The 551,791-nt window shown below is 43.1% G+C and overlaps 3 protein-coding genes across 10 annotated transcripts; all 3 read right to left on the minus strand.

The window, feature by feature from the left end:
• Positions 1-6,003: 6,003 nt before the first annotated feature.
• Positions 6,004-193,953, minus strand: RSU1 (Ras suppressor protein 1). Of its 4 annotated transcripts, none has more exons than XM_059059229.2 (9): positions 193,694-193,877; positions 193,338-193,449; positions 175,394-175,444; positions 155,216-155,336; positions 146,338-146,456; positions 144,600-144,682; positions 144,206-144,320; positions 92,238-92,370; positions 6,004-6,572 (listed from the first exon to the last, which is right to left on the minus strand). In XM_059059229.2, exons 2-9 carry the CDS (start codon positions 193,444-193,446, stop codon positions 6,470-6,472), a joined length of 834 nt encoding a protein of 277 aa, XP_058915212.1. In that variant the 5' UTR covers positions 193,447-193,449; positions 193,694-193,877; the 3' UTR covers positions 6,004-6,469. The 4 variants fall into 4 exon arrangements, with proteins under 4 accessions (XP_058915212.1, XP_058915214.1, XP_058915215.1 ...); XM_059059231.2 differs by having other exon boundaries at positions 193,690-193,839; XM_059059232.2 differs by lacking the exon at positions 175,394-175,444 and having other exon boundaries at positions 193,694-193,953.
• Positions 193,954-198,954: 5,001 nt separating this feature from the next.
• Positions 198,955-468,099, minus strand: CUBN (cubilin). Its single transcript, XM_059059248.2, has 67 exons — positions 467,985-468,099; positions 467,457-467,586; positions 465,772-465,867; positions 465,186-465,224; positions 463,605-463,706; positions 462,851-462,954; positions 456,546-456,672; positions 455,206-455,368; positions 452,767-452,898; positions 451,488-451,583; positions 449,522-449,640; positions 448,901-449,087; positions 447,651-447,763; positions 444,745-444,979; positions 440,756-440,937; positions 438,740-438,902; positions 437,498-437,685; positions 421,856-422,000; positions 421,450-421,628; positions 418,056-418,221; positions 417,489-417,705; positions 414,821-414,951; positions 405,367-405,559; positions 403,711-403,871; positions 402,871-403,052; positions 401,929-402,085; positions 398,627-398,814; positions 377,885-378,035; positions 355,817-355,998; positions 350,844-351,018; positions 349,249-349,418; positions 330,356-330,515; positions 328,437-328,550; positions 326,587-326,697; positions 325,126-325,254; positions 323,984-324,116; positions 307,963-308,168; positions 306,604-306,788; positions 304,719-304,911; positions 300,910-301,107; positions 297,690-297,836; positions 295,014-295,204; positions 294,665-294,848; positions 289,892-290,066; positions 288,543-288,721; positions 287,158-287,367; positions 286,371-286,511; positions 285,499-285,680; positions 279,215-279,386; positions 277,911-278,117; positions 275,981-276,130; positions 274,038-274,159; positions 273,268-273,493; positions 271,598-271,785; positions 266,228-266,384; positions 264,652-264,801; positions 251,951-252,151; positions 249,183-249,312; positions 245,422-245,639; positions 220,181-220,389; positions 210,210-210,372; positions 209,643-209,848; positions 208,391-208,538; positions 207,274-207,455; positions 203,544-203,709; positions 201,812-202,047; positions 198,955-199,477 (listed from the first exon to the last, which is right to left on the minus strand). The coding sequence occupies exons 1-67, from the start codon at positions 468,095-468,097 to the stop codon at positions 199,370-199,372; spliced, it is 10,863 nt and encodes a 3,620-aa protein (XP_058915231.1). The 5' UTR covers positions 468,098-468,099; the 3' UTR covers positions 198,955-199,369.
• Positions 468,100-485,405: 17,306 nt separating this feature from the next.
• Positions 485,406-546,840, minus strand: TRDMT1 (tRNA aspartic acid methyltransferase 1). Of its 5 annotated transcripts, none has more exons than XM_059059205.2 (11): positions 546,697-546,840; positions 514,058-514,167; positions 504,307-504,383; positions 500,973-501,044; positions 500,415-500,480; positions 499,575-499,644; positions 499,008-499,091; positions 497,020-497,378; positions 494,906-494,963; positions 493,717-493,846; positions 485,406-486,921 (listed from the first exon to the last, which is right to left on the minus strand). In XM_059059205.2, exons 1-11 carry the CDS (start codon positions 546,758-546,760, stop codon positions 486,821-486,823), a joined length of 1,191 nt encoding a protein of 396 aa, XP_058915188.1. In that variant the 5' UTR covers positions 546,761-546,840; the 3' UTR covers positions 485,406-486,820. The 5 variants fall into 5 exon arrangements, with proteins under 5 accessions (XP_058915188.1, XP_066886597.1, XP_058915192.1 ...); XM_067030496.1 differs by lacking the exon at positions 546,697-546,840 and adding an exon at positions 546,385-546,514 and having other exon boundaries at positions 485,511-486,921; XM_059059209.2 differs by lacking the exon at positions 546,697-546,840 and adding an exon at positions 546,331-546,514 and having other exon boundaries at positions 485,511-486,921.
• Positions 546,841-551,791: the final 4,951 nt, after the last annotated feature.

The following is a 551,791-nucleotide window of genomic DNA, read 5'->3' on the forward strand; positions in this document are numbered from 1 at the left end:
CCTCCACGGTTGGGTGAATCCACAGATGTGGACCTCACAGATAGGCAGGGCTGATTGTCCTAGTAAGCAGATTGAATCAGTGATCAAAAACCTCCCAACAAAGAAAAGCCCAGGACTAGATGACTTCACTGGTGAATTCTGCCAAACAATTAAACAAGAATTCACACCATGTGGTATATATATGCACAATGGAATGTTACTGAACCATGAAAAGAATGAAATTCTGCCATTTGCAACAACATGGATGGGCCTGGAGGGTGTTATGCTCAGTGAAATAAGTCGTACAGAGAAAGACAGATACTGTACATTATCATTTACATGTGGTATCTAAAAAATAAAATGAATGAATATAACAAAACAGAAACAGACTCACAGATATAGAGAACAAACTGGTGGTTACCAGTGGCGAGAGGGAAGGTGGGAGGGGCAAAGGAGGGGTAGGTGATTAAGAGGTACAAGCTACTATGTATCAAATAAATAAGCAACAAGGGTATATTCTTCACAGTGAATACAGCCAATATTTTATAATAATTTTAAGTGGAGTATAAGCTATAAAAATACTGAGTCACTATGTTGTAAAGTACTATAAATCAACTATACTTACTAATAATAAAAAGAATCAACACCAATCTTCTTCAAAGTCTTCCAAAAAAATCCAAGAGAAGGGAACATTCCCAAACTCATTTTATGAGGCCACCATTACCCTGATACCAAAGCCTGAAAAGGACACTACAAGAAAAGGAAACTGCAGGCCAATATCCCTGATGAATATAGATGTAAATACTCTCAATAAAATATTAGCAAATTGCATTTAGCAGCACATTGAAAGGATCATTCACCATGATCAAATGGGATTCATTTCTGACATGCAAGAATGGTTCAACATACAAAAATCAATAAATGTTATATATGACATCAATAGCCTGAAAGAAAAAAATCAGATCATCAACTCAACAGATGCAGAAAAAGCATCTGACAAAATTCAACATCCATTCATGATAAAAACTCTTAAAAAGTTAGGTCCAGAAGGAACAAATCTCAGCACAATAAAGACCGTATATGACAAACCCACAGCTAACATCATACTCAACAGTAAAAGGTTGAAAGATTTTTTCTCAAAGATCAAATACAAGACACGGGTGCCCAGTGTCACCACATGTATTCAAAATAATACAGGAAGTCTCAGCCAGAGCAATCAGGCAAGAAAAAGAAACAAAGGCACCATAACTGTAAAGGAACAAATGAAATTGTCTCTTTGTAGACGACAGGATTTTATATACAGAAAATCCTCAAGACTCCACAAAAAGTGTTAGATCTAATCAATGAATTCTGTAAAGCTGCAGGATACAAAATTAACATACAAAAATCAGTAGAGGGCTTCCCTGGTGGCACAGTGGTTAAGAATCCACCTGCCAATGCAGGGGACATGGGTTCGAGCCCTGGTCCGGGAAGATCGATCCCACATGCCGCAGAGCAACTAAGCCCGCGAGCCACAACTACTGAGCCTGAGCTAGATCTAGAGCCCGCAAGCCACAACTACTGAAGCCCGTGCGCCTGGAGCCCGTGCTCCACAACAAAAGAAGCCACCGCAAGGAGAAGCCCGCACACCACAATGAAGGGTAGCCCCCTCTCGCCTCAACTAGAGAAAGTCCGTGTGCAGCAACAAAGACCTAACACGGCCAAAAATAAATAAATAAATAAATTAATTAATTTTTTAAAAAATCAGTAAAATTTCCATACAATAATAATGAATTATCTGAATAAGAAGTAAAGGAAATAATCCCATTTACAACAGCATCAAAAACAATAAAATAATTAGGCATAAGTTTCACTAAGGAAGTGAAAGATCTCTACACTGAAAACAAGACATTGATCAAAGAAATTGAGGAACACAAAAAATACATGGAAAGGTATCCTGTGTTAATGGACTGGAAGAATGAATGTGAAAATGTCCATACTACCGAAAGCCATACATAGATTAAAAGCAATCTCTATCAAGATTCCAATGACATTTTTTTTTTAGAGGTAGAAAAACAATCATAAAGTTTACATGGAACCACGAAAGATTCCAAATAGCCAAAGCAATCCTGAGAAAGAAGAACAAAGCAGGAGGCGTTGCATTTCCTGATTTCAACCTTTATTACAAAGCTATAATAATTAAACCAGTATAGTACTAGCATGAAAAGACACACTGAACAATGGAACTGAATCAAGAGTCCAGAAAGAAACCCATGCATATACAGTCAACTAAACTTTGACAAGGGAGCCAAGAATACTCAGTGGAGAAAAGACAGTCTCTTCAATGAATGGTGCTGGGAAAACTAATATTCATGTGTAAAATAATGAAGTGATATAAGCTCTAACTTACAATACCACTGACCAAATTTAACTCAAAATGTATAAACTTAAAAATAAGACCAAAAACTCTAAAAATTTTGGAAGAAACCACAGGAAAATAGCTCTATGACACAGGTCTTGGCAATAATTGTTTAGCTATAACAACTAAAGCACAAGCAACAAAATAAACAAGTTGCACGAAATCAAAACTAAAAAGCTTCTGCACAGCAAAGGAAACCATCAACAAAATGGAGACAACCTATGGAATTGGCAAAAAAAATCGCAAAACCATGTATACCATTTATATCCAAAAGATATAAATAACTCATACAACCCAATAGCAACAAAACAAATAAGCCAATTAAACAACTGGCAAAACACCTGAATAGATATTTTCCCAAGGATACATGAATGGCCAACCGTACATGAAAATATGCTCAATATCAGCAGGGAAATGCAATCCAAACCACAATCAGCACACACTGGTTAGAATGGCTATCATCAAAAAGACAAGGGGAAAACTGCTGGCGAGGATGTGGAGAAAAGGGAACCCTTGTACACTGTCTGTGGGACTGTAAATTGGTACAGCTACTATGGAGAACACTAGGGAGGTTCCATAAAAATTAAAGCTAGAACTACCATATGATCCAGCAATTCCACTTCTGGGAATATATCCAAAAGATGAAAACACTATGTTAAAGCGATATTTGCACCCTCATGTTCATAGCAGCATTATTCATCGTAGCCAAGACATGGAAACAACGTCAGTGTCTGTCGACGGATGACTGGATAAAGAAATTGTGTTATATTTATATAAATGGTGGCAACATGGACGGACCTTGAGGACATTACGCGAAGCGAGTTAAGGCAGACAGAGAAAGACAAATACTGTATGAGCGCTTACTTGTGGAATCTAAAAAACAAAATGATAGGAAAAGAGATCAGATTTGCAGTTACCAGAGGCAGGGAGTGGGGCTGGAGGGACTGGATGATGGTGGTCAAAGGTATAAACTGCCAGTTATAAGTAAGTACTGAGGATATCATGTAACACTGCTGTATTGCATATTTAAAAGTTGTTAAGAGCATGGATCCTAAGAGGTCTCATCACAAGAAAACAAACTTTCTTTTTTCTCTTTTGGGGGTACTAATGCGAGATGATGGATGTTAACTAAACCTACCACGGTCATCATTTCACAACATGCCGAAGTCAAGTCATTTATAATGTATTCCTTAAAGTTATACAGTGTTTGTCAATTATATCACAATAAAACTGGGAGAAAAAAAGTGCTACCTTTTGAACAGTAGATATTTTGTAAATCCAGTTATCAAGCAACCAAAAAGACTGTATGAAAAGACGTGAAAACACACTTTGGTGACAAAAGGAAAAGCAGAAAACCCCCTTGAGATTTTTACATTACGCCTTGCACTTAAATATATTATATTTTCTGGATTGCATAATATACTAATTCTATTTGGAAAAGATATACATTTAATATTTTCTGATTACAAAAATATACATGCTGATTACAGAGAATTTGAAGTACAGAATAAGTATAAAAAGGAATTTAAAAAAATTTAACCTACTCTACAGAAATAATTTATCAGCCATAAAATCCCAGTCCATTTCCATTTTTCTGTGCATACATATTATAAACGCAATTTCCTTTTTCCACAATTGGGACCACTCATATAGTTTTTTAAGTGTGACTTTATTACTTAACTGGATAATATGATTATCTCCCTTTGCCCCTAGATACTGTTCAATAATTTTTAATGTCTTCATAAAAGTTTATCAGGTGGATACACAGTTAACCCTCCTTTCCAATCTTAAAGTTTTGCTAGTTATCATTAAATTCCTACCCCCTTTCTGGAGAGAAATTTATATTCCCAATAGCAGTGTATAAGAAAGTTTATCTCATATTACTCCCTCTAGCACTTAACACTACCTTGAAAAATATATGCACATTTCTCATTGTTACAGCTGTCTTATTTTTGCTTTGATTTATATCTTTTTGACTACTAGTAAGGCTGGACCTTTTTTCACGGTTCTTGGTGATATTTCCTCCTGGTGAATTTTCGTATATTGCCCATATTTCTATCTAGAGTGTTCGTCTTTAAAAAAAAATTATTCAAAAGACTATATTGTGGTAGTTTTACTAAGGCTTTGTTGCTACTTTAATTTAATTTAATTTAATTTAATTTTTTTTGTGGTATACGGGCCTCTCACTTTGTGGCCTCTCTCATTGTGGAGCACAGGCTCCAGACGCGCAGGCCCAGCGGCCATGGCTCACGGGCCCAGCCGCTCCGCGGCACGTGGGATCCTCCCAGACCGGGGCACGAACCCGCGTCCCCTGCATTGGCAGGCGGACTCTCAACCGCTGCGCCACCAGGGAAGCCCGCTACTTTAATTTTATTTTTTTTATTTTTATTTTTTTTTCAGTACGCGGGCCTCTCACTGCTGTGGCCTCTCCCGTTGCGGAGCACAGGCTCCGGACGCACGGGCCCAGTGGCCATGGCTCACGGGCCCAGCCGCTCCACGGCATGTGGGATCCTCCCGGACCGGGGCACGAACCCGCGTCCCCTGCATCGGCAGGCGGACTCGCAACCACTGCGCCACCAGGGAAGCCCAAATTTTAGATGAAGTCTTTCCAATCACCAATAGTAGAGGTATTGTTCTTCCTCCTGTAATTTCACAAGCTACAACAAATTTAACAAAATTCAAGCTGAGGCAAAGATTGCACCTAGAAAAATTACATCGACTGAATCCCCCAACAGGTGATGGCACCTGGGAATTCTTCTTCCCATGGTGAACGTTATATCAGAAAGTTATCCAGAAACACGAAGTATAGATCTTCAGTAGTGACCTCTGTGATTCGAATGCATCCATTTCCTAAGTAACTCAGGATTTTTGGTTGTGTTTTGATTCTGGTTTTTCCTATGTTCCAGTGGTCTTGGCCTCAGGGTTTCAGCTGTGAGATGGAGAAAAGAAGATGCAGGGGTAGATACAGACAATCCATCTGAGAGAACGTTACATCTTCACACACCGTTTCAGACATTCCAGGGCTGGCAGTCCTTTCAGCACAAACATTCTGCTTGGATGTGTTTCCAGGGACACACGCATTACTGTAGATAAGAGCAAAGCTGCCTATCACAGAGGTAAACAATTACTTGTTTAATGATTCTGCCGCTGCAGTTTCCGCACTGGGTGTGGTGCAGGGTGTGCACATTTACACAACTTCTTGGGCATCATCACAGCCACTTAGAAGGAGGCTCTGATATGAGCAGATTTTCTGCAGTGACAAGAAACACACTTGAGTATTTTTCTCTCTCTGTTTCACAGCTCTTGTCGACCAGCCACTGGCAGAAGTCACCATTCCTTCAGCTAAGCAATGCTGCTTTCCAAAATCCTTTGGCAAATTCTCCTAGAGATTTGTTTTTCTGCTTCTTCCTAATTTAGAAACAGTCCTCAAAGGAAAAAAAAAAAAAAAACTGACAAATCGATGTGAGAAGAAACTAACTCTGATTTAATGCTGCATTTCTTTCATGGAAAGTTTCAGAGTGTGTCATCAACAACCAATAAAAGTGGACAAGATCATTTTGGGGAAAAAAGTAAACAAAAATGGGTATACCCAAGATTAGATTTTTTTTTATTCAAGAAGCAACATGTGACACAAAGTCAAGATTTTATTAAAATCATTTGTAAGTTGACATAAAATCTCGGTGGTGAAGGAAAACTGTTAATAAAGCAAAAATAATGAGTTATGTGAATAAACAGAAGGGTGAACTGTGGCATTTAAACGATTACATGATTGTCATTATTCTTTTCATAATAATAAGCAACTCTGTGAACATCTATTCAAGGAGCTGAAAGCTGTGCCTCATATGGAATTTGCAGCTGAATTAAGCCTTCGTTTCCTGCCTTTGGCAATTTCAAGGAAACAAATGGAAATGGTTTGAAGAACTTATAAAAAATCGACCACCCACCAAAACAATTTAAAAGGCAAGGTGGTAAGCACTAGAGAGAGAAGAAAACAAAACAAACACACACACAGGATTCATTTGTGAGATAGAAAAAGAGATAACAGAAGTAATAATGAGCGAAGCAACCAGAAGTCCAGCCCACGCCAACCCCTTATTTGTTCTTGGCTGTCAGGGGTTTCCGGCTGATCTTTTTCGATTTGTCATTATTTTTCTTCGGCGGTTCTGGGTTTGCCTGCATGTGTCTGCCGTAGAGGCTGAAAAGAGAGAGGAGGGGACACCGTGAGATCTACCATGTGAACACAAGATATGCTTCTACTGGCAGTTTTCATCAATGGATTCATCTCCAGGAATATTCCGGAAGGCAAAGAACAGCACAAGGTCATTTCTGTCTTCTCTGGGTCATACGCTGGATTTAAGAATTGTAAACTGTCTTACACACACACACACACACACACACACACACACACACATTCTCTCTCTCTCTCTCCCCGCCAGGCCATGAAGTCCAATTCTGGACAAGTCTCTCGAATCCTACACTCCCTGGGCTAAGTGTGAAATCAGCAAAGGAAGAGAGATCCAGGACTAGGGGAACCACGATACCCAGCCTGGCCGGTCCGGACCGAAGCTCCCCGGGCCACGAGGGCTGAAGTCAACAGTGACAGAAATTGGGCCAAACTGCAAAGACGGAGTGTCCACTTAGTGCAAAGTGAACAGCATGCCGGCCCGAGAGCCCCAGGGCCGGGTGATGTGACAGAGAGCGATGGTGTCCGAGCCCTCGCTAGCTGCTCACCCGTGACGGATGGCGCCGGATGGCGACCACCCATCGGTGCCACGTTAATAAGTACCGCTGATTAAATGTTGACAGAGTAGCCTACAATTACAGCCATGGCATCCATCGCAGAGCGGAGTTCGCTCCGCGGCTGAGGGGATGCAACCCAACAGCAGGTAGTCAATTACTTGGTAATTTATGAGCAACTCTGATTAAACGAAATTAAAAGCCACCCTAAGATAAATACAGCTCAACCTTAACTCCCCTTACTGATGTAACTGTGTTGCCGAGAGAGGCAGGTGGGTGTCTCAGTGCTTCCCGAGGGGAGGCAGTGCCTGACCCCACTTGGTGCGACTGCCTTATGCTAACTGAACCGGGCGGACACAAAGACTGACCTTCCTGTACAAGGCGTGTGCCGTGTTCTAGGGTCCACGCAGGGAATCGACATCCTCTCCTGCACTGGGCACACACACTGATGCTCTTGATGACACAGACGCTGTGGCTCACAGGCCAAGGGAGGGACCCGGGGCTCCGAGGTGTCCAACTGACTGGACGCTCAGGGAGAGCTGGACACTGGGTTTTGACAGGTCAAGTGTAGTCTATCTTCTCCAGAGGCTTCCAAGCGTCTCCTCAGAAGCAGTAACAAGCAGGATCTACCAACAGTGGTCGTGAAGATGGGTTTCTGCTCCCGAGGAGTTTAGAACGCAGAATGTGGCCGCGGCCAGAGCTACGAGCTGAAGAAGGTGAAGTCCAGCCAGGCGCTGGGAACGTTCTCTGGGTAGAGGGCAGGGTGAAGGAGGTACCACGTGTCCTAGATGGGTAACACCAGCACTTGCAAGTCAGCGTTCAAATTCTGTACAAGCTCCCTTAGGGGACTTCTGGCTAATTGAATGGAGAGGCAGGCCCAGTCCTGCCCGGCGCCCCGGAGCAGAAACACCTTCCTCCCCAAGAGAACCTGCCATCCAGGAAAACAGATCTTCAAACCAACACAGCCCCCCACCCCCACCCCTAGACTTCAAAGAGAGCGGCTGGTTCCCTTCGAGGTCTATGCCCTGGACACCTGGGGTTCCTGGATCCAGGGGAAGAAACAGTGGTTTAGGCAGAAAGGAAGGTTCAGCCAGTCCGGTTGTACCGCTGTTGCCACTTCAACCCCCCAATGATGCCCCTGTCCTCACCCCCCCCCCACCCCCCCGGAACTTGTTATTGACACCTTACAGGGCAAAGGGACTCCGCAGAGGTGAGGCTGAGGATCCTGAGATAGGAGGACGACCTGGCATTACGTGGGAGGCTGCAACCTGTGCACCCCTTCCCCTGCCCCCCTCCAGTATGTCTCCCAGATATGCCAGACAGGGAGGGGAAACCCTGAGCCAAAGTAGAGCTGGCCCTCACATTCCTCACCTTTATCAACACACCCTCTGAGACAAGCTTATCCTCGCACGGCGCCTGCCCGTCTCCTCCTCCTAGGATGCCGCTTTCCTCAAGAGCAGGGGCTTAGCGCTCCAGTGGGATATGCTCCAAGCGCCTCCCACCCGGCACGAAGCCAGGCCTGACGGTTCTGTTCTGTGCATTCGCACAGGCACCTATGGTCTCAGGAGCCGCTTCCGCTGCACCACTTTCTTACAGCTTCACGTGTCTCTCCTCTACTTTCCAAACTTTTCTCCCCATAAAGGAAAAAAAGTGTATGCAGTTTTACTCGCAGACAGCATCAGATGTTAAGGATTACAAAAAGCTGCAGAAACACAACTCCCTCGCTCATGAATTTGGAAACCCGGCAAGACTCAGGTGCTGGGAAAGTGGTACCAAGGGAAATAAGGGGGCCAGAGGAGGGAGAAGCGATGAAAGACCTGAGGCAGGCCCGCTGGGGACCACATCCTGAACACGCAGGCATGGAAGGCTCCCCAGAAAGGGTGGCAGTGTCGCGGGGCCCTGACGGCGGTAATCCAGCGAAGTCATCTCGGGAGGCGGTGCCAAAGCTGCTCGGGACTCAGCAAGGCTCCTCTTTTCAGGGAGGAACTGGAATATTCCGACGTTCCGACGCCTGCCTTTTCAGACTCAGACCCCACTGCGTGCCTGGCCTTCCTGGGGCTACACAGCAAGTCACTCGCTACGAAGGGCTGGACGGGAGATAGCAGTCCTGAACCTGATGCTTAAAATCCTCGTCTGGCCGCTTGACGAACTGTTCGTTCCGGGCAAATGATTAGCGAGCCGCACCCCACCGCGCCTCGGTTTCTTCATCTGTTGAAGAACGATGCGTTTTCTCACGGGGTGGCCATGGTGGTGAAATGAGCCCCACACCGGGACAGGACTATTGGGCGTGGCCCGCAAGGGCTTGTGGGAAAACAAGGCTGAGGTGGGGTTATAGTCAGAGTGATTAAAAAAAGATAATTCTATGATGACTTTACTTCTCTAGGATTTTTTCCTCTGAAAAAGAACATGGTATTTTTTTTGAATCGACGCCGAATCGCCAAGCATCTCTGGAAGAAAGGTTTGAATCCTCTTTGAAGAAGGCAGCTGAGGCAGAGCTAAATGCATTCCCCCACTTCCTCTGTGACTCACCAGCAAGCCAGGGTGCCTCTGCCCTGCGCTGCCGGATGCTCTCCCTCCTCCAGCTGTGTGGCCAGATGAGAGCCTGCACTTGACTCTCATCTGTAGATCGGATACATGAGAGCGGCCATGCCCACCTGGAGACGTGGCCCTGGCAGAGCAGTACGGACAAGCATCTCAGGGTCCCCCGTCTGGGGTTCCACCAGCGATTAGCCATGGGGCCTCCGGGCAATTAAGTAAGTGGGCCCCCCAACATGTCCACATCCGAATCCCTGAAACCTGCGAATATGTTACCTTATATTGCAAAAGGGACTCTGCAGAGCTGCGTTAGTTAAGGATCTTGCGGTGGAGAGATTATCCTGGATTATCTGGGCGGGTCCAAAGTAATCCCAAGGGTCCTTTTAAGAGGGGGTGGGGGGCTGGTGGGCCAGAGTCAGAGATCTGAACGGGCTCAGCTGCCGGCTTTGACGTGGAGAGAGGAATGCGGGCAGACTCTAGACCCTAGGAAGGCAAGGAAACGCGTTCTCCCCTGGAGCTTCGGGAGGTCAAAACCCTGCTGACACCTAAATTTCAGGCTTCGACACCCGGAACTGTAACATAGTACACCGCTTATGGTTTTGGTCACTAATATCATGGTAATTTGTTATCACAACATTGTGAATAGGCTATACTCCAATATAAAATAAAAAGTTAAAAAAAAAAAAAGATCACGGTCATTTGTTAACAGTAGCAACAGGGAACTGATACAGTAAGTGATCCTCTCCGGGGCTGTCCGTGAGGATTTTACTTCATTTCGGCAGGAAAAAAAAAAAAAAAATTCTGGGGTAATAATTCACTGAAAAGAAGGAAAGATTAAAAACTAAGTTGCAGGGCTTCCCTGGTGGCGCAGTGGTTGAGAGTCCGCCTGCCGATGCAGGGGACGCGGGTTCGCGCCCCGGTCCGGGAAGATCCCACGTGCCGCGGAGCGGCTGGGCCCGTGAGATGTGGCCGCTGCGCCTGCGCGTCCGGAGCCTGTGCTCCGCAGCGGGAGAGGCCACAGCAGTGAGAGGCCCGCGTACAACAACAACAACAAAAAAAACTAAGTTGCAGAAAGAGCACAGAGGAGTGTCCCCAAGGAAAAACGGGTGCTGTTTCCACTAGAGGGAGAGGAAATGCGCAGGCCAGCTGTCCCCTCTCTGCCACAGTGAGACAGGAAGGAACTGGCTCTCTCCGTACTCTGAAGCTAACAGTCATGGCCCATGTCGGAGATGCACCCAGGATTTAATTCATAGAGGTGACAGGGAGGAGACCGAGAGGTCTGTGCCTTTGAAAGAATTTTGTTACATGCAGCTGTGTGCGGGGCCACATGGGGCAGGCGAGCTCAGGAGAGAGCAAAGCCCAGAGCCTTTATGGTGGTTTCACAAAAAGGAAGCGGGGAGGCAGGGTATGAGCGGGTTTGGAAGTGAATGATGTGATTAAACTTTCAGAGCCCAGGGCTAAAGAAGTGATCTCTAGTTATCCAGTACCTGGGTCTGGGTCACGGGGAATACTGACTGGCTTGGTGCATGTGAGCTACAGAAAAGAGGTGGTTAGGATAGGGGTTTGGGGTTGGTGGGCTTGGATACAAAAGGTGCGCTAACAGATGAGGTGTTTGCTCCTCTAGGAATGAGCTGCTAGCTCGGGAGTCTCCCCAGCCAGCAAGACCCCCAAGACGCCAGAGCATCGTAAAATAGAGAGAGCGGAAAGCAGGATAGACCAATACAGCCCACAGCCTTCGGGATGGATTTCCGTCCCCTCGATCACCCCATACTCTCCCCTCATGACGTACCTTCCACCTCTTCGACCTTGGAAGAGTCCCAACTACCCTTCAGACGGCGGCACAAGGTGCTTCCTTGGTGAGCACGGCCCCTCAGTGCTCTACTCAGATGACAGCACCCGTCCCGCCCTCCAGGAGCCCTGGCATCCTGCGTGGGGGATTCTGGAGAACAGCCCCGGGGCTTCACTCGCCCCTGCAGTCCTGCACCCGGTTTGCCCCACAGGACACGTGACACTGAGAAGGCGACGAACTTCTGCCACGGGCTGATGTCCTCACCGCTACCCCGCAGGGCTTGTGGAGGGAGATTAATCAGACATGGACAAGGGCCTGTGTGTGCGGGCTCAGAGCAGGTGTTCCAGAGCAGCAGCTGCTGCCTTTAGCCTCTCACGAAGGCCCACAACTCAGGCTAAGCTGGCCACTTCCTCCTGCTTCTCCGGACTTCGACTTTGCCCTCGTGAGCCTGGGGGGAGATCCTTTCTTGGGGAGGTTTCTGGCGGGCACTGAAATCTGACCATGCTGGCTTGAGGGCACTGACAGAGGAGCCCGGCTCACCGTCGCCGAGGGGCCACAGCCGCTGGGGGGGTCAAGTGCTCAACTCGGCATATGGAGGGCACCTGTGGCACGGGGCCTTGGAAAGTCTTCTGTCCCCTGAAATCCGAGGTCTACAGAGGATAACTGGGAGGTGTTCAAGGAGGGGAGAAAAACGAACAGAGAGCCATCTACAGTGACAGGACGGGATCAATTACACTCAGGAGTCTGATGAACAGGCTTCTGCTGCTGAAGAGACTCCTCCAAGGCGAGATGCCTGCGGATGCTCTGTGTGCTGTGGGAGTGGGCCCCGCCCTGAGCCACCATCTGCAGAAGCCCAGCCAAAGACCAGCTCCGGAGAAATCATCATGAAATGATGCCGTGGACAGCAGAGGTCACCACACTGGTCACTTGAGAGGCGTCTTGTCAAAGCTGCCTGTGCGCTGGCCCCCTGAAACTCCACGCAACTCAACACCCCTGCCTGATGACATCTAAGATGGCACAGCAAACAATTCCAGCCCACCAGAATCAAGAGTAAATTTCTCAACAAATACTACATTGAGTAGTATGATATGTACGCTTTCCTACTATCGATAGGTGCATTTTATTTAATGTGGGCATCTTCATTTGGGGGAAAAAAAAATCCATTTGAGTCTTACTGTTTCGGTTGGATCCAAGGGTCTCTTGCAGACCTTCACACCGCTTCACGGCTGCGGTACTGAAGACCACTGGGGACCATGTCTTTCCTTCTTGAAAAGTCTCCTCCCTTGGCTCCAATGCACTATTTTGGTTCTTATTCTTTCTCCAAGCAATTCTGCAGCCCTTGTGTTTTTGCTTTTAGCTCTATCCTCTCCCCTAGAAAGAGCATCTGATTCTGTAGCTTCAGTGATCATCTCTGAATAGGAGCCCTCCAAGTCACCACCATCTTCAACCCCTGCTATGCCTACTTCCCACTTGGACATTTAGCTATTATACCCAACCAAATGCACACAATAGTTCCTTCCCCCAGTTCCTCAGGTCTGTCCCTCCGAAGTCTCCAGACCTCCAGGATCAAAAAGATGAAGTCATTTTGGCACCTGCCTCTTTTTTCAGTCACCCCATTAATCAAGTTTGATTGAAGTGCTCTCTACCATAGACATTCTCAGCCTGGGGCCAGGGTAGGATCTGAAGCTCCAAGCAAAGCTGTATGTGCATTTTTCAGCAGAAAGTGAACACAGCTTTCATCGGCTTCTCAAAAGGTTTGTGACTCAGCGGATTAACAAGCTGCTTTACGGTACTTGCTCTTATTTCCATCATCTTATGATTTTATTCATTCTCTTTTTCTTCTACCTTAAAACAGGCCTATACCACATGGCCATCAGATTATTATAACAGGTCCCTTCTTGGTCCTTCTTTTTTTTTTTTCCCGGCCGCGCTATGTGGCTTGTGGGATCGTGGGATCTCACTTCCCCAACCAGGGATCGAACGCCGGACACCCGCAGTGAAAGTGCCGAGTCCCGACCACTGGACTGCCAGGGAATTCCCTCTTCTTGGTCTCCTTGAGACCGATCCCTTCCTTCCTCCAATGCGTCCTCCACATGACTGACGGAATTCTCTCTCCTCGGTTTATGCATGGAAAACAGCATCCGCTACCCACTGGATCAGAGAGCAGCCACAGGACATGCCGTGTAATGCCTAACTAACCCACCTTCATCTCTCTCTGTTCGCTCACAGTACGAGTTCAGAAAGGCTGGTCGGGAGGAAGGCCGCGTAGAGCGTGGGAAAGCTGGGCAGAGTGTGAGTTTTGCCACCTAGTAGCTAAGTACCCTTAGAGTCCCACAGCTTTCCAGAACCTCTGTTATCTTCACTGGAAGACGGCAGTATCTGTATACTGTCTACCTTGCAGGTGGATCTGCAAAATTTTTTACCACTAAATCAATCTAAGGCCCAGGATTAGCCTTTCCCGTCAGCCAGGATCCCTCTGGTCTCGGTGTTTTGCTGGTCTGTGTTGCTACTGCCTGGAACACCTAGCCTTCACCCTTTCTGTAGCTCAGACCTCAGCCACATCTTTCGGCTTTTCACAGCTTTCTCTGCCCTGCCGCCCGCCCCCGGTCCAATTTCTCTCTCCACAAAATACTAGGGGGGTTATTGGGATTTCATCATTAAGTCCTTCGTAAGATACAAAGAGATTTCTGCTCTTGGCTGTTATTTCCAAGTACCAGTAGAACACCTGGATCAGGACACATGGTGAATATGGTAGCCATGCAATCAGCATTCACTGGAAGTTGGATTTATCCTATTATCTTTTCAAAGGAAGGAACTGAGGCTTAGCGAAAGGTCTGGATCAAACCCAGGCAACCACTCCAAAGTTCAAACTCTTGAGGCGCTAAGTTATCTCGTCTCCCATCTTCCTGGATGTCTCAGTTTTGTCCTCTTAATCAGCCTCCCATTTTCCTGAGGGCGGGGACCTGCGGACTTCACTTCTTTTGTATTCTACATACTCAAGGCAACTGCTGGAAACACATTGTGTGCTATGTAAATATTATGTTTCAGAATGCCAGGTATATGAGAGGTACAATATGCTGTTCTTAAGTCATTTGCTCATGTCATATGCCTCCCTCCTGTTGTTTTGGGTGTTTCCATGGAAAGTCCTTATACAGACCAAGAAAAGAACCAATTTGAAAAATCTAAGTATATGGCCGGTGACAATAATGGAGAGAAATCATTTTGTGTCTAATCTGTAATCTTATGGTGGGATGCTAAATTTAAAACCTCCTCAAATAAATCTGTGGACAAAGTGTGAAGCCTAGATTATTAATAAGCATTTGCAGTATCTTTATTTATCCCATCCAGCAGCTTCTGAGGGGCTAGTGACAGAACCTTAGCACATACATTGCTGAGTCTTAAAGAAAAAAAAAAAAAATGAACAGTTACCATATTCCCACGAGCAGTCTCATTAATTCAAAAGGCAACGATTTTTTGAGATCAAACCTCCAAGAGGTGGTTCCATGAAATTCACTAACACCAGGATGTGTCTTTTACACTCGCCTCCATTATAACCGTCATCGCTCTCTGTCCCCAACACACAGTGTAAAAAGGAATTATCAACATACATGTGATCAACAGCATCTGTATAGAGAGCCAGAAGGAATCTGTAGCTGGCTTAGGACAGATATTAAGCTATACAAAAATACGAAATGTAAGGCGGATTTTAAAAATACCCCATACATTCCAGACTCGCTCTCTGGCCCACAGAGGGGGAGAAATGAGGATTCTGGCAGAGCAAAACTAACAATCTCATGCACAAAAGATGCTCACTAAACTTCATCATCCTGTCTACTCTAATGACGTCTTCACTTAATAAAAATTCCCCGAGCAGTTGCAAGGATATAGGCAAGGTCTTTGGTTATGTATCAGAGGTCTGAGCTGTCACCAGCAAGCATGCAGTTCAGGGGCCACGCTCCCTGGGGAAGGAGCAAATACAGCTTTCACAGAATACACGCAGAGAAAAATCAATAACTGCAACTTGCTTCCCTGCTTAAGCATTTAAGAGGATAGGTAATCCTTTTAAATTAAACTGCAAAGTGCTAAATGTTGCGATTTACAGAATAAACTAAAAAGCAAAGGAAACAAGAGGAAGGGCATTGGTAAGTTTTCTAAACAAGCTACTTCCTTAAGAGACTTCAGACATGGAGTGCTGGGGGATACCTTTTATGAAAAGAATTACTTGGGGATACAGTATGTGGAGATTGAAAAAGAGACATCCAACCGTGCATGTGTCTATGTGTTTGTGATATACACACAGATATACAAACCTACTTACAGAGACAAGGAAGGGAGAAAATATTTCTATATGTGCATTTAATCCCTCCAAAAATTATTCCTAAGAAAACACAATGATTAAAATTCACTAACTTGAATCTGGCTCTCACAAGCTAAACAGTAATTACCTAATAGATTCGTTAACATGGACAGCTGGACGTTAATACCGTAAAATCACCAAGTATTGCTTTTGTCCATTTCATAGAACCCACTTTAAATTTCATATCCTGCCAATACGGACTTGGCTGGAGAGACAGGACAGTCAGGGCGAGAGTGAAATATCACCCAAAAACCTGAATTTAAAGACAGTAAGATTGCCCTCTAGGTGTTAAATGACAACATCAACACACAGTGAACCAAAGCAGAAACATGGGAAGTTACCCCAAATTAACGCCAGCACAACTCAGGCCAGCAAGACTTGGCGGGAAGCCAGCCAAGGGTATTAACAGAGCTGGAGACCCTGTCCATCAGAAGAGCGTGGTTTTGGTCAGCGACTCAAACAGTGGGGTAGCTGCCAGCAGTGGGCACCTATGCACTACCCGGAGAAAGGCGGTGAGGACCCAGCTGGGAGTTCTGTGGGTGCCCTGATAGGACTATGTCTCTAAGGAGAAGCAGAGAAAATAAACATGGTGTCACCACGGTCCTTCAAAGGCTGACCCGCTCCTGCACTGGTCCAGCTGCTGGCCAGTTCTCTCCGCTCTTCGGCTACTACCCTCCATGTTCCCGATCTCTAGCACGTGGGCAAACAGATCAGGTCCCTGCCCACTTCTGAGGCTTGTACTTGTTACTTCCTCTGCCTGAACAAGAGTCCTTCTCCAGGTCTCCCTGAGATAGGCACTCTTCCTATCCCCCTTTCACAGGTGAGGGGACGGACACAGAGAGCTTCAATACCTTGGGTGTGAATGGCTACGCTATCCCAACTTTGGTGTCAGAAGAACTCAGTCTCAAACCTCTCCCTTTACTCCGGGTACAGAAACTGGTTCATACGTGAGCCTGTAGCCAACCGGCGCCGACCAGAGAAAGACCTAGGACCTCAGCGCACACTGTTAGGAAGAAAAGTCCTTTCTTTTCTGTTTGAGTTGAGTTGGGAGCCCAGATGTGCTGCCAGCACGGTGACCTCGGCGAAGAGAGCCTGCCTGGGAGACGAACCAGCAGACAAAGCAGAACTGAAAGATGGAGAGAAATGGAGGCCAGTGACATTGAGCCCTTGACCGTGCCATGCCTGAAGTCTACTGTATTGCTGGATTATTAGTAGCATAAAATAAATAATCTCCATTCCTCTTACGCTTTGTGTTTCCTGCAATCCAAGGAATGCCGAGTCCTGACTGATGCATCACTCTGGTCTACTTCAAATGTGAGTTCCTAACAGAGGTCTTTTTTGCCCACATTCTCTCTCTTTAACCACATTCACTTCCGTCACACCCACAGTCACAATATAATTATTTTCATTACTTGCTGTCTGCCACCTCCCTGACTGGAAAGTTAACTCCGAGAAAGCAGGAAACTTGTCTGTCTTCTTGAGTGTCCTCTCCGAGCGGTATGCCACGGGCAAATGATGAACGTTTGTTGACTGACTGAATGAAAGCATACATCACTGTACTTACTAGGATGCACTGAAATATCCAGCCCGTGCTCTGCAACAAGAGAAGCCACTGCAATGAGAAGCCCGCGCACCGCAGCGAAGAGTAGCCCCCGCTCGCCGCAACTAGAGAAAGCCCGCGCGCGGCAACGAAGACCCAACTCAGCCAAAAATTAAAAAAATAAAATAAAATAAATTTATTTTAAAAAATTAGCCCTGATATGCTCAGCAGATTTAATATATCTCATCTAGTTCCTCCTAGTTTGTTGTTGTTGTTGTTGTTGTTAAATCAGATTCTTAAGAGTCTCAGAGAAATTTATGGTCTTAAGTGCCAAAAGGTTAAAAATTAAGATGTCTGTGGTTTCCGCTTGGATGTTAAAGACGATCTACTGGAGGATTCCGTGCATCAGCCCTGAATCTGAGTGGCATCCCGGGAATTTGAGGGGAGGCTAGGACTCTCTCTTGGGCTCCAGCTTTAGCTTCTGAGGCCCCCAACGGGTCTTGCAGACTCAGAGCAAAGCTGCGGCCGTGGGTGGAGAGAGAAGAGCTTGTCACAACAGGCCTTTTCATCCAAGAATCGCAAGCCTTCCCTCTACGAGTCTCACCCGCCCAACACTCCAGGAAGGCGTTAGCCCTAAACACAGACGGCAGAAGTGAGGCAGAAGCAGAGGCGCGAGGTGGAGACGCCAGAGGCCCGGGGTTTCTGTGCAATCCTGCCTGACGCTGCTCTCCTGCCTCCGTTTCCGGTACAGGCAGACCTCGTCGCATCCCACTTGGCAGAAGCTGCCTTTTTTACAAATGGAAGGACTGCGGCAACCCTGCGTCTAGCAAGTTAATCGGTGCCGTTTTTCCAGCAGTGTAACTGCTTAATGAAGGAAGGTACACTATGTTAGCCATAATGCGATTGCACACTTTATAATGTCAACGTGACTTTTATGCGCACTGAGAAACCTGAAACGCCGTGGGCCTCGTTTTATCGCGATACTTGCTCTATTGCCGGGGAGTGCGGCGCGCGGCCTGGAACGGAACCCACAGTATCTACATCAAGAGGCTGTGGTCACGTGATGACACTTGGGTGAAAAATCACAAAGGGAACGCGTGCACAACAGTTATGTCCAATACTCACAAACCACGTTCTGTAACAAATGACTCAAACTGACCTGTCTTCTCATGGAAAAATATGTCCCTCCAACCCCCACCCCCAACGCCCGGATAGCTATTAATCAAGAAGATTTCTGTCCAACATGTTTTGCCTGGCATGGTAAAACAAGCCCCTCTTAGTCAGTCTACTGAACACCTGCAGCGGGTTCATTTTTCCTCTCATAAATATTTCAGGAAGCTTTTCTTAAAGTTTTATTTTTAAACACATATTAGTACTTCCACTTTGTAGAGACATATTCTCTACTTTCACATATGTATAGTTCTGTCCAAAATAGGAGATCCACCAAGGTAACTTTAAACTTTCTAGTAGCCACGTTAAAAAAGTAAAAAGAAATAGATGAAATCAATTTTAGTAATATATTTAATATATTTAATTTAAACCCAACAGATCCAAAATATCATTTCAATGTGTAATCCATATCAACATGATATGGATTACATATGTCTTATCCTTAATCTAAAGATAAATGAGTTAATATCATACATTTAATGATTTTTTTGTGTGTGTACTAAGTGTCTTTGAAATCTGGTATTTGAAAACTCTGATAGCACATCCCAATCAGACAGGCTGTAATTCAAGGGCTCAAGAGTTGTTAGCAGGCTTCCCTGGTGGCGCAGTGGTTGAGAATCTGCCTGCCAATGCAGGGGACACGGGTTCAAGCCCTGGTCTGGGAAGATCCCACATGCCGCGGAGCAACCAGGCCCGTGAGCCACAACTACTGAGCCTGCGCGTCTGGAGCTTGTGCTGCGTAACAAGAGAGGCCGCGACAGTGAGAGGCCCGTGCACTGCAATGAAGAGTGGCCCCCGCTCGCCGCAACTAGAGAAAGCCCTCGCACAGAAACGAAGACCCAACACAGCCAAAAATAAATAAATTAATTAATTAATTAATTAATTTTTAAAAAGAGTTGTTAGCAGTTACCATGTTGCACAACACAGACAGAGACCATTTGAAAATGGTGAAATTGAGCGTGGTGAAATCAAGCGATCTTCTTGTACTTAGATGAAAGGCATTTTGAAAGCTGATGGATCCTTTCTTGGCACATGGTTACTTTTAATGCTTTAGAAAAAGGATGGATATATATTTATATATACATTTTGTATATGTATATATTTTATATCTGTGTAAAACATATATACTTATATATGTATATAAAATGATATAATATTTTTAAAAAGTAATCCCACTTACCTAGAGAGTCTTCCAATATGTTTAACTGTTTGTAGTAGTTCTGAATATGAGCCTGGAAGGGTCTTCAGGCCAACACATACAACTCCTAAAGCCCATGAACTTGGTTGGAGAAAAGTACAGTCAGTCCCTCCTTCCCCAAAGCAAGGAAACATAAAAACAACTTTAAGAGCCACAGAAGCTCAGCTCACAGCTGGCCAGAGGGCACCACCTAGGCTGGGACTTGGGCAGCAGCAGCTCTAGACCACGTTCATTCATGAGTTTTGCCACATTCCAGGCAAGCGGGACCTCCTCACCCAGCCGTGATTCAATTTGTTACACAGCAGAAACACACACACCATTGTAAAGCAATTATACTCCAATAACGATGTTAAAAAAATTTTAAAAAATAAAGTGGCAAATACTAAATCCAGACTCAGGCACTTCACCCTGCTCCATCCCCCCGCCCCACCCTGTCCATCTCATCTCTGAACTGCAGGGAGGTCTACAAAAGCTCGCTGCAGACGGCCATGAGGGGGGAACAGCACGATCGGGCTTTTATAAAGGAGAAAACAACGTGTTTACGAGAGACAGGGGACAAATATGAAATCTGCTGCTACATCAGCGATAACATTATCAGTACTTTCTCCATTCCTCGTCGAGGTATTTTTTTTCCCCCAAACTCAGAAAAAGTCAATTGAAAACTAAAGAATGGGTGAGATCCGAAGGCTTTTGCGCTCCCACAGGCGTCTTTAGGATCCTTTTGACGGCCATTGACTTGTTCTCAAATACCAGTGCTCCATTCCCTGCAATGACACAGCCTCTCACCTGCCACCCCTTTTGAGTTCCCTTGCTCTGCTTGTATCTCTCAGGTCACAGGGCTGCCACCTTTGCCTCTCTGGCTAATACCGACGATGAGCCGCTCTAATGGGGACACTTTGCAGAGCTGACTTTGCCCACAAGGAGCAAGGCTGGTATGACGCTTGAGTACTGGCTGAACGAAAGGATTCTGGGCAGACCTCTCAGCTGTGCAGTCTGGGATACTTACTCTAAGCCTCAGTTTTTCAATCTGTAAAGCGGAAATTATAATCGGACCTACACTGCTTACAACTGTGAGCAATGGATAGGGAAAGCACGTAAAAAGCCTGTCACTGCGTCTGACCGCACATCAAACATGAACTTTTTCTTTCACTACGACCACTGTTAAGAGAAGTTAGGTCACCTTGGCAGGATCTCATAACAAATGGGAAAGGAAAGGTCCAAGCATTGATTTGTCCAATTTCAAAATCCAGCCTGCTGAGAGAGAGAGAGAGAGAGAGAGAGAGAGAGAGAGAGAGAGAGAGGGAGGGAGGGAGGGAGGGAGGGAGGGAGGGATTCTCTATGCTCAGCACCTGCATGGAAGTTAAAATGTCTGGCAGACTATTAGACCTGGTTCTGAGGTTGGTCTATGATAAATGGCAGCTGGGTAACCTCGGAGAACTTACTTAACCTCTCTGAGCATGCTTTCTCACCCAGAAAATGGGAATGATAATAATAATAGTACATACCTCATAGGGTCATTAGGAGGATGAAATAAGGTACAGTGCTTAGCAGGTACGAAACACATGCTTATTCAACAAGGCTTTTACACACAATGAGCTCTGAACTGGGCTTGTCCATTCTAAACTTGGTTGAAGCCACAGAGTTACAAAATGCCTTATGGCTGTGCGCCCCAAGTTTTGCACAAAACGGTTTCTTTCCAAAGAGTTCTTTTTTTTTAAAAAAAAAACATCTTTGTTGGAGTATAATTGCTTTACAGTGTTGTGTTAGTTTCTGGTGTATAACAAAGTGAATCAGCTATACGTATACACATGTCCCCATAACCCCTCCCTCTTGCGTTATCTTCTTCAATGTTATAATTTGTATGCTTGAGAGAAATGGCAGATGTCAGAGGACATAAGGTGAGGGCCTTGGCTATAAAACTACCAACAAGCTTAGTCACTTTCTGAGCCTGGTCCTCACTGAATTTAACACATAACCACGTTAGTCAATGACAAAGATGATCACGGAGGGTCTTCCTGCAAGAAGGTTCCACCTCTTTTTGCTCTGTCCAGGGTTCTGAATGGACGGCTCACCAGCACCATTAGGAAGAATGAATACCTATGGGTACTGAATACGCCTCCAGTCCTCCTCCTGCTGCAGCCGCCACCCTCCCATTCACAGGCTAAGCTCTTCTGGAATCTATTCAGAGGGGAACCACATTACGTAAGACTCAATAATCTTTATGGTAACTCTGCAGTGAAAGTGTCATTTGTTGTAACGAACACTGATCATAAGTTAAGCCCTGAGCTATTCTCTCCATTATCTTTCATTATACTGTTCCTTGCTCTGTTGTATTTCAGGACTACCGAGGGAATTCATCCAACTATGTTTGCTAGTCGGCTTTTCGTTACTCGGATTAGATGCAATGGAGCAATTTGCAAACACACTGACTCTTAAGGAAATGCATCAGACGCTGCTTACGTGCTCTCTGCCAGTGCCGGGGGCAACCCCCGCCCCCGCCGCCCCTCTCAGTTACGTGTCCCTTTCATTTGGCATTTTTCTATTTATTTTCCACTCAATCTACAGCACTGTTCTCCGCGCCCCGGTCTGAGAGAGTATTAACAACGTGTTTCTGGATATTTTTTTTTCCTTCAGCAATGACTCTCTGTTCAATTCGACAACCAGAATTTCCACGATCATCGTCACCTCTCACACAGCTCTCACTTGCAAACACCACTCTGCTTACGTCACAATCACTCCCTCCTCCGGCTGCTTTAAAGCGCACTAACTCCAAAAGGCACACGAGAGAGGGGAAGCTGGAATTGTTCCAGTTTTTAAAAGCCCGATATGAAAAACTCATTTTGCGCTTCGTATATTAAGCTTGAGAGTGGAATTTCCACACGCCTCTGTGCTCCGTGCTCTTGGAGTGGCTTCTAAGTAGGCTGTGAGTCCGTGGAGAGGCCACGTCACCGCCGTGCCTCAGAAGTCACAAGCACAAAGGCTTGGAGACCACGTGGGGTGGCCTCTGGTCGTGAACACTTGCAGGCTCTTCCACTTTTACTGAGTTTGGGGCTTCAGTGCATCCCTATCTGATACCGGGCATTGTTGCACTTCCTTAGGCCATTAGCTCTGACCCTGTTTGCCGTGATGCCAGAGAATGATCAGAGTACTAAATCTAAGGAAATGGTACGTGCGAACCCCAAAGATCTGGGCTTGCCACCCTGGGTGTCTTTTTAAGGGCGGGCGTGGCTGAGAATGCTCTCCTTTCAGGGAACTCTAGCTCAATGAACTGGATAATATGCAGACAGCCGTGCCACAGTGATGCCCTATTCTCTGTTACCGTACTTTTCTCCTGACACACACCAGAGAAAAGCTGAGAAGAAGCTTTTATTAAAATGTCTACAGCTATTTAAAAACAACAGTAAAAAAAAATTTTTCTTCCAGATATGACACTGTTGTTTCTGGTAAGTGCAGAAGACTTGGTGGATATGAAGATCACATATTACTATAAACATACATAAAACAAGGTCATATTTCTTGGGCATTTTGTTAATTGTGGGGAGGGTGGGCATAGAATCAGGCCAGAAAATAAGAGTTCAAAATATGGGTAAAGAGGATGATTGCTTTAAAGTTGAGACGAGCCAAAGGCACTGTAACATTATGAACAAGAAGGACAAAACTGGTAAACAAAGCTCCCCTGTACTTAAGGGAAATAATCATGCAGAGTAATTAACCAAAATCTCAAATTAGGTGTAACACATGTAACGACTAAAGAAGCAAGAGGCCTGAGAAAATGTTAGTAGATATTAAACCAAGAAACTGCTAGCATTTGACAAGAACCCAAAGCCAAAACGAAAGCTCACTTTAAATAGATTTACACCACGTTCCAGAGGAATTGCTAAGGAGCATGTCACCACACACAACCACAGAGGCGGGGACTGTTAATCTGTGTGAGACTCATTTTATTCATATATAAAATGGGCGTTTGCCCTGCCATCTAACTAAGTGGTTACGAGGATTCCACGTCAGGTACTTCACACCTGAAAATGACTCCTCTGGAACAAAGGCTCACAACCGTTACCCAAACCTCCGCCCAAAGTGCATCTGCCTAGTATAAAGTACTAACACAACATTGTAAACCAGTTAGACTTCAATTTTTTTTAATGGATTAAAAAAACAAATGAATGGAAAGACATCTATGAAGGTTTACACAGGAAGAGTATCATCTGAAATAACACTCGTGCGAAGAATGATCGGGGGCTTCCCTGGTGGCGCAGTGGTTAAGAATCCGCCTGCCAATGCAGCGGACACGGGTTCGAGCCCTGGTCCGGGAGGATCCCACATGCCGCGGAGTAACTGAGCCCGTGCGCCACAACCACTGAGCCTGCGCTCTAGAGCCTGCGAGCCACAACTACTGAGCCTGCGTGCCACAACTACTGAAGCCTGCTCGCCCAGAGTCCGTGCTCCGCAACAAGAGAAGCCACCGCAATGAGAAGCCCGTGCACCGCAACGAAGAGTAGCCCCCGCTCGCCACAACTAGAGAAAGCCCGTGCAACAACAACGAAGACCCAACGCAGCCAAAACTAAATAAATATTTATTTTTTTTAAAAAAGAATGCTCTCCATGTCCTATTGGCAAACAAGTATCTACTTAGCTTCTGTCACAGCGCAGCATGTTTTCACTTCAGTCTTGTCAATTTGGTTCCAGTGAGGAGTCAAGAAGTTGATGGTGACCCAGTCTGCTATCAAGAATAACGTGGGTAAGGATGAATCTCATCCCAGAGGCATCTGCATTTAACAAACAAGCAGTCAAAGCAACCTCCTCAAAACAGAGGAAGCAGACCCACAGCCTGCTTTAATTAGTACCTATGATTTTGGCTGGGTGCCCCAAGGAGGTATCCTGTGCATTTACTTCCTTCAACAAGAGGTGTTAGGCCAGCCTTCCACCCAAAGACACAGCAAATCAACTCTGAGAGACCGCTGACCCCAGACATATGGACACTTATTTGTACATGTGCAGAACATGGACATTTCTTAGATAGAACTGTAGAGAAAGAGGAACTCTGGCAGTAATCCAAACTATATCTTCTTTCATTTTTTAACTTCTACATTTCCTTTTTAAAAGAAACATATTACAACCCATTTGGAAATTCAGAAGTGGGTTAAAAAGAAAACTGCCAAAAATCTCCTACTTAACCATAACTTCTACTAGTATTGAGGTAAATTTCTTTCAAGTTTTCATCCCGAATATTTTTTAAACAGCAATAATCATAGTTCCTAATTTTATAATTAGGTTTATAATTTTAATCAAAAGTTATGGCATCAGTATTTGCCACATAATTGTAAACACAATTACTGACGGGCTATCTATAAATCTGTGCTCTGGTTCGTAATTAATGTGAACATTTCTTTGGGACACCAGTGTGGCTTTGGGGAAGTCATTTAACCTATCTAAGCTTCAGTTTTTCCTCACTGAAAAGAAAAAAAAATAGGGGTAAGTCATATGAACCAGCAGCATTAGAGTTTTGTGAAAGTTAAGAGATAATACATTGAAAGGAAGCAGTATCTGACAAAGCTAGATGTAAGCCTCCGTTGATGTAAACGGCGGATAACACACGAAACCACTTCTCACTGGACTGTCTTGAAATGAAGCGTAGCTGCGTACAACCCAGAAACCCAGGAGGAAGGGAGGCGAGATCCAGTCTTTCATTTACCAAGGGGAGCTGACCACGAGTGCGGAAAGGCACCTCTCCAGTGCACGGATGCAGCGTGCCTCAAGCAGGGCTCGGGAGCGGCCGCCGGCCACTTCCGGTTGGGAGGTAGAGGGGTTTTAGGCACAGGCATAAAAATGCTAAAAACACAGTCTCCAAACCTGCAACATATTTTAAATAAGCACACTTAACAAAGTTAACGGTTTAAGACAGTGACAGTGGCGGTGAAGGCAACACGATGACTTACAGGCAACGCAGTGGCCCTCGACCGGGCACAACTCTGCCCTCCCCCGGGGGCCATCTGGCTACGTCCAGAAACACCTTCGGCCGTCACACCTGGGGGTGCGCTGCTGGCACCTAGCGGTCAGAGACCAGCGTGCTGCGAAACATCCTACGACGCACAGGACCGCCTCCAACAACGGGAAGTCGTCTGGTCCAAAAACTATCAATCACACAGAGGTTGAAAAACCATGGCGTAAACAACTCGCAAGTAAAATTGCACCTTAGTGACTATGAAAGCCAGGGAGATGTGGGTCTGCTCCCCTCCCCCCACCTCAGCCTCCCCGATATCACATCTCCCCCAAGGGATGTCTCCCAAAGTCGTTCTGTGAAATGACGACAGGGACGGATGCCAACTTTAAATCTGAACGACCACGTATTTTTCTTCACTGTGAACGATGTCAATGTATCGTTTAGAATACGTAAGGCGGGCTTTTTTAAAGGGGAATTTTAGGATGTGAGTCGATTTAAAGAAAAAGATTAAACCTTATAACAACACAGGTGCTCTCTGGATATGGCAAAGTCACTCCTCCAGAGAGGAGTGTTTCTGTACGTATTTTGTTTTTTGTAGAGATACCACTCATAGGAAGCCACTGAACAGATTCAATTAGATGCTGAGGATGACATTAGGTTAGTAAAATTCTCCAAGTTACAAAATGAAAAGAAAAGCACAGATCCACTCGTTCTAAGGTTTCTTTTTCTCGGAAGGAACTCCGCTTGTAGTAATACCCAGGGATATCACAACCACGGCATTCCAAAGAAGGGAACTGATCAGAACTTTATCTAAAGCAGCGGGCAGGGCTCTAGAAAATGCTCAGTGAAAAAGCTTCTTAGTTGGGAAAAATATCAAGATTTATTGAAAAACGTTGTTTATAAACTAAGGCTAGAGAGGGTTTACACCAATTCACGCAGGTGCAACAAGAAGAAAAATTAGCACTCCACTGGAATAGATGTGTGAAGACAGACTTCAATGGCAGAGTGTGCAGAGAGAAGAAGCACATCAAACAGCTCCCTAGGATGAGTCTAAATCTAAGAGAATAAGTCCTTGTGAATGACCATGACTCAGCTCAAAGGTAAGGATTCTTGACCCAGAGCTCTCCTGGGATCATTTGAAGGAAAAAGTAACTATATTTAAGAAAGTCTGATAGCCAAGACATGGAAGCAACCTTAATGTCCATCGACAGATGAATGGATAGAGAAGATGTACATACAGACAATGGAATATTACTCAGCCGTTAAAAAGAATGGCATAGTGCCATTTTCAGCAACAGGGGTGGACCCAGAGATTGTCATACTAAGTGAAGTATGCCAGAGAGAGAAAGACAAATATATGATATTGCTTATATGTGGAATCTTAAAAAAAAAAGAACAAATAACTTATATACAAAACAGAAAGAGACCCACAGACACAGAAAACAAACTTATGGTTACCAAAGGGGAAAGGGGGAGGGATAAATTAGGAGTTTGGGGTTAACCTATACACTCTACTAAATATAAAACAGGTAACCAACAAGGACCTACTGTACAGCGCACGGAACTATACTCAGTATTTTGTAATAACCTATAAAGGAAAAGAATCTGAAAAAAAATTAGCTTTATATGCATGCATAACTGAATCACTTTGCTGTATACCTGAAACTGACACAACACTGTAAATCGACTACACTTCAATTCAAAAATGCAAGTCCGTGAAGGAGCATACGGTGGGCTGCAGATTTCTGCACCCAGGACCCCTGCACAAGAAGAACCACGGCCCTCTTTTAGGTGATTTTAACGTAACTGTCCACCTACAGATACAACTCGGCACTGCTGAGTTTCTGGGAGTGAAATGAAGAGAGGATTGCAAAATGAACGACGATTCGAGTTTAGGTTTTAAAAAAAAAAACTGCAAAAATTAAGTCTCTATGAGGCAAAGTCAAAAGAAAGTACGTTAGAACTTAATCTTCACTTAATCCTTCGTCAGTTGCTAGTGATTCAAGAAACTAGAATTCAATGGATATTAACACCTCAGTGTTGAGACTTAGAATGTGAAAACGCGGACAGAGTTTTTGAGGTGCTTCATACTAAGCCCCTTGTGGTAAGTGCAACTCGTGCCCGGAGTACACAGCCCATTGAGCTCCCGCTTCAGCCGCCCCTTGCACCTCCAGCTCAGGGAACCAGGTCCCTGCAGGAGGCCACGCTCAAGTGTGCGGGGGACCGTGAGCAAAGCCAACAGAATCACTCGGCAGTTGGCGATTCCCTGGCGGTCCAGTGATTAGGACTTGGCGCTTTCACTGCCGGGGCCCAGGGTCAATCCCTGGTTGGGGAACTAAGATCCTGCAAGCTGCACGGTGAGGCCAAAAAAAAAAAACCACTTCACCTGGTGGGAGACTGGGCGCTGGAGAGCTGAAGCGGACACGCCAGCGTGATGCTCTTACTTCCTTTTCCTCCACCTCTGGGGGCCACCCATCGCCCATCACCCATCAGAAACCTCGTCCCTCCTCTTCAAAGACCAGCTGTAGTCATTCCAACTATTTCCGCCCAAGATCGGCATTCCTTCCTCTGAGCTCCAGCTTCCCAGTCCGCTGGGTGGTCCTCAACCTTCTACCCACCCTGCCACAGGTGGGGAAACGACACCCTCCCATCCCTCACGCTGGCTGGTTCCCTCGAGCCTGGCAGGGGGAAGGTGCCTGTGTAGTTTCAAGAAGGTCCCTCTCCTGGCAACGCCGGGCTCCTTTTATGCCGCCAGGACTCCCCGAGCCTGCCTCTACTTCCCTGTCCTGAAACGTTGGGTCTCTGGGTCGGTGTGCACGCTTCAGCTAGGTACAGGTCCCGAAGGCACAGACAGCATCTTATAAATCTCTGTCCACACAGTCTGGTCCCGTCCACACGGCGTATACTTCATACCGAATTGCTCATGGGCTGATTGATTAAATCGGCTCAGACTTAACTCCCTTCCCAGGTTCCTAAGAAGAAATATACCAGGAAACTGAAGGATACAGCTGGCTGCCTAATTAATATTAGTCACTTGGCAGCTCTTAATTAAGAACTCTCAAATAAAGACCCACCTTTCTACCATGCCAAGCAGGTATCACCTCCATTAGTATTGAAGGGCTGTAACCACCACTTCATTTTTATGCTTTTTTTTCTTTGCCCCACCAGATGGGAACGTTGGCTGCATAGTATTTATTAATACAATAAACAAAGGCAAATGCAGCAGCTTGGGGGAAATTCAAGCAGCATGAGTCTGTTGTCCTCCTTTTGGACCAGCTTTACATAGAAACTGGAGGAAGCCTTCTCTTGTAATCTGCTTCTGAGAGGAAGCGGACCAGATGTGATGTAGGAGGTGGGCTCTCTCTCCCAGCCACCACCTGCGGACAGCTTCTGTCCCCTGGGGGTCCAGTGGGTCCCCAGCAAACTCGCCCACTCTCCTGAGGTCCTGAGATGCACAGTCGAAGCCTGCCCATCTGTGCCTCGGATACTCCCGGGGTGGGTGGGGTGTGAACTCTTTAAAGTGGAAAAGACCTCAAAAGAGAAGAGTTAATGTCCCCCTGAAGATGGTCACACAGCCCCTGGGGGCGGTGAAGTACTCCCGTGAGACCAGAGGTCCCTGTGTGTACTGGTGGGAAAGCACGTGGTCTCTTCTAGCTCCGAGCACAAGCCTCAGTGAAGCGTTGGTGAGCGGTCCCTTGTTCGAGGCCCTGAAGTGGGCACTACCGAGTGACTCACATACATCCACGTGATGGTAAAACGACGTCTGCTTCACCCTCCAAAGTGCCCTCTTTTGCACTTCCCCGGCGGTCCGGTGGTTAAGACTCCGCGCTTCCACTGCAGGGGGCGCGGGTTCGATCCCTGGTCGGGGAACTGAGATCCCGCACGCCGCACAGTGCGGCCGAGAAAAGAAAAAGTGTCCTCTTTTGGCCAACAGATTGTTTGGTCACCTCACTTCTCAGGTAATGAAGAGAGTCGAAGGAAATCAGGAAGAGGTGGGAGAATGGTATCGACAGGTAACACACACTTCCTCGTCCTCCGGGCCCCTTCTGGCTCGTGGGAGGGGAAACAAGAGCTTTTTGCCCTGGAAGTCAACATGAACGTGAACCCCGGTTCTGCTACTCAGACGCTGGTGACCTTGGGGCTCAGACTCAAGCCTCTTGATTTGTGACAAGCGAATACAACCAACTACACTGCAGGGGCTGTTGTGGATCTCAGATAACATGTGCGAGGCATCCGGACACAGGAGAGGGCGAGCCGTGGGTTTTCAATACGCTTCAATAAGCCCTCTCCCTTCTGACGTCATAATTCTAAGGACCCATAAACTCCACACCTGCTCTCACGTGGCGATGCTGGCCTGTCTCCATGCGCTGGGGAAGATGGAGCGGTGGGTTAAAGGCAGGATTCTGGAGTCAGACAGTACAGTCTGAATCTCACCTCCGCTACTTCCTGGCCACCTGCCTTCAGGAAGACTACTGAAGCTTCAAGTTGGCCCCTGTGAGAGAGGACGATGAAGCCACAGTCCCCTTGCCTTGTGGGCTAGCAGTGACCCCCTGTGGACTGTATGGAACTCCGTGAGGGTGTCTGTGCTTGTCCTGATGATTGGGGGGCTCTACTGGCACTTAGTGGATGAAGGTTTAGGAAGCCAGGTGTCTGTCAAGAAGCAGAGGCTAGACCTGCAACATTAAGAGTCGTCTCGCAGGCTACACGACCTCTTGGTGTCCAGCAGACATTTGTGCAGGTGGAAAGAAACCCTTTATGCTTGAACACAAAGTATTTTCTGCCCAGTATCACTGTATACGGGATAGTCCAGCAAGGCATTTTCTGTGCAAATCGAGGTGGGTATGTATTTGTGTGTGTGTGTGTGTGTGTTGGAGCTTTACTAAGAATTGCTCACCATCTCGGAAAGTCACGTCACCAACATGGAGGCCACTTATAGCATGTGGGCAGCGAGCACATTCCCATCTCCGTGGGTCTGCCGTTAGAGCTGTCAAACTCACGGAGAGAATTTCCAGGCACAGACGCGAACACCTGACTGTTACTTCTTCTCCCCCAGTTTACCCAGGAGCAGGCAGTTATACACGGAATGCCCTCAATAAGAAGTCGTATTCCTTTTATTTCTCCATTTTGTTCTAGTTGGGGAATTACAATGACTTCTTGAATTACCTGTGGCGGAGGTTATGTTATTGATAAAATCCATTTCAGGACTTCAGTGGCATTGACAAAGACACTGGTTCCATCAAGGATCTGAGAGGCTGGAGAAACTGTCCATTCTCACAAGTGTCTCTGGGAAGATAAATGAGGTACCTGGAGACAGTGCAGGACCCAGAGCCCAGAGTGTAGTAACCGCTGAAGAAATGTTAGTTACGGTAAGTAGCACTGATAGCGCCAGTGACCACCCTCTCCCCCTCTCACTGCTTGAGTAACTGCTGGTATAAGTGCAATCCACTGTCTGGTTTTCCAGATACTTCATCCAGAGGCGAGGCAGGCACCAGTTAAGGGCATTCTCCTCTGCATCAGAGGGAGGCTAATAAAGTATGGCAGGGTGCCCGGAAGGGAGAGAGATTTTCCCGATAGCTCTGACACTCACAGAGTGCACTTCATTAGCCTGTCTATTACAAACCACTTAGGACACATATTTATTGACAGCAATCTGCCAATTGATTAAACATCTCAATACATGAAGCGGACTCTACATTAATTAGCAGTTTGGAGAACAGGATCCTCGAAGGGAGGATGGATGCTTTTGGAAATCCTTGCCGTTCTTCTACTCGCTTTAACCTTCCGTGAAATATCAGCACACGATCTAATCAAAGGGTTAGCCGTCCTCTTCTTTTAGTCGGGAACCATTATGTACACACACATATTAACACGCTTACACCCTAACATTTCACAGTAGATCTGAATATCCTTGTAGTCCATGTATGTTTTGTACATAATGCTGCGTTTTCTTTTTCAAAATAAAATCTTTAAAACTTCACTGAACGCACAATTTAACTTCCTCTACACGAGCTAAGATTAGAATAGACTGAGGGCGAAGAAAGGTTACATTTTTTTACTCTCTGTTCTATAAGATTTTGTGCATTTAAGGAACAGCCGCAGGAGACAGGCAGAAAAGGTGTTTGTTCCTGCGTACTGTGTTTTTGTTCTTAACAACAATTACGAGTAATTATTTTATATGACGCGTATGACTTTTCACTCTGCAGCTGTTTTATGAGAAATGTGAACTTTTAGGTGAAAAAACAAAAGGTGCCAGGAGCCCTGCAGTTAATTTAAAAGGAGAACCTTGAGAAGTTTGGTTTAGAACTAAGCTTTCGCCTTCTCTCTTTTTGTTAATTCTTAGTCTTTACTAATTGGACTTGATTGATTGAACTTCCAAACAGTCTGGAATGATTTTTTTCCAAAGGAGAAAGCCCATTTCTTCCTCAACTACATAAAAAGCAAGGTCCACGGAAAGAGATTTTTCACTTTTTCAGTTTCTCTTGCGTTCGGGTCCTTTTCATTCCTCTCGGCTGTCACGTTCTTCAGCACCTTATGTATACATCGGATTGGCCAAAAAGTTCGCTTGGGTTTTTCCATAACATCTTACAGAAAAAGCCGGATGAACATTTTGGCCAACCCAATATACACGTGTGTGTGTGTGTGTGTGTGTGTGTGTGTGTGTGTGTGTGTGTGTGTGTATGTATATATATTCCTCACATGCTTCACCCTTGCCCACGACACCATGAAGGTTGCTATCATGACTCAATATGCTAGTGTTTTCTCTGTCCAGCAGCCCAGGGATCACTTGGGGGCCCACTAACCATGCAGAGCTCCCAAACTTCAGTGCTCATAGGAGTCGCCCAGTAACCTGTGCATGTGCAAAATCTGCTTCAGTGGGTCCGGGGTGGGGCCCAAGATTCTGCATTTCTGACCAGTTACCAGGTGATGCCAATGCTGCTGGCCAGGAGGCAATACTTGAATATCAAGAGGCCAGAGGATCATGTCACTTTAATAACTGAAGCGTTATAACTAGACCCATTGGCATGAAAATGATCTGGGAACATGGCAGCCTCTTTGCATAGTCAAACAAAATACTCAATAATGGGAAATAAAAAGAAGGGCTCCGTGAGTACCTGTTTTCGAAGTGATCCCATGAACGGTTTCAAACTTACTCCACCCACCATGCACTCACTGCTTGTTGAGCCTTCCCTGTGGGACAGGCGTTGTGGCTACAAATGTAATGAGACTATTAGTCAAGTGAGTCTTTGAATCATATAGCAGATCTAGGTTCAAGTCAAATCCCATCTTAACATTCAGGATGTGAGAACTTGAAGAGTTACTTAATCTCTGAGTCCTGACACCCTCATCTGCACATCAGGGACAGTATGTACATCATACACACACGTACAAGGGTAATAACAGAACCTCCCTCCTAAGGTTGTGGTGAAGGTCAAATGAGATCATGTCTGTTAATTTGGACACATTGTCATTACTCAATAAATGGCAGTTCTTATTACCGAAACACAGCCTCTGACCTCAGATGATGATATTTTTGAAGCGCACCTTGTCCTAACAGAAAAAAGAAGTTCTGTTGGGTTTTCTTCCCCATTTTGGTAACAAAATCATTGGGTTAAACCTTAAAATTGCTGGGTTGTTACCCATTAAAGCAAAAAAGCATAGATTTTAAAAGTTAGGATGACCTAAACTCACCTTGTTTAAGCATCCTTTTTCACAGATGAGAAACTGGGGCTTGACTGGGGCATGTAAGTGGGCCAAGGTGACAGAGGTGACCAGTAGCAGAAAGCTACTCAAAACCTACTTGAAGCCCCGGACCAGGCTCTTTTCAGGTTGACTGCATCACTCCCTGTAAAGTCACCCAGAAGGTCTCAAGCTAAATTGACAGCATCCAGAGATGCCCCCCGATGAAACTGCTGATGTTAGGGTGTGGTTTTCTAATATTCAAAAACTAGGGGCTGCGAAGTTCTAATTGTTGTGTCCACTTAAACAGGGGACACACCCGCCCAGCTGGTAAAAACAGCTCTTGGGCTGTATGAACTTGGCTCCTATGTGCTTTGCCTCCATGGAAACTGCTGGTGTGAGAGGTCGCAACGCCCCCCCGTTGCTGGAACGCACTGCTGGCAACTGAACCGTGAGGGTGGGGCCTGGATCCCAGCATTCTCTAACGCTCAGCAAGTTTCTGTGAACCAGTTAACGAGTGTGAATAAAGAAACACGAGGGCTTCCCTGGTGGCGCAGCGGTTGCGAGTCCGCCTGCCGATGCAGGGGACGCAGGTTCGTGCCCCGGTCCGGGAGGATCCCACGTGCCGCGGGGCGTCTGGGCCCGTGAGCCGTGGCCGCTGAGCCTGCGCGTCCGGAGCCTGTGCTCCGCAACGGGAGAGGCCACAGCAGTGAGAGGCCCGCATACCGCAAAAAAAAAAAAAAAAAAAAAAGAAACACGAAAACTCCTGAACAAATCCAGGTGTTCGTGCTACGGGCTTAGTACCTATACCGTCCTCACCTCTTCCAGCTACGCCGCACTGCCGGTCTCACCCTCTGCCAGGTGGAGTTCTGCTCTGCACAGCTCCTGGTGAGCCGAACTGGGACAGACTGGAGGCGCTGAGTCTCTTTAAACACTGAGGGCTTTCCTGCCTGGCTCATGAGAGGGAGAACAGAGGTCCCTGAACTGCTGCACGCTAAGAACTAAAATTATCAAGAAAACACTGGAAAAGGCAAAGAGAAATGAGATTTGGTAAGTATACTTCCCTTAAAGTTCCCATTCGTCTTTGCTTGCATTTGTACCTTAGAAGCAAGAAGATGTATCAGGAAATCCAGCCCAAAGTGCAACTAGAGAAAAACAGCAGGGACTTTAAAACTGCCTTTATAACAGAACTGGGTCCTGAACCACACCCTGTTCTTCCGTGGAACAAGGCAGTTTATTTTTATGCATCTGTCTTTGCAACTGTGTCAATTTTCCCCTGAGCAATGAAGCTGTGCTAGGAGTAACTCATGAGGAGGGACTCACCGCGCTGCTGCAAGCCCCGGTAAGACCTAAAATGAAGTTTATACTTCTGCCAGATAACCTTATCTGATGATTAGTGGCTGAGATGCAACACTAACTAGGGAAAAACGTTTAAAAAACTGTTATTTTATATCAGCCACCTAATTTAACAAGACATTATGAATCACTTAACTTTCCTGGAGGGAAAAAACCTATTTAAATAAGCCCTGCAATTCCCCAAAAGTATTTATGAGTGCCCATTGTCTGCTTATTTATTAAAGATTATTCTAGAACACAGGCTGGAACACTGCCTGCATCATATCATAAGCCTTGCTAAAGAAAGCCTGCCCGTGCACATACCGACATGAAATTAGTTTCCTGGTCTTATTTTCTCTGCTTTTCTGCTTTTTCCCCATTAATACTGGGTCCCCCTCCTACTTTTCTGATGACCTCCCAATAGATTATCACCCTTTCCAAGGATCAAGGGTCTGCGGGCCTCCTCCTTGCTTGTCCCCGATGAGAGTCAGAGACAGCATCCGCCTCCTGGCATCACACAGCTCCGGAAAGCACCCACCTGCCTTCCTCTCGACACCTCATTAAGGTAACCATTGATGTGAAAGTGAAATGATACCCAGAGCCAGTATGAGACAGGCTGACACCCAAGCCGTCCCTTTGTGAGCTGTGCAACTTTGTTCACGACAAGACCCCACACCGCAGGGACCTTTCATGGTTCTTTCTCCAATGGCCAGATCCATTTAATTGAAAATAATTCCTCCCAGGTGGAACCCACTAGAAAGCTTTCACAACCCTGGTTCACAGCGTGAGGTCACTTTGGATAATCAGATTTTTTTTTTTTTGGTGGTACGCGGGCCTCTCACTGTTATGGCCTCTCCCGCTGCGGAGCACAGGCTCCGGACGCGCAGGCGCAGCGGCCATGGCTCACGGGCCCAGCCGCTCCGCAGCACGTGGGATCTTCCCGGACCGGGGCACGAGCCCGTGTCCCCTGCATTGGCAGGCGGACTCTCAACCACTGCGCCACCAGGGAAGCCCTGGATAATCAGATTTTGACCTTCTGGGAACACCTCCCCAAATGTCCCCTCAGATCTGATCAATATATATATATATATTGATATATATATATATATATCCACGCTCAAACCACTCTGGACCAGAAAGTAACAATTAATTAACCATTTCTTCAATCTCTTTCCCCATAACCAGGTTGAGTAGCTTTAGCTCAGGTCACAGTGAACTCCATCAAAGCTTCCTGGCCTCATCTGCATTGCTTTCAGTTGTTCCAAAAAAAAAAAAAAAAAAAAAATTTTTTTTTTTCATATTTCACGGTTTTTCATTTTTACCACCACCACCAAACATCAACAGATTTGGGTTTAAGGGCTGCAAAGGTACCAATTATAATTAGCATCCAGCTGTCTGCCGGCAAACCATTTCTGATAATTAATTCGGCCATCACAGAGGAAGCTGTCATGTTCCACGGGAGAAGATCAGAAGACAAGCGTCTTGCGTGGAGCTGCCATGCCATCATCGGTGGGCGACGGTTCAGAGCACGTCCCCGGAGGGAAGAATTCAGAGCACTGGGATGACTGAAGCCCAGGGCCCAGCAGTGCTGGGTCCCGCGGGCTCGCAGGGGGTCCGCTCACCCTTCGAGAGCCCACTTGCCCGCTCAGTCCGCCATCAGGACCTCGGCCCTGTGTTCCCCTGAGCCTCGCAATTAAGGGAAAGTAGGGAGGTGATTTTTTTACTGTGACTAAATAGCACTACCAAAGGAGGATCTCCAGGAACACCTCCAAACTCCAAACGGTCCACCACTACTTCACCGACAGCCCACTAAGTTTAGTCCGGCCATTTTCATTTAAAAGTCACGCAATGATCATGCTTACAAGCCGGAAAAGAAGAACAGAAATTCACCTGGGAGGGCATCTCCGAATCCCACAGTCCGTGGTTTACGTGGCTGGGGCAAGGCCGTGTATTATTTCACCGAGTCACATTCACTGCGGGCCTGGTGCCCCCTCTTTGCCCCTACGTTCGTGCCCCTGAAGAATGCACGCGTCCGGTTTCCATTCTGATACCTCCCACGCAGCAAAGGCAGTGCAGCCCCGAGTGGGCACCCCACCCCAGACATGTTTACTCCCTCCATGTCCAAGTGTGGACTGGCTTGAGTCAAAGGAGCAGAGGAGATGGGAGCCTGAACTGGCAGATGTGACAGGGCGTGTGCATCTGGAAGGCGTCCAGAGAAGCACCAGAGCTCATCTAATTAGCTGCCGCCTGGACTGACAAGCGTCTCCTCTCAGCACGGGGTCCGCCCGCCAAAGGGTGGGAGGGAAATTATGCAATGCTTATGTCTGTTATAGGACCAGTACGTATCAAAACTTGCATCGACATGGCTTTTGCCTTCTCAAGACAATGTGAAAAAGAAAAAAACACTCAACTTGATTTCCTTTCAAAAACGTTTTCTTTCGTTCCCCCCTACTATACAAACCAAGGAAACAAAACCCTCACCAGACAATAAACAATGCACCAGACTTAGAACTCTATGTCAACTGCCTGAAACTCCACGAATGAACTACTGAAAGCAAAGCTTTGTAAAACTCTCTGATCCTGACGGCTCACGCTTCTCCTTTAATTGGAGGTAAGCTAAGCTATATACCTCCTTGGTGTATTACGAATAAGTTGGAGGTATCTTTAAAAGGCCGGAAGGATTTTTTAAAATAAGTCCCTACTTAGGATTCCAAGATACCTACCACTCTGTGAGCAAAGTTACTGATTCAAGCAAGCGAACTGTACTGCCACCGGCACCCTGTGACAACCACACACCCTACGAGTGACTCTCAATGAATTCTTTCCAAGGCAGAGACTGCTTGGCTCTGCTCTGACTCGCCTGAAAGAACCCTGAAGACAAACAGAAACGCAGAAGCTCTTCTGCTTGCGAAACTGCAATTCCCGAATCTTCCCAGATACGGATAAAGCTGCGTGCCAGGACAGAAACGTGTCAACTGTGCCGGCCACCACCGGGTGGTACCCCTGGTTGGCTGGAACTCCTGCTTCCTTTAGACCAGAGATTTTTCATCCCAGGGCAAAGGCAGTCGGGGCAGACAATTCTTTGTTGTTGGGGCCGGGGGCGGGTGTCCTGCGGAACTGCAGGATGTCTAGCAGCGTCCCTGGCCTCCGCCCATTAGCTACCAGGGGCAGAGGCAGCCCCACCTCACACGGGGCGACCAAAACGTCTCCAGACAGTGCCGAGCGTTCTCGGCCGATCGAGCCTGCCCTACCTGAGAATCACTGCTTTAGAACGATAAACGATGGACTTTCGAACAGCTATGAAGACTATAAAGCCCAAAGTGACACGCAACTCATCCCTACAGATCAATGCGGAGATCCATCAGGGCCATTCAGGACACAGTGGTCTCCGGCTAAGGAAAACACTGCTTATCGGTGCTTCTTCAGATCACCAAGAAAGGACAGAAATAAAATACCTATGGTGCCTGTGATCCATCCCCGCCCGGGGAGAGAAAAAGAGCAGCCAGAGCCCCCACCGCGCGCTAGCTGTGAGTTTGCTTTTGTTTGTAGATTCTTTCCTCGAGGCCTGGCGGGTACCGGGCGCTGGCTTGGGGAAGTTGTCCCTGAGGGAATGGTGTGAAAAGCACGTGTGTTCTACGGTGAATGTGCTGCGGTAGCCCCAGGTCACGGTAGGTGTGCCCAGGTGCAGGGCAGGTGACCATCAGTCAGGCCGGGGATGCAGCGGAAGGGACTCCACATGACATGGGGTAAGCGTTTGGGACACCTGACCTCTAACGTTCAACTCCGAGATGCCAGGAGCCTATGAAAGCCTTTCACTGCTCAGACCCCCCACAGGGTCCCTTCCGAGGAAGCTGTGAGAAGCAAAGGCATTCGTCCCGCCCTCCGTGGGTCAGGATGCCACGACCCCAGGACCCCTAGGGGTGACAGGCACCAAGTGGACGTCTCTACGTTCCCCGCCAATCCCAGATGAGTCAAGGTTCCCCACCTGGTTCGGAGCTGTCTCCAACTGGCTTCCCCCTCCCGACTCCTACTTCTCATTAACCCAAAAGACAAATTACAGGAGTGTGTGATCTCACACTGATGTTCAGTCTGTCTCTTCTAGCATCCTCTATTTATCAGACAGATTCAACCCAGCGGACCGTGGCTCCTCTGTCGCTGCCCAAGCGTACCCTTTCCCGTGCAGTGCTGAAGTATGGGGACAGGCAGCCGGGAAGGCAGGTGGAGATTTGCACCAACAGACATTTACATCCATTTACAGACAAGATCTCCTGCAAGACGGCAATGGGGCAACTGGGGCTCCTGTGGTTGGAAGGAAACTGGGAAGTTTCCTCTGCTCTCGGCTGGAGGGAACCCAGGTGAATAGGACAGTCGCCTAGTGGTTTTGCCAAAGCAACAGAGGCCAGTGTTTCTTCGCTCTAGTCTCAAAGCAAGCTGCAGCAATCCAAACAGTGGATTTGTAAGCAGTTTCTTCTGAAACCACCCAACTGCATCTCCGAGAATCTGTTCTGATTAAAACAGAAATGGGAGCGATTCATAGATATACAACTTTTTATATTAAATTTTGAATGGAATCCCGTGTCACCTTATAATGTTTTCCTTTAAAGAGTATGTGGTTCTCACAGCCATCTATGTGCCTCACAAAAGCCTCATCCTTTTGCCTCTGCACCTCATGTTCTAGATTTTCTTCCCGTGTCCAGTACATTAAAGACTGCTCAGCTCCCATGGAATAAAAATTTGCAGAGGTGTGCCTTTCTGTTTATTACCATGTAGTTGAATTTCACCAAACTTCTCAGAATGTGGGACTGGAAGGGACCTTGTAGATTACCTAGTTTACTTCCTCCACATAGCTTCTGCAGAAATGGGGTCCCCAGAAGTTCAATGACATTCCTGAAATTAATTACTAACTGAGACTCTGAATTTCTATTACCTTGCACTTTCCATTAATTACAGCCTCTTTGCCACCCAAAAGGTGAAGCATTTGCCTGGTTACTTTAGCAGAACCACTTAGAAAAACTGGCAGTTTCTTACAAAGTTAAATATATGTATATATCTATTCTACGACCCAGTGATTCTGCTTCTAGGAATTCACCCAGGGGAAGTGAAAAACGTATGTCCATAAAATGACTTGCCCAAGAGTGTTCATAGCAGCTGCATTCATAATAGCCCCAAATGGGAAAACACATTAACGTCCAGTAATACATTTTTGAATAAATGGTGGTATATTTCTACAAGTGAACAGTGGTTATTTTTGCAGATACCCTGGGCAAGTTTTCCTGATACAAGAAGAAGAGAGAGAAGAAAGTTCTGGGACTTCCCTAGCGGGCTAGTGATTAAGACTCCGCGCTTCCACTGCAGGGGCCTCGGGTTTGATCCCTGGTCGGGGAACTAAGATCCCGCATGCCCTGCGGTGCAGCCAAAAAATTTTTTAAGTTTAAAAAATTAGAAAAAAAAAAATTTAAAAGAGGAGAAAGTTCAATTCTCTTGGATTAGCACCAGGATTCCTGTGTACTCCTGGCCATCCTACTTCATTTCTTCAGTCTTTTTTCTTTCTCCCATCCAACTATTTTATACCCTCTTCTCTCTCTCAAACCTCTAATACCTCCTTCTCCATCCACGCCCTCAGCTGATAACCTTGATCCCTATTTCGCTGAGAAAATTCAAACACGCCGAAGAGAAGCTCCATCCGGTCCCAACACGGGTTCACCAACCTCCCCATTGCTCGTACCATACGCTCTGCCTTCTCTCCTGCTGCTCTGGAGGGAGTCCCACGACCCCAGCCAAGGCGGATCCCTCCCCTCCACTCCAAACCTCAGCCCCTTTTACCTACGCCAGGACATTACTGGCAACTGCCCCCCTCTTCTACCTCATCCAATTTCCCTACCCTACTAGCCATTCACATCGTCGTGAAACATGCTGTACTACCACCCATCTTAAAAACACCAGCTCATTTTTTTTTTATGAAGCATAGTTGATTTACAATACTGTGTTAATTTCCGCTGTCCAGCAAACTGACTCAGTTATACACATATACACTTTTTAAAAAAATATTCTTTCCCATTATGGTTTATTGCAGGAGACTGGATATAGTTCCCTGTGCTATATAGTAGGACCTTGTTGTGTATCCACTCTAAATGTAAGAGTCTGCATCTGTCAACCCCAAACTCCCAGTCCATCCCTCTCCCTGCCCCCCTCTCCTTGGCAACCACAAGTCTGTCCTCCATGTCTGTGAGTCTGTCTCTGAAAAACAGCAGCTCTTAACCCAACAGCCTCCTCCAGCTTTGCCCATCTCCTTGCCTTCACTTGGAGCAAACTCTCAGAAGACTTCTCTCTGGTGAACCCATTCCAAGCTAAGCTTTCAATTACAACCTCACTTCATCACCAAGGCAAGCTCTTGGCCCTGATAAGACCTCCACCATGTTGGCTCCACAGGCCAACCTCGATCTTATCTGACTCCAATTGTCAACGGCAGTTGGCAAAGCTGATCATGTCCACCATCTTCTTTTTTGAATAAATTTATTTTATTTTATTTACTTTATTTTTGGCTGCATTGGGTCTTCGGTGCTGCACGCGGGCTTTCTCTAGTTGCGGCGAGCGGGGGCTGCTCTTCGTTGTGGTGCGGTGGCTTCTCTTGTTGCGGAGCAGGGGCTCTAGGCCTACGGGCTCAGCAGTTGTGGCACACAGGCTCAGTAGTTGTGGCTCGCGGGCTCTAGGGCGCAGGCTCAGTAGTTGTGGCGCACGGGCTTAGCTGCTCAGCGGCATGTGGGATCTTCCCGGACCAGGGCACGAACCCGCGTCCCCTGCACTGGCAGGCGGATCCTTAGCCACTGCGCCACCAGGGAAGCCCACGTCCGCCATCTTGAGACAGTTAATTCAGGAGGTTTCTGAACCACCTCTCAGTTCACCCCATGACTGGCGGCTCCTTCTCAGTCTCCTGTGTTGGTTTTTCCTCCTCGTAACGCCTGTTAAAACACTGGGAGCCTTGGGGCTCAGGCTCTGGACCTCTTGGCTCTTTACGCTCACTCCCCGGAGACGCATGACTAGCAGTCATTCTATACACAGCTTGTATCTCCAGCCAAGACCCCCGTCCTGCCTCCTGGAGAGCCGTCTGCCCCATGAACACCCGCCCGCTGAGAGGGGAGAGAGATGGGCCCCTGGGCTGGGCAGCTGGTACTTGCCAAGTGGAGCAAAACTGAAGCCCTGTTCTCACCCAGACACGCCCGGGACAGAGCCGGCGGCAGGAGGTGAGCTCTGCTGGAATGCAGAGATTAAGATGACCACTCCCGAGGTCAAGGAAAACGTCCCTGTCTGCACTCGTGCCAGAGGGCTCCTTGGGGGGGGTCACAAAGGGAGGGGCAGCACCCCATAATCAGTGTGGACACACCCCCACAGGCTTCTGCGGTGGGATCCACCTTAGCAAAAAGTTGCGCAGGCATGTTGGGGAGGGCCCTAGGGCAGGGCAGGTGTGGAAAAAGAAACCAGATGATTGGCCAAAGGTAAACAAAGACCCGGAAGGACTGGCCTATGGAAGTGATTCAAATCACCTCCTTACTGAGCTCCTCCTCAATAGGGAGGACGCCCATACCCTTTCTCTCTGGGTGCGTATTTCTGCCTTGCTTCTGACTTAAATAAAGAAACTGCTTCCCTGTGTGCTCTCCCACTCGGTGTCCTGTGTCTCTAATAATAAACTTTGTACCTGTTCTACCGACTTTGCCTCTTTGAAACATTCTTGCGTTCAAACGGGGGAAGGAGCCAGGGCCACTCTGCTTCTAGCCTCTGGCCCCTGGTGCACTGGTGGCTAGGATTCCTGGTTTTCATCCAGGCTACCCAGGCCCGATGCCTGGGCTGGGAACTGCATCTCTCTTCAGGGCCACTCACTGCTGTGTCTCCGAGACCACCCCTGGCTGTCTGAGGGCAGCTTCCCCCTTTACCATCCCCACACCGGCCCCCCCTCAAACGTGCTCCTCCTCCAGAAGCCCCCGTTTTGCTCCTGCCAACTTCACCCTTCCAGTTGCTCAGCTATGAGGCCACGTCACCTCTGACTTCTTTCCTTCTCTCCATCCCACATCCGATTCGCCGGCAAGTCCTATCAGCCTTTCCCCGCCTTCAGATAAATAACCAGCGATCTAGCACTTCTCATCATTGCTGCCGCGGCCCAGCACCAGGTCCTCCTGCTCCGGTTACTGCAAATGCCTCTGAGTTGCCTTCTCGGCTCCCCTTTCACCTCCTGGAAACGGGGATTCTTCTAAAAGATGGACCAGAGCCTGTCACTCTTCCGCTTAAAACACACCCGTGGCTTCCGGTGTCACTGAGAATAGATACTCAATACACACTCGTGATGGAACGAGAGCAAAAAGGCAAATAATGACTTGATATTAGTATACGATTAGTTTTGACCTTGCAAACTCCTTGAAAGGATCTTGATGGGGCCCCTGGGCTACCATTTTAAGACCTGCTGCTGCTAAGCGGATGGTTTTCTAACGTTTTGGTAGCAGCAATGGGTTCTCAAATAGAATCTTTTACTAAGCTCCTAGGTACAGATAGATAGAGCTGTTTGGGTTAAAGTACATCTGTGCTGGGAGCCCTGAATTCCTTTTCTCTCTCATTCCTTGAGAATAAGGACCAAACTCTTGTTCTTGTCACATTCTCTAACCTCACAGTGGCCTCCCTGCCGCTTCCCCCGGGGCAGGTCCCGCTGTCCGGAGCCCTTTCCCCTTCAATTCCGGCCCATCCTTCAGGTCTCTGGGGCCACCTGGACACCTTCCACCCCCCCTCTCTTTATCACCCTCTAAATTCGCCCCCATCCTTTTGTTCACTGATGGTCTCTCTGCACCAGAATGCAACCAGGGCAAGTAATAAGACGCTATAAATAGGGGTTGAGTGACTAAGTGAATAATAAAAAGAAGATCATGCTTTGTCTGGAGTGGAACCTGTTCCTTCGACTTCCTGCAGTGAAGCTATTCTTGACAAGTGACATGATCCGCACATGCGCTGAGACCGGCCTGAAGAGCTCTGTGCTCTCCACGTCACCCTAAGACAGTCAGGAGCAGCGAAGGAAACCGCGAGGAAATTCAATTTGCCTCCACACAGCATCAAAATCGCATTTATGGGACGCAAAGCTACTTATTTATCCAATAAACATTGACGGATATACAACTGTGAGCATGAACGAGCTCGAGAGGAACGATTAGGCAGCCGGCGCCAGAGGAAGGCATCTTGTAGGGCAGGCTGTCTACGTAACCGCATAGTGGGGAACTTGCTGTGAACTCCACTCCCCTCCGCCACTTTCTTTCTTTTTTTTTTTACATTTTAACTTTATTGGAGTCTAGTTGATTTACCATGTTGTGTTACTTTCAGGGGTACAGCATAGTGATTCAGTTATACGTATATCCATTCTTTTATAGAGTCTTTTCTCATATAGGTCATCCCAGAACACTGCGTGGAGCTCCCTGTGCTGTACAGTAGGTCCTTGTGGTTTATCTGTTTTACATATAGTAGTGTGTGTATGGTCACCCCAAGCGTCTTATTTCCCCCCCCCATTTCCCCTTTGATCACCGTAAATTTGTCCCCCCCCCAAGTGTTTTAAAAGCTTAGACCAATCTAGAAAAGCTAAATGTGGAAAACAGAGGGACCATACAAATAATTATAGGTCTGCATTAATACAAAGAAAAGTCGCTCTAGGCGTCACTCACAACCAACAGCGCACGTTTGTAAGACGGCATAAACACACCTGGTAGAACCACTGCAGATGAACGCTCAGATCAGCCACGGCGTGACGATCATTTTTTTGCAATTAGTGATGCAGACCCTCAAACGAAGAAGAGAGATTTTCCCAGCATAAAGGGAAGTGGGGTCGCAAGAATAAGGGATGCACCGACCAGTCTCCAGATCACTAGAAACTGAACAGAGGAAGAACAGGCCACGTCATTTCTGCGACCCTCTATTTACGGTAAGGTCGAGAAAGAAAATAACCATTACCTGTTACATGTTTATGGTATTTTATGGCTTGAAAAAATCACAGGAATGTACATTATTTCTTCTTCCACCCTGAGAAAAATGTGTGTCATGGACAGCAGAGTGTGACTACACACTTTTATAGGTTTTTAGGTATTTTCGTTTGTCTATTTTGCAGAGAAAGAAACTGGAGGGTAAGGCGCTCTTCCAAAGAGGGCTCTCTGGTCGATAAAGTTGGGGAAGTGCTGCACCGTGCATGGCTCTACACCAGAGATGAACACTTGCGTATCAGAGAACGCTTTCCCCAAGGTTTCTCAAGCTTACCTGAACGTAAAAAAACACTCTTTTCTGGCTTAGAGCCTACTAATATCTTTGCATCTCACACAGATCGTTCTGGCCTGCAGCTTCTCCAACATCACTTCCTGACCTCACAAGACTTTCCAAAACTGAAGCCCCAGTGGGTTTATGCTTTAACATGAAATCTTTATAAAAATGACAAGTATAAACTAGACCCGCGCCTGCTGTAGAGGAGACTCAATCACTGCGTGTGAGTGTCCTGGCTTCTCCCAAAGGACAGGGGTCCAGGGTGTCCTCACGGGGGCCCTGGGCAAGGTTAGTTTTGGATGGGATGAAACGGTGTATCTGAAACAGCAATGGATGCCCAAGGGTGAGGGTGCCCAGGAGCTTTGCAAAACCTGAGCTGAAGTATGACACACATGCCATTAAAATACACATGGCTCAATCTAGTCTGGATAACAGCTTGTGACATGCGCCAAAGCCCGGTGGGATTGTGTGTGTGGGGGGCTGTTAGATAAGAAAATGCTACAATAGAGCATGAATTCAAATCGCTGACAGTTTTCACAACTGAAAGAATAGATGTAGACACCTCGCTGGATGATTCATGCTTCTTAAATACGTGTGAAGTTATTGTGATTCATAAATGACTCTGTGAAACCCAGACTTGGCCTCCGCAGACATAACACGTAAAATGATCTCATTATTAAAAGTCTCCTTTGATGCAAAATGATCTTGGACAGATACTCGGATGCGATCCTGAAGGACTCTGTTCCTCTCGATGAGTGCTAATGTTTGGGGTAAATTATTTCTTCGGTATCACGCAAATGGAAGTTCTGAACTCATTACATAAAACACCACTGCTAATAAAAATGTGGCTACAGTAAGAAATGTGATTAAAATCACACGTGACTGTGACCTATTAAACAATAATGTATTAATTCATAAAGCTGTATGCAGCTTATCCAGTTACTATGATTAAAATACACTTCATCACTAATTGCCTTACCAACCCTTAAATTTCCCCAAAACTGTTTGCAAACGATGGCCAAACAGCGGCTCTTGCAATTATAAGTCTTCTAATCCTGGTAACTAATACAAAAAGCCTTGTAATACAAACACTTGAGGGGCTTCCCTGGTGGCACAGTGGTTAAGAATCTGCCTGCCAATGCTGGGGACGTGGGTTCGAGCCCTGGCCCAGGAAGATCCCACGTGCCGCAGAGCAGCTAAGCCCGTGCGCCACAACTACTGAGGCTGCGCTCTAGAGCCCACGAGCCAAAACTACTGAGCCAGTGTGCCTAGAGCCTGTGCTCCTCAACAAGAGAAGCCACCGCAATGAGAAGCCCGCGCACCGCAGCGAAGAGTAGCCCCCGCTCGCCGCAACTAGAGCAAAAGCCCGCGTGCAACAACGAAGACCCAACGCAGCCAAAAATAAATAAATAAATAAATTTATAAAAAATAAACAGATAAAACACCCGATCTCTGTGCTAATGCAACCCTATTGATTAGACATAGATTTACAGATGGCAAATATTTTGGTAAAATTAATGTGTGTTTAAAGGTAGAAAAAAAAAATCCATGTGCAGAAATTGAAGGGAATAACGACGTTTCCCATATCTCTGCCAGATATTAACGGATACCGCAAAAAGATCTTGATATGTCATTTGCTGACGGATGAGTGCAGGGTGAAGACTCAAGCATGGAATTTTACTGCTGGAGACATTTCTGTCTGTAGCCAAATCACCAGGGAAACACTTCGTCCAACAACTTCATTCTGCAGGGGGATTTGGTGACAATACTGGCACCCTAAGAATTCGTTCAGGTTTCTCCTACTGCGTCTACCCGTCTGTGCCTGGAAATATTTACAGTGACGCTGCAATAGATGCAGACACGCGGCTGAGGGCCTGGAAGCCCCCTGGCCAGCTCACGTTTTATCTCACCGGCGAGTTCAAAGTAAGTGCTCTCAAGCTGTATGCCTGTCATACAAACGAGATACTATATTTCAGGAAGGGTTCATGTCAACCGCCCGCTTCATATGAACAGGAACTGATCTAGCATCGGACACCTGCAAAATTAGGGACCCCAGTTTCTTTCCGAGCACCCAACTTTTCAGCCCGAGTTGAAGCAGGGAGTTAGGAAAATTATGAGAAAGGGAGTGAGAAGGCGGGGTGGGGGCGGTAAAGAGAGAGAGAGGGAGAGATGGAAGGCGGGGAGGAAAGAGAAAGAGAGGTGTGGGGGGAAGGGGAGGGGAAAGAGGAGCGGGGGCGGGGGAGGGGCAAAACACACGGCTTGTTGGATTCTGGCGAGATCATGAATTGCTTTATTTATCCATCTATCTACCTACCTACCTATCCGTCTATCCTCCTATCTATTTATTTACCTTCTTACTTTATACTGGGGTATCGGTGATTAGCAATGTGTTAAGTTTCAGGTGTACGGCACAGTGATTCAGTTGCGCGCGCGCGCACACACACACACACACACACACACACACACACACACACACACACCCCTTCGATTTCAGACCTTTTGCATCTATGTTGCATCCGCGTGGGGACACAAGCCCTGAAACAACCCTTGACACGTCACTAGCCGTCGCGTCCAGTCATCCCAGAAGCAGTGCCAAGTTCTCAGCCCCGAGTAACCTTCTCAACCTCGGCATCGACCCCCTGGTCCAGAGGCTACCACGTCTCTCACCCAGACCCCCGACGGCCCCGCCGTGTGTCTCTCCGCTTCTACTGGCCTCCTTTCCCCCGTTCTACACGTGGAGCCGGAAGCAATCTTTCCCAAAGCAGTTCTGTTCACACCACTGTCCTTCCCCACGTGGCACTTCCCTTGGCTCCGGGATAAAAATCCTCACGGTGGGCTAGCGGGTAGCACGAGGCAGCCCCCCCGCCCAGCACTCTGGCTTCACCTGGGACCCCTCTCCCGGCTCCAAGCACAGTCAGCTTCTCCAGCGGGCTGTGCTCTCTGAGGCCACGGGGGCTTTGCACGTGTGGCTTTCTCCGCCAGGACTCCACCTACCCTTCACCCTCCTCTCCCCTTCACCTGGTTGGCGCCGCCGTTCAGCCATCAGGTGTCCTGGTACGAGCTCGTGCAGCACGGCGTGCTCTTCCTCTCCCCACACTCACGGCCGGGAAAGACGCGCATCTGCTGACAAGCCCGCGCGACCAGGCTGTGGCCCCCGTACGGCACCGCGCAGGTCACGTGCGCAGGGGACACGGCAAACTTCAGGCACCTCTGCATCCCTTGGCCGATGGCCTGTCACGAGTGTAAAACAGGTGCTCCAGCAACGCCGAGGCAGGAACGGAGCTCAACGAGGGGTCCCCTCCCCGCGCTAACACCAGGCAGAAAGACGCCTCATGTCCTTCCCACTTCAGCACCACAAAAGTCAGGGCTCTGCAGAGCTACAAAAGGAGGCGCCTTACAGGACAACCTTCCACCTACTGCTTGTTTATGGTATCAGATAGAATTTAAAAGGTCACACGCGCGCACACACACACGTCCTAAACACGGCAGCGGTGGTGGCACATCTGTATTAGAATAATCACAGAGTGAGGTGTGCCAATGAGTGGGCCTGGCTCTCAAGGCAGAGACGACCGACCCCCCCCCCCCGCCCACGGCAGAGCGCCAGGGGGTCCCCAGCCCAGCAGAGGGGCGTCCTGCAAGCGGACTGCTGCCACAAACCTCACAAGAGTCCTAGCTGATTCCTCCAGCTCTAACAGCCTAAGACACAGCTCTCTTTTGTAAACTTGGCGTTCGTTTCCCACAACGGAGCAAAAACATCCTGCTCTTGATTTTTCGCGGACAGGGAAACAGGGATGGAACTGATCACGGACAGCGGGCCGACTGGAGCGTGATTTTGTCTTCCTCTGTCACCTAACACGTTGCCTGGTGACAGAGAAGAACATTTTACTATATTCACTTCCTCTGACAATGTAACCGACAGGCAATCAGATGGGGCCGGCAAAGTCCCGCAGGTAGGGGACAAGGGGAAGAGGCAAGGGACAAGGTCACGGATGGTCTGGAAGGCCCAGCCCTGAATAATCCAGAAAAGCGGTCAGATAGCAAAGCGCTGCTCGGAGGGGAGGCACAGAGGGCATCTTAAAGGTAAAACTGCACCAAAGCCAGCCTTTGACTGTGGGCTCTGGTGAGCGACAGAAACCTGCCACCAGCTCTAGAATCTGGGTCTCTAACTTCTTTCCATCATAGATTTTTTTCAGACTGTCTGCTGTGTGCTGAGCCACCTTCGTTTGTTTTCATTCTTGGCTTTGGAGGAATATCAGCGTGATGTAAAATCAGACCATTATTCCTGAAACCCAACCTGTAACGTTCTTTTCTCTTCATACAGATAATTCTCTTAAAGGACCCTGAAATAATTTATTATGGAAAAGCACTAATCTTAAACCTATTTCCAAAAGACTCGTCACCATACAGAACAAAATCCTTGTGGATTCTCCATTTTGAATTTATCTATGATTCTTTGCTAGTCTCGAGATTTCAAATATTTATGCTTGTCTGTGCTTTTTAAAAGTCAGGTTTGCTGGGATATAATTTATGCACAGTAGAATCTCATGCTTGTTCTTTAAACAATAAGCCCAAATAAAAATGTATCAGTACTTCAAAATCAAAACACTCATTCTAAGAGATGAAATGGTAGAAAGAACTTTTTGATCGGTGCATGCATTCATTGCTTAATTTACTCAGGAGACCAAAAAAAGTGATGAGTATTTTCATTATGAAGGGATTTATACAACGGGATGGCTATACAGAGGTACAACCATGGAGGATCATTAAGAATCAAGACAGAGCGTGAGAAGTGAGCCCAATAATGCCTGACCATGTGGATCATATAGATCTGTCTGGACAATGTCAAACACATAACAATGATTTATAGGAAAGGATAACAGGTGTGATCTGTTACTCAGAAGAGAAATACCACGATTGCCTTAAAACTGATGGCTACCTATTACTTCAGAGTAGATTTCTAGTGGACACTTGAATTATCCTCAGTACGTGAATAAAGCTCACTCATTAAAGGATTCACCAAATAAATTAGCTTAGCACTTTATGGACCAAAGTTGCATGTACGATAAAAAAAAATGAACGACTAAAAAATATATTATATGAATTCTATATTATATAGAATATTAGGCTAGGAACAAGTATATGGTGAACTCTTGTTACCTGACTCCACCTCCTGCCAAGAATTGTAACAAAGTTCTGTATCAGGATTCATTCCCACCCAAATAACATAAACGTGATCAGTATGTAAAATGATCCATAGTTACTCATCTTCGGGCCACCTGTATTAACCATGTGACTCCGGAAAAGTTACCTAACTTCTCTGTGCCTCAGCTTCCAAATCTAGTAACAGAGATAATAAGAGCATGTGCCTTCCACGCTGTCCGTAGGCTAAGCTAGAAAACACAAGCATAGCTCTCTCCTTCCACCGCCAGCAGTGCCTGGTACAGGCCAGCCCTCAATAAATAGAAGCTACGGTGATTATTATCGACAGCTTACCACTACACTCCTGGATGCAGATGACTGACAAATTATACAGGAAGTTCATGCTTTCAGAGTGAGTTATCACCATGACCAAAATGTTTCTTGATAGTCTGAGGGATCTGAATTTAAACACTCCTTCTTCCTACCAAGAAGATTTAACCACAAAGACAGTAATTGTAGGCAGCATGATTGGTGTGTCCCATGTGCCAGGGGCTCTGCCCTGTGCTTTCCGTACAGTCTCTTATTTATCCCTCACAGCAGCCTTGGGATACATGCAGACGTACTTTTTTTTTACATGTTACAAAAGAGATGTAAGAGAAGTTAAAGGACAACTCAAGGTCATACACCTAGAAAATAGTGCTAAAGTCAAAACCAGACTCTCGGTGTCTCCAAGTGGAATCGACTGCCACTTGGAGTGCAAAGTTCCAATCTGTGCATATGCTACATGGGTCTGCCGAAAGGAGAAAAGGAAAAGGAATGTTTATGGTGAACTGCAGAGTAATATTCATAGCACTAGGAATGAAAGTTTTCCCAGTGCAATTAATAAAAGTGATTTTTTTTTTTTTTTTTTTTTTTTTTTTTTGCGGTATGCGGGCCTCTCACTGTTGTGGCCTCTCCCGTTGCGGGGCACAGGCTCCGGACGCACAGGCCTAGCAGCCATGGCTCACGGGCTTAGTGAGATCTTCCCGGACCAGGGCACGAACCCGTGTCTCCTGCATCGGCAGGCGGATTCTCAACCACTGTGCCACCAGGGAAGCCCAATAAAAGTGATTTTTTAAAGCAAAAAATACATATCACGAAATGTTAAATTCATTTAAGAAAACACGGGTACAAATAACTGAGCTTTAATTATTTCGTGGCATTCCTGCAACAGCCTATTTTTTTCATAAAAGCATGTCAGAAAACCCTTTGTTCCTGATCTAATCTTACCTATAGGAAAATAAAATCAAAGAAACTGGGGGGACAATTTTAAAAGCTCTGATTTCCCAGTACCCTTTTTTAGGAGTAAAAACAAATCAGTGATGTTGGAAAGGTTCCAGAAGTTTCAAGATACAAAGCTATTTTTCCTTAAGCCATCAAGCAAGCGTCATAACCAATGAGCAAAAATTCATTTTATATGGCTTTTGAGAATAGCATGTACAAGTTGGAAAGTCAGTGCAGGCAGACCTCATTTTAGTGCACTTTCCTGTATTGCATGTGGCAGATACTGCATTTTTTTTTTTTTTTTTTTTTACAAACAGAAAGACTGTGGTAATCCTGCATTGTCAGATGATGGTTAGCGTTCTGTAGCAATAAAGCAATTTTAAATTAAGCTATGCACATTTTTTAAGACAAAATGTACTCTACATTTAATAGACTACAGTATAGTATAATCATAACTTTTATTTGCACTGGGACATCAAAAGCCTCGTGGGACTTGCTTTATCGTGACAGTCACTTTACTGTGGTGGTCCGGAGCCGAACCTGCAGTCTCTCCAAGGTGCGCCTGTAAATACAAGTAAGGATTTGAGCCAGTCAAGGATGCTGAAAGTCACTTCTCCCGTACATCTTTTAAGGACCACCTTGGAGAGTCTTCAAGAGGCAGAATCGCTCTAGGTGAGATTTAGTACAGAAAGTGGTTTCATTTCCCTGCTTCACAGAAGCTGATCTTTTCCTCCAAGATCATCAGAAAAGCTGTCAGAAAAAGAAAGAATACTAAAAACCAACAAACAAAACCACCTGAAAGTCCAAATGGCCCTGTGTTTTCTGAAAGAAAAGAACATGTTCACGTAGGCAAAGGACCTAGGGGAGTCACTTCATATGTCCTAAATTAAAGATTACAAATCACATTTTTTTCCAAAAGGAATTTTTTTCCCCCAGATATCAACCTGGCACTGAAAGGGATTCTCATGTGCACTCCAAAACGACAATAACACCACCAAAATATGTTCAACCCTGGCCTAAACCATATGATCTGTCAAGAACGAAGGCGCACAGGGCCCAATGATGGCTCTTACTATATCCCCCCCTTCTTGGTTCAATGCCTAAGACGTAATTGTTCACAGAGAAAACAATACCACCTCCATGACTTTTTCCCCCGGATCAATCCCCTTCTCCCGAGCAATACTGAACCCTTCCTCCCTTATAATCCCAATGTTCTTTGCCCAAAGACTGTGCTTCGTATACGTGTTATCGTGTTTGTTTTTTTTTTCCTTCCTTCTACTCTGTAGGTCACTGAGGCAGGGCCCAAAGATCTTTCCAGCTTCAGGGCTCAGTATAGACGTGGCACATGTTAGTAGATACTTCTGGGTACTAGTTTCGTCAGGGTCCACGGTAGTGACCTGACCATCAATTTGGAAGATGCTGTAACTCACAATATTAGAGCGGGAGACAAAGCACACGAAAGCATATGCTCCGTATCACAGCCATCAGGGAAATGCAAATCAAAACCACAGTGAGATGGTATTTCACACCCACTAGGATGGCTATCATCAAACAGACAGATGACAACACGTGCTGGCCAGGATGTGGAGACAACTGAAATCCTCAGATGCTGCTGATGGGAATAAAATAGGGTGCAGGAGCTTTGGAGGACAGTCTGGCAGTTCCTCAAATGGTTAAAAGCAATTCCACTCCTAGGTGTATACCCAAGAGAACTGAAAATATGTCTGCACAGAAACGTGTACACCAGTGTGCACAGCAGCATTATTCATAGCCGAAAAAGTGGAAACGACATAAACACCTATCAACTGATGAATGGGTAGATAAAATGGGGTTTAAGCATACAGTGGGATATTATTTAGCCATAAAAAGAAATGAATTACTAATAACATGGTACACAACATACAACATGGACCATGAACCTTGAAAACATTATGCTGAAGTGAAAGAAGTCAGCCATAAAGGACCACGTACTATACGATCCCACTTACATCACATGGCCAGAGTAGGCCAATGTCTAGAGACGGAAAGAAGATTCGTGGTTGCCAGGGCTGAGGAAAGGCGTGAGCGTGTTGCTAAGAGGTGTGAGTTTTCTCTTTGGGGTGGTGACAACGTTCCACACTTGTCTGTGATGACGGATGCCATCACCATGAATACACTACGAGTCACGGACTTGTACAGGCTGAGTGGGCAAATTGTAGGGTGGGGGAATGTTCTCTCAATGAAGCCATTAAAACGCCCTACCAATACATGGGATCCTTGGACTGTTCTTTGACCTGCACATAAGGAGGAACTGGAGTGGTCAGTCAACTATGTGCTTATATCAGAATGAAGTCTCTCTGAATCACTTTTTTCTTTAGTCTCTCAAAGACTGATCATTTGGGGGGAAAATAAGGCAGTTTAAAGACCGTCAAATCAATCAAGGTCAGCTACTCTGATGTCTCAGATGCTCACTAATTTGCTGACTTTCCGGCTCTACTGCTTATTACTTTTCTCCCTCTTACTGCCCATGAAGATAGGTCAGAGCTTGTTACGAGCCTCCAACTTAGAGACACTTATAGGAGTGGAAGATGAAATCTCCAATTAGTCAAGTTTCTAATTTGTTTGAGGAAGCAGGAAAGAAGTAATACTGCAGGAAGGGGAGTTATCCAGATGTGGCTAAAACAAACAAAATTTCTTTTTTCTTTCTTTCTTTTTTTTTTTTTTTGGTGAAATGAAGTAGGAAATTCAATGACCTGGTCTCATACCTAAAAGTGATGGCTTGCAAAGAATTAAATGTATTTGGAATATATACAGAAGATTTAGAACAAGTTTCCATAATTCACACTCTACTGCTGAAAAGCAAGATGCCATTCTTTAATTGCTAGCTTTGTTTAACTGTTTAAAAATGGGAAACAGTGGGGTGAAAAATGTTAAATTTGCCCAAGTCACAAAGTATAAAACCAGTAGTTATGGCAAATGACTTTTAGATTTATTTACAAAGAAAGACTTTTCTATTGTATATTTATTTTCCTCTTTCCACTAAGTATCCTTTAAAATAAGATTCTGTTCTGAGACTTTTAAATGGTTAAGGGAAATCCCCTTAAACATTTCTTCAAAAAATACCACGAGAACCTCATGAACTTGCTTAATCAAAGATTTAAACAACCTCATCTTTATCTGAACCATCCATGTAGCTTTAACTTAAAAAGGTTTTCACTCAAATTTATTCACAAACAAGACAAATACCCTACCAAAATGACAGATTACGATTGGCCCCCGTGAATCACAAAGACACAATATTCAGCATGTGTAAAAACTGGGAATTAAATTACTCTCCTTCTCGGAGATATCCATCTTATTATTTCTTCTATATCCAAACAATTGGGATAACTGATTTATCCAAATCAATTAACAAAATTAAAAAGGATGAAAAAGAAAAAGCGCATTCAAAGGAGAGAAGCTTATCAGTACTTAAAAAGAAATACTGTACCTGAAAGAACCCTCCACATAGCTTTGTAAATCCTAAGAGGTACTTAAAATCAGAGCTAATAAAAGAAGAAAAAATAAACAAAACTTTGAACTTTCCTCCATGGGAGAGGCACAAAAAGAAAGAAAACTAAATCAAAGGCTTTGTAAGAACTATCTTGCAAATCAGGATAGGGAAAAATGCCAAACAGAATGATTACCTCCTGTCTTCCCTATGAAGTTCTTTACAGGCAAGTGAGTTTTGTAGTGGGGCAGATGAACTGAATTCAGTATGAAAATCCTCTACAGAGCTACTATTTCGCAAATCATTAATGTTTGACTCACATCCCAAGTTCACTGAAAACCATTCCTTAATCTTGATTGAGATAACACTTTAAGAGACATAAGCACATTTCCTGGAAAAAACAAACAAACCCATTCACACACCGTGATAAAGTAAATTCCCAACCCGCTGCTATCAAAACCTTTGAGAGTATTTAACACTATTTTAGGACTTCTGCTGAAAAAAGCAAAGGAAACACATCCTTGCAATTTAAAGCTCTTCCAATTCCACTCTCTCCAAAGGATGAATTAGGACCAGGCATTTCTCATCACGGAATAACACACTTGCAGAACGTTTTGCAAAATTACACATATGCAATTATCTTATTAATTTTAACAATAATTAATTTGCTCCTTCCCTCAGGCTCAATCCATAATAGTGGAGTAACGTTAATACAAAACTAAATTAAAACATGCAGGCCTGGCCATTCTGTAAAAGCAAAGACCATCTCTTTAGCTCATTGTGGCTATTTCTCAAATTCCCTATATTTGCAGATACGTCATAAGGCTGACACGGATACAAGCAAGCTCATAGTTTCATTAATCGCCTTTGTGTTACAGGTTTAAATGAAGACTGCATTGGAGCACCGCTAAGCAGGATTTTTTTTTTTTTAAACATCTTTATTGGAGTATAATTGCTTTACAATGGTGTTAGTTTCTGCTTTATAACAAAGTGAATCACCTATACATATACATATATCCCCATATCCCCTCCCTCTTGCGTCACTAAGCAGGATGTTAACACTTTTCTTCCTACTCAAAATACTGCTGACCTGTTGTGAATATTTATCAAACAGGGCACATAGCTGGTGCTTGCTAAGTATTTATTACTGTTACTGGTAAAGATAATGATAAGCATATCTTTTGAGAAGAGACTCTTACAAGAAGACAGGTACATTCAAGAAAGAGGCACAATGGCAAGAAGAGACTTCAACAATAAGGAGTCCTGAAAAACTTATGTTTTTCATCTGAAAAGAGAAAGCAGTGAATTCTTCATAACATATGTTTCATTCATGCTTTTAGTATTTATAACTGACACATACAATTTACTAACAAAACTGTGGACTATGGAATTTATTTAGATATGATTTACGCCAATCATCTTTATTAGATAAATTAATTTTTTACTGTCACATATCCAAGATGATCTTCTGCCCATGAATTTTTACTACGAAAGCGTTTAAAAATTTAAACACTATATGCGTTAAAGTTTTTATACTGAGCTATCATGTTTCATGTATTTATAAAACTTACTTTTCAGGCATATATGATTGAATCAGTGATCTGAAGTAATCTCTTTATATTCATTTCATTCTAGATTAAAGGTGTTCTGTGTTTAAAGATGAAACATGCATTTATTTTGCCAACTTTTCATCTAAAATTTATTTGAGGAAGAGTCAGTTCAAATGTACATTATTTGCAGGGAAAATGCCAAAAACCCTTCAAGATTATATTTTTTTACCTTCCTTTAGCATAAGTGCATAAATTTTCAGTGTCACTGCTGCTGAGTTTCCCTGCTCTTTTTATTTTCTACTGACAGAATATTCAAAGCTGACAAATGTTGTAGAACAGACACAGTTATTAAAAGCTTCAATTTACAGCGAATAGTGACAGTTTGCTTTTTCTGCTCATAAAGTAAAATCGAAGAGGTGTAAATACACAGGGAAGGTGGAACAAACATACTTCAGATACTTTTTTTAAAAGTTCCAATAAGCAATGCTTATTAGAAATATTACTCCAAAGATGTTAGGTTCAGATATCACAGAATAAAAACAGAATAATGGCTGGCAAATTTCAACAGTACTTTAAAAACTTTATTTATGGGTATCTTCTACCTCTAAGGAAGGCTTTTAAAAAATCACAAAGAGTCGACTTCAAATAGAAGACGGAGAGTTTCAAAGTAACCAAGAATCATCTATTCGCAAGAGGGCGGGGGAAAGGAGAAAATGAGCAAAATATTTCCACGGTACGAGCACGGCTGGCGTGTCATTGAGTTGAATTTCCTACCATTGACAATAACCCAGACTTTTACCACATTTGACTCAATTTTTTGAGGGGGAGAAAGCATCTATGTACACAAACACTACAGAAATTCTGAGTGACGGCTGGAGTCAGACAATGTAAGCTCAGTTTCAGAGGTAACACTAAAGCATGTCTGATATGGAACCCTTCATAACCCTTAAATAACCTTTTCGGTGAGACTGGCTCACAGTGGTGCTAAACCATAAAATATTTTGCCAGTAGCACTTAGAAATGGGAAGAGAGATATTAGAAGGAAAAAAAAAAAAAAAAAACCACAGGAAAGTTCATACAGAAAAAGCAAGCAAACTTTCTCCAGTTCAAAAAGCATGTTGTCAGCAAAAGGAGCTAATTCAGAAATTCTGCTCTGAAGCTCTGGAAGGACCCTGACAACGTGAAGAGCTGATTCACACACCCTCAGGCAAGAAAACCAAATAAGAATCTGGAGAAGGGAACCGTATCCAAAAGTAGAGGAGCTTTTGCCAAACTTTCCAGGGTGATGGGAATGTTCTATACCTTGACTGGGGAGCAGGGTTACATGGATATATAATCATTTGTCAAAACTCAGGGAACTAAGAACACTCAGGGTCTGTGCATTACATGTAAGTTACACTACAACGGAAAAGAGAAGTCGTAACTGTGTGCCAAGCCTATGCTTGTTTTCAGGTACTAGATGCCAAATTGAGTCTTCTGTTAATAATTTTTTAGAAAATTTTCTTAATAGAAAAATATAAAAGGGAGAGCTAAGGAAATCTAGGGAGAAAATAGGAGAGGAGCAGAGAAACAAACCATTGAACTTTGAGTCACCACTGGAAAAAAAAAAAATCTTTCCAAAGCCTCAAATAGTATTCCTGGGGAAAGTGGAAAAAAGGAAGGAATAATGCCTCATATTTGCGTAACTCTGACATATATTATCTACATTTAATAAACCAGCTTTTTGTGTTAGAGTCGGGTCTTCACAGTACCCCCATTTCAAAGTTGATGAAATCTACAAAGTCTGGAGATGTGGACACACAATTAGGAAAGAGCCAAGATACAAACAGATCTCGGAGACTCCCCCACACAATTCATCTCACAGAACAACGATCCGTGCGCGTCTTGTGTGTGTGGTGCGTGAAACCTAAAAAGTAAAGCCGCCGTTGGCTTCATACAGTAGTGATGCGGCTGCCTCTGCCTCCACACTGCTCGGATGGGTATAAATGTGACGGAAGCTAACTAAGCACATGCACTACAACAACCGAGAATTCTGTTTCTCAAATATTCATTCATTCATCGGTTTAAAAACCTGCAACAATGTACACTTGGGTAGGCAAATTTATATCGGCTTAATTCTCACAACGGACAGGGCTCTTTGACTAGAAATAGAGTATAATTTTATTATCTTAGTACAACTGTCATTATGATTTGGTTGAAGTTAGTTGTACTTGATTTCAGAAGAGCAGGAAAAAGATAAGGCCAGACGCAAGACTGCCATTTTCTGTGCATTAATTACTGGGATGTGCTTTTTTGAAAAATCTTATCAAAAGTGCGGGAGAATGGTACTCTCAAAGGGGTTTCACAGAAGCTCACGGAGGCCTAAATGTGACACCAGAGCTAATGGATGCCTTGGGTGGTCCTGGAAGCTGTACTCTCACTTAGACGCCTGGATTCCTAAACACATAAGCAAGATTCTGCATTAAAAGTGCCTTTTTCGGGCTTCCCTAGTGGCGCAGTGGTTAAGAATCTGCCTGCCAATGCAGGGGACACGGGTTCGAGCCCTGATCCGGGAAGATCCCACGTGCTGCGGAGCAACTGAGCCTGTGCGCCACAACTACCGAACCTGCGCTCTAGAGCCCGTGAGCCACAACTACTGAGCCCACGTGCCACAACTACTGAAGCCCGCACGCCTAGAGCCCGTGCTCCGCAACAGGAGAAGCCACCGCAATGAGAAGCCCGCGCGCAGCAACGAAGACCCAATGCAGCCAAAAAAAAAAAAAAAAAAGTGCCTTTTTTTCCAGAAACACTCCAATAACTCCAACTGCCTAGCCTAAGAGGGTCACCGTGACCTCGAAGCACAAATGGTTTGCCATACTGGGCTCACTGGGCTCATTCCCAACTTAAAACACACACACACACACACACACACACACACACACACACACCCCACATGCACGCACCACACACGCACCACACACGCACACGAAGGAAATGAGTTGGTGTGCAGGTTAAAATCACAAACCACTGAAACAACTCACATGTACCTTTTCCTTCCTAAACAGAAAAGTGTATTTTGCATTACTCAATAAGATATGCAAAGTGCAATCTAATGCCTAGTCAGTGGATATTTAAGGATTTAACAGAGGTGCGAACCATCTGTTTCAGTTCAGTTGTGACAGTCCTTCAAATTTTCTCTCAAATGAAATTTGTATCTTCCTCCACAATGAGCAATGGAAGGCCAGAAATGGGGCAATAAGTGCAAAACCAGAGCGAATATAGAACCACTGCCAAAAAAGTAAAGGACAGAAGAGTGTGCTGCTTCAGGGTATGGGCTCAAAACCCACAGACGACCCTACCATGTGAGAAAACTACTATTAATAATTAAGGTGAGGGCTTCCCTGGTGGCGCAGTGGTTGAGAGTCCGCCTGCCGATGCGGGGGACGCGGGTTCGTGCCCCGGTCCGGGAGGATCCCACGTGCCGCGGAGCGGCTGGGCCCGTGAGCCGTGGCCGCTGAGCCTGCGCGTCCGGGGCCTGTGCTCCGCAACGGGAGAGGCCACAGCGGTGAGAGGCCCGCAAAAAAATTAAAAAAAAAAAAAAAAATAATAATAATAATTAAGGTGAATCCTTCAAAGCTTTGTAGACCACAGGTATACAGTCTGCTTTTTAAACTTATCATATGTTATGAAAATTCTCCGAAGTCATTAGTCTTCTACAACTTTCAGTGGCCGTTTAGCATTTGATCATATGCCTGCGTGACTATTTACTCAATCATATATCATATACCTGTTATTTCCAATCATTGCTATTACCAACGAAGTTAACTTTTTGTTTGCTTATTTGTTAAGAGGATTATTACTTCGTGTATGACATAAAGTGAACACTAGCTAAAGAATTCCATTTCCTTCAAGGTTTTAGCCAGTGGCTGTAGGGTGGGGTCTTTATGAAATCAATGCGTCTAAACAAGTCATTTCTTGGTAACTTCATACTTCCTTCCCATCATGAATCCTTGAGCAACCAAGTGTGCAAAGGATACACCCAATCATGCTTGAATCAACAGAGCTTAAAACTGGAGTGCGTTACCTGACCTAAACAACTGCCTTATCATGTACTTCCATCGACACTACATAATACAAAAAGGAAAGTAGCTTTAACCAAAGCCAGAAATTTCACTCTGGGTTTTTTTTAAAAAATTTTGGAAATATGTTGTTTAATGAAAGGAAAATTTCCTTATTTCCTGTGCTATTGAATCAGTGAAATGAGCCGTCAGCAGAAACACAATGAGACGGACGTCTTAGTAGCTGTGACTAATGTTTTCCAGTACCATACAAGCAGGAAAAAAAGCACACAGATAAATAATGTTTCAAGGAAAAAACACCCTTCACTTAAAATCCTGGAAATATGCAAATACAATATAGCTTCAAACACTTGGAAGACTGGTTCTTGATTCTGCAGAGATTTTTCTATCAGTGTAACAAGCTGAAAACAAAGTATGAGTGACAAGGGCACATACTCAGCTGATGAGGAACACGGAACCCAGAAGGAACCACATTCACCTCTCATTGAGGTTATGTGACTTCCGGGCAGAAAGACTGATTCACACCTGGCCTCCCGCCACAAAGCTGGACACGGATTCAAATCTGAGCTGGGAAATCTCTCCCCCGAATGGTAACTTCCAGCACTTCCTTCAGCTTATCTGGCTAATCAAGGAACTATCTCAACTATCTAGTTCAATTCAAGCATTACAGATTGTTCACCTACGGTCTGTTGGAGCATAAGAGTGTGGACGTGCACCTCTCACTAGACACTGAAAAAGTTAGAGGCAACATCACCCGCATATTATTCTAAGTTAGGTTTTTAGCTTTGCGGGGTCCCCCCCCCCATTTTAAAATATCATCATACATCTTTTTTTTTTTTTTTTTTTTTTGGTACTTGGGCCTCTCACTGTTGCGGAGCACAGGCTCCGGACGTGCAGGCTCAGCGGCCACGGCTCACGGGCCCAGCCGCTCCGCGGCACGTGGGATCCTCCCGGACCGGGGCGCGAACCCGCGTCCCCCGCATCGGCAGGCGGACTCTCAACCACTGCGCCACCAGGGAAGCCCCATCATACATCTTTATCATACTCAACAAAAAGAACAATCCTAGGTTAGAGTTTATTCTTCTAGCTTAGACTTTTGTGTTTGCTTGCATCAAAGGAGAGCTCAGGAGATTCTATTTTCCCATTGCCACAGTTTTCTTCAGCTGTCCTGAAGTCACATCCCTGCGGACGGCTCTCGTATCGTGGTCATCCAGTTCTGTAATCTTTCCCCACTTACTGGTCTACGACAAGGTGCGACCTGATCTTCTAAGATACGCTGGTGCTTACTAAGAGAAACAGAGTAACGTTTTTGTTAAATCTCTTTTCCGCTTATGTTTGATACAGCGCAGGAAAAGTTGGACTCTACTATTCTGCCTGGCTCTTTGAATGCAATGAGATTATAAGAACTTGAGAATCCCTGTGGCCCTGTATATCCCTACCCTACCCACAAATAGTACCATTCCAAATTTTAATTTGGCCAACCTGGTAGATATAAGATGGTATCACTGTGCTTTTAGTTTGCAGTTCCCTGATTACTAACGAAGTTTAGCATTTTTCACATTTATTAGCCATTCATGTTTTCTTTCCTTTGAAATGTTCATTCATCCCTTTTGCCTGTTTTTACTTTATTCACATAATTGCTTTGTCTGTTTTAGATACTAATCCATCAGCGATACGCGCTGCAGAGAACTTCACCCAGTCGTGACTTGTCTTTTCAGTTTGTTAATGGTATCCTTTTGATATATCCCTCCCCATTTTTTTTTTTTTTTGCATTCTGCGTTGCTTTCGTTTTATGAAAAAGCTAATTTCAAATCTACATTAAACTAAGCTGAATATAAAGTCTTAATGAAGGAGGCCCGGTGGTCTCGTTTACAAAAACACATGACTACTGAGCTCTGGCCTTAAAACTTCAGGAAGCTCCTTTCAAACAGCTTCGTGCTCGCATGTTTTGCCGCCAGAGCTCAGGAACAAGAGTCTTGTGTCCACATCCTTGCCGTACGGTGTTCTTCAGCTACCACAGCATCAAGTCTCTTCAGCATCGGGTCATTTTTTTTTTATTTGTATTATTTTTAATAGCACTTATTTAATATTTCAAGAGCACTTGCAAATACAATTTTTTTTTTTTTTTTTTGGCGGTACGCGGGCCTCTCACCGCTGTGGCCTCTCCCGTTGCGGAGCACAGGCTCCGGACGCGCAGGCTCAGCGGCCACGGCTCACGGGCACGTGGGATCCTCCCGGACCGGGGCGCGAACCCGCGTCCCCCGCATCGGCAGGCGGACCCTCAACCACTGCGCCGCCAGGGAAGCCCCATCAGGTCATTCTTTAGTGAAGACATCACTTCCACAAATTCTCCACGCCCTGGCTTTGGCCTGGGTTTTAAATCTTCAGCCTCATCTCCATTAACAGTTACTGTCACGATGTGTGTGCCAGTTTGACAAGCCTGGATCTATCCATACAGCCGTTGAACAGTCAGCAACAGCATCTTCACAGCCAACTTATTCCTCAAGTCCCCAAGGAGCGTGGAGTCATAAAGATATTCTCTTATTTTTCTTCCTTTGTTTCTTCCTTTTTTTATGGGGGGAGGGGTTCACTGGATGCTTTATAGTTTTCATTTCCTTTTAAAGCTTTCTGTTTGTGATTTAAAGATTCAAATATTTACCCTGTGTGGAACTAATTTTCTACGTATGTCACAATCTGGTTTCGTTTGTTTCTCCAGATGTATAATCTTGTATCATTTATGGAAAAGCTTATCCCCTCCCATTGATCTGCAACACTCATCTTGTTATAAATGGAGTTTGCACATATGCGTGGGGCTGTGTATGGGCTTTCTATCTTGTTGCATTGGTCTCTTTGTCTACACCTACACTAATACCCTAATACCACACTGTCTTAATTACTGTAGTTTTATAGCAGACCTTGGTCTCTATAAGGCAAGACCCCCCCCCTTCTCTCCTACTCTGACTCTTCCTCAGGAAGCACTTGGTTATTTTGGACCCTTCACTCTTCTGAACAGCTGTAGAACTAGCTCGTCAGTTTGAATTCACTTTTCCCTCTGGTTGCCTTTAATGTTTCCTCTTTTGTCTTTGGTATCCTACAGTTCTACCATGATAGGTCTTAATATGTATTTATTTACGTTGCTTGGTATACAGTGCGTTCTCTCTAGCACAGGATTCCAATCTTTCAACACTTCTGGAAAATTCTGTCCTTATACCTTAAACAAATTGACTCTCCACTATGGGGAAATAATTCTCCACAGGACGCTCATGTTTTGCGAGCAGAGACACAGACAGCTTTGGCTCTGGGATGACTCTTCTAGGATGTCTGCATAGTGAACACCCTTAGGAGATAAAGTCGCCCCGTAGAGCAAAGGGTAGGTTTGTTCACTAGCCTGGAGAGTAAAGATGTTGTCTCTCTCCTGGGCAAAGAGCAGATGTGGTTCCAGTCTGTTTTAAAATAAAAAGAGTGGGGTTCCTAAGCTCGGGTGTCTTTGGATGTGATACTGTCTTTGGATGGGACTTGGGGAGCAGGTTCTTGACATCCCCCGTTTTCAGTGTTTTAACATTCTGGAATTCCAAATCGATATATTTGAGATCTTTCCGTTCTATCACGCCTACGTCTTACTCTCTCCACTAGTTTTCAACCCCTTTGTCTGTGTTTCACCTTGGGTAATTTCTTCACGATCTTCCGGTCTGCTAATTCTCTCTTCAGCTGTGTGTAATCCTCCTTTAAGCTGCGATGATTCTATTTTTTCTTTCTTCTAATTCTACTGGGTTCCTTTTCAAATCCTGCTGATCATTTTTGATGGTATCTTATTCCTTGCTCAGCTTTTTTTCTTTATATATTTCACATGCATTTGTTTCACATGCAGTCTTCAGCACCCTAGTGTCGTGAGGCACAGGGGCATCTAAACCTGTTTGTTTATTGTTTCCGTTGGCTCTTGTGTTTTGGCTTATGCCATTTCCTGTTTGGTCATTTCTGGATTGCTCTGTTGAGTGCTGGCTATTTTTTATGATAACCTCATATAAGCTGCATCTGTAGGAATTCTCAGGGAACCCGACTGCCAATGCTTTCCTCCAGAGACGGTTTATGCTTAACTCTACCAAGTGCCAGAGGGTTCCGCTGATCTGGAAACATGTCGCTTAAATGTTTTAGGTTGAGGTTTCCATGACCCTGTAAGAATTATAAATTTCTACCCCAGACTCATCCAAAATTAAGCTTACAGTAGCAAATTCTTAGGGGAGATGATGATTACAATAATTACTGGTTTTCCTTTACTCGGAGTAATAGCAGAGACAGACCGATTTCCTCATCTGTTCCCTTTCTTGGTGAGCTAATTTTTTTCAGCTCTGACTTTCAGTGAAGGTGTAGCCTCTGTGAATATTCCGGCTTTGAGAGAGTGTTTCACGTTTGGCCCCCCAGCTTTACCCAGACGCCAGGCCCAAGCATCTCTTCCGAAGCTGTTGAATTCCTTATACAGGCACTGGCACTGGGGCAGTCCTGGTCTCTTTTCCACACTCCTTTGGTTTCAAATGACTGTCCGGACTTTTTGCCCCTTGGAGAATCTCCCCTACCCTCTTACAAGTTCATCTAGAAAATATGCTTCTCTGATTTATTTTGCATCTAGTCTTGCATGGTGAGAAGGCTTTCAGAATATCTGGTGCTCTCCCGTAAACTATCATTTCTACATTTTCTTTTTTGCCCACACCCCCCCAAGACAGGCATCTTTTCCCTTTTGCAAGTGCCTTTTAGAGATGGTTAAAATTAGCTGACCCTACAAGTAGTCAGAAGAGATTTTGAAATAATAGCTTTTCTGTATATTATAAAATGTACACCAAAAGCAGTCTGCAACACCCATATAGCTGGTATAATCCAATACATTTCTCAGGCCTACATTCCCATTTTCATGAGTGTAAGAAAAAGCATTTCACTGACCACTTCACCCCACGTGCCCATGGGGTCTACAGGTAGCACTTCTCTTTGTGAAACATGGGTGAATTATCTGAATGAATTTCTGGGGAAACAAAAGACTGGAAATCCTTGTGAACCAGTATTTATTTAAGAGGTATCATAAAATCACTACTACGTACTTGAAAGAGAAGTTTCCTTTTATTTTTGTTAAATACATAATGTAGCTTCTTACTGATCCCAAGGAGACTTCTCTGCTCACTTTCCTAATAAAATCACGCCGCCGTTTTTGGACCATCCTTCATGTATACATTCTAGCCTGTCTTAACTCTTAACAGACTCTCAAATGTCTTAATTTTGGCAAATTTTAGTCACAGCTTTAGAAGTATATTTCTGGTGACTTGAAACACATTTCAAAAAACAAAATCTCCGAGTACAGGAAAGACAAATCCATAAGTGAAAATGCTGTTGAAATTCTGCGTCTTTAAAACCAAGGGGGCTCTCAGACTTCAGTTAGACATTCTCTGATAGCTTCAGATGCTAATGCAGAAAGACTTATTTTAACTTAAAAAAAAAAAGGGAACAATTTTTTCCTGCCATTTTAACATTAAAAGACAAAATAATCAAAGAAATCAGGCAAAAGATGACTGTTCTGTGAAGTTAAAGATTAAATTTGACTATAATCCATGACTAAGACCTCAGCTGTAGTGATGAAAGCATATTTGCTCAGCATAAAAACTGAGTATGAAGGAGCTAGAAATAATGATGTAAAGAAAAGCGCATTCATGTTTCTCGGATTGCTGTTTTCACGTCCCATGGCCTCTATGCATTTAAATAGCTTCAGGCGAGATTTGTATGTGCCCGGCCAGCCTGGCAGATATGTTCACTCTTGTGCTGAAAATCTGACTCAGGAAGGCCCGTTCAAAGTCATCCTGTTCTAAACAAGGGGCGCTCGGCGTTCAGGGACCCCAGGGGGAAGAATCCTTTTTAAGACTCTAGTTCATTCTCCCCTTTTTTACACCCTGAGTCAGAGGAGTCCTTATCCTGGAAAGATGAAGGGATTGAAGATGAAGACGGATTACTATTTAAGGTTGCACTTTGCTTATTTGGGAAGCTCTGTTCTTCAACGGAAAGAGCTGCATCCAGACTCTTTGAACACTTCCTCCTAACGCTCTCGCTAGTAGGGTAAAAATACTCTTCAGTGAGGCCTCAGCGCTGCTCTGTGGGACCATCCGCTCTGCCATGGCGCAGCACGGAGGCTGGCGGGCTGGGAGGCTACGGCGACAACCAGGAAGGTCACAAAAGTCACCGGATCGCCACTCCCCGCGTCCGTAAGCCAAGGCCACCCATTGGTCTGTCTTAGTTTCACGTGTGGTCTCCAGGAAAACACAGAAGAAGGACTGCCCTCCGCACACCCCACGCACTGGTGTGACGATAATCTTTGCACTTTTAACCACGAATGCAAACTGCAGCCAAGCCCGAAGGGGAGCTCCGAAGCCCACGCTGTGATGTGACGCAGGGGAAATCGCTCCTTTCCCTTTTCTCCTTTGGTGAAAGGCTGGCCCCAGAGCTGGGGCAGTTGGTACGGCTGAGGAAGAGAGAGCCTGGGTGGTGGTAGGGCCGTTCTGGGGAGGCGATGGGGAATATGGGGCCCTTTCAAAGGAGAGCAGCCCAAGCACGGTTCACTCTGGGAATCGTGGGAGGGCCTGGGGTTAACTACGCCTCTGAAAACAAAACACTGTTTGCAGTACAAACACCGCCCTTTCCTTTATTGAGACTTTTTACGGAACTCACTGAAACCTACAGCTCGGAAGCATTTAATGCATCCCCTTTAACTCATGACTCTGTTTTATAAGGGAGAAAGGCTTCATTTTACTATTAGAAGTGTATGAGCTCTCAAGGGAAATTCTGGAGGACTCGGCGGACATTCCCTTTTCTGAACCCTCCCCACAGCTGCAGCTACCGGCCGCGGAGGCACACAGAGCCGCTCACGTTCACTGAGGATGGAGCTGGCTCTGGGACAGTCCGTCACTTTCTGCGTGACTCTTAGGGGTATGCAAAGATGCTTCTAGAGGATTAATCATCGCGAGGGTACCAAACCAAGAGGGGCAAGGAAGTGTTATATACTAGATATCACATACTTAGTTCCTACAACAATGACCATGTCTAGGAGGGATTCAGTGAATGCTTCCTCTGTTGATACACCCGTGCTTTAAAACAGATGCGGCACTGAACTGAGCTAGGCAACGAGAGCGAGAGCCAGCTGTCCTGCCTGGGTCACCCTGGGGAAGTCACTTCACCTTTTGGAGGGGCATTTTCCACCACCCGTGCACAGAGAGAGGGAATTAAACTAGATTATCTGAAGTGTCTTTGAACTAGAGTATATTATAATTAACAATCTAGATGTAAAAGTTTCATCTACTCTTTCTTATCATCACCTAAGCTTCTACCAGTTTAGAGATACATTACTGGAGATAAACATCTCTTTGCCATATATTCTCTCTAAAACCCTAGCCCACATTTTCTGTGGCATTCCAGGACATACTACTGTTGTAACACTCACAGCACCTGATATCTATTCAGCGCTTACTATGTGCCTGATCCGGTTCTAGGCACTCTATACGCCTTATCTCATAGACTCTTCTCTAACAACCCTACAAAGTAGACATTATTATCATTCAATTTTACAGATGAGATCACTGACGCCCAAAAAGTTAAATACCATCAATAATAAGTGGTAGACTTAGGGTATGAACTGAACTCACCATCTCAGCCACACTGTTACCATGGCCACAGCAACATGTGAAATACTCAACACGTAACCCCTAACCAAACACAGTTCTCCAGAAACTCCACATGACGATTGTGACCTGGGACTGTTCTACTATTCCAAAGAATTCACATCTTGTCCAAATTTTTAGGTAGCTGGAATACTTTGATACTTAACTATTAATATTATAATAACTTTTCATATTGAATAAAGATTTTTGCCTAAAATTTATTCCCCAAAGGGAAAAAAAAATCCTGCAAATTTTCTGTAGAGATGGATGATTTCTTCTAACCTATGTGAAAGATCACATCAGGCAAAACGGAAATGATGAAATATGTATTTAGGAGATGCTGATACTGAAAATATTCCATGGATCACTCTAAAATTTAGACAAATTTCTATTACAGTTCCATGATAAAATGGACAAGATAATATATTGGATCAAGAAACAAGAACTCAACAGTTCATCTAGGCAGAGACACAGTTATGAATAATTTTAATAAATATGCAAAGCTGGTATTCGGCCACATGAAATAGCTAGTCAATTGTGAACCTGAGATATATTTGTAGACTATAATGTGTCTGTCCTTGGAATTCAATAATTAATCGTCGCTTTCATGAATACCACGATTTTTGATTCTAGGGCACCTGCCTTTCGTCTTGTGCTTTTTTTAAGATTAATTTTGATCTCTTCACCATTGTATCTGTGACTCTTTTATAGATTAATTTTATAGCTCAATTTTTATTCTGCGGCTAGCTTCTGCATAGTAGAATACATAGCTGACCACTTGCCGTGGGCATCTCTACACCCTAGGGATAACACGGGTGAACTGACTTCAAGGACACGATTGGAAATAAGAAATCCTATGTGCACCCCAGCAAACAGAGACAGGAAGACACGGAATACACGCGGAAACAAATGCATCTAAATGAGCAAAGGAAAAGCTAAGCAAGCGCACACTCAGCTGCTGTAACTGAACAGGGCCATGGCGACTCCTTACTGTAGCATTAACTAGTGGTCCTTGCTTGGGAGTCTGGTTCAGGAAGTTACGGGTTAACTACCACAGTATCCTAAAGACTCCCGATCCGTCTTGGTCTCCCGGATGAAACCAACACTTACCAAGAATGAAACTCACAGGCTAGCTGCCTACCTAGTTACGAAATCAGCTCTGGAAAGCAATGTATTTTCCAAGATTGACTTTTCTAACTGCTTTCATTATAGATGCAAAAAGAAGACAAGAATAGAAGTGAAGAGCACTAAACACTTGAGTTCAGATCCTGTCTCGTGGTCTTAAGTTACCTCTAAGGCTGTTTGTTTTAATTATAGCCCTGGAGTTAGAGTACTTGGTGAGTAGTCACCGGGTGATATGAACTAGTGAGTACCTTACGAGCACTTGCTCACTTAGTTCTCTTAACGGCGCAATTGTATTACGGCACCATTTGCAACTGTACTACAGCACGGTGCAATTACAACAAGTAACGCTATTAAATGGATCAATATTTGCTCCATTTCACATACTGAAAAAGATATGTAAAGACTGCTAGTTGTGAGGGACTTCAGAGCTAAGCAAAAGTGGTGAATCAAAAGGTACCGATCTGGGGCTTCCCTGGTGGCGCAGTGGTTGGGAGTCCGCCTGCCGATGCAGGGGACGCGGGTTCGTGCCCCGGTCCGGGAGGATCCCGCGTGCCGCTGAGCGGCTGGGCCCGTGGGCCATGGCCGCTGGGCCTGCGCGTCCGGAGCCTGTGCTCCGCGGTGGGAGAGGCCACAACAGTGAGAGGCCCGCGTACCGCAAAAAAAAAAAAAAAAAACCTAACAAAAGGTACTGATCTGAGCTCTCCTGAAGGTTACAATCTAATAGGAAAAAATGTATCACACAATCACACAAATAAATGTAACATTACAAGAACAGTAAGTGCTAAGAGACGTATGAGGTATCCTGATAATAGATAACTGGTAGAGTAATGCGGTGAGTTGAGAGCTCAGACTCTGCAGTGAGACTGCCTAGGTTTGAATCCTGGATCTACCGTGGATCGACCGTAACCCTGGACAAGTTATTTAATCCCCTTGGAGCGGTTTCTCCTTCCATAAAAAATGGAGATTAAACAGTACTTATTTCATAGGGTTGTTACAGTGATTCAATAAACAGCTGTGGTTATTTTCTGCTGTTACAATGATGTGACCTTGATGATGGGGGCAATGGTCAGGGTAGATTCCTGAGAGAAAGTGATAAATGACCTAAAATCAGGCAATAGAAGAGGACAGGTGTGGGATAGGGGCAATGTTTCAGGCAGAGGTAAAAATACGTGAAAAGATTTGGTGAACAATATATGGTATTATCTAGCTAGGTTATCTTAGATCATTTAATCACTTTCGGATTCAATTTCTTCATCTGAAAACTAAGGAGGGAAATTAGATTCTCTCTCTGGTTTCATGATTTTTCTAAATTCCATCAAATTTGAACACAATAAAACATTTGAAATGGACTTTAACTGAACACGCGTGACTCCTTTCCCTGGTTCTAAATGCAGCCAAAAGGTCCTCAGATGTAAATTTTAAGAACACCCCCATTTTATCTCCTTTCTAGCCCCCTTGCTCTGATCTCCCTTATTATTAACGTTCCTACATCTGTAAATAGAAGGAATCACACTGCAGTGACCTCGCTTTCTATCTCTGAAGGTGGTTTCCACTTTTCCAACTCAACGTCCATTTCCTGCTCCAGGAGTAACATCCATGGACATGATTCCAGGCGGCTATCTCCTATCAAAGGCTCTGCCGTGTAAAAACATGGCTGGGAACACGTTTAAATTTACTAAACTGCTGATATAACATCATATCTATTTATGGCCACAAGAGATATCAGTTCACTGCCAGGCAGTGGGTTTTTCCATCAACACTGCTGTGTACTGCTTTCTGCAGGAGTTCAAGCCTCTCTACTTCTCGTAGTGAGGCTTGAACTCCTGCAGAAAGCAGTACACGTCTAGTAATACGTCTACTAGTCTGTCTGTTAGACCTATTTGCAAATTTCAGCTGCTTAAGGAGAACATTGGTACAAACTTCAGAATGTGTGATGCTCGTTCAATCAGAGCTTATTTTCAAAACCAAATGTTAGACCAGGGTTACTCAAGAGTCTGGCTCATAATCCTGTAGCCCTTAATACGTCACCGAGGTCAAACGGGTTCAGAGCATTTAAATAACGACCTCACGATAATGTGCCCACCCAGACGGCGGAGCTGTGATTCAAACCCAAGTTTACCTCACTCTAAAAAGCCCATGCAAGTCTCTTTGTAGTGTCTTCCTGAAATTAAATAACCTTCCTTCCTTCCTTTCTCTCTCTTTCTTTTCTCCTTTCCTTCCTTCCTCCCTCTCTCCCTCCCTTTCTTTCTTCCTTTTCAAACCTACACTGCTTTTTATCCATTTGTCATTAACTAACGTTTTGGAACTTCCAGAAGCTGCTGATCGTACAGCGTTTGACACACTGCTTTACTCACCCTAGGGAAAGCTGATGTCTACTTCTCAACTCATCAAAGGGAAGACAGCCTCTGTCTAACAGAGACCCTGTATTCTCAAAAGCAGCCATTTCCTCATCTTCTCTCTTCCTCACCCTCGCCTGTACACCAGCAGTCAGAGCAAGGCAAAAGTGCTGGTATTTAATAGCACCCAGTATTACCAGCTCACAGACTGACTGAGAGAGGTCCTTAGAAAGTATACCCTGATCACAAAAGGTTTCTAAATCAAAATTTTTCAATATATAAAACTAAGGCCCAGATACAGCAGTTCCTATTGAGGCCTATGTAATACAAGTCAAGGCAATGAATTGTTTTCTAAAGCTCACCAGGTGAACGTCTGCTTCCCAGGGCTTATGCTGGCACCCAATTCAGGAAGAAAATTTTGATATATGTTTCATTATAGAGGAGAGGACAGGGACTAGCACATCTGGCCCCTGAAAGGAGCGGAAAGAGAGCCCACTCGATGCTCCCCACGTTCTCTACACAGTTGTACATGCCAAGCACTCTTTTTTATTCCATTGTAAAATTCCAAATATAGGCACTCAATCTCTGACAAACAAATTCCTTAGATCAGCTGGCAATGCATAAAAACAGACATAAATTGGTAAGCTGATACCCTACCTCTTCAAAGCAAAGAAGTCCAGCATCTAGAATAATCTTGCTGCGAAGTCGTGGGCTGTGTGACGATGTGGGATTGACAGGCTGGTGACTGGACAGGGCAGGGGCCCAGAGAAGACTCAGCCAAAAGGAAGATGAACTCTTCCCTCCAGACTAAGTTTGCCGCCTGTATTCTAGCCCATCAAACCTCTTCCTGATTAGCTAACTCTCCACTTAGGGGTACCCAGAAACCCCCAAACTCATCTTTCATGGCCTCCTGCCCTGTCTCCTCCTTTCCTTTCAGTGTCCCGTTGGTCAGCACCATGGATAGCTCTGCAGGAAATGACGACTCCAATTAGGACCAAAATGAAAGAATCCTTTACAGCTTGGGGAAAACACCTGGGGTGGAGGGAATGGAATCTGAGCTCTTTTTATTTGCTTTTTTCTTAAGGTCCAGTAATGTGACAATGACTTTATGGGCACTATCCTCACAACACTATGATACTGGCACTCAAGTCTTCTATTATATTTAAAATACTTTCAACTGTATTTGGGAAAATTTTACCCATACACTAAAGTCAAGAGAATAATGGAAGTCCCCATGGACCCATCATCAGCTTCAAAAATTATCTACTAGGAGTATGTCTTGTTTCATTCATTTTCACTTCTCTCTGCCCCCTCCCCGCTGCTCGACTAGATGCTTTTGAAGCAAATCCCAGAAATTACACTGGTTCATCCATAAACATTTAAGTCTATAACCACAAACTATTATCACATAAAATATTAATGATTCCTTAATATCATCAAATATCTAGTATTTAAATTTCCTGATAATCTCAAAAAAACTTTTACACCTGTTTGTTTCAATGAGATATTTTAGAAACATGTTGGAGATGTTTTAATACACTGTATTAATACACTGTTATTATTCTTATTGATATTCAAACTGTTCCATTTTTGGCCAATGAGTACCTCTAAGTTGGCATCCTGGGTTCTTCTGACACAGTCTTTGACAGCTTCCTTGCCTACGGGGTGGACAAGATGCTTTAGGACCTGGAATTAGCCATTTTTCTAAGGATCCCAGAGATGTTTTAGTGGGAAATGGTATTTAAAGAAAAAGATCCAGGAGCTTAAGCTACTATGTTGGTCATTTTTTTCTAGGCCTACTTGGGGAACTGGAAAAAAAAAAACAACACTTTTGTTTGTTTGTTTGTTTGTTTTATTGCGGTATGCTGGCCTCTCACTGCTGCGGCCTCTTCCGCTGCGGAGCACAGGCTCCGGACGCGCAGGCGCAGCGGCCACGGCTCACGGGCCCAGCCGCTCCGCGGCACGTGGGATCCTTCCGGACCGGGGCACGAACTCGCGTCCCCTGCATCGGCAGGCGGACTCTCAACCACTGCGCCACCAGGGAAGCCCCCCTCTTTTTTTAAAGTAAAAAAAAATACATCATGAGGTCTCACTATATTTCCAACTCAAATTTAGGACTCTAAGACTTAATTACCTTCTCTCATTTTGTATCTCCTTTCTCTCTGGGTGAAAATCCTAGTCCCAAATGACACAAACATAATTAATATAATTATTTATGTAATTATAAAAAACATGAGGGAACTACACTAAGTCACATTAAAATCAAATTGCTCAGGGCTTCCCTGGTGGCGCAGCGGTTGAGAATCCGCCTGCTGATGCAGGGGACGCAGGTTCGTGCCCTGGTCCGGGAAGATCCCACAGGCCGCGGAGCAACAAAGTCCATGCGCCACAACTACTGAGCCTACGCCCACGAGCCACAACTACTGAGCCTGCGTGCCACAACTAATGAAGCCCGCGCACCTAGAGCCTGCGCTCCGCAGCAAGAGAAGCTGCGGCAATGAGAAGCCCGCACACCGCTAAGAGGAGCAGCCCCCGCTCGCCGCAACTAGAGAAAGCCCGCGCACAGCAACAAAGACCCAACGCAGTCAAAAATAAATTAAAAGAAAAAACAGAAACCAAAAAACTAATCCTCACGATTTCCACATCTTAGGAAAAATACTTAAAATGTCATCTTTTGTCACTAACACTTAGTTAACAATGAACACTTCACCAGGGGGATTTTGTTAGAAATGGAGAACCTTAATACAACCTGTGAGAAAACTTAATTTCACATTTGGAAGTGGTGTACTGACCACACAGCGTCCTCCTGTGCGCAGATGGGGGCCAGTATTTCTTCAAGCCCACCCCACTTCTCCACCTCACTCCTCCTCACCTTTGTTGGGTGTCTCCTGAGCCCAACAGGTCCAGCTGCAACGTCAAAATGCCACAGGCGGGGAGATAAGTAATGACACACAACCTGCCGCAGGTGAGGGCTCCTTCTCAACATGGCTGATCAGGAGTCCTCTGGTTCCTCAAGTCTGAGTGATGTCAGAGGCATTCCTTCTGGCCTTTCACATCTAGGGCTTTAGGTTCAGAGACCAGGCTCTGAATTGTTCTTCTGACTTGTCAACAAAACATATTTTGAAGGCTGGGAGGAGGAGCTGCTTCCTATCCTCTCCCCTCCCCCCGGCTGTTTATTTCTAAGTGATTACTAGAGTTCCAACTGCCAAGTCACCTTCTACAGTCACACCATCCTGAGGGAGGACAAAGCCACACCTGCATCCTCAGGTAAAGCAGCCAACATCCAGGTCCTACACACAGAGGGGTCAGAGGACGGAGGCCTGGCCGATGCAAAACCAAAACCAAAACCAAAACCAGGCTGACGGGCTAAGTCCAGGGCAAATACCAGCTTTTGCAGCTTTGGTACTTTTTCCCCTATGACCTCCTAAACTTCCAGGTGTGGAGTTCCTTTCACAGCCTCGCTAAAAAGAGCTGCTAGATGGGGTGGGAAAGAGCTGGCTGGGGAAGGCTGCACCTTGGCAACATCACAGAAACTTCTTTGGTGATGGAAGAGGCTCTAATAATATCATGAAATCAAAGCACAGCAGACGCAAGAAGAAAAGGGAAAGACGAAAAATGTGTAACGGACGTGCGACGCACGGTTTAAAGAAAATCCCCTCCAGCATAAGTGTCTGAACCGCAGGCTAAAATGTACAGCTGAGGGCTTCCCTGGTGGCGCAGTGGTTGGGAGTCCGCCTGCCGATGCAGGGGACGCGGGTTCGAGCCCCGGTCCGGGAAGATCCCACGTGCCGCGGAGCGTCTGGGCCCGTGAGCCGTGGCCGCTGCGCCTGCGCGTCCGGAGCCTGTGCTCCGCAACGGGAGAGGCCACAGCGGTGAGAGGCCCGCGTACCGCAACAAAAATGAAAAAATAAATAAATAAAAATAAAATAAAATAAAATGTACAGCTGAAAGAATAGCAACTCCCAGTCATCCAGTGTTTTCAGGGCTGACCAGGTACCAGCCACTGTCTGAGGCTCCTGGGGACACAGAGGTGCTCTCAACAAAGTCCCTGCTCTCGGGGGGAACCTCCATTCTAGAAGGAGGCAGATAAAATAAAGTTAGGGGCAGGGAGGGAGGTGAGGCTTGTTTTCGGTAGAGTGGTATGGAAAGTGTTTCACTGACAATGTGCTGAGCTTAAATGACATGAAGGGGCAAAGCCGAAGGCCACTGAGCAACTGAATATGAGGGTAGAGCTATTTGTGTTCAAAGACAAATATCAGTGCCTAAGAAAACAAACAGGGAATGGACAAAACCTCAAAAGGCTGCCCAGGCAGACGCCGTTTTATTGCGCTTTGCTTTACTGCACTTCACGTATGGCACTTTTTACAAATGGAAGGTCTGTGGCAGCCCCGCATCGAGCAAGTCTATTGGTACCATTTTCCCAATAGCATTTGCTCGCTTCATGTCGCTGGGTCACACTTTGCTCATTCTCACACTATTTCAAGCTTTTTCATCATTATCGTATTTGTTATGGGGATGTGTGACCAGCGATCTCTGGTGCTACTACTACAACTCGCTGAGGGCTCGGGCGATGGTTGGCATTTTTGAGCAGGAAAATATTTTTCAATTAAGGTATGTACATTAATTCTTTAGCAACAGCAACAATGCTATTGCACACTTAATAGACTACAGTAGAGCGTAAACATAACTTCTATGCACACTCGGAAACCAAAAATTCGTGACTCGCTTCATCGCAGTGGTCTGGAACTGAACCTGCAATATCTCCGAGTCGGGCCTGTGTCGATATGTTTTCCCTGCTTCACTGTTACTGCCTCTTAACTGAATGAGATTCTATCTAGATATCAGATGATCTACATCTTTATATTACTGAGTGGCCCACACACTTGGTTTCTTTAGTACAAAACCTGGAAAGAGGCTGTGACTTTTTTTTTCTTTTCAGATGCCCTAGGGACACGGACAAGATCTCCTGAACTTACACACTTAGCAGTTAATTCCAAACACTTGGGTCCAGGACACGCAAACGTGGCATCACTAACCACGTAAACACGTGGATGATTGTGTTATGTACAGCTTGGCAAAACAAACAATGAGACAGGTAAATGGGAAACCAGTACCTGGCTCTCCGAATCCAGGTAACTGTTCGGCTTCGTCGCGATACCGGCTGTCCGACCTCATGCCACAATACCTTACCTCTGGTGCTTATTTGGAAAACACGCATTGCTGGGCCTCAGATTTTGGACTCCAATGCTATTTTCCACTTAAAGGAACCAGGACTCCGTGGAGAAGACTCAGTTCTTTGTTGGGACAAAGAAATTAAAACCTGGGACTGGACCTCACCTAGCAAGAAACAAAGACACGAGGAGAGGACCCGGAAAGCTTGGGAGGGACTGTACCACCTGTCCGATCTCAGGCACGGGTACAAGATGAACTGAGAAAGGCCTAGAGTCCATAAGGTGCCCAAAGAGATAAATAGTATACAGTGCGGTTGAGAAAGGTCACAGCCTTGAAGACACACTAGCTGAAGACCAACTGCAAAACAACAGAAACGTACAGCCTTCAGAGGGTGAATACACACCCACTGGACCAGAAGGGTAGCTGGCAGGAACGTAGATCTGTATTTGTCACTCTGAAACCACCCACATAAGGGGACGAACTCAGAATCGGAGTTGATTCAGCAAGATTGGCTTTCAGGGACTGAAGAGCTGGCAGAAAGAGACACCACCACTTCAGGACCTGTGAAGGCGATAACGGGATGGGGATATGGTTTTACAGGAGGCTGATTTGATTCAAGAACCAGAAAAGCTGAATGACTGCGAACATACCCTTAAAGCCTCATGCACTGACTTCCCTTTGAGAATTTCAGCAGAAACTCGGCATTTCCTCACCTTCTTCCTTGATGCCACCCAAAAGCAACAAGGTGAATACGAGACAGTGTTCTTCTCATTTTTCTTTAATTTTTATTTTATGTTGGAGCATTGCTGATTAACACTGTTGTGCTAGTTTCGGGTGTACAGCAAAGTGATTCAGTTATACATACACATGTATCTATTCTTTTTCAAATTCTTTTTTACATTCTGGTTATTACAGAATATTGAGCAGAGCTCCCTGTGCTATACAGTAGGTCCTTGTTGGTTATCTAGTGTAAATATAGCCATGTGTACAGGTCAATGGAGTTTCATTTCTAGCTCTATGACTCAGGTAAACTAGTGGTCATTTTACCTAGCCCGAGGCTCTTCATTCTCTCATCTGGAAGCAAGGCGAACACCTCCATCTCATGGGATCATGAGATCACGGCAGATGAAGCCTGAAAGGATCCCACCAGGTCCTGGAACATGGCAGGAGGTCAATGAATGTCCATTCTCTCTCCTTAGTGTAACTGAGACGACTTCTGTCACTACTCACTGATCCACCTGGATGTTAGTGCATGCATGTAAGAAAAATGAGGGATACCGAAAGTATCTGACTCTATCATGCATCTGAATTTTTCTAGAAAAAGCTGTGCAAGATTCTTCGTGTTTTAACCACAGTAAAGCCGAAACTCATCTTGTATATAATGCATTCTTGAAGGGGCATGTTCCCCACATGCCATCATTTCTTTTCTAACCATGGTCCACTATAAAATTTGAAAAGAATATTTTTACTCAATCGGCTTTATGACCAGTACCTTTCTTGTTGCCCTGTCTTGCTGATTACACTTGTGAAGATGAAGCAGAGGCTGGCCTCAGAAAACTTAAAATTATATCGCTTCGAGATTTTAAGTATTTCTTTTCTTTTTTTGGGGGGGGGGGTTGCCTCTTTGTGGGTGTCAAAAGACAGAACCACACCAAAGATCAGGAGAAGGAAGGATTTATTACTTGCAGCAAGTAAGAAGAACAGGAGGGATCTTCCCAAAGCAGTGTCTCCCAGAACAGCAAAATCTGAGAGGTGTTAAGTATTTCTAAAACAAAAACTTTTAGTGACAAGATTTACATTCCTTAGGAATTATCTGGAATTTAGTACCAAAATAAAGTCGCTAGTTGCAAGACATTCTATGAAAAGATCACCACTCACGCAGTTTCTATTGAGAATACATGAGAACAGATTAAAAATGCTCCTGATTGCACGTAAACAGTCTGAAACACACACGTCATCTTTGCTTACAGCCAAAAGCATTAAACGAGAGAGAAGAATTAAAACAAAAAACCCACGTTTCATATATTATGGAAACCTGAGGTCCAGCCTCTTCCTCTAACATAATCAGTTCTTCCAAGATCCATTCTTCCGTATTCCAAGCCCTCAAGATCTTAAAAATACAGAAAAGCTTACCTTTCAATCACTTAAAACCTTAGGTGGGAAAATACTCCTACATAAAGAAACTCAATGAAGAAGTACGTCTGGTTTGTCTATTTTCCTCTTTCTCTTTTGCTACGGCTTTGCGAATGACCCCCTCTTCCCATGCCCTGCTGGGTTCTGCAGGAAGACTGGATTGTTACCAATCCTTCCAAGGGTACAGGAAAGGCTGATGTCATCTGAGAGGTGTTATAAACAAGGCACGATTTCACAGTGCTTCAGCCAAGAAGAGGAAGGGTGGATATGCTGAGTGAGAACCCTTCTCTCGAGCTCACGTTTAGAGAGTCCCTTTCCAAGACGCAGGACACATTTTGAGGGGTGATGTCACCTCGAAGGTTTTGAGGGTACCTGGCTAGAGACAGACTGCTCAGAAGGGAGGATTCCACTTAATCTACATCGACAAGTGGAAAAGGGGACACACAGGAGACAAAAACCAACTACACAGCTACGTGCTTTGCGGCTTCTTCCTTCTTCACTCCACGGGCTCTCCTGCTAACTCTGTGTTGTTGTGCGTGGCGTGCGGGCTCCCAGCTCCCTGACCAGGGATGGAACCCGCGCCCCCTGCAGTGGAAGCACAGAGTCTTAACCACTGGACCGCCAGGAAGTCCCTTTTTTTCTACAGGTTAAATTTTTTAAAATAACCTATTCAACAGTGAATACACGTACAAAACGGAACATTTGATAGGTACCAAAGGGTGAAAAATGAAAAGAATGTGCCCTCCCTCCTTGCCTCCCCCCCCAGGATAACCACATGTACCGGTTTACTCTGTCCTCCTCAGCTACATTCCAGACATTCACAAACACAATCACAGACGCCACACGCCCCGTGAAAACACTCCCTTGATGGACAAAGAGAAGGCAGAGACCCACGGATTCATGGAGAGGAACGTCTCCTTTTCAGACATAATTCCTTTATCTGTGAAGTTAAGGAACTGTTTCATTTCCAACAGGAGAGACACGTGGGCAAAAGATCCCACATGCCGCGGAGCAACTAAGCCCCTGCACCACAACTACTGAGCCTGCGCTCTAGAGCCCGCGAGCCACAACTACTGAGCCCACATGCCACAACTACTGAAGCCCACGCGCCTAGAGCCCGTGCTCCGCAACAAGAGAAGCCACCGCGATGAGAAGCCCGCGCACCGCAACGAAGAGTAGCCCCCGCTCGCTGCAACTAGAGAAAGCCCGCGCGCAGCAATGAAGACCCAATGCAGCCAAAACTAACTAACTAAATAATAAATATATTATTTTTTTAAAAAGAGAAATCAACACAAACAAAGGAAGACTACTATGAAGACAGAACCTCGCCTTAATATTACAGGCCGAGGATGCATTTTAATGTCTCCGGTCTTGTTTACCCTGTACCAGCAGAAACTGAGAACGACAGCACCGTTTCTTCTGCAGGCCAGAATGGCTTTTTCTTTCAGAAATCAGGGCAACCTGTCAAAGGCTCCTCTGCATGAGATGACGGGTCATTCATCCAGGACACTGAGGGTGCCATGTGCATAGCTCAGAAATGAGGGAATCTTGGGCTTCCCTGGTGGCGCAGTGGTTGAGAATCCGCCTGCCGATGCAGGAGACACGGGTTCGTGCCCTGGTCTGGGAAGATCCCACATGCCGCGGAGCAACTAAGCCCGTGAGCCATGGCCGCTAGGCCTGCGCGTCCGGAGGCTGTGCTCTGCAACGGGAGAGGCCACAGCAGTGAGAGGCCCGCATACCGCAAAAAAAAAAAAAAAAAGAAATGAGGGAATCTTCAGTATTGCTTCCCAAAAGATTAGCCTCTTAAGGGAGAGAAAACATGCACTTTTACCCCCTCCCCCCAAATCTACGTGACATTCACAGAAAGAAATACTGAGTTATAAAATGCTGAATAGCACATATAATGAGCTTAGCATAATGCCTGTCACGTGGTAAATAGTCACTGCTTGTTATTATTATTATTACTACTACTACTATTAAAATTGCTGCTAAGGTAAAAGGGACCTAGAGTAAATGGGCAGTAGGGAAACACTTGGCAAAAAGGTCTCTGAGGAAGCAATACTGAACGTGATACTTGAAGAATAATTGGGTATTCAGTAGGTAAATACAAGGACAGAGAAAACAGCACTTAATGGAGAGCTGAGGGAGGAAGCAGGCTGCATCTTCAATGGGAAGTAACCCGGCCATGTCGTTCTGGGTCCATTCCCAGTGGATCTCTACCAGGGCTCCCTGGTGTCAGCTCAGCTCTGATCTGGGTCACTGCCATGATCCTCCTGTCCCAGAGCACAGTGAGATCCTGGGACACTCAGGACAGGGCTAGAGGGACAGAAAAACTCCCCTCCAAGCAGCTCATCTTACACGACGAAGACCCAAGTCTTCTATTATATCATCAGAATCATTATGTCTTCAAAGACACTGCCAGGAACACAACACAGTAGGCACAGCCTGTGCCTCACGTGTGCCAGGAGGGCGCAAACGGAGCCCATCCCCAGGCAAGGCAGTTGTCTACTGCTATTTCCGCATATGCCATTTCAGAGTTCAAGTTTAGCCATTTTGTCCCAAAGGAAAGGACTGAGGCTTGATAAGTCTTAACTCTGGGTGACAGCTGTAATGAAATGCTGAAGAAAACGGAGATACCATTTTAAAAGAAATGCTATAAGCTTAGCATTGGAACCTGATTTTCCCACCTTCTGGGCCTTGAGTGGCCTCAGTCTTACAGTTATAGACCAAACACAATATTCCACCGGAGAAAAACGAAGAAACAAGGTTTTACCTAAGAAGATACCTATCACCCTGCTGGCTCTTTGCGTGAAATTATGAGGAAGCTCGCAGATACCGGCTGTAAATAGAACACACAGCCAACGAAAAGCACAGTCTTAAACGGTCCTTTACATGCCACTTTCTCTACCCTATTAAGATGCTCGTTGTTTCTGTGATTTATCTGATAATAAATTTTTGATGACTCGTAAGTCTCATAAAATTGCTCTGGTGCTGACTACACTGATTAATAAGTCTAAAGAATCGAAAGTGTCGGGAATTCATGTGTACGAATAAGTTACTGCCAAATATATATTAGGTATTCCATAAAATATAGAATAAAAAGGTTGATCTGGTAATTTTATCTTTTGCATCTATTTTCCTGTAACAATTTACATTCAGGGCCACCCTCATCTTCCGTGGCCTTTACAAAAAAAATCAATAAGGGAAATCCACGCGGGGGGCAAATTCAAGAATTAAACGAAATTGGAAAAAAAATGATGAATTGGTATAGACAATAAAACATGTTTCCCAGAGAAACAAAGGTTTATCCCCCAAACCTTTAGGGTAGGTTTTTGTTTGGGGTGGGTTTTTTTTTTTCTCCTGCCCTCTGGATTTTTACTCTTTTTTTTTTTTTTTTTTTTGCCTCTCACTGTTGTGGCCTCTCCCGTTGCGGAGCACAGGCTCCGGACGCGCAGGCTCAGCGGCCACGGCTCACGGGCCCAGCCTCTCCGCGGCACGTGGGATCTTCCCGGACCGGGGCACGAACCCGCGTCCCCCGCATCGGCAGGCGGACTCCCAACCACTGCGCCACCAGGGAAGCCCTGGATTTTCACTTTTAAATCGTTAGTGATGCTGCGGGCCTCAGGCATGACAGGCATAAGCAGGTAGAGAACCAGTGGAAAAGTGTTCAAAAGCTCCCGTGTTATAGCTAACAGGCTTCTGAATGTACGGCTCTGGTCCACAGAGACGGCTGGAGAAGGTAGCAAGGAGATGCTGTATCAGCTGCTGCAGCCTTCCAACAAAGCTGGTGTCTCTTTGGACTTTAAAATTGTTCCTATGCAGCTTATTTCATTTTTGTTTAATCAAATGAACAAGGGGGTTCTTCCATGGGGAAAACAAAACAAAACAAAACCTGTTTCCCAGAAAAACAGAGGATTCGGGATTCGAAATCAGTGCTGAGACGACGCTTAGCGATGACCTAGTTTGGACCTCTTGCTTTTAAGATGCGGAAGCTGAGGGGAAGCACGGTGAGGGTCTGGGAACCACCTCCGAGGCTGGCGCTCCAAGGACAGACTCCGTTTTCCCCGCTCCTCCCGGCCCCCGGCGGAGCCCGCGACCGAGTCTCTACGGCACGGCGCGTCGTGGGAGACCACTCTCCGTCTCTGGCGGCTGTCTGCACGCCGGGGAAGCCAACCAGCTTTAGTTACACGAGAAGAGAAGGCAGTGCCCTGTTCCTGGTCGTCTCCATCTCACCCAGTGAGACTCCAGAGACCTCCTGCGACAAGCTTGGAAAACGGAATAAAAGTCCTAGGGGCTCCAGATGCGGTGCCTGGAACCCCAGGATGGAACAGGAAACTCCCGACTGCACACCTGACAGCGCAGAACGTGGAGAGCTACGACGTGGGACCACAGAGCCAGAGAGGGAAGATTCCACACCCACCAGTGGGCGTCCCGGTGCAAGAAGCCGCCCGGTGACACAAAGGTCCCCCAGGCTGCATCTTCCGGCCGTAAGGCTCTTGTGCAAGAAACACGACGGGGTCCAATGGTGGGTGCCCCACGGAACTCTCCCTTCTTCAGTTCTCTAGCTGACTGCGGCAAAGCAGGAGGTTTTGCAAGGTGCCTTTCACCCCCAGGGGATCTTGAAATTCTAACCAGCTTCTGTTTTAACAAAGTCCGTTCTTGAGGGATGATTAGAAGTGAAAAACACTGACCCATCTGCCAAAACAAAGAGACTAACCTTTGTGTCCTTAAAATGGAACAACGGTGAAAGTGTACTTTTTGAAGGAACCTTTAAGTCTGAAAGCTAAACGCATAAGAAAGGCCGGGTGGAGGGACTGCGGAGAGGTGGACAAAACCTTCCAGAGTGATTTCAACACATTTACAAATAAACGGAATATGCCCCCCAGGTTGCAGGGGGCTATGGGAGAAGAGAGGAAAGACAGGGTGATCTGAATGCACTGGGCTAACAATAGTGTTAGGGGCTGAAGTTTCCCCAAAAAAATTCATGTTGAAGTTCTAACCCCTGGTAACTCAGAATGTGACCGTATCTGAAGATACCAGGGTCTTAGTGGGGTAATCAAGCTAAAGTGAGGTCATCAGGGTGGGCCCTAATCCAATGTGACTGGTGTCCTTATAGAAAGGGGAAATTTGGACACAGAAGCAGACACTTCCAGCAATGATAATGTAAAGACACAGGGAGGAGACGGCCATCTGTAATCCACGGAGAAAGTCCTGGAGGAGATGCTTCCCCAACAGCCCTCAGAGAAAACCAACCTCTCTCACACGTTGATCTTGGAGTGTTCTAGAACTGTCAGATAATAAATTTCTGTGGGGTGGCTTCAAAAACCAAAATTAGACAAAATTAGGTATCAGCAAGAGAAAAAAATAAAAAGCAGGGCGTTCATTTAGTAACCTCGCTAAGTAAACTAACCAAAACCTCAATAACAATTTCTTTATTTTCTAAACAAACACTAACTGGATGGAGAAAAAAAAAAAGTATGTACATTGTGAAGGTGATAAAACTGTATGGGTTCCAAGTGAGACTATTTAAAAATTAACTATGATAGTGGAAAACAGTATTTTCTTGACCCCAAACTTTTTACAACGTGCGTCTTCAAAAATACACATGAGATGATATACAAACACAACAGAACAAAATCTGGAGAGTTATTTCCTTGACGGTTGACAGATAAATTGGACATCAATAAAGGCCAGTGGACACGAAACTCACATTTACCCTTTCTATCTAATAAAGTTGACTACAGCGCCTTTCATAAGATTATGCATTCTAAACCAAAATATCTGCCATTATAGGAGAACCTTTAATTGCCAAAAAATTACAAAAAACAAAAACTCCAACAACGCCTGACCAGAATAAGAGACCAGAGCTCAATAAAAAGCCAGCATGTAATAAAACAAGATATTACCGTGTAGAGAATAGAAATCAGACAGTTTCGTCTGATTATGAAGTGCCACTTATTAATTTCTCTCTCAAATAAAAACAGCAAAGGCAGGCAATAACTCATCTTAGCTGGACAGAAAGCATCCAGCATTGAACTTGAAGACGGCTGGGAGCTAACAAAGGTTATCAATATGTAGGGCGGACCATGTCTTTGAGTAGGTCAATATTCAACAGTTCGATATGATTATTTCAAGTGAGTATCAGCTAAAAATGGAACTCAAGATAGCTCTTTCGGAAGAGGAAGTAACCTGACACACCTCTTTTCTGGAGTGTAGATGGAGTCTAGACTACGTCTATTTTCCTTCTGTCAAGGGGGACCGATTATCTATATTCCATCTACCTTAAATTGATACTGTAATGCATCATGCATGACATGATGTACAACACAGGCTGAATGCACGCTTCAGAGTCAACATACGAGGAAAGAGGAGATAAGACGGGGGGGGAAGAGAGACATGATTGTCTTGCTCTTTAAAATCACATGTAAAAACCTCTTGTAGGGCGAGGTTCAGAGTAAGCAACACTCTTCTCCCTTTGATGACGCGGCTGTGTTTTGTTCCCATTTGCCCATCTAAATTTATTTGCAACTCTTTTTTTTTTTTAGTACAAGGAAGGCCTACTTTTTTTAAAATAAATTTATTTATTCATTTATTTATTTTTGGCTGCATTGGGTCTTCGTTGCTGCGCACAGGCTTTCTCTAGTTGCAGCAAGCGGGGGCTGCTCTTCGTTGAGGTGCGCGGGCTTCTCACTGCGGTGGCTTCTCTTGTTGCGGAGCACGGGCTCTAGGCATAGGCGCACAGGCTTCAGTAGTCGTGGCACGTGGGCTCAGTAGTTGTGGCACGTGGGCTCAGTAGTTGTGGCTCGCGGGCTCTAGAGCGCAGGCTCAGTAGTTGTGGCGCACAGGCTTAGCTGCTCCGCGGCATGTGGGATCTTCCCGGACCAGGACTCGAACCCGTGTCTCCTGCATTGGCAGGTGGATTCTTAACCACTGCGCCACCAGGGAAGCCCTATTTGCAACTCTTTAATGATACCTGCCCTAGTCATGGAATAAAATGCAGAAAGACTGACAGAGCTCCAGCTCACTGGTCAAACCTGATCTCACAGAGCTCACCCAGCACAGCGTGGCTGAGGCGTGACCACACTGGAGGACCAGAGAATGAATGTGCCTACGTGAGGGAGCCTTTCCCAAGTCTGCATTTGCATCTAAGGCACGTCAGAGTGAAAGACATTCCAGAATACGGGTAAGATGGGGTTTCCTAGAGGCCTTCAGGAATCCCAGCTTAGCCTCCTGAAGCTGGTTTTCAATCCCTGGCAGAGTTTACCTTTGACCTTTACAGGTTTAGGGGGTGGAAGTTCCCTACTGCCACCCTCCCGGACTCCAGGTACACTGGAAATGTCAAATGGGAAGCACCGCCCACCTAAAAAACGGAACTGTTTTGAATGAGCTAACAAATTACAGCAAAGTAAAGCTTCAAAAGGCATGTAAAAACTTTATGTATTGAAGAAATGATGAACATGCACTAAGAAAAAGGAAAAATACTAATGACCTCTGAAGTCTAGCTGAATAACAGTGCTAAACAAGTAAAAAGCGGAAAAGAAAACTCCTTTTTTTTTTTTTTTTTGCGGTATGCGGGCCTCTCACTGTTGTGGCCTCTCCCGTTGCGGAGCACAGGCTCCGGACGCACAGGCTCAGCGGCCATGGCTCACGGGCTTAGTTGCTCCGCGGCATGTGGGATCTTCCCGGACCAGGGCACGAACCCGTGTCTCCTGCATCGGCAGGCGGATTCTCAACCACTGCGCCACCAGGGAAGCCCAGAAAACTCCTTTTAATTGTAAATTACATTAAGCAATCTATCAAAAACTTTGGAAGAGAGAACTGTTATGCAGTCTTCCTCAAATAGTCTGTTTTCCTCTTGTTCCCTTAAGTCGGATAGGATTAATTTACCAGAGCAATTAATGTCTCATGGCCACACAAACAGGTGAGTGACCAAGTCAAAGATCAACGTTGATATTATGTCCCATCCTGACTTACATCTACTCAGTGGAATTAACATTCGTCAACTCCTTATGCTGGTAACATACTATCTGGAGAAAAAGGAATGCTATGTAAGTTTTATCATTTAAAGTGAACATGAAATGAGGGGTATGACACAATACTACCTGCAATACAACGTATTTTATGGGTTTCCCTTTTCCCTTTGATATTTCTTAGCAAGGTTCGTTAAATGCAGCCCATGTGTATGCAAACAGGTGCAGAGATGTCAAAAGTTTGAATCGTATTTTGTATTATGGAGGAAATGTGAGAATACATTGATTAACTTAAAGAAAGAACCGCAATATACATATGTAGCATCTATAAAGGACATATAAATTACCAGGAGCACAGTACACGGTCCACATTTAAAAATAAGAACAATCTTTATGTCAAAAGCTTTAGGAAAAATTGGTTCTTCCGTCTCATGTCTACTGTAAAGAAATACTGTGTTTCTCTGGCTTACCTGGAGCTATTTTCAGATACAGTAACGAAGGAGAAAAGTCTGTGTCGTCTTGCACACCTACTGTCACTATGTAAACAATTCACTAACTGCTAGCAAGGTCCGGGCAGATTAACCTGCTCCTCCAGCCTTCTGTGATATTTATAAAACCAGGCTCGTTCCGTGCATCCATTTATACTTCACCAGAAAGATAATAAGGTTTAAGGAGTTTTGTTAGGCAGGATTTCCTTCTGCAAAGGGCTGTCTGACATAAATGGGATCACCTATTAAGTTGGAAGTTCTTTAGCCTTTGGGTAGACCAGATATATCTGTTACTTAAGGATCTTCTGAGTCAGCAGCCACTAGGGGACATAGTAGTTGCTTAATAAAGCCCATGTATGCCCATTCCAGCCTCTAATAGGTTTGCCCATACTGCAGAAAACAAGAAAACATCACTTCGTTTTAATTCTACAAGTAAAACAGCCTGAGAAACCATATGCAGCGGAATCAAAGCACTTATTCCTCCTTACAAGCTAGCTAAACAGCATGATTTATTTTGCTAGACTTCCAGGCAGGAGAAATTGCTAGCATTTTCCCCACCAGTGCTCACCACTCACCAAACACTGCTCAGTTAAAACGTTTCCGTTAAGGAATATTAATAACAGTACGAACATCTTCATTTAAGATTGAAAAACGAAACAGAAAGGCAAGTGAGTGTGGCACCTTTCTCTGGCGTGCAAAGCAAGTCACAAGACAGGAGAAATGACGGGGGAGCACCTTTTGAGGTATGCCGGGCTGGAGACGAGGCTTTAGGACTGCCATGCCTTACAAATTGCAGCCTTCATGAGGAAGCCTGTTTTCCAAAGGCCGCTTTCAACCGGACACATTTTCAGCTTAACATTTGTCAAACCTCTTCTTTTGTTAAGAGTTAACGTGTCAGGTTTTAAAATGGCTTGCGGTTTCTATCCACCTTCCTTGATGGAAATGTGAAAAGTGCGAGCTACTCCCTTTCACAAAGAATCTTGTCAAGGATCCTGACCCCAATCTGACTTCTCCCGGGGACAAAAAAAAAAAAAAAAAAAATCTGCCTTCCGGAAACTTAACCACCGGTGACTATCCCATCATAATCCTGCCTAGAAGAAGTTACTCAACAACAGCCCGAAAACGCTGACGCACCTGCAGGGTTTGATCCCCAAAATCCAGACGGAGCAAATTATTTTAACAGAGGGAATGAGTGACGATGAGCGGGCAAAGCAATGACACCAGCCAGTATGTTCCCTGTGCTGAAAGGACGATAAACGAACAAAGAGCAACCTCCATCGGAGGAACGATGAGGACGTGATGAACGCCCCAAACGTACCCAAAAGAACAATCTCCTGTAGGACCACACCTTGGCGCCCTCCCAGCCACACCTGCCCACAGCCCCCTCCTGCTTCATCCGCATCAGCTTCAATCACTGCCAAGTATTTTAATTCTTCCGAAACACCGACTTCCCTGTTTTGTTTCAAATATCCGCGTCTCCTCCTGGACTCCCTTAAGAGTCTGGAAATCAGATCATCCATCTTCCCTGCCTGTCGCTGCTCGAGCCTTGGAAGGCCTCTCAGGATGTGCTTAGAACAGGAAGGTCACCTTGAACTTCAACCATGGACATGAAGGGATATAAAATGCGCTGGTGAGTTCTCAATGCTCTCATTTAGGTAATGGGTCGACTGGTTAAAAAGAAAAAAGAGGAAGGACATTCACTGGTATTTTAAGTGCCAGAATAAAAATTTTAAATATGGTTTTATGGGCTTCCCTGGTGGCGCAGTGGTTGAGAGTCGGCCTGCCGATGCGGGGGACGCGGGTTCGCGCCCCGGTCCGGGAGTATCCCACGTGCCGCGGAGCGGCTGGGCCCGTGAGCCACAGCTACTGGGCCTGCGCTCTAGAGCCCGTGAGCCATAACTACTGAGCCTGTGTGCCACAGCTACTGAAGCCCAAGCGCCTGAAGCCCTTGCTCCACAACAAGAGAAGCCACTGCAATGAGAAGCCCGTGCACCGCAACAAAGACCCAACGCAGCCAAAAATAAATAAATAAATTTCTAAAAAATAAATAAAATAAAATATGCTTCTATGACAGGCTAAAGATCTATATTAAAAATAAGGATTTTTTCATTGGAAGGGCTGTATGTGACTTACATAAAAAGAAACAAGGAAGTGAAGATTAGAAACCACAGGTTTCAGAATAAAGGATCTAAGACTAATAAGGTTCTGATTGAGACATCTGCCTTGTTTAAAAAAATACAGGTGGACCGAATAAATTGCCTCCTTGCAAGTCCTCACATGTACAGCTTTGCAAAAGTAGCCAAATATCTGCTAATTAGAGGGTTTTTTTCAGAGAGCTGAGAAGGATACGAAAAGTCCTCTAATTATGAAGTGGCTGCTTAAAAAAATGAAAGAATTAAGTTGGGTTCTAGTTACATGAGGATATACTAACATATACCTATTCATGTAAAAGAGGACCTTACATTTAAAACATCAGTGAAACACAGTGGTGCCATTTTTGTACAAGCATCTTGTTAAAAAGGCTAAGAGCTTGAGGCAGTGTCTTACTTAGTTCACAGTCCATGTTTCTGGCTGGTATGTTTGATCAAGGAATGAAGGCACGAGAACAGGGGGGCGGAAAGCTGGGATACAGGAAGTGTTTAACATTCTTCTCTTTCCCCAGGAGGAGAGAAGGGGAAAACTCTGAGGGAGTTCACTTTAAGGGAGGCCCCTGCCCCCAGGAGCTTAATGTCAAGTGCATTCTCCCAGCAGAGGCTCACACAGACTCTTCTAAAAGCAGCAGCAGAGTACTGACAGGTCCCCCTAGAAAGGGGAAAATGGCTCTCCCATGTTTGCTGAAGCTTTCTAATGTTGATTTAACTGGACTGAAGAGAATTCTCCACGAGGAAAACAAACACATAAAAAATAAGCTAACAGGCAAACTGCTTACTCTGATCCTTAAATGTAAGATGCTAATAAAACAGACAGGAATATATACATCAAATGTCACGGATTAAAATGTCACAGACTCCCTTTCAAATAACTTACCAATAAACTCAATCAATGCAACACACCTCTCACTCATGCAGAATCCTAAGGATGTTCAAATAAATGGAAACAGTTTGTAACAGCATATAATGGTGATTAACAGCCTGATGACTCAAAGGTAATACAAAATCCATACATTCACAACGTAATCTTTTCAAATGAAATTAAAATCAGAAGCACTTTCACACGCAATGTATTCTAATTCTCTGTAAATTCTAAATTAGTGTATGGTAAGTTAAAAACCTGTTAACCAGGAAAAACAACAGAGTATTTTCCCCAATTCCAGAATAACAGGAGCTTAGTTGTTTTTCTGTAGGTATCATATACAATGGTTTTCTAAAAGCACACCCTACAAACCAAGCTCTGCATAAGCCTCCGTTTACTAACGAAAAATTAGAGCCTCATCCAAAGCCAATGCTAGCAACGATTAACAATTTAAGAAAAACCAAATGAACAACAAACTGTTCATCTGCAACTATATTTTCAACACATCTTCATAATTAAACAAATTTTCAAGGCCGAGCTATGTTCACTCTTTTTAAACAAACGATGTATCTATAATAATTGCACATATCTATGTAGTTCATGAAACAATAACACAGAGCCTATACACCTCTCATTTTACGCTTAAGGTAAGTCTTATGACATATGCTAAATGTTAAGGTATCATCTTCGAAGAAATCTAAACCATGATTTACGCTGCATTCGCATACGAGGGCACGCCATCATTTTGGCAATTTTAGTCTATTTCCCCTGAACACCATTCTTCGTTCACAGCTCATCTTCTCTGTGATTCTGTCAGATTGAAATACACCGTAAGGAGTCCCAGATGTGTGACCAGCAGCGTGGCATATGGGGACGTGTGCTACCAGAGCCACTGCCGGCCACTCACAGGCAAGGACTCTGCCTCATCGGTTAAGTCTGACCCACTGTCCCAACACAGATTCTGAGAGAGCTGTGTCGGGTTTGCGGGAGCGGATTTCTGATACCCAAAAATGGGAGACTCCAAGCTGAATGTAACTTTTAATGATCTCCTAGGTCTTCTCTGAGAGTTGGGATATTAAATGCTCCAAAGTTGGTACCAGACACAGGAACAGATTAAAGCTGACTACGCATTGTTTCAAGTCATTTGCATTGGCTTAAAACCAGCGGCGGCGGGAGTTTGGTGTTGGGGGTCACTGAAGCACTGAGAGAAGTGCTCGCTTCAATCTGGGGTTCGGGAGTGGATGAGGGGGAAATAATGACAGAAGATTAATGGTAACAACAGAGGAGGTGGGGGCGGTAGAATCCCTTCCAACCCGGAAGAAACTGAGGAAGAAAGAGGGGGGAATAGTTTGGTTTTAAGGCTGGGTCCCCTTGACCCAGGTGCCCTTGACCAGAGGGGAGGACTTGAGAGATTCCAATGCTATGACTTAAGCCAGCTGATTCCTCCTCCTTGCCTTCTGCCCTAGCTCTTCTCTTAGAGAGATTATCATGTCACTAGAGTAAAAGCTTCTGAAGAATAGGGTGATGCTTTCTTAGTATTCCCTACTGATTTTATAAATAAACCACTTAACGATTTTGTTCGTAACATTCGCTATTCTTTACATTCAAAGCAGAAAAAAGTATGTTCTGATCTTCATGTATTTGGTGAATCTCCTTAATGCCATGCAGAGTCAGCCAATTTAATACCTTAAAAGATTTCTAAACAAAACTGGTATAAATTCCCTTTGAAAATATCAATTAAATAATCTATAAATAACAGAGACAATTACATGTGGTCATTAATAAAATGTTAAAATGCTCTGAGCTCGGTGCCACCAACGACAAGATCACACGATAGGTTTTTTAAAATGGCATAATTATGAATACTGTAAAACCAGTCTATTTCAGAAAATCATAGTCTACTTACTATTTGTACGTCTCAGAGCGGATGTATTCAAAAACATGGGACACACCAAGCTGGAATTGGTCAGCAATGGGGGTGACCCAGGGATTGTTCTCTGCTTTGAATATCTGCTTCTGACCAGTTAAATCCAAGTTTCCTAAAAAGAAGGAGGGGGGAAGAAAAAAAGGTGAAGGTCATCCAACCAACAGGAATCAAATCTAAGAAGTAATTCCTGCCCAGTAACCAGAACACAACCTTAAGCATTTTCTGAGTCATTTGATTTCTTTTAAAAAGTTTTACCGAAAGTCATCGCTGATATACATGCCATGTCAGTGACTGTACACTGGCCCAAGAAATTAAGAAGGAAGGGAGGGAGGGAGGGAGGAAGGGAAGGAGGGAGGGAAGGAGGAGAGGAAAGAGGTAAGAAGGGAGTAAACTTGGAATTCTTGCAAATGAAGCATTCGCTTCATTTTTCCAAATATTTGCTACAGAAACAACAATGGCGCTCCAAGATCGAGAGAACCATTAAGAGCAGAACCTCCCCCAATTCCATCTTGACAGTGTGTATCACCACTTGTCCAATGTGATCTAAACCTGACCCATGCGGAACCTAGAAAAACGGTACACGTGAACCGGTTTGCAGGGCAGAAACTGAGAAGCGGATATACAGAACAAAAGTATGGACACCGTGGCGGGGTGTGTGTGTGTGTGTGTGATGAACTGGGAGATTGGGATTGACGTGTATACACTGATATGTATAAAATAGATAACTAATAAGAACCTGCTGTACAAAAAAATAAATTAAATTCAAAAAATAAAATACAATAAACCTGAACCAATCGACGCCACTTTTCATCAAAGCAGGACACGAGTGAAGAAAGATAAGAATACTGCCCAAGTAGAATAATTATCGCCTCATTCGGGTACCATAAGCACACCTCGGAGTCAGCACTAAATGAGTCTCTTCAACATGGTGAGGGTGAAAATGCACACGCGTACAGCCCTTACCGGTTGACAAATTACCTGTAAAAAGCATCTCCTCCTTTGATTCTCCAACAATCCCTAAGGTCAGTAATTGACATCACTTTATAGACAAAGAAATGGAAACTTGGGGGGAAATTAAGTAATATGTCCAAGATCAGAAAATGTCAGAGCGGGGATGGGAATGTAAGGCTTCTGACTCCAAATCTCTTATTTTTCCTACAATGCTTGGTGAAGCTATCAGGTTACATGTCAGCCTAGATCAACCAAGGACGAGTTAATGAAGGCCGCCAGCATCTGGGTACCACCTGTTGATGGATGGATCAGTCGACTCTCTATACATGTTTTTCTGTTTGGTATATTTTAAAATGGAAAAGGCAGCGTGAGAGAGCTTCCTAGAACCTGCCTGCCTATGAAAGACACAGGGACAGATGCTACACAGCAGAGCTGTATGTGCTTTACTTGGGACTCACTGAAATCCTTTCCCTAAAAGCCCTACGGAAGAAGTCCATTTGCAGACCCCTGGTCTACAGTCCAAGGTTTTTTGAGCAAAGACACCAAGCAATTATTCTTCCCAGGACACAACCAAAGTGCCGTATCTGTCCCGTTCTCAGGCTCTACGGCCAATACTGTCATAAATGATAACTTCAGGATAAGGAAAACATATTCTAGGATGCAAGCACTGCACAAAGCACGTCAATTTCCCAGCTAATCTGAGCTTTGGAAATGAAGAGAAAATGTTTACTAGGATGACGTAGTATTTCTTCTTAAAACAAAAGAATCGATACCGTGAATCTGTCTTCTCTTTGTTACACGGGCAGCACTTGTTTTATCACGCTTCACTTTATTGTGGTTCGCAGATATTGCATTTTTTATAAAGTGAAGGTTTGCGGCAACCCGATGTCCAACAAGTCTGCCGGTATCATTTTTCCAACGTCATCTGCTTACTTTGTGTCACATTTTGGTAATTCTTGCAATATCCTTTTCATTATTATGATATATGTTATATGGTCTGTGGTCAGTGATCTTTGATGTTACGACTCCAAGTCCTTGAAGGCTCAGATGATGGTTAGCATTTTTTAGCAATAAATTATTTTTTAATTAAAGTATGTACATTGTTATTTTAGATATAACGCTATTGCATATCTAACAGACTACAGTATAGTGTAAACATAATTTTCATATGTACTGGGAAACCAGCAAACGGGTGTGAATGCCTTTATCGTGATATTTGCTTTATTGCGGTGGTCTGAATTCCAAACTACAATATCTCTGAGGTGTGCCTCTATGAACTTGCAACTATTCAGAATAATGGAGAAAGAAAAGACCAATATAAAAGTGACTGCCATTTCACAAAATGCTTTTAAAGATAGCAGATATTACTAAATATTAAGAGCAAGTAATTCATCATGATCTTTCCAAAGCTACTTAGAATCTGCTGGTGTTAAGTACAAAAATAAGCGAATACATTTCTCTCCAAGATTATCAATATTGTCAATTCCCTCATCTTAATGGTTAAACATCATTAGTCAGATATTAATTCACTTGAGAAATTAATGAGCTTTATTCTCTCAACCATGAGTCAGAAAACTGCTCGGGGTAAATGGAAATCGAAACATCACACATATTCGGTTTAGCTGAGTATCCCACCAGGGTTTAACCTTGTTGGCAATGGCCTGCCATTTATATATTTTGTTTTTATCTTTACTTGGAGAAAGGAAGGGGTTTTCAGCTTCCCGAGAATCAAACCGATCGCCTGGTTAAATCTCACTATAATTCTCATTTCCTCTACACTCTATGTCCTCTTGTCCGTATCATTCTCTCATTACTTCTTCTCCAACTTCCACATTTCCTAAAAATGAATGTAATAGAAATTCCTGGGAAAAGTCTTCTATTTAAAACTAGTCTGTATTTCGGAGGTGTCCTGCTTTAAACACAGAGCGTGTTATGCTGCCCTCTCCTCTTGGGAAGCATGGTCACTGAGGGACTAGCTGAGCTACCAGGTGACAGTAGCCACGGGGTAAGCAATTCACTGAAAAGTTGGGGGCGGAGGCACTAGAGGTAAAAGCATCTCTCTGAAAACATTCCGCTCGTAGACAGCCTACGCTGACACAGTATCATCTTCCAGCCTCCGGGCCCTGCCCACTGACATCAGCATCGAATCAACTATGAAAAGAAATAATACATGAGACCTTTGGAAAAAAGATAAGGTTTCCAAAAAAAGCCCTGGGAAGCCTATCCAATGCCTAAGCAAAGGGGATCTCCCTGATAAAGGCGGTTCTGCTCTAAATATCTTTCCTCCTCCTCATCCCCCCCCCAGATTGGTTATTCTAATGAAAAATCCGCTCTAAATTTCCAGTGGGTAGAGTTGTATCTGCTGAACAAGCTTCCGGGACTCCCTGTCACTCACGTATTACCAAGAATTGACTCAACTGGACTGTTTTCCTTTTAACCTCTGGTTCAGATGGGTAGCACAGGAATATGGTGGTTTTTTTTTTTTTTTTTTTTTTTTTTTAAAACTCCGGGGAAGAAAGGTGGGAAGGGGAGGGGAGGTGGCTATGTTTGGAGCACAGAGGATTTCTCAGCACGCTGTATTTTCAGGGCTCTGGGTCAATATGAGAGCAACGCGGACCAGGGAAAGGGTCTAGGAAGGACCTCAAAGACGAGCCTCAGCCATTCCAGGTTTGCCTGGGGACAGTGAGAAGAAGACGACCCTCTCACCTGCTTCCTCCCACCCAGGTCCAAGGTCTGCCCACTACTCCAAAAGTACAGACATTATGAGCAGGTTTTTTCCTTTTTTTCCCGGTACGCGGGCCTCTCGCTGCTGTGGCCTCTCCCGTTGCGGAGCACAGGCTCCGGACGCGCAGGTGCAGCGGCCACAGCTCACGGGCCCAGCCGCTCCGCGGCACGTGGGATCCTCCCGGACCGGGGCACGAACCCGCGTCCTCTGCATCGGCAGGCGGACTCTCAACCGCTGCACCACCAGGGAAGCCCTATGAGCAGGCTTTAATGGATTATTTGAGATTTACATTCAGGTGCAGAAAGGAAGAGCCTGCACGCTCCTTCCAATCACCTGCAAACCCACTTTGGAATGTACGCGGCCTCCGGCTCACTTCCTAACAGCCTCTGACTAAGCCGGCAGGCTCGTTAGCCGTAATCCTCTGAGGATAACATGCTAAACTCCGAGGCTCCCCACTTGCCACACGTGCAGAGCAGACCTGGGGGAACAGTGTCAAGAAAGGTCAGCTATGTTCCCTGGGCCGTCTCGTCTGAAGCCTCTGGCCCCCCGGAGACCTGTCAATGCCTAGCGACGTCTCTATTTCAGCACGTCCACGGAGACAGCAGAGGCGGAGGGGATGCGGGTGCTGGCTGCTAACCGGGGCGCGCAGGAAACGCGGGAGGGGAGCTGGACGCGTTCCCTTCAGGGCAAAGGGGTCTGCAACTGACGTCTGGAAGTCGGGGTACGCACAAAGGACCAGAGGCTCTTCACGAGCAATTTCATTTCTAGCCCTTCCGCCTCATCTGTACCTCCCAGCTGCGGCAGGGGGAGGGTGCAGGGAGGGGTTAACCTCCCCTCCCCTCCCCCATTTATTTATTTTATTATCAAACAACCCTCAGTCAGAGTCAGTATCAGACAGACTTCAGATTCACAGGTGCTTCACAGAATACCAGAACTGGGAAGCCTAACAGGAAAGAATGATGGCGGGGGCGGGAACCAAACAGTAGCTTTGTGGTTGATGCTGTGCTTTTTTTTTTTTTTTTTTTTAACAAAGCACCATGAAACCCATGCTTAAAGCCCACAGCACACCTTAAAGCAGGCAGCTATTACAGATGGCAGAGCTGGAAACCGCACAGGCCAAACCCAGCGCCGACTCTCCCTAGCTACGAGCAGGCTCGGGGGGACAGGATGTGCTGAGTTTGTTTGCTGAGTTCACGTCACTGGTGGAGGACACAGTACCTGCTCCTGCGCAGCTGTGGCCCTCCCAGCCGGCTCTGGGTCTCTGGCTCTCTCACCTCGCTCTGAAGGCTGGCAATTCCAGAAGAGAGGGCTAAGATAACGCGTGGGGCTCGGCCATGATCCCGTGGGAAAAGCTGACACCTGCCCCCCGATGGGCTCAGCAACAAGTTACTCTGGCCTCAGCTGAGCCCCTCCGTCAGCTGTCCGAGGTGGGTTCCCTTTCCGGTAATAACATGCAGGAAGCATCTCCGCCCGTCAGTCAGGCTGCAGGAGCCCTAACTTGCCGCACGCTTCGCTGGCTCTCGTTAGGAGCCCTCGCCCACCTCCTTGATTAGAAGCCTGAACGGGCGCTTTGGTGCTGTTCTAACAAGGATCAGATGGCAGGATTAAGCACTGTGACAAAGAGGATCTAATAAGCTAGAGAGTGGAGCAAGCGCGGACACGCTGGCTGACTCCCCGACACAGGTCCCCTCCTCTCCCTGTCCAGTGGGGAGGCCCGGGCCACGCGGGGAGCCAGCCTGCACCGTGATTAGTGGTGACCCTCTGGCCGCCACTGCCCTGAAGATCATTTGTCACTCGGAGGCTGCTTCCGCAATTGCAAATTGGATTTTCCATTTTATTACCTGCGAAAGGACCACGTATGCTTCTTTCGAGAGCCTCAAGTACGTATGCTTCTTTCAAGAGCCTCAAGTACGGCTGCTTTGCCGTGCAACTGTTATTTTGTAAAGGCTACAATCGTGCAAAACCGTCACTCTCCCCGCTAGTTATACGTGTGATGGGATGCAACAGGCACCGTGGCCCCGTGAGGAGGCAGGCGCTGGTTTTCACGTACGGAAATTGGTTGTTTTCATAATCATACTGATGATAAGAATTCTTCCCGAGTGCTCAAAACCCAGAACCATGTGGCCAGTGACATCATTTATTGGATACTAAGCAATCGAGGCGATCTGGCAAATTTTTCAAATTTTTGATGTCATCAAAGCATCGTTCCCTCCCTCCCTAATTCCAAAATACCACGGAACGCTTTTTAAATTAATTCACCCGAAAACCCAGGCTCTCTCACTCAGGAAAATCTAAGGCTATAGTCTAACAAGGTAAAACTAGCAAACCATGGTTGATTGGGCAGTCTATCATCAGTATACTGGATTTGCCCAAACGCAAGTAATTGATTCACTGTTGAAGGGGTCTAGATGGGACGTTATGACAGCTGAAAGATCACCTCTGCTCTGCAGTGAATCCATACACAGAAGCTAACCACAAATGACTCCAACGCACAATAAAAGCTACTTCTAGGGCCGCTCCAGATATAAAGAGATATCCTGCACGTCAACCTCTAAGATTTTATTACTATGGAAGAGGCTACTAATTACAGAAGTGCATGATTATAGATGACAGCTGGAGATGGAAGGTCTCTACCTTTTTCACTTCTTTAGCAACATACTTCACTGAATGGAAACTGGTCATAAAGCTTATAAAATGATGCTCACGTTGTAATAATAAATGTTTGCTGTATTAACACACTGGAAACAACCAGAACGTTCACCAATAGGTGAGAAGCGGAATAATGTATGCTACAGCCACCCAACGAAATGTTGCCAGTTATTAAAACGAATGACACAGATTTGTATGTTTTGACCTAGAAAGAGGTCTACACTCTAATTCTTAAAAATTAAGGGTGTACTAAGTTTGCTACGATTTCATTATTGAAAAAACACATTAGAAAGAAACCCCACATTATGTATATTGAGGAAATGTTTACGTGAAAAAAAGAGAAGAGTAGGATACATATCAAATTGTTAATACCGGTTTCCTCAAAGAGGGGAAATTAAGGTGGGAAAGGGATTTGAACCAGCAGGATGAAGGGTAAACTATTAATTTTCTTTTTCGAGAATTCCATGTGATTACAAGTACGGATTATTTTTATAATTAAATAAGAATAAGGTGCATGGGGCTTCCCTGGTGGCGCAGTGGTGGAGAGTCCGCCTGCCGATGCAGGGGACACGGGTTCGAGCCCCGGTCCAGGAGGATCCCACGTGCCGCGGAGCGGCTGGGCCCGTGAGCCGTGGCCGCTGCGCCTGCGCGTCCGGAGCCTGTGCTCCGCAACGGGAGAGGCCGCAGCGGTGAGAGACCCGCGTACCGGAAAAAAAAAATAAAATAAAATAAGGCGCATGGAAAGGAAATCATCGAAAACAATTCAAAATACATGATGGGCGCTGCTCAGTACAAAGGCAGTGGCTTTTATTTAAACAGCATCGTCCTACTGCAGGGAACAGCACGCTTTATGGAGGATGATCTGCTAAACCCTCACTGGGTGGAGAAGGGGGGGGTCTGAGGCTGCTTCCTTCTCTGCGTATCATCGATGCAATCAAAGTAAGCTGGGCTGTCTCATGACAGCTCTCAAATTTATTCTGCGGGGAATTCGAGGCCACACTGTCATTCTGGCAATTGTCTGCTTAGCCTTCTGGCAACACATTTTTAAAACAGGCGTTTTGTTCACTTAATACATACGAAGCACTGCTGCTGCGTGAAACATACTAAAAGTGTTACTCTTCTGATCTAGTCAAGGGAAGAGTACAATTTAAATAAAAAAAAATTTTTTTTTTTTGAGAAAGCCAAACACCCTGCCAAATGGCTCCAACAGAAGTGGCATCTGATTTGTGTGTGTCGGTGTGAACGAGTCCAGAAGACCTTCTAACCCATGAAGAAAAATACCATTTTGCAGTTTCCCTTTGGTGCCCTTCTTGGCCATTTGATGTCTGTGTTCCAGGGTAAGATGGAACAGAAGGGTCTCTCGGTCACTTGTAAACACGATGACCCAGCGACAGAGCAGTGGCCTCCCCAGTGCACACCACCATCGCTGCTTTACCCTGCAGGTCCCTTTCCATGGCTGCGCCATAAATAATTCACGCTGTAAACCTGGCATTGGCGTAGGGTTTCCCCATCATTCTTCTAAATGTGGGAGGTAATCTTATTTTTGCTTTTGCCAGATTTCCATGTTATTGTTGATGTAACGTCAGGAAGTATAGACGAAAGCCCGGTGGATCTGGCCAGAAGACCTGGCTCCAGATGCCATGTACCATCCACTGGCTTTGCGACCAAAGGACTTTAGGGAAACCCTTGTGTTTTCTGAGCTTCAGTTTCTCATCTGCCAAGTGGGGATGACAGATGGGGTTGTGGACAGGGGCCCGAAAGAGGACAAAATGGTTCTCTACGTTGGAAAGCACGACATAAGCATAAAATACTCTTTTCATGATTATGTTAAATGAAATCTGCCAAGGAGAGAAAAACGTATACTGGAAAACAGTTTCCCTAAAACAGAGGTTCACTCAGGAAATTCATAATCTCCTGAAAAGGAATGCAAGACAAATCTACATTTGCATGTGGTGGCACTCTTCCGGGGAGAGGGCCCCCAAGTTCCTCAGCTTCTCAGAGGCCTGTGATCAAAAGTAGGGCCAAGATAAAACTTAGGAGGCCTGATTTCATTTCCTAGAAGACTGAAGATTTCTAAACGGCGGCATTCTGCAGCACCCCACAGGGGTCGGCTCCTGGAGCGCACCGGGTCATTCAGTGTCCTCCTAGACCTCATCGTCCTTCCCTTCAAGTTCCCCAGTTCAAGGACAACCTTCTGACTGCCTGGGAAGTTGGAAATGTCAGCACCGAGGGAGCCCCAGTTACCCTGGACATCCCCAGGAGACGTCCCTGCATAATACAACATAAACTAAAATAAACGGGTGTTCAAAGAATAAGTTCCAACAATCACAACTTCTCATAGGATCAATAACAGTATCACACCCTCTGGTAATCCATTTCAAGTATAGATGTGTGAGAATTTCCTAAGGAAACTGTACACCAACAGGTATCCTCCAAGCTTGTATTGTTAAGTCTCATTTTATGAAGAGCCACATGACATGAGTGGGGGAAAGAACTGATCTCAAAAGAAGTCAGCACATATGTGGAATCTAGAAAAATGGTACAGATGAACTTATTCGCAGAGCAGAAATAGAGACACAGATGTAGAGAACAAACTTATGGATACCAAGGGGGGGGGGGAGACGGGATAGGATGAATTGGGAGACTGGGATTGACATATACACACTATTGATATTATGTATAAAATAGATCACTAATGAGAACCTGCTGTAGAGCACAGGGAGCGCTGCTCAGTGCTCTGTGGTGACCGAAATGGGAAGGAAATCTAAAAAAAGAGGGGACATACGTATACGTATAGCTGATTCACTTTGCTGTACAGCAGAAACTAACACAACGTTGTAAAGCAACTATACTCCAATAAAAATTAATTTTAAAACATTAAAAGAAGTCATCACATTTGGCTTCAACCCTTAGGTGTCTCATTAACTAGTTATATACCCTTGAACAAGTCACTGAAGCACTCCTGACCTTGGCTTCCTGATCTGTGAAATAATGGTATCAGAACTGATAAGTTCTGAGATCTCTTCCCAGTGTAAAACTCAATTAACTTTTTAAAAATAAATTTTATTTATTTATTTATTTTTGGCTGCGTTGGGTCTTCGTTGCCGCGCGCGGGTTTTCTCTAGTTGCGGCAAGCGGGGGCTGCTCTTGGTTGCGGTGCGCGGGCTTCTCACTGCGGTGGCTTCTCTTGCTGCGGAGCACAGGCTCTAGGCACGTGGGCTTCAGTAGCTGTGGCTCGAGGGCTTAGTTGCTCCGCGCCATGTGGGATCTTCCCGGACCGGGGCCTGAACCCATCTCCCCTGCACTGGCAGGCAGCATCTTAACCACTGCGCCACCAGGGAAGACCCACGATTAAATTTTTTTTAAAAAATTCTGCGAGGTTCAGAAAATATTTGTATTTATATGAAATGATGGATGTTAACTAAACATACTGTGATAATCATTTATGATATACGTAAGTCCAATCATTATGCTGTACATCTTATACAGTGCTGTATGTCAGCTACATCTCAGTAAAGTTAGAAAAAAAGGAAAAAATAAAGGTATCACAAACCAGCCTTCACCATAGCTATTTAAGGTGAACGAATACAGGACATCCTCCGTAATGATAAAACGTTACTTCCACTAATTTAGCACTTACTTAACATTCGATCTCAGGTCTCTCCCACAATTCCCTCTCTCCCAAGATTTAATATGAAGCGCCTCTGAACTGTCCTGCGATGCTACAGACAAAAGCGATCCGTTGCTCTCTTCCTAGAAGGCCTTCTAGCCTCCTCTATCCCTACAGCCCTAGGTACCCAGGGTCACCACGACGCCCGTGTTGCCCGGCAGGCTTGCTCCACAGCACGTGAGAAGAGTTCCAGTGCCCTTTCAAGAAAACTTGTCGAGTCTGTGTGAGGTAAAACTTTGAAATCAACCTTAGCATCTAAGAGACAAGTTCTAAGACAGCACCTACCGTGGATGTTTCTGAGTACAAAAGTTAGGCCGAGACAAAGACCAGGAGATGTCGACTGGTATCTTACTGACGTAGAGCTCATAAAACATTCTTCTACCAAACTCGACACATACTCAGGAGGACTAATTCCTAGAGCTGGTTTGGGGAATGCACACTTTCCCTACACCGTTAGGAGTACAAACCGGCACCTCTTTTCCGAAAGACGACTGGGCAGACGTACAGTAAGAGCTGAAACAACGTTCATACTGTCTGACCCAGTAGCTCCACGCTTGTAATAAATTTATGGTAAGGATACAATCATAGATATTCATAGTGATTTACGAATACAAACTTTCACTTACGCTGCGTGTGCTGCTCCAGAACATCTGGCAACGACTCAAATGGCTAAGGGGCTGGTTAATAAATTATGAGACCCTCGGACTGGTATCACATGTAGTCATAGGGTTAAAAATGTTTCCAAATAAAATTTTATGACATGGGGTAATGGTCGTGACATAACATTGAAGGTGGAAATGCAGACTATAAAACCCACATAGTACAATATGATCATATGGTTTTTAAAAAGTATATATGCATATGCATAGGAAAAAGACTAGAAGAACACACACACTGTATATACACACACATAAATAGAGAAAAGACTAGAAGGAAATATAATTTTAATAGTGGTTATTTCCAGAAGGTAGGACCATGAAAGTCACCCTTCACTGTGTTTCCCATATATTCTAAAGCAGTGACTCTCAAACTTGAACGGGCATCAATATTTCCTGGAGGCCTTGGGAAAACCTCCAGAGTTTTTGATTTAGGAGGACCTGGATGAGACCCGAAGTTTACACTTCTAACAAGTTCTTAGGGTGTGATGATGTCTGGTCCAGGGACCACACTTAGAAAAGTCCCTGTTTATTTGTAACAATAAAAAAGCATTGGGGCTTCCCTGGTGGCGCAGTGGTTGCGAGTCCGCCTGCCGATGCAGGGGACGCGGGTTCGCGCCCCGGTCCGGGAAGATCCCACGTGCCGCGGAGCAGCTGGGCCCGTGAGCCATGGCCGTTGAGCCTGCGTGTCCAGAGCCTGTGCTCCGCAACGGGAGAGGCCGCAACGGCGAGAGGTGCGCGTACCGCAAAAAAAAAAAAAAAAAAAAGTATTTAAGCAATCCAATGTTTTTATAAGTTTAAATAAAGCAGCCCTGGCACTCCCACTGCAGGGGGCACGGGTTTGATCCCTGGTCGGGGAACTAAGATCCTGCACGCCACACGGCACAGCCAAAAAAACCACAAAAAAGTAAAAAAACAAATAAAGCAGCCCCCCAAATATGAAATCTATTTAGAGTACTGACAAAGAAATCTGAATTTTCAGATTACCAGTTCTATTAAGGACGTAAAAAAAACCACCTCCATAGAGAAGTGAACGCTTACTATAATTACCATCTTCATCGTCATAATGGTAATAGCTAGTAACTGCTGAGCATGTATTATGCACCAGGTGTTGCTTTAGAAGCCCTGCTTATATTATTTCCAGGAGTCACAACACTTGTGCACGGAAAAGTATCACTATTATCTCATTTAAAAAAGAAGAAACAACTAACATTCAGGGGGGTTGAGTCCCACGTTCAAGGTTGCATGAGTGTAAGTGACAGAGCTGAAAGTCAAAGACCAGCTTATCTGACTCTTTGAAAGCTCTTGGTTTTCTGTGTACAGGACACTTCAAACATCTTCCTCTTCCCGCAGCAAGGCACTGAAGCATTGTTGGAAGAGTCAACCATCTGACATGGTTTAAAGAACACTGGGAAGGCATAAACAAAATACATCCCTTACCTCTCCTCACGGGGCCCAGAATCCTTTCATCAGAACCATGATCTAGAACCACTACTGTTACCTCTAGGAAGTTTCTTTCTAAATTAAGATACCCTGGTGGAGTAATGTGTTAGGGTGATACACTTTCATTAGTATGACAGAGTGACTATTTTTAACAGGCTGCATGAATATAGGGCATGCACTTCCTTATTCAAGAGTCAAAACACAAAGTCAAGGGATTTTTGTTGTTGCTTCAACTGACACCTTAGAGTTTTTTTTAATTAATTTTTTTATTGGAGTATAGTTGATTTACAATGTTTTGTTAGTTTTGGCTGTACAGTGATTCAGTTATACATGTGTCTACTCTTTTTAGATTCTGTTCCCATACAGGTCATTACAGAGTACTGAGTAGGGTTTCCTGTGCTATACAGTAGGTCCTTATTAGTTATCTATTATATGTCTAGTAGTGTGTATATGTCAATCCCAATCTCCCAATTTATCCCTCCCCTCTCTCTTTCCCCCTGGTAACCATAAGTTTATTTTCTACATCTGTGACTCTATTTCTGTTTTGTATATAGGTTCATTTGTACTATTTTTTTAGATTCCACATATAAGCGATAACATGTATTTGTCTTTTTTAAAAAGAATAAAATCTTGGAGCTTCCCTGGTGGCGCAGTGGTTGGGAGTCCGCCTGCCGATGCAGAGGACACGGGTTCGTGCCCCGGTCCGGGAGGATCCCACGTGCCGCGGAGCGGCTGGGCCCGTGAGCCGTGGCCGCTGCGCCCGCGCGTCCGGAGCCTGTGCTCCGCAACGGGAGAGGCCACGGCAGTGAGAGGCCCGCGTACCACAAAAAAAAAAAAAAAAAACCAATAAAATCTTGTGTAATTATGCATTGAACAAATCATTGTTTTTAAAATAATAACATTTCATTAAGTCAGAATTGTTCAGGAAAAACACTCCGTGATTATGAGAACTGAAATTATCCTGGGGAAATTCTGATCAGAGAAAAAGGCTGAACAGGTTTGAATCTGGGTGGGGCAGCCCCAGGCAAGACAGCAGGAGCAGAGTAAAGGCGGCGCCCCAGGGCCGGGGTCTGGATGTTGGTATATTTCAAATGATCTTTATCATCTGAAGTGGAAACGTCTATATATTGCAGAGAAACAGCCATGACTCATCTTTTACAACTGTCAGGGCTGATTCAAAGCACTTCTGAGTGCCTCACGTGTCTCCAATGGTTGCAAAGGGCTGCCTTCTGGAGAAGGTGGGTGGGTGGGAGGGAAGGGGATTACACCCCCTTCACTCCCATCTCCCAACTCCCCCCAGACACCACCATAACTGCACCAAATGAAGACACAGGCTGACGCGGCCAGCTGAGCTGAGACCCCTCCCTTTTCACCCAACATCTGGAACTGTACTTGGAGATTCCGTGTGTACAAATACGCTAATTAACGTTCTGACACAAAGAATCTGACCTCAATCTAGGTGCACATGCAACTGGAGAGCCCACTAAGGGAAGTTTGTAGGGCATGAGGGGTTTGTGGAGATGAAGTCTTAAACATATCCAGATTTGTATCAAATTTTAATTTCCAAATTATGTAGAAAGTGGAAATGACTTCTTAGATAACTTTGCAGGAGATTAAAGGTCAAATACAGGCAGATTCCATCAGTACAGATATGATCACATAGTCTTAATCATCATCATCTTAATAACCTTCCCAATGGCAACAACTTAGCTTTTTAATGCTTAACCTCAAAAACAGTTGCTTAAAAAGCAAAGCAATTTTTCAGCCAATAGGACTAATGTTAAAGTTTAAATGTCATTGTAATACATTCCTAGGCACTTGCTCATATGGAATTATGAAACAAAATTAACTTTATTTTTTATTTATATATAAATACCCTCGAATCCAATTTTATTAAAGGTTAAGTAAGGGATCAACCTACTACACAGAACCTAAACTTAAGTTATATGTAAAAATGGCTTGCTGCGGCTTTGCTTCTCACTCTAGAGCTTATATTTTTATTACTTTGGTGCCATGTGTTACATTCTCAGCGGAGGCTGGAGATGGTAAGAGTGCAGATATTGTGCCATATAAAATATGTACTAAGATAATTAAGAATTGTGAGTGACACAAATGCTAAGTCTACATGAATAAAACTGCAACAACGGTAACTTAATTTCCCGTGAATTCAAAATTATGCACGCTTAAAAAAAAGCCAAATGTGTTTTTAGGTTACGTATTAACAATCCACTTTAATGCATTTTGAGGAAACTTACTTTCCCTTAAGTTTAAGAACTATAGCTCAGAAGTAAGATGCAATGGAAGGAAAATCACAACTATGTGAAAACAGTACTTCCATGTGTGTAAATACACAGATATACGTGCAGGCACATATACACACATTCATCTACTTAAGAAATATGATAAAAGCAAAAACTACATATTATAGCAGAAAAGACATAGTAGAAAATAAAGCAGAAAAAAATTGATGTTTCCACTTTTATAACTATTTACTTTTTTTCAGTGTAAGTGATAAAAGGCAAAGAAGTATCCCAAACTACTATAAACAAGAACACTTTCTAGTTTAGTGTTAGTCCAGAGTCAAGCCCAGGCCACAGATGTAAACTAGTATGTTTAAAAACTTTAACATTAAGGTTTAAGAAAAACCAAAGCAAAATAACTGTGGAACTCAAGGGATGGAAGTCTACCGCACCTCCCAAGGATCTACTTAGACAATTTACAAGTCTTCATGTGTGAAAAAGCATTAACTATAAATAACAGTGAGAAAACGGAGTTTTTCCACAATTTGGGATTTGGGTGAGGATGATTACATCATGAATTGGTTTCCAGTATTTTTGGAAAGCCAACTGTCTTGGGTTAAAAATATGAAATACTGTCACAGTTAAACAATAAAAAAGGAAAGGACGTACTATAATACTCTGACTCAAGGGAAAAAAACAATCCACAAATACAAAATCACTTTCAACATGTGAAGTTGTTTCAGAGACTCAATTTATTTACAAAAAAAATAGAGCTCAAATTAGCCGATCCAGGAACTGGCACTTCTAAACAACTTCTCTGATTGCTACTGCTTTACGCAGTTATCAGTCTCCAGATTCCAGGCGGCTGCCAAATTCCAGAGGAGCCTGATATTCCTTATCATTATCATCCTAATAACTGACCAGAAAAAAAGAGAAGTAGAATTAATGTATTTTCAAAGGCAAGAGTTGCTTTAAAGACTAAATGAGGGCTTCCCTGGTGGCGCAGTGGTTGAGAATCCGCCTGCCGATGCAGGAGACACGGGTTCGTGCCCTGGTCCGGGAGGATCCCACATGCCGCGGAGCAACTAAGCCCGTGAGCCGTGGCCGCTGGGCCTGCGCGTCCGGAGCCTGTGCTCCGCAACGGGAGAGGCCACAGCAGTGAGAGGCCTGCGTACCACAAAAAAAAAAAAAAAAAAAAGACTAAATGACACCCTTATGGAGTAAACAATTTATATGTGATTTTTTTATACATTGCTGACACTTATCATTTTATTTAATCTTCGTGATCTGGAGATCTAAAGAAATGTTCACAAGGGAAAAATAGTTTTGTTTGGTCACAATTTGACGTCAGCATGTTAAGAACAAACGGTGTCCTATTGCTTAATCAAGAGCCAGGTCCCCCTAGCTGACAACGTAAATGTGAAACAGTAAACGGTGACATATAGCATAAACATACTAGGCCCACATGATGGTCAGAACCGTGGCCTCATTTTTGAAACAACTGTACTTTAAAAACAGTATCATGCAAAATCATTTACAGGGTATCTAGATGCACCTCCCATCAGACAGTTTGTGACTTACTTGCAATGATCCAAACGTACTATCTTGCTTTTGCACCTACCTAAATGCCCTCTCCCCTGTGCTTCCTGATAAAATGTAACACATTCAATGCCACCTCTTCAGAGAAGCCCGTCTGGATTTCTCCACTGAAAGTTGATCCCTGTGATTTTTGACTAACTCAGCACCTATGTGTTTGTTCCACAGTACTTATTACATTTTATAATTATTTCCTTTGCTGTTTTTTTTTTTTTTCTTCCTGTGTTCTGTTTCTCCAACTCCACTGTAAGCTCCACGGACACAGTGACCATGACAGTTTTGATCTAAGTGATGCCTGGCACCAGTTCAAACGCCCATTCTTGAAGTCTTTTCCAAGCTCCTCCTGTAGACCTGACTGCTGCGTCTACACTCCCATTAAACAACCAAACTGGAATTAGCACCAAACTGCTTCCACCTCAGGGCCCCTCATTCAACAGGATGGGAATTTCGTCTTTTTGCTCATTTGTCTTTCTCAGGTATCTTGTACACCATACAGGGTGGGGGTGTCCTTCTCAATGAGATTTGATCCCTTTGAGGGTGTCTGTCATGTGACCTAAAGGAAAAGGGCTTCAAAAACAACAGAACACTTGTTTGTCTACACCTCATCCAGCTGCCACCACAGATACTGATATGTCCCCCTTTGCTTCCTCACCTGACAGTAATGACCCACACATTACAGATGTGAGTGAGCTGGGCATGGAACCAACTGCCCGGGAGGGGAAAGAGGGAAGGCTGAAAGCAGTGCAGCAAGCAGGAAAAGGCAGGCTGAACTGGCAGACTGTTAGTGTTTATGTTCAGGAGGCACAGTTCAATTTCACCCTAACAGAAAAAGAAAACAAAAACGTTTGGCTGAAGTGATAAACTAATAACTTAAAATGGAGAAAATGCCATTTTTGCATGTACGGACCACAGACTAGCCTACATGCTTTATGCATATGATCTCAAAGGAGCCTGCAAACTGGGAAGGTTCCTGAAAGTTAAGGGAAATGACGCTCAGAGAGGAATTTCCTCCCTTTCCCAAAGGCCACAGAGCCAGCAAACGGTAGCGCTGGGATTCAAACCAAGGTCTGCTCCTTCCTACTTGCCGCGGGCAACGGTAAGAAAGGACACCGGTCTGTCTGCCTGTTCTCTGTCCTTCTCCCAGTTCTTCCCCATTCTTCGTCTCTCCCCTCCCTTCCCTTTTACAGAAAAAAGGACAGTGACAATGGCAAATGTACTTTGATGTGTTTTGGGATCGGGGCGACTGGCTGATTATGCCTAAAAGAGCACATAGCCACGATAATAACATAAGACATAGAGTTTATCATATAAAATATCTTGCACACACAACCTCCAGAGAGCAAAGTGGCTTTTAGAAATTATTGTATACATTACGGCATTAGTCTGCTAGGGCTGCCATAATCAAAGACCACAAGCTGCCCACAGCTTGCACAACAGAAACTGATTTTCTCCCAGTTCTAGAAGCTGGAAGTCTAAGATCAAGGCATCAGCAGATCTGGATTTTCCTGAGGCCTCTCTCCTTGGCTTGAAGACGGCCACCTTCTCGCTGCGTCCTCACACGGTCTTTCCTCCTCGGAGTGCAACCCTGCTGTCTCTCTGTGTCCAAATGTCCTCTTCTTATAAAGGACACCACTCAAATTAGATTAAGGGGCCCTAATCACCTCTTTAAAGGCCCTATCTCCAAACAAAGTCACACTCTAAGGTGCTGGGTGTTAAGGCTTCAAAACATGAATTTTTAGGGGGGAACCGGATTCAGCCCAAAGCAGCCACTATCTTCATTTTCTTAAATAGTCGAGTAACTGGAATAGCACCAAGTCTGCCCTACATATCTGGTTCTGATTAATCACAAATTAAACATGTATAGAAGGGCCAAATAGACAAAATTACAGACAACAGGGGTTAAAGGAAATTCGGCTCTCTCAAGAGAACGTTACTTTTACATAACTCAAACTACTGTATACTTACATATAATATTATATGACTTACTGTATTCATTGACATAATTTGAGTTAGGGGAATAAAGGGCATGGCAGTCTGACTCTATCATTCTCCTTTCCGTTTTCAACTACGGGTACCTCTTTGGTAGATCAGAAAGAGAAGGAGATAATCAAACAGAAAGGTTAAATTTCTCTTTAATTATACAATATCCCATATTCTTTCATCCTTTAAATAGTTTCTCAAAAATGCTGGTGACGGGCTTCCCTGGTGGCGCAGTGGTTGCAAGTCCGCCTGCCGATGCGGGGGACGCGGGTTCGTGCCCCGGTCCGGGAGGATCCCACGTGCCGCGGAGCGGCTGGGCCCGTGAGCCGTGGCCGCTGAGCCTGCGCGTCCGGAGCCTGTGCTCCGCAACGGGAGAGGCCACGGCAGTGAGAGGCCCGCGTGCCGCAGGAAAAAAAAAAAAAAAAAAAAAAAAAGCTGGTGTCACTTAAAATCTTCAAACTGTGTAAACTCTTTAAGGAAGGGTCTCTCCTTTGTTAGGGCTCGGTCTTCAGGGGGCTCCATGTTGGCACCAAATTACACACTGTAAACAAAGAGCACCTCCCTACAGTTCAAGGGGGCCGAGAAGCAGGGGTTCCAATGGCAGCTATCAGATGCTTTTTGATGACAAATGATAATATTAAGCTCCTACTTAAAGGCAGCCTACAATAATTCTCCATTCCCTGATATTAAAATCCTGTAAGGGAACATAAAGCTAGCCTCATACCACCATCTAACCCCCTGATTAGAGCACTCTTCTGCGACAACCAGCCTCAAAGAAGCAACGGTGGCAGATGTCAGGGCTAAAGCAGAATGGAAGAGAGACAAACCTGAAAAAAAGATGGACACAGGAGGGTGGAGACACAGTGCTGGAGGGCGCAGGTGGACAAGGCAGAATGAGATGCACCAAAAGGAAGCAGAAATTTGATCTGCTGTTCTCCCATCACGGTACATCTGCCCTATCGGCCTTAGATTTTATAAATTTATTTATTTTTTATTTTTTATTTATTTATTTTTGGCTGCATTGGGTCTTCGTTGCTGCGTGTGTGCTTTGTCTAGTTGCGGCAAGCGGGGGTTACTCTTCATTGCAGTGCGTGGGCTTCTCACTGCGGTGGCTTCTCTTGTTGTGGAGCACGGGCTCTAGGTTCACAGGCTTCAGTAGCTGTGGTTCGCGGGCTCCGCAGTTGTGGCTCGCGGGCTCTAGAGTGCAGACTCAGAAGGTGTGGCATGTGGGCTCAGTAGTTGTGGCTCACAGGCTCAGCAGTTGTGGTTCGCAAGCTCAGCAGTTGTGGCTCGCGGGCTCTAGAGCGCAGGCTCAGAAGTTGTGGCACGTGGGCTCAGTAGTTGTGGCTCACAGGCTCAGCAGTTGTGGTTCGCAAGCTCAGCAGTTGTAGCTCGCGGGCTCAGTAGTTGTGGCTCACAGGCTCAGCAGTTGTGGTTCGCAAGCTCAGCAGTTGTGGCTCGCGGGCTCTAGAGCGCAGGCTCAGTAGTTGTCACACTCGGGCTTAGTTGCTCTGCTGCACATGGGATCTTCCCGGACCAGGGCTCGAACCCGTGTGCCCTGCATTGGCAGGCGGATTCTTAGCCACTGCACCACCAGCGAAGCCCCGGCCCTAGATTTTAAAAGTACTTACTCCTAAAGTAACTGTTGAGACACCCAGCTAAACAGGATGGAATGGAAGCATTTCCGTGTACTCCCCTTGCTTAAAATCCACTGGGAGAAGGGAGGGAATGATTTCTTAAGTGAAACATACCCATCTCATATCACAAGCTCTGATGAAGGGTAGCTGAATTCAGGGAAATTTAACCCCCAAAGAGGGGAACACTGGTAGTTGACATAGAGCTCCTTAGAACTTAAATGTGGTAACAGATGTGTTTCTAACAGTCCTGAAAGCCCTATCAAGTGAGCCTTCGTTAAAGCGCTAATATCTAGGTGTGAGGGTTTGCTGGGAGCCGAGGGGGAGCAGTGAGCACCCCCAGAGAAACTCGTTCCACAGCAAAAACAACAAGAGGAGCTGGAGAGTGAACACGTTTCCCGTGCGAGCGCGGACGTGAGAAGAATGAGGGAGAGGACGCGCTGAGGCCACATCAGCCCCCGGAGAGCCTCTAATTCCACTGCTGGACCTGAATGGGGAAAACCTGAAGAGGGAGAGGGATCCTGCTTAAGCAAATACATAGCTCAAATGAAAATCGAGCTGTTGCTAGATAATTCGTATCATGGGAACAATAAAAATGAATGAAATATAGCTATATGCAACAATATGGATAAATCTCAAAACATAATGGCAAGTGAAAGAAGCCAGAATACATACTGAATAACTCTACTTATAGAAAATTCAAAATCAGTGAAACTAAGTAATAACACTAGAAGTACAGACACTGATTACCTTGGGGTCAGAAAGCCTAGGGATTGATTGGAAGGAGGGCTAAGGGGGAACTCTGACTCTGGTGGTCTTCTACTCCCTGACCTGTGAGTTTTTGCAGGGTGATAATTCACTGAGCTATAAGTCTATATTGTATGAACTTTTATCTTTGTGTGGGTGTGTTGTGTTATGCTTTAAGAAATACACTGGAGAGAGAGAGAGAGAGAGAGAGAGAGAGAGAGAGAGGGAGGGAGGGAGGGAGGGAGGGAGGGAGGGAGGGAGGGAGAAAATAAAAAAGCAATCCTATAGGCATCCTAGCAGAAAAAAGAAATCACCCAGTAAGTGGAAAGATCAGGCTGGCCTCTGATGTCTCTCTAGCAACATTCAATGTCAACAGACAATGTCTACAAAGTTCTCGTAAAAGAAAACGTTATTCAAGACTTTTACACCCAGACAAATTATCTATCAACCAAAAAAGAGCAGACATTCTCAAGAAGGCAAGAACTCAGGACATAAAGAAGCCTTTTAGAAAAACAGCTACTTGACAATTAAATCCAGGTAATTAAGCAAAAATCAAACCTACTTTGAAAAATATAGTTTAAAAATATAGTTACTGGGAGTTCCCTGGTGGCACAGTGGTTAGGATTCTGGGCTTTCACTGCCGTGGCCTGGGTTCAATCCCTGGTCAGGGAACTGAAATCCCACAAGGCGCACAGTATGGCCAAAAAAAAAAAAAAAAAAAAAAAAAATATATATATATATATATATATATATATATAGAGAGAGAGAGAGAGAGAGAGAGAGAGAGAGTTACATATATTCATATATAAAATATATGTATATCTGTGTATAAAACACCTCGCTGCTGCCCATAATTTTAATTTTTACTTAGAGTGATCTTTTAGGAATTAATACCTTAAATTTCTTTGTCTCAAAGAGTAAAACTTGCATTTCTTCACTTGATTTTCCTTTCTTAGATTCAAAAATAAAATTTAACACTTTAAAAAATATTATGTTCTTTACTTATCAATATAAATGCCTTTCTACTTCCTGACCCACTCTTCTGTCTGTATCAGAGACATACCTTGAATGATAGTCACTGAACCATAATAACTGTTATTTCAAGTTGGTGAGGTTTTGAGTGAAGTTTTGATCTGTCTGAACGTTTCAGTTAAGATAATGAACAGAAATTACTATACAAAAGCAACACAGTATTTCTTTTCCAAAGTGAATTAGTTGGGGCCAGAAAAGTAGACCCTTTCTCTTGTTCACCACCCTCCTTACCCCACCAAAAAAAAAAAAACAAACTGCAAACTTTCATGTACCTAAAGCATAGACCTCGTTCTCTATGATCTGTATCCACTGGTGAAGAGAGCCACAGGGTTCAAGCAAGATCAGGTGCCTTGCCAGCAAAACAGACAAAACAGGATCCCCCAAGAGGAAAGAAATTACATGTGATGCCACTGCTTTACAAACCAGATGACATACGCTGATGATTAAACTTGTTTTCCTGTTATCAAACCAACACTCTGAACTCCAGATCATTTTCCCTAACAACTTGCCTGGAGTTAACGAGGGTAGAGTTTCCAGCAACTAATTAGCGCACATCCCTTCCAGCACAAGCTGCCAGCCGGTGATTTCCGCCGAGATGCCCACCGGTGGAGAAGCAGGTTGCCACCCGCTCAACTGCGGTGACACCAGCCACTGACTTGAGACTCAGCTCACCTGGGTGGGCAGGTAAAGATGTTCTACCTGGCTGCAGCTTTTGCAATAATGACACTGAGTAGGTGACTGGAATGGGGACAAATGATGCAAACCCTCCCAGAGCGTCCAATTCAATTTCCATGTTAAACAAAAACAAACTCTCCCTATTCTGAGATAAGTACATGTTTCTGGCAAATTCAAGATCACAACGAAGACCAATTAAAATTCAAACAGAAGCTAGTAAGAATTTGACAGTCCATTTTCCTTAGATACAGCAGAAGGCTGTTCAATGGTGGATCACAGCTACAAACCTCTAAGTATTACTGATCAGGCAGGGTGATCGTGGAGCTGGAATTCCAAAGTTTGAATCTCTCAAATACACAGAGAGTCTAACTCAGGGCACTGTTTTGGGTACCAGTTTCAGGAGACTCCTAAGGAGAGCTTTCTGCCTTTTTCACTCCAGATCCATACCGTGCGCGGGCCCCTGAAATTTCCAGTGGTGAAAGGAGTAAACATTAACAGTAAAGTGATAAAAATAAGAAAGAAATTAAAACAGTATTCAAGACACCACTAGCCAAACGGCGTCATGCTAATGGCTTCTACTTTTAGATGACAAGTCGTGCTATTTAAACAACCAAATTTCACTGCAGACATCCTTCAGTAACAGGTACCAAGGCAACCACACTGGCGCCAGGCTGCGGGGAACCGTGGAGGACCGGAGGAGGAAAAGCACACTTGATACACTGATAAAGATCCAAAACACCACCACCAACTTAAAAAAAAATCATCTGAAGAGAAGCTGAAAACTGGACTTAATTCAACATCCATCTGGCATCTCGGAAAAAGAAATAACTCGGGACTCCTTGTCTTTACAAAAGTTGATATTTCAAAACCGCAAGTAAAGAAGATTCTCGTCCTCTGAATGAGATTACTTTAAAGGGGTTTGTGGTTGACATTTTAGTGATATTTCTGGACATGCCATCTCGGGTTGATTACTGAGGTATGGAACATTAGACTAGCCTCTCCCCTAACTACGTCCAGTTAGGGCAGCTAAAAGCATGACGTCGCTGCTGTCAAAGTACGTCACCGAAGAGTCCCATTTCAAAATAGTTTTTTGTGTCAAAAGCTATTCATCATAATATCAATATATAGAACGAGGGAGGCAAGCCATACAAACTTCATGTCTCCCCAAAATGAATAATGAAAACGAAGTCATGCAGACTCCTACACCCTGCATCAAATGTAGACCCAAATCCCAGGAGAATGAGGCGTTTGACCAGCCAGCTGGCACGATTCCGGGGGATGAGAGGTGAAAGAAGTGATTTTCGCGAATGGAACTGCATTATAAAGCTCGTGTGTCCGTCACTATGTGTGATAGGATGAGTAACGGCCCGCAAATATAGCCAATGTCTCAATCCCCGGAACCTGAGAATGTCAGCTTATGTGACAAGAAAGGACTTTGCAGAGGTGATTAAGTTAAGGATCCTGAGGTGGGGGGAGTATCTGGGTAGGCCTGATGTCATTACAGTGGTCCTTCCGTGAGGGATGGAGGAGGAACCTGTGTGAGAGAAGGGGTGATGGAAGCAGGGCTGGATGAGACGCACTGTGGATACGGAGGACCACAGGCAGGCACTAGAAACTGAAAAAGGGCAAAAGGAAACTGGATTCTCCCGTAGAGTTTCCTTAAGGAACCAACTGCCCTCACCTTGATTTTAACACGGTGGAGGTGATTTCAGACGCCCAACCTCCAGAGAGTAAGTGAACACACTGGTGTGTTAAGGCACTGAGTTTGCGGCACCCTGCCACAGCACCAACAGGAAATCAACACACTATATGCAAAGGTGCTCTGGTGAACCGCACTGTCCCTTTGAAGCTATTCACAATGTCACCTTCCTCCACGTACTAAACACGTCAAGGCCTCAATGTACTGACTGTTACTACAATGTCTATGAGAGTTGCTACCTCCTGTTACAAACTGTAATATAGCACGTTTTCAGCTCGGCACAGAAAGTCGGCAAATTAAATATGTTTATACATTCTTACAGAAGCTATAAAACATCGTTAGCAACAGTTCAAAAACAAATATTTACACTTCTGTAACAGACCTACAAAATGGACATTCCTCTTTTTTTTTTTTTAACATCTTTATTGGAGTACAGTTGCTTTACAGTGGTGTGTTAGTTTCTGCTGTGTAACAAAGTGAATCAGCTACACGTATACATATATCCTCATATCTCCTCCCTCTTGTGTCTCCCTCCCTCCCACCCTCCCTATCCCACCCCTCTAGGTGGTCACAATGCACCGAGCTGATCTCCCTGTGCTATGCGGCTGCTTCCCACTAGCTGTCTGTTTTATATTTGGTAGTGTATATATGTCCATGCCACTCTCTCAGTTCTCCCCATCTTACCCTTCCCCTTCCCTGTGACCTCAAGTCCATTCTCTACGTCTGTGTCTTTTTTCCTGTCCTGTCCCTAGGTTCTTCAGAACCATTTTTCTTTTCTGGATTCCACATATATATGTTAGCATACGGTATTGGTTTTTCTCTTTCTGACTTACTTCACTCTGTATGACAGACTCTAGGTCCATCCACCTCACTACAAATAATTCAATTTCATTTCTTTTTATGGCCGAGTAATAGTCCATCGTATATATGTGCCACCAAATCTTCTTTATCCAATCATCTGTCGACGGACACTTAAGTTGCTTCCACGTCCTGGCTATTGTAAACAGTGCTGCAGTGAACAGTGGGGTACATGACTCTTTTTGAATTATGGTTTCCTCAGGGCCCAGTAGTGGGATTGCTGGGTTGCATGATAGTGCTACTTCAACTTTTTTAAGGAACCTCCAAACTGTTTTCCATAGTGGCTGCATCAATTTACATTCCCACCAACAGTGCAAGAGGGTTCCCTTTTCTCCACACCCTCTCCAGCATGTATTGTTTGTAGATTTTTTTTTTTTTCGGAACGCGGGCCTCTCACTGTTGTGGCCTCTCCCGTTGCAGAGCACAGGCTCCGGACGCACAGGCTCAGCGGCCATGGCTCACGGGCCCAGCCGCTCCGCGGCACGTGGGATCCTCCCGGACCGGGGCATGAACCCGTGTCCCCCACATCGGCAGGCGGATCTTCAACCACTGCGCCACTTGGGAAGCCCTGTTTATAGATTTTTTGATGATGGCCGTTCTGACCGGTGTGAGATGATACCTCATTGTAGTTTTGATTTGCATTTCTCTAATGATTACTGATGTTGAGCATCCTTTCATGTGTTTGTTGGCAATTTGTATATCTTCTTTGGAGAAATGTCTATTTAGGTCTTCTGCCCATTCTTCAATTGGGCCGTTTGGTTTTCTTCATACTGAGCTGCTTGTAAATTTCAGAGATTAATTCTTTGTCAGATGCTTCATTTGCAAATATTTTCTCCCATTCTGAGGGTTGTCTCTTTGTCTTGTATATGGTTTCCTTTGCTGTGCAAAAGCTATTAAGTTTCATTAGGTCACATTCATTTTTGTTTTTATTTCCATTTCTCTAGGAGGTGGGTCAAAAAGGATCTTGCTGTGATTTATGTCACAGAGTGTTCTGCCTATGTTTTCCTCTAAGGGTTTGATAGTCTCTGGCCTTACATTTAGGTCTTTAATCCATTTTGAGTTTATTTTTGTGTATGGTGTTAGGAAATGTTGTAATTTCATTCTTTTACATGTAGCTGTCTAGTTTTCCCAGCACCACTTATTGAAGATGCTGGCTTTTCTCCATTGTATATTCTTGCCTCCTTTATCAAAAATAAGGTGACAACATGTATGTGGGTTTATCTCTGGGCTCTCTATCCTGTTCCATTGATCTATATTTCTGTTTTTGTGCCAGTACCATACAGTCTTGATTACAGTAGCTTTGTAATATAGTCTGAACTCTGGAAGCCTGATTCCTCCAGCTCCATTTTTCCTTCTCAAGATTGCTTTGGCTATTCGGGGTCTTTTGTGCCTCCATACAAATTGTGAATTTTTTTATTCTAGTTCTGTGCCATTGGTAGTTTGACAGGGATTGTATTGAATCTGTAGATTGCTTTGGGTAATATAGTCATTTTCACAATACTGATTCTTCCAATCCAAGAACATAGTATATCTTCCCATCTGTTTGTAACATCTTTAATGTCTTTCACCAGTGTCTTATAGTTTTCTGCATATAGGTCTTTTGTCGCCTTAGGTATATTTATTCCTAGGTATTTTATTCCTTTTGTTGCAACAGAAAATGGGAGTGTTCCCTTAATTTCTCTTTCAGATTTTTCATCATTATTGTATAGGAATGCAAGAGGTTTCACTAATTTTGTATCCTGCTACTTTACTAAATTCACTGATTAGTTCTAGTAGTTTTCTGGTAGCATCTTTAGGATTCTCTATGTATAGTATCATGTCATCTGCAAACAGTGACCGTTTTACTTCTTTTCCGATTTGGATTGCTTTTATTTCTTTTTTGTTCCTGATTGCTGTGGCTAAAACTTCCAGAACTATGTTGAATAATAGTGGTGAGAGTGGACAACCTTGTCTTGTTCCTGATCTTACAGGAAATGGTTTCAGTTTTTAACCATTGAGAACGATGTTGGCTGTGGGTCTGTCATATATAGCTTTTATTATGTTGAGGTAGGTTCCCTCCCTCTATGCCTACCTTCTGGAGACTTTTTATCTTAAATAGGTGTGGAATTTTGTCCAAAGCTTTTCCTGCATCTATTGAGATGGATTATATGGATTTTATTTACTTGTTTTAATTATATGGATTTTATCCTTGTTTGTTAATATGGTGTATCACATTGATCTGCATATATTGAAGAATACTTGCATTCCTGGGATAAACCCCACTTGATCATGGTGTATAATCCTTTTAATGTGCTGTTGGATGCTGTTTGCTAGTATTTTGTTGAGGATTTCTGCATCTATGTTCATCAGTGATATTGGCCTGTAGTTTTCTTTTTCTGTGACATCCTTGTCTGGTTTTGGTATCACGGTGATGAGGGCCTCGTAGAATGAGTTTGGGAGTGTTCCTCCCTCTGCTATATTTTGGAAGAGTTTGAGAAGGATAGGTGTTAGCTCTTCTCTAAATGTTTGATAAAATGTGTCTGTGAAGCCATCTGGTCCTGGCCTTTTGTTTGTTGGAAGATTTTAAAACACAGCTTCAATTTCAGTGCTTGTGATGGGTCTCTTTATATTTTCTATTTCTTAGTGGTTCAGTCTCAGAGGTGGTGCTTTTCTAAGAATTTGTCCATTTCTTCCAGGTTGTCCATTTTATTGGCATAGAGTTGTTTGTAGTAATCTCTCACGATCCTTTGTATTTCTGCAGTGTCAGTTGTTACTTCTCCTTTTGCATTTCTAATTTTGTTTATTTGAGTCTTCTCCGTTTTTTCATGATGATTCTGGCTAAGGGTTTATCAATTTTGTTTATCTTCTCAAAGAAACAGCTTTTAGTTTTATTGATCTTTGCTACTGTTTTCATTTCCTTTTCATTTGTTTCTGACCTGATCTTTATGATTTCTTTCCTTCTGCTAACTTCGGGGTTTTTTTGTTCTTCTTTCTCTAATTGCTTAAGGTTAGGTTGTTTATTTGAGATGTTTCTTGTTTCCTGAGGTAGGATTGCATTGCTATAAACTTCCCTCTTAGAACTGCTTTTGCTGCATCCCATAGGTTTTAGGTGGTCATACTTTCATTGTCATTTGTTTCTAGGTATTTTTTGATTTCCTCTTTGATTTCTTCAGTGATCTTTTGGTTATTTAGTAGTGTATTGTTTAGCCTCCACATGCTTGTATTTTTTACAGTTTTTTTTTCCTGTAATTGATATCTAGTCTCATAGCACTGTGGTCAGAAAAGATACTTGATATGATTTCAATTTTCTTAAATTTACCAAGGCTTGATATGTGATCCAAGATATGATCTATCCTGGAGAATGTTCTATGAGCACTTGAGAAGAAGGTGTATTCTGTTTTGGTTTTTTTTTTTTTTTTTTTTTTTTTGTGGTACGCGGGCCTCTCACTGTTGTGGCCTCTCCCGTTGCGGAGCACAGGCTCCGGACGCGCAGACTCAGCGGCCATGGCTCACGGGCCCAGCCACTCCGTGGCATGTGGGATCTTCCCGGACCGGGGCACGAACCCGCGTCCCCTGCATCAGCAGGCGGATTCTCAACCACTGAGCCACCAGGGAAGCCCCTATTCTGTTATTTTTGGATGGAATGTCCTATAAATATTAAGTCCATCTTGTTTAATGTATCATTGAAAGCCTGTGCTTCCTTATTTATTTTCATTTTGGATGATCTGTCCATTGGTGAAAGTGGGGTGTTAAAGTCCCCTACTATGATTGTGTTACTGTCCATTTCCCCTTTTATGGCTGTTAGCATTTGCCTTATGTATTGAGGTGCTCCTATGTTGGGTGCATACATATTTACAATCGCTATATCTTCTTCCTGGATTGATCCCTTGATCATTACGTAGTGTCCTTCTTTGTCTCTTGTAATAGTCTTTTAAAGTCTATTTTGTCTGATATGAGAATTGCTACTCCAGCTTTCCTTTGACTTCCATTCGCATGCAATATCTTTTTCCATCCCCTCACTTTCAGTCTGTATGTGTCCCTAGGTCTGAAGTGGGTCTCTTGTAGACAGCAGATATACAGGTCTTGTTTTTGTATCCATTCAGCCACTCTATGTCTTTTGATAGGAGCACTTAATCCATTTACATTTAAGGTAGTTATAGACATGTATGTTCCTATTACCATTTTCTTAATTGTTTGGGGTTTGTTATTGTAGGTTTTTTCCTTCTCTTGTGTTTCCTGCCTAGAGAAGTTTCTTTAGCATTTGTTGTAAAACTGGTTTGGTGTTGCTGAATTGTCTTAGCTTTTGCTTGTCTGTAAAAGTTTTAATTTCTCCATCAAATCTGGATGAGATCCTTGCTGGGTAGAGTCATCTTGGTTGTAGGTTTTTCCCTTTCATCACTTTAAATATGTCCTGCCACTCCCTTCTGGCTTGCAGAGTTTCTGCTGAAAGATCAGCTGTTAAACTATGGGGATTCCCTTGTATGTTATTTGTTGCTTTTCCCTTGCTGCTTTCAATATTTTTTCTTTGTATTTAATTTTTGGTAGTTTGGTTAACATGTCTCTTGCCATGTTTCTCCTTGGATTTATCCTGTACGGGACTCTCTGTGCTTCCTGGAGTTGATCATTACCTTTCCCATGTTAGGGAAGCTTTCAACTATAATCTCTTCAAATATTTTCTCGGGTCCTTTCTCTCTCTCTTCTTCTTCCAGGACCCCTATAATTTGAATGTTGGTGCATTTAATGTTGCCCCAGAGGTCTCTGAGACTGTCCTCAATTCTTTTCATTCTTTTTTCGTTATTCTGCTCTGCAGTAGTTATTTCCACTATTTTATCTTCCAGGTCACTTATCCGTTCTTCTGCCTCAGTTCTTCTGCTACTGATTCCGTCTAGAGAATCTTTAATTTCATTTACTGTGTTGTTCATCATTGTTTGTTTGCTCTTTAGTTCTTCTAGGTCCTTGTTAAACGTTTCTTGTATTTTCTCCATTCTGTTTCCAAGGTTTTGGATCATCTTTACTATCATTACTCTGAATTCTTTTTCAGGTAGACTGCCTATTGCCTCTTCATTTGTTTGCTCTGGTGGGTTTTTACCTTGCTCCTTCATCTGCTGCATGTTTCTCTGTCTTCCCATTTTGCTTAACTTACTGTGTTTGGGGTGTCCTTTTCACAGGCTGCAGGTTCGTAGTTTCCATTGTTTTTGGTGTCTGCCCCCAGTGGTTGAGGTTGGTTCAGTGGGTTGTGTAGGCTTCCTGGTGGAGGGGACTGGTGCTTGTGTTCTGGTGGATGAGGCTGGATCTTGTCTTTCTGGTGGGCAGGGCCACATCTGTTGGTGTGTTTTGGGGTGTCTGTGAACTTAGTATGATTTCAGGCAGCCTCTCTGCTAATGGGTGGGGTTGTGTTCCCACCTTGCTAGTTGTTTGCAAGGGGTGTCCAGCACTGGAGCTTGCTGGCCGTTTGGAGGAGTTGGGTCTCAGCGCTGAGATGGAGATCTCTGGGAGAGCTCTCGCCGATTGATATTACGTGGACCTGGGAGGTCTCTGGTGGACCAGTGTCCTGAACTCAGCTCTCCCACCTCAGAGGCTCAGGCCTGGCAGCAGGCCGGAGCACCAAGACCCTGTCAGTCACACGGCTCGGAAAAAAAGTGACAAAAAAAAGAACGAAAAAAAAAAAGAAAGAAAACATTTTTTAACTATCAACATAAAAAAACTGTTAAAAATTATTAAAATGAAAAAAAATTAAAACTTTAAAAAAAGAGAGCTACCAAACCAGTAAACAAATCCACCAATGATACCAAGCACTAAAAACTATACTAAGATAAACATAAAAATCAGAAACATGTCAGTCGGAGACAGCAAACCCAAAGTCTACGGTTGCTCCCAAAGTCCACTGCCTCAGTTTTGGGATGACTCGTTGTCTATTCAGGTCTTCCACAGATGCAGGAACATCACGTTGAATCTGGGCTTTTAATCCACTGCTCCTGAGGTTGCGCAGAGAAATTTGCCTTTGTCTTCTTTGTTCACACAACTCCTGGGGTTCAGCTTTGGTTTGGGCCCCACCTCTGTGTGTAGGTCTCCCTCAGGCAACTGTTCCCCGCCCAGACAGGAGGGGGTTAAAGCAGCAGCTGATTAGGGGGCTCTGGTTCACTCATGCCCGGGGGAGGGAGGGGTACGGTAGTTATAATTGGAATGCGGGGCGAGACTGAGCAGCAGAGGCCGGCATGACGTTGCCACAGCCCGAGGCGCGCCGCGTGTTCTCCCGAGGAAGCCGTCCCTGGATCCCGGGACCCCGGCAGTGGCGGGCTGCACGTGCTCCCGGGAGGGGAGGTGTGGATAGTGACCTGTGCTCACACACAGGCTCCTTGGTGGCTGCAGCAGCAGCGTTAGCATCTCATGCCCGTCTCTGGGGTCCGCGCTGATAGCCACAGCTCGCACCCGTCTCTGGAGCTCCTTTAGGTGGTGCTCTGAATCCCCTCTCCTCGCACATCTGGAAACAATGGCCTCTTGCCTCTTAGGCAGGTCCAGACATTTTCTTGGACTCCCTCCCAGCTAGCTGTGGCGCACCAGCCCCCTTCAGGCTGTGTTCACGACACCAACCCCAGTCCTCTCCCGACTTCAGACCAAAGCCCGAGCCTCAGCTCCCGGTCCCCGCCCGCCCCGGCAGGTGAGCAGACGAGCCTCTCGGGCTGGTGAGTGCTGGTTGGCACCGATCCTCTGTGCGGGAATCTCTCCGCTTTGCCCTCCGCATCCCTGTTGCTGCGCTCTCCTCCGCGGCTCCGAAGCTCCCCCCGCTGCCATCCGCCGTCTCCGCCCGCGAAGGGGCTTCGTAGTGTGTGGAAACCTTTCCTCCTTCACGGCTCCCTCCCAGGGGTGCAGATCCCATCCCTATTCTTTTGCCTCTGTTTATTCTTTTTTCTTTTGCCCTACCCGGGTACGTGGGGAGTTTCTTGCCTTTTGGGAGGTCTGAGGTCTTCTGCCAGCGTTCAGTAGGTGTTCTGTAGGAGTTGTTCCACATGTAGATGTATTTTTGATTCATTTGTGGGGAGGAAGGTGATCTCCACGTCTTACTCCTCCACCATCTTGAAGGTCCCCTTAAGTCTATTCTACTGGCTGTCTTCTGTGCATAGCATAAAGTTTCAAAGAAGAAGAAAAGTGAATGGATAAGCCCAAGCTCCTGGCTACTCAGACTAGGGATGGGAGTGATGGGGGGGATGAAGGCTAGAAAACCAGAGAAAAACTAACTGTATGTGAGATTACCTGCTCAAGACTCTCTTCCCTACTCTTCACAGCCACAAAAGAATGAAAAGGTAAGCAGACCATTAAAGTCACTAAAACGAAGATACTATGACTCTTGGAGGCTATGTCAGGACTTGAGGTTAGTTAGGGGGTTTCTTCTAATTTTGTTAATGGCATGTATTTCACTGTTCATGTCTAAGACTGCTTGCAAAAATGGCTTGAATTATCCCTTTCCTGTAACCATGCCCTTAGTCCTTTGCTAACTGACTCTGGGCTTAGTCATGTGACTTGCTTTGGCCAATGGGAGATTAGCAAACATGAACCAAGAAGACACTTGGAAAGTACTTGTGCATCCAGGCACTGCAGAACCTTGACTGACAGCCTGCCAGCCCCAGGCCTGTGAGTGAGACCAGCCTAGATCACTAGCCATCAACCAACCCCCAGCTGACCCCAGATACCTAACGGAGCTGAGTAAGTATCAGCTGAGACAGATCTCACCAACAGAAGTATGAGCGGATAAAACAGCTTTGTTTTAATCCACCAGGTTTTAGGGTAGTTTATTATTATGTTATTCAGTAAAAACTAAGTTTATATAGTATAAAAGTTAACCCAAATACACTGCAGAAATTTTCAAAAAGTTAGAAATAGAAAAATAAAAATGACCTAGAATCTCAAAGACATTAATCAGTAATTTTTGATTAACTCATTTGTATGTAGCTATGTAAATATTCTCTGTAATTGGACTCACCCTGTAAATTCAACCTCATACTGTGCTGTTGTAAGCATCTCTCGTAATCTATCATAGTTTATTTAACCATTCTTAAATCAATGAACTTGAAAGTGGCTTTAAATACCTCAGGTAGGATTAAATATCTTATTTAGGAGAGAGAAGCGCTGATAAAAGGTAGCTGTTACTATCATTATCATTACTGACACATTTTCAACTTTATTCGTTGATAAAAACTGATCAATTTAAGACAATCTAATGAAAAGTTATAAAAATCCTATTAACACAGAAAATGCAATGTTATTCAAAGTGGTGTTTGCTACAGTTTGAGTAGTCCTCCTGGGATTATCATTTGACAGTGTAAAGTATGCCACTCTGAAGAAAAAAAAGGTGTGATAAATTGAGGCTCAAAGTCCTGTTATGAAGGATTCAAACACAGACCAGAAGATTTTTGTTAAGGAAGTCGGTAAAGAGCTAAAACTTTAAAAGTATACTACGCAAGGACTCCCCTGGTGGCCCAGTGGTCAAGAATCCACCTGCCAATTCAGGGGACACAGGTTCGATCCTTAGTCTGGGAAGATCCTACATACGGCGGAGCAACTAGGTCGGTGCGCCACAACTACTGAGCCTGTGCTCTAGAGCCCGCATGCCACAACTACTGAGCCCTCGAGCCACAGCTACTGAAGCTCGTGCACCTAGAGCCCATGCTCCACAATAAGAGAAGCCACTGCAATGAGAAGCCCACACACCACAACTAAGAGCAGTCCCTGCTCACCACAACTAGAGAAAGCCCGTGTGCAGCAATGAAGACCCAACACAGCCAAAACATAAATAAATAAATAAAAATTGCTTAAAAAAAAGTATACTAAGTGAGCAAAAGTTGTGGAATATCAATTAAAAGAATGAATGAAAAGAACAAGCTTGATCTTTTGGTCACTGCCCTAGGAACACTGTAAGCTGAGAAATAAGACACTCCAAAGATGTTGTAAAGTTGGGCCACTCTCTCTTCTGCATTCTTGTACAGCAAATTATAGCTAGCAAAGTCTTTTGGATAGCAATTGCTTTCGCTTGGGTCAACTGAAATGACCAAACAATGAACCTTGAACACCACCCATTGATCTTGCTAATTGCATCTGCCACTATACTCACTTCTTTTGTTTCCAGGCAGCCCTCTTTTCCAACACTATTCCAATTGTTAAATGGTCAGAACATATAAAGTGACAGATTTAGTGTTTCGCTGGCAATTTGTGCTGACTGCAGTGCTGTCGTTGTAGTGAATCATGATTTATTTGTCTCACACTGTAGCACATAACCTTTTAAATGCAAGGGGTAAAAAGCCAAGACCTTTTTAAAGTTTATATAGAACCACCTACCGCTATATCCTATGAACTAGATTTGAAGGAGAACCAATCAAATGAGTAATGGGTTTCTTTTCTGTCACTTCATGCACAAGCCACTCACGTATCCTGGGCTCAGTCACTGTCTTTATTTGCATGAGACTCAGAGGAAAATCTGGGAGATACACATAAATGACATTTGTACCAGTCAGCTAACAGAACCTAGATTAGGGAGTCAGAAGGAATACTGGGGTGAGAATTCAACACTGAAGGGTCCATGGATATATTTGGATATATATTTTTAAATTCCTAGAATTATATGTAAAAGTTTGTATGTGAAAATATACATTTTGGAGAGAGTTCCTCTACAGGTTTCACTGGCTTCATAAAGGACTCAGTGATCCTTTTTTATTTATTTATTTTTGTCTGTGTTGGGTCTTTGTTGCTGCACGCAGGCTTTCTCTAGTTGTGGCGAGTGGGAGCTACTCTTCATTGCGGTGCGCAGGCTTCTCGTGGTGGTGGCTTCTCTAGTTGCGAAGCACGGGCTCTAGGCACACGGGCTTCAGTAGCTGAAGCACACGGACTCAGTAGTTGCGGCACGCAGGCCCTAGAGCGCACGGGCTTCACTGCGCGGGCTTAGTTGCTCTGCGGCGTGTGGGATCTTCCTGGACCAGGGATCAAAACTGTGTCCCCTGCATAGGCAGGCAGATTCTTAACCACTGCGCCACCGGGGAGGTCCAGGAGTCACTGATTCTTGAAAAGATTAAACATGCTGGCTTAGAGGAATGCAACCTTTTGTTGCAAAATAAAATAAAGTGAGGGCAGAAATAAGCATGTAAACAATGAAACAATATCAAGGGACAGCAAGTTTTACACCAAGGTTTATAAATAAAGAGGAGAGAGAAGTCGTTTGTGTTAAAGGGCTGAACTGTGTCCTCTCCCAAAAAATTCATGTAGAAGTTCTAACTCCCAGTACCTCAGAATGTGACTGTATTTGGAGACTGGATCTTTAGAGAGGCAGTTTAGTTACAATAAGGTCATTAGTATGGTCTCTAATCCAATATGACCAGCGAACTTCTAGGAGTAGGAGAAGAAATTTGGACATACAGAGAGATACCCGACATGTATGCATACAGAGGGATGACCATAAAGACATGGGTAGAAGGAAGCCATCTACAAGCCAAGGAGAGAGGTCTGGAACAGATCTTTCCCTACAGCCCTCAGAAGGAACTGATTCTACTGATACAATGATCTGGAACATCCTAGTCCCCACAACTGTGAGAAAACAAATTTCTGTTGTTTAAGCCACCCATTTTGTTATGGCAGCCCTAGAAAACTTATATAGCTGGTCTTAGCTACAACAGTGGATTAAGAAGATAACTCAAAAGGCAATAAAGACCAAGAGATTATTCTGGGGGTTAAAAACTTGGTAAATACCAAGAACAAAGGAGGAAAGGGCCTTAATGAACATTTGTAGTAACACGTAAGATTATATGCATAATACTCCCTGACATTTACAGAACACTGCAGGGCACATAACCTTTTCCAAGTGCACAGGGAAAATTTGTCAACCCAGACAAATGGTGAACCATAAAACAAGTCAATAAATTTTAAATGGCTAAGAGTCATACAGCTTATGATGCCTGATCATAACATAATTAAATAAGAAATCAATAACAAAAAGATTATAAAATCTCCAAATATTTGACAATAAAACATTTCTAAATAACAAACACACACCAAAGAAAAAATTACAAGGGAAACTGGAAAATACTTTGAACTGACTGACAATAAAAACAAAAAGTGTGTGGGATGCAGCTAAAACAATGATTAGAGAGAAATTTATTTATCTAAATGTTTATATTAGAAAAGAAGATCGCAATTCAACAATTTCAGTTTTCACCTAAAGAAGCTGGAAAAATCTGAGCAAACTGCACTCAAAGTAAGCAAAAGAAATCAATGAAATATAAAACAAAGAATAAAGGAACTTGAAACAGTAACAGGATATTTGAAGAGACTGATAAAACTGAAAGTCTAGCTAAATCATTTAATGGGGAGACAAAAGAGGAGAAACAAAAATTACTCGTATCACAAATAAAAATGGGGACATCATTATAGATAGTATAGAACAATTAGAAGAAACACAAAACCTCTAAGATATGCAAATTACCAAATGACACTAAAAGAGAATGTAAAGAGTCTTACAGCTATGGGAAAAAAATAAAACTGAATCCAAAATCTAAACTTTCCCACAAAGAAAACTTAAGACTCAGATGGCTTCTCTAGTGAACTCTTTCAAATAGTTAAGAAAGAATATCAATTTTATACTTTCTATAAGATCAGGATATTCCTGATACAAAAACCATACAAAGATACTAAAACAAGAAAACTATAGACCAATACCCTTCATGAAATGAAAAAGGTAGAAAATTTTAAACAAAATATTAGTAAATCAAATCTAGAAATATATAAAAAGGAAAATATAGAAAACAAAAACCACATGATCATCTCAATGATGCAAAAAAGCATTTAACAAAATCCAATACCCTTTCATGACAAAATCATTCTACAAACAAGGAATAGAAACGCAATTCCTAAACCTGACACAGGTCATCTACAAAAAACTCAGAAAACATAATACTTATTGGGGAAAGACTGAATATGTTCTCCCTAAGATCAGGAATAAGACAAGGATGTCTCCTCTTACCACTTACTTTCACTATTTTACTAGAGGTTGCAGCCAAAGCAATTAGGCAAGAAAATAAAATGCAACCAGATTGGAAAGGAGGAAGTAAAACTATCTCTAGCTGTATATGACATTATAATGTATGGAAAAAATTCTAAGAAATCTACTAAAAAACAGTGAGAATAAATGAGTTAAGCAACATTGCAGGATACAAGACCAAAACAAAAATCAACTGCATTTCTATATACTAGCAATAAACAAATCAAAAATAAATCCAGAAAACAATTTCATTTATAATAGCATCAAAAAGAATAAAATGTTTAGGAATAAATTTTTAAAAGGAAGTGCAACATATATAGCTTGAAGTTGACAAAATATTGTTGAAAACAATTAAAGAAGATCTAAATAAATGAAAAGACATCTTATGTTCATGAATCTGAAACAATATTTTTAAGACAGCAATACTCTTCAAAATAATCTATAGATTCAATGCAATACCTATCAGAATACCAATTGGCTTCTTTGTAGAAATTGATAGGCTGATCTTAAAATTCATACAGGAAGTCAAGGACAAAAACAGAACAAATAATCTTGAAAAAGAATAAGCCCTTAGGGCTGGGGGAGATGGAGGAATTGAGGGGTAAGAGCTAAAGTTTACAGATTTTCTTTTAAAGTTGATGACAAAGTTCTAAAATTGTGGTGATCGCTGTACAATTCTTTGAATATACTAAAAACACTGAACTGTATACTTCAAATGAGTGACTTGTATGGTATATGAATTATATCTCAATAAAGCTTTTACCAAATAAAGGACAGGTAATGCAGTATGATTAGGTGGGCTTCAGTATAAAAATGCAAGATTGGTTTAACATGTGAACAATCAATGTAATTCACATTAGCAAATAAATGTGATTTATTAGTTAGCTACTGCTGTGTTACACAATTTCTGAGGGTGGGAATATGAGAGTGGCCTATCTAGACAGTTCTGAATTGGGTCTTTCAGGACCCAGTCCAGCTGCCAGTTTGGGGCTGCAGTCTTCTAATAGCCTGACTGGGGCTGGATGATCCACTTTCCTGTTCACTTCACAGGGTTGTTCATAATACTACATCTGGCTTTCCTCAAGAGCAAGTGATCCAAGACAGAATGAGAGACAGAACAAGAGTGCACACCCAAGATGGAAGCTGCAGTGCCTTTTATAACCTAACCTCAGAAGTGACATCATTTCTCTTTTGTTCTCTCTTGGACACAGAGAACAACAGGAGAAGACCACACAAGGGTGTGAATACCAGAATGCAAGGATCACTGGGGTCCACAGTGGAGTCGGGTGACCAGAGGAGAAAAATCACATGACCACCTCACTACATGCAGAAACGGCATCTGTGAATACTTAATACCCATTCATAAAAACTAACAGGAAACTGGGATAGAAGGAAACTCAACCAGATACACAGTATTTTCTAAAGACGTAGTTAATAACCATTGAATGATGAACAACAACAATACTTTACTCCTAAAATCAAGATAAGGCAAGGATATTCCTACTCACTGCTTCTCACCCTGTATTAAAGGGCCTAGCAACTGTAAAAAGAAAAATAAAAAGGATAATAATTGGAAAAAAAGAAATATTTTTATTTGCAGACAACACGATTGTGCATATAAAATATCTTACAGAAGACACTCCCCTGCGCACACACACACAAAAAGCCAAACCAATAAACAACAGCAATAACAACAAAAAAACCCTACAAGACTGTATAAGTAAATAAGGAAAACCATAGAAACCAAGGCCATTTTACAAAAGACTGCTGCATTTCTAAATACTAACAATTAAAAATGAAATTTAAAAAATTCCACTTGCAGGCTTCCCTGGTGGCACAGTGGTTGAGAGTCCGCCTGCCGATGCAAGGGACACGGGTTTGTGGCCAGGTCTGGGAAGATCCAACACGCCGCGGAGCGGCTGGGCCCGTGAGCCATGGCCGCTGAGCCTGCGCGTCCGGAGCCTGTGCTCCGCAACGGGAGAGGCCACAACAGTGAGAGGCCCACGTACCACAAAAAAAAAAAAAAAAAATCCACTTGCAATGGCATCAAAAATATAAAATACTTAACTATAAATTTAACAAAATATAGGCAAGTAAAAACTACACTGCTGAGAGAAATTTTTAAAACCTAAACAAATGGAGAAAGATACCACGTTCATAGAGTAGAAGACTCTACTGTTAAGATGCAAAGGCTCTCCAAACTGATCTATTAATTCAGTCAAATTTCAATAAAAATCCTAGCAGGCTGATTCTAAAATGTATATGCATGTAGAAAAGATCTAGAATAGCCAAAACAATTTTGAAAAAGGGGATTTATACTACATGATTTCAAAACTTCTAATGAAGCTATTATGGTCATCAAGACAATGTGGTACTGTTATAAAAGTATGATAACTGGAACATAATATACAGCCCAGAAATTTACCCACACTTGTAGTACAGTAAATTGGTTTGTGACTAAGCACCAAAGCAATTCAATAGGAAAAAGAAATGGTGTTGGACCAATTTTTAAAATTTTTTATCTGTTTATTTACTTTTTAGCTGCACTGTGAGGCTTGCAGGATCTTAGTTCCCCAACCAGTGATCGAACCCACGCCCTCAGCAGTGAAAGCACAGAGTCCTAACCACTGAGCTGCCAGAGAATTCCCTGGACCAATTTTTTATATGGAAAAAAATTTCTAACATACACAAAATTTAATTTGTGCTGATCATGGATCTGTATCTCCATGAAGGCATGGATTTTTCTTTTCTTCTCTCTACCATCAAACATACTGATGCCTCCCCTAAGAGACTTACAACACATAAGTAGTGAATAAATATTTGTTTAATAAAAGAACTATGCATGAGAAAAAAAAAACACACCATAGTAGAAAATAACAGGAAGGAAACTTTTGGGATAGAGAATCGTCAGGAAGGGCTCACTGAGAAAAAAAAGCATGTGCCTTGTTTGGTACCTGAAGGCACCAGCTCTGCAAATACTCAGGAGATGAAAATTGCAAGCAGAGAGCAAAGATCATAAAGAAGGATGAGGAAGTCCCTAGTGGTCCAGCAGCTAGGACTCTGTGTTCTCAGTGCCAAGGGCCCAGGTTCAATCCCTGGTCAGGGAACTAAGCTCCCTCATCCCACACGCTGCTTGGCACACCCCCCAAAAAAAGGGACTGGATGACAGCCATTTAGAGTAGCCTGTGAGTGAACGAAGGGGAAGAGTAGCATAAAAAGCAGGAGGCCAGGGACTTCCCTGGTGGCGCAGTGGTTAAGAATCGCCTGCCAGTGCAGGGGACACGGGTTCAAGCCCTGGTCCGGGAAGATCCCACATGCTGCGGAGGAACTAAGCCCAAGCGCCACAACTACTGAGCCTGCGCTCTAGGGCCCGTGTGCCACAACTACTGAAGCCCACGCTCCTAGAGCCCGTGCCCTGCAACGGGAGAAGCCACTGCAACGAGAAGCCCGCGCACCACAATGAAGGGTAAACTCCTGCTCGCCGCAACTAGAGAAAACCCGCGCGCAGCAACAAAGACCCAACGCAGCCAAAAATAAATAAATAAATAAATAAGTGAACAAACAAACAAACAAATAAATAAAGGGGCTGTAGTAACAGTTTCCTTAAAAGAAAAAAAAAAAAGAGGACAGATCATCTGGGGTCTTAGAGCTCCACAGAGTACACTAAAGAATTCTAACCACAGAAATGATGTAATCCAATCTGTGATTTTATAAAATGGCCTTGACCACTGCATGAAGGATGGATTGGAAAAAGCCAGGCAGGAAACAGGAAATCCGGGAGGAGACTCTTAGAGCAACTCAGGTGGGAGAAGAGGATGGTGTCCTCTCTCCAGGATGGAAGCTCCGAGGTGACACTGGGGCTGACATTCTAGCAGAGTTGGGTATTAGCTGTAATTTCTGTTTTGTCACTTTCAACTCTTTGTTGACTTGTTTTTTTTTTTTTCAAAGATGCCCTTTAGGAGGGCAGGGATTACGTCTATTTCATTCACCGCTGCTCTCCAAGCCCAAGAGATTACAGGAATGAGTATCTACGAGACTGGAGGTCAGAACCTGGCATGATGTGGTATAGGTGCTGTCCACGGAGAGCCACCTCCTTCAAACAGCAAATATGAAGGCAACAGGGAGAGCCCTGCGGCCTGTGAAACCCTACAGTATGCTAAGAATGTGCACAGGCTTGTTTACCAATATGAGAAGGAAGGCTACAGCCTAAAACTTTACGAAGCACAAAAGGCACCATTAGATGTTCTCCTGCAGTAGGTGGTCAATTTACGAAAGTAGTAGTTGAAAACATGAACAATTCTAGAAAGGCCTAACTAGACATAGATAAGCAAGGCTGTCACACCGGTCAGAGTGGCCGTCATCAAAAAATCTACAAACAGTAAGTACTGGAGAGGGTGTGGAGAAAAGGGAACCCCTCCTACACCGTTGACGGGAATGTAAATTGGTACAGCCAACTATGGAGGACAGTACGGAGGCTCCTTAAAAAACTAAAAATAGAGCCGCCATAGGACCCTGCAGTCCCTCTCATGAGCACATATCCAGAGAAAACCGTAATTCGAAATGATACACGCACCCCAATGTTCACTGCAGCACTATTTACAATAGCCAGGGCATGGAAGCAACCTAAATGTCCATTGACAGATGAATGGATAAAGAAGATGTGGTACATATATATATAATGGAATATTACTCAGCCATAAAAAAACAAAATAATGCCATTTTCAGCGACATGGATGGACCCAGAAATTGTCATATGTGTGAAGTCAGAGAAAGACAAATATCATATGATATCGCTTATATGTGGAATCTTAAAAAATGGTACAAATGAACTTATCTACAAAACAGAAACAGAGTCACAAATGTAGAAAACAAACTTATGGTTACCAGGGGGGAAAGTGGGCGGGGGGGCTATAAATTGGGAGATTGGGATTGATGTAGACATACTATTATATTTAAAATAGATAACTAATAAGGATCTACTGGATAGCACTCTGTAAAGACCTATATGAGAAGAGAATCTAAAAGAGTGGACAGATGTGTATGTACAACTGATTGATTCACTTTACAGCAGAAAGTAACACAACATTGCAAATCAACTATACTCCAATAAAAATTTGTAAAAAAGACAGGTGAACCCATAATGAGTTGTGACAAGGCACAATTTGGGGTCTGTCACTAAATTGCTGGTGTTGACACCATGGAGAATCTCATGCCCCACTTCACCCCTTCCCTACCTCCACCCCACCCCCAAGAGAAAGTCACACTCCCACATGTAATACCACTTGGGTCTGGCTCAGTAGAACATGACTTATTTTTTTATGTGAGCTAATATTATAGGAGAAGCTTTAAGGGAGATGCTACATCAATGTAAGATATTATATATGCATTCAGGTGATAGGAACTGTATTTACAGATATGCCTCTGGAATTAAAAAAAAAAAAATTAAATCTGGAAGCTCAGCACTGCCGGCATTTCTCCCAGGGCAAGAATACATTTAGTGTCCTATTAAATCAAAGGATGGTCCACTGGAAACAGGGGCACGCTTTACCAGCTGGTGTTAACAAAGATTGATGCACATGTTCCGTCACACCCAACCTGACACTGGGCTTCCAGAAATTTATAATACAGAATGGAAACGTTTTATGTGTTGCAACTTCCCACCCCCTTTAAAGCAGTAACTCACCAGGCAGAAATATAATTCATTTAGCATTTTTAAAATCCACACTTAGGGCATTTTCCAGGGCTAAAGATGCACTGAAACAGAATATATAAAACAGAACTTGTTAAAAAATAACATGTAGGAAGACCTCACGGGAGCCATTTCTGATGATCAGCTAAGACCATGGGAATCAAAGAACAGGATATATTATTTTGTGTGAAGTATGGCAAAAGGAATATTAACACAGAAATAAAATGTGAGCACATATAATATAATTCAAGGTAAAACTTCAGAGTTGGGGAAAGATTTCTCTATCCCTCACATTTTCTTTATTTTCCAAAGAATAAAATTAAGGCATATGTTTGGAACCACTGCTGTCATCTAATGATAAATGATGCCTTTTCACGGGCTCAGTATTGATACATTTATGGGTATACTATTGGAGGAATACTTATTTTTAAGTCTAAAGATCTGAACTGAAAATCTGATGCTGTCAATAACAAGCCATGTCCATAAGGCAGCTCTGGGCAAGTCACAATCTCCTATACACCTTGGTTTCGCCATCTTTAAAAAGTGGCCAAAAAGCTCTCCTCGTCTATAATATAGAACTGAGATGAAGTCCACGACACCATTTTATAAATCATGGTATTTGGTGTAAAAAAACAAAGCACTTCTGTAAATCTATCTGGCTTAAAAGTAACTTCAGAAATGCTCATGATGAACTGAAAAAACTCAATTTTGTACACGAGACACAGTTTCTAGTTCTGTAGGAAAGTGCTTGTTAAGCTAACGGATCACGGGCCGTGGCAACCACTTCACAGACGAACGATTTTGTCTTCTGAGGTAGGTATCCTTGTTACTGTCTAATCTACAGTGCGGTTTTTCGTAACAGTGCTCTTTCTTTATAGAGACTATATTTTGCTTTGTCCTAGAATGGGGCACGGAACAAAAGCAGCCAACGGTCCTATCCCTAGTGAACCTGGAAGAGTTACCCCAGACTGTGGCAGTTCTACGTTCTGGCTCCTCATCTAACTGGCCATGTGACCTCAGCATGTGACTCTAAACCTCTCAGAGCTTCACGTCTCCGTCGGCAAAATGGGGAGAAAGCCTCCAACCTCGCACAGCTGCTGCGAGATTTACCTGCGGAGCTATGTACAGAATGCCTAGTGCAACAGTTCACGTGCTCAGTAAATCTCAGCCTTCGCCTCTTACGTGCTTTTCGCTTCTGTGGATCAACAGAGAAACACCACAATGTTAAAAACAAAATAACAACATACGTAATCCTAAGGGACGTGAAACACACAAACAGATGCTCCGGCACCTGTGCCCCGCCCCCCACCCCGGCTCCTCTCAGCGGACGGGCATCCACTTCTCCCGGCTGCACACAGCCCAGTGCCAGACTCCACGATCACACCCGGGCCTTTGAGGACACCCTCCCAAAGGCTGTGGCGGGGGTGACTCCGAGCCAGGCTCAGTCGCCTCTTCCAGAGGACGGAGGGAGAGGCCAAGAGCTGTACTGACAACCAGGATAAGGTGAGTTATGCCAAGTCACAGCAGGCGCCCCCGGTGCCTCTCGCCGGGCCCCGGTGTGTGGTCAGCACCTTCCGCGTTACCAGTCTGGGTCCAGAAGTAACCTGGGCTTTGCAAACACAAGTGTCTACGGGGGCCAGTGAAATCAATGTAGTAAGAAAAGGAAAAGAAGCAGTAACGTTGAGTGAGGGGGGCTAGCGCTTCCGAAAGTCTCAAATTCTTGATATTTTCTACATAAATGGAGTTTGAAATGAGGTTAGGTTTATCATGTAATTTGAAACGTGTGCACTGCTCTCCAGACCAGGCCGCGGGCAGCATTCTGAACGAAATCTTATAAAGCCTACAATTGCTCTGACTCACAGGATACTGATATTGTGTTTTATTTTTGTATCTTACAAATGAATTTTAAAAGGAAAACAAGATATACAAAATACTGTATGACCCTGTTACATAACTTCTCCATTTCTGTTTAATGAGGAATATTCAGAGGCTCAGGTGAGGATCTTGGTGAACTAGAAACTGCACCCCTGTTGGAAAAAAGCCAGCTGCTATCACTATGGCCAGTGATTAACGTGTGGGTGAGTGGCTTTGCTCAAGGTCATCTGTCTTGGGATGCATGGAGACGGGACGGTGACCCAGGCCACTGGCCGCCACCCACCACCCTCTCAACTATGCCGTCCCATGTCTTGATTTCATTCATACGTCTTAAGATGAATATGTCAACAAAACCAGGAAGAGAAGTAGAAAAGAGGACCAATTCAGCAGTACTGCTTCTTACTTAACCTAATCAGACAGACCATGACCTACCTCTACCTTTCACAAATAACAGGATTTCGGCAGAGTAAACCAATTCTGATAACAATGTAAGGCTGCTAATCCAGAGAGAGGATCTGGACTAAAAAAAACTTGTTTAACTTATCATGCTCTTGGTATCTGATTTTTCTGGAGATGGTTTTGTAACTGCCATTACATCTTTTCTCAAGAAAAGAGTTAAAAGATTTCACATGAGAGCTGCACTAGTTTGCCCAAGTCCACCACAGTCTCCCTTTGCTCTAGATCTTTAATGTGTTTAATGTATAATAAGACTTAGAAAGATGGATTTATTTAATGGGCTTCAGACATGAATCACTAATATGCAGACAAGTGACAAAAGGATTACAGTGTATGCACACATCAGTAACGTTAAAAAATGAAAACAATTAGAACGGTGGTTATCAAGCTCTGGGAGAAGGAAAAAATCGTCAATGAAACGAGCAGCGTCACAAAAGGTCACATAAGACAGTGAGAAATTACACCATTGGAGAACCAAGTTATCTCCTGCAGGGAGGCAGTTTAAGATCTTACCATGCGATGAAGAAGGGAGCTAGAGCAAGCACTCCTGAGTGTTCAACCCTTCAGACAAGTTCACAGTCTTGCAAAGGACATCCAAAGTCAAGAAGTGAATGCATGAAGGAGTGAACGAAGCGACCAAGCAACAAGCTAACCACAGAGATTTCTCGGTAGACGAGGCCGGCGACCTGCCCCCAGCCTCAATTACAAAACTCACAAAAAGGGCAGAGCTCGGAAAACCATTTGTGAAATCAGACGTGTATCAGGAAAATGACAATGATGGGACTGAAAGGGTGGCAGTGAAACCCTTCTTGCCAGGCCTCCTGCCTGCCATGCGCGCTGGCCACGTGCGGTCCTCACCCCCTCCTCCCACTTCTCTGCCCTTGCAAGTCCCTTCTGTGACACCCCTTTGCTTTTTCTCACCTTTCCCACTGCAGGCTAAGTCTCAGCCTTTCTTTGACCCAGCTAATCACAGTGTGTTGGAGACTGGCTTTTGGACTTTCTCAGCCATTGCCTCTCACCAAATACTCAGCCTCTAAATAGTCAACGTTTAATAGTATAAAAGTCCAGTGTGTGTGTGTGTGTGTGTGTGTGTGTGTGTGTGTGTGTATTATTCTTTTTATTCTTTTAATCCTCACATCAATACTATGAGAAGGGGCTGCTATTATCCTCATTCTACGGGAGGCATAGAAGGTAAAATAACTTGTCCACAATCGCAGAGCAAGGACCTGGGAGAGTGAGATTTGAACCGAAGCCCGGCGATGAGGAGGTGAGCTATAACCTACTATATAAATTAAAACATGTTTTAACCCTCTGGAGAAGATAGCTGGCAACTGACAGTGACAATAAAGCCATAAGACATTTATCATCAGCGACTTAATTGACCAAAAAGAGCATACACAGTATTTCCTTCTCTCCTGCCATAGGAGAGGAAGTATTTTTCTTTAGCTTCTCAACATCATTGAGAAAAGGATTAACAGGTGTAACTGGAAGGACTTGAGATGGGTACCCCCCCTCTTTCTTAATTCTGTTCACCCTGGAGAATACAATTAGAAGGAAACTCACAATTCATGACACACTTACTCTCTGCATGGGGTCAGTATGTTTCCACCCTTCACAAATATGCTACAAACAATACCTAAGCTTCTCATATTTCTGTAATACAAACTGCTATTGATTAGTGGTGCAGAGAAAAGGAGACTAAGCCAGCGAGGCCCAGGTATGTGTAGCAACGCGTGCATCCCTTCCCTACGCTGTGAAAACTGCTGCAGATAAGGTTCCGACATCTAGAAACACTGCTTTGCTGCATGCCTGGCTGGCCAACACGACTTCCTTCTCCAAAGGCCATTATCTCTGGCTGCCAAATGCAGGAGGAGAGGTCCCAGGACTGTCTAGAAGCCAAGAAACCAGAAATGACTCCACCAAGTGCCTGCACCTGGACAAGTGGAAAACTGGAAAAATCCTGGAAAACTTAGGAAGGAGAGACCAGGTAAAAACGTACACTTCACATCTTCAGCTCGTGAGACTCAGAAGTGTCCTGTGTGAGTGAGAAAACACAAGATCGGGACAGGATGTAGTGCTCGTGGAGCCGCCAGCCCCGAGATCACCGGCAGGCCGCCTACCTGGGGGCTTTACCCGCTGCTCCGCGGGCCGGACTGGGCAGGCCGTCTGCCTGCACTCCGCCCCCACCAACGCAGGCCTTGCCTCCGCTGCGCTGGTTACTTCTTCCGCTCATGCAAAGGGGCCGACACTTCGCTTCAGTTACTCACCGCGCTACTCTTTACGGACAGAAAGAGAGAGACGGGCTGGTCCCAAAGAGACTTCTGCATTCAGGCAGGCTCGGGAGAAGATGTCAGTCCTGTCTGTTTCACCCGTTCACGGGCAGAGTCAGGTGCACGTGTCAGGAAAAAATTTCTCCTACGAAGCCAAAGCGTTCTCACTGCGTTAACCGTGGGGAGGCCACGGTCCGAGACTGGCCCGGGAGCCAGCCCGACGCTTGAAGGTCCCCGATCCTTCCTGCTGGCTTTGGGGTCTCGGAACCAGGGCGCCTCGCGGCTGTCTCCTGCTCTCTACGGTCACGTCCCAGGGACCTCGTCCCACCTGTGGCATTGTTTATGCGGACCATGCCCACGACTGTAGGTGCTGCCAGACCTCTCTTCTGAACTCCGGAGTCTAACATCCAGCTGCCTCCTGGATTCGATACCCAAACAGCGTCTCAGGCTGCATGCGCCCGAAGCTCAGCTCAGGACCAGCTCCTCTCCTCCAACTCCCTAAAGCCACCCCCCCCACACACCGTTTTTCGTTCCCTCTGAGCTCCGTCACTCCTGGCTCACGAGTTCTGCCTCTGAAACACACCCAGACCCTAACCATTGCCACCACCTGGATGAAAGCAGAAGGGCTGCCTTCCTTCTGGAGGCTTCAGGGGAAAAGTCGTGCCCTGGCCTCCTGCAGCCTCTGGAGGCTGCCCACGCCCCTCGGCTCATGGCCCCTTCCACGCCCGACTCCAGCCTCGCGATTCCGTCATCACACCTGCTGCTGGCCCTGGCCCTCTCACCTCCCTCTTCCGAGGGCCCCCCCACCATGACACTGGGCTCAGCTGGGGAACCCAGGATAACCTCCCCACCTCAAGATGCGACCTTGCATTGGCAAGGTCCGTTTACCATGCAAACTAGCCTATTCCCAGATTCCAGTGACGGAGGGGGGAAGGGCATTGTGCAGCCTTTACCAGAGTGGCTCACTCAAGAGTAAAAGCCAGGGTCCTTACAGTCCCAGGTCGTCGGGTCCCCACTTCCTGCCTAAGCCCGTCTCTTCCAACTCCCCCCGTGACTCACTTAGCTGCAGCCACACTAGTCTTGGTGCTGTCCCTCAACGCACAAGTCCATCTCAGGACTTCTGCACCGACCTTTCCCTCGACCCGGAAAGGTCCCTCCCTGCCTTAGGTCTCTGGCTAAATGACACCAACTTACGGCGGGCTTTCTTTATCGACTCCCAATAATAGAGTAACGCCCCCCCCCCCCATTTAAACACTCTCTTCCATTCTTATTTTTTCCCCAGGGCATTTAACATGACCTCTTATGCTTTCTATCTATCCATCCGTCCATCCTCCCTCCCCCACTAAAATATCATAAGGGGGGCTTCCCTGATGGCGCAGTGGTTGAGAATTCGCCTGCCGATGCAGGAGACACGGGTTCGTGCCCTGGTCCGGGAAGATCCCACATGCCGCGGAGCAACTAAGCCCGTGAGCCATGGCCGCTAGGCCTGCGCGTCCGGAGCCTGTGCTCTGCAACGGGAGAGGCCACAACAGTGAGAGGCCCGCATACCGAAAAAAAAAAAAAAAAAAAAAAAAAATCATAAGGGGTGTTTTGTCTCTTGTTGTATATCCCCCAGAAATAAAACACGATGTAAGGACTCAGTAAACAGTTGCTGGATAAGTGATTTCTACGTTACTGGAAAAGTTTATTTCCTTGGAACCAAAACCTGGCCTAAAGTAGGAACTTAAGTATATTTGAATGAATGAGGAAACGGATGGGTAAATGACAGACCCACCTTATATCTAATTTTCTACAGGTATACCGATTAACATAAAACCAAGTGATTTACTGTTTAGGAACCAGACACAACAGTTAAAGCAACTTATTCAAGGATGTACAACGAAAAAAAAGTAATACGATTACATATTAAAACTCCAGTCCAGCCCCTGACTTTATTTTGCAGTGTCCCTGCACGTTCTTAGACCTGACAAGTCAGAATTCATCCAGATTCCCTTGCTTGCTTCAAACCTTACCAACAAGGTTTCAAGTTAATAAACTCCAAATTTACTTTCAGAGGAAATTCCAGAGAAGTCTCAAAAGCATTGGCCTTGTGTATTCAGATATGTGAAAGGTGAATATGAAGGGGAGAGATCATTATCCACCCTTTAAAACACCTCCAGAAGCAACCCTGCTGTAGGGACAGACGATGAGAAGCCAGCCAGGGCAGCTGCAGGCGACCACCTGGGGTAGCAGGTACACAGAGAGACGAACGGAGACATTCCTACCGCGGTTGGGTGGCCACGGGGGATGGGGGAGGGGAGAGACACCAGCGCAGCAATGCAACTGGCTTGGAACCGAAGAGCAGAGCTGCAATTCCTTCCGCAGAGGCGCCCCCTCCCCTGCATTTTGCCAAGTGTTACTCTAGCCCTGATGCTCAAAGAGGCTGTCAGGATTCAAGTCTCGCCTCCATGACTCACTTGTCCCTGCGGACGTGTCACCAACCCTTTCTAAGCCGTAGTTTCCTCACCTCTACAAAGCCCACTTACTGTTCTTCGGACAATTACTGGAGACAACGCAGGAAAAGCACTTAACACAGTGCCTTGGTACACGAGGCCTTACTACATATTCCTATGATAACTATTATTATAGTACTATCTATTCTAGTATTCTTGACTTAAAAAAAAAAAAAAAAAGATCACTGTTCAAAAATAATACACCTGTTTTCATCTTAGATAGGGGTTTACCATTTATTTCCAGCTAAGTGTTTGCCTGCAGTTTGGGAAAAGTGCCACCAGACAGATGCTGAGATGAAGCTTTTCCAGGTAAGGCTAGCAAAAATAAACTCATTTTAAGACTTTCTCCTCAATTCTAGTCCTGAATAAAAAATATATATAATTTGGTTTTGGAGAGCATAACAGAAATGTTAGAGAAATGTGACTGTGCAGTATCTAAATAGGAAGACCAATGTGAAATTTAAAAATATAAAGGTACACACGTATGTGTAGGTTCAACTGGGTATTTTTCTACCAAATTATTAGCCGATAGAGATCACTGATTCATCCAGTGCCCTACACCGCCTCATTGTTTGAAAAATGAAATAAAACAAAACGCACATTTTTTTTTTCATTTCTCCTCATCACACTAATCGAGGACGCATGTCAGAAGCGCTAAGTGAATTTCACCAAGTTACACAAGAACTGGTCTCACGCGTGGAGATCTGACTCGGTACACTGGGGAGGGAGCAGGTATCTATATTCTGCAAACGCTCCCCGGGAATGACGAGTGCCAACATCTATGGTTGGCACATCACTGCCTAGAACCTCTCTTTTGGCAAGAAGGGTTTTTGCCACTGTACACCTCTTCTCTTGATCCCGTAGCCTGCTTCTTAAGCAGGGCTGGGTGACCCACAGCTCAGTGAAGAGACGGTGCCGAGTTACTCCGCAGCCCTTAAAATCAGTACGAATGCAAGACCTTGTATACAGCAACAAAGGAGCTACAGAAGAGGGGAACATGCAGGGATGAAACTCTGCGTTTGTCCCGTGGGACCCGGTGAACGCCTTCCCTTTTAGACTAATGCAGCCAGCAGAGCCTCCTGCCCCGTGGAAATGTCCTGTATCTGCACGTGTTCCTGTAAGGAAGCCACAAGACACGTGTGGCTGCTCCACACCTGAAGTGTGGCTCACAGCTTCCATACCGGACAGCCCAGCTCTGGACAGGAGCCAAACTCAGCCCGCCGGAACCTTCCCAACACCTCGCTGCCCGAGGTCCTTGTTTCACGAACTCACTCGGTACTTATCCCTTGAGAAGTTACCTCACTCCGAGCACGAGGGAGGTGCTGGGGACATAGCAGGGAACAGAGGTAAACCCCCTCTTTCATGGACCTCACAGCCCGGTTTATAATAACTGCCCTCTTTAAAAGCACCAGACTCATTTGAGGTACTTCCTCAAAGAATGTTGGGTCCAATGTGTTTTTAAAAATTGTGTTACTTTGCAGATATAGAGAAGAGACTTGCGGTTACCAAGGGGAGGGCGGGGAAGGAATGGGAGTTTGGGATTAGCGGCTGCAAACTAGTATATACAGGCTGGACAAACCACAAGGTCCTACTGTATAGCACAGGGATCTAGAGTCACTATTCTGTGACGAACCATAGTGGAAAAGAATATGAAAAAGAAGATATCTGTCCATCTATTTATCTATCTATCCATCCATACATATGTGTACAACTGAGTCACTTTGCTGTATAGCAGAAATTAACACAATACTGTAAATCAACTCCACTTCAATAAAAGTTAATAAATAAATAAATAAAATTGTTTTATTCTGGAGCAAAAGAAGCAAACAGTCATAGTTTGAGAAGCAATACAGTTCCACGTATTTGAAGAAACGGGAGGATACCCAGAGCCTCCACGAGAAAAGAGAGGAGAACTCATGGAACTTTTCCAGCAGGGCGGCATAACCTCAGTAACAGAAGAACTGGTTTGGACATTATTTCCAAGGAAGGTCACAAGGGCACCCAGAGCCACCTGAACGACCAGAGTACGAAGATTCGGGGGCCACGGCAGTAGGCCCGAGGGACTCCCAGCTAGGACGTATGTAGCCAGTCCCACTGGAGATGGCAGCAGGAGAGAACCAAATTCGTGACTGCAAACGGTATTTTTAAGCAGCTGTCATAAACACTTGAACTATTTGGTAAAAGTTTTCAAGGGATTAAAATAAAAAATTAACAGATCCCCCCCCACACCCAAAAAAATAAGAGTGATGGTTAGATTTTTTTTTCCTTTTTAAAGCCATCATCACCGTTGTAGAGGAGGAGCCCTGGGTACGACCACTACGACTCGGCCCAGGCTCCTTCCACGGCACCAGGCAGGCAGCCCAGCCGGGCCATCTGCCATCAGCCGCTTCAAGGCACTGGGAGCTACAGCCGCTGCGCACAGCATCGGGGCAGCACAAACGCAGGACAGCTAAACTCTGGTCAATGACAGATGCTACTAGAAAGCATCAGAACTGGGTGCCTCGCTGGAGGGTTCTTGCCGAGAAGAGGAGAGAGGGGTTTTCAGAGTTGCTGCGCGGGGATCGTTATTATTAAGCAAAGCCAGAACTCGGACCGTTCATCGGCCACCTTACCTAGTTCTGGGGGCAGGACGGTCAGGCGGTTCCCCTGAATGTGGAGCTCCTTAAGCTGAGTAAGCTCCCCGATTTCCTTAGGCAGCGAGATCAGGTCATTATCCCTAAGGCTGAGCTAAACAGAAGAGAAAGCAGCGGCTGTCAGAACAATTTTCAGGTAAAGAGGCGCTCGAGAGAAACTCTCCCCCCCCCCGCCCCTGCCCTCTCTTCTTCGAAGGCTCAGTCTCTTTCCATTTATTTACAAGTGTCTCTGCAGACACGCAAGAAAACGGTCTCAGAGGGTAGTGGTTTCATTCCAAAACAAACCGTACTCTGGCTCAAATTGCCTGGATTCCACCCCTACGAGGGCTGCAGGAGTGAACTGATTTTCTAAGAATTTAGATACATTACTTACTATCTGCAACTTTGTGAGCTTCCCAACATCAGGCGGCAGGATTTCAAAATCGTTGTCACTTAGATAGAGTGCACGCAGGGTGGCTGCAAGTTAAACAGCGATATATAAACAGGGTGGCATGGAACCCAACCGTCTGAGGTCTGATCGATACAAGGGAGTCAGCTTTGATTAATAACCCTGGCGTGGTGAAAAGCCTGTGACACAGCTAGGGCTCGGGATAGTAACAAGCAGGTCAAACTTAGATTTACTGGCTTATTGTGAAGCTGGTGCAGTCAGGAAAACGTCTATATCCAGGAGGACGGAGGAAATCAACAATGTATGGGCGCCGGCGGCTTCTGGCACAGGGTTTCAACATGCTTTCAGAAAAGACAGCTGTTTTTCTTCGATTACTTCTGCTTCACATGTATGCCCCGATCTGCATCCAGAGTGAAACCCAGAAAGCCACTGCGTCACTACTTTCAATGCTTGGGGCCAGAGGGCTCGTGCGTGCAAACAGGACTAGGTCAAAAAATAAATAAATGGCCAAAAGGCTGTTCGGTGATGGAGGCCAAAGTCGCCGTTCGCTGTTTCTGTCTTCAGACTAATTATTATTACTTGTTTCTACAGCCTTAACCACAAAAAATAAATGAAGATGAAGGAGTTACAATAATAAAGTGGAGTTTAAAAATAGAGGAAACCCTCACGTAGGCATCATATCGGTAATCAGAAATTTGCTCATGATATGATACACTGATCCCAGTCCCCAAACTACTGAAGGCAAAAATCCTAAGGCATGTTTTTAATCCTTAACCAAAAGGGGGAAGTACAATCAGATGTATGTTTAATTTGTTTACAGGTATTCAATTACATTCTAATGTCTTAAAATTCGACAGAACTGTATGTTGATACACATAAGAAAAACAGTTTCTTCCATGGCCCAGGAAAACATGTTAAAGTTGGTTTCACGTGCTTGACAAAGTCTGGGATAAAAGATATACATAAGGTAAAAAATGAAACTTCAAAGACTAACTCGGCAAGGTCAGAATTTCTCGAGGCCACAGCTTGTCACTACTTGGAGAGGCAGAACATTTACTTAAAGACAGCAGCTCTTTCTTAAAGATTTCACGAGTCCTCAGGAAAACCAGTCTTTCCTATTTTTCACAAGCATCTGCAGCACGAAATGTGTTTGCATATAAAAGGATAAAGTGTGTTCATATGTGACTAACAATTTCTTAATGTCTGATGGTATGCTATAGACAAAATAGACTACATCAATAAAAACACTTTTTACTTTAAAAGGCTTAGAACGAGAATCTTGGCTAGAAATGTTTAAAATTCTATTAGTGGTTTATTAACGGATATTTTTATAAATAACTGATTGGAATATCTTTGGGCAAAAAGGCTACAAAGAGTTAACAGCAGTACAGGAAGAGGACACACATTACGTCTTTTGCATGCTCTTTAAGAAGAAAGTCAAGCTCTCTTAGCTAAATGTGAGACTTGATCTCATTCAGGTAAAAACCTCTCTCAGAAAGTTAATATGACATTACCAAGTCCACCTGAGTGCAATGGTGTCAGGTCACGATATATCAAGTATACATACTGCTGAGCTATGAGGGAATATTCAAAGGAATCTGAAGGGAAAAAAAATGTATCTGTCCAATAATTTCTCTTGGAGTTTGGGCCCTGGCAAATAAATTTCCCGTTTAGAATGCAAAGGACCATTTTAAGGAGATTTATAGAATTAAAAGTTTCTTACTCAGGTAGAAGAAGTTTCCGGGAAGAGAATTTTCATTCAAGTTGTTATAAGTCAAATCAAGGACCTCCAGAGCTGGGAGCGATCCAAATCCTCGAGGCAGAGTGTTGAGTCTATTCATGCTGTTGTTGGGGGGATAAAATGCAAGACGTCACACACAAAACGGGTATTTATACAGACTACTCAAATCACCTCTGTGTCACGGGCCTAAGAGCCGCAGGTGAGAGGCTCAAAGCTCAAAAGACCGCCGTAATTCCATCCACTTTACACTACTTTAACCAGCCTAGAAATTCTAGTCAGAGAATCCACACATTCATGAAACATTTGAAAATGTCTCAGTTGTCACTTTCTCCAAAGGTGATGCTCAGTCATAGTTTTACACAGAAAATTAGAACATCACAAAATATCCATCCTTCTAGAGAAAAACTTCCTTATGAACGTAGCAATAATAAGACCTCAAAAGGTGCCTATGATGAGTTCTAGTAGTTTTCTGGTGGCATCTTTAGGATTCTCTGTGTATAGTATCATGTCATCTGCAAACAGTGACAGCTTTACTTCTTCTTTTCCAATTTGGATTCCTTTTATTTCTTTTTCTTCTCTGATTGCTGAGGCTAGGACTTCCAAAAGTATGTTGAATAAGAGTGGTGAGAGTGGGCAACCTTGTCTTGTTCCTGATCTTAGTGGAAATGGTTTCAGTTTTTCACCATTGACAACGATGCTGGCTGTGGGTTTGTCATATATGGCCTTTATTATGTTGAGGTAGGTTCCCTCTATGCCCACTTTCTGGAGAGTTTTTATCATAAATGGGTGTTGAATTTTGTCGAAAGCTTTTTCCTGCATCTACTGAGATGATCATATGGTTTTTCTCCTTCAATTTGTTAATATGGTGTATCACGTTGACTGATTTGTGTATACTGAAGAATCCTTGCATCCCTGGGATAAATCCCACCTGATCATGGTGTATGATCCTTTTAATGTGCTATTGGAGTCTATCTGCTAGTATTTTGTTCAGGATTTTTACATCTATGTTCATCAGTGATACTGGTGGATAAAGAAGATGTGGCACATATATACAATGGAATATTACTCAGCCAAAAGAATAAACGGAATTGAGTTATTGAGGTTATTGAGGTGGATGGACCAAGAGTCTGTCATACAGAGTGAAGTAAGTCAGAAAGAGAAAAACAAATGCCGTATGCTACCACATACATATGGAATCCAAAAAAAAAAAAAAAAAAAAAACGGTACTGAAGAACCTAGTTGCAGAGCAGGAATAAAGAGGTAGACATAGAGAATGGACTTGAGGACATGGGGTGGGAGGGCAAAGCTGGGACAAAGTGAGAGTAGCATCAACATATATACACTACCGAACGCAAAATAGTTGGCTGGTGGGAAGCAGCCGCATAGCACGGGGAGATCGGCTTGGTGCTGTGTGACCACCTAGAGGTGTGGGATAGGGAGGCTGGGAGGGAGGCTCAAGAGGGAGGGGGCATGGGGACGTGAGTATGCATATGACTGATTCACTTTGTTGTGCAACAGAAACTAACACAGTATTGTGAAGCAATTATACTCCAATAAAGATTATTTTTTAAAAAGGGCTTCCCTGGTGACGCAGCGGTTAAGAATACGCCTGTCAATGCAGGGGACACGGGTTCAAGCCCTGGTCCGGGAAGACCCCACATGCCGCGGAGCAACTAATCCCGTGCGCCATAACTACTGAGCCTGCGCTCTGGAGCCCGCAAGCCACAACTACCGAAGCCCATGCGCCTAGAGCCCGTGCTCCGCAACAAGAGAAGCCACCGCAGTGAGAAGCCCGCGCACCGCAATGAAGAGCAGCCCCCGCTCGCCGCAGCTGGAGAAAGCCCGCGCGCAGCAACGAAGACCCAACGCAGCCAAAAATAAATAAATTTATATATATATATAAAAGATACATATGAAGCCTCATAGTTTTCACACTTCTGCTTCATTTGCTTTCACGTATTCCTCCCAATGGGAGACCCCCCCCCCGCAAAAAAATCACTTTTTTTTTGTTCATTTTGCAACTACTAATAGTAGTTTCAAAATCATCTCTAATTAGAATCAAGGTTGCCAGGGACTGGGGGAGGGGGGTGGGGAGTTGTTTAATGGGTCTTGAGCTTCAGTTTGGCAAGACGAGAAACTTCCAGAGATTGGCTGCACAGCAATGTGAATATATTTAATGCTTCTGAATCATACACTTAAAATAGTTAAAATGGTGTATTTTATGTTATGTGTATTTTATCACAATTGAAAGTTTTTAAATATATGTATACATTCCAATGAAAGCTAAGGAAAGCTAAGGAAAATATTTTCCTATTATGTTGTATTTTCTTCAAGACTCTTATCTTTCTTAATGTGGTTCCCTTTGAACACACTTAAAACCCAATTAAAAAAAAAAACTTTTTTAATCTAATATAAGGCTGACAAATATTGAAAGGTGGGAGGGACTGTGACACTAAAAATAATTCTAGACTCCAATCCTTCTCACATGAGATGCAACCCTGTTCACACCCACCAACCAGGCCTCCGAAGAAACAGCAGACAGCGGAGAAAGAAACCTAGGAAAAAGCGATGTCCACCTCTTGATGGGTATAAAATCTTAGGTTAACTTTACACTTAGCAAAATAACCTCCACTACAATTGACTATACTGCCAACAACTAATATTTTCTATGAATTCACAATCTGTGAGGGAAACTTATGTCAAGCGCTTCAGCTGGGTCTTCAAAACTATCGTGGAATGTTGGCACGGCAGTACTTATAACGATCTCGGAATTCTGCGATGAAGTCACAGGTTAAGTACCAAGGACCCCTGACTCTACCGATGAGAACGACAGGTATCTGAGGGCACCCAGCACTCGTGGAGGCCAAGGCACCCCTAATCCCTGGACGCCAGCGTGAGGGTGCTGAATACATTGAAGGAACAGAGTCAGAGACAGTGAGAAAGGCATAGAAGTATATACATCAGGCACTTCTTTCTTTAAACCTTGCTCTAAGTTACCCATCTTTGAAAACGACCAATAAAGTTTTTCTTTCCAAACACAGAAATACACTTTTGAAACATAAGGTGCAGGAAATCCACGCTTTGGACTTTCTTAGCGGGAAGAGGCATCTCACCAAAAAGAGAGAGCTCTTGTCCAATCTCCAGCCTGTCCCCGCCTCCGGGTGGCAAGAATCGACCAAACAGCAGGTTCTCTTTCTCCTTGAGCGAGAAACCAATCCCCCCAACCTGTCAGGAACTCGGCAGAGCCCCTGTGCTGTCAGCAGCAGTGGGCCCGCTAACCCGGAGGGCAGAAAGGAAGCCCTAGCTTCAATGCCTCGGAAGGCCTGGAAGCAGAGTCGGTTCCACCGCCAGCAATGCCAGGAGCGCAGGACCTGTCCCTCTGGACACCAGCACACACACAGCGACCGGACAGCCGGGTCCCGGGCACTGTCAAGGGATGCACTGTCATGCACTGCCTACCCCGTAGGGGGCGCTCAAGTCCATCTCCAGCTACACATGGGAGCTGCCTTTTTTTTTTTTTTTCAATTTTTATTGGAGTATAGTTGATTTATGATGTTGTGCTAGTTTCTGCTGTACAGCAAAGTGCCTCAGTTATGCATCTACATATGTCCCCTCTTTTTTAGATTATTTTCCCACATCAGTCACTACAGAGTACTGAGTAGAGCTCCCTGTGCTCTACAGTAAGTAGGTCCTTATCAGTTATCGATTTTATATAGAGTAGTGTGTCTACGTCCATCCCAGTCTCCCAAATGTATCGCTCCCCCTGGAAGCTGCCTCTTTTTAGGGCGTCCCTCCAGCACTCAAGGTTGCCCTGAGAGGTGACCGCAAGGGGAAAGGAAAAACACACCTGATGGAGGTCCAGCTCCAGCACTTGCTGGCTGGGTGGCCTTGGGGAACTTATTCGGCTTCTCTGAGACCCAGTGTCCTCAACTGTAAGAGGAGGGTAGTGATAGCCTCCCAGCAGGACTGCCTGGAGGAGGAGGAGAGAGAAGACACGGGAAGCCCCTGATGCAATTCCTGGCTCCCAAGTAGGTTCTCAAGAAACGGTGGCTATAACTACAGCTGGTTGTCAGGACGTTTGAGAGAAATCTCGATTCCGCCTCAGAGGCGAGCTCACCTGAGGAGACAGTGGGGAGCCCGAACCGTCAAGGATGGCTTCCCCATCTGCTTAATTTCCAATCGACTCAGGTGTTAAAGATAAAGCTGCTTAGGACTCAACCAGGCCCAATGGTTTAAGTTCTTCTGTTTGCAGGTGAGCATTTTTCAAATGCTTAGGGAAACGGGAAGACACCCGCGGACAATGGAGAACTTTACAAAACCGGAGAGTCAGGGGCTGTCTGGCATCTTTTCTCTCTCCTCCTCAAAAGCTACAGGAAGGCCTACACGAGCACTTCCCTTTGGGGACACTCTGACCTGCAGAGGTCCTCTGGGGCTCCTCCTGATTCAATAACACCTTCTTGGGCTTCCCTGGTGGCGCAGTGGTTGAGAATCTGCCTGCTAACGCAGGGGACGCGGGTTCGAGCCCTGGTCCGGGAGGATCCCACGTGCCGCGGAGCAACCGGGCCCGTGAGCCACAACTACTGAGCCTGCGCGTCAGGAGCCCGTGCTCTGCAACGAGAGGCCGCAAGAGAGGCCCGCGCACCGCGATGAAGAGTGGCCCCCGCCTGCCACAACTAGAGAGAGCCCTTGAAACGAAGCCCAGAAACGAAGACCCAACACAGCAAAAATTAATTAATTAATTAATTAATTCCTACCCCCCAACATCTTCTTAAAAAAAAAAAAAAAAACACCTTCTTGCCTGAAAGGCAAGTATTTTTCTCTCCTCCACAGATGACGTGCTCAGATACTTAGCCAAACAGAACACAAAAAGAAACCCACGAACACTGAACACTGCGCTCAGTGAAAACTTCTACGTCTTCACAGGACAAGCTTCAGCATCTCACTGGGTCAAAGGTTATTCCAGAATAGCTGACACGATGCTCCTGCCATGAGGTTATCCCCGAAATGACGAGCATCCTGTAACCTACGTAGCGTTACATTTTTTGTCGAATAACTCAGCACACTGAATGACGCCGAAAGGATGAAGAGCGTAATTCGACTTTCCGCTCCTTATTCAGGTGGCCTGAAAGTCCTCTCCAGCTTTGAGATCATCAGAATAAACAGCAAATAGGATATAAAACTTTAAAATCAACTTCTGGTTGAACGTGCAGCTTGGGTTATGCCTGTACGTGGCCTAACTGCTCTGCTGTCGTCGGGTTTCCTGTGTGGGGGGTTTTTTCTTTTTATTATTATTGTTCTGGTTGTTGATTCTAAGGAGGCCTCTGTGCCTTGCCTTAAGCAGGGGTATGTAGGTATAATTCTTCACGCCATTCGAGGACAGAAGTACCATTTGTGGAAACTCATCTTAATTCCTTTCCCAGAGAACTAAGAGCTGTGTTCAAACTCTGACAACCCCATCTGTGTAGCTACGTACTCAAACACAGAAAGTGCTACACAATCAATAAATCACCAGGAGCCAAAAATGCAAACGGCTCCAAAGACGACAAAGAGGCAACTCAGATGTGATTGATAAAAAAAGGGAAGTTTAGGGCTTCCCTGGTGGCGCAGTGGTTGAGAGTCCGCCTGCTCATGCAGGGCACACGGGTTCGTGCCCCGGTCCGGGAGGATCCCACATGCAGCGGAGCGGCTGGGCCCGTGAGCCTGCGCGTCCGGAGCCTGTGCTCTGCAACGGGAGAGGCCACAACAGTGAGAGGCCCGCGTACCGCAAAAAAAAAAAAAAAAAAAAGGGAAGTTTACCATTCCGTGCTGAGGCGTCCTGAACCCAGCCAAACAAAACCTGTGCTCATTATCTTCCCCCAAAGCTGTGTCCGCCCGTACCTCTGTATCAGCCATCCCATCCCATCCCATCCCATCCAAACCGTCCTGCCTCGTCGACTGTACCGCTTATATGTATCTTTCATATAAAATTCCTCCCCCGCCTTCACTGTCCCCGCCCTCGTTCACCAGGAACGCTAACCTGGCGGCCTTCCGGGTCTCCTCTAACCTCTCCCCCCCCGCATGATCTTCACGCGAAAATCATCTCGCCTCATCTCAAGCCTGCCGCTTCCCTGTGCACACGCCCCAACGGCAGGGTAAGACCAGAACTCCTTCATCTGACACACACGCCCTCCATTAGCCACGGCAGACACGTATTTCTCTACAGGCTGTTTCCGCAACTGTCACGTACGCTCCCTGAGGGCTGGCCAGCCAGCACCTGGACAGCACCTGGCACAGAGCAGAGAGCTCAGGACACGCTCATGGAATACACAGCAGACTCGTGTGCTTCTCTGCCTGGCCTCACCTCCTACCTCACCGCCCCCCGCCTCACCCTTTACACCCAGCGGCCCCCTGCAACTCGCAACTCCTGGAACGGAAGTCGTGCTTGCAATCGGAGACATCTTCCCCCTCCTGGTGAGTCTTCTCAGCCTTGAGTCTCGGCTCTGACACGACACCCCTGCAGGAACCCTTCCGAGAACCTCACCTGAAGGCTAACGTGCTCCCTGTTGCCGTCTGACAACCTTCCACGCTCGGCGAGCCAGCTGCACCCCGGCCCTGCTCACTGACAGCCTCTCTGCCTCCATCCTGAAGGCCAGGGACTGCGGCTTTCACCGTCGATCCCCAAACAAACAAGGCTCCTGATGCAGAAAAGGCAATTACAGGGCTTCCCTGGTGGCGCAGTGGTTAAGGATCCGCCTGCCAATGCAGGGGACACGGGTTCGAGCCCTGGTCTGGGAAGGTCCCACGTGCCAGGGAGCAACTAAGCCCGTGAGCCACAACTACTGAGCCTGTGCTCTAGAGCCCGCAAGCCACAGATACCAAAGCCCGTGAGCCACAAATACCGAAGCCCGCGTGCCTACAGCCCGTGCTCCCCCAACAAGAGAAGCCCACGCACAGTAACGAAGACCCAACGCAACCAGAAATAAATTTAAAAATAATAAAAAGCAATTACATAGTCCTGAGATAAATGAACCCATAAATAAAACAATGATGATGCTAAAAGTGAACATTTAGGTATGGCTTGCTATGTGCCAGGTACTATTCCTAGCACTTTTTTTTTTTTTTTTTTTTTTTTTTTAGTGAAAGAAGGTTTATTCAGGGAGACACACTCCACAGACAGACTGTGGGTCGTCTCAGAAGGCAGGAGACGCCAGGGTACGGGGTTGCCAGGTTTTTTTTAGGGGTGGGTAATTTCAGAGGCTAATGTGTGGCAGGAGTATTTCCACCTGTGTGGGGGAAGGGGTGGGGCTTTCCAGGAATTGGGGCCCCGCCCACTTTCGGCCTTTTATGGTCAGCCTCGGAAGTACCATGATGCCTGTGGGTGTGTCATTTAGCTGACCTGTTACAATGACGTTTACTGAGGCTCAAAGTCTAGTGCAAGTCGACTCTCCGCCATTTTGGACCTCACCTGTAACTATTAACTCACTTAGTAAATGAAGAGGAGATTCACAGTAAGAATACATATGTCCAGTACAGACGTCTTGTCTTAGCGTCTTTCTTATATGCAAATGAAATATTAGGACTTCATAATTTTCAAATCAGAGATGTAAACGGAGGGTCCTTTCTTTTCTGCTCTGCCAGATGGGTATACGGTCTCTCTATGTGCAGGAGGAAAAAGCTATCTGATATCAAGTGACTTTTCCCCTCCTCTAAACCCTACTTCCCCTCAGACCTTAGGAGAAAAAGAACGCTCACGGAGCTTACAAAGAGCGTCTCTCAACCAGAGTGAACAGCAAATTAAGAGTGTCTAACCAGACCCCTGGTGGAAAAACATAAACTAAAAATCAGTCCATGAATGATTGTTTTTCATGATTGCTTCCTAGTAAATTGATAAATACCTGGCCCGCGTCTATAGCCATGCCACGTAAACCACGAATGGAATCACAGCACTTAGTGCCTATAATTTAATGAACGTATTATTCTACACCGAGGATGAGCCAAGAGTGGGCAGTTTCCTTTAACAGCTACAACAACGAAGCCGAAATTCCTAAGTCCGAGTTCTGGGTGGCACCTATGGCGTCTGACGGACAAGGCACGGACCCCCTGGCAGTGGGGTTCTCTGCCGAGCTCAGCCAGTAACCTCGGGGGCCATCGGCAGCAAGTCACTTAACCTCTTGGAGAGGGCTTGGCTTCCTTCCACAAAATGAAGGCAGTAATGCCCGCCCTTCCTCCTTCCCAAGTGTTAAGAGGGTCAAATACCAGTAAGAGGACTCTGCAAACTCTAAAGCATTATAAGAACACGAGGTATTATTATTATTATTCACTGCACCCTGATTCTGCAACCTCAGCTGAATCTAAACTCCTCTCCTCACCTTTGTATAAAGAGAAACACAGGATTATAACATCTCGACTGTAAGAAAGAAAAATTTTAACAATCAATGAAGCAGTGTCGGGAAATGTATCCTCCTGTCCATAGATAAGGAAGGTGCTTTGGATACTATTTCTACACTACACAGAGAGAAAAAAATCAACCATATTACAATTGGCCTGCACAGTTCATGCTAGCTGTGCAAACAGGTCCCTTCCCGCTCAACAGAACGGAAATCAAATTTTGTTGGAAACAAAATACAGTAAAGCCAAGACTCCCTTATTGCAACAATTAGCTTCGCAATTACTGCGCGAATAGATATGCGCTAATGTAGGCCACCGGAAGGATGTATTGAAACAATAAAACTTTTTTTAAAACCTAAACTATAGAAAGAAATTAGAAACCAGCTTCTCCTATGTAATCCTATAAATGGCAAACCCCTCCCTCGCCCTCGCCCACCCCCCCCTTTTTCAGTGCCTCCTCTTCCCAGTTTCCCTTCCCCTTCAGCAGACTCACCCCAGGTTCAGGTGCTTGAGCTTCTGAAGGCTGCTGATCTGCGTGGGCAGCTCCTCCACCTGGTTATTAAAAAAGTTAAGCACTTCCAAATTCTTCAGCTCTGCTATGTTTGGCGGCACAGCTACGGAAACAGAAACGCTGAGTGTGAAAGCAGGAACATTTGTTTTCCTTTCAAATGAGACAAAGATGAAACTCCAGCACGACCATCTTGTTCACGTATATACATCTTACTTAATTTCTGTGGGTGTTTCGTAGGTAGTGGCTCACCACCCGGGAGACAAGGAAATGTTTCTTCAAAGGGCAGAAGAGAATTTCTGTGCCATAAACAGTCTATAAGTGAACATTGCAGAGCATTATATACTTCTATTTTTTTAATTTTAATTTTTTTCCTTCCACTTTTATTGAGATACAATTGACATACAGCCCTCTATAAGTTTCAGGTATACGGCATAATGATTTGACTTACACACAACACGATTATCGCAATAAGGTTAGTGAACATCTATCATCTCACAAAGGTACAAAAGAAAAAAAAATGCTTTTCCTTGTGATGAGAACTCTTAAGATTTACTCTCTTAGATGTAAAATTATACTTTTATTGTTGTCACGTAATGTCTACTATTTGGTTTCCTCACATCTCCACCAAAAGAAAGTCAGCAAACTGCAAATCCCTTCCCGAGTGATGTATCATCAGCTGTTTCAATAATCTGTGATCTGAAGAGCTGTTCTCTTAACACTGGACTCAACCACAATGATTTCTAAACTCAACCGTGAACGAGGAAACAGTCAACCTACTTCGTTTCTGATTTTGGCCTCTGGCCTTTGCACGTTGATCAATACACACCCTCCCCCTTACATCAGATTAGCAACATACCACACAGCACTGATATACAGCCGTATGAAAAACCAATCGAGTAGCATGATATGAATATGAGTATGCAGGTCCAGAGTGGTTTATTTTATAAACCATGGGGGAGCTGAAAGGTTCCTCCCTCCCGGGAGTATACACCTGCCAATACAAATGTAAAAGCCAAAGGCAGCTTTCCCTCCAAAGTACTCTCAGCAGAAAGCTTTGCAATAGACTGTACTTCATCTACCCCATTTGCTGCTTCAGTCTTTCTACAAACACTGGTTACGGGCCACCAGCTCATCCACGGTTCATGTAAACTCTTAATACCAAGACTATGCAGGTAACTGAAACCACGGACAAGGGCCGTGGGTACAAGAGAAGAAAGTGTTATGTCTTATGTCAGTACCTCTTCTCCCCATCCCAACACCCCCTCCTCCAGGGGTGCGCCAGAAGACTGGGGAAACGTGGGGGCACCTGGCTTAGAACCACGACCAAGGTGTGCGTAGCATTTCCAGACAGACACCTGAGATATTTAAGAAGACAGCCATCCCAATAACTCCAGTGGGTAACTCTCAGGGGAACAGAAATAAAGTGGCGGGCACGCAGCTCGTTACAGTTCTGAGTCATCATTTCCAGCTTTATGAAAAGTCGAAGGTATCGATGAGCTGATTGCTTTTAGAGGGAAGCAGGTTTGGTAAAAGTTGAGAGAAACACATTTGCTGGAGGAAGGGCTTGTGAAGATCACCAATCAGTCTGAACTAAGACACCTGGGAAGAGGCAGTGGTCCGGATGGAAAATGAGCGAAGGCGTGGATTAGTTACTCACTGTCTTAAGAGGCTGGTTGTGAGGACGGAGATAAAAGTGCAGCTTTTAGCGGGATAAGCAAGGCGGCTGGGGACAGGCTGCGGCACCGCGTCCTCCGACGCCAGCGTGAATGTAGGTGAGCCCTGCCCGTACGATGCGGCTGCAGAAGCATATGTCTTTAGGTGTGTCTGTCATCAATGACACACCCTTGCGGGAATGAATGGTACCCACTTTGTGTGAAGGACCGCGAACAAGTTCATCAGGCTGTACCTACGAGGTTTCTAGGTGTTCCTTCACCTGTTCGCTCTACCTGGACCCTGAAGTGTGCAAAGTGCAAATCTACAGATGATTACAGCCCTGCTCAGAAACTTCACCCTTTCCCCGTTCACCCTCCGGCTACCGCTAAGCTTCTCTCCCCATGCATTCATCTGATTAGTCTGAAGAGCAATAAAGAAAGTTAGGGCAACCAGGAGAAAATGATGGTCTCCATTTAACCACAAACCAAGAATAATGCAGCCAGGATTACTGCCACCTTCCTGGAGTTCCTTTGCCAATGCAATTAAACGCTGGTCCGAAGGTATCGCCTTTTGTGACAGGATGAGAGATTATTTCACTCTCCTTGCTAAATCAGTCCAATTTAAAGCCACAAATTATGCTAAATGTGATTCAGGGCTTTGTTTTGTGGACACAAACAATAACCCCACGTTCAATTTACTCAACCTCTCCCAGATTTTTGGTGCGCATGTGAAATTTTTGCTAAAGACGCCATTCAAACGAGAAGGGGAAAAACTTACACAGTTAACAGTCTTCCTCAACTACAGAAACCAGCCCCCCTCCCCTGCCATAGTTAAATCCAAAAGAAATTAACCTTCAGACCTGTCTGGATGGGATAACCTTTGCTCTTTCAACAAACATTCAGAGAATGCTATTTCTCGTGCACAGAAGCATAAACTTTTAGCACCTAGCGTTTCAATACTTTTGGGAAAATGTAACAGAGAGGCGTGCTATTTAAAGACAGTAAGTTACAAAGGAAGGGGTATCAGAGTCATCAATGGAGACAGGTCTAGTGCTTGGAAAGCAAACTCATCCCAACAAAACTGTCCATAAAAAAACAACCAGTTAACAATGTGAGTAACAGCTGGGCAGTAACTAAATCATATACACAGATCCACAAACAATTTACGAAAAGCTATTATAAAAAGGGAGCAGCAATGTGTCACCAGTCAGAATATCCTGGTGGAATTTTCAAAACAGCTACGTGACATGCTAACAAGAAGCAGCATTTTAAAATATAACCAAGTAGGGGCTTCCCTGGTGGCGCAGTGGTTAAGAATCCGCCTGCCAGTGCAGGGGACACGGGTTCGAGCCCTAGTCCACGAAGATCCCACATGCCGCGGGGCAACTGGGCCCGTGCGCCACAACTACTGAGCCTGCGCTCTAGAGCCCGTGAGCCACAACTACTGAAGCCCGTGCACCTAGAGCCCGTGCTCTGCGACAAGAGAAGCCACCGCAGTGAGAAGCCCACGCACCGCAACGCAGAGTGGCCCCCGCTTTCGGCAACCTGAGAAAGCCTGTGCAACAACAAAGACCCAATGCAACCAAAAATAAATAATAAATAAAAATAAATAAAATACAACTAAGCAGTGAGCATCAACATATTTTTTTTATCATGCAACTGAAATGTTCCTTTTTCATCCATCTGTCCAGCTTCTGACCACGACCCCCCAGCAGTACACACGCAGCCCACAGAGAACAAGGAGCTGAGTCCACAAAAGAAACAGAGGGGCCGCGTAATGGAAGGACCCAGGAGGCCTGGCCTGCTCCTCCCGGGCTGGCTTTGTACTCCCCGATCAGCCCTGAACTCGCTGTGTGTCCTTAACTCAACTCACAACCTCTCTGGGCATCCATTTCCTCCAGTAAAAAAAAGACTGGATGATGACCATTTCTACATTCCCTTCCACCTGGCTTTAGCATTCTAGGATTCTAAGAGCTGGACTGCGAAAATCAATGATATGGATTTAAATAATGCAACAAACGGGGCCCTCAGTTAGGAAGCTGAGCCATGCAGAACTTTGCTTATGACAGAGAATTCAGTATCATTTTCTGTCTAACCAGTGATGGCTGCTTCAATTTGGAGAATTCAGTTGCTAGAGGAGGTTGCAGAAAGGCCCCTAAGGACTCTCAGGTGTGCCCTGTCTCCTACATGCCACTCTCTGCTTTGGTCAGAGGATCGGTGAGTGCTGGGGATGCTCTAGGCCCAGAGCACCTGCTGTGTTTGGAAAAGGGGACAAATGTGGCGTCATGTCACCCCAGGAACTACGTATGCCCAGAGACTGATCTCGTCGTGTCTTCTGGCATTTGTAATTATTCAGACTAACAAGCCCAGGAAGACCCTCCCTTCCTTCAAGTCCTTCTCAATCTAACAACCTGAAAATTATTCTAGAATTTCTTCTAGAGAACCACGTACCAGCCCAGACTCAGCAATCAGCCACTGCACGGTTTCTGAATGGTTCCACGACAAGAAACCTGAAGTGCCTGGGGGGCTCGGGGATGGCGGGCAAAGCAGGAGGCACTGGATGGACACAGGAGACAGACCACAGGTCCAACCCTAAGAACCCACTGACCCAGCGTTACTCGTGAACAGCACGTAACTCCTCCTAAAAGGACGTGTATCTGTCCTTATCGGTTACGCGCAGGAGAGGTACAGCCACCGGACGCTGCACGGATGAAGCGTATTCACAGAATCAATGTCACCTTCAGGAACATGCTTCCCCCACTAGCTAACAGCAGCCAACCGTTTCTCCAACGTAAGAACCTAAATCGACTATTGTTGTAGCAATTGGAGCTTCGCTCTAAGCGCATTTTGTTCTAGGATATACAGTTAACGACTGCACAATCAATACCGTATTTTCTTAAAGGCTTTTAAGAGTTCATTCACACAATGATAAACAGCAGGAGATGCTCTGGGGCTGGGCGGGCCAGGATGCAGCCGCTAGTTATGTGTGGCTATTTCAACTTAAATCTAGAGTGGGGGGACTTCCCTGGCGGTCCAGTGGTTAAGACTCCACGCTTCCACTGCAGAGGGCACGGGTCCGATCACCGGTCAGGAAACTAAGTTCCCGCACGCCGAGAGGCTCGGCATTAATGAATGAATGAATCAATCAATCAATCTAGAATGGGTATGTGAGTTGGTGTAGCCTCTAGGGAAAAGGAGTACGGAGGTTCCTCAAAAAATGAAAAAATAGAACTATCATATGATCCAGCAATTCCACTTCTGGGTATTTAATCCAAGGAAACAAAATCACTATGTCCAAGAGGTATCTGCACCTCATGTTCCCTGCAGCATTACTCACAACAGCCAAGGTATGGAAACAAACTAGTTGTCTGTTGACAGATGAATAAAGAAAATGTGATACACAGACATTCATTCTCTCTCTCTCTCTCTCTCTCTCTCTCTCTCTCACACACACACACACACACACACACACACACACACACACACACACACACACACACACACACACACACACACACACACACACCAGAATACTATTTAGCCATAAAAAAGAAGGAAAGCCTACCATGGGCAACAACATGGATGGACCTTGAGGGCATTATGCTAAGTGCAGTAAGTCACACAGGGAGAGACAAATACTGTATGATCTCACATGCAGAATCTGTAAAAAACAAAACAACAACAAAAACACACCAGAAAACCTCAAAGCAAAAGAGATCAGATTTGTGGTCACCAGCAGTCCTGAGGTGGTGGGGTAGGAGGTGAGGAAACTGGATAAAGGTATTTAAAAAAAATAAAGAAGAATAATAAATAAATTTAAACCTAGATTAGTTGACATGAAATACAATCAGTAATTCAGTTGCTTGGTCACAGGGGCCACATTTAAAGACCTTGACAGCCTCATGTAGCTCGTGGCTACCATACTGGAGAGCACAAGTACAGAACATTCCAATCACTGCAAAGTTCTGCTGGACAGCGCTGCTCTAACACAGGGGGCCTCTGGAATCGAATAAGAAAGGGGGGGAGGGAGGGAGGGAGAGGGAGGGAGGAAAGAAACAAATGAACTTATCTGCAAGACAAAAACAGACTTAAGAGATATTGAAAACAAACTCGGGCTCCTGGAGGGGAAATGTGTGCCTGTGTGTGGCAGACGCACGTGATGACCACACCCACCCACCACTATATGTAAGATAGAGAACCGACAAGGACCTGCTGTAGAGCACAGGGAATTCCGCTCAATCCTCCGTGACAAGCTCCACGGGAAAAGAATCTAAAAAAGAACGAATGCGTGTATATGTATAACTGAACCACTTTGCTGTACACGTGAAACAACACTAAATCAACCGCACTCCAATAAAGTTTTTAAGATAAATAAATAAAGCGGTGGGCCTCAAACCCTCATGTACATCAGAATTACCGGAGGGCTTGTTGAAACACATATTGGCTGAGTGGGGGGCGGGGGGCCTACCCCAGAGTTGCCGATTCAGTAGTTTGGGGTGAAGTCCAACAATCTGCATTTCCAACCAGTTCCCGGGGGACGGTGCCGACGCCGGTCTGGGAACCCTACTTTGGATCAGAAAGCTCTGAGGTCAGAGGTGACATGAAGATCACGAACCCAATACGTTATGTCCCTCACGGCACACACCCACGTGGGATCAGATTATAATAATCAATCGGATCCCATTAGGACTCCTCTGCCACCCCAGTGAGCCACTGAGACTAGGGGCCGATAGAACGGGGAAAACAACAAACACGGAAGACACTTCGGGTGGCGAAAGCACCCAAGCCCGGGGCTGCCATCAGGCCACTTCCCGTCACCGTCTGCTTTCCCACGCGGCTCCTTCCCGCGAAGTCCGTGCGGGGTGCACGGATGAGGCTTCGGGGGGTGGGGGGGAGGTTGGAAGCGCCGAACGCCCCGGCCCACCGAGCCAAGTCGCCCGGCAGCAGCTCGTCACGCCCGCGTGAGCTCCCACGGCGGGGCGCCACTCGCTGCGCCCCGGGCCTTGGAAACGCTGCGGGCCACTGCGGAGCAGCGGGCGGCAGCGACGGCGGAGGGCCCCCCCCCCCCCCGGCTGGCCTGCGGCCCCCGAGGCAGAGAAACAAAACCGCGAGGGCTGACGGGCTCCCAGCAGGCACCACGCGACCCACCCGGAAAGGGTCCCGCCTTCAGCCACGGGAGGGGAGGAGGAGAGCGGGCCCCAGCTGCCGGGAGCCCGGAAGCTGCTGGGACACTTGGAGGTCCTTGTCCTCAGCGCGCGCATGAGGTCTGCAGGCGAAGTCTCCCCACCGCCTCCGCCGAGCTCCCCCGACAGCTCTTTCCTACAGCACCACCCAGACTGCTGTCGGCTCTGGCGATCCCTGCCCAGGAGCGCACCTAGACCAGGGCGTGCAAACCAGGGGTCCCTGCCCGCGTGCCTCTCTGAAACCCCAAGTCAGTGGCTCCGCCGTCGCCTCCTTCACGGGGAAGCGGCGGGATGCCGGCCGCCCCACGTGCGAAAGACGAGGGAGCCTCAGGGCAGGCGCCGGATGGGAGCCGCGGCCGCCAGCGGGACCGAGACCAGCGGGACGGAGACCGGGAGGCAGCCCGCGGGGGGCACGCGCCCTGCGCTGCCGGCGCTGAAGTGCTACCGTCTCGGGCTCACTTCCAGGAACACCGAAGTGCCCCTGAGCCACGGGCCAAACGATGCCCAAAGATGCCACATGGGATAAAGGTAGAGCAAAGTACATCCAAGAGCACTGCTTCCCCAAACCTGACATATTTACACTAAAAATAGGAGATCTGAGGGAATTCCCTGGCGGTCCAGTGGTTAGGACTCGGCACTTTCACGGCCGAGGGTGCGGGTTCAACCCCTGGTTGGGGAACTAAGAACCTACAAGCCATGCGATGTAGCCAAAAAAAAAAAAAAAAAAAAAAAAAAAAAAAATGGAGATTTTTGTCTGTCGTCATAACAAATAAAAATGCCCGGTCGGATTGTTACATGCTTCTGCTGCTGTATAAAATTTCTTTAACAAAGGATACAGGGATGGTAGAAGAAAATTCAAATGGGGCCAGTTATGCTGATTCTTGAGTTACACTGCTGCAGTGAAGTTATTAGGAAAATGGCCAAAAACATCAGCATACATGAAAATGAGTGGGATTTTCTGTTAGGCAGTCAGTGAAGCAAGAAGACCATTTGAGAAGAAATGGTGAGAGCAAACACCGCTTTGCCCCTGTGTTTGGTGAATATGATATTGGGTAACAACCATCCCCCTTCACCCTGGTGGTGGGAAGACACCAAAGGAACAGAAACTCTATGAAATGTCCAACTATATGAAATCTGAATTGGGCCATTCTCGGTCAGAGTAAAAGGAAAGCCCTTTTGATCCTTGGCTACGATAGCTGGAAGGCATTAAGTCTATTCACACCACAGAGGTAATGTCTAGGCTAATTATATAGATGCCAATTCTCTCAGCAAATTAGCAATCACCATCCTGAATGCCATTTTAACGGCTGCGTGTAAAGAAGAATCTCTTCACTCTTGCAAATAATGATGCTCTTCAGAACTTTATATGCAAAAAAAAAGGTCATTTGTACCTATCGTGATTAATGACTTTTGTTTTCTGGCCAAAGACACGAGGTGGATAATGAACGAATTATACCTTAGTATAAGAATCTGAAGTTCAAAAGTATATACTGATGATACCAGCTTTATAGGTTTTATGGGATTTCCCCCAGAGCAGCTATTAAAACAGTGAATTAGGGTAGTCAGAGGTTATTTTAAAACATAAAGATTATGAAACAGTAAAGCAAATTCCCATTTAACAGGATCTACATGTTCCTCAAGGTAAAAATGAAATAGCAAAACAGCCTAAATAGCCACCCAACAATGGCCAAGATCCCCCCAATATTAGTAGCATTATAAGTGACAAAAGTGACGCTTTCAGTTAATCAATGGTACTTACTGAGCACCCACATCTAGAAGGACATACTTAGTGCGTCCTGTCATGGGCCTCCTTAAGAGTCTGCAGCTCGAGTAGTTTTACTAACCAGAACTATCCCTGACTTAATTTACTGCACACACATGCACGCACGTGCGCGCACACACACACACACACACATACAAAATGGTCCCACTTTTTCAGCCACAATGAGAATAATCAAGTATAAAAAAATTAGGGGAAAAAGTTACAAGCAAGCAGTAAGGCAGATTTTATAGTATAAAGTCTAACATGCAAAAATATCTATCCCTGGGGTCTAAAAAGTGTGTACACATAGCCAAACACATCTTCTAAGAAGCTGACAAGCATGGATTTCTGCTCCTCTGAGGATGCAAAATTTAGCTGATGTCTGAATCTTGCATTAAGTTCCCAGAAGGAACCAAGGAATGGTCCGTGCAGCTTTCAGGTGTCCTCCCACACCGTGAACTCTTTTAGGAACACACCTTCGAAATCACACTCCAGTGCAGAGGGGCTACAGCATCAACTAGGCAGGACATCAATAAACGGCTTTAATTTGGGAGTTGGGTTGGAGCAGCGGCCCTAAGAGGAAAGGCAGTGACCTTCAACGGCCTGGGAGGAGGGGACATCTAGTGAAGGATGAGAAAAGGATGGAGGCTCCTTCCGCTAGCAAAGATGCCTAAGAAGCCTGGAAACACGGAAAAGAGCGAGAAAGGAAAGATCACTGAATAGATGTCAACCAATCAATGCAGAAAGCAGGCTCAGGGACACAAAAAGAGTTATCTAGGCTCTTAAACTTTAAATATTATTATAATGTAGTATTATACACACACTCTCTCAGTCCTCCATTATTAAGAGGGAGATTGGACAAATCCAATTCTCTCTCTCTCTCACACACACACACACACACACACACACAAAACGCTTTGCCAACTGTTCACGTCTTCTTTCACAATTAACAATTACTTCAGCAAATGGATACATAACAAGGTCCTACCGTACAGCACAGGGAACTCTATTCAATATCCTGGGATAAACCACAATGGAAAAGAATATGAGAAAGAATGCATATCGATGCATACCTGAATCACTTTGCTGTACAGCAGAAATTAACACAAGATTGTAAATCAACTAGATCTCAATTAAAAAAATTTAAAAAAAAAGACTTCAGCAAGAGGGCAGCCACACGGGGCTGCTTCTCTTCCTTCCTTGCCTTACGTTTCTGTGGTGATGAAGGGGTCTACGAGGCAGAAGGAAAGGGGGTGGAGGAAGATTCCCAGGGCTGGAAAACCCACACTGTACCTCTGTCAACTCCCCTTCTGACCATGACTGTCCCTTTAGCCTTAGGGAGACTCCCTGCTCTTTCGCTTGAACAAGTGATGATTCGGGGCCAGTGTCTGGTCCACGGAGCTCCGAGATCCCCCGGAGCGGGGCGTTACTGCACACGGACGTCGTCGGGGGAGGCAGCAGGGGAACGGGGGGGGGGAACAAGCCACAGTGAGGCCCCCAACCTCCAGCTCCGGCTCCTCAACCATGTGAAGCCTGCCGCCCCCCCTGGATACAGAGCAAGGCCTCCAAAACCAACCCTTCCTTTCACACTCAGGTCATGGTCTCGGGGGATGTGGTCTTTCGAAGCTAAAAAGCTGTGGACACCTTACCCTTTGGTCTCCACACAGCTGGCGGGAAAGAAGGGCTCTGCGGAGACAGATGAGAACGCATCTCCACTTTTGGAAGGAAAGGCACGACTGGGCGAGAAGGGTAGGCACTTCCGCTAAGAATCAGGTGCCGGGGACAGAGGCTTCACGGGCGGGAAGAGCCTAAAGGCCCAGCAGAAGGTCAGACAAGAAAGTTCAGACCCAAAACAGGAGAAAATGGGTCGACGAGTTTGTTAATTCGTGGCCCGCTGGATCAGAGCGGTGTTTTGTCCTGTTAGGCTGACCGACAAAGAGAAAGAAAAACTGAAAACAGAAAGGCTTTCTCAATGTTTTACCGGAGTTGAAAACATACATAGATATATATATACACACACTACTGGCATACCTCCGCGATACTGCGGGTTCGGTTCCAGACCACCACAATAAAGTGAGTTTCCCAGTGCGTACAAATGTTTACACTATATTGTAGTCTCTTAAGTGTGCAACAGCATTATTTCTAAAAAAAAAAAAAAAAACCCACATTCTTAACTTAGTGAAAAAATACTTTATTGCTAAAAAGAGCCAACCATCATCTGCGCCTTTGACGAGTTACAGCAGTGATAGCAGAGATCACTGGTCACAGACCAGCATAATAGACTCAATAATAAAGAAACAGTCTGAAATGTCGTGAAAATTGCCGACATGTGACACAGAGACATGAAGTGAGCAAACCCTGTTGGAAAAATGGTGCTAACAGAGTTGCTCAGTGCCGGGCTGCCACAAACCTTCAATTTGTAAAGACACGAAGTATCAGCGAAGCTCCTCCATAAGGCAAAGTGCGATAAAAGGAGGTCTGCCTGCGTGTGTGTTTCACTCAAGGTTACAAATTCCTATTTCATAAAATTTAAATTGAAGCATGTAAATCAGATGGAGCTTATGAGCACTTTTTGAAAGCTATCATAGGGCTTCCCTGGTGGCGCAGTGGTTGAGAATCCGCCTGCCGATGCAGGGGACACGGGTTCGTGCCCTGGTCCGGGAGGATCCCACGTGCTGCGGAGCGGCTGGGCCCGTGAGCCGTGGCCGCTGCGCCTGCGCGTCCGGAGCCTGTGCCCCGCAACGGGAGAGGCCACAACGGTGAGAGGCCTGTGTACCACCAAAAAAAAAAAAAAAAAAAAAGCTATCATAAAAAGAATGAGTTTCACATGCCTTAAAAATCACCTTTTTGAAGTTTTGCACCTATTTCCAGGAAACATCCCCTTTAAGATACAGGATTGGTGTATCCACACTGCATATAAACTAATGTTATCCCTCCCCTACTCAAGGTTTCTAAATCTGAGCTCCATGCACCCCTAAAAAATTCATGGATGGTTTTAACAAGATCTACAAACCTGCTGAAATTATAAGGATTATGTGTGATTTTCTAGGAATCATGGACAAGCTTTCACCCTATTAAAAAAGGTGAGTTATGAAATATCAAGAACTGCTCTAAAAGAATGTATGTGTATCACCAAGTATTGCACCTTTTAGAATATCTGCTCCCCCCACCACCATGATACACATGTACACACACACTACCTAGAAGAGAGAGTCAACAGATGATTTATATAGAAACTTTTGCTAGTAAGTAAATTCCATTCGAGGGTTCTATTGTAAATAGTAAAAGACAGCCAGGACATGGAAGCAACCCAAATGTCCATTGATGGAGGAATGGATAAAGAAGATGGGGTGCATATATACAATGGAATACGACTCAGCCCTAAAAAGGAATGAAATAATGCCATTTGCAGCAACATGGATGGACCTAGAGATTGTCATAAAGAGTGAAGCAAGTCAGACAGAGAAGGGCAAATATCGTGTGATATCACTTAAATGTGGAATCTAAAACAAATGGTACAAATGAACTTATTTACAAAACAGAAACAGAATCACCGCTGTAGGAAACAATCTTATGGTTACCCGAAGTGGACGGGGGGAGGGATAAGCTGGGAGATTGGGATTGACATAGACACACTACTACATATAAAACAGATAACTAGTAAGGACCTACTGTATCGCACAGGGAACTCTACTCAATTCTCTGTAAGGGCCTATATGGAAAAAAGAATCTAAAAAAGAGAGGATATATGTATATGTGTAACTGACTCACTTTGCTGTACAGCAGAAACTAAAACAACATTGTAAATCAACTCTACTCCAATAAAAAATTTTTTTTAATTTTTTAAATTTTAAAGAAATAGTAAAAGAAACCCTTTCCAAGATCAGCTCCCCACAGTGGGTGAGCTAGGGTTTGGAAAGTGACAGGTTCCATCAGCCCGCACATAATGGTCTCCACAGCCTGCCACCTTTCTGAAATTCCCGTAAGTGAAGTCGTTCCATTTAAAAATCTATTGTGGAAGAATTAACACACTACCCTTAGCTTGCCTCCTCTTAGCACCGGGCAAGACTCCAAGAAGAGGAATTCTAGAGTAGGTACATTTGGGATGGTGGGGCCGACGTGAAAGAGATCAGAGGATGACAAGAGTCTGAGCGGAGGATACAACTGCATCGAAACCCACCTTCTCCAATTTCACCCGCTGGTCTTGGACGGTGCTGGTTCTGGACCACGGGGCCAACAGATGCTTCCATGTGACGGCCCTGCATGCTTCCTTACTAAAACCCAAAATAACCAACTCCCAACTACAGGCCATCTTTTAAGCGGTACCTAACCAATGGCACCATCGGAAAGATGCTGTTCGATTAATAGCCGTCTGGCTCAATACTGTGTAAACATTTTTTCGAATCCAATCTTTCAAATGATGGCACAGGAACAAATTGATGAATATGCACTAATTAAAAAAATAAGCTATTGATCAAAGCCTCTGTATTACAAATACATTCGTACTCTGTTAAAATGCAAACAGCAAGTTGTTTTGATACTGTCACAAGGTAATTTCATGACAGAGAGGCGATTTATTTTGCATATTCTCCCTCATAGTTTAATTTCATACAAGCCATGCACAAGAACTTTTGCATAAGGCATGACAAATAATCTATGAAAGAGGAAATAACTAGACAGTTGCCAATAGGAAGGTGCTGGAAGACTGGTGAAGGTCATTCTTATAAGTTGGGACAGTTAATTTTTCTCATTCATCTCAACAATCTATTATGTCTGTCGAAAAGGGTTTCGATTTATTATGCTTTTTAAAAACTGCTCACTATTCTTCGTCATAATTGGACATGCATATTTTGAGACTGCAATATTTTCATGTAAAACATGCTCCTTAATTCCTTTATAATAACACATACAGTAGAGATCCTATCAATATATATACATCTGCATAAAATCTTAAAACATTACATTAGCTTCCATGTGTTTAGAATATTATCTTTATAAAGAAGTTACTGAAATCACCAAAGAAAATACCCTAGTATTTTCTTGTTCATTATAATTTTGAACTCATAAAGAAGCCATAACTAATAAGAAACAGTCTGTTAAAAAAAAGAAAGAAGTTTTGCCATCGCACTTAGGTTTACTGCCTGCTTAGCCATTTCCAACACATTAAGTGACAAGACAGGGTCACAGTTAAGGCTTCAAATGGCCCGCAAAGCTGCTAATATCTCAAGGAATGTTTCACATGACAGTTAAAAGTTCAAAGTATAAAACTAAACAATTACATTCAGAGACCCACACTTATGGAAGGTTTACAAAGAGCTCGTTGCTCCGTGTTTGCGCAAAGCACAAGGACATCCTTTGCATCTTGCAGAAGAGGATGAGGGTTTAGTCCTTAACATGCATGGGTCACAAAATGAAAATAAATACTGTTGTCCTATTTAAGGTGCTGGCAATATTTGTGCATAGGTTTGGCCGTAAGAATAAAACTCTTTTTAAAATTAAGAAAAGCTGGGCTTCCCTGGTGGCGCAGTGGTTGAGAGTCCGCCTGCCGATGCAGGGGACGCGGGTTCGTGCCCCGGTCCGGGAAGATCCCACATGCCGCGGAGCGGCTGGGCCCGTGAGCCATGGCCGCTGAGCCTGCGCGTCCGGAGCCTATGCTCCGCAATGGTAGAGGCCACAGCAGTGAGAGGCCCGCGTACCGCATTAAAAAAAAAAAAAAAAATTAAGAAAAGCATCACATTGAAAAATTAATGCTCAGAGGCTGTTTAGTCAGTGATGCAGGATGTAATTCATTTCATAATGCATAGTATTCTTCCCTGCACAGTGACATTCAGTAAAAGAATCAGTCTAAATATGCACAAAATGCACGGTTATTCTTAAATTAAAATCTAGTCACATACATATACATGTTAAACTTATTTCTTCCACAGGAGAAAAAAAATCGCATATATACTCAATACGAAAAATACTATAAAAGGCAATAAAATTCTCTCACTTTAAACAGACTGGAAGAAAAGTTTCTAACATGAGAAAGTAGCCATAATAAACACTAAAAATGCCACGTGACGCTGAATGTATACTTAAATTTGGGGAGCCGAACAGAAAAATAACATACTTCCTTATCTACATTAATTATGGCAAAACTGCATTATGTAAATGGCAGTAGTAACATCCCTGTTGGACGGAGCCGAGAAGCTTGCAAAAAAATTTCATCTGACAACATAAATTTGGTTTCTAATCTTTTAGTACAAGATGAGAGGGGGGGGAAAAAAAAAAAAAAGTAACGTATCCCAACAGTGACCTCTAGTGGACAAGTCTTAAAATGGTTGTCTCAAAAAGAAATTCCTCTTTCGGACTGAAAACAAGCAGAAAAACATTTACAAAGCTAATACTCCCAAATACCATTAAAAAAAAACCGGGGATCAGATAAGGCGCAGACTGAAAAAGACTCATCTAACACTGGCTTATGACAAGGGAGGGTCATCACAAAGGCAGGAGACACAGGAAGATCACCTTTGAAATAATGCTGCGTCCCCGTCTTAGAAACACTGAAAGCAAGAAAGCCCTTGAGTCTATCATCTCGGACTGCTGGGACTTAGCAAAACGCACCACCTACCAACCCCCGAATCAACCGGCATTAGCTGAGTGTCTATTTCATGTTCTGCACGCTTTGGGCACTGCTGTGGGGCGGTACAACATATAAGCATAGGACAGCGTTCCTAATTTCAAGAAACTTAACCTACGGTTCACTGTATGAAAATATCAGTAAATCATTTGGGACCTTAAGTATATAAAGCTAAGTGAAAGAGTAGCGGGCTCCAAACCCGGAGACCTAGGATAGTATAGGTCTTCACTTCCCTTTGGAGAAGTGAAACTGAGCTGGGCCCACAAGGGTTGCTGGGTGGAAAAAAACACCCATGGGTGGTCCCGACACCAGCTTTCCCCACCGCAGCTTCTTAGGTGTCCCCAAGGAGCACAGGCACACTTGGGGACAATGCAGGTTTGGCTCCAGACCACCCATCACGATAAAGACATTACTGCAGTAAACTGAGTCACACGAATTTTTGGCTTCCTGGCGCCCGTAACAGTTATGTTTATACTATCCTGTCATCTACTAAGCGTGCAAAGCATTATGTCTAAAAAACAATGTACATACCTTAAAAAGTACTTTACTGCTAAAAAAAAAAAAAAAAAAAAGCACGAACCATCATCTGAGCCTCCAACGAGCTGTCATCTTTTTGCTGGTGGAGGGTTTGAAATATCGTGAGAGGTACCAATGCGTGATGCAGAGACACGAGGGAAGCAAATGCTGTAGGAAAAAATGGTGCCAACGGCCCTGCTCGACGCAGGGCTGCCACAGACCTTCCATCTCCCAAAACAAGACGCAGTATCTGCCACATGCGACAACGCGAGGTCTGCCCATACGTCAGCACACCGTTCCTTACCCGTGAAAGGGCCCCTATGAAGGGGACACAGACAGCAATTTCTAGGACCTCAGGTGCTGCTTCTCTAGAGCACTCGCAGTCCAGCCCATCTGAAACGAGCCCGTCAGTGGTTAAGAAACAGAAGCGTGTCGTGGTCACAACTAACCAAGTCCGTTAAGCAGCTGATCCTGAGGAAGCTATCAGCTTCCTACACTGACCACTTCACGGAGGCCAGCTGTTTGCCCCCGGCCCTGCTGGTCCTGTCTGCCCCCTCCCGTCAACCACCACTGCTTTCTGTGAGGACTGACTGGGAAGCCGCTGTGCACTCAGCATCAGGCCTTAAAGAAGAATAAGAGGGACTTCCCTGGTGGTCCAGTGGCTAAGACTCCATGCTCCCAACACAGGGGGCCCGGGTTCGATCCCTGGTCGGGGAACTAAGATCCCGCATGCCGCAACTAAGGAGCTCACATGCCACAACTAAGGAGCCCACATACCACAACTAAGGAGCCCACATGCCACAACTAAGGAGCCCACATGCCACAACTAAGGGGTCCACATGCCACAACTAAGGGGCCCACATGCCACAACTAAGGGGTCCACATGCCACAACTAAGGGGCCCACATGCCACAACTAAGGGGCCCACATGCCACAACTAAGGGGCCCACATGCCACAACTAAGGGGCCCACATGCCACAACTAAGGGGCCCACATGCCACAACTAAGGGGCCCACATGCCACAACTAAGGGGCCCACATGCCACAACTAAGGAGCCCACATGCCACAACTAAGGAGCCCACATGCCACAACTAAGGAGCCCACATGCCACAACTAAGGGGTCCACATGCCACAGCTGAGGAGCCCACATGCCACAACTAAGGAGCCCACATGCCACAACTAAGGGGTCCACATGCCACAACTGAGAAGTGGGCACGCTGCAACTAAGAGCCCGCAGGTGGCAACGAAGACCCGGTGCAGACAAATAAATAAATAAATACGAAGGAAAAAAAGAAAGAACAAGACATGGTCCCTGCCTTCAACACAGCTTAAGATATCTCTGGAGAGGAAGGAACAGGAAGCAACGGGAGGACAAGGAAGGGCCACACTGGTGTCAAGAGTCTATGAACAACAGGCATTGGGGGAAGAGAGAGTTCCGGTTGGCCCTGGCTGGCAGGGGAGGAAGGGAGGGGTGGGGCGGCCTGGCGTCAGAACCTCCGCTTTCCTCTGAAGCCAGAAAAGCACCTCCTTCCAGTGCCCAGAGAGCTACCTGTCCAGTCACAGCAAAAACGCAGAAGGAAAAGATTCACTCACAACTCGGCCTCCCGCTCCTTCCGTGCTCTGCGGGAACGTGTACCTGGGCAAGTTGCTGCCGGCAGGGTCACCCCCCAATCACTGCACCAAAACCCATCAGCAGGGCCCCAAGCCCCAGGTTTAAACGTCAATCGTGTCGCTGTAATAATGAGGACCCTCTAACAGCGATCCCGCTGACAATTCTGAAAGACGTTTACGAACTCTCGTGTCGAAAACGTCAAGAACTTCCGCTCACAAGATCTTGGGGAATTTAGGGGTCATCAGCCCGCTTCCCCCTTCCACGCGGCCGCGGTCGTACTGCGCTGAGTGGCCCCACTGATGTCAAAACCACCAGCATGAACAGGTGCGAGCGCTACACTGTTCCAACGGCCCTACACACACACACACACACACACACACACACACACACACACACACACCGACTCAGGTCCGTGGAGTCACGAGCTGTCCCCAGATCAAGGTCCCAGTGTGACGAGGCTGGTGACTCACTCCCTAAGTACACAAGAGGAGACATCACGACAGTGTGATTGGCACACGAAGAGAAAAACACACGCGCTTTTGCAAGATGAAAGCAGTGCCGAGGGGTTTATCTTTTGAGTCTGAGTTTGAATGCAGCGCTGTCGAGCCAGTCCCCGTTAAAAACCACGGAAAGTGAAAGACACTGATTACAATAAAAAGTGACAGGAGGTGGGCACACCCACCTCCGTGTAATACATATTTATGTTTCCATCAAATGGACATATTTACTATAAACACTGGAAAAGCCATAGCAAAGCCATTCATTTAAATGCCAGAAAAATAGTAAAAGATGCTAATCTGACCTTAGTGGAACAGATCAGGTGTCACGGACACCACTCACAGGGGCTTGAAACAGAATTTACCAAGACGACTAATTAGAGCTTACTGGATTAGGTCAAGAGTGTCTCAAATGGGAGAAAGGGGAAAAAAAAAAAAAAGAAAGAAATAAAAAGTTTGGATCCATTCACAGCAAACCTCTTTAACAGCAGACACAATTTAACTCTGTATTTATGCCTTCCCAAATTAATCTCATGTTGCATGCCCAGAAAGACAAACTGATCTCCTGATCCCTGAGATTTCTCTCTTTGTGGACAATTTAAAAAGAAATAAACTACAACTACCTGAAAGACTTTTTAAGCACCAGATCAATTAATGGTATAAAAGGAATAAAACATGTTTGGCTTTCTTGTTTAAATGGAAACGTGTGCTCTGATGGTGATGCAAGACCTTACAGCAGCGGTAAAAGCTGCGCAATTAAGAAATATGTCCATGAGCTAAACGACAGAGAGCTTTGGGAATTTCTGCTCGCAAAGTCTGGGGGAATTTAGGGGTCATGCAGTCCCCCCTCCAAAACAAACTGCAAATCCCCTCTGAACTGGGACTAGGGTACCCGTGAAGAGCAGGGCCACTTGTTACAAAAACAATGAAGCGGCAGCATATTACCTCTGCTACAAGAATGATCACACGTGACTTGCCAGCCTCACTTTCAGTTGCCGGGGCCCCCGATACGCAAACATGACAATTGTGCCCCTCTGCCCTTGCCATACAAGCATGTGCTTTTTGCTAAAAATGAACGAATACGCCTGTCTGCTGCACACGAGGGGCCCTAACTGCCACTCAATTCTCAGTAATCAACAGCCCTGTGACATTGCTTCGAGCTGTATATAATGCACACACACACACACACATAAATTCGCGACACAAATCCCTCAACATGACATTCTGCTTGGTTTCACTGGACGTGGAAAGCTCCCTGACAAATTCCGGCCACGTGATTAGAAAAATCATTCAAGTCTGCAGGAAATACGGCAAGCACAAAGAAGTGACCGTCAATGAGAAATCAGATGGCAAAGTGGGTCCTGGTCATTAAAACCTTTAAAGCCACAGCTCTAAAAAGAAAATGGCCCACAGTTATTCACAGAAGATACGCTTTACAAAGAGCTATGAAATCTGCTATATGTTATCCGTACCACTGCCAACGCCCAGGACGATTTTCCTTGGAAACCAGACTCAAGAACTTGAAAAATGCAGATACAAGCTTATATAATTTTTACAACTCTGGGCTTTTCTTCTCCCCCCATCAAGCAGGGAAGAAAAGTATAGCAACAGTTACATTTTCCCCTTTTGAGGAGAAAGTATAAATGAAAGCAAAGAACTCTTATTCTAACTTTTAGTTTTGGCTGTGTTGGGACTTTGTTGCTGCACACGGGCTTTCTCTAGTTGTGGCGAGCCGGGCCTACTCTTGGTTGCGGTGCGCGGGCTTCTGATTGCGGTGGCTTCTCTTGTCGCGGAGCACGGGCTCTAGGCGCGTGGGCTTCAGTAGTTGTGGCTCGCGGGCTCAGTAGTTGCGGCGCACGGGCTTAGTTGCTCCGTGGCATGTGGGATCTTCCCGGACCAGGGCTCGAACCCGTGTCCCCTGCACTGGCAGGCGGATTCTTAACCACTGTGCCACCAGGGAAGCCCTCCTCTTTTTGATGAGTTGTTTTTTTTTTTTTAAATAATAATTAAAGTCTCAGCATTTCCGGTCACTGCAGCATTTAGCATGCCCTAAGGGGACCATTTCCAGACAAACAGTGTCACTGTCTTTCTTCAGTTTACACACACACACGATAGGGAAGAATCCTCAAAACAGAGCAAAACTACAAAATACAGGAGCACCATCTGCTCACGTACGTTAGTGTCACCCAAGCAACCTCTCGGTTTGCCTAAATAATCATTGGTCATTAGTGACTTTAAAGGAAAACAGAAGAATCAGCAGTACTGCCACAGTCCCCAGAAGTCAGAGACTGTGTAACAGAGGACGGCGTTGACTTACTTGTTAGCTTGTTGTGGCTGAGGACCAGTTGTGTGATGTGGGACAGGGTGACTGTAAAAGACAAAAAAGAAATCCCACCGTCAGTTAACGCACCCAAAGGACGCCGACACCGCTACAAGCTGAAGTGCTGATTTATTTTCCGGGCTTGGAGTGTTACCGCCCACAAAACCAGAAGCGGGGCTGCGCGGAAGGCTGTCCGTTCAATGTTAAACCAAATCAGGCAAAGCTGTGCAATGAGCAGGGCAGTAAGCAGGCTGGGTCAGCGCCGACGGGATTCACGTCGCAGGGCCAAACACGACAAGCGCTGGGGCGGCGGGGCGGCTCGGCGGCCGGGCCCAGTGGTCCAGCCTCAAGAGCCCATCTCACTAAGGGGATCGGTCAGGAGACCCGGCCCAGAGCCCGGAGAGGGACAACTCCCCCCTCCCCCGCTCCGCCACACGCTTAATTAAACAAACCATGGCATCGAGACAGAGGCCACGTCACCCTAGCGCCCTGAGCCCACAGTCACCCCGAAACGCTGCTGCAGGCTCTCAGATGAGCCCAGTGAGAACCTTCCACGAGTTCCTCTCAACAAGTTTTGGTTGACATTTCAAAGCACCAGCAGATTGCTCACCAATTTCGAACATTATCATGGAGGCTTAATCTGCTGAGATAGATTAGATTGCTTTAAAAAGAAAAAAAGGTTTATCCAACTACCAAGAAAGAAAAGATACATACAGATCCATTTAAAAAGAAAAGAAGAAGAAGAAAAGAAAGAAAAAAAAAAAAAAGCCAGATGGAAAAAAGTGACCTGCCTTCTACTTTGGGTTCTAAAACTTCACTGCGTGGTCAGCAAGCTATATGTATATTTTATTTTTGTGGGTATATATATAAATTATATATATATATATATACACACACATATACCTATTTATTTATATAAAATAAATATTTATATATAAATTAAAATCTAAATGATTATACACAGTATACTAAATATACTAATTAAATACAGTATACTTTGTTACAATTTTAAACGCAGATGTATTAGTGAAGATGTATAAACATATTTTAAAATTTTTCCAATATTCTTTCTATAAGACCGTTAATTTAAGGCAACAGAGTTTTTTCCATAAAGGAATAATAAGACAAATATTTTTTCTCAAGGAGGGTCTCAGGGTTGGACCCCAGCATCCTTGAAAAACATATATATCATCGCTGACCACAATTTTTGAGTGTTTTTGTTTTGTTCAACCTCCCACAAAGTTAGAGAAAAGTTCACAATACAACGCAAAGACCTGCTTTTCTGCCCTGACCCATTTGAGATTAAGCTGTTGGCTTGATGGCCCATAAACTTTACGGTATTCCTACAAAGACATTTTCCTGCACAACCACAATATAATCAAAGTCAAAAACTGAGCACGATACATCATTACCGTCTAATCCCCAGCCCCCAACCAAGTTTCACCAAATGTCCCAGTGGCCTTTTTTTTTGTTCGTTTTTTTTTTTTTGCGGTACGCGGGCCTCTCACTGCTGTGGCCTCTCCCGTTGCGGAGCACAGGCTCCGGACGCGCAGGCGCAGCGGCCACGGCTCACGGGCCCAGCCGCTCCGCGGCACGTGGGATCTTCCCGGACCGGGGCACGAACCCGTGTCCCCCGCGTCGGCAGGCGGACTCCCAACCGCTGCGCCGCCAGGGAAGCCCCCCAGTGTCCTCTTGACATGTGCCCATGACTCTCTGAGTACTTCCCTGCTTTCTGGCAAGAGACAGTCAAGCTCATCTTGTACTTTTGCTGCCACAGGCTTGGAATCAATCAGCCATTTCTCCAATGAGCTGATTCTGTGGAAAATAGTACTTACAAGCCAAAATCTGGGCACTAGATGTGCTCATTGTTATTTGGGGGCTCAGTATTCTCAGTGCACAGGATTAGAGAACACACACAGTCACCCCCACACACACACATCTGTACAGATCTGTACACACACATCTGAACTTGAATCCCAAGTTCACACCAATAGATGGATTCCAATACAACACTGCAGGTTCATTCTCATTTTCCCCGTTTCCTATTTGTTAACTCCCTTCTCTAACAGCAAGAACTCTGGCGTCCATTATTTTTAGCTACTTACGTAAGCCATCGACACCCCTACTTATAACTGCGTGAAGCACGGTTACCTTGCAGCTGTGTTGAGATGGCTCTATGCTGACCTGCAGGGACACCTGGAAGCCTGACACTGATTCTGAGTCAAGATCCAGATGAGGAGGTGAGCTCGAGATGTGTCATGTCCTGTTCAAAGCTGCAAACACCTTGGAGGCTCCAGGACCCGCTTGTTCACATGTCCAGGGACATGTAGGTCGCCGGCTTATACCTGGTTAGGGGCACCTGACCAGTCGAGCACAGAAGACAGCGCTAGACATTTCTGCCCACGCACTCCCAACACCCAGACTCGCTGAACACGTCTTCAAAGTTCTTACCTGGAGGTAAAGTATATGCCCCGAGCAACCAAGAAACGGGCCCGTGGGGGCTGCGCCAGGGAGGCCCTGGGAACCCTGACGCCGCCTGTGCTTTCTAAGCCCTGCTAAGCTGTGTCCTGTGCCCTCATTAACTCCCTGGGTGAGTGGGCTCTGAGGAACCTTCTGGGTTCTTTCAACTGTGCACCCGTGTATTAAGGCAGGAACCCGTCTCCCCATGTCCTTCCTTCCTACCTGGACACCTGCCCGGTTTACCCCCCTCACCTGCACCTCCAACCTCCTGGCCCTGGTCCTGCTTTGGGGCTTGGACCCCCCCAGCCAGGCTCCCCACCCTGCTCTGAGCCACCACGCCCACCCCTCAACCCCTGAATGCCTCTCTTCCTGTTGCACTCACTGGCTTCGGGATTGAAACCTTAGGGGAGGGGGAAGAGAAGGGCAAAGCACAGGGGAAGAGTGTTTTTGTGATTTTGAAAAGCATCACCATGATGGCTTCTTACATGACAAGTTAGACTCTAGACACTGCAGAACATCTCACACATTTGTATTTGTAAGAGTTAAGATTGTTCTTGTCCACCAGATAAAGCATTCCTTTACCTCTGAGGCATAGAGTCCGATATGAAAACAGAAATTCTCCAAGAGCTGTCCTCATACAAAACCAGATGAAACAGATTCAGAGATATACGAGTTAAGACAGTGGTCGGTATCATAGGAGAACAAACCACAAATAACGGGAGTTACACAAGAGTTTCTCTCTCCCTTACACACAGGCAGTCCAGAGGTTCCTGGTATCCTGTTGCTCAACCATTCATGGATCCCACCTCATGCTCCAAAAAGGCTGCCTGAGCTTAGACATCATGCCTGCATTCCCCTTGGGAAGATGGAAAGGGGAAAAAAGGCTTCCTCCTTTACAATTCCTCCAAGAAATTGCACATGGCACTTCCATTCACAAGCAATTAATCAACATTTTGTAATACAGTGAGGCCTAGATGCAAAAGAGGTGGGGAAACAGCCTGGATTCCAAGTGACCACATGCCAGATACAATTAGGGGTTTTATAACCCACAAAGATGGGGCAAACCAAAACTGGCAGACAACTAGCAGCCTCTCACACTAGCAAACCACCCCATTTGAGTGCCACAGAAATCAATTCTGATTACAAAAGCGAAAAACCCCTGATAATCTGATTGCCTCCTGCCTTAATGTTTCCTAAAATATCACAACTACCATAATTAAAAAGAAAAGAACTTTGCTCTTCTCCCAGCTAATATTCACAATGAAAGATTTAATTAGGAAAAGTTGGGCCTTTTCAAGCTTTTCATTCTGTCTTCTCTACAAGCAATTAGCAGGGGAGAAAATGAGTAAGTTTGAAAGTTCTTTTTTTTTTTTTTTTTAAATAGAGAGGAGAAATGCATCTGTTGCTTCACCAGATCACACCACTAGATGAATTGTTCTTTCTCATTATTGTTACAGGGCTACATGCTAAAGTAGGTAAGAGGGAGAAAAATTAGAGCAGAAAAGAAAAAGTTAATAAAAGATCTTTGAGGAAATATTTAGGGCAACAAAGGACTCCAGGCTGGGTCTGTAGGGAGAGCAGTTAAGTTGGACAGAACTGAAATCACAGAATCAATCGCAAAGCCCGTGACAGGCAAAGACCAAGGACAGACAGACATATTCATGCAACCTGCCGCTCCCCTCCACTTGGCCATGGTGAGTCCACTGTGGGTTTCCTATGGAAACTGCAGTGTTAAAAAAGGAGAAAAGGTCTACCAAAACAGAATGGCTTATTTAAAAGTACGACAGCCACCCTCGTCGATCGTGCGGGTGAAATGGAATGAGGCTGTGCCCACTGGCCTGCCCTGCTAATCCTAACCACACACTGGGAAACCTCCCGCTGCAGGGATATCACACCTTAACAGTCCTGCCAGTCATGAGCTGTCGGGAAGCAGGGGCACCAGAGGAGTGACAACAAACTGTTATGAAAATTCCTAAAGCAAATATTAAACCATGAGGCGTTTTCAAAGTAGAATATGCACTTCCAAAAGGCAGCTAAATAACTGGGAAAATGTGTTGGCGTACTCAGTTAACTGTTGCCGTGCCTTGCATACCATTCTGTCTCTAGCCTTTAGAAACGGTGTGTGGGGGCTTCCCCGGTGGCACAGTGGTTGAGAATCCGCCTGCCGACGCAGGCAACACGGGTTCGAGCCCTGGTCTGGGAAGATCCCACATGCCGCGGAGCAGCTAAGCCCGTGCGCCACAACTACTGAGCCTGCGCTCTAGAGCCCGCGAGCCACAACTACTGAGCCCGCGTGCCGCAACTACTGAAGCCCGCGCGCCTAGAGCCCGCGCTCCGCAACAAGAGGAGCCACCGCAATGAGAAGCCCGCGCACCGCCACGAAGAGTAACCCCCGTCTGCCGCAACTAGAGAAAGCCCGCGCGCAGCAACGAAGACCCAACGCAGCCAAAAAAAAAAACAAAAAAAGAAATGGCATGTAGGTGGGAGAGGGAAAAATTGGGAGACTGGGATTGACACAAGCACATGACTATATGTAAAACAGAAAACTATTAAGGACTTACTGTATGGCACATGGAACTCTACTCAATACTCCGTAATGGCCTACATGGGAATAGAATCTAAACAACAGTGGATATACGTGTACGTAGAACTGTTTCACCTCACTGTACACCTCAAACTAACACAAACTGTAAATCAACTATACTCAAATAAAAATTAAAAAAAACAAAAACAACAAAAATCCAAAACAAACGGTATGTGGGTGAACACTATCAGGCCAAAACGAACAGTGGAAAGAGAATTGTGGGCAGGGAGCTGTTTGAAGGGGAAGGGGGTGGGGCAGGGTGACGTGGCTGGCACTGTATGTGTGACTGATGACGGTTTATTCTCCAGCCAAGGACGGAAGCGGCTGGAAAATGCTAAATGCTCGGGGCTTCCCTGGTGGCGGAGTGGTTGAGAATCCGCCTGCCGACGCAGGGGACACGGGTTCGAGCCCTGGTCCCGGAAGATCCCACATGCCGCGGAGCAACTAAGCCCGTGCGCCACAACTACTCAGCCTGTGCTCTAGAGCCCACAAGCCACAACTACTGAGCCCGCGTGCCGCAACTACTGAGCCTGCACTCTAGACCCCATGAGCCACAACTACTGAAGCCCGCGTGCCTGGAGCCCGTGCTCTGCAACAAGAGAAGCCACCACAATGAGAAGCCCGCGCACCGCAACAAAGAGCAGCCCCCGCTCACCGCAACTAGAGAAAAGCCCGCGCGCAGCAACGAAGACCCAACACAGCCAAAAAATAAATAATAAATAAATAATCTTTTTTAAAAAAAAAGGAAAGAAAATGCTAAATGCTCAAGAAGCAACTGGTTGTTCCAATAATTTCCATCAAGGACCCAGTCAGGCACTCGTGGACTGGATATGTACCAGGCGCGCTCAGAGTGTCAATGGGGTCTTCCTTGGAGATTGTGCTAGAAGTAACGTCAACAGTACATCCTCATTAGCCTGCGGCAGTCCTGGATTACGGCCGCTTTCCCTCTCAAAACTGTCCTGGTTTGGATGATATGCCCTACAGTCCCTCAATTTAGGTAACACAGAATACGCACCAAAATCCTAAACTGCAAGATATAAAAGGATCGTGGGCACAGGAGAAGTGCATCTGAAAGGATAACAGGAGATCAGAAGGAGATATCACAGGGGCTTCCCTGGCGGTCCAGTGGTTAGGACTCCGCACTTCCACTGCAGGGGGCCAGGGTTCAATCCCTGGTCGGGGAACTAAGCCCTGTGGTGCGGTCAAAAAAAAAAAAAAAGAGAGAGACGTCATTTACTGTGAGATGACATGTCCAAAAATGCTTTAAGGCACTGAAACTGGACTTGGAGGATATATGGAAATTGGAGGTCATGGAAGCCATTCTAGGCTTATCTGACTGAAGAGATGGAAAACAGAAAAGACACAGGACTGGATGGGGCAGGCGGTATTACAATGGAATATATTCAGAAGAATCAAAGGACTAGCTAACGCTCCTAGCAAAAGAATCATGGTTTCTAGATAAAACGTGGAAGCAGATGTTATTTTTTAAAACAGACACAGTCATCTTATTTCCTTTCCTCCTTCTTCAGCATCAAGGAGGCAGCGTGAGGAAAGAAAGGTAAGCAGGATGAAATCCACAGCCCCAGATGGCGACACAGCAGACATACTTTCAAAACAGCCCCCGCCGTATCACAATGACGTGCCACAGGCTGGAACCTGCCTCTCCGGCTTTCAGCCCGCCAATCAGAAGCAAGTCCCTCCTCTGGTGGCACTTTAGAAAGTTTAAAATTTGTTCTAGCTTCACAGAATGACGTTTCTATCCAGAGGAAAAAGCACAGCCAGGATGAGACAAGGGGGGTGAGACTTGGAAACGCACACGGAGATATGGGACTTGAAAGTTTCCGCCATCTTGTTGCAGGTCAGAATTTGGCATCTTTGGGTTCCCAACGAAAGAGGCTAGAACACTGGCCACCAAAACCTGGATGGTAACTGTCAGCTCATTTCACAGGCTGCGCTCCCATGGAAGCAACCAGAAAGACCCCGCTACCTTCAGAAGACGAACAGTTTACTGTTTTTTTTGGTCTCGCCACACGGCATGCGGGATCTTAGTTCCCCCCACCGGGGATCGAACCCACGGCCCCTTGCATTGGAAGTGCGGCGTCTTAACCACTGGACTGCCAGGGAAGTCCCCAGTCTACCCCTTTTTGACAGCCCTTGAGCTATCAAATATTGCAGTGGGAGAACAGCCATACCCTCTGGGATGTTCAAAGAGGGTCACCTTTGACTTGTGTTACAATTGCAGGGTGAGCAGCCTTCAAATTCGGTGCAAGTCTGCAGATTACGCTGCAAACAGTACCCTCTGTGAATTCAATTCCTCCCAAAGTTGTTGACTACAGAGAAGAATTCATTTGAACGGAAAACACAGGATGGTGCCAAAGGCTTTTCCATTTCGGCTCCTGGTAGGCTAGAAACGGCGGCAGCCCTAAGTCACCCGGATTCAGAGACTCGGCGGGGCTGCGGGAGAGGCCGCACGTGAGCGCCACGCAGCCGCGCTGACCGCTCCGGGTCCCGGGTCCCCACGACGCGTGATTAAAACGCCTGCCCGCATCACACGCTGGAGTTACTGCACCCCCGCTAGAAGGATGCAGATTCAGACCTGCTTCAGCATGCACCTTCTGACAATACATTTAGGCGAAGGCAGACGCTAAAACGTTTGATACCGAGATGTAATACAAATACCGTGTTCACCAACACACCCAGCATCATAAAAGAACATTTCTTTTGAATTTCGTTCATAATTTAAAACTTCAGGGGGAAAAAAAAAAAAATCACCAGGGTATGAAAGCTTTCCTTTCCTCCCCAACCAACTACTGTGGTGAGTTGGAAACTCTTTGGCAGCAGGTTTTCAAAACTGGTTACTTGACTGAGTCCTATTTGCAGATAAATGGTCACTCACGCATACTTAATTGCTTTTTCATTCAACAGAAAGCAATTTATCATATATGATGATTTTGAACAATGTGATACGTCTTCCTTTACGTACGTAAGAGCAGAGAATTCACACGTGCTGAGAACCCCGTGAGCTGGCCACTGACTGAGGCTTCTGTGTCTCCTGGGACGTCAAATCAAAAGACGCTGGACCGAGGGCGCCGAGTTACTGAAAACGTGGAGCCCACATCCTCCCCATCCAAACACATCGCTTTACAGTCTCTCCTTCAGGAAAAAGGACACAGCAAAAGGTTTAATTCTGAAGATGTCTGGGAGAATTAAAGAGGAAAATACAGGGAGCTACCTAAGGCTCACGGCTGTTCACTGCTCTTGGGGAACAAGGAGGATGACAGGAACGAAGGCTCGGGGAGTTACAAACTGTTGGCAGGGCACACGGTACGTAGTTATGGTGACAAAGAGAGAATATGCGTGAGACACAGGTACTGTGTCCAACAATAAGAAAACAAACATCCCAATTAAAAAATGGGCCAAAGACCTTAACAGACACCTCATCAAAGAAGATATACAGAGGGAAAACGAGCATATGAAAAGATTTTCCACATGACATGCCATTAAGGAGCTGGCCACTGAAAACAACGAGATACCGCTACACACCTCGCAGAATGGCCAAAATCCAGAAGGACCGACGGCACCAAACATTGACAAGGATGCGGAGTAACAGGAACCCTCGTTCATTGCCGGGGGGGCGGGGGGGGGCACGAAACGGTGCAGCCACTTTGGAGGACAGCTCGTTTCCTGTTACACCAAAAACACTCTTACCGTACGATCCAGCAATTCCGTTCCTTTGCATTTACCCAAAAGAGGCAAAAAACTATGTTCCCACAAAACTCTGCACATGGATGTTTACAGCAGCAAACTGACAAAATGTGAAAGCAACCAAGGTGTCCTTCAATGTGTGAAAGGACAAAAAAACCGTGGCGCGTTCCGACAATGGAATTTGAACCAATAATAAAAAATACCAGCTATCGAGCCAAGACAAGACACAGAAGAAACTTAAACTCATATTGCTAAGTCAAAGAAGACTTTCTGTAAAGATTACGTACTGTACGATTTCAACTATACCGCATTCTGGGAAAGGCAAAACTATAGAGACATAAAATTTCAGTGGTTGCCTGGGGTTCAGCAGGAGGCAATGAGGAAGAGAGGGAAAAAGAAGTAGAACACAGAGGGTATTTAGGACAGTGAAACTACCCTGTAGGATACTGTGCACCTGTTAAAAGCCACAGTGTGTTACAGCACAACAGCAGACAGCAATGCAAACTGCGGATTTTAGCGAATAATGCATCACTGCTGCTTCATCAACTGCAACAAAAGTATCACTATCACTGGAATGAATGCTAGATGTTAACGACAGGGGAAACTTTGGAGGGTTAACAAAAGGGGAAACTGCTGTTAAAAAAAAAAAAGTGAAGTATCATAAAACAAACAAAAACAGGAGAAGAATGGGGATAGAATATGCACAAAATGACTCTTTTCAGCAATACCGGCGCTGGTAATATTAGCATTGCTATTTGTGTGTGTAATGTACCAAATAAGTAGCTGTGAGATAGTCTAACGTCATGTGTATCCCTGACAATCAGGACTCTCAGAGTGGAAGAAAAGTAGAGACTAGTGTGGAGGAAGTTAAATAAGAGCCTTAAAATCCCATATTTGAATTGGACCTACCAGTATGAACTCGTTAGATATTGTAATCTTCATATATGTGTATATATGTATCTGTATATATCTACAGATAGATAGATTGCATATATATATACACACACGCGCGTGTGTGTGTGTGTGTGTGTGTGTGTGTGTGTGTGTATACTGGGGTTTTTTTTTAGCTCTGTCTGCTAAAAATGCCCAAAGACCATGAAGGACCCAGGAATAACGAGCGCCCCTGGAGCCCAGATTGTGGTCCTAAAATATTGCCCACTAGGACAGACCAACAAAAACAGCGTTTCTATGAGGACAGCTGATTCCAGGTCCGGGATGGGAATTCACAGACACACCGGGAACAGCTTGTTACGCTTTGCTCACGTCCACCGGATGGGAGAGCCAACGACAAGAGGTTCCCAGAGGCCGAAAATGAAGAGTCTGTACTTGGACAAGGACCGTGGCCGCGAGGCCGTGGTGTCCACGGAGGAACACGTATTATTTTAAAGAGCCAACTTTCCGACGCCTGTTTCCACGTTCAGAGTTTCCCCTTGAATGGGTCTGGGGTGCAGCCTGAGCGATGGAATGTTTAAACGTTCCCTAGGTGACTCTGAACAGCAGACAAGTTTGCCAGCAGCTGGTACAGACGATGCCAGTCTGTGAGCGAGCTAATTCTCAGAGAAAAGCTCGAGGTGTGAGTGATTTGTCTCGGGAGAAGGCAACGCACTGCAGCGAGCAGCTCTGCGAGAGCTCACTCTGCATCAGCAACGTTCAGCCTTTGCCTGACACCTCAGTTGCAAACGCCTGCCCCATTTCGGTGGTTCCTGCTTCCCTTCTAAAGCGTACACAAGAGCACAACCCGTGACTCAATAATTCAACCCCTAGTCTGCGACCCACAGAAAGGAATCTGCGTCTTCCCACGGCCACAGCAGCACGACGGGTGACAGCCCTAGCCCGGCAGCGACGCGAACATCCATCAACAGCAGGACGGACGCCCGGACTTGGCAGTCACACCCTGGATCTGCAGCCGGCGTCACGACACACGAGTGAAGCTCATGAACGAGATGCTGAGCGTGAGAGCCAGACAGGGAAGGGTGGACGCCGTGAACCCCCTTTGCCTTTGAACAACGCGCATCGACAGGCACGCGGCATCTGTGCTGTCGGTCAGGACCCTGTCCTGAGGGGCTAGTGCCTGGGACGTGCCCCCCGCCCGCTGTTTCTCGCTGTGGCAATCGGTCACGCTGTGCTGTCACATGTGCGCTTATCTATAGGGGCGCTTCAGTGAAGGCTTCCTGGAACGGATTGTTTTTTAAAAGAGCGTGTTAAGTGTTTGGGGAAGGAGGAGGTTCCTGTTTCCTCGGCCCCGTCGGCAAGAGCGGAGGAGGGTGGGCATCGCTGAACGCTCTCCTCGAGGGATACAGACTCCGCAGCCCATACAGGGCGGGGATGCGGCTTCCGGGACCAGGCGGCCAGGACGCACTCACTCGCTGGATGCTTTTGCTGAACTAGCGGCTGTACCTTTGTCCGTGCACCTGGCCGTCAAAAACGTTAGTGACGTGAGGGAAGGCAAGGAAGCGTGAGCCAACGACACGGCTTCTGAAGTCTGAGTGCCGGGCTGCAAATCCCGACTCTGCTACCTATTGGCGTGTGACCTAGAGCGAACACTCCAGTTCTCAACGCCTCTGCGCTAGGAACTGGGTGACGAGGATGAGGACGGTGATAACAGTCCTAACGGAACCGCGAGGCTGAAAGGAAGTGATGCACGTGGAGAGCCGCGTGCAACGCCCGGCACGTGTGTGCGTGTGTATTAATACACTCCGTATAGGTATTTTTGAATTATCTATTATTTTTACCCTTTTCTAATAGAGTACACGATTTGTAGAACACGCAACAGGTTAAACAGGCATCTTGCACAAGGCCTGAACACTGAAATATTCACAGCTCTGAAAAGCCAACTGCGTACGTAAACACCTGCAGAGCAGCCACTTGCACGCGGACGGTGTCCACACCGCGCCACCGATCTCTGCGCCGCGCTCTGAAAAACCAAGAGGCCGAGACCCCCTCCAGCTCACTACCTGGTCTGAGGTGTGCCTTTCATTTGGCCCACTTCACCCTTAAGAACTATTCTGAGTCCGGAGGGATCGTTAACAGGTACACAGAGAAACGGATTAGATGAAAAGGCTCTTTATGACGGGCCGCTAAACTACAACTACAGTTACCATTTCATTCAGCTCAGGTTTATTCTGTGGTGATACTTGAACCGATACTGCCCCAAGGGAACCTTCTCCAGCACCACACTTCATAGAGGGTTTTAAGCTAATGCCCTAAGTCTGAGGATAGAAAAGGTGAATTAATGTACGGTATAAGAAAATCTCACATCTGCCGTTAAATCCAGTTGAAATGAATAGTTTTTCAGAAAAGCCTAAGGAGACGGGGAGGCTTCAGAGTTAACTCTCGACCAGATAGAGACCAAGTTACTTCTACTGTTTTCTTCGACGGTTAAAGCCCTGCAACAATGTGGTAAACCTAAGCGTCAAAGCTGGCAGACTGGAAGAAAGATGTGTTGTCTTAGCCTAGCACTGTGTTGTCTTTTTGGTTCTTTTATGCCACGATTTATTTCTGGACTTTCTATTCTATTCCATTGGTCTATATGTCTGTTTTATACCAATACCACTTTTTTTTTTTTTTTTTGGCCACACTGCGCGGCGTGCGGGATCTTAGTTCCCCGACCAGGGATCGATCCCGTGTCCCCCGCAGTGGAAGCTCGGAGCCTTAACTACCGGACGGCCAGGGAAGCCCCCGGCACAGTGTTTTTAAAGAATTCTGAAACCGACTGGCATGAGGTGAGGCCGCCAGCCCCGCTTAGCCCTGGAAAGCATCACTCCTTAAGGCCTGAGCCAGGGGTGGGGAGCCACACTGCACGGGACTACAGGACAAAGCTGGCGGGGTGTCTAACGCGTGAGGCTGGGGCTTTCTCGGCCTCCTGCTGGCTCGTCTGTAAGACGCTGATGATTATCACCTGCGCCAAAGGCTGACGCAAGAAGCACTTACCACCACGGAAGCACTCACGCGTGTACCGTCCAGAATCTCTGAGGCAGACGTGACGGGCCGGTCTGCGGCCCCCTCAATCCCTGTGTTGAAGCCCTCAGAGTGACACTGTATTTGGAGACAGGACCTTCAAAGAGCTGATGAAGTTACAAAGAAGCCAGGGGGTAGGCCCCTCTCTCCTGTGCTATGCTTTCTACCCCCAGCGCACCTGAATTCTTAACTGAGAAGGACAGCAACCTTCTTCGATAAAGTTTTCCCAAACGCCAAGTACAAAAATAACAGAGGCGGGCTTCCCTGGTGGCGCAGCGGTTGAGAGTCCGCCTGCCGATGCGGGGGGCGAGGGTTCGCGCCCCGGTCCGGGAGGATCCCACGTGCCGCGGAGCGGCTGGGCCCGTGAGCCGTGGCCGCTGCGCCTGCGCTCCGCAACGGGAGGGGCCACGGCAGTGAGAGGCCCGCGTACCGAAAAAAAAATAAAAAAATAACAGAGGTGCGCACGCAGGGCCCAGAAAAGATGTTTAAGCCAGGCTGGAGGGGATGGTGGGTTAAAATTTATTCCTGGGGAGCTTCTCGGAGGAGGTGACACATGTGAATGGAGTCACATGGACAGAAAGTCATCTCTTCCCTTAACAAGTGTTAATTCACAAGGCTGGGAGGAGGGTGGCTGGAGAGAGAAAGGGTTAAGGACTGCCCAGGCCAAGAGGTTTAAAAACACAAAGGTGAGGGCTTCCCTGGTGGCGCAGTGGTTGAGAGTCCGCCTGCCGATGCAGCAGGGGACGCGGGTTCGTGCCCCGGTCCGGGTAGATCCCACGTGCCGCGGAGCGGCTGGGCCTGTGAGCCATGGCCATTGGGCCTGCGCCTCCGGAGCCTGTGCTCTGCAATGGGAGAGGCCACGACAGCGAGAGGCCCGCGTACCGCAAAAAAAAAAAAAAAAAAAAAAAAAAAAAAGTAAAAACACAAAGGTGGGCTTAAACACACAAGTGAGAAGAGCAAAAACAATAAAAGGTCTTGATAAAGATCACAGTGAAAGTGACACAGTCTGCCCAGCTCTTCTATCATTTCCCCCAGAGAAGTCCTGTCACGATGAAAATTCCCAGCAGGCGTCACCACTTCCTGGGTTAACAGCCCCTCCAGATAACCAACCGGATTATGTCTGTTGATTCTTTTGCAGGGTCCTTCAGAAAGACAACTACCACCTCAGAGACAGCTGATTTTTCTCTTTCAAAACATTCTGTCATAACCTCAATGGGAAAAGAATCTGGAAAAGAATGGATACTTGTACGGGTATAACTGAATCACTCTGTGGTACATCTGTAATGAACACATCATTGTTAATCAACTATACTCCAATATAAAATAAAAATTAAAATAATAATAATAGAATAAAGTTTATGTGAGAGATGTTTTAGCCTAATCTGAACAAAAACAACAACAACAAAGACAACCAAAAAAACTGATAAAGGTCTGACACCCAGAGCGCAGAAAAGGTGAAGAGATTAAAAAGTCAAAAAGACTTAAATGAAAGAAATGAAAAAAAAGCCTCTCTGGCCGCTGATGGGAGTCTCTGCTCCCAGGAAGCTGATGACAGGACCCTTCAAGAGCGACTTTATCACCCAGGTGAAGAGCTGCTGCACGCGAGAGGGTTTCTGCCGTGAAATCTCTTTAATAAAAAGTACAAAATTGGCACCATTCCTCCCAGCTTTCAGCAGATTACATGCTGTGCAGGAAGAAAAAAAATGAAAGAAAAGAAATAAAATGAGCAATCATTTTAAAGAAACAGCAGTCGAAATCTACGGGAACCCAAGGCAAAAGGGCCAAACACACCAGGTTCTACTAAGCCCCACCGAACACGTCAACACGTAACACACACAGATGCCTTTCCCGGTCCAACTAACCAGGCTATTCCTGGTTCAGGCCATCGACCGCGTTGGGGCTGGTTCCGTACGAGGCTTACGCGCTCTCTGGACATTCACGTAAGCAGTTAGCAGTCACTGTGCACCGAGTCCCGGCTCGGCGCTAAGCCCTTAGCAGGAAGCAGTGCACTCGGCGCTACCCCCATGCCCCCAAGTGGGTGCTTACATCTCCGTCTAACGATGAGGCACTTGAGGCTCAGAACGGTTTCGTACCTTCTCTAAAGTAACACAGCGATAAGCAAACCTGGCCAATCTCAACCCAGTCTCTTCAACTCCAGGTCCCACTGGTAAGCACTGGACGACGTCTGCCTCTCAGGGTTGGGTCTGAGCATCTCCAGCACCTGGCTGGACTGACAGAAAACTCTAGAACCTGTTGGACGTCTGTCTCCAGCCTATGAAGTCTTTCCCCGTCAGAAAGCTTTTGGTACCTCAACTCCTGAAAGCATCTTTTAAAGGCCACTTACTGTCTCAGAGGAATGAAAGGGCTACGTTTATAAGACGCAACTCTCCCAAGCAGAAGTGAAGCCTGTTTCCTATGCTTCGAACAAGTACACAACTACCACTCTTAGCTTCAAAGCTTAATTCTTCCTCATCGTTAGAGAAACTAAACAGAGCAACGATAATGAAGGGAAGGCTTGAGATACAATACCATTCTCTGTCCACGCGAATAAGCTGTTCCCTGGGTTCAATCTTGTAACTAGTACATGAAACCTCAGGGAATTCCCTGGCGGTCCAGTGGTTAGGACTTGGCGCTTTCACTGCCGAGGCCCGGGTTCCATTCCTGGTTGGGGAACTAAGATCCCACAAGCCACACGGTCAAAAAAAAATAAACAAATAAATAAAAAATAAAACCTGAGGATTACAGCTAAAATTTTATAAGTGAAAGACTGTGGGAATCCTTACACTACAGCTAAGGTGATCATGGCAAACATTTTAATATATAAGATATTAAAATACATAATGTTATGTACACGATGGATAAATGAGCCCCAGTGGAGGATGGGATTCTGAAAGCATCCTGGGACCCTCAGATTCCAGAAGTCGGGGAGTTTTAGCAGAAAGCAGCCACTCCTTCCTTGGGTTTACCACACTCCAGAGGCCTGAGGAGGTGGAATTTCCAAATTCACTTCCACTAAACTCCCCAAGAAGCACTCTTGCTCTTCCTGAAGCGACTTCTTTGGGAAAACATTAAGAATGACCTTGCTTTTCAGCACCTAATATTACACCGGAAAGAGCTTTTTCAGGAAGCAAGTGGCTATCTTTCCTTCTTCAATAAAAGCCAAGGCTTCAAAGAGATAAAGCAACTGAACTGAAATAGCTACACCACTCTCCCTACTTACATCACGTAGAGAATCCTCTTCAAAGCTGAGGAGTATAAAGTTCCTCTAGTGCAAGCAACCTTTTTTCAAGCCCACGAGAAAGAGCCCTGAGGGGCAGAAACGCGTGGCTCCGAGGGCACAGCCGAGCCAGGCCTCCTGCTTCCATCCTCTCCCCGCCACCCCCTTCCTCTGACGCAGCTGTGCCCCCAGGGACCATCAGGATCCCAGCAGGGCGGGGGCAGTTCGGGGACACATCCAGATCTGCAACTGCAAGTCCGTCACCTGAGACACTGGCTGCCACCAGGAAGCCACTGCTACTGAGAGAGGCCAGCACAGACCAGGAGACTGAAATGCTAATTCGTACAAAGGCTAAACCTAACGGCAGGTATCTTCCTAAGGATTCCCAAATGCAAATAAATCACCTACAGCTTTTCATCCCCTTGCCCTTCGCAGAGATGTTAACAAGGGCAGCAACCCCAATCTCTGTCCCAGGCACAAACCACGGATTCATGGTAACTCTGACTCTGCTCTCTCCAGGCCTAACAAGCAATCCGTCCTCTTTTAGGGTCTTCTGGACATCCCCTCTGCTTCTCCAGTGTCACATCCTGGTCTGGATCTCATCAGCTCTCAGGCCTAATCCACCATTCTTTCCTTCCTCAGTCAAACATTTTGGAGCACCTATTGTGTTCCAGGCACTAGAATAAACGAGACACACAGGAATACTGCACTGCTTTAGTTCCCCTCGGCCTCCCAGTGGGGAAGAAAGACGTCTGGATTAAGAACACATCACAGTCCTGTGTAACAAGAGTCATGAAGCGGGACTTCCCTGGTGGTCCAGTGGTTAAGACTCCGAGCTTCCACTGCAGGGGACACGGGTTCGATCCCCGGCTGGGGAACTAAGATACCGCAGGCCCCTCACAGCGTGGCCAAAAAAAAAAAAAAAAAGGGTCACGAAGCAAAGTGTGTCCAACTTCACTGAGAAGGCTTCACACAGGCTGTGGCGTCTGAGCTGACTCTTGACAGGTAAGTAAAAGGATCTGGCGTGAAGGGGGTGGAGAGGGAGGAAACGATACTTCTAAAGGCACAAAGACGGGAAGGAATGCCCTGGCTCAGAAAGGACCATCAGGTCATTACAGCTGGGAAGCCAGATGCATGGAGGGAACAGGCGCCAAGGTAGGCTGTGGTCAGATGCTTGATTTCACCTCTAATGTGTTGGAATTAACTGTCAATATCTAAAATTTAGAAAATTTTATCTAAAAATATGGATTCTTGGCTTCGCAGAAAAAAAAATCTGGCAACACTGGGCCGACGACCCCAAGTGGTGACACCTGTTTGGATCTGAGCGGCAGGTGTAGCACATGAGATACCTATTAACGGAGTTCATGACCATCCTCACCTGGCCCCTGAAGACACCTGAATTTGCAATCCCCGGTTTAAAGGAGAGCGTTGCAATAAGATACATGTTACAGGAAAGCAACAGGGGCAGTAAAACTGGAGGCAAGAGGGAAAGTTAGAAAGACTTACAATAGCACAGGGGGGAGGTAACAAAAGCCTGAACTACGTGAGGGCAATAAACCCCAGAAGAAGCTAATGAGTCAAGAAATGTTTAACTTGCTCCAGGTGCAAGAACACTTATTAGGTAATTTCCGTGGGGCATTTGTTCAAGGCTCCATAGGAGACTGTATTAAGAGAATGGAAAAATGATTCAGAACTAATTTTCCATTAAAACACCAAGTGGCTCTTTAGTAAACTGTGGTAAGTCCACCCGAAGACCATCAATCAGCCTGGAGAACTGATGAGGTCCAGCAGCCACGGTCCGGGGATTCTTAACCTGGCTCTCGTTTTCCAGCTGGGACAGAACAAACTCTTGACTGCAAGTTTTCCGAACTGAGCCCTCGACCAGTGCTGTTTACAAGCAGCCAAGCAGCGGGTGGGCTGTAAACCACTGCAACGTCTCGCACCGCCACCAGCAGTTACTTCTTAAACTCATAAACCCGTCCAGTTCCTCCGAGGGGAAGGCCCTCCGGAGAACTTACACAAGCCGTTGACGTCCAGCATGTTGGAGATGCCCCGGTCACTCATGTCCACTTCCGGCTGGTTCTTCTCCCGGCTCTCCTCCACCAACTTTTTCAGAGACTTGGACATGACCTGTACCAAACGACAACAACAGCGCACGTGGGCGACGGCCAGGAGGGTGCAGAGAGAGAAATGAGGAAACCCCCGTCTGGCACTCTCCAGTTTTCCCTTGGCCTTGGAAAGAGGGCAGCCGCAGGCAGGGTCCGGGGGCAGGGAGGGGGATGGGGAGGGCGGGACAGGGAGTGGGAAGGGTCCAGCACCGTTCCCGCCGCGGAGAGAGAAACAAACACAAGGGCAACGCCACACACATACTCACTGCGGAGGGCTGCACCTAACAGGCTGCGAGTGGGAACAACAGGCTTCTGCAGGGCTCACTCCGGGGACGAGAGATGCACTCGGTCCGTGCAAAACGAGCACCCGAACGAGGAACACGCCCTGTCCCGGCACTCGGCGCAGGCGCACACCGGGCCGCTCTCAGCTCCTCGCCCCGCCCGCGCCAGACCGTTCCTAATTAGGAGAACAGTTTACTAGACTTGGCTTCGAGCGAGACCCCGCCCACAAAAGAATGCGTGCCCCGGGGCGGACCAATCACGTTTGCTGTTCGGCCTCGAGACTCCGCCCCACCCGTGGTTAGCTCCCTCGCCGTTGGAGATTCCGATTGGACTGGAGTCGGCGCGTGCGCACTAGTTCGGCGCAGGCTCAGTTTGTAGGTCGAAGCCAGAGTGCTGTGGGCGGAAGCCGGGAAGCTTGGGCAGCGCCTGCGAAGGGATGGTGGTACACCGGGATGGGTCCTGGGGAAGCTACAAGGAAATTTTCTCTCAGTGTGCTGCTTCTTTAATTGCGGTTCCACTGATTGGAAGTTGCTACCCTGATTCCCTTCCCCACAGGTTGTACCTCCCGCTATATTGTGAGCTCCTCAAAGCAAGAACTCCTTGGTGTTCTGTGTGTCTCCGGCGCCCAGGTCGCAGTCACGCCCTGTTACACCTGGGTGACAGGAGGGGGAATACACCAGATAAATACGTGACTTCTCTGTTCTTATGCTGTGACATAGCTTAGTTAGCTTTCTATTGAATGATGATTTTCTTATACAGTTTTCATTGTTTTTTTTACTAGAATTTCTGTTTTCTTCTTGTAACCTTTAAGCTTTTCATTACTCGCTACTGCTCGAAATCCAATGACTTCTTCTTGAAGACTTTAGGAACCTTCTAATTTACTGCTCTAACTTAGCCTGATTCGTTCTGTCCTTCCAGCTGAGAAGTTATCTATAATTTCTTTTCATTTGGTCCCTGGGTTGAGACCGACGTTTCTTGCAGGCATCTTGCTGGAGTAACTACCGTCAAGTAACTTTCTCTAGAAGGACGTATAGGAGGCACAAATTTTGAGTAGTTGCATGTTTTTAAATGTCCTTATTCTGCCCGCACCTTTGATAATTTGCCTGACATGGAATTCTAGGTTCAAAAGAAGTTTCTCCTAAATCTCGATGGCATAGTTCCACTGACTTCTGCTTTCCGTATCGATGCCCAGAAACATATCGGTCTCCTCACATCTTTGCAGGGAACTGTTGTTTTCCCTTGGGAAGCATTTGTGTTTGTGATCTTTTTATCATTCGTCATGTTCTGAAATGTCACCATAATATCTCTGATGGGGGGGTCTTTCCTCGCTTAATCTGTTTAGGGCTCATTGGGTCCTTTTCAGAGGACGATTCTTTTCTCTCTTCCTCTCTGGAAATTGTTTTCTGTTTATCCTTTGAAATTTCTTTCCTGCCATTTTCTCTGATTTATCACCCTTTCTGGAAATCTTATTGGATGGCAGCCTCCTGGGCTGGTTTTCAATAACTGGACATTTTTGTTCCCTCATATATTTCCTTTCCTTTTTTTTTTTTTTTTTTTGTTTTGTTTTGTTTTGTTGATTAACTTCATGTTCTGGGAGATTTTCTCTATTTTATCTTCCAAAGCTCTATTAAATTTTTAAAAATTATTTTGCCTATTAATGAAATATACTTCTTAAGACTTCCTTCTTGAAGGAAGTGAATGCACACTCTTCTCAAATATCTCTTAGGATAACAATTTTTAAACCTCTCGTGTTTACTACATTGTTTTCTCATGTCCCTTTCTTGTTAGTTTATCTCATTCTTTCCCATTCAGGCTGCTGTAACTGTCCCTCTGTCTGGTGATGCCTGGTTGTCCTTTTGTATTTAAGCATGAAGTCTGAGCAGATTTTTCTAGATAGCTGGTGTGGTTTCTTTCTTCCTCTGTTGTTGATGTGTATTTGTTTCCCTCCTAGGTCAGCGTTAAGTTTCCCTGGGCTGTTTGTTACGCTTCTACACAGGTTAGAACCCAGTTTTATGGTAATCACAAGGCTGCCTTCCCATGCTTTGCATTCACTTCTGGTTTTCCAGAAATTTGTTTTCACTCCCTTATAATCTCCTTTCATTCTCTTCACTTTTAGCCATGCAATTCTTAATGAAATGTGTCCCCAAGTTCCAGATTTTTATAACATGGAAACAGGACCAGCTTCCTGGATATGCAAACTGTGTGCAGTGACACAAAAGCGCCAGCCTTAGATGGGCCCCACGGTTAGTTTATTGTTCTGCTATCACCAGCTTGAAATGGTTAATAATTTTTGAACCAGGGGCCCTGCAAATTATGTAGCCATTCCTGCAAGGAAAAGTCAATATTTATCAGAGCTAAAATCCCCTCTGCAGTGTCCGGGCCAAGTGCACCTTGCTTACACACAGCATGTGCTTCAATACCTCCCTCTGGCAGAATATGTACTATCCGTGCCTTTGAGCCCAGAGGGGGCCAAGCAAAGACAGAGTATGGAAAATGCCTGGTCCCCATGTGGCACTAAAGCCGAATCCTGCGTCTGTACCCTGACACCGAATTAATTATCGGAGACAGAGTTTCAGGTGAAGTAGAAGAGAATAGCTTTAATACTTTGCCAGGCAAAGGGGGCCGCAGTGGGCTGGTGCCCTCAAAACTGTGTGTCCAACCTAGAGTGGATACCGAGGAGTTTTATAGTAATGGTTCAGAGAGGGCGTGGCCAGCTCGTGGACGTTCTTCTGATTGGTTGGTGGGGAGGTAAGCAGGAGTCGGCATCATCAGCCTTCTGGTTCCAACCAGCCTGGGGTCTCCCTGCTTGTGGGCAGCACACAGTTAACTTCTCCCACCTGGAGGAGGTTTCAGTGTCTGCCAAACAGCCCAGAGATACTGCCACGTGCATCCCTTGGGGGGAGAGGGGGGGACCAGGACCCTGCCGCAAGGCTGCACTATTGTTTCTTTTGAGGGTCCTCCCTTCCCTAATTAGCAACTGTTTGAACCTGCCCATTGGAGCTCAGGGAAGGTCTTGGAGGCTGAATGAAGCCTATTTCCTGCGATCAAGAAATGGGGACCACAGGGAGCCCTTCACGCCCAGGAGCCTCACAGGGTCCTGCTCTGCTTCAGCACTCCAGACTACAACAACAGTGGGTAAATTCACGTAAATTATTACATAAGTCGTTCATTTAAAAAACGCCTTTGTCTCCAATAAACTACTTATGAAGAAAAATATAAAGTTACCGAGTTAAAATGTGAAAAGCAGGGAGTTCCCTGGCGGCCTAGTGGTTAGGGTCCCAGGCTCTCACCGCTGTGGCCCGGGTTCAATCCCTGGTTGGGGAGCATCCCGCTGGCCAAAAACCCAGAAAGTTAGAAAAAGAAAAAGTTGAAAAGCAAATTTCTCATTAAATATGCCAAAATTATCATATCATTTTTCTTCCAATAACTTGATAGCCATAGAGTGACTTGAGGTCTCAATAAGTTAAACGTTTTCTTCCATTAACGGTATTTTTGACTCTGTCTGATCTCTCAGTTTTTACGAAAATAAGAATTGCATCAGCATTTTTTCTAGGTCATATAACTGTCAACAGTGACAGCCTTTTTTAAGAATGTCACTAGAGCTATGAAGATAGTCGGGCTGTCATATTGCTAAGTTCACACTGCATTCCTCTGGCAGGACGGCAGGCACTGTCTCCGGCGGTTGCTGAGGTTCAAACCACATTCTGTCACTCAAGTTTTACGAGCTTTTCTGCACCTCATTTGCTTAACCGTAAAATGGAGGTGACGGCTCTGAGTACCCCATTTCCACGGGTGATATGAGAAGGATGCCGGGCAGAGAGCATATGTCATAGAGATGTTAGTTCTCCTTTCTCTTAATTAAATTAATGGTGTTACTACTCCCTAGGGGAGTGTGTGGTGGATTTTTAACAAATTCCTATTGATTAAATGGAGTTGAAATTTAACAGGAAGTTAGGACAAGTAGAACCCAGAACGTGGGCGCCTCCTAGCCCCAGACTGTCATTGGCCCCATCCATCCCCTGGGGCGTTCTTCACAAATGTCTGAAGTGCCGGGAGATTCCTGGCCTGTGGTGGCCTCTGGCTGAGTTATCGCAGGCAGTTCCCTGGAGGTCAGATGAGAGCAGCTCTGGCCAGCAATGGCTAACTTAACCGTAGCCGGTGCTGGCCAGGCTGTGCTCGGTTCTTCCTGCCGAGGCCCAGTTCTTTAGGCAGACAGAAAAGGAGACGGGGGGCAAAGAGCACGTGGTGAGTGGAAGGCCAGCTCCCCGACTCCCAGGCTCCGTTGGCTTTTCCAGGTAAGACCTCCCCTCACCGCCCCCTCGGGACCATTCATTTTATATCATGGCTTTACAGATTCTACTTACGGCCTACAGAACGTGAGAAAATATCCTTATTTTCCGTTTTCGGCTTTCAGTGTAAAAGTGCCAAACTTCATCTTGGTAGATACAGTTTCCAGATATTCTCATGGGCCTCCTAGGAATCATGTCTCTCTGAAAAGGACTCTTGTAGACACTGTTACTTGAATGATGCAGCCACAGGTCAAATCATCTCTTACTGGTTGACAGCTGCATATGCTGCTCTTGCTTTCAAATAAAATAACTACTTCATAGGTTATTGTGCAGCTTTCTCCATATTCTGTACCTTTGTGATTCATTTCTAGATAAAAGAGCTAGGTCTTATGTCTACTCCTATCAAACTGCATCTGGAGGGTTTTAGTCCATTGTTCCAGCTTTGTCAAGACCTTTGGGTAGGATGGTCTCTCCATTGCGTTCACCGTTCTTTTCAATAGAGCGTCCTCCATAAAGCTGATGCATCCATCCGTGGTAGAGCGGAGGTGAGACTGTCTCATTTACGTGGCTCTGTAGTCCGTGCAGAGATCATTTCCCTGGCATGTGAGTAGCACAGGAAGATGCAGTGACACGTCCGATGGCGTCTTTCATTCACTGGGCCCCATGTTCTTAGTAAGACGTAACTTGGCATATTTAACCTTTAACGTCTCTTGGTTAAAGGCAGCAGAAAACGTGGTCAAAGCGTTGCTTAACTATGTATAACTTCGCATGTCGTGTTGTTAAACTGCGAACAGACAACAGGGGTACGTAGGGAAACTGCAGCACAGAGAGTTAAGGAAGTCAACTAGAAAGGCTAAAATTCAAACGCAGGCAGCTTGGCTCCGGAGTTGCTATACTGAAGGACTCATATACTTTTTTAAAATGGAAATACTCAACTCGAAATTTGACACATACCCCACAGTGAAAGACAAATTTTAATGAGTTAAAAACAATAATGCAGCATCACTGTTTACATTTCAGTAGAGTTTATCATTCCCAATTTGACATTCACAGTGAAAACGGTACTTCTATTTTATTAACTTTTGAAAATGTACAGCACATATGCCACAATCATTTCCACCCCTTTAAGGGAGTCTAGAAAATTTCAGCTCAAAATATTAGATTAAAGAAGCTACATTCGACATGCAAAAAATGTATACAAATATTGATTCCACATGTACTTTGATGAAAAACAAAGAAGCTCCGGTTATTCTCAGTGGCACAGGCAGCGGGGACAGGTTATCAGGAGGGCAGGATCCCGTCCCGCGTGAGGTGTGAGGGTCCAGCCCCTGCAGAGAAGCCACAGTGCTGAGCAGACGTGGCCCCCTGCGCTTAGCTGGCCCAGGCTAACCGGATCGCTGACGGCCGGGTTGCATACTCTGCATGAAATTTTATGAAGACACGATGTGACGAGGCCACAAAGGGAGCTATGTCAGTGTCCTAAAATTGAAAAAAGAAAAAGAGAGAGAAGTAACAAATTCTGTCTTTCACAGATGTGAAGATCTTTCCAGAAGGTCAGGTGTAGTAAAGAAGTATGACATAAAGGAGCCTTGTAGAGTTGACAGTAAACCCGCATACATTTCTAGAAGTAACCTTGCTAAGAATTAATGTAGAGACTTTACAAAAGAATGTTGCTGGGTCTGGTGGAGGTGACGAGGAGAAATGGGGGGCGACCAAGTGGGCACAGAGTTTCCTTCTGAGCTAACGAGAAGGTTCTGAAGCCGACTGTGGTGACGGCAGCTACACGGCTCCGGGAACTGACTAAATACTCGTGAATCTTACCCTTTAGGTAGATGATTTCTGGGGTATGTGAATTATGTCTCAATAAAACCATCACTAAAAATTCAATTTCCAATTCAAGCTCTTACTGAAATTTTCATTTTTCTGAAGGGACACACAACTTCTATCTGCAACTAAAACGAGCATATGAGTAAAATATACTACTTTCCCCCCTTAACATCTGTACTTTCCTTTTGGGGTTGATTTTCATATCTTTGGGGGGAACAGGGTGTGTGGGGGGTGGTGCAAAAGGGGTGGGAGGTAGATGGGTCTCTGTTTTCTCTCATTTCTAAATCATTCATTTAATATTGATTGAGAGATTTCCATGCTGTGGGTATTATTATTAGCACTGGGAATATGAAAAATGAACCACACACGCAAACAGCGCTGTTCTCACGAATCTTACACCCTAGCGGGAGGAGGCGAAGCAGGAAGCAGGTAAGTCAGTAACGTGCACAGTGGGGGCTGGATTGTACTGGAGACAGAGCACGTCACACAGGGTCAAGGTTGCAGCCTGGGGACATGCTCCTCTGCTCTGCTCAGGTCCCCTGCCTTGGTCCTGCCCAAGAGTCATCAAAAAGCAGACTTATTTCCAAGATAGTCAACTATTCAGGTGAGTGCAGAAGAGGGATATTTTTCCTAAGAGAGGTATCAGGGGATACACAATATTGTACGTTCCTGTGCACATACACTTTTTCCTTCCATTTCGACCTGCTCCCAGATTTCTACTTGGTATTCTATGCTGACAAGCTAGTACAAGCAGATAACAGAAGTTTGAAACTCCCATTTGTTTCTCCTAATTTTCCTGCCATTCTTTCATGTTTCTAGATGTTCAGACTCTGTAACTGAGAGCAATGCCCGTGAACAATGACAATTATCATAAAAGAAAACATCTTCCAATCACCGTGTGATTAGACACCTAAGGAGTAGCTCCCACCACCATTCTGTAAATAAACTGACTTCACTGGACTGGAAATGCTAAAGAAGTCAGTGGTATCTTTAAAAACTAAAACAACTGCACTTGAAACTATGTCTACATTTATAAAAGAAAATTTAAAACTGGGAAAATATTGTAAACACCGATAGTTAAGAAAAATTGACATATCTAGTTATAGACTTGAATTTAATGTGACATTGGTTTCAATGGCAGTAAGTTCTCTCAGTGCCTCAGTTCCTTTTATCTGCAAAGTCCAGGAGACCAAATGGGGTTGTATGTTTGAAAGTCACTGAAAACCAAAAAAAAAAAAAACAGACGTAAAGTAATGGTATTGTGAAAATGTCTCGTTTTGAAATTGTTACAAATTTCAACTAAATGTCTAAGACTTAATCAGCTTCTAAATCTGGCATGTGATGCATTTACTGGGGTCTCTTTTCTGTGGGCCCCTGTGAACAACTGCCAAGACAGTATCTGCTGATCAGGTGATGCAAATTCCTCCCCCCAAAATTAGCTCTGTGTATAAGGACAGAGCTACCAGAGACTTTATTGCAGGGTTTCTATACACCAGAGGAGCTTCATTCAATAAATTAGGCTGCACCCAGAACAGAAAACAACCCAATGATTAAATATGATGTACCAGCTTGTTTAATGGTATGGTAAGATGTTAACGATGTATCCGTCAGTGGACAAAAACACACCACAAAACAATATAAAGTATCTGTGCATAGGCAAAAGAAAGTGTTTAGAAGCATATACGGGAGGATTCTCAGGGTTTTAAAACATGTATCTATTTTTTGAGATTGGAAGTCTGCGACGCTAAACAACTGCGTAGGTGATTCCGATGCAGTCAAGTTTGGTAACTATGACTATTAATGTAACGCAATGCCCACTAGGCGGCATCGCGCTCCCTAAATAAAAAGGCAAGTCAGAAACCTGAATTTGCAAAAGCCCCGTGTGCTCTCTACCCGCATGAGTCGGCCTCTAAAGGTGCCTCTTGAAGCTCCTTTCATCGTTTAAAAATAACAACGGGGACTTGTTTACAAGTCCGTTTTACTCACCGCGCCGCAGTACGGTCCGGACGGCGGAGAGTGAGCGTCCGGGCCGTCGTAGAGCACGAGGTAGTTGTGCACGCATTCCCCGGGGTCGTCAATGCTGATGACGTAGAAGCTGACGGTGACAGGCCGTCCCGCGGGAGCAATGACTGTCCACTCGCAGTGAGTGCTGTTCGGGTAAGTGCCGGGGTAGCCAGGGCTGGCGAGCGAGCCGCTGTCTGCGTAAAGGGTCCCGCCGCAGGCTGCGAGGACACAGGAGCACGAGGCGTCGGGCAACCAGGTAGAAGCCATCGGCACGCTTTAGTGCGCTTCAGGCAGCGAACGAGGCGGCTGTTCTCTCGGGGTGCTGAGGCCCCCGGCAAGAAAGGCGGACGCAGGGGCCCCTTCCCTGTCCCCCCTGAGGGCTGTACCCCCAGCCCCTCCCCACCTGCCCCCCTCCCACCTCCACCAAGTATCCCTCCCCGCCTCTCGCGGCTTAGGAAGCGCTTCCTCCAGATCTTTGCTTGGAAAATAGTGGGTTGAGAGCACAACGGACTTGGGAAGGTAGGTGCGGGGGAGAGTGAGGTTGACCTCGGGGGCTCCGGATGGTGCGGAGCTCTCCCTCCAGAGGCAGTGAGGGAGCCGATGGGGATGCGGGTGCAGTAAAATTGAAAAAGGGGGATCCCGGGGCAGCACCAAAGAAAGAGGTGTGTAATTTGAAGGCTTTGGCAGCAACGATTCTCACAGCGACTTCACCGGCCTGAAAACTGACAGTTCCAAGATTGATCTGCTCAACAAGCCAAAGCTCTTTTAAGTGTTGGTGCTAATTTGTTCGATGTGTTCATTTGCACAGGGAAGCTTTCGTCATTTAGACCAGACGGCCGCGGGCATCCAGATAATCCCGCGCACAGGGAGAAACCGCGCAGCATAATTAAGAAGCGCTGGGCTGGGTGTCCGACCACCGGACGTTTAGTCCTGCCTCCGCCAAGATCTAGCTGCGCGTTTGGGGCAACGCATCAGTTTGGTGTTTTATTTCCTCGTCTGTAAAATCAGGGCATAGAGATCATCTTTTACTTTCGGCAGTACCAAGAAATCCTTATCCACAATTGTCTTGATAGAATCCTTTTCTAGTCCTCTGGTGTATTTAAAATGAGTCCTCTTTATCATTCTTATTTTGAAAGTTTTTAGATATTTGGGGGGACATTTCATAAAGATATTCCTTCTCTCTTGAGTTAAGTGCAGTGACATGACAAATTTCCTTCACTTATCGGTAAACAGCCAACCAAAAACGCAGGAAGGCGCTTACTGCCCCGTAAAAGCCATTAACCTCCATCCAGGACTGCCAAGAAATGAAACGCGGCCTCCAAGGAACACAGCTGCTTATACATACTCAAGTATGTGTTCATAACCTGGGTTTCTGGCAAACTTTTAAAATAAATCCTCAGAGGACTATCTTGATGATCAAAGCAGAAGTTAAAAATAATGACAAAATCAGAATTTATAAAGGAATTTAAAAACCTTTGTACCTTATTTGTGCTTTATATGTAAATATATATTCTTTAATATATAGAAATAATGAATAAAAGTAGAATTTTTAAAATCTCTATACTTTCAGTGTTAAAAAAAAATCTCTATTTTTAAGGGAAAATAATCAAGTACACAGATTGGGGAAAAGGTCACTTTAACTATCTTCTTCTATCAGACGCTGTATGTTTTCCTCAGCTGCATCACTTTCCCTTACAAAGCGCCAGGGTCTTACCAGAAGGCGATGAGGTCCAGATAATTTCATATCCGCGACCGGACGTTGCGCTATCGCTCTTAAATCGTAGGTATAGTTCACGGCTTCGGGAGAAAATGGGATTCGGCAACAGAGTCCCACAGAACGTGCCCAGCAGCGGCGAAGTGCTCTCGCTTCCATTTCTTACCTTTAAAAACGAGTCATTAATGATCACACTTAGACCTGCTGTACCTTCTCCTCTGATTTATCATGACTATACGTTGAGACGTGAGACAGGTGGAATGACAGCATTTGGGGGGAAGCCTTTGTCTTTTTACGTACTTAATGGAGGCTTAATACACACACAAGTCACCTTCACTTGCAAAGGAGAGAAACCAATTTGTAGATCAAAACCCATTTACAGTTGCATTCAGAAGTATCTGTTACTCTCCGGTAATTAAAACACGACAGCATGTTTCTATAACCAGCTAGTTGTATCTTTCTTCTTGGGGAGACATTCTGAAGAATGTAGTCAAAAGTGAATTTTTAAAAGATGGGTCGGGGGAGAAAAATATTATCTGCTTTGTTTCCAGTCAACTCTGTTATACTTTTTATGCATCATACCGCATTTATGTTTTTATCTCCCCTTGAGGATTACTTGGCTATAAAGGGGCCACGAAAAGACAACGTACAAAGTATGACAAAGTTCAAAATGCAAGGAACCTCTACATGGGAAAAGGACATAATTCAAACAGTCTTTTTTTTTTTTTTTTTTTTTGCGGTACGCGGGCCTCTCACTGTTGTGGCCTCTCCCGCTGCGGAGCACAGGCTCCGGACGCACAGGCTCAGCGGCCGTGGCTCTCGGGCCCAGCCGCTCCGCGGCATGTGGGATCTTCCCAGACCCGGGCACGAACCCGTGTCTCCTGCATTGGCAGGCGGATTCTCAACCACTGCACCACCAGGGAAGCCCCAAACAGTCTTTAAAATTTCTGACTCTTAGATTTGTTTTACAAACGCTCTGTGAAGCTGAATAGATTTGTTAAAATTCACTGCAAGGAGCAGACACGTGTGAAACCAGGAAGCGGGCTGGCGTGTGAGTGCAGCTGAGCGGGCTGTGAACTCAGCCCCGGTTTGCCCTGCAGCCTGGCTCCTGCGCTTTCCCAAACGGCCCCACTCGGAGGAGGGCTCCTGTGGGGCGTCGCAGCCACGTGACCCGGGCGGCGTGGGGCCGGGGCCAGCTCCGCACGGATGGACGCCCACTCCATGTTGATACGTGTGTTTAAATCTTGGAAGTCCCTCCATACTTTAACATGTGGTTAATTGCCCGCTGCCTTGAGTCACCCGGTGCCTTCAGAGGTGGGGTGGGTAGTCCTGTTGGCTTGTGCTGATCTGCAGAGCCCTTTTTGTTTCCGGCCCTGCCCCAACGCTTGTGGGATCTTCGTTCCCCCATCGGGGATCAAAGCCAGGCCCTGGCAGTGAGAGTGCAGCCTCCTAGCCTAACCATGGGACCGCCGGGGAGTTCCCGGGAGAGTTTCCTTTTAGGTCTACGGAGTAGCCGGTGGGAGAGAAAAATGCCTTTCTGGTGCTTTGGGGGCTATTCTGCTAAGCGTTTAAACGAAGTAGCCTTGCCGTGGGTGGAACAGCCGGTTAGTAAGCTGTCGGCAGGCAGAGAGGGCTGCCATGTTCAGGAATGCCCACCTGCCCCACGACAGCCTTGGCTTTGGGTCTCTTTCCTCTGGTCCTCTTTATTTTTTTTTTTTTTTTTGCGGTATGCGGGCCTCTCACTGTTGTGGCCTCTCCCGTTGCGGAGCACAGGCTCCGGACGCGCAGGCCTAGCGGCCACGGCTCACGGGCTTAGTTGCTCCGCGGCACGTGGGATCTTCCCGGACCAGGGCACGAACCCGTGTCTCCTGCATCGGCAGGCGGATTCTCAACCACTGCGCCACCAGGGAAGCCCCTTCTGGTCCTCTTTAGAAAGCTGATGCTCTGAGAGGAGAAGCGAGATATTAATTCCCACCGATGTGCTAATGACCTGTCCTTTTCACTTCTCTCTGCACGGGAGGAATGGGACAAGGAGAGCAGAGTGCCTCTCTGGGACCTTAGGTGACTCTGAGAGGGGGAGTGAAGGCAAATGCAGATTCCCAATGGGGTCTAGAGCTTGGTGTTCGTGGGGTATGATACGGTCCGAGTCCTCAGTGAGAAATCTCCGTTCCCATCACCGCTGACATGAATGCAATGCTGAGGCTGCCGGAAGCCGTGCCAGAATCTTCCCGCCGAAAGCCAGACGCAGCAGCGCTTTACAGGCCTGAGTCGCAGTTTCCTGTCTTTGCTTGTTGCACGGGAAGTTTCAGACCCGTTTCCGCGAGATAAGGAGGGGCCGCAGCGGGGAGGGGGGCAGTCATCACCCCCCGGGGCCGGAGAGTCAGCCCTTGCTCCGCAGCATCCAGGGGCAAGTGGCAAAGGTCACTCCAGTCGACAAGGCTCGGCTCGGGCTTGAAGTGAGCCACAGGCAGCTGCGCCGTGACTGCGGACTGTCAGGACGCGTCTCCCTTCTTCTGTCTCCCGCTCCTCCCCTCGCGTCTGCCTTATGCTCTGGGTACCTGTTCAGACTCCATGGTGCGTGAGGTAGGAGGTCTGAGTCTAATGACCCGGCGGACGCAGACACGCCCGTCTCTCCCTGCTTCCTCTCTGCCACATCCGCGTCCTCCCCAGTCCCCGACAGTGGCTGAGGTTCCCCACGAAAACGCATGAGCTTCCTCTGAGTACCTCCTGCTCTACAGGTTGCAAATCGTCATTAACACAGGACTTCGATGAATTTTACAGGGGGAGCTTTCCAGGATAACGAAACTCCATAACAGGCGTAAAGGAGAAAACAAACTGCTTGGAAACCTTACGGAAGATTCGCACGTACACGAAACAAAGCCGGCTTCGGGTGTCTTGGCTTAAGGTTTCGATGTGAATTCAGTTCAGAGGGATTCAGCATCTTGGTACCTTGTACAAGCCTTACGTGGCACCTCAGTTTATTTCCTAAGAATGCATACATTTCCCACAGAGTCTGCAAAGGACGCTGGAGGGAGCTGGAGGGTTTTCATGGCAAACTATGGGCACTGAGTTCCAGACACAGGACGGTTCTCTCTCGGGGGTGGGGGGGGCAGGCCAACAGCGAAGGTGCTTCTTCTTCCAGACGAGGAGGAAGGGACAGAGCTCTCCACCTTCCTCGACCCAACACGCGGTCAAGGAAACACTCTCCTTGAGAATACTGAAGATGCTCCAGACTTACTGTGGCCATCAGGGAAATCGGCCAAACTATTCAGTCTCACGTAGGTTCCCTTTACCTCTTCACCAGGCACACTTGAAGTCAGAGCTCTCATCTGTCTCCAGAATTAGCACTTGGACCTCCCTCACTTCCGGTCTCAACTCACACATTAGCTCCTTTAAGCACACTTCTCTGTGCCCGGACCGATTAGGGGCCCCGAACCGTGCTCGCTCGGAGAGTCCACAGCAGTGGACAACTTCCTGTCTGTCTGTCCCACAGACCGTGAGCCTCCGGGGGACCCTGAATATGTCTTGTTCCCTCCTGGATTTCTGGTGTCTGGACCTAGGAGACGGCTGGCAATTGCCTAAGTATTTAGGCAATGAAAGGATAATAATGAACGATTTAATGAAATGAGCAAGGAATATGATTAGCAGTAGCAGAGAAAAACGAGAAAAGTCTTAAGGGATCCATTATCTTTTAAATAATTTATTTACATGATATTCAAATGTATGTTACCTCCAAGAAATCACATGTGCAGTCACTTGAGTCCTCGATGCCAAATGAGTGAAAGAAGAGGGAGATGGTGTGGCCGTGAGCAGCTGTGAGCACCGTCGTGCAGTCCGCGTTACTGGGATAGCCGTCCGGCCAGCCGGGGCTCCGCAGGAGGCCAAATGCCTTCTCGTGTGCTCTGTTGCAATCTTAGAGGGAAGACAGTAGTCGTAATTAACGTCTGCCGTGGGGTATTTAGTGCTCCTTCAACTTGACAGGAATAACTCAAAGAGCTTATTAAATGGGAACCAACTTCAGGAAAACAAGCCAACCTAGCCCCTTCATTTACCTTTGAGATTACTGAGATCCCAAGACTTAAAGCGAAGGGTACTGAGCAAACGCAGGGCAGTGTCTTCACACAAAACACCCCCGTGTGAGGCAGTAAATGAGGAAACGTGCACCCTCTCCTGGGAGGACAAACATTCCAGCATTCTCCATGCTCTTCTGGTGACATGGAGCTGCAGTTGGCTGACATTCAGGCTCTTCAGGCATAAAGGCTCTACCTCCGAGGCAGTTTTGCTACAAAATGTTTCTTCAGATCCTTTGATGAATTAATTATTTGTTCTGATAGAACTGGCAACTTACAGTTCTCGACCATTTTTGGTAAAAAATACCCAGAGCGTTTTCATTTGTTTGTTTTAATCAAAGGCAGCTTTGGTTTTAATCAAGCTTGAAATGAACATAACGTAAAGTGTTCTCTGGAAATAACCTCCTCAGTGACAGAATCAAGTAATTCTTTCAAGGCTCCTTGGTTTTTCCAAAGTAATTTTCTAAGATATAGTGATCCTCCTACATGGTTAAGTGAATAATTGATACAATAACTGGTATATTTTTAAATTAACAACATGAACTTTGAAGAATATGCTGCCATTCTCCGCATTTTAATTAATATTTTATTTGCTTTACCTCCTCAGAAGTCAGCTCTAGTAATGTGCTAAACTGGGCCTGGCTTCTAGTAAAGAGTCTTACCTCGTGTGGGTGTGGTTTATGTCAACAAGCCTTAATTTACTCAAGGGGGTCAATTCGAGCTGTAATTGTAATAATGGCAGCTTTTCTGAATAGAAGATGAAATCCCAGAGCTCACCTGCAATCTGATAGGTAAAACCCACTCTAGAGTCCGTGTTAAAAACCTCCGACTTAAAAGTGACGATGGCGGTGCTCATGGAAGAATAAAACGTGGGTACAGCTGAAGCATTTCTGCCGTAGAACCGAAGTCCTGGGTTTCCATTACTCTGGAATGAAACGGCAGCCAAATGCCGGTAGATTTAGTATCAAAAGAGGACAGGCCACAGCAGAAATTAAATTGCATACAAAACTATGGCTTAAATATGCAGCCGTGGAGACCAGTTACAGAGTTCAATGCACTCTGCGATAAGACTTCCCCTCGGCCTTGGGATCTACAGGGGTCTCGCAGTCTTTGAGGGGTGGCTGGGAGGCAGGGAGGCCGCGCTTCTGCCGAAACCGCGGGGCAGACGCCTGCCCACTGAAAATAACACCTTCCCCTCACTCCGCTTCCCAGCCAAGGCCGTGCCGTGGCTCAGAGCGCCCCCAGGCGGTCGGAGGACCTCACCACAGGTCGACTGGCGCTTCTCCACTGGTCGGAGCTGTGTAAGTCTAACCAGCACTGCTCCCGGCCCTCCCTCACCGCCACTTAGCAAACCTGGAGCGTATGAGCTCCTCCTCAACCCGGTTGTTCCCAGAGGCCCCCCCCCCCCCCCAGGCACCGTCCTCAAGTCTACACATGCTCCCCGAGTAAAATCTGATCACGCTACACTGCGACTATCTAATCACATCAGGCGCTCTGTCAACATGACACTTTTATGGTCAACAGCACCCTCAACATCTAACCCCATGGGCAATGCAGACGCATCAGTTTTTTGAAAAACCGAAAGAGCCTTGCTCTATGTTTTCAACCATGAATACAGTCCCACTAGACTGGGACCAAATGCCTTCTTAACTGTTCCCTTGAATTCACTCCACACACAGACCCCACTGACTATGGAAGTGCTTCTCCATGGAGCACAGCTGTCGGAACACCAGAGACGTTCATCAGAAATTTAGCTTAATGGGCGTACGTAGGGGAATTGGTCTCTGAGGGTGGGCCCAGGGCAGGCGCTTTTACCAAGACACCCAGGTGTTTCTTAGGCACATGACCTACAGACCAAGTTCAGGTTCTTAATGCCTATAAATAGAGGGCTTTGTAAATGGCTGAAAAGCACATTAGTCTGGAAGTAACTTCGAGAAATTACTTAGTCATGCCCTCGTTACTTCAAGTGTTTTGCAAATACTGGTGAAAAGGTCATACATGTGACTGTCATTCATCCTATGATTGTTACCTCTGGTGGGTCCTGAAACTCTAAATAGTTCTGGTCATAGTCTTGTGAGTGCAGCTCAAGTGCCCACACAGTAATCATGACCTGCTGATGTAGAGGAGCTTCAATGACCCAAGTACAGACGGAAAATGGGACAGCTGGGTCTGATGAGTTGGGTGACGAAATACTTTGTGGGGTCCAAGTTGCATTATATGTTCCTCCACAAGGCACTGAGGTGGGAAGAAAGAAACAGCTTATAAGACATTTTACTTGTAACTCATCACACATATTTAAAATTCTGCTTTCCTTACTCTTCCAGCCCAAAGGAGCTATATTTACATCATTCTATGAAGGATTTACAGTCTAAATTCTTGACTAAGAATTGTACCAAATTTGTACCATGGATTAAACAGAGTAATTAACGTGGTGTTTAGTCACTGACATTGAACTTAGACAGTCATTAACAGTGAGCATAGTAATTAACACTGAGCATAGTAATTAACACTGAGTAGAGATATGAGCATGGCATTATTTTTAGTGCATAAATACACGTGTGTTTCATACTATGTAAAAATGTCTCCGTTTACTCACTGTCCACGATGGTGTATGTAGCATTAAATCCTTCCCTTTCTAAAGTTAAGTCACTGACAAATTGAACTGTAAGGAAGTTTCCAGAAGAAATAAATGGAGCAGGTACGGTGGAACCACAAAATGTTCCAGCCAAGTTGGCATTTTCACTGTCCCCATCATATAACTGGAAAGAAAAAACAGCTCATTAGTTATCCATTATTCACAAAGAAGCTGCATATTTTACACTAAACCGGACATGAAGTTACGACAGGTCACGGTTAAGAATCTTACACTAATGTTCTTTTTTAAAAAATATATATTTATTTTTATTTATTTATTTGGTTGCACCGGGTCTAAACTGCAGCTCGAGGGCTCCTTAGTTGCGGCTCGCTGACTTCTTTAGTTGCGGCACGTGTTCTCCTTAGTCACGGCATGTGAACTCTTAGTTGTAGCATGCACGTGGGATCTAGTTACCTGACCAGGGACTGAACCCAGGCCCCCTGCATTGGGAGCGTGGAGTCTTAACCACTGCGCCACCAGGAAAGTCCCTACACTAATGTTCTTAAAGCTAGATTTAATTTAGCAACAGAATTGCTATTGAATCAATTATACTATAATGATTTTTAGTAAAAACCTGGTGTATTGCGTAACGTTTTTTTTTTTTTTCTCATTGGGAAAGTAAAATTCGATTTAAAACATGATGTGCCATTAGAGCCAGCAAACCATTCGCCACCTCCACCTCCGCCCTCCCTGCCGTGCTGCTCCAAACCGTCATGATCTCGCCTGATTCTCCCTGCAGCCTCCCCACGGGTCCCCCGATCCTGCTCCCGACCCTCTAGAATCTGTCCTCAGCACATCAGCCAGAAGACACAGCTTAAATGTAAGTCAGGCCAGGCCACTGCTCTGCCGAGAACCCTCCTAACTCCTTCTCATCCACTCAAAGCCGTTACGAGGGCCTTGGAGGCCTGATAGCATCTGCCCCCACCCTCGCTCCCGGCCTTTCGGATGGTCTGACCTCCCATTGCCGCTTTCTGTGCTCTGCTCCCTGAGCGACTTTGCGTCTGCAATTCGCTTTGCCTGGAACGCCCTGCTATTTATCCGCGGGGTTTCGTTCCCCTCTGTTGCTTTAGGCCTTTCCTCAAATACCGCTAACTCACTGAAGCCTTCCCTGAACACCCCTATTTAGCATGCAAGCTCTCTCAATATTCCCTTTCTCCTTTCCAGCTTCACTTTTTCTCCAGAGCATGCATTACCTTCCACATCATACGAATGTATATAGTCATACATAATTTGATTTACCGTCTTCCCCTCTGAAGAGGATGCAAGTTCCACGAAAGCCCAGGCTGCTGTCTGCTCTAGTCACTGCGAGGTGCCCCGTTTTCGGCACAGTGGCACACACAGAAGGCACTCGATAAACATCGAAGGAGTGAAAACGTGCCTTGATCCCTCTCTCCCGCTACCAGCCTCCCAGCCTGCTCCCCGCAAGTCGCCTTTATGTCAGTAAAGGGCTCAAGCCTAACACCTCAGCCACCCCGATTCCTCCCTGTCTCTTGCCGACCCCGCATCTGCTTTGCTCCCCCTTCAACATCTATCCCAAGGGCTCCATCTCCACGGCTCCCACGCGGTCCTTCACCTGTACCGCCGTAACGTCTCCTGACAGCTCCGCTTCCACAGAGCATTCCCCGCCGAGCTGCCTGAGCATTTGCAAGCTTAGAGTAGCATGTGCTCCTGCTTGGCCTACAATATCCCCTTGGATCCCCACTGCCCCTGAAGTAAAAATCCACCCTCTTTACCGTGGTCTACGAGCCCCTCTCTGGTCTGGCCTGGCCGCCCTTGGCCGTCGCCCCCTCCCCAGATTCCTGGAACCCGCCAGGATCTCTGCTCGGCCCTTGGACAGTCCGCTGCTCACCCTGGGGCCTCAGCTCAGACAGCTCCTCCTCAGAGAGCCCAGCCCTATCCAACGGGCACTGCCCCAATATCTTCCTGTTCTTTCTTCCTACCATGACTGAAACGTGCCTTACTTATTGCTTATTGCTTATTTACGTCTTCTGGTCTCTCACCCATCAAGCACGGAGTTCCCACGGGCCGGGGACTTCGATGATTCACTATGTGTCGCCAGCACCCAGAGCAATTCCCAGGCACGAGAGCCTTCAGCAAATGTCCGTGGAGGTAGCGAGTGCTTGGATTTCTCTCAAACACATTACTAGAAGACAAAGTGTTGGGACTCCCCTAGTGGTGCCTTGGTTAAGGATCCGCCTGCCCATGCAGGGGACGCGGGTTCGAGCCCCGGTCCGGGAGGATCCCACGTGCCGCGGAGCAACTAAGCCCGTGCGCCACAACTGCTGAGCCTGCGCTCTAGAGCCCGCGAGCCGCAATTACTGGAGCCCGCGCGCCTGGAGCCCGTGCTCCGCAACAAGAGAAGCCACCGCAGTGAGAAGCCCGCGCACCGCAGCGGAGAGTAGCCTCTGCTCATCGCCGCTAGAGAAAGCCCACGCGCAGCAACGAAGACCCAACGAAGAAAGGAAAGAAAAGAAAAGAAAGAAAGACTTGATCTTTAAAAAAAAAAAACCAAAACTCTAACATCAAATTTTCAAAACAAACAAAAAAAAGTGTTCTCCACCTGAGTAATCTCTGTTGCACGGCTAAAACAAGTATCTGTGTGTCTATCCAAATACTGAATTTATAACAGAACCACGGTGTGTTATAAACCTCAGCATAGCCATTACTGATGACATTATTTTTAAATGCTGGGAATACATGAAATAGAAATGGTTAAAAACAGTCAAATCAAAATAAACACAAAAATAAATTTACCACTAGATGGCACTGTTTCTCCTGCTTAAACGATTTTAGTAAAATTTTAAAGCCAAAAGAGAGTTGAGTGAATCCCCTCATTTTATAGAAGAGCAGATTTGCCAAGTTTTAGGTCATGTACCTTTTCTGGTAAACAAGCTAAAATTTTATTATAACCATTGCTACCTCTATAATCACGTTATATTGGCAAGTATTTTTATTCTATGTACCGTGTGCCGGGCCTCCAAGCAAGGCTCTGTGTATACAGGGATGCATAAAGCACTTTCCAGACACGAATCTGACTCACAAATAATGAAAGGGAGATATTCATAAATGAAATATATGTGTGTGTGAATTATACATAAAATAGAGAAACGTAAGTGCTACAGGAGAAGAACTCAATGTATCAGGGTAACCGAGATGATCGAGCCAGGACATACCTCACGCGGACATTTGAACCTGGCATTTGAAAGTAAGCAGAGACCTTCCAGACCTAGAGGAGAGGGAGGCAACCCACCCTGACGGACAAGGTGTGGCAGGCCACGGAAAGACAAGCGGCCTGGCGTGCATCAACGCCTGCCCACGCTGTGAGCAACCTGGAGAGCAGGGTGAGAGAACAGAGGTGGAATTGGGAAAGTTCACTGGGACGAGACTGACGTTTTCCACACTTCACGCGAAGGACTTTGTATCTTCTCCTACGCGAGCTGTAAGATCTGATTTGGGTTTTCAACAGATGACCGGTCAGTACGATAGAAGGAAATTTCCTACCTGCCCGGCCTCGAGCTGGCATTTGCATTCGTTCACTCACTGCTCCCGTAAAGTTTCTCCTAATGGAGCTGAAATAGGACAGCCGATGGAGGCTTCTGGCCTCCTGCGTAACCGAGGCCAGGATTTTCTCCCCCCGCTCGCCCATCCCTGACGCCTGCACCGTGAACTTGCGCGGGGTGGCTTTACAGAGGGTGGCAGGAGGATCCCGAAGCGACGCTGCTGATGCGGAATCGTACGCGCACTAGGAGGCAAACGGTGCCAGGACCGGCACCGGACCAGGAGCTGCGTGGCGCCTTCCAGGAGCACACGCTGCTGCCGTGACGGCTTTGGGCCGGGGCCGTGAATTATGTCCTAAGTCTTAAGTCTTGTGGATGCAGCTGAGTGCTGAGAGGAATTTTGTGTTTGCTCGGCTTTTAAACCTCTTTAACAGTGGCACATATTAGAATCTAGTTAAGGCCCGGAAGGAACTGCACAAATAATGTAGCGCAAGAGAGCCTCTGACTATACACCTTCTGCCAGGTCCTGCCCTTTGCTCAGCCATCGACTGGAGCAGCTACAGAAAGTAGGGAAGGATATTTGGGGATTTTAATTTCTATGAACTATTAATGCATGAAGGCGATAGGCTTTGATATTGGGCTTTAATTCTTTTCAATTTAACTCCAGGGCTTCCCTGGTGGCACAGTGGTTGAGAATCTGCCTGCCGATGCAGGGGACATGGGTTCGAGCCCTGGTCCGGGAAGATCTCACATGCCGCGGAGCAACTAAGCCCGTGAGCCACAACTACTGAGCCTGCGCTCCGCAACAAGAGAGGCCATGACAGTGAGAGGCCCGCGCACCGCAATGAAGAGTGACCCCTGCTCGCCGCAGCTGAGAGAAAGCCCTCGCACAGAAACGGAGACCCAATACAGCCAAAAAATAAATTAATTAATTTAAAAAAAATTTAACTCCATAATTTTAGACATTAGTTTCCTTAGGACTTTATCGTTTAACATTTCCCTGGGAATGTGATAACGGGAGAATTTTTTTTTTTTTTTTTTTTTTTTGCGGTACGCGGGCCTCTCACTGTTGTGGCCTCTCCCGCTGCGGAGCACAGGCTCCCAGACGCGCAGGCTCAGCGGCCACGGCTCACGGGCCCAGCCGCTCCACGGCATGTGGGATCTTCCCGAACCGGGACACGAACCCGTGTCTCCTGCATCGGCAGGCGGACTCTCAACCGCTGCGCCACCAGGGAAGCCCCAACGGGAGAATTTTGATAGTCTTATTTGAAGCATCTCTAAGTTGCATCTCAGAGTGTCTTCATGAATTCTTTGATTGTACTGTGGGACTTCTGACAGGGGTCCGCTGGACAGCAGGCCGGGCATAATTTGGGATGAGAATGAGAGTAGAGAGTGATTTTTTAGGTTTGGGGTTGAACTCTGATCCTTTACAGAAACTTCTGGGGAAAATGTTTTATTGGTGCCAGTGATCTCGGGAAGATCCACTAAGGAGCAATGACGAGAATCACCTCTAACTGCAAGAATTTTATATAACAATAAAATGTAGTATTATCGTATGAAATCATTAATATTATTAATATGATTATTATGTAATCTCAATGCTCTTTTCCAGTGTCTGGCATATAGCAGATGCTCAAATTAACATTTATGGAATGAGTGAACGGCAGGTGCTACCTGATAAGGGTAGGGATCTGACGCCTCCATAACTGCTGACCTCTCCCCAGAGATGGACAGCCCCTCCTCCCACGGCGGATCACAGACTGAATGGTTAAGCCCAGTGGGTTAAGATAGAGGGTTTCCATGGGAACAGTACCACCCCATGGGAGTGTTTTGCACAAGTGTGGTGTTTGGGGCTCATCACAATAGTTTGAGGCTATAGCTGGCGTTTAGCATTTAGAAGCCACGCTGCGGAGTCCCATCAAGATTCAGGACGCGTCTGAAAAGTGAAGATTTATTCTAGGTCCTACATACCTATGAATGTCCCACCAGACATGTGTGTAATAAAACTGTTTAAAATTCTTTATCGCAGGACCTAAGCCCATTCTGTATATAAACACAAAAATATTTTGCACAGTGTTAATATGTACCAAATTTCCAAGGCGGGGATTATTGCATAAGGTGAGGGAAGTCTGTAGCTTGTTCTGTTTAAAGCCATTTGATTTGAGTCTTCCACCATTCTGGAAAGTCATATTATGGCTGGGCGCTGCTATTGGCATCTAAGTTGCAAACAGAGCCACCCCACATCACTTTAAATGTACGCCTGTGCATTGCCACAAGTCCGCACATTAGGAGAATCTGACTGCTTTATCTAGTGACTTAGCATAGCTGTATCAGAGCATTTACATATTGAAATACACACTATTCTAGAGGCTTTCCTTTTATTTCTCCTTTTCATTGTATTTAGCATAATTATAAATTGAAATTACGTAGGCTATGGCGTAGATGACCCTTCACTTCAGATGGTCAAAGAATCATTAGAAAATACCGGCTGTTCCAAGGGGCACTGATTGCATCGAGAAGAAGCTGGGCAGAGCTAGGAGGGAGGCGCCTCCCTTCTGCCACTTCTCATGTTTGCTGGCAGAGCCACGTCGGTGACGGTCCTGGTCGGGAGCCCCCGCTGCTGTCTCACTCACTGTGCTTCCCGGAGGAACGACTGGAGAAGGGGGTACCCTCCTCCCTGGTGGCCACCCCACGGGACGCATATGCTTTCGTGCTGTTCCTCTGAAACCCAGCTCAGCCATCCATCCAGGAAGCCCTTCTGAACCCCGGAGTAACATCACTCATACCCTCTTCTGCTCTACTTTTCTGTGCCGTCCGTGTTTATTGGCTTTGTCATGTCGTCAGTCTCATCCACTTACAGCTTCGTGAGGAAACGTATCTCACAGTGCCTGGCATATAATCATGTCACATGACTTCATGGAATGGATGTGAGGTCCATTTCAACAGCAGTTGCTCAGTGAAATTCACCATTCCCTATTTACTGCATTTATTTTTTGTTGTTGTTTTTCACTTTGTTTTGGTTTTTTTTTTTGGCCACACTGCACGGCTTGTGGGATCTTAGCTCCTCGACCAAGGATTGAACCCGGTCCCTCAGCAGTGAGAGCACTGAGCCCTAACCACTAGACCGCCAGGGAATTTCCCGACTGCAGTAACCTTAACAGCTTTCCAAGTCAACCTTTTCAAAAACAATAATGATACAATTACAAATGAATAATGGACTTGGGATGTTTTCAACTGTATATCTACCTACAGAATTAAATTAACTTTTCTAAAAAGTGATTTGATTATAATCTCTAAGAAACAGTCTCAAATGAGTCAACTGTCCCATTTACCACAGAGAGTCTCTTTAATGAAGGTACCTCCCGGCCTCACATTCCAAGAACTGCTCGGTGATCTGCCAGTTTAGTATAAGCTGGAGAAGTTGCCAACTGAGGGAAACTGCTTTCCCAAAAAGGAAAACAAAAGCAGATCTGAACAGAATTTCTTTTTTAAAAAAAGGACACTTTAGGGGCTTCCCTGGTGGCGCAGTGGTTGAGAGTCCGCCTGCCGATGCAGGGGACGCGGGTTCGAGCCCTGGTCCGGGAGGATCCCAAGTGCCGCGGAGCGGCTGGGCCCGTGAGCCGTGGCCGCTGGGCCTGCGCGTCCGGAGCCTGTGCTCCGCAGCGGGAGGGGCCACAACAGTGAGAGGCCTGCGTACTGCAAAAAAAAATAAAAATAAAGGACATTTTCTATTGAAGCTAGAGGATAACTCCTTGTTTCCAATATTGCTATGTCTATCCTAAATAGCTTGAGGACATTTACAAAATTAATGGTTCTGTTATTTATTTTTTTAATGTTTTTTGGCCACCCGACGCGGCCTGTGGGATTTTAGTTGGTTCCCCCATCAGGGATCGAACCCCGGCTCTCAGCAGTGAGAGCGTAGAGTCTGAACCACTGGACTGCCACGGAACTCCCAATAGCTCTTTTGATTATATTATCAAATCCCACATAGAAATGAATCTTGAAAATAAATCCACTCAGCCCTCCTCCTGGCAGGACCATATGCTGAACATCCCACATGAATTTATGTTTATAATAATGTATATCTAACTTAATTATTCATCGTATTTTTTAAAAAGGAGATTCTGTAGCCCTCATACCCATCTGGAACTACCCAAAGGAGGGAGAAAAGAAAGAAATGTATTAACAAATTATATGTCAGGCACAGTGCCGGCTACTCTTCTTTATGCTCAAAACAGCCTTGCAAGAGAGGTACGGTTATGTAAGGTGTTGTTTGTCTGTCCAGTAGATGAAGTGATGAGGCATCAGGGAGATGAGAGGGAAATGTGTCACGTGGCAAAGCTGGGTGTGAGTCCCCATATCGTCTGCCTCAGAAGCCTGTTACTCGTCCGTGAATAAAGCCAGGGCAGCGCTCAAACAGCCTTGAATCTCAGCTCACCGCCGCTCTGGCCCCTCTGGTCTCATTTCAGACAAGAAGAATTCAACCCGAACCGACGTTCCTTGTTATCTGTAGTCTTTCGTGAACTCCCTCTGATCTGGCTTCTGTGCCAATACTTTATTTAAATGGCTGTCATCCTAGCTAGTGAGTTTTTTCGTGATCTCTACCGTTCTTGGCTTCTACTTTACAATTTAATAGCGCTGGCGGCCCACCCTTGGTAAAGACTCTTCCCCGTTGCCTTCCGTGACGACTGCAGGATTCCTGCTCTGCCCGTGTCTTCCATGATGCGTCCGTTTCTCCTCCTGCCTGCTTCGTCCTCTCTGGCTGCCTCACGCTGTACCTTTTCCTGGAGCTGAGCGGGAGCCAGGCCTTCTAGCGCCATGCAGCCTCTCTCAAAGAGAGCCTCTCTCTCCTGATACAAGAGATGCTCTTTTGCTGCCTCCTGTCTGGGCTGCTGTCTTCTTGCTGGAGCTCTTCCCATTCTCGGCCCCCGGGGAAATTTCACCTGTCTGCTCTGCTGTCACCCAGACTGAACCAATACTTACAAACCCAGGGCCTCCTCCTAAGAGTACTAACATCCCTGGTCGGAGCCCATGCCCCCTGCAGTGCAAGGGTGGAATCCTAACCACTGAACCATGCGCAGTACTGACATTCTTTTGGTCTTCCCAGCTTGGTTCTTTTCACAGTGAAAACGTAAGACAGTCTATACGTAATGAAGTGCTCAAATGTGTATTCTGTCTATGACTTTTCCTTCTCTTTCTTTTAAAACCAATTTCTGTAAAACTTAAGGTAATTTTTGAAGTTAAAAGTTTCTCTCACACCAAGGCTGTCATCTGCACCGTCTCTGTACCCTTCCTACCTAACGGTAACTTCTTTCTGGGGTCTTGACTCCACAGTCTCCCCTGACCATCCACCTAGAATGCTGATTTCAGAGTCATCTCTCTTACGTAATGCTCTCAACTTAGCACTCATTGGAAAACCTGCAATCACTCCTTATTTCCAACTGCCTAAAATCTAAATGCCATTCGTTTGACTTTCGAGATCCTTTGCAATCTGGATATTTCTCCACTTAGGCAGTCTTATTGCTTGTTCCGCTTTAACCGTGCTCTGCTCTGATAAAGCCAGCCTCTTCACTCTTTCAACTTCAATGCCGCCTTTTCTGTATGTGCGCCTTGCTCAGCACACCCCCCCTCCCAACTCGAAGAAGTGCCCCCTCAGTCTGTGAAGTCTTTCTTGCTCACAGCAGAGCATCATGAATCATCCTCCCTTTAAAATTTGCACATGGCTTCAAGCCTATGCCCAACGCACTTGAATCTCGACTCTCCTGAACTATACCTAGTGATGACTTGCATGTGTCATCCCCTAATTCTGCAAAAGCAAATTGAAGCTCCTCGTGAACGGAGATACTGCTTTACTTGATGTTTCCCCCCGAGAGTGTAGCAGCCTCCATCGATTGATGCTACTTAGCGCTTTTAATCTGAACGCATATAGCCCGACCGATACAATGATTTAATATTAAAGAGCCATTTAAAAATTGAAAATTTTCTTGATTTACTTCTAATGGGACTTCAGAACTAAGATATTTTTCGCATCTAAAAGTAATATAAGTAAATATACAAACTTTGAAACTAAAGTAAGGAGTGATGATTTGCATAGAGACACTGTCATTTATTTTAGACTTTGCCAAAGATCCTTTGAGTATCTCTTTCCACACAACCTATCTTCCCATGGATCATCCCTTGACAAGGCTTGGAGGAACAGTAAATCTTAAAGCTAATGTTAGAAGCTGCACAAAAATTTTGAGTCATTTGTAGTAAAGATTATTTTGATGTGAAGATAGAGCATCTGCAATATTATACGTCATATCATTGAAGAAAAGGTCATTTTAAAAATTACCAGCACTCACAACTTTCAGGACTTCCTGTGTGGTATAAACTGGAATACACCATGAAAAAGTCTGTATTAGAAGACTCTGTTAGGAAACATAATAGCCTTACCTTGACGAAATCATAAATGCATCTTTGCAAACTAGTTGCTGCCTCCAGAGCAAATGTGTTGAAAGTGAGTCTAATTAGTTTGTTTACAGGGGCAGTCATGAACCATATGCAGTTTAAATTCTTGTCGTATCTTCCATTCGAATCAGAATCAGGAGAGGCAAAGGTCTGATTTGAACCTGTCAGATAACCACCGCATCCTTGCTGAGGCCCTGTGTTAAAAAAAAAAAAAAAAAAAAAAAAGGACACATCACGATGCAGAGCAAAGAGAATAGAACTGAAATTTTATGAGGCGGGTTTTTAAAAATCCTGTTTTTTCTGTCACACTTTGAGGAACAGTATCAGACTGCTCACTGGGCTCCACTGAGCTCATGCAAGCGTGGCTGTCCCTCACCTTGGTTTCTTCACTATTATTTCCTCTCCAATCGCCAATCCATCCATCTCTACCAGCTCACATCTAGTTGCCTAGAAAAGTGGGTAAACAGATGGGGCTCTATATGCATTTTGGGAACTCTTGATGTGATTTACTGGAGCTTTTTCTATTCTTGAAAAACCCAATTTTATACAAAATAATTTTGCATAACGAAACTGATGGAAACTGTGAACCCGTTTTACCTTTATGTTCTGCTTTTACGGACACCATCAGACTGAAAACTGAATTTAAGAAGAGTTTACCCAACATCCCAAGAAAACTGGCTCTCAACAAATCTTTTATTTCAATAATCTGGTAGAAAGAGGCTGAGAGGCATATAACACTACAATCCACTTTATATTGAACTGTACTCTATACGTGAATTTTTTCTTTTCCAAAAATAAGGGGAAGCTGAAGAAGAGGAACTTTATTGGAGAAAAATATCTACTTTGAAATGAAAACTCTGAAATTCAGAATAAAAATACAAAAAGGAGATAAAGAATACTCCCAATACTCAACTATGAAAAAAAAAAAAAAAAATGGCAGAAACTCCTCAGAGCACGGGATTTCGTTTCTTCCATTCCACAGCCTAAGGTGATGCCTTGGTAAGGAAGAAAAACTTAACTGACAATTTAGAAAGAAATACATGAGGATGAATTAAGCTCAGAACAGCCCTGGTAGGAATAGAGATGGAATAGGCGTTCAAAAGAGCATTCATAAAGCTTGCATTCTACACAAACGTGCGTCATTACAAGTTCCGCAGTTAAATTCACCGACAGTCTCATTCCATTTACTTGATCTGTTAAAAGCGAAAGGGTTGCTTCCAACACTAGGGGGCGCTATGATCCAGGACTTCGCTCTTGGCAGGAAGGACAAACAATGGCTGCCGACCTCGGATGCAAAGGATATCAAACGCCCGGAGCGTTTTCCGGGAGAGGTGCCTTACTTAGGAGGTCAGGCTACCCTGTCATAGCTTCTAAGTCAAGTAAAACTACAGAGTATTTGCACAGTCCGATGTGTCCTGGAGTTGTAATGCTTCCGAAGGCCCAGTCCCTGGTATATCCATAGACAGCATCTAGAACAAAATTATTCTGAAACCAAAGCAACGCTCCTCACTTTGCTCCTATGAAACAGGCCTGCAAGATGAAGAAGTGGGGTTTGCACAGTTTTCACTCCAGTGTGGACTGACTGTTACCTAAGGCAACCACTGAAGCTTATTGATATGCCTAGCAGGGGAGAACAATTACTCGGGGTATTAATGAATTGAGAAAATTATTTATCTATTAAATATTGCCAAGGAAATACATTTAGTATTTTTGAGATTAATTTTTATTGGAGTAGAGTTGATGAACAATGTTGTGTTAGTTTCTGCTGTACAGCAAAGTGAATCAGTTACACATATCCACTCTTTTTTAGATTCTGTTCCAATATAGGTCATTACCAAGTATTGAGTAGAGTTCCCTGTGCTACATACAGTACGTTCTTACTAGTTATCTATTTTTATCTTTAGTACTGAGATGGGAGAAGATGAATGGTAGTCCAATAGCAGTGATGTCATAAATTAACAATAATGATACAATTTAGAAAATGATAGGTGCCATAAAAGAGGCAGGAAAAGTCTTGTGAGTTTTGCAAGAAGGGGAGATTATTACTTCAGGCTACGAGGATCTAGAATGTTCAAGGCAGAGGTGACAGTTGATCTGCATCTTAAAGGATAAATAGGACAAGACCATGTAGGCTTGCCTGGTATTGGCAAGTCCAGGTTGAAAGACCTCATGACCAAAGGTTAAGTGGACAAGAATTTACATGTATAGAATCTGACCTTTAGACTTTATTCTCTGGGTAACAGGGATCCAGTAGAAAGGTTTTTGATCAGAGGAGTGGTAGGGTCAGAATGAATGCACTTTCTCGTCAAGTCTGACCTAGAGATGCATCTGGTGGCCACGTTCACACATAAGGGAGGGACTGGAAGGAGATGAAGCCAGGCCCAAGGACACCGCTGTGGTCCAGGCTGGCGGAGGCAAGGGGCAGTGCAGAGCTGGAGGTCTGCATGTAGGAAAACCAGACCACTGAGCTTTATTCTACTAACGCAGCAGCTGCAAAGACTAAATGCTATTTTTAAAAATTCAAGCTATATATTTTATCACCACTTGCGTATTAATTGTTGCTAATAAGTTAATACGGGCAGAATGACAATTGTACTGGACGACAGTGCCATTAGACACACTTATTAGACAAGACTACTACTGCAGCTATTACTGCTACTACTGCCCCAAGACAGAGACGCCCTCCTTTCAGGAAACCCAGAGCAAGGGTCTGCAGATGGCCGGTGCGCACTGGCATAGGCTGAGTGGGAGGCTGCATGATTCCTAACGTTTCAGAATCTCTCTTTGCAGGGCCCTAGGACGGACGGAGTACAGTAAGTCCCCTACATACGAACCTTCAAGTTGCGAACTTTCAGAGATGCGAACGTGCATTCCATCAGCGTCAGGCGTGAGTGAAACTGCAGCTCGCCCTCCGTCTCCTGTTGCTGACGATCCTCCAGCTCTACCATCTCCCCCCTCCCCTCCCTCCTCCAGTCAGTAACTCTCCTTGCCCGCTCACTCAATGCCAACCCCTGGGCGCCAGCTGTTGTGCTGGACGACTGTACTTTTCAAGGGACTGGACTGTAAGATTAAAGATGTTTCATTTTTTGTGTTTTTTTTAAATGTACTATTCGTGTGAAAAGTATTCTAAACCCATTACACCACAGTACTATACAGCCGATTGTGTTAGTTGGAGACCTAGGCTAACTTTGTTGGACTTACAAACACGTTGGACTTACGAGTGCGCTCTCAGAACACAGCTCGTTCATATGTAGGGGACTTAACTGTACATTTTCTGTCGCTTGATGTTAGGTTTCACCATATGACTTGCTTGAGACAATGGAGTATTAATGGTCATGGAGTAGGAAAAGGCCTTAAATGGGCTTATGTTTTTTGGCTTGGAGTTTTGTCCTCCTGTGATCCACCAAGAGCTCACACCCTGGGTACCTGCGTGGAGAGCAGACCTGACTCCAGGCTGTACTGTAGGCCAGGCACAGTCAACCTGCATCCTGGAACAGGCAGGCGAACTGGCCTGCTGACCCATAGGTGATAAAAATAATATTTCCAGGTATAAGCCACTGCATTTTGGATCGTTTGTTACACAGCATTATTGTGGCAACAGCTGACAAATACAAATATAGCTTTTTTGAATTATCAGACTATAATAGAGCACATTGATGAACTCAGAAAATATACATACAAGTAAAAAAAAAAAAAAAAAAAAGGAGAACTAAAATGATCATCAGATAGTCCTGGCTAAAATAGTCAAATAACTGAAGTAAATATAACATTATATGGGTGAATTGTACAACTCATACTCTATATGAATAAATAGTCAAATAATTGAAGTAAACACAACATTGCATGAGTGAACATCTTTTGGGGTTCATGTGGTACAGGAACTGGTTATAATTGCTCCTATTCTCCCACTTTAATATTTAAATGTAGGGTAACTGCTCTGTGCTTCTGCCCCTCCTAAGGCAAAACGGAAATGTATACATATGTCTGGGGGGCTATAAAGATGAATATTAGCAAAAGAAGGGTTCTTTATCAAAAAGCGCTATTGCCACATTAGTATTTCTTTTTTTTTTTTTTTTTTTTTTTTTGCGGTATGCGGGCCTCTCACTGTTGTGGCCTCTCCCGTTGCGGAGCACAGGCTCCGGACGCGCAGGCCTAGCGGCCATGGCTCACGGGCTTAGTTGCTCCGCAGCATATGGGATCTTCCCGGACCAGGGCACGAACCCGTGTCTCCTGCATCGGCAGGCGGATTCTCAACCACTGCGCCACCAGGGAAGCCCACCACATTAGTATTTCTATACTTCAACAACAGCAGGATATACGGGAAGGAAAAGGAAGAACTCTGTGACTATGAAATCGTTTCTTATATGTGTTGGCTATGTCGTTACTTTAAAATTCCTCTCTTTGAGCCTATGCCCCTCACGTCGTCATGCTCCTTAGCACCACAAATCCACCATCTTCCTGTTCCTGCACAGTTTTCTACCATCCAGCCAACTCCCGTCCATCAGTACCTTCCTCATCAGTCAAGTTGCATCAGAAGCATTCTGTAAGACACTGCCTGTGCCAGAGAACCAATGTCACGCTAACCACCTAACCAAAGAAGGAGCACTTCCTACAAAAGAGTTATGTCTACAGAGAAAGCAAATGTTTGGCTGAAGAAATACTGCAAGTATAAACCCACAGGAAGCAGTGAGATCTGGGTCAGGACCTCCTTAATTAAAAATCAGTAACTGAATCCTAAATTATCTCCCTCCAATTATGAATCTTCAGAGTGAGGTTCAAGCCAGAATAAATCTGACAGTAAGAAATAGCTCTATTATGTAAGAGAAAACATCTTGAAGGCTTCAGTGGAGTCAGATACATTTCTAAATAATTATCCTGAGAATGGACAGCTCTGCGGCTGACATTACAGGGGGCTGACATTTTATGGAGGTCTTCTGGATTGGATCTCTATCCATCTCTGGACAACCGCTACTGGGACAGATGGTGGCTGGCTAGCTGGACTTTCAGATAACAATGGGCCTGACTTCAGGCATTTTCCTGTTCCCCAGTGAGCCAGCTAGGGCTTCAGGCTGTAGTTGAATGTAGGTGAGGAAGCAGCACTGAAGCACAGGAAACAGAACACAAATGCATTTAAGGCTGGTTCCTTAGGGAAATGGAAGTTCCATAGTCCTTTCTCTGAGTAAATCTTGCTGTGATTTTCAAGGCTACAGTAGACAACTGCCCAAAAGCAGTGAATTCATTTAAAAAGTTCAACTAAGCTTCAGATGAACATGCCTTGTCTTTTCTGCCCGAAGTGAATTGGAGTTATTATTCTCTACTCCCTGACCTTAAACATGCACCACCTTTTAAGTATCATATTTATATCTGCAAGAAAAAAAAATTCTTAATGGCTTTTGTAACCTGAGTTATGTTTTTCTGTTTGTTTTCAGTAATTTCACTGAAGCTGCCTCACTTTAGACATCCTAATTTGAGGCCCAGCCTAATTTAACTTAGAATGTGTACTTAGTCCGGTAATATTTGGGAAGCATAAAACTGAAATACTAAAAGAAAGGTAATTTCAGCAGTTAATCAGTAGCTATAGTCACAAGTAAAAGAGCAATGCAATGTATAAAGAACTTAGGATAAGGAAAATTATATAATTAACTTTTAATTTATTTTGCATTATTTTGGTATTATTGAAAACACCCTATGTATGCATTAATAGTCTTAGGGCGTTTCATGAAAATCATTCTCACCAGCTTTGAAATTTTAAAAATGACTTATTAAGCAATATATAATGATATAATCATGTCAACTGATGCAAGAAGAGGAATTGACAAAATCCAACACACATCATGACATAAACTCTCAGCCAACTAGGAATAGAAGGGAATTTTCTCAAGTTGATAAAGAGCATCTACAAAAACTGTATACAGCTGACATGACACAATGGCGAAAAACTAAATGCTTTCCTCCTACGGTCATAGGAACAAGGCAAGGACATGTTTCTCACCACTCTTATTCAACAAAGTATTGGAAACGCTAGCCATTTTAATAGACAAGAAAAAATACAGACTGGAGAGGAAGGAGTAAAAGTGCCACTATCTGCAGATGCAGAAAATCCCAAGGAATCTACATAAAAATTCCTAGATTAACAAATGAGTTCAGCAAGAGCTCAGGATAGAAGAACAAGGCACAAAAATCAATCACATTTCTATAAGCTAACAATGCACACGTGGAAACCGAAGTTAAAAATACAATTGCTCTGGGCTTCCCTGGTGGCGCAGTGGTTGAGAGTCTGCCTGCCGATGCAGGGCACACGGGTTCGTGCCCCGGTCTGGGAAGATCCCACGTGCCGCGGAGCGGCTGGGCCCGTGAGCCGTGGCCGCTGAGCCTGCGCGTCCGGAGCCTGTGCTCCGCAACGGGAGAGGCCACAACAGTGAGAGGCCCGTGTACCACCAAAAAAAAAAAAAAAAAAAAAAAAAAAATTGCTCTAAAGAAAATAAAATACTTAGGCATATACACTTACTGAAATGTATACAGAACTTGTGTGCTGAAAATTACAAAGTGATGAAAGAAATTAAAGACCTAAAAAATGGTGAGACATATGTATTCATGGATTGGAAGACTCAGCCTAGTAAAGATGTCAGTTATTTCCCAAATGATACATAGCTTTAACTGTAATTCCTACCAAAGCCCCAGTAAGATTTTTCTGTTGACATAAAAAAGCTTATTTTAAAACTGTGGTACGTCAAGACAATAGAATATTAGTCAGGGCTAGAAAATGAACTATCAAGCCATGAAAAGACATGGGAGCAACTCGGTGCATATTACTAAGTGAAAGAAGCCAATGTGAAAAGGCTACATACTGTACAATTCCAACTAGATGACATTCTGGAAAAGGCAAAACTAATGAGCCAGTAAAAGAATCAGTGGTCGCCAGGGGTTGGGGGGAGGGAGGGAGGGAGGCATGCAGAGCCAGAGCACAGAGGATTTTTAGGGCAGTGAAAATACTCTGTAAGATACCATAATGATGGACACATGTCATTACACATTTGTCCAAATCCACTGAATGTACAACACCAGGAGTGAACTGTGACGCAAACTACGGCTGTTGGGTGGTTATGATGCTTCACTGAACATCAGCAGTTGTAACAAATGTCTCACTCTGGTGGGGATGTGGTCGCTGGTGGAGGCTGTGCACGTGAGGGGCGAGGGTGTAAGGGGAATCTCTGTACCTTCCCCTTAATTTTGCTATAAATCTAAAACTGCTGTAAACAATAAAGTCTTAATAAAAACCAACCAAGCAACCAAAACAAAACAAACAAACAACTTATTTTAAAATTTACATAGACAGTCACAGGCTCTTGAATAGTTAAAACAATCTTGACAAAGAAGAATAAGCTGGAAAGGATCAATCTACCTATTACTATACAGCTATAGTAATCCAGATAGTATGATGTTCGTGGAGTGTTAGACAAACAGATCAATGGAAAAGAATAAAGAACCCGGAAATATGTCCACACAAATATGTCCAAGTGATTATTTACAAAGATGCAAAAGCAATTCAATGGAGGAAGGATAGTCTTTAAACAAATGGTGATAGAGAAATTGGACATCCAGGGGCAAAAATTAGGTCCAACCCAAACCTCAGACCTTGAACAAAAATTAGTTCAAAATGGATCATAAACATAAATGAAAAATGTAAAACCATAAAACTTTAAGAAGAAATCGAAGTAGAAAATCTTTGAGACCTCAGGATAGGTAGAGTTCTTAGCCCTGTTATCAAAACACTATAAATAAAAGGAGAAACTGATATGCTGGACTTCACCAAAATTAAAAACTTTTGTTCTGAGAAAGGCCCTGTTAAGAGGAAAAAAAGGCAAGCTATGGACTGGGAGAAAATATTTGCAGACCATGTACCTGAAAAAGGACTACTACTGAGAATATATGAAGAACTCTCAAAACCCAATAGTGGAAAAACAAGTAATCCAATTAAAAATGGGAGAAAATTATGAACATATATTTCACCAAAGAGGATATACATATGACCAAAAGAACCATGAAAATTGTTCACCATTAGGGAAATGTAAATTAAAACCATAATGAGATATTAATACATTTCTATCAGAATGGCTAAAATACACACACACACACACACACACACACACACACACACACACACATATACAAGTGACAGCTCACTGTAGAATACCGCACTCCACAATGGAATGACCAGGGTGAGGGTGTCCCAAGTGTGGATGGCACAGGAAGTACTCCATAAGGACTTTCTAACCAAGATGATAGAACACAGATGACAATGAAATAGCATCTTAAAGTGCTGAATGGAAATAACTGCCAAACTAGAATTCTGTATTCAGAGGAAAAAAATCCCACAAAATTTAAGACAGAATAAAGCCATTTTCAGAAAAACAAAACCCAAAAGACTTTTTTACTAGAAGATTTGCAATAAATAAATTTTTTTAAAAAGCACTAAAGGGAGTTCTTCAAAAAGAAATAAACTGATCTCAGACGGAAGCATAGAGATTCAGGAAGAAAGAACAAAAGCAATGGTGAATATACATGATTACTAACTGAAACAATAAAAACATTTTATATGCCGAAAACGTATGTAGAATTTAAATAATTGATATTAACAGCACAGAAGACAGGAAGGGGATTAATGGAGTTAAAATGGTGCATTTATCTTGATACGGTAAAAGGACTAGTTTTAAATCAGATTCTAATGAGTCAAAGGTGAATGTTATAATCCCTAAGGTAGTAATAACTAAGAGTAACTGAATATATAAGTAATGATTTTTATTTATTTATTTTTGTTTTCTTTATTCAAGACCCATTTGTGTTCTCTAGTTCTGCCCCCATGGAGACACCGTCCTTGAAGAGGCGATGAACCCTTCCCTTCCCTTCAACACCTTGCGCCGGAAACACGTGTTCCAAGGTTTCAGCTACTAGATCCACATTCTTACAGCACTGACTCTTACACCTCATCTAGATTTCTCCCCTTGCGTGGGGGGAGGCGACCCGAACACAGCGAAGAACAGCTCGGGACTGGGGGCTCTGCTCGCCCAGCAGACCGTGCAGCTCCCCTGAGCCCCCCGCTGGCGCCGGGATCCGGGCCCTGCGACGAGGGCCGCCTGCTGGGCGGCCGCCCCCTCCTGCCCTCGTCCCCAGGCCGGCTGCGTCCCCTCCAGCCTTCCCGGGGTCTGGCGATAGCAGGCGGGCTCTGCTCGCGCTTCTGCATCACGCGTGCAGCCTCGGCACCGCTGACCCACGCCAAGCGGGGAGCACTCCGAACTGCCTTTTTCAGCGCAGCCGCGTTCTACACCGAAGTTATCGGAGACGCCCGCAGGGCCTCTTCCACCGGAGGACACTCCCAAGTCCCAAGGCCACCGCTCGCCCCGCGGCTCCCCACCGCCCGTGCCGGCAGCCTGGACGTGCGTGGCCGCCGAGCTGGGTCGGGCACCGCCGGGCCCCACTCCACCCCCCACCCCGGGACCTGAGGACGGCGCCCCGGGCTCCTCGGCAGGATGTGTCCCGAAGCCACAGCCCTAGGGCGACCAGGGCCACACCTGCGGGTCGGCTCCACCGACCGGCCGCCCAGGACCGAGCTGGGCCCACGGACCCGGGTCTGGGTGCGGCGGCCGCTCCTTCTCGCCTGGGTTCACAGGCCGACAGCCAGGGTCCTCCGTCCCGGCTCGCCACGCCCCAGCGGCTCGCTCCCAGCTGCTGCCGTGCCCGGCCCGGCAACCTCGGGACCCGGGCCAGCCGGGAGCCGAGCCGCCAGCAGGCCCCCAGCTCCCAGCAGGCCCCCAGCTCCCAGCAGGCCCCCAGCTCCCAGCAGGCCCCCAGCTCCCAGCAGGCCAGCGCCCGGTTGAACTAGGGCTGCGTAGGCGAAGCTTCGGGGCGGCGCCGCCCCCGCCCCTCCCCGGACCCGCGATGCTCCGCGGAGGCGCGGGAAGCTCGCCGCACGCGGCCCAGCAGCGCCGGCGACCTCCGCGCCCGCCTGTCCCGCCGCCCGGACAGTAGCGATTGTTAAAAGAGAGGGATGACTGCCTAATTCGGAGAAGGCAAAAACACAAAGATGGCTAAAGAAACACAAGAACATATGGAAGAAACGGAAAACAATACTGTGGTCTATTTAAGTCCAATAATGTTACAGCCATTTTATTAGTGACACGGTCCAATCTCCAACTGAAAGACAAAGTAAAACAAAACCCAAATACATTCTTTGGGGTAGACAAATGCTGGAAGTGGAGAGATTGAAAAGTATACCATGAACTGAAAGAAACCCAGGGAAGCTGTATACTAAATCGGAAAAAGTAGACATTAACGCAAAAAAACCCAAAAGAACAAAAAACGACCCTGCAGAATAACATTAGTCAATTCACCAAACTCACCAGGAAGATATAATAATTTTAAATATATATGTGCTACACATTACCTTGTCTCTAAGTAAAATAAGACCAAAATTCTAGCCCTGATCTCTCTACTGCGCTTCTAATTCTTGTACCCGACTACCTACCGAACAAGAGCTGGGTGACTTAAACGCACCAAATATGCCCGCACCCAAACCACACGTTAGTATTTCCTCCTATGGAACCCGGCCTCTCCCGTAAATTTGCATTTCGATAGTGGTATCACAGGATATTGTCCAGAAACCTCAGGGTCATCGTGTTTTCCTTTTCCCTCCGTTCATTGTTCAAAGACTACTGTGTCCTCTTGATCCTGCATCTTAAGTGTTTCTCCTTTCAGTTTCCGTCTTTATTTTCACACTGTCACTGCTCTCATCCCCTGCCTAAATGATGGCAATACTTTCCCAATTTTTCTCTAAAATGCTGCCCCTCCTACAAAACATCCTCCTCAAAGGTGCTAGCGTGTGCTTCCTAAACGATTAACGGTTCCATCCGCAACTGATGCAGAGCCCACCCTGTCCACCTCCTCCTGTCTCTCCTGTTTCAGCCCCTACTGCTTTCTACCTCACAACCCAAAGCAGTAGTAACAATGAGCAGGCCAGTCTGTGGCCTCTGAAAGGGGATATGCCTCTGCAACTTTGCACGTGCTTTTTCTTCTCCATAAAATGCCTGCTTTCCCAATGAAGGCCTTCTCAGCCTTCCGAGTGGGTATTATTTATAGCTAAACTTTAGTGCGTGCTAAAAGAGTGTCAGGGAATGTTCTAGTTTACTCTTCCCCACAACCCTTTGAGGTAGTTACTATTTGTGGGCCCCTTTTACAGATGAGAAAATCAAGAGGATAAGGAACTGTCCAAGGTCAAACTTGTTGCCATGTGTCAGGACTGAGTTTGAACCTGGACAGTCTATCCCCAGAGCTTGCGCTACATTTACAAACCACTAACTACAATTCACGGTTCACATTCCCTGCAGTGCTTTCTCGAACTTTTTTTTTTCCTGTGTCCTTTTTATTTTATTCAACGCCAAAGTACTTCAGATCGCGTCTGCCTCTGCTGTCCTCTGCACATACTTCTGACAAAAGCATTTATCAGAATTTACAATTATTTGCTGACTATTGAGTAAGCTTCTCAAAAAGAGGGATCTTGTTGAATTCGTCTTTGTATCCCCAGAGAAAAGATCGCTGCCTGCATAATAAGTAGCTGGTGAATACTGCTGAATAAGCAATTAAGGAAAGCATAGAAAATATATAGATAGTTCTTACTGGAGGGACCTTTGCTTTCTAGTCCAAGTTTACAAGGGAATTCTTGGGATTAAATATATTTCTTGATTTATAAAGTTGTTACTATGTGATAAACATATGTACGTTTGCATGTGTATGTATGTCTATATGTATATATGTCTGTATATGTGTATATATATGTGTGTGTGTGTATACACACACACACACACACACACACATATATATACAGGCATAGGACCAAATTGTTGGTCCTATGTATTAACCTGTTTCAAAGCTAAGTTAGTTGACTTTTGTGGCATATTTGATTGTGAAGAAACAATGAGCAGAACAACAACAAAAATATCACCGCAAGATTTAAAACCCTGCCAAAGGGGTAGTTTTTTTGTTTTGTTTTGTAGGAAAATGCTTCTTTAGCTAAAAATTTGCAATTATAAATGATGTTAGGTCTGTTACTTAAGAAAATCTAATCTCTGAGTGTTGGATTTCAGAAGGCAGAGCAAATTTTAAAATTTGTAAAATTCCAGACACTCTCATGTGCAGCACACTATATAGAAGAATGACTTTCTCTCATCATTGACAATTACAAGGTCAAAAGTTAGCAAAGATTAGAAAACGTTCTATTTAGACAGCAGGATTAATAGTGATGTGCTATTCAGTGGTCATAAAATAGGTTGCATTAGAAAAGATATGAAGTTCATCAAACCAGAGTATCCAATAGTTTTTAATAATGTAAACAAGGGCATGGAATTGTTTTGTTGTTCTTGTTAATGCATTAGCTTGCACGTTGTGCTGTTGATATTTAAATTTCATGACTCCGGTGGCATGTGATTTAGTGCCGACGGATTATTTTCCCAGTTCTGCTCAAGACTTGCTAAGAGACCCTGGCAAGCCACTTAATTTCTGTGTGACTCAGTTCCCCAATTTGTAAACTAAAGTATATGAGAATGCCAGTCAGGATTACAACATAAAAATACATGCCCAAATTCCTTAATTTTGATGGAATTTTAAGAAATTTTACTAAATTGGAGGCCATCATTTGGGGTTAGAGATTTTTGTTATACAGAAATTTATTACCCTTATATTCCAATGGAATTATACTCCACATAATTGTGCGAATTCTTTGCCATTATGCCATGCAAAGCTGTGAAGACAGGATGTGACATTTGTCTGTCAGCATCGGAAAGAAAATGGGCTTCTACTGTATGTGTATATGTATGCATATATAGAGAAATTATTTGTAAATATAAATGTTACTTAAAATATAAATACTAGGGGCTTCCCTGGTGGCGCAGTGGTTGAGAATCCGCCTGCCGATGCAGGGGACACGGGTTCATGCCCCGGTCCGGTAAGATCCCACGTGCCGCGGAGCGGCTGGGCCCGTGAGCCGTGGCCGCTGAGCCTGCGCGTCCGGAGCCTGTGCTTCGCAACGGGAGGGGCCACAGCGGTGAGAGGCCCGCGTACCACACAAAAAAATATATATATATAAATACTAAAAATATATATTTTATATATTATACTTATATAAAATATATTTGTATCATAAATATAAGGATACTATAAATATATAATTATGCTATATTATTTATAAATAGTATATTTTACTAAAAAATATTTTTTTCCTTTCCTTATGGGAAGGAGGAAATAGTGACTGCTGCAGCTATGTACAATATTTATGTAGTAATAGTCAATTAAATGCACTATTTAGGACTAGGTACAAATTGGAAAGCAGGCAGTGTCAAAGGAGAAGATGAGAATGGAGAAAAGTAGCTCCATCTCCCCAAAGAGTTAGAAAAGAAATGATTTGCCTTCAGGAAAACTCACCCCCAGAATTCCTCATCATCCTGACTGTGTTCACTGATCTCTACAAAAGCGATGTGGGCATCTTAGGAAAGGATGCATTTGGGAGATAGTCCTACCTGATTCCAAGCTTGGCTTTACCTCTTATAAACCCTTTGACTGCAAGCACATTACCAAATCTCCTCACTTCTTTGTGCCTCTGTTGTAAAATGGGATAATCCCTGCCTCAGGTAGCGGTGAGGATTAGATGAGAAAATCCATGCAAAGCCCCTCCCACAGAAGCTCAGTGACAGGAGGTCATTATCTGTATGCCTTGGGCATCCTTGACATCTTCTCCTGGGCGTGACCTGAAATTAAAGCTACCACACACAGGTAGCAGATTTTTCACATCTCAGAACACCGAAGAGAAGAATATAGTCCCTGATAATGTTTCATCTCTAAACAACTGTTCACAAGTAAAGAATGTTTTTCAGTGTTTAATGCTGACCAGGCATAAACATGACAGTCTGCTTTTATGCTGCTGGAAACACTTCATTAAAGCCAGGCCCACTGAATAGGGATCATGATTATTACAGGGAACCTATGCTTATAAATACCTTAATGCTAAACATCCAGCTGTTGGATGAGTTGCATTTTTAGGAGGGCTGGTATTGTTTAGGTTATGCAGAATAATTGCTTCCCAGCTTCCTGTTTATCTCAATGTTTTTCAAAGTGTTATCTTATAATTTACCACTAACTCAATTTTACTGCTTAGCTTGGTCTCCACAATACCATCTGGTGTCATTTTCCCAATGACAGCCCCATCCTTCAAGACCAGAGGCAGCAATCTGGTCATTTAAGGGGGGGGCTGAGTGGGCTAGAGCACAGACTGATATTGGAATATATTTTCATAAAAACCGTTCCTTTTTCTTTTGGCTGATCTGGAATTTTACTCCTGCCCACTTGCTTTTGTAAGGTTTTGGTGAACTAAGCATTTGTTAGTTTCTTTATCACATTCCCACATTCTCAGCTCAGCAAAAAACCCTTGTCAGTAAAACCCACAAAGGAGAAACGGCGATAACCTTGTCTCTGGCATCATCTCCCAAGGGACGCCTAATCAGCAGTGAAAGTTACAAGACTTAAAAAGAGCGGAAATAAGCTTAGTCTAGTTTTCTGCGAATGGGTTTACAATTTCAGCTCATCTCATTGTCAGACTTCATCAGAGGGAGCAAATGACATTAAGAGAACAGACAAACAACACTGCTTTCGAGTAATATCGCCATTTTTGCTAAACTGAGGGTTATTTGAGCAGTGACTTAGGAAATAATTCACTTTATAATTCAACTACCTTACTGCAATTGTACTTTTAAAAGTAATGTCGGGCTTCCCTGGTGGCGCAGTGGTTGAGAGTCCGCCTGCCGATGCCGGGGACGCGGGTTCGTGCCCCGGTCCGGGAGGATCCCACGTGCCGCGGGGCGGCTGGGCCCGTGAGCCGTGGCCGCTGAGCCTGCGCGTCCGGAGCCTGTGCTCCGCAGCGGGAGAGGCCACGACAGTGAGAGGCCCGCGTACCGCAAAAAAATAAAAATTAAAAAAAAGTAATGTCTGGCAGCTAACATCAGGCTGCTAGGAAGCACAACAGAGACACAGACACATCGATATTTAGCGTCACTGAATGTTTTTAAGTTTATTTTTTAACGTTTAGCTATAGAACTTTAGAATGTCCCTCCCAAAGTCCAAACTTAACACCCAAACTGTGAAACTTAAAAATAACTAGAAGCAGAAGACTGAATTTGATATGTTGTTACATTTTCCTCTGTTTGCTGTGGTTATAGTTTCCATCTTTGGGGCCCCAAAGGGGCATCAGCTTTCTCTGTGGACCTTTCCTTCTTCTCCATCCTCTCTTACAAGTAAACTCCTGTTCAGCCACCTCAGCTGCTTCCCACCCACTGCCAACCGTCTGCCTGGAGCATGTCTGAGAGACAGCTTCCAGATGTTAAGGCAGCACGTAAAAATCCAGAGACCAGACACACCACCTGAATGTTGAGTCTGACCCTGTATTCCTAATTCTCTAAGGATAAAAGTCTTCCAGTTTACCACCCCGAGTAATAGCTGAGCTATACGAACCATGACTGCGTATTGAGAATGAGGCGAGTCCAGATATGATGTGTAACACATATGTATTATACATAATACAATGTGATTATAAAGTAAGCATCACTTATCCATTTATTCTTTAATTCATTCACAGCCAATATCAACGGACTGATGGAGTAACAGTCACGAGCTAGGTGTCTGCCAGGCCTTGGAATCTTATTGGAATTTAGCCTTTGATTTTGGCTTTAAGTTATAAAATGTACTTTAGGGTCTGCTGGTTAGATTTCAGGGCACCCTGGAGTGGTCCTGTTGATACTAATGAGCCCTCTCTCCCGCTCCTCCGCCATAGAGAGAGGGTGCGGTGGGTCACGGAGCCCTGTAGAAATCCAGGTCTTCAATATTACTTTCTGATCCATATCAGGCTTTCTCTTTGGCACCTAAGGTACTTTACCGAAATTACCTACTGCATCTCCATCACATTCTTAAAAGATAGAATGTAGTAATATTTCAAATTGAACGTTTTTAGTGGATAAAAGCTGAGCTCAGCAAAGTTATAGGACTTTTCTAAGGCATCTCACCAGACAATGATGTCATAGAGCCACTGGTCTCGTCACTTGCTCCCTGGTCTACAGCTCGGCCCGTCTGGGCATGTCTCCACCTTTGTCCTTGTTAAACACGTGCTTTGGTATTTTTGCCTTTGTCTCATAGCAAGGGGCTATGAGTCTGACCTTCATGCCACCCGACTCATTCTCTATGTGGCAAATGCCCCAAGCAGAGGGATACAAAGAGTAGCCCTCATCCTCAGCCCGGGAGCTGTGGGCAACGGGGGCTGGAGCTCAGTCATGTGTCAGGAGCTACAGCCTCTGGAGCCGTGAACCTCTGGGCACTGACGTCCTCTTGTCCCTCAGATGCCATCTTCTCCAGGGCGATGGCCTTGTCCTCCCAGGACACGTCACCCTGAAGGAGACATGCTTTACTTTCTCCTTGACAACCCACTAATCCAAATGCCCACAGACCTCAAAACTAACTGGGCCAAGTTCACTTTTTGACCCTGACATGTTGCTAAAGGGTTATACGATACATTACTTCAGAAAACAAGTTTAGTTACTATGGTCCAACACAGTCAATAAACATAGTTTAAATCCCTGATCTAATCCTTTATCTACAAGTTTTGTATCTAATGGGATGAGCACATCGAAAACAGGCTGACTGGGCCTGGAACGTAACTGCATGAATAAATGTTCTTTCCTCTCTCACCCATCCTCCAAGATGCACGGCTTCAAGTAAGAAATAACTGCTTTATTATTTCCTTGAGCAGCGCCCAGCACAGGAAGTGCCCCTGGCTGGGGGTGGGGGGGTTAACTCAGGTTCTGTGTCTCTGTGGGAAGCTGTCATGAGAAACAGAACTGGGAAAGGGGGCCTCCCTGGCAGTGCAGTGGTTGAGAATCTGCCTGCCAATGCAGGGGACACGGGTTTGAGCCCTGGTCCGGGAAGATCCCACACGCCGTGGAGCAACTAAGCCTGTGCACCACAACTACTGAGCCTGTGCTCTAGAGCCCATGAGCCACAACTACTGAGCCCATGAGCCACAACTACTGAGCCCGTGAGCCACAACTACTGAACCCGCGTGCTACAACTACTGAGCCCATGAGCCACAACTACTGAGCCCGTGAGCCACAACTACTGAACCCACGTGCTACAACTACTGAGCCCATGAGCCACAACTAGTGAGTCCATGAGCCACAACTACTGAGCCCACATGCCACAACTACTGAGCCCGTGCACCTCGAGCCCATGCTCTGCAACAAGAAGCCACCGCAGTGAAAAGCCCGCGCGCCGCAATAAAGACCCAACGCAGCCAAAAAAATAAAATAAAATAAATAAATTTTTAAAAATAATAAATAAATAAATAAAAACAAAAAAACAGACTGACTGGGAGGCACTATGGCGTGAGACCAGTACAGTAAGAAGAAACGGGGGCTTTGATGGCTTAAAAACACGTTTGCAGGTCTGAAATGCTCTGTGAGTGACCCAGGTGAGCACAGCCAGAGCGGAAGCGGACTCTGGTGGTAAAGGAGGGGCAGGAACTCAGCAAAAGCAGGAGTGGGTAGAATAAAGGGTGCTCAACAGTGTTAGTTCTGCACCGTGGAGCTTGCCCACTTTGGCCAAACCCATAGGACTGAAGGCTTTTTAAACCTCACACGATCACAGACACTGACACTGACAATCGGGTGAAAGTTGCACCCTCCAGAAAAACGCTTAGGTCTGCAGATAATTTCAGAGTTTCACAGATCCCAGGGTGAGTACGCGGCTGCTTATCAGTTATTGGGGATCAATTAGTCATGTAGGGGAGGAGTGATGGGGAAAGCAGGAAGGCAGGCGTACTTCACAGGTAGGTATCAGCTCCTGGGAAGCGCTGGCTTTGCTTTCTCCTTACCTTCCATCCCGTGCAGGTGGCCCTTCATAGCACAAGTTCCATAAAAGAGGAGACCTGATTTCACCACAAATCATTAGCGACAAACTAGGGGGATATTTCCCCCAAATTTGTTCTGACCCATTAGCAATACAAATATAACAAATGCCCAAGGAGAAGTTATCTAATAATCATATTATTGTATGAGCTGGCTCTTCACTGACTTCTGAAAAATTAAAGCAGATGTACATAAAGTATTGTCAAATGTGGAATCAAAATAGCGAATTTGTACAACTCTAGTGTTTAGGTCAAGATAAGCTAAACAGATGTCACAGACTCAAATGGTCTCATCTTCACATCAGTTATTTATTCAGGGAAGATACTGTCTTCCAGGCTAAAGCGACAGTTTTGAAAACTAAAATTCACTGTCCCATCCATAAAGTTGTTTTTTCTCTCTTTACAGGATGCCCAGGGCAGTTTGAAATAGACGAGACTGAGGGGAAAAGTGCATCTTATTAGCCAAGTTTAAGTGCTTTGTATAGATCTGTAAGAAAAAGATTCTATAAACCCTAGAATTCAACGTACTCTTTATTGTTTCTTCCCCTTTTCCTCACCATAAATAACAAAAAACAAACCAAATTGAAAAGCTATGCAGAACGATCAGTGAATTTATATGGGTGGTCTTAAAAGGTTTGTAAGACCAAAACAGAACAAAATTATAACAATCGGTTGTTCAGGAAAATACATACCACTAAAGATCACTTAAAATTACTTCTTAAATATTCCCAAGCAGCCAATAGCATTTATACGTGAAGAAGAGGCGAGAGGCATGCAGGGGTAGCACACTGGAAGGCAAGGAATGAGACCCTATTTCTGCTCTCTTCATGTAAACCTCTTCTCTCTCTAACTGTGACCAGAGGAAAATAGTTATTCACTGAAAGTGTCCAATGCTTATGGATGAGCAGTCTTTGACAGTGTAAGATTTTTCCTTCTGTGCTACTTCAGTTCAGTAAAATCACCTTAAGTAGGAGAATGTCTTTTTGTAGCTCAGACAAATGTAATAATTAATGAGGCTAGGGAACAGCTAACTTGAAACCTTTCACACAGGTGACAGCTGTGTGGAGTGCTTTAGGATGATTTCAAGGATCATGTGAGAATACATTAGGAAAAAGAAAAACAACTTGAAAGCAGGTAGCAAGAGCTATGCAATTATGTGTCATTTGATTCTAACGTCTGTGCTAAAGGCACGAATAAAGCAATTCTCTTGGGCAAAAAGTCTCCAAAGGAAAATTAATTTTTCTTTCAAAATAGCCCTCTGTGTTTTTATATGCCACTTCACTTGGGCAATTCCATTAAGGCAACGCTCTCTGTCTGCCCATGTGACTTGCTTTCAAGTCACTGTTGAGACAGCTAAGTAGGGTAGGGGGCAAAGCGATCTTCTGATACAATTTGCACGATGTCTGCGTTTTATCGGGAAGCCTTCAAAACAGAAATGTCTAATTCTTTCCCTCAAGAAACTCATGGAATCAGAAGAAAGCTGGAGTAGCAATTCTCATATCAGACAAAATAGACTTTAAAATAAAAACTATTACAAGAGACAAAGAAGGACACTACATAATGATCAAGGGATCGATCCAAGAAGAAGATATAACCATTGTAAATATTTATGCACCCAACATAGGAGCACCTCAATACATAAGGCAAATACTAACAGCCTTAAAAGGGGAAATCGACAGTAACACAATTATAGTAGGGGACTTTAACACCCCACTTTCACCAATGGACAGATCATCCAAAATGAAAATAAATAAGGAAACACAAGCTTTAAATGATACATTACACAAGATGGACTTACTAGATATTTATAGGACATTCCATCCAAAAACAACAAAATACACATTTTTCTCAAGTGCTCATGGAACATTCTCCAGGATCGATCATATATTGGATCACAAATCGAGCCTTGGCAAATTTAAGAAAATTGAAATCGTATCAAGTATCTTTTCCGACCACAACGCTATGAGACTAGATATCAATTACAGGAAAAGATCTGTAAAAAATACAAACACACGGAGGCTAAACAATACACTACTTAATAATGAAGTGATCACTGAAGAAATCAAAGAGGAAATCAAAAAATACTTAGAAACAAATGACAATGGAGACATGACGACCCAAAACCTATGGGATACAGCAAAACCAGTTCTAAGAGGCAAGTTTATAGCAATACAATCATACCTTAAGAAACAGGAACCATCTCGAATAAACAACCTAACTTTGCACTTAAAGCAATTAGAGAAAGAAGAACAAAAAACCCTCAAATTTAGCAGAAGGAAAGAAATCATAAAGATCAGATCAGAAATAAATGAAAAAGAAATGAAGGAAACAATAGCAAAGATCAATAAAACTAAAAGCTGGTTCTTTGAGAAGATAAATAAAATTGATAAACCATTAGCCAGACTCATCAAGAATAAAAGGGAGAAGACTCAAATCAATAGAATTAGAAATGAAAAAGGAGATGTAACAACTGACACTGCAGAAATACAAAAGATTATTAGAGATTACTACAAGCAACTGTATGCCAATAAAATGGACAACCTGGAAGAAATGGACAAATTCTTAGAAATGCACAACCTGCCGAGACTGAACCAGGAAGAAATAGAAAATATAAAGAGACCCATCACAAGCACTGAAATTGAAACTGTGATTAAAAATCTTCCAACAAACAAAAGCCCAGGACCAGATGGCTTCACAGGTGAATTCTATCAAACATTTAGAGAAGAGCTAACACCTATCCTTCTCAAACTCTTCCGAAATATAGCAGAGGGAGGAACACTCCCAAACTCATTCTATGAGGCCACAGTCACCCTGATACCAAAAGCAGACAAACATGTCACATAGAAAGAAAACTACAGGCCAATATCACTGATGAACATAGATGCAAAAATCCTCAACAAAATATTAGCAAACAGAATCCAACAGCACATTAAAAGGATCATACACCATGATCAAGTGGGGTTTATTCCAGGAATGCAAGGATTCTTCAATATACGCAAATCAATCAACGTGATACACCATATCAACAAACTGAAGGAGAAAAACCATATGATCATCTCAATAGATGCAGAGAAAGCTTTTGACAAAATTCAACACTCATTTATGATAAAAACCTTGCAGAAAGTAGGCATACAGGGAACTTTCCTCAACATAATAAAGGCCATATATGACAAACCCACAGCTAGCATCGTTCTCAATGGTGAAAAACTGAAACCATTTCCACTAAGATCAGGAACAAGACAAGGTTGCCCACTCTCACCCCTCTTATTCAACATAGTTTTGGAAGTTCTAGCCACAGCAATCAGAGAAGAAAAAGAAATAAAAGGAATCCAAATAGGAAAAGAAGAAGTAAAGCTGTCACTGTTTGCAGATGACATGATACTATACATAGAGAATCCTAAGGATGCTACCAGAAAACTACTAGAGCTAATCAATGAATTTGGTAAAGTTGCAAGATACAAAATTAATGCACAGAAATCTCTGGCATTCATATACACTAATGATGAAAAATCTGAGAGTGAAATTAAGAAAACATTCCCATTTACCATTGCAACAAAAAGAATAAAATATCTAGGAATAAACCTACCTAAGGAGACAAAAGACTTGTATGCAGAAAACTATAAGACACTGATGAAAGAAATTAAAGATGACACAAATAGGTGGAGAAATATAGCATGTTCTTGGATTGGAAGAATCAACATTGTGAAAATGACTCTACTACCCAAAGCAATCTACAGATTCAATGCTATCCCTATCAAATTACCACTGGCATTTTTTACAGAACTAGAACAAAAAATTTCACAATTTGTATAGAAACACAAAAGACCCCGAATAGCCAAAGCAATCTTGAGAACGAAAAATGGAGCTGGAGGAATCAGGCTCCCTGACTTCAGACTCTACTACAAGGCTACAGTAATCAAGACATTATGGTACTGGCACAAAAACAGAAATATAGATCAATGGAACAGGATAGAAAGCCCAGAGATAAACCCACACACATATGATCACCTTATCTTTGATAAAGGAAGGAAGGATATACAGTGGAGAAAAGACAGCCTCTTCAATAAGTGGTGCTGGGAAAACTGGACAGCTATATGTAAAAGTATGAAATTAGAACACTCCCTAACACCACACACAAAAATAAACTCAAAATGGGTTAAAGACCTAAATGTAAGGCCAGACACTATCAAACTCTTAGAGGAAAACATAGGCAGAACACTCTATGACATAAATCACAGCAAGATCCTTGTTGACCCACCTCCTAGAGAAATGGAAATTAAAAAAAATAAACAAATGGGACCTAATGAAACTTAAAAGCTTTTGCACAGCAAAGGATACCATAAATAAGACCAAAAGACAACCCTCAGAATGGGAGAAAATATTTGCAAATGAAGCAACTGACAAAGGATTAATCTCCAAAATTTATAAGCAACTCAGGCTGCTCAATAACAAAAAAACAAACAACCCAATCCAAAAATGGGCAGAAGAACTAAATAGACATTTCTCCAAAGAAGATATACAGATTGCCAACAAACACATGAAAGAATGCTCAATATCATTAATCATTAGAGAAATGCAAATCAAAACTACAATGAGATATCATCTCACACCAGTCAGATTGGCCATCATCGAAAACTCTAGAAACAATAAATGCTGGAGAGGGTGTGGAGAAAAGGGAACCCTCTTGCACTGCTGGTGGGAATGTAAATTGATACAGCCACTATGGAGGTTCCTTAAAAAAACTACAAATAGAACTACCATACAACCCAGCAATCCCACTACTGGGCATATACCCTGAGAAAACCATAATTCAAAAAGAGTCATGTACCAAAATGTTCATTGCAGTGCTATTTACAATAACCAGGACATGGAAGCAACCTAAGTGTCCATCAACAGATGAATGGATAAAGAAGATGTGGCACATATATACAATGGAATATTACTCAGCCATAAAAAGAAATGAAACTGAGTTATTTATAATGAAGTGGATGGACCTGGAGTCTGTCATACAGAGTGAAGTAAGTCAGAAGGAGAAAAACAAATACCATATGCTAACACATATATATGGACTCTAAGGAAAAAAAAATGTCATGAAGTGGTAGGATGGGAATAAAACACAGACTTACTAGAGCATGGACTTGAAGATGTGGGGAGGGGGAAGGGTAAGCTGTGACGAAGTGAGAGAGTGGCAGGGACATATATACACTACCAAACGTAAAATAGATAGCTAGTGGGAAGCTGCCGCATGGCACAGGGAGATCACCTCCGTGCTTTGTGACCACCTAGAGGGGTGGGATAGGGAGGGTGGAAGGGAGGGTGATGCAAGAGGGAGGAGATATGGGAACATATGTATATGTACAACTGATTCACTTTGTTGTAAAGGAAAAACTAACACACTATTGTAAAACAGTTATACTCCAATAAAGATGTTTAAAAAAAAAAAAAAGAAAGAAAGAAACGCATGGAAAATACCGCACACCAAGTGTACAGAAGGCAAAGGTGAGCTCCGCTTTCTACCAGAGGGCTGACGCTTAGCCGCAGCTTGGCGTAAAGAGGAAGAAAGAGGTTGACCAGTGAGTCGGGATTCTTATCGCAGAAAACCTCCCAGGTTTTTCTGAGCCTTCACAGTAAGCGATTCGTTTTGTGAGCGCTTTGTTTTCAGAACATTATTCACTTCTATATTCAAATGGAGGAATCGAAACACTTCCCAGAGTCAAATATAAATTATCTTAGACTGTGCCGCTGATGCTACGAGCACAGATGAACAGAGAACAGACCGGCTAACTCATTTGGCAGGGCTCCGCGACCCCCAGGCCGTGCGCCGGTACCGGTCCATGGCCTGTTCGGAACCGGCCACACGGCAGGAGGTGAGCAGCGGGTGAGGGAGTGAACTTCACCTGTTGCGCACCCCACCCCACCCCCGTCGCTCGCGTTACCACCTGACCCACCCCCCCACCCCCGTCCGTGGAAAAATCACCTTCCACCAAACCGGTCCCTGGCGCCAGAAAGGTTGGGGACGGCTGTTTTAAAGGATTCCAAGTTCCAAGTTAATTCTATATAGAAAATTATTTCTCAGAAGCAGTGGGAATAAACGGGGGTGCTATTTTTGATTGATCCTCTCACCCAGCTTCTCCTTTTACCTCTAGATGACTCCCAGATCACCTCCTCTGCCCAAGTTGCTTCTCAAGCTTCAGATTCCTCCTCTATTTCTCCATTTAGATATCTCATAGGCCCTCCAACCCCAAATGATCCAAACCAAATACAATATTTCTTCCCTCAACCTCAGCCTCCTAAGGCACCAGTATCCAACAAGTCGCCCGTGGAAGTCATCCTCAACTCCTGTCCTCATGGAATAAGCGTCAAGTTCCCAACACTCTACTTCCAAGGTATTCTACCCTCTGACTATCGCTGAGCTCTCCACCCTTCTTCTGTTTTTATTCCCACTGTTAGTGTGAGCCTTCAACCTTTCTCATCTGGAATTCTGTGATAAGCTTCTTCCTTCCACCTTCCTCCACCCTGCTACCACTATGATCTTTCCAGAAGTCCAGTCGGGCTGTGCACTCTTTACTTAAAAGTCTCCCAGGCTCTTCACCATTTTAAGGATAAAGTCAACAGAGGCTACAGGGCCTTCTTTCTTGATCTGGACTTTGCTACCTATAGGCTTGACTTCCACAATTTCCATGGGTGATGAAATGAGACTCGGGTCTCATTTGAGATGGTGGTGTAGACAGACTTTGTCTTGAAATGCTAGAGAGACACATTTGTTGAGTGATTTTTTGTTTTTACTCAAAATACACCATATGTAATTTTTAAAACCAAAATTTTATGTGACATATTCCTCTAAACTTAAATGAACAGCAACTTTAGTAAGCTGGGACGAAGTGAGAGAGTGGCATGGACATATACACACTATCAAATGTAAATCAGACAGCTAGTGGGAAGCAGCCGCATGGCACAGGGAGATCAGCTCGGTGCTCTGTGACCACCTAGAGGGGTGGGATAGGGAGGGTGGGAGGGAGGGAGACGCAAGAGGGAGGGGATATGGGGACACATGTATATATGTATAACTGATTCACTTTGTTGTAAAGGAGAAACTAACACACCATTGTAAAACAGTTATACTCCAATAAAGATGTTTTTTTAAAAATGAACAGCAACTTTAGACAGGTGAAAAAAATTAAACAAAGCAGAAAACTAAGAGTCATGAATAATAGATTTACACATGCAAAATTCTTACCCAATGTCTGCCAGAAAGATATCCTCCAGCCTCTTGCTGTTTGAAACGAATCTGTCTTGAACACCAGGAACATACTACTACTGCTGCTCTTAACACCTGGCGGAAGCTTGGAGCCACAGAATTTGCCGAGAAGGGGAGCGCTGATGTTAGAACCGTCGTAAACTGCCAGGTAGTCTTGGGAGCAGAAGGTAGAGGAAACCACATCAAAATCGCTGAACCTGTGAAATGAACCTTGTTAACAATAATGTTCTCCGTTTGCATTTCCATTAAATTACAGGTTTAGTTCTTATTTAAAAAAAAAAAAAGACAAGACAACGGCGTCCAAGTTTCACTTGATAGGAAACCTAGAAACAGTATAGTATTTTAGCGATCAGTTCAAAAGTTTAGAGGAAAGTTTTTGAGAGACTAGGATGTGTCAAGGAGTGTCATAAGCTCTGGGGATATAAAAATGAGTAAGATATAGTCCTGGATTTCCAGGGGTTTACAGTCAAGGACATATTAAATCTACTTGACATAAAAGTTTTGATAAGTTGAACTGATATTTATTTATCATTTCAGCAACACTTTAGTTTTTCAGTCTCATTAAAAATAGGGTGTTTACTCTGTTCCCTTGTTATTTCTGTGAGATCAATCTACTTTTTATTAATGGGAAGAATGCTAATATAGTAGAGTGGAAGAAATGCTGGTTTTAGAATCAGAGCTTTAGTCTCAATCTCACAGTCTGTTTCCCTCCTCTTAAATGGAGTTTATTCTAAGGTTAAGTGAAACAATGTGTCAAAACCAAATTATGGTAACTGGCATACAGCAGATGCTCAAAAAAAAAGGACAGACCCAACAAATGATCGTTATTAGGATGATTTTGAAAACTAGGAATAAGAAATAGTTACTCCTCATAAAAGAAATAACAAATATAAAAAACCCGTGGTAGGAAAGAGTGAACTAAATTCTCTTGAGTCTTATTTAACTGCTATAACCGGAAATTCACATTTCGGATCACTGTGGTCGTCATGGGCATGTCACCACTCATTCCAGCGCTCAGCCTTCCTGACATTTGCTAGGATTGGCTTTCCGTGCACACTCTGAGGTCTGATGTGGCCCTAAGACAAGCTCTGGCCACAGAAATGTAAGCAGGAGTCATGCGTATGACTTTTGGAAGAAGTTTTAAGAACTACTACTCAGTTTGCCACACTGCCTTCTACTGCAGTGACGGTCATGGAAGCAAACGTAGAAGTGAGTTTCCATCAACCTGGGCAGCTAAGTGACCATGATGAGAGGAGACTCCTTGCCAGGCCACGTTGGACACACTCATACGAGTGAGCAATAAACTTGTTGAGTTAAGCGACTGTGCCTTGGGCTTGTTTGTTACCACTTATAACCTATCCTGACAGAGACATCCCTGACTTTTCTTTCATTCTCTAACATAGTATTTCTTTTCTTTTCTTTCCCTTTTTTAAATTGAAGTATAGTTGATTTACAATGTTGTGTTAGTTTCTGGTGTACAGAAAAGTGATCCAATTACACATATATATTCTTTTTATTATTCTTTTCCATTATGGTTTATTGCAAGATATTGAATATAGTTCCCTGACACCATATTTCAATCCAGATCTTATGCTTTGTCATTTCAAGTAACTACTCCAGAGTTCCCAAACAAGCAAGGCTTCCTACATGGATTTTCTTAAGGATTTTTATGGTGGGTTTATTATAGCTTATTTTTTTAAAAGCTGTTTAAATTATTTGATGTCCTGTCATCATTTTTCTAGGTTCTTCTTCTTCCTCAGGTGTTTTTGTTTGTTTTCTGGTTTATGGTATTTTTGCTAGCCTCTGTAATACATAACATATAATATGGAATAATTTGAAAATATCTCATGATTAAAATATTTCCTTTAAGAGGCTTAAGAAAAAAAATGATACAATATTTTAAAACAGGTTTTGATTGGCTGAATGTTTTCAAACTGATGATAAAGATCACGATGAAAAATTTCTTAATTTTCTTTAACCACATGTAACATTTAATGTTCCTATAATAAAAGAAGGCAAAACAATAGCTAGATAATTTCCAAAAACACTACTTTCATTTTTACTTTCTATAGACAATATATTTATTTTCCACAACGTGAATCCATGAAGATAAAAATCTGAGTTTCCAAGAGGACTCAAAGCTGTTTGGGCTTTGCATCATTTTCCCATGACAGCACAGAAAATATCTGCAAAAGCCCATTCACAGAAAACGTCATGAAGCCGGCCTATTTTGAGAGCCTAGAAGGATTAATGTTTTACAAACATCTACAACTTCTTCAGTACCTAGAATAGTATCTGTTTCACAGAATGTAGGTTCTTAGAAAGAATGTAATGATTTTCCAAGCATGCTGAGGTGAACTTTGACTATGGTGAGCCCCAGGGCCCAGGCAAGAGCAAAAAATATACACATATCATAGCACACGCTATAGTCCTACACGTGTCAGAACCAAGTGCTGTGCCACGACCGCAAGTGACAAGAAACGTTCCTTACGTTTCCATTCTGAGCAGGTAATTCCTTCACAGGCCTCCTGCTCCTGGCCATTGGGCATTTTTTGTTTATTCTTTTGTTCCTGGGCCTTAGAGGACTTTTTGGCTTTGGGGCACAGCTTCTTTACAGATAGTCTCAGGTGGGATCTGCAGTGTTCTCCAGGGTCCAGCCTGTAGACCACTCACTGTCTGATACAGGAAGCAAACCAGGCTTGATGAGATGTGTCTTACAGTCCAAGGACCTATTTGATATATGAGGTCCCTGGAGGTAAATTATGGAGAGGTTTTGACTGGGGGGAGAAAATGTGATCACTGACATAGAGGAGGAAGGGAGGTAGGAGGGGTCCTAGCCCATTAAGCTTCTATAAAAAATTCTATATCGCCATAAGCTACACCGTAAGCTGAGTTTCGGAGCTTTCCACCATATGCTGTATATCACTGAAACACAGGAGTATCATCTCAGATGACAGCAATAGTGAATGAACTCTGTCACTCAGACAACTGGAGGTTGCTTTCCCTTAATCAGTCTTGTTGGAAGAATGCAGGATCCGGGAGAATTTTCCTGATGTTATAACACATCTCATATAGCACCAGTTTAGAGGTATTCTGATATGGGAATAGAAAGGAATTTCTTAAGTACTTAGAAAATTTACCCTTTGAGAGAGATCCTAGGGAAGTATGAAGGACACGGTTTGGGGAGAAGATCAGCCTGATCCGGATTCTGATTCGGACTCTTCATTTAATACTATATCACTTTGGGAGAGTTAGGTGACACTTCTGAGCCTCAGATTTCTCATCAGTAGAGTGAGATTAATAATACCTCCCTCATCTGACTGTTTCAAGAACTAAGTCAGAGAATGGTGGAAGTGTTCATTAAAGTTCTTTGCGTATAATACGTGCGCCCCAAACAGAAACTGCTTTCTCTTGCCCTCCCCATGCCCTTTGATTTAAAGATAGGCTTATAACTTTACACCCCAGTATATGCAGCTACTTTAAAAATGTCGGAAAACTACAACAATTGTCTGAACCGGTGCAGTGAGTGCCTGTTTTTCCCCTGAATGACCACTGGCTTGTGTGGAGGGTAGGGGGCCCGTTCCAGGCTAACAGGATCACGCCGCATGCTTACTTTCCCTTCCTCCAGATTCCTGTATGTGCCTCTGATGAGAATCAGTGCTCCGCACCACCGAATGACCTTCTTTTCTGGAAACAGACCTGCGGGGATTTTCTGAAGAAGGTAAATGGGTCTTACGTACTTGAGCTGGATTACTCTGTCGTCCCTGGCGGTGACGGTGTACACACAGTGCATGTTGTTAGCGTACGCAGAGTAGGAATAGAAAGGGCTCTTGATGACCCCGGTGGAGACGTTGAACACACCACCACAGGCTGCAACAGAAGGCGGGGAACGGGCAGAGAATGGTTATGACTCACGGCAGGGGAAAGTCGTTTGCAGACCCTCTTTACTATGGTACCTTTTTCCCCTAGAGAGGTGATAATGATTTGTCTGAAAGCAATGTAAACCTCTCTTAATTGTGCTTACAAATAATTCAGAGTTCTCCACCGAGGTAGAGGGAAAAGACAGTAAGGGGTAGAAGCAGGGCAGAATGTTTCAAGGCGCCTCTTGGAATGGAATAAGTCTGAGCCAAAATAATGGCCAGAGCGAAAATAATGAGAAAGAACGTTTCACGTGTTGGAATATAATTGTCCTTTCTCTGTAACGCAGTGACAGATTCAGAGGGTAACAGGGATGGCTGGAAGTTTAGCAAAGCTGTGCAGAATCCGAGGCACGTGTTGGGCTTATGAACTCAGGAAGGACTGTGATCTAAAAATCTTAGATCATATGGATTGGAGTCTCCTACGTCCATGATAGACTACTATAAGGTAAAGTTTTAGAAATCACTTTTGAAATAATGGAGTTTAGTTCCCTCTGTGGGCTCAAATGCATAGCTCTTGGGTCCCGTGTATTTCTATTTGGTCGTGAGACTGGTAAGGACCATACCTGACCAAGTTTTATTACCAATAATCCTCAACAAGCATGACGAAGGTAGGCCCACCCCGAGTCCAGCAATCAACAGCCCACAGCCCTTAGTTACTACGACTAGTCAATAAAACAACAGCCATAAAAATAGAATGAAATCCCATTATACAAAATACAGAATTTTTATTTTTTTTTGCTTGGCTTTGCATATAAGGAGGATTACTTTGTGCCTTGCAGTGATGGAAAGTGCCCAATTCTCACAGCAGTGACAAAGGTTTATGTTTATTTTACTTTATGATTCTAAAATTATAGTAAGGTTAGTATATTTTGATGATATTTTTATGGTTTATATACTATCAATGGATATATTCCATTTACATCTCTTAGAAATGATAACCAAATAGTGGCTGCCATTTCAGGTTAATTAAGGTAATTTTTAATTTGTCTGTGGACTTTGTCTCAATTGAGCCCACATTGCAGGGAAAGCTCTTCTCTCTATGCCTGTACTTATTCGTGTGCTCAGGCCCCTGAGCACATCTGCAGTGAATCAAGTGTTAGATTTGTGTAGCCATTATTCTATTTCCTCTTGTTGACAATAATGTGGTGTCTGGAAGCTTGCGAATGCCTAAACTAACTCCCAAATTTGTACATTGTCAGGAGTTGAAATTTCAATATCAACAACCCTCTTTATTTTTATTTTTTTTTTATTTTTTATTTTTTTGGTGGTACGTGGGCCTCTCACTGCTGTGGCCTCTCCCTTTGTGGAAGCGCAGGCTCCGCGGCCATGGCTCACGGGCCCAGCCGCTCCACGGCATGTGGGATCTTCCCGGACCGGGGCACGAACCCGTGTCCCCTGCATCCGCAGGCGGATTCTCAACCACTGCGCCACCAGGGAAGCCCAACAACCCTCTTTAAAAGAGACTCTCATAGTAGATAATGTGGACCCTTGTATACAGTGTTTTAGGAAAATGAGGGATTAAAGAGTAAAAGAATATAAAGTGGGGAGGAAACTCTCCATAACACTAGTTGTACCAAAAGAATAAAACCAGTCACCCCTTCTCTTTATCCAACAGACAACTGGGGGAAGGAATGTTCTGTGTGTGCTAACGGAATCCCTGGGCCACACAAAAGTATGCGTTACAAATGGCGCCAGGCCTCGGCGGCAGCTAATGTGCACAAACCGCGAAGGCCTGTTTCATGAGTAAATAAACATTTGCAGGCTCTTCTGTGGATGGGAACAGTAATTTATTTGAAAGAAAACAATTTGACTTTCTACCTTTAGCAACGGGTTTTGTCAAGTAAAGCTCAAACAAACATTTTGCAAGATCTTTTTTTGCCCGTGTTACTGGAGTTGGGATGATGTGAAAAAAAAAATGCTGTCAGCAAACCAGGCAAGTTTATTGCAGGAGAGGAAAAGACCATTCAAAACGGGGAAATAGAATCTTATGATTTTCAAACAAACATGGATCAAACTGTCTACAAAAAATGAAAAGATCTTGGTAGCTACAAAGGTCTTTGTCCATTCGGTGGCTTGTCTTACCCTGATTTTGATACAGAGAAGCTGCAAATAATCATGTAGTTGAATACCTCCATCTTTTCTTTTACGACTTGTGCTTTTCACATATTGCTAAAAAAATTCTTTCCTACCAGAACATCATAAAGATATTCTCTTACATTTTTTCTAAATGTATAAAGGATTGTTTTTCAACAGAGTGACTTGGGAAAATGAAATAGGCACCTGGACAGTCCAGGCTAAAAAGTCACTTTATGCAATATACGAACAGCTGAAGGTATCAGTTTGTTCTAACTTAAAGTATCAAAAATAAATCTCAATCTCCCATTTGATTTTCAAAGAGTAGTTCTGCCAAAGTTCATGAAAAAGGGCCTCCCCCCCCTTTTTTTTAAGACCATGCACCTAATTAATAATTTTCTTCCTTAAGGTATCTGAGTCTTCACCTTGGTGATGTGTGAATACAATTAAATCTCCTTATGGAAATTGCTCGAGAAAAAAAGAAAATTCCAAACTACATCATTATGGCTACTTACGTGTTATCCTATAGGAAAACTTGAATCCCAAGTCCGTGGTGTGTGCATTTGAGTAGAAGTTAAGCAGCACTGGACCAGAGGTGGTGACAGGGGACAGGCTCTCATCCCCACACACGGTCGCCAAAGGCGTGGAAGATAAGCTGTAACCCCTGACAATGTGCACACCGTCGTTGACACAGCTTCCTGTTACGGTGGAGCGAGCTGGACAGGGCACGGAACAACCAGAAGCAACGTAAGAAATAATCAGAAGCAACATAAACGATCACACGGAAATGTGAGGACGATTCACGCAATTTACACAGAAATGAAAATGAGACTCAACAGCCATTTTAGTGAGTCGCCATTTAACTCGGTTTCCTGATGAACAACCCTCACCCTGGTTACAAAACAAGCACAGGGGTGAGGAAACAGGGAGAACTTCACAACAGTTGAATCCTACTTTGAAACAATCCAGAATTTTCTTCCCTATAAAATGACTCCTTTAATTCAATGATTATAAATTGGGGACAATTTTGCCTCCCAGGGACACTTGGCGGCACCTGAAGACATTTTTTCGCCGTCATGGTGGGGCGTGCCACTGACACGGAGTGGGCAGAGGCTGCTGAACGGGCTATAAAGCTCAGGGCTGCCCCAGGCCCCCTGCCCTGCACCACAGCAAGAACGACCCAGCCCCAAACGCCAAAGTGCTGCTCGTGAGAGACCCTGCATTTAACAGTGACACTTACACACAGACAAAGGACTCCTACCACAGAGACGTCATTAAAATCTCCTTAATGTTAATTAAACAAATGTTACAAATATTCACACAAACAATATTAGCTTAAGAGTTTAGTGATTGTAAAATATATATAAAATATATATATGTTTTCTAATTATAAAACAGGTATATACCCCAATCCATTCTAAAGAGAAATACAAAACAGAATAAATGAAAAATTTTAAAAACTTTTTTTTTTGGTGATGGGATGTTTTTTATTTGCATATTTTGGGGTTTTGTTTTGTTTTTTTTTAATTTACAATATTGTGTTAGTTTCAGGTGTACAGAAAAGCAATTCATATATCTATTCTTTTTCAGATTCTTTTCCCATATAGGTTATTACAGAATACTGAGCAGAGTTTCCTGTGCTATACAGTAGGTCTTTGTTGGTTATCTATTTTAAATATAGTTAAAAAGACTTTTATTACTACAATGTATCCAAGTCATTTTTATGGGTGAATTATATGGTTAAAAAATTAGTTGGAGACTTCTCTGGTGGCACAGTGGTTAAGAATCTGCCTGCTAATGCAGGAGACACAGGTTTGATCCTTGGTCTGGGAAGATCCCACATGAGCCGAGCAACTAAGCCCGTGTGCCACAACTACTGAGCCTGCGTTCTAGAGCCCTCAAGCCACAACTACTGAAGCCTGTGTGCCCTAGGGCCCACGTGCTGCAGCTACTGAGCCCACGTGCCTAGAGCCCATGCTCCGCAACAAGAGAAGTGACCGCAGTGAGAAGCCCGTGCACCGCAACGAAGAGTAGCCCCCGCTCGCCACAACTAGAGAAAGCCAGCGCGCAGCAACAAAGACCCAACGCAGCCAAAACAAAACAAAACAAAACAAAAACACTGATTGGGATCATCCTGCACATGATCTTTTGTAACCTAATTTTTATTAACATGAAATAACATAACATCATGCATTTAATATGATTAAATATCTTTTAAAACACTGAATTTAATGCATCTATCAAATTCTAATATATAGATGTGCCATACTAGGTTCAATTCATCCCCTACAGATTAATAATTCTATCTTTTCTAGCTTTTGTGATTAAAAATACTGTTGAAACAAACGTTTTTATATATAAATATTTGCAGAAGTTTCTCATTATTTCATTAGAATACATTTTTAGAAGTTGAGTTACTGGTACTAAGGTAAAATTCTTTTTCAGATTTATCAAACAGTCCTTTGGAAAAGTGTTACCAATTCACAGTTCCACAGAACTTTAGGCATTTGACATTTCCCCCATTTCTACGTTTTCATCCCCACGTAGAGAAACCTTGTACCCATTCACAGTCACGCCCCATCCTCCCCCTTTACTTTCTCCCAAACCTAGGCAACCACTAACCTACTTTCAGTCTTTGTGGATTTGTCTACTCTGGACATCTCACGTAAACAGACTCATATATATATATATAATATATAATATTCAGCCCTTTGTGACTGGCTGCTTTTACTTAACATAATGTTTTTGAGGGTCATCCATGTTATAGCATGTGTCAGCACTTCATTCCTTCCAAGCTCAATAGTATTCCATTGTATGGATAGACCACGTTTTTGTTTATCCATTTTGTAGTTGATGGACATTTGTTTTGTTTCTACCTCTTGGCTATTATAAATAACACTGCTATAGATATTCATGTACAAGGTTTTGTATGGATACGTGTTTTCAATCTCTTGGGTAAATAAGTAGGAGTAGAATTGCAGACTGATATAGTAACCCTACGTTTAACGTTTTGAGGACCTATCAGCCTGTTTTCCAAAGAGGCTGCACCATTCTGCCACCACAACAGCAATTAGAACCAGCATGAGGGTTCTAATTTCCCACATCCTCACCAACACTTGTTATTGTCTAACTTAGCCATACCATTGAGTATGAAATGGTAGTACATTGTGGTTTTGATTTGCATGTCTCTATGAGTAACGATGTTGAACATCTTTTCATGTGCTTATTGGCCATTTATATATCTTGGAAGATATATCTGTTCAGATCCTTTGCCATTTAAAAAACATTTAGTTAGGCCACACTGTGTGCCTTGCTCAATCTTAGTTCCCCAACAAGGGATTGAACCCAGACCCTCAGCAGTGAAAGCGAGGAGTCCTAACCACTGGACCACCAGGGAATTTCCTCCTTTGCCATGTTTAAACTGGGATATATGTTTCTTAATGTTGAGTTCTAAGAGTTCTTTTCTATTCTAGATACTAGAATGGTCGTAAGTTTTTATTTCTCTTGGGTAAATACCTGGGAGTAGAATTGCTGGGTCATAAATAAGGTATGTATTTAATTCTATAAGAAACTGCCAGTCAAATTCTTCCAAGTGGTTATATCAGTACCTATTCTCATGAGGAATGTATGAAACTTCCAGTTGCTCTGCATGCTTGTCAACATTTGATATTGTCAGTCTTTTTCATTTTAGCCATTCTGTTGTGTATGAAATGGTACCTCATTGTGATATTTAATTTACATTGTTCTGATGGCTAATGATATAGAATATTTTTTATGTTCTCATTGACAAAAACAACAGAAAACACTTTTAACTATCTAGATGATAACTTGAACGTGTACCTAACACCTACACACACACACACACACACACACACACACACATACACGCACTTTACCTACTTAAAATTCCCCATTGGAACTGCCCAAAACTACATTACAATCTCTTATATAAGCACATACTATGACATAATGGACTTTAAAATCAGACCACCTGTTTGCTGTCAGAATGTTCTTATAAATTAAAGAAACTATGGTATACATTTACTTTATAATTTCAAGTCCCCTGGCCATAGATCTTGGTTCGAGGGTGGGCACGTGACCTAGGCCAATCCATTTAGAGTAAATTTCAGGTAAACTGTTTGGAATCTGGAATAGACAGTAGTGTGCTGGTAAAGAGAACAACCAGCTCTCGAGGGAAAGAGGAACACCCTCATTTGTAGCATTTGCTAATTTCTGTGGTAGAAATACTCCCACTATAGCCAACGTCAAGTTACCAACGCGAGGTCATTAAATGCAGAATTTGGACCAGAGGAGCACGACTGACTCTTGCAAGATGGTACAAGCCAACTCCAGCATGCCAATGGATACACATCCTCTCTCTTCCGAGACATGCATGAGGGGTATGCAAGCCCCACTGTGAGGGCAGCTACCCTACAGCCAAGACAGAAGCCAGCTTTAGGGTGACACTCACACTGGAGGAGCACAGAGTGAGAACAGAAAAAGTAAAACGTTTGATGACAAAATGAAAATGCTAGATTAAGCGGATATGAGGGACCACCAACTTTGAGGCTGTCCAGAAGGAAAGCCAATAAATTGCCCTTTTATGTTTAAACCAGGTTGAATTAAGTTTCCTGTTAATTGTGCCATAAAAATTCCTAATTGATATAGTAAGGATTATCCTAATCATAATCATGGTTGCAATTATTCTTTATGGAGCCCCACCGTCCTGAGCACTGTTGACAGATTGATTGATTACTCCGAGGTAGGACCTCAGACCCCATCCAGGCCGATCAGATGTGTTCAAACTGTAACTGAGTAAGAAGGAGTCAACAGTGGGAGCCAGACATGTGCAACTTGGAAAGCAGCAGCAGCAGCGGCGGCCTCCTGACTGCGGTAGGAAGCCAGGCCGTAACGGGAGGAAATGAAGCTGTTGTGCAGAAAGAGAGGGCGAAAGCCAGAGCATTTTGAAGGATTCATGTTCTGGAAGCCCATTAGTCCCCTTCTTATTTTTAAACCTTCCTTTGACGAGATGAGATAACCCAGTATCCTTTCTATAAACTCTACATCTAAGCAAACTTGAAGATAATCTACTGCTTTTAACGGAAAGAATCTTGATGTATGCGTTTTTAATATATTTGTACATTAAAAGACCCCTCCTCTTTTAATTGTATTATCTTAAAGAAAATTGATACTTTTTATCAGAAAATATCTATGCAATTTAAATTTTAAGTCATTTTAGGAACACATTTGGCATTTTAGCTATGTTTGTATACAACCTGAAGAAATTTTGAGGTACCGATTCAAGGTATGTTTATTAAAGTAAGCCCAAAGGATTCCTTCATTTTGAAAATCCTGGAATAGAAATGCTTCTAATTGGGAATAAATCTACAAGTTAAAAATGTTAAAGACTTAACTTTAATGACCTTACCATGTAATAAGAAACAATATGATGTTGGAAAAACAGGACAAAAAAGAAATACATTAAACTCAGATTCACAGTTTGAATACTGCCAAATTGTGTACCTTAATTATTGCCTTAGAATTTTTCTTGTTCCAAGAGGTCCACTGGAATTTAAACCATTCAGAGGAGGTGAATGTGAGAATGAAAAAATAGTATGAATTAGCTATAAAAATATCTTTAGCCAGCAACAATACATTAAGTTGTAAAAGCAAAATCACAGAATGAAAGGAAATATTGCTGATGCTAGATTAAAATCTCAGTTCTACTTTGGTCGAACGACCTGCTATGAAGATATCCTTTAAGTACTAAAGAGTTAGTTTTTTAACTCTTTGATGATATAGACTATCACAGTGGTGGTTGTCTTAGAAAATTATGGAAAGGCTGTGAAATGTAAGGTAAAGTATGTCATATACTTGCTACTGTTTCAAAAAAATTAAAGGAACTAATTTAATTACAGAAAAATCAGTCGTGAAATAGCAGTTGTATATCTATACTGAGACATAGCCAAAATTCACTAGTTGTTTATAAAAGGTCTGTATCAACAATAAGAAGCAGAGGAAGCTGAGAGGGTATTTTCATTTTTTTGTAGATGGCAATATATTATCAGATAACTAAGCAAAGCGTTCAAGACAATCTGTTCATTTTTAAAGCCTGACTCAGTAAATTGTGAAAGTTGTGATATTTGGCAAGTTGCTTAATGATTAAAACATTCTCGTGTCATTTCCAGTAGTAATTTCTTTAAGGTGGGATGCTCTTCCAAATGTTATCCACAAGAAATCAAACATTACATAATATCAGAATTTGTGAAGTTACCTAAAGTCTAAGAATATCAAGGATTAGCATAAACAAGGTACTACACAAGAAAATGAGATATAAATATGTCAGCAGGCATCAAATAATTCACACACACACACATCTTTTTCTCAAGCTGTACACATCACCTCACTGCATTAGATCAAAGATATCAGTCTGATTCTTCAGTGAGAAGACACTTGGTGACAAAACCACAGGCATAAGAAAATAATGATCGTAAACACGTTTCCATAATCATAGGGGAACCAACTGTGATATCTTATTTACAATCAAAATAGACACAAAATTCTCAAGTAGAATATAATTAAATGCAGCTAGGATGAGTTGCGTTTAATTAGGGCGAGAAAAGAACTTAGTCAAGGTTTAAAAAAAGTTCTTCAAGAAGCAAGATGTATTATCATAGTTGAGTTTATGGCCGGGAGGTAGCATTCAATCAGACACGTGAGAACCCGTCAGGAAGAGCGGTACCCTGAAATTGAATGATACTTTCTCCACGGACGTCATGGGACAAGCGGCTACAGTCATTCTTAATCCTATCTTCAGTAAATGATTTGAAGAATATTTACTATTGAAATCTCAGAGGTATAAACTAATCCTCCATGATCTGTTTTTATGACTATTTGCCATCCTCCTGAAAAACTGTAAGACACATTTATTCTTTTAAATGGGTAAGGTTCTATCCGACATAGTGAAAAATAATTTTTATCACATTATTCACATATCTTCATTACAGAGAGCAATGTTCGATTCTGGATTTCATCATGATTCCAATAACTTGGAGAGAATTGAACAGGAAGCCAAGGATAAGCAATTCAGCAAATAATGTAAACCTGTGGAATTTAGATTCTGACTGCACTTTTCCTTCAGAGTCATAGAGAGGTAAAGATGCCAGAGGACTAGAAATAGTGGGAAATCCTTTTGGTTGAAATATTTTAATATTGCAGATACGATAAAGTCCTTTCAGTAAAATAGCAAAGGGTTCCGGGGAGAGGGATGTGAATTGGGGGGCAGTTCTGAGTCGCTTGGAGACTGGACTCCCCAGTAGAGGATGATTTCCTGGGAGGGAGAAGCAGGTGCTCCTACAGAACTAAGCTCCGCAGAGTGTGAAAGCCAAGGTCTTGTATTATGACAGGCAAGCAAGGAATCTCACACAGCTGAATCGTCTCCTCTGGGGCTTCGCCAATTTGAATATCAATAAGAATATTTGAATATTCTTCAATATCAATAAGAACTATTTCAAAAGAACCACTGCCCAGGGCTTTCTAAAATCATGGATTGCAAAATGGGCCTACTACTGATTTCTTGAGAAACAATTGAGGAAGCAAAGAAAAGAAATGGTAAGTAGCTGAATAATGCCACTTAAAAACAAAACTTAGATTAAATGGAGAGGAAATGTGAACTAAGATTGACAAAACTCAGTTATCATGTTTCTTGGTGGGAAAAAAGGGCAAAAGGAAAAAATAATCTAAAACTAAATTTTCTTCCTTTTTTCTTTTTAGCTTTATATTAGGCGTACCCTGTAAACCAGGACTTCTAAGTTAACGAAGGAGAATTCAGGCAAATATTACGTAGGACTTGCCATGCGGTTGCTCTGGAAATCTAGCCCTATTCCTCTCGGGGCCTTTGAGGCCATCTCTAGAGGACAGTAAACAAAATGCATTTGCATTGGTTCTCGCCCATTTTCTGTGCCAAGGGACTACTCTCTATCCAGTTCTTATCAAGAGATACTCTGGATCTGAGAAAAACTGAGTTTAGAATTCGCCTAGATGTAGGATTTTTTTAGTTAAGAATTCTAAACCCCTCATTATCATCAGGGAGAATCAATGTTATTACCCAAATTTTTTTAAATAAATTTATTTATTTTGGGCTGTATTGGGTCTTTGTTGCTGGGCGCGGGCTTTCTCTAGTTGCGGCGAGCGGGGGCTACTCTTCGTTGAGGTGCGTGGACTTCTCATTGCGGTGGCTTCTCTTGTTGCGGAGCAAGGGCTCTAGGCACGTGGGCTCAGTAGTTGTGGCACACAGGGCCTATAGCACAGGCTCAGTTGCTGTGGCACACGGGCTTAGTTGCTCCGCGGCATGTGGGATCTTCCCGGACCAAGGCTCGAACCCGTGTCCCCTGCATCGGCAGGCAGATTATTAACCCCTGTGCCACCAGAGAAGCCCCATTACCCAATTTTAATGATAGAAAAATCAAGGCACAGAAGGCACTGGCTTGTCTTAGGTTACCTCATCTGTTAAGTGTTTTCTTTATCTATAAAGTAAAAAAAAAAAAAAAAAAAAAAAAAAAAGACCTATAATCCTCCCAGTAACTTGGAGGCATCTACTTGGCCACATGAATAATGAAAACAGAAAAATATACTTTTAGATTGTTCAATATTTGGGAAAATAAAATGAGTATTTATTTGATGACATCTGATTCCAAAATAAGTACACTGGAAACACTGATGGTTTCTCACTCATGCTTTCTGGTTATATTTTGTCTATTTTTGCCATTTTGTTTTTGACCAAAGTAACATTTTGAATTTGTCAAATCTCTGTTTTATTTCACAACTTTGGAAGATGCTGTTAAGAATACCATGAGGCATTTTAGTCTTGAGGTAACTTGAAAAAGTCTTGTAAACGCTCAAATGGAATTTTCTTCTATGACTTTTGATTTCCCTGAAATTTTTAGAGTTCAGTAGGGATTATATAGGAAACACATGTCTGTATTTCATAGAATGCCTAGCATTGGAAATGCAATAATAAGGAGAAAGAGAAACTTAGGCCAACATAAAATACCATAACATAATTTCAGAGCAACTTATTGAGTGGAAAGTAGGTCACTGAACCTTTGTAACGTCCCTGCAGGAAGAGCACCGGTATGTGTGTAGGTCAATAACCAATAAAGTAGCCTGAATAGTAAAACCTCTCTTAACCAATTGTCAGTGTTTAGTAAACACAGAGCATGGACAAGTGTGTTTCCCTCTAGTATTCTGTAGCCTGGAATACTCCACCTTCTTGATAAATCCACCTTTTGTGCCAATGGCCCACCACAAAAAGCAGATCCAGAACTTTTTTATCTCCACCCAGGTCAACGCAGGGTCTGCTGGCCCCTTGGGCTCAGAAATACTTAGTCATTTGGACAGAATCTCTCAGAAACAGGTCTGTGGCCTATGGCAGCTAGGAAGACCAATGCTCCTGCAGACAGGCTGTGATTTTTCTGGAGAGCAACTCTCACTCAGTTTTATCACAATACACTGCACAGGAATTCCTCAGGCTCACTTAAGGGGGGGAAGGTGATTTTGAACCTGCTGACGGTATTCCATGAACATCGGCACTAATATGATTAGTGATGAGAATCTAACCACAAAATAAATCTGATTAATGTTGCCCTTTTTAGGAATCATCATGATTCATTTAATCTAAGCCAGAAATTACTCACTTAGCAGTTTGAAAACGCTGAGTACATGTAACACTGGAAATGTCACAAGATATTATCATAAGGATATTATCTTATAAAAAGATGAGTCTCTTCAACTGGGTGAGAACAAGCAAATCCATTGGTAAAAAGAAATCACTTAATCTGGCAAAACCAAATATCTGTTCACAGCCGACTGGCGTTAAAGGGCGCGTCTGGAGATCCCGATCGGTGGCAGCAAAAATAACAAAACAATGGCTCACAAGGTATGTTTCTAACAGGCATGATCTGACTTTCACAACTACTATTTTATATCAGTATTTTGGTAAAAATTATAGTGATTACCAGAAACATTAAGTAATTTGTACAAAGTCATGTGACTAGTGAGTGGCCAATCTGGCATTGAGACCCGTCCTAGAATACCACGCGTGCCCTACCCCACCCCAGGCCCGGCAGTCTAGAGTATGCTCGCCCCTTTACCCCACCTGTCAACTAAACTCAGGGAGCTGCTGTGCGGTGTCAGGATGGGTTCCCTTCTAATAATACATGTACCATTGGTATAGGCAGTGCTTTCTGTGGCTACATCATATAGTACATTTACCAGCATCTCCTTTTTCAGTCTAAATAATATTGGCATATGATATTCTTGTGTTTATGTAATTTAGTGAGGACAAATGCACATATAAATGCACAATCCAAACCACATGCTTTTCCCCTGTTATTAAGATAACTTTTTCACTCAATATCGAAAAACAAACACCCCAATCAAAAAATGGGAAGAAGATCTAAACAGAGATTTCCCCAACGAAGACATACAAATGGCCAATAGGCACTTGAAAAAATGCTCAACATGGATAATTACTGGAGAAATGTGATTCAAAACCACCATGAGGTATCACCTCACATTGGTCAGAGTGGCCATCATCAAAAAGTCTACAGATAATAACGTTTGAGAGGGTGTCGAGAACAGGGAAGCCTCCTGCACTGTTGGTGGCAATGTAAATTGGTGCAGCCACTGTGGAGAACAGTGTGGAGGTTCCTCAAAAAACTAAAAATGGAGCCACCATGTGATCCAGCAATCCCACTCCTGGGCACATAGCTCCTGGAGAAAACCATAATTTGAAAAGACACATGCACCCCAATGTTCACTGCAGCACTATTTACAACAATCAAGACATGGAAGCACCCTATATGTCCACTGACAGATGAATGAGTAAAGAAGATGTGAGATATACACACACACACACACACACACACACACACACACACACACACACTGAAATATTACTCAGCCATAAAGAAAGAATGAAATAATGCCATTTGCAGCAATATGGATGGACCTAGAGACTGTCATACTAAGTGAAGTAAGTCAGACAGAGAAAGACAAATATCATATGACAGCGCTTATATGTGGAATCTAAAAATTAACACAAATGAACTTATTTACAAAACAGACATAGACTCAGAGACAGAGAAAGCAAACAAACTTAGGGTTACCAAAAGGGAAAAGTGGGGAGAGGGATAAATTAGGAGTTTGGGAGTCACATATACTCACTACTCTATATAAAACAGACAACCAACAGGGACCTACTGTATAGCACGGGGAACTCTACTCAGTATTTTGTAATAACCTAAAAGGGAAAAGAATCTGAAAAAGAATATATATATGTACGTATAACTGAATCACTTTGCTGCACACCTGAAACAAACACAACTTTGTAAACCAACTATACTTCAATAAAAATTAAAATTAAAAAAAAATAAATAAAATAACATTCCCTTAATTATAAGATAATAGAAAAGATATAAAGAAGAAAATAAATATCACCTATAAATCTATGACACAGTAGTAACAACTCTTTAAGTACTAGTTAATAGTCTTACAGATTTTATTCGCAAAAATCAGATCTCTCATATAAACTGTTTTACCTTCCCTTAATACTTTATACGTCACGAATGCCTGTTAACACTGCTGGGATTCGGTGTTAGCAAAAATGCTGAGGAGATTCTATTTTACCTCACAGTCCGTTCGTACAGTGACATACATCAATTTACACCTGGCATTTTCCAGCAAACGCATACCAAAATCTACAACGTGTAGCAATGTAGGAAAAGGAGCTCACAGAAAATGGATCCAGTGACAGAGACTGTGTATAATTTCTCAACCTATGAGTACTGATGTGTCACTGCTATTTTTATGAAACATAAGTTTCCTGGATGCTGAATACTGTAGAACGCTTTGCTAAGTTTACCTTTTCACTGCCATGGGAGACCCAGCCAAACGGAAAGAAATTCTGGCTGGGCAGCTGAGGCTTGGCAAACGTGCAGATTAATTGTAACTGAGAAATGGAAAGTTCATTTGTGAAGAGTGTGAAAATGACCGGGTGGGGCTTCCCTGGTGGCGCAGTGGTTGAGAGTCCGCCTGCCGATGCCGGGGACGCGGGTTCGTGCCCCGGTCCGGGAAGATCCCACGTGCCGCGGAGCGGCTGGGCCCGTGGGCCGTGGCCGCTGGGCCTGCGCGTCCGGAGCCTGTGCTCCGCAACGGGAGAGGCCGCGACAGTGAGAGGCCCGTGTACCGCAAAAAAAAAAAAAAAAAAAAAAAAAAAAAAATGACTGGGTGGTGGGAGATGCCCATCCACTTGAGGGGAACTTTTCTCGCCATATGATGCCACCTGGGTGAGCGTCAAGCTGTGTCCAGTGCCGTCAGAGCCCAGCCCAGACCCGCAGCTGCACTGTCCCCTCTTCCCCAAGAGGCAGGGAGTGAGGCAGAGGGGCACTGTGGTTAGGGACTTCCCAGTCCCTGTGGCACTGACGAAGATGAAGATGAAAAAGAAGGCGGGAGAGTATCCCACAGTCATATTTAATGAAAGTAGAACACAAATATTTATTAATTTTATTAATTAATTCAGTCAACATTATGGAACACCTACTTTGACTCAGAAGTGAAGTTTCTCTTGCTAGTTTATAGTGTGTGTGTGAGACTGTGTGAAGGCACCTGTACATGTGTAGAATAAACACAAATGAATTAATAAGAAACTATGATTAACATGTCATCGATTTCAGACTTTTCTTTAGGCCGTTTACGTGATGCTTATGTTCTTAAAGCTCTTGCATTGTTTTTTAACCTCTGGATGGAATGTATAGGATAATACTTGTGTTCTTAAAATATTGGATGGAGTTGGTTGTGTTTTTTTTTTTTTTGCGGTACGCGGGCCTCTCGCTGTTGTGGCCTCTCCTGTTGCGGAGCACAGGCTCCGGACGCGCAGGCGCAGCGGCCACGGCTCACGGGCCCAGCCGCTCCGCGGCACGTGGGATCCTCCCGGACCGGGGCACGAACCCGCGTCCCCCGCGTCGGCAGGCGGACTCCCAACCACGGCGCCACCAGGGAAGCCCCTGGATGGAGTCTTAATCACGTTTACATCAACTCCACTCTGTAACATTTTTAATATTTCCCTCAAATGGTGACGTTTAGACAATCTTTGCCTCTGCTTATCACTCATTCATGTATTAAGAGCCCACTGTAATTTAGATAAGAACAAACTTACCTTCCAGATGGAAAGACACGAAAGTCAAGAGGACCACGGACAGAGGACTGGCCTCTATGATGTAGGTGCAGTTCATGTTGTTGTCATATCGCTTTGGGTAGTTTGGAGAAACAATGTAACCTGAAGGATTAGTGAAATTCCTTCCACATCCTAAATGGGAAGAAAAAGCCATTACCAGAACATTTGTTCTCCCAGACAGCACCTCTTTATCGGTGAGGGAAAGCCTCAACTTTCCTCAGCTCTCTAGAAAGAAACATATTCTCTGAGTTACTCCAAATGGAGGTAACAATAACTAAAAGAATGGAGCTCTGATTTTAAAATAAATATGCACAATCAGAGTATTATATATTTTTTAGAAAAATGATGCAGAGTTTTGGGCTAAGTAGAAATTTTACCACAAATCCCTTGCAAATCACATAATTTTAAGATATTAAAGGCAGAATAACTTAGCAAAGATTGAAGAGGATTCATGTAGCTAAAGAAATAAAACTAATGAAAAGTGATCTGTACCAGATCACTACGCTTGTTTTAAAATATCTTATTATATTATAGAAAAATATGTTCTTTTCATTACCACTGTAATATGGCTATAAAAATAATACCTGCTTTATAAAAATGGTTGAATTTACTAATCCCAACTCGTCTCACGATTCCCAGGTGTGAGACATGAAGAGAACTACGTTTTAACCACTAAAATGACATTTGTTTTTATCTAACCACTAACTAGTTAATCCACACACTCCCTATCACACAGATAGAAAATATCAGTATCCTTTTCAACTGATATTAAAACACACACATACACAGACACAACGAACCAAGTGAAGACCTAAAATTAGGTCTACGGTGGTCTTTTCTTACTGCCTTCACACCACCCTCTTATTCACGTCTGAAATACCTGTTCACTGCATTATTTCCTGATTCCTTTCGTCAAACTTTTTTCCTAAACAGTGGCCTGCGAAGAGCTGCTCCTTGACTTAATTCAGCCAACAAGCACACACACCACTGTGTCTCAGACTCGAAAACTACACGCCCCGCTCTTCTACCTGGAGAGTAGCTGTCAGAGAAGGAGCGGGAACCTGAAGAAAGCGGCCCCCAAGGCTGGCTGAGCCCGAGCATCATCTGGGGGAGAAGCTAACGCGCGGACGCCCCGCGCCAGGGAAGCTCTGCATCCCGCTAGGCCTGGGGGGAAGCCCGTGTTTTTACAGCCCCGGGCGAGTTCCATGCCCGCAGGCAGTGCGCTTCACACCCGGCCGGCTGACTGTCTACGGATGACGGCCTCCTGGGCTTCTGCCCAATTCCTGGCCCATGCGGATTTTAGGGTTAATTTCAGACATTAGCGACAGGCACTCAGGCCTTCTACGGCATTTCTCTACTGACCTACAGTTGCATTCAGTTCCATTCTTGCTGATTTGGAAGGAAGGGTGCACTCAGGATTAGGTGACCCCCCCCCCAGACTCTCCCCATGGACCTCCAGACCAGCCAACCCTGGAGCAGAGACCCCTTCTCCCCAAGCCTGCCTGTGGCAGCCACGCCCTTCCAAGGGCCCCTGGGTTTGCTTTTCAGCGCTACTTACGGCTAACGAAGGATGCAGAGAAGCCCTGAGCTGGGACCTCCTGCGACTGGAACACAGCAGTGAAGGCGTTTCTGGGCGTGATGACGGGACCCGGGGCCACGTCCCCGCAGCTCGAGGCTAACAGGGCCTGGTCGGCCTCCTGAGGGCCTGCCCACACCTAGCAAAGCCAGAAACATGACTCAGTGCTCCAGGATTTCCCTCGTCAGTGTTTAATTTGTGCTCAGGCTGGAAAATTATAGCACTCGGGTGTATACAGACTAAACATAATAGTAAATAAAACACACAAATCTGCAATATTTTCTTTTGAGAACATTTCTTTAGGCTGCTTTTTTATAGTATAGCCCATTCGTGAGTCTTGCAAGGAGACTGCTCATTTTTGTGTATCTAGGCAGTGATTTAAAAAAAAAAAAAAGACACTGAATCACTACCCAGTTTCCTCTTGCTTTTTCCTAGTTGACCTGATCTAGCTCAACTTGCTGTGTGCCGGGGGAAACAGAGCAGCATGTGTGCTACTGTGGGGTTTACCATTTGTCCTGGATGGCTGGCAAATTGTGGGTTGCAAGTAGAGAAGATTTACCAAGCAAGAAGCCCATGGGCAGAAAGAGGATATGAATTTCAGGTCTACATGTAATTGGCATGAATTGGGATAAATCATGGAAGACTTCCTGGGCCTGTTGAATTTTAAGGTTCATCTTGAAGAAAGGATGAGATTCAGTCCCTCTGCAATTCACTAAAGACTGGGTCACCAACTCCCAGGTAGACCCTGGCCACTTTAAAAGAAGCAAATGATGATATGCTCATTTGAGAAATCGTTGCTGGGGAATAAATTGCGAGGATCAAAATTCCAACTTTGATCAAACCAATCCTAGACCAGCCTAGGGAAGGATATTAATCACAGAATCATGTTTAAACGCAAATTCCAACCGTGAAAGGAGCTGCTGCGGGGCTGCTGAGTGTGTAGGAGGGGCTTTGCCTGACTTCGAGAGAGGCCTGAAGAAGCCCCAGGGGCAGGAAGGGGCAGGGCTAGTTCAAACAGAGGGAAAACTGAGTCAGGAGTGCGGCGGGGCTGCAGTCAGTGCAAAAGCCCCGCGGCATGTCAGGGGTCCGGGCCACATCCTGGACCGGGCAAGGGGCCTCCAGGAGGCTTGAAGCTCACAGCGGAGACGAGAAGGAAAAGAGAGGATGCTGGGAGATCAGCCAGGAGGTTGTGCAGCCGTTCAGGCAAGAGATCATGGTATCTACAGCGTTGAGGAAAATATTGGTATTAGGTAAGAAATGCACATTGTCGGGGAAGAAGGACTGTTAAGCTTGTTTAACCAGTGAGTCTCAACCGGGAGCAATTTTGCCCTTCCTGGGGGCATTTGGTGGTGTCTGAAAGTGTTTTCAATCGTCACGTGGTGTGGGCGTGGCGTGCAGTGGGTAGGAGGCGGGGGTGCTGCCGGGCGTCCTGTGATGCCCCTCCCCAAACCCCCAACTGAGACTTATCTAGCCCGGGAAGGCAAGAAGGTAACTGGGTTTGGATTAGGCTTAACTGTTCAACATTCCCTTCACATCAGATCACTCATTCTGAGCATATCACTCTCAGGACTATTCCTCAAACAACGCAATCACACAGCAAGCCGTTACAAACGTTTCTATCAGCTAACGAGCCCACGGGAAGAGGTGTCAGGAAACGCCAGTCCAGAGCACCATCAGCTCTCTGAAGTCGTATCATTTCAGCTGATTCTCAAACCCTGCGAATCCTGCTATTAATCGTCTTACTGAAGCCCGATTATATTTGCCATTTATGAGATATGGGAGGTGCCTGGGACTGGAGCTGCTGAGAACAAAAGCAAAGATATTCTGCCAAATCAAAAGATCAAAAAAAGGTCAGGAAAGAAGTGCACACGCCCTTATTTTCCCTAATATCCCCTTTATGTCCCCTGACCGCCTGCCTGTAACTATCCAGGGAAACAGTATACAGAAGTTTTCTAACCACATTCTGTTAAATTGTAAACATGACTTACTGAGAGAGAGATCTACATATGCTATTTTTACAAACGTCACTCAAGAGGTGAAGTGATAAGAGCTAAAACTTTTAGGAAAGAATCTCCAGTTCTTTAAGAAAGAACTTCAAGAGTTCTCACGGGCTTATACTCTTCTGAAGTCATTAATTATGGATCTGACATGTCTACCTTTTGGCTCAAGAGCACGGGTGTTATAATGATAATAATGGTATACCAGAGTTGTTAAATATTCATCGATACCTGTCAGTCAAGATCTCATTTCATTGGCTCTATGACCTAGAACTCATTTAAATGATGTTGGACCTACAAGACGTTACAAAACCGTCAAAAACTTTCTGACGTTTCGTAAGGTTTGTACAATTCAGCCTGGCTTCAGGTGATATTTTATCACTCAAGCAATTTAAAAAAAACATTTACTGAGTATCTGCAGATTCAGACGCAGTTGTAAGATACAGAGAAATCCCCTGTACCCATTTCCCAGATTCCTCCAGCAATGACAGCTTGTAAAACTGTAACACAACATCATAACCAGGACGCGGACTCGACACGGTCCACTCATCTTACTCAGTTTCCCAGGCTCACGGCTCACGCACGTGTGTGTGTGTATTTGGTTACATACAAGCTTATACCACCACGTTCAAAACACCAAGCAGCTCGAGCACCGAGGTTCCCTAGAGTTGCCCTTTTATAACCACACACGACTCATTCCCACACTCTAACCTCTGGTAGTCTGTCCTCCGTTTCTAAGCACTGTCATTTCAAAAATATTATGTAAATGGAACAATAGAGTATGTAACCTTTTGGCATTGGCTTTTTTCACTCGGTTTAATTCCCTGGTGATTTGTTCAGAACGTTAGCCTGTCAAAAGTTTGTTTATTTCTACCGAGGAGTTGTACTCCACAGAATGGAGGTACCAGAGTTCACTGACCTGTTCACCTGTTGAAGGACACGTGCACGGGTTCCGGTCTTTGTCTACTGCCCATAAAGCTGCTATGAACATGTGTGCACGGGTTTTTGTGCACACATAGTTTACAGGACTCTGGGATAAATGCCCGGGAGTATCCTTGCTGGATCTTATGGTAAGTGCACGTTTCGTTTTATAAGAAACTGCCAAACGATTTTTCAGAGTGGTGTGCCATTTTACGTCCCCACTGGCAATGAATAAGTGACATACGGCCTCGCTGCAAGCTTGGCAGGATGTGGCGTTGTCACTGTTTTTTATTCTGGGCGGTCTGATCGGTGTGTGGCAGTCATTGTGGTTTTAAGTCTCATTTTTCCTAATGGCTGGTGAGGTTGAACATCTTTTCGCAGGTTTATTCACCGCCCGAATATCCTCTTCGGTGAAATATCTGTTCACATCTTTTGCCCGTATTCTAATTGGACTCTGTATTTTGACTGTTGGGTGTTGAGAGTTCTGTCTATACTCTAGATAGCAGTCTGTTGTCAGGTAAGTGCTTTGGAAATCTTTTCTCCCAGTTTGTAGCTTGTCTTTTCATCTCTTTACAGAGTGAAATATTTTAAATTTTGATATGGTAAAATTTATTAATTTCTCCTTTTACAGATTATTCTTTTGATGTTTAGTCTAAGAACTTTTCATCTATCTCTAGGTCCCAAAGATTTTCTGGTCTTTTTCTCCTCAAAGTTTATAGCTGTATATTTACATTTAGGTTGATGGTCTACTTTGAGTTAAATTTTGTATAAGGTTTGAGGTTAAGGGTTGCTTGCTGGCGCTGGGCCCCTCTTGCTTGTCTTGTTTACCCACCTCAGTGTCTCCGGGCAAAAACTGGAGTCTCAGGCCCAGCAGGGAGAGAGTGTGTTTCCCAGGCCACTGAGTTTCGTCAGAGTCCCAGATGGACCCCACACGCCAGTGGTTCAGCCCTGCCTGCCGTTAGCGGGGTTCGCATTCCATCCAGAGGAGAGACGGGACTGAATAACTTTGCACGTTCCATTTTTACAATCGAAGAACTCGAAGGCCTTTACTTTGTCTATATATTTGATGTTGACTCAATTCCTGAGAGCGTTCATTTGTTTCATGAGAAAAGCAATTAGGAAACGTGTATACGATGTTTTGTTTTACGTGTATTGTATACAAGTCTAGGATTTTTATTGAAACAGCATGCGTGGATCAGTTAGATATAACACATAATTTGAGAGATGATGTAAAATAATAACAACATCGACAATACAAGCCACTTCTACTCATTAGGTGGTTTTATATTCCAAGTCCTGAGCACTATTTATGTTATTATATCATATTACATCTAATGCTTAAAACAGTCCTACTAAAGTAGGAATTACTCTCTTCATTTTACAGCTGAGTAATTGAAAGCCCGAGTGTGTGACTGGCTCCGAGCGGAACATTCAGGTGGTAAATGCAGGAGATGCGGAGCCCAGGTGCATGTTCCTGCCCCTAAAAGGCGTATGTCCTCTTAGCGACAGAGCACGTGAGGCATAAAATAGCACAGATGGAATGAATTTGTAATACAGTTATCACGGTCATAGGTCGATGAATAGGGATGTCGGTGCCACAGGAGCAGTATTTACAACTGGAGAGGAAGAGAGCCTGACTGACTGACCCACGGCCATGGTTGTACATGGATGGGTCCCCCACGGTCTGGTCAGCTTGTAGGCGCTTAAGGCTCAGGTGAAGGCTGACGCTAGTGCATGTCTAGCCTTCTATCATTTTTATAGGCTACTCTAAATGTTGCCTGTCGTGGTGACTTTGATTCATTTTGTCCTTGGAGGTCTATTAGAAAGAAAGAAAAGAAAAGAAAGAGAAAACGAGAAAGAAAGAGAGAGAGAGGGAGGGAGGGAGGAAAAAGGAAGGAAGGAAGGAAGGAAGGAAGGAAAGAAAGAAGAAAAGAAAGAAAGAAAGAAAGAAAAGAAAGAAAGAAAGAAAGAAAGAAAGAAAGAAAGAAAGAAAGAAAGAAGAAAAGAAAGAAAGAAAGAAAGAAAGAAAGAAAGAAAGAAAGAAAGAAAGAAAGAAAGAAAGAAAGAAAGAAAGAAGAAAGGAAGGAAGAAAAGGAAGGAAGGGAGGGAGGGAGGAAGAAAGAAATCTGCCCTTCTCTCTTTAGTTTCTATAGAAAGGAAGAACCGTAAATGCTCATGAGAATTTAATAAGGTGAGACAATCTCCTAAATTAAGTGTCGATGCTTATGTATTAGTGAATGAAAGTCGCAGGGCAGTGTGTGTTGTGGTTCAAATTTTAACTCCTAGTGGTTGAGGCTTCTCACGTTTTCATTCAAGAAATCCAAGGAGCAAAACTGTCCTTCTCCTCCTTTGAGAGGCGATGAATCATTTCAAGTCTAAACGTTTACACTCCTGCAACCCGCTTGGTTCCAATTCAATATACAAGTGCACTGACCTTCACAAAGCTGTTCCGGCACTGTCCGTCCCCACTGGGGATGAGGAAGTTGCTGTCAAAGCTGAGCTCCAAGTGCTTACTTTGGTGAGTAATGACTGTCCAGGAACATCTGCTGTTCTCGGGAAAATTCTGAGGCCAGTGGGGGGATCTGATTGTACCATTGTCTAAGTGAAGTATTCCACCACAACCTGAAAAATTGTCATGGAAAAAGTCATTACCTTGTGATGAAAAGGACAGTTTTGGTGACTGAAGACTTCTGCAGAGGACACATTTCTAAATGTGAGACATCAGTGCATCTCTCCTTACATATGAGTCTCTGACCTTCGGGGCAGGTCCACAAGGACTCTCAGCAAATGGAAGGTCACGGAAGCCACAGGGGCTACAGCTGTTACTGTTTCCTTACACCTATGCTGAACTCACCTGAGACCGTCAATCCTTGCCACGAAGAGGACAGACTTCTATCCTGTCTTCAAACAAGAGCGGTAATTTTTACTCCCCTTGAGGCTATGTAGTATTTGTGGCCCAACAATCTCAAGCTTTGTATCTTATTGCCACTAACACATGAGAATACAAGTCTATACTCATCTGTAATTTTACGCTAACATCCTGGATGGGAGAAAATGATTTGGAGGAGGGGAAAATCTTCCCTTAAGTAACTTGGTTCATTCATATTGAAATGCCAATGGATGAACAATAAATTACAGAGATTGAAAGAAAGAAAAATCTAGAACTATTTTGTAATATTAAAGTATGTTCTTAAGAGATGGCAAAAGAAAAAAATATATGAACTCAAAACACAATGAAGTTAAAAGAGTATTCCCTGTGTCTCCTGCTTTTAAAGCCTTGGAAACCCAGTGGTTCAGCTCAGCTCCCCTCTGCCTCAGCAGCACTCAGAGAGCTCCCCAAGCATCCTGACTCTTCTAGAAATAACTGCCCTGTGTGATGTTGCAAGACTATGGTGAGATCCTGACAAAAGTGTCCCATGCAAGGCTTATATTTTCTGGGAATTTCCATGAAATGAAATTTCATGGTTTGCAGGTACAACAAGTAATCTTTTGAAATGGAATCTATCATGTTTTGCCCCATATAGAGCATTCATTGTAAGTAGTCACAAATCTTATCTTGTCACTTTGCTGCTCACAACTCTTCAAACAGCTCCCCACTGCTCGAGGGATAATACAGAAGCCAAGGCTCTCCAGGATGTGGACAACTTATTTTCCTGCCCTCAGCTCACCACTCAGCATTCTGCCTCCGTGGCCCAAATATGTTAAACTACTTGTGATTCCAACACATATTTTCCATTACTTGTGATTCCCTAGTTGTGCCATGGCCCTTTGCCTATGGAGACAGCACGGTGAAGTATTAAGATCAAAGTTTCTGGGCTCTGCTGTCTCCATTCAAATCTTGACTCTGCTGATCATCAGCTACACGAGCTGGGCAAATTATCCACCCATTTATCCTGTTGCCACCCGCGCAAGTGGAGAAAATGTGCACTGATACTGTGTCCTCCGTACAAGGTTGCTTCATGAGATGTCATGTGTAAACATTTAGAACTGAGTCTGACAGAGAGTAGGTACAAAATGTATACTTGTTGGGCTAGTTAATAAATTAAAAAAAAAATACATCGATGATAAAAGACAGTAAGCACAGAGAATGTTTCTTTCTTTTACCCAAAGTCTCTGTGTTCCATGTAGCATAAAAGCCACCATTTTGCACCGAATGGTCCGTATTAAAAATCACCACCAGCTGGTTGGAACCCGACTGGATTGTCCTGGGGTTTGAACTTCCACAGTAGTGTCCTATGATGGGTGATCCGGGGGAACCACCGTTTCTGACTGTGACAGAGTCCCAATCACAGGTTGCATGGGCTTCAATGTCAAAATCACTGAATGTCAGCTGCAGGAGAAAAGGGAAGAAATGAGGAAACACTCTGAGCTGTAAGTGAGCCTATCTACGTAGAGTTCGACTGAAGTCCTTACACACCCTTTAATTTTGTTTTAATTTATATATTTGTATTTATGTCTCTTATTTCATCCTCCCTCGTCCTCCTCTATTTTTTTCTTATTGAAGTTCCTCTTGGAAATTTTGAGAAGGGCTGTTTCTCCCAGAACGGGGGTCATTAGGGTCATCCTCAGTGCCCTGGGCTGGGATGGCAACGCATATCAAGAACATAAATACATCTCTTTTCTGGATGGGGAACTGTCTTCTATAGCGAGCTTCTCCCGTGCTTGAAAACGAATGAAAGCTATTTGATTCTTCATTATTTGTAAACTTGTAGATGCCAATGTATATACTCTAATCAGAGAATTTTAGGGAGAAGATGACCTGGATCAAAGCCTATTCTAATCACTTGCTTATTAAAAGAACTCTGTTTCCACACAGGACATGGTACTTTTGTTGTATAATTTCGGAATTATTTTACCCACTCATCAAAACTCACAGTGATGGTGTGGCCTTGTGGGGCTTCCAACAACCAAGAACAGTGGGTCAAACTGTCGTAAGAGGCTGGATAGTTGGGGCTTGAGATCACTCCGCTCTCACCTATCTGTACTCCACCACAGTCTGCAATTAGATTGTAAACTTCTCAATAAGAAAGGGAAACAACCACCAAATTCTGTAAAGCCAAAGTAAATACTACGTATAGCCATCGTACTTTATGATTTAAAAAAAGGACAATAAATGAATAAATAGATGAAATTGGATGAAAGCAAAGTAAAACTAGATGGAAGATTAGAAATAAACAGAATCCCATATAGTGTTAATCAAATGGAATCACACAGTGAAGGCAGGCTCAAGTTTGATACAAAGGAGAAGGAAGATTATCTGAACCATAAATGGAGAATAATTAGATGAGCATAGAACTGACAGTAAATGCACTAGGGACAAAGTAAAGAACATTGGCTTTCTTAAAAAAAAAACTAGGCCTGTGAAAATAAATGTAAGCTTGAAGAATATGACGAGTACCATAACTAAAGACTGTCGTTTGACAACAAGCACATATATTGTAATCAGCTATCAAAGTGTACATTAGTATAGCAAGTTGAAACATGGATACATTTCTAAAGCATGGTATGGTCTGATGTTCCACACAAATAATACTGCTTCCTGAAATCTGACTCCTTTCTTTCAATCTGATAAAGAAAAACCAGCTGGCAACATGGTTGACTGAATAGATAATCAATCTCACTCCTTTCTCCAACCAACCATTTGGTTATAACATGAAGAAATGTTAAATAAAATTATAACTAATATATATTTGATGCATAGCCCAACTTAATGGAAAGAAAGGAGATCTCTAAGAACTATAAACAATAAATGTACTCAGATTCCAAGGGGTATCTTAAACTGAGAGTGTGTCGGTCTAAGAGGATATAGAATCAAGATGTGGGCCCCAGGAGTTGTGGTTTGAGGTTTGATGATCAGGCAAAAAGAGAACATATTGCCTTGGACCTCCACAAAAGCAAGGGCTTTTACATAAAGTTCGGAATCTAAAAGGACTGCCATATTAGTGAAATGGACTAGAAAAACTCTAATGGCCCAGAGAAGCAGCAAGGAGGAGTACTGTCTGTCTTGGGCTGAATTTTCAGGTACAAACTGAATGTCAAAGATACAAATCTAGCACAAAACATTAGCAAATTATGTTTAATAATATGTCCAAAATACACAGGATGGCCAAGTAGGGTCTATCCCAGAAATGAAAGGATGGTTTAACAAGAGAAATATCTTTTAATACAATTTATCACATTAACATATTAAAGTAGGAAAAAATAGGATCATCTCAATAGATGCAGAAAAACCATTTGCCAAAATCTGACAGTAAAAAAAAAAAACCAAAAAACTTTTTGTACACCATGAATTGAAGAGACTTCCTTTAATGTGATAAGGAGTATTTCTTGAAACCCTAAGAGAAGCCAGTATATTTAACAATGAAATGTTACAGGCATTCACATTAAGGTCAGAAACAAGTTGCTGTCATCCCTTGCATTTGACATTATGATGGTGGCCTTAGCTAGTGAAATAAGACAAGAAAAAGAAATCAAGAGTTGGAATTGAAAGAGAGAAATTGCTATCAATTTGCAGAAGATATGATTGTTTACACAGAAAAACCAGAGGTAATTTATAGACAAAATACTAAAACTAATAAGAGTCTAGCAAGATCTGTGGGCTAAAGATTAATGTATTAAAATTTTAAAATTCTGGATATAGGCCAACAACCAGCTAGAAAGTATAATTAAAAATATCTCATTGACACTACCAACGAAACCAATAAATAAACCTAGAAATACATCTAACAAAATATATGTGAGGTCTTTATGGAAAATGTCATTAAAAATTTATATATTATGTTATTGCCAGAGTTGGAGAGCTTATCATAAGTCTTACCTGTAAAGGAATACTGTGCATGGAATCCAACATGTTCTACACGTTCATTGGTGACAAAGTGTATCCATACCTGAGGGTAAGGTATAACCAGTGGCATCCTAGGCTCTGAAGCTCCACAAAGTCTCCATATCAGGAGCCCATCAGCATTTCCTGAGCAGAATAACACACCAGTGTCACCATATATATATATCTTTTGAAAAATAAATCCAATGAATTCAGGAGGAACAAATAATTTAAAAAATTTAAGCTATTACATTGATGCACGTTTAAATTCTGGTTTAATAGCAGACATCTCACAAATCTCCTTTCTATCTTTCTCAACTACAAAGGGAAGAGTGCCTCCAATGGGTAAAAAAGAATGCTTTTTTTGGTATGGGCCTCTTTCTCTATCATAGGTGTCATTTTGTTCCAATTCATGTTTTCATAATTATTGTTTAGTATATCTAAACAGAGACACAACTGTTAAAAAACTTTAAAAAAACTTTTGGCTGTGCTTTTTTAAAATTTTTTTAAGGAGTAAAAAACTCAATACCAATAGTGACAAAACACATCAGCAAGATAAAAGTGATAATTACCTAAAATTTTAATAATTTCTTCATTGTATTTAATCAACTAAAATGAATGGGATATTCCATAAGCTAAGAACTATCAGATTTGGAGCTATTTTTGTGAATATTATTTTCACAGTAATTTGATGATCATTTATTGCTCACACTTACCTCCTCACTGTTTAGTCTGTCAGACGACATCACTGACCTTAAAAGCCAACAAAATATAGTATTCTAACTGTCTCTAAAATGAGGGAATGGAGAGAAGATTGCATTTAACTGAATGAAATTTGATAGATAGCTGTTCTGTTTGATTCTAGAAGCCAGTGGTTTTGAACCAAGCAGAGGGGGTGAGGATTTATCAGAATCCCATGCAGAACATTCTCAAACTACAACTTCCATTTCCCTCATAAGCCTTTTCTAGGTTCATCCACCTCTAAGAGGCCAGATGATTCTTCTGCTGAGGCAGTTGGTCTGTGACCATAAACTTTATCAAATTCTCTTCCTGCCCTCCATGTTCCCAAAGCATCAATTTCTATCGCTGCCCCAGTACCTTGTCACCAGTAAACTGCATTAGCGTTCAGCCTCCTTTCCTTTAAATTTTGCAATAACATGGAACCCAGTGAGCCTTAGACAGCATAGCTGATATACTGATATGCTGTTACTTTTCTCCCTCTTTTTTTTCTTCTTTAGGGGGAAAAGAGTGCCAATGTAGCACTGGGGACAAGTCAATGGCTAACTTGTGCTTCCGCTACAGGAAAGAACTAAAATGGATTTATCAGCCATGAATGCAGATTTTGAAAAAACTCTGAAGATGATTATAGTTTACCAGGTATAGCTCAATCCATTTCTATTATGAAAACAAGGACAAACTTGACAGCTTCGGGGATAATTTCCTAACCAGCTTCTACGTGCTTCTCCGTTTAATGCCTTGCGAAGTTTCTTTAGACTTCCAAGGCCTAAGGAGAATTCCACGGCCTCTTCTGTGAATCCTGTAAGTTCAGGAAACCACCAGCACGTTCTGACCATGTGACGTTCTAGTCTCTGAAGAAAGAAGTCTTGAGCAGATAAGAGTGGAAGGGACCACCTGAACTCATTAACAGAGCAAAGACAAACCGGAATCTCTCCTGGGTAAAGGGCACATCAACTGAGACATAGGGTCTATAGCTGAAAACACTGATCCATCTCATTCCTTGTTTATAGGGCACGTTGTCCCCAGCTGGGCACGTGAAGAATGATGGCTTTGTCTGAGCAATGTTCTTCTGGATCTTAGAGATAATACATACATTACAGCCCTTTGCCTCCCTTCATTGCTGGTGGCCTCCAGGCGTAAGAAGAAGGCTGCAGGTGAATGGAAGAACGTGTTCCTTGATTGGACTCACCCGCTCGGAACTCAAGGACATCGAACTGACAGTCTTGGTGACTTTCTAGGTAAAAATCCTCAAAATGAATGTAAATGGAGGAGTTTCCCTGGTTTGGATTGCTGAGCGTCCATTCGCAGTTTAGGTTTCTTGAGTAATTACTGACTCCGTCATAGCCAGGAGAAGTAAAGTTTCCCATATCGGAATTTGTAAGGGACCCACCGCATACTAAGAAAACAGAAGGCAACAGAGAAAGCAGTTGTCAGATCCATGCCATAGCAGAAGACACAAACAAGACAGAAAAAAATAACTGCAGCAACCACAGCAGCTTTTTCATTGCTTTGATTTGTTTCTCTAGATGAAGTCAGGGTTGCGGGGGAAGGGCTGGCTCCTCATGCTGCCTACAGAAGTGGTTTCTGTGGATTTAGAAAGAAAGATGTACAAAAATAAGCAGCTGCTTTATTTTCCTGAAGATGCAGATTAGGTGGGTGGGGTTTGGCTGAGGGTCAGTATCTCCTAATGTGAGCCTATCGTTCATTAACATTTAATTTAGAGCAATATCTAAATATAACGGTGGTCCCGATGGCAATCGTTGAGCAATCTTCCACCTGACCCGAGAATTTAATGGGATAAAACAGATAATATAACATTGGCGTTCCAATGAATTTGCTCCCTTTAATAGGGAACGGATGCTCCTTGTATCGATGAAATAACTTAAAGGTTTTAAAAAAATACTCAGTTCCACTCATCCTAAATTTTAAAGCTCTTAGATAGTAACGAGAATCCAGAAAGTAGGAGGATGTTTAGAATAGAAAGGCCATATCTTGCTCATTTTAAATGCTCTATTTCGTACATGAACCCCTAGGTCATATTCGCTGGAAACCTGTATAAGGATGGATGGACGCCTAAGAAACAATAAAATCCATGTGTCTTCCATTACGTTACTTACTCTCTGGGAGTAAGCTGCCCCTCGAGAGGTACTTATCTTCTTCCAGGATAAAAGAGTTGACCAAGGGCTGCGGGACTGCCTACAACTATTAGGGCGACACTGCATGGAACTGAGCTAGAAGCTCTTCTAACAGCATTTTTAAAATTTTCTAATTCACAACAGCAGTCTTCTTTCCAAAACTAGAGGTTTTTGTCTTCTGTTTTGGGGGTTTTGTGGTTGGGTTTTCTATCTGGTTATGTTTGTCTTTTGTGGAAGATCCGAGGTGTGACTTTGACCTCTAAAGGGGACGTGAATGGCTCCACTGCTGTCGGCTGTAGCCGTGGGACACCTGCAGTGCAGACGACAACACAGGTGTATTTACAACATCCTCTATTACCTGCATCTTCACTGGATGTATAGGAGGCAGAGAAGCCTCCATATGGCCTGGATCCATCAGTGAAATAAACAACCTTCATCGTATTTCCCGAAGATTTGATCTCGTTGCTGCCATTCACGCTGCTACACAGGTTCTCTAGCTGGGGTGAGTTACTTCTAATGCCATTAAATACCTGTCGGAGAAAACAGTTTAACCTTTAGACACAGTGCATCTGACTGTTTCCTGGGAGGTTACGTTCCCAGACCAGACACAATTCCTTCTAAGGAAACTCCGTGCTAAAATGAATTACTTACCAATATGGACACTTAGCCCAGTGCCGCAAGCCACCATGTTACCCGGAGCACATTTTGTGGCCTCAGGGTCATTGCACTAAAATGGAAGTATTGCAGTCATGCCCTCCTGCCATGTGGTGACAGGTGAAAAACTGCCGTGCTCTTTGCAACTGGAAACTATGCTCAAAATGTAAAGACGCTACGCCAACACGCTCACAGCTTAGTTCACAGAGTTCACTGGGGGACAGTTTTGTTTAACAATCCATCAGGACCTTTGATATTTGGAAAGAAGGCTTAAATGTTAATCTCTGATGATGTGAGGTATAGAAGAACTCAAATATTTTTAAATGCCACTTTTTTATTGGAGTATAATTGCTTTACAATGGTGTGTTGGTTTCTGCTGTACAACGAAGTGAATCAGCTATACATATACATATATCCCCTCCCTCTTGGATTTCCCTCCCACCCAAGTAATTTTAAAAATCAATCTCAATATAATAGTTCTTTCCTAATCAGTCATGAATTCAAAGCTTCAATTTTCTTACTGGTTTGAAGTTATAAAAATGGATTAGAGTATTGTGGACTCCAAAATATTAAACAACTCCATTTATGCACATAGTTACGATAATTGGCAAAATATTATTCCACTTCTTTACAAAACCAAGTGAATATTTTAGCGCAGCTCAAGAAAGATCCAGAAGTAACTAAACAATAATTGAGTGAGTGAGTGACAGTTCTGTTTTTAAAAAGGATTTGAATGGCTTATGATTAGAAATCATGAGGCAGGGAATGACACTAAGAGCTATGGAGAAGGATAATGTATTCCATAACAAAAGCTGTACGCTTTTTTTGTTTACTGTAATTGATCATTAAATTTCGTTCTTCGGGGGCTTCTGGTTTAAAGTGACTTCCGGCTCATAGGACAGGACACAGCGCTTCCTATCATCTACTGAGCATGGGCAAAATGCCAGACTCTGCTAATAACCCACTTGGATTACCTGATCCAATTAGCCAAAACAACCTCTCAGACATATAACATTACCCCTGTTTTCCAGATTAAGACACTAGAATTCAGAAAGCTTATGCAATTTGCCAAAGCTCAAAGAGCCAATCGTAATAAAATTGGGATTCAAATTATCCCTCTGACTCCAAACCAATTAAGTAATGCAAAAGGAAACAGAAAGTGACAAGTATTTCAATAATTCTAAAGACAGGAATGGGCAACACATTGCCAGAATCAAAAGGGATTATTCACAACTCAGAGGCTAACGGGATAGGTGCGGAACCACGGTCAACGGCCTTTATCCCTTCCCCATCGTCTGCCCTGAGCTCAGAATCGCCAGGATGAAACAGTGCGAGGCGGCCAGGTATCACGTGAACCCCTGCGTTTAGAAGCAGCGAGAGTGCTGTTTCCACTTTCTTCCTCTATGCTCCTGCTTATACTCAGAAACCGTAACTCGCAGAAAACAGTGGGGTAAGAAGGAGGTACATGAGATTCAGTACAAGCCCTAAAATGTGCTAAAAGCAGGGATCAAAGTAGGCATGTGTCTCCCCAGAGTGCACACGGGCTGCTGTGGCTTTTCCTCTTCTCCATCTGGGCACAGAGTGAGATAGACACAGCCGGCTCTGGAGGAACTGGACGCCCAGGTCGCTGGATGAGGCATTGGTCTAGAAGTGGTGCACTCGAAGCCACCCTCAGGCAACCTGCAGATCTTAGGAAGGGTCCCTCCCTTCTCCCTCCCTCCTTCCCTCCCCCCTCCCTTCCTTTCTTCTTTCCAGCCAAGTTCTCAAGTAAATAAAGAGTAAAGAAGGACAAGCCACATCCCCTTGTTTGGAGCAGTGAACCCATAAAAATCTATTTCAACGAAAAGGAATATGGACATTGTATTAAAGATTCAGAAATTTATTCTGAAAGTGAGTCTTTGATGTTTTCTCCTCCCTGTGGGGAAAAGACCTGTAATATGACGTATGTGGTTTCCCCTAACTCAGTGGTCAAGTCCTCACCTCGGTCAGCTCCCGTGAAGCCCATGAGTGGACAGCCCCAGTCATGAACACAGGGCTTCCCATCGCTTTTTAGTACTTCACTCTTAAATAGGAACGAACAGTCAAAGGTCATCAGACATTTAGGGAAACATCCAACAGAAAAGGCAAAGACCAATAGAATAGGAAACAGGAACCTGAAGGAAACTGACCCCCAAAGGAGTAACACAAAGCTTCAAAATCACGATTAATATATTCATATATGTATGTGAATATATTGAATACATATGAATATGAATATATTGAATATATACGATTTTTTTTGCTGGGCCATGCGGCTGGTGGGATCTTAGTTCCCCAATCGGGGATTGAACCCGTGCCCCCTGCAGTGGAAGCGCGGAGTCCTGACCACTGGACCGCCAGGGAAGTCCCAGAATATATATGATTTTTTAAAATCTATATTAAATATATTCAAAGAATAAGGATAAAATAAGGATAATTACAGGTACACACATCCTCAAAAACTTTACACGCACGCCCACGTCCTCAGGGAGCCACAGAGCACGTGCCTCGCCCAAAGAGGAAATTAACCAAGAACAGGAAGTGAGCATATCACGACGCCAGGCGTCCAACCCAGGAGAGAAATGAGGGCACTTGCAAATTTGATATGTAGGGAAATCTGGGCATGGCAGCGGCATCAGACTTGCAGCTGATGGGCAAAGGCTCAAGGAAGATATTGCTAAGGAAAATGCATAGAACTGATAGATGTGTTTTACTGTACAAGGTGGGGATGTACACCTGCACTAGAAAGTGTGGCCTCTTTTTGCTCACGAGGGCCCAGCCACGCTGACCTCTTTTCTCTTCCTTGACTGACCAGCCTAAGACGCCCCCACAAGCACCTCCCATGCACGCCTGCCTCCGTCTGGGATGTTCTTCCCCGGGTGGCTGCCTGGTCCACCCCCTCAGCTCATTCAGGGCTCTGCTCCAATGACTTGGTCCCAGAAGCCCGCCCTAAGCACCTTCGTTAAACAGCCCCCGCCCCACCCCGGCCCGGACTGGTTTCCCAGCACTTCACGCCCGCTGACAGTCCGCGCAGCTGTTTGTTTGCGGGGTGGCTGCTCCCTCCACCAGGACCTAAGCCCCACTTACAGGGACACGCGCTTCGCTTCCTTCCCTTCGGAATCCCCAGTGCCTGACACGTGACAGACACAGTCAGTGTTGAATGAATCCGCAGTCGAAGAACTGGCGTGATCCTTCTCAAAGATGAGCCACTTGTGTTCGTACTTTCATTGTCTCCCGCCGGCTAGTGAATTTCAAAAATGTGAAACACCTCTGTAGGTCACTCTCTCTTTGTATTGCTCTAAAATGGTCATATTTAAGCTTCAAATTTCACTCTCCAGTTCTAATATACGAAGGACTGAAATGCTGTCTTTTATCAGATATTGAAAATCACGGAGCCCAGTGTGCTTTTTTTTATTTGGAAGCCAGGAAATTTTGGACCTAAGTTTTCTTATTTTAAAGGAACATTTTTTTCCTATTGTTGAATGAATAATACAGAGACAAGAATGAAGTAGAAAAAAAATGAAGCACTCCCACCTTATCATATTCTGAAGCATTTTCTTGGCAATGAATAATTCCATGTAGTTGTAATTAGGTGACAGAAATTCATTTGTACTGATTTTCATCAATTTCTCTCATTATAACCACAGTGGATGCTATTGAATGGTATTTGGAGAGTTGAGAAAATAAAAACTATAAAAATACTTGGAGTTTGACATAGCCATTACTAAAATTTTGATGTATATGTTAACAGTTTTTTTTTCCTTTGAGATCATATTGAAATATAATCATTAGGACTCTTACCAGCAGAATATTCACATGCCCTACAGGAAAAGTCATACTTTCGGAACTCATACAATAAAATAAAATCTACAGCATCAACCACAGATTCTGAAACATGTCTTGTCATTTCCCCATCTCTGAATCACAGATGCCAAAGGCACCTACTTTTCAACTCTTTCAGCTACTTCTTTTGGTATTTATGTCATTATTTCAAAACGATATTCCTGTGCTGCTACTACTTTATTTTTTCTGTCTTAGACATTATCTATCCACATCCCGCTGTGGCAGGTGAGGATTCAGCTGTCTTCAAAAACCTCCCCACCATCACCGCAAATGCACGCGGGGTACGCGTAACACCCCCCAACTACCTCCCCAAATACTCCTGCCACAGATTTTGTTAAATTGTTATTCAAGGTTTACATGAATGTGACTATGAGAACACCACGCCCACTTAAACCAAGTCGTGTACTCCGTTAGCATTTGCTTTGGATTTCCCAAGTAATCATAATAATTGTGTCCCTTTTACACTCTCATGGTTTTTCTTGGTTTTTCACGTATCTATCACTAATTCTTCCACTGAGAGAGTGACCTACAGAGGTGTTTCATATTTTTGAAATTCACTAGCCGGCGGGAGACAATGAAACTACGAACACAAGTGGCTCATCTTTGAGAAGGATCACGCCAGTTCTTCGACTGCGGATTCATTCAACACTGACTGTGTCTGTCACGTGTCAGGCACTGGGGATTCCGCGGGGAAGGAAGGGAAGCGCGTGTCCCTGTAAGTGGGGCTTACGTCCTGGTGGAGGGAGCAGCCACCCCGCAAACAAAGAGCTGCGCGGACTGTCAGCGGGCGTGAAGTGCTGGGAAACCAGTCCGGGCCGGGGTGGGGCGGGGGCTGTTTAACGAAGGTGCTTAGGGCGGGCTTCTGGGACCAAGTCATTGGAGCAGAGCCCTGAATGAGCTGAGGGGGTGGACCAGGCAGCCACCCGGGGAAGAACATCCCAGACGGAGGCAGGCGTGCATGGGAGGTGCTTGTGGGGGCGTCTTAGGCTGGTCAGTCAAGGAAGAGAAAAGAGGTCAGTGTGGCTGGGCCCTCGTGAGCCAGAGGAGGGGGGTTTGAGATGAGACACGTGGGTAGAAGAGGGAAGCGGCGGCAGATAATGTAAGGCCAGCTGGGCCATTATGAAGCTGTGGGACTTCCCTCTGAGTGAGGAGAGAGGCCATTAGAGGATTTTCGAGGAAAGCCTCATGGTCTGATTTAGCTCTAAAACCATCACACTGGCTGCTGTGTTGAGATGCAGAGAGACAAGGGCGGAAGTAGAGACCAGTTGGAAGTTATTAAAATAAATCTAAATGAGTGGTGACGGCGCTCGCAGTGGGTGTAGTGAGAAGTAGTTAGATTCTGGATCTCTTGTAAAGATCTAGCCGAGTGAGCTTGCTTATGGGTGCAGTTTAAGGTGTGAAAGAAAGGACTCCGAAACAGACATCAAGGCTTTGGACCCGAGTAACCAGAAGTTCGGAACAGTTATTTACTGAGATAACAAAGACTGGAGAAAGGGCAAGTTGGGTGGAAAATATACTAATATTCATCTACAGTTAATACAGTATAAATGCATAGATATCTGTCGTTCGCAGTTAACACTCAGGGATTTCATTAGCTTTCTTTTGCTAAGGGAAGCTAAGAATATATTATACTTATACTCAAATATAATATTGGAGATTATACTAAGGGTAGAATCTCAAAACATGAGCTTGGCAACCTAGAAGATAGTCGACGTTGGTCTTCCAGAGGAGTCACCCGGTACATCCAGCAGAGAACAGCAATTATGCGGGACCACCCATCTGCTTAAAACTTTTGGTGGTGGCTTGTCCTGTGACTCTGGTCCCACGTAAGCTAAACTTTTCGGTTTACACAGGTTTTTCCACGTGTAATGATCATTTGCTTGAAAATTTATCCTGCCCATGACCCTGATATAGGTTGAGACAACAAATAGTCTCTTAAAACAGCTTTTATAAAAATTATGGCAAACATTCACTGGGACTTTGTTCTCTCCAAAATACTTAGAATTTGTGTGAGCTACAGTCGCACAGAGGGGAATGTTGCTGACCTAGTTTTCTGACTGTGATTTATGGGTCAATAAACTCCTTAAACAATGGACTATAACATCCCTGACAGCAGGGGACACTTACTGTCACATGCTCGCTGCTGCAGAACGGATGGGCTTCTAGCCTCAGGTGGGCAAAAGAGAGGGTGACCCGCCATCCTTCCTGCACAGTGATTCTCCATTCACACATCCAGCCATGCGGGTTTGGGTTCAGGTAGTTGGGAGAAGTGAAGGTCCCAGCGGGGCCCTGGAGATCCCCACCACATGCTGAAGGGGGAGGCAAAACGAGAGAGAGAAGGAAAAAAGAACCAAGGAAACTTCCAATCCAATCCTGTAAGGAACATTCTCAAAAGTAAAGCTTTTTTTTTTTATTGTCCCTCTAGACAAAATCGGTACTCTTACTTATCACTCTATGTACACAAGGAGTCTCTCTGATAGTTGCTATTTAATCTCCGCTTCCATAGATGGTGGTTCACAGGCAGCCCTGTCATCATGGCCCAAGAAATGTGAGAGTCCAGTAAGTGCAGTAAAATCATCAGAGTCAGGAAAATCAGAAGGGGCTGAAGTCATCACCCGGTCTTTTCAAGACAAGATCTTTATTTCGCCTGAGCTTGTCAGGGACTTTGGAACGCAAATCCTGAGCGACGGGAAGCGCTGACGGACTGGCTTTCGTAAGGTGAGGAACGCGGTTCGGCTCGCACGTCCTGACACCCCTCACAGCATCGGAGCCTTTCCTTTGTAGCACTGACTGCAGTTGTGATTTTTCATTTATTGGTGTGACTGTTCGATTAACGTCTGCCTCTCCACTAAACTAGCAAGGCCCAGGAAGACAAGGGCCACGGTGTCTTTGTTTAATGATTGTCACACCAGTGCGTAAGAGGAGTGTCTATCCAATGTAGGTGCTCAGTTTATATATATATATATATATATATATATATAATGAAGCAAAGAACATACCTTCCAGGCTGGAGTCAAACCGTAGTCTGAATCCCGAGGCAGTGAGAGAGCCATCTGTGACAAACCTGACCAGAGCGACATTGCCAGAAGTATCTACGCTGTCAGGAACGGTGTTTCCACAGTACCTGCCCAGCAGATTACCTGTGAGAGTCAAATAACTAAGGATTTATATGTCCAGGTGATTGATTTCATTTCACCTCTACCTGAGAAGTTCCGCGTGTACGAAATGAAAAACAATAATAGGTAAGACCCCGGCCAGGAAGAAATGGTGACCTCTGGCAAGGGAAGCAGGTCAAACGTGAATCAAAATCAATATATCCAAGTATATGAAGAAGTGTAACAAAAACAGCGACCAGTTAGAGCCAAGGGCATCCGCTCACTGAGGAAGCCTCGCTCATTTGGTTAGTGAAATGGTCCAAGGCGACAGAGTGACAAGCATCCAGCTCGTAACATTTCCAGGGTATGTCACCCTTGGCCTCCCTACCTTACAGGACGCCCCGCAAACATCTGAGTGTGGCCCTGGAGGGCTCCCGGGAAGAGGCTGCCTTCCGCACACGGGGCCCTCTCAGCGTGGCCCCAGGATAAGCGATATGACACTGGGGCTTCGGGCACCACTGTTTCATGGGTAAGAACTGAGGGAGAGGAAAGCTAGCACTGTCCAGAGCTGACTGATCTGCACTTCTCCGCAGGAAAAAAAAAAGTCTTGCCTTACCTGGAAGTGAGGCTGAGTGAGTAACCCGTGAAAATAGATACCCCCCAAAAGACAGCAGACCTATCTCTCACTGACCAGACGTATGGTTTTCCCAGATCTCCACGAAGTCTCGTTCACAGCCAGATGAGTCCTGAAGGTCAAAGTCTTCAAAGCGGATGGTGAGATAATGTCCCGAGGGTCCCTGGAGACGCCACTCACAGAACAAGTCGTCTGCATACGGAAGCGTCGGGTACCCGTTGCTCTCAATGACTCCACTTCGCCCTGTCACTCTTCCTCCACACTCGGCTGCAGAAAACGAGCAATATTCTATCAGAGGTTTTCTTTTTTTTTAATGCAACCCGCACATTTAAAAGCTTTTAGGTGCCAAGTGAACATGAACTGAAGTTTTAAAAAGACTGAAAAGGTTTAAGTCTGTGCTTCTCTTACTACATGAAATCTGCTGTTGGTGTACAGAGAAATGATACCACGAGTCCAATCTAATAATGCGAAAGGGACGACGGCAAGACGTGGAATGGCATATTGTGTAACGTCTCAGGAATTCTCCTGGGACACTGTGTAAGAGCTCTTAGCTGCAAGTAGGTTTCATTCCAGAACTAACGGAGCGATTGATAGGGCCTGCCTGGTACCCTGTGTTAGTGATTCTGTAGACTAGGTCCCAGCTCAGCTAAAAACAGTGCTGTGGTTGATTAGTCATGCCTGCCATTTCTAGTTTATCAAATCAACGGGTTACTGTAGTGATGGGTATCTCAGGGCCTTGAAAATTACTATCCAATTATTTCTTATCAGCTGGATGTGGGAGATTGAATTATATACAATTTGCCTCAGGCTATAAAATGACCCAGGGTGTAGGTTAGATATTGTTACAACTAGGCGTTTCAAGTTTTGAATGCATTAAATCTGTTTGGTTAGTGTTCAGACCCAACAGATACTAAATTCTATGTCATTGTGACCATATTGTAGTGAATCTTCAGAATGCATTATTTATTACTCATTTTTTAAAGGAAGGAAATCAAAACATTGAATGAATGACCTGGCGCTAGAGATTTAGGGGAAAAACCATCTCGATTATGTATTGATGTTGAGGAGGTTAAAGTCACTGTTCTAAAAATAGTTATTTGATTACTAAAGAGTTTTACAATTTAATGTTGTACATATTTCACGACAAGAGGAAGAAACAAGAATTTAACTGGATATGTTGTTCACTAACAAGTTAGGGAAAAATACAAAATATTCAAGTTTACTAAAAAGAGTATTTTTAAATGGAAATTAAAGTAAAAATTAAAATGGATAAATGACTGTGGTTTTAAACATTCACATTCCTTACGTATTTCTATCATTAAAATAACTGTGAAAATTAGGCAGATAGAAAGGCCTCTTTAAAAATGGCATATGATCATTTAACAAGTTTTAATGCCATTATTCTGTCACTACTTTCTTATTGAATATAAAAATGTTGTTACCTATGGAATACTTGGCCTTGAACCCCACATGAGTGGGGCTGCTGTCCGACCGGAATCTCAAATACATCACCTCTCCTGACGACAGCCGACTGGGAGGCAGAGAAGCGCCACAAAACTTGGAAAGCATTGGCGCATTTGAATCAGCACCGTCTCGCAGCTCAAGGTAATTGGACGTACAGCTACAGTGGAAAGAAAATTCTGTTTAGTTTGCAAAGTCTATGGCTTTGACATATTTTGATAATAAAGACCTGGCTTTCTCCAAGGGCATTATGAAATCATCATTTCTGTAGCACTATGTTCACAACACAGCGTAGATGCTATGACAGAGTCAGTGTAGGTGCTGTGCCACTTCAGAATGCCACGTGATATTTTTCTGAATTATACACTCCAGTTCGTAGCTGAAAAAGACAGGTTTTACATGTACCACAATGAAGAATATTTACTCGCCTTCCATATTCTGTTGGTCTTAGAAATGTAAAAATCATTCTCGAATCAACCCCTAGGAATGTCAAAACACAAGTATTTTGTTTCACATGATGTCATGACACATTTCACATGACAAAGATGAACTCTCTCTTGATAGCTGTGTAACCGGGGCTAAGGGAGAATCTCAGCTGGAATTTTCCGTGTCCCTAAAAGAGGACAAGTATTTACCCAGTATTTCTTGAGAAAGCCAACCAGCCCATTAATGCTCAGTGAGGGGAGAGTGGCATTATATCAGGAGTCCAGAACCGGTAAGCAAAAGCTCTCATACCGAAGCTTTGCACCCTGCATGTCTTCATGCAGATGTATACACACGTTTGTTAAATGAAGAGGAAGATACAGATTGTTTTCAATCTATGTAGTTATTTCCTCTATGTTCAACATAGTAAGACAAACCCTCTGCTTTGTAATCTTTAAAGATTCTGACTAAACAGAGATTGGGAAATCGTACTGTCCTCGCTTTAGTCCTGTTTCTGACACTGGTGACCCCTGGCGTCACAAATTTCCATTTGTTAAACATACTTTATCATTTATGGCACTGAGTATGGGGCTGGCCAAATAAATATCCGTCTACCAGAGACACTCTCTTTTTCCTGTGGGAGGAAGAACGGATCATGTAAATCTCAGCCAGATGTGCACAGGGTCAGGAGGGACAGTGTCTGTTTGCATCGTCTGCTCAGCTGATGGGTGAGTGTCCCGCAGGCAAGGTTTTCAAGCTCCAGGTGTTAAGCGTTTCCCTTCTCCCTCCCTAGGTTTCCTTTGCCTATATGCTGCTGCTGAGCAAAGAAGAAGGAAATTGTTCTGAGATGTGACAGCTGAAAAATACTAACTCTGGGTAGGAGGAAAATTAAACGGAGGTGACCTACTTGGGTGTTACTTCGACATTGAACTCATCTTCAAACTGCAGCCTTATGAGCTTCCCGGGAGGACCAGCTATGAGCCAGATGCAGTCAGCGTGCTGAGGATAATTGCTGGGGTGGTTGGGGGAGGTTACGTATCCAGCAGAATCCGCATCGTGGATGTAAATATTGCCCCCGCAGGCTGTCAGGAAACACAGTTAAATCAACCTACCGTCTGGAGAGAGAGGATGCAGGCGACTGCCACCTTCATTTGTAAAGGTCTCTTTATCTGTACCTCCAATGGTAATTTCCTTTCATCTGGAATTATCCTCTTTTTCTTTTTTAAGCAAATACACTCTGAATTTGCTCTCAAGGGAGCTACCACCTGTATCACTTTTTAACTCGCCAAACCATACGTTCTCATTGGAAATTTCACTCCTTCCTAAAGCCAACCAAAAGATTACGGCGCACGGTGCGTGCGGTAGCACATCATGGACGCATAACGACATACCCACCACTTCGATGCGCATGTAAAGGCACCCGCACTTTAACTGCCCCCTGACCATTCAGGTCAATAGACTGTGGTTTAAAAGACTAAGCAGATGTACGTCTGTACAACTCTGTGGACATTCACTCCTTACGTTTCTCTGGGATTTAGGTGCATTTGAAGAGCAAGAGAGGAATGGCGTGAGAAATTTTATGAGCCAGTTTTTTCGAGAAGATAATGAGCTTTTAACACTTTTTTTAAAAGCCCAAAGTGTTAAGTAAAAATACTTTTCTTTGGGCTTCCCTGGTGGCGCAGTGGTTGAGAGTCCGCCTGCCGATGCAGGGGACGCGGGTTCGTGCCCCGGTCCGGGAGGATCCCATGTGCCGCGGAGCGGCTGGGCCCGTGAGCCGTGGCCGCTGCGCCTGCGCGTCCGGAGCCTGTGCTCCGCAACGGGAGAGGCCACAACGGTGAGAGGCCCGTGTACCGCAAAAAAAAAAAAAAAAAAAAAATACTTTTCTTTTATCAATAAACTTTTTTTTTTTTTTTTGGCAATCTCAGCAAACAAACCAAGTAAGAACAATCTGGGTACTTACAATGCCGATGAAGTTAACCTGTTCAATAACTTAGCCTCACAGACACTGAATCTGCTAAATTCTATTGACATTTGTTTCCAACATCATTCAGCCACTTATGGGCACATCCTGAACTGCGACATTCCCTAGAGCTCCTTCACCTCTGGAACCCTAGACTCTGAGCTCCTCTGACTGCCTTTAACTGCCTTTCTCCTGGTCTTTCCTTCAGATGCTCCTTGCAAAACCCCAATTCGGTGGCTGTGTCCCATTCAAACCATGCGTGGAAATTGATGCCAGAACGAGTGCATGTTCTCCACTCTCAACACTGCTAAGCCACCCTCCCGTTCCACCATACAGATGACAACAGCTGTATAAAATCAACTCGACTCCTCAAACCCTTCGTCCCCCCCATTCCCTCTCTCATCTCAGCACGCTACTGTGAGTCCTCTTTGAAAAGGGAGAAGTCAGATGAGAGCTCCCTCGATCTCTTACCATCCTTAAAAATGCATCTACATCTCTACCCTCCTTTATTTTCCCCTGTACGCTGCCTTCATGTGTCTCTGGGTTGGTCTCCCAATGCATTCTGTCTCCTTAGGGACCCTGCACTACTTAATCCCTCCCATTATCCTGTGCTTTTAATCTCATTCTCTCTCTCTCTCTCCTCCGTGATACTTTGACCTTTCCGCACATCACAAGCTCAAGTAATTGACGGCCACTTTCTTTACCTCCTCATTCCCCCTTCACTTGTCAACCCTCTGAAAGCGCTCTTTGCCTGGCCCCCATCACCCCACGCTCACTTTACCCAAAGATGTTTGAAATCATTATTCTGTATCCACAGCCCCTAACGTGTTGACCACCCCTTCCTTCTCTACATTGTTGCCCCTGAGCTGCCTGGACATTAGCTCTTCTCCTCCTCCTTTCATCCCTCCCACCATTTCTCCTCGGGTCCTTGGGGGCCTCTTTCCAGGCCTTTCCTGGCATTGCTGCAGGTCCCCAGGAACCCCCCCTGCAGGCCCTTCATCCTCTCAGTACAAATAATGTCCTGGCTAAGGTCACCCACCCTCGTGACTTCAACTGCAACCAGTCTTCTAACAGCTCCCGTATTCCTAGATTCGGCCCAGATCGCTATTCTCACCTCCAGGCTCCTGGGCCAGTGCAGGTGTCTGCTGGACATCCCGAGTGGACATCATTCAGAGGTTTCAAACCGAACCTGTCCCAGACTGACCTTATTACCTACCCGCCGCCCAGAAGTCCGTATACGAGCGCAGTCCTCCTTGCTGACCACCTCGTTTTCTCCTCAGTACTTGTTGCCATATGACGTGCTACATCTCTTATTTATTATGTGCATTTTAACACTCAAATTAAGCTCCATGAGGACATGGATTTTATTCGTTTATTCCTATATCCCCGGCACCGAGTATAGTGTCTGTCACATGGCAAGTTCTTCATAAGTGTTTGTGGGGTAAATGGACCCACCCAGACAGAAGCCTAGGGGTCATCTATGGCACCTCCCACCCCTTCCCTCCTGTCCCACCTCCAGATCCACTCAATTCCGTATTTATGATCTCTCTCAATATTCCTTGTCTTCTGCACGCTTATCGCCATTGCCTTAGTCCAGGACCTAATAACTCCTCCCCGAATTACTCTGTCACCTGCTCTCTCCACCTTAGTCTCTGCCCCTCCACGTGTTTTCAGTGCCACTGTCACACGGGTGTTTCTAATCTGATAGTGGCCATTCGGGCTTTGGATTAAAACCTTGCAAGGGCCCCCACCGCCTTCCAGGTAACATCTTAGCTCCTCTTGGTGCCGCCCTCAGCATCACGATTCCTGCCCGCTTCACCACCATGATGTGTAGCTCCTTTGGACTCTCTTCTCCAGCAGTCCAGACTTCTTTCAAATTCACGGAAATGCCTTGTTATTGCACAGCCACTGCGATTTGATATGTTGTCACCTCCTTTCTTCACTGACCGGCAAATCTGTCAGTTTCCTTCCTCTGGGAGTTTCTGTCAGTTTCCTTCCTCTGGGAGCCCTCTCCCACCCATAGCTGCTAGGGCTCCCTCCTTCTAGCCTCATCGTATTGTGTCCTAACCTGTGCCTTTGCTTGTACGTCTCCCCCTCTGCACTGAACTCAACAGACTCGGTAGTTTGCACAGTGTGAAGCACTTTGTAAATGTTCAGTTAATTAATTAGAATGTCAGTCAGTCCGGTGAGAATAAAAGCATCGAACACAGGCACACAGAAATCTCAATCAACCAAACTTAAGGAGTGTCCTTGGAGAATGACGGTGTAGAACAAGGCTAATTTGATGCCACAAGCTGTTCACTGAGGATCATGTGTTAAAAGCTGAGAAACTGAAGTGGCAAAGAAGTTGGTGTGCTGGAAAGGTAGATGGGGAAGTAGAACTGAGTGTAGTTACAGGAAATGGTTGAATCAGAAAGCTGAGAGAAACAAGAGTGATCATATCACAACAGGTTTTGAAATCAGAAGACTTTTAAGTCTAATATTGAGGCAGAAAGATGGGGAGAAGGTAATGGCCATACCATTCTTGCATGAACAGAGGGTGGAAAAAGCAATGAAAGAGTTACAGTGTTTGCAAATCTATAAGGCTCTCTAAAGGCTCAGTACCAGGTGAAATCCTGCCCATTCACAACTCAGCAGCAAAGCTTAGAATGGAGATGGGGAATGATGAGAAACTCGCCACCTATAAGGCAGCGGTACTGGGGTCACAAAGCTGTGCTGGTAAAGGCTCCTTCTAAACGTCAGAGCTATGTGGTCTGGGAAGTGGTGAAAGGACATTCCCTGTAGCCATGGAATCTACACGAGGTATTAGATGATTTTCTGTGTCAGTTGGTGGAGACTTACTTCCTCTCCTCTCTTCAAATGAAGAAATTCTGCTGACATTTTAAATTCTCATATTTTGGAGAATGTGCGATAAAACATATGGCTCATTTAGATTCTTAATACAGATTTTGAAATATGTCCAGGAATCGGAGATTGAGGTCATAGGGTTATCCTGAAATCCAGATTATCTAATTTTAAGGCGACAAAGACTTACTCTTTACAGATACCACTCCTTCCCTTTTTTGAGGCTATGCTTGTTTACTTATTTATGCAATTAAACATTATCTAAAATAAATGTCACAAAAATCAAATCATTACAGTAGAATTAAATATAATTACAATCAAGTATAATAAAGACAAGGTAATTAAGTAAAGATCATTACTGTAATATATAATTAATTGGGTAATAATAGAATCAGAGGATTATATGTTCATTTAAAAAGAACTTCTGTATGCTTCTTTAAAAAGAAGCATACAGATGATTACAAAACAATGTAATTATCATTCTTATGATGTTTCTATAACTGTATGTAACTTATAATTAGACATTTTATAATGGAAAAGTCTAAAGAATTTCAGGGGATCATTAAGATCAGCTCAATTTATACTCATGGAGAAGTTCACTTGGTTCATTCTCTTGGTATGTGGCCTTGGAACAATCTAAGCCTCATCTTACTTATCTGAAGAATGGGCACGATGAAGAAAACGTAGTCGTGATGAGATGTCAAACGTTTCAAAAGCATAAAGTAAGTGCTTGATAATAGGTAGCTACTCTTACTAACATTATTCTTGTTAGTTCGGAAAAAAACTTTACATATTTTTTTCTCAAATCTATTTAAACAAAAAAGGCCAGGCAACTGCAGGACAAGTACAGACAGTATTCTCAGTGAAAATACTTACCTAAACTCTTTGCCTCATATGTGATTTTAAATCCTCGTCCTTCATTACTATTATCAGAAATGAACTGGACAAACATTTGATTATCTGAGGTGAACAGAGTGGATGAAGGGTGACTGCCACAAAAATGCCCATTTCCTCCATGGGGTCCCAAGGGTGGAGAAGAGGTATCAGGTCCATTTTTCAGCTGGAAAGACAAATTAAAATGGCACGATTTCCTTCATGCTGATAAAGATCATTGAGGTGTACAAGTTCTACCAGTTTATAGCCCCGGAGGAGAAACATCACCATTTCGTTTTCTGAATAAAGTATGTAGAGAAAGCAGTTAGAAAAAGCAGCACACAAGACCTACCACCAAGTAATCCCCCTGGTTGCAAGACGAGTCTCTGTTTGGAATCTGGAAGGGCTGTTCAAAGTGGACAGCGATAGTCAGGCCACTCTGAACCCGGACATGCCAAGAGCAGTTCAGGTTGGGGGCGTAGGTCTCTGCGTACCCAGGTGATGTGATAATCCCCCGGTCTGCGTGCAAGTATCCACCACAACCTTCCCAGGAAGAAGCAAAGATAACACATTTAAATAACACTCACAACTGGATTTTGATGCTTTTTCTGTTGGTCTTGAGAATTTTCAAAGTATAGGCAATAGAAATGTGGTTTGAAACTCACTCGGGACCAAAACATGTTGGAAACAATTAGCGCAACAAGCTTGGACAGAGCACGCGATCCTGGGTCCTCATTTTGTTTTTGTTCCTAAGATAGGGACGTAGAAGTAAGGAGCAGCGACAAATCCCTTAACTTTCATGAAGCTTACTTTGTAGGGGAGTCAGATGTACAACAAACACCTACATAATTACTATGTGAGGTGGTGACACGTTCTACAAAGAAAGATGAAGGGGGAGAGGGAAAATGAACTATACTGCCTGGGGCAGTTAGAGAAGGCCACATTACCGCAGTCGTATCCAAGCAGAGACCTGATTGAAATGGGGGGTCACATCCTAAGTGAAGTCAGTCAGACAGAGAAAGACAAATGTCATTTGTTATCATGTTTATGTGGAATCTCAAATACATCACAAATGAACCTGCCTATGAAACAGAAACAGACTCACAAAGAGAGCAAACGTAATGGTTACCAAAGGGGAAAGGGGGGTGGGGTTAGGGATAAATTTGGAGTTTGGGGTCAGCAGATACAAACTACTATATATAGAACAGATAAACAACAAGGTCCTTCTGTATAACACTGGGAACTATATTCAATGCGCTGTGATAAACCATCATGGAAAAGAATATGAAGAAGAATGTATGTCTGTGTATAACTGAGTCACTTGGCTGTACAGCAGAAGTTACCACAATATTGTAAATCAACTAGACTTCAATAAAATAAATTTAAAAAAGAAAAAGAGAGACGGGGAATCAAGACATGAGAGTGTTCGAGAGAGAAGCCCTGCAGTCCAGAAAACAGCTGGCGTGAAGGCTGCTGTGTTAGTGGCTCGTCACAGAAGTCAGAGTGGATGAGGCCGAACGAGAGGTGTAAACGGTTAGCCCGGTAGGTCGTGCAGGCCCCTGCAAGGGCTTATTCTGAGTAAGAAGAGGGACACGTGGAAGCGTTCTGAGCATCCGAGTGGCATGATCTGACTTCAATTTTAAAGACTCACTCTGTCTGCAATACCTCAACTCTAAGGAAGGGCAGGGAAGAGAAGCGAGAGGTCCAGCACGGCGGTGACTTCTTGAGTCCCAGGAGGGTTGACACGCGCCTGGACTAGGATGGCAGCGGTAGAAATGGGCAGCAGTGGTTGGACTCTGGATATATTGCGAGGGTGGGACCGTTGTGGTTGGTTGATGAATGGGATTGACGGAGCCAGAAAAGAAGAATCAACGGTGATGCAAGCTTCCTGGCTTAACTAGCTACAAGAATGTACTTTCCACTTCCTAAAATTGAGAAGAATGTGGAATGAGCAGGTCTGGGGCTGGGGGAGGTTAAAAAAAACGGTGGGGGGCGAGAGTTCGTTCCCCACACGTCAACTTATACAGCGCGAGCTGTCACGCGCCTGTCCACGAGCCCCGTGAGAGAGAGTGAGAGGTGGGAGCTGAGAAGACAGCGGATGGAGCTTATTTGCCGGCTGTCAGGGACCCACCCGAGCATCAGCGAGTGAGGGCAGGAGTTCACACGGCTAGCTCAAGCGCAGAGGTGGAAATTTACCTTAGGTCTGTCGAATTCCCAAGCCCATTCCTTAAACCACTCTGCAGCTGGCCCCCCTTGCCTGTGTGGGCCATCGTTTATCCTCAGTTGGTCCCTACTCTATAAAAGGCATACATAATACTGGAGAAAACATTCATTTTTAATGTCGAGATGGATCATCTACTTTAAAATTAGGTTTTTCAGTTAAAAATATGAGAGTCTTTAGAAATTTCACACTCTGTGGGCTACTTTTTCACGTTAATCCAGTGTGGGTTGAACATGATTGTTTGGACGGCACATTTTGTCAAGTATTGAAAGTCTCAATCATACTCCACACGATAGCCTGCCACATAGGAAGCACACTGTCAGACTCACCAAATTCATATTTCAAACTCCTCCTGCCAACCTTTCAATGAATCATTTCAACCAAGGGATTTATGACGACATCTCCTACATTACTTTGACTGGTTATTTCTTAGGTTGAAGATATCTCTGACTTACTGCTCCTTTGATGTGTTATGGAGATGTACTGTCTTCCGGTTCCAGCCATCAGCTAGGCTGAAATTTTGTTTTAAACATCTTACTCTTGTGCCTACCGTGGAGGGAAGATGCCCTGCCCAAAGAACTGAAGATGGGGGCTCATTCATAAATGTTTCTTTCTTTTTCTTTTCTTTCTTTTTTTTTTGATTAAGACTTAATACCTGACATCAGGATAACCCCCAGAGGCTGGACAGAGACCTGTGTGCTCTGACTTAGAACCTGTGTCCTGGCATTGAAAAATGAGCAGAGTGTATTAGGGAGAGAGCAAGAGGTAGATGAGATGAAATGAATTCGAACTGTAAGAACATATTACTCTTGTGAAATGATGCATTAAAGCCCGCTCTGGTTACACTGAAGTCCGAGGTGAACTGAATCACCATGTACTCTCCAGTAGACCGGATGGGTCCAGGGATCTCTCGGCCACAGAGAACTGCGAGCTCCTGGGCCATGCTGTTGTCTCCTACGGCCAAAGAAAGGAAACGTCAGTGTGAAAATATGATGTCTTAAGAGTCTCCTCCACAACTTATTTACAAAACAGAAATAGAGTCACACATGTAGAAAACAAACTTATGGTTACCAGGGAGGAAGGGGGTTGGGGAGGGATAAACTGGGAGATGGGGCTGGACATATACACAGTACTCTATATAAAATAGATCACTAATAAGGACCTACTGTAAAGCACAGGGAACTCTACTCAGTGCTCTGTAATGACCTATATGGAAAAAGAATCTAAAAGAGAGTGGATACAGGCATACGTATAACTGATGCACTTTGCTGCACACCTGAAACTAACACAACACTGTAAGTCAACTAAACTCCCATAAAAATTATTTTTAAAAGAGTATCCTCCACCATCATTGCAACCCAGCCAAAGTGCCTCACACATTATTCTCAAAAAATCGCCATTCCTAGGAGGCGGCAGGGTTACCAAATAGGGGACATTCCAGGGGTTACATCATTGTGGCTCCAGTTTGTAACGGTGCCGCCTGTCTTTTTCTTTAACCTTTTTAATAACAACTTCTTTGCCAGTTCCCACTGCCTTTCCAAAAACTGGCTGACAGTTCTTCCTGGAACGAAAACTCAAAATGAGAGGACGTGAGATTGGGAAGTAACTGAGGACCAGCGCTGATACGTGCTGTAGATATTGATCTAAACTAATCTGACTGCTGAAGGTCAGGTATCTAAAAAAAAAAAAAAGTTTGATTTTTCAGCCCCAGATCCGATGCTAATGTTATAAGGTCATTTGCCCAGAAGTCTGCCTTCACCTGCAGAGGGGTTTTCTTTTTTCTTTTCATTATTTTGTTGTTCATTGTTTGTTTTGCCATTATAAGAACACATTTCTCTCCATGTATGGAGGATGAAAAAAGATAGTGTCAGCAAAATGTGGACCTCCAGAGACATCAATGAGAGCTGGGTAACCCTCAAGGCCCTTTTTCCTTTGGCTTTTCTCTTGATTATAAATTTTGATCAGAACAACTGTCTCAGTCAAAGCCTGAATGGAGCAAGGACTTAGATTCCTTGGCTGGGAAAATATGTTGTTTTTTCCCTAAGGCAGAGAATTAATTAATTTGAAACTTAAAAAAAGACAAAAATAGAATATGAGACATGAGGAAATTTGCCCTTTCACTCAACTAGCAAAATGATTCTTTTTTGACATTGATCACAACCTAAAACTTACTCATTATTAACTACTTTAGAAAACAAGTTATCAAATGTAGTAGCACAGCTATAAATACACGATGCTTGGAAAGGCATTCTTTACAGGGGTTCTGACCTCTGGAAATTTCTGCATTTTTTATCATTCAAAAATTTATCTGTGACTCCTTCTGCATTCTTATCTTCATTATGTTATTTTGCTACACATTTCACCCCAAATCTGTTGACTTATTCTCTAATTAACTACATCACAAAGCTTTGAAGCTTATTATATGTTGTTACTTATTTCACATGTGTACATTTTATCTCTCAATGAGACTGAGTTGGGTCTACTGATTTTTGTTTCTTTCCTAAAGAAAGAAAAAAAAGAGGAAAGATGATAGTTCTTCTGGACAATGTGCTGATGGCAGATGGTTGATAGGAAAAGGGGGGAAAGTTATGGTTTACCATCTGATCACGTTTGTATGACTGACTTGAGTCTTCACTTACTGCCCAGCTCCTACAGAAGGAAAGTAAAGCACCTCGCCATTTGATTTTTCTCACTATACTTAGTGGGGGTCTAGGGTTAAGGGGATAAGGGGGACATGAAAATGCACATCTGCCACCAGTGGGCCAAAATCAAACACATGCTTTGGTCCAAAAAAAAAAAAAAAAAGTAAAGCTCTGAAGCATTTTTCATTAATCGCCAAAATTTAACAAACTGAGAAGTTCATAGAAAACTCTATGCTTCTCATATCTCTTGGAAAATAAGATCCACAACACCGAGCCTGCACTCCTAGTAGCTGCCCCTTTGATTCTGTCCGCCAGTTGAACACCTTACTAGATGTCACCTGCTGTCTAGGCAGGCACTGGGGTTGCAATATGTGTCATGCAGGGCAGTGGTTCCCCAGCTTCAGAGACTCCACCACCAGGAGGCAGGGACCCGGGTCAGGCGAGGGGAGCCCCTCACATTGGAGGCAAAACTTAAGGAGGTGCCAGAGACCTCAGAAATCAAAATAAAAATATTTTAGTGCAACATTTCAAAAATTGAAATTTCATGTAAAATGAACAAAATATTAAAATTTTAAATAAAGACAGGATCTGACTCTGTACTTTGTCCAATCCTGCCTTACTCTCCTCACCCTGATCTTAACCTTAACTGGAGACACATCTAGGACCCATCCAAGTTTCTAGTTTAGTTGGTCTGGGATGGGGCATAGAATTTGCATTTCTGACAAGTTCCCAGGTAATGCTGACGCTGCCCATCTGGGGACCTCACTGTAAGAGACACTGACTAAAGGATATGGCCTCCCTATTCTCCTCTGTTCCATGCAAATCGTGAAGCACAATTCTGTGCACTTTGCATTGAAGCATTATTTATTTCCCTCACTCATCGCATAGCAATACCACACCTGGGTACAGAGGAAAAAATGAAACAATATTAGCCCTTAATTCTACCCATTCTACCCCGGGATTCAGTACACAACAGAAACTTGAATACATTGCAATTTTAAATACTTTTCACACTTGGATCTTAAAGTCATAGGTATAAAATATCAAGGTTTATTTCCATAGCGTTTCAATAAGAAAGCAGCACAACCTGGAAACTCAGATTATAATTTCCTACTTAAACCACAGGGAGTGTTTCCTCTTGGGAATGTAATGCTCTCCCTAACATAGTGTGCAGATTATTTTGCTCCAGGCAATTCAATGCTTTCCTTATGTTCTGCAGAAATGGTGGCCAATTCTAGTATCTCATGCTTTCACTGACCATAACACCTGTGCATTTCCATGCAAATGGATGGAAGCAGTAAACAAGTATGATTATAATTGAATGTAACTAAACGTGTGTCAGGGTTGAAACTTGGTAGTTTTTTTGTTTTTTAAACGTTTCTCACCGTCTCTTATCACAAGTTTATCATAGCTGCATGTACTATGAGATTCAATGTCCAGGGAAAGGATGTTGAGTTCCACGGTGGAATCAGGAGCCTGGATAAGCCACATACAGTCAGCGCCATTACTGTAGCTTTCAGGCCAGCCTGGGGAGTAAAGAAAGACTGGAGCATCTCCCGTCTGCAGGAACCCACCACAAGCACCTGCGGAACGAAAAGCAACATCGTTGAAACACCTCTGGCAGAAAAGAAGGTAGCATTTCACTTGAAAGCCACAGTTCCATACTGAAACAACCAAGTAAAACAATTTTCTCAAAGAAATTTATACATATTTTATTAAATCCACTGATTCAGACAGCTGTGATTTCCATAACTTTAGTTTTTTTTTTTTCGTGGTACGCGGGCCTCTCACTGCTGTGGCCTCTCCCGTTGCGGAGCACAGGCTCCGGACGCGCAGGCCCAGCGGCCATGGCTCACGGGCCCAGCCGCTCCGCGGCACATGGGATCTTCCCGGACCGGGGCACGAACCCGTGTCGTCTGCATCGGCAGGCGGACTCTCAACCACTGCGCCACCAGGGAAGCCCGATTTCCATAACTTTTTGAAAAAAAACACACTGTATTCTACTTTTTCCACCATAGTTTTACCACCTAACCCAATTATTAATGAGTGCCTATCATTTGTCAAGCATGAAGTAAGTCCATATGGAAGACCCTATTATTATCGTTACCAAGGTAGAACTTTGTTCACGTTTCCAGTGTGCTTTAGCGTTCACCTTTTTTTAGCATAGCTATTTATCATGCAATTTATATTAGGCAACTTTGAAAACAAATTCAATTTGGTGAAACGAAGCATTCAAAAAAGTTTGTGAGCTTATAATAACAACAGCCTTTTTTTTTTTTTTTTTTTTTTTTTTTTTTGCTTTTTAAATAACCATCTTGTTGAGTTATTATTCACTCACCATAAAATTTACCCTTTTAAATAGTAATTTACCCTTTTAAATAGTTCAGTGGTTTTTAGTATATTCACAAAGTTCTGCAATCGTCACTGCTACCTAATTTTAGAACATATAATTTCACCACCCTGAAAGAAACTGGATACTCTTTACCACTGATTCTCTGTTCTCTACTCCACAAGTCTATGGAAACCACTAGCCAACTTTCTGTCTGTATGGATTTGCCTATTTAAGACATTTTATATAAATATAATCATACTATATGTGGCCTTTTGTGACTGGCTTCGTTCACTTAGCATAATATTCTAAGGTTCGTCTGTATTCTAGAATGTATCAATACTTCTTTCATTTTAAGGCAGAATAGTATTCCACTATACGGATATACCACGTTTCGTTTTTCCATTCATCAGCTGTTTGATATTTGGGTTCTCTCCTCTTTTTCACTATTTATGAATAATGTTTCTATGAACATTCGTGTATAAATTTTTGTGTGGACATATGTTTTCAATTTTCTTAGGTATATAACTAGGAGTGGAATTGCTGGATTGTATGGTAACCCTGTGTTTCGATTTTTGAGGAACTGCTAAACTGTTTTCCAAAGTGGCTATAGGATTTTACATTTCCACTAGCAATGTACAAGGGTCCCAGATTCTCCATATCTTTGTCAATAATTGTTATTATCTGTCTTACTGATTATAGCCGTCCTAGTGTTAAATGCATATTTTCTAGTATACCACTTTAATTCATTTGTTCTTTATTTAACTGTATATTTCCGAGTTTTTTCTGTGTGGTTATTCAGAGAATTACAATTAACATCTTAAGTTAAGACAATGTAGTTTGGATGAATATTAACTTAATTTTAATAGTATACAAAACTTGGCTATAATATAACTCCATTCCTGCCCACCCCCATCTTTTATGCTATTATTGTCATAAAATTATATATTTAAACATTATAAGACCATCAGCATAGTTTATTATTATTGCCTTATACAGCTGTCTTTAAATCAGATAGCAGAAGAAAAGAGCTGCAGATGAAAATACATTTATACTGCCTTTATATTTACATATGTAGCTGTCTTCACTACCTACTGTCTAGCAGTAAAGACATGCTAGGGTCATTTCATTTCATTCTGAAAGCCTCCCTTTAGCATCTCCTGTAGCATAGGTCTGCTTGCAATGAATTCTCGCAGTTTTCATTTATCTGGGAATGTTTTAATTTCTACTTAGTTTGGAGGATACATTTTCTGGTTATAGAATTCTTTTTGTTTTGTTTGTTTTTGTGGTACGCGGGCCTCTCACTGTTGGGGCCTCTCCAGTTGCGGAGCACAGGCTCCGGACGCACAGGCCCAGCGGCCATGGCTCACGGGCCCAGCTGCTCCGCAGCACGTGGGATCTTCCCGGACGGGGGCACGAACCCGCATCCCCCGCATCGGCAGGCGGATTCTCAACCACTGCGCCACCAGGGAAGCCCCTAGAATTCTTGATCAACAGTCTTTTTTACTTCAGCACATTGATTATGTCATCCCACTGCTCTGACCTTCATGGTTTCTGATGAGAAATGAGACGTTAACCTTGTTGAGTATTATTTTTACAAGACAAGTGATTTTCTCTTCGTGCTTTTTCAAGATACCCCTTTTCTTTAGCTTTGATAGTTTGACAGTAGTATGTCTAGGTATAGATCTCATTGAGTTTATCCTACCTGGAATTTTGGGGATTCTTGGATGCGTAGATTAATATTTTTCATCAGATTTGGGATGTGTACAGACATTATTTCTTCAAGTATTCTTCTTTTCCCTTTCCCTCTTTCTTTACCTGGGACTCTCATTATGCATACATATGTTGGTATAAATGATAGTTTCTGAAGCTCTGTATAATTTCTTCATTCTTTTTCTTTCTTTTCCTCAACAGGATAATCTTAACTGACCTACATTCAAATTCAGTGATTCTTTCTCCTGCCTGCTCAGATCTGTCATTGAGCCCACGCAGTGAATTTCAACTCCAAAATTTCTAGTTGGTTGTTTTTTCTTTCAAAAATACCTATCACTTTATTGATATCCTCTATTTGGTGAGACATCATGCCCATACTTTTCTTTAAATCTTTAGACATGATTTCTTTTAGTTCTTTAACATATTTACAATAGCTTATTTAAAGTCTTTGTTAAGTAAGTCTGACATTTTGGCTTTCTCCAAGACAGTTTCTATGGATTGCTTACATTCCTTTGCAGAGGCCATACTTTCCTATTTCTTCATGTGTCTCATAATTTTTTGTTGAAAACCAGACATTTTAAACCATGTAATGTGGCAACTCTGGAAACCAACCCCTCCCCTGAAGTTTGCTGTCACTGCTCTTTGTTCAGTGGCTTTTGTGCGCTAATTCTGTAATGTCTGTGTTAATTGTTGTGTGTAACCATTGAAAAGTCTGTGTTCAGGTTAGTGATCAACAACTGATTAAACAGAAACTCCTTTAAATGTCTTGAACCAATAATTCTCTCACTTTTCTGAGTCACTCTGTGTGTGTGTGTGTGTGTGTGTGTGTGTGTGTGTGTGTGGTATCTACAAACCAAACTTTCAGAGATCTCTAAAGCGATTTCTAGAAATTGTAAGTAGAATATCTTATGGACATCAAACCCTTAACTATTATGGAAAATATAATGGAAAACCAGCATTTTTAAAATAAACATCTAATCTTTAAGTATTTATGAAATTGAAAGGACACCTGAACATATGGAGGAAGGGTTTTGAGACTGTAATTACTCTTCTTATTCATTTGTGTATTTGGCCCTTATTAGTAGGAACCTTTGAAATATTAGTCTGCACTTATCAGCCCCTAAAAAGAATTTCATTTATTACCAAACACACCTGTAGCAATGGTAGGTAAAGGTCCAACAGAGGCATTCATTGCAAACCACTCCAAAAGGAATCCTTTCCCTGAGATTGAAGAGTCAGAAGAAAACTGAAATGTCAAAGAACTTCTAGTGGAGCTCAAAGAGTCAGTCTGGGTACCACAATAGGTTCCAATCAGGCGGGAATGAATGCCAGCCCCATCATAAATCTGCATGGAAAAGACAGATAATAGAGCACTGAACTCAGCCAATCACCTCCATTTTTCTTCATAAATAGAAAACCAAAAGGATAGCTTATAATTTTATCATCATGGAAAAAATGATAAACCAGTAAACATTATATATCAGTTTAAAATAGAAAGTGTCATGAAGTATAAACTATGATTACAAGTAATTAGATGTGTTTTAAAATTACATCTTTCCTGCAGAATTATATTAGTAACCGTGCTCCATGTGATATAGCTCATTATTCGATTTACAGTAAAATTTATGGGTGGAAAAGTAGGAACCAGGATAGTGGCACAACAACAGTGCCTATTAAATGTGCTTTGGGGCCTCAAAAGGGAGGTATTAGGAAGAAAGGGGAAAAGTAACAAGAAAAAGGAAAAGTCTAATGAGAGAAAGTGGCCAGGTATCCTGAAGGAGTTCACATTTCCAAAGAAGTAAAGAAGCAGAATTAATAACAAAAGAATCACAGCTTGTGAGGGCTCAGCATACTCAAAGCACGCAAGAAATCTCTTTCATTTGGTTGAAAATGTTACATAGTTAGAGACATATTTTGTGATAGTTTCCAAATACGTAATCTTGAGCATGTTTATTTTTTTCTTCACATGTGGATGGATCTCTCCAATTACATTTCATATCCTCCCCTCCATCTTGTAAATAATTTGAACAAGTTCGTTATACGTGTTATTACATATTTCTTTATTGAAGCTACTATATAAGCTCAGAATTCAAATTAGCTAATAATTATTTCCAACTTACTGAGCATCTATCAAGTACTAGGTTCTATGTGAAGCACTGTGGACCTAAAATGAATAAGACAGAATCTTGGCCCTCAAGAATCTGATAGTAAAATAGTGAAACCCATAGAAGCAGAAAGTAGAATGACGTTTACCAGGAGATGGGGGGGAGCGAGAAATAGGGAGATGGTCAAAGGGTACAAAGTTCCAGTTATGCAAGATTAATAATTCTGAAGATCTAATGTAGAACAATGTGACTATAGCTAATATTACCATGTATATACTTGAAATTTGCTAAGAAGGTAAATCTTAAGTATTCTCACCACACCAGAAACAAAGAAAGAAGATGGTAACCATTTGAGGTGATGGATATGTTAATTAGCTTGATTGTGATTATTATAGTACAATGTAAAATTGTAAAATATCATATATCAAAAGACCTAGTTTTACATCTTAAATATATATAATATTTATTTGTCAAATATACCTCAATAAAGCTGGATGAAAAATAATCTGATAGTGTTTCTGGAATTGATGCAGTTGCCAATGTCCGGATGGCAATGGTCACCACAATTTTTATCTACTTATATTTACTTACTTTAAAATGATTGTTCAAAGTTTTAATACTCTAACAGGAGAATAAACAGGGTAATGGGATATAAGATAGAATAAATTCTTAATTAGGACACATATACATGCTTAGATAAAGTCTAACAGAAAAATTACAATAACGTGGAAAAAAAGTTAGTTACAGAAACAAAGATAATAATTATACTACCAGAATGACCATTGTTCAGGCAACCTGGAAGGGGTATTCGTGATGTAGGGCAGACCATCCCCTATGACTTGTAAATGCTTGAATAGACATTAACTTGGATCTACGGTTGCCAATAGCAATTCACCAAAATGTATAAACATCAGTCGCTCTTGGAAACTCACCTTTAGTTTGTCATAATAGCAGTTGAGTGTTTCCTCCATGTCCATCTCCAAGATTCGACCATGGATAACCTGAGATTCATTCACATTCACTATCCAATGGTAATTGGAGTTGGGGGGGTAATTTCCGGGCCATAAGGGAGAGGCAATTTTCCCCTGAGTTCCCACAATATTATCATTGCCAAATACTAGGAAGGAAAGCAGAGTAGTAAATCAGACCTACTTAGAACAGCTCTTTGGTCAAATGAAAGAAACAAAAGGCAAGAGGTGCTGAAAAGGATGGACTTTTAATTGACTGCAATTTCTTTTCTGAACACTGAAAGAAATACTGCTTCCCTTTTGGTTTCTCTGCTTTCTATTAATTCTTGGGAGAAGGGTGATATTGTGAATGAAATTCCATCTCCTTAGAAGACTACATAGTGTGAAAACAATCAATAGCGTCCCAGGTAAAATTGGGTTCCCAGACGCCAGGGAACTTGGTGACTTGGGGAGGGGTATTACCAGCCCTATTCTATAATTTTGGTTTACCTATTTTACTTTATGTTAAAAAAAGAACAAAACATGTTTTTTTTCTTTAACTATGTAAGAGAAACTGACATTTTCAAACAACATATAGAGTAGCTATTAATATTTAACATTTTATCCTATTAGAAGAATCCTGTTATTACACTTAGAAATACCCTAAAGTAATAGTAAACGTTTCTTGTGCTTTTTAAAATTAATTTTTATTGGCGTATAGTTGATTTACAATGTTGTGTTAGTTTCTGCTGTACAGCAAAGTGAATCAGTTATACATATACATATATCCATTCTTTTTTAGATTCTTTTCCCATATAGGTCACCATAGAGTATGGAGTAGAGTTCCCTGTGCTGTACAGTAGGTCCTGATTAGTTATCTATTTTATGTATAGTAGTGCATATATGTCGATCCCAATCCCCCAATTTATCCCTCCCCCCTTCCCCTTTCCTCCTGGTAACTGTAAGTTTGCTTTCTACATCTGTGACTCTATTTCTGTTTCGTAAATGGGTTCGTTTGTACCAGAGTAAACATTTTTAACTTGAGGAATATAGAGTTTATGGGATCAAATGAAACACATTTGATGTAAGTATACCAAACTGAAACAATGATACATGAGAAAACTCTCTATTGCAATATCATGAAAAATGTTTAACTTAAAATTAGGTAGACAGTAGAGCTTTAACAGAATGTTAGAACCACTGAGAATGCTCTCCCTGCCTCTTAATGAGTCATTCATATATAATTTAAAATTTCTAGTACATTATATAATAAAGTAATTCCACAGAGACATTAAATACAATGGACACATTCTGGAAGCCATCACTAAAACAGAACCAACTCACTGTTGGTAAATGCAGCCTGGAAGCCCATGCCACTGCCCGAGCCATCGGAGACAAATTTGATCCACAGGATGTGCCCAACAATGGATGAATAATTGAGAGGGAGGACGTTTCCACAGTATCGTCCCACCAAGTGACCAGTGACGTTTCCTTCCCGGATCTCCACAAAATCTCTGCTACAGTCTTGAGACTCCTCCACCTGGAAAGTTCTGATTGGAAAAAAGCAATAAATTAGGGATTTAACTGATAAAATAAATTTTGGGATTATCCTGAATCACTTGCTGGGTTGACCTGTTTGCTTTTTAAATTTTTTCTTTAACTTTAATCACCGTGCCTTTAGCTAACTCAAAACACTTTTTACACTCCAATTTGTTGAAATGGTGATTCAAGAGATACAAAGACAATTAATACACTGCCTTCAGGGAGTTGTCTTTCTGGGGAAAATAGGGAAAGAAGATAGAAAAAACATGTTAGAAGGCAGAATATCATGCCATCAGAGCTATTTTGAGGCAGAGGTATCACATGCGATTGTGAGGTTCAGTAATAGCTTCATGGAGAGATTTTTTTTTTAAGATGGAAATGTAAATATTAGCTGGATTTAAGGTGCAAAAATGGTGGGCAGGGAATGCGTGCTAACCAAAGCATATATGCAGAAAGAGTGGGTCATATTTAGAAATCTGTGAGAGGTCTCGTTTGGTTAGAATACTGAGTACCTTTAAGAAAACATTAGAAGACATAGCTGGAGCAGTATGATGGGTTAATTTTGGGAGAGCTTAAATGCCAATCAAAGGCATCTTACTTAATTTCTGTAAAGGTAGAAAAAAACATGGCATTTGCACTAAAACAGGCTAGTGTTCAAGCATGGCATATTCAACTTCTTTATATTCTGCAATTAGGATGACATGGGGGAATGGAGGGTGGGAAATAAGATCTACCTCGTGTCATTGTCATTAGTCACATATATAAAGAGTCTGGAACATGTAGATGTTAAATGAATGCTTTTAAAGATTGGCCTCAATGCTTAAAAAACCTGGATATAATCAAGGTAATATGGTGTTGGTGGAAGGGTAGACAAATAGATAAATGGAATAGAAGAGATGGTCCAGAGGAGGATCCACAAGTATAAAGCCAACTCAACCCAATTCATGGTGCCAAGTTTGGGCTTCAGAAGAGACTCTGAGGCTGTATTTGGAAATCACCCGTATGCATATGAAAATAGCTGAAAACATGGCTAGATTGGGGGTTTAGAAATGAAGAAGTGGGGAGTGATACATAGATGGAGAGAGAAGAGATAAGAGCAGAAGCTTAGGGAACACCCATATTTTGAGTTCAGTGAAAGGAAGAGGAAGCAATAAACACAGGAATAATCTGGAAAGTAGGATAAAAACAAGATCAGTGTCATGTCACAGAAGCCAAGAGAAAAATTAAGGAGAGAGTGATGAAGAGTGTCATATGACAGAAAGATCCAGGATTAAGAACAGGCTACAGCAGGGGTCCCCAACCCCCGGGCGGGCGAGCAAATGAAGCTTCATCTGCTGCTCTGCATTGCTCCCCATCACTCACATTACCGCCTGAACCATCCCCCCACCACCACCCCCACACCAAGTCCATGGAAAAATTGTCTTCCACGAAACCGGTCCCTGGTGCCAAAAAGGTTGGGGACTGTTGGGCTATAGGATTTGGTTACTCAAAGTAAATTAGTAACTTTTAAAGGAACAGTTTTAGAGTGTCCACTATAGGATTATTTTTCACACATATTAAGGAGTAAATTAGATGATTTCTGGTGATTTCCATAAGACGATGAATTACAATAACAACAAGACAATAACAAGCTTTCTATAACACCCAACAATTAGAATTTATAAATTCTCTATATTTATATTTTTCATGTGCCCATTAACATGCATAAAAATGTATCGATATATAGTTGACAAAACATCAATTCTCAGAAAATATTCAAACTATTAAAAAATATGTTCTCTGATCACTATAGAATAAAATTAGAACAGGGTAATAAAGAGATAACAAAAAGATCCCACAATTTGGATATGTAAAACAACTTTCTATACAAACCATGTGTTAAACAAGAAATCATAATGGAAATTTAGAATATATCTAGGACTGAATGAGAGTGAACACAGTATGTATTAAAACAGGCAGAGTTGAGCAGAAGAAGTGTGCTGGGCCCATAAAACTTAGGGAATGTAGTTAAAGCACTATTTAGAGGGAAATTTATAGCCTTAAATGTTTATGGTAAAAAAGAATACTAAGAAAAATGGACTAGATGTCTAATCCCAGAAGTTAGTAAAACAAAAAACAAACATACAAACCGCATAAAGGAAGTAGAAGAAATAACACAACAACATCTGAAATTAGCAAAACAGAAATGTAAAAAATACTAGAAAAGATTAAGAAAACAAAAGCTATTCCTTTGATAAGACTAACAAAGTATAAACTTCCAATAAGACTGACCAATAACAGAAGAAAGCTTAAGTGAGCAATATTACTAATAAGAAAAGGACAAAATAACAGATATACTAGAAATTTTTTAAATTATAATGAAATTTACTAAAAACCTATGCCACTAAATTTGAACTTAGACAATTTTTATAAAAATACAATACTATAACTAGTTGAAGAAATAAAAAACCTAAAAATACCATTAAATCAATAAATATCACTATTAAAAATTGCCTGCAGACAAAAGGAAACAAATACCTCAGCCCAGATTATTTTATAGGGGAACTCTACCAAAGCTTCAATAAGTCAATATCCCAATCCTAATCTTGTGTATATTGTAAAAAAAAAAAAAAAAAAAAAAAAAAAAAGAAAAGAGGGGACAGAGTCCAACTTGTTTAATGAAGTTAATATAATCTTGGGAGCAAAATCAGTCAAGGGAGGTCAAAGAAAGAAAAAGTTTAAGTCAATCTCACTTAACACAGATGAAAAATCTTCCATAAAATATTAGCTAAATCAATCCATCAATCTGTAAAATATGTAAATCTTAATAAGGTTGGACTCACAACGGTTTAAGATGAAAAGATCTATTATAACAATTCAACACACACACATACACACAAAGATTTAAAGAGAAAAACAGATGCAAAAATATATGAAGGGAGAATCAGTGACAATTGCAGTAAAGCATTCACTAAAACTGAACACCATTCATCATAAAAACTCTTAGAAAATTAGGAAGAGGGAAATTTTCTCAGCTGGATGAGAAACACCACCAAACACCTACAGCAAATATACTTAGAGGTAAAAGTTTTTAAACATTTCTTTTAAGTAAGAAACAACACAAGAAAGCTTGCTCATCACTTTGTTACACAGTATATCGAAGGGTTCTCCAGGGCAATAAGACACGGAAAGGGGGAATTGTTGTAAGAATTGGAAAGGAAGTGCTATAAATCAATATTCAAGAGCACTCATTCATTCATAAATATCTACCGAGCACCTTAACATGTCAGGTCCTTTTCTAGGCACTGAAGATAGAGTAGCAGACAAGAGACAAAATTTTTGGCGATTCTAGAGAATGGAACAGCGGCAGGATAAGATAATATGCAAATTTACAATGCTTGGTGTCAGTCTACTTATCTCTGTAAAAGTAAAATACAGTGTGTGTGTGTGTGTGTGTGTGTGTGTGTGTGAGAGAGAGAGAAAACAAAACAAAACAAAACAAACAAAAAAAGATAATATACAAAAATTAATAGGGTTTCCTTATACCAGCAAATGAAAATTTATGAGATGTAACTTAGTCAACACTCATTCAACGATATTTGTCTCTCTACTATATTGCCAAACGCTGGGACAGGACAATGAAGAAAACAGACAATGTTCCTTCCTTCGGGGAGCTTACATTCTAGAAGGAGAGATAGATAATAAATAAATAAATAGAAATATAATAAGGTAGTGATATGCTCTAGGAGGAAAAAACCAAGTGATTAAGGAGGGTTATTTTAGGTAAGGTGGACAAGGTACATCCATAATTTTTAAATGGGCGCTATTTTTAATAGCAACAAAAAATAAGATGCCTAGGAATAAATGTAACACGATATATGTAAAACTTTTATGGAAAAAATACAAAATTTTAGTGAAGGACATAAAAGAAGACTGAATAAATGGAAAGATACTCCAAGTTCAGTATGAAGAGTCAATAAAGATTCTCCCAAAATTAATCTATAAATTCAATGTATTTCCAGTAAAATCAATAAGTATGACTGCATTTATGTAAAATGTAAAACAGAAAGCAATATTATGTAGTGGGTATGGAGACAGGTATATATATATATTCTTGATACATATATATAATAAAAGGATATAAACATGCATAGACGTGATACACATAAAATTCAGAATACGGGCCATCTCTGTGATGAGAAGGTAAGGGAATGTGACGCTGCCCTGTAATATTTTATTTATTTAAAATTAATTTTTAAATATAAAAGCAATTTAATTTTTTTTTAAGTAAATGAAGTGAGTGCAAACAATTCTTTTTTTCAGAAGCAACTGGAAGAAATTTTTGCTGAGAAGAAGGACAAGATAAAGAGAAGAAGAAAGCATGGCCTAGTAAGACTATAGAAAAAAACTATTGGGAAGGAAAAAAAATGTCTCGAGAATAGAAAACTTCCTTCCTTGCTGTGTATCTTTCAGTCACTGCTCAATACTATGTGAGCAAGACTTCACATGATGGTAAGTACAGCGCCCTCCCGGGGCTCCATCTCAGCTAACAGGTTAGGATGCTTAAGGTACAGCTGACGAGCCTGGAGGTTCTGGGACCTCACTGCCCACTTTGGGATCAATGTATCAGACACACGCCTGAGCCTTCACTGCCAACCAGAGCCCTGGAGCAAACCGGTCAGCTCTGCTCTACCATTGGCTTCTCAAGCCAGATACGAGCACTGGTAGGTCTCTAGCCAGACACTGAGTCTGTGGCTCTCACAATCCCACCAAGGTGGGTTATTACAGTGCAGACCATCTGGATCTATATTTCAGACTTAGTCTTAGCAGCACGCTGTGACTGATAACCGAGCACAGAAGAAATCAGGACAGATCCACATCGGGCTAAACAAACCACACATTTCTCTTACCTCCACTGTCCCCCTTGACAACTTAATGCTTCATGAGACAAAGCTCATCTCTACAATCATTTCTGGCAAATAATTGTTCTGAATCCACCCTTAGAATAGTTGCCAGGTTTGGCTCTTAAACTCAGGCTCGGCTTTATGACGATCATCGTAACATTATCAGCAACGTACAATATGCGAAAATTGTGTTCTTGTGATTTTCAGAAGAAGGAAGAAGGGGTGATCATCCTGCTCAGCCCGCCATTTATATGAAATTTGCCCCTAAATCTTTTCGACTCAAAATGCTGCACGTGGTTTAGCAGCACCGCCCGAGGGCTTGTCTGAAGTGAAGCATCAGGCCCCACCGACTAACTGAATCGGAATATGAATTTTAACAAGATCCCAGGTGACCCCCATGCACAATAAAGTTTGGTCCAACGGTCTAGAAGATCACTAAGTGCAGAGGTTTTTCTGGTTTTTGTACCAGACCGGGGTATAATCCAATGCTAAACGTCGCAAGAGACACTTCGTTAGAAAGGATGGTAGGATGATACCTGTAAGAATCAAATTAGACTTTTTTAAAAGTTTTACTGTTCTTGGAGTCTTTGGTTTAGTCCGGTTCATTTTATAAGCAAATCCATCCTCTTTCCAAACGCTCTGGCTCAGATCTGCTGGTAAAAAGATGATGTGGAACAAAAATAGTACAATCACTGTTTCTCATTATCTCATTTTGATTCTTGAACCTAGATCAATTGCATTTTAAAAGGACTCTGCCAGCATAAAATATATTTTCTGTTAATTCCTTTAAATATCTGTTTTATAAAAAAATTTCTTTGGGGGTTTTATTTCTCCCCCCTCCTTTTGTGTTATAGACGCAACCATAATTTCTCCAGCTTTTCTCCCTGCTCGATTTCACCACCGTGTCCACAATCCAAACCCCATATTTTAGAACTTGACATATTCCATGTGTTTTTCATATGCTTCTCACCCACCCCAGGGGAAGTTTCCAAGCACCCATCTGGATATAGTTTAGACCAGGGCAGAAATAACTCAGAGGCCTGGCCATAAAGCCCTTCTCAGTATCATCTGCATAGAGAGGAGCATCTTGCATTCCACAGACTATACTTTAAAAATAAAACTCAAGCAAGGAACACAAAATAATCAAAATTAACTTCTAACGGATGAGAAAGGAAAAAGATGAAGCATTAAGATCTGTTTCTACAATAATCAGGATTTAGTGTCCATTGAAGAGTAAAATGAATGAAACTGGCTTTTTGTGTTTACCTGCCACCCTCTAGGAGGAACGCCCAGTGCTGTCCATTTGGATTTGACTCTGAACTGCCACACAGGATACTTTAGAAATGGCAGAGTGAGAGAATTCAACACTCATTGAACATCAGGTATGCGTCAGCCTTGTGGTATACATTTAAAATTTAACATCTTTAATCACACCTATGGCCCTATATGGATATGATTATCCCCTATAGAAGAAATGAATCTCTTTAGGTTTTAAACAAATAGCTTCTTGACATTAACTTATTAGTACCTCGACAAGAAATAGGACCTTGTCTGTCTTAAACATTCCCAGTACCTGGCCCAGTTCCTGAGAGCCACTGAACATCAGGCTGTTCAAGAATGTGAATGTGGTAAAAAGACCAAGAGGAGAAAGACCAGAAAAGCCCTTTGATCTCGCAATTATGAGGCCTATTAAGCCATGTGAAGGACTTTGGACTTTATCATAAGAACAATGTTCATGGTTTATTCATCATTCGATATAAAACATCAATTATGGGAGTAACGTGTGCTTTATATATGAAGCATCTAGCAAGGGTGTAACAAGTGCTTATGCGTATAAAGTAGGGGCTTAATAAATATTTGTTGAATAAAGAAGTATATATATATATATAGTTATATGTATATGGTCACATATATATATTTTTTATCCCATACAAAACTTTGTGCTTTTAGTAAAGACAAACGCGAACAAAAGCTCTTTCCCGTGTGGCAACTTAAACCTGTATTGCCTTTCAAGGTGTTCAGAGGGTGTCTTTGTTTTGACACAATGCCAGCTGGACCCTGAAGAGGCACTGTCTGATTGATGGGCTAAAAGAAAGTAACTTGAGCTGTCTGAACGCGGTCCACAAATGGGACTTCTCTTTCATGTTTACAAATCCATTCTTGATGCACAGAACGGCATGGCTAGAAGAGGAGCAAGACTTTTTTGAATAAACAGAGCAGTGTCTCCAAAACAATCTTCTTCTCTCCAAGCAAGCTACTTCTTATATTCTTTTCAAGACAGAATTATCAACCCCAACCAAAGCCCAAAAATTTATGATACAGTAAAACAAATAACTTTTAATTTAAAATGGCAATTTAACTACCAATGTCTTGGGACTTCCCTGGTGGCACAGTGATTAAGAATCCGCCTGCCAGTGCAGGGGACACGGGTTCGAACCTGGTCCGGGAAGATCCCACATGCCGCGGAGCAACTAAGCCCGTGAGCCACAACTACTGAGCCTGCGCTCTAGAGCCCGTGAGCCACAACTACTGAAGCCCACATGCCTAGAGCCTGTGCTCCACGACAAGAGAAGCCACTGCAATGAGAAGCCCGCGCACCGCAACGAAGACCCAATGCAGCCAATAGATAAATAAATTTATAAACACCAATGTCTTATCATCCAATATTTATTAAGCACTCATTACCAGTGTGCCATGTCACAAGTATCTCTCTACTGATGGGATTAAAAGGTCCCATTTCACTTTCCATGTGCTTTTCACTAACAACTTCCAGAAAATATATTATTGTTGTTTAATTTAACCTAAGACCACTCAGAATGTGGCAGGATCCTACTGTTGACTGCATGTCCATAGTCCATATTCAAAAAGGCTTACAGTTCAACGAGGAACATGAGAGTGATTTTACAAATCAACCACAAAATTCTATAAAAAATTAATAAACAGAAACCTCACTTATACAAAGCTGAGAAAACAGAAGAAGGAGCCCTCACACCCTGTGAAGGTAGCAGAGTCCAAGAGGAAGAAGAAAGACTCCTCTTCCTTCTTGGCATGGACTTAGCCAATAAGAAGCCATGGACTCTGTTTACTGAAGCCCTCCCAGCTTCCTTTTCCCTGTATAAAAGCATCCTCCTTCTCCTGCTGTACAGGGACTTGCAGGGGCTCACCATAGGAGCAGACCCTGAACTGCAATTCTCTGCTGATCCTGAATAAATCCATCTCTGATGGAGAACTATCTGGCATTCTATTTATCTCAGATCAACATCTCATTGGTTCGATAAGCAAACAGGTATGGTACCCGCAAATCCAGCCCACTGTCACTCACCGTTTTTCTCGCCAACCCTGGAGTTTAAAGGTGTGTCCTTCTCCTGGATCCGAGCTCACACTGTCTTAGCATTTGAAGCTCTCCAGGTTTTATTCGGAATCTGTTTCAAAGCTTCGTCTTCCTGGTCAATGCTTTGTTCTGTACATGAGTATTCACTTGGCACTTCTATCTGATTTGAGATCAGGCTGTTTCAACTGAAACTGGCTAGACTTCAACCCATTCCTTCAGAAGCAGGGGCTGTTTCACTGAAACTGTGCCAGTTTTTGTCCAGCCTTCAGCATATTCCTTTGCAAAGGGCTATTCTCTAGACACTGGCTGAGAAAACCTTTGGCCTGGCTCCTCTAGGACCAAGACGTTTCCTTAGAATTGGCTGTTATTCAGGCTTCCAAGCTGTTTGAATTGAGCTGTTTGTGTTGTAAAATGTTTGAAAAGTGTTCTTTTACTTTAGAGAAAAACCTCTGAGAAATGGAAGCCCAGTTTTTGAGAGTACCCACACCCCCAACAGGGACTCTGGCAGATCTGATGTTTAAGACTAAAGTCCTTCCTCATGCACATTTCTAACTAAATGGACCAACCCGATCAAAGGCAATTTGGGATATCAATGGCCATTATGGGGAACTTTTGAAATCCCCCAATTTAACTTTCTTAGAACCAAAGTAGACTACAATGGCTCAAAAATTTCCAGAAATGAGTGGAATACTTACTTTGGTATTTTGAGGCTTCCCAACATTATCTGGAGTCTAGAATTGCCTCTCTACAAAATAAGATTTTAAGGCTAACTGAGGCAAACATGATTAATGAGAGATAAAATGGCTCCCAACGCCTCAGGCTCTTCTTCCCGCACCATCTGGTCTCTCCATTGGCTCCTCAAGGTCAGACCTCATTTTCGGGGCCACCTTCTTCCTTCCTCGCTACACCACCTATGCCTCCTTTGTACTGCCAATTCCCCCATACTAATTCTCTTACCGAGCTTCCCCATTTGAAACTCTTCCCATTCCCGTTTCCTCTGAACTTGTCAGAATATGTCTGTTTACAGCCACTATGGAGAACTGTATGGAGGTTCCAAAGAAAGCTAAAAATAGAGCTACCATGTGACCCAGCAATCCTACTCCTGGACACATACCCTGAGAAAACCATAATTCAAAAAGAGACATGTACCACAATGTTCACTGCAGCTCTACTTACAATGACCAGGACATGGAAGCAACCTAAGTGTCCATCAACAAATGAATGGATAAAGAAGATGTGGTACATATATATAATGGAATATTACTCAGCCGTAAAAAGAAACAAAACTGAGTTAATTGTCGTGAGGTGGATGGACCTAGAGTCTGTCATACAGAGTGAAGTAAGTCAGAAAGAGAAAAACAAATACCATATGCTAACACATATATATGGAATCTTAAAAAAAAAAAGGTTCTATTGAACCTAGTTGCAGGGCAGGAATAAAGATATAGACATAGAAAATGGACTTGAGGACACGGGGAGGGGGAAGGGGAAGCTGGGACGAAGTGAGAGAGCGGCATGGACATAGATACACGACCAAACGTAAAATAGAGAGCTAGTGGGAAGCAGCCGCATTGCACAGGGAGATCAGCTCGGTGCTTTGTGACCACCTAGAGGGGTGGGATAGGGAGGGTGGGGGAGAGGCTCAAGAGGGAGGGGATACGGGGATATATGTATGCACATGGCCAATTCACTTTGGTATACAACAGAAACTAACACAGTATTGTGAAGCAATTATACTCCAATAAAGATCTATTTTTTTAAAAAATTAAGCCTTCTGAGAATCCAGAGATTAAACCCTTAATTTTTTGTACTTCCTGGACTAAAGTTGAACTGCAATTCATAGTCAAAGGTTTTCCCAAAGTAACTTGAGATGCTCACAATGCTGGAAAATTTAATATAGTCATTCAAACTTATCAACCTGGTTTCTCTGACTTATATCAGCTAGTTCATATGCTGGTGAGTGAAGGCCAGGCTCAGCATTGGATGAAAACCCCTAACTGGGGGAAATCCTAAAAGGTCTCTAGAATTACAGCTGGGAGACCAGCCTGCTATCTTTGTTTTGCTTTTTTTTTAAGATTTAATTTTAATTTTATTTCTTTTTTGGCTGTGTTGGGTCTTCGTTGCTGTGCGCAGGCTTTCTCTAGTTGTGGTGAGCAGGGGCCACTCTTGGTTGAGGTGTGCGGGCTTCTCATTGCGGTGGCTTCTCTTGTTGCAGAGCACGGGCTCTAGGAACTCAGGCTTCAGTAGTTGCAGCACGCGGGCTCAGTAGTTGTGGCTCGTGGGCTCTAGAGTGCAGGCCCAGTAGCTGTGGCGCACGGGCTTAGTTGCTCCATGGCATGTGGGATCTTCCCGGACCAGGGATCGAACCCGTGTCCCCTGCATCGGCAGGCGGATTCTTATTCACTGAGCCACCAGGGAAATCCCCAGCCTGCTATCTTATTATATGATCAGGCTCAGCCAATCCCTAGGCAGCTTCATCAAGCAGTTCCTACCTAGGGTTTCTCCAAAACCTGTTGATTGGAACAAAATCCAGGCGTACACACAAAAATCTGATGAAACTGTTCATGATTATTACAATCAACTTCAGGTTATTTTTAAAGAAAATTCTGGTCTTCCTTTAGATGTTGATTCTACCCAGGTAGTTTTTAACTCTATGTTTATCAATGGGCTGAACTGAGACCTTTCCCTTCTAGGAAGAAGGACCGGGATGGAATGGGAAACTGTATCTATTCCAGATTTAGTTAATGCGGCAAACCAGCTCCCTCCAACTCTAGATGAGGCACCTCAGAGGAAGACTGCCAAAATTCTGCATCTTCAACCCCAGCAAATGAAGGCTCCTAAATGAAACCAAAACCCTACGAATTTCTATTATTGCAAAGAGCCAGGACGTTGGAAAAGAGATTGTTACAAATGTAAGTGCTTCAGGCGCCTTCAGCCCTCTAACCAGCGTTTCAACATCCTCCCAATTCCCAATGGGGCTCCAAGGAACTATCGGGATTTTTCCCAATTCTGCCTCTTCGTGGGCGTGGAGAAGCATTTCTCTAGATTGGGGATGAAGCTCTTCCAGTCCTAACTGACACCGGAGCCACTCTCTCAGTGCTCAACCCCATTAGCATAAAGCAGCCCCTGCCTCTGATAGTACTAGAGCTGATTCTGGAAATACTTACCATTTGTCTCCACTGAATCAGCTACCACCTTCCTTATGGGCAAAATCTCCAATTTATGTTGGAGATTCACAACAACAAAATTCACAACAAACCTCCCATCGAGATTTAAGTAGACCCCTCAAAACCTCTTCCCAGAATTAATCAAAACCCTTTAAAAAAAAATCTTCAAGGCATAAAACACCTAAAAGAAAATTATAAGGCTCAAGGCCTCATACTCCCTTGTACTGTGCTCTGAAACACTACCATTTTACTGGTGAGAAAACCTACAGGTCAAAGGTGAGGGTTTATCTAGGATCTCAAAACAATCAACAACATCATTATCTCTTGACATTCTGTCGTTCCTAACCCTTATGTGATACTGACATCATTCCAACTGGAAGCAGATTCTTTACTGCAATTGATTCACATAGTACATTCTCAAGTACTCCAGTTTATGATGCTCCCCAACACCTCCCTGCCTTTACTTGGGAAGAAAAACAATTAACCTGGACAGTAAGGCCTCAGGGTTCTACTCAGAGTCCTGATTTCTCAGGAATCCTGAAGGCTGCTCTGGATGGTACAAAATTCTCTAGAGATTCAACTACTTTGTTGCACTAGGTGGCTGATCTGCTTCTTTGCTCTCCTTCTCAAGCCTCCTCACAGGAAGGCTCCATCCACTTGCCAAAGCTTCGAGCCTTGAAGGGACCTATGGTAGCCAAAGGAAAACTGCAGTGTGCCCAAACCCAGGTTTGCTGTTTAGGGTATCTGCTATCAGAACAAAGGCTATATCTAGATCCAGAGAGACTTCATGGTGACCTAAGTTTCCCCAAACCCCAAATTAAGCACAACTGCAAAGTTTTCTCCAGCTAGTTGATTATTGCTGACATTGGATTCCAAGTTTCTCTCCTATGGCTAAACCTCTGTTATGTTGTACTCAACAATAAAAAGCTCAATATGCAATTTTAAGAGGAGAAACAGATGACGTCGTCTTCGAGGCCCTAAAGGAGAGTTTGGTGAGTCTACCTGCCCTTGGGCATCCCAGTGATCAGATTCTCTTTTTCCTTTTTGTATATGAAAAGAATGGCAATGCCGTCGGGGTACTAATCCCACAACACAGGGACCACCGTGGACCCGTAGGGTATTATGGCCAGCACCCGGACCCTGTAGCATGGGGATGTCCCCCTTGCCTTAAAGCCATTACAACCACTCCCCTTTCGGTTAAGACCACATCACACTCACCATTTCCCAGCCAGCCGCCTCCCCTCCTATGAAGTCCTTTGGTTAGCTGCTCCTCACATAACTCTCTTACACTGTAATAGCCTTAGCCCGGCTACTCCTCTCCCCTCCCTCACCAGCAGGGTCCCTCATGACGCCTAACGCTGATGCACCACCTCCTGACGCCTCAGGATGATCTACAGGGAATTCCACTGGGTAACGGTGACTTCTCATGGTTCACTGATGGTTCTCATTGAAAAGGTGATAATGGCAAATACAGCTCTAGGTATGCTATTAAGACTCCTTTTGAGGTTGTTGACGCAGCTCCTTTACCTATGGTTACTTCAGCCCAGACTGAATCACATGCTTTTACGTGGGCTTATACTTTAGCCAAGGACAAAACTGCCAATATTTATACTGATAGTAGATAGGTTTGGGGAGTAGCTCATCATTCGGGAATATTGTGGAAGCAACGTGGCTTCCTTATGTCCGGTGGGGAAAAAATTTTAAGATGGCCCCTGTGTTTAGGAATTATTGGATGCAATAATTTCACCTGCCACTTTAGCTATTATTAGGATTCTGGGGTATTCTGAACTTGACTCTCTGGAAGCTAAGGGAAATCACCTTGCTGATATTTCTGTAAGGAATGTTGCCCTTAAAGGGACCAATAGCAGCCAAACTTCTGTCGTGGCCCAAAGGGAAATTGAGAAAGACTGGCTAGAGAAGCCGAGCAATCGGCCTCAGAAAAAAGAAAACCAAATTGGAAATTCAATAATCGTTGGTTTGATAAAAAGAAAAAGCTCTGGTTTGCATCAAATAACAACCTATTCCCACCCAACACTCTAAAAGCGCCACTCCTCACCGCTGTACGTGCATTAAACCATTGTTCTACTGACAAGACGATAGCCTTCATGAATCAATATTACAGGAGAAACATTAACAAGGCTGAAAAAAGTGCCTCCCCTCACTTGTTCCACTTGTCCAAAGTAGAACCAGGGAAGCCTGTTTGTACGGCTCCCAGACATTGTGTATTTTGCCTAATGGACAATCCAAGCTCTGGTAAGTGGATTTCATACCATTTCTTCCTCTAATGGATATAAATATGTTTTAGTCATGGTCCAGATGTTTTCACACTGGACTGAAGCCTTCCTTTGCGGACAGCCTACTGTCTGTTCTGTGGCAAAAGTCCTTTTGAAAAAGGTGATCGCTACCAGGGGAACTCGTCTCAAACTTCACAGCGATCAAAGACTCCATTTTACTGGCCAGGTGCTTTGACAAGTCTGCTCTGTTTGGCTAGTTTTACACCACTTTCCCTGTGCTCACCACCCTTATTCCTCTGCTTTAGTCGAACACACTAACAGCGTCATTAAGGCTCAGTTGGCAACACTTTAGAGGCCCTCCAAACACCTTGGTCAAAAGAACTGCCATCTGTCCTTCTAGATCTTGGATCTCCCGCTTTTGGAACTCATAAACTCTTGCCATTTGAGATAGTCACATAATTCCCAATGCACTTGGTTCCCACTTGTTTTGACCCACAACTGATAAAAGGAGAGACATTCCAACATAGCAAAGGATTAACTGCCTCTATTAAAAATAACCATGTTTTAATAGAGCCATCTTTTCATAGTGTACCCTTGGGAGATGAAGACATTACGCATCACGTCTTGCAACCTGGAGATTTTGTCTATTGCAAAAGAATCCTCCAGAAGAACTCACTTCAACCTCATTGGAAAGGTCCCTATCAGGGACTGCTAACCAACCCTTGTGACACCAAGCTCTGAGAAGTAGACTCTTGGATTTACGTGGCACACCTAAAGAAATCACTGAACCCTGATTGTACCTGTGCATCACCTGGTGACCTGAACGTGAAGATTTTCTGGAATTGAAGCAGACGACATCTGATGAGAGAGCTTTCCCAAGATACACTTTTTTTTTTTCTTTTTTTTTTTTTGTGCTACCCGGGCCTCTCACTGTCGTGGCCTCTCCCGTTGCGGAGCACAGGCTCCGGACGCGCAGGCGCAGCGGCCACGGCTCACGGGCCCAGCCGCTCCGCGGCACGTGGGATCTTCCCGGACCGGGGCGCGAACCCGTGTCCCCTGCATCGACAGGCGGATTCTCAACCACTGCGCCACCAGGGAAGCCCTCAAGATACACTTTTGAGGATGACATAAGGCTTCAGATGATCTCCAATGTCTATGATGTTGATATCATATGGACTTTAGATAAAAAGCACCCGAGAGTTCTCCCTCCTACCCCTCCTAATTCCTCAAACGTGACCTTAAGAGATTTTCAATCTGCTCACTTTCCCTCCAACATGAGATACTATACCAGGAAAGATCCTTCCTGACATTGACACACAAAAATCCACTGAAACTAGAAACCCTGACTCTAGATCAGCAATGATTTCAGAGAAAGATTATGATCAAAAGGAGGACATGTAAAAACTTAATAAACAGAAACCTCAATTAAATAGAGTCAGGATACCAAAAGGGGGAGCTCTCATGCCCTGCAAAAATAGCAGGTTCCAACAGGAAGAAGAAAGACCTCTCTTCTTTCCTGAAGGGCTCAAACAATGAGAAGCCTTGGGCTCTCGGTTTACTATAACCCTCTCAACTTCCTTTTCCTCTTTATGGAAGTGTTCTCCTTCTCTCGCAATACAGGGACTTGCGCGTGTCTTGCCACGGCTACAGGCCCCAAATTGCAATTCTCTGCTGATCCCAAATAAACTCATCTTTGCAATTTCCTGTTGATCTTAAATAAACCCATCTTTGCAATTCTCTGCTGATATCAAATAAACCCATCTTTTCTGACAAAGGTGGATTAGGATGGGGATAAGACATAAGGGTAAAGAAGGCTTAATTGAGGTGGGGATTTCTGCTGAAAGAAAGAATGTTAGTGATGCTCTGAAAGAATCTAAATGTTCCTAATTTTTTTTTAAAAAAAAAGATAAAATTAATGTTATCTGAAAATGAGAATTCCAAAAATTAATGTACCAAGAGCTCAGGCAGGCACTCTTGGTAATGTTAGGCAGGACTCTAAAACCACTGCGAGAGAATTTTAATGCTATTTATAACCTAAACTATGACTAAAACAGAGGAAAAATGGACACAGACTTCCTGAAGTTCCCACCGTGTTCGCTAACGGCTGGTTGGATACACATGCTATTAGCTGTCCATCCTATTAGTAACAGTGCTTCCTTCCTGCAGATTCATCCTCCCTGAAACAATATACTATAAAAAAGAATTTACATAAAAGACAGCTGGAGCTGGTTGCCAGGGGAACTGACAATGTTCCAGACGCACTCCACATTAGAGGGATAAATTTCTGGGTAGCCAGGGCTGTTGATGATGCCTTCAGCCGTGTGGAAGGTGCCCCCACAAGCTAGAAGAGAAGAGAAACAAAGTGAGTGACAGAGTAAATACGTAATACAAGACACCACGAGGTAAAGGAGAAAGCAGACGAGAAGAGCGGTTGGCAGCGTCAAAGGATATGCCATTTTCATTTCATAATTTAAAAAGATCCATATCGTATATAATAAGGAAAAGATGCTGAAACCTGAACATTAAAAGCCACAGGGTACGGGGGATTAGAAGGAATCTCGGTAGTTTCCTTTCGAAAAGCCTGTTCTCCCTGTGAACTATAACTATGTAATAAAAGACTCCCTTTAACTCTGTAGCCCCTTGGTATTTCTGACCAGGATGATTTTCACCTCTGGCCTAGAACAGAAGGCAGTATTTCAGCTTCTCCTTCTCAGGAGAGCACAGAAACATGCACAAATCTCCTTGGTGTCCTAAGGCTTTTAGCTGCTCCTAACAAGGGAGCCAGCAGCTGACAAGCAGCACTCTCCTGGCTAAGAGCCCCAGCACTGGGCGCCCCTCTTTCCCCTCCTCCCCATATGCCACCATCCATCCTGCATCAGTGACAACACCCAGCCCTGCCTGAGTGCAGCTGTGAGGCCAGGGAGACTAAAGAACAGCAGTGGTCCACCCATAAGAGATGCCATCAGACACTGTCCGTCGGGGGCTCCCTTAACGAACATATCATGAAGGAGAACAAGGAGACGCCGACAAGCAAGTCACCCACGATCATTCCAAGCAGTTCTCCCCACTTCCAGAGCTCACCCGTGTGGCATTCGTCACAATTGCCAAGGTACGGGCGCAACCTAAGTGTCCGTCGATGGACGAATGGATAAAGAAGGTGTGGTATAGAGTTCACTACTGTTAGACTTTACAAGCATGTTAACCTACTTTGAAAGACAGTAAGGTTAGTCATAGAGGTGATCTAGGAAACTAGTTCCGAACGCTGAATGTAGAAGAATCCGAAATAATAAACCAAGGATTTTCTACACATTTCTCTTAACCTAGTAGCACCATTTGCTAACGTTTCTTACCTGATGTTGATGCAGCGTATGTGGCGTGGAAACCACCAAAATTCGCTGTAGAATCCGAGACGAACCTCAGTGTCAGAGCATTGCTGAAGGAAGTGATGGGGTGGGGCATGGAGGGGCCACAGTACCGGCCTAAATAATGAAGACGATGACAAGGAGAATGAATGATGACAAGGAAACACGTATTTTACTAGAATCACAAGAGACCAAAGAAAACACTATTAGGAGAAACACTTAAATCAGGGTCAGTGTTGGGGATGATGCGTGATAATTCAAAATAAGCTATGAATACAAGCACAGGGGAGACGATTTATGAACATGGTGAAGAATGTTAGGGGGAGGAAGAGTAATACAGGTGACCTCCAAATGTAACTAATGCTAAACTCTCCAGTGCCCTGGGGACCTGCACAAATAAATGAGCCAATACTTAAAAGCAACATATAAGAGCAGAGGAGCATGTGGATGTTGGAACCAAAACACCCGGATTCAACTCCCGGCTCTGCCACTTTACCAGCTACATGACCCGAGTCAAGCTACTTAAGTGCTCTGTGCCCCAGTTTCCCCACTTGAGAAAGGGGAACATTGATAAATGGAATCCTATGGCATAAGGGTATGAGGATTAATTGAGTTACTGTTTATAAAGTTCTTAGGACGGCACCCAGCACATGGTGTTATATACGTGTCCATTAAAGAATACAGCCTCAACCTCAGTTAAACGCTTATAGACAGAAGTCTCAGGGAGTACACTCAGAAGTCTGCAGAGAGCAGCGATTGCCTGCTATCATCTCAGGCACTGTTCTGTCACCGGGAATAAAGCAATGAGCAAAACAAAGTCCCTTCTCTGATGGAGCTTGTCTTCTAGTGCAGGGTGAGAACCTTGGATGACAAAGCTCAAATACTCCCAACTCAGGCAGTGACACTGTCCCTAACTAAGGCCCTGACACTACTCCTAACTCAGGAGTGACTCATGGAGAATGTTTAAATAACCTGAGATTATTTTGCTTGAGAACATTTCAGAAACTATTTAGCAGCAATCCCTACTTTTTACTGGGATGTTTTACAAACAGAACACTCTAGATTACCTATCTACTATTTACCTATCTGTTATTTTGCTTCCACTGAGGACAAAACCAAAAGAAACAAGCTCAATTTGAATACGAGGACTGTGGTCAAATGTTAATAAGAAATTTCTCAGAGAATGCTACTTAATGCTGGAATGGACTGCATTTCACTAATGTCTAAAGCAATCGCAACTTTCAATTAAAAAATATATACATGTAAACTATTCATGTGCTTGAATATGAACAAGCTGAGTTTCTTGAACACCATATTACATGCTGCTTTCTTAGCCTCTCTTTATCTTTACATGGCTTATGATGCTCTTCATAGTTACTGGAAACATTCTAACCTGGAATGACAGCATATACACATGTCAGCACAGAAACTGTAAAAGGCCACAGATACCTCGGAGGGGCGCATCCTCGTGACTGCCGTCCAAAATCTCTAAAAAGTCTCGAGTACACGTTGTGCTGCTTTCAAGTCCAAAGTGGCTAAAGGAGAGGGTGATGTGATTGACTGAAAGGGAAAAAGAGAAGACTCTTTAATAACGAACGTTCTGGCAAACAAAACATACAAGGAAGGATATTTCACCTCTGGTCCTTTCTCCTGCTGCTTCTCCAGCAGGGAGGCCATGAATCTGGCACATGTGCACAGGGGGACGGACGGGGGAGGGGGGTGGAGAGGAAAAGGAGAGGAAAAGTAACAACCGCTCTGCTAAAAGCTTTCCTTTGAAGAGTAATTGAATCCACCATGCTTTTGAAAATGTCTGTAGATTCAGAAACGCTGGTACTGGGAAGAGAACCCTTGGGTCGGTTTATTTCATGGACGATGGGGAATGGATCCACTGTTGCTGTGTTCCTCTCAGATGTATTTTTCTTAATAGAATAGTTTCCTTAAATTCTGATTATTTACCTGTGCTTGTAAATAAGACACATTTTCCTCTCCGGCACACGGATCCTAGCATTCTGTGTTACTTTAAGGCCAGAACCGGGAAACGGAAGCTCATTCATTTATAAAGAGAGCTTTGAATTACTTGCAGAAAGGTACGTGCCTGGGGACATTTTCCTTTTGTTTTCTTCCAGGGTCCCAAATCTTCAGAATAGGATCTTTCCCTATTGCTGTCTTTATACCAGTGACCTCTTTCATCTAAATGCTTTACAACTGTTTAGAAATTATCCTTAGGTGCAAGGCTGTGGGACTCGAGGCAGGGGACTTCTCTACTCAAGGCTCAGCTCCTGGCTACTTTCTTCTTCGCCTAAGGATTACATCACTGACCCCCAGATGACAGGCAGGGCAATAAAGATACCCTTCTGTTAATGCTTAACAGGCCTAGGAAAAATGTTAGAGAATATTTAAGCCAAACGCTTCTTTTTTCAGATTAGCTAAGGGGGCCTCACCAGCATAAGTGACTTTCCTGTTATCACACAGGTCATTACTTAGAGAGCAGAGTAAAGAACTTAATGCCTTTCCCACATTACGTCTGAAGTCATCCATTTTTCCTGAAAACCTCAAGGAAGGGCAGGGCTCATTTGAAACGGGATTCATAATGGCCCTGGGATCACCCTCTTCGCAGTCACTTTGCTTGAGACCTTAGGGGTCTCCTCACTTCCTCTGTAAAATGTGGACAGTAATCCTGACGGCCAGATTGTCACCAGAGCAGAAAATAAGATTCGAGGACTCTAAAAAGAACACAACGTAAGCACGTATTAAATGTTTCTTGAGGCCTATGCTGGGAGTTTTTTAAAATACGTGCATCACGGGAGAGGCCGGGTTTTATAATTAACTTCCACCTTGAGTGAAGGCCAATATGCTCGTGGCACTGCATCTCCAAACTACGAGTTATTAATTTTCCAGTCTATGGTTCTCCTTGTTCACTTACTCACTTAGCAACTGCCTTGAGCATCTACTACACTCAAGGCACGGGTGTCAAAGACTATTTATTTATCCACTATTTTTGCTTACCCCCAATCTCACACGCCTGTCATTTCAACTAGGTTATAGGCTTTTGCTTTGTTCGGTTTCCTTTGCTAGGCCTTGAGATTCAAAAAATAATTAAATTAAGAATAAACACTACAAGTGACTTCCTACCAGATTAGGAAACCCTTGTTCTCGCGCACATCAGGAAATGGGACTTCCAAAAAACAGGAGAGGAAGGCCGTCAATTGTTACCATCCAGGAGATAAGAACATGAGTCAGAGCCGGACTTTCCCACAGACACCAAGCGTCCTGGATTCTTTTTCATTTTTGTTACTTACACGGAGGCTGGGCTTGAATTATCCAGCTGCAGTTCTGATTGTGTGGATAGTTGGCAGGGAACAGGGGAGAGGATATCGTACCAACGGAGTCGGTGAGGATGTAGCCGCCACAGGCTGAGGGACACACAAGCACACACGTGTGTCACACACTTTTGATTTCTTCTGACTCTCCAAAACAATCATTTGAAGAATGAAAGCATAAATGATGTTTCCTTGTTTCTAAAAGGCTTGTCAAGGAAGTTCTCTGCCAAGAAAGCTGCACATGAACCATGAGAAAGTGGCAACATACTCTATCTACATTTATAACAGTGTCCTTCAGTTACGGGAAGTGGAGAGTGGCAAAGGACCATAGATTAAATGGCTATGAATTGCCTGAATCATTCACCAAAACGCTGGCATTGATTCACTTTCTCTGCCCGCTTGCAAATTACAGACCTAGGGGCAATCTCTTTACGACTGATTCTTTCTTAGGAAGATAAATATTCAGTTGAAAGGGACTCCATAAGGGCGGCTGTGTGTCATCAGGGATGTGCAGAGCCCCGTGGGAGTCGAAGACGGGGGGGGGGGGGGGGGGGGGGGGGGGGGGGGGGGGGTTTACAAGGCATCTCGTGGCGCAGACAGCACCGAGGGAGGATTCAGGGGTGAGGAGGAGTGGTCCGGGGCAGCCTGAGCAAAGACAGAGGAGGGCAGGGGCTGCACCGGTGCTGGAAAAAGCCCAGGGCAGATTCTGTGCCCGTGGGGAACACCCAGAGAAGCTTGGGCTCCACGCCCTGGTCGGTGTGGAGACAGGACAGACAATGGAGCGCTGAAGGTCAGAGCCAGAACTCGCTACTGCACGTTGACCTTGGAGGAATGTGGGAGAAGGGCAGGTGAGCGCAGGAGGCTGCTATCATAGCCCGGAGAAGACCCGCTGGGGACTTCTTTGCCATGAAGCAAAACGTAAGTGACGAGCTAAATGCAAAGAGCGAGCGTTAAGATGCTGTTCTCTCTTTGAAAGAACTTCGCAGTCTGTCTTGCTCCAAAGCCTCCAGTGCACCTTGGGGAGACCTCAAACCAGAAACTCTTCCTAGCCAGGGCTCTTTACTGCAGAATCCGGGCAAGCAAGCAAGTCCACCGAAACAGATGAAATGGCTAAATAGACCACACTTGTTTGAGATGACAAGGATCCTCCAAACAAAACTCGGAGGCGTATTATGGGGACCACAAGCCGCTCTGACAGCGGGATAAAGGGTTAGACTCTAAAATTCCCAGATGAAAGGCAATGGGTGAAAAGGTCTAGTAGGAAGTGGTGCTTTAAGAAAAAAAAAAAAAAAAGGGGAATCTGCTGGCAGTCCCGTGGTTAGGACTCAGCACTTTCCCTGCCGTGGCCCGGGTTCGATACAGGCCGTGTAGAGTGGCCAAAAAAAAAAAACAAAAAAAAAAAAAAAAGAAAGAAAGAAGAAGAAATCAATGGAAAACAATACTGATTCTCGATTCTTCAGGTGGAGGCAACCACCACCTTGAGGATTAGAACCTGACTTTATATTACAAGAAAGTCTTGTAATTTATAGTAGCGTATCTCTCAGCATAAAACTTCGGATAAATACTAGATAATATATCTGTGAATAAATGAAACTGGATAAACACTTAATAGTGTCTCTAATATTAAAGGCACTTTTAAGTGTTATTCTGACAATTTGCTTGAGAGATGCAGAGATCCCAAGGAAGTTCACATCACCTAAGCTAGACAAAGGAAAAGTTACAAGTATCAACAGCTGGAATCATTGCAAACCATGGCTCCTTTGTTCGGCTTCAGTTGCCGCACGTTAAGTGGAAAGCTGGGACCGGTTTCTGCGGACCCGTCTCATCTGACTGCAGCACCAAGAGGGGCGCTTAAGAACAGACGGTCTGTGCTTCCGGGAGACCCTCGCGGAACTTGCCTTGTCTGAAGCGAGCGCGGAACCCCCGGCTCTGTCTGGAAGGGCCGGACTGAAAGCGCAGGAAGAGGCTATTTCCCGAAGAGGTAAAGGGGTTCCTCAGCTGCTGTCCTCCACACACACTGGCCAGGCGGGGCGCTGCGGAGCTGAAGCCATCAAATGCCTACAAAGAAAGGCAACAGGCAACACGGTGGCTCAGAACTTCGGATCGGCCTGTACAAGGCGCCTGCTCCGTGGCGTACCTGCACGCCGGCGACCTAGCAGAAAACACATTTGCTGGAATCCAGTGCCTCATTTTATTGTCTTGTCGCTCAGGTCCACTGGAGTGTCTGAGTCTCTGGTCATTTCTAGGAAAACTGTAGGCATTTCAGTAGGGGTTTCTGTGCCAGAGACACTCGCCATTAGATGCCTGGAGGTCTTTAGAAATGCCATATGCCTTTCCCTGCTTTCCTCCTCTCCTGACGCCAGGGCACTTACACCATGGGCCACGCTCACATGTGCTGATACAAGAATGAATATGGAGCAAATACGTAAGAAAGAATGAGGAGGAATCATTCATTTTCAGAAACCCAGCATTTGCTGGGACTTTATGCTCTTCATGGGGTCCTGGTCAAGAGGAAGAGAAATGGTAGAATTCTTTCAAATGACATAGTGATGTGAGGCTGACTTAGAAAATTACCCCATTATTTTAAAAAATATATTGGGCTCTGTGCTGCCCAGTTCTGTGCTGGGACTTCGCTGACCTTCCGTACGTGCCAGTGGAGCAGAGTTTACCTTACAGACCCCCCAAATTGCTGTACGGGTGTGTGAAATGGAAGCTTGCGCATTTCCTTGGGACTCTGAGTGTCTGGTGCGAACCTTTGAATGCTCTTATGTGTAAACCGGGGGGAAATGAGTTCTTTGTCTCTGGACGATAATAATAATGAGAGCAACCATTCATTAAACGTTTACTATGAGCCAGGAACTGCCTTCAGCCTTTCACACATACTAGCCAGTTTCCTCCTCCCCAGATCCCCTCCATTTTCAAGAAGAGGGTAACGGATGCACAGAGAGCTCACTGATGTGACCAAGACACACAGTTCCTAAGAGGGAACCAGACATGGTGAACCAGACAGCTAGGTTCTGGAGTCCAGAATTAACCCTTTCGTTTGGTCCAATGCAATATTTCAATTAAGCAAGATAGATGCATCAGCTGGCCAACCACCAGGGTGGGAGTAAAAGTTTGAGGTGAAAATATGACCGTTTCATGAAAAAATGAGCACAATTTATATGAGCACATGAGTCAAACATCAATAGGGTTTTTAACTCTCTAATGAGGGGGCGAAAACTTTTACAATAATGAATTTCATATAAATGCTCTGGAGCCTTACTTCTTCTTTCTTTCTTTCTTTTTCTTTTTGTTTCTTTTTCTTTGTTTCCCTCAATGTCCTAATTTTAAAATCTATATATCCAATAAAACTTTAAAACTGATTTTCACTCAACATTTAAAGGTTGATTAAAAACTAAATTATATATTCTCAACCAATTCAAAATATAGTTTCCAATCTAGTGTGACTGCCTCTTTTGAATACCTTTTTAAATAGGAGCCAAAACCACACACAAACCATCATTACACAACCTCTTATACTACATTTACACTGCAAACTGCTCTCAAATATTACCACCATTGGTTTCATCCACGATTTATTTACCTCTGTACTTGGTTTTAAACTTTCCTAAGGTTATAGCTGTAACAACCTAGGATTTCAGTAGTGTTATATTAATACTATCTTGCTTTAAAGAATACCCTCTTACGGGCTTCCCTGGTGGCGCAGCGGTTGAGAGTCCGCCTGCCGATGCAGGGGACACGGGTTCGTGCCCCGGTCTGGGAGGATCCCACATGCCGCGGAGCGGCTGGGCCTGTGAGCCATGGCCGCTGAGCTGGCGCGTCCGGAGCCTGTGCTCCGCAACGGGAGAGGCCACAACAGTGAGAGGCCCACGTACCACAAAAAAAAAAAAAAAAAAAAAAAAAAAAAAGAATACCCTCTTAGAACATCTGGGGTCCAGGGGTCTGGGGAATATGGCAATTGACCCTTGGTCAAGACTGCTTGTACAAGACTACTCGCTTCTCTCAAGGTGATTGGTTTGTTTGCTTAAAAGAGCATTTCTTAAACTTTAGTGGAACGTGGGTTCTGTGAGGTTTGTAGACGTCCCCAACAAAAACAACAAACAACACCCAACGATACACACACATTCAGAGGATTTTTACAAGTCCATGAACTCACAAAGGCAAGACTCCTCTAGTTTTCTTTCCTTCTCTCCAAATTCAGAGGGCTGGGGGTAAGTAGATATTGTTCCTTCCCTTTCTAAATTGTCTTTTTCTCGCTGAATGGTTGAAATCCTCTTAAGGCAAAATAAGGCAGAAAGTGAAGGCGAACGTCATTCAGAAAGTCACATGAATGAACCATTTCCCTGGAGGTTCTTTATAAGAACACGTCTTCTAGGAGGTCTACATGTTTCCAGCCCCTCCTACCCCCGAGATCCTGGAATCACAGGACTCTGCCTGAAATTCATACACCTGGGGCATTTCTTCACAAGGAAGAGATCCAAGATAGATGGTTTCCAATGTCCCTAAATCAAAATTATATACCAATGTCACCCTACAGTTGATTAGCATGTTGTAATTTTACAAGCACCAGTGCCGACATCTCTAAAAACTAGTACTCAACAGCATTTGATTTTTTTCGTTTTTTTAAGTGAAGAAAGTGAGACTTCACAAGTGTGCTAGCTATTAAACTATCATCTCATTCAATGGGAGCTAGTGACCCAAGATCACGGAGCTACTGAGTAGCAAAGCCAGGAACTTAATTGTTCTCTCTCTCCAAATTCTATATTATATCATGTTACTTCTCTTCACAGTGTGTATGACAGCTATTACGTTATATGTTCCTAATTACCATTTTATGAAAGTGTAAGACCTCACGTTACCAAGGAGACAGCTGGGGTCTTTTTTTTCTTAACAGTTTGGAATAGCAGTCCTTTTATTTGAGAGTGTTCTTAACATTTGTAACATCAAATCAATTTAAGCTTTAATTTATAAAATTATAAGGAATCCAACCTCCACTGAGTTATCAAGCTCCGAGCCCAATATGATTCTATTTTGCCATAATGCCATACTGAAATGCTGATTTTCCCAATAGGTACCTGAAAAGATGCTCAAGACAATTAATCACCGGGAAAATGCAAATCAAAACCAGAATGAGATATCATCCCACACCTGCCAGAATGAAGGTCATCATCAAAAAGACTAGAAATAAGTGTTGGTGATAATGTGGAGAAAAGGGAACCCTGGTGCACTGTTGGTGGGAATGTAAATTGGTGCAGCCACTATGGAGAACAGTATGGAGGTTCCTCAAAAAACGAACAGCAGAGCTACCATATGATCCAGCAATTCTATTCCTAGGTATTTATCCAAGGAAATGAAAACACTAATTTGAAAAGACACATGCACCCCAATGTTCACTGCAGCTCTATTTACAGTAGCCAGGACATGGAAGCAACCTAAGTGTCCATCCACAGAGGAGTGGATAAAGAAGATGTGGCACATGTATACAATGGAATATTACTCGGCCATAAAAAAGAATGAAAGCTTGCCATTTGTGGCCACATGAACGGATCTAAAGGGTATCGTGCTAAGTAAGATCAGTCAGACAGAGAAAGACTACTACTATATGACCTCACTTGTATGTGGAATCTAAAAAATAAAACAAATGAACAAATATCACAAAACAGAAACAGAGCTATAGACGCAGGGAGCAAACAGGTGGTTGCCAGAGGGGAGGGGGTGGGGGGAGGAGAGAAATAGGTGCGGGAGATCAAGAGGGACAGACTGCCAGTTACAAGGTAAGTGAGCCATGGGGGTGAAACATACAGTGTGAGGGACACAGTCAGTAATGATGTGTGTTTCTGCATGGTGAGGAAGGGGGTCGACATGTACAAACTTCCCGTTACAAGGTGAGTAAGAAGGGGGGTGCAGTGCACAGCAGGATAAACAGAGCCAGCACTGCCGTGTATGCTACACAGGAAAGTTGTTAAGAAAGTCGCCAATCCCAAGAGCTCTCGGCACAAGGACAAACGCTTTTCCTATGTCTTCTCTTTTGTGTCTATGTGGGACGATGGGTGTTCACTAAACTAACTGGGGTCGTCACTTCACCATGTATGTAGGTCACATCATTATGCTGTACACCTCACCTTACACAGTGCTGTGTGTTCATTATACCTCAATAAACCTGGAAGAAAATAAACTTGATGTAAAATTTGCCAAAAAAAAAAAAATTATAAGGCAGAAACTGCAGGGAAGAAAATAGGAGACATCTTGTTGCTATTTTTAAAAAATTCTCAAGTCATAAAAATTATCAGTATGCATTTCCTTTAGTTCCCAAGGCAGAGCGAGCAAATTATATGATTACTGGTTATACACATAACATATTCACATAGCTTATAGATATATAAGCCTTATTTAAGTCTACTGCCAAGAGTTTCCTGGGCCTGGGAATTGATTTTCTGATCTGTTGCTTAGGCGGTAAAAAGAGAAATATACAAAACAAACAAACAAAAAACCTGCACATTGCCACTAACTCATTTCTAGATGACTCCAGTAAAATAAAAATTTGAAACTGAATCCACAGAAGAAAAAGTAGCCACCATCGGTGGGAGTTCCAACTACAGGAGCTCTAAAAGCAGGCAGACGAGTTAAGCAGTAATCTAATTTCTTCACTAAAGTTCATCAGTGTCTTTACAAAGTATCCAGAGTCTGTCAAATTTCCAGATACCAGCACACACATTAAAAGTACCTGAACTTACCTTTATCATACAAAAATAGGAGACTTTTCAAAAGAACAGAACCAGGTACATAACAGACAGTAAACGTCTGATGTAGAAATGAGTAAGTAAACATCGTATGTAAGAGTAGACGACCTCTGAGAACAAAGGACCAAGGTCGAGGAAAACCCAGAGTTAAGAACAAAAGCTTCTCATTCTCTCGTGGATCGGGCAGTATAAACGTGTAGCGGGCATGATAGCCGGGGGAGATGTTATGCACAGTGGAAAAGAGGTCAAGCGGAGCTGCTTTCCAGGCACAGAGGGCAGTGGAGGAGGCTCCAATCAAGGTCAGGGGCCAGGCCACGCGCACAGCACCCAGGTGCCCTCTCACGGGCTGCGCCAGACCTTCACCAGTACCACGAGAGGAGGAGGTGGTGGAAGGTGGGTGGAGGACACTGGACCGACCCCCAAGGCCCAGAGTATCCAGAACACGTGACGTTACGGTGCCACCGGGGACCCTCTATATCCTGAGCTGTAGCCAGAAGGTAGAACTGAGCCACACATTTATGAACTTTAACGCTTGATGCTTTATAATGTTAAGGAGATTTGAGTAAATATCAACCCCTTTTCAAAGTTGACACGTGTCAACTTCAGCACAAACTGATGGGGAGGAAAACCATTCAAGTGAGAGACCAGCACCCCTTCCTGATGATGTTTAGAGAGGCCAACGGTCAGAGTCCAAGGACCGGCGATTTGAGAAAACAAAGGAGCCAAGCAAAGGGAACCTTTCGCCTTTCCACATACTTACTGATGATGGAAATAGGTATTATTTAACAACATGCATTCTTTAAAAGCAGGTGGCAGAATTCCTTTTAAAGAGAAAAAAACAAGGTGTCTATTTAGCAAAACACCCTCGCAGGCTCTCAGAGAATGACTGCCAGGGGAGAGATGCTACGTGACGTTACTGCGGACAAGTCTCTCTCCTCTCTGTCCTTCAGCTGCCTAATCTGTAAAACTGGATTGACATGAGAATATAGTTCATACTGTTCATCAGAATTAAATAAGTTAAAAGACATAAAGGTACGTCGGGTCGTTTCTGGCACACAGTAATTACTTAATAGATATTAGCCTCTGCTATTAAAGTGGGACGGAGAGATCGCTAAATTGCTGCTTAAGAAGTGGATAAAACATCGCAGGGAGGGAATGGGAAAGCTAGGGAGGCAAAGACAAAAAGAGGTCCAAAGACGGGGGTTCATCCAGCAAAACGGGAGGCTGAGCTGGAGACATAATCCATGAAAACTGCCCAGCTGGGGTGGAGGGGTGGGCGCAGGGTGGCAACTTCGGACCTGGTCCCCAGAGGCTCATGCCCTGTGCAGCCTCTCCTCCCTCCCTGGAGGGTGGCATGGACCGAACGACCTGCTTCTGATAAACAGGACAAGGTCAGAGTGAGGGGTGTCACTGCCATGGCTCGGTCGGGACAGATGGACCCTTGCATCTTGCAGGCAGCCTCTCTCGTTGGCACTGTCCCCTGCCCTGTACTGCTCGCCCCGATGAAGCAGCTGCTGTGCTGTGAGACGCTCTGCAGAGAGGCCGCATGGCGAGGCGCTGACGGAGGCCTCTAGCCACAGCCTGCAAAGAACCGAATCCTGCCAACGGCCACGTGCTAAGTCACAGCGGCGTTCCTGACCCGCGGAAGCTAGAGTTATCGTCGTTTTGAGCTATTACGTTTGGCGACACGTTTTTAGGCAGCAAAACATAACCAATCCAGGGGGTGTGAAGTGAGGGACTGAGCGAGGAATGAACGCTGGAGATTTTAGGGCAAAGGATGTCGAATATCACATTTTAGCTCACCTGCAATATTTAGGCAAAGTCTACCATATAAAAGAGCCTCACGTGTGTGGTATTTTGGAGAAATAAAGAAAAGAGGTCTAAATCCCAGCTGTTTCTTGGAAAGGGGTAGAGAGAAAGCGAACGGACAGAAGAAGCAAGAGATAGAGGCCTTGAAATGTAAACGGTGACAAGAACCGGACACCTGGGTGACCACTCCCCCCGCCTCACTTCTGCACACAAGAGCCCCTGCAAATATTATGGGATGATGGGTTTCCCAGGCCTCTGAGTCTCCTTTCCCTCACCTGCAGCGACCCCCTGCCCTGTGTCACCTTCCACTGAAGGGACCGAAAGTCATTCATGGAACTTAGCGGCTTGGAAATGACTTGAGGTCTAAGGGGTGACGGGCCGCAGCGACGGGGCAGCTGGGGGGCGGGCTGAGTTGTGTACACGGAGGGAAGAAATGGAGACAGAGTGGCATCTCCACGGTCCTTGGAACTGCTGGCCCTCCCAGAGGAGCTGCTGCGGAGACGCGCGACGTGCCTGGCGTGAGATGCGCATTCGGCGCGTGTGTTACCCTGGGGGCCAATGGCGTTGTTTTCTTTCCTTGTTTCTTCCTTAGGTCTTTGGAAAGTAGAGCCATCGCAGCTTGTTCAAGAATCCGTAAGATCCGTTCATGTAGCAGGTTGAGTTGGGGGTGACCAGGTGTCCGGTCTAGCTCAGGAAGAGCAGTGATTTCTTTTTTTTTTTTTTTTTTTTTTCTTTTGTGGTACGCGGGCCTCTCACTGCTGTGGCCTCTCCCGTTGCAGAGCACAGGCTCCGGACGCGCAGGCCCAGCGGCCATGGCTCACGGGCCCAGCCACTCCGCGACATGTGGGATCTTCCCCGACCGGGGCACGAACCTGTGTCCCCTGCATCGGCAGGCAGACTCTCAACCACTGCGCCACCAGGGAAGCCCGCAGTGATTTCTTAAAACATCTCTGTGTTCCTCTCCGAACATTTTCCCCTACAACACCAAGCCCTGCTCCACAGCACAGCTTCAGAAAGATTCCAAAAGTGGAGCCTAAGTGGACGGCAACGCTCACACTCGTCTCAAACCACGCTGTTCACGGCCTCTCAGTGCTCAGCCTTCACCGACGGGCTACGCGCGGGATTCGGCCCATCTGACACTTTCCACCCGACCAGCTCAGGCCCAGAGGAGAGCACGGTGAGTTTAGGTTCAGAACGCCTGGGAAGCACTCTGAGCGCCAGAACACCTAGACTCCAGCCCTGGAACCGTCTGGGACACTTGTTTGCTCCTGCACTTCAGACGCTTCTGGTTATGAGTTTCGTCATCTTAAGAATGGGGGTAGATGATATGGAGGTAAGTTTCTCCTGTTTCGTGACAGGAATGCTCACGCAGACATTTCTGAGTGGAATTTGGCAACACAGGAAATGCAAAAGCTAGCTCTTTCACTCCCGGGCGTCTGCCGTCGACAAACTCTTGCATGAGTGCGTTCAGAAATATGGACAAGAATGTTCCTTGCTAAGGGTTGCAGAGGACAATACCAGAAGCCACTTAAACGTGCACTAGCAGTGCGTGGGCGCGTGACTCATGGTACGCTGATAAAGTCGATAAGGTGGAATCTTGGAGGGCGGCAAAAAGAATGCATTAGATCTGCATGCACCACGGTGTAGAAAAACGTTCAAAACACATTGTTGGATGAAAAGAGTGGATGGAAAAATATGTGTTATGCTGTATTATGTTCATCAAATAAATAAATTATACACAATAATTCATTGACTTGATGAACATAACACATTTACTTGATGTACATAGTACAACATAACACATATTTGTAAAACAGGCAAAATAATATTACATACTGTATGCGGATGCACACATACCATGAAAAAGTACCAAAAGAGCCATGGGAATTATAAACACAATTTCTCATAAATTGGTTTCCTCTGGGCCAGGGGCTGGGAATGGGGCCTCACTGTCTCTCCAGGAATGCATTTCTTTTGGGAAAAAAAAAGAACTTGAAGCAAATATGGCCAAATATTGAGATTTAGCAAGTCGGATGTTTTTGTTCATGCTATATTTTATATGCGTTGTGTAGCTGATACTTTTCTGTATACTTAAAATATTTCATAATAGAGTTTTCAATTAAAAAAAGAGAATCTATATAAAAGAAATAATGAGAAATGTAGACTAAGATTCACATATAAATATGCTCTTCAGAGATTATAATAACAAAAGAATAGAAGTAATCTAAGTAATCTATGGTAGCTCTACTTTTAGTTTTCTAAGGAACCTCCACACTGTTCTCCATAGTGGCTGCACCAATTTCCATTCCCACCAACAGTGTAGGAGGGTTCCCTTTTCTCCACACCCTCTCCAGCATTTATTCTTTGTAGACTTTTTGATAATGGCCATTCTGACCAGTGTGAGGTGATACCTCATTATAGTTGTGTGTGTGTGTGTGTGTGTGTGTGTGTGTGTGTGTGGTGCGCGGGCCTCTCACTGTTGGGGCCTCTCCCGTTGCGGAGCACAGGCTCCGGACGCACAGGCTCAGCGGCCACGGCTCACGGGCCCAGCCGCCCTGTGGCACGTGGGATCCTCCCGGACCGGGGCACGAACCCGCGTCCCCTGCATCGGCAGGCGGACTCACAACCACTGCGCCACCAGGGAAGTCCCGTCATTGTAGTTTTGACTTGAATTTCTCTAATGATTAGTGATGTTGAGCGACCTTTCATGTGTTTGTTGGCAATCTGTATATCTTCTCTGGAGAAATGTCTATTTAGGTCTTCTGCCCATTTTTGGATTGGGTTGTTTGTTTTTTTTTGATATTGAGCCGCTTGTATATTTTGGAGATTAATCCTTTGTCAGTTGTTTCATTTGCAAATATTTTCTCCCATTCTGAGGGTTGTCTTTTGGTCTCGTTTATGGTTTCCTTTGCTGTGCGAAAGCTTTTCAGTTTCTTTAGGTCCCATTTGTTTATTTTTGGTTTTATTTCCATTTCTCTAGGAGGTGGGTCAAAAAGGATCTTGCTGTGATTTATGTTATACAGTGTTCTGCCTATGTTTTCCTCTAGGAGTTTGATAGTGTCTGGCCTTATATTTAGGTCTTTAAAAAAATTCCATCTTTCTTACAATTCCATTTTGCAGCTGGTAAAATTGAGGCTCAGAAGACATAAGTAACTTGTTCACAGTCACACACTGGGTAGTGTGGAGCCAGTATATGAATCCCATCTGTCTGACCTCTGATCGATTATCATTAAACCAACCAAAAAGATAAAATCAAGTTTTCTCCACTGACAATAGAATATTGAGAGATCATGATTCCAGGAAGCTAGTGACATGTCTGTCGTCACCTAGAAAGAAAATCCGGGGAAACAGAGCGGAAGTCACCTCTCTCTTCTCTAGACTTGCAAGCAAGCATCCTCATTGGCCTTTCAGAAGGTCTTATTTGGGGCCCGGGTGGATGTTGGAGTGGCTGGCACCTGTCACGCATTCCCCCCCACTGCACATGCACGGGATTCCCAGCGTGCTAACTGAGCCGGCCGGAACAAGGCAGGCCCAGTGCCCAGGACCAGTCACTAAACCTAACACCCAAATCCCCGACTCCTAACTCGGCTCTAGTCTTGGAACCAGATATACATCCACTCCTTGTCCTTTCCTGGTCTAACCACGGTCTCATTAGACCAGCATGGCGTCTCTGCTCACCTCGCCCCTGGCCTAATGGGCTTTCGACCTGGTCTTTCTCCTTTACTTCCTTTTTAATTCATTCTCACAACACGTGTCTACTGCTTGGATTGCCTTGAAGTTTATCGGGGTCAAGACATGCGGTGGATACGATCTCAGGGCAGAGAAGACCTCATTCACGTCAGGCTGCAAAGTCCGTCTGGAGCATGAGGAGCCCGTGAGATGTATTCACGTGTGGCAAACGGGAGGAGGGCAACATAGCTGTTAATGGAGCCCCATGTTGGAGTGGTAATTGCAGGCGGAGGAAATACCATGTGACAGGGAGCGGACTCCACTAGGAAATTATCCAAGCTGTTAAGGTCATAAATTTAGGTAAGGAAGGAAAGGGAAATATTGCTCATTATAGCCGCTTTTCTTGGGGGCGGAGGGCGGAGGAGACATGGGTTTCCTCCCTCAGTGATGTTTTCCAGCTACGGGCCTCTGAAATGAAGTCCCCAATTCACAGCACCCATCTCGTGCCGGGACTCTTGTGGCTCCCGTTTCTTTGTTTTACAGGGTGGCACTCCAGCTCCAAATTTTACAGGAGACGAGAAACTCTCACAATTTGCAGTTGTTGCAAGCAGGGACTCAAAGATTACTGGAAACGTTGGTATGAAAAGAAATCCAAGAAGCTCATTTTGTTTTCACGAACAAATATATGTTTGAGGAGATTCTGAGCCGAAACACAAACAAAGCTTGCGTCCGCAGATTTAGGGCAGTGGCTCCAATTCAATGATTCTTTGCTTTGGGGATGTAAAGTTTCAGCGCGGCTTGCGGTAACTAACCTGGCACCGGAAGGCAAAATGGCTCAGGGGTTACCGGAAGCAAGCCGCAAAACAAAACATTTAAGAGAGAGAGATCACCGGAGACCTGCCGCAAGTATCAGACGGAAGGTAAACTTGCTGTGGTGAGAAGTAAAGGAAGAGGGGAAGATATGAGAGGGAGAGAGAAAGAAAGGGAAAGAGACTGGTTTCCCTCATGGATCTATTTGTAAAACAGATTATTTACAGAAGAACTGTTTAGGAATTGTTTCTTTGAAGTACTGACTTCTATTATTCCTGCGTCTGTTTGCTCGGGTTTGCAAATATCGATGTTTTAAAAGGAAACACATCATAGGTGGTGTCTTCCAAAAATACAACGACATACGGACGCTGTGCTTTACGCTTGCCCTGTCCCAGCCTGTGCCTTATTGTCAGATCGTGTGCCCAGCGGGCACTGCAGCTTTGGGGTGGGGGGGAATCTGGTTTTCTTCCGTTCAAATCCGACACTTTGCTCTCCTTCTCCGAGAGCAGCACGAAGAGCTTCAGAAAGAAAGCCGTGACTCACAATGTGCCCGTGTTTTTGGACTAGGTCCTGTAGCCCCTAGTGGACAGTTTCTGCAGACGAGGGGCCGGACAGGGACTGTGGTCTGCTTGCTTTTATCTGTTCCTCAGTGATTCTCACCGGGCAGACATTCCACTGCGCTGAGCAAAGAGGATGTTGAAATCGGAGGCCGGGGGTCTCCGGGGGCCAGTCATGACGCTGATCTGACTTCTCTCTTCTGAGCTACAACCCGCATTTCTGGGAGACCAAGAAGGGCTCGCCGAGCTACGTGGATTTAAGGCTCAGGAGAGAGCCTGTCGTTAGGCAACTAGGCTGTCAGGTGGAGGTCACCTTAACACTCGGCCCTCGTGAAAGGAAACCTAACGGAGCCGTTGTCAAGCTGACCGTACAAGCTCTGCGCAGCCCGTGGGTCCTGCTGCCGCCTGAGCGAGAAGCACTCACGGTGTGGCCTTCAGGAGAGCCGGAGGTGAACGGCGCCAGCCGCTCGCGGGGACTGAGCAAAAAGCGCACACAGATTACACCAAATTGGTTGAAACCTGAGTGTACGTTGAGCTTTCTGATGAGTTCCAGCTGATGCCGTCACCACTTCAGCAGCGGTCAAAAAAATCTAGTTTCTCTCTTCTTTTATTACGGCAGCATGAAATTCTAGAAAACATGCTTCTGCGATGTTATCTGAGTTCTCCTGTGGCTCCAAATACTGAGATCGAATATCAATAATCACGCCAGGGAGTGAACTCCGCTCAACACGCTCCCAACTGCGCCGTCTGCAATTTCCCACTGAAGGCTGGGGTGGCTTTCCCTAGCGTAGGCGCCCACGTCTCCCTAACACTGTTTCCTGCATCCTGTCCTACTTACAAAGAATTCTGAGGGATGGCTCGGTCTCTAAGGGGACTCTGCCACTAACTGCGCTCTGTCAAGCGCGTCACTCTGGACCTCTGAGTTCTCACCGGCAAAATAAGAGACTTGGACTCTGACGAGGTGGCCTCCGAGGTGCCTTCCACCCTGTGAATCCTCTGATGCTCATTTAGCTCGCGGCCCGTGAGCTGAGCCAGAGGAGCGTGAGTGAGCTCCGGAACCGGGTCCAGATGCTTGCCCCGCACCTGTCCGTCTCATAGTCTCAGAACTCTTCAGGGATGGAGGACTTGGGCCTTTCTTTAAACCCAAAGCCAGAGGATTGGGTTCTACCTGGCAGGATCAGAACTGCATTTTTCTTACAATAAAAGCTACTACATCAGCTGAAAAAAAAAAAAAAAAAATCCCAGTCATGGAAGGAGCAGAGACCAAAAGAATTCATGTATTCCTGTGTTTGGCCATGCATCCGTTAGTCATTCACGCATCAAACAGACGGATCCTTTGGCATACAAGGGCTGCTGCTGCGGGTTCCGTGAAAGGGGTCGGAGGCTGTGTATTACTGCTCCGTGGTTAAAGTTTCATCTGTTTCTTCTACTTGCTGAAAATTGTGCCTCTAGTTCCACGCAGCCAAGAGTGATGGCTTAGGGCTCCCTTGGGCTTACGCTGCCTCCACTTGGGACCTCTGGAGACGAGACCTCCTACAAGAAGAGCTCTCTTCCGTTCCGCAAGTGGAGTGTGGAGATGACCCCTTAGCCACTGCGCACGGACCTGTGCCCCAGGGGATGAACAGAGGCCCAGGGCTGTGGACTTGGACTCTGGCCTCCGGAGCGAGCCCACTCCTGACATCACCTTCACTGCTGACAGACGCCTTGGCTCTGCTCCGCCAACTACCCCCTTATTCTCCTCTTCCGACCCACAGACACAGCTCAGAACCGGATCCTCTCCCCTCGGTCCCCTCTTTCTGCTTGGGTTCCCCAGGCACTTGATTTTATGAATAAGCAAACTTGCACCCCCAGGCCGTGCAGAGAGTTGAGTGGCGGTGCTGAGTCTGGAAACAACCTCCTGGCAGCGTCTGGAACACAGTGGACACCAAAGACCGAATGGATGGATGGAACCCAGACCACCTGACTTCAAAGGATACCCACTTTGCAATTCATGTTTGAGATCCTAACGCTTTTCCCAATATTGGTAGATGAAGTGGGGGTTCATCCGAAAAAGAGCTCAGAATGGTTCCAGAGTAACCCTAGTTTTATTCCCCCCCCCTATTTTTTCAGTTGGCCTTTACCCTGTGACAGCTCCCTGCTTCACCACTAAAACAAATAATAATAACGACTTTCCTTTGATCCTGACTGACCACAGGTTATGGCCCTTTATCCCTCTATACTATTCACTTTCATAATTCTGGGGAAAAGCTGAGAAGCTCCTGTAACGCCTAACCCATCGTGATCTGGAGTCTCCCAGTACCACCCACACCAGGCCTGCTTCTTACAAGGCCACCAAAGACTGAATCTGGTGGCTGCGTTTCCGCCTCATCTGCTGGATTTGACACCTTTGCCCATCCACTCTTAAAACTGACTTCACTGTTGGTTTCTATGCTACCATTCTTTTCTGCTCTTCCACCCATCTCGTTGAGTACCCTTCAGTCTCCGTGTCCTTTGTTTCTCCATCTTCCCGCTAAATGGTGATTTAGGGCCAAGAGTCTACTTGGCCCTCTTCTCTTTACAAAATTCTCGTATATAGGATTCCACCTACTTCTGTGGTTTGAACAACCATCCAAGTATACAGACATTATCCTCGAGTGGCTATGTCCAGCTCAGACCCCATCCTGAGCACTGAACCCATTTGCTGATCTCTATAAGGGATGCAGTGTAGACCTTCCAACTCACGTTTCCAAATCAAACTGAGTAGTCTATCCCTTTAGTACTCTCTTAGTCAATGGCATTATTATTTACCCATTCTTCAAGCAAATCGTCTTAACCCCTGCATCTCCATCACCCCTCCCCCCCGACCCTCCCCGCTGTAACTGGCCTCTAGGTTTCGGTGGCTACAGCCACACGAGCTTGCCGGTGGCCACCGCCCAAGGTTTTTCCATAGCTCTCCGATCAGCCTTTACACCATCCTTCTCTTTCTCTGCTGACCCTAGCCTCACGCAGCTGCCTGTTATTATTATAAAACACAGTTTTGAGTACACTACAGAAGACGTTCTTCAACTCCCCGCACTGGCTATAGGATAATTTCAAATTCTTCACAGAGCACAAAAGACTTTGTCCAGTTCGGAGGTTTTCTACAGACCCCGGGTCTCCACGCGCCCCCCCAGCACAGGGCTACAGCCCAAGAGGCTGCGCGCGCCCGCGCTTCCGTGCGCAGCTCTGCCCTCTTCTCTCCCCAGAGCTTCCTCCCCTGGCTGCTCTGCTACACCGTCTACTGGTGAAATTCTGGCACGTGAATGTCATCTTTGGTGCGAAGCCTGCTCTGCTCTGGCTTCCAGGCCCAAACGGGTCACTCCTGTTTCCTCGTGATCGTTACTACAGTTGATTGAGTCCTGGGCCCACGAAACGCTTGGTGCTGTGCTAGCAGAAAGGCGCACAAGCAGGCTCTTCTTCTACCGAAGACCTGAGGCCCAGGGACCTAAGCTGGCCGCTCCTCCCGGGATTCCCAGCGCCTCCTCCACCGCTGCCCCCGGGACACGCCTCTCCGCGGACGCCCGCCACCAGCATCACTGTCACTGGGGCTGGCATGAATGCAGGGCTTCCTATGTGGCAAGCAGATCAGCCACATGGCCTCCAGCATCCCGACTGCAAATCTGACGCAGATACTCTTACTGTCCCCGTTTCACCATTGAGGAAACCAAAGCTGAAAGATTAGCCTTGTCCCAGGCGACTCAACTAGAACACGGCCAACTTCAGGCTCAGCCCCAGGGCCACCCGACCACGACCACGGGGCTGATTTCTTCACCACAGCCCCGAGGCAACCGCACTGCTGCCGCGGGTCGCTTTTTATATCCACGCGCCGCTCAAGCGCTGAGCGGCACCTGCTTCTGGAGCTGGCGCGCCTCCCGCAGGCGGGGTTACCCCGACTCCTTCATACAGGGTCCCCCGATCCTGACAACCTGTCTGGACTATTCCATTCCGTATTTTACCGTATCCGCCAGACTGGACTCCTCCCAGCACCTGCATGTGGGTTTATCTTCTTATCTCCATGCCTAATGACCAGATTATATTTGAGGTTTTACTTCCTCCTGTCTGTTTCCTCTGGCTCCAGTTTGAGAAGTCAAGCCCAGCTGCGTGCGGAGATATGGCACTTGTTACTAGAAACCCCAGTCTGTGTATTTATATCTCATGCAGGTGGAAAATCCTTCATGACCACAGGAGGGAAATAATGCGGCCATGCTGGGTGTGCCTTTGACCTGGGCTTTGTTTTGTTCTCACGCCTTGCCATGTTGAACCTTATGGATTAGGGACTTTACCAAAGAGAAGAAACTAGACCTGGAACCGTACAGACTGGGAGAAAGTGATGGAGAATTGCCCACCAGAGACAAAACGGTAAGGCAGACGAGCTGTCTCTGGCCCATTCGACCTTCTCATGAAGGCACCTCTACTGCTTCAATGCTTTATTTCACTTTCATGTTTAAAGGTTATTTTAGGAGACCACAGAGTTCCTGATTGATAGTTATTTTCTTCCTTCAAATTTAACATACCAACTCTTGTCTTTTTTTTTTTTTTTGCGGTACGCGGGCCTCTCACTGTTGTGGCCTCTCCCGTTGTGGGGCACAGGCTCCGGACGCGCAGGCTCGGCGGCCACAGCTCACGGGCCCAGCCGCTCCGCGGCACGTGGGATCCTCCCGGACCGGGGCACGAACCCGTGTCTCCTGCATCGGCAGGCGGATTCTCAACCACTGCGCCACCGCGGAAGCCCCCAAATCTTGTCTTTTCTCCTTCCAGTTATCACTGTTGAAAAGTCAGCATTCAGTCTACCACTTCCTAAAAGGTAATTTGTTCACGCGCTCACCTACTCTCCTGGATGACTGTAACATTTTTTTCTTTATCTTTCCGATAAAGATTAAAATCTTTAAGTTTTTGCAGATAAGTATGTCTTTCTATTTATCTTGCTTGGCCGTATACAGGGCCCCTTGGGGTTCTTGTTCTGGTAACGTGATGTCTCTCCTCGGTTTTGGAAAAGTCTTATTATTCATCGGCTCTTCAAATATTGTTCCCGCTCCGTTTATAAATGTATGTAAACGTATGTTACATCTTTTATATGTGTCCTATATTTGTCTTAATCTCTCTTCTGTATTTTTCATCCCTTTGCTTTGTTTTGTTTTGTTTTTTTTCTGGATAGATTCTTCTGATATCTTCCAATTCACTTGTTCTCTCATCTCTGCCTAATTTGCCTAATATACAAAAAACAAACAAGCAAAACACCCCAAACCCTTCCACTGAGATATTAATTTCAGCTTCTGTGTTTATCCACTTTAAATTTTTCAGTTTTTTTTAAAAAAATATTTGCAATGTCACTTTTTATGGTTTGCAGTCCTTGCTAAAAGTTTTAATTTTGACTCTCATCTCCATCAGCTTAGTAACCATAGTCGTTTACTGACCTGTGCCTGGTAATTTTAGCACCTGGCCTATCAGTGGCGATTTCCATCGTCTGTTATTCATGTCATAACTCATTTATGTTGCTCCGTCTCCTCCTATATATAAATATCTTTGCTAGGGTGCTTGCTGTTGCATATGAAAATTATTGGTAGAAATGAGGTCTGGGATGATTTCATCCCCCTTTGAAGAAGAGTTTAAATTGCTTTGGCCAGATGTCCAAGGCCTAGGTGCGTTAGCAATGCAAGGTTCCTCTCATTATTCCATGGCTGGAGATGTAGGGAGGCCACTCAGACGAATCGACACTTGGACGCCGTCTTCCTGAAAGCTGCTACTTTCATTTTACCTAGGGTTCAGGAGAGTTTACCAGGACCCACACCCTACTCAGGTCCTGGACTCAAACTTTGCTCCTCTTTGCCCTGAAAGGCTCTGAGAAGTGCCGCTAACTCCTTCTGGATCAGCAAATGCCCCACGGGCAAAAGCAATCCCAAGTACCAAGCTCACATCTCTCTTGGACATTAACTCAGAAATTTCACAGCACCTTGTGAGTTCCTTGCTGCATTTAGGAAAATGTTGTAAAATATCCTCCAAAGTTTTAAAATTGTCTTTGTCAGAAGAGTTAGCATCCTGGAAAGTGGATGTCCTTCACCTTCAGTTTGGTGTACGACATCATGCTTTGCCAATTTAGACTCTGAAGATTCATGTTAAAAGGTTAATACATAAGCATAAATCAACTGAACTTTTACGTAGATTAATGATTTAATCTTGTAAAATAATACTTGAAATCATACTGTTAGCCTGGACTACTTTGAAAATTATGCAACAACTTTTGAATTTTCCTGAGTTAAATTTGAAAGCTAGCCAGTTGGAATTTGTATAAGAAACGGTCAGGAAACTAAAACAGAAAAGATCCATTAGCCAAGAGGATCTGGTTTATATTTGAATGAAATATCTCTAAATACAAATGAAAGATGGAAAACCTCGTGTTAAAAGAAAAATCAGGTAACCAAAAAAATTAAATTAAAGACAAAAAGAAAATTTCAAAATGCAACCTCATTCACTCTCACATTAAACATATAGCATTAGCTTCAGGTGAAAATGTATTAAAGCTGTTGGTAGTGATGGAAACGTTTTGTCGTTGAACCAACTAACAGCCATATCCCTTTTCTTCCACCCCCCTGTCTCCCCATCTAGTCTGTTCTATCAGACACTGATTTGTTCAAGTAGCAGATCAAGATATCCTGATCTCAAGAAAAGTAGAACCCTGTGAGAACCCCCAGAGAGTTAATAATAATTGATTTAAAGTGGTTATGCTAAATCCATTATCATAATCCACTAAACTTTCCTAATCTCTTTTGCAGCCACTTCTGGCCAGTGAGTGATCTGTAAGGGGGCTTCTGTAAAAATTTTGCATTCTTCATTTAAAAAAAAATACAAAATAGAAACAACTAACACTATTCCTTCTCGTCTTCTTTGGATCTGAACTTAGAATGTTCTGAACTGCTGCAGCCATTTTTGGACCATGAGGTAACAACCACAAAATGAAAAGCCAATTCACTAAGAATGGTAGAGCAGAGACTGAGTTGCTAAACAAACCTCCTGGTTTATATTTAGGTAAGAAATAAATGTCCTTATATATTAAGTTGCTAATAGTTGAGTTTCCCATGATTTGACATAGAAAACATTCATGACTAATGCATTCACTAAACATGCTCTTATGGCAATGTTTAGACCCTGGTTTGACTGGAGACAGTGCTTGAGATTTGTGTCACTTACCACAATACAAGAGTCCTGAGGTTCAAGGTCAAAGTCAGTGAAGTTCAAGAGAACACGGTGATGTTCTTCCACTTGAATGACCCATGTACACTCAGTGCTGCTCCTATAAGGACTGGGGTAATTTGGAGAATGAATCTCTCCACTGGGAGCTTGGAAAATGCCGCCACAACCTGTAGATGGGAGACCCAATTCAATAATGAGAGGAATCCCTGATGCACAAAACTTGACGCCAGTACCCGGGAGCACAGAACGATCGGCTACTTTGTTTGGCCGCCATCTTTATGTAGTCTGTGCTAAACATCCTGAAGAGCTGAATGTTCGCCATTAATTCATGCATCCCAACAAAATGAAGAAGTATGTCTAAGAAAAGACCTCAAATACTTCAGATGCCAAAGGTTAGCTTTAAAACATTGAAAAATAATGCAAATAAAATCATATTTTCACAAAGCCATGAAACGCCTCTTCACTGTTCTCTAGAAAAGATAACATACTGTAAGAGTAACACATCTCCTTCTAAGAATTTTGATAATTCAGTAGTGTACACTTTTATAAATTATTTAACATCTGTCTTTTAAAATTTAATATTCTGGACCTTGCACAGTCATTCAGTTTTCTTAATTCCTATGATGTAACCAAATATCTATCAGTGTCTAACTCTATGACCCATCATTTCTTGGGATTATGATAATATAAACTAATAATGGGAAAATTCAGTATTATTCTCTGATAATTGAGAATCATTTTTGGGTAATCTAGACACCACGTAAATATAATTTTCATTAAATTCAGGCACCATTAACTTTAGGAAAGCTCTAGTATACTTACTATATCACCTTTGGCCTACAGAAGTGGGGCCATAAGGCAGCCTGGAGTCATGTCTTCGCTCTGGCATTTTTTAGCTGCGTGACTTTGGACGGGCCGCTAACTGCTCTAAGCCTCCATTTCTTCAACAGTAAGATAAGGACAAGAAATAACCTCCCCGCAGAGGGTGGTTGTGAGGATTAAACGAGACAGTCTTTGTAGAAGAGTTAGAAAAATGCCTGACATACAGTAAGCGTTCAATAAACGTTGCTATTATGAGTAGCCGTATAGATTAACGTCTGCTGAAAGATTTTGTGCATTAATACTTTATTTTTAAAACTCTGCAACAGGTAATTTCTTTAGACAGCCTAAGATCTTGGGCAGAGAGTCACTATATAACAAAAGGTAATCATTCCTTGAAATTCACAAATTTAACGTTTGCGGTTTCGGTATTTGCCAAGCATCCAAATGCGTGGCATAAAGTAATCTACCACTTTGTTGATGCCCACATTGAGGCTGGTGAACAGGCAGCAGTCCCCTGCAGAGAAAGCCAGTCTAAGCAGCCACCCCGCTTCTGCTTTCAGCCTGGGTGAGCGCACCTGCACGGGCTGGTTTTCACACACGAGGTGACTCTTTGCAAGTTAAACTCTCTTTCTCAGGGAAGCGTGTGTGCCACTAGAGAAGTCACAGAGCTGTGACGGAGGACGTAGCCGTCACGTCGCTCTCTAAACACTTCATGAAATTTAACGAGGGCTCGGCTTAAGTATCTTGACACAGCTCCTCGCTTCACCCACCTCCAGGGACCGCTCTCCATGAGATGTTGAAACCTCTCCCGTTGATGGACCAGTCAGTCTTGAATCGGATTGCCAGCTCATTTCCAGTGCTGGAGACCTGCATGGGATTCTCAGACGATCTTGGCACACACAGCTGGGCTATACTGGGAGAGTGGAAATCAGGGCCTCCATAGATCTATGACGGGAGGGAGAAAGAAAGAACTTGAGAGAGAGATTTAAGCAATTACAAGCCTTCCTCTGATTCCCCTTTAGCACCAGCGTTGGGATCCTCTTATCAGCAGAGATTGGGATCTCAGCCTCCCCACGTGGGGACACACGGTAAACCTGAGCTGGATTTTCCAAGGCACTTCCCTCTGCTCTCGTAACACACAAGTTCAGCCGCCCGCGAAATGCCTGCTTGTTCCCTCAGCCAGAGCTGCAGAGCTGCACTGAGTAGATGATCCCAGGCTCTCCCCTATCTCCCCTTCCCCTCTTCCAAGTCCACAGAGGAGACCCTGCTTTCTTTGGCAGAGGCATGTGGCAGATATTCCAGTAGCGGGTCTGATTTTCTAACTCTTCTGGGCACACAGGAATAGCCTTAGCATAAAGCTGTTCTGTTTGTGCACTGCTACATGTTTAGGATTTTCCACTTTGCAACCCGAATGCTTTACAAGACCAGGCATTTAGTATGATATTTTTTGCCCCTTCAGAGGGAGTGAAAATGTAACCTCTGTCTGCGTGTTCTGCGGTGCCCTCAGGGAGGGAGTCCTGCAGGCCCCTCTGTACCTTCTCCCCTCTGCACGCTCACAGGAGCGGGATGGAGAACATTCACCGGCCCCCCGGGAATCGCCCTGGACTCTGCGGCGCTAGGTCCATCCCACTTGTCCCGAGACCCCCCCAGGCTCCTACAATCTGTAACTGTTTGGCTGCACGCAATACCCCGGTGTCACGCTCCTCGTGGCAACTGTCCCCTGGAGCTCACGTCCAGCACCTTGCAGGAGCTCTGGCCCAGCCCCCAGGGGCCTCCGGGATGCCTCACACACGGGTTTCTCAAGGGCCCCTCGGAAAACCCGTGTGCGGGGGCGCGGCGGGGGGGGGAAGATAAGAATCCCACGGAAGGTGTAGACCCCCGACCTCCAATCCTGCCACACTTGCGTTGGTGCAGGAACGACCCGTTTTGCTGGCAGCCCCCAGGCACGCTGGCACCTGCGCCCTTCCCCCCTCCCGGCTGGAACGGACCCGGGAAAGGTGGCCCAGTGGGTGCGTGTGGTGCCCCCCGGAGGGCGGCTGCTGACTGATGCGGACGTCACTCGAGTGTCCTCCGGGGAGGGAGAGCAAGAACAAGCCGCCTGCTTTCGGTGAGGAGTGTGTGATTTGAATCCATAATGATTTCTTTGTCTGATTAATTCCCCCCCAGCCAGGCGGGAAAGGCCGCAATGAATGAAAGCGCTGTTCCAGGAGGGCCGAGCGCGAGGGCTGTAATTGCAAAGGAATGAAGCGAGCCGACCTCTTCGTGCCGACTTTCACTAGGAAGGGCTCTGTTTGTGTGGCCCCCCCAAGTCCCGTCAGAGGCAGCACTGGAGGAAGAGCCCCGTGTGGCCCTTCCCACGTACACATGTGCAAATGGCACAAACCAGACTGCTTCTGGCCTAGCACCCCTGAGAGCCCCCTGCCCCCTGGCCTGGGCTGGAGCTCAGAGGCTGAAACCCACAGCCTGGGCTCCCAATCGCCCACCCGGCAGGCGGCACATACTTGGAGCGAACACTGAGCGCGAGCGTTTAGTCCTAACAAAGGAAACTTGCACGTCAGCAAAATGTTCTGGCTTCCCTGTTCAGGGTCCCCTTGAGACGGCAAACAAAACGGGTACGAGTCGCCGGCCTAGAAGCCTCCAGAAGGGTAAACACTGCCGCTTTTGACATTCTTTGCTTTCCCCCCGTCCTGAGCCGGGTTCACAAAGACAGCGGGGGAGAGACCAGGGCGGCCTGAGTGCCCGCGCCAGGCAAAACCGCCTGGGTTTACTGCCCCGCGGAACGGCTTTCCTTCTCTGCTCCGCGCCGTGCAGGCTCCTTTCTCAGAGACCGGAGTGAAGTCAGCCAGTGTTTCTCTAACTCAAACAATAGAATGGTACTTTCCGCTTCCACAAATTAAAACCAATATTTAGCACATGACTCTTCAAAAGAGGAAAAAGATGGAAAGAATTTCAGGGTGTGCTTCGTTGGATTACAGCATATGACTCAACTTTGTGGGGAAAAGGATTGGTCTGATGATCAGAGATTAAAAACTGTGTTTTTAGCCAATGCTCAGGATATAGAACATTTCAAAGCCTATGGTTTTAATCTGTTTTGAACAGTTCTTTCTGCTCTGTTAGCTCCATTTACTGTTACAATCAAGTCAGCATTCCAGGGTTATGAGTAAGCAAACGGCGGTTGCTTAATGCAGCTGGCCACTCTCCGGACACTGCTTTTGGAGAGAAAAACAGATGGGCTCTTGGTTAGATCAGGTGAAACTCAGGTAAACCGGACATCTGGAGACGGTGAGGCCCTACTGGGCTCAGGACAGGACGGGCTGATGAACAGGACGGGGACAGATGGGTGGAGAAAGCCAGCGATGTTTCCAGGCCACACACCCACCGGGTGTAAAATATTGTGAAACCTGTTGCTCACATGTTATCAGCGTCCACGTGAGAGGGATGGAAAAAAGATCATTTTATTGTCATTAACCCAAACTGATGACAGCACCTTCTTGAGTGTTTGCAGAGACGTCAAACAAGGTTTGGAGGGGAAAAGTCAGGGGGTTAACTCACTTCAGTCTTAAGAAAAAAACTGGCCCCAATATTTAAGGGCTTCAAAATATTCCCTCGAACCCTGGTTGGATGGGCCACGGGAGCCCACCTTGTCCTGATACGAATAAGCCCCAAGCAGACCGCAGCCTCTTCTCACGGTCCTCTCTGGGCAGGATGCTGTGTGAACGCCGGCTGCCCCTCTGTCCCCAAGGCTGCTCACAGGGAACAGGCCTGCTCTTGGCTCTCTCACGTGGCGGGCGGGCCAACACCAAAGCACAATGAACCCATTTACACGTTGCCAAGCAGGCAACAGTCGCACGAGCTTTGCAATATGAAAACGGAGGGTGAGGAACGGGTCACGTTACAGCGCGACTCTGCCGCCAGCCCTTTGCACGGGTGGAGGGTTTTCATGCGGCTGAGGAACCCCGCCCGCGGGAGGTGGCATCTCGACGTTCCCCACGTGAGCGCTATTCCTGCTCCACGGTCCGAGCTGAGCATGAATTTCGGGAGCCCCTGACTCTCCCCTCGGAAGAAGCTGGTCCTCTTCTGAGCTGGACTCACGCCTGGGCAGCCGGACTGACGTGAGGACGGGCTTTGCGCTGAACCCAAGGACTCACCGCTCTGTCTCCGGCCCCACTTAACCGCAGCACCGGCCCTCTCTGCAGAGACTCGAGCTGCTTACACGCGACTCCTAGGGACGCTGCGTCTACTCAGCGAGGACGTGATCTGAGGACCCCGTTTCTTTGCAAGGAGACGACTTGGCTTGTGATTAAGTAGGCTTTTCGGTTTTTTTTTTTTTTTTTTTTTTGCGGTATGCAGGCCTCTCACTGTTGTGGCCTCTCCCGGTGCGGAGCACAGGCTCCGGACGCGCAGGTGCAGCGGCCACGGCTCACGGGCCCAGCCGCTCCGCGGCACGTGGGATCTTCCCAGACCGGGGCACGAACCCGTGTCTCCTGCATCGGCAGGCGGACTCTCAACCACTGCGCCACCAGGGAAGCCCGGCTTTTCGGTTTTAAAGTTTCCTACACAGGCCTGTCAACAAGCCTCTCCTTTCAGGGCCTTTGCACACGCTGCCCACGCCTGTCCTTCTCCGCCGCCTGGCGCGGCGTGGGCAGCGGGCAGGGGTTCAGCTCTCAGCTTTTCCGCCCACCGCCCGTATGGCTGTGGAAAAACCCCGCAATCTTTTGGAGCCTCCGTTTCGACAACCGTGAAATGGGGAGCAGTAAAATCCCCCTCTTGCCCCACAGGATTAGCTAACAGTCAAATGGGAAAACGGATGTTGAAACCCCTTTGCAAATCACCGTAAACGGACGCTGGCACTGCGCGACAAGTGGAGATGCGACGCCTTCATTCATCCCACAAACATGTATCACGTGTTTACTATCTGCCAAGCGCTCTGGGGCTCTGGGGGTACAGCAGAGAAACAAAACAAAACAGAACCAAAGCAGACAAACACCCAGCCTTCGTGGACTCTAAGCTCTACGAGATACAGAACCTTGTCACGAGGCAGTGCCTTCCGCGGAGGCGACGGGACTTCCGTGGGTACCTGGAAATCATCTGATGACTGGACTCCCGCAGCGAACGGCTGATTCTAACCGATTCTCGAGGGCCGTCTCAGTTACCCGAGATAAAGCCATCGCAGCAGCGTTGGAAAAGCTGCGGGCGCTTCCTCAGCTCCCTGCCCGTCCGACCCCGAGCACCCCCGTCTTCCTCACACTCTGCCCCCCACCGCCTTTCCCGAGGGGGCGTTCTCGGGCGCCAAGTGCGGGGCCCTGACGAGCCAGGCTCCGTCCGTGGGGGTGGGAGCGGGGGGGGCGAGCGCCTTGTGTCCTCCGAGGGACGGTTCTGGGCTGCAGACCTCCTAGGGCCTCGGGGGTTGCAGCAGGGTTAAGCCCACGTCGCCCGCAGGGGCTCCCTTCCCTGGCCCTCTCTCCTCCGCCTCCCCCCACGGTTCCTTCCCTCCTGCCGCCTGGCACCACCTCCTAATTACACGACCTGCCACCCAGCCATTCGGGCACTGCTTTCAGGGAAACCCAAACTGAGCTATTAACCCCGCTTGTCTGCAAGCATCATTCACCAAGGGCTGATGCTCACGGAAACGTCTAAGAAGAGGACACTGCTGGCCCTTGGAAAGAATTCAGGGTTTTCTGCGCAGTGATCTCCAGTTCTACCCCCGATCCTGTAGCGTGCGGAAAACCATCTAGATTCCTACCTCCAGGACATCGAAGTTGCAGCTGGCGTGGTACTCCACATCGAAGTCGTGGATGGTAAGCTGAACGCTGCTCCCAGGGGCCGTGTGAATGTACCAGATACACTCCCTGTTGGCGGGGTACCTGTTAGGGTAGCCGGGGCTACTGAAGGAGCCCGTGTCCCCAGACAACTCCCCACCACAACCTGTGAAAAGAGCAAGGCTCAGTCAGTTCAAAGAGGGCATCCATCGGCCCCTGGGAACACGTCAAAACTCCAGCTGCGCAAAACGTAACTCCAAACGCACGATGCCTAGTTTAGGAGAGAAATTATAAAGTCATAATAAAGTTATAATGAGCAGTTATGAAACAATGAGAAAAGACCACGGCTATAGCTTATTAAATTCACTCTTTTTAAAAAACTGATTATATCATTTGGTGCGATAATTCTCAGCCCTTATTCTCACCACATCGAACCTTTGGTAATATTTTCAAAACGTCAACCTAATTTTTAGATCTTCTTCATTATATATAGGTAAGAATTTCCTGGTAGGAGGTACAATAGACTGTATGAGCAGTCAACACCAGGTCGCTTGGTCTTCAGTTTCCTTGTATCTAATGCATTATTTCTAAGTCCCTTCAGACCTAAGATGTGGAATTCTAAGTGCTAAAAATCCTTACCTTCGTATGAGAGACTGTAGGATATTAAGATATATATATATATATATGATATGTGTACAATAAACCTTCACAGAGATGTTTACAGCAGCCTTACTCTTAATTGCTAGAACTTGGAAGCAACCAAGATGTCCTTCAGTAGCTGAATTAGATAAATAAACTGTGGTCCATCCAGACATGGGATATTATTCTACACTAACAACAAATGGACTATCAAGCCACAAAAAGACACAGAGGAAATATATATGCATATTGAGACGTGAAAGAGGGCCTTCCCTGGGGGCGCAGTGGATAAGGATCCGCCTGCCAATGCAGGGGACGCGGGTTCCATCCCTGGTTCACGAAGATCCCACATGCTGCGGAGCAACTAAGCCCGTGCACCACAACTACTGAGCCTGCACTCTAGAGCCCGCGAGCCACAACTACTGAGCCCGCGAGCCACAACTACTGAAGCCTGCGTGCCTAGAGCCCGCGCTCTGCGACAGGAGAAGCCACCGCGATGAGAAGCCCGTGCACCGCAACAAAGAGGAGCCCCCGCTCACTTTTCGCAACTAGAAAAGCCCGCGTGCAGCAACGAAGACCCAGTGCAGCCAAAAATCAATAAAATTACATCTTAAAAAAAAGAAAAGTGAAAGAAAGCAGTCTGGAAAAGCTACATACTGTATCATTCTGACTGTATGACATTCTGGGAAAGGCAAAACTATGGAGACAGTAAAACGACCAGTGGTTGCCGGGGGCTGGAGGGGAAGGAGAGATGGATGGGTAGAGTGATTTTTTGTGAAGATTTTCAGGGTGGTAAAACTACTCTGTATGATACCGTTAGGGTGGACACATGTCATAAATTTGTCGAAACCCATAGAATGTACAACATCAGGAGTGAACCCTAATAGAAGCTGTGGACTTTGTCAGTATAGAGTCATCAATTGTAACAAATGTCCCATTCTGGCGGAGGAGTCTGGTAACGGTGGGCTCTGTGCATGGGTGGGGACCCGGCTACGTGGGAACTCCACCTCCCACTCAGTTTCGCTGTGAACCTAAAACTCTTCTAAAAAATAAAGTGAACGATAAATAAAAACAACAGCAAAAATGATATAGGTCCTGGCCCTGGGAAACGTATATCTAAAAACCAACCAAACAAACAAAAAACTGACGTACTAAAGCCAAGCATGGAAAAAGACTCTAGCACGTGTTTTATGAATGTACACATCATGCCTTAGAAAGTAATTAAGGCGAATCATTATAACAAATAATCAAATGCTACAACACGTGGTACACAGTAAAACACTGCCACTGCTTACTGAGCGCATAGATGCACTTCAGAGATAGTTCCTATCTTAACGCTCATGAGAACCACACAGAGCAAATATCATTATTATCTGCATTTCTCAAATGAGCAGATCCATGCAAACGTAGGTCAAGTGGTTTGTCCACGGTACCTAAGTCGTGAGTGGAGGAGCCACCCATGCGTAGAATCTCCCGCTATCAACCAGTCCGTGCAATCTGGCAATGCAGGGTCCTTACTTACTATACTCCACAGACTCACATAGTTGGTAAGAATTCAGAGATTTCAGAATGGAAAGGGAGAGAAAAATTTATGGAAGAAGTAAAACTTGAGGAAGGCTCAAATTTTAAAGACAAAATTGGAAAAAAATAAAGATAAAATTAGAAAAAAAGATAAATTGTTTTCTGAAAAAATTCTAAATTTTTTCTTTTGTTTTCCAAAAGCAATTTTTGGTGATTAAAAAAAATTGTTTGCTCTGTTAACATATCTCCCTTTTCTATTTTCCAGAATATTCTTAATCAGTTGGTAAATTCTTCCAAGCACCTTCCCTTACTGAGAGCGTCAGGGCTTTTCATGTTTAAAAATGACAAGGCCTCCTCACTCCATTGTGAATGTATGTGCATTTTCACATTAAGACACTGAAGCTGAGGTCATGTCTACTATCCACCTTTGCAAATTTATTTGTCTGTACAGGGAGTTAGAAAAACCTGTTATAAAATTTCAAAAGAAAGAGTCTTCATACAGAATCTCCACTTAAGTGAAAAGAGCTGAGAATTCCAAAAAGAATCCTGATTGTGTAAAGAAATCAGATTCCAGCTCAACACGCTACCATCTTCTTGAATGACCAGTTTCCTGCTTCCATTTGAAAAACCTCTGTGTTTTCAGACTTTAAATTTGTTGCACAGGACAGTACCTTTCCTATCAAGTTTCTACTTTTATTTCTGGTTAAAGTCCTGTGCAAAAGCTATTTAAAATTAGACGTGTTGACATTGTTTGTAGCCTGTGGTGAATGTTAAAAAAACAGAAGTGCATAAAGATTCAAAAATATTTTTCCTACTACAACCATCCATGGAAAATATTCCTGAAGCCAAAATCAGCACAGATTGTATATGTGCTCAGCACCACTGCACAACCCCAGGGGGCACCAGTCACGCTGTATTCTATCGGATGATGCTTCCTGCAGTTGTGCAACACACTGGCCCATGGAAATCATCTCTTACTAAAATACATTATAGGTAAGCAAAGCCAGTCTGTTACCCCCGTTTTCTTCAACCTACATTTCCAGCTCCAATGGTTCTTAGTATCAGTTGTATCAAATAAGCAAGCCAATGAAAAGAAAACCTTTGGCAGAAAATAACTTTGTGGTCACATAATATAAAAGAGAGTAAGGAAATGGAAGCTTGGATACCTCACCTGCATTTTTATTTAGATTCAGCTCATCAGATAATCTAATTTTTTTTGAAAAATCACAGTCGATCCATCTAAAAGTCTGTTTAATATTTTTCCATTGTCTTTTCCAATTGTTTTAGGTTTCCTTGTAAATTCCTTTGCAAATAGCAGGATACTAATACCCTTAACTGAGTTGCTGTAAGCTGGAATGATAATATCAGATTCTTGGCAGTCAATGATGCTTTGAAAAATTACAGCACTTTTTTATTTACCCACTTACAGCTTTGGAGACCCATACTGTACTTTTCCCTAGGGTTTAAAATAAACATAAACAAGGTTTATAAAAAAAACAAAGCACAATTTTATTTTTAGGTATGCCATGCTCTTTTCTCATGAATAGCACTTATGTGTGTGTTTCCTAAAGAAAAATTCCAATATTATTAAAAGTGATACCATACTGGGGAAAAATACTGTGTGCTTGTGAGGAGGAGACAAAGAAACTGTTGGAGCTTGAAGACTCTTTGCAGCTTTCTTTTTCTCCTTCATAATCTCACTACCTCTGAAGTTTAATTTACCAAAAGGTAACAACTTTGATTTAACAGTTCATATCAAACGCAAAATAGAACAAATTAATTCAGTGGTATTTTATGGTAAAAACTATAAAGTAATGAAATATAAAGTTAATTATGATAATTATGGTAGAAATTTAACTCCCTCTTTGTATTTCTAAATTTTGAAAGACATAAAATAACTTTCCAATTCCCATTCATGCATCCATCCATTCATTCAATCAATATTTATTGAGCATATGCCATAGTACGAGCAGTGCTAAAGAAGCCAGGTATATTTAATGTCCCTTGGAAAAAAAATCCATCTGTAGACATTAAAAAAGTGCTATTACCACATGTCCTCCTGCAAATCATTAAATTCTTTTTGCTTTTCCTTCAGTTTGCAAAGGGTAATTTCAATAAGTTTTGATCTGAAAAAAAATAGTGAATTCTATTTTATCTTTCGCGTGCTAATTGACGGTAAGATAAAAATAAATTAATCATTATGTCGAGTTGCCAAAAGATATTTTAGAATTTGCTAGTTTCAATAGTACAGTGTTGGCATAATTCTCTTTCGATACTAATTTCATTCCACAGATGAGAGACTTTTATCAGCATTTAGCCAGTTATGCTTCACTCTCCTGGGTATCATTTCTTTTTCCTAGATCTGGAGATTCTTTAACAAATGTGTACTTGGTATCAAGCAAAAAAAAAACACTTATGTCAAAATACATCTTTAAAAAACTGAAAAAATGGGGGGAAGTGTAAGCTGGAACGAAGTGAGAGAGTGGCATGGACATAAATACACCACCAGACGTAAAATACAGAGCTAGTGGGAAGCAGCCGCATGGCACAGGGAGATCAGCTCGGTGCTTTGTGACCTCCTAGAGGGGTGGGATAGGGAGGGAGGAAGGGAGACGCAAGAGGGAAGGGATATGGGAACGTATGTATATGTATAGCTGATTCACTTTGTTATACAGCAGAAACTAACACACCATTGTAAAGCAATTATACTCCAATAAAGATGTTAAAAAAAACCCAAAAACTGAAAAAATGAATGATGTCTATTTTTTTCTATGTTCTCCTTAAGGGACAAGGGAAAATATATTCATAACAAAATTGAGAACATTTCTATTAACCAAAAAAATGAAATATGTAATGATTTATTTGATAATTTGTTTCATAAATTCAAGCTATCTTTAACAGTGAAACATTAATTAGGATATGAATTTGGAATTGGATAATTATAGATAAAAATGAAAAATAATACATTCACACCAACAGTTGAGTTTTTAAAATTATAAATGAAAAACAAAAACTATAATTCACAGTAAATAGTAGAGTTTTTTAAAGAGCATACAAAGTGAATCTTTTGAATTGTATTTATACATCATTTTCCACTTAATTAGCTGTGAAAAAGAGACTGGTTACAACACAGGAAATGTGACCTGGAACCTGTATCAATACATACTGTCCCACTGTCAGTTACAGTCCAAAAACTCCTATTGTGTTTAATTCTAAAGGAGAGAAAACATGTTCCAAACGCTGAAATGAATCAAAAGCAAAATAATTTAATTCTGCCTCATCAACAATATCTTGTTTATATTGAATAGCAAAGCTGTTCATTTTCTTTGATTTACTATTTCTGTACCTTGTGTGGTAGAGACAAGTTTTGGTTTTGTTTTATTTTTAATAAAGAGTGTGGAATTCAGGGGCTTCCCTGGTGGCGCAGTGGTTAAGAATCCACGTGCCAATGCAGGGGACAAGGGTTCGAGCCCTGGTCCGGGAAGATCCCACGTGCCGTGGAGCAACTAAGCTCTCGCACCACAGCTACTGAGCCTGCGCTCCAGAGCCCGCGAGCCACAACTACTGTGCCCGTGCTCCTCATCAAAGAGAAGCCACCGCAACGAGAAGCCCGCGCACCACAACAAAGAGTAGCCCCCACTCGCTGTAGCTAGAGAAAGCCCGCGTGCAGCAACAAAGACCCAGTGCAGCCAAAAATAAATAAATAAATAAATTTTAAAATAAATAAATACATTTATTATAAATTTATAATAAATAAATAAATTTATTTGGCGGAAATCAAAAATCTACTTATTTGGTAAAAGCTGCTTTTTACCTATGGAGCGGCCCCCAGTGTTGCTGACGTCTAATACTAAAAACCTTTCCACATAAACAAACATCCTAATTTTACTTTGCTATTAAATTTAAGCTTACTTGGGGCCAGGAAAGAGAAAAACTGGTTGTTCGCTGCACTGTCTCCCTTGGTGTGAGATTCAGGACTTGATGGTCTCTTGTTAAAATACACTTTCTCCTGGGTGAGTCACAGCAGAAAATCTCTTTCTAAATCCAACCAGCCACTTTGGAGGTGGAAACAACAAGGCTTCCGGAAAAATCTCAGGTGCCTACATTTTATTTAGAATAGAAATAATGGTATAGACACACCTGCAAATATTAAAACAAATGAAACTGCAGAGAAAAACACAGTTTAGCAGGCTGTGCAATAAGTTTAAAAAAATCATGTCATTGTCAGTCATGCCTGTGACCTTGGATGAGTGACCAGGGGGTCACAGGAAGGGTAGAAAAGGGAGGACACACAAGGCTGGAGATGAAAGAAGTTGTATCGACCAATAGCCAATGGGAAATGACACCGGAGGTGACGGGAGACTCCCAAGACCCTCGTCATCATGACGTTACCTGTCTGGTTGAATGAATGATCAAAAGGAGGAAAATAGAGAAGTTTTCTATAACTGGGCTTCAGTCATCTAAAACAGAGGACAAGGATTTGGGACAGCACTTCAGAGGTCTACATGGAGAAAATAATTAAATGATGAACATACTAACCAAGGAGTAGAATGGAGTGGTGAATAAAGAGCTCTGAGGAATACATATTCAGAAGAAATAGAGAGAGATAGGGGCTCTTCGCACCAACTGGTAAGAAAAGATTTTCATGGAGGAGACATGATTTCAGAGTTGCAGAACTTTTGGAAATAGGATAACATACCAAGTAAAGCGTAGGCCATGGCATAAGACAAAACATCCCGGCCCTGGCTATGCTACTCTTTGGGTATCACACGAATTTAACCTTTCTAACCCTCAATGTCTCTTCCCCTGTAACAGTGTGAGTACTCGACCTCATAGGGCTGTGATACAGATTAAATGAAAAGTCCGAATAAGGTTTTTAGCTAAGTGTCTTGCATATGACAATCACTCCCTATATACTGTGTATTACGACTGAACAGGAGTTTATCCAGATCTGGGATGAGACGAGAGAAAGACCTGGAGCTGGAAGAGGAATTACCACACCCGCTATAGAGCCATCATGAACACCCGATAAGACATAAGACATCAATTGTTCATGAAGCTGCAATAAAGATAGTTCACATCTGTATGGTAGTGCACAGTTTTTCAATGTGCTTCTAATGAGCACGTTATCCTATTTGAAACCCATAACTCTCCGAGGTAGGCAAGAGGGATCGTATCAGGCCCATTTTAGAGATGAGCAGGGTGAGGCTCCAGAAGGCTGCTGGACTTGTAACTCACATAGGGAATGGCGGATCTGGGGCCAACCTCCCCCCGCCAAGCCCTCCTGCCCCCAAGCTCCCTACACGCAGTTCCGCCTTCTCTCCGCCATGCCTCGTGGGGCGTTTCAGCCCCGGGAACAGCAGTGTTGAACACCGCCCTCGTTACCGCTCTGTCCACCTACCGAGGAAAAAAGTCACCATAGCAACCAGAAAAACATAAAGCAACATTCCTTTTCATTTAATCTGAGACAAATCTGCCAAATCTACTATGCTAACATCGTCAGATATCAGCTGAACTGGAATAAAATAATGTCCTGAAGAGAATCATATGTTTTTCAGTTTTAATGAGTTAATCTTTATAAAACTTTGAGCACTGGTGACTGATAATCTGTTTGATTCTACTTTCCTCCAAACTCCCAGCCATCAACTGAAAGGAAGCGCTTACGTTATCAGCAGGAAGCACGTTGATCTACGGAACTCATAACGAGAAAGAGTTAAAAGTTGTGGCTAAACCTGCTTTTGCTTGTGAAGATAACTTAAATCTTTTCCACATATAAGCAAATAAATAAAATTCAAAAATTCAAAAAAACAATAAATAAAAATTTAAAAAGAACCTTGCTAACACTGTTTTTTTTTGGGGTTTTTTGTTTGATCTAAAACAAGCAACGCGTTATAAAATTCCAGAACAACAACAATGTTCTATGTATGTATGTTCTATCCTCAAGGTTTGGGGTGGCTGTTGATGTTTTGTTTTGTTTTCTGTTTTTAATAAAAGCAAATTAGCAATGAAACGGCTAGATGGAATTAGAGGCCCAGAGTTTTAAAAGCACATTCTGTGTTTCCTGCAGTTACAATTGCTCAAACCTCTGTACACTTGGCATTGTCCTGAAACTATGTTCCATAAACCAGCAGCACTGGGAGGGCCTGCCCGCTTCGAAGTGACTGGGCCAAAGCGCCCTGAGGCTGGAGGAAAAGGAACAGAGAACGGACACCCGAACAGGACATCCTCACCCCCTCATCCTCTAATTTCAGAGGACAATGTCTGAGAAATCAGGGTAAGTGTTAAAAAGAAGCTGAAAAGCCAAAGTATAGTAAAAGAATAAATTTTAAATAATAAGTGATGATGCTCACATGCTTCATCAAAATGAATGATTTATATTTTAATAGTTTTTCTATGATGTAAAAATAAAAACCTTCTCTTCTGCAAGAGCTTGAGAGGAGACTCACTGGTCTGTCCAGTTCCCCTCTGACAGGCCAAAGGGCAGCAGGCGAAGGGGGCAGGGTCCCAAGGAGGAGTTACCAGTAAGGACTCTTTTCATAGGAGTCAGGCATGGGGTGGCTATAATGAGAAACGGTAACGAGGAGTTCAGAATTTGGGAAAGTCCAACCCAAAACAAGGTTCAACTATTTCCTGCAATACACAGGCCTCACTTCTTTTTTTTTTTTTTTTTAAATGGAATATAGTTGATTTACCATGTTGTATTAGTTTCAAGCGTGCAGCAAAGTGATTCAGTTATATATACATTTTTTTTTCAGATTCTTTTCCCTTATAGGTCATTACTAAGTATCCAGTAGAGTTCCCTGTGCTATACAGTAGGTCCTTGTTGGTTATCTATTTTTCTTTTTGTTTTTGTCTGCGGTACGCGGGCCTCTCACCGTTGTGGCCTCTCCCGTTGCGGAGCACAGGCTCTGGACGCGCAGGCTCAGCGGCCATGGCTCACGGGCCCAGCCGCTCCGCAGCATGTGGGATCTTCCCGGACCGGGGCACGAACCCACGCCCCCTGCATCGGCAGGCGGACTCTCAATCACTGCGCCGCCAGGGAAGCCCCGGTTATCTATTTTATATATAGTGGTGTGTATGTCTTAATCCCAAACTCCTCATTTACCCCTCCCCCACCTTTCCCCTTATGGTAACCATAAGTCTGTTTTCTATGTCTATGGGTCTATTTCTGTTTGGTATATAAGTTCATTTGTATCTTTTTTTTTTTTTTAGATTCCACATATAAGCAATATCATATCATATTTGTCTTTGTCTGGCTGACTTCACTTAGTATGATCATCTGTAGGTCCATCCATGTTGCTGCAAATGGTATTATTTCATTCTTTTTTTATGGCTGAGTAGTATTCCATTGAATATATGTACCACATCTTTATTCATTCATCTGTTGGTGGACATTTAGGTTGCTTCCATGCCTTGGCTATCATAAATAGTGCTGCTATGAACATAGGGGTGCGTGTATTTTTTCAAATAATGGTTTTCTCTGAATATATGCCCAGGAGTCAGATTGCCTGATTTATCTATGAGGCATGCAAATAATGCAATTAAAGCAATTTTGAACAGAAACTTTCAGGTTAGGTTGGAATGGAGGTGTAGACAGATATGAGCTCCTTAAAAAGGACAAAGTGGTCCTATGGTGACCATGGCACGTATAAGAACCAAAAAAAGTCAGCAATTCCTGGTTTGGTTTTACCAGTTAATCCCCCAACAGTCTAAAAGTGCGTGGCACAGTCCCGAGGTATAGGAGAAAGGCAAGTGACAGGCATCCATCCTAAGAGAGAAGAATAAAATGAGGTCAACACTCCTCTCTGAAGACAAAGCCATGAGTGGGGCCCCCCAAATTCACCTGATCTTAAGGATTTGCAGATTAATTTTCTGGGGGACTTTGTGGGTTAGACTGATTCTGTGAGGACAGAGAGGGCACCAGCTGGAGCAATCGCGAGATGAAATCAGAGAAGAAAACCAGGTAATGTAAAGGCCAAGGAATGGGAAATTCTCCAGAGGAAAAAGCAAGAGGAAAGGAGCCAAAGCAGGTGACTCCAGGAGAGGGGAAAGTCGTCAAAGCTGCAGAACCTCCTGTATCGGGTTGAATAGCGTCCCCCGGAAATCGCGTCCACCTGGAACCTGTGAACGTGACCTTGTTTAGAAATAGGGTCTTGGCAGATGTTATGAAGTTAAGGTGAGGTCAGACTGGATTAGAGGGGGCTGAAATTCAATATCATTGATGCCCTTCTAAGAAGTGAGAGATTTGGCAACAGACACACAAAAGGAAGAGGGCCACCTGAAGACAGAGACAGAGACTGAAGTTACACGTGGACAGACCAAGGAAAGCCAAGGATGGCCAGCAATGAACAGAAGCTAGAGGTGCCAAGGAAGGATTCTTCTCCAGAGCCTTCGAAGGGATGGCCCTGCTGGTGCCTTGATTTTCGACTCTGAGACTCCAGAACTGTGAAAGAATAAATCTCTGTTGTTTTAAGCTATTATCCACTTGTGGTATTTTGTTGCAGCAGCCCTAGGAAGTGACGCTGAGGGTCCTCCCCTGGGTTACAGACCTCACATGGCAGAAGGGGTGAGGGGTCCCTCTGGGGCTTCCTTCATAAGGGCACGAAGCCAACCGTGAGGGCTTTACACTCATGACCTGATCTCCTCCCAAATGCCCCATTCCTAATTAGGTTTCAACACATGAATTCTGAGGGGACATAAACGTTCAGACTCAGCACAAAGTCTATTGTTGAGAAAACTAGAGACAAACTTAAGCTCGGGATCACATTAGGAGAAGCCAACTCAAGAGTTTAGGGTGAGGGTTCAGAAAGTTTCAGCTTCCATAAGGATTTCATCCCAGACCCAGACTTTGTGATAATCATTTTGTCTAAATGTATTCCGTACAGCAATGGATATGGAGTAGAGTTATCTACTTTCAATGGTAGGGACAAAAAAAAAAAAGAAAAAAGAGTGAAAGAATAAGGTCATAACATGCAGTTAATGAATCGGAAAATAGATATAAGGATACAAGGAGCTCAAAAATCAATGCCGACCATAGTTATAAAACGACTTTTAAATTACCATGTAAGATGTCACATGAATATTCAAAATTAATATTTTCATAGCCACTGGACTCTCTGAGATGTTCTGAATCTGAATATTGAAGTGTTCTACCTTAGTATACCATTAAAAAGACATGAACCCAATGTACCCATATCTTAGGACTCTTTACATAATATAAATTTTAATTTCCTTTATATGAAAGTTTAAAAATCTTTCCTTTTGACCCAAACAAGTATAGTTGATACTGTCATCTTTTCATTTTGATTAACTATATCCTTTTTCATCTAATCTACTCATCCTAACCAAGTTGAAAAATGGTTTCCCAGTAGAAATTCTTTGCTTACAATTCAGGAGAAATCAATCAGTCATTCTCTCTCTCCTATACATTTTTGTAATTACTGAAGATTTCTGTACAAAATGTATAAAAACATCTTCCAAGGAAATGAAACGAGACCAAGGCAGCTGGACTAATTTCCCCTAAAATAAGTAGTCATGCGTAAGACTACCAAGAGCTACTTCATGAAATCCCCCAAACAGGCAAAGACAGAGGAAACATGTTCTCTTTATGTGATTTCCAAGTTCAACACTCATACTAAGTATTCATTCAAATCCGGCTTTGTTTCTACTTATTTTATTTGTATTTTTGGCCACGCTGCACAGCTCGCGGAATCTCCGCTCCCCGACCAGGGACCGAACCCGGGCCCTTGGCGGTAAAAGGGCCGAGTTCTAACCACTGGACTGCCAGGGAGGTCCCGCTTTCCGTTTAATTATTTTGGTACATGCACAGCGCGTCTGCAGGGAGAGGAGCTCACCGCCTCCCCACGGGGCTGCGTGTCACTCGCCTCCGCCGCCCCCATTCCTTCCCTCCCCTCCCCCAACCCCCAGCCTTTCTTCCACAGCAAGTTGCCCCTGATGGAGCAACGGACAAGTGTGGCCAGTGCCATGCCAGCGGTCGTGGCGTCCTCCGGCCCTCCAAGCTCTGTCCGAGCCTGAGCCGCGAGATGATGTTCTGCGATGACAACAGGAAAGGTGCTGGTCCCTCACAGGACACACGCCTCGGGTGTCCAGTCAGCCCACGTCCCCTCTGACTGGGGTCCTGCATTAACCAAAGCCTCAAGCGCTCCACCCTCCTCCAACCAAAATCTGTTACGGGGTAGCTATCCTGCGCTTTCATAGCCCTTCTCTTGTCAGCTCTTTTGCATAACTAAGCCACGGTAACAGATTAGATGGTCTCTGTGGTCTATCCCAGCTCAAAGTGTATGATTACAGCAACCATATGTGGCCACTCCGGAGAAGGAACGCTTTACGAATGAGGAATAAAGCAGATACTGTGCTGAGGGACGGACAAGCAAGCTCAGCTAGTTTGAACTATTAGCCGTTGGCTCAGCGCTGCCCCTCGCCCCCATCACTGCTATGGAACAAGGAGCTGTGCAGTTCAGTGGGGGGACCCTGGGACTGGAACATCACCTACCTGGGAAAGACAGCACACGTTCCTTCAAAAACAGCCATTATCCTCAGTGGGAACTGAGCTGCAAAATTACCTGCTATAAGCGCTGACCTTCTCTGCGTTGCAATATCATCCCATCTTTTTTGCAGTGAAAAACTGTGGGGGGAAAATCATTTGCTTTGTAGGCAGAGTGCAGCTGTGTGAACACCTGGGGGTTCGACAGCACACACTTGGTTGTGTGTCCTCATTCCCTCTTTGAGTTTGGGGAAGTTACTTGACTTCTCTAAGACTCCTCCCTCGGTTTTCTTTTCCATAATATGTGGACGATGATGCTGATTGCAGAGGATAATCAGGAGAAGACAAGAGATCGTAGTTTTTAAATGTTAGCCCAAGGCCCAGCACGTGGTAGAAAGATGACACCAACTTTTCAAAAATTATAATATCAACATTCTAAATAATTACTTGGTCCAGTAATAATAAATGAGGTGTCAATTAAGTCAGGGCACCAAGCATTTAAATCATATTTTCTTTCGCTCTTAACATGGTAACGTGGTTTTATTTTTATCACCATTAACATCTTAAAATAAATTTAAAATGACCTTTAGGTAGTATTGATAAATCTGTATTATTTAGCCTGTGAGTAGTCTGAAAGTATAACTTGAAGGAGAAAAAATATCAGGGATAAGGTATATCAATGTCATTACTTATACAGAGAATACAGAATTCGATTAAATCTTCTAGAATGTAATTACTATCTTACACCAGAGATTCATTCTTGGTTTTGTGAGTCAAGGCCACGGAAGGCTGGCTTCAGTTTCTCTGAATATCCAGCGGCTCTTACAAAAAAACAAGTCCTTGGATACATAACGTCGGAGATAAGTACGGCATTATTTAAGTAAATGCTCAAAAAGAGAAATCTCTGGGGACAAAAATTATGTTCCACACTGAACATCGTGTTTATTCTGTGTTGGTTTAGTCATTTGGGGCTAAATTTGAAACTATGGAAAAAAATGCATGGTTTCTTTTTTCACGTTGTACAGAAAAGTGTGGAATCCCCTGGAAAGTATGGGCAGTATCTATCAGGGGTGTTGTTGCTAAGGAACCAGAACACAAACAGAAGATTCAAGAAAGCCCTTTTTTTGGGGCCCAAATCTCAAGGACTATTACAAATTGTGCAATATATGATTTGGGAAGGTCATGGTTGTTTGAGGGTTACTTTTTTCTTTTTATAACTGTTTGAAAGAGTAGCAATGGAAACAGAGCTCAACCTCTGCAAACAGTAGTGATGTGGAATTGGGATGCCAGACTCCTAAAAGGTTGCCCCTGGATACGAGACTCAGAGCCAACATTACATGAAGGTCAGCTCTGTGTGTGTGTATTTTCTTTTGTCGTCAAGGAGGCAAAAAATGTCAGGATTTAGCTTTTCCGCTCATAGTGAAATGTCTGCATAGGTTTAATGCTGCCTCTGGTTACTAGGACCTCGCTGGAAAAATTGTGAAACCAAGGCAAAAAGAACTGCAGGATTTTCTTAGTAAGTGATCATCCCACTTTTACAAATTTATAGACAGATGTTTTTTACATTACCATCATCCATTCAGAGCTTCTTTCCAAAAAAGATGTTAAGTGAGAACTTGCCATAAATAAAAATCAGACACAGTATCATAATACAGCAATCTGTGCTTTGGTTCTCCACTAAGACTGTACTCGCTTTCAGTCTCCAGGCTTAAACATTTTCTAAGAGTAACACAAAGATGAAAGTCCAAAATATCAAATAGGCTGAAGTGGCCAGAATAAGTAGGACAGGATAGAGCATGTATAAATGCAAAAGAAAGCCTAGTTAGCAGTCAGGGAAATAACTTTTAAATTAAACAGAACTAATGTTTCTTAAAAGCTTCTCTTTTACTTAAATTTTGACCCAAACTGAACAAGATTTCTTTATCTCATATCACACCACATAATAAAACAATCACAGGAGTCTATGTTTTTCCCCATCTGTCTTTACCAAGAGCTTGCTTACAGATTTACTGAACAAAGGGCACATTCTTGATGGCAGCTGAAGTTACCTTAGAGGCAGAGAGGAAGAGGTGTACCACTTCCTTCTCCGTGACATTCTATCACTGCCCAGCAGGAAGTGACACTAGGAGAGAGAAGGGTCTCTGCCTGAGATGAGGAGCAGACCGCGTGCCTCACACCCTGGCCTCAGGAGCCCCCGCTGCAGAGTCTCCGCTGACCACAATTCAAAACTCACTTTCCGGAGGGCATCGTACCTCCAGATTCCCGTGACTGTTTGCACGGTACAGGAGCAGGACTCGGGACAGACAACGGGAAATAAAATCCAAGTGCTTGCGATGGCTCTCATCCATCGGTCTTTGACAACCTGTCCTGCCTCACCTTCTCCCCTCCTTTTAGCTCAGTATTTCTCAATCGTTTGTTCATTATGGGCCTTCTAAGGAGGCTTTTTGGATATTTTTTCCCCATTGCTCAAATAATGGAATATCACAGATATAATATATATATCTGCTTTATGCTCTACGTATCTGTGCTTTATACATGAAGCATAAAATATTTTCACCCTCCCAAGAAGCAATTTTCGCCCCCTTGGTGTGGGTGCTGGGAGCGCGTGCTTTAGCCAAAATACTTGCCGGTTGAAAACCTTTGCCATATTCAACCCAAGCCTTCCTGCTTCTACTTAGAAATGCCTTCCTCTCCCAGATATTTGACTGATTCTTGTTTATTCTTTAAAACTCGGCTCAAGTATCGAAGCGGCCTGGAGGGCCTCTCCAAGTCCCTGCGGCCAGCCTAGGTCTCCTCCCTGCCCCACTCCCCCCCCCCCACCCCGGCATCACGGATCATGGATTCTGCACTTGCTTTGTCTGTCTCTCCTACTACGGACCAACCCCCTGAAGTCAAGGATGCTGTCTCCTTCTTCTCTGTTATGGGCTGAATTGTGTCTCCCCGCAAATTAACACACTGAAGCCCTAACCTCCAGTACCTCAGAATGTGACTGCGTTTGGACACTGGGATACTACGGCAGTGATGAAGCCAGAATAAGGCTCCTAGAATGGACCCTAGTCCAATGTGACTGGCCTCCTTCTATGAACAGCCAACGTGGGCACACAGAGCCATCAGTAGGTTCACGCAGACAAAGCCACGTCAGGACACAGTGAGAGGAGGCCGCAGTCTGCCAGCCAAACAGAGAGGCCTCAGGAGAAACCAAAGCTGCTGACACCCGACCTTGGACTTCCAGCCCCCAGAGCCGTGAGAAATAAACCTCTGATGTTTAAGCTACTCAATCTGGTCATCTGTTATGGCCGCCTGAGAAAACAAATACACTCTCTACATTTTATAAACGCCCAGCCCAGAACCTGGTCATGAAGAAGCCTATTCTGGTTGGTTGGTTGAATGAATGACTGAATGAAAACATGTCCTCAATACATGTCACAGAGGCGCCAAGTAAAATCACTAACACAAGATGCAGAACCACACACTGTTCTTTGGGCTGCAAAAGATAAAACCTTTGTCCTCAAAGGGTGAACCTCCCAGAAACCCCAGCACGCGTCCTCTAAATCACAAAAGGAATTAAAAAACGACAAATTAGTAAAGGAATTCCCCCTGAAAGACCAACAACAACAAAGACTACTGAAATGCCCACGTGAGGGAAAGAACTGAGGGAAGGTTTAGGAGAAATGTTGCTGACCTCAAGGAGGCTCTTCGCCAGGCCTCTCAAAAATGCATTTTTTAGAAGCGCTTTGATACAGTGTTGCGTGTCCACAGGTGGTCAAGGAAGCGCTGGCTCGTGTTCAAACCAAGCCAGCCACGCAGGATCAGGACACAGTTTTCATAAACCCCCCGAGCTGATCTCTGAAAAACCCTCCAGGCTTGAGAAATCTCGTTAATGGCTGAAAAGATGATAAAATGGAACCAGCCCCCATTCAAGGTGCTGACGTCATCGATCTCCCCAAGAAAAGGCCACGCTCTCCTTTGTGAAAAGCCTAGGGTGACATCACCTCCTGATCCAGGCACTTCGCCCTTCCGCTGCCGTTCCCGGTTCAGGGGTTCTCTCCCTTTGCAAATGTCACTCTTTCACTCACAAAGCTCCTTGACCTTGCTTTTTTGCCGGATTCCACTGCCAAGTGAAAGAGGGCCCCTGGGAGTCGTGATGAGAAGAGGCGGGGGTTTGCGCAGCTGGCCCGGAGGCCCTATTCACGCCGCTTGCAGACAGTTCTGTATTCCCTTCAGCAACCCAGATGCAGGTCCCCGAGGCCAGGCCAAATTCAGCCCCCAGACAATGCCGTCAGCGCTGAATACTGCACACCGTTTAGCCAGACAGGGCAACTGTGGCCGTTTCTTTCTTTGCAGGGTGGGATTCCCTTTGATGCTTTGCATAAAGGCGATGCAGCGTGGTTAATCTCACACCCGCAACACCACTTTAAAGACGTGCCCACAAAGAAAGCCCGACTGTAGATCCATTTTCTCAAAGCAAATAGAAGATTCGTGTGGGCGACAAAGAGGCACATTTTGTGAGCGGGTTTTTTTTTTTTTAATTGGCCTCATGAATGAAACACATGGGCCGTCTTCTTCGGCAGCAACGGTCAGGAAATGACGCCACTGCAGATTCTGAACTTGCAGTGAAGAGGTTTTGGGATTTCTCACTGCAGAGTTTGGAAGAGGCTGGGAGGGGAAAGAGGGCCTGAAAGGAGATTTGATTCGAGTGAAGAGAGGCTCAGAGTTTAAAGGCACTTGCTCTGGCCGGTGAGGAGGAGCAGCTTCCCGGCCAGAGTCAGCCTCGGTGTCCCCGCCCAGCACCGGAGCCTGATTCTGAGATGCGGATCTGAAGAGGCTGCGCTCAACGTTTCTGAATTACCTACACAGACACACGTGCACGTGCACACGGGCACGTTCAAGAATATTTCTCTCTAATTTAAAATTGAGACTGACTTTTAAGTGTACTTTGGACCTTGTGTCTGTTTAATATTTATTTATGAATAGGATTATGAATAATATTCATACTATTATTATGAATATTATTTACTGAATATTTTGTATTCAAATCCCTCAACATGCCACGTTGCTTCAGTGCTTCCAGATGCTACTCAAAACTCATTTCTCTGTAAGTCAAAGACAAATATTGCATAATATTGCTTATACGTGGACTCTATAAAACAACAAATTAGTGAATATAACAAAAAAAGAACAGATTCACAGATAGAGAGAACTAACTACCGGTTACCAGTGGGGAGGGGGGGAGGGGCGGTAGGGGGGTGGCAGGTGGGGGGACAAACTGTTGGGTGTAGGACAGGCTCAGGGATGCGTTGTACAACACGGGGAAGACAGCCAGTATTTTGTAATAACTGTACATGGAAAGTAACCTTTAAAATTGATAAAAATAAATTTTTTAATGACAAGAAAAGAAAAAGAACTGAAAACCAACGTTTTATTTCAAGTAAAAATGGTTTTTTTTGTATATGCACGTGTGATACTTTAAGGTCATAAATGCTTCAAAGCGCGATGCCCAGATAATCTCGCAAATAAAGATGCATAAAAAGAAGGAAAACTCCTATGTCTCTGAAATCTGAAGGGTTTACGGGAAGGAGAGGGTATGAGCCCGTCCCTGCCCGAGCCCCTAACAGTGAGGGACCCAAAGGCCACTGCTTCGCCCTGCGGCGCCTCCTGCTGGACCTGTGACACCGGACTCCAGCCGCCCTGGACGTGCGGATCTCCCCACGCACACCCCGCGCCCTCCCGCCACAGGGTTTCTTCCACCAGGAACCCTTTTCCTTCTCCTGTTTGCCTCCTGAGCTCCTGCTTATTCTCAGATTTTAGTTCAAAAGTTGCACCCTCCTGCAGGACCGCCCTGGCCTCCTGTGCAGGCTGAATCCTTCTTGTACGCTCCTGCGGCATCATCACACGGCTAATTTCATGTCTATTTCCGTGCCTCTCGGCTAGACGGCTCCTTCTCCGAGTCGCCTGTCCACTCTAGGAGTGTAGGATCCAGGCCTGGAGCTGGAGTCACACACTAACAGTCCCTTAGTGTCTCTAGAAGGAACACCAGGTGGACTAGAAATCGGATTTATGTCTCCAGGTACCGACAGCGGCTGCGAAGTGAGGGACCCTCTTCCATTGGGGGCCTCCGCCCTGCCCCTTCTCTTTTCTGCTGGCCCCTCTTCTCGGCTGTCTCGAGTTAAAGACGTAGTTCAGAGGCTGAGTATAAACTCCGCGTTGCGTAGCTATAGTATATGACAGTTAATTTTGCACAGATCTAGACCACTAACAGTCTCCTTCCAGAAGGTCTTTCCCAAGCATAATTTACATCTAGTGGCACAGAGTTAAAAAAAAAAAAAAATTATTCAGTTCTGGTCCTATTTGGTAAAATTCTGTTGCACCACTCTGGTTCCAAGCTTAGCAAGTTTTCAGCTATTGGGAGCAAGTTTTGAAATAGTAAACAGGATACGAGAACAGACAGAGGATGTCTTTGACTCTCCCAAATGAAGACAGATTCCAAATGGGACTGGAAGAAAATAGTTTTCCCCAACCAGAACTCAAAGCCGTGCCTAGTGTGTTTGGCTGGAGAAACCCAGTCGTCCAGGGTAGCCAATAATGACCATGAGGTCCTTAGCGTGGCCTTGGGCTAGTATGGCTACAACAGCCTGGAGGGAAGAGGAAGCAGCACACCGAGGAGAAAGACATCACCAGCAAAATGAACCGCTTCTCCCCAAATGCTCCGTCCTAGCTGCGACGTGGCAGAATTACTTAGGGAGCTTTTCAAAGTTAGCAGTAGTCAAGGTCCCACCGCAGACCGATGGAATCCTACCTCCCGGGCGGGAACCCAGGCACCGGTACTTGTGAAAACTCCCGGGCAATTCCTGCGTGTATCTCGGGCTGAGGACCGTGACCGTAGGCCCCGAGCCTCGGTCTCCTGGTTGGAATTTCTTACTTTCCGCTCTCTGGCTCAGTGTCAGTAGGATAAGGGCTGGGGCCCCAGTGAGAAAGAACCTTACCGCTTCAGAGATTAGAGAAGAGAAAGCTCTCCGAGTGTGGTCTACAGAGACACGCCAATGGCATCACCTGGGAGCTTTTCAGAAATGCAGATCCACGGGCCTTACCTCAGCCCTCACATCAGGATCTGCATCCTAACAAGGTCCCCAGTGACGCATATCCATGTGGAGGCTTGAGAAACACCGTTCTGGAAAGTACCCCTTGCCCTTCGGAATCTGGGCCACGTCCCAAGATTTTCCTGTCTCTTCTAGGTCTTTCCACACTGTCTCTCGTTCCCTCAGAGTCAGGCTGTTTCTGAATCACACAGTACTAGAGATGGGCTGTATGACACAGATGAATCAACCCAGCTCCTTCATTTAATAGAGCAATAAATTGACATTCCAAGGTTAAATCTACCTATTTGATGAAAAGGACACTCCAGAACTTCCACAAGCTTAATGATCATAGCTCATGTACTTTGGGAATTTAGAACCTGTATTTCAAGTTATAAGTAGCTGTGGATTACCACTGAATATTTTCAAATACTGAGAAATCCTATACGTACATTTTAACAAAATATACCCAGGCTCCAGTTCATAACAGTAGAACGTCTCACATTCTCAAGTATATAATAGGGCTCCTCAGTTGTGTAAAGTGCTGCGATGCATAGGATACATACACTGGGACGTTAAAAGCCCTCAACACACATTCACGTATGCTCACGCTGGGCCCGCCCCTGATTACGACAGCAGGAGCACAGTGCAGGATGTCCGTGTGTGATTCCACGCACAACACGGCAACTCCACTCCTCTGTCAAGTCGACTGAATCATGGTAGCGGGCCCTAAGCTCTCGGCCTAGTGCTGCTTGTGCAATATTCAGGAGGACCGTATTTTTCAGGCCGAGATCCCTCTAGCAGAGCATGCTCGACTCTCCGCGCTGGGGACACTAGTTAAGACACCGGTCATCGGGCTTTTCCCTTCAGCGTTCGCCATTCCATAGCTCTGGGATGGGGCCTGAGAACCTGCATTTCTCACAAATTCTACTGCTGCTCTGGGGGACCAGGGTTTGAGAAGCACCCCGGGGTCTTCTCCCTTTCGACTGGCCCACATGAGGTCAGTCCAGAAGTCTCGGAACTTGTGCTTAAAACGAATTTTCATCTTCAGAGGAGCGAAGACCCCTACCTGTTTTCGGAATCACCAGTCCGTAGGCAGCCTTTTACCTGCCCCTGCCCGTCTGGCAGATATGACCCCTGTCCTTGGCTCAGTGCATCACTAGCTCAAGCTTTCTGCCCAGGTTCCCCTCACAGCCCAGTCCTCTCCCTCCGCCTTCTCTCGCTGACTGACTCTCACTCCTTCCCTTCTGTCCCCGTCACTCCTTCTCTGCTCAGTGTCAGGGTGAGTCTTACATCTCATCCTGTTCCGCTCCCCCGAGAGACTCCATCGCACCCTGTGACCTGCCTGCCACACCCAGGTACAGGCCTTCACCCCCAGAAACTTCCTGCTGGTCCCTCCTTTCTCGTAAGCAAGTTACGGCGGCACCTCCTGAAGCAGTTGCCCAAACCCTGTCCACTTGGACTTCACTTCCTGTCTTAACCCCAACAGGATTCAACTCTCCAAGAGGCACCAACGTCTGAGTAAACTTTCTAAGGCCTGGCACTAGATTACCACGCGGGTTCTGAGGCAGGAGATAGATGGGCCCCAGGCTGAGCAGCTGGCATCTGTCCCATGTGGACAGGTTCTCCATGATCAAGAGAATGGAAGGAGCAAGGAGGAGCTGAGTCCTGCTTGGAGAGAAGATAGAGAGACCATATATTCCCCATCCTTGAGGTCAAGGAGACCTCCCAAACTACACATGCACAGAAAGGTTCCTCAGGGCTCAGAGAAGGGAGGGGGCGCCAGACCATAATATGTTCTGTCAACTTCCCAGAGACCCTTGAGCCGGAATCCATCTTGGCTAAAAGGTGCACGTGCACACAGAGGAGGGCCCCGAGTCAGACCAAATACAGACTCAGAGCCAGACAAAGCAAGATGATTGGCCAGAGGAGACCCGGAAGAACTGCCCCACATAAGGGGTTCAAACTACCCCAGAGGCACAGCTCTCTCTCTCACCCTGAGCCCACTCGTGCTTTCTCCACACAAATCCCTCTCCTAATAAACACTTTACCTGCTTCGCTGTTTTCCACCTCTTTGTTAAAATTCTTTTTACAAAGCAGATGAGAGCCGGGGCAGCACTGCGGCCTGGGTTCAATCCCTGCTCGGGGAACTGAGATCCCGCTTCAAGCTGCCACAGCCATGGGCACCCCACAGCCCCCAAAGATCAGTTCCACTCTTCGTGGATGGTACTGTTTCCAAATATAGAATTGCAAAGGGAACGGTTCTTGGTCAAATAGCAACGACCCAGTACAACTGAGGTCCGCAGAGGGTTTACCTTGGATGAACCACTGCATCTGGAATCCTTTCTCACGGTGACCGACCCCATCGGTATAAAACAGCACTTGAAGCTTGGAGCCTGTGGTGCTCCCTGAAGGTGGGGTGTCTGCTCCACAATAGCGCCCCATCCGCCGTGGGCCATCATAGAGCTGCAATCAGAGAGAGACCACCCAGTGTGAGAACCCACAGGGCTTGTCAGATGGAGAAAGCAAAGTCCACTCATGCAGCAAAAGCTGTTCCTTGGTTCTACTGAGGTGGGTTGAGTACAGGAATTAAAAATAGATAATTATATACAGAGAGGTCCCTCCAAATTACTGGTTGGCCAAAATGAACTTTTTGGTCAACCCAATATAATCCAGGCACAGAAGAAGGAAATGCTGGGCCAGGTGAGATGGGTTCACATATGAATCACACATGAGAGATATTCAGTGAATAACAGTATTCTAACTGTAAGCTATACATTTTTAAAATAAATACTAACTATAAACAATTAGACATTTTGGAAAACTCTGAAAGGAACATACAAAAATTAATCCCACTGAAGGGAAACACAGTTAACACTTTGTTAATACCAGAAGCTTCTCTTACCAACATTTTTTTCATTTGTTTGTATATGTACATATACACATATGTGTGCAGGGGAATATGTGAATATGTGTGTGTATCAATTTGGGCTACACATTTAATAGTGTTCCCTGCTTTTCACTAAGCCTGTCACTAAATAGTCTATGTAAACATTTTTAATAGTGGCACAAAATACTACTAATATGCTGTATTTACATTATAATTCTACTGTTGTTCACTTAGGATATTTCCAATCTAGGGGCCAATAAATGTAAGTCTTTGTTTGATAGTTTAAATTTCTCTTAGGAAAGATTCCTATAAAGGGAATGAATTAAAAAGCATGATCTTTCATGGCTCTGGATATATATTATTAAACTTCTTACCAGAAAGTTTATACCAATTTATTCTCCCACCGGCAGTTTATGGAAATATTTTATGACTGCTATTATTTTTAAAACTGGGGCTAATAGTGAAAATTTGTTTTCTTTTTGTAATTGTCTTAATTTGTTACTTCGGGGTTGAAGTTTCTTTCACGTTTACTGGGCATTTCTTTTTCTTCTCTTGCAACTTTTCTGCTGAGGTCTTTGCCCATTTCCCCACTGAGGTACTTATACTTCCTGTTGGGTACCCTCTATCTGCCTAATTTCACCAGATACATATCTCCAAACTAAAAAAATAAACATCTCTGCCATATCTCTTCAATTGGGAAAAATAATGATAATCCAAAAAGATTGGCTTCCTCATGACTCAGGCCACTACATTTTCTTTTAATCCCCAAATGTCCACATTAAATGCTTTGTTCCACTTACCCTTGGGATGAGCTGCCCATTATAAACAAATGGAAAATGTCTGATCATGGACTTCCTTTATTATTCCCTTGGAGAGTACACACGTGTGAGTGTATGTGCTTGTGTGTGTGTGTAGGTAAATGTATCATCTGGATTCAATAAATTCCAAACTGACCAAATTATTTTTATTTACTGAAATGTTATGATAGAAAATACTGTTTGAAGCGTGTCGATCTGAGCATGGAAAACTTCTTAATCAGATTCTACAAAGCCCCTCCATGGAGCCTTCCCTAATCCCTGCAGCCGGTCATGAATTAGTTTTCCTTTGAAAGCCCTCAGCTTTTCATTTGTGCTTCTTTGTGGAAATGGTCACATTCTGGTGATAAGCATGTGTGTCTCTCTCCCCTACTGATTACAAGTTGCGTTAGAGCCCAGACTACCTCTTACATCCCCTCACAGCCGAGCACAGGGCTTTGTCCAGGGCAGGTTCCCAGTACAGCTTCAGAGGAGGAACATGGCCACATCTCCCCGACAGCTGCATTGATTTTAATGGCACTTAATCTGTATTGTTACTTCAACGCTGCACAGTTAGATACACGTTAGGGGCCTACAGTCCTAAACTTCAGCATGCTCTTTTTCAGGCAGCAAAAGGTCGGCATCCTTTGTGGCCACTCTGCAGAAGGGCCTTGCTCCAGGTCATAATAAAAATCGCGGATTTTTAAATTGGGGTCATCTCACTGAGTTCTCAAAACGGGCTGCTGATCAGCCATACATTTCTGTGCGATGTGGGGAAGGTCAGTTGAGATTTAAAAAGAGAAACTCTCAGAAGTCTGTTATATCACTCGCTCTTATATACTAAACTTAAGCATTTTATGCAAATGATAAAGACGAGGTTTAGTTTTCAGACCTGTCCCTTCAGCTTCCTTTTAATTTTTTAAAAACTGCTGCTTTGAATATGTGTATTTATTATCAAACTTCTAATCCTGTAGATGGTTGACAGAAGACATAAGGAGGGAGTGAAAATGAGAGAAAGAATAAAGCCACATAAAAAGAAGAGGAAACAAAAACAGCCCTCCCCCTCCCATCTCCAGACCCACCATCCACTGCAGGAGGTGGAAGTGGAGGAGGGGTCTGTATGGTAATCTGTTTATTCCCAAACTACTGCTTCACTGCAGGGTATTTACTTCAGCCACAGAGTTTCTGTTAAACCTAGGGGATGAATTCCAATTCAAAACTAATTAGTACAAGAATAAACATACTGTTCTCAAGCCAAAGCATAATAAGAAAACCTCTACTGTTTTCCACTCCAAAAGGCTCATTCCAAACTTTGGATTGTACTGCAGTGACCAAAACTTTAATTACTTCATCTTTATCCAACAAAACATGAGGTAAGATCTCTCTAGAACTATAATTGCCTTAAGCTTCGTGGATCTTCTGAGAAACTAGGTAGCAACATTTTGAGGAGCCATAGTTTCGATTCTGTGCAGGGTCCTAAAGAGTATGGTGCTTTTGCCTCCCAGCTCAGCAAGGTTAAGAAACGTGACATTTTCACATGACTTGGAGGGGATGTTTTTTTCTTCCTTCCGGATGGAATTACTTCATTGAAGGAGAGCCCCTGATCCCAGTGGTTCTTAAATAACACACTGTGAATGGAATGGGGGTTGGGGGCAAAGGGCGTGGGTCTGGGGGGAACAGTGGTGAATAACAAGTAGTTTCTTTTTGCCTTTGGGGGGAGGAGAAGGATACATTGAAATAAACATCAAATAGACCTTGCTGAAAATACTTAAATATAATGTCAAATAAATGAATGACTTAGTGTAGAAAAATACCTCTCTAGAAGAAAAAATCCCATACCCCTCATTTTATGTCTTTCTAACATTCACACTTAATTAAATCAGGGTTTTTTGTTTATACTCACACAGATGGCTAACATCACATCAACAAATTCATTCCCGGGGAAACTTACCACCCAAAGAGGAACAGTCATTTTTCAAAGTACACAAATACCGGTTACCATGGAAACCAGTGGGCGCCTGCTGTTCCTGATTCTGTTTTCAGAGCAGAATGTTAACCACAGGCCATCCCAGCTGTGACTCACTGGGACTCTACTGGCCAGCATGTGGCTCGGTCCTGCCAAGGGTACCATGCCCGGCTTTTAGAAAGCCCCAAGATTTACCCCATCTGAACAGTAGTTGAGGCCTTGAGTCCATAGGAAGGAGACTAGCAGAAATTAAGAAGTGAAAGACTGAGATTCTTACTTTGAATATGAAGATCGAATTTGTATAACTGTGTTTAGAGGTTTGGGTGTTTTTTAATACTTGAAATGCTGTTTACATTTTCAAGTTGCCATTTAATGTATCTTCAGAGGTGGATATGTGTATGTACAAAACCTGCTGTGTAGAATCTTTTCAGTTATCCTCTTCAGGAGAAGATTCGTTTAGGGTTTTTGTGTTTTAGATCTTCCACCCCCGCGCCACCCTGAAACATCTCAGTCACTCTTACACCACTCGAAGAGGAAGGAAATCTCTTGCAGAAGTCTCGCTTGCCAATTTCTATCTACTTCCTTTGCATGGGTTTGATAATTTGGTGCACACATAGTTGATGAGACCATTAGAGATTTCTGACTATGGCTGCAACATGAAATGATCCATGGATGCCTAAATAGTACAGACCCATGCATACAAAATGGAAGACAGAAAACCAAAGACATGTCACTGACAGAGTGAGATTTTTGTAAGATTTAGGTTTTTGCAGGTACTTTACAAATCACTGGCACTCAAGTCTGGAGAAACCCAGGGTCAGCTAATGTGTAAACTGTTCCCTCAGTAAGAATCAACTTTATGAACTGCAAGAACTCTCAGAACAGAAACGTGCTTTTCAAGGGCCTCTTTGTTGCTAAATGGTTTTATGATTTTGAAAATTTGTGATTCTAATGAATGAAATTATAACTAATTGTCTCCTATCTCAGTTTGGGATGTATAGATAGACTTCTTTTCTAAACCCACTTTAGAATCACAGTGAGTAACAACTAAAACTCAGCCCTTTCTATTTTAGCTCAGCATCGAATTCACACTTTTTCTAACTACTGTTTTTCCTATTTACTTGAAATTTTTCTGGAAGAAAAACATTTTTATAGTGGAGGTTTAATCGTAAGAAGAATTAAATATAGTCCATATAAAGAAATTAAATCAAGAGTTTCTTTGAGATGATATCATTAAAATATGAAGAAACTTCCAGAAAAAAAATTTTGGTCCAGTTCCTATTACAAATCTTTAAAAACCCCAAAAGAACTTTATCCTTTAGAGTTTAATATGTAATTGAAATAATTCATCTGCCGTGAGGGAGAATTCTAGGTATAGTAGAGAATCCCTGATAGTTTTAGAGAGCAAAAATTCTGGTCAATGTAAAGAAGATAGTTATATTTCTGAGAACTATACTCAGTGAGTTCACAGGGTGCCTTTTTTTTTTTTTTTTTTTTTTAAATTTTTTGCGCTACGCGGGCCTCTCACTGCCGTGGCCCCTCCCGTTGCGGAGCACAGGCTCCGGACGCGCAGGCTCAGCGGCCGTGGTTCACGGGCCCAGCCGCTCCGCGGCACGTGGGATCCTCCCGGACCGGGGCACGAACCCGCGTCCCCTGCATCGGCAGGCGGACTCTCAACCACTGCGCCACCAGGGAAGCCCCCACAGAGTGGCTTTTTGAAGTCAGTGTCACTAGTAGCAGATGATATTTCAACTGAGAGGCGGACAGTAATTGTCCTGCAGGAACACACTGGAGTATGTTCAATGTGGTCAGCGTCAGGCTCTAGATTCAAAGTCCAGTCTAGCTCTAGAATTTGCTTAGAATATAATCTTGCGAAAATCACTTAACCTCCATAAGCTAGGATTTCTTTGTAAACTTGGCATCTTAATGGTACTTATCTCATAGGGTTGCTGTCCTTAGCAAATGAGACAAACCAGGTAATAGGTTAAGGATGCGTCCTGGCATATGGAAAGTACCCCAAATGTTATTCTACCTCTTGGTCAGAGGCAAAGGGAACCAACGTTGTTTCTAAAGAAACCATACCAGAAATAGCTTTGAGAGAAAAAAATATGACGGGTAGGTAGAAAGAACTTGAACTGACTCACGTAAAATATTTCTCAGAAATCATCCCTGGCGGACCCGACGGGGAAGCAACAAATCAATGAATCACTCGTGAGGAGATGGATGGCCATCGGGGCAGCGTGTTGCTACGACGACGTGGTTTTGTGTGTGGGGTGCAGAGCCCAGTGCAGATCACACGGTGGGGCAGACCATGGAGTGTGTGTCGGAGTGGAGGGACCTGGTGGATCGTGGCAGGGCTGGTGGCGAAGAGCCCACTGGGAAATCTGTCAAGGCCGCCCTGGTGAGCGGACCAGGGAGAGGCCACCGGTAAGCAAAGTGGCTCTGCCTGTGTTCTGCCCTGTTGCGCCCTCCTCTCTCCTTTCCGTCCGGCCAGCCTGCAGCTCTGGCTGCTTGGCCCCTGGAACTCCAGAGGAGTGGGAACTGGTGAATTCTTGGAGCACCTCTTCCGATTTTCCCCACCCAAAAAACAACTGTACCAGGAGCTATGGGGACGCTTTATTAGAAGAGCTGTTGGGAACATTGTTGTCCAACGTGTACATCAAATCTCCTGGATAAACTTGGAACTTTCAGAGTTTATGTTAAAGTTGAAGGGCTTTGGAATGTTCCTGTAACAATAGAAGAAATTGCCAAGCAAGATTCCTCAAGTAGGGTAAAAGGCTCCCACTGTGGGTGAGAAGAGCCTGGGGGTGGGAGGGCGTAAAATAAGAATCCACTGGTGGGAGGTAAATTAGGCAAATGTTTAAAGGAAAGCACATCAGCAGAGCATGGTGGGCTCTAGAGGGCTCCCCGTGAGACACCGACCGGGGCACTCGGATACAGAGGCACACACCTCCCCTGGACCGGGGAAAGCCGCGCTGCCGTGTGCTGCAGGCTGCAGCAGGAAGCATGGGGTACCATCTAAAAGGAAACAATGACTCAGTGCTGGGCTTTGTAGGAGACCAAGAAACACCACTGAAAGACCACATTCTGAGTTACTTTGTGTCACTCTGAATTACAGGTCTGTCTCAAACACAGACCATGGAGTCTCCTCTCCATGGGGCGGCCAGCTGCTGTCCCCTCTCAATAGCGCATGGATATTTATTTTTGCTTTCTACGTATTACTTATTTTAGAAGCCACAAAGGCCGATTTGAGTTTGTTTGTTTGTTTAATCATTGTTTAACCATGGATGTATGCAAAGATGTTTTATCTCAGCATTGTTTGTAACAGTGGAAATGTGCAAAGATTCTGTGTGTTTTACAAGAAGAATGGGTGGCTGTATTGTGATGGTGGAACATTCGATGTTGCGAATGCTGTGGTGTAACGAGGAGATAAATAAATTACAAGGAGAAACATTCGCAAGCTACTGTTACATGTAAAAGAGTCATTATAGAACAGTATGTACAAAATGATCCCCTTCAAATATTAAAATAAAATAAATATATAGGCTGGAACTACAGGGAATAAGTACCACCAAATATCATCAGTAATGATGTAACTGAGGTTATTTTTATTTTATGTAGGTTCTTCTATGTCTTCTAAAAAGTCTGCAATGACTGTATTCCTGTGTAATCAGGTAAGTTTATTTTTAAAGCATTGACTCTGGGGACCTACTGACATAGCAATGTAGATGTGCGCTGGGAATGTTTTTCCAGGGTCAGAATTCCATACCCTTTTAGCTTCTCAGATACCCAGCTGGTCTACTAAAAATATTATATTGTCTGTCTCCATAATCTTTTTTATGTGTCTCAAGATTATCCATGAAAATTAGCCCATTAAAATGCTATTATATAAGGTAATCTCCTCCAGCATTAATTTAAAACCCCATTTTGTCCCCAATGCTTCCTTTTTTAATCATAACTAGGTTTTTATTATTAATTAGACTAATTCGTTATTAAAAAAGCATTCTTTCAGATGTTCAGGGACTAAAGAGCTCTCACAAACGTACGTTTTGATAGTCACTGATGGACAAGTAAGTGCCTAATTCCATCCCTAGTGGGAAGTGAAATGCTTTGAAAGCCAAGCATACTCTCCCTCGTATGTACATGAACATTTAATTCCAGGAACTGCAGCCTCCCCTCTGCCGACTCTACCGCTACTGTGAAGCACTCAACATTTTAAAAAAAATTATTCTGCCTCTTAAAAGCCTAATCCTCCGCTACAGATGGACTCAGAAACAGGGAGGGACCCATAGCACAGCATGAAATCCTAGAACCGGGAGCTGGAAGGACCGAAAGCCCTGCCATGCAGACTCTTCCCCAATTGAGGGAGGGCGGGAGAAGAAAGCCTGTTCAGCACATAAGTACCTGTAAGAACTGAAGGGCATCATGTCATTTTTGAAAAAATTCTGAAATGTTGCAGGTGGAAATTGTTCCCATTGTAAAAATAGTCAGTTAGTGTAATTAACTGAAATCCACAACAAGGACCACTAATTTTGGGACTTAGCCTCTTCTGCTTCATGCCCTGTGTCTGTTGGGTGATGGAAGAGACCCTGCAGGCACTGGACGCCTGTGGTCTGAGAAGCAGAGCTAGGTGAGGACCACCTGGCAAGGAAGTGCCGACAGAGCGATTTCCAGTTTCGAGCATCGCGTGGAATTGTCACTGGCTTGCGGGTCGCGTGGAGATTATCGGGAGGTCTGATGATTATTTAACCTGATCCTGTCCTTCATGTTTGAGAGGATACTGAGAGGGGAAACACACAGTTTCCTTTGAATCTGGGAGCAAAGGCTCTCCTTTGAAGGCTGCTGTATTTGCCTCAACTGCAGCAAATGAATGCAATCACATGGAAATTCTTCATTGTGAGGGACGGTGACACGTGGTCAGCATTTTCCTTTGAGGAAAGGGATGTTGATCACACTGAAATAAACATCTCTCCTTTTAATTTTCTGTTCTTAAAAATCTCACATTTTACTTGGGCATTTTACTTGGGAGTCTTAAAATTCTTCTAAAATGCTTCCTTTTGCACTTAATGACACTACAGAGTATTTGGCTTACTTAACCGATGGATACGCTTCATTCTAAACTCCTTTTGAATCATGACCCTGCTTCGTCCAGTGCTAGATTCATATCCGGTAGAGAGTCTTCAACTGAATTGTTTGGTACACTGTTTTCACTTTTTACGTGTGGTTTTGAACAGCGGTTGTCCTTAGAATTGAAATAGCTTATTTCGGGATTCTAAGCAAAGTGCCAGGAATTCTAGAAGCAAACTTCCTCTGACAGACAGTTCCAGGAAACATGACTCACCTGCCCAGGACGTATGCCACGGAAGTGCCAATGATAACAGAGTCAGTGCAGATCAGTCACTGCTAAGACATCAGATCTCCTCTGCTTCTCTGCATTTCTGCAGCCAGCAAACGGGATTTTAACTACTCCACTCTTTGATTCGGATACCCAGGCCCCTGTGGCTTTTGGAGGCAATCTGTGAGGCCAGGGAAAGGGAGCCCTGCTTTCAACAGGTGGGGCCAATCTACACTAATCAGGGTGGGAAGGCTGTTTTGGAAATCAAATAGCCCATGAAATCGTGTTTGTGTTTAAGAAAATGATAAATAATATCTATTAGCACTTACTCTGTGCTGAGTATCACTCTAAGCCCTTTCCATGTTATTACCTAATTAAAAATTCCTAGGGGCTTCCCTGGTGGTGCGGTGGTTAAGAATCCTCCTGCCAATGCAGGGGACACGGGTTCGAGCCCTGGTCCAGGGAGATCCCACACGCCGTGGAGGAACTAAGCCCGTGCGCCACAACTACTGAGCCTGCGCTCTAGAGCCCGCGAGCTAGAACTACTGAGCCCGTGCACCACAACTACTGAGCCTGCACTCTAGACCCCATGCTCCCCAACAAGAGAAGCCACAGCAATGAGAAGCCCGCGCACCGCAACGAAGAGTAGCCCCCGATCACCGCAACTAGAGAAAAGCCCGTGTGCAGCAACAGACCCAATGCAGCCAAAAATTAAAAAATATAAACAAATTTACTTTTAAAAATAATAAAATTCCTAGCAGCTCTATAATGCAGATAACATTTTTATCCCCATTTTAGAATTCTGGAAACAGGTATAGAGAGGTAGTTCAACAGTTTGAAAGGCATCAACAACTCAAGAAGAACTGTTCTTGTTTCCTTCATTGGTAATTATTTTTTTAAAAGAAGAATTCTTAAATTCAAAAGTACAGCAAAGTCCTTATTCTCTGTGATAACAGAGAGTAACAAAAATAATTTTTTAAGTAACAGTGATAACACCCAAAACTCCTGTTATTCAACGGAATCAACATTTTCTTCACTATATTTCTTAATAGAACTTGGAATAAAATAAGTGAACCAAAATGTTGGCTTTATCATTTACCCTTTGTGAGAATTGTCAAATGCATTAGTGAAGCAGGCTGTAGACAGAAAGCAAGAGGAAAATTAAGTGTCTTGAGAAATGAACCGTTATTTATAGCTCAGCCTAAAGACCTGAATGCTCTCTATTTAGGAATTCCTTTATACCTAACTAAGGTGCTGGGGCAAATAGTGACATGATGTAAGTGTTTACTACGTGCCGGTCTCTTTATATATAAAAACTCTTCTGCGCTGACTCTCCCATTTTACAGATGGGGAAAGTGGGCCACTTAGAAGCTAAAGAACTTGCTCAGCGTTTCCTGGCTAGTTAGCGGCGAAGTCCGGGCTTAAGCCCAGGCTGCCCGGCTCCAGAGTCTACGCTGCACCAAACTAGACAGGCGCCGAGACTGCTGAGCAAGGTTTCATGCTCTGTTACGGAGACTGAGTGCCTGCGAGACATCCTCTCGTGAGCGGGCAAGGTGAGTTGCTCAATCGTCGTTTATTATCTGCATCCAGGACAGTCTGCGGAGAGAAGAGAGCCGGCCTGAGCAGTTCAAAGTCCAGGGAACCCCCCAAGAGCAACAGAAAGATCAGCGTCCGGAGCCGCTTCCAACTGTGCTTTACCTTTCAACCAGAAAGTTGGGAGACGGAGGTCATTGTTTGTGAGACCTGCACAGAATCAGCTGTGTCTGCACGAGGCCAGCAGAGATGCAAAGACGGACACCTGTGGACACTTTGCTTTATTCGAGAGGATGCAAAGTCTTTAAAAGGATAAAAGAAGTCCAAGTCCTCCCAAGAGCTGAGTGGTGGAGGGAGGACACTTGGAAGAGAAAGAGAACAGACTCTGAACTTTTGGAGCCAAACAGACCCAGGCTGTGCCTGGGAGAGGAAGTCAGACCTCAGGAGGGAGGAAGGGCCACTCATAACCGACGAGTCACGAGGAAGGGAGACGACTTGTCCAAGAGATGGAGAAACAACGTCCTGAAAGGTAGGAGGAAGAATCTGCATGGCCAAGAGGGGGTTGTCCTCTCTGTGGGACGAGCACAGGGGAGGAATAATAAACATTCCTGCAGTTCTCATACTTGCCAGCTGTGCAGATCGCTCTATTTGATCTTATAACAGCTTCGTGAGTAGTTGTAAGTATTTTTGCCATTTAATACATGAGGAAGCCGAGGAAGCCAGAGGTTAAATTCTGTGCCCAAGGTCACAGCTAGTGAGAAAGAGCAAAGCTTTGACCCCGAGTGGACTTCAGAGCCTGCTGGTTAGAGCGACCTGGGTCCATCACCTCCTGGTAGTGTGATCTTAGAGTGAGTATTGTTGCTTACCTGAGGCCCAGTTCTCCTGTCTGTAAATGACCACAAAACTACCCAATTGCTAAGTGAGCCTGAAGATAAGCAATAATTATCTATCAAGGTGTCTATAAGAGTGGCTGGCACACAGTAGACATTGATTACTGTAATTCTTTTTTTTTTTTTTTTTTTTTGCGGTATGCGGGCCTCTCACTGCCGTGGCCTCTCCCGTTGCGGAGCACAGGCTCCGGACGCGCAGGCCCAGCGGCCATGGCTCACGGGCCCAGTCGCTCCGCGGCATGTGGGATCCTCCCGGACCAGGGCACGAACCCGTGTCTCCTGCATCGGCAGGCAGACTCTCAACCACTGCGCCACCAGGGAAGCCCTACTGTAATTCTTTCTAAAATTTTTTTTTATTGGAGTATAGTTGATTTAAAATGTGTTACGATTACTGTAATTCTCAAAAGAGACGTCTGAGATGTGAAGGAGAATTTTCTCATCTCTCATGAACTTGACCATTTTGCTTCTTTGTGTGAGAACGGGAAATAATGATAAAATCATAAGAATGGGAAAAAAAAGTCTTGGAAAACACCTCTAGAATAATGTTTCCCTAAGAATGTTCTGTGGATTACAAATGTCCAATAGGTGTTAGAATTCTGGGCAAGGATGGGACCCATCTGGAATGTTGCCTTTCGTGTCCCCCTGAGCGTCTCCGCCCTGGGGGGGCCCCTCTGCCTCTCCTGGTCGGCGCTCTGCACGCGACTCTGTTCGGCTGCACCCTGATGCCCACCCCATCCAGCGTTCGTCCAGTTCGGTCGACTCTACCCGCCAGGCGCTCTCGAGTCCTCTGTCACTGACACATTCTCCCCGCACGGCCGTGTGAAGGAATGGCCGTCTCGCACCTGAACTGCAGCAGCCCTCTTTCTGGATCTCCAAAGTCCCTCGTACCCCTCCCACTTACTCTCGAAGCCAGAGGGTGGCAAAGTGCCAGCCCAGCATATGCTGTCTCTGCTCACACACTTGAAAGATCGCTTGCTGCCCCAAGCGGTCACTGGAACTCTGCATCTGCGCACAGGGCTCGAGCCGGCAGGCCCCTGCCCAGCTGGGAGCCTCAGCCTTGGCCTTGGCCTCAGACGCGCTGTGTCCTTTCGGTTCTGACAGATGTTCTCCTCGACCCGACTCGAGCCGAGCTCCTCTGAGCCTTCCACTCAACTAAGCCTCAGCCTTGGCCTATTAAAGAATGCAGAGTCTCAGCGCAAATGATCTCATCCACTTATATTCTCCCCAAATTAAAGGACCCAGACAAACACCAACGTAGTTTCTAACAGCTCAAGGTCACATCCCCAGGATGACCCCAGCCCCCCTCAAAGTACCTGCCTGAGAAAGCTCAAGGCCGCCTAAAGGATTTACTGTGTGTCCCCGCCAGCACCGGAGGATAGGCCCCTGACCACCCTTTCCTGGAGCACATACTAATAAGGGCTTAACGTCGTGAATCCTTCTCCTGTCCTTGTGAGATGGATTATATATGTATCTCCTACAACTCAGAGTGTCTTTCTCAAGGATCTAAACTCCATTCCTTTGAAATGAAACCATCAGGAAGGACAGGCCCCTTGCCTCCCAGTCTCTGTGAGAGGATTGAATCCTTACCTCCATCACTGCCAGATACAGACACAGAGGCCTATCCACACTCATCGTGAGCAACGCTCGCTAGTTTTTCACATCCCTGACTCTGCCCGAGGCCCCGCTGGCCCCCTCCCAGCTCCCTGATTCTCCCTTTAAAACACCCGGTCATCTCTGTACAAACTGAAGTTCAGCTCAGTTCATGCTGGACCTGCTTCCCTACTGCAGGAGCATGACGCTGATTAAAATATGTTCCTTCCACTTTAACTAGTGTCTGGTTTTGTTCACCTTTGACAGTTCCTCAAACACAACTTCCCTTAGTGAAACCCATGGCTCCCTGACGCCCTGCTCAGTTACCCTTCCCCAGGGCGCCTCCCCTGGCCCTCGGGTGGGCCGGGTCCTCCTGCTTTGTGTCTCTGGGGCTCCCAATAATATTCCCCGATAGCACTTCGCCCAGCTTGTGACTAACGTTGCATTGTGTGATAAATTAAGACCTGTCTCCTCCATGCAAACAAGAAAACCTGATGCTAGAACGGTTTTATTTCCACAGCCTATGTGTCTAAATTATCCTTGAATGACTGAATGAGTGGCTAAATGAATGAATGATGCATATGTAGGATGGTAACAGCCTGAGGAAGTACCACAGCGAAAACAGAACAAAACAACTGACCCTGTTACACTGTGTTTGATTCAGTATTTCCCAAATTTATTAGAATGTAGGTCTCTTTGTTTGTAAAACATCTGCCAACACGTGTGGCACAGAGAGCTAAGTGGTTTCCCCAGACCAACTTCCCCTCTGTCTGGCTTCCTGAGTCACTACGGGCAAAGCAAAGGAATACCTGCGTTGGTCTCTAACGTGACTGAGAAATAAACTTGTATTGTACTAAGCATCTAAGAATTTCCAAGTTCTCCATAAAACAGCTGGCATTCCTGAACTAATTACCACAGCTCGTGGGTCTGACGTTGCACGGTTGCAGTTGTGGAAAATGCTGCTCAGGCTGCAGACTTAGACAACATGGATACAGGACTGGAGGCTGAGGGACACAAGTAATGTTTTCATCCACTTATTTCATTAGCAGCAGCTTATTCTGCCACTGAAAGGAGGACATGGAAGTGCAATAAGCAATGGTATGAACATCTGGTGAACAGGATGACATCAGAAAGAGGAGTTGGCAAGACATGAAGTGAATCTTATAAAGACTAGAGGGAAATGCATGTGACAGAAGTCACTGACATAACTGAGGGGACTTGAAACGGACATAAGTGGAAAGGGGAAGGCATCAGAAAGATATGAAAGGATGTCATGCAAGATGAGCGTGGCAAAGAGGCCAAATAAAGAAAGTGGAGGAGAAAGTTTAGAATCAGAATTCACACGCTGTAAAGTGAATCTGACATTTTTATGTGACGAGATACACGTGACAGTATCACCAGGCCTTGGTGAGTCAAAGCATGCAATTCAGCTGTAGCAATGGAAAAGTAAGACCTACTGAAAAAGGAACATGTAATAGCACTAGAAGGCATATGTTAAGAAGATACCTATTAAAATACTTACAGCTTCCCAGGAGAGAGCTTTGAAGTGAGGATAAAATGCGCTGTCGCGATGGAAGTGAACGACAGTCAGTGGCCTCAGCTCCTGGACTAAGGCTTAGGTGGGGTTTGCTCTGTTGGGATTCCCGGGGATTTTGACTGAGTGGGTCTGGGGTGGGGTCTGCGAATACATTTTTCTTACAAGATCCCCAGATGATTCTCGAAGGCAGCCAGATTTAGCCGCCGGTGATGGGGGCTTTATCCTCCACCATCAGCTTCTCCCTCAGCAGAAACTTTTTTTTTTTTGCAGAGGAAGCATATATCAACACTAGTGGAGCAAAAAGACACACAGGAATGGCAACGGGCAGATGTCACACCTCTCAGGTGTCTTGCTCTTTAAAAAAAGCATAGCATTTGCTGAATTCTTTACATGCTATCCTCTGTCAGAAAGTAAAGTGTGAAGAGAAGTGCTCTCGTGGACTAATCCTGACCAGCAGAGAAGTGGTTGTTACTGCAGAAGCGACCAAAACGTTAGGAGAGAGTGATCAGTTTCCCTAGAGCCTGTGACAATGGGACACACCAGTCATGAGCCTGAGGTTTGAGAGAGTGAGACTTTGCAAGGAGAGATGAGCCCAGAGACCAAAAACAATTTAAAAATTAAAAATTAGGGACTTCCCTGGTGGCGCAGTGGTTGAGAATCTGCCTCCCAATGCAATCCCTGGACCGGGAAGATCCCACATGCTGCAGAACAACTGAGCCCATGTGCCACAACTACTGAGCCTGTGTTCTAGAGCCAGTGAGCCACAACTACTGAGCCCGTGTGCCACAACTAATGAAGCCTGTGCGCTCTAGGGCCCATGTGTCGCAACTACTGAACCCGCGTGCTGCAGCTACTGAAGCCTGCATGCCTAGAGCCCGTGCTCCGCAACAAGAGAAGCCACCACAGTGAGAAGCCCGCGCACCGCGATGAAGAGTAGCCCCCGCTCGCCACAACTAGAGAAAGTCCACATGCATCAATGCAGACCCAACACAGCCAAAATCTTTTTTAACATTTTTAAAAAGAACAAAGAAAAACAATAGATAAAGGAAAGGAAGTTCAAGAAAAATGACAAATTCTTAAAAAATTAAACTCTGTCCACAAAGTCAGGAATAATTTGGGGAGCAGTAAAAGGGAAAACTTCAGAAGCACTCAATCTAAGAAAAAAACCCATGGGGCTACCAGGACCCTTCTGACCATTTTGTGAGCACACATACAAATTAGCTAAACTTTGGGATATGGTGCAATTAGAAACAAATGCCTATTCTTTAAAGCTATGACTGGGGCAAAAGAAAGATGAAAATGTGAGTTGGACCGGTGCTTACAGAAGATAGTGTAATGTGGTGAAGACGAAGTAGAAAGATTCCTTGTACGATTTTGAAACTGGAAGAAGAAACACTGAAATCCAATTCAGAATATAAGACCGTCAATTCCTTTAAATGAATTTTTGCAGGTTTAAGTGCATTACATCCTATTGAACTGAGAGGTGTGGGCATTGCAGAGCTAATTTTGTAATCTTGCTCACTTCATGGGTAATTCAAAGCGACACTTTCGGGGAACTCCCCGGCGGTCCGGTGGTTAGGACTCCGCACTCTCACTGCCGAGGGCCCGGGTTCAATCCCTAGTTGGAGAACTAAGATCCCACAAGCCGCAGGGCCCGGCCAAAAGAAAGAAAAAAGAACAAAACAAGGCTTTAGCGAGCCGGCAGAATCCTCATCCCTACTGGAAGGTTCTGCCTCTTCCCATAGACGTGAAGGGTGAGCAATGCAGGCCAGAGGGCTGGACCTCACTGCTCCTGGCCAGAGCTGGTCATGCCGCCGAGAGGGGCCCTCACCCACGGGCAGGCTAGATCCGTGCCTTGTTGTCAAACTGAAAAAGATGAGCCACCCATCCTTGTAATTTGTCAAGGGAAAGTCTAGTTGGTTGTGAGCCCTTGAGGCCCATGGTCACGTAGTGTCATGGCTGGGGTAGCCTTATTTAAGCTAAAACGGTGAGGTTGCAGAAACTCAGAGGAAGCTTTGGGGACGAAAGATAGAAACGGACTTACGTACGCAGGGAGAAGCAACAAAGCCAGAAGAAAGGAGAAAGAAAGGAGGTGCTACTGAGCCCCCCCGGTTCCCGCCCTCTCCCGGCTTTTCAGTTGATGCCGTGTGTCATGAGGATTCGCCCTTTCTTAGAGGAACAGCCCTTTCCCAGACACTAAGCTTTCCTCCATGGGTTAGCTTGAGTGTGTACCTGCAACCAAGAGTAGAAGGCAGAAGAGGAGGACGGCCAGAGGTCTGAAGGGAACATGTTTCAACTTCCAAAACGTGGGAAAGATTTATTCTGGAATCTCACGGATGAGTAAGATTGATGGTAATTTCGGGAAACATTCTAAATTGGACACTGACCGTAAGTTGTCAGTATGTAGCAAAGATGTGGCAAATGACCACTGCTTCCCTACGAAAACGTCATGCTAAATGACATGAATTCCTCTTGGTGACAGTGTCACTAGAGTGGTCAACCTGAGGGTTCCATGGAAACTCCCTCTTGTCACCTCTGAGAGTGACAATTACGGAAGAGAACACGCGTGGAGTATGTGTGGTGTCACGGCTCAGAGCGTCAGTCCAGAGCCACAGAGCCTGGTGGAAGGCCTGGCTTTGCTACTATAACCTTTGTGACTACAGACCACCTGGCTCTGTCTCAATTTCCTCACCTGTCAAATGTGAAAATGATATTTCCTACATCACACGGTTGCTGCGAGAATTACCTAGCAAATAGTGTGTTCAGTAAATACCAGCTATGACTATTACCAAGTTGTTTGAATAGTGCTACCCCAAAAATGTTCAGTAACAGATGCATTTTAATCCAAGAAACCTATCATTTTAGAGTATTTGAAACGGGTAGCATCTTTTTGATATTTTTATCAATTATTTTTGGAGAAGGCATAGGCCAATGGCCAATGAGTTTATGTGCAAATGAATAATGCTCTAAAGACCAGAGAATCAGGATTTAGAGGAATCATGATGAGACGGAATTCTAAGGCAAAATAGTGAAATATAACTTAATAGAAAGACTATCCTCTGTTTGGCTATGAAGCCATTGCCATTCGTGTAGAAGTGACCTGGAGATTACAGGTGTTTAATACCATCCGACATTCCGACTTGGCTATAACAACAGACCTACGGCACCAGAGCACAAGAGCCGGATAATATGGTCCAGCGCCAGCTTAGTCGCGGCCTTGGACCCAATCCAGTGCCACGTGTTAAGAGACACTGACATACAAGAGGACACGAAGAGGAGGGTATCCCATGAGAGCTGGTCTTTCTGGACTTCTCGGGAGCATCTCTCCTTGTCACCTGGTGTCACAGTCTCTCCCGGCAGCTTCCACATGACACAACAACCTCGTGGTTTTCCTCCTCCCTCTTCTCCCCACCCACATGCTCCCAGTTGACCTAACACTGGCTCTGGATTTCCTGAACCTCTCTGGGCTGATTTCTCCCAGATCCGTCACTTTTGTTTGTATAGTCAATGCCTATGAAAAATCTCTTCTTCCACCTGGAGCCTCAGACTCAAAATAAAAATGAAAAAGTGAAATCACGTTATAAAATACCAAAAAAAAAATCCTTAAGGGTGACTTTCCGGAATTGCATGGGCAAAATACGGTCTTTTACTCCTTTAAGCAAGTGACCTTTCCTCCCAGGGAGTATTTTATTTCCAAATCTGAATCATTTCATTTTGCCCGGAGGACAAAGTAATAAAGGATGGATTCGCTTCCCAGAGGGATCTTTTCCAACCCACACGTCTCGGCAAGGCTGGGCACAGTGTCCAACCAGCACCGAATCAAGTCCTTTGATGGTTTCAATTCTGTTAATTCAAAATAACTCAATTCTGGCTGCAGTAACAGCTACTCACTTTGGTCTTGGCTAAGTCACTTGAAGAAACCCTTGAACTAGAAGTTATTGAAATAATGGAAACTAGATTTTGTGTTTGTGGCTTTTCTCTCCTTAAGGGGCTATCTGTGCTTTTAAAATTTCCATCGTAAACCAGCCATTGTAGCGATTGCTCTGGTCTTGCCCCTTGGCTTACAGAAATGGAAAACCTCTCCTCTCTCTGGCAACAGTGTCACCCTTTGGAAGGCTCTGCTGAACTTCTGGTTCTCATTCTGTGGTTTCGCTACTTTCACCATCAGTGTTGCATAAGATACACACCATCTGTGGACCGCCTCTGATTAGTGGCTCGGCCCTTGTTGGAACAAGTATTTTTCATTAGACAGTTTTCGAGGGCTTCCAAAAATTATCTGATGGGCCTTTTTGTTACCATTCCGCCATCAAGTAAGTCCGAAGAGCTGGAGTCCGGTCCCTGGAAAGGTTTCAGCTCGGTTCCTCCCCACTCTTTCTGCCAAAGCCTCCTTGAAAACCCAGTTCAAAATCTTCCTCCCCTCCCTGCTCTCTCCACTGTGCTTTATCAAATAAGGCACCCGGCGGATTGTTAAATATGCAACACTCTTCACGCCCACGAATTGTATTTTGGGTTGTGCTTGAAGTGGCTGAATTGCAGTGACTGTGTATCGATTATAAAAAAAAGGCCAGTTTGGAATTCAGTTCTTTCTCATTAATTAAGAGCTCTCCTTAAGCTGATGCTAAAATATGACTGTGATATTCAGTGTAACCTGAACTTACTGAACCCCTATAAGATCCCAACTCCGTAATCAGTGCCTGGGTTACAAAGTTAATCGGAGACGGCTCACACCCTCAGGAAGCTCAAGGGCCAGTAGGGCATGTGGACACGGACACAGAAGTACAAACATGATATGACAGACTGCTGGGTTTGTGGTATGAACACGTGGCTTTGAAAGCACCCTGTGCCTTTTTTTTTCCCTAAAGAATGAACAGCGTCTCACCATGTGAAGAAAAGAAAAAGGTGATCACTCCAGGTAAAGGAATGAGACAAACATGCCATTGTTAAGCCTGTGTAGACCACCTGAGCACTAGATCAAGGAAAGGAGACTTTAAAACCACTGTCAGTTTCATGCTTGTTTTACATTTGTTTTACGTTGTCTCATATTTTCTTTGAATACTAGTAAACATAACTTTCTGATGGGTAAACACTATGCTTGCTATTTCCATGATACTGGGCTTTTCTAAATATAAAGCAAGATTTTTTTTTTTGACCCAAAAAGAGTATCCTTCAAAAACAAGGGAATCCATACACCCGGCACCTCACAAAATCTCTCAAAGTATGGGAAGCTTTCTCTTCTTTGTTTGGAACAAAAGTACAATTTGGAAAAAAATATGTCAAACTCAAATGACCTCGATCAATGCTAGTTTGTTTTAAAGAATTGGTTAAAAAAAAAAAAAAAAAAAAGAGGGTTGAGAAACTTTTACAAAGATGATGTTTTTTTCCCTGGGAATACGTCCTCAAAGTTACATGTGCTGAACGTTGGAAGCCTTTGCAAGCAAGACTTCCAAAAATCACTGACCATCTTAAAGAGAAAGACACTAAACAATTGTGCTGTGGATAGACGGGATGAGGGGAAATGTCCTAACGCCATCAGAGTGGGTACTGGTCTCTTCAGAGAAGATTTCTAGTGAAAACATCATACGTGGATTCAGAAGTATTAGATACCAGCAATGTAGAGGGAGATAAAAGATGATGTGTTAGAGGGACTCAAAAAGTGATCTTATTAATGATGAAAACTGGATGGCAAAATATATGTAAATAATATATGTAAATAGCCCGAGTAAAACTGTTTCATGAAGTGTGAAAGTGGAAAAGGATATGCTAAACTAATATAATAGTTTATAAAATATATAATTTTATATATGAATATAACTGCATTTGTAAAGTAAGTAGCTGCCTACCTTTTCAATCTATATCTCTACAAAGTTGCATAAGTAAGTTAGCAAAAAAGCTTTGGTAAATAAAATATTTTATCATAAAAGCAGCAGATTACCTCATATTTTGGGTTACCTAATTCTCAAGCAACTTTTATCACATAGCATTGTATATGGAAAGTTCAATAAATGTTATTGGTGGTCATTATTGTAACAAATAGAAACTTCCATTTTACAAAAAGAAAAATTAACGGAAATGAACTTAAGTTTAAAAATAAAAAACAAGAATCAAAATCATGATTCCCAGTATCAGGTAAATTTAGGTGTTAAATAAAGCCATGATACCTAAATACTTTCTGAGTTCTTGTTTACAGAGAACAAACATAAAAACAACCAACAAAAACCAGAAGCTATTCTTCTACTTCTGCATTATTTAAGTAATATGAGATTACTCAGTCCAGAAGTTACACTGAAACCTAAAAACATAGTTTTTTGTGAATATAATTTAGTAGATTAAATATCCTTACTATCAAGATGATGCAGTGAAAGAGACATGAAACATACCTGTTCAAATACCACGGGTAGTTGGCGTGCTATAGACATGTAGGGCAGCGTGGGAGATTCGGTTCTGTAAAGCATGATGACTTTTATCTTGGCTTGCTGACTTGAGCTGAAAATGCAGTGATTTATTTAGCTTCAGAACACATACCTCTAAGTAGTCAATGGAGCAGTTTGTGTGGTGTTCCAATTCAAAGGCTAAAAACGTATAATTCACAGTGTTTCCAGTTGTTGCTTGGATGGTCCAGTTGCAATGCAGATTGACGGAATAGGGATGTGGATAATGTATACTCTCTAAGATGCCATAGGTCCGATTCACAATCACCACGTTCTCACATGCTGGAAAAAATAATAATGATTGTTAAGAACCACAGTCATATATATCATAATTGCTCCAAGATGTGTGTGAGATTTTCCTTTAGGAAAACAGCTAGGTTAAAAAGAAACCTATGGGGCTACCCTGGTGGTGCAGTGGTTAAGAATGCGCCTGCCAATGCAGGGGACACGGGTTCGAGCCCTGGCCCGGGAAGATCCCACATGCTGTGGAGCAACTAAGCCCGTGCGCCACAACTACTGAGCCTGCGCTCTAGAGCCTGCGAGCCACAACTACTGAGCCCTCACGCCTAGAGCCCGTGCTCCGCCATGAGAGAAGCCACTGCAGTGAGAAGCCCGTGCACCGCAACAAAGAGTAGCCCCCGCTCACCGCAACTAGAGAAAGTCTGCGCGCAGCAACAAAGACCTGACGCAGCCAAAAATGAAAATAAAAAATAAATAAATTTATTAAAAAAAGAAACCTATATGTATGCGAGTGTGTGTATATATACAGACACATGCACACATACATGCATATATACATATGTAGTTGGTGCAGCATCTTTATAGGGAAAACGGTTTCCATTTAGAACAAATGTGAAATAATACTTAAGTGAATTCATAAACCTTAAAGTGTCATGAAAATTGCCTGTGTTAAAATAGGCATCAAATTCCTGTGAATTGGTGCAGAGCAGAAAAGCTTAGCACGCCTCAGACATCAGTCTAATTTGTTTGTTTAGAAAAGTGTATTAAACATTCCATGCTTCTGTTTTTCTAACTTTAGCATTTGGAAGGGACAGAAATCTTGGCCTTTAAATTCAACAGTTTAAAAACACAAAGTCCTATGTGAGGGCTAAAAATGAATAACAACATGGCTTTGTTGAACATTCAAAAGTCAGCAGGAAATTCATAATAAAGACTCTGTTATTCCTGCAGTCGGTCATCGGGAAGAGTATCAAATGAACAGAAGCAAATGTAAAGGATTTGAAGAAGAAATAAAAACATTAAACTCTGAAAAAAGTCTTCAAGCCAGCGGTGGCATTTCCTTCAGCTGAATTTTCAACAAAACCACGCTAGGGACTTCTCGGTACGGGCTAGTCCTGGGAGGCAGCGCCAAATTCCGCCAAACTTAATGGCTTGAATAAGGCCTGTGCAGGCCTCTTCTCGAGCCTTTTTCGTATTGTATGATGTGCCATAAAAGAGAATTGGAGGCCTTCCCTGGTGGCGCAGTGGTTGCGAGTCCGCCTGCCGATGCGGGGGACGCGGGTTCGAGCCCCGGTCCGGGAGGATCCCACGTGCCGCGGAGCGGCTGGGCCCGTGAGCCGTGGCTGCTGCGCCTGCGCGTCCGGAGCCTGTGCTCCGCAACGGGAGAGGCCACAACAGTGAGAGGCCCGCGTACCGCAAAAAAAAAAAAAAAAAAAAAAAAGAGAGAGAGAATGGGAAAATAAATACTACATCGAAAACATTGTCTCTAAAAAATGTGGTTCATAGATGCATTTCTACTACACTGCTTCTCCACTGATGGCTGGGACACCATTTGTAAGCTTTGGTATGGACAAGCCCACATTTGTGGGTCTTCAAAATCTTCCTTTGCTGGAGCAAGGGAATAAAACTCCTTCTTCTTAAAAATATTTCGGGCACATTTTTGCCCACCAAGGGTTTCTAAAGAAGAATTTTGTTGTTTTGGATGCCTGCGAGAAGTTACATCCATTAGGCAGGTAGGTACCATGGGCCTCAATGACTACACAACAGAGCAGGGGAAAATATATTCCATTAAACCCTACGGGTTGTCTCCCAGTGCTCAGACATTATACTATCTGCAAACCTCCAATTTCAAATGGCAGATTGCACAGAAAATCTCACCGGTTAGCTCCCATGCTACCGTTAAGGACCTATGTCCATGTGCACTACGTTACTCCTTCAGTGTTCTGACACTATTAGCGAAAAACAAAATATCACAGGAATACAAAGAAAAGAAAAGGACCTTTAATAATCAACGTGACTATAATCAGGAAACAAATTATCACAGCAATAATAATATTAGAGAATGATTATATGCTCAACCAAACAGATACATCCCTTGATAAAACTGGGGAGAGATTTTCATATACTAATGATGAATTTCTGAAGAACAAAGCCATATATCATTAAAACTCAATATTCAAGACTACCTAGAATGCAGCCTAACTCCCAGAAGTAAGTGAATGTGAGCCTTCAAATTTACACATTTCAAGGTTAAATATTAATACTATTTCAACTAATCCAAAGGGTATAATCTGTGTATTCAGATTATGATCTCGTAATTTCCATTCCATTTTTAGGTAATTGTGCCAAAAATACTGATAAATTTAGCTTTGGTGGGGCAACGAACTCTACTTTTTAAAACACAAAGTGTTTATTAAATAACATAAATTTAAGGAAAACTTATTTTCTTGAATTTTCATTTTGAAACTAAATTTAGGAAGTATTTAATTCTAGTGCTAGAAGGGAGATTTCCTGATCAACTAATGTAATCTTTTTTTATGAGGAAGTCATGTAACCCCGGAGAAAACAAGCGAACTTCCGAGGGATTTGGAGGCCAGGACAAGCACCTATAGGACCCTTGACTCTTTGTTCAATACGCCTTTAGTTCCACCATCTTGCCTCAAGGGAAAGCAAATTTTAAAACGGCATCTCTACAATGACCAGATTTTTCCACAGCAAAGAATGTGCCTACTTCACATATGATTCATAAGCATAGTCTCCCTTAATAAAATGTAAGTACCTTTTGAGATAGAAGACAAAAGCAATGGCGTTCGATACACTTCGGTACAATGTCTAATTAGAAGATCGTAATGTTTCATCCACATGAAAGCCCGTTAGCTGCTAACCTGTTACACTGACCTTTAGCTGGGCTGCAACTGTCTCAGCAAATTCCCCTTCCAAGCTCCTATAGCTTAACTTACCTCACGCTTTAGCTGCACGACATTAAACTCAAGGCGTAAGCGTCTCTCCCTCAAATAGAGTTAAATTTTTTTCCATAAGGAGGTACGATTTCTTTCAGTTGCTCAAACCAATGGGTTACACTGATTTCAATTTGCTTCATTCATCCAGAGGTTGAAGACCCACTAAAGGCACCAAGCAACCGGCACACACACTTACTCTGGTGGTACTTAAGCAGGAAGCCACGTCCTTGCTGACCTTCATCTGTCCTCAGTGTTAAAGACATGCTGTCTCCACTAGAACGGATGACAGGCGGTTTCTCATTCCCACAAAGCTGAGTTAGCAGATGAGAGCTGGTACTTGGCCCATCATATACCTTTAAGAAGACGTTTTAGATGTCAGATGTTTATGGCTATCAACACTATCTAAAGGACACTGTCTTTCTTAAGAAGTGGGGAAGAAATACAAAATGATATGACAAAAGAAGAGTCCTGAATCAAATTATCTTTTAAAATGATATTTAAATGTCTATAAACTTGAGCCGTGAACTCAAAACCCAGGTTGAAATGTAAAGATTGAAAATGAAGGATGATTACATGTTTTGGAGACCATAGCTATTATCAGCAGTCTTCCTTGCTTTTTTAGTTCATGGTTTATAATTTATTGCACTTTAATACATTTTTTTATTTAGATGGTTTTTCAATGGACGAGGGTGACTTGCTGGTACTGCAAAAAGTCCTGTTTCAATGACTTCGATTATCTTCTCTAATTCACCCTCTAATACATCCTCTAGATTGTTAGTTTTCAGTGTATATATAGAAATTATGTAATAATTTCTATAAAATTATGTAATAATAATAATGTAATAATCATGATAAATCTCACAACCCCTTTCAGGAGATTTTAACCGTATCTTAACAGTGCATAGTCAATATACTGATATTTTAAGTACTTGTATCAAGACATTCATTAATATATGCTGTACTTAGAAGGCTAGTTTCATCAAATTTTCTTTTAATTTTTTACTCTGTTTAAATTTTTAATATGGATCTTTTGTTTACATGTCCCCCTTTCCCGAATCTCAAAAATAAAAAATGATGCGTTAAGGTGTGTCGGGCAAGATGGAAGCAGTGAAGGCTCCAGGTGAAACTTTATACGTACGGCCAGATAATCTGAAGTGCAGTTTGGATGATACTCCAAATGGAAGTCTTCAAATTCCAGCTCAAACGGACTGCCGTGGCTAGACTTCAACCACCAGTGGCACTGGGAACCGTGGTGGTATGGCATCGGGTAGTTGGGAGATGTGAACATGCCGGTGGGAGTGGAGAGATTGCCTCCACAACCTACGGGAGCGAGACACAGGATGACACACATCCTTTTCTTTCTGGTAAAACTGCATCTTCCTGGCTCTATCACACTGGTGCTACGGTCACTCCCCTTTAAACCAAGTTGCAAAACAAAATCGCACCACCGAAGAGTAGCTAGCCGATGACCCTAATTCACATCAATGTCCTTTCCTTTTCCTAAGCAAGATGAACAGCTTGGTGAACTACACCAGGGAACTAGAACATTTTCCCTTACGTTGTCCTTCAAAACTAAAAACACAAACAAAACGGCTACTGTTAATTCAGAAATATTCACAAGGTTGAAGTTTATTATAAATAGTACTGACAAAATACAGCTGGAAAAAAAATAGATAAGAGCACAGCAATCCAACAATCAAGATGCCAGTTTGGGCTTCCCTGGTGGCGCAGTGGTTGAGAATCCGCCTGACGATGCAGGGGACGCGGGTTCGTGCCCCGGTCCGGGAAGATCCCACGTGCCGCAGAGCGGCTGGGCCCGTGAGCCGTGGCCGCTGCGCCTGCGCGTCCGGAGCCTGTGCCCCGCGACGGGAGAGGCCACAACAGTGAGAGGCCCGCGTACCACAAAAAAAAAAAAAAAAAAAAAAAAGATGCCAGTTAGACTGGACTCTCCAATAAAAGACAAGTCTTGGCCATTTACCTGTTAATGACCCATCCCAGTAAGCTGAGAATCCAGGTGCTGAGCCAAAGAAGTCACTCTTAAATTTTAACCATAGTTTGTTACTGTGGGAGATGATTCTTGGAGGTGGATTTGAGCCACAGTATCGCCCCAGGGATGGTGAAGTTTCATAGCCTCCATTCCTGTGACAAAATACAGATGTGATCATTTGTTAGGGTATTGATAATATTACGATATAAACATTTAACGTTAATTGAACTTTGAGATCAAAACCAGATCAGTTTGTCAGTCAACCTCTCTCTCAAATATTCTAAAAACAATTTCGTTTTCAATTTTTCACTTCATTAAATAATTATGAATAATAACATAGAATAACCATCATGTATGGTTGGCAGGACATTTTATATAACCAGCTGAAAATGGAGAAAAAGTGTTTAATCTTCTCCCTCTCAAATAAAGTATTTGGCAAATGGGTTAGAGAACAAAGGATAAAGAAACCGTAATTATTAACAGTAGAAACAAATGTTGCTAAATTTTAAGAGAAAACTTAAATGTTTTTCTTCTCATTTGAAAATTTTCAAAATTTAATATATTTGACATAGTTAAGCAAAATTTTGAAAATAAATCTTTCCCCAAGAACTTTTGGGGTCTTAAATCTAGTTTATAATCTATAGCTTTTTCAAGCCTAGAAAAAAAATATTCACTCAACATTCATTAAAGTCCAATGATTGCTGTAAATTACGTTGTTTAGCATTACATGGTATGATAATGCTTTATTGTTTTAGTACCTTACTTTACATCATAGAACAAAATTTACTGTAAAATAGTATAAGTTTCTAGGCTTTTGAAATGCCATATAAAAAATTTAACACAGATGCACACCAAATTGATTAGTCTAATTTAACTCAATGTAATGATTTGGGGAGATATTAATGTATAGCTTAACTCACCTTTACTGCAAATATAACTTTTTAAAACCCATTCTTTCAAAGCACTAAAGAATTAAAGAAAAAAGCCTTGCACTGAAATTCACAAGCCTAGAATTTATTATCTGAACACAAAAAAACTTTGTGAAAACTTTATCTTACCATAATTTTTATGACAAATTAGACTAAATGGACAGTAAACAGGCTAAAATTTAAATTGATTTTACATAAAGTAGGTATTCAGTACCTGAATTGCAAGCATCTAATTTCAGACCAGTAGTATATCTGTTTACTCTGCCCAAATAAAATTCAGAGTTTATTTTTAAACATTCCCAATAAAATAATCACTTCTAATAACCACTGAATCGTATGCAATTTTCTGTTTTCCTACTGTTAAGCCAGGTTCCAAATGACAAACGTTATTATTAATTTATTTATTTTTATTCAAACAGAAAGTCACAAAAATTATAATCATCCTCATCGGTTCACTCAGTCCCATGTAATTAATTTCTTTTTCATCTTGATCTTTTGTTAGCACTTTTATGAGTTCATCAGTTTTCCCTTAGAGTTCTGAAAACGCTTACTCATTCAGTTCAGCAGCATAGAATGAAAGACTTTATATCTTGCAAGAAAGAGCACAAAAGGGAGCTTTACAGAAAAAATTTCTGTATTTTTTCCTTAACCTTTCCAAGCAAGATTATGAGTAAAAATAAATAATGAAAAAAGATTATGATGAAATAAAGGTGCTCACCTGATTTCCACATAATCTGCTACACATGTCCCACCGATGGCCTCCTCCAAGGAGAAGTTTGTGAAGTGCAATGCAATCTGTTGGCTGGTTTTCACCGTGATCCTATAAATGCATTCTAACTTGTTGGGATAATTACTGGGGAAGTTTGGAGAAGTGAAAGTCCCAGATTCACCTGTATAGTCTTCCAAGCATGCTGTGAAAAGAAACAGATCACAAGAGAGGAAATAAAAAATATTATACTCCATTTACCAGACATTCAGTAATATACACTTCATTGATCTTTGCCAAAATACTTGATTTTCAATAGGCCATTCGGGGACGTTCAAAGAATGATTTTCTTTCAAAACAAAGCTTTTGGTCTCAAAGGCAAAAACAATTACTAACAGTAAACCTAAGCTGTGCAGTGGAATTTGTTACATATAATTGCGACTTTTTGGTTCTTGGAAGTGCTATAATTTTTTTAATCCATGCAAATTATCATAAACATTAAAAATTACGCTCAACTGCAGAAATCATGGGGGGGGGGCTACAGCAATAATTCAGTTCTGTTCTTCTTTTTGTGCCCTTCTTTCGAAATGGTTTTCGTCAAAGCATGAATTTATGCAAAATGACAAAGCCGGTACTCAGCCACAGGGGGATAAATAGGAGAGGAGACCCAGGGATCAGAGTGACCTTGGATCAACGCCCAGCTCAAACAATGACAAACTGTACAACCTTAGGCAAGTTGCTTCACCTCTCTGACCCTCATCTCTAAAATGGAGCTGTAACTATCCTTGAGTGTACACCCAAGCGTCAGAGATAATGCAATGAAAGGACTTGGACGTGCTACGTGCTCAGTAAATGGCAGTGATCATCATTATGCTTCGAAATAGAACAGAAAAGTGTAAGAAAAGCAGAGCATAAATGCGAGGAATAAATTAGATCATTCGTATGAAACATTTAGATAGTACCTGGATAAGTTTATGTCCTAAATAACTACTAACTGTTCTACTTTAACAGTTCTAATTTGACCTATTCAGTCCTTCAGACTCTCTAGTCACTAACCAACCCACTCCAAATGCCCTCCAAATCTGAGATATTTTCCAAAGAAAGTCTGGTTTCAATGCATTCTTAATGTATCTTCAATTGCATCCAGTAATAACATAAATCTAGGATCCAGGAGTAGACATAGGTCTTTGACTGACAGGTTTTGGAGGAGAATAAACTATTATACTTTATGATGAATAAAAAAAAGAAAATGAGGATGTTCGGGTGTGCTATTTCCCCCAGTTGCAGCTGTATAATCATACTCAGAAAAGAAAAGAGGAACCACTGGCACTGAGAGCACAGAGATGCCCAGGAAATACTACAGGTTCTCCTACCTATGTACGGCCTTCAGAGTATCTGGCATTCACCATGCATTTGGTTTAAACAGCAGGTAATCAAGTCTTAATTTACTGAAGGAGTTGACAGTGCTATTTAACTTCAGGGATGAATGTTGTATATACTGCTATACTCTTCTACAGTCTACCAAGATATTTCTTCAAGGGTCAAGGAAGAAAAGAAGGAAGGGAGGGGGAGGGAGGGAGGGAGGGAGGGAGGGAGAAAAAAAGGAAGGGAAAAGGCAGAGAAAAAGCAGGGGAAAGCAGGAGAGGGGTGGGAATGTGTGTGAAGAGGTGGTATATTAAGTATTTCAGATCCACTAATGAGTATTACTAAGATAAAAATTTAGGGATCAAATGGACAGTAAGTGAAGGCTGTGGCCCAGTCTCCCCGAGCTGATGAACTTTCAGACTAATTGACCACCCCTGCATTCAAATAGCTTTAGCCAATAAATCACATAGCGAGAGCCAATTCTCTGCTCTCTGTTTCACTTGTTCTTAAAAAGATACTGTTCCTTGCTTTCCCACTCTACCCCCAGAGGGGAGATACAATTGCACTGAGTATTTTCAATGCAACTTGGAAAGAGTCTGCAGGAGAATGGCCTGTATAATCATGTTCCCAAGTAAAGGAAATTTTAATGAAAAATTTTGAGAGGTAATGCTGAGTAATTTCCCTGCACCTTATCCATATGCAAGTGATTACTGTAGTACTTGTAACGGGTAGGTGGTTTTGAATCCCTACTGAAATTCTGATTTACACATCAAGCTTCTTTTCCATTGTTGGCACAAAGGTCCCTGAGGTATTCAAACGATCTTCACGCTGTTCACGTTGTCTAACATGCTGTATTCAACAACCTCCCCTCCTTCCCCAACACACCTAAAACAAACTCTTACCCATCATTCAAAGTCAAATTCAAATATCACTTCCTCTGTGAAACATTTCCTGATCAAGCAGAATTAATTTCCTCGTGCTCAATAAAACTTTATGCAAATTGCAATCTGAACCCCCCCAATATATATTTTATTGTGATTGTGTTTATGTGAGTATATTTCCTCTACTAAGCCTTTCCTCTCATTCACTGAGATACGAATGGGACCTTGTTAACCTTAATTAATTGTCGCCCAGATCACATCTAATAAATATTTGTTAAAATTATATCACGTAATGTGCTGGAAACTAAGAAGTGGGGGACAGGTATCTAACTTCCTCCCATTGTCTCTACGCCATCCCTACTCCTTCCACTTTTCTCACCTCATTTTCCCCTATCCTCTCTCCTGGGTATATTGTGATTCTTTAATATTTTATAATGCTTAACCAAATTTAAGTTATAGGAATCTCTGTTTCCAGCCATGGCAAGTAACTAATACTAGACTAGCCCCTCTCCATAACAACTACAAAACTGGACAAAATATAGGAGGCACTGGACCACAGGCAGTTCAAGACTGCGATCCTTGACAGAAAGAAAATTCATGAGGTCGGAGTCTTGATTTCCTTGGCTTTTTATCTGAGCCAAGAATTTCCTGACCACAGCTGAAGCCAAAGTCGTGACTGACAGTCCTGTTGAGCTGAGGAAGCAGGGATCAGAGGGTAGGGCTTCCAAAGGCACTGGCACTGCTCCAGTGAAGAAGACACATACAGAGAGGGGAACCAGGCACCTGCGGAAAGTTCCCTAGGAATTCCTGCCAGAGCCTGGACTGGGCTTGCATGAGGTGAGGCTTCAAGAGTCATGCCAGAGAGCAGCTCCTGCTAGGCTGGAGCAGGTACACCTGCTACAAATATTAAATGAGAGAATATTTAATGTTAAAATTTGACTGTAGTTTTATGAGTTTCACATATCTAATTTGTATTACGGAGAGGAAAACAATGGTTCTCTAAACTTAACGTACTTGTTTCTTGAAAGGTTAGTAAGTCCTCTTATCTAACACCGAAATCTGCACGATGTTCACGTGTTCTTCCCTTGACAGTGTAAACTGCTGTTTATAGACTAATACTGATGCTGAGAAATATCAGTGGGCTTACGCTTAGAGGCAGTTTACTGAGAATATGCTAGACTTTGGCTTCCTCTTATGCTTTGCAATAAACCACAAATAACTAAAGTTGAATATATTCCCATAAAAGGATATTCATGTGTTGCCATGATGCTTCCTACATCAACACAAGATACAAACATGAAACATGCCTTTTGTTTATAGCTTATGGAGCCAGAGGAAAACTCATACCCAATGGCAGTTTGCCTCTTATTATGGTCTAACAACGTTTACATAGAGATGAAGAAGAAAAGTAGATTTCTTCCATCCACTAAGTTCAACTGAACTAGCAGCGGAAAAACACATCTCTGAAGATCAAAGACAGCTATTAGTAGGCCTCTCACGTCTCTCTTTCTGACCAACTTCAAAAGAAAAAAAAAAGAAAAGAGGAAATACACAAACATCTGCTGTGGACCACTACGAAATGACAAAACCGTATTTTTCTAAAAATCACAAGGTGTGTCTGCCTCTACTAAGCACCTTTAAATAAGTGTTAGTAACGTAGCATTCAGCTCATTACCCAAAGGGAAAATTCAAAACACAGATAATCCTCCGACCCCAAAACCAATGATGGTATCGCCCCATACGATGTGGGTGACGGGAGCAGGATAAACGGACCGTGTAGACAGAAGAACGTATCTCCTAGGGAGACCCCAGATTATGGGTGGCTGCCCCACCGCCTCCCTGCTCTGGCTGGTGAGAGAACTTTTCTGATTTAGCCAAGCTCACTAGGGATCCGCCCATAGGCGCTGCTTTCTGAAATCATTTGCGAAACTTCTTGTGTTTACGTGAATACCTATGACCTCAGATTTTCTAATTAAACCCGGAACCGGAACCGCCATCTGCTTTTATTGGCATATTTGGTTTAACTACCTTCGAAGTGAAGACTTGAGAGAATAGAAAATCACAGGTTCGATTTCTCCGCGAGGAAAGAAGCAGCCTCCGTAGCCCAAACTTAACATCTGCCTACAATTTCCTGCCGGGTGCTGACGGTCATGGCGTTTTCTTTTCCCATAGAGATGACCAATTTTAATGAACATGAATATAAGCGAAATCACTAAAGCAGCGATTGTAAAACTGTATTTGGATATCAGTCATTCTATTTTTAAATCTGGCACAATCATGGCTGTTTACACCTATTACATAATTTTCACAGAAAATGTCTCATTTTAGCTTCCCCAACTATGTGAAACAGCCAGGCATTATAACCTCCACTTCTTAGAGATGAAGGTACAGGTGAAGGATATGAGACTCCTGGAGGTTAAGCTCTGAAAATCACTTAGTTCAGACACGACAAAGATAAAATTCAACCCCAAGTCCTTCCTTTCCAAATCCTGTGGTCTTTATTAATCCCTGGTTTCTCTAAGCATGAAATGTCAATTTAGAAATGAAGGTGAGTAGAAAACTAAGAATATCACAACGTTTTGTTTAGCATTTTTATTCTAACAACTGAGAAATATGATAAATTAGATAAAATAAATCTACTGAGCTGGAAGTGCTGGGAAACCCATATATACAAAAATATGAGAAACTACTGACCAATGAGAAAGTAAACCTTTAAGAGATCAATAGATGTCCCTTAAAAAACCTTAAAAATATCTGAATATCTCAGAGCAGGAAATACAGAATTCAAGTTGGATAGAAAGAATCAGAGAGGCTTGTGACTTGCCCAAAGCTTTCCAAGTTAGCAGCAAGGCTGGGCCTAGAGAGGCTCTGACTTCACCTTCGGCCTTTCTTTCACCAAATAACAGAAAGTACTTTCCCCCACGCAGTTACAGCCCAATCCACCATGACACCTCAGCTGTAATTCTACAGCAGTTGATATGCTAGGACTTGACTTTCAGAGTCTCTGATGAAATGCAAAGTGTCATTAGAACCACTTGAATTGCTTGGTGAAAACCTACCCTAGACCTATGTGAATCAGAATACCTGGGTGGGGTTCTGATACCTGAATCTGTAACAAGAAAACCCTACCTCAAGCTTCCAATGAACACTAGAGTTTGAGAACACTGCCCTGCCCGGACTGAAGTTTTAAAATAGAAACAGACTCTCTCTGTGCATTTCTTCTGAAGAAACCCTCGTTTTCCCTTCTGGTAGTCATTTCTTGACTTCTCACTCTTAGATGCCTCTTCTGGGCTCAGGTCCAAGGTGATGGATGGAAAACAGCACTAAACACCCACGGCCGGGCAGGCGGGAACTCTGAGTCGGGAGCGAGGAGGGTGCAGAAGCCCACGAGGGCCCACTTTTAACCTAATGTTGATGTGGTTCTGATACTTCCTGGACATTTCCCCGAACAATTGTAAAGCTCTCCCCCTAGCAAAAAAGAGCAAAAGCCCACCCGGCCGTTCTGCTGTAGCTCTGAATGGAATGTTCCCAGCCACCCCCACGTGCAGGGCATCGAGAGCTTTTCTAAGAACTAGTCTAGATTTGGTAAAACAAATGAATTCCACGTTTGAACTGGATTGTTTGTGTGTGGCTTCTAAACCAACTTAGCTGTGTATTCTTGGGAGGATAAATTCAATTCTGGACTTCAATTTTCCTATTTGAAAAATGAGGTAATTGGACTAGATAAGGTAATCAGACTAGATTAGCGTTTTGAATGTCCTGGCACACACCATAAAAATACATTTACATCAATCATGCACATACACAGATAATGCAAAGAGGTTTCATGAAGTAACACCAAACCCTTTCATGATAAGCTCTGATATTTTCTAGTCTACTCTTTTCTATTCTATACTTTTCGTAGATGTAGGTAGCAATCTGATAAGATAATATCATGACCCACTGAGGAGTCGTGAATGCTTCAATGTTTGAAAAACACTAGAGTAGATGTTATACAGGTTTTCTTCTAATGTTAAAGTAGAAAAAGTGTGTCAGGTACGTTTCTCTATTCTTTTTTATCCTTTTGAAGTCCCCTCTCGGTAGGATTATATTGACGTATATGCAGTAGATGTTGATAGAAAATAAAATTACAGTTTCAATTAAAGTTAACTAATCAAGTATATTGTCTCTGAATTCAAATATTTTGTACGTTAAATCAGCCAACATTTAAAGCCCGGGTTCCTAAATCAGTTACTAAGCAATTCTTAAGGGTTTCTAGCCAGCAGCATTTTCTCATTCGGTCTTTGTCTCTAGTGCCCCGGGCACATGTGTATGAAGGCAGAGCGAGGGAGTCACAGCAAGGATCAGAAGTCAATCTCTTTCCTCCCACGCGCATATTTAGGGGCTGACATCACAGCCCCAGGGTACAGCTCCAGATGGAAAAGTAACTGATTCAAGTCAGGAAATTTAACCGTTACCAGATGAAGGCAGGAAAAGAGCAGAGAAACTCACACCTGTCGTGCCAAGGGGCTAAAAGCCAACAACCCAGCACCGTCATTAGCGCCTGAAGATAACTTTTGCTAAAGCAGTGAGACAGGATGAGGGCCAGTGATTGGGCGTCCGGTGACGCTTTTCCCTAACGCTGCAGAAAATGTCAGAAATAAGACGGCAACTGAACAGAAAGCGTACCCCACCCCCTCCCTCTCGCCAGGTGGGCGGCTGACTCGGACCCGGGCCGCCCGCCGGGCTGTCACCGGCCCAACCTGCCGATCAGTCTCCTGCGCTGTCCTCCCCTGAGCAGCCCTTCGGGGGCGCCCGCAGCCGCTCACGAGAGCCCGTCCCTCATGCCCTCGTCTATGGGAAGCTGAGCCAGGCTCCTAAATGATGAGAGGAGGGTGCCGTGCACGGCCTCCTGGGTCCAGTGGTTAGATTACCGTCTAGAGTATTTGACTGTGGTAGTCAGACTGATGGAATCATCCAGCAAAAGGCAGGCGCGCAGAGACCAGCCACGCTCAGCCAAGGGGTGGAGAGCAGACACTGCCTTGCCTGTGATTTCAGCCCTGCCTGGACCAGGCACAGCCGAGTAGCGATGACCTCACAGGGAGGCGGCTTGGAGAGACTTCAGGGGTTTTGTGCCACCTCAGGAGGCCCTTCTTTTCCATCACCTGTCTTTTCTTCGTCGGTTTTCTTTTCTGTCCAGCTTGCTTCTTTCCTTGCTCACAACTTACTTTTATCTTACCTGTATCTTATCTTTCTGAATTAAAATTTATCATCCTCCCTGCCAGACTACCTATTGCACTAGATCTTGCTTCACAAGCCAGCGAGGTTTTAGCGAAGCTGTGTGAGTCATCGCAGAGAGACTGCATATTGTTACAAAGATTTCCGTAATATTTTAGGAGGTCCCACCTGTATCGTTTATTATCTGAGTTACAGCTAGTTTATTCATACAGCAAATTAAACTTGTGTTCATAGTTGATTAAAGGCAGAAGACATCCCAAAGATCATCAGATCCAAGCCCTTAATTTTACAGATGAGAAAACTATGGCCCAGAGAGTTCAAGTGACTTGCTCCAAATCCTAATCTACTATTCAGCTGTGGTTTGGGCCAAATATATGAGGCATAAAACCACAAAAGTATGGAAAATTGTGTGCAACTAGAATTTCTTGAGAAGCCGGTTTGGGTCATTGGATGTGAAAAATCTGAACAAAGTCCAGTAAACATGTCAATCACATAACATAACCAACTGTAACTGCTGGCGAGTCGATTTCCCAGGTGCTGGAGCTGGATAATGAACTATCTCGAGAGTGGAGGCCACAGGAGAGAAAGGTGTTATGATTTTCTCACACTCAGGATCCTGGAGAAATCTAAAGCCATGCTTCCAAAACAGAACTTGAACTATTACAGAGAACGGCCTGAAATGAAGCATAGTGGCCAGCTGCTCTGAGAGGAAATAAGTGAGAAACACATTTTTTTTTTTAAGGGAGTATGGGCTTTAAAAGATGAGAGGCTGGGGAGTGCTGGATGCAGGACGGTGTCAAAGGGGGCACATCTGGAACCGGGAAACGCTCTCAGGACTTTCTTAAGCGTCGGAGAATTACATGCTCCTGGGACAATCAAAGGCGTGACATGCTTGCGAAGCTCAGCCACACACCCCCACCCCCTGTATGTCTACACTGCATCGTATTTTGGTCCATGAACTATCTTTCTAAATATTATGCAAAAGGAAAACCCAGACTCCCTAAAAAGGTACATATCCCAGGTGGGAACACGAGCCTAAGAAAACACGGCACCCTCCTAAATCCGATAGGTTCTGGACTGGGAGCCTCTCTGGTTTAGGTATGAGCTCAAAGACACTGCTGGCAAAGGGTGTTTGTTTCTCACACTGCATTTGCAAAGAGCAGAGTAACGATGAGAATTAAGTAATAGGAAAAACACACTAAAAGGAAAAAAGCTGAAAAGATTCAATTTCATTAAGTCAAATTTAGAAATGCATATTTTGACAAAAAATCTTTCATTTTCTGCCATAGAATTACATGTAGTAGTTTCTTATTCTGTTGTCCTTTTTCTAATTTCTTTCTTTTTTTTTTTAATTGGAGTAAAATAAAATGGCCTTACAATGCTGTGTTAGTTTCTGCTGTACAGTGAAATGAATCAGCTATATGTATACCTATATCCCCTCCCTCTTGGACCTCCCTCCCCTCCTTTCCCCCATCTAGGTCATCACAGAGCACCGAGCTGAGCTCCCTGTGCTCTATAGCACATTCCCACCAGCTAGCTATTTTACACGCGGTAGCGTATTTTGACATAAATACAAACCTAATCTCCCAATTCGTCCCACCCTCCCCTTCTCTAATTTCTTAAAATAAGTGTTTGGTCTCTCTTGTAACATTTAATTTTGACAGAATTTTAAACTCACAGAAAAGTTGTAAGAAAAAGCTCCCAAATTCCTTTTACTCAGATTTACTACATATGAATATTTTGCTCACATTGCTTTATTATTCCTAACAACATAAACAGTCTCTTACAAGACCAGAGTACAATTACCAAAATTAGAAAATTTAACATAGATATAATACTCTTACCTTTTCATTACTCTATATTTAATATGGAAGGCACTTAAGTCACTACACTTTATTCTAAAAGCATCTTTCATTATGTCTCAGATTTTGGCATGAAGTATTCTCACAGTACTATTCTGTAACGGAGTCAGTGAAACCAAGCATACAATGCTATTTGATTACCTGCTGATGCATCAATTGCTTCGTAGTTTATTAAAAAGCCTTCATAAGCAAGGTCAGAGTCAGCCACAAATGTAAGCATTAATGAGTTGTCACTACTGGTAAGAGAGGGTGGGATGGATTTTCCACAATATCTATTTGAAACCAAGAAAGAACACAGGTTTAAAAACTTTCAGTATGCTTGAAATGATGTACCCCAAATTAGGACATATAAAAAAAATAACAACAATAATATCCCCTATTAACCTTAAAAAACAAGTATATTTCAAGCACAAACCATTTACAAAGTTGCTAAAGATCATTCAATTCATGATTACTTCCTTTAGAATATGTATGTACTTAGCTGTGTGACTTGTAACAGAAGTTCAATGAAATTAGAAATTACGAGCTATAGGAGTCACCATACCACACATTACTGAACTTATTAATAGAAATGTAATCAACACACTTACGCAACAAAGGAAAACCATGTATTATAAACTCAGAGAGCACAGACTCCAGAGTCAGCTCTATCTCTTAGAGGCTTTATGACTGGGCAGAGGACTCAACATTTATGCCTCAGTTTTCCGATTTGTAAAATGGGGGTGATGACACCACCTACTTCACAGAGTTGTTCTGAGAATTGTATGAGTTAATACATTGTATATAAAGAACTTAGAACAGTGACTTGAATAGTAAGCCTTATACAGGTGGAATCTATTGTCTTTACCCAGCTGGCCTATGCAGAGGTAAGAGTTTGATTACTAAACCATGTCAAGTTTTTGTTGAAGAAAACAATTTTACTCAGAAAAACTCTTGTAGTAAAGCTAAAAGTAGAATTGTAATAAAAGACATTATGTCGTGAGCTTTTATCGAGAGAAACATTTGTAAGAAGGAGTGGCTAGAAAATAGAAATCTCAATTTAGAGAACACTTGGTAAAAGTAACTTAATGGAATGACAGGGGGAAAAAAATAGAAACCAAAATAAGACAAAGTATTAAATATGGGAAATGGATGAGTTAATTTCTGTAAAAGAAAAAGGAAAAGGTGTATAATACCATTTCAGTGTTAAAAATGACTTAATATCTTGATCAAAACAAAGGTAGATGAATTAATTAATACTCTAAATGTCTCTCTATATGCCCATGTCTGCCAAATTTGGACTAGATCATTGTAGCTTATGCCATTCAGCAAAAATTATGTATCTTTCAGTGATTACAAGTCAAGTACCATAAAAAAGAAAAAGAAAAAAGAAGGAATTTTAAAAACTTAAAGATTAAGACAAGAAAGAACAAAAAATGAAGAGGGAGAATAAAACTGGGGGAAAAAATAAGTTTAAGGAAATAATGGATAAAGAAAAATGTTTAAAAAATGGATGAGGAAAAAGAAAATGAAATACAAAAAGAAGGGGAAAAAAGGAATCAGGAGATATCTATTTCCAAAAAAGACATAATAACAGGGGCTGGATTTACATAATCTTGTATCTGAAACAACTGAAAATCTGGACAAAAATAGAACAATGGCTCTCAAGACACTAGCTATCAAGCAGTGAAGGACAATGACTCTTCAGAGACAGGAGACAAGTGAGTTTAAAAGCAAAACTGGAAATGATCAAACTGTTTCAAAGTAACTTAACTGCATCCCAAAACAAAGCCCAAGAATACAGTAGTGTCCAGTGCACAAACACAAAATTGAAAATGTCTGTCATCCTGTCAAATATTACCAAGCATGAAAAGAAGGAGGAAAGTATGACCCATAATGAGAAGAAAAATTGATCAATCTAAACATAGCAAGAAATGACACAGAGGACTGAATTAGCAGACAAAGCCATGAAAATAGTTATAACTGTTTCCCATCAATTTAAGAAGCTAGAGGCAAAAAATTAATGTGTAAAGTAGAGATGTGGAAGATATAAAAGATGGCCCCAGATGAATTTCCAGAAGTGAAAACTACCGTGTCTGAGATGAAAAGATGCATTTGGTAGGATTAATAGCAGATAGACACTGCAGAAAAGAAGATTAGTGCACTTGAATGCGGAGTAATAGAAACTTTCCAAAATGAAATGCACAGAGAACAAAGACACAAAATCAAATGAAGAGAGTACCATTGAGTTCTGGGACAACATCAAATGGCCTAAGATACATGTAATCAGAGTCCCAAGGGGAGGGGAGACAGAAAAAGCATTTCAAGAACTAATGGTCCAAAATGTTTCATATTTCATAAAACTGTAAACCCTCTGGTCCAAGGAGCTCAACAAAATATTAGCCTGACTGAGAAAACTCAGTTGAAAAATGAGTACGTACAGAATGATACCACTTTTATATAATTCCATTATATAAATGCAAACTAATGTACAGTGACAGAAAGCAGGTTAGTGGCTTCCTGGGGTTGGGGATAAGGAACAGAAGTGAGGAATTGTAACGGGCAGGAGGAAGGTGTGAGGGTAATGGGTATGTGCATTATCTTGATTTTGGTGATGGCTTCGTGGGTATATCCACATGCCGAAAGGTAATTACCAATGGCCAAGGCTACAGAGTAGTGAGTAGTGATGTAGAAATGGTCACTGAGAAGTGTGTTGATCTCATCTGGTTTTTATAACACAACATGATGGACCTTAAATCCATCACTGAAGCAGGAGTGCAAGAAAGCAGGAAGTTTTTGTGTTAAAAATCGAAAAACAAAATAATCTCACCTCCCAAGAGAAGTCCGAGAACCAGTGTCATAAACTTCTAGATAGTCCTTTGTGCAATTGTAATGAAACTCCAGATGAAATTCCCTGAATCTCAGACGAATCAGGTGACCAGGCTGGACTATTACGTGCCAGGTACAGTTGACACCATGGGGGTAGATATTTGGGTGGCCAGGACTTTGAATGCTTCCGGTTGACTCTGTAAGAACTTTTCCACATGCTGTTGAAATAAAAATAATAATCATTACTAGAACAAGTAACCAACAGATAAATCATTTCAAATAAAATAATCTGATCATAACCTCTTAAAGGGTCAAAAAGAAAAAGCTTCCTTCTATGTCACTGAAGATAACCTAGTTTTTCTCTTATTAATAGACATCAATTAATTACTGACATGTGCTGATTAGGAAATACATATATTTTCTTTGCCTTTGAGTGTACTTTAAAATTTTTACAGTGTAGATGACTACACATCTGTAGTGTAGATTAAATTTCTATAATAATTTATTTCCATTGTTCACTTAATCTGATATAAGCCCAAGAGGCAAAGCAGGGGAATCAAAATCTTACCCAAAGCCGCAGTACTAAATTTAGCCATGAAACCATGATTTTCAGCAGAAGAACTTTTCACGAATATGACATGAAGAGAATTGTACACGGATGTTATAAACGAAGGTATGTCTGTGCCACAATACTTTGTATTTTCAGGAGAACCCAAAATGGAACTGCTACCAATCTAAGTAAAAAAGATATGTTCAAATTTATTTTGTTAGATATTTATTTTGGAAAACTGCTTCAAAAATAATTTTTTCTAAAATGTTTATGAGTATAGTAAAAATCAATTTTAGAATATTTTAGTCTCCCGGAAAGAAACTCTATCCCCTTAGCAGCCGCTCCCCATCCCCCTCAAACCCCAGCCCCAGGATGACACTAATCTACTTTCTATTTCTATAAGATTGCCTCTTCTGGATGTTTCAAATAAATGAAATCATACAATATGTGGTTTTTTGTAACTGGCCACTTTCACTTAGCATAATGTTTTCAAAGTTCATCCATTTTGTATCATGTGTCATTACTTCATTTCTTTTTAATGCCATATAATAGTCCACTGTATGGGTATATCACATTTTATTAATACACATCAACTGATGGATGTTTAGGTTGTTTTTACATTTTAGCTACTATGAATAACGACTGTAGTCATTCATGTACAAATTTTTGTGTGGATGTATATTTTCGCTTCCCTTCGGTGTATACCTAGAAGTGGAACTGCTGGATCAAATGATGACTCTACGTTTAACTTTTTGAGGAACTGCCAATTGTTTTCCAAAGACAGCTGTACCAATTAAATGCTCACCAGCAGTGTGTAAGTGTAACAGGGCTCCAATTTGAACACTTGTTATTATCTGACTTCTTGATTATAGTATCCTAGCGGGTGTGAAGCAGTATCTCATTGTGGTTTGATTTGTGTTTCCCTGATGATTAGTGATGTTGAGCATCTTTTTCATGTGTTTACTGACTATTTGTATATCTTCTTTAAAGAAATATATATTCATATTCTTTGCCCATTTAAAAAATTAGATTATTTGTTTTCAATTTAGACGAAGTCCAATTTTTCTTTTGTTGCATTTTTTTGTGTCAGATCTAAGAAGGCTTTGCCTAACCCAAGGTCACAGATATTTACTCCTATGTTTTCTTCAAGAGTTTCATAGTTTTAGCTACGAAATTTAGGTCTATGGTCCACGTTGGGTTAACTTTTGTGTGTGGTATAAGGAAGGAGTCCAGTTCCATGATTTTGTATGTGCATATTCAGCACCACTTGAAAAAACTGCTTTTTCCCATTGAATTGTCTTGGACCCTTTTCAAAAATCAATTGGTCATAAAGGTATGAATTTATTTCTGGATTTTCTATTCTGTTCCATTGTCCCATATTTTTATCCTCACCTGAATAACACACTGTCTTGATTATTATAGTTTTGTTCTAAGTTTTAAAATCATAAGTGTGACTCCACCAATGTTGTTCTTTTTCAACAATGCTTTTGGTTATTCTGTTTCCCTTGCATTTCCAATGGAAGTTTACAATCAGCTTGTGAATTTCTGCAAAAATGCCCACTGGGATTTTGATAGAGATTGAATTAAATCTTTAGATAAATTTAAGGAGTACTGCCATCTTAACAACATTATGTCTTCAAATCCATTAACATGAGATGTCTTTCTACTTATTTAGGTCTTCAGTTTCCTTCAATGGCATCTTGTAGTTTTCAGAGTACAAATTTTACATGTCTTTTTAAAGCTATATTCCTCAATATTTATTCTTTTTTGCTATTGTAAATGGAATCGTTTCCTTGATTTCATTTTCAAATTGTTCATTGCTATATATAAAAAAGAAATGACTTTCATATTTTGATCTTGTATCCCACAACCTGCTGAATTTATTAGTTCTAATAGTTTATGTGTGTATGTGTTTGTGTATAGATTCCTTATGATTTTTTACATACAACATCATGTTATCTGTGAATTGAGATAACTGTATTCCTTCCTTTTCATTCTGGATGCATTTTATTTCCTTTCCTTGCTTAATTGTCCAAACTAGAATTTCCAGTATTTTTTTTTTTTTCTTTTTGCTTGTAGCAGAAAGGCATTTATTTATTCATTCAACAAACGGGGCTTGAGCTCCTTCTGTTTGCCAGGCTCCCCCTCCCCCCCAAAAAACAAAAACAATCTCCCTTCCAAGACTCAGGTCGTCTCATCGATTCGAAACCTTTGCAGCAAATATTGATACTACAGTAATGACCTTTAAAATTTTATCCTCACAAATTCAATCTCACGAATCTATTAACTATCATGGTTCCAGCTGAAAAAGCCCACTTTTCTTTTTTTAACGTTGCCTTCTCGCTTTATGATGTGATAACCTCATAAAGGGACTTCGTGTGTTTAGACCACACACTCAAATAGCCCCAAACTTGTTTCCCCCGCCCCTGTCCCCGTCCTCCCATCTCTGCTGCCTTCCTCCCCGCCCGTTTCGGCCCTTCAGGAGGGACTCTGCCTATGAGAGCTCATGGGCATCTCTACCCTCGTGGGTCTTTTCAAAAAAACACCCCAAACCTGACAACAATGCACATCCTCACCCGTTTTTCCACTCTTTGCTTTCTTTCACTTAGTGTCTCCTGGGGTTGGGTCCACATCAGTGCAGGAACCGTCCTGCGGTTTCTAGCAACAGCAGGTCACTCCTCTGAAAGGGGGGACTAACTCATGTCACCTGGTTATTCCTGGTTTCGTGGTCAAGACAAGAAGGTCAGCCTTCGTGTCCAGGTGAGGCAGCTGAGGGCACCGGCAACCCTCCCTAAACGGCCGAGAGGGTACCCCTAACGTGGCCGCGGGGCACTGTCGGCCCAGAGCCGAGCCCGGGAAGCGCCAGGAGACCCAGAGGCCGCGCCACTGCTCCGCTCCAGTATAACGTTGAATACGAGGGGTGAGAACAGACATCTTTGTCTTTTTACTGACCACAGAGGCAAAGCATTTAGTGTTTCATCACTAAATATGATGTTAGCTGTGGGTTTTTTTACAGATGCCCTTTATCAGATTAAGGAAGTTCCCTTCTATTCTTGGTTTGTTGAGGGTTTTTATCATGAAAAGGTATTGAACTTTGTCAAATGCTTTTCTTTTATTTTTTGCATCTATTGAGGTAATTATGTGGGTGGTTTTTTTTTTTTTTTCTTTTCTTTTATTTCACACTGACTGATTTTTGGACAGATACCAACCTTGCATTCCTGGGATAAATCCCATTTGGTCATGGTACATAATCCTCTTTATATGCTGCTGGATTCAGTTAGCTAGAATTTTGTTGAGGATTTTGCCCCTATAAACTAGTTTTGTTTCATGTTACTGATTTGAGGAAAACGTGACATAATATTTTTAATAATATCCAATCAAGTGCAAATATTCAAAAGTGTTTTACTCTCACCTCAATATAATCTGTATCGCAGTGAGCAGAACTTCCCATGTCAAAAGCAGTGAAGTTGAGAAGAACCACTTGGCTTTGGGGTTGGTGGATGGTCCACCTGCAGATCCTTTCTCCTGGATACACATTAGGATAAAAGGGCGAGCGGATGACCCCTTCTCCAGTATATTCACCTCCACAAGCTGTAAGTATGAAAATGATAGTAGTGTTTGTCCAGAGATAAATGATTGTTGCCCTCAATTTTACTGCAAAGTTTCACTCTGCATAAGGACATAATGGAATGTAACACTACTATTAGAATTTGCCCCTTACCACTGGAGGACATAAAATTACTCAATTATTTCAAGAAATGAAAATGTTACAATCAGACAAATGAGACATTTAAAAATTAAGGCATAAGTTTTCTTACCGACTTGATAAACAGCACTGAAACTAGTTCTTACAACAGAAGCGTCTATTTTAAGCCTGATCCAGATACTATTAGTAATGGATTTAATGTGAGAGAGGGTTTCATTGCCACAGACTTTTCCAAGTAAGGTTTGATCATCTCGAACCTAAACAGAAGAATAAAACTGATCTGTAATCCTAATCAATAAAGAAAAGCAGTTAAAAAAAAGAAAAGAAGCACAAATACAAAAAATTTAAAATGACAAACATGATACAAATACACAGATACTGAAACACTTGTTTAATATGATAATTCTATGTACAGCACTATGTTAATATAGTTGAATGTTTGAAATGGTTATTTCCAGAAAAATATAAATTACTAAAATTATCTCAAGGAGAGGAAAAATAAAATCTTAATAGACAATAAGCCATGGATAAAATTGAATATAATACAAATAATTAGTTTCCCCCAAAAAGACTCCTAGAAGATGCTCTACCTGGTAAGTTATATTAAACTTCTAAGGAAAAGATAATTCCCATATATAATTTGTTCTAAGGAACCCTCAAACATGGAACAATTCCCAAATAATTTGTCTCAGAACCATCTCACCAAATCCCAACATAGATAATACAAAGGAAAATTACGGGTAGATCTCACCTATTAATATAGACACAAAAATCCTAAACACGGTTCTAGAAAAATGAATTCTCTCCATTGTTAGGCTTACATATCAAATAAAACATAAGGATAATGCAAGGATTGTTTCAAATTATATATATATATTTTTAACATATTTATTGAAGTATAATTGCTTTACAGTGGTGTGTTAGTTTCTGCTTTATAACAAAGTGAATCAGCTATACATATATATATGTTCCCATATCTCCTCCCTCTTGCGTCTCCCTCCCACCCTCCCTACCCCACCCCTCTAGGTCATTGCAAAGCACCGAGCTGATCTCCCTGTGCCATGTGGCTGCTTCCCACTAGCTATCCACCCTACGTTTGGTAGTGTGTATATGTCCACGCCACCCTCTCACTTCATCCCAGCTTACCCTTCCCCGTCCCCATGTCCTCAGGTCCATTCTCTCTACCTCTGCGTCTTTATTCCTGTCCTGCCCCTAGGCTCTTCATAACCACTCTTTTTTCTTTAGATTCCATATATGTGCGTTAGCATACGGTATTTGTTTTTCTCTTTCTGACTTACTTTACTCTGTATGACAGACTCTAGGTCCATCCACCTCACTACAAATAACTCTCACTTTATTAAATTAAGCTCACCAATAGAGCCAATAAGCTAAACTATTTATCTCTGTAGATGTCAAAAAGTTTGTTAGCATTCCTATTTACTAGAAACAAAACTCGTAGAAAGTCAGGAGCAAAAGAAAATTTCCTTCATGTTCCAAAGAGCACCTATTTTCAATCAATAGTCAGTATCTTATAGTGTGGCGGCCACGAGCATATGGTCTGCGGCGTCATATGTAACCTGGATTCAATTCCCACCTCTGTCACTTACAAACCTCCACACTTAATAACTTTGAACAAGTTACTAAATCCAAGCCGAGCTCAAGCAGTTGGAGCAAACATGAAACAAACGTGTGAATTCCTTAGCGAAATGCCTAGTACTAGAAAAGGTGGACTGAAGAATAGCTATTGTTATCCTTGACCTTTGTGAAGTTCCTCACTCAAATCAGGAATGCTTCCATGGATATTCATACTACCTTTGTTCTAGAGAATTCTTTTGGAAAAGCTAGCCACCCACCTATGAATCCATTCCCTCAACTGACATCTTCGAGGCATCGACAAACACCAGGGCCCGTACTGGTGATGCTGCTGTGAAAGACAGTCACTGCTCACAGGAGCTCACAACAGGCAAAAGCACTTTTTTTTTTTTTTTCAAAAACATGAGTGTCGGGCTTCCCTGGTGGCGCAGTGGTTGAGAATCCGCCTGCCGATGCAGGGGACACGGGTTCGTGCCCTGGTCCGGGAAGATCCCACATGCCGCGGAGCAACTAAGCCCGTGAGCCATGGCCGCTGAGCCTGTGCGTCCGGAGCCTGTGCTCCGCAACGGGAGAGGCCACAACAGTGAGAGGCCCGCATACCGCAAAAAAAAAATAAAAAATAAAAAAAAAATAAATAAAAAAAAAAAAAAACATGAGTGTCATGTTCGGGGAAGCGGCGAGTGCTCTTTTACAACTTAACACAATGGTTCTCCACAGGTACCTCAATTAGGCATTTTGGAAATCCGTGAAGGCGTATTTGCTTTTGTTCTCATTATTAACCGGACGGTGGTGGGCCGCTACTGGCATTCAGAGGCTGGGGACCAAAGACACTAAACACCCTGAAATGCGAGAGGCAGTCACCCACAACGAGGACCCTCCTATCTCCTCCGTGACCTTCAGCGCAGTGACAGTTGTAAGTGTAAAATCTAGCTCTAGTTTATATACCAAATGCAAAACATTTTTGCTCAGTTCTAATCCACACCAGATTTTCCAGGATGACAAGCAGAGTGTAAATCAAAAGAAGTTCTTTTTTTTTTCCTCCTGGAAATCTGCCAAGAATTGGTCACCATTTCCGAAAATTCACCAACCTACACAGCCATGTCAGCCTGCGTTTTTAGTGCAGCACTGATAGGGTTCAGGGAGCGAACAAATTACGATTTCATTCTGGCTTCAAGTGCACCTTGCCTAGGCTTTTAACGTACTGTCGTAATGTTTTGTATTTTATTTCATTTATTTCTGTATTTGGTTGTGCTGGGTCTTAGTTGTGGCTCACGGGTTCCATAGTTGCGGCGTGCACATGGGATCTAGCTCCCGGACCAGGGATCGAACCCAGGCCCCCTGCATTGGGAGCGTGGAGTCTTAACCACTGGACCACCAGAGAAGTCCCCATAATTTTTTTTTTTTTTTTTTACTTTGCTTTATTTCTCCTAAATCTTACAATTTTATTTTTATTTCTATAACGTATGTATACAATGTGAGCTGATATTATCTATGAATTTCATTTCAGAATAGCATAAGGTTGATATAAGAAGGCCTTAAAGTGTAGAGAACCATTGACTTAACCAAATACTCTGAACTCCTCCAGAGAATTAGGGAATATTTCTCAGCAGAAGTAACTTTTAAGCTGAAACTTGGAAGAATATCCAGGTCAAAGGGAATGGGCGGTAAAGGGAAGAGCTTAAAAATATAACCCTCAAAGCTGGTAGGGATAGGGTAACATGTTACTCCCATGCATAACTGGGTGGAAGTATACATTTCTGGAAAATAACTGGACAATATGTATCAGGAGTCTTGGAAATGTTCATAGTTTTGGACCCGGTAACTTCACTTCTCACACTCTGTCATAAGGAAATCATTCAAGATGCAGACAAAGACACACAAGGTTCCACATCAGAGTATGCTCTATAAACACAAGAACTGAAAATATTCCGCATGTCTAATAATAGGAGGGTGATTAAATAGATCATGGTACAGCCATATGACAGAGTCTTACACAGAGACTGGAAATCGCATGCCTCTCCACTGACTCACCCCAAACCAGTTCCTTTCTACGAGCTGTAACGCAAATTTCACACACAGCCGTAAAGTCAGGCTATATAGCTCTGCAACCAAACAGCAAATCTCTGAAGGAAGAGAAAATTTCCATATCACCTTCAGCATCTAACACAGAACTTTGCAAATAGGTGTCTGACAGATGCTTGTTGATTCATTAATTTTAAGGCGTGGTACGATGGTTCAATTTTTGTTAGAGATGCAAGCAGACTACAGTTCTTGGAAACCAGAAAGCATGAAACACAGAGTAAGATACCCTCCTGCTCTTGAACCCTCTGGGGTGCCATTCGCTTCTGCTAAGACCGTAGCGAACGTCTCTCTTTTCTATTTTGCCCATTCGAAGATGACAAGGAGGAAGAAAAACAGCCAAACAGCAGCAGAGCAAAAGCTGAAGTAGGCTGTTCCCCTGGGTCTCACTAATGAAATTCAAGGACTTCAGCAAGGAGAAAGGCAGCTGCAGTCCAAATGTTTTAAGAGGAACTTATAGGGCTCAAGGGCTTTAAACCTAGAAGGTACAATTGATTTTGGCTATGTTTCTCTCTCGGTGGAAATGAAACCTTATTAATTCTGAAAGTCTATATTCTCCCTGGATCCCAGGCATGGCAATACTATATCCCAAATCCCTCAGTGCTCTAAAGTGACCCCAAATCATGCGGCAATGCATCCTGTACTCACCATCTTAGGGCTTGTGCGAATTTGCATGCCTCCACCCCCTCAGCGACAACAAAACCCTCTTTCGTTTTTCCTATTCAACTTCCTCCTGAAAGAGACTGAATATCTCACAAGCTCATGGCCTTGTGACTTGTGGTGGCTCGCTATGGAGATTTAATATTTATCCTTCCCATTGACTCTGGGCTTGGCCACAGGTCTCGCTTTGCCCGAAAGAATGTGAGAAGTGATGTGCAGTTTCCAAGTAGAAGCTTTGGGGGTCACTGCAAGATTCAACTGTCTTTTCCGTTCTGCTCTCACAAGACCAAGGGCTGGGTCCCAGGGACAGATGGGACAGGGGCCAGATCAGCAGAACTGCCACGGATACCAGACTAGCATGTTAACACCAGTGGAGAATAAACATATGTCGTTATAAGCCACAGAAACTTTCTGTTATTGCTTTTGATTTGTTTCTGTAACCTTTTTTTTTTTTTTTTTTTTTTTTAATGGTACGCGGGCCTCTCACCGCTGTGGCCTCTCCCCGTTGCGGAGCACAGGCTCCGGACGCGCAGGCCCAGCGGCCACGGCTCACGGGCCCAGCCGCTCCGCGGCACGTGGGATCCTCCCGGACCGGGGCACGAACCCGCGTCCCCCGCATCGGCAGGCGGGCTCTCAACCACTGCGCCGCCAGGGAAGCCCTGATTTGTTTTATTGTTATTGAGTGTTTGTTACTACGGTGTAATCAAGAAAGATGACTCATATTTCAGCCTGGTTTGTACTGTTTCTTAAGAAGTCAGCTGAAGTCATGCCATGGTCACTTGCACCACCACACCAAATTCATTCTTTACTGTGGATCACATTTGCAAAGAAACGACAAGGACCATGCCAAATTCTAGTGTTCTGGCGACCAGGCCCAGATTCTTCATTGTTTGCTTTATTCATTCAGCAAACCTGATTGTTTCATGCTCAGAGATCCAATTTATAATCTGTGACCCATGGTTTCCAACCCTATGGAATAGCCCAGATGCTTCTGATCTTTACGTCAGCAGACGGATCTAGTTCCTGAAGACAAACTACTCACACAAAAGTTTTTGTTGATGAAAAATAGTTCTTATACAGGAGCCATGTCCTGTAGAAGGAGCTAAAATTAACTGGGCTGAAAAACACAGTTTATCTGAAATTTTAGGTGTATCTGAAGCCGAGTCAGAAGTAAGCTTTAACATCTGTAACGGATCAGGTCCTAAAGCCAGGACTTAATATATGTGCTCATTTGTTCATGTCTGCTACATATACAGATTTGTTTTTATATAACAATTTCAAAAATTTGATTCAGTATTAAATCATAATTCAAAGCAAATGAAATACGTTGGCACTTAGGCTTGGTCCAACCAAGAGCTGAAAACAGAACCTTACCATACAGTAATGTTTAACATGTGGCTTCTTGTGAAGTGAGCGTTGGGTTGAAATGCCCCTTAGCTAAACAAAGACTTGATCCTGGAGACCAGCCTTGGGTTCATCTGGGTACACAGGAGCCAGGGTGGGGGAAAGGGGGGCGGCGATGTGGCCCCATTCCAAATGAGAGACTAAAGGGTGAGGGGTAAGAGATGAGAGAAGCCACACAGGGACTAAAAATTATTTTCTTAGGTTATTATCCTTCTTTATTCATTATTATGTTTCATGATTTCATAGTTAAAATTTTAAAGCTTTTTATGCCTCTGGAAACAGTGGTGATTCTAATATCTCTATCAATAGAGTAAATTTATCCTTTATCTGCTTTTTTTTTTAAAAAAAATCTGCTTTTCTCAAATCAGGACTACAGGTCTAGTTTTAGCCAGAAGTGTATTCCTACATGACCACCAACTCCAGTTTGTCACCTGCTTCCATCTCTCTTCTCCTCCCCATCGTCATCGGAATCATCGTCAGGTTAACTTTTACTAACCATTCCTGGAGATCCAGGCACTGTGCTAAGAATGTTCTAATTGTTTCTTTTTTCATTTAGCAAAGCTAACTCCTTTACCCCCGTGTACAGAGCCCTACGAGATCTAGTTCCTGCCTAACTCCTGTTTCTCTTCTCCTCTCCTTTGCGATTCCAGTTGCACTACTCTATTTTCAATTCTTCATGTTTGTCATGTTTTTTCTCAGCTCAGCGTCTAAGGCTATGTTGGTACCTCTAGCTGGAATCCTCCTTCTCTTAGCTCTTTGCATTGCTAACCCTTCTCATCGTCAGGCTCAAAATGTGACATCCTTAGGGAAGCTACCCCTAACCATGCAACTAAAGTCATCAGCACTGTTATTGTCTTTCATGTACTTTCTTTCCTTCACAATGCTCTTCCCACCTTGCAACTCCGTAGCTGTGTGCTGGCTCGTTTAACATCTCTTGTGTTTTACATGCCCATATCCCCAACTCAGTGCCTGGCGTCCAAGTCGTTTGGTAAACATTCAGAGAATGAACAGACAAATGAGTGAATGACCTCTTCTACTCCTTCTGTAAACAGCAGTAGTGTTACTATTGCTATCACGGATGAGGAAACTGAGGCTTACTGATGTTAAACATCATGCCTTCAGTAAAACAGAGACTTGAAGTCCTCTGTCATGTCTTCACGCAATATTGTTCTCGTTTATACCAGAGAGCAGGGGTCATCCTCTCCACTGCCCCCGTAGCTCGGGGCATCCTTGATTATCCCGATTTCCACAGCTTCCTCTTCTCACTCACTGCTCTCCGTCTCACTTGCTCCATGGGGTCTGTGATGTCCACGTAAACATGCAACTCCTTTACACACAGGAAGGATCTACGCTACACGATCCCTCGCGACTCCAAAACTAGGTGGTTCTACCACCTCAGTCTGTCTCCTGGCCCCCACCATGCCAATCTGTAGAGTAATTTCACCTGAGCAGTAGCACATTTTATCACTTCATTAAAAAGCATCAGGATGGCAGAGCAATTTGGGAAAAACTGTGTTGACAACAAAAGTGTAAGCAACTAACCGAACGTTTCTAGTCTCTGCCACAACTCCAAAGCCAATACGCTAAGAATGCAGACTACGGGACATCTCACCATGTCCCCTTTTTCTGCCATCTCTAGGAAGACATCTCTTTGAACTCAAGTGAATTCCAACGTGCGCTCAACCGGAAAGCAATGATCCCCGGGCTACTCTGGGGAGTGTGCTTCCTGCAGCCACATTCCGGCTTCAGTTGTCAGGGGTCTTATTCTTCCTCTGCCGTTTGGGTTTATACCCTTCAGAGTTTTTCTGTGAATCACAGTCATGAGACTCTGACCAACATGTCCCCTGGAGGGTCCCAAGTGTGCTCGGGCAGGCCAGAAGTCACAGGCCTCTCTCACCCAATCCCAAGGCTGCAGCTGAATAGCCTCGCGGCCTCACAAAGAGCAAAAGGAAGTACTTTGTGAATTTGAATTCATCTAAACACTTGGGCAGCACCCCGCCTCCCCTCCCCCCCAGATTCCAAGGGAAGACAGATCTTCAGTGTTCCAGTTTACTGTGCTCTCCCACTTTTTTCGTTCTGTTTTCAGTTCTTTCTTTAAAATCTTACAGATTTTACCTGGTTTTGATAGATGGCATTTTCTTTTTACTTTCTACATTGTCTTTCACTTCATTTTCTATTTCCTTCCTTAACCCAGTAATTATTTAGGAGAAAGTTTATAGATTTCCAAGAAGTTGGACATTTAAAATTTTTTTATAATTTCTACGTGCGTCGCATTGTAAAGAGATGTGTGTACAAGTTCTGCTTTGTGAATTTACTGGGATTGGCAAGAGGTCTAAAATATGATTAATGTGTCATTCAATGAGACTCATAGAATGGGTACACATTCCCTAGATTTCAGAAGCCAAATTTAGTGTAATGTACTTCTCCCTATCTTATTAATTATACTTATCAATCTTTCTCTGCTGTTTATTTTTCTTTCCTCTTCTAAGAGGGAACCACTTCCCCAGAAGCCCTCCTGTTTCCCCACAAGGCTCCTCTCCTCCCCCTTCCCTTACTAGGTCTCTCTTTTGTGCTCCCTTTCGACTTCCCCAGTTTGGGTGGGGAGGGACAGATGATGTGGGATGGGTCGAGGGGATCTGATGGGGTGAACAATTCTGTTGATTTCCTTCCACATCCTGTTGCAAGCCCTGGCCTTAGCATCACATAAGCTTCTGACATTATTATTCAGCCTAGTACTTGCATTCTCTGGGATTAAAAATTAAACTTTTATTACTACCTTATGTGTCCTTCCCTCAGAGTTCTGAGGGCTTAAATCACTTATGAAATATTAATGAGAGGAGCTGCTTTTTATTCTGGAAAGATAGTTCTGTCACATTCATTGAACTATTCTCTACAATTTAAAAGCTCTCTTAGACAAAAACAGACGGATGAACAGTTGATCCATTCTTCCTATACTTATTCTTTTGTTACCAGCCACATCACATCACCCCTGGGTGACACAACTTTTTAGAAGTAGGAACTTTGAGAGAGCTGCATAAATCCAAGAATTAATACATAAATGTGTGTTTCTTGTTTTTAAAAAAAGAAAAAGAAAGATGTGCTACACTGAGTATGGGCCATACCACAGTTATTATCCTGTGTAGTTACATTTTATTCTCAAATAAATGTCCGTGGAGCTTCCTTATGAGCACAAAATCTTTCCAAACCACGCTATGCATGAAAGAGACACACCAGGCACTCACATCTTAGCCTACGTTTAAAGGACATAGTCACATGGCAACGAGACATCCGGAAGATGAGAAGACTGGGGTATCCTGGAAGTGCATCTCTTCACGCTCCAAAGAAAATGCCCTATTCTCATCCTCCCACATTTCTCTAGAATTACCTCTCTGCTCGTCATCCTTTCTAACATGTTGGGTGGTCTTCTCTCTCTCTCAGATGAATAAATGGCAAAGTCATCCTCGCTCCAAACCAGCAACGTATCTGACATACTACTCTTCCTTGTTTTATTCCTTTGATTAAGTGTGCCATTTTTAGGTACACCTTTTAAAAATAAAACCAGCATTTTGAGGAGCGATATACTGAGTCATAATAATGTCATTTGAATTTGGTTCCAGTATCACTTTCTTCCATACCCACTGTCTGAAGCATATGAAAAGAAGTGGATGTACTTTGTTTTAAAGGGCTTAGTGCACAAATCTTCCCAACAGATCGATAAGATTAAAGGCCAGAAACTTTGATCTAAGTCAACATACATCTATCTAGAATCCTATGTAGGTACATCTACATCCTGTTCCGACAGTAACTAAAATTTGCCTTTTGTGACCTCAATTTCCTCATTTGTAAAATTAAGTATTTAGATTAAATGACCTCTGAGGGCCTTACTGATGCTAAAGATCTATAAATCAATTGATTGTATTCCTTTGAGATGGTCAAGGATATAACAGAAAAGTCTATCCAGTTATACAAATCACTGTCCTCACCTGTCCTTCTGATAACAGGGTTCTTTTAATTTTTCCATCAACAGCCCTGAGGGAGATTTGATCAAGACTTTGTAGGTATGAGTGCACATCAGAATGTTGATAGTTCAATGGCCAGCCATGAAAGGGTCTCATTGGATGTCTCTGAATTAAGGTCAAGGCAGGAGTGAGAAATGTGGCCTGGGAAAGCCTTGCATTAGTACAGTGTTTTTAATTCTTCAAGCTTCTTTTATGATTTATTTCCTTGATTTATCCTTATAAAGTTTGGAGGAAACGGTAGGGCATCTTATAGAAGTAGGCACTCAAGTATCCAGATAAAGAATGACTCAAGGTTATAGAGTCATCAGATGACTGAACTAAAAATAAGAGCTGACACAGAGCGCTGTGCGGAGATGGTGGAGTAGGAAGACCCAGAGCTCACCCCCGCCCAGGGGCGCACCAAACTTACAACTATTTACAGAGCAACTGTCCGTGAGAACAACCTGAAGACCAGCAGAAAAGATTTTCCACAATTATAAATAAGGAACCATAACGAGACAGGTAGGAGAGGCAGAGACACACTATAGTCAAGATCCATACCACCAGGTAGGTGACGCGCAAATAGGAGGATAATCATAATTGCCAAAGTTCTTTCCAGAGAGTGAGGGGTCCTAGCTCCACATCAAACTCCCCCAGCCCCAGGGGTCCTGCACTAGGAAGATGAGCCCCCAGAAAGCCTGGCTCTAAAGGCAGCAGGGTTTATGTACATGAGAGACAGAGGGCTATAGGAAACAGAGACTCCGCTCTGAAGGAAAGTGTGCAATATCTCACATGCTGTGAGTCACAGTGCACAGGCAGTGATTTAAAAGGAGCCTGACTCAGACCTACGTGCTGATCTTGGAGAGCCTGCCAGAGAGCCAGGAAGCAACTGGGGCTCCCTGTGGGGACGTAGAGGTTGGTGGCACTCATTTTGGGGAGCTCCTTCTACCACAAAGACACTTGTGCTGGCAAGTGTCATTTTGGAATTCTCCCTCTTGCCTGTTAGTGCTGGCAGCTTATCTGCCCAACAGCGGGCTGACTCCAGCATCAGCCCCCCAGCCCTGCAGCCAGCCACTCCAAGACCTGGTCACACCCACCAGCAGGCCAGCATCAGCCCCAGGACCCCCCCACCCACCCAGGCCATGTGGCCAACTGTTCCAGGACCCAGTTCTGCCTACCAGCAGGCTCATCACCAGCCCTGAGACACCCCCCCAGACCATGCAACCAGCCATGCCAGGTCCTAACCCCACCCACCAGTGGGCCCAGCACGAGCCCCAGGATGCCCCAGGCCACGTGACCAGCCACACTGGGGCTTGGCACTGGGCCACCAGTGGGTTGGCAGTACCTCAAGAGGCAGGCCTAAGAGCCAGCAGAATCAGGGGCCAGTCCCACCTGTCAGTGTGCCCACAGCAGTTGGCTCTGTCACAACAGAAGGGGCCACTCAGCCCACATGGGGGCACCCACAGAGCATAAAGCTCTGGTGACCAGAGGCGAGTATGCAGCAGGGCCCCATAGGACATCTTCTACATAAGGCTGCTTCTCCAAGACTAGGAAATGTAACCTACCTACCTAATACATAAAAATAAACACAGAGAATTAGGCAAAATGAGGAGACAGAGGAATATGTTCCAAAGGAAGGAATAAGACAAATCCTCAGAAAAAGAACTAAATGTAGTGGAGACAAGCAATCTACTTGATAAAGAGTTCAGGGTAATGATCTTAAAAATATTCAATGAACTTTGAAAGAGAATGATGAACACAGTGAGAAGTTAGAGTTAGAAAATACAGAGAATATACCAAAAAGAGCTGCAGAATACAATAACTGAAATAAAAAATACACTCAAAGGGATCAATGAATCAGCAAACTTGGAAATCACCCAAGCTGAACAGAAAAAAGAAAAAAGAATTTTTAAGAATGAGGATAGTTTAAGTGACCTCTGGGACAACATCAAGTGTACTAACATTCACATTAAAGGGGTCCCAGAAGGAAAAGAGAGAGAGAAAGGGGCAGAGAACTTATTTTTTAAAATAATATCTGCGGCTTCCCTGGTGGTGCATGCAGGGGACACGGGCTCGTGCCCCGGTCCAGGAAGATTCCACATGCCGTGGAGCGGCTGGGCTCATGAGTCATGGCCACTGAGCCTGCGCGTCCGGAGCCTGTGCTCAGCAACGGGAGAGGCCACAACAGTGAGAGGACCGTGTACCGAAAAAAAAAAAAAAAAAAAAAAAAAGAAAAGAAAAAGAAATAATATCTGAAATATTCCCTAACCCAGGAAAGGAAACAGATATCCAGGTCCAGGAAGCACAGAGAGTATCAAACAAGATGAAACCAAAGAGGTATAAACCAAGACACACTGTAATTAAAATGGAAAAAAAATTAAATATAAAGAGAGAATATTAAAAGTAGCAAGAAAAAAGCAACTAGTTACATACATAGGAACTCCCATGAGACTATAAGCTGACTTTTCAGCAGAAACTTTTCAAGCCAGAAGGGAGAGTAACAGTATCTTCAAAGCAATGAAAGGAAAATACATACAACCAAGAATACTCTATCTGGCAAGACTATTATTCAGATTTGAAGGAGAGATAGAGTTTTACAGACAAGCAAAAGCTAAAAGTGTTCAGCACCACTAAACCAGCTTTATAAGAAATGTTAAAGGGTATTCCACGTAAACAGAAATGAAAAGAAATCTGGGGTAGCAATACTTAGATAAGACAAAATAGACTTTAAAACAAAGCTGTAACAAGAGACAAAGAAAGACATTACATGATAAAGGAATCAACCTGACAAGAAGATATAACAATTACAAGTATATATGCACCCAACATAGGCACACCTAATACATAAAGTAAATATTAACAAACATAAAGGGAGAAATTGACAGTAACAATAAAAGTAGGGGACTTTAACACCCACTTATGTCAATGGACAGATTATCCAGATAAAAGATCAATAAGAAAACATTGGCCTTGCATGACACATTAGACCAGAGAGATTATATAAAATATTCCAACCAAAAGCTGCAGGATACACATTTTTCCAAGCGTACATGGAACATTCTCTAGGACAGATCACATGCTAGGCCACAAAAAAAAGTCTCAGTAAATTTAATGATATTGAAATCATATCAGGTAACTTTTCTGACCACAAGAGTATAAGATTAGAAATCAACTACAGGGGGAAAAAAGAAAAACCTTGCAAAAAAAATACAAACATCCACATCTTTGAGGCTAAAAAATATGCTACTAAGCAACCAATGGGTCACTGAACAAATCAAGAGGAAATACCTGGAGACAAATGAAAATGGAAACACAGTGATCCAAAACGTAGGACACAAAGCAAAAGCAGTTCTAAGGGAGAAGTTCATAGCGATAAAGCTTACCTCAGGAAATAAGAAAAATTTCAAATAAACAAGCTAACTGTACACCTAAGGGAACTAGAAAAAGAAGAACAAACAAATCCCAAAGTTAGTAGAAGGAAGAAATAAGTCATAAAGATCAGGGCATAAATAAATGAAATTAAGACTAAAACACATAGATCTCCTGAAGACAATATTAGCAAACCAAATTCAACAATACATTAAAAGGATCATACACCATGATCAACTGCGATTTATCCCAGGGTTGCAATGATGGTTCAATATCTGAAAAGTAATTGATGTGATATATCACATTAACAAATTTAAGAATAAAAACTATATGATCATCTCAATAGATGCAGAAAAGGTTTTAACAAAATTCAACACCCATTTATGATAAAACTTTCAACAAAGTAGCTATAGAGGGAATATTCCTCAACATAATAAAAGTCATATATGACAAACCTACAGTCAACATCATACTCAACAGTGAAAAGCTGAGGTCATTTCCTCTAAGATCAGAAATGAGACAAAGATGTTCACTCTCTCCACTTTTATGCCACCTAATATTGGAAGTCCTAGCCACAGCAATCAGATAAGAAAAAGAAATAAAAGGAATCCAAATTGGAAAGGAAGCAGTAAAACTGCTACTGTTTACAGATGACATGATACTACTTATAGAAAGTACTAGACACCACCAAAAAACTCTAGAACTAATAACTGAATTCAGTAAATTTGCAGGATACAAAATTAATATATAGGAATCAGTTGCATTTCTATACATTAACAATGAACTATCAGAAAGAGAAATTAAGGAAACAATCCCATTTACAATTGCATCAAGAAGAATAAAATATCTAGGAATAAATCTGACTAAAGAAGTAAAAGACATACTCTGAAAACTATAAGATATTGATGAAAGAAACTGAAGATGACAAAAACAAATGGAAAGATATCTGTGCTCATGAATTGGAAGAATTAATATTGTTAAGATGACCATACTACCCAAGACAATCTACAGATTCAATACAATCCCTATCAAAATACCAATGGCATTTTTAATAGAACTAAAACAAATAATTCTAAAATTTGTACGGAAACACAAAACACCATGAATAGTCAAAATAATCTTGAGAAAGAAGAACAAAACTAGGTGTATCACACTCCATGGATTCAAATTACACTACAAAGCTATAGTAATCAAAACAGTGTGGTACTGGCACAAAATCAGACAAGAGAGTCCAGAAATAAAACCATACTTATATTGGTCAACTAATCTATGACAAAGGAGGCAAGGCAATGGAGAAAAGACAGTGTCTTCAATAAGTGGTGCTGGGAAAACTGGCCAGCTACATGTTAAAGAATGAAATTAGAACATTCCCTAACACCATACACAAAAATAGACTCAAAATCCTGGTGCATAGTAAGTACTCTCTAAGTGTGAGCTATTTTTACTATTCTCAAAGTAGAAAAACAGACGTTGGAAATTTAGTTTTTATTTACATAAAAATATCTAAAATTGCTTCATAATGAAAAACTTCAATGTACTTTATGAGAGACTTTAGAAAACATAAACTGAATGAATATACACATTTACTTTATCATCTGAGTTTAAAACTTCTGGATTAAAAATATATATTATTGTGGTACCATGGTCAATGCACTTCTCCATTATTGAGCTAGGTTCAGATCTTATGCTAAAATTCTATGTTTCCTCTCTCTACATGTGAAGGAGGGAAGAGGGCAAGAGGTTACATGGGTTTTTCCTGGAAAAATGAATTGGTCTAACTTAACATGAGCAAACAAAATTGTCAATGCCTCTGAGTTTATACAAAATGACTGCACCCAACAAAAAGTATTTTGTTTCTCTTGCTCAACACTTTAATTTGTGGCTTGACCAATAGTTAAACAAATGAAATACCAGGGGAGGCAGACAAAAACTGCCTTTTTGTCTCAGTATTCTTCTTTACAACCATTACACACATTTAAATTAAAGTTTTCTGTGGGAGAGCAAGCAGAACTGATGAAGGAAAAAAATCCCTAAACTCTAAAACAAGGGTTATTCAATGCTTTAACTTAACCCTCTGCCAATGATGAGCTAGCTCACCTGGGCAAATCCTTTTACTTCTGTGGGGTGAGTTCCCTCACATATATAACTGTCCTGGACAATCTCTGAAATCTGTATCCTATTAATAAATGCTATTAGTCTTACTCATTTGTATTCACCTTAGTTATTAGGGCCTATTATTAGGACTCAGTTTAATAGCTTGTAATTTAGCATTATTATGAGCTTCTAGCCTCAGCTTTCATTTTTGTCCTTTGTTATTCTATTACCAATCTCCTGTTTCACCATCTGTAGATCTATTTTTGGCAAATTCTTTCATATTCTCTAGAACAGGTGTTCTGACTCTAGTCTGCATCAGAATCAATGGGGCAGGGAGGAGGAGGGGAGGATCTGTTAAAACACAGATTGCTGAGTCTGTGCCCTAGAGGTCTGACTCAGTAGGTCTGGGAGAGGATACAGAATTACACTGCCTACATCCAGAGCATCCAGGTGATCTGGATGCTGCAGACCTAGCAATCATTTGAAGGCCTCTGCTCTACAGAATATGAAAAATGTTGATAAACATCATCTGAGGGCCACTAAGTAGCAAAAGTTACCTCAATGTAACTCTGAGAACAGCCGCTCTGGCCTTCCAGCTCCACGTGGGTGAAGTTGACTTGGACTTGCTCTCCCAGCGGCTGCCTTATGGTATAGATGCACTGTCTGTTGTGTGTGAAAGGTCCAGACAAGTCAGCAGAGAGAAGACCCTCTGGGTCTGTGTAGTTCCCTCCACACTGCAGACCCACTGAAGAGAGCACAGAAGAGAAGGGAAAGGTCACGTGGATGGCCGTTCCTCCAGCTCCCAGGCATGAGATACAATTTTTAAAAATTATACACACACACACCGTCACACACCCACTCTATTCACCCTCTACGAAAGGCTTATGCCTCGTTACAAGCGTTTTCAGCTTGATACGTATTTGTGGGACGTCCACGTAGTGCCTAAAGTAATAGCTGTAGAAATGTGTGATCTAACTACCAATCTGACATCCTTTTCAACAAATTGCTTTTTAAATGCATTTATGCTCTCCATCATTCCAGAGAGATCTGAGGCAGTTTATAAAATACATGTAACAAAATAAAATATATGACTAGAAAAATGAATCAGATTAAAGGAATAATGAATACAGAATAGCAAGGTGCACTCAGGGGAAATTTGATATGCAGAGAAAACAGGTATGACTACACAAATTACAGAAGGTCGGCTGCAGATTCACCCTGAAGCCAAAATAAATGGAGAAAGAAGACTAGTGGAAAGATGTTATTGTTATTTTTCCTGATATTGAGGCTTATAAAGTGTTTTTCCTGTGAATTCTCATCAGGGCACACAGTGATGCATGTTGAGAACAAAACCCGCTACAGCCCTAAAATAAAACTCACAGAGCATTTCATTGTTTTTTGTTCGTTTGTTGGTTTATTTTAAGGTATCAATGCAAGTTAAAGGCATGATAGTTATAAAATCTGACACATCTCAAGATAGATTGCGTTTCTCTCCTATCTCTCGCAACAAAACACTGAATAACCCCTAGGGAACTGATGTCTGAATTATTTAAGTTTAGGGACCTCACACATATCTACCATAATGCGGACCCCAGAATTTAGGGACCAAGGGAGATTATAGCATTAATAATAGAACTCTGGGAAGAAAAAGAAAAAAGTTTGGAACAATGAGAGACGTATTTATAAATACACATTATCAGTGTAAGTCGTCTGCAGCCTCACATTAAAATACAAGGCAGCTATACGCATAGCACTGTCCTTCATATTCATATTAAGCTCCCAGTTACCAAGTTACTTACAAGGTGATGTTAAGTAGGTGATATGAAACCCTTGGTCATTAATCTGGCTGTCGGAATGGAAATGAATCCTGGCAAAGGGACCTGTAGTCTGGAGTGGTGGGACAGACAGAGTGGTGCAGTATTTCCCAAGAACCGGGTCCTGAGGCAAAGGACCATCTCGAATCTAAAACAAGAGAAGGGATCATCAAGTTCAAAGTGGTCAGATTTTAACAAACCCAGTCGTTTTGTACAGTAACGTCAGAAAACCCATCTGTACAAGTGACGACCTCCTGTCACCTATGTATCTATCGCATGCTTGGGGTTCAGGAAAGGGAAATCTCCTCCCACCCATCCCTGATGCCTTCGGTCCTCTCTGAATTGTAACTCTGAGGCTGGATGTACACTTTGAATTTTTCTCGCTGTTTCCTTTCCTAGGTTCCCCCTGCCCTGCCCCAGATGTTTGTTTTGGGATGATACATTCCGAATGATCTAGAAGAAGAAATGAATACAGGCAAAGAAAACAGAAGAAGGAATGACAGCAACATCGCTGTGCACAGCTTGGTCTAAATACGCAGGATGCTCAGAAGTGGAACAGGAAGTCAAGTCAGATCAGATACAACAAGAAAACAGCTTTATGAATTTAAAAAGCGCAACTTTCATAGTAATTAAGTACTGCAATAATGACGATGTGACCTTAGAAAACCTTGTTAATTGTTGGGTTTTAATCTCTTAAATAATTGTGCCAACCACTCTATGAGTCTATTGTAACTGCAAATTCTGTACTGCATAGAACACCAAGGTACCAATGAACTAATAATATTTTAATATGGCCAATTCTGTCCACTCAAATTAATGGTTCTATTGGAAGCAGAGTTATAGGGCAGCGTGACTTTATTCCTGTAGTTAAACTAGCTCCTTGAGCTATTCTTGAGAGATGAGAGGCATTTCAATATTATTGGAATGATTGGTTCTTTCCATTATACATATCCAGGAATTAATATGTAGGAATGAAAAAATATGCCTCTAATTTTAATTTGATAGAATATACTGAAATTAATTTCAAGAAAATTCACTTCAATGTGAACATTTAAAGGATTATCTTCCTGATATTTTCCCGAGAGAGGAAGATTTTCCATTCCCAAAGGTTTCAAATCCATTACACCTGTTAAATTACTAATGACTTTAACTTGTGGAGATTTCTGTTTGACAGCCATACCCTTCCATCCTTTGTGAATAATCCCATAGCACTCCATTTTTCTCTAACAGACCTGGGTGTGCGTATTGTCTTTTATCACTACTGCAAGGGGTACTGAGATTTATGATGATAAACAAGACAAGAACAACATACGAACTCCATCTTCTCAATGATATTTTCAGTCTGCAAATGGGAGAGCAGCATTTTTGATAGACCTACATGCTTATGGCATTTGAATATAACAGTCTTTTTTCCTCTTCCACATTTTAATCTTTTACTAACGATAAACTGGGGGGGGGGGCAGAGGGTGACTCCTCTCTTCCCAGTGACGATTATCAATACAGCCCGGGAGGCACACCCTTTAGCAATCCGTCTCAACACAATTGCTATTAAGTCGCTTTTCTTCGTGGAACACTACAGACAACTTGTGAAACACCTTGTCCGTTTACGACAGACAACGGGAGGTCTGAGTCTGCTTTGGAGAAGACAGCCATTCCTGGGTGTTGAGTTCATAAATCCTGCTCTTCCCATGGTAGGAGACTGGGTTTCCAGGAAATGACAGGGGAAGGCAGGGCAGTCTGCTTCCCAGATTTAAATGGAACCCAGAAGAAGCAACAAGCTGGACGGTTAAGAATAAGGAGTTAGCGGGAATTTCCCGGCAGTCCAGTGGTTAGAACTCTGCGCTTTCACTGCCGAGGGAATAGGGAGTTGGCATAGGCTGCCTCTTGGAGAATAGATCTAACTCTTGCTAATAAACTGTGGTCATCCAAGGGCAGCGCCAATCGTAGCTCCCTGAGTTCTAATCACATCATGATAAATTCTATCTAAATACAATTGTTTACCTCAAGATAATCTTTGCCGCAATCATCATGGTGCTCCAGGCTCAAGGTCCCAAAGGTAAATGTTATCAGGAGACCAGGGCTAGTTATCACTTTCCAGACACAATCTCTTCCTGGGGGATACTTTCCAGGATATCCCGGAGACTTAAGGGAACCATAAGTTCCAGTCAGCATACCTCCACACTCTGAAATAAGAGGAAAAAATAACTTCACATTTGCATACAAGTTATAATTCACATAGAATTATCATAGCCTTTACTGTAAGAAGAAAAGCTTCGTTTAAATAACTACGTGCAGTTTTGGACACTCTCATAAGTTAAGCGAGACTTTCTACTTTGCAGTTTGATACAGTTATAAATCCAGGAGTCCCGACTGAGACATAAATCCATCACCCATGCGTCGGGCTCCGTGCTGATTAACCATCTCATGGTGACATGATTTAAAATGCAGTGCTGAACTGTCTGAAAGATGAATAATGGGTGACAGATTTATTTTTTCGCTTTGAAGGAGATTCATTTCTGTACATTAACTCTCGTTTTTATATTGAAGAAGAGCTGATTTACAATGTTGTGTTAGTTTCAGGTATACAGCAAAGTGATTCAGAATATATGAATACATATTCTCTTTCAGATTCTTTTCCATTGTAAATTATTACAAGATACTGCGTATAGTTCCCTGTGCTCTACAGTAAATCCTTGTTGTTTATCGGTCTTATATACAGTGGTGTGTACCTGTTAATCCCAAACTCCCAATTTATCTCTCCCCTACCCCGTTGTATATTAACTCTTAAAAAGTTCTGGAACTTCTTTCAGCCCCTATGCCTTTCAACAAACCACATAATTGTATACATTAGAAGAGTTAAGTGTGACATAAGGTTCATTTGAGAAGGTTTCTTAACACTGTGATCTAGTTATACCATTCATTTTATAAATGGAGAAATTCAAATGTCTATGGGTGGTTGAGCCACTTTCCCGGGAATGGGGCGAGGGGAGGATGGGGCCAGGCCTTCTGACACCCACTGCACCACCACCCGCCAACCCCCTAAAGCTGCATATCATCCAGGGCGGCTACTGTATGCTACTGTAAAATAGGAAAAACAGAAATCTAGACATACTAGACTGCAGTAAATATACATTAGAAAAAAAATAAAATGAAGTGACATTTTAGATGTGCAGTTATAATATTTACATAGCTATGCAGGTTATTCAAAACAAGTTTTGCTACCAAGGAGAAAAGTAAAACAAATTTAGTTACATGATTCTCACTATTCCTAATGAGAAAACATCTCAGCTGCTCAGAGGAAGAAAAGGGTTTTTAAACTTAGTACTTAAAAAAATTATCATATGGGTAAAAAAATGAAAATACCATAAGCAAAGTAAAGTGTTAATGGCAAACTGGGAAAAATGTAGTATATAATACAAAGAGTTAATATCTCTAAAATAGGAAGAGCTTCTAAAAAGAAGAGCTATAAACAAAGAGTTCACCGCAAAATGAAAAGTACCTCCTGATGTAATTATTTTTGCAAAAACAAAACAAAACTAAACTAAACTAAATATGATCAAACTCTCTCTGTGTGCATTTCTCAAATTGCAGTGCAGGGCAGCGGGGCCCAAACAGCAGCAATACTCTTGCTGGGTGAAAGAAACGGAACTCAGAATTCGGGGCTACTAAAGTGGCTGGAATTTTGGAGCAGGGTATTATAGAGAAAGCAGCTGCATGAAAGTAGCACCCAAAACAATGTACACGAGTGTCCTCTGGTCCCTTAGCTGAATGCTAAGCTGTGCACACACAGGGGAAGACTGCATACTGACAGAAACTAGGAGACAAAGCCAAAACCTTTGTGTGTAATTTGAGTTCCAGGAGAGGAGGGAGGAAGAAACGACAGAAGCAGAGAAGCAAATCACATGATCATCTGCAAAAGACTTAGAAAAAGTATTTAACGTTTCAACATCCATTCATAATAAAAATTCTTGGCAAGCTAGGAATAAAAGGTGTGATGGTTTAAAAATGTTCATAAATTCTTTGGCACTTTTCCCATTGAGAGATGGGATCTACGTCTCTTCCTCTTGAATCTGGGTTGGCTGATGACTGCTTCAACAAAATATTTTTCTTTTTGTTTTTTGGCCGCACTGCACAGCTTGCGGGATCTTAGTTCCCCGACCAGGGATCGAAACAACGCCCTCAGCAGTGAAAGCGTGGACTCTTAGCCACTGGACCGCCAGGTAATTCCCGTGACTGCTTCAACCAATTAAAAATATGGCAGAAATAACACAATATGACCGCTAAGGATAGGTCAATGAAAGCTATGCAGCCCCTGCATGGTTCTGTTGTAATGTTTGCTCTGAGAGAAGCCAATTGCCATGAAAGAAGCTCCACTACTCTAAGACCACCATAGGAGAGGGGCTACATGTAGGCACTCAAGTCAACAGCCTGGCTGACTTCTCATCCAGAGGCCAGCCTCAGTTGTTAGCCCTATGAGTGAGTCATCTTGGATTTCCAGCCTCATTGAGCCTTTAGACGACTACAGCCCCAGCCAATATCTCACTGTAACTGCTTAAGAGATCAAGCGATAATTGTCGTGCTGGGACCCTTCCAAATTCCTGGTCCACGAGATCAGAAACATAAGAAGATGATGAATGCTCTACAACACTAAATTTGTGGGTAATTTGTTACCCAGCAATAACAATTCAGAGTGAACTTCCTTAATGTCATAAAAGTTCTTTACCAAAACTTCCGGCTAAAACATTATATTTAAAGGTGAAATATTGAACATTTCCCCATGAGGTTGGGAACAAGACAATGATACCCACTCCATCACTTTTATTCAGCATTATATTAGATGTCCTAGCCAAGAAAATAAATAAGTCAAGGAAGAGGAATAACAGTTAACAAAGATTGGCAAGGAAGTTGGAAAACAGATAACATATTCGCAGGAAACATGACTGTGTATATAGAGAATTCCAAAAGACTCTACCAAAGAGAATGATTAGAATTGATGAATGAATTTAGCAATATTGCTGGATTCAAAACAAAATATTTTAAAATATTTATACATAGAGTACTTCTGTATATTAACAAAAAATGAAAAATAAAATTTTAGGAAAATAATATCATTGAACATAGCATAAAACATCAAATAGCTAGAGAAAATATTAAGAAAAGCAGTGGAATGCTTAAGCACTGAAATCTATAAACCATCGCTAAATTAGAAGAGAACTAAGTAAATACAGACAGTCTATGCTTATGGATTGTCAGGGTCAACATTTTTAAGAGGTCATTTCTTCCCAAATTGATTATAGATTCAATACAATGCCAACAAAATCCCAGTAGATTGTTGGGGGAAGTTAACAGGTTGATTCTAAAATGTATATGGAAATGTAAAGGATCTAGCTTATTTTAAAAGAACAAAGTTAGAGGTTTTACACTACCAGATTTCAAGCATCGGTATGAAGCCAACGTGGCACAGGATAGATAAATAAGCCAACAGAAAAGATGAGAAATTCCAGAAAGAGATCCACGGATTTATTGATGGGTGAACCGGAGGTTCAGTGTGTGGTTCTCTCTACTTTTTTATATGCTTTAAAAAGTCATAGTAGAAAAGTTTAAAAAAGATCACCCAAGCCCAAATAACAACAGAAGGAACAAATCATCACGTGACATTAAGATAAAAAATACTAAGTGAAGGAGGAGACAAGGTCCCCAACGCCCCACAGTACCTACTAGCAGGGGCTATAAAGGTGCTGTTCACTAGTCTCACAGGGGATGCTTAAAGACGCATGTTTTTAAAACTCTTTCGATTCATCTAAACTGTATTATCTCTGAACACAAAATGAAAGTCCAGTTCAGTTTAGATTTACTGGATTTTAAAATAATTATAAAAATCATATATCATTAGCTCTCAAAACAGCTAATGTATCCAAAAATCTAATACTGATCAAGAAAATTTAATAACCTCAAGAATTTGCTTTATTTCTCTCCATGTTTACACTTACCTGGTGGCTGTGTTTCCCATCGTACTGTAAAGCCTCTCTCGTTTCTTAAATGTTCAGAATAGAAATGAAAATAGAGGGTGTTGTCACTACTGAGGAGTTCGTGATGGGGGATGGAGCCACAGAACCTTCCAAGCTGAAATGCCACAGAGGAATCCCCGTCGTGAATCTGAAGAAACTCGTGTGGACAATTGTTCACTGCTTCTAATTGGAAAAAAGCGAAAGTGATCCGCAGCACCTAAAAATATAAAGGTCACAAGAGACTATTTTTCATTTCTATGTTAATTCTAAAGTATTTTTCCTACTAGTTGGAAGCATCTATATGGAGTCCCTTTCAAGAGACGGATCAATAATTTCCTAAGTATTCACAAATACATATGACAATTCTATATATTAAATGACTTGTGTTAAATATTGCTTAGGGCTTCCCTGGTGGCGCAGTGGTTGAGAGTCCGCCTGCCGATGCAGGGGATACGGGTTCGTGCCCCGGTCCTGGGAGGATCCCACAGGTCGCGGAGCATGTCCGGAGCCTGTGCTCGCGGCAGGAGAGGCCACAACTGTGAGAGGCCCGCGTACCGCAAAAAAAAAAAAAAATTACTTAGACCTAACTTCAGCTAATATCAAAAATATTAATGAAATAGATTTTTAACAGCTTTATTGAGGTATAACTGATATAGAAAGAACGGCACATATTTAATGTGTACAGTTTGAGAAGTCTGTACATATGTAAACACCTGTGACACCATCACCACAGTCAATGTGATAGACGTAGCCAACACCTTCCAGTTTCCTCTCTCTCTCTCTCTCTCTCGGGGGTAAGAACACAACATGAGATCTATCCTCTTACATCTTGAAGCACACAAGGCTGTATTGTTGCCTCGAGGCACTACGGTGCACAGCAGATCTCTAGAACTTACTCACTTACTGTAACTGAAACTTTATACCCATTGAGTTGTTATTCAATGGGTTAATGAAATAGATTTCAGTAAACTGTCAACTTCATTAAACAAAGGCACTCCAAATGTATAGCTAACAGTGCTTCCAAATCAGTAAAATATAACATTTAAACATCTACCTTGAATTAAATTTAACTGACTAATAACCTGTAGCGTGTAGCATACCCACAGTTCATCAGTGACCCCCAGAGATGCTGATCCCTCAGGGGTCTCTGAACCTCTCAACCGATGCCCAGCCTGGATGGACGGCCTCGGGTGTAGACAGCAGACATGGTGTAGGCAAGTGTAAAGTGTGCTAGTCTTTGGTGGTTGGATGTCATTGAGAGATGAGTAACACCAAGAGCAGACATCATGGGAAAGGTACCATGAAAAGTTCTGAGTACGCAAGTAGGTGAGGATAAACATATAAATGTGTCTTCAGGTTAAAATAGTAGAATGTGCAGACTTAAACATAGTAATGTAATTAATGAAACATAAAAGATTTTGTGCTGACAACCTCATTTAAAACAGCCAAACTACCAAAAGGAGACTGTTGAATCTACTTTATGATCTAAAACCACAACAGCATTCAGCTCATGAAAAAGAGTATCGGGATATTTTTGAAATTCTGTGCTAGGGTATTCTTAAGATTTGTTACTCAACATTACATCATTTTTGTCCCTGAAGCAATTTCAGTGAAAATCAAATAAATGTTTATGAACTGAACCACCCTTATTTCAATATTATATAAACTGTGATGGGGATAAGAAGATATAAAAATCACAATAATCAGGAAAAACAGCATGAAGTGTTTTACAGATTCACAATAAATGCATTAAAATTTTTTCACAAAATGATTTTTTCTTGAACGAAAGATGTTTTCAATGTCAGGAAACAGAATTCATGAAAACTAAATGGAAGGAAGGAAATTCACGTAACATACCCACTGGGAGACTGATTTTGGATTTTATTCTATTGTGGGGTCACCAGGCCCCAAAGAATCCTTGCTCCTCAAGGGAAAAAATATTTCGGACCTTGTACAATGACCTCTGTAACATTAGCTTGCTGGGAAAAATTAACAGGATTTCAAGGGAAAGCCTTAGCTGTTCCGACACACAACTTTATTTTAATGAGCCCATGTGTTGGTTGAGAAATAAATATTTGGAAAAGTCTGAGTAATTAATGTTGCGCATAAAAGCACTAAAATCCTTGGGCTCAGATCTTAATCTGAAGAGTGTTTGCACAGCAGTTCCATCACTGGAGTCGAATGGCCTGGGTTCAAGTCCCTGAAGGCCACTTACAGACCACGCGCCCACCAGCTGACAGATTTCTCAGCTGCTCAAGGGTAAAATGAGGATAAGAATTCTTATCTTTCAGGGTTATGAGAGTTACACTGCAATGATTAAATGTATGTGAGGCAATTAGCATAGCACATCAGCACAAGCAATGCCACAGAGAAGACCTGGATAAGGAGACCACCTGAATAATAATCAACGTAACACTGAGTGATCGCTGCCGTCTCGGTAGCAACATGACTGTACAAATTACTGGCTTGCTGTCAGCCAACCCACGTAGCATCCGTAGTGGGCAAAGCATGGACTTTGAAAGACAAACTTGGCTTTGAAATCCAACTAGTCCCATTACCAGCTAAAGAATATTTTTTAAAAATTACTTATCTTCTCATAGTTTCCATTATTTCATCTATAAAATGAGGATACTAGTACTTTAATTCAAAGAATTAGTATAAAGTTTTGAGAGAGGCGTGCAAAACACTCAGCCCGATGCCTGATACTTAGAAAGTCCTCAATATAAGGTGTGATGATAGTTACAGACAATTAGTACATATATAGTACAGATCATTCAACTATCATATCGTTGAATTATCATTACGTGTATTTTATGTAATATATACACATACTGCATGTTCGTACATATCAATGAAGTGTACACTGGGATGGGAGATACTGTATTTACCTTTCCCTCTTCAGTTCGGATAACCCAGAAGCAGGTAACGTCATGAACATAACCAAGAGCAGGGCTCCTGTAGCTGAAGCTTCCATTTATCCCTGAGAGGGACCCTCCGCAAACTGCAAAGGAAAAGAAGATGAAATCTGCCTTTCAGACACTCTGGAAAGGCTCGCCCTGCTGCCGAAGCTTTCAGAGAACTCTCAGTAATTCTCGTTGGAGACAAAAGCCCTGCCATTCTTTCTTCTCCCCCGTCTCCCTTCAACATCCACCCAAATCCCGCCTGGTGTTCAAAGCCCAGCTGATGTCTCCTCATCTCTGCCTGAATTTCCCTGCCTCTTGGGGTTTCCTCCGGCACCCATTCCCTCTGTCTCTGTGACACCTGACACACTTGAATTCTTATCTTTAGTTCCCGTCTCTCCTCTGCCGTTGTGTATCGCCTCGTCTCCTCAACTGGAAGGTAAGCTGATAATAGGTGGAGACTCTTTTATTTTCTGCTTCCTTATGTCTCCACGGGGTCTACTAGCGTAGTAAACACACAGCAGTCTCAATAAATGTGCCGATTCAGAATCAGGAGGAACGAGGGAGGGGTGGAGCGGTCAGAAGAGGTTTACGGAGGAGGCTGAATAAGAAGTACTCCTGGGGGACAGATACACTTGGATGGGAAGCCAAGAAGGAATTTGCAGAGGTTTGGGGAGAGAAATTTCCCAGATAAGGGAACACAGCCGAAATGCGGTGGCATATGGGGTCAGGAGAGAAGGAAATCTGTCTGGCTTGAAAGGAGTATTTTTAGGGAACTAGTGAAAAATAAGGTTAGATGGATAGGGCGAGGCCTGGTTATAGAGGATGATTGAAAAACAGTCCCAAACTTTATTTAACAGACAAAAGGGAGCCACTGTATATTTGAGAGCAGGAGAGTGACATGATTACGTGTAATATTCCCGGGAAATGAAACGGCTGCTATAGAGAAAACTCTCTCTTAGAAAACTACGATACCTTTAGCATATTTTTTTTCAAAATGGACATAATGAAAGTGGCAAATATGGATTTAATTTTTCCTTTGATGAAAAAGTTTTTATGGCTTAAATTGAAATATATATTTACCTTGTGAATTTCATACCATTTCTGCAAGGGAAGACTTAGTTCTAAGCCTTTGAGCAAGTGAACAAGAAAACAGGTTCAAATTCTGCAGCAGGACTCACTCAAGGATGATCCTTCTAACCTGTGAGCATCTGTCGTACAAGAAATGCTGAGCGTACCTTGCTGGGGAATCTGACAGAGAAATCCAGTCCAGAAACGTGTGCATTCACAACTGAAAGCATTAATGCCATCAACACAGGTTCCCCCATTCAGACAGGGGGTGCTCAGACACTCATTGATGTTTTCTGTGCAGTTGACGCCTGCCCAACCCGATTCACAATTACAAAGATAACCAGAGACTGTTTCCTAAGGGAAGAAGAAACATAATGTCACAGAACAAAGGGATAGACGATAAACTTGAACCAACCCAAACAATAAAGAACAGCAGTGCTGTGTATTCTGTGTAGAAGGTGTCGAACCATAAGCGTCTTCCAGTAGCCTAACTTGTACTGATTCATTTAAACGGTAATTGCAAAGTATAAGAAATCAGATGTATTTGGGTCAGACTGCAGGCTTTGTTTTACCGCTTTGTAAATCACTGAGAGAAAAAATGAACTCATTGGTTTTTCCTGGGAACTAAAGTTATTACCTACCTTTTATCTGAAAGTTATTGACAGTTCTTTATCTTAAGTTTGAATCATTACCTTAACATCTATAAATCATAGAAAACATATTTCTCAGAAGTGAAACTAAAATTATTCTCCAGTACTCAGTTTCCCCAGGAAGAGCAAAGGACTCACTTGGCACTGTCCATTTAAACAGGGGTGACTCCGGCAAATGTTGCTGAGCTGCACACATCCATTTGGCCCATAACCGCTTCCAGTATATCCCGGGAGACAGGTGCAGACAGGTAGGGAACCTGTTTAGAAATACAAATGGACGCGTAAATACAGGTCCCCTCCATTCTGACCCAGTAACAAAGCTCAGGCTCTGTCGTCTAAACAAGGAGCCATCAAAGTCTACACCTCCCCGGGGGCAGACAAGATGAGGTGTGAAGAGAAAATATTAGAATCTTTTTTTTTCTAGTTTTTATCTTAAGAATAAGAAAGACACGACACATTTTCACTATATATATTTGCAGGTTGACACTGGTGCTGTCAGCCTGTATGTCATGGTCCTGAGTGGTGTACAAATGGGAGGCACGCCAAGGAAAAGGGGAGTTTCTTATCATGGAGGGGTTGACAGCAGAAAAGAGCGTTCCTCTGAGGACAGTATCTGTTGCAAGCACTGTACACATACTGACTAACTTAATCCTCTCAAGAGCCCTATAAATAGGTACTATTATTCCATCTACAGATGAAGACACAGCACAGAGAGATTAAGCGCCTTTCGTCGGGGACGCACAGCTAGAACACGGTGGAGCTAAGGGAAAAGTACAATCCAGTCTTCTTCTAGAATTCATGCTCCTAAGCACTTCAGTGGGCTGTTAATCACTTAATAAACACTTAAAGAGTTATACACACATATACATGCATATATACACACACGTATATTCTTTCATATATGTGATATGACAAGTTAGCAAAAATAAAAGTGGTATTTTGAAATAATGAGAGATATGATACGTTATTCAATAAATGGAATTGGGGCCACCTATTTGGACAAAAACATCAAATTAGACCTCTGTTTGATGCTATCGATAAAAACAAATCTTAAAAAGATCAAAGATTTTAATATTAAAAATAAATGAGAGTACATGTACTTGACTATTTTTAAGGAGTTTGGTAGGGAAGACCAAATTCTCGGAGGAAAAACCCTAAAAGAAAACATTTACCTTTTTGACTACATAAAAATTTTAAACTTCTAAATAGAAAATACAATCAAAAAATTAAAATAAAAACAACATCCAGGAAAAGTACCTGTAAAACATAAGATGGATAAGGAGATAATATCATCATAGTACCCAATGAAATTTTACAAACCAATAAGAAAGCAGATGAACAGAGGACATGAAAAAAAATTTTTTAATGGCCAGTAAATATCTAAAAAGTATTCGTTATGAATTATTAGTCATCAGAAAGTTTTTTGATTTAATCAAAATTAAAATAATGAGAAGGCAATTTTTGCCTATAAAATTGACCAAAACGAAAAATAGCAATAGTACCATTATTGTCCAGGGTGGGGTAAATGTATATTTTCATACACTGTTAATGAGCATGTAAATTGATATATTTTCTGGGAGAAAATATAGTAATATATATGTATTTTTTAAATTGTAGGAGGTGAAGCTTCTTTTATGCAGCACAGCAGACCCTGTTGGGTTTCACCCTAGATCCATTTGCCCCTCCATAGTAGTGAACTCCTTATTTTAACTGGGGGCGTGGGCACGTGAAATAAAGATTCCATTTCCCAGCTTCCCTTGCAGCCAGGTTCAGTGGAGCCAAAGGCCCAGAAAGGGGAGTCCTTAACGAGAGCTGACAGGTCCTCCTTCCTCCTTTTCTCCTTCCTGCTGGAATACAGTCATGCATCTATCAGCTGGCTTAATTATCTTGGGATATAATTGCAAAAATTAGAGCAGATAATAAAAGAGCATAGCCTATTGCATTTTTTAAAATCCAAATGTATAGTTTTAGAACATGGATTAATTTTTGGTTTGAAGACCAAAGTAAGAATTTTGAAAATAGAGGATTTTGATTCTAAAATGTTGATTTGCTTTAGAAGGTCATATTAAAATACCCCAAACCAGAGGGAGAGATGAGTCATTACCCAGAACCAAGGAGCATGACGCGAGTGGGTGGCAGCCTCCGTTATTGACTGAGCAGAGGTCTATGAGGGTGCAGACTCTTCCATCGCCCTGGTACCCTGATCACAACAAGAGCAGAGGCATGAAAAGCAACGTCAGGGATATGCAAGAAGAAGAATCCCAATCTGAGAATCAAATATCACAGGAACCAGACCAACCACAGATCTTCCACCATCAAAACAGAAAATGTAAATGTAATGTGTCATAAATCAAGTTCCATAGTTAAGAAAGTGGACAGGGACTTCCCTGACGGCACAATGGATAAGACTCCACACCACCAATACAAGGGGCCTGGGTTCAATCCCTGGTCAGGGAACTAGATGCCGCATACATGTCGCAACTAAGAGTTCGCATGCCATGACTAAGGAGCCCGCATGCCACACTAAGGAGCTGGCGAGCCGCAACTAAGGAGCCCACATGCTGCAACTAAGGAGGCCTGAAGCCACAACTAAGGAGCCCATGAGCCACAACTAAGACCCAGTGTAACCAAATAAATAAATAAAATAATAAATAAATATTAAAAAAAGAAAATGGACAACAAGAATTAGGAATCTGATTTCAGAAACAACATTCAGGGTTGTTTCTAATGACACAAATAAAACTAAAAAGACAAATGAAACTACTGGGAGACTTCGAAAGTGCTGACATGAAGGAAGTTGACATTTTTTAATTACCCTGACTTTGAAGATCTTGGAGCTGAATTATTCTATAAGTCCAAAGTACTGTTATTTCATGTTAATAAAACATACTGGGTTTCAGTTTACCCCTTAGAATTCCCTGAACTTCTTGGATAGTAACTCAGTTTAGATTAGAGAATAGGAGTCATGACTTCTTTCCAGAAGAGAAGGGAAACTCACATATATGATATGCCTACTATTATGTCTGTTATTTAGTAAACTTTATATGGAAAACCTCTCATGAGTTCATTACATTAATAATTTTTTTTCTCCGGGAACAATCGGTCTGTGATACATAGAGAAAATCTGTCAAGTTCTGCATTATCTCAAGAGGCTATTTCACAGTTTGTAAAGGCTTATTGTTTTCCATTGATATTCAAAATATATTTTATTTCTTTCTTATAACATAGCTGAACGAATGTGCCCTGGACCATAAGTTAAGTAAAACTCTTTGCACTATTCAGTTTGTCTCCTTACACGTAAGTCATATTTACAATGGAACACAAGAGACTGTTTTCAAATGCATGTTTTGCCTGTAAGGGTATCAGGAAATTTGGTGTGGCACCTGGTGGACATGGATGACAGTGGTGAGATCCAGGTGTGTTAATACACTCAACAGGTGGAACCGTAGAACAACCGCCATTGCTTATCTCACATTCATTGATATCTTCACAGATGTATCCATTTCCTTGCCAGCCTAGAAAAACAGGTTTGAAAAGTCAGCTCTTCAATAGTTAAACACATGAAAACCTGCTTAACTGTGTTAGGAACCACTGATTAAAATGAGATATACTCTACCTATCAGATTGGCAAAAATTGTTTTAAATACTTACGATCAAACTCCAGCAAAGAGGTGGGCACACGGAGAAGTCTTATATGCTGTTAGTCAGAAGTTAAATTAATAAAACCTATCGGGAAAGAGATCTAGGAGTATTCATTTAAAATTTTACAATACATATCTTTTGACTAACAATTCCACTTCTTAAAACTTATTCTGCAATGATAAAACTGTCAGTCCATAAAGATGTAGGTAAGCTGGTATCTACTGCAGCATTGTTTAATGGGAAAAAAACTCTCAATGGTCTATAGGAGCATAGCTGAAAATATTATGACTCATCTATACCACTGGATGCTAAAAGCTATTTTAATAATATGTGCACACACATTGAAAGAATTTTCCTTTATGTATTTTAATTGAAAATACCAAATTTTAGAAATATATGCAGAGCTGTGATCCCAGTTTGGGGAAAGAATTGTTTGTAAAGCTGCATATAGGCCTGTGTGTTTGTATGAGTGAAGGAAAAGGCAGGAGAGGAGAGAACCAGTTACTAACAGTGGTCTCATCAGGAGAAGGAGCTTGAAGAAGAAAGGGATTATCATGTTACTTGAGACACAGCTGTTTTATTCAACTATAGGGTTTTATTACTCAATTGAAATGATTTAAAATTATAAGAATTTTGAAAACATTTTAAATCCTTTAAAATATTTATTTTCTTTGATCTAAATAGGGACCCCTTCTAAAAATCTACCTAAGAAAATTATCATATTTGTGGGTGAATAATTGAATGCATAGACAAAAGCTGGAAGGAAGTATGTTCAAACATTAGTGGTGGTTCTGGGTGATGACAATATTTTTTTTCTGTTGTTTTTTTCGTAATTTTATAGTTTCTTTATATTTTTTAAGAGCATATATTGCTTTGATATTCAGGGAAAACTAAGGTGATTGACAGGAAAACAAAAAGTTCGTGTTTCTCTTTTTCCTCTCTGACAATAAAAAGAAAAATGTAAGAACACCTTTGCCCAGGTTATACTTTAAATGGTTTACTTTTCTGATTTCTAGTTTTTAAAGATTGTCATTGGCAAATTACCTTCAAGAACATGATTATTTGCACATTTTGCTTGCCCCTGAGAACTAAGAAGGAAAAGGTCTTGACGTGTTTTCTTCAGTGTCTTTCTAGTTGTACAAGATCTAAACATGTAAGATGAAGAAAGTCACTAAACCAGACATTGCTGAGTGAACCAACAGGCATGTGAAGTTCCCTTGGCAAGAGGGAATAAGGGAGAACTCAGCAGCTCAGCTCTCACCCAGGGCCAAGCAGACCTGGGTTTGGATCCTGACGGAGGCCAAGCTCTTGGATCTTGGGCAAGTTATTTACCTTCTCCGAGGCTCAAGCTCTTATATTTCAAAATGGGAATAATACTAATTCCTACCATTTCCTGTTTCTGTTGTAGCTGCATGAATTAGAAATTGCCTAGCACAGTGCCTCAATGACATTGTCATAAGGAAGCGCTGCCGTTGCTCTATTCTTCTCGGGTTCCGCTTTCTACACCCAAGGAGTGCAGACGGGCCTTGGAAGCTCTCTGGGGTCTGGTCGATGCTTACCCGTGCACCCAGATCAGTGCTCAGCTCACAGCAGGTGCTCTGCAAGCATATGCCTTGAAGGGAGGGCGGTGGTCTCACCGTAAGAGGTGAAGCTGCGGCACGAACCGAGGCAGAGCCCCTGAGCCCCGAGGCCACATCCTCGGGGACCTCCCCGGAGGCTCGGTCTCTGTGGGTCTGTGAGGGAGCTGGACGACCCCATTCACAGCCAGGCCCCAGGGTCTTCTAGCGACACACCCAGGTGAGGGCTGCTGGATTCTCGTGAGCACGGGGTTCAGTTTGCCCAAGTCTACAATCATCTGGTTCACACAGAAGGTGCGACCAGGGCACGTGTCTTCTGACCTCAAGTCTAACAAAATGTCTGAACCCCCAAACTCTATGGCTATAACCCTGGCCCCGAAATTTGACTCTGGCGCACACTTTGGGACAAACCCCCCATTTCTCCTGTTGGACTGTTGCAGCAGTAAGAGGGTCTGGAGTGGGATTTAGTGAATCAGGACATGACACTGGATCGGAAGCCGTCCTGAAAACGGCGCTTTATCCCTCGGCAGTGGAAGGAACTTGGTTCTGGCGTTTTGCCCGGCTGCCAGGCATCTCTGGCCGGGTGGGGACACGTCCATATACCTGCGGGACAGGCGCCACAGTAGAAGGAGCCCGGCGTGTTGAAACACTGCACGAGCGCCGAGCAAGGCGCAGGCCAGAGGCTGCACTCGTCTCTGTCCAGCGTGCAGGCCATGCTGTTCGACGGGGCCGTCCACCCGGCATCGCAGCGGCAGCTGTACTTGGGCTGGCAGGACGACAAGGGTGTGGAGAAAGGCCGTCAGGAAAAACGAGCACGAAAAGCCTTGGAAAAATCTCACCGAGCCCACAGCCGAGTTTTCCTCTAATGTTCACGTCCACGAGGCCAGTCGAGTGGCTTCTCTTTTTCTTCCCATATGATTAAGCGTTTAGACCAGACCATGAAAGAAAGGGAAACAGCTTTATTTTAGAATAAGGGAGACCTGTCATTTGCCCCCAGAGATGCCTGGGAAAGGGTAACAATGGTCAAGAGCTGTAAATCAATATAATTAAAATCAATCAACCAGCCTGCTCTGCTTTTAGAGGGAAAAACACCCATGTAGGCGCAGACCTTGGAAAATCAATTGTTTGTTTCCTTTTGGAAGGTTCCACCCACCGCCCCCCCTCCCACCATGGCTGGAAGGGAACCATTTTCCATCACGTGGGCAGAAAAAAACAGAACTAAAAATAAAGACCGGAAGGTCTCCAGCAAGGCCAAGTGGGCCAGGGCTGGGCGACCTTGAAGGCCAGGAATCCAGGTCGCCAGGACCCAGAGCACAGGGGACGCTCAGGGAAGTGGAGTCTGCCGCAGTCACAGGGGCTCAGGGGCCAGAAAAATCCAGACTCCTTAAAATTGAATGTCGCAAACACGGGCAGGCCTTTGGGGTTGCCATGTCTTGTCACCGTTACAACTCACAAGGCCAAGAGAAGGTCATGTCTCACAGCGAGATGCATGGACGAAGCATATAAAAAAAATGTTCGGGAGCTTCCCCGGTGGCGCAGTGGTTGCGAGTCCGCCTGCCGACGCAGGGGACGCGGGTTCGTGCCCCGGTCCGGGAGGATCCCACGTGCCGCGGGGCGGCTGGGCCCGTGAGCCATGGCCGCTGAGCCTGCGCGTCCAGAGCCTGTGCCCCGCGACAGGAGAGGCCACGACAGTGAGACCCTCGCGTACCGCAAAAAAAAAAAAAAAAAAAATGCTCGGATTTATATAATGAAATCAACCTCTGGGTCCCGTTGTCTGTTTCGTCATAGACGAGGGTGACAGCCTTCCTCTTTTGAGGCCGGCTTAAGGGCAGGGCGTGGCTCCCCTCTGCGGCCCCACAGGATCCTGCTTGTGCACAGCTATGCAGAGCGAGGAACTAATAGCCAGGCCTCTCCCGAGGGGCCCCACTCCGGAGGACACCCACCTCTCCAGGCTGCACTCGGACCAGATCCTCGCAGACGCCGTGAACACAGCGAACCTGGGAGCCCCCCTCACAGTCATCGTATTTGGAGGCACACTGGGGGCCGTGGGTCTCAGGCGAGCAGAGGCAACTGTTGGCCACACAGAGCTCAACGTCAGGACCTGTTTCTTAGCATCCGTAAAAAGAACAGCAGTAATTCCGATTGCAGGCCAGCGATCGGCACGTGGAACCGTAAACCAGCAAACCAGATTCACTGGCTGGCGTCCTGGGAGAAAATCGCCGTGCTCTTCTCTAAGCGGCAGATTGAGTGAATGTGTCATCACCTCGACTATGGGGTGAGAGGGCGCGACTAGCGCTATAAATTCTTCTGCTATCAGGTCATCCAACAGTGCTTTCAGAGGGCAGCCATCTATAAACTAAGGGGCATGGAGTTCATCAGGACGGTAAAGGGAGAGATCACCGCAGCCGGCTGCACCTGCCAGTAAGCACAGGTGACCTTGACCGAATGGGTGAATTCCCGAGTATTCTCTAGGCCTGCATAACCTCAGGGACAGTGGTATATCCACCTCTCAGAGCCTATGATGAGGATGATTATGCTACAAGGGCAACACTTGTATCCGTAAGACAGGAGTTAACACAGTAACATTTCTTTCATTGTCACATTGTAACTCACAAGATGTAATGGGCACCTACTACCCAAACTAGCCGTGGCTGTTATGTCATGAGATGTCAGTTCAGTAATAATCAATTACGCAGAGTCCTTTTAAGCTATGGTAATCGTAAAGTTGCTGAGTTAGTTTTGTATCTGTCCTGCAGCTTCAGAGGGAATGTGGACGGTGGGAGGCGGCGGCTGGGGGACGGGGAGGAGGTAGAGGAATCACAGAGCTACACTTCTTTACACACGTCTGAGCACCGCTGAGAGAGCCAGAGCCAGGCCCGCGGGGCACCGTTGGCCTGACTAGAGCCGTGCTGGCCACTGGGGCCGAGGGCGGAGTCAGGGGACGAGGAGGACCTGTGTGGCCACGGACCGTTAGCTAGTTTCTGAGTGTTCCGGAAAAGGGGCCACTCTACCTGGGAAAGAAGCTCTTTTAAGGCTACATGCTGAGGCACGAAGAGCTCAGCTGGTGTCCGTGGATAAAAACAAATGTGTGATTGACAGTGAGGGAAAGGGGAGCTCGGTTGTTGGAGAAGCTCTAGGAGCCACACTCTGGGCACAGAACTCGGTGTAGCCGTGGAAGCCCCAGAAACAACTGCTGTGGTGGCACCTTCGAGTGGGTTCTAAGGAAGAAAGAGAGCAACGAATGCGGCCGGAGGCGGAGAGTAAGAGTCTGGTGAACACCGTTCAGGCACTCACATGTGGGGCGGCCAGACCTGGCAAATACAGATACAGGGTGCCCGGTTTAAGATGTGAATTTCCGATAAATACTTTTTTGGTATAAGTATGTCCCATGCAATTTGCAACATCAATATACAATTCTGTAAAACCTGTTCCATTAATAAATTACATTTCTGAGCATTCCAAGGTAGCCTTTCTCATTAAGGTCATAGATTGATAGCAATACATGATTAAACTTAAAAAGAAATTCAATTATTCATTCCTTACCCACAGCTATTTATCTTCTTCTCATCTCTCTTTTTCCATACTCCCCCTCTCATATTCTCTTCCCTTTCCTCTTCACTCTCCCAGCCTTACACAGAATATTCTTTCAGACAATTTAATTAGACTCTTGAAGATGGCAGGACTTTGGACCATCTCTTGAGCACATTTGAGGATCTGATCCAGGTGGCTTCCTGGCCAAAAGTTTATTTTACCAGCACCTCCACCCACCAAAAGAAAAATTTTTTAACCTTTAAACCAACCATTACTAGCTTTCTGGGTCTATGATGTATGACAGTCTGAGTATTCAGGAACCCATGGGGCAAGACTGCCTCGGTTTAAATCTTGACCCTTCCCGGTTAACGCTTCACCTTAGACCATGTAATGATAACTGCCTCTGCCTCTGTTTCTTGTAAAATATAAGTGCCAATCTGTGAACACTATTTTCACCTTGGGGTCTAAAGGCATTTTCCTACAGGAAGTGCTCAGAAAACTGTGCGTTTATCTTATCACTAAGTGCTTTACTATTGGAAAAGGACGTGAAATTAGAGAAGAAGCTGCAGTTACATCCTCTCTCTTCCTTCGCCCTTGCTATTGTCATTTGGAGAAGAGTATATTTCCTCATCCTACGCACTTCCCTAATGAGATACAAAGTATACTTCTCTCATTAAGTTTAGATAACATGAGAAGAAGAAAGCATAACGGGAGGAAGGAAGCCAAATACAAGAGCAATTTCCTTACTGTGATCCTCAAGGACAAATATGTTTAATCCCATTTTACTGGCAAGGTTCAAACTGCCCACGGCACAGAATGATGCGCAATTGGCAGAAGATGAATGAAAACGTCAGTGTTATTCCTGTACTATTGTTTTTCCACATCGCATTCCCGTGTTCTGAAAGGGACAGTTAGTTGAAGAGTTTCCGTTTTTACATGTCTTTTTAACATAACAGTGTTTGCATATGCAAAATGTATATTCTCAAGGTGTCTGGATACACCCTTAAGGAAAAAGAGTAAGTAGTGAATTATATGCCTCCCTGAAGACGTCACTTTTGTAACGACCTTCTATTGCTGATTTGGTCCCAGCAGAAAAAAAACGAGGCTTTTCCATCTTCAAAAACATTGCAAGTGCATTTGGCAATGGAGACGAGGTCACATATATTTTCATGGTCATAGTTTAACTTGCGCTAGGGTCCATGGTTCAATATTAATATAACTGACTAACTGAAAGAGGTAATATGTTTAATACCTAACTACCATCTGAGCGAAAACCAGATGATCCTCCATCATAAGCTCTGCCTATTTTAGAATCTACCAGTGATAAGAATGGACGTAAGTAAAATAAAATATGATAAACACCATTGCGTTCTTGGAGAAAAAACAAACTCAATTTTTTTTTTTTTTTTTTTGCCCTATAAAGCCACCTAGATCTGAGCCTGAAGTATATACCATGCACCACCCATGCATGGCAAATGTAGATCCCACGGACTGTCAATCCCATAGTCGGCAGGAAACAATAGGAATCACTTCTTCAGAATAAAGAGGCTATAACCGTGTTGAGAAGTGGCAGAAGATTACCTGTCAGCTGTCTGAGCTCTTGGGACAAGACCACGAGCCACAGGCGTCGGGGGAAACAGACGATGGTTTTTCTTGCTCTACTTTCACTACTCCAAGAAAGAATTTTTACCAGAAATTTTTCTGTCAAATGGGGCTTCCAACGAATTAGTATTTGCATAGTGCTTTGTCTTTCAAAGGTCTTTATAATTAAAAATCATTAATACCCTTCAATAAAGACTCCCTTGTCTCCCTCAAGTAAGTGGGCTCTAAGAGTCAGAGACTGAAGAAGGCTGCAAATTCAGAGCAAACTGCTCACCACAGACACATGCCTGCACATCCAGATTATTCGACAGGGTCTCAAGTCTGCCTTCATCAACTGCCCACAGAAGTTTCCATTAGGGGTTTCTAGTCTCAGGGAAGCTACTGATTAACAAGGATTTCACCTCACGTAATTAGCAGAACTCGAGAAAATATCTAAAGGATCTTTGTTTCATTCCACATAGATTCCGCAAGGCAAGCGTTTAATCGTATGCTCATGTACATTTTTCGACGTGCTCTTTTATTCCTTCAAAAGGACTTCATCATATGCCTGAATGAGAGTATTTAGGTCATAGATAATCAGCTGGAATTCATGAGGCTTCATAAACCATCCCCACAGCAAGAAGAAACCAGACTGAAGTGCTGTGTTCCCTAGCGTCCCCCAGCAAATCTATGCAGGGCAGAAACCGGAAACCAAAACCACTCCCGGGGTCAGCACAGTCCGTCCTTGGGCTTTCTTTGATAGGACGGCGCAAGAGAAAATAACTCGGCGCTGCCCTATCAAGCTGAATCTGCCATTTAGGCAGCTCTCAACGAATACAATGGCCCTCCCTCCCTCTCTCCTTCCCGCCCTCTCCCTCTCTCCCTCTCTCTCTCTCCTCCCTCTCCTTCTCTCTCTCCCTCCCTCTCTCTCTCTCTCTCTCTCTCTCTCTCTCTCTCCCTCTCTCCCTCTCTCTCTCCCTCTCTCTCTCCCTCTCTCTCTCTCTCTCTCTCTCCCCCTCTCTCCCTCTCTCTCTCTCTCTCTCTCTCTCTCCCTCTCCCTCTCCCTCACTCTCTCCTTCCCTCCCTCTCTCCTCTCTCCTCTCTCTCTCTCTCTCTCCCCCTCATTCTCTCCTTCTAGTTTGTATCTGGAAAACTTAACCTCTGACAGGCAGCAAATACTTGTGTTAAAATTTTTCTTTGCTTTTCCATTTTGCAGGGGTAAAAATGCAAATTTGTCCTGGGGAGAAAAAACGATTTGGGCTTCGTCTATGGCTCTCTCCCCCCTGCTGCACACATTTGTTATTGTGTTGACTTGCAAGACTCCAGCAGACAGTGATGATAACAGAAGACCAAGAGTGAGAACTAATCTCCGGGACATTCCTCAATAACAGGAAGGAGGGAACGATTAGTGCCAGGGAGTCATTTGCCACCGATATCTGCAAGCAGCAATTTTCATTGATAAATGCCCATAAACAGCAATGAGGAGATAATGCTTTCAAGGCAATGGAAGATTAGACCTGCATTCTGGATCTGGCCCAAGTTTGAATGTTTATAAAAGCAGGGATCGGGGGTTCCTTTAAATGAGAAACAAAATCACAGGCGGTACAATGTGCATGACATTGAAACTCACAGACACAGCCATCAGAAGTCTGAATGAGATAAGTTTGTACCTTGCGATGAGCAAAAATTTTCAAGATCAGGTCAAAAGAACAAGAGGATCAACTAAATGAAAAAGAGTAAGACCGTGGCTGCTTTTGGAGAAAAGAGTGTGTTAACAGGTGACAAGGCCCAAACCAAAATTTCCGTGCTCATGTTTGCCGGAAAGGTCAGAATGGATTGTTGCAAGGGAGCTGGACAACGAGACATCAGGGACGCTAGTGACAGAGTAAATAATTGCTCTTCGCTCCAGGGAGGTCACACCCAGAGATTCTGTCCTAACAGAACCAATTTCTGTATCTTTTAAGAATCACAGCATGTAGGCGATCCACCAAACTATAGGGAAAGATCATGTCTAGAGGTTTGAGGGTTTTTTAAAGCGCTTTTTAAGAAACTACAGAAACAGTCTGACATTGACCTGCCATACATTTTTGGACTTGATTGTTTAACGAGATAGTGCATCAGCCAGTGTGGCTTTAAAGACCAACATTCCTAGAGTTTGATGGGAACGTGGACGCAAAGGGATGCCTAAGTCGGCTCTGTAAGGGAAGGAGGTTTTCCTGCAGAGGCCGGTGCCTGCGTGGGGCGGGACGCTGCGGTAGGCGAGAGCCACGTGACAGCGGCACAATCAGAGGAGAAGACGGGGAGGCCTGCCGGCTGCGCTGGGGGCCTGCTGGCTTTGACTGAAGAAAGACGGTGAGCGTTAACCGTGCGAAGAAAACCTCAGTTCCATCCCTGCTCCGGTCACGGCTGACACGGCACTTAGCGCTTGAGTGGAGATGTCCTGATGTCATCTATCAGCTCTCTGCTCTGTGGAATGAGGGCAGCGGGGGCCTCGCTGGTACGGGGTGGGGGGGTCCCTCCCTCTTCTAGTAAAGGCTCCTCGGTGGCTCTGCAGCTCTGATGCTCCGACTCCTAACTAACCCTCCAGCCTCATCTTGCCCCGGGCCATCCGCACTCCACCCCAGCCATGGTGGCCTCCTTCCCGTTCCTCAGAGATGCCAGGGAAAGGGTTTCTTCATGGGGTGAGAGCTGAGGTCACACAAGCTTTTTTCCCTCTAAGTAAAGAGCTACGTGCATGTTAAATAAGCACCACGTGACTTCCCCAGGGAGCACCTAATTTTGCTGGTGACACAGATACTTAATCTTGGACACTTTTAACCAGGGGATGTCTTAGCCCTTCAAAAACACACCCTAATATATTTTTTTAAAAACCAAAAAAACAGGCAAAAGTGACAGTTCTGAGCTAAAGCTTTAAGAGACTTTACACATTTCTGTTTAACTCTCTGGGGGCTTTTGACCTTGGCCCTGAGAAGGACATTTCTCAGGCAGCTGGGACACCTCCAGCCCACGGCTAAGAATGAGACATGCACACCAAACCTAAATGAGGTGGAGCCACCGTGGCTAATATGCAGACCTGTGAGTATGAAAAAGAGATACTTATTGGTTTAAAAAAAAAAAAAGGAAAGAAAAAAGTTACCTGTAACTTCCTGCTGTATTTATACACGTGGCTCCATTCTGGCAGCCCAAGGGTGTTCCGGAGTAAATCTCACATTCGTTAACGTCAACGGAGCACAGAGGTCCCTGCGTTCAGACAAAGAACAAAGTCAGGTGTCGCAGGTCACAGAGGCATCTGGGGCCAGTCTTCACAGGATACGCTGAAGGATTTAAACACGGGCAGCAAAGAAATCCTCGGTCAAGCCAAATACATTAAAATTGAGACTGATCTCCAGTCACCTTCCTCTGGCACTCAGGTATCGCCCAGCAGAGACAAAGAGCTCTCCGCAGATCACACCAGTCACACGAGAAGAATCCTTCTACAGACTAAGCCTCATTTCACTATGGAGCTCTGCCTGGGAAGAGTCACGTAATTTCTTTTTAATGCACATGTCAGGAACACTTTCATCATTCATAGAAAAGGGCAGGAAAACGTACAGGTTATATCAAGATGTGTTTACTACTTTCAAGGCTGAACAATTTAAATTCATGCTAGCCAGCATAACATGTAGTATCCAGTCCAGTGAACCCTCCTTAAGATGGCTTAGTATTCAGTGGGTGATAGGATCGTGCCCGCCGCTGTTCGGATTCTGGCGTACGTGGTGTCATTCATTCTGATTCAGGAGACCACAGAATCCTAGAAACCTTGGATGGAGAATTAAACATGCCTGAAGGGCTCCAAGGAAACCCCCGACGCTGACTCACCACCATTTTTAACCAAAGACCAAGGGACTCACCTTCCACTGTGAGGGACAGATACAAAAAAAGGAATCTTGGAGATCGAGGCAGCTTCCGCCGTGCTGGCACGGATCGCTGCTGCAGACCTTTCTGTCGTGTGTCTGAAACAAAGACAGGATGGTCAGCGAGACAATCGTGCTTTCTGTGTGTCAGAGCAGGTATGTATATAAAACTCTACATTTTACTCCTGATCAGTGGAGCGTCTTCCTCCAGACTTTAAACCCATTACTTAAGTTCTTCTTCATGTCAACTCTCTTATGACAAAACAAAGCGTTTGATATCATCAGTCCTATTGATGTTCCTTCACTATTAACATGCATTTAACCAGGGACGGGGTGAGGCATGAGTGACAGGCGAGGACTCTCACTCTACTCTTTGGAAAAGCGTTGTTCACCTGACAAATGTACATTGGTAGACAAGGGTCGAGGTTTCAGGTGTGGGCATCACACGGACATTTCTCTTGTTCCGGTTCTTTTGCTGTCGTTCTTATCTTTGGTACCTCCAGATAAGCACTTGAAATATGATCATCTTTTGCTGCCACCCCTCCTCCCCTGGGTTAAGATAACTGCACGCTTTTCACTCCGAGACCCTTTATTGGAAATGTGGCCTGTGGTTTAGATACACCCTCCAGTCTCGCGCTCACGTGACTGCTTTCGGACCGGAGTCACAGACAGACCTGCCTTTGTCTATAGAACCTGGGGGATCTTACCCTCTGTCAGCTACCCGTTCCAGTCTTGTAAGGTTTGTAATGCCTTTGGGGGCAGAGGAGACTGCTTTAGAGAGGACAAGTGATTATGCAAGGAAAGCTATCCCGTTAATTTCACCGAATCTTTGTCTAATTCTGTTTTAAAAATTAAAATAGGGGCAAATTATTCTTCACATTTAAAAAAAATATTTGGTGACTCAGAGAGAAAATGAAGTCTGTTCCCTCCGTTTGCAGACGAAACTGAGAGCAGAGGATGGCAGGCGTACTCAGCACCATTTAGGGCAAAGCCCAATCTCTCTGCACCTTTGTAATGGTGGACGGCTACACTTAGAGTCAGAGGACTTCACGTGCGCAGTGACCTTCGTCTCTCTCTGAGGCTCTCTTTGCTTCATCTGTGTCCTGGGAACTATGACTTGTGATGAGAATTAAATGAACTTATTTACAAAACAGAGAATCACAGATGTAGAAAACAATCTTATGGTGACCAGGAGGAAAAGGTGGGGGGAGGGATAAATTGGGAGACTGGGAGGGACACAGACACACTACTAGACAGAAAACAGATAACTAATAAGGACCTACCGTAGAGCACAGGGACCTCTCTCCGTACTCTGTAATGGCCTATATGGGAAAAGAATCTAAAGAGGAGTGGACAGATGTATATGCATAACTGATTCACTTTGCTGTACACAACATTGTAAATCAACTAGACTGCAATAAAATTTTTTTTAAATTGTGATGAGAATTAAATCATGGGAAAAGCAAAGTCCTTGATATTGATTCTCCATCCACCTTAAGATAAGAATACCAGCTCCATCAATGATGCTAGTGTATTTTCAATGAAAGATGTGGGCTATCTAGTAGTTACAGGACTTACCTGCTGTAACCTTTGAAATTTTCTCTCAAGATCCACGAGCTAGCAGTGGGGAGGAGAAAACACCTGTTAGCTGGTTCAAAGGCATGTCATATATAATGTTATCCTGTGACATATTTTCCTAATACCTTCTGCTGGGGACTTACTTTATCTGTTTGTTCCTTTTCTTATTGCCTTTTCCCTCCTCTTTTCTCTCCCCTCCAGGCTTCCCCTCCTTCCTACTCTCTTCCATGGCATGCATTTTTTTTTTTTTAAGAAGTGCAACCCAATGATATGTTGTTTCATTGATTCTCTGTGCATGGTGACTCTGGGAATTTTCCTAAGTGACACTGACCCATCCACCTTGTGCTATCAGCACGTGAGCAAAGCCGACTTACACCACAATCTCTGGTCACAGAATTTCCAACCATGGTCCATCACCACCTCTACACCCTCTACTAGAGCTGGGTCATTTAACCGAAAAGCCCACGATCACAACACTACGTTTCTAAAGAGGATACAAATTTGGCATATCTTCTGGAAAAGAATTATTTACAAAGTTGAATTAAGGAGAACCCATTTGCTCTGAGGATGTGGAGGTCAGACTCACCTTGGAATCAAGCTGGTGGATTTGAGTAGAAATATTCTGAGGCAGACCAACTGCACCTCTTTTTAAGTTCGTAATATCATCTTTGTTTTTCTGGATCTAATTTGAAAAAGGAGGAGAAGAAAAAGGAGGAGGAAGAGAATGCTAGTGAAAAAATCGTGTATATAAGAATAAAATTTTTAAAATTTGAGTGTTCTATTTTAAGCCCTGAGATCTTGCCCATTATTAGAATAACCAGAACAATGCCACATATAATAAACATTGGACTAAAATAGCCGTGGCATAATTCCATTTACCCTTTCAGTAACAATATATCAAGGAATTCTCCATTTGCATATTTTCCCGTAATAACACTTTCGAATGCGTGAAAGAGGCCTGGCTTGGAATGAGACTGTTCAGGTTTTAAATCTTGGTTCAGCCACTTAATGTATGTCCTTGGACATGTTGCTGCAGAGTTCCTCTACCTCCCTTACTGAAGGGGTAATCATCACGCCAGCCTCACAGGGCAGCTGTGAGGGTTGGATGAGACAACGCACATAAAGTGCGGAGCACAGTGGACAGCCCATAATAAGCTCTAAATACCAACTTCTAACATTATGACTGATAGGCCTGCATGATGTAGGAAATAATGAGCACTGAAAACATTCAATAAGAACTGGCCAATTCCGTTGGGTGGGAAAAGTAAACTGGTCACATCTACCCCTTTCTACGGTCCCCCTCCATCCTTGGTCCCCTTGTAAAGAGGCCCCACTATCACCCTCTGCACCTTCTGTGGACTAGAGTAAACAAGCCTACACAGCGAGCCACTTCCTGCTAGAATTATGACCGGTACCCCTCATTAACCCTAGGGCATCGTTCTTTACAAGGACTTGTTTCACCTCCAATTATGTTCCCTGTGCTAAAGATTCAAAGTACAGATTAACATAGGCCTCTTTCTCACACCAGTTAGAATGGACATCATCAGAAAATCTACAAACAACGAATGCTGGAGAGGGTGTGGAGAAAAGGGAACCCTCTTGCACTGTTGGTGGGAAAGGAAATTGATACAGCTCTATGGAGAACAGTATGGAGGTTCCTTAAAAAACTAAAAATAGAATTACCACCTGACCCAGCAATCCCACTACTGGGCATATACCCTGAGAAACCCATAATTCAAAAAGACACAGGCACCCCAATGTTCACTGCAGCACTATTTACAATAGCCTGGTCATGGAAGCAACCTAAATGCCCACTGACAGACGAATGGATAAAGAAGATGTGGCACATATATACAATGGAATATTACTCAGCCATAAGAAGGAACAAAACTGGGTCATTTGTAGAGATGTGGATGGACCTAGAGACTGTCATACACAGTGAAGTATGTCAGAAAGAGAAAAACAAATATTATATATTAACTCATATATGTGGAATCTAGAAAAATGGTACAGATGAACTGGTTTGCAAGGCAGATATAGAGACACAGATGTAGGGAACAAACGTATGGACGCCAAGGGGGGAAAGTGGGGGGGGGATGAACTGGGAGATTGGGATTGACATGTATACACTAATATGTATAAAATAGATAACTAATAAGAACATGCTGTATAAAAAAAAATAAATTTTTTTAAAAAAACATAGGCATGTTCAATCAAGTAACCATATACAAATATACAAAACTACTTCAATGCATTTCCAGTGTATTTTACCTGATGTAAACATTCACTGACGTCTTCATCATTTAATTTAATTTTTCCCAGGGATCCAGTTCTAAATTCAATGTTTTGAGATGATCCAGTAAGAAACACTAAATTGCCCCTCTCTGCCGTCATTCGAGGCCTGCATAATCCAAGCCAGAGAATGTATTGGTAATTATGGCATATAGTTTTTAAGTCTAAAGAACAAAGTTTCTCACTGAATAACTACAGACTGCATACACCTTTGCTTTGTGGTCAACTCAACTAAATTCTCCCTGCTCATCTGCCATTTCTTCCTTTGCAAATTTCCTGGAGATATCTCCTAGTAATTGTATGCTTGCCTAATTTGCAAAATGATAGATGAAAAGTTTGTGTATAAAAAGATACTTCTGTACATCAATACAACTGTTTTCCCCTGTCTGTTTTTAACATCATTGTCTTCCTCAAGAAAAATTACACCTTTGCTTACCTGGTTCTTTGTGAAAACTGATGAGGAACCACCCTATTCCATCAGCAGAAATAATCCGTGTGTCTACTTACTGTTGGAGGTCAGTATTTCTTTTTCGTCTCTGCAGCACAAGTCCTCCAGCTTCACCATATGATTCAGAAAATGTCAATAAAATAACCAGACTCCAAAGAAAAAGTGAGGACATCTTCCTCACCAACCTCCAAGGTTGTCAGGTAGGAGGGAGGCCGCTCTACCCAACTGAGTGTGGCAGTTTGGAGAAAGCAAACCAGGCAGATGTACTTTGACCAGTGGAATGTCCTGCAGTTTTCAGATCTTCCTTCTTTGCCCTAGAAGGCTACATTATTTCTTCTTCCTGGGGGATGTAAATGATCTTAGATCTTCAGTACTCTTCAACTTGTGAGAGGTCAAAATCTACTTCTAAGTGATGCACAACTTAATCATTATCTGCTCGACCTTTGAAATGGTAAGAAATTGCTTTGGAAACATCCACGAAAACAATTCCTGCTTAAGAAGTAGCCACCTTTCAACAAATGCTTCTGGGAAAATTGGATAGCCACATGCAAAAGAATAAAGTTGGCCCCTGACTTTATAGTATATAGAAAAATTAACTCAAAATGAACCAAATACCTAAATATAGGAGATAAAACCATAACATTCTTAGGAAAAAACACAGGGGGAAGCTTCATCACATTGGATTCCGCAATGATCTCTTTGATGTGACGCCAAGAGCACAAGCAACAAGAGAAAAAGAATGGGTACGTTGGACGACTTCAGAATGAGAAGCTTTTGTATATTAAAGGCCACTATCAACAGAGTGAAAAGGAAACTCAAAGAATGGGGAAGGGGCTTCCCTGGTGGCGCAGTGGTTGGGAGTCCGCCTGCCGATGCAGGGGACACGGGTTCGCGCCCCGGTCCGGGAGGATCCCACGTGCCGCGGAGCGGCTGGGCCCGTGAGCCGTGGCCGCTGCGCCTGCGCGTCCGGAGCCTGTGCTCTGCAACGGGAGAGGCCACAACGGTGAGAGGCCGGCGTACCGCAAAAAAAAGAATGGGGAAAAATTTGCAAATCATATATATGATAAGAGGTTAATATGCAGTTGTAAACAACTCCTGCAACTCAACAGCAAAAACCAAATAAACCAATTAAGAAATGGGCAAAGAAAATCGACATTTCTTCAGAGGAGATATTCAAATAGCCAAACAACACATGAAAAGATGCCCAACATCTAATCACCAGGGCAATGCAAATCAGAACCACAGTGAGACGCCACTGCACACTCATAGGATGGCCACTATCAAACAAAAGCAGAAAATAACAGGTACTGGGGGAGGACGGGAAAAAATCAGAACCCTTGTACACTGTTGGTGAGAATGTAAAACGGTACAGTTACTGTAAAACAGTGGCAGTTGCTGAAAAAATTCAACATAGAATTGCCATATGATCCAGGAATTCTACTTCTGGGTATATACACGAAAGAATGGAAAACAGGGACTCAAAGCGATATTTGTACAACTATGTTCGTAGCCGCATTACATGGAAGCAAGCCAAGTGTTCACTGACCGATATGGATGGAAAACCAAAATGTGTTGCATGCCTATCATGGAATATTCTGCAGCCTTAAGAAGGAAGGCAGCTCTGACCTATGCTACAACGTGGATGAACGTTGAAGCCATTATGCTAAGCGAAATGAGCCAGTCACAAAAGGCCAAAGACTGCAAGATTCCACTCATACGAAGAATCTAAAGTAGTCAGATTTATAGAGACAGAAAGTAGAATGGTGGTTTCCGGAGATGCGGGGTAGGGAGAATGGTAAGTTATTGTTTAACGGGCACAGAGTTTCACTTTGGAAAGATGCAAAAACATTCTGGAGCTATAGATAGCGGTGATGGGTGCAGAACAACGTGAAGGTGTGTGATACCATTGAACTTAAAAACTACTCCCTTAAATAGGCTCTGCAACTTGATATTATGAGGAGGTGTAACACTGTTTTACGCCTGTTCTATTCAACCACAAGAACAAAACTAGCTGGCAAGCTGCTATTTTCTTGAGGTGATACTGAAGTCAACTGATGAGTTCTTTGTTATTCTGCTGTTCGTTTTTAAGAAGCAGGTGTCATACAACAACGTATTACAAGTTGAATACATTTTTTTCAAAGTTTCATTAGTTCAAGCTTTGTTTAAAAGCTTAACAGTTTGGTACGGGGGGTGGTGGTGGAGGGAAATCTTCTCTTCGTGAAATATTTGTCAACTTTTAGAACAGGATAAAATAGGATGGGTTAGAATCCTCCAACACAGAGGACAATTCCAACTCTGAGCTTTGAACACAACTATTTTCATGATTCTATTTCCTTAAAGGTTACTTGCACTCAGCAAATTTGTTAAGTGCAATAAAAGATGTCTCCGGCATGATTTCAATAAGAACTTCCTTCTGTTTGACAGAATTTTCCTGTGTTACTAATGTGTTTATTATTAAACAAAGTAAAGATAATTTCTCTGCTCCCAGTCTAGCCATCCGGTTCCTAATTGTCCCTCACGTTAGAAGGAAAAGAAAGAAAGAAATATGCTTTCAAGGTCTGACTGACCTTGGAGTGACGAGTTAGGGAATTTTACACCCAGCCCACCTGCTCAACTCTAGCTGAGATCAATAGACAAGTCAGGCGGGCTGCACATGGTTCGGTGGAAGCAATATAAAAATCAGTCGCTGTTTCCACACCATTATCACTCATCCTTTTTACCTGCCTTATTTGGAATTTCTTCAGCAAAGACAAATTAAGATAGTTTTAGAATCCATGACCTCAGACTTAGAAGAAGGTGGATACTCTCCTCTCTCCTTTTCCCAGAGTAAATGTTCTATTGACCTGAAAGCCTGTCCTTCATTGGCTGGCACCTAGCTACCATGTCCTCCCTAATTCAGAAGGCGTTCCACAAAGACCCTTCATGTGCCCTTTACATATTAGCCATTCTACAAAATGACAGGAATGCAAAGTGGAATACGTTGCAGATTTTCCCCTCCAAGGTCAGGTCTAGGGAAGATCATTCACGTGGGTTCAAAGTCCAGCTCCATCACTTTCTGACCATGTGGTCCTGTTTCTTCATCAGCAGAAAGATAATAATAACAGCACTGAAGGTAGACAAAAGGTTTAACACATCCGGTCTTTGGCATTTGATAAGTGTCCACTAAATGTAAACTGCGGTTATCATGTAAATAAGTATAACCCTCCTTCCTCTTCTACACTTGAACTTGGGTTTCTTAAAGTAGGAAATGATAGAAGAATCCACAGGTGACTTAAAAACCATGGGCACCAGGAATATCAGGGGTGTCTAATCTCCCCTTTTGTGGAAGAGGATTCCAGAACAGAGACACGCATCGAGGACTGTGGTTGAGGAAGGGGACATCTGACCTGCAGCTGGGGCTGTGAGGCAAAAGTAAACTGGTGTCTGAGAACCAGGCAAGGAGGTGCCAAGAAGCAGGGAAGAACTCCACACGGATGGGTGGAAAGCAAGATTAGATTTAAATCCTAGAGTCTCCAAGAGCAGGAAACCCAAAGGGAACAAACTCTTCCTCGAGACGGAGCTGAGGAAACGGAGAAAGGGAGGGTTTGCTCTAGGAGCTGCTCCATGGGAGGGGACCGAGTGTGAGCGCACACCTAAGAAAGCCGTAATACATGGGGTTTTTGCATTCATTAAAATAAAATTATTAATTCAGAACACTAATAATATCCATGACAGTTACACATCTTAAGTTTATCAAGAGGTCTGTTGCACTCTTGGTTTCCAGCCTTTGGCATCTACAACAAGGTGCATGCCAACGCGTTTTGCTTTGTTGCAGGTGTTGCACATGGTACGTGGAGTTAGGGTTTTTTCTGCTTCCCCGTCTGCACGGGCAGTGCGTTACTAATCAATAATGCATGGCCTGCTGACCTGGGCCCCCCACCCTGCCCCCTGGTGTCACCTTCCTCCCTCCCAGCTTCTTAGATCTTCTTACAGAAGTATCAGCTCCCTTCTCTTCCTCCTTCCCTCCTTACGAAAAAGAATCAGAATTATCTTCTGTCTTCTTCCTTTAACTTCGCTAAGACATCTTTGTACCGCCCTTGCTTCTTCCATACCATTCACTTCGCCTCCTTTTTCTACCTGAATCCTCAGCTCCCACCATGTCTAACGATCCCCAACACAATGCACAAATGAAATTCACGAGTGACTCATAATTCACAAAGGAAAATTCTGTGGCCATCATCAAAAGTATATATGAAAGTAAATTCCAGTATACTAGAAGTTCACATGAGGGGAATTGCTGGGTAAGAAGGCATCACTGTAATCAGAACGTTGATAAGGGCCAAAACAAAAACACAACAAAAGCAACAGAGAACAGAATTACCTCTGCCTGGGAAGGGCAATGCAGGCTTCCCAAGAGCCAGCTGAGTCTTACAGAATGTACAGGAGTTCTCCAGGCAAAGTAGGGGGACTGGGAGTTTCAGACAGAGAAAAGGGCACATCCAAAGCTTTCCAATTACAAAAGAGCTAAACGTGGCTGCGACGGTGTGTGTTTGTGGGAGATGAAATGTTTTAAAGGGAAAGGAAGTCAGGTCCACAAGGACCAGGACATGTTATCTTAATGAGTTTAGATATTCTTTTATTTTTAAATAATGGAGGCTTAGGAGGGTATGTTAGACGTGGGAGGTCATGTTTGCAGTTTACAAGCATCCCTGCAGAGGCAAGTCTCAGACCCAGAGGTAGCGAGCGAGGTGTGGTACAGCTAAGGTGTGACCTGGGGAGGCCGTGTTTGCGGCGGTGGCAGAGAGAGCGGAGACAGTGAGAGAGGCATTTGGGAAACAGGATCTACAGAAAAATAGATTGGGGCAGTTAAGACAGAAGAGGGGAGTGACGCTCAGGCCCCTTGCTTGAGAAATTGGAAGGACAGAGGTGTCAATAGTTGAATAAGACGGAATAATTAAGGGAAGGAGGCTCTGGAGAAAAGATAAGAGTTCAGATTTGGGTGCACAGAGATCTGAGGAATATTCACCTCCCCACCCGCTCCCCTCAACCCTGCCCTGCTGCCTCAAGGCCCCACTCTGCAAATGGTTTAGATATCAGCGGTGGGTGTAAGGAAGATCCAGAGATGGCCCAGGCCACAGCCTTGCTACTCAAAGTGCGGTCCAGGGACCCAGCACAGACTTTACCCAGGAGCTCGTCAGAAATGCAAAAATCTCGGGTTCGACCTCAGACCTACAGAATCCACATCTACATTTTACAAAGACCCTTTCTTCCTGACCAAGGGCGTGAAGGCACCTTCACTCCAGAAGAGAATCACATGGTCTCCGCAAGTGCATCTGTATTTATATTTTTCTATTTTTTTCTTAGATTGGTCTCCTAATTTTCCATAACTTCCTTTGCTATTTCCTATTTCTTTATCTTCTTTTGTTCTACTGAGGAATCTTTGTTATTTATCTTTTAAAATGTATATTGATTTTTAAAATTTTTGGCATTATAGTTTTAATTTCAAAAACTCATTCTTATTTTGTGTTGTAACATCTTCTCTTATTACTCTAAAAATATTATAGCTGCTTTTTGAAGTTTATTGCATGGTCTCTGATTTCTCTAAGTTCTTCTTCTTCTGTTTGCTTGTTTAGATCTTTCTATTTCATATCAGAGGCTCTCCTCAAATACCTATTTATCCTATGTGTTCATTTAAATTTAAGAATAAGACACTAAAGAGTGGATGATAAGCTCTGTGTGACGGGCGGTGTTCGTAACTAGCAGACTTTATCACGGGTGGTTGAATGGCAAGCTGACAGTTCCATTGGGGGAAACACACCAACTGTCAATTGTTGAAGATATTTTTTCCCCTGGGGACATATAATTTCTTCAGAAAAAAGAAATACACCAGTTTTCTACCTGGATAAGGAAAGTTTGCTGGAAATTTTAACGCTAAGTGTGTAGACTTTATTTAGCCCCTTCTTTTCCATCTTTTTTTCCAAATTCTTGGAGAGCACCTCAATTCTGTATTAATATAATCCCTATAACTTATTTTATATACCAAGGTTTACTTTTCATTCCTACTAGCTTCATCTAAATCCCATGGTTTTACAGTCTTGATAAGCATTTACTGCAGACATATGACATCGTCAACAATGAGGGAAATTCAAAGAAGTAAAAGTCATGACTTTCTCTGGCTTGCAATAAAGGCATATGTACAAATCTAGAGCACTGTGATAAGGCTACATTATAAAGATGGGTAAGACACACGAGACAAAACGCATACTAACATGCTTTTAGGAAAACAGCATGAACCAAACTGCAAAAGAGGTCCTAAACCCAGTCTGGACATACTGTAGTGGTTCTGCAAATCCAGGAGGGTCATTTTGGAGAGAGGTGGTTGGGTAAAGGTGGCAGCATTGATGAAGGGCCTTAAGTGGCCGGTTGAAGAATTTTGATTTCATTTTTTTATTTAATGGGGAGCTGCTCTTGTATCTTGAGTTAAATAATCCTTACGTGAAATTTCCAGTAGGCCAGCTGAACTTATCTGGAGGGCTGGATCCGTGTAGGAGTCAAGAGAATAGGGAGAGAGGGTTGACATGAAGAGGTGCCGTGGAGGAAGAATGGTAAGATTCTCATACCCTATATTCTAGCTCCCATCTCATTTTGTAGCTTCAATGTGGCATTGGTGCTTTCTTTGGTCCCTTTTCATTTTTACATCAGTTTAAAACAGAATACTGTAGAATTAATCTGTGGTTTTAGTCATTAATGGAAACATCTGTGAATATAATGATCTCTTTCAACCTTCATGACACATAACTCATTCTCTTTTTCAGGGAACTCACATTGCTTGAAAGGTACATTTACATATGCCAGTTTTTGTGATTTCCTACAAAATGCCTGAACAATACAATATTGTTCCAATTGTCTTCGTTTTCCACGAATGATCACATAAAATAATTATGGAAATTGATGTAAGTTTAAAACTATGGAAATTGATGTAAGTTTAAAACTATTCATTTGCTCATTTCATGGAAAATGCATTACCTCCTAGTAAATTACCAAATCCACTAGTGCCATAAACTGACCTTTCTGAATGCAGTGTGGTCTTGACTCAGGGGACACAATCCAGACGTTTGTTCTCCATGCTCATTGCTACAATGATTGCAATTATCCTTGAGTAGAATGAAAAAGCATTACGGGTTAATCATTACCATTTGAATAATTCAGGTTTGGCAGAGATTTTCCTGAGGAGGTAGATCTTGTTATTCATTATTGAGAGTTTGGAGGACTTTTTTGCTTTTCTTTTTCAGATTTTTTTTTAAGTACAATACTCCTTACATAAACAAAGAGGATATAATCAGAAAATTTATATCCAGAGGGAGGAATGTAATAGAGGAATAGAGCTTCACATAAGGAACAGAGGTTGCTAATGGCATATATACAAACACACACACAGCGTCTGTGTTCTGGGGAGTCTTGTGTCATCGTGAGACAGGGACTGGTTAAGGACAGAGCACACAGCAGAGGGCATACATTGCTAGAATTCATGGCTCCAAAAGCCAGGGGGGGGACACAGTACAGCTTTCTCCACCTCCCACAGCTCAGGACCCCAGGACTCCAGCACTTCTGCTGGATGAATTCAAGCTTGATTTCCATGAAGGTGTGAAGCCATAAAGCAGAGGTTATCTTTGATGAGGACCACGGGTAAACCCACCTGACATCCCTTTCCAAGGTAACCTAAAAAGAACAAAATAAGTTTTCTACTCTGTGACTCCTAAAATTCCCTGAACAAGGCAATGAAGTGAAAGATTTAGACACCTTTCATACTATAATCAAAGAAGATGCCAGGTTGTATTAACACAATCATGTAAGTGATTGTAGCCATGTAGGGGCAAACAGTGGCTACTCTAATCTTTTGAAAAGGGGGAAATGCATTTTTGTAACAGTATTTTGTATCTGATGAGAGGAAGAGAGCAACTGAAAATTCACCACTGCGGGGGATGCGGGGGAGGGGAGGAAGATGAGTTTAGGGATACCCTGAGAAAACCGTAATTCAAAAAGGGACATGCAGCCCAATGTTCACTGCAGCTCTATTCACAACAGCCAGGACATGGAAGCAACCTAAGTGTCCACTGACGAATGAATAAAGAAGATGTGGCACATATATACAATGGAATATTGATATTGCTCAGCCATAAAAAGAGATGAAATTGAGTTCTTTGTAGTGAGGTAGATGGACCTAGAGTCTGTCATACAGAGGGAAGTCAGAAAGAGAAAAACAAATACCGTATGCTAACACATATATGTGGAATCCTGAAGAAAAAAAAAAAAAAAGGTTCTGAAGAACCTAGGGGCAGGACAGGAATAAAGACAGAGACGTAGAGAATGGACTTGAGGACCCGGAGAGTGGGAAGGGTAAGCTGGGACGAAGTGAGAGAGTGGCGTGGACATATATACACTACCAAATGTAAAACAGATAGCTAGTGGGAAGCAGCCGCATAGCACAGGGAGATCAGCTCGGTGCTTTGCAATGACCTAGAGGGGTGGGATAGGGAGGGTGGGAGGGAGGGAGATGCAAGAGGGAGGGGATATGGGGACATATGTATGCATATGGCTGATTCACTTTGGTATACAACAGAAACTAACACAGTATTGTAAAGCAATTATACTCCAATAAAGATCTATTAAAAAAATAAAGAGAATGGTAAAATGAGGGGAAAAAAAGAGTTTAGGGATACTTGGCAGCTACAGAACTGCCTCTTGTGGTGAACTTCTAATTGGACAGATACAAACAGAAGCAGTTCACAGAGGCATCTTTATGTGGTGATGGGAGGCTTTGCTTCACTGATGTGATTGATGACAGGAGGAGTGTTTTAACAAGGCTGATGCATTACAAAGGGCCATCATTCCCAGGGGATGCATTAATTGAAGTGTCACGCAGATCTGTGGGAACATATAAGGTGTTGTCATCAAGGGCAGGAACAACGCTGAGACGACCCCACTTCTCATTCTTACTCGGTGCCATTATTCTAAGATCTGTAAAAACCAAAGCCTTTGTCCCTTTGTATTTTTCTTTTTTAAAATAGTGGCTTGGGCTATATTTATTATAGAAGTTCTACTAAATCAGGGGTTGCAAACAATTCCTAAACTGTGCTTAGAGAAGGCATAAACAATCCCCTAGGAGTTACACACAATTGTGGTATTAAATACTTTTCTTATAACATCTAATGTGCTGCTACTTGTTTAGGTTGACAGACAGAATTATTCCAGCAATTCCCCAAGTCATGAAAGACATAATGATTCTGCTATAATACTCAGCATATTCATATTCAAGTCAGATTAATTGGACAATTATTTATTAGGTACCCCCTGTCAGCATCTGAGAGAGGCACCGAGGAGACAGAACTGGGTAAGATATAACCTTTGTCCTGGAGGAAAAAAGTCTGGGGAGGAGATGGTATTATATGCCATCAGGATGCAAATGAAGTAGTGATTTGAAAGCTAGATTACTTATGGTAGAGGTGGAATAAGAGTATTGGGTTTTGTTTTTTTTTTTTTTTTGAGTATTGGTTTTGATAGAAAGAATACTTTTAATTATAAAAGTAATATAACTATATTACATTGAATGGAATATTCAAAGACTGGCTTCTTTCACTTAGCGTAATGTTTTCAAGGTTCATCTATGCTGTAGCATGTATCAGTACTGCATCCTTTTTTGTGACTGAATCTATTGTACGGATATACACATTTTGTTTATTCATTCGTCAATTGATGAACACAATACTCATTTCCCTTTTTGGCTATTATGAATAATGTTGCCATGAACATTCACGTACAAGTTTGTGTGTGGATATGTTTTCAGTTCTCTTTGGAATATGCCTAGGAGCATACTTGCTGGGTCACATAGTAACACAATGTTTTGAGGACCTGCGAAACTGTTTGTCAAAGGGGCTGCTCGTTGCATATTTTATTGATTGGTTTCACAGTCTTGTATTTCAGCATTGTCTTATTGTAACACATTTAATCTGCTTCCAGTTTCACTATGTTTAATATCTTCATTCCTATAAACTGCCGTCCTTTTGAATTATATTGTTAAGGCAGATTCCCATGGTGGGTCTTGCTCTTACCACCTTTTACTTTCAACCTACTTAAATCGTCTAATTTGAAGCAGGTTTCTTATCAAAGTATATAATTAAATGATGTTTTTTAATCCCCTCTTCCAATCTCTGTATTTTAATTACTGTATTTTGACCAACTATATTTAAGACATTTAACAACCTGGTAGAGCTTGTGTGCCATTTAATCATTTTTGTTTGTTTCCTCTGTTTCACATTCCTCTCTTTTCTTGCCTTCCTGTGGGTTACTTAAATGTTTCTTAGGATTCCATCTTGATTTATTTGTAGTGGTTTTGAGTGCATTTCTTTGCACAGTTTTTGCAGTGGTTGATGCTCTGGGTATAACATTATACTGTATGTACATGACTTACCAGAGTTGATTGCTATCAGCAATTTACCACTTTAAGTGAAATGAAATCTCAGTTCCATTTAGGTTCCTTGAACTTCTCCACTTTTAAATATTATCGTCTTGAGCATTAGACGGTATTATAATTTTTGTTTCAATCATCAAATGTGATTTATAAACTTCATGAGAAGAAGCATAGTTTAAGTATCCATACTTCTGCTCTTTCCATTACTCTTTCTTCCTTCCTGATGCTCCAAGATGTCTTTTTTTATCATTTCATTTCTGTTTGAAGAACATCCAACAGCCATTCTTTATGGGTAAGTTTCCTAGCAGCAGACACTTTTAGTTTTGCTTCATTTGAGAATATCATTATTTCCCCTTCATTCCTGTGGGACAGTCTGGACACAGAACTTTCAGTTAACAGGTTTTTTCTTTCAGCACTTAAAAAATGTCGTGCCACCTCTTTCTAGCCCCCATGGTTTCTGATGAGAAATCTGCTGTCATTCAAATTGTGCTCTGCTATAGTAATGTGTCCCTTCTCTCTGGCTGCTTTAATTTTTTTAATTTGTTTTTAGTTTTCACATGTTTAATTATAAAGTGTCTTTGCATGGATTTCTTTCAGCCTATCCTGTCTGGGGTACACTCAGCTTCCTGAACCTGCATATTTATTCTTTGCTAAATTTGAGATGTTTTCATCCATTATTTCTTTGCACATTCATCCAGCTCTATTCTTTTTTCTCCTCTACTTCTTGGACTCCAAATATATGAATGTTGGCTCTTTATTACTGTCTCACAGGTCACTGGGTCTCATTTTTCCCCAGTCTTCTCTTTGTTATTCAGATTTACTAATTCTATTGCTTATTTTCAAGTTCACTGATTCTATCATCTGTTATTTTCATTCTATTATAGAACCCATCCAATGAGTTTTCCATTTTGGCTGCTGTATTTTTCAGTTATATAATTGCCTTTATTTCTTTAAAAAAAAAAAACTGGGACAAAAATGCACACCATAGTGGTTCTTTTATCAACGTTAAAAAAAAAATCTTTGTTAACTATTTCCTTGGGGAGCCTTTTTAATTTTTGTTTCAAAAGAATTTGTAACTACTTGTTAAGGCATTTTTATGACGGCTGCTTTCAAATCTTTGTCAGACAAATCCAACACCTGGTTCATCCTGGAGGTGTCATCAGTTGGCTGTCTTATTTGTTGTGATTTGCTTGGTTCTTGGTATGACAGGTGATTTTAGATTATATCCTGGATATTTCATCTATTATGTTAGAAGACTCTGGGTTCTATTTTAATCTTTTATTTTAGCAGGCAGTCACTATGTTTATGTTTAGCATGCAGGCCCTGGCCTACCTTTTCTTCTATGATTCCAGTGGCAGTTAAAGTTTCAGAGCCTTTGCAGTGTTAACTTGGTTTATCTGATGCTGCTGGAGCTCACAGTGGTCCCTGATGGTGTTACTTTAGGGGAAAGAAGTTTTCCCCAAGACGAGTCACCTGGTACCTCTAGGTTGGGGGAAGACAGCCTCCTGCCCATGGTGATGAAGACTTCTAGGTCAGACACTCCTGTGGCAGGATGCCCCTTGTCAGGGCTCCATGGCTACTCAGTACCTCTCAACAAGTGAGAGGAGCCTGGACCTGCCAGGGGAGTAATTCTTCCCCTGGACCCTTGCCAGTGGGGATCCGTATACAATGCCCTTGAGGGTTGTATCAGACTCACCTGGTATTGTCGGCAGGACCCCTGTTCTATCCTGGGCTCCCTTATATTGCTAGCTTGGTGGTCAGGAAACACCAAGCCTGGGTTACCTTCTTCTGTTGGGTGGGAGGTGATAAGACATCCTGTAACTATGTCCCCCCTCCAGTTTTGGGAGTACTTAGCTGGTTTGTTTTCTTCTTTACACCTTTCAGAGTTTTCTTTCTGATGTCTCTTTCATTATTTTATAATCATACTTATCCAGAATTGATAATTGTACTTATCAGGAAGGAGCAGGAGAAATGAGTCTTCCCTCTTGTCTGGACACGTCAGAATACAGTATTTATTTATTTATTTATTTATTTATTTTGCCGTACCTGGGCCTCTCACTGTTGTGGCCTCTCCCATTGCAGAGCACAGGCTCCGGACGCGCAGGCTCAGCGGCCATGGCTCACGGGCCCAGCCACTCCGCGGCACGTGGGATCTTCCCGGACCAGGGCACGAACCTGTGTCCTCTGCATCAGCCGGTGGACTCTCAAACACTGCGCCACCAGGGAAGCCCCAGAATACAGTATTTTTAAAAATTTATATCAGCACAGCTTCCCCAAAGCCAAAAGCCCAAGTTCTATCCTAGAATTATTTTTTAAATCATATATTCCAAACTTGAGTAAATTTGACTACTCCTCTGTTAACAGAGGAAGTAGTAGTAACACCAATTAAAGTGACTTAAAGACACTTTATTTTTTATTTATTTATTTATTTTTGCGGTACGCAGGCCTCTCACTGTTGTGGCCTCTCCCATTGCGGAGCACAGGCTCCGGACGCGCAGGCTCAGCGGCCATGGCTCACGGGCCCAGCCGCTCCCCGGCATGTGGGATCTTCCCGGACCAGGGCACGAACCCGTGTGCCTTGCATCGGCAGGCGGACTCTCAACCACTGCGCCACCAGGGAAGCCCTAAAGACACTTTAAATTCCACAGTATGAGAGCCTTTGGAATTTTCTATATCAATCCAGTATGGTGACTATATTCACCCATTTAACAAATATTTATTGAGTGCTTACTTTGCACCAGGTACTGTTTCAGTCACTGGAAAGGTAGCAGTAAAAAAAAAAAAAAAAAAAAAATTAATTCCCTGCCCTCCTGGAAGTTTACATTCTCTATACCATGGAATATTTTTCATTTTAAACCATTTCAAATTATAGCAACTATCAAGCTTATTCTCTATTCATCCATAGGATGAGTTCTCAAATAGCAAACTCAACTTATATCTACTATACAAGAAGTATCACATTCCATTAGGTATTTTCAATCTTTTTTTGGGGTGTAAAATTTAACTGTACTTGTGTAAGGAACTAGCTAAGTTCCTAAGTAGCTAAGTAAGCAAAATAACAACTATTTGAGTCAAAATATATTTTCTGGGTGTCGTGGGCAAAAAAGTAGTTACAGAAAAGGGTGAGATCTCTGAGAAAAATGGTTTCGACGGTGAAAGGTAGAGAGATCTGAGGACTGCATCTTCAGGAACAGATAAAGTTCCGCTCCAAACCACTCTCTCTTCTCTCTTTAGACTCTTCTTTAGGTGATCTCATCTGATTATAGAGCCAGCTTGGCTAAATAAACATGTTCCATATATACACTCATAATTTAAATCTGCCCTGATATGAATAAAGATACAAACAAAATTAAAAACAGAGCAAAGGGCTTCCCTGGTGGCGCAGTGGTTGAGAATCCGCCTGCCGATGCAGGGGACACGGGTTCGTGCCCTGGTCCGGGAAGATCCCACATGCCGCGGAGCAACTAAGCCCGTGAGCCATGGCCGCTAGGCCTGCGCGTCCGGAGCCTGTGCTCCGCAACGGGAGAGGCCACAACAGTGAGAGGCCCGCATACCGCAAAAAAAAAAAAAAAAAAAAAAAAAACAGAGCAAATATTTGAAGTAAACAGTGAAACCATAGTATGTATAAGAAAATAAATGAGAACATCCTAGGGCTATGAAGAAGAGCTCTATCAGAAAAGTAACTTCTTATCTTTTAGTTTTTGTGAAAATTTCTATCTAAATTCAGATTTGTAGAAAAAATAAGATTTTGGAAGCTTTAGGAATCAAGTATGGTATACTTGAGGGAGGGTTATAAGTGTTGGATATAATTGAAAATAACACTCAGAACCTATGGTAAATATATAACAAATTTATTTGAGAACTTGGGGAATAAGAAGCCAAAAAAGTTCTTTGCATATGCCCATATTTGTTGAACAAATAAATTTTAAAAGGAATAAACTCAAAAATCAAGACAAAAACAGTAAGGTAGTTTGGGTCGTGGTTGTGTAAGATTTTGAAGAGTGTGAGTATTTTAGTGTAAAATGTTCGTAGAAGTCAAGGAGAGAGGTCAGGAAAATGGATTTAAAAAAAACAACAACGAAGTTTAAAATTTTAGCAGCAAAGTGAACGAATGACAGGAGAGGAAAAATGGTAAAGAAAGACTGACCAGTATGACCTGAAGTTGAAGAACATATGTGGGATTCTTACTGCTCTTTAATAAAATATGCAAAGGAACTTTGCCAAGTGAAATATTATAGGCATAAGTAGACATCCTGGTGAGTATGTTAAATGGAGAAAGAATACGTTGGATTGGAGGTGGGTCAAAAAAGATGCATGTTAAGAAGGTAATATGACAGCTGTATGTAGCACATTTTGACAGTGGAACCTGAGAAGAAGAGAATTCCAGTACAGGGAAGATCCAAGGCGGTCTTGAAAAATTATATAACCAGGTCAATCACAGTCTATAAGAAACTGCTGAAACCTACAACACTCACTCAATTTCAAAGCCCATAGCTATTAGCAAGTCAGTTTACAACTGGTGGCCTCAAACAGTCATAGTTCCAAGCTGAAAACCAAATTATGAAAAGTTAACCTTTTCAACAACATAACCAACTCAGGAAAACATCCTTTAACTACTTTACCTATATGGACTTAAAGATAGATTCTTATTGTGTTATCTTGGCTTATTTGGGAAGTTGTTGACTCTAACTTTTGATTTTAAATTATAAAGTTATCAAAACAAAACGAGCAACCAGAACCCCGTTAGTCTGGGTGCAGACACGGCAGCTGGCCCACAGAGCGCATCCCTCAGTACGCGCTTGAGGCTGGCTCATACGGCAGATGCTTCATTATTCTCTACTGCTAGAGCTAGAACCAAACCAGTTCCATTTGTGCTTAGCTTCACTCATCTGTCCTCAAAAGCCTCCTACAATTTAATAACTTCTGACCCAAATTAGGCTGAGGTTAGAACAAAAGACAAACTGTAATCTCTGTTAAAGAATCTTGCCCAGTACCTCAAGAAAATAATTTAAGTGCTAGGTGGCCCCTCAACTTTCACAATCTCAACTACTGGTTTTGTCTCCTTAAAGGGCTCTGTCTTGTGAGGGGGAGCAATTTGGCTGACAGTCAGTGGTATTTTCTCACTTTTCAAGGCACAGGGCAGTGCCTACTGTGCAGGTCTGATCTACTAGCCAGAACACAATGTTGAGGGGCCTCTGAACTCGCAGAGGGTCAGCTGATCCCTCAGTGACAGGGTGACTCACCACCCCCATCATTTGGCTCTACTGCCTGCCACTAAGGATTAAGATGATCAAGCACTGGCTCGTTCTCCTATGACTACATAACTCCTCTTCAAAATCATTTTCCAATATGATTCATTCGGTTTATATTGATTTATCTCATGCATTATATTTAGGTATGGAAAACTTACTAAAAATAAGAGGCAGGGTAATAAATAATTTATGATTATTTGGCAAATCATTTAAAAGAGCACAAGTGGGGGCTTCCCTGGTGGCGCAGGGGTTAAGAATCCGCCTGCCAATGCAGGGTGTACGGGTTCCAGCCCTGGTCCAGGAGGATCCCACATGCTGTGGAGCAGCTAAGCCCGTGCGCCACAACTACTGAGCCTGCACTCTAGAGCCCATGAGCCACAACTGCTGAGCCCATGTGCCACAACTACTGAAGCCCACGCACCTAGAGCCCGTGCTCCACAACAAAAGAAGCCACGACAGTGAGAAGCCCGTGCACCGCAACGAACAGTACCCCCTGCTCGATGCAACTAGAGAAAGCCCGTGCGCGGCCAAAAATAAATTAAATTAAATTAATAAATTTTTTTTAAAAAATTCAAAAAAGAGGGCTTCCCTGGTGGCGCAGTGGCTGAGAGTCCGCCTGCCGATGCAGGGGACACGGGTTTGTGCCCCGGTCCGGGAGGATCCCACGTGCCGCGGAGCGGCTGGGCCCGTGAGCCGTGGCCGCTGAGCCTGCACGTCTGGAGCCTGTGCTCCGCAACGGGAGAGGCCACAACAGTGAGAGGCCTGGGTACCACAAAAAAAAAAAAAAAAAAAAGAAAGAAAGAAAACAGCACAAGTGATGCAAAGGGGAGAACAAAAAAATCAGTTTCCTGTTAGAAATGGCAAAGATTTAATTATTGTTTTTTTAAAAGGAAAGCCTATATTTTCCAAAATGTTGAATAAGTTTACAGTAAGTCCAAATATCAGAATTTCCAAGATGTGTATATATGCTAATTAAGTGATACTCTGGTAAATATATCTTCATTAATGTGTGAATTTTGTGCTTGCTATTATATATAATTAATTAAGGGCAAGAATCACAATCTGCCCATGGACGTACTTCAATAATTTAAAATTTTTCACAAAGCTATATTTTATCTCCTAGTTTGTATGCACATGTCGCCACAGAGCCTTCATGTGTTTCTGCCTGGTGCACTGTAACTCAACATATTTTGTTGTATCATTGTGCAGCGGGGCACAGGACACTATAATTACAGCATAATCACAGTAAAACTCTGAACCTTCTTATTGCTAAGAATCTTTTCATCAGTGAGGAAAACAGAGGAAGTGTGCCAAAGTGGTTTCAGATAGCTGTATACTATCATTTACGAGATTTGTACTAAGGTTTATCTTTAAACACATACGCAAAATGTAGACAGTGATAGTTGATACATATATGCATTGGTCTACAGCTTCCCTATTCCCACATTTATCTATGAGTTCTTCTGAAAAAATGGTGGTGGGGAATGATTGCTTTTTAAAAAAATTGTGATAAAATGCACATAACATAAAATTTGCCATTTAAACAATTTTCAAGCATGCAATTCAGTGCCATTAAGTACATTCACATTGTTGTGCAACCGTCACCATTATCCACCTCCAGAACTTTAGCACCTCCCCCAGAGACTCTACACCCATTAAACATGAACTCCCATTTCCCTGGTCTCCTGAGCCCCGGTAACTATTAGTCTACTTTCTATCTCTATGAATTTGACTCTTGTACATACCTCATATAAATGGAATTATACAGACTTTGTCCTTTTGTGTCTGGTTTATTTCACTGAATATAATGTCTTCAAGGTTCATCCATGTTGTAACGTGTCAGAATTTCCTTCCTTTTTACAGCTGAATATCGTCAATAATGCTGCAATGAACATTGGTATACAAATATCTTAGTCCCTCTTTTCAATTCTTTTGGGTATATACCTAGAAGTGGAATTGCTTTATCATATGGTAATTCTGTGTTTAATTTTTTTAAAGGGATTATCATCTATCTTCTATAGAGGCTGCACTATTTTATATTCCCATCAGTAATGCACAGGGTTCCAATTTTCCCATATCAGGATGATTGTTTTTTAAGAATAAAAATATAAATTAAAATTTTGTGACAAAATTTCTCATCTTATTTCTTTTCATCTCTTCTATTTGTCACTTGATTTTATCACCAAAATCAAAACCACAGGATTTATGATGCAAGATTTAATCTGATTAGAGTCCTAATTCCAAGAAGTCTATAGAGAGGGAGAGTCAGAGAAAGTTAAAGTTATAAAAGTTAATTCACAGAATAGGTATGTGGAATGGGGTCAGAGGGCAGAGTTCCCTCCCTAAAATCTTAATGGTGTGCTACATTCCTTAGAACATGATGGCAAATTCAACTTACAACAAAAAGCTGAAAAGGAAGACAGAAGCAAGCTCTGAAAATAGCAAACTACAGGTAGGTATGTACAAATGAAAAAGAGACAGTGAATTTTGTCTTTCAGAAGGAAGTAGAATTAAAGATAATCAGATAATAGGCACCTACACTTTCTATGGCATACCTATGGAGAGGTAATCAAGAATTAGGATTACTATTTCTGACATTTTCTTCAGACTGTTGTATAAGGTAAATGATGATAATTTGGTCTAAAATATTATACACATTTGTTTGGATAAAATAAAGGAATGTTTAAAAAATTGAAATTAAGTAAAACATTCAATATTTTAAACAGGGTAGAATTAGAATCATCATTTTAGAAATAGGAAGAATTATTTTTAAAAAGTAAAATGATAGATTCATAAAGCAACTTCTTTAATTAACATACACAATATACAGTTTCTCAAGTTCATATAGTACACCTGCTATGACACTTTACAAAATATTCATGTAGACATTAAAATTCTAATATTCCTAAATTTGTCTATACCATAATATTATAAAGGGAATATTTTACATATATATTTAACAATTTCATATAAAAAGATATTCTCCTAAAGCATAATAATAATTTTCACCTTATAAAACACAGTAATATAAACTTAAGGAAACAAAACAGCATTTTCCTGATAAATTCAAATTCTTATTAACGAGAGGATAAGATAATTTAGTTGAATTTTCTCAAAATTAATTCAAAAAAGAATTTCAGTATTGTCATCTGGATATAATGGAATACTGCCACCATCTTTCAGAGTTACTTAAAAATTATTCACATAGGATTTTGATTAGTTGAGCTACTACATGTACATTGAGACTATTTCCAAGTAGACGATAACGCTGTTTGACAGTTGTCTTCTCAGGAAATCCTAGAAAAGAAAGGTAACAATTTATAATACAATCACTTGCAATATTAACTTCCAGATAAAAGGATGTATTCTTTAGTAAAAGCAGCGTGGTTATTTACATAAATAAGTCCCTAAGGTCTCCATGAAGTTCAATTAACAAATGAGAATTTGGAGCCAAAAATATTATATAACATTTCATTGCTTACACAATGTGATATTATCATATCACATATCATATTTGTTCGGTACACACACATACACACATAACATCCACAGAACTAATAGAAATCTGAGCACTAGGACACTTTAGGAAAAGCAGTGGCTACCCTTATTTCAGTTATTTAATAACAGCCTTCAGGAGACAGAATTCACATACTATAAAATGCAGTTTTTCTTTTAAAGGGAGACTTTTCATTAATTAATTAATTTATCCATTCATTCATTCATTCATTCATTCATTCATTTATGACTATGCTGCATGGCTTGTGGTATCTTAGTTCCCCAAGCAAGGATTGAACCTGGGCCCTCGACAGTAAGAGCGAGGAGTCCTAACTGCTGGACCACTGGGGCATTCCCTAAAATGCACCTTTTTAAAGGGTACAGTTCAGTGGGTTTTAGTATAGTTGCAGAATTTAGCATACATCCCCACTATTTAATGCCAGAACAGTTTCAACACCTCAGAAAGAAAGCTGGCCCACAGCTAACATCATACTCAATAATGAAAGCTAAAAATTCTCCTCTAAGATCAGGAATGAGACAAAGATACCCACTCTTGCCACTTTTATTCAGCATGGTATTAGAAGTCCTAGCCAGAACAATTAGGCAAGAAAAAGAAATAAAAGGAATCTAAACTGGAAAGGAAGAAGTAGAACTATCACCATCTTCAAATTACATGATATTATACATAGAAAGCCCTAAAGACTTCATCAAAACATGGTTAGAATAAATGAATTAAGTTGCAGTATACAAAATCAATATATAGAAATCTGCTGACTTCTGTACATTAACAACAAACTATCAGAAAGAGAAGATAAGACAACAATCCCATTTACAGTCTCATCAAAAAAAATAAAATACCAAGGAATAAATTTAACTGTTGGTGAAAAAAACTGAAGACACAAATAAAGGTACTCCATGCTCATGAACTGGAAGAGTTAATATTGTTAAAATGTCTACATTATCCACAGCAACCTACAGATTTAATGCAATCCCTATCAAAATTCCAATGGCATTTTTCACAGAAATAGAAACCACATCCTAAAATTCCTATGGAATCACAAAAGATCCCAAGTAGCCAAAGCAACCTTGAGGGAGAAGAACCAAGCTGGAGGCATCATGATGCTCCCTGACTTCAGACTACATTACAAAGCTAAAGTAATCAAAACAGTATGACATTAGCATAGAAAGACACAGAAATCAAAGGAACAGAATAGACAGCCCAGAAATAAACCCACACATATGTGGTTAATTAATTTATGACAGGGAGCTGGGAATATACAATGGGGAAAGGAAAGTCTCTTAAATAAATGATGTTGGGAAAATTGGACAGATACATGCAAAAGAATGAAACTGCACCACTATTTTACACTATACACAAAAATTAACTCCAAATGAATTAAACACCTGAACGTAAGACCTGAAACCATAAAACTCCTAGAAGAAAACATAAGTGGTAAATTCCTTGACATCAGTCTCATCCATGGTTTTTTGGATCTGACTGCAAAAGCAAAGGCAACAAAAGCAAAAATAAACAACTGAGACTACATCAAACTAAAAAACTCTGCACAGCAAAGGAAATAATGAGCAAAATGAAAAGGCAATCTACTGAACAGGAGAAAATATTTGCAAATCATATATCTGATAAGGGTTTAGTACCCAAAATATATAATGAAGTCATAAAATTCAACAGGAAAACAATAAATGATCAGATTAAAAAATGGGCAGAGGACTTGAATAAAAATTTTTCCAAAGAAGACATACAGATGGCCAACAGGCACATGAAAAGATGTTCAACATCACTAATCACCAGGGAAATGCAAATCAAAACCACAATGAGATATTACTTCACATCTGTTATAATGGCTATTATCCAAAAGACAAGAAATAACAAGAGCTGGAAGGAACATGGAGAAAAGAGAACTCTTATGCACTGATGGTGAGAATTTAAATTGGTGCAGCCACTATGGAAAACAGTATGGAGGTTCCTCAAAAAATTAAAACTAGAACAATCATATAATCCACCAGTTCCACCGTGGGTATTTATCCAATGAAAACAAAAATACTAATTAGAGAAGATACGTGCACCCCCATGTTCACTGCAGCATTATTTACAACAGACAAGATATGGAAACAACCTAAGTGTCCATTGATGGGTAAATGAAAAGAGAAAATACACACACACATACACACACCATGGAATACTACCCAGCCATAAAAAAGAATGAAATGGACCCTGAGGGCATTATACCGAGCAAAGTCAGAGAGACAAATACTGTATGATCTCACTTATATGTAGAATCTAAAAACCAAAGCAAGCAAAGAAACAAATTTTAAAAACCAAGGTCATAGATACAGAAAACAGATTGGTGGTTGCATGGGTGGGGGAAAAATGGGTGAAATGGGTCAAAAGGTACAAACTGCCAGTTATAAAAATAAATAAGTCCTGGGGATATATAATGTAGAGCATGGTGACTATAGTTAGTAATACTGTATTGCATATCTGAAAATTGCTAGGAGAGATCTTAAAAGTCCTCATCATAAGAAAAAAAAATTTTGTAACGATGTATGGTAATGGATATTAACTAGATTTATTATGGTGGGTGATCATTTTGCAATGTATACAAATGTTGTAATGTTGTACATCTGAAACTAATACAATGTTATATGTTAATTATATACTTCAATACAAATTTTTTTTAAAAAGAATGCTGGCACCCATTAGCAGTCACTCTCCATGTCCCCTCCCTGCCCCTCAACTACTGATCTACTCTCTGTTCTAGAGATAGCCTACTCTGAACATTTCATACAGATGGACCCATACAATATGTTGTCTTTTGTCTCCGGCTGCTTTCGCATAGTGCTTTCAAGGTTCATTCGTGTTGATTCTGGAATATTTTTTAAAAGCAAAGTATTCTATGTTTTATATCTTAGTCCTTATAATAACATTATGTATTAACAATATTATGTATGTTGTATAATACGACTATAAAATATAGCGTAACTCAAACATCAAGCACATCAGTAAAAATTATCTGATCTGAGGGAAAAAAAGGCTCATTCATGTTATAACATGTACCAATAGCTCATTCCTCTCTCTGTCTGAATAATATTCTATCTTATGGATATACCACATTTTATTTATTCATTCATTCATTAATAGACATCTGGGTTTTTGCCCTACTTCTTGATTATTATAAACATTGATGTTATGAACGTGTACGTATGTGTGTATGTGTTAAGCTTTTTTCAGTTCTCTTGGATATACACCTGGGGGTGAAATTGTGGGGTCATACAGTAACTCTGTGTCTACCATTTGAGGAACTGCCAGAATGCTTTCTAAGGCAGCTGCCCCATTTTATCTTCCCACCAACAGTGTACAAGGGATCTGATTTCTCCACAATTTGTTAACACTGTTATTGTCTGTCTTTTTGTGAAGTGGTATCTTACTGTGGTTTTGATTTACTTTTCCCTAATATCTAATAATGTTTAACATCTTTTCATGTGCTTGTTGGTCATTTATCTATTTTCTTTGGAGAAATGTCTATTGAAATCCTTTGCCCACTTTTAAATTGGATTATTTTTCTTTTTATTGTTGAGTCATAAGAGTTCTTTATATATTCTGGATACAAGTCCCTCAGAGTTGCTTTTTTACATTCTGCTTCCACAAATTGACATTCTCATACTGAAGTTCAATTTGCGACATTCTTTTGCAAAACAAAATGGCCCACAGATACAACATTTGCTGGAACAAAACCTGGCACATACCACCATAAAATACTGTCCATGCATAAGAGTGGATGCCAGAATCTTAGTTACAATTCCAGAATTTCACATTCAGAATCCTTTGGCATAGCAATTAAATAAAGGAAAAGCAAATCAGGTAATAAAGGAAATAATTAAAGAGCATTAAAAATAGCAAAATTTCAAACCCTGATAAAGTTGCTTCACCAACACTAGACATTATACTTACTGCAATAAAATCACAGTGATTACCATAATAAAACTATATTTGCAATTGAGCATGATCATAAAATTGCTATCATAAAAGATAATATGTCTTAGGCAAGCACATTAGTCATCTCAAATTATTTACTTCAAAGTAGCCAGAGGCAGAAATACCTACAAACAAACTTTTAGACTACCCCTAGGCTTATGTCTTGAGATATCAAGATTCTACCAGAGGGGAAGAAATGTATGAAAACAAACAAGTCAGATTTGTAAAAATCATATATATATATATATACACATACATATATACACATATATACATATGCATGTGTGTATTTTATACATAGATATTACAATCTAAACTCACCTGTGGAAAGAATTACATAATTTTGTAAAGTTAAAAGGTGACTTTTTAAAAACTTAGGTACATTAAAAATAATAATCCTCAAAAGCAAAAAAACCTAGAATGAACAAGGTCAAGAGAGCAGCTTTTATTCAGTAAGTGTCGGTTAGTGTCTGTCTCTTCCAAAGCCTGCTGTCTCATGAACGCATGCCACTGGCCACAAAGAGAACCAGGGCAAACTGTGCGGGAGAATCAATGCAAATCCATCATGCCCGGTGGACAAGCAACTCAAAGAATGCCCATTTTGGACCCAGGGTCAGTGATGTCAGAGGCACACGCGAAGGACAGTTCTGTCACAGTGCTGCTCAGTGGTGACAACAGGGCACTGACTATACACATATATCACATATTTTCAAATAAGGTAAAGCAGTTAAAATGGCTTTCTTGCATGCATTACACATATATTTTCAGAGAACTTCGAAAAATCCTATTTTGCCCCTTAGATATTTTTAAATACTGAGAAAAAATATTTATGAAGTAAAGGCTATAAATCTATCATTTAAAATATAAAAGCACAAATTTTACATTATGTGTCAGATAGGTTGTAAGCACGTGACATACGTTGACTCACTTAACCGTTACAACAGCCCTATGAAGTCGGTGCTGTAATTATCCCCATTTTACAGATGCATAAACTACGGCAGAGAGCGGCTTCAGTAGGGCCAGGATTCACACTCGGTCAGTCTGACTCTGGGGTCTGTGCTAAATTTCATTATTACCAAAGTGATTGCTACTGCTTGAAAAAATAAGCACTCAAATAAAACTTAGAAATTAGTTGCTATTAGACGGTAAATCTCTTTTCTCTCTGTAGCAGTACAGAAAGTACCTTTGATTGCTCATCCTAAAAAAATGAAAAAAAAAAAAAAAAAAGTAACCAGGACAGTTGACTGGGAATTAAATTCCTGAGTCCAATTCTCAGTTCTTTGTTTTATTGATGTTCTCGCTCACTTTGTGACATAAACTAAGACACGGAAAGTCTATGTTTTCTTAAAAAACACTCCCTGGGATGTTTCAAACCGAATGAGATCACCAAGAAAAAGGCAGAGAGTACAAAATAAGCCTCGTTGCTGTGACTACGCTTGGAGAATCAATTACCAAGAGGGTAGTCAAATTCTGTTGGCAATTTCTTCCCAATGTACAAAAAGATGCTTCCCAAACCTCAACTGTAAATCCATTATTTAGATTTTAAAACACGGTCTATTTAACGCATGATGTTCTTCAAGAATAGGACTGTATTAATATTACAACAACATTGGATTTAGCGAAGTTTGGCTTGTCTGCATTCAAGCTCCCAATCAGTTATCAAAAGCACACGTCCTCCTGGTGCAGCCCTGGAGGCACATGAGGGAGGTCTGTCTCTCTCCCCTCCCATTAGCCAGGTACTAGGAGCACACCCACCGCAGCGCCGGAAGCCGATGGCATCCACAGAACAAGACCACCAAGGCCAAGGGAGCGGGATGTGGGGGGGGGGGTGTCGGGGCGCCCTAAGACGTAAAGGCGCTGTGTCCAGTCTCTTAACAGCAACAGTCCCTGGCTTTCCTCTCTACTTGTCTTTCTCCCTTGGCAACCGTATCTCCATTTTTCTTCTTGAGAGTCCATCTTCAAATTCCCTAATTTCGTGTCAGTTCTGGCATCTGTACTCCTGAGCCACCCTTACTTTCCATTAGGAAAGTTCCTTTCTAGACCACCTCTCCACTTTTTCTTTTCTCCACTTAAACCTTGTAGGGAAGGAGAGGGATGTAATCGATGAGTGCTATCTCCGAGGAGTAGAAGTAGAAATACCTACCTCTCCACCACACGAAAATAAATTCCTCAGTTGCCTGTTAATTTCTTCATTTAAAAAAAAGACAATTCTAGGCATTCTTTCACAAGATCTAGTGTGAGGTTATTCGAATAGTACTCCTAGAAGCGAAAAAATAAATTCGAGAAAGAGACGCTATTGACAACCATCTGTAGGGAGAAGGGAGGAATTACTGATTTGGCCCTTCTGTTCCTGCAGAGCACCTGGAACCATTACTGGAGTAAGAGGAGAAGGGGAACCGAGTCTGAAGGGAATGGACTAGGGCAGGTTATGAAGAAAGCAGACACAGGAGGGAAGGAAAATGTCAAAGATGGCACAATCGGGAAAGGAAGCGCTCTCACGTCCGTCTGCGCAAAAGGGTTTATTCATAAACTATGCATGAGTCCCTAAGGAATTTTGAGACCTTTAATCAGCGAAAGCTGGAGTCTGCATGTATCCCACGTACCGAACTCTGGAGGAAATCCAAGGAGATTTGCTATTTCTTTAGGAGTGAAAAATCGAAGCTGAAGCATTAACAATCTTGTTAGCTTTTCTTCTTGTGACAAATTGGTAAGGGATTTGTAGATATTCTCAATCTGTAGGAAAACATCCAAAATAACTAATAAAGTAGAGTGCAATTAGACTTGTTAAGATAATATCATCTATTGTGAGACAGTTTAAAAATGATGGACATATAGTCTTCTGCAGCACATGACAGCACAGGCTAAAAAAGTCTCTGTGCAATGAACTGTGTAACTGGCTCATCAAGGGCCAGATAAACTCAGAAAACAAACAAAACCTTAATGTTGAATAGATCAGGATACTCTCAGTGTATCTGTCATTTTGGGCCCCTCAAAAATTAACTCATAAGAATAGAAATAATAAATGACAATATAACATAAGAGAAATGTAGTGAAAGATACAAAAAAGAAACTTGGTCAACCAATAAGTCGATTTTACAAAGCAAATAAGCAGCCATTAAAATGTTTACTGTTTATGACCAATTTTATCAAATTAAGATGTTTTCTTAAAATGATAAAATATATTTAATAAATATGACTTCTCAAATCCAGACATTCGTTTGTCTCTGATAGGGTTTTTAGCAAGGGTAAATTTTATTAACAGTAAGAGTTTAAATCAGCATAAAAGAAGATAATGTGATTTCACTTCAAAATTATTCAGAAGTATATAAAACTTGTAATATATCAAGCTTGTATTCAACCATGATACCATAAAGAATTAGCAATTGAAGTATTAATAAAAAGCCTTCCTAAAATATAGATTTTTTTCCCTAACAGGCGTTTCTAATGGTATGTGCTCCAAAGGAAGGCTCCAGTACTAAGATATTTGTGCATAATTTTAGAGACCATTAAGTACTGTACTCTGCATTTCAAATTACTCTTTATGGAACAGAAAGAAAAACAAAAGGTAAGAAAAAAAAAGAAAGTAAAAACATAAAACACCTTTTGTACATCAACTCATATCTAGCAACAAGAAGAAGAAAAGATCTATTCTATAGTAAATAATTATTATATACACATATTCATTCCAGTTGAACATGTAAACTTATTTTAACATTCTCAAATTTTAAGTATTAAGGATAATTTTATGTAAAATAATTTTCAAATATTTTAGTTCTGCAGCATGCAGAGTACCTGCACATCCTCTGTCGTCTGCAACACAGATCCTGTCCCTTCTATGTAGCGTCCATAACTAAAAAATTAACACAAATATTTTGTAGCATCTATTTGCTAATGCTAAATTTCTTAAATATTTCTTGAATGAATCAATCTTACATAGTTGTTAATACATCCTTCTGAAATATTCTAAATAATATCACATAAATATGCTTTGTAATTTAAAAACTTACCAGGTGAAAGACATAAGATAAATCTGTTTAAACTTCTCAGACACTAAACTTGGCATAGATTTTGTTGTGTGAATACTAGTTTACATATACATTATTGTCATTTTTTAAATGTTCATCACATTTAAATGAACAGAAAGTATGCATTTGTTATGACTTTATATCTAAATGCTATTCAATACTGGCATCCCTGCCACATTAGACCAAATGTTATGTAGGTGAAAATAAATTGCTGCTCTTTTCTTATAATGCCTGAACCATCATTTCTTCTCATGAACCCAAAACCGTACTCTCCAGTCTCATGACAAACTCAGGCCCACCAAACATGCATCTGCCTCTTACTGTAACACTGTATGTTTTTACTCTTTATCATAAAACAATCAGATTATTGTTAAAAATGTATTAAAATTACCAAACACTACAGAAATGCAAGGTATTAGTAATATTTCTTTCCCTGAGATCATTGCCAAGCTGGCTGTTTGACATTTTATCATTTTTTCCTAATAGATGAATTTAAAATAGAAGTTAGAGAAAGTCACCATCAAAGAAAAGCTGTTTTCTTATATATCACATGTGTATGTGTTTATATTATCTACACTAAAATAGACTTCTACAATAAGGCTTCTTTTATACCGTTTTTATAATTATAAAAGAATTTCAAAGTTGTTTTTTATTACAAAATTGATAAGTCCTGTTTTATGAGAGTCCTAAACAGAACCTATCAGACTTGGAAATATACAACAGCTGAGTGAAGTCTTTTAAGGTAACGGAAAGCAATAAACCCATTCCCCTGAAAGTACAAGGGCAGAGTATGATAAAGTCAGGGTGAGCCTGGTACGATTATATCAGGGACATAGTGTCTTGTGCAAGACAACTAGCTAGTAGGTAAAGAGAGAAGGCTTGAATTTTTAAATCATACAACTACCTATCAAAAGAGCGTCAGTGAAATTAACAAACAGGGGTAGAGATGGATCTTTTACAAATTTTTCTTGAAGGGTCTAATTTACCCCCTTCTTCCTAGGTTTAAAAATAAAAGTTGAAAAAACACATTAACTCTTGAGAAATAATCCAAAGGATGTCCCCTAAATGTCCATCAACAGGTAACCAGTAAAAGAAATTATGACATACCTATACTATGAACATACGAAAGTTCTTTAAGCACCCATAGTTAATAATATCCAAACTATACTGCGCAATGAAAAAAAGGGCAGGTAATAATGAATATAGTATGCTACCATTTACTTAAAGGAGAGGGTAAAAATATACATGTATATTTAAACACACCTCACATGCAATACCTCTGGAAGACCAGAGAGTAAACTGAAATCATCGGTTGCACGTAGGGAGGGAAACTGGATGAACAAGAGGCAGAACTGGAAGGGAGTCTTACAATCTTAGCTCCTTTTGAATTTTGAACCATAAGAATATACTACTAATTCAAAAAACTAAATAAAATTTAAATATGCTATAATGTGTTCCAGGATATTCAATGTTATTTCTTGATATTAAAATTTAATTTCTTCTTGTGCATTGATCATGAAAGTGGACAGAAATTTCTGAGGTACTATAAAAAGAAAGGTGCTAAACAGTTAGCAATTCACCATCTACAGAAACCCTGTCTCCACTGTGGGTAATTAAGCTGCTATGAAGGTCACCAAACGATGGCACTGTCTTCTATGGGCACTTTTGTGGGCTGTGCTCATCACGTTCTGCCAGGAGGAATGTTCACTTGTGCATATTCCACTGGGACATGATGAGAGCAGGCAAGTAAGGGTGAAAAAATCATTCCAGCAGAAACATTTTATAAAATGCTCCTTGTTTTGAGAAGAACTAAGAGAAACAATAGTTATGAAAACCTGGTTACTGTGGATATGCCATGAACAGAGACTCCTTAAAACCTACCCTTTCGTAAAGCATGTGGATCTTCTGGATGTGGGCTTAACAATGTCTAACAAAAGAGCATATCGCAGCAATGACTTTGGTGGTAAAAAGTATGAATTCATGTCAATGTCATCTTCAAGAAAATCTCTTAGCATTCGCACAGAGAGATCACTGTCCTGTTGACGTTTCCTGTCAATTTCTCCTGCAGTTTCAAGCTTAAAAAGAATGGCCTCTTTTCCAGAACGTTGTGTGCTGCTATCAAAGCAAATATTTGGCTCAATTTTCTTTTCTTCAATTTTCTTTTCTTCAGTTTTTTTTCCTTCATCTATCGCATGTTTTTGTGGATGTTCAGATTCAGTTTGGGGGAACTCCATCAGTACCTGGCATTAAGTAAAAATACACAAACTCTCAAAAGCTTTCTTAAAAATAAAAGACATATTAATAACATCCATTCAACATTATGTACAAAAATTCTTTAGTTTTTACTGAGTTGTCATTAAAAAGATAGAAATTGGGGGCTTCCCTGGTGGTGCAGTGGTTGAGAGTCGGCCTGCCGATGCAGGGGACACGGGTTCGTGCCCGGGTCCGGGAAGATCCCACATGCCGCAGAGCGGCTGGGCCCGTGAGCCATGGCCACTGGGCCTGCGCGTCCGGAGCCTGTGCTCCGCAGCGGGAGAGGCCACAGCAGTGAGAGGCCCGCGTACCGCCAAAAAAAAAAAAAAAAAAAAAAAAGAAATTGAGGTTGAGGTTTACTAGTATTTATACAAGTTTTGCATCATATAGTGATAGGCATCAGGCTATAGATGATTTATTTCATGAAATTACTGCTTTCTGAATTAATAAAACCATTCAACAAAGTAATAGGAAGTATGCTGAATATAGAGACAGCATTATATTTGGAAAAGAAGTTGAGAAAGCAACAGGAAAATCTCCAGAAAATGTGTTTTTGATCAAAGTTTGCCATTCTCCTTCAATTAAAAAACAAACAAACAAAAAACTAGAACATACCCATGATCTAAAGGAAAATCAGTAATTAAAAATGAAAAGAGCTCTTCACCCTGAAAGGTTATTTCTATCCCTGAGTCCCACAGGAAAAACATGTCCCTGCAAAACAGGTAACCGTTTATAAAGTCCTATTTGGGGAAAGAAAAAACAGTTCCAGGAGTTTTTAATGATGAAGTCTTTGTTCACATACTTTATATACTGTTTTTGGAACTGCCCACTATTAAAGGGAGATATATTGCTATTTTATTATATAACACAATATTGTATAATACTGATACTGTATTACGGGGGATTCAAATGATACTACTGAAGCCCTGTTAGTAGGACATGACTTTTGAGTTCTTCCCTGTGAGGGTTACAGAGAGCTTCACCGGACCACCAAAACTCTATTATCCGCACCAATTTTCAGCAGAAGCATAGAAAATTGCTGGCATAACGAGAGATCCTATATAGAGCAATTGAGCATTTTATTCTAGCTTGTACTAGTCATTACCATATTTTAATCAATTAAGGCTAAAGAGCATAGATTTCAAATAAAATGCAACTGATGTGTGAAAATACTCAAGCCATTTTTAAGACAGTATACTATTTTATCAAAAGTAGTCAGTGGCTTCTATTGAGGGAGAAAAATAATAGATGCAAAAGAGTCAATGGTCAGAAGAGAAATTATAGGGGGGAAAGAAGGTTAACAACACTAATGGTAATTTTTTTTACTTTTAACTTATTTTTCTCCTTATGATGATGGAAGAAACGTTTCTGGTTTTGTTTCAAGCAATTAAAGTGGCATGAGGAGGGTGAAAAGGCCTACAAGACAGACCTCAGGCACAGTCTATATTACAGGCACTAGAGGACACACATAAACCTCTGCGAATATACTCCAATAAAGATGTTAAAAAAAACAAAACAAAAACCCTCCGCAAAGTAGTTCCTGAAAATAAATTAGCAGAGTTAGATATGTTTACAACTGATAATAATGATGATGATGACAATAATAATAATAATACCTGACCAGGGGCTTGAAAAGGGAACGGCGCTGACTGAAGCTTCGCAATAAGGAAATACCGTAGCCTTGAATTTGGAATGCCAAGCTGCAAGCGAAACAGGGCAGTTAGTTGCTATAGGATAGTAAAGAGATCTGTATCAGCTTTTAGCACCTAGTAAAAACACTCATACGGTTATACATTAGTTTCTGCCAGACAAAATTCTATTATCGATTTGTGGAAGACTTCTCTGTAGCAAATTCTTAAACCTTTTAAACTGTCACTCTGTACCTTTATTTGAATGAAATAAAGATGGAATCAGATAAATCACATGTCTATGAGTCACTTTCACTTTATATTTCCCAGGTAAAAAGTCATATAGACATTCTTACATTCATTATGAATAGTACAGTAATCATAAAAAAATAAAATTCACATATAGCTATAAAATTCAGATATAGAAAGTAATAACCATGTCAGAACTAACTGCAAGATATACCTATAATATTATCCAAAACGGAGCCATTCTTTTTACCGAATCAAATTCCCTTTGGGAAAATTTATATAAGAATTTACAATTGCAGTACTTACAGAGGTTGGAGACAACAGAAATTCTTGGTACTGAAAGCCACAATTTCCTATTGTTTGTATTAACAGGTCTCTGAAAAGGCAAAGGGAAAGAAAAAAGCTTTCACTCTATAGTTCAAAATAGGGTTCTTATATAAAATATTATACATAAAACTTTGTTTTACATGAAAACTGTACCTCCACTTAAGTTGTTTAGAAAAAGAATACTCCTAGGTCTTTTTTAAGTCCAGTACTTGAGAAATTACATTTCTCAAAAGAGATGATCCCTATTATAAATAAATAAAGCTACCAGATAATTTATAAAACTGGTGAGTTAGAATCACCAATCCACTCATGATAAGCTTACTATAGGAATGGAACTGTATCTGTAGCCAATCAGACGGGGGAACACGGTCATAGACAGCAGGTCAGTCAAGGACGTGGATACATTCTCTCCAGCTGGGCTACTCTCCGAAAGGGGCCTGACACTGGGCTTGCTTCTTCAATCCAACCGTAGGACAGAAAACGCCTGTCAGTAGGACAAACTCTTACTGAAAACATTCCTACTTCTAAAGAAATAGGCACCAATGTAAGCAGCTAAAATTGAGAAATACCATTCTCATTAAAATGAGTAATCATTCTGGAAAAATTCAAACATATCAAAATGGGAAAGAATCAGTTGAACCTAACTTTGTGATACTTCACATTACTAACTATTCAAAATCAATTTTAATGAGTAAACTTCAAAACATATATAAAATGTCGGAATATACACATTGATTTTTAAGATCTTCATTTCATAACAGCTCCTATTATAAAATATACCAAGTCTAAGATGAACACGGGACAAATACATTTTTTTACCTTGTAGAAGATACTTCAAAACCTTTAACATTTTCTAAAAGTATATACTTCGGTAATTTTTGTAACCTAAAAAAAATCAAAAACAAAAACAAATGGAATTCTAAACATCTCATTACTAAGAAGTAAGAAGTAAAGAAAATCCTTACTTGTGGGAAATATGAGGTAAGTAATTGTCCAAACTGTTTTTATAAAAGAATTTTATAAGGGATGGAGACAACTCATGTTTTATTCCTTTCCCCCATAAACCAGGCACACCTGATAAAGTTAGCATTTGAAATGTTAATTTCCATTGAAGTTTAATGAAAACATGGGTTTGCACAGCTCAAAGGGCTGACATTTCCACAGAATGGAGGCTTAGGCTGTAACGCCCTGTCACTTTTAGCGGCAACTGTGGAACCGACAAACGTTTGCAGTTACTCTATCAGTCACGACAGAAGATAAATGACATGCACAGAATCTGTATAAGATGCTAATCTCTATAAAATTACATACATCACGTTCTTCCAGATGTAAAGTCTTACATTTAAGGTAAGCTTGTACAGGAATTTAAGTTTTTACCTCGGGAGGATGTCTAGAATATATAAGAAGCTATTTGTCCTCGGGTCAGTCACATCACCCTGCAGGCCAATTCTAAAAGGGTAAGGAAAGTAAGTTCAGCAAGAATCTTACATAAAGATAGCAAATCACTTTTTAAAAGTCAAAACAGAGAACTAAAATTAGTTGGTCCTCACAAAAAATATGATCATCTCTGTTGCTATAGAGAACAAAAATATATTTTTTCATTTAATTTTTAAAAGCCTTGCCTGTCTAATAAATATACTTATAATCAATACAAGGTAATATGTCCAAATGACTTGTGTGAGGCAAAGAACAAGAAGTCCACAAGGAATAAAATCAATTACCCTCTTAAAATCACTTTGCGCAGGACACACACACACACACACACACACACACACACACACACACACACACAATTAGCTGATGACACCTTTTGCTCTGCCCCAGGTGAGACAACAAAAGCTCAGATGGATGAGCTGTAGGCGGCAATGTAGAGTTGATGGCATTCGTAACTAATCACCATCTAAGCAGATGAAGGGAGGAGGTAAAACTAGAACTGCCTTGTCCAAGGTAAAAAGGAGAGGCTGAAGCTGAAGGCTTGATTCTACACGAAGGAGTTGCAACTTGGCTAGACTAAGTAAGTCAAACAGGACGTGTGAACAGGCGGTATTTGGACTAGCAGTTAAGTCTTGCAGGCAACATTCAATATGATCAAGAAGCAAGCAGAAAAGAAGACATATCGGGCGCGAGTCGTAGCAACAGAGGACTAGGGTGTAAGGCCTTGCTACTTACTAGCTTCGTGGTCTAAAATAAGTTACTTGACATCACTTATCAGTGTCCTCACACCTGACAGCAGGACCAAAATCATCCTTGGATCTGAGGCTCGGATGGGAGATTAGAGTGGACTTGAAGAGATTCCTCAGAAATCTAGGTTTCCTCTCATTTTGTCCCTTTCCTCTCAGTGTTCCAAAGATGATCGTACTACAGGATCCGACATTGCGGCCATCAGCAGCTGCAGCCGGGCTAATACAGAGCGGGGGCAGCGGTAGGAACACACAGGGGTCCCACTGCAGTGATACCTGAGGCATCACAGCGCTGGCCTGCGCTCTCTTCCGAGCCTCCCACTTACTGTAGTTAAAAAAGCCATACAGGGCTTCCCTGGTGGCGCAGTGGTTGGGAGTCCGCTTGCCGATGCGGGGGACACGGGTTCGTGCCCCGGTCCGGTAGGATCCCACGTGCCGCGGAGCAACTGGGCCCCTGAGCCATGGCCGCTGAGCCTGTGCGTCCGGAGCCTGTGCTCCGCAACGGGAGAGACCACAACGGTGAGAGGCCCGCGTACCGCAAAAAAAAAAAAAAAAAAAAAAATGAAGCCCTGGGCTTCCCTGGTGGCGCAGTGGTTGAGAATCCGCCTGCCAATGCAGGGAACACGGGTTCGTGCCCCGGTCTGGGAGGTTCCCACGTGCCGCGGAGCGGCTGGGCCCGTGAGCCATGGCCGCCGAGCCTGCGCGTCCGGAGCCTGTGCTCCGCAACGGTGAGAGGCCCGCGTACAAAAAAAAAAGAAAAAAGTTACCTGTGAGGGCTTCCCTGGTGGCGCAGTGGTTGCGAGTCCGCCTGCCGATGCGGGGGACGCGGGTTCGTGCCCCGGTCCGGGAAGATCCCACGTGCCGCGGAACGGCTGGGCCCGTGAGCCGTGGCCGCTGCGCCTGCGCGTCCGGAGCCTGCGCTCCGCAACGGGAGAGGCCACAACAGTGAGAGGCCCGCGTACCGGGGGAAAAAAAAAAAAAAAAATGAAGCCCTGGGCTTCCCTGATGGTGCAGTGGTTGAGAGTCCGCCTGCCAATGCGGGGGACGCGGGTTCGTGCCCCGGTCCGGGAAGATCCCACATGCCGCGGAGCGGCTGGGCCCGTGAGCCGTGGCCGCTGCGCCTGCGCGTCCGGAGCCTGTGCTCCGCAACAGGAGAGGCCACAACAGTGAGAGGCCCGCGTACCACAAAAAAAAAAAAAAAAAAAAAGGCCATACACTTGCACAAGCTCGGAGCCATCTTTACACGGAACGTCCGCCTTCACTGATAAATTCCCAACCTGCTTTCAGACACAATACAGATATCACCTCTAAAAGAATTCGTCCCTCCTGGTATGCAGCAACATAACACCTCTCTCCTCCATGCTCTCATGGCAGTTTCAGCATTCATTTATTATATACCTTAAATCACATTCTAGGATAATTATTTGTCAGTCATTCCCCACGGACTATAAGTTCTGTAAGGATGGGACCCAGCATCCAAAGCAATACCTCACGTGTAGGTGCACCATAAATCCCTGGGGAATTAATTTCTTAGAAAACTTGAAATAAATAAAAACTTGGATGGAAATTAAGCACGAGAATATTTATTTAAATTAGAATTTTTACTACATGTTATATCCCACTTAAAATCACATTATGTGTTTAAATAGGACTGTATATTAATAGTCCTATATATTAATAGGACTATAACATAATCAAAAAGTCCTGGCTCTAACATTTTCTAATTGTATGGCCTTGGGAAAGTTACTTAACCTTTCTATGCCTCAGTTACTCACCTGTAAAATGATGATAATACGAATGCCCATCCCATAAGCTTGTTCTATTAAATGACATACCCCAGTAAGACACTCAGAGGGGCATCACTATTATCATTATTACTTAAAATAATTGAAATATTATTATTAAAAGTAACTAAATGAAGAGGAATTAGTCAAGATTTTACCTAAAATATAATTCCCTGAAATACGCAGCCAAATAAACACCATATAATAAAAAGCTGTCTTGGAACACAGCTTTAAAAAGTCATTTTATTAATTGTATGTATTATTAAATGTACCTATCAATTTTGAGAAATTTAAAATTCACAAATGCATTCTTGACTAGCTTTAAAATTTTACAGTTAAGTAATTTAGGACCTGAATATTAACTATGGAAATTTACTTTGATTAATCAGTGTTAGGAAGACATTCCTGAATGCTCATTAGTTTAAATAATTTAAGGTAATTTGGGTCAGAAATAAATATTGTATCTTTGGTAGGTATTAAGGAGGTACCATACAGTCTCTGCATATCTACTATTGACCAAATTACTGTGTTCATCTGGCAGTCATTGCTATTTTCTTTATGATTAATGCTGAATTATAAATGTGTGTAGAGAAAAGGAATTATTGATGAGATGAAAAATTTCAAGACTAGGGAAATGCAGCTGATGGACTTCAAAGTGTCTGTGCTTGAAATTATAGGGTGATTTGATTTAATGAGTCCTTCAAAAGTACTCTTCCTAACAGAGAAAGAAATATTTATTATACGTACCTTGTGAATGGCTGACAGGGAGGGCTCATTAAAATCATATTGAAAGATAATCTGTCAAACTCTTCTAGTGTAATACCCTAAGGAATGAACATGTGGGGGGAAAGAAAAAATATAAAAACATGCGTAGAAGGGGGCAAAAGGAAAAATGCTAACTAATTACAAGTAAATACATCAGAAATTGTGACACTTAACTTTATTTATAACACTTAAAAGTTTATAAAACACCTACTACTTTTTAAATAAACTTTAGTTAAACTAACTTTCCAAAGCAATTTTGTGAAGAAAGTCGAGCAGTAAGCTGAAGCTATGAAAAATTAAGTGACTTCCCCCAAACTCGAGAGCCAGCCAAAGCAGAGCTGGAAAGCTAGTTTCCTAGATGCTACGTATTTTGTGTCTCTGACACCTCAAGTCTAAGACTGCTGTGACTTCTGGAATCAAAAATGGAAAACTTTATTTTATAATTAATGATTTTCAGCAAAGGATCTAAGGAATTTTTTAATACCTCTCTATTAATATTATTTATTTAGAAAATGTGATGTATTTGACCAGTCTCCATCCCTTTCATGTATGTCTCTGTCAATATATCACCAAATGGAAAAAGGTCCCATTTTCAGTTATCCACAATTACTATACTGTTTTACAGTTGTGTGTAGTCAAAGAACCTCAAAAGATTGTAGATAAGATTAATCAAAATAATCCCTATTGGGCTAAATAGTTTTAAAATGTACTGTTTTGCTCCTATTTTATATAAAGTATCAGGAGACAAACATAGAGAAATACAAGTCATGGGTTTGCCAATTCTCATTAAGCTCTCTTTAGTGTACACTCTTACCCAGGAATTTAAAGCCATAAGCCCAGAATCACAACATTCCTAATTACAACACATTTCTAAGAAGTTTGAGCTTGTGAATAAAGCAGGAAAAGCTTTATTCTGAGTTCTGAAAAGAGTGACTTAACCTGGGGAACACATCAGTTTTCTCTACTGTATTAAAAGTTTGAATGTACATGTCTATCATTTTTAAACCACAGGCTTTTAAGTAGTTTAAGACATATATGTAAAAAGAAATAAAAATTAAATACTGAAAAGTTCCTAAAGCACCTCTGGATCCCGGAGTTCTAAAGAAAACAATCTGAAAATCATACACTCAGCAGTCTGTCAGGAAACCTGGAGCAGGGCAGTAAGATTAGCACACACACTCAAGTTACACAGCTGGTCAGCACAGGACTGTTAGGAAAAGCAACTTATTTATTTCACAACTGTTTGTGAACAGATTAAAGCTGAATTCCTAAAATGAAAATAAAAATCAAACAACAATCTTTTACATCAGGAGAATCCTTAAGTCTAGAATCTAAAGGAAGTAAACAGAGTTAATGCCTCCAATACTGTTAGACATAAAAACATTTCCAATTTTAAAGGATTCTTGGAAAGAGAGATTTTTTTTCTTTTTTTTTACAGTACAACCCAAATGACAGAACAGTTATGCAAAACATAATCATTCAATTAAACCAGTCACAAATGTCTTTAACCTAGCACTCTAGGTCGGTGAATGTGTTGGGATTCAAGAAAGTAGTTACAGACATGCGTGGGTTAACGTTAATAATTTGATATTTTAACACTAATGGAAATCAAATTCTTTTTCCATAAACAGGCCATTCAAGCTAATGAAGACACCCTTGCTTTCAGAGAACATTAGAGCCGCTTGATGTGGCAACATTGTTTACCGCATGTTTGTGAGCAACTTTATTTGTCCCCCTACTTGTTTTATTACTTCTTTTCTCAAAAAGCTTCCTGGTTATTCTTATACTTAATTTTCATTTAAACTTTAGGAAGGGGCTTCCCTGGTGGCGCAGTGGTTGAGAATCCGCCTGCCGATGCAGGGGACACGGGTTCGAGCCCCGGTCCGGGAGGATCCCACGTGCCGCGGAGCGGCTGGGCCCGTGAGCCGTGGCCGCTGAGCCTGTGCGTCCGGAGCCTGTGCTCCGCAACGGGAGAGGCCACAACAGTGAGAGGCCCGCATACCGCAAAAAAAAAAACAAAAACAAAAAAAACAAATAAACTTTAGGAAGACCTTGGTAGATTAGAAAACAACAACTTTTGACTATTTTCGTGAATTTATTGTTAATCTAAAGAGAAATAAAATTTTGTGGCACATGCTAAGTCTTCGGTAAAAACTTACTGAGTGATATTTCCCACCATTTCCTGCCCTATGAACTCTGATGTTATTTTGTTCATGAATACTCATGACAATTAGATCTTTCTGGATCACTGTATGAATCATCATTATAAAGTAATTTTCTATGACTCGGAAATGCCTTTTGCTTTCAGACAGATCTTACCTAATACATATCAGTTCTGAAACCCCTGTTAGGCACGATGTGTTAGTCATTAAACAAGGTTCATAAATTAATCCACCAGTATTTCCGAGGGTCTACGACACACCAGGCACTGTGCTACTCTGGGAACACAGCAATGAACAAACCAGACAAGGTTTCTGCTCTCATAGCTATATTGTAGTGTCTAGTAATTTTCCATTTTCTACCTAGATAAATTACAGATTTTAGTTTTATTACTATTTATCTTTGTAACTGGGGAATCCTGCTCCTGGTTAAAAACCCACGTGAGGGCCTTCCCTGGCGGTCCAGCGGTTAAGACTTTGCCTTCCAATGTAGGGGGTGCGGGTTCGATCCCTGGTCAGGGAGCTAAGATCCCACGTGCCTCGCGGCCAAAAAGCCAAAGCATAAAACAGAAGCAATATTGTAACAAATTCAATAAAGACTTAAGTTTCAGGCCTGACTATAGGCAACGAGGAGGTCTTCACCCAGCGGGTGTCCGCGGAAAGCCACCCTCCCGGCTCCGGCTCCGGCTCCGGCCTCGGTGCAAGGCCAGCACCTTGCAGTCTCTGAGGGCAGCTCACGCTCTTCATATATTTGCATCCCTAGGTCTCTCTATCTGAGGCCTCGCACAGCACCCTCTTCAGGCGCCACCTATTTCTGCCCAGGCCTCCGTCTGGGAGGAAGAGGGGAGCCCTGGAGGATACCTCTCCCGCCGCTCACTCCCAGCCGTCGCACCACGAGCCGCACCCTCTCCCCCAACGCCAGGGGCTCCGCGACAGTGAGCTGACGCCCACGCCTGTGCTGCTCACCCCACTTGCCAGCAGGGTGCTGTCCCCTAGGGAAACGGAACACGGGGCGTTGGCGGTGTTCTCTGTTTCTTAGAGACTTGCTTTTCCCACCACAGCCAGTGATTAAGGTTTCGCTCTTTCATCTTTGCCCTGTTGCTTTAATCAGCTACCCTGATCCCTGACAGCTCAGCTGAGCTCCTGACGACAACATTAAATGATGTCCTAAAAATCTACAGCTTCATTTATCTTTCAAAGAATAGACATCTTTTTTTGAGTCTCACTTTTCCTTCCTCTTCCAACTATATTATTATTCTTACACTGCAAAGATTTATCACATTCTCACCCTGCTTCCCGACCATTATTTCTTTCCTAACGTGGCAGCTTTATTCCTGGGTTCTCCACTTTGATTCATCTCTTGCTTAGTTAGATTAAGCGATTGAGTCATTTTTTCGGTAAGGGTTCATGGGTACTACAGTTCATGAGTTGTTGGAGGTTTTATTTTAGGAATTTTTTTCATCTACTTCTGTTAATATTTCTGTCCGTTTGTTTTATTGTCTTCTGTTTGCTATTCTGACATGACTTTCATTTCTATAATGGTTTTATTTTTCTCATCTTTTTTTTTTTCTTCCCAGACCACTGATACTCTTCATATCTATTGTCTTATTGTTTTTTGACCTCATGTATACTTTATTTGAGTTCTTGTTTTAAAGATACTGAGTTTTATTTAAGGTTTCAAGCGCATGCAGACATGTTTTTGTAATTTTCTTCTGCTTCTTAATATGATTTTTCTGTGTATATTCTGCTTTTTTGTGTATGTTACTTCCTTTTAAAAGTATACTAGGATAGTCTCAAACTGGCTCCTTTCTAACTATTATTAATTTTTAATGGAGATCACTTGAATCTAGAAGTTTGCTAAAAAGGCGGAAGAAAGAGCAGTAGCTCTACTCGGGTATTTGTCACCACACCTTCTGGGAAGAACCCACAAAGGTCTTTAACTTAAGACCATGCCTCTGTCCCTAACCCATGTTCTCGCATTTAGGATGAGCAGGAAGTCTGCAGAGGTTGCAATGATGCTTTCGGCCCAGTGATGTGGAATTTTTTAACGTCTCTTTTCTTGACTTTGAACAAGTATGCTGGGTCTGTTTTGCCTGCTCCCTTGTCCTTCTTTCCTTCTCAATTCTGCACGGGACACAGGGAGGTCTGCATGACATTCTGCCATCCTCATTCACTTGTGTTTCATCACCACTGCATTTGACACTACTCTTCCCGGTCTTCTTTTCTGCTTTGGTTTATGGCTAAATCCTATTTTCATTCATAATGGTTTGCCATCCCCTTTTCTTTTCTTTCCTTATTTCTATTAGGAAAAGAAACAGAGTTTTAGAAAAGAAATACCTTTTTTATGCCACAGTCGACCAGAAGTCCCAAAGAAAACTGTTTACAAGTCCAACTTATGCACTAAATAGTAAGTTCCTGAAGGTAAAGACTATCTCTCAGTCATATCTGTGCTCCCTCTAAGGGCTCAATAACTTGCATGAAGTAAATGTTCAAATGATTAGACTATGTTGCTCCTGAGGTCTCTCATTACCCCTAAGTTCTCCATTAACCTTCCACCCCCTTTTGAAACATGACCCCCAACGTAGTTCTGATATGATTGACCTGGACATGGTACCCTCTCTCCACGTCAGAACAGGGCTGAAGAGAACATCCTAGAAGAGACTAAAAGCCATAGGAAGGTAGGCTGTCTTTTGTCTTATAGACACCATTTTAACAAACTGATTCTCTCCTTTCAAATGACCCGGAGGTACCTCCATTCTTCCCTCTCCCTAGTGTTCTTATATCATATGCAGATAATACAATTTATTATCATCTGTTAAAACTGGTACTGAAATAGAATTACCACTAGAAAAATGGACACAGATGTATTATTCTAAATGCCCCCAGATTTCTTTCGGCATGTAGCTGGGAATGCCAATCAGTCCCCAAATATGTAAAGTATTTCACAGTTTCCCTTAGAAGGTAAAACAGAAAGGAAGGTTAAGTTGCTGAACATAATGGGTGCTTTACTGAGATTTTGTTATTTTTTTATACTTGGTTTAGTGGGAGAAAACTCTTGCTGAATTGGACATTTGGCTGCATCAACTTTTAAATATTTACATTAAATTTAAATTTAGATTAATTTTTTTCTAATAAAATAACTTTTACAATCATACTCTATGTCAGAGAAATTCTGGAACCTAAATGCATATCATCTGCCTAAGAGAGTCAATTCAAAGTTACTTTTTTGTAGGTATCTTTCTTCTGACTCCGAATTTATTTTTGCCCTAGTCCATGATGAGACGGGTAGACTGACTGTACTTTGCCATGAAGTTTATGAAATGCTTTGCTACCAGTGACTAGAAAGATGATGTTGTCCCATAGTCCTCCTCTCTATGATGGCCAGGGGGAAAGATATTCTGCTCTCAATACGAGAGGGATAGATGTTCTCCAACACGTAAGTAGATTATTTCTACCTTTTGGATACCCAATCATAGAGCTAGGGAATGTTCCCATTTCATACTGGCTGAAAGAAAACTTAAAACAAATCTGTTGGGTAAACAAAATGTGGTATACCCATATAATGGAATATTACTCAGCCAGTAAAAGAAATGAAGCACTGATACATGCTAGAAAATGGATGTATGGAAACATTATGCTAATTGTAAGAGTCCAGACCAAAAAAAAGCCACAAATTATATGATCCCATTTATATGAAATGTCTAGAATAGTCAAATCCATAGAGACAGAAAGTAGATTAGTGGTTGCCAGGGGTTAGGGGAAGGAGAAATGGGGAGCAACTGCTAATGGCTACAGGATTACTGCTAATGGTTACAGGATGAAGACATTCTAGAATTAGAAAATGGTAATGGTTACACAACTTTGTAAGTAAATGAAAAAAACAAGAAAACACTGAATTGTAGACTTTAAAACGTGAACTTCATGGGATGTGAATTGTATCTCACTGAAAAAAACATTTGTGAGACTTTTGCTTCTGCCTGTGAGTTGTGTAAATAAACTAGAAAATTGGGAGAAATGTAATAACTGTTTTCAGATATTGGAACTGGACCACAGACAGAGCAGGACTGCCACACCTTAGAAAAGGAAAAAAAACTTGAAGATAATTCAACTTTCTGCCGAGAGATAATTTCCATACGGCAGTGAAGGAAATCCAAATTGTACCTGGTAATGTAGATGAGTTGAAGACAGAGGTTGGAGTTCAAGATCAAAGTGACTAGAATTTGCAGGGCAGAGTGCCAGACAAAAAGAAGCTGCACAGGGAAAGAGATGCAGAAATCTGCATAACATTCCCCTTGAGTGTCTTGCTGAGTATCAACCTGTGCATGTATCAGGCAAAATGCCTTGAGGTAGGGCAAAGAACAACTGCTGGAAAAGGAACAATTACTGAGAAGTTGTAAGCCAAAAAAATTCCCAGATCTCAGGGCTATCAATCATTCGAGTTAACATCCAGAGTGGCAAGACCTAGTTGAGTACATGGGGCATTTAATAGCAATCTAAGAAAGGTCATATATTAATAGTAAGATTAGACTAGCCTTACAGCAAAGGCTACTCCAGATCCAGTTTGAAATGCTTAACAATAAGCCTCAAAAGAATCAAGATGGTCTGAAATTAACTGCCTCTGAAGACAATATCCAACAGTCCTTAAAAGATTACAGTAAACTCCAGCACTCAAAAATGTAAAACCTACAATGTTAGGCTGCTAATAAAAAATTACTACAATGCTAAGAAACATGATAATGTCTTATAGCAATTAAATAAATTGAATTCATAATTAAGAACCTTCCCACAAAGAAAACTCCAGGCCCAGGTGGCTCCACTGATGAAATTCTATCATTTATAGAAGAACTGATACTTGTTCTTCACAAACTCTTACAGAAAGTATAAGGCTATGTATAAATATAAAAACCATACAAATATGTTATGAGGAAACTACAAAAGTCACCTATAAAGATAAATGCAAAAATAATTAACAATATTTTAACAAGTGAGATGTAGCATAACATAAAACTGATGGTATATCATGACAAGTAGGATTCAATCCCAGGAATGCAATACTGACTTAACATTCAAAAAAGGAATTGATATGATCACCATATTATCAGAATACAAGGGAAAATGATATAATCATGTCAAAAGATGCAAAAAAAAAAAAAGCATTTGACAAAACTCAAAACCTGTTCATAATACAAATTCTCAGAAAACAAAATAAAAGGAAATTTCCTCAACTTGATAAAAGGCATCTATGAAAAATATACGACTAACATCTACAAACTGATAAATGACTGAATGTTCTCCCCTAAGATCTGGAAGAAGGCAGTGATGTCCACTCTCACATGTTTTATTAAACATTGTAAAGAACGTCCTAGACAATGCAACGAGGCAAGAAAAAAAGTCACACTGGCTGGAAGGGAAAAGTAAAACTCTTTTTTTCTCAGGCAATATAACTGTACATGTTTAAAAATCAATATTAAAGTTACCAGAACTAATAAGTCAATATAGCAAAGTCACAGGATACTAGGTCAATAAATAAAAATAAGTGTAAGACTAGTATACTAAATATTACAAAATATAGGTGATACAAATTAAAGAAGACCTAAATAAGTGAAGAGAGATACCATGTTCATGGATTGGAAGACTCTCTTTTATGAAGATATCAGTTCTTCCAAAACCAATCAGTGAAATTCCAATCAAAATATCTTTTTTTTTGGTAGAAATTGGCAAGCTGATTCTGAAATTTACACATAAATGTAAATGAGAGTGTAGCCAAAATAATCTTGAAAAAGAAAATCAGAAGTTTGAGAACTTATGTTGCCTAAATTCAATACATATTTTAAAGCTATAATAACCAGTTTTATATGCACTTAGGAAAAAAATGACCTCTACCTCAGACTACACACAAAAAGTAACTTTAACGGGGTCATAAACCTAAATGTAAAAGCTCAAACTATAAAACTTCTAGAAGAAAACAGGAAAAAAATGGGGTAAACCAAGATTTCTTAGGACACACAAAAAAGTGTCCCATAAAAAAAAAAAAAGTAACTTCTGCACTTTGATGAACACAGTTAAGGAAATGAAAAGACAAGTTACAGATTTGGAGAAAATATTTGTCATACATATTTCTGACAAGCAACTTGAATCCAAGAAACTTAAACAACTCTTAAAACTAAATGATAATAGCACAAACATACCAAATAAAAACTGGGAAAGAAATTTCATCAAGAAAAACATAGAAATGGACAATAAGCACATGAAAAAAAAACTCAACATTATTAGTCACCAGGGAAATACAAATTAAAATCACAGTATCACTGTATGCTCACAAGAGTGGCTAACATTTAAAAGACTGGCAACAGCAATTGTTGGTAGGGATGTGAAACAACTGAAACACTTAAACATTGACTGTGTGACTGTAAAATGGTATGAACACTATGGAAAACAGTTGGCATTTTCTCATAAAGTTAAAGAAATTTGCCACATGATACAGCAATTCTACTCCCAGGTATGTATCCACAAGAAGTAAAAACAAAGTCCACACAAAAACTTGTACATGAATATTCATAGCAACTTTCTTATAACAGTCAAAAACTGGAAACAATCTAAATGTCAAACATCGTGTGAATGGATATACATTTTGTAGTATGAAATATTCCACTGTACAGAATATCACTGAACAATAATGAAGAGCCAACTACTGATAGATAACAACAATGTGGGTAAATGCAAAAAATATTACACTAAACAAGAGAAGTCATACTCAAAAAAATTACACTCATGATTCTATTTAGGGTATAACTAGAACTGGAAAATTTAATCTGTAATGACTGAAAGCAGATCAACGGTTGCCTGGGGTTGGGGTCAGAGACCACGTAAAATGAGGCATTAAGGAACATTTTAGGGTGATGGATGTTTTAAGTCTCGATTGTGGTTACACAGTATATATTGGTCAAAAGTCAAACTACACACTTTACAATGAGGGCAGTTTATTGTATGCAAATTATGGCTTCATGAGAAATTTGTGTGTAAAATGTTTTACAATGTGAAATTGGGAGAAAAACACAATTTCATATTATTTTAAAAATAACAAAAGTGTTAAACACTTCTGCTGAGTTCATCACAGGCAAAATGGTATCTTTAACTTTGACAGGTTTCAACAAGAAGCATTCAACAAGTAATATCCAATCACTTTTTTTACTCTCTTTTTTTCACTCCTGCTATATATATATTGCACATGAGTAATGCTTAAAAATAAAGAATTAAGTAAAGTTTAATATCATTACAGAACCAAGAATTTAGAAGTCAAGCATATTCTTACATTTCAATTCTTCCTCTCAGAGACCAAAATACTGATCGTCTTTCTCTAAAACTAGAAATTTTAAAAAAGGAAAAAAGGAAAAAAATAACATGCTATCTTCTGACAGAATAAAAAATGTTAATTTAATTCCCTTCTCCTAAACTTTTTCATTTATATATGACTTATCTTCAAATGAAGACACCAGAAACCAGTATCTTACAGTACTCCTCAATCACATTTTCCTTGCTATATATAGACTTATTAAAACAATATTGTTACTCACTTCAATTGTCTTGGCCAGTAACTGTGTGTGAGGAAAATTATACTTGTATACTTCGTTAGCGACAGTGTTTATATCAACGGCAGCCACCACTTGTGCAGGTATACAGCTTTCTGTAATGATAAGTGGAATAACTTAAAAGGTAAAGTCCTTAACAACAATTTGTTCATCGTAGAGAGAAGCCAAAATAACAGAATTTTGTAGTACATTTCCTCACTTCCTCAATTATCTGGCCAGATCTCAGGTTGTCAGTGGACAACAAAGCCAGGAGGAGCTAGGCGCAAAGTAGAATATTTATGTACCTCTGGTTCATCTCTCTCAACAGCATTCTCATGCTAAAAATAAGATTTAAATATTTTCGTCATTATCTCTTATATTTGCTTTCCTTCCTCCATTAAGATACACATTTATGAGTCGAATGGAAAGTTTTCCTAAATTAAAACAAACCAAAAATAGAAAAGTGAAGTACAGTAAGTCCCCTACATACCAACGAGTTCCATTCTGAGAGCGCATTCATAAGTCCAATTTGTTCGTAAGTCCAGCAAAGTTAGCCTAAGTACCCAACTAACACAATCGGCTATATAGTACTGTACTGTAATAGGTACTGTACTGTAATACTCTTCACACAAATAATACATAACAAACAAACGCAAAAAATAAAGAAAACATTTTTAATCTTACAGTAGTTTGCATTGTTGTCGCTTGGTGCTTCTTGGCAGTACCAGCTACATCACTGCTGCTTTTACACTTGCTTCAGGACATCCTCAGCTTGAAATAAAGATCCTGTACTACTGTACTCTATACAGTACTGTACAGTAAAGTACACATAAGCAGAACCACTTGTAGAGGATGCACGCATGTGACAATGTACGCCAGACACGTGAACTAACTTATGTGATTCGACATGAGAACACAGGTTCACATCTTTGAAAGTTTGCAACTTGAAGGTCTGTATGTAGGGGACTTACTATATATTCTTAAAAGCCACATCACTTGGAAATTTATAAATAAATTAACTAACATTTGTTCCTCAACTTCTAACATTAATACAATACTGCTTCCCAATACCCCTGAAAATGCTTTTAGGTTGGTAAGTTTCAGGTAAATTTGTTTTGTTTTTTTTTTTTAAATAGCTTTATTGACATGCAACTCACATATCACAAAATTCACCTGTTGAAAGTTTAGGTAAGTTTTTAAAGGAGATGAAAAATTAATTGTTGTCCAAATTAAAAAGCTCACAGACTAAAAATTAAAAATTTTGACAGAGAGAAGGTGAGAAGAGCAAGAGAAATAATTACAAGGGCATGTCTTCCTTCACTGCCCATCCTGTCTTGCTGCTAATGAAAGGTATTTTTTCATAATGCTTTCAGATTCAGAGAATTTTGTCATAGTCTTTAAATGGCAGTCAAAATTTCAACCATGTAAACGTAGCTGCTGTTATATTTTGCAATTATTACCCTCTCTGCACTTCTTCCCCGAACACATACAAACCCAATTATGTGTAAACCCTGTCCCAAATCAGTAGAAAATGTGAAGTTTTTAAAATAAAAGTATTTGCGACATCTTAGGAAAACCATCAGAGAAAATGTTACAAAATTACATAGTAGCCCCAAATAGCTATTTCTTTAATAACCGTTTCTGTTCATAGTTAAATTAGGCAGTCCAAATATCAAAATATGAAAAAGAAAAATATTAGGATGTGAGGAGCTAGGCTTCATGCAGCAGGCACCTGGAAATAAAACCCAGATCACAGAAGATGGGGCAAGGAGGGAAGCTCACACACATTCAGGAAACAATCACAACCCTACACTGAGGCCTACAAGAGATAATGCCAGAGAGAAAACAGGGGATGAATGTGTCTAAGTAAATATTTACTACATGTATACTACTAGGCTCAAGACCATGGGCTAGGACCAGTTATCTTCTAGGTACCCTGCTGCACTGTATGTAGGTCACTGGAACTTCAAGGTCCAGTTAGTAATATCATAGACAGCTGCCTCTAAGTGAGTTTAAATTCAATAACTAGTTTACTTGCCTTTGTATAAAGTCAATTTAAGTTCTAAATTATATCTCTGTCAAAGGCATCAGAGAGATCTTGAAACATAAATCAAGGTTTTTCAACAAACTAATTAGTATATAAGGATCAATTTGCAAAATCACAAACCTTATAATCCAGGTCAAGAACTATACAACTACTAATCATTTTAAGAGAGCTCAGAATTAAATAACTTCACTGAACTATTCCACTGTTTTGCTAAATAAGATATGTTGTAATTGGCATGATGCTTGTCTTTCTGTTATACATACAGCAAGCTCGGATTGCCTGGAGTTAGTTGATATGATTTTTCTCCTTTTTCAGGCTGACTGAAAATCCACAGTGATGTACCAAATCTCTACCATAATCAATAATTAATTTTATGTTCTTGTATTAAGTGCCTGGAAGACATAAAAACTGATAAAACTCAACTGCCAAATGAGTGTTTTATGTGGTGATGAAAGAACTGATGAACTGAAAATTCTTTCTCAGGAAACAATAGATTTTTAAAGTCAATAAACAACTGCACTGTTTGCACATATTTTAGACTGTTATAAAATAGGATCTACCGCATGACCTAAAAAGTTATTTCCATGATGAAAAATAAACATACTAAGACCTTACTGACGCTAATTCAACCTGCCTGTTCAAAACAGATTGTTTTGGTGTATGAGTGTGTAACCAAGGAAAAAGTTGAACTTATAAATAACACTCTTAAAATCAAGCCTTTCAACTGTATCAAAATCTTAAATTGAGCACCAAAGACAAGTTGTTTTGGTATTTCTTACTGTACACTTTAAATCTATAGCCTCCAAAAATCTTTGTTAAGCTGCATACACAGAGTTTGAAAATGTTTAAGTAAAAATAACCACACAAATATAATTCAACAGATTTTTGCCTAAGTGAGCTCCATCACTTAAGTGATCCAGGAGTAGTAATTCTCAAAGGGGAGAGAGAATTGGAGAAATGGGATCCATAGGATCTTCTGGGGAAGCAGAAGGAGAAGATGGGTTTTCTGTACTTTGATCTATTGCTTTACCTGGATTTTATTCATGGTATTTCAGTTATCATTCTAGACTGCATATTTATCAACAAGAAGCATAGGTACTAAGACATTCCAGTTAGAGAAATGCAACATTGGGGGCTTCCCTGGTGGCGCAGTGGTTGAGAATCTGCCTACCAATGCAGGGGACATGGGTTCGAGCACTGGTCTGCGAAGATCCCACATGCTGCAGAGCAATTAGGCCCGTGAACCACAACTACTGAGCCTGCACGTCTGGAGCCTGTGCTCCACAACAATAGAGGCCGTGATAGTGAGAGGCCCACACACCGTGATGAAGAGTGGCCCCCACTTGCCACAACTAGAGAAAGCCCTCGCACGGAAATGAAGACCCAACACAGCCAAAAATAAATAAATAAATAAATAAAAATTAAAAAAAAAAAAAAAAAAAGAAATGCAACATGATTTTAAAGGATTGTCAGATTAGATTAACAAGGAAAGGTTAAGGGGTATCATACTCCCATTTATATGAGACCTAAACTAAAAACCGGCACATTAAATTATGTCAAGAGAGACTTCTAGGTGAAACGTTAGAAATGTCACAGAAAATGAAGATTGGTTCAAGATGGTGTAGTAGAAGGACGTGCTCTCACTCCCTCTTCTGAGAGCACTGGAATCACAACTAACTGCTGAACAATCATCCACAGGAAGACACTGAAACTCACCAAAAAAAGACACCCCACATCCAAAGACAAAGGAGAAGCCACAGTGAGACGGTAGGAGGGGCGCAATCACAGTAAAATCAAATCCCATAACTGCTGGGTGGGTGACTCACAGACTGGAGAACACTTATACCACAGAAGTCCACCCACTGGAGTGAAGGTTCTGAGCCCCACGTCAGGCTTCCCAACCTGGGGGTCCAGCAATGGGAGGAGGAAATCCTAGAGAATCAGACTTTGAAGGCTAGTGGGATTTGATTGCAGGACTTCGACAGGACTGGGGGAAACAGACTCCACTCTTGGAGGGCACACACAAAGTAGTGTGTGCATCAGGATGCAGGGGGAAGGAGCAGTGACCCCATAGAAAACTAAACCAGACCTACCTACTAGTGTTGAAGGGTCTCCTGCAGAGGCGGGGGGTGGTTGTGGATCACCGTGGGGACAAGGACACTGGCAGTCAAAGTTCTGGGAAGTACTCCTTGGTGTGAGCCCCCCCAGAGTCCACCATTTGCCTCACCAAAGAGCCAGGTAGGCTCCAGTGGTGGGTCGCCTCAGGCCAAACAACCAATAGGGAGGGAAGCCAGTCCCACCCATCAACAGACAAGCATATTAAACTTTTACTGAGCTCTGCCCACCAGAGCAACACCCAGCTCTACCCACCACCAGTCCCTCCTGTCAAGCCTCTTAGACAGCCTCATCCACCAGATGGAAAACAGCAGAAGCAAGAAGAACTACAACTCTTCAGTCTGTGGAACGAAAACCACATTCACAGAAAGATAGACAAAATGAAAAGGCAGAGGGCTATGTACCAGATGAAGGAACAAGATAAAACCCCACAAAAACAACTAAATGAAGTGGAGATAGGCAGCCTTCCTGTAAAAGAATTCAGAATAATGATAGTGAAGATGATCCAGGACCTCAGAAAAAGATGGAAGTAAAGATTGAGAAAATGCAAGAAATGTTTAACAAAGACCTAGAAGAATTAAAGAACAAACAAAGGGAGATGAACAATACAATAACTGAAATAAAAAATACACTAGAAGGGATCAATAGCAGAATAATTGAGGCAGGGATTTCCCTGGTGGCACAGTGGTTAAGAATCCACCTGCCAATGCAGGGGACACGGGTTCAAGCCCTGGTCTGGGAAGATCCCATATGCCACAGAGCAACTAAGCTTATGCACCACAACTACTGAGCCCGTGTGCCACAACTACCAAAGCCCGTGTGCCTAGAGCCAATACTCCGCAACAAGAGAAGCCACCTCAGTGAGAAGCCTGCGCACCGCAACGAAGAGTATTCCCCTCTCGCCGCAACTAGAGAAAGCCCACGTGTAGCAACAAAGACCCAACATACCCAAAAATAAATAAATAAATGTTAAAAAAAAAAAAAAAAAAAAAGAATACCAGAGGCAGAAGAACGGATAAGTGGCCTGGAAGACAGAATGGTGGAATTCACTGCTGCAGAACAGAATAAAGAAAAAAGAATAAAAAGAAATGAAGACAGCCTAAGAGACCTCTGGGACAACATCAAGCCCACCAACACTTGTGTTATAGGGGTCCCAGAAGGAGAAGAGAGAGCAAAAGGACCCGAGAAAATATTTGAAGAGATTATAGTCGAAAACTTCCCTAACATGGGAAAGGAAATAGCCACTCAAGACCAGGAAGTGCAGACAGTCCCAGGCAGGATAAACCCAAGGAGAAACACCGAGACACATAGCAATCAAACTGACAAAAATTAGAGACAAAGAAAAATTATTGAAAGCAATAAAGGAAAAATGACAAATAAACATACAGGGGGAACTCCCATAAGGTTAACAGCTGATTTCTCAGCAGAAACTCTACAAGCCAGAAGGGAGCGGCACGATATATCTGAAGTGATGGAAGGGAAGAACCTACAACCAAAATTACTCTACCTGGCAAGGATCTCATTCAGATTCCACAAAGAAATCAAAAGCTTTACAGACAAGCAAAAGCTAAGAGAATTCAGCACCACCAAACCAGCTTTACAGCAAATGCTAAAGGAACTTCTTGAGGTGGAAAACACAAGGGAAGAAAAGGACCTACAAAAATAAACCCAAAACAATTAATAAAACGGTAATAGGAACATATATATTGATAATTACCTGAAATGTGAATGGATTAAATGTTCCAACCAAAAGACACAGGTTTGCTGAATGGATACAAAAACAAGACCCGTATATATGCTGTCTACAAGAGACCCACTTCAGCCCACATACAGACTGAAAGTGAGGGGATGGAAAAAGATATTCCATGCAAATGGAAATCAAAAGAAAGCTGCAGCAGCAATCCTCATATCGGATAAAATAGACTTTAAAATAAATAATGTTACAAGAGACAAGGAAGGACACTACATAATGATCAAGAGATCAATCCAAGAAGAAGATATAACAATTATAAATATATATGCACCCAACATAGAAGCACCTCAATACATAAGGCAAAGACTAATAGCTATAAAAGAGTAAACCAACAGTAACACAATAATAGTGCAGGACTTTAACACCTCACTTACACCAATGGAGAGATCATCCAGGCAAAAAATTAATAAGGAAACACAAGCTTTAAGTGACAAAACAGACCAAATAAATTTAATTGATATTTATAGGACATTCCATCTAAAAACAGCAATATTACACTTTCTTCTCAAGTGCACACGGAACATTCTCCAGGACAGATCACATCTTGGGTCACAAATCAAGCCTTGGTATATTTAAGAAAACTGAAATCATATCATGTATCTTTTCCAACGACAATGCTATGAGATTAGAAATAAATTACAGGTGAAAAACGTAAAAAACACGAACACATGGAGGCTGAACAATATGTTACTAAATAACCAAGAGATCACTGAAGAAATCAAAAAATACCTACAGACAAATGACAATAAAAACACGATGATCCAAAACCTATGGGATGCAGCAAAAGCAGTTCTAGGAGGGAAGTTTATAGCAATACAATCCTACCTCAGTAAACAAGAAAAATCGCAAATAAAAAATCTAACCTTACACCTAAAGGAACTAGAGAAAGAAGAACAAACAAAACCCAAAGTTAGTAGAAGGGAAGAAATCATAAAGATCAGAGTAGAAATAAATGAAATAAAAACAAAACAATAGCAAAGATCAATAAAACTAAAAGCTGGTTCTTTGAGAAGGTAAACAAAATTGATAAACCTTTAGCCAGACTGATCAAGAGGGAGAGGACTCAAATCAATACAATTAGAAATGAAAAAGGAGAAGTTACAACAGACACCATAGAAATACAAAGCATCATAAGGAACTACTACAAGCAACTCTATGCCAATAAAATGGACAACCTGTAAGAAATGGACAAATTCTTAGAAAGGTATAACCTTCCAAGACTGAACCAGGAAGAAACAGAAAATATGAACAGGCCAATCACAAGTAATGACATTGAAACTGTGACTAAAAATCTTCCAACAAACAAAAGTCCAGGAACAGACGGCTTCACAGGTGAATTCTATCAAACATTTAGAGAAGAGCTAACACCCGTCCTTCTCAAACTCTTCCAAAAACCTGCAGAGGAACACTCCCAAACTCATTCTATGAGGCCACCATCACCCTGATACCAAAACCAGACAAAGGTTCTACAAAAAAAAGAAAATTACAGGGCTTCCCTGGTGATGCAGTGGTTGAGAGTCCTCCTGCCGATGCAGGGGACATGGATTCGTGCCCCGGTCCGGGAAGATCCCACATGCCATGGAGCAGCTGGGTTCGTGAGCCATGGCTGCTGAGCCTGTGTGTCCGGAGCCTGTACTCCACAACGGGAGAGGCCACAACAGTGAGAGGCCCGTGTACCGCCAAAAAAAAGAAAAAAGAAAATTACAGACCAATATCACTGATGAATATAGATGCAAAAATCCTCAACAAAATACTAGCAAACAGAATCCAAAAACACCTTAAAAGGATCATACCCCATGATCAAGTGGGAATTATCCCAGGGATGCAAGGGTTCTTCCATATATGCAAATCAATCAATGTGATACACCATATTAACAAATTGAAGAATAAAAACCATACGATCATCTCAATAGATTCAGTAAAAGCTTTTGACAAAATTCAACACCCATTTATGATAAAAACTCTCCAGAAAGTGGGCATAGAGAGAGCCTACCTCAACATAATAAAGGCCATATATGACAAACCCACAGCAAACATCATTCTCAATGGTGAAAAACTGAAAGCATTTCCTCTAAGATCAGGTACAAGACAAGGACATCCACTCTTGCAACTATCATGCAACATAGTTTTGGAAGCCCTAGCCACGGCAATCAGAGAAGAAAAAGAAATAAAAGGAATCTAAATTGGAAAAGAAGAAGCAAAACTGTCACTGTTTGCAGATGACATGATACTATACATAGAGAATCCTAAAGATGCTACCAGAAAACTACTAAAGCTAATCAATGAATGTGGTAAAGTTGCAGTATACAAAATTAATGCACAGCAATCTCTTGCATTCCTATATACTAACAATGAAAGATCAGAAAGAGAAATGAAGGAAACAATCCCATTCACCATTGCAACAAAAAGAATAAATTACCTAGGAATAAACTTACCTAAGGAGGTAAAAGACCTGTACTCAGAATACTGTAAGACACTGATGAAAAAAATCAAAGATGATATAAACAGATGGAGAGATATACCATGTCCTTGGATTGGAAAAATCAATATTGTGCAAATGACTATACTACGCAAAGCAATCTACAGATTCAACGCAATCCCTATCAAATTACCAATGGCATTTTTTACAGAACTGGAACCAAAAAAATCTTAAAATTTGTATGAAGACACAAAAGACCCTGAATAGCCAAAGCAATCTTAAGGGAAAAAAACAGAGCTGGAGGAATCAGACTCCCTGACTTCAGACTGTACTACAAAGCTACAGTAATCAAGACAATATAGTACTGGCACAAAAACAGAAATATAGATCAATAGAACAGGATAGAAAGCCCAGAGATAAACCCACACACCTATGGTCAACTAATCTATGACAAAGGAGGCAAGGATATAAAATAGAGAAAAGACAGTCTCTTCAATAAGTGGTGCTGTGAAAACTGGACAGCTACATGTCAAAGAATGAAGTTAGAACACTCCCTAACACTATACCCAAAAATAAACTCAAAATGGATTAAAGACCTAAATGTAAGACCAGATACTATAAACCTCTTAGAGGAAAACATAGGAAGAACACTCTTTGACATAAATCACAGCAAGATCTTTTTCGACCCACCTCCTAGAGCAATGGAAATAAAAACAAAAATAAACAAATGGGACCTAATGAAATTTAAAAGCTTTTGCACAGCTAAGGAAACTATAAACAAGACAAAAAGACAAACTCAGAATGGGAAAAAATATTTGCAAACGAATCAATGGACAAAGGATTAACCTCCAAAATATATAAACAGTTCATGCAGCTCAATATTAAAAAACAACAACAACAACCCAATCAAAATATGGGCAGAAGACCTAAATAGACATTTCTCCAAAGAAGACATACAGATGGCTAAGAGGCACATGAAAAGCTGCTCAACATCACTAATTATTAGAGAAATGAAAATCAAAACTACAATGAGGGGGCTTCCCTGGTGGCACAGTGGTTGAGAGTCCGCCTGCCAATTCAGGGGACACGGGTTTGTGCCCCGGTCGGGGAAGATCCCATGTGCTGCGGAGCGGCTAGGCCCGTGAGCCATGGCCGCTGAGCCTGCGCGTCCAGAGCCTATGCTCCGCAACAGGAGAGGCCACAACAGTGAGAGGCCTGCGTACCACAAAAACAAAAACAAACAAACAAACAAAAACAACTACAATGAGGTATCAGCTCACACCAGTTAGAATAGGCATCATCAGAAAATCTACAAACAACAAATGCTGGAGAGGGTGTGGAGATAAGGGAACCCTCTTGCACTGTTGGTGGGAATGTAAATTGATACAGTCACTGTGGAGAACAGTATTTTTTAAGGTTCCTTAAAAAACTAAAATAGAATTACCATATGACCCAGCAATCCCACTACTGGGCATATACCCAGAGAAAACCATAATTCAAAAAGACACATGCACCCCAATGTTCACTGCAGCACTATTTACAATAGCCAGGTCATGGAAGCAACCTAAATGCCCATCAACAGACAAATGGATAAAGAAGATGTGGTACATATATATGATGGAATATTACTCAGCCATAAAAAGGAACGAAATTGGATCATTTGTAGAGACGTGGATGGACCTAGAGACTGTCATACAGAGTGAAGTCAGAAAGAGAAAAACAAATGTCATATATTAACACATATATGTGGAATCTAGAAAAATGGTACAGATGAACCGGTTTGCAAGGCAGAAATAGAGACAGATTTAGAGAACAAACATATGGACACCAAGGGGGAAAAATGGGGGGTGGGTTGGGATGGATTGGGATTGACATGCATACACTAATGTGCATAAAATAGATAACTAATAAGAACCTGCTGTATAAAAAATAAAATAAAATTTTTTAAAAATTAATAAAAGGGATAGAGAAAATACCAAAAAAAAAAGAAATGTCACTGAAAATACATGCGTAATTCCTGCTCTTAAATATGTTTCTTATTAAAGTGGGCAAGAAACACACACACACACACACCACATTTGAATAATGGTTATTGTCCTTCTTTTTCTAATCACACTTTCTGGAAAAGTTGAAGGGGAGAATATCTGGTTGGTAGTAGTAAAAAGGTACAAGTTCACATTCTACCTGCCTTTCCTAACCAAATAAATCAAACAGTTTAATTGTTCATGGATAGCTAAGGTGGGGAAGAAAATCAATATTTTAAAATATAAATATAAAATTAACTGGTCTACTTTGACATAAGTAGCTTTTTTTCTTCTTTTCCTTCTTTTTTTTTTGTGAACTGTATCTCATATAGGTGAGTAGTTCTTGAATTACCTCATTATAATCACATCTGAAACATCTAATCAGATATGTTAACACTGACATCTAGTTGTGAAATGGAAGATCAGTTGAATACAACTAATGTCTATTTCTTTTCATTCAAAGTGATAGTTTAATTAAGAATAAAAGTATTAAGCAAAAACAGACATGCAAGGATTCTGAATTTAAAATAATTACCAAAGTATATTACTTGTTTCTTTTTAAAGATTTTTGCATTTCAAAAATCACAAAATCAGTGACATTTCTTTACACTAACAATGAAATATCAGAAAGGGAATGTAAAAAAAACAGTCCCTTTTTAAATCACACACGCACACACCAAATAAGAAACAAAAAACAAAAACTTAGGAATAAACCTGACCAAGGAGGTGAAAGACTTATATGCTGAAAACTATGAAACATTAATAAAGGAGACTGAAAATGATACAAAGAAATGGAAAGATATCCCATGCTCTTGGACTGGAAGAATTCATATTGTTGAAATGGCTATACTACCCAAAGCAATCTACAGATTTAATGCAATCCCTATCAAATTACCCATGACATTTTTCACATAACTAAAACAAACAACTCTAAAATTTATATGGAATCAGAATTGCCAAAGCAATCCTGAAGAACAAAGCAAGAGGTATAACCCTCCTAGACTTCAGACAATACTATAAAGCTACGGTAATCAAAATGGCATGCTACGGCACAAAAACAGACATATGGATCAACGGAACAGAATAGAGAGCCCAGAAATAAATCCACATACATATGGACAATTAATCTTTGACAAAGGAGTCAAGAATATAATACATTGGGGAAGTCTCTTCAATAAACAGTATTGGGAAAGTTGGACAGCCTCATGTAAATCAATAAAGTTAGAACACACCCTCACACCATACACAAAAATAAACTCAAAATGGCTTAAAGGCTTAAACGTTAAGACATGACACCATAAAACTCCTAGAAGAGAACATAGGGAAAATGTTCTCTGACATAAATTGTATCAATGTTTTCTTAGGTCAGTCTCCCAAGGCAACAGAAATAAGAGCAAAAATGTGCAAATGGGACCTAATGAAACTTACAAGCTTTTGCACAGCAAAGTAAACCATAAACAAAATGAACCAAGACAACCTACAGAATGGGAGAATGGGAGAAATATGTGCAAATGATGCGACTGACAAGGGCTTAATTTCCAAAATATACAAACAGCTCATACAACTCAACAACAGCAACAACAACAACAAAAAACAATCAAAAATAGGCAGAACTAAATAGACATTTCTCTAAAGAAGACATACAGATGGCCAACAGGCACATGAAAAGATACTCAACATCACTAATTATTAGAGAAATGCACATCAAAACTACAATGAGGTATCACCTCACACCAGTCAGAATGGTCATCATTAAAAAGTCTACAAATAGGGCTTCCCTGGTGGCGCAGTGGTTGGGAGTCCACCTGCCGATGCAGGGGACACGGGTTTGTGCCCTGGTCCGGGAAGATCCCACGTGCCGCGGAGCAGCTGGGCCCGTGAGCCATGGCCGCTGGGCCTGCGCGTCCGGAGCCTGTGCTCCGCGACGGGAGAGGCCACAACAGTGAGAGGCCCACGTACTGCAAAAAGAAAAAAAAAAAAGTCTACAAATAATAAATGCTGAAGAGGGAGTGGAGAAAAGGGAACCCTCCTACAGTGTTGGTGGAATGTAAGTTGGTGCAGCCACTATGGAGAACAGTATGGAGGGTTCTCAAAAAACTAAAAATAGAGTTGCCATATGATCCAGCAATCCCCCCCCCACCCGGGCATATATCTAGATGAAACTATAACTTTAAAAAATACATGCACCCCTATGTTTATAGCAGCACTATTCAGAACAGCCAAGATATGGACACAACCTAAATGTCCATTGACAGATAGATGACCGGATAAAGAAGATGTGATATATATATACAATGGAATACTACTCAGCCATAAAAAAGAACAAAATAATGCCATTTGCAGTAACATGGATGGACATAGAGATGATCATACTAAGCGAAGTAAGTATACAGTATATGTATATGTATGCACGTTAAGAAAAAAAGCAAATGTTGCCAGGAGCTGTATCTTGATGGTAGAGGTGTGTGCCAGTAAACAGTTGTAACTCAATGCATTATTTTATCCCACCAACACAACAGTCAAAAGAATAAAAAACAATAAGAATTAAACTACATTGACATAGTTTTTTAGAGATCAATAAGAATTAGCAAATGGCCCAAAATATAATGAGTTGAAAGCTACCTATTTAAATACTTAATAGAATTCAAGGGATAGAAATCTGTCTTCTCCATTTTTCTCATGACATTTAAGACCTTCACCTTAAGCTCTTAAATTAAGGGCACAACCATGTTTAAAAACACATTTATCTAAATAAACACATGTAATCCAGCCTATTACAGGTTTAAACAACAAAGACTATTTTACATAAATTTGCTGTGAGTTAAATGAACACCTATGAATGGTTCATCATTATAAAATGTTGAAACGTTTTTGGTGATGCTTTCTCCTAATTTAAAAGATGACAATTTCTGACATAGTCATCTGACAAAGTCAATGAAAAAATGACAAGTCATATAAGCATCAGTACCCTGTACCTAGTTAGTTGTGAATGAAAAAGAAAGACTTGTAAAAATATAATTACGTTATCAATCATGAGGATCCCTAAGATTCAACTAGAAACTTCTCTCCTGCCATTGAGCTCCTCTTTGCTTTATAGTAAACCCTCCTTGAAAGCTTATACTGTATTTTTCATCATTATAAACTTTATGAAGTTTTAAACCCTATCCTGAATTTCTGCTCTAGGCACTTCTAAATGAAGAATTAGGTTTCAAAATTCTGCACTAGCCCAGAAAGTACAGGCTGGTCCTAAGACCTCAAAGGAAAATGCACCTCTATTACTTCATTCCTCATTTTCCTCCTCCACACTCCTCCTGGCTAGCATATGCAAACCTTTTCCCACTAAGCCACATCGTGGTCGACAAATATTAGCTGTCATTGGTTTTTTTTAGATCAAGGCTGTCACAGGCACACCCTACAAAGATCTTTTATTCAAAGTGTGTGTGTGTGTGTGTGTGTGTGTGTGTGTGTGTGTGTGCGCGCGTCTGTTCACGTGTCCCGAGAAAGAACGATTTAGAATATGGATATCTGAGAAGTTAGCCCTTTCTCTGCCTGTGTTTAAATTTTAGCTCCACCATTTCCAACTGTGTGACTCTGACAAGTTCCTTGACCTCCTTATGCCTCAGTGTCTTTACCTGTAAAACAGAGATAATAAAGTACCTACGTCATAGTCTTCTGGGGATTAAATTAATTAATACCTCTGAAGGTCTTACATTTGTGCTGGCCATATAGTAATCACTCAATAAACATTTGCTATTATTATTATCAAAAGGAAGAATATCGAATGCTAAGAAAAACCAGGTGTGATAGGAATTCTCACTACAGATATGAACATGAATCGAGGACTCGGTGTTTTAGGAGTAGTAGTTTGACAGTAGGTATCCAAAGTGTTAAAAGTTGCTTTGGACTTACCAATTTTATCTTTGGGCACATATCCTAAGATATGGCAGGCAGAATAATGACCCCTCAAAGATGTCCACATCCTAATCCCTGAAGCCTGTGAAATGTCACCTTACATGGCAATGGGGACTTTGCAGATATGACTAAGGATCTTATTAAAAAGAGATTATCCTGGCTTAAGATGATAGGCCCGATGTAATCACAAGAAGGACGGAGGGGGGTTAGAGTCAGAGAAGGAGATGTGATGAGGGAAGCAGAGGTCAAAGTGAAAGATTCGAAGATGCTACACTTCCGGCTTTGAAGGAAGTGCAGGAAGGGGTCATAAGCCACCTGTAGGGTGACCTAAAGACACTGGAGAAGGCCAGGAAACAGATTCTCTCCTATGGCCTCCAGAAGGAACCAGCCCCGGCGACACCTTGATTTTAAGACATCTGACCTCCAGAACTGTAAGATAATATATTTGTGTTTCTTTAAGCCACTAAGTTTATGGTAAATTGTTATAGCAGCAATAGAAAACTAACATATAAGGCAATACAGAGATGTAGAGAAAAGATTCACATAAAGTATAAATGTTATTTTATTTATAATAGGGAAAATTACAAGCAACCTAATTGTGGAAATTCCATAAAATGGAATGTCACACAACCATTAATAACCAAGTTTACAAAAATACATTTAATGGCAAGGAAAAATTCAAGATATTCTAAGTGAAAAAAGAAAGCTGTAATTTAATGTTCATGGACACATGCAGAATGCAGACTGAAAACACATCATCTAAATCCTCAGCAGGGTTTACCCCTGCGTGAACATCACATATTATTTTCATTTTTAAATTTTCTTCTTCATTTGTGTAGCATCAGGACTTGTGCAGACCATAATCTCTGGAGTAAAGAATACGGCATGTCTATATGTATCCCCACCACACAGCACAGTAACCGACACAGAAACCAGTCAATAATTATGTCCTGAATGAATGAGTATGTTTTCAGTATTTCCCAATTTTTAATAAATGCATTATAGATACAGTTAAAAATAAAAAGAGCACTAAACGTAAAAATGATTTTTTGGGGGGGGCCACACCATGCGGCATGTGGGATCTTAGTTCCCCGACCAGGGGTCAAACCTGTGCCCCCTCCATTGGGAGCCCAGAGTCTTAACCACCAGACCACCAGGGAAGTCCCCCAAAATGATATTTTTAAAATATTCGACTTCACTAGTAATCAAAAAATTAAAATAACAATTTCACCTAGTAAATTCTATAGTCTTAAATACTATATTGGCATATCTATGGTCACACAAACACTATGAGATTTAACTGGTATGTCCTTTTAAAAAGGAACTTGACAATATCATCAATCTTTAAAATGCTCATACCCTATAACTTAGTCACTATTCAACAAATATTAATTGAGCATCTGCTCTGTGCAAGCACTATTCTTTTTTTTTTTTTGGTGGTACACGGGCCTCTCACTGTTGTGGCCTCTCCCGTGGTGGAGCACAGGCTCCGGACACACAGGCTCAGCAGCCATGGCTCACAGGCCCAGCCGCTCCGCGGCATGTGGGATCTTCCCGGACTGGGGCACGAACCCGTGTCCCCTGCATCGGCAGGCGGATTCTCAACCACTGCGCCACCAGGGAAGCCCTCAGCACTATTCTTGATGCCAGGGATACAACAGTGAACAAAATAGAACAAAAAAAACAAATCCTTACACACAAAACAAAATTCAGACACAAAACATCCCAACCTTATAGAGCTTATGTTTTAGAAGGAGAGGCAATAAAAAGGGAACCCTCTTGTGCTGTTGGTGGGAATGTAAATGGATACAGCCACTATGGAGAACAGTATGGAGGTTCCCTAAAAACTAAAAACAGCACTACCATATGATCCAGCAATCCCACTACTGGGCATATACCCTGAGAAAACCATAATTCAAAACGAGTCATGTATCACAATGTTCACTGCAGCTCTATTTACCATAGCCAGGACATGGAAGCAACCTAAGTGTCCATCAACAGATGAATGGATAAAGAAGATGTGGCACATATATACAATGCAATATTATTCAGCCATAGAAAGAAACAAAATTGAGTTATTTGTAGTCAGGTGGATGGACCTAGATTCTGTCATACAGAGTGAAGTAAGTCAGAAAGAGAAAAACAAATACTGTATGCTAACATATATATATGGAATCTAAAAAAAAAAAAAAAAAATTGTTCTGAAAATCCTAGGAGCAGGACAGGAATAACGACACAGACTTAGAGAATGGACTTGAGGACCCGGGGAGGGGGAAGGGTAAGCTGGGACAAAGTGAGAGAGTGGCACTGACATACATACACTACCAAATGTAAAATAGATAGACAGCTAGTGGGAAGCAGCCGCATAGCACAGGGAGAGCAGCTCGGTGCTCTGTGACCACCTAGAGGGGTGGGGTAGGGAAGGTGGGAGGGAGGGAGACGCAAGAGGGAGGAGATATGGGGATATATGTATAGATGATTCACTTTGTTATAAAGCAGAAACGAACACACCATTGTAAAGCAATTATACTCCAATAAAGATGTTAAAAACAACAACAACAAAAACATAAACAGAGAGTAAGATGGGCAGTAATTAGTGCTGAGGGCGAAAATCAAACAGAAAGGGGTATGGGGAGGCAGGGCAGAGGGTGCAGTTTTGGATGCTGGCCAGGGAAGCCCTGAGAAGATGCCTGAGAAGAGTAAACACGGAGGACCAGGCATGTGTCTGTGTGGGGAGCGCATCCCAGCCAAGGGCAACCTCACTGAGACAGGAATGTTCTTGGAGCGCATAGGACAGCAAGATCTCCACCCCGCTCCACTCCCGGGAGCTCATGCTGAGGGCAGGACAATATGCAGCCTCCCCGACCCACTTCTGTGGCCACGCTCATCCACACCACACACACACACACATCCCGGACGTACGCGCCCAAATATAAGACAACCAGCATAAGAGCCAGTCGCCCATTTTCCACATGAGGCTATCCAAAGTTAGATGTACAGCCATTTCCATTATATAGACGATGAAAGGAAATGACTTCATGTTATATAATTTATTAATTTCGTTATATAAACGTATTTTAAATAACAGTCTTATTATGTTCATTTAGAAATATTACTTTTTCCACTCAAATTTCATGAAACAACTTTATTCTATATGCATCTTTGAAATCATGGTCTTTATCATCCATAAAGCCACTTTTCAAGTTGTCTACCACAGTTTTCAAAAGCACATCAACTTTTCTTCAGAGTTACTTAAGATCTAGCATTTTTTGAATTCATGCATGATAATGTCACTGGAAATTTTATGCCAACCACAAATACCCATTAGCTATTTGTGATCTCCACAAAGTAACCCGGTACTGTATTGCTTTGTAATGTAATTTCTAGAAGGTTTGTTTACAGTGATATCTAATACCTGTAACGGTAAGCTCATCCTCCCAAAAACTGTCTCTAAATTCAGCTGTATGATCTTTCATCAATTCCACCAAGTGACCTCAACAAGCATCCTAAACTGGTATTAAGTTTTTTCAGGCGAATGTAACTTATCCAAGCAGCATTTTATTACTTTGCTGTTCAAAATACAGTAGTTGAGGAATATGAAGATCCTTCATGAGAACTAAAATATAAGGTCATATCCTCTTTTTGGAGTACTATAACTTTAGGTGGAAAAATGAATATATTGCACTGAAGAACTTATGACAAATATGTCTTTAAGGGCATATGTATATATGTTTGGGTTTTGGTTTTGTTTTTATTTTAAATAATGAAATCACAAGCCCTTTGATGTTACAATCATGGGAGAAATGCAAAAGAATCTCGTATTAGAAACAGACCTCTGGATTTTAAGTATGTTTCCCTAGCCAAATACTGAAATGCCAACCCACAAAAAAATCTGTAAAATTATAGATTCACATCTTTTCCCCTCAAGCATGGTCACCAACATTCTGACAGTTTAAAATTAACTGAAGGAAATCTCATTGGATGGAGAGTAAAGCAGAGATAAATGATCAGTAGTAAGCAAAAATCAACAAACATTTTTTTTAAACAATCAACTCAGCAAATAATAACCACGAAAGTAAAATGAGGCCACAAAAATAAAATGCCTTCTGAAGAAACAGAGAAATTACTCTGGAACTTTATTACCGTCTGAATCTCAGGGATTTTAGGAAAAAAATTTAAATAAGGTAAAATTACTTATTTAGTATCTCTTATTTGATCTATTAAAGTTCAAAGTACTTCTAACTAGAATTGTGTAACTGTAAAGCCTTTGAATTATGGATTCTTTTTGGACCGAAATTCACCTATAATTATGGAACATGCCATAGTCTATGAGGGTCGTGTATGTGCTAAAAGGCTCTGGCATTTGTTGCTTAAATTAAGTCTCATTCACTGAGTACAAAGGGATTATTAAATTCGCTATTAAGTTTGAACAAAAATCACTAATAGATGTGGAAGAACTATTATGATTAACTCTCTAATAGAGCTGTTTTACGTTAGTCCAAGGTTTTTTGCTAGGTTTGTGGTGATTAAAAGTCCCAGAATGAAAAGAACTAGTAGATAAAAGTAAAAGCAACTATTGATCCAGGTAAACTAATGGTATTTATAGTATTTTTTAAATCTCAACATACAATCTACCTATTTTCCAAAACTGAGATGTATGGTTTTTGGTTTTTTTTTTTTTAGCTTTTAGGCAGGATGAAAGCTGATTGGCACTATTTCTGAAGAGCACGTTTTAGAAATATTCCTGATAATTTTCCACGGGCAAAGCAAAAAGCCAACAGAAATCCTAAGAAGGCTCTAGACACCAACAAATACCAAATTCTACATGTAACATTAAACTCATACACCTTTATGATAATAATCATTCTGTAATCACTTATAGATTTGCTGTCTAACCTCTTCCTTTCAACTTTCCTTTAATACTCTTCCTTTCAACTTTGCATACAAAGAGGTAATATTTCCTGTCAACTTGCCATACAAACAGGTAACATTTCTTGATAGGAATAAAAGGATAAAGATAAAACACTTGAACTTCATTATTTTCACCATATCTCATTATTAACACACGATTAAAATTCTACATTGAGTTAAAACCAACTTATTCTCAATAGACGTGATTATTTTGAGAAATGTTTTATCATGTGGTACAGAAAAAAATCTCTATTATCTATTAAAATTTCACATATAATCATGCATACAAAAACTTTTCATGATTCTACTTGTTTGGCCACTCTCCAACACACACACACACACACACACACACACACATATATACATTTGTTCTGTGTCTTGCATAACCACCTATTATCCCTCAAAACACTACCCATGGACCAACTTTGGAAAATGCTGACTTAGCTCATCCAAAAAAAAAAAAAAAAAAGAGAGAGAGAGACCTTTATGATTCAGACTTAATAACTAAGCTTAAGCTTGTCACAGTATAATGGTGTCTACTTCAAGCTATACATATTTCATAGCAAACATGACCCTTGTTCATTTATTCATTCATTCAACAAATATGTGATAAGTGATGTTCTAGACAAAATCTATCCTATTATGGAGCTTATATTCTAGTGCAGGGGCAAACAACAAATAAATAAGTATGTAAGTATATAATATGCCTAACAATGAAAAGTATTATGGGAAAAAATTAAGCAGAGTTAAGCCAGACAGTGTGGGAGAAGGAACTGGTTCAATTTTTATATATGTTGGTTAGAGAATGTCTCACTAGCAGCAACCTGAAGAAAATGAGGGAGCAGGTCTGGCAGATATGAGAGAACTTTCTAGAACAGAAAGAAGAGATACTGCAAAGGTCCAGAGATGGGAGCATGCTTGTATTGTAGGAGAAACTGCAAAGAAACTGGTATTAGGGACTGAATGTTTATGTCCCCTGAAAATCCATATGTTGAAACTTTACCTCCCAATGTGATGGTATTAGGAGGTGGGGCCTTTGGGAGGTCATTAGAATTAGGAGTAGGTGAATGAGGGTGGAGCCCTCAAGAACAGGATTAGTGCCCTTAAAAAGTCATGAGAGCGCTTGCTTCCCCTCTGCTCCCTGTCAAGTGAGGACATGATGAGAAGGCGGCACTCCGCAGCCTGGAAGAGGGCCCTCACCAGAATTCAACCACGCTGCCACCAAGATCTTGAACTTCCCAGCCTTCAGAACTGTGAGAAATTAATTTCCGTTGTTTATGAGCCACCCAGTCTCTGGTACTCTGTTAAAGCAGCTAAGACTGACTCAGCCGGCCGGCAAGCCTGGAATGGAGTGAGCGGGGAGAGGCGCAGGGGATGCAGGCAAAGAGAACAGGGCTGGCTCCAGATCAAGGAGGCCTGTGGGTTAAGGTCTCTGGCTTTTACTGAGTGAAATGAGACACCTCTCAGAAGTTTTAATCAGACGAGTGACTTCTGTGACACATTTCTGAAGGATCACGCTGACCACTGGGTTGAAAATAAACTAGAGGTGATAGAGCAGAAGCAAGCAGACCAGTAAAAAGGCGATTGCAGGGCTTCCCTGGTGACGCAGTGGTTGAGAGTCCGCCTGCCGATGCAGGGGACACGGGTTCGTGCCCCGGTCCGGGAGGATCCCACATGCCGCGGAGCGGCTGGGCCTGTGAGCCATGGCCGCTGCGCCTGCGCGTCCGGAGCCTGTGCTCCGCAACGGGAGAGGCCACAACAGTGAGAGGCCCGCGTACCGCAAAAAAAAAAAAAAAAAAAGAAAAAGAAAAAGAGGCGATTGCAATAATTGTCAGGTTTCCTGAAAAAGAACCCAAGGCAAAGTTTGGCTTCAAATGCTTTTTCTGGGAGGTAAAACCCCAAAGTAGCAAAAGCGAAGGTAGTGAGGAAGGGAAGGAGGGAAAGCAAACAAAAGGCAGTGCTTTACTAAATCAGTCACAGCTTCACAAGAAAGCCCAGCCAACTGTGCTCTCAGAAGGCCTGGGTAAGACAGGCTGTCTTGGGGGAGGGGCGCATCACAGGGGACAGAAGCCCTGCAATAAAGACACAACCTGGTCTGAGCAGCACTTCCCATGCGCCCATCTGCACTTGGGTGGGGACACGGGTGGGGGAGGGAGGGGAGGCGGCGCCTCCGCTGAGCCCTCCCTCAGCCTTTCTCTTTGTGGTCTAGTCACCCCATGAGGGTGTCTGTCCATGAACAGTACTCCTGTGTCCCCTCCAGTCGCGCCCTACAACCACACTCACAACGTTTCCGACACAAGATGTGAGTTTCTTCCCTACACGAAGCGGTTCTCCGTGACACCAGCTGGATGCGCACAGCTCAGTTCACCTCTGACGGTATCTGCCTGAAGAGAGCTGCAGATCCCACCAGCTGCGGGCTCAGTCTCACAGGACTGCCCCACTTCGGACACCGGTTTCAAATAGGAAACCCCAGGTTAACCACAGCTTCTATCCAACGTAACTGCAAATCAGAGGCTCCCATGACCCCCCTCCTTGGACTTGATCGTTTCTAGAACATCTCACAAAACTCAGGGAAACACTTACTTAACGTTACCAGTTTATTATATAATAAAGGATATTTTAAAGGATACGGATGATAAACAGCCAGATGAAGAGATACGTAGGGCAAGTTCTGGAAGGGTCTCGAGTGCAGGAGCTTCTGCTCTCACGGATTGGGGTGCACAGGCCTCCCAGCACATGGACACCCTCACCAACCCAGAAGTCTACAAACCCTAGACAGTGAGGATTTGTATGGAAGCTTTACCACGTGAGCATGATCAGTCATTGATCATCTCCAGCCCCTTTCTCTTTCCCAGAGGATGGGGGTGGGGCTGAAAGTTCCAAGCTTCCAGTTATCACTTGATCTTTCCGGTGACCAGTCTGCATTCTGAAGCCACCCAGGAGCCCAACAAGAGCCACCTCATTAGTACAAAAGGCTCTCCTGTCACCCAGGGAATTCTAAGGCATCGAGGAGCTCCGTGTCAGGAGCCGGAGTCGAGGAGCAAATATGAGACCCAAAGATGCCTCTGGTGCTCTTATCGCTTAGGAAATGACACGGGTTTTAGGAACGAGGAGCGTGTGTCTGTGTGTGTGTGTGTGTGTATACATATATATATATTTTTTTGTTTGTTTGTTTGTTTCCCCCCTACAGTTTCACACGTATGACTCTCCCCTCCTCTCCACTTAGGGTCATGGTACCCAACCCCTCCAGACAGCTGCTGGCGCACCTAGATCCCAGGTGCACAGCCCGGTGCTTCATGTGAGCGCAGGCTCGGCGGAGAAACTGAGCACCCGGGGGTGAGAGCCCCGCCCCGCCCCGCGGCAGTGCTGCGGGGTGAAGCAAGCGCAGGGGAACGGGGGGGGGGGGGGGGGGGCGACGCTGAACGCGCGGCTGGGGCCCAGGGGGCTGGCGGAACAGGACAGAGACGGGGCGGTAAAGGTGACGACGGAGACGAAGGATGGAACGACAGATCCGGCTTGAAGGTGGAGCCCACGGAACGTGCCGATGTGGGTGAAAGAGAAGACACGGAGGTGTGACTGCAAGACCTCGGGCCGGGCCCCCGGGCGAAGGCGACGCCTGTCACTGCGACCAGGAGGGCCGCGGGAGCGCGTCGGGCAGGAGCGGGGAGAACCGGGGGCGCAGGTCTGCACGTCTTTAGCGCAAGGCAGGGAGAGCGGGGACACTCACAAGCCCTGCCGCGTAGAGAGACCACAGCGCAGCTCCCTTTAGGCTTAGTCAGGGCTGTGGGTATCATCCTCCGACGGCCCGGGCCCTCCTCACTCACCAGCCTGCCGCCTCCGGCATCTGCCCCCCAGCTCCGCTGGGGCCCTCCTGCTGCCCATCAGGCGCTGCCCGAGACAGCCGAGGAACGCTACGACACAGGAGGCTAAGGGTGCCCCCCTCTCCCGCTAAAAAAACACACCCTGCTCACATGCATGAGGAGGTGCTGTTTTGAGCCAAACAGCGTCGTTTTTGCAGGGCTTCCCAACACCTGGGACACATTGATGCGTCCTGAGAATGATTCAAGGGCCAAAGTCATGTGAACTTTCCTGAGCTTACTTAACCATCAAGGCACACGGATCAATTCCTCAGGAGACTCTGCTGCACAGGGTACCAGCCGGGAAGTGGTAACTAACCCAGGAACTCATTTTAACCTTAATTTTTTCACTTGGCTTTTGTATTACCCCGTCAGTCCTCGAGGTCCCCTCCTCCCTCTACGTCCATGGCGCAACGTCCTCTTGGTTCCACTTCCTGCTCTCTAATTTTCCTGCTCAGCTTCTCTCCTTGAATACCACAGGGAGTCCCCTACATACAAATCCTCAAGTTGCAAACTTTCAAACGTGCGTTCGCACGTCCAAGCACATAAGTTAGTTCACGTGTCTGGCGTGCACTGTCACGTGCGTGCATCTTCTATAAGTGGTTGTGCTTTTGTGTACTTCACTGTACAGTACTGTATAGAGGACAGCAGTGCGGTATCTTTGTTTCAAGCCCAGGATGTCCGGAAGCAAGCGCAAAAGCAGAGGTGATGTAGCTGGTACTGCTAGGAAGCGCCAAGCGATAACAATGGAGACGGTACTGTAAGATTAAACATGTTTTCTTTATTTTTTGCATTTGTTCTTTATGTATTACTTGTGTGAAAAGTAGTATAAACCTATCACAGTACAGTACTATACAGCCGATTGTGTTAGGTGGCCACCTAGGCTAACTTTGTCGGACTTACGAACACGCTCTCGGAACCGAACTCGTTCGTACGTAGGGGACTTACTGTATTTATCTATCTAGCCACAAAAAACCATCACCCTTGGTGTTCCATCTTGTTGGTCCTCTTCTCTGTACACTCGCATATAGAGAGAAATAAATCCCCATCTCCAGTCCTCTCTCCCTCAGCCCCAAATGCACAATTTCCATGGGTCCCAAGGAAAACTCAAACTCTGTAACTCTAAAATGGAACCTATTATTTCTCCCCAACCTTGACTGTACCATCTGTTAAATCATCCAAGTCAGAAATCTGGGTACCTCACATCCCAGTAACTCCCAGGTTTTGCTGACTTTCAGATCCTGTATATCTTGTGAGTAAAAGTCTTCTCCATTTATTGGCTCTGCCTACTTCCATCATCTCTCAACAATCACCTCCTAACTGACCACCTTGCCTCTAATCTCCTCACCACTCCTGGGGTCATAGGGTAAAATTTCTAGAACATAACCCCAACAGGTTCATCAACCTTCCTTCACTAATCAGACTTAGAAGATAAAAATCCAAGCACCTTATCAGGTTATACATGGCATTTCATGATTTGGTAACTTGTAAACACCTTCTACTGTCTTGGAGCATTTATATTGCAATAATATCTTAATACCTGTATGTATCCACATAGACCATGCTATTTCATGCCTGTGTGTCTGTACAGAATTCTCCTTTTGTCTGGTACATGCTTTCCCTTTTTTACTATCTGGCAAACTCCCAATCATCCTTCAAAATCCTGCTTGGTAAAAATATCACAACAAAATTGAACCACAAACGCCAATTATAAAAAAGAATATACCAATGGCAACATAAACAAGCCACAAAATTAATACAAATAACAAGCATATGAAAATGTTCAACTTCCTAAGTAACATCATCAGTACTATTTATATATCAGGAACTATACTAGCTCTACGTATACATTGTTTCATTAAATCCTAACAAGCCTATAAAGTTAGTATTGTTATCCCAATTTTATCAATAAGGGAACCCAACACAACTAAGAGAAAAAAGCTAGTTACAATTAATGTGGGAATAAGAAAAGGAAGTATGATTTACTGAGTACCCACATTATTTTTCATTCATCAACTGTTTCATTTTACATTCATAATACCCTATGAGGAAGTATTATATCCATCTCACATACAGGGTACCTGGGCTCAGAAAGTTGAATAATTTTCCAATATTTAGACAGCTAGTATGTGGCAGACCTGTCTTATTCCTAAATAATGGCATTAATTTTATCGCTCAGAAAAACACATGGAGTATTTCAGAAAACACTGAGACAGATGCCATGAAAATGAACACGAAGTGGATCCAGGCTAGGAAATCTGTTCTCTAGTAGAGAAGGTAAGTAAGCTTCCTAGGGAGTCAAGAGGGCAAAATGGAATATTCCACTCTCTCCAATACCCTTCTCTTTTACTCTTCATTTTCATTCCATATCATCTATAGTAGCTGTAAATAATTCTTTCCTTCACCAACGTATTCCTGTATAATTCAAATCTAGTCTGAAAGCTCTCTGACAACTTCAAATATTTAATAATCAGTTTCTTCTAAAGGCCATTTTTAACAACATATAATAACTTTCTATAACTTTATGATTTTTGATAATAGTTGCCCATATTTACTGAGCACTTACTATGTTCCAAGCACTATTTACTGGTTTATTTTTATTAATTCATAATCTTCACAATTCCCCTTTGAGGTAGGTGTTACTATTATCCTCTTTTATAGAAGAGGACACTGAGGCACAGCAAGTTTCATTTTTCCCCAAGGTCACACAGCTAGGAAGTTCTTCTGACAATAGAACTGTGCTTCTAATAAGAGACCTCTCCTTGAGCCTCTCCTACATAAACACTGTCCGCTGTTACTCTCCCGTGGAGCCAAGTAACAATGGCTTAAGACCAAGCTGCTGTGAAAACAAGGTATCCTATTTCAAATTATTGGGCACTACCAAATGATTGCCAGAAAGAGTTTAAGTATCAAATATTAGAAAGAATGACTTGCAAAATTTTTAAAAACTATAATACCTGAAGGATTCCTAAAAGCAGTTGGCAAAGTTAATGTAAAATGGGAGGCATTTACTGCTGTTTCTTCCAAGTGAGTGGTTTCTATCCACTCTAAACTCCTCCCCTATCCTATCCTTTTGCTCTCTTCAGTGGACTTCGTGGTTGACTTCTCTCACTGGCTAATTTGCGAAGAATAAACTGGCCAGGGCTGCTCAGCTCCCCCCTCCTCCTGGGAATGCGCTACCCACAGGGAACACACATTCTGCGTGCTTCTCCAGCTGTGCCCGGAAGGTAAGCTGCCCACTTCTCTGGTTGAACGTGAGCTGACCCGCTTGGCCTTCTCACTAAGCTACACGCTCCAACTCAGCCTTTATTCGTCATAAAAATCATATAGATTTTGATTTCCTATTTGCTTTATTCTTCTGTTTTGTTTCTCTTTTTGTTCAGAATTAAGAAGAGGGGTACTATTTATTGAGCTCCCTAAAAAAACCCAATAGATAGGTCCTAACACAGAGTAAAGTGGTCATCTATTCATTAACATGGGAGAAGTAATTTGATGTGTGGAATATAGTACCGTTAAGTCCCCTACATACGAACGAGTTCCATTCCGGGAGCACATTCGTAAGTCTAACTTGTTAGTAAGTCCAGCAGAGTTAGCCTAGGTACTCACCTAACACAACTTGGCCATATGGTTCCGTACTGTAATAGGTTTATACTACTTTTCACACAAATAATACATAAAGAACAAACGCAAAAAATATAGAAAACATTTTAAATCTTACAGTACCGTTCCCATTGTTACCGCTTGGCGCTTCTTAGCAGTACCAGCTACAACACCGCTGCTTTTACACTTGCTTCCAGACACCCTGAGCTCAAAATAAAGATACTGCACTGCTGTACTCTATACTGTACTGTACAGTGCACAAAAGCACAACCCCTTGTAGAGGATGCACACACATGACAACGTACGCCAGAGACGTGAACTAACTTACGTGATTGGACGTGCAAATGCAAGCTTGCATCTTTGAAGGTTTGTAGGAAGAGGACTTACTGTAATAAATACTCTGCAGTGAAGTATGCATTCATTCTTCATCACATAAAAGAAAGGTAATTCTGTCATCCAACGGAAAGCTGGGATGCTCCTCTTTGAATACAAAAAATTCATTCTATATTTCTTCCTTGTATTTCAAGTTCAGAGAAAAAACAATCTAATAACTCCCATAGATACCAAACAACAAATGATACATATTTTTTAACGGGACACATTTTGGCCTTGCTTTACTTTAAATCTGACAGTAAGTCATACAAGAATAACTGTGGGAAAATACACATAAAGAGGACATTTTTACAACCTCAAAGGATAAATATGAAAGAAAAAAAGTTAAGCAGTTCAAATTTCAGCCCTTTACAACTGGTGTTTCAAAACTACATCTGACATTCAGATCTACATTTCACCATAATGTACGTATCCCGTTCAGTTGGAGGCACACTTGGTAGAATCCCAAGTTGGAATATAAGTCATTGAGAAATAAAGACAAAAGAGATTCAGAAAATGAATAACTATGACAGGCCTATCCTTTTAACAGCAAATATTAAGGCTGGGTAGTTCTTACTAAATATGAGTAAGTATTATGTGGCTAAAACTCAAAACCAGCACCTTGAAAGACCTTTCAAAATTATTTGGGAGGGCAAGACGTTTTGCTTTTAAGGCTGTCCCAATAGTTGACTAGATATATAATAGTAATCAGCTAGAGCTTTCTTTTATTCACCACCTTAAACCACATTTTACTCTTTCTCTGATATTATATTTTATGAGAAAAGCAGATTCTTATTTGCTAACCATTTGCTAACCCTTGCGGGTTCCACTGCTATTTAACTCATGAAACTACTACTTCCACTACTTTCTGAAAAATGTTTTCACTTGGAAGATTCTCTAGCCAAAACTGTACAGGCTATGCAGGCATAAATAATATCAAAGTGGTAATAAGTGGTTCCTGTACAGGGGCAAATATGTATTAAAGAATGCAATGACATTTACTATGCTGGTGGCCATCTAGAATCTTTGCCTACGTTTCCTGTTCAAAATTTTGCCACTTTACGAGTCCCTTCTTCCCAAAACTGAAGCCAGAACTCACTCTCCCAGCTTCCTTAGTCCGGCAATGGGATCTAATGGCCACCAACCAACTGCATTCTCACATGACTTCAATTCAGAAATAGCAATGTAAGAAAGCAAATGAGAAAACTCATCTTTTTTGGTAAGAGAGGTGGTAAAGATGCCCCTTTCAGGGCAAAAGTGTGACAGCACTTCTCACCTCCAGTCCCCAGCATTACTGGTGGAAGCTGTGATGTCAGCATGAGGACTCGTGGGGCCGGTGCCCGGAATGTGGCTCGACTGGTGCCCCCATTCTCTTGACCTGTTTGTTGGGTGTCCTGTAAATTCTGTGGGCTTCCAAATGCCCTTAAAAACATATTTTTTTCTGCTGATGGTAGCTAGAGAGTGGATCCTGTGGTTTGCAACTACGAATTTTGTATCATACAAAAATTTGGACTAAGCAAACCATGGTTTTACCAACGTGATGGTAGAGTGAATACCAATTCAATAATAAACTCAATAGTCCGCTACAGAGAACCTGTCACAAGTGTGCTTCTGTGCTAGAGGTGGTACAGGAACAAAGAAAAATACCACAGAACCCTCGTTAATAAGTTAATACACGGACATGCAGATATAAAATAAAGTTAAAAGAAACTTAGAAGATACAGAAGCATCTATGTAGTTACTGCAACAATACAATAGCATATCGCATACAAGGCTAAGGATGAAAAATGTTTACTGATGTATTAAAATGTCCATTGGGTTTGAAAAAAATCTGTCATGCTGCCAAAGAAATTAAATATACCTTTTATAACTACTAGAATTCAGTTATGTGAGAGAAAATATTTATAAATCATATACCTCATAAAGGATCAATATCCAGAATATATACAGAACTCATACAACAGAACAATAAAAAAGACCCAATTCCAAAATGAGCAAAGGACTTAGACATTTCTCCAAAGAAGATACACAAATGGCAAATAAGCACATGAAAAAATGTTCAACTTCCTTAGTTATCAGGGAAAATGGAAATCAAAACCACAATGGGATATTTTTCCACACCCATTAGGATGACTATTATCAAAAAAAAATAGAAAAAGGGAATAACAAGTCAAGAATGTGGAAATAAAGAAATTGGAACCGTCATACATTGCCCTTGGAATATAAAATTGTGCAGCCACTAAAGAAGGCAATTTAGTGGTCCTTCAAGAAGTTAAACACAGAGTTACCATACGATCCAGCAATTCTACTCCTCGGTATATATTCAAAAGAACGAAAAACAGGGACTCGGGTACATACATATAAACCAATGTTCACAGCAGTATTATGCACAATAGCCAACGGGTGGAAACAACCCATGGACCCATCAACAGATGAATGGATAAGCAAAATATGGTATATGCATATAATGGGAAATTATTCAACCATGAAAAGGGATGAAGTACTGACACAGGCTACAGCATGGATGAACCCTGAAAACATCACACTAAGTGAAATGAGCCAGACACAAAAGGACAAATACTGTATAACTGCACTTATATAAGGTACCCAGTAAAGACAAATTAGTAGAGACAAAGCAGAATAGTGGTTACGGGGGGCTGGGGGCGAGGAGATGGGGAGCTGTTATTTAGAGTATAGAGTTTCTGTTTGGGATGATGAAAAAGTTCTGGAAATAGACAATAGTGATGATTGTACAACACTGTGAGTGTAGTACTTAAGCTACCGAATACACTTAAAAATGGTTAAAATGGCACATTTTGTGATGTATATTTTACTGCAGAAAAAACTCAGTCATAAACCTTATCTAGAAATTTGCCAAAGTTTAAATTCAGTATTATTCCTGTTGGCTGCTTCTTATTATTTAAGATATACATTCAATTAGTGGATCTAACTAGAAAAATGGCAACATAGATAGCATGGTTAAGAGGTTGGGTTAAGAGACCTAGGTTACAGGGACTTCCCTGGTGGTCCAGTGGTTAAGACTCCGGCTTCAACTAAGATCCCACATGCCACGTGGGCAAAAAGTTAAAAAACTTTTTTTTAACTAAAAGAAAAAAGAGACACCTAGGTTACAATACTGGCTCTACCATTAACTAGCTTATTACATACTTAAAACAGGACCTGACATAATTGTTGCAGTTAATCGGCATTGTTATTAGTTTGTATTGTTATATAAAAAACCCCATGGAAAACAACAATGCATTTCATTACAGAAAAATTTTAAACTTTGGCACATCAAATAAATGGACATCGGAAGAGAAGCATGCGGGGTGATGAAGACGCAATACCCCTAATACGTACGTAGACCTCAAACCAAAAGATGAGAGAGCGTCCAGGTAGAGAGGCGGCAGGAAGGCTACTCTGGACCACAGGGTCAGTCAAGGCAGGCGCCTCTGAACTAAGCCATGGAAGATGAAATGCAGCTGCAGTGGAAAAGTCTACGGTTAAAGCACTCTGGGTGGAGACAACAGCAAATGCAAAGGCCAGAACATAACAGGAACTTTGAGAGTTTGAGAAACACAGAGAAAAGACCTGCAAGCCTGGAAAAGAGAAGCAGGGGAGACATAAGGTTGAAGAGGTGGACAGAAGCCAGATCTCACAGGCCTACTAAGAAGAGGGGGCTATGATTCTAAGCTCAGAGGGAAACCACTGAAGCAGAGGAGTGACACGATCCAGTTTACTGGGTAAGAGATCACTTTGTTGCTATGTGGAGAAAGGATGGAGCTGGAAAGCAGAGTGGAAGCTGTTGGGAAGGAAGCAGGGGCGCTGCTGGGAAACTAGTTTTAATAATTTAAGTGAAAGATGATATAGCTTAGATTCAGGATGGTAGCAGTAGTTATAGAAATGTGTGTACAAATTCAGGTTGCATTGGCTAGTACGAGGGAAAATATCTAACTATTTCATTAACCCCCCAAAAGGTGCAGATTAAAATTATACAACTTCCCCTATCAAATGCACAAAGGTTAATAATGGATAATACAAACCCCGAGGAGTATGTAGTTTGAGGGGGCACTCAGAAACCTCTGAGAAGCAATTTGCTACGTTTTCGAAAGTCTTTAAAAATTCTCATAAATTTTGACTTAGTACCTAGCACAGTCTAAAGAGAAAAATCAAGGTTTATGCTGAATAATTAATTGCAGCACATTTATACTTGCAAAAAAATGGGGGGAAATATCTAACATTCAACACTTAAGGAGTAGCTGAATTATAGCTTGCGATAAAGCACTACGTAACGTTAAAATCATGTTCATTAAAGGGTTTCAACATATGGAGAAAATGCTGACATTATACAATCCTAGAAAATTAACTAACAGAGCAAATAATGTTAAAGTTTTGTGTTGTTTTCCTGCTGGTAAATTTTGGTATGCGAACTGAACATAGAGAGCCATCAAATAAAATGTAGGCAATAAAAATTTAATAATCACTAACCTCTTCTAGAATCAAAACTCAATATACATGCTCAGAAAATGTATGTGCTCAACTCATTACATACTGTCCGTATCTTACGGTATTGGTCTCTTGTTATCTTTGGTACTAAAAAAAAGGAAGCAGGGAAGTTTCAGTTTTGCGGTTGTCATAGTAACTTAAGAATAAACATGTGCGTTCCAAATCTATTTGTCACTCTATACCTCCAGTGCCTAGCACAGTACCTGGAACATAAGAGGAGCTCAATAAATATTTCTGAGTGAATATCCCTGAAAATAAACCTTGCAGTTCCAACTTAGCACCAAAGAAATCTAAAAACCTCAACATAGAAAAGGTACATAAAATCGTGACAATACTTTATAACACTGTGAGTGGTTACAAGGTACCAGGCATTATTAAAGGTTTTACCCACTTTTTCTTTAATCCTCATAATTCTCCATCTCTGAATTACTTTTCACGTTGGAAAACTAGGAAACAGGCTCAAAAACGTTAAGGTCACACTGCCAACTAAGTTTGAACTCGGGGCTTCTGGCGCCTAAATGTATCCAGACGTGAAGTAACAAGACAAGATGTTTCTTTTCAACGATCAGAACTGACGGGGATTTTCCTCCAGGCTTCCCCTACAGTTCTGCTGAGCGTTCACTAACTTCTACGTGGCCCTGCAGTTATCCCTTTGAAGACTCGTCCCTCACCGGCAGAACCCAGCCCAGCGACCTCCCCTCCCCCGCTGTGACCTCCTCGAGGGTGAAGGACCGAGTTTCCCCGCCGCTGGGGACAGCCATACCGAATTGGGGATTGGCACAGGGCAGGGGGTTCACCCCTCCCCCTTTGGCGGTACCGTTTTGGTTTGACTTTACAGCCAAGCCTTGCGGATCAGGACTCACAAACTGTGCCCTGGTAGGTGCCCCGCCCGCCCCTCGGACCAGGCTCGAGGCGCGAGGAAGGGAGTCTCCGCCCGCAGGGGCGGCTGGGGCGCCGAGCAGACGGTTTCTATGACAACCGAGCAACTCCCCCGCCCCCCCCGAACACACACACGCAGTTTCCCCTGCAGTCTCCGCCTCTAGTTTCTCGCCGCTCCGCCTCTCCCAGGAGCCGGAGCTCTGACCACCAACAACGCGCGAGGGAGGAGGCGCCCTGTGCCCTCTCTTACCTCTCAGCGCCTGGTGCATACCCCCAATGCCGCTGTACAGCTCCAGGACCCGCAGGGGCTCCATTCCCCAAGCCGCCGCCGCCGCCGCCGCCTCGGAGCTAGGCCTGCCGGTCCCGTGGCTCCTCCTTCCCCCCGGCAGCGCCGCTCCCTCGCCTTTGGTTCCGCCGCTTTTCAGTACCCTCCCCTCCGCCCCCTCCTCCTAAAAGCTCAGGCTCACGGCTTCACAGGACAGCGCGGGGCCCGGGGCTGGCAGAGGTTAGCAGGTGGATAAAGGGCAGAAAGCACCAAGGCCTCCCAAGTGAATGGCAGCCACTCCTTGGCCTGATTTACGCGCCATCTTCCTTTTAAGGTGTATTCAGGAGCCTTGGGAGGGAAAAAGAAAATCCTGGGCTCAGTAGAGGGGCAAAATGTGCCTTTGCCTCAAAGTGAATTGACACGGGTTAGAATCCAGAAACACTTATTTTTCAGGCATGCTGCTTTTCTATCCCTTGGAAGCCTAAAGCGTCCAAACCTTTCTTCCATTAGCCTTGAGCACGTACCACGTGCCTGGTGTTGCGCCCTAGCTTGAGTATGGAGATAAATCAGCCTCTCACCCAGAGAAGGTGCCAGAGTTACAAGTCCAGAAGTCAGCACACATGCCCCAGAGATCCGGTGTGAGCTAACACAGAGGACGCCTGCTTAATTGTTATAGAGGTTCATTCTATTTTAGCTTGGAAAATAACCCCAAGATTGGATATGCTGTTCGTAGAGCTATTTAAGTTACCAAATGCAAGTTCATGTGCCTGACGCACAGTGAGGCCAAATGATACTGAAACGTCTGAATTGGGAGCAGAGGAAGGTTTATTGCAGGGTGAATCAAGAATAGGTAGCTCAAAACCCCAGAACTCTCCAAAGGATTGTATCAAAGCCTTTGTAAGGGCCAGGGGAGGGAGAGGTGTCCCAGAGTTTGTGATCAGCTCGTGCACAGTTCTCTGATTGGCTGATGGTGATCAGTCCTTAGGTGCCAGAAGGTCTGGAGCTAATGCTCATGATCCTCAAGTAGTTAATTTCTTCCATTTGATAGTGGTTTTAGCATCTGAAAAACTCAGGAAATATGCATCAGATACAAATTATCTAGGTACTTCAGAGAGGAACTAAAGCTGAAGCTATGGGAGAGGGGGGTCTGTCCCAGGAAGGCCCCATAGTGTCCTGCTCGGTTACAATTATGGCCCTCCAAGTGCTAGGGCCTTGCTTCTCCAAGATGATCCACTGACCAAATTGTTAGAAGCTGGATTACAAACTAAGAAAACGTGGTCATACCCAGGAGAAGAAATGGTCTCATTGTGAAATGTTTTTCTGTTGTTCCCATGACCACCACACGTTCACTTTTTTTTTTTTTTTTGGCCTCTTACATACTTTCACTTTTGTTAGGAGAAATTGAGTACTGCTTGTAATAATAACTGATAGAAACATTCACATGTGCTAATGTAATGCTGTTAACAAATAAAAGTATGCCTACTGTGTCTCCATTATGGAACTGACTGATGCATTTTGATGTGTCCTGTGAAATTTTTTAACCATAAATGTGTATTGGCCTTTGAATGTTTTTTTGTTTTGGGGGGGTTTCTTTTGGCTGCATTGGGTCTTCGTTGCTGCGCACGGGCCTTCTCTAGTTGCAGTGAGCGGGGACGACTCTTTGTTGCGGTGTGTGGGCTTCAGTAGTTGTGGCACATGGGCTCAGCAGTTGTGGCTCATGGACTTAGTTGCTCCGGGCATGTGGGATCTTCCTGGACCAGGGCTCGAACCCGTGTCTCCTACATTGGCAGGCAGATTCTTAACCACTGCGCCACCGGGGAAGTCCCAGAATTTTTTTTTATTGGTCACTTATTGCAGATAAGAGGGTTGGTGTATAGAAAGATACCAGGGAAGGGAGTCTTAACCCTGGCGTTGCCAGTAACCGATTGTGTGCCTTGGCGGTGAGCCTGGTTTCCTCATCTGTAAAAGAAAGCACAAGAAAGAAGGGGAAATGATTGCTGAGGGCCCTGTGGCTCTAAGATTCTGAGGCTGAATTAGTATTTGAAAACGTGAGTCCTGATTGGGCCACATGTTAATTACCGGCTCAAATTGAAATGATGTTGAAAGAAGACATTTTAAAAATCTGCTTTAAGCGAATATGCTTTTAAACCAATTAAGCCTGTAGAAATCGTATACACACTAACATCATGTATATAATGCATGAAACAAATTTTTTAATATTTATTGCAAAATATTAGTACCATAAATATATATCAGGACATACAATATAAAAGGAGCTATGTAGTCACAGTGATTTATCTATAGTCAAGAACCAATACATTAAATAAATCTAGCATCTGTTTAGCATTAGTGCTATAAATCAAAATAAATATGACTGAGGATCTTACCTTGTAGGAGAGAAGACAAATTGAGGGGAGGGTTCATGAAACATACCAGCTCCCTGAGAGGAAGAGTAGAACCCCATCCCCCCACAGGATGATTACAAAGTGTTCACTCTGATACTTAAGGGTCTTCACAATGTAACCCCAGACGCATTTTTCTGCCTTAACTTTGCTTTCTCCCCTTCTTTAATGCTACTGCAAACTAGAGCACTCGGAATCCCCCAAACATCCTTCATTTCTGAGGTTCCCTTTCCTTTCTTCACCCTGCCTAGAAATCCTAACCTCCTTCAAGACCCACACTTCGAGCAGAAGTTTCCTTCTAGACTCCCAGGCTGGAAACCCACGACGTGTTTCAATTCCCCAACCCACTTGCCTTCCAGTCTTCTGAAATACAAATTCCACCGGTTCCTATCACTAAATCCTTTCAGTTCATTCTAGCCCAGTTGTCACCTCATATATGCCACTTCTACTCTTTACCTGGTATTTCCTCTCTAACGCTGACCATGCGTGATGACCATTTCAAGAACAGAAACTTGCTCCATAATCATAATTTACAGCTCTCTCCATGGAAGCATCTGTGAGACGCTAAGCCCCCTTGGATCAGATTATGTATGCGTTCTCTTCCAAACCCTGGCACGGCTGTTGAGCTGGGGGTGCCCCAATCGGGAGTAGCCAAGGAGGAATGTGGGAAGGGCAGATAAAGAAAAAAAAAAGAGATGTATATTGATTATTCCTTCTTAAGTATTCTTGCAGGAGAAAAAGGGCTTTCTAATCCTATAGCTTCCCATAAAGTTATCCTCAATGATATGCCCAATAGAGCTGATACTCTAATCAGAGAAGCTCAACACACTTTTTGAAAATACAAACATCAGGAGTTGAACTTTAGGATGTTCACTGCATATTCCTCCAAAACATAAAAATACACTTTGTTAAAAAGCCAAAATGCTAGTTAACACTTTGCACACATGAAGTATATCAGAAATAATTAAGGGGCACAATATAATACCAAGGGTATATTAAATTAATAGCCTACTCTCAATTATTTAAGGGCTCACTGTATAAGGTGAAATCTAATGATGTTATTCTTCCTCTCCTACCTGTCACTGATCATTAACATTTAACAAGATTAAACATAGCCTCTGCCAAACGCTTAAAATACTTATTGCAACCATCTTTGAGTTTCCATGATCCAGGCCATTCCTTTTAAAAAAAAAAAAAAAAAAAAACTTATTTATTTATTTTTGGTTGCGTTGGGTCTCCGTTGCTGTGCACGGACTTTCTCTAGTTGTGGCGAGCGGGAGCTACTCTTTGTTGAGGTGCGCAGGCTTCTCATTGCTGTGGCTCATGGGCTCTAGAGCGCAGGCTCAGTAGTTGTGGCGCACGGGCTCAGTTGCTCCGTGGCATGTGGGATCTTCCCAGACCAGGGCTCGAACCCATGTCCCCTGCGTTGGCAGGCGGATTCTTAACCACTGCGCCACCAGGGAAGTCCCAGGCCATTCTTTATTCCCCAGTGAAACATGATGTGGTCTCCTATACTGGACTGCCTACAGGAAGAGAATAGCCTGCTTATGCCAGTTTGAGTAATGAATAAATTACACTCTGATTTTACACAGAAAAAGGATGGTCTTTATGAACTGCATGGAAAATTTAAAAGTAGTCAAACGGAAATAAATTGTCAATAAATGCCCTCAAGAGAAGAAATCAGGGCTTCCCTGGTGGCGCAGTGGTTGAGAGTCCGCCTGCCGATGCAGGGGACACGGGTTCGTGCCCCGGTCCGGGAAGATCCCACGTGCCGCGGAGCGGCTGGGCCCGTGAGCCATGGCCGCTGAGCCTGTGCGTCCGGAGCCTGTGCTCCGCAATGGGAGAGGCCACAACAGTGAAAGGCCCGCGTACCACAAAAAAAAAATAAAAAATAAAAAAGAGAAGAAATCATATTCAGAAGAAATTTGAATTGGAAAGACCCAGAGAGCTCATCTATCACATGTGGTGATTCCAGACACTTATTCCAGAATGCCTTTTACCAGTTTCTGATCCTCTATCAGAAACTATCTATCACATGTGGTGATATCACATGTGGTGATATCTATCACATCTATCCCATGTGGTGATTCCAGACACTTATTCCAGAATGCCTTTTACCAGTTTCTGATCCTCTATCAGAAACTATCTATCACATGTGGTGATATCACATGTGGTGATATCTAACACATCTATCACATGTGGTGATTCCAGACACTTATTCCAGAATGCCTTTTACCAGTTTCTGATCCTCCAGCGCGAAGATTGTGAGCTGCTAATGAGGGACACCGCGTACTTCACAGGGTTAGGTGTTTGGAGTTGAAGGAGCTTGAATTATTAGAAAAACCTTCTTTATAATCACCTAAAATCCAGTTCCTTTTAGATTTGCCCTCTGCGTTGATTTTGAAGAACTATCCCTCTTCTGCAATGAATTGCATTGTGGTTAAGACTATATGCTTGAAAGCCAAAGAGTGTAGATAAGAAATCGTAGCTCTGCCTCTTCCTAACTGTGTGACTTTGGGAAAGTCACTTAACCTCTCTGAGCCTAAGAGCACATCTAAGATGTGTGAAAACAGAACATGCAGCTGCTATGGGGATTCAATGAGAATTCAGAGCACTTTGCCCAGTACCTGGCACAATATAAATGTATATATGATAAATGGTATCTATATAATGACATT

Source organism: Kogia breviceps, chromosome 3 (genome assembly GCF_026419965.1).
Source record: "Kogia breviceps isolate mKogBre1 chromosome 3, mKogBre1 haplotype 1, whole genome shotgun sequence".
Taxonomy (NCBI): Eukaryota; Metazoa; Chordata; class Mammalia; order Artiodactyla; family Physeteridae; genus Kogia; species Kogia breviceps.

Bases quoted from the DNA above. Each gene is read 5' to 3' on its own strand.
- TRDMT1 (XM_059059205.2), bottom strand. From the start codon at position 546,760: ATGGAGCCCCTGCGGGTCCTGGAGCTGTACAGCGGCATTGGGGGTATG. The intron at 499,645-500,414 runs GTAAAAAAATGT...TTGCCTTTTCAG, and splicing joins TTTGAAGTATCTTCTACAAG to AGACCTGTTAATACAAACAA. The intron at 493,847-494,905 runs GTACTCTGCATG...GTTTTCCTACAG, and splicing joins AGACGACAGAGGATGTGCAG to ATTGAGAATATCTACAAATC.
- CUBN (XM_059059248.2), bottom strand. From the start codon at position 468,097: ATGTCCTCACTTTTTCTTTGGAGTCTGGTTATTTTATTGACATTTTCT. The intron at 402,086-402,870 runs GTACGTATAAAG...GTCTTCTTAAAG, and splicing joins GCACTTCAGATTATCTGGCC to GTATATGATGGGCCAAGTAC. The intron at 290,067-294,664 runs GTAAGTATTTTC...GTTTCCTGACAG, and splicing joins ATATGAGGCAAAGAGTTTAG to CCTGCGGGGGCAATATTTAC.
- RSU1 (XM_059059229.2), bottom strand. From the start codon at position 193,446: ATGTCCAAGTCTCTGAAAAAGTTGGTGGAGGAGAGCCGGGAGAAGAAC. The intron at 155,337-175,393 runs GTAAGTCAACGC...CTGTTTCCGTAG, and splicing joins CAGCCACAACAAGCTAACAA to CTGTGCCGCCAAACATAGCA. The intron at 6,573-92,237 runs GTAAGTAGACTA...CTCTCTTTTCAG, and splicing joins CGCTCTGAGACGTACAAATA to CCTCTACGGCAGACACATGC.